The sequence below is a fragment of the Gavia stellata genome, chromosome 9 (genome assembly GCF_030936135.1).
Source record: "Gavia stellata isolate bGavSte3 chromosome 9, bGavSte3.hap2, whole genome shotgun sequence".
NCBI classification, from domain to species: Eukaryota; Metazoa; Chordata; class Aves; order Gaviiformes; family Gaviidae; genus Gavia; species Gavia stellata.
The window spans coordinates 27,829,405-28,406,120 of record NC_082602.1 but is presented as its reverse complement, the minus strand read 5'-3'; the positions used below and the strand labels follow the sequence as shown (position 1 = coordinate 28,406,120).

Here is a 576,716-nt window from a genome sequence, read left to right as displayed (position 1 = left end):
CTAGTGAGTTTATTCCCGCTTCCTTTGAAAAACCTCACAACTGTCTTCAGTTTCAGTTGAAGGAAAAAAAACAACAAAAAACCAACAAAAAACCTGCAATGAATGAATTGTTTTCCTTTTTGTCTGCTATATTTAAAGACGGATGCTCATTTGATGTGAAACTTAGATCCAGTTTACATTTCTGAACATGAAACATCTCCTATGATAAAATTTGAAGAAATAAAAAGTTATTTCAACACTCCTATTTTAAATAATTTGAAGAATTTTCATTTTTAAAAGGTAAAAAAATTTTATGTACTCTTCATACTGTAGTCACAAATTCATTTTACTGAAGTATGTAAATATTATTTAATTACTTAAAATTTATACATTAACATCTAATTTACAAATTTAAAAGTTCAACATTTTTGAAAGTGTTTAGAAAGAAAAATTCATGAGAAATACCCACAGTTCAGTTTTTCATTTTGAACAGAACAGCAGAAATTGCCAAAGAAAAATACGGTTTTCAGACCAGACTTCATATGTTGTGGGTAGCACTGCTCAGATTTCAGACACCAGTATAAAAATTGATTTTTGTCATGTTAGCACCTGTGCATTTAGCAATCATCTTTTAATTTATTCTCATAACAAGTCAGGAACAGGCTTACTTCCACAGTGGTCTGAGAGTACAGCTACATTAGAAGCAGTGAGTTAACAGTGCCATAGCATAACAAGTTACGGCTCAACAGTGAGTGTCAATAACTGTGTGTAGTCTGTGTGTCTGTATGTGTTCATAGCTCTTTGCAATCAGAATGAAAAGCTTGCTTAGCAGATGGAAGCCTGTCAGTCCCTTTTTACTAAACTGCTTTCTCATGTCATTGGTCCTTCAAGGCATTCCTTTTTCTAAAAATCCAACCACTTCAATAAAATCACAGGGTGAGTCAGATAGGAACCATTTTTCAAAGTATTTGTTGAATTCTATTGTAAATGTCAGTTGTTCCTGAGAGGATGGCCTCCTGGTCAGGAGCCCAGTGTCTCCTAATATCTTTGAATGCCAAAAACGGGGAGGAAAAAGTATAAAGTCCAGCCCTTGAGACTCCAGAACAGTGGGAGTTTAACATAGTGAGTTTTATAGCATGTTTATTTTCCTTGTCACTCTATGGTCAGGGGGCTTGTATAACCATGCAAGGAAAAAAGATCCCAGAAGAAAAGGTCCCTCAGTTCTCCTCAGTTTTCAGGGCTGGTTCAGGTCTCCTCTCTCAGAGCAGGCTCTGTATTTGCTGGTGTGCAGCTGAGCCAAGGAAGGCAAAGATGGAGACGGCAAGAAGCTGGAGGGAACCAGCCAGTAATATCATCTCGGGTGTGTTTTCTGCATTAGCTAAGTATAAAGTAACCTTCTCCACATGTCCATATTGCAGAAGGAAGACACACCCAAAATGGTTTTAAAGCAAAACTGACAGCAAAAGCAAGGACCACCTAAATGCTCCCTGGGTACCAGTTGCTGAGCTCTGTCCTTTTACAGCTGTGCTGCTAACACTACCCTCAACTAGATAGGTTAAAATTAGCTGAAATACTTCTGATTTAAGCAGCAATTTCGAGAACAATTGGTTATTTGCAATATATTGCAACAGCTGCACCATAGCTGGACCCAGATGTTTCTCTGTCACTCCACCCTTCCTCCTCACTGAAGCTGGTCACCACTCTTTTTCCTGTAACTGCTCCATTCCATCACAGACCTTTTCATTACTCTTGAGCCTAAGCTATCCACCGGCATATGGAAAGCAAAAGTCCTTCAATGCTCACAATGCAGGTCTTGGCTCAGAGTTCATTTGGGATGGAGTCCTTGTCCCTTTTCTATATCTCAGCCTCCATGCTCTGGTAAGGATCATGCTTGGAAAGGTGGGGACGCATTTCAGGGTGATCTGAAGAGGGGGTACTATGGATACAAAGTGAGGCTCTTCTGTTCACCTTTTTTTGGGTGGATAAAAAAGGGTTCCTTCATTTGGCATCCCAACATAGGAGCAAAAATGTCAAGGAAAGGCTCAGAAAAGGTACATAGCAGCAGGGTATGCTATTAGGCACCACTAAGGAGTCATCTTCTTCTGATATGTTAGGAATAATAGTGGCAGACCCACCACATTCCCAGCCAGGCATTATCTGGATGAGTTCATTCTACTGCATCCTTCTTACTACAGCTGTAATAACAACAGTGCTGCTCTGATGGATTCCTGGAGTTAATTTCTTGATGAGACAGAGAAGGCAGCTCTTGTGTTAGTCTCTCTGTAGAGCCTGGCAGACCTCTGTATACTTCACATTTGTGGATTATATTTCAAGTTTTTCTTTGCTTTCATAAAGAATTTCCTTTTATCAGCATTTTACTGAAAAAAAAAAGTATCTCAGTGTTATGAATGTAGAAAGTGAATTACAAGACATGTGCAACGTCACTGGATGGGCAATCAGAAGAGAAGAAGTAGCATTTCTCCTCTGCCAAGTGCTTGTCCTATGCAGATGCCTGACCAAACCTGGGATTTTGTCATGTAATCCATCCTCTGAATCCAGGAAATAAATCATGAATGTATAATGCCTGTGGCTTTATGGAGCTTTGCTACCAGAGTCTGCTTTCATCAGGATACATTTCCAGAACCTCTTCAAACCCAGCATGGTGCAGGCTGCCATCAGAAGAGGTAGTTTCACTTCGCAGCTGCTTGTTCTCTCCTTGTGTTGGCCACGTGCTACGTACCATGCCAGCTTGGGCCACTGCCATAACACAGGCAGGAGGTGGAAAAGCCAGTTCTTGGACAGCAGCTCTGACAGCAACTGCTTTTGGTCTCAAGATGAACTTCATCCAAAACCACATATTGGGACTTTAACACATGTTTAAGCCCTTTGGTCCAAACAGTAAAAATACCAAACAGCACAGACACCTGATTCAAATGAAGCTTTGTTAGTGACATCCACTATAACCATGGGTGTTAGTGAATCAGTCACAGAAAAAATACTTTTGCATGCTCAATGAGACCTGATAAAACTGACTGTCTGTTCCCTTGCGGGACAGTGAATATGCTCATCTTCAGCTTGCAAAAAAGAAAAAAATCTCATGCCACTAACTTTCATGGGTAATAAATCCTGGATTCAACAGGCTTGTCATCTGGTGGTGAGTCACCACCCACCTTCTAATGAATAGCATTAATTTAGTTTTGAAGGAACAGCATTTGCATGTTATGTCTCACGGGGTTATAAACAAAGAATGGATCCGATACGTGCTGTACAGACAGCACACGTGGGCAAATAAAGCAGATTTTATTCATGGAGGAAATCCCAGAGGGAGCTGGGAATTTGTGCTAATGCCAGTTAATCTCAGGGTTTAGGAGCTGAAAAAGAACAAGGGGAGATAGTTTAAGAACCTGTCCCAGCTGGTGGTAGTGGCTGTGCTTTGGGAGGATATGTACGCACGCACGCATCCACCCCCTGCCCACACACAGACACACACACCCCAAGAGCTTCAGAGATGCTACACAGCAGCAATTCCTGTGAAGTCAGGGGAACATCAATTCACCTGACTTTTTATCAGTCAGGCCCACTTTTGGGCACAGCATGTGTACATGTGACACTTTCTCCTCTTCTAGCCTCATTGTCTTTTCCATCTGGGAGCCATTTCTCCTTCCTACTTTTCCCAGACTCCAGGTGTCATTGCAGAGAAGTGGTTTGTCCCAGTCCCCTTCTTGCATGGCAGCGGGAAAAGGACAAGAAGGACAGCTAAGGCATCTTTTGCTCCCTGTTGTCTTTCCTGTTCTGCCTCTAATAAGATTGTGGGCACATGTGTATCCATATATATTATGTGACGTGGTCAAAAAACATGTTACGACACTGATCTCCGTGGGACCCCCACCATCTAGGTCTATGCCTCATGCAAATGCAAAATCAGGATGGGAAACTGTTTGCATCCATGAAGCTGAGTGTGGAAAAGGACAGGTAGCTGAGGTCTCTCAAAAAAACCAAGCTATTTGTGTCTCGTTGTAAAGTAGGCATTGGCATACAGACGTATACAGCAGTTATGCACATGAACATACAGAGCTTTTATTTTTTATCTTCCTTTTTAAAAAAAAAGATCTCACACTATGTCTTTGAGTTAAAAACAAACAGGGAAATGAACACAAAGAGAGTCATTTAAAATTGAAATTATTTTTTTTACTGCCTCTCCATCACTTCTGTTCCAAGTAGCTGTTGAACATTACCCTGTCAACTCTTCAAGTATTTAACTACAAAATACTCTTCATAAATAATGTAGGCAGATTAACTAAATGGTACATAATTACTGCAAATTTAGAGTCCCGTTGCAGAATATATTTTATCCATGATTACAGTGCTTACAGACTTTCCAAACACTCTCTTGTATATTTGACAGTAAGCCATAGGAAAATTTCAGCTGTCTATAACAGCTTTTCAGAATCTATAATAACTTAGATTAACATGTTATTAAAGACTTTGATTTAGGAAACACCTAATACATATTTCTATTTTTTTTCCTTCCACTTAAAGTTCCAAAAAAAAAAACAACCAGGAGATTAGACTTGTAAAGTGGAAGTTTTCAAAGTTGATTGCAGGTTCACAACTCTGTAACAAGGTACTTTCACTCTGGCAGAGACTCAAAGGATACAATTAACAGGAGCATTGAAGCAACTCAGAGAGAGAGTAGCAGGGCTTTTTAATTGGTGCTTCAGAAAGCCAAAGTTCCCTCTATACAGAAAAGACAGGAGCCAGGGAGTAATTGCCTAGCCATCTCTGTAAAAAGGGCTTGAAATCTCAGTTAAATAAGATCTTGATCTTAGCACAGGAAGGTCATGACTCTCTGGAATGGTAAAGATGTTCCTCCCCTGCAGTGGTCCATTAGCAATTTGAAAGATTTTACACTGGTCATTACAAGGTACTGAATGAATGCCAAAATAAAAACTAAAATGTAGACTCACTACAGTTTCTGTTGTGTAATAAGGGAAAATCTCCACTGACTGCAACAGCAGCTGAGCCTGTCTGTATTGGTAATGAAATAGCCATCCTGTATCTGAGCACTTACAGTCTTCACTGTGTTCATGATCACGGTCCAAATGTGATGTGGGTAAGGACAATATATCCGCTTCTGATAGTCTGAATAGAGCTTGAGTTACTGGTCCCAGAGCAGCAGATGCTTTTCAGACTAAGAAGCTGATATTAAGTTACAGAGTCCTGGGCAGGCAACAAAAGCACCATTATTTGACCAGGATCCAATGTTGTATTCTGTCCTCAAAAGTGTACCAACGTAAAAGTTTCAGCAATGCAAGCACAATTCAATTTTGTTCTCATTCCCAGGCCAGCTCACTGTGTGTGTTCTCCATTCTCCCCATGCAGCTTGAGAAAGCAAAAGCAGCAGCAGGCAGATTGCCTTTAAAATCAAATAAGCCTTCAGTCCCTGTTGCTATTTGGTGCCTTCAGTGTTCAAGTTAGGATGGTACCATGCAGAACTGTCTTGTTCCCACCCCCGTTTTATTGCTCATTAGCAACTACTCATTCTGCCTATGCCTCAAGTCGGCCAACCTTCTTCAGAAAGAAATTCGGCTAGAGTGATGTGTAGGCCTGCAGCAAGTGATTTATATTTCAATTTCCTCTTGAATTCAGTGGGAATTTGGGGTTCAAACTTCCCTCCTCAAATGCACATTAACCTCAGTGTTGTGCTTCACTGCCCTGTTTGTATGAACACTCTCACGAATTCATGAGCTCTACCCTTGGCACTGAAGGTTGCAGGAGTGAAGGAGCTCAGCATATTAGTCAGCATGCCATCGAGTCAATGGAGCTGGGATCAATCCTTACAAGAACAAAACCCCACCTCTTATTTGCTGTTAACCTTGAGATTCTTATAGCTATAAAAACAGTAATGGAAAGACCGGCTTCTGAGTATATTAGATGGACATGAGGAAAGAAACTGGATCATTACTGCCAAATAAATGATTTCTAGGCAACATACCTCTTAGGAAACTTCAGGTTTCCAAAGAGATTCATTTGCATTGTGTTGGAAAAAATGTTCACACTGTTCCCAGGACAACCTCTCTGATGTATTGCATGGTAAGGACTTCAGAGGTACACTGGGAAAAAAGCAAGTCTGAAATGGAATTTAACCCTCAGTCACTGCAACAGTTAGTAATAAATTTGGGGCTGTCTTATCCACAGGTCCTTGCCCTTGTCACCAAATACAGGGACTTGGGATTTGGAACCCATACCTTGAAATGCTGTGCAAATTACTTCTAGACAGGCAAGTCTTATTTTACACAAAGAAGGAATTTATTGTTATGTGATAATTTGAAAGTCCATTCGCTGTTCCCCATGCAGCACAGGTAAAATGAGGTCATTGTTTAAGCTGGTGTTTAGGTAATCTTCCTTCTATGGCCTACTTTTCATACGTAATCTTGGAAAGTCATCTGTTCTCTCTCTGCTTTAATTTTTGATCTGTGAGATAAAGGTACTATGATTGTCTTCATGTAACCCCATCTAGATCACAGCTAGATCGGAATGAAGAGCAGATCTTTTATTCAGTGGTTGACTTGAAGAATCAGGAAAAAAAATTGCTGTAGATTAAATAAAAATGGAGATATCTTCTTTGTCTTTTTTATTTTTCATAAAAGCCATCCAAAGATAATTGTGTTCAGTCCCAAGCAAAGTGATTCATTTGATTTGGGCTTTTAGCAATTCTTTTTTTCTTTTTTAAAATACATTTTTATACATTTCCTATTGCCAAGTTTTCATTTTTAAAAAACCCACTCATAACATTTTCTTTTAAAATTCAAAAAATGTGATATTTTTAGCATGCAGAACACTATTTTTCATTTTAACAGTAGTGAAGTGTTACAGTTTTAATTTTTAAAAATAAATTATCCCAAAAGTTTTGGTTTTTTCTTTAGTGCAGGGGAGAGCTACTCATATTATCTGCCAAATTTGAAACAATTTCACAAATAGTTGTGGTTCTTCCAGTTTTCATTGTCTATTTTTTGTCTGTTTTGTTTCTTTGACCCAGCTCAGTATACAGTCCTTGGTATAATAAGTACCCAGCCTCAATGGAATCACTTTTAACTTAGCTAATTGCTTCTGTTTTCTAGGGAAGGAAGGAATGACATCAATGACGTAAAGCAGGCAGACCTGTTGCAAACACTGACAATCCCACATACAGCAGTGAATTTTGTATTTCTGTCAATTAATCCTGATGTTTATTAGCTGAAAAAAAACGATGGGGTTAGGATGGAGGAGACAGTTTATCACTCATCCTAGTCTGGTTTGTCTTTTATCATGTTTGCTTTATGTTCTGGAAAAAACCAGACTTTTTACCTGGCATAGGCCCCATCTCAGTTTCTTTCTTCTGCACCGGCAAGCAGGGTGCAGCATGGCAGGGCGCACAGGGAGGGCGCGCAGGGAGGGTGCAGAAAGCTCTGCCGTCTCAACAAGGGGCCATGGTATCCCCCCGGCAGAAAGCCGTGGCCTCTCTAAGCTCTGCAGCCTCCCAGAGCGAGCTCCGGTGGGCCCGCGCTGCCACCCGGGCCTCAGGCCCTGCCCTGCTCTGACGCCGGTCCCGAAGGCAGCAGTGAGCAGCCCCGCGGGAGGGGCGCCCGGGGAGAGGAGCTCCTCTGCGCAGTGGCAGAGCTCCGGGAGGAGGTGAGCACGCGGAGGAGTGTCAGGGAGCGCGGGAGGAGAGGGACCGCTGGAGTCGCACCCTGCCTTCCCTGGGACAGGCCCAGCAGGCAGCCAGGGCACGGGAGCAGAAGACTGCCTCGGACTGCCTTTCCTCTCTCCAGCCCGCGGAACGAGGGGACTTAAGGGACTTAATTCCTGCCCGGCGCAGCAGGCGAGCCTCCTCCGTTACTACCCCACCCTCTCAGGTTCTCCTGCATGAGAGGTACGAGGCTCTGCAAGTGGAACCAAACACTGAGGAGGATGGGGGTTCACCTAGCTTGGAGGTGTCACCGAGGTAAAGCCGGCCTATGCCCTGTGTAAAAACAGCTTCCATAAAGAAAAAAGGATGGGTCATTGTCATGGGGGACTCTCTCCTGAGAGGAACAGCAGGCCCCACGTGCAGACCGGACCCACTTCTGAGGAAGTCTGCTGCCTCCCTGGGGCCCGTGTTAAAGATGTGATGAGAAAACTTCCTACCCTGGTACGGCCCTCAGATTATTATCCATTACGGATTCTTCAGGTAGGCAGGGATGAAGTTGTGGCAGGAAGTCCGAGGGTGATCAAGAGAGACTTCAGGGCCTTGGGACAACTGGTTGGGGGATCAGGAGCATAAGTGGCGTTCTCCTCCATCCTGCCATTGGCAGGGATCGACGAGGGAAGGAACAGGAAGAGCCAGCAGGTCAAAATCTGGCTCCGAGAGTGGTGTCGTGGGCAGAATTGTGGGTTCTCTGATCACGGTTCGGCACCAGGCCTGCTGGCGCCAGGTGGGGACCGCCTGTCTCTGAGGCGGAGAAGGATCCTGGCGCAGGAATTAGCAGGGCCCATTGAAAAAGCTTTAAACGAGATTTGAAGGGGGAAAGGGATAAAACCAGGCTTGCTGAAGATAAGCCTGGGGGTGGCACGCCAGTGTTTGAGGGGCAGTGTGCTGGTGAGGACCTTTGGTCCGCTGTCTCGGTGGAGGTAGGGGATGGAAACCCATGCAGCAGCAAAGACGCAGGTGGTGTTGATGTGCTGGAAACCAGGGAAGTGCCTGAGATCAGTCCCATAGCAATTAGGGCTTCTTCCCCCATAAAGGCAGTTGGATCAATAGCCCAACTGAAGTGCATCTATACCAATGCATGCAGCATGGGTAACAAACAGGAGGCGCTGGAAGCCATTGCCCACCAGGAAAACTATGACATAGTGGCCATCATGGAACCATGGTGGGACAACTCGCGCAACTGGAGTGCTGCACTGGATCGCTACAAATCTTCAGAAGGGACAGGCAAGGAAGGAGAGGCGGTGGGGTGGCCCTGTATGTCAAGGAGTGTTTTGATTGTCTAGAGGTTAACAATGGTGATGATAGGGTTGAATGTCTGTGGGTAAGAATGAGGGGGAAGGCCAACAAGGCAGATATCATGGTGGGAGTCTGTTACAGGCCACCCAACCAGGATGAGGAGACAGATGAAATATTCTATAAGCAGCCGGGAGAAGTTTCACAGTCCCTAGCCCTTGTTCTCGTGGGGGACTTCAACTTAAGATATGTCTGCTGGAAATACAATACGGAAAAATATGGAAATACAATCAGGAAAAAAAAGGAGAGTTTATGACCTTTGGAAGAAGGGGCAGACAACTCAGGAGGACTACAAGGATGTTGTGAGGCTTTTCAGGGAGAGAATTAGAAGGGCCAAAGCCCACCTAGAACTTAACCTGGAGACTGCCATAAAAGACAATAAAAAATGTTCCTATAAATACATTAACAACAAAAGGAGGGCTAAGGAGAATCTTCCTCCTTTACTGGATGCAGGAGGAAACATAGTGACAAAGGGTGAGGAAAAGGCGGAGCTACTTAATGCCTTCTTTGCCTCAGTTGTTAATAGTAAGACCAGTTGTTGTCCGGGTACACAGCCCCCAGAGCCGGAAGCCAGGGATGGGGAGCTGAATGGAGCCCCCACAATCCAAGGGGAAATGGTTAGTGACCTGCTACACCACTTAGACACCCTCAAGTAGATGGGACCGGATGGGATCCACCCAAGGGTACTGAGGGAGCTGGTGGAAGTGCTCACCAAGCCACTTTCTATCATCTACCAGCATTCCTGCCTAACTGTGGAGGTCCCAGTGGACTGGAGGTTAGCAAATGTCATGCCCGTCTACAAGAAGGGCCAGAAGGAGGATCAAGGGAACTACAGGCCTGTCAGCCTGACCTTGGTGCTGGGGAAGATTATAGAGCAGATCCTCTTGAGTGCCATCACGCGGCATGTACTGAACAACCAGGCAATGAGGCCCAGTCAGCATGGGTTTATGAAAGGCAAGTCCCTGCTTGACTAACCTGATCTCCTTCTATGACAAAGTGACCCGCTTAGTGGACAAGGGAAATGCTGTGGATATAGTCTACCCAGACTTTAGTAAAGCTTTTAACAGTGTTTCCCACAGCATTCTCCTGGAGAAACTGGCTGGTCATGGCTTGGACGGGTACATACTTTGTTGGGTAAAAAACTGGCTGGATGGCTGGGCCCAAAGGGTTGTGGTGAACGGAATTATATCCGCTTGGCAGCCAGTCACAAGTGGTGTTCCCCAGGGCTCAGTATCGGGGCCAGTTTTGTTTAATATCTTTATCAATTAACTGGACTAGGGGATTGAGTGCACCCTCAGTAAGTTTGCAGATGACACCAAGTTGGGTGGGAATGTTGATCTGCTTGAGGGTAGGAAGGCTCTGCAGAGGGATCCAGACAGGCTGGATCGATGGGCCGAGGCCAACTGTATGAGGTTCAACAAGGCCAAGTGCCGGGTCCTGCACTTGGGTCACAACAACCCCATGCAGTGCTACAGGCTTGGGGACGAGTGGCTGGAAAGCTGCCCTGCAGAAAAAGACCTGGGTGTGCTGGGCTCATCCAGCAGCGTGCCCAGGTGGCCAAGAAGGCCAACAGCATCCTGGCCTGTATCAGAACCAGTGTGGCCAGCAGGACTAGGGAAGTGATTTTACCCCTGTATTCGGCACTGGTGAGGCCGCACCTCACTACAAGAAAGACATTGAGGTGCTGGAGCATGTCCAACGAAGGGCAACGAAGGTGGTGAGTGGTCTGGAACACAAGCCTTATGAGGAGCGGCTGAGGGAACTGGGGTTGTTCAGTTGGGAGAAGAGGAGGCTGAGGGGAGACCTTACTGCTCTCTACAATTACCTGAAATGTGGTTGCAGAGAGGTGGGTGCTGGTCTCTTCTCCCAAGTGACAAGTGATAGGACAAGAGGAAATGGACTCAAGTTGCACCAGTGGAGGTTTAGATTGGGTATTAGGAAAAATTTCTTCACTGAAAGGTTTATCAAGCATTGGAACAGGCTGCCCAGGGAAGTGGTTGAGTCACCATTCCTGGAAGTATTTAAATGACATGTGGATGAGGCACTTAGGGATATGGTTTGGTGGTGGACTTAGTAGTGTTAGGTTAACGGTCGGACTTGATGATCTTAAAGGTCTTTTCCAACATAACTAATTCTATGATTCTATGATTCTATGATTCTTCTACTTGTATCTCAGTTATGACAGCAAGCAGGAGATCTTTTATGATTTGAGCATTTCACCTCATTTGTTTCTGTTGAGGCTCTGGTTCTGCCAGAGGAAAAAAAAACCATGACAGCAACAATTTCTTTTCTTGACACTCAGACTGCTGCATAACTCTATGCTGGCTTATATCTTATCCTTTACCCCTTGTTCCCTGCTCTAACCTCGTATCTTTCTGGGCCTTGCCAGTGATTTCTGATCTGATCATCTACTTCTATTGCCTTTGCGCTACCTTCTTCCACACTTTTTTCACCTCAGATTCTGGCTTATCTGCATTCATTTATTACAGAGGTTTTCAAGTTTTAGATTTGCACTCCCTCATAAACAGCACCCACTAAAGTTACGTCTCTAATCTTAGCTGTGCTACAGGGACCACATGGAGGGGAACCCAGACTCCATCAGGCTGCAAAGCAGTGCTTCACTGGATTCCAGAGCTGGGCTTCTCTTGAAACACAGTGAAAGTCCTGTTGCCCTCATCAGACATTGAAAAAAACTTCTATGTGCAAATGGTGGTGGGCATCTCTGTACACAGATTAGTCTCTTGCTTGCAATTCTTGGGCCATATAGAACATATCTAACAATTGCAGCTTTGATTGTAGTATCTAATAGTGTGAGTAAAAGATGAAGAAGAAACATTTCCAGTGACACTGTTTCTTATATTTACAATGACTTTGAAGGGTTGACGTTCTTATGTTTAGCTGAATGCTGGAATATGTTGGTCAAAGTCAGGTTGAATAGACATATACATGTCTTGTATGATACTCCATATCATACAATTATTGTGATACCTTTATTAAGGGAGGTGACACTTTTCATGGCATGCAGAGTAAATGAGAACTACTTTCTTAACTTTAGCAGTTTAGAGTTCACACAATGCTGTCTTACAGAGCTTTACAGCTAAGCTGAGTTTTTCTTGTTCTGTAAAGTCAGGTAATCATTTTTGTTTTCATGGATGCTTAAAAAGAAGGATATCACTTCCCTATAAATCTACCTGTGCTACATCCTCCTTCTGAGCATCTCTGAGTGGGTATTTCTCATCGCCACTGTCGTGGTTTAAGCCCAGCCGGACTAATCACCACACAGCTGCTCACTCACTCCCCTTCCTCAACTGGACAGGAGAGAGAAAATATGAAGAAAAGGCTCGTAGGTCGAGATAAGGACATAGGGAGATCACTCACCAACTACCATCATGGGCAAAATAGACTTGACTTGGGGAAATTAGTTTAATTTATTACCAATCAAAATCAGAGTAGGATAATGAGAAGTAAAACCAAATCTTAAAAAAACAACACCGTCCCCCCACCCCTCCCTTCTTCCCGGGCTCAACTTCACTCCCGAACTTCTCCCCCCCCCACGAGCGGCACAGGGGGATGGGGAATGGGGGTTGCGGTCAGTTCATCACCCGTTGTTTCTGCCGCTCCTTCCTCCTCACACTCTTCCCCTGCTCCAGCGTGGGGTCCCTCCCACAGGAGACAGTTCTCCACGAACTTCTCCAACGTGGGTTCTTCCCATGGGCTGCAGTTCTTCACGAACTGCTCCAGCATGGGTCCGTTCCACGGGGTGCAGTCCTTCAGGAACAGACTGCTCCAGCGTGGGTCCCCTGCGGGATCGCAAGTCCTGCCAGCAAACCTGCTCCAGCGTGGGCTCCTCTCTCCACGGCTCCACAGGTCCTGCCAGGAGCCTGCTCCAGCATGGGCTTCCCACAGGATCACAGCCTCCTTCAGGCATCCACCTGATCCAGCGTGGGGTCCTCCACGGGCTGCAGGTGGATATCTGCTCCACCGTGGACCTCCATGGGCTGCAGGGGGACAACCTGCTTCACCATGGTCTTCACCACGGGCTGCAGGGGAATCTCTGCTCCGGCGCCTGGAGCCTCTCCTCCCCCTCCTTCTTCACTGACCTTGGTGTCTGCAGAGTTGTTTCTCTCACATATTCTCACTCCTCTCTTCTCCGGCTGCCCCTTCCCGGTTTTTCCTCCCTTCTTAAGTATGTTATCACAGAGGCGCTACCACTGTTGCTGATTAGCTCAGCCTTAGCCAGTGGCAGATACGTCTTGGAGTCGGCTGGCATTGGCTCTATCAGACATAGGAGAAGCTTCTAGCAGTTTCTCGCAGAAGCCACCCCTGTAGCCCCCCCTGCTACCAAAGCACTGCCACGCTAACCCAATACAGCCACATATATTTGAAACACCAAGACATTATTGTCCTTTGGGGAAGCTGGGGAAACCAGGCACAGAAAATGTTCTTTCCTCAAGATCATACAAGTATTCTGGGAGAACTAAGAACCCAGATTTCTGCTATTTGGGAGAAAACACTGTTTACTGTTCCCTATTTCTAACATTTTTATGTACATCTGCCACAGAAATGACACAAATTGGTATTTCTTGTTGGAAAGAGAAACCATGGAACAAGGAGACAGAGTTTGAGCTTATGCTTGTATGGAATTGAATTGTCTCATTTGTGTCAGAGAGAAGCCAGCTGGGTTTGGAACTTGTACTGCTGATGCCACTGTACAGGCAGTCATCATACACAAATATTGTAATGAATGAATGGCTGGAGTTAAACCTTCTGGCAAGAGGCCCGACGGGTACTTACTTCTGTCTCCACAAAAGAAACAATTTGAAATGTGAGTTATAAACAGGCTGTATGTTCTGCACCTCCTGCTGCTTAATTAATACCTTGCATTGGCAAGAGGAGTTGGTACACCCCCCACCCCCCCAACACATCAGGTGCAACTACAAACTCTTGTAAAAGAAAGTAGTTTTGCTCATGTTTACAGTACTTTTTACAGCTTGTCAGGAACTGGAATTTCTGCTTTGCAAGATCTGCTGATATTTCCACGTTTGTTTTCTGCTTATGCTAAGTCAAAAATATACCTTCTTTTTTTTCTTTTTCAGAGAAATAGGAAAATCTGGTGTCTCTGTGCCATTTGATTTCTCTGAAACATTGCAGCTTGCTTTGACACTGAGCAACATCTGCCTGCACTGCTGCAGTGCCTGTTAGGATCCAGATGCCCTGTGTCTTACAGGACCTGGGCTGGACTAGCCTACATTTCCCAGGATCTCTGTGGCATTTGATGCTGAGAAGGGAACTGTGTGCTCTGTGAGAAAAAGTGGTTCAACAATGGTGGCCAACACAAAAGAGACTGAGAGTAGAAGGCATGCACTTCTCGTTAGGCAATGCCCTGATCCAAGTAGTTGCCAATTTAGGCAAAGCTGAACTGAAAAAAAAAAAGAGGAAAACAAAATACTTTATTTTGCTTTTGGCCCAGCCAATCACGTCAGCTCAGAAATCTTGTATCTTCCACAAAGGAATTTTTTCATTTGGAAGATGTCAACTTTAAGTCCCTTCCCCACTGAGCACTTTCAGTATTTTTCAGGGGAAGAACTACAGCTACATGCACGTCCATTGAGACACCTTGATTATTCCTCCTGATCTACAGTCGCAGTAGCTCAGCTCTCCCAAGGGTTCAGTGAGTCCCTTCAGCACAAGTGAGAATCACGGAGGTACCTTATTCCATTTCCTACACCATTCCTGTTCTTTCCTAAAGCTTGTCCAGATAAAACCCATTGCTACCTTGGTGGAAAAAAATCTTACTCTTTTTAACAATATTGACAGAAATGCAGGCTGGCACTAGGACCTCCTTTTCTTCGAAAGCTTTAAGCATCATGGGATGCTAGTCAAACAGATTGTGCAACAGCTCAGTGGTCATTCATTCACTGCCTACAGCACTGGCAGCAAGTGACTCCTAATTCCCCATCTGATACAGGCACACCAAGGGAAGAGGCTGCCTGTGGGGAAAATAAAAAGAACAGCAGCAGCTTATAGTGATTAAGTCACTTAGGGCTGTGGCTATTAAGCTGGAATGAAAAAAGGACAAATGCTCTTTTCCTTTCCTGTCTTTTCTCCTGCACATTTTCTTTCAAAGCAGCAAGCAGCATAATCTTTCTATTAAGGATTACTTCAACAAAGCTCTAGCTTTTGTTTCTCATATGGCCCATTGCTATTATTGCTAAACCCTTTTGAAACTGTTTTACTGAGGTTATTGCTTTAAAAAAAATGAAAACTGTCCCACATACACAACAAACCCCTTTGTGTTACTCAGGGACACAAACCATCTGCAGCCAGACTGCCTTGGGCTACATTCTCTCAGATTGAGCTGAGACATGCTGGCCTTAAATAGCACCTGATGCTCCCTGTAAATGCAAAATTTACTAACTCAGGCATCCTTCTCAAATTCTGACCTGTATATTTGCATTAGAACTGGCTAATGCTTCCCTTCCCAGTGTGATCAGATATTGCTTGGGAAACTTGCCATGTACTTTCCCAGGATCTGTCTGTCTTAAGAAATCTCAGCTTTTCTACCTGTGACAGCTACTGGAATGTCTTTGTGAGCTGATTTTTCCAACATCTCAAATACCCACATTTTCCTAAAAAGCCAAAGCAAGACATTTGTGGGCTTGACATTAAACCTCCATGTTGCTTGCTTCATCCCTGCACATCAGTCTAGGTTATTAACCTGCTGCTGTGATTTGGGGACCCTAACTCTTACTCCCTACAACAGTACTGAGTCTGTAAGGTAACCAGATGTGTCCCATCTCAAAGGGAACGAGTAAAGGAGGTCTCTCAATTCTGGTATCTGTTCACCCAAGGAATCTCAGCTCTTTGGAGTAAAAACAGGTTGGAAATCAAGAGCACAGGTAAATAAAGCTGACAGGCAGAGTGAAAGAAATAATGAAAGCTCAAGTTAGGTATTTCTTTCAAAAACAACCACTTCCTCAGTAACCCCTCACTCTCAGAGTGTAAGCTATAATGCCTTCTACTTACCAGTATCAATCACCCTCCACTTTTGTGATATCTATGCAAAAATCAAAGCAACGTGAAGTCCCTCCCCAAAACTAAAAGAAGCTATGAATACTGAAGTCAGTAGGAGAGCCCTCATCTCAGCCATTAGAGTTCTAGCAAGTAATGACCTAGCAATTAGAAATGAACTATCCCTAATCCTTACTTATCTCCCTACCATCATCTTTGAGTTCTTGAAGGCCTAATGGGCATGATTTTATTCGTGGAGATAAAATGTAATGGTACCAGAGAGTTTCACTCTGCCCAGCACTACAGTTGCATTGGTGTAGTTCTCATTATAAGTGAATGAACAGCAATGGCTGAGATTATTTTCCCCAATGAACTGCCACTGCTGACATTTATGACTCCAATGGGTAGCACTAACTTTTCTTTCAGTGTGGTTAGGTAACCCAGAACTTCAGCGTTCACAAGACAGCAATAATTTTTGTCAGGAGAGATGACATTCAACTGTCATGTCCTCCATGTCCAGTCAACACCAAGCAGGCTTGAGCTGACTTGAAGGTGGAAGTGTTGATGAATGACAATCACTGAAAAATATCTGTGACTGACCGTGGAGAGGGATATGTTCCCTCCTCTGCAAGAACATTAGTTTGCGTGTGCTCTGCCATGACTAATAATAGATAATTCTGGTTCTGTCTAGACAGGCTGTTAAAAATCTTGGTGATTGCCTTTGGAAGAGGAAAATCCTTCCTTGTCAGAAGTCAGAATTGCTGGTTCGATTGATGTTTCTGAGGCATCCCAGTATTCCCCATTAATAGTAGAGCTGAGTATCCCACAATTTTTAAGGTATTTATCTTCACAATACACCTGTGAGGCAATGCTCCTTGTTTTAAAAGACGAGAGAAAGAAAGGATCAGGTCTTCTGGTAAAACTTGTTGATATTTCAGATGTTATCTTCTCCAGCAGTCTTCCCTTTCCTACCTAGAGATTTCTGTATCAGTAGCAGTTTACTACAATTTCCCCTCGTCTTTTGCTGTGTGGTGGGTTGACCCTGGCTGAATGCCAGGTGCTCACCAAAGCCGCTATATCACTCCCCTTCCTCAGCTGGACAGGGGAGAGAAAATATAACAAAAGGCTCATGGATCAAGATAAGGACAGGGAGAGATCATTCACTAATTTCCATCATGGGCAAAAAAGACTTGAGTTGGGGAAATGAGTTTATTTTATTGCCAACCAAATCAGAGTAGGATAATGAGAAATAAAACCAAATCTTAAAACACCTTCCCCCCACCCCTCCCTTCTTCCGGGGCTTAACTTTACTCCTGCTTTTCTCTACCTCCTCCCCCCAAGTGGCACAGGGGGATGGAGAATTGGGGTTGCAGTCAGTGCATCACACATCGTTTCTGCCACTCATTCCTCCTCAGGGGGAGGACTCCTCACACTCTTCCGCTGCTCCAGTGTGGGGTTCCACTCATGGGAGGTAGTCCTCCACAAACTTCTCCAACATGAGTCCTTCCCACAGGCTACAGTTCTTCACAAACTGCTCCAGCATGTGTCCCTTCCACAGGGTGCAGTTCTTCAGGAACAGACTGCTCCAGCGTGGGTCCCTCACGGGGTCACCCGTCCTGCCAGCAAACCTGCTCCAGCATGGGCTCCTCTCTCTCCATGGGTCCACAGGTCCTGCCAGGAGCCTGCTCCAGTGGGGGCTTCCCACAGGGTCACAGTCTCCTTCGGGCATCCACCTCCTCCGGCGTGGGGTCCTCCATGGGCAGCAGGTGGATATCTGCTCCGCCATGGACCTCCATGGGCTGCAAGGGGACAGCCTGCCTCACCATGGTCTTCACCATGGGCTGCAGGGGAACCTCTGCTCTGGCGCCTGGAGCACCTCCTCCCCCTCCTTCTTCACTGACCTGGGTGTCTGCAGAGTTGTTACTCTCACACAGTCTCACTCCTCTCTCCAGCTGCAGTTGTGCAGGTTCCCCCCCCCCCCTTCTTAAATCTGTTATCACAGAGGTGCTACCACCACCGCTCGTTGGCTCGGCCTTGGCCAGCGGTGGGTCCATCTTGAAGCCAGCTGGCATTGGCTCTGTTGGACATAGGGGAAGCTTCTAGCAGCTTCTCACAGAAGCCACCCCTGTAGCCCCCCCACTACCAAAACCTTGCCATTCAAACCTAGTACATGCTATACATCACAAGCTGATGTATACACTAAAATACCAAACAGGCAACAAAGGCAGGCATGCATTTCCTTCTGCTGATGCTGTGGCAGACAGGGTAACTCCTGGTGGGGACCTGTTAATCCCCTGCTTCACTGAAATGGAGGAAGAATCCATGGAGATTTAAACAATGACTGGTCTTAGTAACTCGCCTGAAATAATTATATGAAAGAACTGGAACAAAATGACGCATTTCAGTAGCGTCTCTTAAATTCCAGGTAAATTCACATGGCATGTCTGTAGTTAATGGATGATGGAGACAGCAAAACTACACATCACTGAAGTGGTAGCAGGGGCAACCCTGACCCTTTCAGTTCCTGCATAACCCCATGCTGCTCACATGTAAGATGTCTTTTCTTTACCTTCAGGAATATGTCTGAATTTAAATATCATATCTGTATCTGAATATCATAATTGTATCTGTCTTGCCAAACCTCTTCTCCCATCCATGTTTACAGGAACACCAGTGTGCATATATACATATTTTAGCTTCACATTAAATCTATACTTTTCTGCTTTTTTCAGTATGTAGACAAGCAGATTTTTCTTTCTGACTCTGTTCAATATTAAAGTGGTGGTGGGGGTATTTTTTTTTAAGAAAGACTTGGCTCTGTGTTTTTGAGTGAGAGAGAATGCTTGTGTCTGGAGTCATTTAAACAGTTTAGGATTTATATACTTCGAGAAGTAGAGAGAAAAAAGAGGAGGACTGGATTTAACTAGAACTGTTGTTGATTTGCATCCTGAAAGGTATCTGACAAGCATTGTAGTGATTTCAACACAGCCAAATCACACTAAAGGGTTCCTCCTTTCTTTGCCCACTCCAAATAACAAAACCATCACAAAGAGAGGTCTTCAGAGACAGCACAGCTGAAGCTGTTACCAAAGGCACAAGAACCTTTGGAAGGACAAGTATTCTTTCTCCTGTCACCTTTAACACTTGGTATACCAGCCTAGTGTCACAAGCCCTATAAGATCAGTGCACAGGAGCTTCTTCAAGACAAGAGGCTTGAAAAGGTATCTGCCATGAATGTCGCTGATCTTGTTTTGATTGGATTTTACTGAATCTCTGTGCAGATACCTTGTCTGCAGAACAGGTCCTGTTCCCATTGACATGAATCCCCTGGCTGCAGGTTTTCACTCCCCTTTGAAAATATCAGTCCTAGAATAGTTAGCATAAGGACAGAGGGAGCAAAAGAGACCCCTCTCCATCAATTTTGATCACATTGAAAAATTTGCATATGACATTTGACCAGAAACAGTCAGGTTTCAATGAAAGGTGCATGAATCAGGTGGAAATAGATCAATTATATCTCCATAAACCAGGCAAAGTTACCTGTGCAGAGCAGCTAGGAGCTCCAGGGACAATAGGAAGAGCCTTACTCTATCTTGAAAGCTCTGCAGTGTTAGTCACAGGCTGGATTATGCAACATATGTGTATGTATACATACATATGTAGAATCATACATGTATATAGAATAGAATAGAATAGAATAAAATAGAATAGAATAGAATAGAGTATTTCAGTTGGAAGAGACCTACAAGATCATCTAGTCCAGCTGCCTGATCACTTTAAGGCTGACCAAATGTTAAAGTAAATTATTAAGGCCATTGTCCAAATGCCTCTTAAACACTGACAGGCTTGGGGCATCAACCACCTCTCTAGAAAGCCTGTTCCAGTGTTTTACTACCCTCTCGGTAAAGAAATGTTTCCTAGTGTCCAGTCTAAACCTCCCCTGATACAGCTTTGAACCATTCCCATGTGTCCTGTCACTGAATATCAGAGAGAAGATATCAATACCTCCCTCTCCACTTCCATCCTCAGGAAACTGTAGAGAGCAATAAGGTCGCCCTTCAGCCTCCTTTTCTCCAAGCTAGACGAACCCAGTGTCCTCAGCATATATATACAAGCAATATAATGGAAAAAAAAAAGGGGGGGAAGATGCAGCAATATGATTCACTTATGAAAATTCTACTTAATACCCAAGAGACTGTTGAGTGTATTCACCTTACACTCCTTGTAGAGGTAATGAAGAGAGATAGGTACCTCCAGAGGCTAATTTAGTCCATTGCTCTCTTATAAAGTAATTAGTCTTCATCAGGTAAGGAGAAATCTGGGCCCTCAAGTTGCCAGTAATCTTTAAATGAGCACCTGAACTCCCTCTGCAGCTTGAGATCTACAAAATGTTTCTTCAGCTCCTATACAAAATGTTTGCATGTTGTGTTACACAGTTTCCCGGGAGAATATTCCTGCCACTGTTTCTGGCAAAAAGAATAAGGCAAAAATAGCCTTCAGACTGTTAACTTGCTTTAGGCTCTTTTTATGTTTTCTGGGGAAAAAAAAAACATGCACGTTCCTACATTCAGAATTCTGGTGAGCTTTGAAATATACTTAGATTTTATTTTAAAATTTGTTTAATCCACCAGGATTCAAAATGAAACACAGTGGGCTGCTCTGCCTAGAAAGATTTTGTTTTGCATTCCTGACTTAAAACTAAAACAAATGTCACTTTAGCTTAACCTCAGATTCCTGTTGAAATAGATTAAATTCTGACCCATGAACAAAGATACAGATATTTAAACAACCAAACAATCCATCTCCCCCATTTTTATACAGTTTAAATGCCACATGTTCTTTTACCTGCTAAGTTGTTTTTCTTTTTTTTTTTTTTTTTTCATTTAAACAGAAGTCCCCTTCTTCCACCTTAAAAATGCTGCCTGGTTAAGCTGTGGTGTTCATAAGCTACTTCTTTGCAGCAGAAGGTAATGTCTGTGCTCCCAAACCAGCACAGTATCTGTGGGTAGTTGGAAACAGCTTGGCAATGACATTGAAAGTACAGCATTTCTATTTTGAAAAATACCTTATTCCCACATCTGGCATAGTTTCACCTGGAAGATGTTGAGTGAAATCCTGGCCCTGCTGCAGCAGCAAGGCATTAAGGACCTAATCTGCTTAGGTGCTTTAGAAAATCTCTAGGCATCTACCTGCGTCATTACATAGCTAAATAGCTCTAAAAATCTGGGCTGTGGAGGCTATTGAAGCATCTAAGCAGGGTCCAGTGATATTAGTTGTTCTTTGATCAGTCAGGACTGTAGGATTCGGCTTGCACATACCAGGCAATCAAGTGCCCATGATGTGCATCATTGCAGAAGAGGATCCCAAAAGCAGAGAAATACTGCTTCTCTTCTGGCTGCCATGACCTTCTTTTTCCAATTTTACTGTGAAATATATGTTGAAAATACTGTTTCACCCAAAACATATGTCTTCAGTAGCTATGAAGAGTAAATCACCTCTTTTAACTGAAAAGTTTTAAGGACTAGCACTAGGAGAAGAAACCATGGGACTGTGACATTACAGTCATAGTTCCATTAAAAGAGAGGGAAACACATTACATTTTATAGGCTTATAAGTATTTGGACATTCATTGATTAACAAATGAACTGGAGCTGCACTTAGATGCCCATGGAGATAAGTGCAGCATAAATGGGAATGAAAAGAGAGCTCTACACTGTATGAAGACAGGTTTTTGCCTTGCTTCTTACTGCAGATACATGCATATGTATGCATGTCTGAAGGTACTGCTGGATATTACTGAGGACAAATAAACAATTTCCTAAGCGAGCCTAGGACAAGGGTAGTGAGTGAGTCGTTGGCTTTTGCAGCTATTATTCAAAAAACAAGGGAGGACCTTTTATAATTAAAGTGCATGTGAGAAACCTTCCTAGGACTAGTAAGGTTAAGACAATCTAAGTGGACACCATTTTTAGAATAATTCTTTTTTTGCCTGAAAATTCAGATTGAGGTAAAAAGTAGAGGTTAGCAGATTCACTTTAATTTCAGTGGATTCCTTCATCAAAAAAGTGAATACTTCAAAAGGGACATTTGAAAGAAGTCAAAACATTTCAGTCATCATTTAACAACATTTTCTTTTATTTTTTCTGTTTAGACTGGCATTTTTTACATTATACTTTCATTTTGTTTCCTTTGATTTTAGTACCAAAAAGAAAAGGAGATAAAAAACTTATCTCCAGTCTAAGAAAGGACTTAGCCCAACTCTGTATGAATGTATGCATGTATATATATAATATTTTCATTCAAGGTAAATTAAAAAAAACGCTCAGAAATACTATTTCTAGTTGACCAGCAAAAATAAATCTTTCTTTTCTACAATTTTATTAATCTTCTCAATCTGAGACTCAGTTATTTGTACAGGTATCATTTTCACTGTGAAGATGGGAAGCTGCTCTTTAAAACACGAATCCATTGTTAGAAATTAAGGCTAAGAGATATGTGAATTTATTTAGCTGGAAACTGAATTAAACACTTTTCCTGCAACAATAATGACTATGAAATTTATCCATCCCATTGTTACATCTGCTTTCCCTCTTTAAACTACTGACAATGACCATTGGAATAAAATCTCTGCCTGATTTAGGAGGACTGAATTGAACCAAATGGCATTTTTTTTTCCTCTATTCCCAAGCACGTCGATCATAACCAGTGTAATGTTCTGAGCAGCAGCTTGTCCTTCTTGTCAGGATGAGATCCCCTGTAATACAGCACCATAGCAGTATTTCAGGTATGCGGTGAGCCCATTCCAGCTTTTCATGCTTTAAAGTCCACAGATTTACTTAATATTGATGTCAGATCCGGGACCTCAGCCCCTATATTCATTGTCTTTCTTGCTAGTGAAAGGATTGGATATTACTTTCTATATCATGAGAACACCAGCTCTAGTCCTGTGGATAGGAACACATTTTACTGTATCCCCTCTGGTATAAAACACACAACATCATTACCCTGCAGCAGTCACAATGAAGCATATTTTGAAAGTAACACATAACTGCATGCTGCTTCCTAAGTAGCACAATCCTCTAAAATGAACAAAGACAAGCTCCTTAATGTTCTCTTTTCCTATGTTCACATGTTAAAGATCAGAAAAAATGACCATAGTAGTTGAAATTTAAATGATAATTGAAGGTTTATATTTTTAATTTATCTATTCAGTTTTAAAAAAAGCTTTGTCACAATTCATTAGTACCATAAGTATACTCAGAAGAGAAAAAGTATCACCACTGATGACATTCCATCTTTTGCCATGTAGGACTTAAACTGAGCCGGCCGATGTTCTACCTACCATGTCAGTTCAATCTGGAAGAAGCCAGCACTTCTACTGGAAAAGGCAGTTCTCACCTTTCTCCCAACTCTGGCTTTTCACTTCTGCTCGATGCGTGGTCCTTATCCCTCCACCTCTACAAGTATTTGTGTGACTGTGCTGTGAATCAGAGTGAGGCACTGATCACGTGAAAAACCATTTTAGAAAAGGCTAATTTTCCTGTCCCCAGCTTAGTTTTCTGCCAATTTCTTAAGCTGAATTTATTCACAAGGGGTTAGAGTTTGTGTAATCATACAGTAGGAAATTTGGTGAAAGAAAGAGAGAAAAAATGGGAGAAGTATCACATCTTAAGAAAGTTAAGTTCCCTCTTGATATTCCTCTCTTTCAGATTGTAATTCAGCCATCCCAGTTTGGTGTGATGAATCTGAACTTCAATATCCATACAAAAACACTTTCTTTTCCTTGAACATTTGTAAAGGCTACAAAAGCCATCATCCATGCCTATGGATGGGCAGTGTTTATAGATAGAACATAGTTTATATGTGCACACACACAGACATAAATGTTATGCGAGGAACAACACTGAACATGTTCTCCTCAGCTCCCAATTTGGCCCAAGCAACAATTTTTTTTTTCACCAGATGCACTTTGCAAAACAATGCAAGTGGCAGTTCATCCTTATGAACTGGTACCAGAAGCTGAGACAGACACAATGGGAATGACACAAATGCACCACGTGATTTATGCATAGCCATCAGATTGCACAATGCTGATGGGTAGGAGGGGCTACCATCTCCATGCTTTCCTAATTAAATTAATTAAATTCATTGGCCTACTTGCAGCCTAAAATGGGTCAGATTTATAAGTTCTATTCTGTCTGAAGATTTATTCAAGAGGATATAAATACTAACAGGCAACCCTTCCTTCTGAGCATTTCATATATTGTCTGTGTATGCAGGAGCTGGAGAAGCAAGGGAAAAAAAAATATCTCACTGCTTCCTAGGCAACATTTGTGTTCTTTGACTTTGCTTTTACATCATGTCTTTCTTTCTTTTTCTTTTTCTCTTGAAAAGCTAAAAACATTTCACACATTTATTTTACACATTTACATGCTAGAGGGGCACGGAACTCAATGTAAAGTAAAATCCTACCTTTGTTTTTGAGAGGCATGATCAGTGGGTGTTATATCTAAGCATGTAAAAGCACCTGTTATGTTACATATTTATGATTTTAACACATGCATGCCATTAATGCAATATAAGCTTAGTATTCCTTCAGGAATACAGGATATGCTATGCATCCTGCTTCCATCACTTTCCCAATCAAAGGAAAGTTACTTACACTTTCATACCCACATTTCTAGCTAATTAGTGAATGAACGGGGAGAAATTCTTTCCTTTCTGATTTATGCATTAATCATTTAATACTCTGAAGCATGAGATTTGATTCACCAGGTCTCTGAGTGCAGACAAAGACCTGTCTGCACTATACAAGTCTATTTAAATAAAATCCCCTACCCTCTCTCCAAGCTCGTAATTTCATCGCTGAAGTCTTTTCCCTTCAAGAAACCTCTTGTTCACCGTCTCTATGAATAAACATTTCTAAGAAGACTCGATATATCTGTTCCATACTCTGAGAAGTGTCCATGTAGCCTATCAACACTTAAGCTTTTCACTGTTTGGTTGGAAAGTGTGCTGGAAGCATGACACCATGGAATGAGGGTACAGAATAATCCTGACCATGGAAGAAGGTCAGGTTCTTTGAAGGAATGAGAAAACCATGCTGGGAGGAAGCTATTTTTTCTAGTTTTCCTATAAAAATATTGATTAATACTGGAATCCGGTTATACAGTTTACACATGCAACAAAAATTGTTACTTCTCCAGTCAGGGAACCTTCATTTTTCTGTTAACATCTTCTGTGTACAGGACCCTGTGCTATAATGTGAATGTGTCTATTCACATCATAATTACATCCAGACCTAGCCTTACCTTGAAGCTTTTACAATTAAAAGAAGTGACAATGAAAGGGTAGGGAAAGGAAGTGCCTTTGTCCCCATTTTACAGACAGAGAACTGAGAGAGTATAAACCCACATTATCAGTAGTACCTGAATTCAGTCTTGCAGTCAATACATGGTCAGGTTTCAGTCCTGACACATATTAAGAGACTTTACTAAGGTCATATAGAAAGTCTCTGGAAGACCCCCAGTCTTCCACATCCCCTCATAGTGCTCCAGTAAAAGAACACCCTTCCTTTCGCCTGCTAATACTGTTCATTGGGCTGAACCACCTTCAGACAAGTCACTATGTCCTCTATGCATCACCAAAACTTGTAAGTGTATGCTGACCCAGACCTATCTCACAGCAGCACAAAAAGAACACTTAGTAGTTTTATCCACTTCCTCATTGTCGATATGTCAGGGCAGTGATACAAATTCATTGCTGCTTGTCAGCTGTCTGGCATCTGCTGACAATGTCTGCAGGAAAAGTGAGTGGTTATATTTAAATATCTGTCAGCAAATATGACAAAAGACATGAATACTTCTCTGGGATTTGCAATGACCTTTTCATTTGCCTTGAAGAGTTGCCTTCCTCTGATCAAGAAACTAATTAGATTGCTGAAACTTGCTGTACATCTCTATCACCGTACTGAGGAAATCCGTTTCTCCATTTGACAGTGACCCTACAGGACATCTCCATTCTTCCCTTCCTAGAAGCCTGTGGCTACAAATAGTTATACTTTCTCCATAGCTGAGGCCTGGGCTTCATACTGTGAAGGTGATAGCAGACTGACAAACCTTGATTGTAAGCAATTGCATTGCTTGGCAAAGCTGAATTACCTTGGAAGCTCATCATCTTGAGTTACTACAGCCCAACCTGTAATAGGCCCCAAGCTAATACCTCTTGAAAGTAGGCTGAAGGAGTTAAAAGCAGTCACAGCTTCCCATATACCAAGTAGATAACGTTTTCTGACATTACCACAGGGCATACGTGCATCTGAATTTTCGTAAGATGGGAAGGGCACATCTAGAAACAAGCTGGTAAAATGTATCTTTCAGTGACCCCAGCAACCAGCAGTGGTGGTGAGGATGAGGCTATTGGCTTTGCAGTGTCACACAGATGAGCAATAGGACTATGGCATGGCCTATTATCTTGGTGGATTATTTACTATTGAATTTTATGATTTGCTGGACAATTGGGAAATTAAGGGGAGCACACTCACAGAAGTTTCAGGTGGAGTAATGTCACTTAGCCTGGAAAAGAGATGTAGATTCAAACTCTACCTGTTCACCACAGCATGCGTTTGGGAGGAGCTCTTTCTTGCAGAATAGGCTGCCTCTAGTAAAAGTCAGACATCTCACAACAGATACACTAGATAAATATGCCTCCAGATCAAGAGTAGGTTCTTTCTGGAAGTTCTTCTTTGTTTGCTGCAGATTTCACAGTCAAGGGGACCACTAAGGTCTTCAGTCTGTGCTCCTCCATAACACACCCTTGAACTTCATGATGTTAGTCCCTCCTCCAGGAGCTGTGGCCAGCTAAACTCTGCCAGGGCAAGGATGCTGCACAGCTAGCAGCTACTTCCAGGGAGTATGAAGTTTGAGCCTTCTCCCCTCTTCTAGGCCAAGTGACATTGCTCCATCTGAAGCAAGATGAGAAAAGAACCAAAAAACTCAGTTTTGTGTGAAGATTTTCTTTTCTACCCCATTTAGAGGACTCTTTACTGAAAGAAGTCGGCTGTTCTTATCAGCTCACATGGGAGACTATTTGCATATAGCTTATAGTGTGCCTAGCAGGGCTGCCCTCTGAAGGAAGGCATCAAGTTTCCTATATTGTAAGTGTCAGTAATATGGATCCCAGTGCACATTCAGCTGGGTCATAAAACCTCTCTTTGCTTACTATAACTATGAAAGCACTAAGTGCATTAAATTAAAATACTGTTAAAGCGGTTTGGGGGGACTCCTTATAAATAAACATCAAGATCTAACTCCTGCGAGGCCACCGTATTTCAGGCAGTTTTGTTCCTTGCAATCTAGGGAGAAGGCAAGCTTCACAAACATGCACCTTCTATATTAAATTAAAATTCTTGACATTCTTTAAGACATTTTTTCTTCCTTTTTGCAGACTTCCCTCTTCCAAAAGACAAATACACAACTGAGCAAGTTATACTGTCCTGAACCTTGCTGCTGTTCCAGGCAGTGAGTAATTCAGAAACCTATGTCTAAATGCAGCTTAGGTTGTTTTAGCTTTAAATTCTTAAATGAAACCCTGTGCCTGAATGCCATTTTGTTAATGGTATCACTCTGTTCCCAGTGATGCTACTGGTGGACCCGCATTCACCCCATCAGTCCATATGACCTCTTCCTATGACTGGGGTTTTGGGGTCCCCACAATATGGTGAGGGAATGAAGGTGTCTCCCTGCACTGCATGCTCAGTGTCTGTCTGCCAGCCCTGCTCCCCTTGCTTCACACCCAACTGTGAGTGTGATGGAGGCTTACATAGATAGATGGATAGATAGAGAGACAGAAAGACTGATGCGTAGGTACTCTTTCCCATGCTTCAAAAACCTTCATCTTCTCAGATGAGAAAGTATTCCTCACTGTCTAACAGGAGGGGGAAAAGTACTTTGTGAAAGACTTTAAAAGGAGATCTGTATTTCAAGAATGCCTTCATCTAATCCTTCAGTGTTTTATCACTTATCCCTAGATTTAAAGGACTAAAAATTATGATTCCATGGGAAATTAGACTTAAATTACATACCAGTGGAAATCAATATGCAACCAGCCTTAACTACAATGCTTCTTACATGCTCCAATATTGTTTATACTGCATATAGATACTTAATTTAGTCCTTATCCTCTTTTAACAGAGACATTGTCCCTCCTGTTAGCTGGTATTATAAACAGAAAAAAATTGAAACTTCTCATTAAAATGTTTTGGGTTTGGCTTAGTTTAATTTTGTATGCTTTTTTTTTCTTTTTTCTCCTTTCTCTGTAAATTGTGTTCTGGTTGATGAAGAAAAAAATTGTGTTCTGGTTGATGAAAAAAAAACCTCTGAAGTTGAGGTACTCTTTTTATATGCCTAAATTTTAATGTTACTCTAAATTCTCCTTTTACTTCTGTACTTCCCTTTACTTGGCAGATGGAAGAGAGGGAAGTGAAGGAGGAGGAGAGGTAAAAATACTCCAGAATATCCCCAGGAAACAAACATGTTTATTCTCTGAAACTTTAAATCCTTCAAAAACATTTTTGGTAATAATTTCTAATGCACAAAAGCTATTTACATTACCACCTACCAAACCACCTCATCAATTTCTGAAGTTACTGACTATTTTCCTGGACAGCTCTGATTCAGAAGTCCCCAGGCCATGTGTTCTAAGGGCTGCAGGATGTTTTCATGCCATTATATACTATAGAGCCCTCACATTTCCTGAGGTCATTACATTGATTTTGTAAATACAAAAATGTCGCCACACTGGCATTCCTAATCTGGATCTGCCCAATGGCCCAGTCCTCTCTCACCAACCATGAACAGAACCAGCTGCTCCCAATAGCAGAAGCAAAAACCAAGTTTCTGAAATAACCTACGCGGGATGAATGCTCCTGCCTAGCCACCATTATTTAGTTAATCTACTATAACAATTTTAACAAACACGTAATGAAGAATGCGCCAATTGACTTTAAGAATGCTGCATCACTAAACGATGTCATTTAGTGAGCTGCAGCTGAGCAATACAGGTGATCAGCAAAAGCACCACAAATGAATGAATTCACAGTAAAATACAACAGTGTAGTTAATTTCCTTTCCTATAAATTCTTGCTGGATCACTTTGACAAGCAAGATGTCTCAGACCAGAAAATTACCATGGTATCATTGCCCAAAGGACTAGGAATGTCTATTTGGTTATGATCATATTCTAATAATTTCCCAATAGTCATAAAGCTGAGCATAGGGATCTCTGATAGATGGGTTTAATGGACTGACACTGATCAAAGAGAGAATGTGAGTTAGGTATTATGAGCATGGGTCTAAGTGAGATTCATTAGAGGATTGAATAGTCTCACAAGTTAGACACTCCATCAAACAAGTCACTTAAAACCAGGCTAGAGAGAAGCACTGAACTGTTCAAATGCTCTACTGGTGAATGAATAGATGCATCCAGTACTTCAGTTGTGGGCAACAGGCATTTAGGATAGGAATCAACTCCAGATCAATCCATTTAAATAGAGATATCTAAATCTGGGTGCCTACACTGGGCATTTGTAAAGTCCAGAGAAGCCAGAAGAAAGTATGGTGCAGAATTAGAAAGGCAGGTCTCCACCTGATCTTCCAGTTTCATTTCCCAACAAGGGATACTGCTCTCTTTTGTTAGTGCTTAATTAATCTGTTGATAAGGAATCATTCTTTATATTTCAGGTAAAGGAAATACAATAAGTTTAATCTATTCAGACTTCAGAACTGTGTTTGATATGGTGCGGCATGGGAATATAGTAGTTACATTACAGAAAATAGTTATTAATAGAATAACTACAAGGCAAGTCATGATTAGAGAAAAGATTACATCAGCATGTGCTAAAATGAGAAATATTTAGCTGAAGGGAAGTTATTTGTGGAATTCCCTAGAACTGGCATCAGGATGATATTTCTTTAAAAATTTCACATAAAAAGACTATGCTAATGAAATCTGCTATGACACAGATTTAGAGGCACTAGACAAAGTTAAAGAAAATCTGAATATTACATAGTATGAATGAGATGCTCTTAAGGTCTGGATTAATTGAAATCAGATGACTAAATTTCAAGGACATGTTCCTGGAAACCATAGTCAATATTCATTATAGAATATGTCATATTTATTCTCGAATCCTCATTAGGAAATGACGCAGAAAAAGTAATATTTAGGTAAATGAGTCAACAACAAGATGACCAAGAGCTACTGGGGTGATGTCACCAAGAAAATGCAAATATTAATTTGGATATATAAAGTGAGGTATATAAAAGGAGAAACACAGGGAAGTATTTAATATCTCTGGAAAAGGCATTAGACAAACAGCATAGACTTACATCAGCTGGGTCCCAGAAACATCACCAGATGCCACACCTTCTCTGGTGGTCATTGCCAATACATTCAGGAAAATACTTTCTTAATGTCCAGCCTGAACCTCTCCAGCTGCAGTTTGTAACCATTTCCCATTGTTATGTTCTCTGGCAGTACCAAGAGCATTTACAGACCACCTCTGTCTCAGAAAAAGACGTATTTCCACTAGGGAAGATGTGGTCCTAAACAGATGGGTATAAATCTGTCTTCAGTAACTCATAATCAGAAGAACTTTTTCTCCATTACTGGACTGGGGCTCTGGAGCAGATTTTGGTCAGGGAGACTGGGAACCAGAGGAAGGTAAGACAGTCAGTCAAATTTTAAGATGAAACTTTAATAAATTTCTGAATTTCTTAACCTCTTGATAAAGATGTGGAAGAGTCTTGGATTCTGTGATGTCTTTCCAGCTGTCCGTTCTGCAGTCAAAAATTTCTCCTCTAATTTTTCCCGTCTAATAAAGCAAGGACTTTGCAAATGTTTGCACCTTTCCCATTAGGTGCAACAGGAAATGGTTATACTGCCAATTAATTTTAACACAGTCCAAGTACTGTTTGCTAGAAATCCCACCGACTAAGTACTGTTTGCTAGAAGTCCCACCAACCAACTAGACCATGAGTCTGCCAGGGTTACACAGGAGTATAAAGTAAAATTAGTATCAGACGACTAGACTGGATCACTGTTACTCACAGTAAAGAGACCCCTGAAATTCCTAACAAATCCTTTGTGGAGATAAACACTTATCATAAGAATAGATTCTTTTGCAAGGATATTTTCTACAAAGCTGAGAAGTTTCTTAATATCAGTCATAAAATGCACATGGAATTCCTTTTACAGACAGAGATACGATTGTTTCTAGGAATGATTTTTTTTCATGGGTGACCTTGTACAGTATTATTCAAGACAAGTTTTTTCAGCACTGAAATAGAGTTATAAACATGTCTGAGCTTTATATCTATAAAGGTATTACAAAAAATAATGATTCTGATGATGGCTTTGAACAAAAAGAAAATCAACTTTGATTACTTGCCAAATGCTACTGGAGTATTATAAGCTATGGAAGTTATTTTTTCATAGCAGATTTCCTCATTTTATTGGCTCTCAGGAAAGAAATTCATGTTTTTAGGCACTCTTCTTTTCCTGCTTCTCTTTCTTTTCAGTCTCCTCTTTATCTCTGGCACTAAAACGTTCTCTTTTCAGAGCCATTATTTTCTTAATGCATGATTATGCATTTGCGACACTACTTTCCTCAGCTTCTGTCTGAATACCTTTATTCAAGTCGCTTTCTCACATTTTGAAATTACAATAAAGAACTGAAAAAGAACATTTCTTGCATTTTTCCCCTTCAAGAAATAAAATAAATAAATAAAGAGGTCAGACAACACTGTGTGCAGGTGTTCCTGTATGAAACAATTGATATTATTATATAAAAGGAAATGGAATGAGTTTTACTGAGTCCCTTAGGGAAATCATTCAATATGCACTCTTATCAAATCCTAATAATGGCCCGGCTGCTGCTTGTTTTCTTTGATGAAGCTGATAATAACAGAAATCTACATTTATTTGCATTTTTTCTGCTAGAATTCACTGAGGCATCTCCAAATGTAATTTTAAAGTATTAATCTAACACATGTAGATTTTCAAGTTGCATTAAGTAGAAAGAGATCAGACACAAACTCATGAGACTAAGTTCTTCTGGGGGCTGCACTTGACCACCATGACCATTACTGTACATTCTTTCTAAAAGTCACCATACATGAGTATTGCCTCACTTTTTAAAGTATCTAGTCAGAGATGATAGTCAATGCATCAAGGGTGCACCAAGTGTAGGGACAAAGAGTGAAGCTGCTGAGAGTAACGCTTTTGCAGCTTTATTGAGGCAAGCTGTGAAGATGTAGTAAGGAGGTACGGAGGCCTGGAAGTTAACTAGGAATCTATCATAGCTCCCTTCTCCAGGATCATGTCTCTGTCTGGAGACATAGTTACTTCACTAATGCCTAAACCTCAGAATCCAGGTACGGACCCACAAGTTAAGTTTCCAAAGGCCTCATGTAGGAGGTGGAAGACTGTATTAGACACTGAGTTCTGGTTCAAGCCCTGTCATCAACTAACAACTGATGTGATTACTGGCAAAATCTGAAAGAATCGGAAGCAAACATTTATGTCTTAATTTTCTCTGATTTTCATATCCTGGTTCTCTGTTTGAAAAGTATGACTTTCTGAACAATGAAGGAAGCTGATTTCATTGCTGCAATGGATGTGACAAAAATTATGGAAATTTTCTGGTTTGGAAAACCCCTGCTCTCACCAGAATGCCAAGGGGTTTGGACACTTCTGCTCAGACTTTAAGATGCCTTCAGAGACAGAGTCGAAAAGAAACTAGGCCTCACCACTCTGCAACTGGCACAGTCACATCCTTCTTACCAAGAATTCAGCATAATATTTTTGATAATCTGCATCATCAGTTCTTTCCTTCTGATACTTTCTTTTATTTACTATAAATCTTTCCTTGTCACACAGTTACTGGCTGCAACAAGCCAGCAGCTACTCATGCTAACTCAACGTGCTTTATTCCGTTGCTCCAGTGAGAACTCTGTATTGACTCAGTTCTCTTCCTCTCAAGAGCCCCAGACAAACTTAGTGGCTTCCAAAAACTTCCCTAATCAATACCTCCTAAGGTCCCTGAAGTGCTATAATCTGAATCAAGATCTGTGAAGCAAAACTGAAAATGAGTTTAGCAGGGTTTAGCTGCAGCCTGTTATCTGTCACAGGAGGGTTTGGTTTTTTCTGCATGGTTTTTTTTTGTTGTTGCTCTTTGCTTGTTTGTTTTTTACTAACTTTCACTTCTCAAAAGTCAGCTCCTGTTTCTGAGTCTGCACGCTGTAGCCGTGCACCAGGTAGGCACCACTCAAACTTTGCGCTGAATCATCAAATAGTTCTGATTTCTTCACTTCTTCCAGAAACAAAAGATGCATCTAGGCTGAAAGGATCTCATTTTATTTGTTTAACTTGATTCTTCTCCTTTGTCACAATTTGAAATAATTGTTGGAACAGACATAGTTGCTGGTAGAGTGACATAGCTTGCCACGGCAAAGGCAAATTTCAAGTGATTTTTTCTGTATCCCTCAAGGAATGATTCATTCATTTTAAGGCCTGGTCAAGTAGCTTCCCTGTAGCATTATAGTATTTGCATCCAATCCACTGGTCACAGCTGACAAAATCAATTAGATTATTAGTAAAGGCAAAAAATTTTCCAATCAGAAAAGCTACTCTACTGGTATACGTTTTTATTAACACAAGCACAATTTGAAAATACATTCACAATGGAGTTATTTTTTTATTTTTACACACATAGTTAAGAGAGAACCACTGGGCTCATGAACATTCATGCTCAATATTATTATTTGGTGAGATAACCATATTTATATTTTGGCATTGCTTTGATCCCTGAGAAATGCATTACGGGTATTGCTGAATTGTCGCTGGAGCACACAAAGAACCACTGGGAGATTCTCCTATATCATCTCTAAAGTTTGCCTTTATTCCCTCAGTATATGTAAGTCATCTTGCATTATCAGGTGGGAGATGGCAGTATTCTATTTCCTCTCTATCTGATGCAGATTGTTTTGCATAAGTTAAATTGTGTAGTCCATACATGTAATTGTTCACAGACATAAAGTAAACCAAGGAGTGATGCTTTCTGCCATATGCATACTAAAGGCAATCAAAGCAGAATACAGGGAGACCCTCACATCCCTTACTCTGAAATGGGGGCTCTGTGGCTTTAATAGGAAAGGAGTCATAGACATTCACCCACGGCTCAACAGATTTCCAGGCTCAACAAGTTTCCATCTCCTTTGAGAGCTAAGAAAGAATAATATCGTCAATACTTTTTTTTCTTGAAAAGTTTCAATTCAGTGAAAACCAAATTTTTCAAAGCGAAAAGCCATTTGACACCAGTCTTTCAAGGAAGGCTATGAAGTTAGAACTTGCTTTTTTTACATTTCAGAAATGAGAATTTCTAGGGATTCTTCTGTCCAAAACTATTTTGATTTTGGTAATTACTTGCATTTTTGTAATGTAGTAAGTTGGAAACAGAATTTCAGACTCTGAAATAATTAGAACTATCAAAAAATACAAAGATGCCACTTTTGTGGTCCAGTCCAGTACCAGGTCAGGATATAACCATGGTCATGAGCAAAAAGACAAATTGCCACCTGGCTTACATGAATTAGAAAGTCTTTCCTCTCCTCTATGACTGTCCTTCAGAATAAAATTAAACATGATGGAAAAAAAGAAAGAATCTTGCAAAACTGTTGCTGGGTACTGGCTATAACTAAATCTAAAACTTGACCATCACTTCATTTTTGTTTTTGTTTTTTTTTAATTGAACAGTTTCTAAAGTCAGACTGTTTCTGGAAACTTTCTTTTCAGAATCAGGGTTCAAAATAAAAAACATCTTGGAGGAAATTCATGAAGAGCAACAAGAAGGAATGTTTACAACAAGCGATACTACTGCAGTGAGTCAGGCTTAAAAAAAGCTGAGTGAAGGTGGTGCTATTTCAGTACTGGAGTTTACCCATCTTCCTTTCCTATGAATAGTTTAAATGGGGAAAAAAAAATCATGTTTAGATTTGTACGTGCTTCTTCGTGTGTGGTGTCTGTATTTTGTACATCTGTAGGTGTCACTGGAAATAGCCAATTCATGTGCTGTCTGCCTGAAACCTACTGTAACAAATGTAAGTGTACTGAAACAAATGTTATGGCTGTAATATAAATCCTGGTTGATAGGTTTTAGTAATAGAAACACAAAATGAGTGCGGTGTTGCCAGCTGCAAGCCCAGCTTCTGATAAAAACTTCAGTGGCTGCTTTATTCACGTTCAAAGTGAAGAGATTTAACAGCAACCAGAATTAGCCACACGGAACTCATCTTTAGGTTCAGTCTAGGTGAAATATTAAGGAAGATGCACACCAAGTCTAGTTTTAGTGATCCAGGTCAGCAGGAGCTGACATGTTACCTTAGGTGTTACCCCAGGCAGACATTCAGGGAATGTAAAGAGTGGGTCCCACCACAAACTGATCTTCCAGTTGCCCTCCCAGGTGCCCCATCTCCGTTTTCCCCTTTCTTCTTCCCCATGCAGATGTCTCATGAAAGCTTTAATAGGGATTTATAAACACTCAGCTTGTTAGAGGTACAATTGTGAACCTAATGAAACCATTCCTTTACAACATCAGCTAATATATCTGAATGGATTTCACAGGGAAGGTCTGTGAAAGGGAATGTTGTTCTTTTTTGTAAATGCACAGCGAGGACCACACTTCTTCAGCACGGAAGGCTAGGGAGATCGATGTGGAAGGAGCTACAGCAATCAAATAGGCTCTGACTTTTATTCAAGTCCTTAACTCACAGTCCAGAAGGATGTGATAATAGCTAAAAAATACTGGTACTTTATAAGCTGGACCCATCCTTAGTACTAAAGCAGGTAATATTTTGTTGCCTTTCTTATGGATTACAAAAGCAGAGCTGAGGATTCCTATTCTCACCCCAGACACTTAAAATCAAAGCTGCCTATTTCTCACTAAAATCAGCCTGTACCAAGAGGACTGCCAGGGAATGTTTTTCCTTGCTTGCCTGAGTGCTGAGGCACCGAACATTAGTCTCAAGTTGAGAATTCATATCCCTAGTCCCAAGTTGCCTTCACTGGCCATAAAGTGGGAGCATGTGTAAGGAGAGCAGGGATGGTAGGGTGGACTGCGAAGGATTTTCCACTGGAGGAGCACTGCCTGCCCTAGTACCTAGTGTGAGAAAGAAGAGGTCAGTGCTTATCTTTTGTCTCTCCCATTTTGGGGACCGAGTCTTGTGGCTCCCTCACCTTAGAGGCTCTCGTTTCCCATGGGTATTTGATAGCTATCCCTTGGCTGCAATGAATGATGAAACTGTGGATCGTAGGCATATACAGGGAATTTTTTACGCTGGTTTCTACACAGTATGGGTGAGTTTCATTTCACTTAGCTAAAAGTTAGATGCTTAGGCTGCACTGTTATCCACAGCAAAACACAGGCATCTCCAGAGGGCCATTTCTCCCATTTGTTTTAATTATCTATTGTAGGGTGGAATCAATCTCTTGCTGGTGGTGCCATTCGCTCTACTGACTATGTATGATGGTATGTACAAGACTTCCTTAAGCTAGATGTCTAACTTCTAGGCAGATAGCTCCAACTCAATGCCATTGTTATTTTTCTAAATGCTCCAATAGAGATTGTAAAGCAGTTTCATGTATCTATCATCTCCCAACACATTTATGGAAAAGGGCAGTCCTGCATTATCAAAAGAATTCCTTCCTCATTTCCCGAGAATGGCAAAAGTTCCCCTTAAGGTAGCCAATAAAAAGGTAAGCATAAAGGAAAGGGAAAGTGTGTGGATTGATTCAGTGGGAAATAGAAACATATTTTATTCATTTCTTCTAGTGTTTCCAAGCTCCCCATAGGATTTTCTGTTCATACTTTCTTTGGTGAAGGCTTAGAAATCTATTTAGCCACTGTCAGATACCATGGACTAAAAAAGATACATACTTGGGGTTATGATTAATTCCTCCCATATAGTCAACCATCTTCCCTCGTTTGCTGAGAGGAATAGACTATCGTATGTTGACTGAAAAGGCACATTGCAATTTTTTTGTAGTTACTGCTTTGATTTGTGTTGATTTCTCTTCTCTAAGCCTGGCATATATATTGTATATGAGTACGCATAGCTTGACAGCCTTTGTCTGACTTGGAAACAAATGTTTGATTGTTGCTCCAACAGTTTGTGGGACAAAAATTCAAGTGGCATAAATCAGTTTAGCTTCACAGACTGCAGAAAACCCCAGTTCTGGTATACAGAATTAAAATATATAAAGTTATACATCTTGGACCTTGATCCTTTCTCTCTTTTTTTTGGTCTTTTTTAAGAAAAGCAACACAATTCAGCACAGGCAGAGTTACTTTTCTGAATACCTGTTTACAAGGACACACTTGACAGCAGCAACTGACTTGTTCCAACTGAATCACTGGCTGGAGCAGATAAGATATATTGAATTTTTAATTGTATTTCATCATGAATACAGCTGTTTTGCATCAGTCGCTATAGAAGCCCCATTTAACTATTCTCTGCTGGCTTCTGGACAAGAGAAACCTCAAATTTAATTAGAAGTGTGAGATGCAGCCAAGAATTTGATAACTAACAGCAATTCTGATGGAACTAAAAACCCAAAAAGGATGAACAGTGAGAGATAAGATTGCTTTTAAATAGAGTTAGTAAATGCATTTTTGCTTTTGGGGCTGAGAGATGCAAAGGTAAATGCCATCTCCACATACAATTCCCAAGTTAGTCTGCGTGGTGGCAATGTAATTTCAGTCATCTTGGGGCACTTTCTCTTCAAATTCCTGCCACATCATGAAGTAAAATACAAGTTTCTTTGGATAGCTGATAAAATATTAGGGATCTGATCTCACTTGATAGAGTGACTCAGTGATCACAGCATTCAAATCTTAAATTTCTGACATGCTACGGAAATGTGCCCAAGGAAGATTTTAGCTATTTAGCAGTTGTTAAATTTAGGTAGAGGCTGGCAGAGTAGAAAGTGAAGAGCTTATGGGAAAGCAAGACTGTCAAAACTTGAGGAGGAATTGACTTTTCCAGGAAGAATAAACTTTATAAATACATAAAAATAAATATTTCTGGCAAGCATCATAATGTTCAGTGATAATAGCTAGCTGAAATAGATATATTAATCTTAGAGATAATTTTGCCTTGCACACAGGTGTACCTGAGCTTGATGTGTATCATCTAGCTTGGGAGTTGATGGACACCAGGTCACACCACCAGCACACCAGTGGACACCATACAAACCCTTTGGGACTCCTTGATGTGGGGTCAGAAATCTGGTCCACCCTTCAGCCTGTGTTGTCATGGCTACTGGTACCTTGGTAGTTAGCTTACAATTAACTTGGGTATGTAAAGGTCTAAACTGCGCTAAAATTAAGGTTTTCATAGTAGACACAGTCTTCAAACTCCCCAAAATAAAACCTCCCTCTTTCCTGGAAATTAGATTTTTTTGGTGACATTCAAATCCAGGGGAGTGTCTCGAATCCAGTCATCCTCCCTTTGAGAAAGGCTTCATGCTGTTGATGAAATTAGCAGTGCTATCCCTGGTGCTGGAGGGGGAGAACAAAAAGAAAAGATTGCCTGTGATTCAATATGTGGTTTCTAAATAAACGATAACACCATTGGCATTAGGGAACCCATCTGTTTCTTTATTTCTTTACCACTACAAAATCTATGATATGTGATTGTAACAGATGTTTCATGTCTACAAATGATGATATGCTACATTATTAAACCAAGAGGGTTATTAAACTGAGTTGTATGCATTTTTTCAGTCTAGAACTGCAAGATCATCAACATACAAACTTAGGGTTATAGAAACCCCTCTCATTCCTCTCCTGACTCAGTGTGTAACTTACACAGCAAACACTCAGCAAATATCATGAGCATCTCCATTAAAGCTTGGTTATACAGAAGTGTCTGTAGGCATCTGTACAACTGTTGGAGCTAACATGTCTTAATGGCTTTTTTGCCAGAAGCACTTCTTACATTTAGCTGCAACTTGAACTAGTCAAATGCCAGTTGCCTGCCTGGATAACAATGCAAATTCTCTACTGTTTTAGGTAATAATATTGGATTGGTCTATTCTGTGGCATCTGAGAAGTAAACAGGAGCCTCCATCTGAGCAAGTGTCTTCATTTATTATTATTATTATTATTTCTATATTCTTTTTCTCTTTACGTTTAATTAGCACCTCAGGACAAAGGGCTTTACACATGTAGCTCCCTTCATTGCACTTCTATTCACACAGTATTCTTTCATACTGTAACTGCATACAAACACATTATAGTAACATAGATTTCCACAAATACATATATTTTTGGCTCCCCTTGAGATGAAATATGTCTATTTTCCATTTCCAAATATCATGTAAGAAGCTGAACGTTTTGCTTTGTCTCTGAAGAATGACTGACAGAGTAATATGAGCCCCAGAGTGTAGAAGTTTTTATTGAAGGATAATATTTTATTGAAAATTAAAAAAAAAAAAAAAAAAAGAGAGAAAAAAAGAATGGTTGGAGTATTTCAGAGATCAATTTAAAGTCTTTAATTAAAATGTATCTCCTTATTTAGCAGGAACCTTGGGATTCCTACCCATGAATTTTCATAGTATATTTTCATAACTGCAACAATATCATGTGCAGAGTTGTTGGGAAGTCTAAGGAAAATTGAAAAATAATATTTAAGGACACTATATTCAGTCCAAGGAAGTGGTGTTAAATTCATGTAGAAAGCATGAACACCCTGTGATTTAAAGATGGGTCCCAGTCAAGTAATTGAATAAAACATTCACTTGTAAGTGCATTAGTATGTCTGTGTGCATGTATGCACTGGACACGGTAGTATTGTTAAAAAGGACAGAGAAGAAATAATAGTCCTTTTGTCCTCAGCTGCTCAAAACTATTCCATCCATATTTGAATCCATTGCTGGAAAAAACAATGTTTTTGGATCTACCTTGCAATAGTACCTCAGTTTATTAACATCTTAAGAAAGCCATTGATTTTTGCAAAATATTTATGGTTTGAAAGTGTGTGAGGTTGCACAGACTTTTGCAGGGATGGACAGCAGTATAGAAATGCCTAATTATTTTAACCCTGAATATGAACTGCACCTTGAGTCTAAGTTTGGCTTTTTTTTGGCAGGAAAGAACAGGTATAAACACTGGGAGCTTCTGGAGAAAGATGAGACAGTAAAATTATGCATGCATATTTCAAATGTATAGTGATAACGTGTACAAACAGCTGCAAGACTGTTATGAATATTTCTGATTAATTTGGCAGACCTGTAATTCCTAAAGGTGTTTTCTTTACTAATTTAAGAACTCAAAATGCTAATAATACCAGTGAGAGGAAAAAAAAATGTTAGGGGAGAAGGAGTTTTGGAAAGGTCCTAGAAAGAGTTGTTAAAATCACTATTTGTCTACTTATTTAGCATGGGTCAAGGTCAGACATCTGCCCAAGCCAAGTGGGCTTCTTGGGCTAACAGCAGGCTAGCAGATTTGGTAGCCAAAGCAGCAAACATTGCATCTGCCTGTCTTTAATTCCCCACTGCAAAAAAGCCATGTTCTATCAACAGCCCAGTCAAAAGGCTGTAGCTTTAAGCATACGTGTATGCACATACCATACAGAGGCAGTTAGACAGTTTTCCCATTTCTTCTTCTGTAGCTGTAGCCGTTTAGTTATTATTCTGATGCTCTGCCTTCTGATTGTAAAACAATTGTCTATTAATTCAAAACCACTTGGCTGCAAAACTGTGCAGGGTTTTGTTTGAAGGAGAAAGTTTATTTCATGTGTATTATGTGCTTACAGATCATTCGGGGTATAACTGTGAATGCTGGGGTTTTTCCTCTGGAAATCTGAAAGACATTCAAAAAATGAATCATTTCTAATCTTGAAACAGGGCTCTTTCTATTCCAGCAGCGTTGCCCAAACAGTTTAAATCCCTCTGCTTCAGCAGACTTGCAGTGATTCAGCTAAGTGGGACTCAGAAAAAAGGTTTTTTATGCAAGGGCTGCTTTCTGCCCTCAGCGACTCAACTACTCCTAATGCAACCACATGGGGTTCCTCTAAACTTGTTCATGAGCAACATCTGTGCTACAGATAATATATAGTATTGAAGGATCACATAGAGCTTTCAGCTTTGATGCCATTGGTGCCCTGCTGCATTGAAGCAAGACTTTACTACAGCCTTGAACATCAAGGAAGTGAATTCAAATTTGTCTCCAGCTGATACTGATTCAAAAAAATACATATTTTCAAATCAACAGAGCATTCAGTCCTGTACTTAAGTGTTTTCTTGACTCAGAGCACACAACCTAATACCTCTTCAAGACTGCTATGTACAAAATAAGTTGCTGTTTTCTAGCCAGCAATTGCCTGGGTCACAATGTCATCCTCTCCTCCACTGGTACATCTTTTTGCATATATTTCCTTTCCAAATATCTGGATAATTCAGTCTAGCTGGCAGTCTGTTTTGTCAGAATGGCCAGAGCAAGCAAGGATTCAATCTAACTGAATTTCTTTTCTCTATAGTAGCTCATTCTTCACAAGGAAGGAAAAGACAGATCATTGAAAAAGTGTGGGGAAAGCACCACTTACATCTCGATTGTGTTGTTCTGAAGTGGCTCCTATCTGGTTATGAAAAAGGGTTTCTAACTAGCAGATCTGAAAGCTGTTTGTCAAAAAACGGCCAGTACCTTTTGGGGAAATTGAGATATTGCAACAAAAAAAAAGGATGCTAAGATGGGAAGAGCAGAGAGATCTCCAAAATCCCCACCTAGTGTATTGTCTTCTAGATTACACTGTCCCCCCAAAAGACATCAAGCAAATTAATCTGTCATCATGATTGATGGGCAGAGATCAGATAAGTAGTGCTATTGTTTCACTGCAAAATTTTTTTAATAATTATTTCTATTTCCCTGTCTGCACTCCTTTGTTATGCAGAGAAGGAAATGTCTCTTTAGCGGGTTTATTCCTGGATGACTATCTTTCTTGATATCTCCTACTTCTAGCAGTTCTCTTTGGAAGCATCCCATCCCTGTTGTAGATATAGCACTTTTAGGTGGCCTAAACACATGTATGATTTCCTCATCCTGATGACAAATTTCTCCATATTTGTGTGTGCTGTAGTCATACAGTCACTTTTCATGGAAAAATAAATAAAGCAGCAACAATGGCCACTGCCTAGTCAATATATAATGCTGGAGCTCTACCAGAAACATTTTACCTGCAAGTACCAAGTATGTTATTCTGGACTAGTACAACTGGAGCTTGTGTCTTTCCCACCTTCCTCCATACGGAAAAATACTAATATACTAATATCTCTGACCATGAAAACATGGCCAAGACATTGCCTATAAGCACATTCAAAAAGCATGTGAGTTCGAAGTTACACGGGCCTAGTGTTCAAAAGACTGCTCTATGGAGGGTGAATTTGTAAAGGAAAGTTTCCCATAGCCTTGGAAATTCAGCCAGCATGTGGGCAGTAAGCCTTTAACTTCAAAGACTCAGTTTCATCTTTACCTGATCTCAGTAAAAGGATAGTCAAATCCATCTTACTGAGAATTTTCTGGAGCTGTAGAGTCAAGGTAGATGCATTTTTCAAATATTACATCTAGTAAATATCCCTATTGTGTGAACCACTGGGTGTTACTATAGCTGACCAGATTGGAGGCATTTCTATTTATCTGGACTTTTAAAAAGATGCTCTTTGGCTGGCTGATGAAAAACTTTGATTCAAAGTGCAAAATCATGGGCAGCATTTCTTCCATGCCTCTTGGAGGAACTGAAATAAGATGCTTCCATTTTCTTTACAATTGTCATGTTGTGATTTGCTTTTGAGTGAGGTTTTTTCTTCTTTTTTATTGTTATTTTTCTTTTTGAACTTGCTGCCTGTCTAAGCAGAGACTGTATTTAAGATCAATAGCATTGGACTAAATGAGCCCCTCTGCTTTGATATTGAAGTTAATCGGCTCTTGTTTGGCTTCTGAAACCTTTCAGGAGTCTTCTCTGCAGCATTATAATGACAGACTCCTTAATATGAAATGTCTAATCTGTTAGAAAGTGGCTGTCCTAGGCTTTGTGTGACTAACTGGAAAGTTTGTTTGTATATTGCACCAAACTTAGCTACTATCTATTCTTTTTCTACATATTCCAGTTGCAGAAAACAATGCAATTTCAATTTCCAGACATCTGTACAAACACTGCAAATTCACAAGAACAGAGGTGTCCAGGTGATGTGCCTTCCTTGTTATTCCAAGACCTTTCTTTTGCTGCTCAGGTGGTGTAGCTCCCCAAGTAGTGCCGCAACCCCATAACCAAGCCTGCCTGTCCTCTAACCCAGAGTGCAGAAAACTAGTAGCATTGCATACCACTGCAATTTTCAAACAGAAAGATGGTTATATCCTGGGCACTTCACACTGGGCACCATTTTTTCTGTAAGAACTCCCAGTCAGACTTGTCTAATATCATGCTGTGAGTCTACAGCAGAGCAAGGCACAGACCCCAGGAGACCTGACTTATTTTTTACCCATCTTACCATGTCTTATGTCTTTCCAGTCAGGCTTCTCCGAAGGAACACAAAAAGTATTGGTGTATTCACAAGGGTGACTACTTTTCCCTTTTTTCATTAGCTTTTTTCCCTAGACAGACGCTTTTACAGGCCCTAGGATTCCCTAGGGTCCTCTCTAAAGTGTTTGCTGGTATCAGGAGTTTTTCCTGGGTTACCAGGGTAAAGCCCTTCATTTTTCAGGGCTACATATAGCTTCCCTCTGCAGAGGTACTGAGGGAGCAGGTGGAGGAGCTTGCCAAGACACTCTCCATCATTTATCAACAGCCCTGGTTAACAGGGGAGGTCCCGGATAACTGGAGGCTTGCCAACGTGACGCCCATCTACAAGAAGGGCCAGAAGGAGGATCTGGGGAACTACAGGCCTGTCAGCCTGCCCTGGGAAGATTATGGGGACGTTCATCTTGAGGGCGCTCACAGGGCATGTGAGCATTGTGCAGGACAATGAAGGGATGAGGCCCAGCCAGCACAGGTTCATGAAAGGCAGGTCCTGCTTGACCAACCTGATCTCCTTCTATGAGCAGATGACCTGCTTAGTGGATGAGGGAAAGGCTGTTGATGTTGTCTACCTGGACTTTAGTAAAGCCTTCGACACTGTCTCCTGTAGTATTCTCCTGGAGAAGCTGGCGACTTGTGGCTTAGACAGGTGCACTCTTCATTGGGTAAAAAACTGGCTGGACAGCCGAGCCCAGAGAGTTGTGGTGAATGGAGTGAAATTCAGTTGGTGGCCGGTCACAAGCGGTGTTCCCCAGGGCTCAGTTTTGGGGCCAGTCTTTAATATATTTATCAATGATCTGGATGAGGGGATTGAGTGCTCCATCAGCAAGTTTGCAGATGACACCAAGTTGGGCGGGAGTGTTGATCTGATCGAGGGTAGGGATGCTCTGCAGAGGGATCTGGAAAGGCTGGATCGATGGGTCGAGGCCAGTTGTATAAGGTTCAACAAGGCCAAGTGCCGGGTCCTGCACTTGGGTCACAACAACCCCAGGAAACACTACAGGCTTCGGAAAGAGTGGCTGGAAAGCTGCCTGGCGGAAAAGGACCTGGGGGTGTTGATTGACAGCTGGCTGAATATGAACCAGCAGTGTGCCCAGGTGGCCAAGAAGGCCAACAGCATCCTGGCTTGTATCAGAAACAGTGTGGCCAGCAGGAGTAGGGAGGTGATCATGCCTCTGTACTCAGTGCTGGTGAGGCTGCACCTCGAATCCTGTGTTCAGTTTTGGGCCCCTCACTACAAGAAGGACATTGAGGTGCTGGAGCGTGTCCAGAGAAGGGCGACGAAGCTGGTGAGGGGTCTGGAGCACAAGTCTTATGAGGAGCGGCTGAGGGAACTGGGGTTGTTCAGTCTGGAGAAGAGGAGGCTGAGGGGAGACCTCATCGCTCTCTACAATTACCTGAAAGGTGGTTGCAGAGAGGTGGGTGTTGGTCTCTTCTCCCAAGTGACTAGCAACAGGACAAGAGGAAATGGCCTCAAGTTGCGCCAGGGGAGGTTTAGGCTGGATATTAGGAAAAATTTCTGTACTGAGGGAGTGGTGAAACACTGGAACAGGCTGACCAGGGATGTGGTGGAGTCACCCTCACTGGAGGTGTTCAAGGAACATGTGGACATGGCATTGTGGGACATGTTTTAGTGGGCATGGTGGTGTCTTTTCCAACCTTAGTAATTCTGTGATTCTGTGATGTTTCTGGAGTTGCCGGTCAGAAGGAGCAGCCTCTGGTGGTGATTCACACCATTCCATGCCGAAAATTGGAGGGATTTTGGGGTCAGTTTTCAGGTGGTAGAGATGTACCAAATCTGATTTATACCCTATAAACATGATTTGCAGTTTGTTTTTCAGTAGAAAAAGGAAATAAGACTGGGCTGACTTTTATTAGGGGAGAGTAACACAGTGATAACATAGCCTTTCAGGGACTGTGAAGGTTGCTGCTTCTTTGCTCTCCACCCTCTGTCCTGACAAAAGTTTTGCCCTTTGCCAGCCAAGGCAGAAAACAGCACAGAAATGTTGAAGAGAAAATGATTCTGCAGGCAAGAGTTAAATTAATGGTGCCTGGGATTTATTCAAACATCAAGGTCATATATTCCTTGGAGTCATATGTCTAAATTTAGAGAGGAAATCACTGAGCTGATGAAAGGTCAGACCTGTGCTTTCCATGTCTACTTTTGGAGAGGAAAGTCCTACTTTTTGTGGATGAAAGCACAGTGTGGTGCTTCATTAGAGACTCTGAAATTTCAACCTGTCTCCTTGTCACCACCAGTCAGGTGTGAACAGAGGAGTTGCATGCGAATTTAAGTCCCCTTTCCAAAACGATGTGGGCTTCAAATCATAGTGGGCTTACAAGATAGTCTGCAAATGACATGAAAATTCTAATTATCCAGTGAAAACTAAATTGTGAATGCTCAAGGCTACCGATTGGACAGTGGTGACTCCTTTCTCTCGTTTTGCTCAAATATAATTGGATCTGTTTGGAACTGATGTAAGCTTGGACGTTGAGATTTCCAAGGCTGTGAGATTGAAACACGATGACATTGCTGGATCTAAAGCCCTGGAATCTTCACTTGACTCCTAATTTTCACTTATGGAGGTACAGGCTTTCCGAGCATGGGTTTTGCAAAAATTTCTCAGAGACAAATTCACTACTTATTTGTTTATCAAGTTGGCATGCAGCCATGAACAGATTTTATTATATGTGTATATGTATATTTGTTATGAGAGAATTACTGCATTTACAACAGAAATGCTTAGCTCTGGAATGATGCAGGCATGCATCCTAAAGTAGTATCACACCAGAAGTCAGTTTTTTATCCAACTGAAAGAGAAAAGAGATTGCTTTGCGTCTAGTTATCTGATGGGGTTTTTCTAGTGAACCTTAAGGTTCAAAAATGAAGGTTTTTTTGAGGAGCAAAAAGAGAAATAACTTGTAATAGTTTCTAAGTTGTCACAGTTTCCTGGCATGCCGTATAAGCCACCTACTAGGAATTAATCCCTGAGAAAATCTGAGCTATCTTTGACAAAAAACATTTAATTCTTTCAAGGGTCATTCCTGTGGCTCTCTACTGCAGGATTTGTCTTTGCTTCTGAAATGTGGATGCCAGAATTCTTCTCCAATTGAGCTGTCACTCCAAAGCAGCACTGTGCTATTGATCTGACACCAGAAAGCCACTGACAGCAGTGACCATGTGTCAGGTGATTCTGCCTGATGTGAGAAGCAGTTGATACATCCAGAGGGACGGGCAGATAAACTGCCACAAACTCCTTTGGCTGCTGGGGTTGGCAGATGCTGCTTCACTGTGACTTTGGTGCCAAGGGGAAGCAGAAGATTGAAGAGGTTGGGGTCTCTCTCCTGCTCCATCTTTGAGCACTGCATTATGTTAAAAAGTCACACGACTTCCCTGTGCTTTCACTGTCATCAGGCTTACACTGTCAAATTTCATGGAGAATTTCTCTCTGTACAATCATACATTGTTTTGGCCCAAAGGACACTGAACATATTGTCAAGTGACGTTACTCCAATGACGGCAGCAAAGATCACTGTAATATCTAACATTGTCGCTTCTCAGTCCCTTCTTCATTTTGGGATGTCAGGGCTCACCCTTAACTACAGGTGTCATGTCATGTCAATGAATACTTCAGAGATCGTTTTAATTTCTTAGGTAGTTGAACTCTTCTTAGTTCTTGAGGGTCAATACTGAAGAATTAAGTCACTTGAGGAAGTCATCTTAGGAAGGCCTTTTTAATGCTGGATTTAATTTTACATAGTTTTGGATTAATTCTACCTTCCTCTTGAAATACCTATGGAGCTCCTTGCCCAAGGATTTCCTTGGGAAGCCTTTTTTCTGCCTGACATTCTCCATTGCTTATGTATGGTTATTCTGTGTCTTTTGCAAAGAATGCATTGTTGTTGCTGTTTTCTTTTTTTTCCTGAGAGTCTTTTTGTCTTTTTAGGAAAAATATAACTTAATATTTCCAGTAAGATGTATTTCCTATTTGCCATTGTATTTCCTGTTTTTCCCCTTAGTAACAAGGGAATAACTCTAGATAATTTGGTTCCTCCTGATTTGTGCTGATTCCTGAGAAAAAGGCTGAGGCCAAGTTTTTGGACAACTGCAACAACAAATCAGACAGAACAAAGCTGCAACACATGCTGGTAACTTCTCAGTAAATGAGATAAATCTCTTCCTTTCCTAGTTGTTTTTTGTTCTGTTGCTCTGTATTTCATGTGAATCATAAAATCACTAGTGAAAAGGATGTTAATAAACACAGGCACTTCTTTGCAGGATGGTAGAGTAACCTGGACAGTAAATGGAATGAGTTTGGTTAGTGTCACTGAGAATTAGCCTAACCAGCCTCAGCAGTGACTATTAATATTGAAGCCATGACATTTACAGGTACTTTCAATCAAAGCTTCTGGGAAAGGTGTTTATTGCATTTTAAAAGACCTTGCTTAATCTTTATGTGGGTGATGATTTGTTAAGCCAGAGGCTAATGGACATCTGAAGCCTGAAAGGACTGTTAGATTATTTACTATAGCTCCCTGTTTGCTAGGCAGACTTTCTAAATAGACTTTTTGCGATAGGCTTGAGACAAAAGCCTTATTGAAGAGTATTAGATAAAAGCACACTAAATGGTGGAATAGGGTGCTATGACTCTGATATCCTGTATTGTCAGCCAACATAACCTAACCTTCAGAAATCTTCCTAGACTCACTCTCTACATAGCCAGGGCTGGCAATGCTGAATTTATCATGCAATCAGAGCTGTTACGCTCACTGAGGCACCAGGAATATAAAATATCACTGAATAAATGGAGCAGCAAGCATCTCTTCTTATGCGCCCCTTTACTGTGCTCCTGGCCGGAATCTTCAATGTGTACAACATCTCACAAAAATACAGAGGTATTAGGTGATATTATGTCTACACTCCAATTAACAACAATGTTTTCTCTTTTTGCTAGCTAACTGTCCAAGAAATTGATTACATTACATTCAAAACTTTCAACAAACTCAGATGATCTGTCAAAGAGATATATGAGCCATTAAAATCCACAATTACATTACTTCAAGCCATAATTAAAAAGTTGGGTCCCCACTGCAGTCCTCAGCCATTGATTTCTAAGGGAAGAATGTTTCAGTAGTGATGTAAACCCCAATGACTCACCAGACTTCAAATAGAAAAAAAATATTTAGCTCCTCCCAAACAAGCTCATATAATGAGCTTTGCTGAGAAAAAAAGGGGCGGCAGGGAGGAAAGGCTAAATGATTGTAAGTTTGGATTGCGTTTTTATAACCATTTAGGATTGAAGTCAAGTATAATTTGGCATTTTATTAATACTTCCAGTATTTAAAGCTGACAAGTACTACATTAAATTTTACCATGCAAATCTGATATGACAATAAAAACTCTCTTGCACTTTGCTTAGGAACTGGTGCAACACAATATGAGTAGAAATGCCATGCAAAAAATTATTTGTCTACTTCTGTCCACTAATCCTTCCAAGCTTTCTAAAGCTTTCTTCAGTTACCTGAACAGGCTTTGCTACTTTTCTCTTTCCAATTTCCTCTCCGTGCCAGGAATTTTATTAAAAAAAACAGTGATGAAGCCAGCCAATGCTTGTTGCTTGTTTCGTTTTTCTTTTCAGTAGCTGTTGTATTTGTCCTGATGAAACTGAAACTGCAAGGCTCCCTCTCTGCTTCATATGTTTTGTGGCTCTTCCCTGAGATAACTGCAAAGGTGTCACCCTTGTTTGAGTAGTAGTTGTATCTTCCCATATCTTTATCACAGGCTTACTCTCCTGAACAAGGGGAGCAACAGAGTAGTATAGCAATGACAGTGTGCTTGCCATTCTTTGATTTATGCTTCTGTGCCATCTCTACACTTCTTCATGGTTTTTTTTTCTGAAGAAGAATGTTTCTGCTGCTCCTTACTATAGAGAAACCAAGTTTCCAACAGGTTAAAAGAACAGAGCTTTGTTAACAGAACAGTCTTGCCTTCCACAGGATGAAAAAAAGTTAATGAATAAATAAATAATGCATCATACTTTTGACAATTCAGATGTCTCCTTAAGAAACCATTATCAGTTGAAGGTATAAACTTGCTAGGAGTCTAAACACACAGGAGAACAAAAGGTCAAGTACAATACAGAACTGAACAGGTTAAAGACTAAATCTGTTAAATGAATAGATTTCCTCTCTCATATCACAACAAGTGGTATTTCATTAAACACATTTGAAAAGAAAGACCACTTAAAAGATATAGAGGAATAAACCTGACAAGAGAACTGATATGCCCACGAAAAGACAGATTTTTGTTATTGTTTATATAAAAAGAAGCATTGCATGAAGCTCTGGAATAAACCTCTAGAGAGCAGGGTTCACAAACAGAGATCAAAAGAATGTATGAGGTTCAGCAAAGGCCACCTTTGTCCTTAAGCCACTATTTATCTGTCTTATAGGGCTGTTAAGAAAATGACGTTTCCATACACCGGTGCAATCTGTTTAACAGGCTTCTACTGCATTGGAAAATCTTTTCTGCTGTTCATTAGATTTGCTGTAGAGCTTCTGTCTAATAGATCAATGGATCACTTTGTCCACCATTTTCCAGTCTAAAGTTCTCACTGCTGATGTGGATGGAATGATAGCAAACTTTGAATCCTGGTCTTAAAGCACTAGGGTGGTATTGTGAAGGTTTTTAAGATATTTGGGCATCTGAAAGTCAGTTTTCTTAGAGCTCCTTCTACTTGCTGTTTCCTGCTCATCCTACCACCATCAGCCTACAGGCTCTCTGCCTAGGGGCAACACAGAAATATCTGAGAAATACTTGCTCCCAGTGGGTGCCACCTTCCCTCAGACTTACTGTAGTGTTCACTACTGTGCTATGGATTCCCTACCTGTGTTTGGTTCAAGAGGGAAAAGGTGAGGTTTCCTTTTTCTAAGTGGCAGGAAACTGGAGACTGCTACTTTAACTCAAATGGGATTGCCAAGACCCAGCATGCTAGGTAAGGAAACAACCTCTACAGCTCATAGGAAGCATTGAGTAGCAGGGTGAATGAGACATGGACTCTATCCCACTCAAGGTATTTGGGTACTTAAACCCAAGAGAGGACAAGATACTTCTTCCTAATGCCTTAAGATTCACTGACTAAACCATGAAATTTCAATTTTGATTGGGGAATGGGAATCCAGAGATTCTAGAGCTTCCACGCTGCACTTCTTCACACCCAAAAAAGCTGCATTTCATGGACAGTGAGGATACTGCAGAAGTTATAAAAGTGTCATTTCAAAAGTGGCTGTAAGTATTCGATTTTCAGTCAGACCTACCTTAAAGCACTTAAGTATCTTTTGCAATGAAAGTTACAATAAAAAATGAATTTTAAATTTCACAAAATTCACTACCCCTCTTCACCCCAAGTGTGAAAATAGTGATTCTTTTGGGTTTGGGTTTTTTTTAGCAAGCCCTAGTAAATGCCTGGAGAGAAAATTCAGATATATGACAGGACAGCTGAAAGTACAAATAAAATGCAAATCAACATGCAAATATCAGTCATGACTGTAAAATAGCCTACTTAAATGAGCACCATGATAATTAAAGTATAAACACAATGTGTATCCATTCCTTGTTTTAATCCACTTCTAACATCAACAGAGTTTCTCCAGAAATGGTGACATATGTGAAGGTATCTGAGTAGGAAAACTAAAGTTTATCCATTTCTGAGATCTATCACCTCTGCTTATTCCTCCTTCTAGAGAGAATTATATAAAAATAGCATGTTACTCTTCAATTTGCCATCAGGCATTGAAATATTCAAATCATTTTTGGTGGGGTGAATTTGCCTGATCACAGGAGCTGACAGAACATGGTACACAGACTGAGAAATTTATTTGGAGATGTTTTTCATTGTTAATAATAAAGTTTTACAGAAAGGGCAGATTCAGAGAGGGCATGAAGCACCTCTCCCCTAGACAGTAAAAGGATGAGATTCAGAAACCGTAATACTTTTCATTACATGATTGTTGTCTCTCTGACTTACATTCAACAAATCAAGGCAAATCCTACTGAGGCATACATAATGCTCTCAGCAACAGATGCTGACAAGTACATTAATAAATCATGATCATCGTTAGAATTCTTAAACCAATATTTTGCTGCCAGACATGCTGTTTATTACAATTTCTTATTTTTGTTTAGTTTATTTATTTATTCAGATTGTACTAATCTTTGCGTAAGACATTAATTACTCAAATGTCTGCGGCAGATTAGTTTATAAAGGTCACGATCAACACGATTAGGGTCTGGAACAGATAGTTGATGCTTTGACATGGAAAATGAGAGTCAGGACTCTGGAGACAGTAGTAATAAGAGTTAATTGTGAAATGTTGTGTGTTGGCAGTTGAGAGTCAAGTTCAAACAGACCTCGTTTCTGGATTGAAGTAATACTGGGTCTTGGGTGACAGAAATGGAAAGAATAAACTTTGGAGTAAATGCATTTGAAAATAAGACTGTTGTAGTGGGTTGTGCAACTAATCCTCTGTTATTAGTTAGAAATTTCTGCTTTCCTCTGTGTTAGATGATGGACAGCAGACCTTAGTAGTAGTCTGCCTCAGCACAGCATCCCTTACAGATTTTTACCCAAGGGTGCTTGCACTAATTTTGCACTAAAAAGCTATGTAGTTAATGCTTTTACTGCTGGCTAGGTCACAGTGGCCCCTCAATGCTCCTGCCACATTCATAGTGTCCTGAGTTAATGCAGGTTTCTTCTCATTTCACCTTTCCACAGATCCTACTCAACTAAGAAATTGGACAAGCTGGAATCACCATCTCATAGATAGCATTATTCCCTGAAATTTAGCAACAGCTTTGGCTTTATCTGGCTTAAACTCGAAAAGAGGTGCAGGTGTGTGTACTCCACATTGTATACCTAATATCTATGGTAAAAGAAAAGGCAAGATCCTATGTCCACCATCCTGGTTATCAACAGAAAAGACTGGAAGAAGAAATATTCTGAACTGGTTCACCTCCAAGATCAGATCACTTCTTGCCACAACAGTAATGAATTTCATTCCAGCATCCACCATGTAGCTTCCTCAGAGTTTCCTCAGAAAAGGTCCACAGTCACTGGTACCTCTTATTCTGTGTCAATGACCTGAGTGATAAAACCAGCTGCCTCTTCCAACTCCCGTGCCCAGCCAGAGGAGGGAGATGATTGTCATGGTTTAACCCCAGCCGGCAACTAAGCACCACACAGCCGCTCGCTCACTCCCCACCTGGTGGGTTGGGGGAGAGAATCAGAAGAGTAAAAATGAGAAAACTCATGGGTTGAGATAAAAACAGTTTAATACATAAAGCAAAAGCTGCGCATGCAAGCAAAGCAAGACAAGGAATTCATTCATCACTTCCCATCAGCAGGCAGGTGTTCAGCCATCTCCGGGGAAGCAGGGCTCCATCACGCGTAACAGTTACTTGGGAAGACAAACGCCATCGCTCCAAACGTCCCCCCCTTCCTTCTTCTTCACCCAGCTTTATATGCTGAGCGTGACATCATATGGTATGGAATATCCTTTTGGTCAGTTGGGGTCAGCTGTCCCGGCTGTGTCCCCTCCCAACTTCTTGTGCACCCCCAGCCCACTCGCTGGTGGGGTGGGGTGAGAAGCAGAAAAGGCCTTGGTGCTGTGTAAGCACTGCTCAGCAATAATGAAAACATCCCTGTTTTCAGCACAAATCCAAAACACAACCCCATACTAGCTACTATGAAGAAAATTAACTCTACCCCAGCCAAAGCAGCACAATGATACATTGCAGGGCTGATGTACCTCAGACGCAACAAGGTAAATAATTACTAAATTGTGATTCTTGTTCAAGTGTGTAAGTTATCTATACTTTGTCTTTGTATATTCTGGTCCTGCAGAAGCATCCTCAGGCAGTCCTGTTGTCCTTAACACATGCAGACCCGTGAGCAAGTAGACCCATATCGCAGTGTTTTCTCTTTCTTCTCATACAACAAACAAGACATAACTCAAGTGCCTTCAATAGTGTCAACTGCTCTGAAATGATACTGAAGGGACAGCTTGGATCCTATGAAAATCTTCCATGTTCTGCAGAAGTCATGCTAAAAATGAGTGAAGCTCAGACACTGACTTCAGCTTATTCAGTTGTATTTAAGTACCTCTGCTGATCAGGGCTCTGGGGGCTCCAGAAAAAAAGCAACATGAGAGAAGGTTCATTCCATGTGAGTGCTATATATGGACAGCAATGCATTTTTACTTCTAATAATTATTTAAAAACTTACCTAAATACTGATTTATGTGTCAAAGCTGTAAGCACTCCATTGATCCGGTAAATATACAGCTAAGGATTGCTTAGCACAACAGACTTGGTGGCTGTTACGGTCTATCAGACAAATCTATGTTTAGCCCAAAGTTGAAGCATGCATTATTTACTTGGTTGACATTAGCAGCTTGATGAAGCTGCTCTGGGAGCTGTTACGAGACACCAATGCAATCCAGAGTGGGGGAAATACTGGCGAATGAAGCCCTGACATAATGCCATATAGCAGCTGTGAGGCATCAGCTCGTGCCTTGGTTCAGAGATGAGTGTGGATGCGCGGGCAGAAAGCAGGTGCAGGTTTTCCTAGGAGAGTTCACAAGCCATTCTGCCGTACAGCATTCTTCCTTCCCTCTTGAAGACTACATGAAGCTGCCACATGATTGGAAAGCTAAATAGCTTGTGATGGAGAAAAAAGGATGCTTCCAAATGACAAGCTGGGTTTGTTTTGTAATTGATCTAGGAGCCAGCTTTTCAGAAAGACGCAACTCAAAAGACAAAATGTGACCATCAGGCATTAGATATGAATAGGGACTGCTTCCGATAGTGTCTCCCTAATCAGGGTTTAGCAAGTGGCCAAAGAAACCAACAAACCAACTGTATGAGGGAAAGCAATCCCAAGACAAAAAAACTTCGGCTCTGTAGTTAATGTGATGCATTATTTGCTCCACAAATTCACTGTTTATCCCTTCCCGATCCCCACTTCACAATTTTCCATTTCGGCCACACCTGAGTACAAGATCCTCCTTTCTTCCCTCTCTCTGCCTCCATTGTGATACAGGATACTCAGGACAAGGATATTTAGCGTGCATCATCAATTTAGAAACACCTGCAGGCAATGCACTTTTCCTAGTGAGTCCAATGATGGCCTGTCAGCACCAGTCATGTATGCTAGGAATAAATGGGACTTCAGTGCAAAGGAAAGATCCTGGTTCTGAGTCATTATTGTTAATCAGACTCATAGCCCATGGCTTTTCATGGCATAATCTCCAGAGTAAGTTACTCTGCAGGGCTTTCTGGTTTTCTTATTACTACTTGTAAAGATATCCTTTAAGGAAGTGCAGCCACTTCATGTGGTTCTGATTGCGCTGAAAGCCTGATAATATCCATCTTTTTCCTTCCCTCCCATGAGCAGTGCACTGCCAGCAGCATCCAGCTCCGCAACACACAGACTTAGGCACTTCTCTCTCCCAGCTTTTGTGAAGCATTAACCAATTCAGGGAGAAGTACAGGAAACTAAGTGCTCTGAGGATCATACATCTGTCTGCTATAATAAGTAGACCAGCACGCACACTGCCAAGCTTAGACAAGGATAAATCCCAAGTCAATCCCTTGCCAGACAGTTCGTGATATTAGCTCAGTAGTCAGAAGGCTTTAAAAACCCATGTTGTGCTGTTTTCACTTCTTTTCTGTTGCTGTTCATTGGAAGACAAAGGAGTGGAAAGGAAGATTAGAATTTTTCAAAGTTTTTCCTGAAATGTTGGAAACTAGAGAGTGTGTGTGAATGAAAGTCCGAGAGTACCACAAAATCAGGTATCTCCAGGATCCTGACCTTTCAGGGGAAAAAAAAAAAACAGACTTACAAAGAACATCTTACACTGCAAATGTGGCAGTACTATTCCATATTCCCTTGTCGATAGAAAAGATGGAGCTAAAATATATACTGTAAGCAACAAGTACTATTTTTACAGCTTTATGAAAGAACAAAGAGATTTAACAGTTAAAAAAAAAGTCTGGTCCTTTGAACCTTGTGTGGAAGGCATTTAGGACCCTTGCTGATTACTTGAAAGGGGTCAGCACAAGTCTGTGTTTTATTTCAAATCTCCTGTGTTGCCTCAGGTAAATCACAAGCCATATTCTGATCAGTATGGTGGCACTTTAAACACTAAAATAGTCGCCACCTTATTTCAACTCAACACGCTGTAGAGAAAAAAGATGTAGTCAAATGGATCAGTAGGGGTCTGCAAGCTTGGCATCATGCTTTTCCTCGCCAACAGTACAGGGAGCCATGTTCAGTGTGATGCACTTTAAGATATACGAGAAGCAGATCCCTTACCCTCTTGCCGTCGGGCAGAAGGAGGGGACTAAAGAGTCGAAGGGGAATGGAAACAGGTCCCTGCTCGGGGCAGCACGCGAATCCCCTCCCGGCCTCCCTCACCTTCCCAGCTGCCCTTACACAACAGATATGGGGCTCTGGAACTTGAGGGCCAGGATAACGAGGATATGAATGGAGGTCCATCCAGTGGGCTGCCTAGGGCGAGACGGTCTGCCCCACGCATCACAACTACCTCTACTAAGACAAAAAGGAGTGTAATTGTCGTAGGCGGTTCCCTCCTGAGGGGAACAGAGGGCCCAATATGCCAACCAGACCCAACCCACAGGGAAGTCTGCTGCCTCCCTGGGGCCCGGGTGAGAGAGGTTACTAGGAAACTCCCTGGTGTGGTATGGCCCACTGATTACTACCCACTGTTGGTTTTGCAGGTTGGCAGTGACGAGGTTGTGCAAAGAAGCCTAAAAGTGATCAAGAGGGACTTCAGAGCGCTGGGGCGACTGGTTGAGGGGTCGGGAGCACAGGTAGTGTTTTCCGCAATCCCTTCAGTGGCAGAGAGGAACACTGAAAGGAACAGGAAAGAAAACCTGGTTAAACGTGGCTCAAAGGAATTTTGGGCTTTTTGACCAGGCAGCAGTTTACAGGGCACCGGGCCTGCTGGCAGCAGATGGAGTTCAACTATCCTCAAGGGGGAAAAGGATTCTTGCTTATGAGTTGGCAAGCCTCATCGAGAGGGCTTTAAACTAGATTTGAAGGGGGAAGGGGATGAAACCAGTCTCCCTAGAGATGAGCCTAGGGGTGGTATGCCGATGTCAGGGGCGAAATCGATAGCCCAGCTCAAGTGCATCTACTCCAATGCACGCAGCTTGAGCAGCAAACAGGAGGAGCTGGAAGCTGTTGTGCAGCAGGACAGCTATGACGTAATCGCCATCACAGAAACATGGTGGGACGACTCGCATGACTGGAGTGCTGCAATGGATAGCTATAAGCTCTTCAAAAGGGATAGGCAAGGAAGGAAGAGGCGGTGGGGTGGCTCTGTATGTTAGGGAGTGTTTTGATTCTATAGAGCTCAACGATTGTGATGACAAGGTCGAGTGCTTATGGATAAGGATGAGGGGGAAGGCTAACAAGGCAGATATCCTGCTGGGTGTCTGTTATAGACCACCCAACCAGGACAAAGAGGCAGACGAAGCGTTCTACAAGCGACTGGCAAAAGTCTTGCAATCGCAAGCCCTTGTTCTTGTGGGGGACTTCACCTTACTGGACGTCTGCTGGAAGTATAACACAGCTGAGAGGAAACAGTCCTGGAGGTTCCTGGAGTGTGTAGAAGATGATAACTTCCTGACATAGCTGGTAAACGAACCTACCAGGGGAGGTGCCCTGCTTGACCTGCTGTTTACAAACAGAGAAGGACTGGTGGGAGAAATGATGGTCGGAGGCCATCTTGGGCTTAGCAACCATGAAATGATAGAATTGTCAATTCTTGGTGAAGTAAGAAGAGGGCTCAGCAGAACCACTACCATGGACTTCCGGAGGGCAGACTTCAGCCTGTTCAGGACACTGGTTGAGAGGGTCCCTTGCGAGATGGTCCTGAAGGGCAAAGGGGCCCAGGGAGGCTGGACATTCTTCAAGAAGGAAATCTTAAAGGCGCAGGAGCAGGCAGTGCCCATGTGCTGTAAGAAGAGCCAGTGGGGAAGTCGACTGGCCTGGCTGAACGGGGAGCTTTTGCTGGGACTCAGGAAAAAAAAGGAGAGTTTATCACCTTTGGAAGAAGGGGCAGGCAACAGAAGAAGAGTACAAGGACCTTGTTAGGTCATGCAGAGAGGGAATTAGAAAGGCAAAAGCCCAACTAGAGCTCAATTTGGCCACGGTCGTACAGGATAACCAAAAATGTTTTTACAAATACATTAGTAACAAAAAGAGCCACAGAGAATCTCCATCCTTTACTGGATGTGGGAGGGAACATTATCACCAAGGATGAGGAAAAGGCTGAGGTACTTAATGTGTTCTTTGCCTCAGCCTTTAATAGCCAGACCAGGTATCCTCAGGGAATCCAGCTCCCTGAGCTGGAAGACAAGGATGGAGAACAAAATAAACTCCCCATGATCCAGGAGGAAGCAGTTAATGACCTGCTAAGCCACCTGGACACTCACAAGTCAATGGGGCCTGATGGCGTCCACCCAAGGGTACTCGGGGAGCTGACAGAGGAGCTTGCCAAGACACTCTCCATCATTTATCAATAGTCCTGGTTAACAGGGGAGGTCATGGATAACCGGAGGCTTGCCAACATGATGCCCATCTACAGGAAGGGCCAGAAGGAGGATCCGGGGAACTACAGGCCTGTCAGCCTGACCTCGGTGCCGGGGAAGATTATGGAGAGGTTCATCTTGAGGGCGCTCACAGGGCATCTGAGCATTGTGCAGGACAATGAAGGGATGAGGTCCAGCCAGCACAGGTTCATGAAAGGCAGGTCCTGCTTGACCAACCTGATCTCCTTCTATGAGCAGATGACCTGCTTAGTGGATGAGGGAAAGGCTGTGGATGTTGTCTACCTGGACTTTAGTAAAGCCTTCGACACTGTCTCCTGTAGTATTCTCCTGGAGAAGCTGGCGACTTGTGGCTTAGACAGGTGCACTCTTCATTGGGTAAAAAACTGGCTGGACAGCCGAGCCCAGAGAGTTGTGGTGAATGGAGTCAAATCCATTTGGTGGCCGGTCACAAGCGGTGTTCCCCAGGGCTCAGTTTTGGGACTGGTCTTGTCTAATATATTTATCAATGATCTGGATGAGGGGATTGAGTGCTCCATCAGTAAGTTTGCAGATGACACCAAGTTGGGTGGGAGTGTTGATCTGATCGAGGGTAGGAAGGCTCTGCAGAGGGATCTGGACAGCCTGGATCGATGGGTCGAGGCCAAGTGTATGAGGTTCAACAAGGCCAAGTGCCGGGTCCTGCACTTGGGTCACAACAACCCCAGGAAACACTACAGGCTTGGGGACGAGTGGCTGGAAAGCTGCCTGGCGGAAAAGGACCTGAGGGTGTTGGTCGACAGCTGGCTGAATATGAGCCAGCAGTGTGCCCAGGTGGCCAAGAAGGCCAACAGCATCCTGGCCTGTATCAGAAATAGTGTGGCCAGCAGGAGTAGGGAGGTGATCGTGCCCCTGTACTCAGTGCTGGTGAGGCCTCACCTCGAATCCTGTGTTCAGTTTTGGGCCCCTCACTACAAGAAGGGCATTGAGGTGCTGGAGCGTGTCCAGAGAAGGGTGATGAAGCTGGTGAGGGGTCTGGAGGACAAGTCTTATGAGGAGCGGCTGAGGGAACTGGGGTTGTTCAGTCTGGAGAAGAGGAGGCTGAGGGGAGACCTTATCGCTCTCTACAATTACCTGAAATGCAGTTGCAGAGAGGTGTGTGTTGGTCTCTTCTCCCACGTGACTAACAACAGGACAAGAGGAAATGGCCTCAAGTTGCGCCAGGGGAGGTTTAGGCTGGATATTAGGAAAAATTTCTTTACTGAGAGAGTGGTGAAGCGTTGGAACAGGCTGCCCAAGGGAGGTGGTGGAGTCACCCTCACTGGAGGCGTTCGAGAAACATGTGGACGAGGTATTGTGGGACATGGTTTAGTGGGCATGGTGGCGTTGGGTTGATGGTTGGACTTGATGATCTTATAGGTCTTTTCCAACCTTAGTGATTCTGTGATTCTGTGATATGATTTTGGGTAAGGGGAAATATGAGTTGTCCACAGACTGCATTAATTTACCTACACTGGACTCATTTCCAGCATTGCAGTAGGTGGTATGAGCATGGCCCTTAGCCTCTCTCATTGCATCTGCCTTTCTTCCTCACAGCAATGCTCTGAGTTTCTTGGTAACTGAAATAATAGAGTTAATGTAAGAGTTGTGGATAGTCTCTGCAAATGTTTTAACCTGCTTTAACTACCTTCAGAGCAAGATGCGTGCCTAGCACTGTGCACAGTTTGTTGTGGTAAAGCAAGGGTCTTTCTGAATTTCCTTAGGGGAGGAAGAAGCAGAGGGGCTGGTCCTGAGGCTGCCACTACCAACTTGCTGGGGTCAGCCAGGGCACGGTGCAGTCCCATCAGGAGAAAGGAGGACAGTCCTGACTCTGGAGTGTAGCTCTGAGGCACAAACTGCCTCCATGGAGCGTCTTTACCACAGATCTTTACTGGCTAACGTGGACAGCACGAAAGACCAAAAAATGAATGGGGAGGTTTATGACCAAAGAAATAAGAGGATTTTTCACCTTTGATTATGTTCTTTCTCTCTAAAGCCCATTTTGCCTCTTAAACATTCATTTTATGTTAGATAACTAGGTAGTCAGTGGACAAATTTGATCACAAGCTGGCTGATCTGATTGGCTGAGCTTGGTCTGCCCTGCAACATGGCTGAGAGTGAACGGGAGGCTTGAGGCCTTGTTTGCGGGACAGAGACTGTGGGTTTTATGGTTTATAAATTTCTACTCATACTGATGAACATCTGATTCAAGCTAAGTTCTCTCTTGCAAACTGCCTTCTTATGTTACAGCTTTTAAAAAGACTTCTGAAAGGATAGGACCTACATTGATTAACTTGCATCTCTCCTAATATGTGTGTCTTTATCCAAATATTTTTCTCTTTTTTTTTAACCTCAGATGAATTATGAGTTGGTGAATGGTGAAAATCAGCTGGTTGAAGGGGATTGCTCTAAGGCTTGCACTCTTTTAGACTCATGCCCCATTTTAGATAGATAGGCTCAGTGTGAGTAGGTTATTACTCATAGGCTGAATTCCCCCAGACCCTGCCACAGACCAAGGCTACCCAGAGAGATGTGTCCTGCAGATACACCGATCACACAGAACAGATGGGCCCCATAGAGTGTCTGAACAAAACATGTAATGTAGATAAGGAGACAGCTTCAGACCGTTGCTATGATGGGCATATATGTAGTATAGGTGGACTATTGAATGCCCATCACTAAATGCACCCCAAAGACAGAAGTTTTTTGCGCATCAACTGAGTTCCTCCATGGAAATTACTTGGATTTCATCAGCAAGGTAGCACACAGATGGAAGATGAAGACTGAGTCTCCCTCCAGTTTCAGTGCTTAGACTCTTTAATACAAATGAGACCCTCAAGCTGAAAATAATTATTCACTTGTGTTGTTTCTTCCTTATTCTGCCCACATACTATGAAACAGTAAAGTATTTCCAGTATCCACAGAAACCTCAAGTGTGATAAGAAATGAGATTTCTATAAGGCAATATTTTCCCTCTGATTATGTAGTATATTAGCTCGTGTACCCAGCTGAGAAAAAGTATTAAGCCTAGTATACAGAGAAAACAAATAGGAGGGCCATACTTAGCCTTAGGGCTGGAGGAGTTCTTAATTTCTTCCATTTCCACAGCTCTTACTTATACCAGAGTCAGTTACGTTGCACAGTCACGGTTGGCTTGGGAGACCTGAAAGTGGGGTGAAGGGTAGCAGGAAGAAATGAACGTTTCAATTGATGGATGAAGAAGTGTTTCCATGTACATAGCAGATTAAAAAAGATTATACTGAAAGAAAGAGTGGTTCCTTCTCACCTGTGGTGGCATCTGTCAAGTTTAGAGGGAATGGGTATTTTCCTAGTGTCTGTTATAAAATGAAGTGGGGATGGAGGAGCAATTGATTTCCCTGTAAAACAAACTTTCCTCAAATCAACTATGAGATTTTATTTCTCAAAATAAGAGAAAGAAAAAAATATTTTTTTTGTTCTAATGTTGAAATGTTTTCATATTCAGCTGTTGAAAAAAGGGAGAGAAACTGGGGCAGAGGGGCACAGAAAAAGAAAATTATTTCAGGGGAATTTTTTGATGGAGGCAATCCTACAGGAAAATTAAAATTTTCAAAGGATATGCATGGAGATAAGCAATTCCCTTTCCCTCTTCCCATCCAGGTGCCATAGCAGAAGATGGTGAAACCGAGATCCATCCTGTTCCTGAGCAGTGCGGCTGCTCTGCTACCCAGGGAGGGGAGAGGTTTTCATGATGTGTTTGTTATACTGTGATGTTTGGCAACACCCCTATGGAGTTCCTCAACGAGGAGATATTGGATTGTAGCTAGAAGCCCAGTTATCTTCAACCAGAAGGAAAATGCTTCCTTTTTTTCAGGTTTAAATACTCTGTCCTTCATTGCCACTATCACTCTCACCAAGCCTATGTCAGACTTTCATTCCTGCTGCTTTCCCTATGTCACGTCTCTCCAAAGGGACTTCTAAAGTCAACAGTGGAGACCTCCACTCTGGCACCATTTTAGAAGTGGACACATACTCTGTCCAGCCTGTTCAGCTGGGCCCAGTTCTTGCAGCAGTACAGCCCAAGCACTATATGGCTACTCAAAGTGCGAAGAGGTGGAGCTGGTCACAAGGCTGCTGCAAGCCTGCCATGCCCTGAGGTGGGTTTGCTGCAGGGGTGCACATGGCACCGCTGAAGGGGGAAGCAACCCATTTTGATGGAGACCAACTCAGGCAGGAAGCTCGTCTCTTCTGCTGCAGTTGCCACTGACCATCTCTTTGGAGATGGCTGCGTTACTTCACTTCCCAGATTCATCTGGGCCAGCTTTTTTCCAATCTGACACCTTTTTGTCAGAAAATGCAATATTTTACAAATAATTTTATAAGAATTTTATTTTGAATGGAGCTTTATCCTAAATGGTCGATGTTTCCCCAAAACAGCAGCCAGCTTTTCTTTGTGCTTCGACTGTCATTTCTCCCTTTACTCACCTGGCTCCAAAGCTCCGGGGCCAGAGATTCTTCTTACTCCATGAGAGGACTGTAGTATGTACACTGGAGCCCTGATGCCCTGGGGCAAATCTGGATCCTATTGTAGTACAAACGGCAGCAATAATGCTTATAGAAGTCAATACTGTGTCTATGCAAACAGAGTCCATCCTACCGAGATGTTCTTTTGCTCCAAACCATCTTGTCATTTCAGAGGGATATATCAACATTATCTCTGACATGGCTCTCTCCTGTCAGAGCTGTAAACAGCAGGTAGTTCTCATTCCTTTCTAAGGTGACGGGCTGTATAGTGGCAGAATCTCTATCTACATCCTACCTCTCAGCACTCCTAGGAGGATAGCTGGTGTACAAATCTTTGCGAGAAGTAACTCTGTCTCTAGCAAGTGAAGTTTTGTAAAAAATAAACCCATGTACCATCTTGTGCCAGAACAGATTTCACTTTCAACCAAGTAAAACTTAGTTGTAGACTTTGCCTCTTCATTTATTTTCCTTTATTTTGATTTTGCGTTGTTATGTCTAGACATATTTTTGTGTGGTTAAAAGGGACTTGCAACCATTCTGTGGAACACCTGAGGCTGCACCATGGATCACTATTGATCTACTGACCACTGGAAAAGAATTGTGGCTTGAAAACCTTCTGCCGGCATCAATCAGTTAATGCAATGGGGAGACCCAGTCTTTCAGTTCCCTGAAGTCAGCATTGTTGAGACTTCTAGCATAACAAGAACATGAAAGAGTATTGGACATGAACTCAGTTTCAGAAAGAAGAATATTTCACTGAAGTAGCAACCACAGTTGTTTTAGACGATAATTTTCCCACAGGCCGAAGAGAGGCAGTGCTTTCTGGATAGGTCACTGCACTACACTTAAGAAGTCTTAAATCGTATTATTTCAGCTGTGGCTCTGTTTTCCAGGACAAGATGCTATGTTTGTCTCTGCCTCAGTTTCCCTGCCTGTGAAATGCTAATGTAATCTAAACCATACTGAAGGAAAGTGCTCCGAAAGAGCTGAATATATTATTGACAGTAAAAAAACAGAGACTGCTAGTTTTAATATGAGTATTACATTCTCAGACTGTACTGCATTTACATCTGCATGCTGGAAATTTCCATTAAAGAAATACAGACAGCTCAGACAGTCACAGATTCGTATGGCATGAAAAAAAGGAAATGGACCTTGAAAGACACCAATAATTCTTGTGATCAGAGCACTCCAGCAAGACAGTAGTCAACCAAGTCCCTCCAATGGGGGCTGGGCAAGCATGGAGGCTCTCAGATTTACTATACATATATCAAAGAAGCATAAAAGACACAAGTCCAGACAAACAGAGCAGGCTACCTTGCTCCTATGGTTGCTCTGATAATTAAGGCTTACAGAGAGTGCACGTCCATGCTCAAATAATGCCCAAAATAAGGCAACCAGAACACAGCCTGCCTCTAAAAGTGTTTGACTCACATGCTTCTGAGATAATCATGGTATGTGAGCTGTGTGAAAGAGATCTTTTTATTTTGTTTTGTTTTAATGTTGATGGGAGAGTCTTTTCTTTTGAGAACAGCCTCCTAATGCGTCAGGACAGCTGCCTGGGATACACCTCATTTAGCGGCAATTGTCTCTGTAATGTTTATAACCCTCCCACCGCCATCCAATATACAGTCATCATTTATCCTCTCATTTGCCTAACACAGTGTTAAAATGCCCTTCCAGTGCTTTGTTTTGCTTACTTTTCCATTCCCTTGCTGTCCTCATGTCAGAGATGTTAAAACCTCTTTTGAACAACCGACATCTCCGTGTCAAGGATTTGTGACTGAAGGATGCTTTCTCCCCTCTTTACCCTGCAGCTTCTCCCTCCTGTTTAATTACAAGCTTGGGAGTGTGAAACATCATCTATCATTCCTCATTCATTATATTTAATAGATGCACATTTTGGGCTCTTCAACAAACTGACCAGGCATATGGAGCATGTTAATCTGTTTGTGAAGTCTGCCCTTTTAAAATCAACAATGCCACTGTCTCCTCAGCTGAAATCTCGGGAAATGAGGAAAAAAGAAAAAAAAAAAAAAAATAAGAAAAGCAACAAAAATAAAAAAACCCAAAACACACAAACTACAAAGCTCCTAGTATCATTCTTAAGGGTGATCTTTGCAGTAATTTGTCACAGTCCAAACATGACTACTTTGTTGTAAAAATGTTTGCATACACATGACAACCTTACATCTTTGCAGCTGGTAAATTTCTCTGTGACTTTTGTTCCTCTTAGAAGATTGAATAATTTCACATATGAGTGACTTTACTCATAGTCATAAAGTTCCTGTAGCTGGACTTCTGTGCTGATATATTTTGTCTCTCCATACTGCCTCACACCCTGCCTTCATTATCTACACCTTTTAATGCAGCGGCCTTCTTAAGGATCACATGTCACGACCCATTTTAATGATGATATTCATTTAGGTGTCTGCTTACTCACTTGAGAAGCCATTGGATCCACGTACTACTTTGTTGCAACCCGAGTCCTAAAGCCCTGGGTTAAAGGACAGGTTGCATTTAGGTTTCGTGATCCCCCACAGAAAAATAAAGGCAAGCCTAACACCAAGCAACCAGGAGATTCAACAGAAAATCCTTTATTGGTTGCAGTCAAAAGTGATAGAATATCCCTAAGTTATATAATTCCCAAACGAGAGGTAAAATGAAAAAGAAGGAAGAATAGACAAGGGAAAATGAGAAATAGTAAAGAAAGTGATATATCACCACCCTAGGTTCCAGTGATGTCTTATTCTGATGCCTTATCCTGTGTAGTGTCTGGTTCGTGGTTCCTGGATGGTGGGGCACTGTCACCCAGTCTGTCCTGGCATCTTTTATAGTCTCTTTCTTCCCAGGATCCTCCCTTCAGGTGGCGTCTTGACACACAGGTGCACTATTTACTTGGAGTACTTGGAATGCTCTCAAAATGAGTACCTTTTGAGTACTTGGAATATCCTTGAAATGTGTCTGGAGGTGTGGGGGGTCTTGATGGTCAAAATACCTCTCCTCCGGTTGTGACTGCGATGTGACCTTTTCCTTGCGCATGCATCTCAAGTCAAAATGGGGGAGTTAAGGTAGGACACGACATCGCACTGCCTCTGCAAAGCTCGCTGCTACCCTTTTTCCCACTGACTTGCAAAAAGGCCTTATATAAGGCATATCTATTGGGCCACACATCCTGTTTGTCACAGCCACACATCCTGTTTGTTACACACATCTAGCGCATCTTTGTAGCTTGGCTTGTGTAGTGCTTATCATAGTGTTTCCAGCTGCACCCTATGCTAGGGTCTTAGGACTCTTCATCTGGAAAAAAAAAACCAGGCAATTCTGGTGAGCAGATACACAAACTATGGTATATCTGAGACCTTCTGTGTGATGAGAGTTGGGTGGGGGCATAACCAGAAATTCGTACAACGATACATAAAACTCTAAGTCTCCAAGATCTAAATCAAGAATACAGGCAGCTTCCCAGACAACTTTCCACAAGATGATGATCCTGAAACAGAATATGAGCACGAGCATGCTTTTTGTTCTAGCCACAACTGACATGTGTGGCATTGATACATTCCACACAGGTAAGATTGAAAGCAACAGTTTTTCCCTTCATGCAAGTGGTTCAGGGAGCCCAATAAAAACTAGTCTGAATGAACAGGCCCCCAACCATGCTTGGCCTGATAGCAGGGAGACCTGTTACACTAATGCTTCATCTGAATCTCATATCTACGGTACTTCATAGACAATACAGATAATCCCAGACAATAAGGAGAATAAAAATTTTCCAGGACACACTGCTGAAGTTCAGTAAATGCAGCTCAGGTTGAATGATCCATTTTTCCATTTTTTCTGTTCCTTAACTTTCCCTGGAATAAAACAGATGCACAGTCAGCTCAGTGATTTTGAATAGTTCCTTGAGATTTAGAGTTTACTTGAGCAATGCAATCACACTGGGGCATTAAGAGCACACTTGTAGAGTATGGCAAGCATGAGAACCGGAATAAGAACTATGCTGGTAGTGGATTCATACTGTTTACCTCTCACTAATCATAGAGGTAGCTTGAATAGCTCTCTATCCTTTTGGTATTGTTTTCAGTGTGTCAAGCAACTGTGCTATCTGACAAGTGAGAGCTTCACCTGTAAGTATATTGGTGACATTTGAAGCATAAGCATGTGGCAGTGTTGAAATCTATGTGCATGAAGCTTTGGGCCTAGGAGAGATCCTGGGGTGGGGTGGTCCTGAAAACATCTTAGAGCTTTGATAAGAGTAGTAATCCTCCAAGAAAGCAATGCACGGTCTGAAAAAGTAAAATGCAAGGTGGTACAGCCAAGTATTCCTTGCTGACCCAGCCTAGGTTTACAAGGCACTGAAAACTGGTTCTTTAAAATGTACCAATGTACCATAATGCAAATCCATCTGTTTCAAGGGTGTTCCTGCTTACACTGAAAAAAAAAAAAAGGCAAAGACAAAAATCAAAGACTTTGGACACTGTTACAGCTGCATGTGGTTGATAATTACTCTGGTATCAACTGCTGCTGAATAAGCCTTTATCTTCCGTGCTGAGTAACATTCATTCTTTGGTCAAAACCTAGACTTATGGAGGGCTTCAGCTATAGTGTTTGTACCAGCATTTTGCTGTAGGGGCTGCTTAGTTTATAAGGTGTAAACCAATGCTTTCTACTACTTTCTTTCAGCTAGTTTGACACTCTGTGTTGGCTCATGGCCAAGCATTAAGAGTACCTAAGAACAGCTGTGGTGAATCAGACCAAAGGACCACCTGACCCAGGAACCAAAGAGTAACGGAGACAGTAAGAGCTAGACAAACATGTATGGTGTTCCCTTGATATAACCACCCTGCAGTCTGCAGCCTAGAGACCTTCTGAATCAGAGACTGTATCCACATCATCCTGAATAGCCCTCAAGAGACCTATCATCCTCTCCAAATGCATCTAATTGCTTTCTGAATCCGGTTATATTTTGCTCCTTGGCATGTTCAAAAGCTTCATTTGTTACAGGCTAATGAGCTTAATAAGCTGAAGCTGTGTTTTTATTGAAAGGTTAATGATTGCAAACATTTAAATAGTTAAATCAACTCCTTAGCTGAGACTGGAGTTATGTATAAAGGGAACAAAAATCCCAACTTTTCTGGGAAGGCTGCTGAGGATTTTTTTGAGGTGTTGTGGGTCTTGTGTCCTTCCTGATTGCTGGGTCTTAACTTACCACTGAGATGTTCCAGCTCACACTATTTCTGCTTTCACTTCTGTTGTGCTGGGTTTAGGTCACGTTAAGTCCCAAACTGGGACCATTTTTTTTTGTCACAGGTTGTTCGTGTCTTAAGCTACAGTTAGTTTTGCAGTTCTTTAACATCTGTTGCTTAATATTATGTGACTAATTTATCTGCATGTGTCATCACTTGAGTTTCTACTGTCTCTAATGTTGGTCAATCAATCTATTGACAACTTAACAGCTTTGTTTACTTCTAACAGTGTGCTGTTGTGACCACTTCTTATGGTGTAGTGTTTTCATCACTACAAGTAAAATGATTGCTTTGTAACTGTAAAATATGGCTTTGCATTGTGGCACTTGAGAAAAATTATAAAAAGCTAGAATGAGGGACCCCTTATGCATTGGATGGCAATTCAAAAAGCACTACATTTTGGAAATAGTTAAATATCATTGACAATAATGTCACCTTTGGAAAATTAGAGGGTTTCCCTCTTCCACATGTTTAAAAAAAAAAAGAAAGGAACACAAAAACAGCGGGTTTTGTGTTTGGTTCCCCCCCCCCCCCCCCCGGCTTATTGGTTTCATGCAGTGCCCATGTGAGCAGAGGAGTGAAATGAAGACAAATGGCAGCAGAATAATTCCAGAGGTGGCTTCATCATGATGCCTTCATAAGGAAGTGATCCACTGCACTTGCTTTTAAGTTTGGTGCCTTTCCTGTCGGCTGTTAGATCCCAGTTGTTATTGAGATGTTGGATATTCTGCCTCCCTGTATTTACTTCTTGAACTCGCCAACAAAAGCAGGTAAATGAAGGATTCTACAGTCTGTAAGTTGCAGTACAATTTTGTTAGGCACATTGTTTTATCAACATAGACCTTTTATATATTCAGCTGACTACAGGGATAGCCTATAAAGGCCCACTTGGAAAGCATACTGATCTCAACAGAGCCTCCCATTGACTTAAATGGGCTCTAGACCAGGCCTGAAATGAAATTTGTCTCAAATTGCCAGTTGACAAAGTTCCAGGATGGTGGTTTTATTTGGAAGAAGCTGTGAAACAGAAGTAGAATGGGCAGGAGTAAAGCAATGGCAAAATAAAGATAATAATTTAGGCTGGTAATTGGGAGAAAGCTGCTAACCAGCAGAGAAGAGCTCTGGAAAAGCTTCTCAGAAGGACTAGCAAGGGGAAGAAACCTAACTGGTTTCAGGATGAATATTGATAACATAATGGGACAGTTTCCATAGTTCTCCCACTTGCAACAGCAGGGACCAGACTTCATTTGCATTAACATTTTTCTGTGTGTTTCAAAGGTCTGGGATTTTTCCTCATGTACACTAACTCAGAGGGAAGGGAAGGAGGACAGCTGGCTTTTAAAAAATCTTGTCTTTTTCTTGGTCTTCTAAACACTGGTGGGGGAATGGTGCTAGAATCATTCCAGTGACTTCTGTTATGTTCAGTGCTTGTCTCTGATAACATCGTTTTCCAATCAGCTTTTGTTGGTTTCAGGATGTGGAGGAAGCACAGGACACTGGATAGGACACATTCCTGGGATCTGATAAAGCACAGATTCAGTTCCCTGCTCTGCTCCAGTTTTTTTTCACTATGACTGTGAACAAGTCAGAGAAATCTTGCCATACCTTAGCACCTACCCTATGAAAAAACAGTAGACAGGTTCCCCCTCCAAGAAGGGGCCATGGACAGCTCCAGGGACACTCTAAGTATCGCTCATCTATAGAAATAGAAATATTATGACTTAAATCATGAGAGTGCAGCTGCCTCCCATTTACTACTTTTGTTGAGAGAACAGAAATACAGCTTCCATAACCATGATTTGTTTATGACACAATGCTCCACCCCAAAGGCCTCTGGTTTGATTTTCACTGCTAACCAGACGGCAAGGCTGAGAGGCACATCCCATTTCGTTTGTCTAAACAGAAGTTGCACAACCCAAGAAATAAGCACTACTTAGAAAGGGAACCATTTCCATGGGAAACCTGCAGAAGGATTTTGGCAAAGGGAGAGGAGCTGGCCACCAAAACCCAAGCTCTTTCAAATAAGGCAGCAGGGTGAGTAGTACACCAAGGCTGAACCATTTTTTTTTTTTTAAATCTAGATGAATGGTGTTAAAACCTAACCATGTTCTGAAAAGAGAGCACGTAAAGTATTGCACTGAAGGCCACTGAAAATGGGAGAAAAGTGAAAAAACAAGGGGGATATTAGTCCTTAAAAGGATGGAGGGACTAAAAGGATAGCTCTTTTCCTCTAGCTAAGGAATAGAGAGAAGGCTGTCTAATCTTGCAAAGAAGAAAAGGCTGAAATATCCTGAGAGGCAATGCTGCCTTTTTAATATACACAGCTAGCTGACAGCCAAAGGCAACAGAAGAAACAGTGAAAGGGAACAGCGGAAAGCTGAGATGCAGTGTGAAAAGATACCTAAAAGTTAGGGAGCCTGTGGGTATGTGGTTTAACCAGACCACTAAGGATTTTTCCATGGTAGAGCCTCAGATGCCAAGTTGAATCAGCACGCATAACATCAAGCTGTAGCCATTGTCTTTAGGCACTTGTTTTGCCCACTGCAAATGCAAATTAAGATGACTAGTCTTAACCCTTTTCTGTTGTTGGCTAAGCTACATTAAAATGCAAATTCCTTTGCATTTTCTGCAGGCACACCGCTACCCATCACTGGAACATGGATATGTGAGCCATGAATCTCAGGCATGTGATAGAGCCATCAGTCACAGAATCCCATAATCACTTTACTACACGCCCTAGTTCTGGAGGAATGCCTGGTACCACATGAGGCTTAGCGAATGGTCAATGTTCCACATGCTTGGAAGAGATTCATTTTACTGCAAGTCCAATTGGCTGTGCCTAACTACAGAAAAACATCACAGGGTCTCTCCCGGTTTCCCTGCCTGGGAAACTCAGCCCTTAATGGAACAGTCCCCAGTATTACTGGGAGCAGCAAATTTGACACATATGTGGTTTGGCAACTTTCCCTCTTGTATAAATGAGTCTGGGATTTGCTTTAGCACCTGCTGCTCTTTTCACAGTGCCAATTCATACCTCAGTAGGAACGTTTCCATATAATGTTTATAGTTGTTTAAGGAAGTATTTTAATTTTGCAGTGGTTATCTGTCTACCATTCAGACCATGCAAATGTTTTTGGATGTTGCTCCACTCAAATCTATACCATCCATTAAATTATTCTGATATGCAAGTATTTCATAACCTCAGTTTTGTTTCTTTTAGTCCAGTTACATTGGATTATCTGAAGAACTAAAAATCAAAACAAACCATACAAAAAACCACTGAATAAGTTATTTCTTTTACTTACATATGTACCCCTGAGAGCTCATTTAGCTGGGATTATTTTAAAAGATTATTTAGAGACATACAGATTAGGAATATTCTGCCTGAAAAAGTCTAACATAATTAAAAAGCAATTATGTAAATGCAGGTGTTGAGCTTCCCACTAACCCCATGTTATAGTCTGAAAACTGTCTGAAACCATCAACTTAAGTACTTTTGGCTGTCCTAGAACTGGACAGTCTTGGCTGAATTGTAACCCTGTGTGTTTAATGGAGATTGTGTACAAAATGAATGTTTCCAGTGATAGGGCTTAAAAGTGAATAAAAAGCTCTTAAGAAACTGGGTTCCTGTAGATGTTGGAGACACAGAGGAAGCTACTGAACCCAGCAGACACTGATTTGATGGCTATGCATGGAGAAGACAAGGAAATGGAAACAATGAATTGCTTCTTTTTCCGGTTGCTGGAATTTAGTATGCAACATCTTAAGGATCCAGCCACCATTTCTCTGTTTGTATTTTATCCCTAGGATGTCTTCCCACTGCTTTAATGAAATCTTGTCAGTATTCAAGGAACTACAGGCTTAAATACACAGTTTTGTCTCTGGCACTATCCTGTGTGCAAGGGACTTGTTTCTCACTCAGTTTTTCAGCATGAGTGGCTGCTGGATGCCTGTTAGTTTTTCTTATTTTTTCCTTACAGTCAGAATTGAGCCATGTGCCATGCTCCCACAAGCAATTTGTATTGACCTTCAGCACAAAGTAGCAGCTGGAATTGAACAGCGGCCCTGAGAGGTGGCTCACAGTGTAGTGGAGTTGGAGCCAAAAACCTAAATTAATCCTGCCTCTTTTTAGTGTCTAACTTAGGAGTTTCGCTTCTTCTAGTGTCAGGAGGCACTTCAAACGGTTCTGAGAGATTGGCCAAGCCTTGCAAGATCTTCAAGAAGTGCCTCTCTTTCTCTCTTAATTAATAGAAAAGGGGACTTGGGATGAAACTGTCTTCCAGTGCAGGAGATACAGTAAAGTATCTAAAGTCATGTGGAAGTATCTGGAAGTCACATGGAATGAACCTGCACTGCAGTCAGCAGCTGGGACACTTTGGAAGTTCACACTTCTGAGGCAGTGTGTGCTGGACAATGTGTTAGAGAAGAGCTGGACACTCATGTCAGACAGGATCCTAGTACAGGTCATTACAATTGTCACTGATACAAGACTGGCCACAGGCCCAAAACACAATCCAGCACCTCCAATAATCCCATTTCTAGGGGATTACCATGTCTGAAGGTGGAGAACTCCTTCTACTATAAAAGGTTTTTTTTGATGAAGGGCTATTTATAATCTTTGCCAGCCTCCTGCAACTAATGCTCACAGTAGTGAGACTTCCAGTGAAAGGACTAAATCAATATGAATGAAGAATCATAGTAAATCAGGCATTATTTTCAGTCAGAGCCACCAGAACAAGGTAGTCTTTGCTCAAGCTAGATTTCTTATCAGTCACTCTTAGCTTCACCCTTATCAAGTCATCACCAAGCAGACCTTAAAAACTGAAGGAAAAGTAGGTCAGAATGAAAATGTAATTTAAAGCTCTTCCAGGAATATTGCACTTTTCCTTATTCCCTGACATGACAGACCCCTTATCAGTGTAGATAATCAAGGTCTTTCCCATCTATCTCTTGCATCTACCAAGGAATTAACTTCATCCAATCTTCTTTTTCACTCTAACTGCTTGAGACACAGGCCATACAGCACCTCTCTGGTGAAAAGCAATATGCACAAGAACTCTTTCAAATCAAAGAGTCAGGAGTAAATTAAAATCAACTGCTGTCAGGCCCATAAATACCCTTTCCATAAAGAAATAAACATGTAGATATCAAACCAGGAGATCATATGGTCATAATTAGTACCTATTTTAAATGAGCTATTTTTCTTGTTTCTGTTTTATTTGGTTGGTTATTTTTTCCTGGGAAGTAAGAAATCTGGCACTGAAGAGCTGTAGGGACACTTGCTTCTGCAACAATATGGAAAAAAGCAGCAAGTGACCCTATTGTTTTGGATGGATGTAGAGGGTATATTTAAAGAGATGTCATTTTTAGACAGTGAGAGCAAGACTATTGCTGCTCATCAGAAACACTCACGTTAAAAATGTTTTCCCAGTGATTTTTCTTTTTGATTCACCCATAAATTCCTGAGCACAGGAAAGGCCTGGGTGTGTCTGAAATACACTGTTCGAAACTTGTTTGTTGATTTTCCTGTCTCCTGTAGTTTTGTGCCCTGTAGAATTGAGGCATTTCTCAGGGAAACTGTGTCTTACAATGCTCCCAGATGACTCTACATAGCTTTCTGTTTTGCTTTGCTTTTAATTAACGAAGCTCCTACCTGACCAGATGTCAGGTTCCTGAACCAACCCACTCCACCGAGTCTCATCTCCGACTTTTTTTTCCTCTTGTTTTGCTGAGAGAAGGAGGGGACCATTGCTTGGCTCATGTGTTCAGTACATCACTGGAGTTGACCCAGACGTGGTTTGGTCCCAGAATGAGCTTAGATAGCTCTCTACAGCTGCCCACTGCTATCTCCTTCTCTTTTTACATTTCCTTAAAAAAGCACTGGGGTATACAGACCATAAGGAGGGTATCAGACATTCCAGATGGTGGTTCAAAAAACAGATAAACGTCTTCTATGCAAAAGCCTCTCAAGAGATATATGTTAATTTTTAATAAGGGTTAACTTGTTCATAATGGAAAACAGGTACTTTTTCTCAGGTTTGAGGAGGGGAAGGGTTACATTTTAATATGTAAGTAGGTTTGCAAGAAAAATTGAAACCTTTGGGTGTTTTTCTATTATAGGCAATTGGTGACCTAAAGACTTGATGGATGCTTTTCTGCTGTCCCCTCTTCAGAGCCACACATGCATTGCTTCAATTGTAGGTTCTTCTGTCTAGAGTTCTCCAAGCCATGTGCTTGGGTCTCATATTTTTGCCATAATAACTCCATCTCCCCACTTAATTAAAAAGGAATCAGCTATCTCATCATCCAGGTTGTTTCTACCTAGGCCAAAATCTTTTATGTTGAGTCAGCCTCCAAATGATTCAAGGTTATGACCAAAGATGGCACATCCTTTAGGTCTGCAGTGGATATCAGAGGCTATGGAGAACACACATGAGAGGTAGCTGAATGCCACTGTCTGCAGCAGACAAATGTAAGTGGATTATGTGCAGGTGAACGTATGTGCAGTCAGTAGACCCTAAGATGCTTCAGGGAAGCTGGCACGTCATCATGTATCTTACTTGACTTGCCAGGACTAGGGGCATTTTGTTAGAAATCCAGTGCAAAAGACAAGCAGACAAGCTGAACGAATTGTTCACATTTATAGAAAATAGAGTGCTAGAAACTGGATTCTAACAAATAGATTTCTGTGTGTCCACAGAGTTCCCATGGTATTAACAAACATTACATTTTCTTCTTTGTGTGGTTCCTTGTGATTTAGCAACAATGCTCCTCAAACTATCCTTTTATCATGGAGACGTAATTTAAAAAGTGTTCTTATCTAGCCTGCAACACACCGGTTTTTCACTTTTCTTCCTACATCCAGAATATGTACATGTTGAGTTAGCTATATGTGCAGTTCTTCCCTTGTCACCTGCTCCAAATCCCACTTGGATCTCCAAACGAATGTGTAAAATCCAACCACACAAATCACTGAACTCCCTATGCAGTACATTCAGGCACTCATTTATTCTAAAGTGATGCTTTCCAAGCAAAGGGTTTGAAACACGCGATGCTATCCTCCACCAGATGTTGGACTGGTTTAAATGCAAATAAACACCCAAAGGGAAAACAAGACGGTGGAATATAATACATGGCTGAGATATGGGCTAGATTTGCGCACAACCAAACCTTCTTGTGGTTTCAGAATTTTTTCAGGTTTCTTTCCAGCACAATTTCATTCTTACCCCCTTGTGGTGCTGAGTGCAACATCCTTGCAAAGTTCCTGTTTTCCCCTTCACTTGCTCATGTATATCCTCAGAGTAACAAAGATATATATTTGTCTACAAATTTTTACTTTCTGTGCTGGAAATTTTTATGTTCCCTGTGTAGAGCAGAGCAGCAGCTCCTCAGTGCCACTGAGTCTGCAGAAGACAGGACAGAGAGATGAAGGCAGTGGGTTTCTGCTGTCTACCATCAGTATTATCAGTCAGGGTGAACCTCCAAATTTTTCACCAAATATCTCTTCTCAGATGGCTGCTAAAAGCCCTACCTAAGATTGATCAGTCTTAGAAGACTAAAAATTGGACTGTAAATTGGGTGAATATCTGGAGACCCTTTACATGAGCACATAGCCTTAGGCAACATGGGAGAAGAAGCCAGAATATGACATTCCTTCATGGCAATTTTATTCCATGCAACAGAAGGAGAAGGACAGGATGAGAAGGAGAGGTTTCCCTTCATATCTTTTTGTTCCTCCCTGAAAATTATCCACCCTATATAATCTTAAAGTTTCATAAATGCCCTTTTGCCACTTGTGACTTTTGTACACTTTCTGGTACTTTGCTCTCTCTCTGCCCCCACTCCCAATTATGTACTCACATAAAGTCCTGTTCTTCAGCTTTCCCTCCCTCCCTCTCATTCAGTCTGTCCCCAGTTTTCCATTTATCCTTTCCTAGGTTTCCTTCTCTAGTCTTATACTCTCCATCTGCAAAATCAATCTCCCTTCCATTGACTAAATACCTATCAGGAGGTTTACAATTGGGATTGCAGACATTTGAGGAAGATGTCTTGCTGTCAAGACAATTCAGATCAAAGACAGACATTGATCACCAGGAAAATTCCTCTAAACACACACAGAAAAAACGGAAATTAAGCTGAGATCATTCCACTCATTTTTAATGACTGAAAGAAGTTTTAGGAGGTAGAAAGTAGGGGATGATTTCCAATAGAAAGAAATGCTTAAAACTGCTTCCAATGCTGGGTTTCTGCAGGCAGCTCCAGATAAACTGAACAAGCTACAAAAATAATTACTCGAGGGAAAAGAAACTTTGCAAGGATTTCTAACCATGCCTAACCAGGACACAGTGCAACAGCATTTCAGTTTTATGATACTTACTAGGTTTGTACTTAAAAGACTTCCATCACTCAGATGATTTCAGAGAGGCACCCATGGAACATTATTCTAATGAGGCGGGGAATTAAAGGAGAAGTACACCACTCCATCCTCTGGTCTAAAAGAAAATCCTAAATTCCTTCTGTGACACTGAGCTGACTTATCTCAATTATAAAAATAAACAACATCATTGTGGTGAAAGGACAGGCTCCTTCTTAATGCTTGTTTATTGAGGAAATCATGAAAGAAATAGAAATCAGGAGAACAATAACGTGATTTATTTTCTTCTAATTACTAGCATGAAATACAATACAGTATAATGTTTTGCAAAGATTTTAGATGCCCTCTTGCTAAGGATAGTATTCTACAGAGACTTAAACAAATGAACAGAATTAATAAATATACAGATATGCATAGATTTTTAAAAATCATGAACTGTTTTAGAGAGCCAGAAGTAAATGAGAGAGTGTGACATCTTGATCTAATTCCTGAAAAAAATTGCTTTTTAGGCCAAATTTGCCTTTTAGACTGTATGTCCTCCACAACACAGTTTAGTTTGTCCTCTTGAAGAGGGTGGTTAGGCTACACAGAATGATCGTTTGTGAAAATCATCCTGTTCTGGAACATAAAATGCAGAGGACAAAAAGCAAGCGCAGGAACTGAATCACCTGTGACACAGGGCAGAGCAAAATCACAAACTCAAACCCCAGCGCTACTTTGTTTTTTTGAGACAAGGATTATTTTGCAGATTGCTTTATCAAAATAGGCATAGACAAAACCCCTGATCAAATTTTTTGCTAGACATGCTTTAATTGTGTAGAAATTCCTTGTTCTCTCTTTAAAAATGTGTGAACTTGCTGTTAAAAACACAGAAAATAATACAAATTAAAGCAATCATTGTCTGTGGCTTGCAGACCCACTGGGCACTCTGTCTTAGGGGGTTTGCCAGGAAAGGAGCAAGTTCAGGGTCTTGATTAATTGGGGTCTTTGATGTGAGATGGAACAGAGAAGCCTAACAGACGAATACATGGGGATACAATAGGAAAAGAAAATGGAACCACATGAATAACTATCTCTTCTGGATGTTAAAGTATCTCTGCCTGGATTTCAAAGGGTTTGTCAGGTGGATGTGTCTGATCTTTGGCTACCAACTGTGATCTAACACCCCTTGAAGGTGAAGCTATTATTTTTACCAGATATTTCCAGACAGCAATGTACTTTCTGAAAGGAAAGGAAATGATACTAATAAGGTTGTTTCTGAAATGTTTTGGGTTGCTGTGAAATTTGCATAAAAGTGAAAAGGGGTTAATTTTTGAAAGGGAAAAAAAAAAAGAGAACACAGTTTCTGTTATATTGCTGAGTTCTTTCCTCTTGACCAAACGAAGGCTCAGCAAAGAATGCAGGTTAACACTGAGAGATTTCAACACTCACCTCCCTCTGGTCATTACTAAAATAAATAATTTCTATGCATATATTGAAAAAACAAGTTTAATTGTTGTTTCGTTGACTCTTGCATTATTACAGTTGCCATGATCCATTTTCATGCTACAAAGTTGCTCACAGCATGACTGTGCTGTGGCCTCTACTGGATGATGCACAGCGCCAGGCACATCCTCCAAAGGGTATATTCTTTGTTTGCTACAAGAAAACATTGGCACGAAAGGACTGAACGAGACACGCTTAGTTTGGGTTTCCTAAGCAATCTCGCGGCTCCTTGCTTTTCTCTCCGAGGTTTAAACTCCCTCTAGTGAGTTTTGAAGTCATCTGCGGGAATTAGTCATCCGATGGAAGGGGTTTCTCTTTGGGTTTTGTTAAAGAGGAGGAACTGAGCTGCAAATAACTCCTCTCTGTTCCAGTGTGTGGAAGTGGGAACTTCACACTGTGGCAAAGCAATTTTATTTATGCTTACACAAGGGATGGAGGGTGGGAGCGGGGACAGCACCTTTGGATGTCTTCATTTTGGTGGTTACTGGAGGAGTTGACATTCTGCATCTGATCACCTCCCCACCTCAGGCCTTCTCTGTGTCCCACAGGGCTCCCTCCAGCTGCCACTGGGTCCCCACTGCCTCCCTGTCCCCACTGCCAGCCACTGGGACTACTCAGCCCAGTTCTGTCTGCAAATCAAGAAAAAAGGAGTTGGGTTTTAGACAGTTTTCACTGAAGTTTTCTCACTGTTTTTTTTTTTCATGGCAACCCGATGAAGGATATGGTTCAAAAATATTCAGTGCATAAATAGGGATCTCGAGGCATGTTACACTTTGAAATGAAGCCTAACACCCTCTAGAAGTTAAATGCATCAACAGAAATTTCAGTGAAATTTTAAAAATTTGACAGGCTGGCCCTAAATACTCTCCTCCTCTTATTTTAAGCGGGGAAATGATTCCTTTACTGAATCTTGAAATCTTCTGCAAACTTCTTACTGTAGAGCAAACTTTGCTATTTTTTCCTCCATGCCATTGGTGGTTGTAATTGTGCAGCACCATAGCAGGTGGCAAATTCATATGCCCAGAAAAAAAGAGTAAGAGAAAGACGGAGAATAATTCATGGTCTCACTAAAGGAAACAGCCTCAGAAACAGCTTGCTAGGGGACGACTGCCATGGACTCCCAGCCTATGTCATCCATATTTCAGATCCATCAATATTTTCCTTTACAGAGGCACCAGTGTGGGAGTACTGAAAGAAAAAGGAAATAAACAGGCTGTGTTAGTTTGCCTGGCTTCCTGGAAAGTGCTAAATTGCTCAAATGCTGCTGGGGCCTTTGCTGAACACACAGCTCTGGGGAACCAGCTCAGCCTGTCTCACTGATGGACTGTCTCTCTTGGGGTGCAGAGCACCCGTTTTATAATTATATAGCATAATAACATTGGCACTTATGAGCCAGGTGCCCCAGAACCCTTAGGTGTTTTTTTACATTACATGATGTTTCTTTATTTGAGATCAATTTTGGAGTATTTAATGGGTCTTCTAATTTTATGGCTTTAAGATACAATGAAAAAAAATTTTTTTTACCGCTTTTTTCCCCAAACCATGAGAATGATTAAGTCTATACTTTGTAAAAGAGTGAATCACATGAAATTCGCATGACTCCTGGAGGTGAGGTTTTTTGAAAATCATTGAGTTACTCTGAGATTCACAAGTGTTATGAGCTTTGGCAGTATCAGTCTCCATAATCCTGTCAGTAAATTTAAGGCCATGTCTAAGGTTAAGCAAACTAAACAAGTGTCTCAGGCAGGAGCCTGTAGATGGTTATAAAATGGATATTGCCTACTCAGACGATGTCAGTGCTGTGGAAAGCTGGGCTGATGGCTGACGGCTGGGCCTGTGGCAGCCCTGGGAAAAGCCAGCAAAAGTTGCCTGTGGGTGAATTGGCTCCCAGTTTTAAATGAGAGTAGGGCTTAGACAGCAGTCCTCTCCTGAACCCCCCTGACAAGGCTGAGCAAGAGCATCTTCTGAGAAAGGTCTTCTCTTAGCTCTGTTTCTGCTGCTCATTGAAAACAAACATCTCTCCCTTTGTTACTTTATCTCCCCTAATTTAAAGTTCATTTTGGTGTATGTAGAGGAAAGTCTTGTGCCACCACAACAGGTAGATTGAAGGTGTGTAGAAGTAGATGGGTTTTGTCCTGTTCATCCTGAAAGCAAAATGGAAAAGATAATACATCTGTAAAGGAGAGAAGTGGTACTAGTGGATGTATTTCTGTCAGTATTAAGTTGCATGGAGACTAAAACTGTTTCTGTGAGAAATTTCTCAGTGCCTTCCTCTTGGGTAGCAAACATGCAAAGTGACAGGCTGTGAAACACAAGGTATGGTTTGCTTTCATTAGAGTTTATTTCCCATTACACCTTATTTGAGAACAACTTGCTAATTCAAAATGGCATGGGCAGAGCTGTACAGTGTTTCCTCATATGTCTAAAATAAGATTTGGGGTTTTCTTTTTGCTTGTTCTTCCTCACAAATTTTGGACCTGTTAAATAGAGACTCACAAGTCATTATTACTGCTCTGGTCTGCAGGCATTTATGAATCAATCCTGCAGCTACTCCACTAGCTGTACCTTGTCTTTCTCCTGGTTATTCTAAGCTGCGCAGACAAGCCACATGAATCAAACCATGCTCTTAAGCTGAATTGCTTCCAGCCACATGGCAAAGGTAAGGTATCACCATCTTCCTATAGTAACCAAGCCTCCCTGCTAGGGCACAGAGGATAAAACCAAAGCCTTTCTGTCTCTTTGCTTGCAGGTCAGCATTTGCTTTTTCAGTTTGGCCACAGCCCAGGCCCTGCTGTCAGCTGAACTGGCTGTGGATCTTGGTTCACACTGTCTGGCGTGTGGCCCTGGATTCTCACACATGATAGCAGGCTGCCACAGAGGTAAAGCCGGCAGACACCCAGGGCAGCACACCCTGGGCACAGCTCCCACCAGACTTACCTGTATGCATGAGAAGCCTTGAGATGGTGCTGCCTGGGAGAGGTGAAGGCATGTCTAAAACATAACCTGTGAAAGACCTAATAGTCTTTCTTGCAGTCATTCAAAATGGCATGGAAGTACTTACCACTAACACTTCCTGAGGTTTTCCTTTGGACACCAGCACCGCAATGGATGCTTTTGCAATGCAAACACAAGTGGTGGTGACTGCAACAATTGCAATCCGTAGTGGTGTTTCTATTAGCAGGTGTCCTAGTGATGTTGTAAGTAGATAAGTTTTAATAAAATGAGTCTTATAATCAACAGTGGCCAGCCCCCTGTTTTGTTTAAAACTGTAAAAACGTCTGGTTGCAAACTTGATTTTATTGAAAGGAAGAATCTATGATCAACAGAAATCAAAACTGTTTTGATGAAAAAATGCTGAGTTTATGTCAGAAAACTAAATGCTTGGTTTTCTGGATTTCCATCCAATTTAAAATGGAAATGTCTGTTTAATCAAGAAAATATTTGGAGAAAAAATTCTCAGCCATCTGTATTTAAGTCTCCTTGATGACAGGTTCTTTTCTTTCATGAAGAGCTTGTCTCGACATCAAGTTGTGCTGGAATAAGTTATTCAGGACCAGCCACTTGTTTCTGGGTAGCACCATGTGTGAACATTCCTACTCAGTAAAAGCCCTACACATGTCTGCACAGATCTTGTCTCAACTCCACAATTCATGTAGCAGGGACAGGAATAGAGGGGCCGCTGATGCGATTTTCTCAGGAGTTTCCCTATGACCAGTAGGAGAGCAGGCTGCAAAATTAATTCTCTTTAATGATGAAGGGTTAAAACAAGATGGGACAAGAGGACTCCAGAAAGTATAGGGGAAAATTTTTCTTCTCCTTGATGTGAAAAAGCAGAGTTAGCCTCTGCTCCTTTCCTACATACCAATGGGACAGAGCTTTAGAAAGCATTTGGGCCCCTTAACAACTGTGTCAGCTCCTCTGGAAGAGCTCCCTTTCTGCAAAAATCCCTCTTAGGACTCTCTCCTGGGTTAGCAATGGAGATACCCTGCTCTATGCCATCCTCCCCCTTTCCTACACTGTTCCCTACTCCCCATGGAAAAAGTTCTTTACTGAGAGAGTGGTAACACAGTGGAATAGGCTGCCCAGGGAGGTGGTGGAGTCACCCTCCCTGGAGGTATTCAAGGAGCGTGTGGATGTGGCATTGTGGGACATGGCTTGATGGGCATGGTGCTGTGTGGTGGGTGGTTTTTTGTGTGGTGGTTTTCATGGGTGGGTGGGGTTTTTTTGTGTGGTGTTTTTTGTTTTTTGTTTTTGTGGGGTTTTGTTGTTTTGTTTTGTTTTGTTTTGTTTTTTTTAATGGTTGGACTTGATGATCTTACAGGTCTTTTCCAACCTTAGTGATTCTGTGATTCTGTGATCCATTCCTGAATGTAATTGCTCTGGTACTGGCAGTGTACCCGAGGGCAGCCCAAGATGGCTCCTGCTGTGACAGCAAAGGTGAGGGTGTTCCCAGCCAATCCCCAGCACATGAAAGGGTCTCTCTGATATGATCTACACTTCTCACCAGCCAGGGAGAAGGATGGGGTGTGAAACCTGATGGCATCATCCACTCCATGAAGTGCCAGCGTGGTGGTGTGCATGAGCAGGTCCGGCTTCCTGATGGCTGCTTTCCCAGACCATCCTTGCAAATAGTCAGTGGTCTTCTGCTCTACCAAGTCACCCTGATGCTGGGGTGGGGGGTCCTGACTGCTTCAAGAGTGCTCTTCAGGCACGTCCAGGACCGCTCCTCCACCGACACCCGGATATGCAGAAAGATAGGTTTTTGGACACATTCTCACAGTGCTTCAGAAATGCAAACGGAGGTATCCTCTCTGCATCTAATCCCCTGCACCACCATTTAAAACCTCCACAATATTACTTGGTTAGAGAGCTGTTGTTGTTACAAACATGATCTGAAAGAGAAACATATGTTTTACAATATTTACTTTCTTTTCATTAGATGTTGACCAGAGCATCCTGCTATTTTGACATGCAAACCTATCAGTTGCCCTTTAAACTTACCCCTCTCCCTCCCAACAAATGCCTCTGATGATAATCGCGAAAGCAAGAAAATACACACATGCACTTTCTGTTAGCTTAATTTCTAATAACATTTTCTGCTCTGATTTTATTTTGTTAGTCTCTTTTTACATTTAATTTGGCATCTGACCAATTGAAATGATGCTCTATTTATGCTTTTTAGCAAATGGTTTTGGCTTTGAATTCTTAACATTTCATTCATGGTTATTTGTTCTTGCATTTAGTATATATCCAGCTTGCCTGCTTTGTAACTTCCAAATGAGAATATTATAAATGCCTGGAGGCTTATTAGATCTTGGTCTCTTTTTTTAAAGAATTCAAATATGAGACACTTTTTTAATATTCAATTTTTCATGCATCTGAGCCAATGACTTACCAGGGTGCATTGTGGCTAATGTACTGAGGAGAATATTTCCTCTGTGTGATCATCTTGGGGGGGGTGGAGCGGGGGGGGAGAGAGAGGGAGTGTTTCCTTCTACGTGTTTGTGTGTCTCTTGGTTACTCTTCAAGCTCTGTCACTTCACATATGAACCTGGTATTGGCACAGGCATATCTACCCAATCTCTTTCTCTAAATAAAGGATCTGATATCCAACAAAGAAGTTGCCTCTGTCCAAGGCCAAATACATTGAAAAAATTCACAAAAAGCCCTAAAATAGGAGCATGGAGCAAAAATTACTCAGTGAAATGGCCTGTTCTGAAACTAGATATATATGAAGTTCCCTTCTGACATCAGATTATATACATGTGGGAAATCCAGCACCCTGCTAATTGTGAACCATGCCTTTCTGTAAAAGTGACTTCATTAACCCCTGGAGCAAGCAAGAAAGCAACATGCAGGAAAGCTCAGGACTAAAATGTTAGAACTAAAGCTGCCTCCTTTACTCATCTTCAAAAGCATCTTATTCTGCTAGTATTCCCCCTTGACATAGGACAGCTGCTGCTACAACTCTGCTTGAGTAAAGGTTTAGAACTTCAAGAATGATTTTGTAAAAAGTTACTGGGGAAAAATTGAAAATATCAGACATAGGGACTTCTGAAATTTCTTTTAAAAGGTTGTCCTGATTTACCATACAGACAGCATGACTCTGTCTTGGTAGTGATGTAAAAATATCTTTGCTCTCTTGTAGGGTAATATCAGAGTTGGACAGTGCTTGTTAATCACATCCTCTCCTTAGATCCTGTGGTGGTTTTACGTGGTGTAATTTATAATTTAATGTCTTAAAATCCTCCTCCAAGTTCATGTGCAAAATTCGTCATTTTCAATCCTAAATTGTCATGTCCTACTAACAAATGAAGTTGATTACATCATGTTCCATCACCTTCAAAAAACAGCTAAGCTCTGCCCGTGCCATTAAGAGCATTTGACAGTGTGGAGAACTATCATTATAGGCCTCTCTTGCTTTTTCAGATTAAATAGACATCATTTCTATTGCCTTTCTCTATAGGTCATGTTTAGTCAACCTCTTATTACCCATGTTGCTTTCCTTTGGACTTTCTCCATTTTGTCTAAATGTCTGTTAATGTCGGATGTCTAAAATTATACCCTACCGCAAGACCTCACGAGGGCATTGAAATAATTACACCGCAGGTCTTGCAAATTCAGCAACAGGAAAAAAAAAAGGTCCGGTGAAGGTTATTAAGTACAGAAAGACCACCTTCCCTGAGCTTCAAATTGGTGGCAGCCAAGAGCCTGGTTTGGAAAGCGGTCTACCTTTTTAACAGCAGTGGTCTACAAAAATCCTCAGAGCCTGATCTGCAGCCTGGCTGCACAGCCAGCTCCTCCTCACTGCACTTTACTGAGTCTGCTTTTTTCTTTCTCACTGGGATATCTTGCACGTATCTGTTCTGAATTTAATCTGATTAATTATAGTCCAGCTCCCTCCTATATAAACATCATCTACCAAAGACAGAGAAATAAGCTGCTTCTTTCCATAGGGCAATTGTTTCCCTGTCACACATTTGACATATCTTTTTAAACCTCAGTTGTGCACATAGTGAAGGTCCTAAAAAACAGAGCCTTTACAACAGAGTCAGTAAATATTCTGTGTAATTAAGATGTGTAAAACAAAGATCTACAGATCTGGCCATCTGTTTAGACTTGCCTGGCTAGGACAAGTGCCCTACAACAAGCCTATGTTTAATGCTTGGATGTTGTCTTCAGTTTGTCAATGCTCATGTCTGTCTGTCTGGAGGGCATGGTGCCCATTACTCATTGCTGAGGCACTTGGCACCACTTTGGGCATGGAGAGGCTCATGCAGGCAGTCCACACAGGCTTGCTGGGTTGCATCTGTTCTTCTGGATCTCCCACTGATGTGCCTTCTGGCTATGCCAGGACAGCTGCCACATGTCTGGTGTTTGCCTCACGTCTGCTGAAAGGCCCATGCCAAGGAAAACCAACAAGGAGCAGGAGAAGACTTGGAAAGCAAGTCAGGAGCTTATGGCAACTGGCTTTCTTGGGCTGGGCTACAGGGAGCTCAGCTGAGTGAATTAAACCCAGAAACACCCTCCCCAAAAGCACTGGTGCTGTACCAGGCTTGATAGAGGGGCTGGCTGTTGGGAGAGAAGACAGTAGAGCTGTCACCCGAGGGGGAACCTTGACTTTGTACCAGAGACCCACATAGTCCTGTTGGCTTTACACCTAGAAACCGTGTCCCAAGGACTTTTCCGCAGATCCAACCTCTGCTCTAAGCAAGTTCACTATGGGATTGATTTTGTGCTCCTAGGTACCACCTGAGTTAGTTTTGGTGTACTTAAAAATGTATGAATGACTATAAGGGATTAGAAAACAGGGCCATCAAACATGGTATCTTTTCTCTATTCCCATGCCCAGGTGTGCATAAGAATAGCGAGCGCAGGATACTGCTCACCAGAAAGTCTTACCGTTCAGTGACCAGCAGCACAGGCACTCCCTGAGCCAGAAGTATTATCTTCATATTTCATAGGTCTTAAAGGATTTCCACACATGAATTTGCACAGTTGCTTTTTAACCCGAGTCAGTCTGAATAACCAGCTTTCCATGACAAGGAGTCCCACCACTGAAGTACACAGTGCCTGAAGAATGAGTGCAGTCCACCTATATCCAAGACAGCGGAAAGAATACCTATTTATTCACTTTGTACCTCAACATCCTTGGTACCTAAACATACTATTTGTTTTCCAGGGTGCTGGGAGCTTGGCAGGGCTTGAAATGTACAGGCACCATAAACTCAGAATGCCTCCAGTCCACAGAGGTTATTGCTCTTGCTTGACCCACACCTTGTATATCCCTGGCAGCGATTCAGCTTCATAAGGAAGAAGAGCAAAGCTGCTTCCTTCACTCTACCCTCAATGTCTGTTAAACCAGCGATCAAGCCCAGATTAGGAAAAATGTGAGTTCAAATCCAGGCAGGCTGAGGAGGGCTCATGACTCAAGTCTTGCAATTCTTGGGCAGGTACCTGAGCCATTTGTTGGTAAGGTTGGGACTTTTCTCACTGCTTTCCCCAGAAAGAGCTGAAAAAGGTGCTTTCCTTCTGCAGTCAGCATGAGAGTCTGAAGCTCAACATTGTCACCAACCCAGTTAAATGAAAGAATCTCTCCCTGTGCCATAATTAAAATAATTACTACAGTGATTGGTTATTTGTACATCAATGCTGTTTCGCAGCCCCAGCTGTGCACCCAGTGAGACAAAAACTTACAAGCACAGAATAAGAAGGCAAAGAACAGTTTTAAAAGTATCTGAACACTACTGGTTTTGTTCCAGAAGCACAAGTTCCCATCCACAGCTACAGAACTTTCTCCTGGAGGTTGCTTATACCTGTGTTAAGAGCCATTCCTTGTTCTTGCAGCCTACCTATATAAGAATTGAAGTATTTGCAGGTCATAAAGGCTTGTGCGTTTACATTCACCCCAGGTTTGGCTCAGGTTTCAATATCAATATTGCGGTGTCTGCTTGTACAAAAGGAAGCTGCAGTCAGTAGAAAAATTAATTTAGGCATGGGGTTTGTCATTGCTGATAAAGAAAAAAGGAGAGATAGCAAGATAAAAGCCTGTTTAGATATGAGATATTATTAGACATCCTGTGTACTGTCCACAGCCTATCTAGGCCAGAAAGGGCATAATACATTCATAAAAATGAAGGATTTTGACAGTTGAGTTATGCTAATTCTCCAGTTAACGTACATCGACTTAGCTGAAGCTCTCTCTGACTCAAGCATCTGGCGTAGATTTATCACAAAAATTAGATTTGTCCTCAAAGCTGGAGTAACACCTGAAAACTTAACTTGGATGAAGATGGTAGGATTTGAAGAAGAGGTGGTATGACCACAAGAATGAGAAAGGAGGCTGAATTTGTTGAAGAGCTGTCACCTTTGACTGTTTTTTAATGGCCTCCTTTGAATGGCTGCTGAGTTGGGAAGCTCAGTCTATGCTTGCACAAAAGCTTTTACAACCATCAAAGATGACCATTTCTTATTTAAGTGTTTGTTTAAGGTAGAAATTACCAATCTTGGAGGCTGCTGATAAAAAATCTGAGCAATTGTCAATAATTTGAGGACTGAGATGCAAGGGAACATCATTCTGAAAAACCGTCCCAGTGTAGAGATTTCAAATGCCAACATCGACTGAATGGCACAAAGGCCCTTTTTCTGTAAGACTGCACAGTTCGGTGCTGCTGGCCCAGTATCCTGTCTTTAGCAAACTCCTACCCCCACCCTGGCTAGTCAGACCACAGCTTCATTGACATTTATTTTGTGCTTCCTTTTTCCCCCTCTTTGCTTTTCTTCCTTTTGTTAAATCTTCTTGATTTAACAAAAACTGTTCATTGATCCAAGATTGACAAAGAAATTTTTAAAAGAACCAAACCCTGAAAACAATCAACATGGGTAGCTCCAAAAACAGTGTGAACAAAAGATAAGTATTTGGAGTTTGTGCATTTGTTTTTTAAATTAGGGTAAATGTTTTCCATTAAAGTTTCCAAATAGGAATCCAGAAAACAAGGAGAGATAATAGGAAAAAAAAAAAAAAAAAAGCAATTACATTCTGTATTTCTTGGAATAGAAGCAATTTCAGTTATTGTACAGATTAAATTCCCTCCTGAGGTATACACAGAAATGCCAGAGATTTAGCAAAGGACAGTACTGAGAAATCATATCACACCACAGTGTATGTCTTCAACTTTTTGTCCTATTCTTCCCAGGTTACTGTCAACTGTTTAAGGAGAGATACTTACTAGGGAAAAGTGAAGGCTAAACCAGACGTGGACACTTAGTTCCTTATTACTTTAAAATTTGGTTCTTCTATTCCTTGAAAACTGTCCATTTCAAAGAAGGAGCTGTCTTTCTTGTATTTAGCTGTCATTTACAAGTGTCTCCCATTTGATTTTTATGAATTATTCATCGTCTGCAGATGGAGTCCAAGCCATCCATCACAAATATCAAGCTATTGAAAGCCAGACCCTGGTCCAACAGTTCTAAGTCTGTATACTACAACTGGAGAGGCATCAAATGCCTGGTTAGAATAAGATGAATATGAAATCCTTGCTTGGAAATATTCCATAACAGGAATTTCAAATTTATTCCTTCCTCTCATAAATTTATTTGATTAATGTATTCATGGAAAGCTGGAGATAAAATGGAGAAGCAGATGAAGAGCCTTGTCCTCTAGCCATTGGTTGCCATAGATTTAGGTACAGTTCCCACAAACTACCTGTGTCACATTAGGTAAACCAGTTAAACTATTTTGTGCCTCAGCTCCCACTTGAAATGGGAAGGCACAATAAAGAAAAAATGTTGGGATGAACACTTCATTGTAGTTTCTCTAAGTAAACTCAGCCAGGTGAGGAAGTTTCCATCAATGAGAACCTTCCAATGAGAAACCTTTTTTAAGGAAAAAAAAAAAACAACAAAAAACCACAAAACAAAACAAAATAAAACATGCTGATATTTCTCTTATGGTAGGACTTTGAAACATTGTTTTGTAGGAAAGAGTCAGAATGAAACTGTGGTATGATTGAAAGAAGTTGATGTTCATTTGAAAGTGTACTGACAAGGGGAGGTATTCCAGGAACATGAATCGCAGAGTTCCTTAGTGGTCTAAAATGTTTGGCCTAAAATATTATATTAGAGACAGTTCAAGTCTCTGTGACCACTTCGGGAAGAGTGATGGAATCTTCTCCATCTCCCATAACATTGATAGCTAAACAGTCAAAATACGTGGAATACTCTGGTTCCTGGAAAGTCCCACATCCAGTGGACCCACCAGGCTTGAAATGTTTTCTGATTTACTAGATCCACCTCTCCCCATCACAGTCCTTCCCATAACCCAATTTTGTTGTTCTAGTTCTACTTCTTATCCTCCCAAGGGAAGGACTTTGGAAGGCTAAGAATGAAACAAGACCATCTTGTGGTCAAGAGGACAGTATATGTGAAGGTGGCATATTTATTTCACTGTCTTTATTCCATGCCAGAGTGAGTAAAATAATAATGACCGCTTTTTTTTTTAAACTGTGTTCTACTCAGGATTTATGCACATTCACTGACACAATAAGCGAAATGTCATTGTAGAGCTAATCACCTGATCAATTAGCAATACTGCTCCAAAGCATAGGTGAAAGCGCAAAAAGGCATTGTTTAATCACAGTGCCTGGTCTAGCCGCTCTCACATCCCCTTCCCTTAAAACCCATTGCTGATCGGATTGTAGACTCTTAGCCCTGCTTGCCCTCCCAACACTTTGCACTAAGGGAAATCAGCCTGCAAGGGTCATGTCCCAGATGTAAAACCAGGGCCCTGGGACCTCGCTTCTACATGGTTTTTCATCCACTATAAGTGTCAGAAAAATGTTTGATTTCTTGAGTAATACATTTCCTCAGCAAATATATTGGGTCTTCCACCCTCTGCTTCCTTTTCTGCCCATACCAAATTCTGAATAAAGAGGTGAGATAAAATGGATTTACACAGGTATCTAAGAGAAAAATCACCTCACCATTCATCCTGTTCACTGTCCTTGCTCTGGGCTGTGGGATGGAGTAAGGATGGAGCTGTCATGTTGCAGCACAGCCCCTCCTTCCCCTTCTTTAACCTGTCATCAGCACTATTGCATCTGGCCCTGGACCAAGACCTGACATATATGACAGGTTTTTTGGAAGTTCTTGGGACATAACAAAGACAGCAAAAAGGTAGATGAAAGAGGAGGAAGGTAAGAAGGTGAACTATAGAGCCATGGGAAAGCTCAGGAACAGGACTATATGGAGAAGTACTTAGGATAGGCTGGAACAAGCGACAAAAAGAGCAGATGGAGCTGGAAGGCAGGGATTTGAATCCCAGACCTTACTCTCTCTGTCGTCTTTGGCATGTCACATAGTTAGACGGAGCTGGAGTTGTCAGATATATCAGCCATTCTGCACAGGGCTGGTCGGGATTATCTCACCCAAATTAGTCATTAATGCTGCGTTGCAGACCCCCACTTAGATAGTCTTATGCGAGCAGTGTTGAAGTGAGTGCAGCCCAGCCCTGGCTGGAAACAGCATGAATGCAGAGGTGTGGGGATGGTACAGAAAAACAGGGACGAGGGACTTCAGAGGTGCTGCTGTAGGACTCTCATGAAACACCTAATCTCCATGTTTTGTCTTTTATTATTAATGTTATTCCTCCTGAATGAGCTAATGACAGGATAAATTAAAAAGAATGAGGTGCTTTGAGAGCAGAGTCATTATCAAAATCAAACTTTGCTTGTTTAAAATACTGTGTAACAACTGTGAAAGTTTCCCCCACCCTTGTTTACATCCAGCACAGATTTATTGGCAGTTCTCTTTTCATTGTTGAAGCTATATTCAATTTTACCAGGAACAATGTATTGTGATTGGAGTGAATTAAATTTTCTTTTCCATTCAAAAATGATTAGATGTGCAATGTAGAACTGAATAATAAGCACCTGTCCATAAATGATTTCCCTGTTGCTACACAGCATCATGTGCCTTCATCACTGCTGCTCACAGAAGATATTATTGGGACTCAATAAGGTTGAGCCAAATGGTCACTTCTGCTTAGTTATGACAGATACTATACTAACATTATAACCTTGGAACAGAATTCCTACTCAGATCCCAAATATGGGCTCCTGAAGAGAAAAATTTCACTCTTCCAGTTAGCAAAAGCAATGAAAATAATGTTATGAAAATGAGGTTGATTCCATTTTCCTATTCTACAGTTCTATAAATAGATTATGGTCCCACCATTAAGTGAAAGTCTGCAAGTTAGGTCGTTAGAGGTAGGGAGCAGGGGTGATCTGAACCTTGTAAAACTCAGTGAGACTCTTTGCACATGCCTACAAAATATTTTTGAACTTCTTCTTGGAGAAGGGTCCAGTTTCCAGAAAGGAAGGGTTTTTTCAGGGTCAAGGCAATGGGTCCAGGATTGCAGAGTCTTCAGCATCATGTTACTTCCCATCCCAGTCTGTCAAAACGCACAGCTGAACAGATGATCTGTATCAGAGCTGGGAAAAGGAAGGGAGAGAAAAAGAGCAAGACCTGGAGTCCTGAGACCCCAGAATTTCTTCCCCCCCCCCCCCACCATCATAGCATTACCTCGCCTTTTGCTTCCTCCTGCTGTCAAACTTCTGAGTGATAAAACTGCATTGAAATCAGAGAAGTCTGGCAAGGAAATGAGGCTGCTCACTTTATTACTCTTGATTAGCAGCAAATTATTCTCCTAACATTTACTTTCCCTTCATTTATTTAAGAGTGATTACACTCAAAAACAGTTAAAAACATCAGGTTTTTAATAACAGTTTTATTTACTGTTGTAATTGCTTCTGTAGCATCTCTGAAGTCTGAAACACACCCTTCCTGACACAAAATCAAATGAGCAGCCTTGTATCTTTCTCTTTTTCAAGTAGACTCTCCAAAACAGTATAAAGATAGATGTAGGAGTTTCTTATTTACTATGTTGATGTGGTCCAAGCTCAAAGGCTGTACTTGTATTCCTGTATGGAGAAGCCTAAAGACCCATTTTAATTTCCTGTTCCCTCAGAAGCTTCTCAAGCGAACCAGTTTTCTTAGCTAACCTGTTCATCCACTGTCCCCTGTACTTTGCTCTCCACAATCACACTTGAAGTCCAGAAGCCCTGACTGGTAGGACTGTCCTGCCATTTGGGCAGAGTGGGGATGGCATTGAAGTGTGGGAGCTTTTGCTCAACCATGGCTTTAGGCCCCCAAACTACAGCAACATCATAGGTAGCGTGGTGTTACTACTTGGCTGTTCATTGCTAAATGTTCGGTGAACATCTTTTTTTTTCCCGTTTACCTCTAATGTGAATATTATTGAAAAATCCCACACCAAAACCCACAGAATTTTACTTTCAGCTCCAGGTGGTGGTTTCTGTCCTCCTATAAAATCCATGGCTGAGACAAAGACTGAGTCTGTTTCAAAAGGAGGGGTGGATCATCTGTCCTCAGAGCACATTCTTTGCACTCAGTATTGTTGTGTCCTTGTCTTTTTTATTTTTCTTTCATAATTGCCATTTATGCTGATTCCTTCTACATCTGAGGGCTAATCCAGACTTAATTGTTCAGTAGCAGAATGGCCATACTTTTCCAGAAGTACTGTATATCCAGGAAGCGTTCCCAGGATATCTATCAGTACAGATTCACTCTATTTCTTTCCAATAAAATCTAGCACTGGTGGGAGCTCCAACAGCATCATCTCAAAGTGAACATAACCTTCTGGTGAAGGAACCTGAACAACCTTCCTCCTCTGGGATTAGAGCATGGTTTAGGCCTCATTACTGTGAATTAATTTTCTACATGGGTTTCTGCATGCGTGCATATTTGGGCAACTTCACAATATATACAGAAATAAATAAACAGTTGCTTCCTTTAAGTAGAACCACAATGTTGGGGAGTGGGAGTGAGGAAAGTGTTCTGAGTAAAAGGTGTTTAAAAAAGCAAAAAAAAAGGCCTTTCTCAGCAAACTTGTAGGTCTCTGAGGAGTTACAAGGAGTAGATTTGTTAAAACCAGAATTGCCAATTTTGCACAGCAGCTTTTGGAATACCACCGCATTTTTAAACAAACTTTATTAGAATTCATATCCAGTTATGCAGCTGTACAGGGCTCCCTTAACAAGCATAGTCTGGCTGGAGGCAATAAATCTGTCTTTGTCACTAATGATGTTTGTATTATTTTAACGCTATTGATACTGTGGATTTGAGTGGAGGACTGCAAGCAATTGTCTTTCAACCACAGCTCACCTGCCCTGCATCCTGAATAGGAAAACACTTTCCCCTGTGGATGTCAGGAACACAGTGGGGTACACCAGGGGATGTGTCCAAGGACTTCAGCCACATAGTCTGGTAGTCAGAAAACCCCATTCCAATTCCAGTGACCTTTACCTATTGGATGTGGGGGGAAAAAGTCCTCTGGCAGGTCTGCATCTTTGTCATGTGGTGACTGTGGTACCCTGTCAGGAGGTTTTGTGATGTGGTCATTTGATAGTCATTTTCTGAATGGCTAAAGGACTCTCATACTTTCAAATGTGAAGGAATCCTGGGCCTGAGCCAGGTCCAAGCCGTTCAAGTGCTGGGAAATGTGTTTCCAAGGTGCAGTTCAATTGAATCCCTTAAATACATTTCTTAAATTCATTTCTTTCAAGGGATTTAAGTCCTTGTCTAATGTTCCAGATTACAGCCCTTTATATCCTGAGCACGAGTGCTGAAAAGAGCTGTTTTCCTCCAAATGGCTTTGCTGATAGCCTGTGATGCAGAAGACCCATCTCTGAGATGAGCAAGTCCATTTGCCCTCTATGGAGGACATCAAGTTTGCAGCAGGACAGGGCATCATCCGGGAAGTCCTAGTTGGGAATCAGGACATTGATGTCCTAGTCATCCTGTGTGGAATAAAGCAAAGATAATTGCCTTCTTACATCGTGGTTTCCCCATGTGGGGACGTTACTCACTGAAAACCTGAAGAGCATATATAAGAGCATATATTACATATATGTATAAAAGTGCATATTAATATGTATAAGAGCATATATTTTTAATATCTGTTATAAGAGCAGATATATATATATGAAGAGCATATTATCCCTTTAAATAGTTTGGGGATGCTCAGGAATTGGGTTGGATCCCTTTATGGAGTTCAGAAACCTGACAAATCTGCTGATTGAGGGCAGATGTGATCGGTTTGCAGCAGCCGGTGTGGCCAAGCAGATGCAGTGCAGAGCTCTACCTTTAGAGGTGGCTGACTTGACTGCCTACAATGCTAATTGAAGCACATGCCTTCACTATAAATATTTTGCATTCTCTTGCTTCACTTGATATGGCTATAAATGTATGGATAGCATTTAATCTGGAGTACTGTGAGGCTGAGAAACACAAATGTGCTATTTGTTACAGAGAGGGTAAGTTTGGTTTTCCTGTACTCTTTTCTAATGCTTTCTTTGTACCAGTTTTTTGGTACTTCTTTCCTCTGTTCCCAGTCTGCAACAGATTCTTCCTCCTATCCTAACCCTAGGAAAAGAAATCTCCTTTAAAAAAAATGGTATTTTTAGCAACTGCTGTGCAAATGAATGTGGTGGGCACCTGCAATGATGTTACTAAATGGGGTGTGGGCTCTGAGTTAATACCCTGTAAAGATGGCTTATAAATTGATACTGCCTCCAGGCCCCATGCTCCCTAATAGCATCATGTCCCTCCTCCCTCATAGGAGCAAAGGGGTGGGCAACAGTGCATACAGGGAGATAATAGAGCTGCCCTGCCCAACTCCTTTCTTTCACCGAAGAGCAGAGCAAGACATGCCAGATCAGCAAGTGACGTGAGTAATCTATGGTGAAGAAAGGCAGCCTTTTCTTATAGGTATTTAGAGGAGATTTGATAACGGCTGGTGCCACGTGCTGTACCTTTTGTTTCTGTCTTGTGATGTTACTATGTCTATGTGCCAGATGTGTTCCCCCAAACACAGACTAGCTATATCCTTTTGTTTGTAGGTGTGAAAGGGAGACAACCATATCTGCATGTCCCTTTGGAAGATTTGTCTCTTGCACAAAAGTTTCTTTTGGTTTGCCTGCTTTGCCTTGAAACAATGACATTAAATACCAGGCAGGGATATGATGGTGGCGTGGAAAGGGGCTGCTACTCCTTGCCCTGTTTTATTGGAGTAGGAAGTTGAGGGGGGCTCCCTGGTTGAGCAGGGAGGGTGATTTTTAGAGTCACTTCTAGAAGATGGAGGAGGAGGGAGCAAGGAGGACTGACCAAGCGCTATTGACCTGACTCCAAAACCCTAAAGGTTACACAACTGAGAATAACCTTCTGTCTAAACCCTACAGCATGGCCCAAGTTGAATAACTTCACTGACCTGTGCTAAGACATCACTTCGCCCCAAAAAAGGGCTGAAATCTTGGCATGAAGAGCTGACTGTTGACTGTTTGTCTCTCAAGCTGCTCATGATGCCTCAGTTCTTGTGGGCCCTGCAATATTGAACCAGTAGCTGGAAGAAGCAAAGATATTTTTCTTCAGGCAGGAAGTTATTTCATCATCTTAATAGTGACATTTTTGACTTTGGGATTATCTTAAAAACTAATCACTGTAAGTTTGTGTATTAAAGTTTTGGAGAAACTAGTATTTTAAAATACTAGGAAGGAGAGAAAACAGTGGTTTATAATGGGTGGGAGGAAAAAAGCAGTATTTGGCTTTTATACTTTATTAGCAGACTTAACCTTTCAAGCAATAATTTTTATGTATGGTTATGGGATGCCCTTTATGAGTGAATAATGTGATTATCTAAGCTTGTTTTTGAGAATCACAGGACAGATATATTGATAACCTAACTATAAAATTAACAAATTATGCAGACATGTATAAAATATCGTATCTTACACATGATTTTTTGGCATCAAAACCAAGATTTCATTAAGGGTCCTGGTCATCAGGAATTTTAGATCACTGACTTTATTGCTTTGTGGAGTTTCAAGCTAGGCACCCAGTACTGGGGAAAAATCGCCCACAAAACCTTAGGCCATGGTGGATGATCCTTCTAAAATTTCTAACCTGACAACAACCTACATCTCTGTGTAGCTCCACTTGTGCGGAGAGTTTTGCTGCTGATCTCATAAGGATTACTTGCTGGAATAAATTTATGAACTGTGTATATTCATAATCATGCTTCTTGATGAATAGAGATTTCTTTTGTAGCTTCAAAGGCAAATTGAAGAATTCAGTACATCCATCCTTCTCACACTTGAAAATATGATCTTTGCCATTATTTCATACTACTTAAATATTAGGATGCCTCGTACAGTTAGCTGCAAGATATCTAAAATGGGAAGAATTTCATCAGCGGATGGACATTTCCCCAGCAAGTTGCACTGACTTTAATGACAGAGCTTAGATGAAGTGAAGTCACTAATGTGTCTGCTGTGTGTAATCTTGGACCAGTGACGACTGGCCCAACAGACCTGTGGGATTCAACCATCAAGATGAGTATGAAACAGGAGCACTGTCCCTTTTAGCAGTTACTTTATTGATGGCTTCCTCCAAGCCACTAGCTGGGAAATGACTTAGCACTAAGAGGCATGATGAGGCAGAAGCACTATCCAATATTGTAGTTATGTCTCAAAAGCAAATGAAAAATACTTTGTGTTCAGTGCTTGGTCTTCCAGCCAGAGCCTCTGCTTTGTTTTCCAATACTCTTAAAACAGGACTCTTTAGTTGTGCCAACCTCTAAAGCTGAAGCCTGGGGGCAGCTCCCTCACTAGTTTCTTCCTGCTTGCTTCATTGCTGTTTTCCTTAAATAAAGACAGTTTTTAAAGTAATAAACATTAGTTCTTTGCTGTTTGCGTGTGGGCTTCAAGAGTACATCCTAACATTGTTTTCATACTTTTCTCCTATAGGGCAGAAAAACTGCCTGTTTTAAGCTAAAAACTGAGATTAATTTATTTTTGAAGTAAGCAGCTAGCACTTATACTGAAACCTCAGAGAGGATGGACTGACTACAGGCATAAGCATGGGTTGTACAACTGCTTTTTCTGCCACTGTTGCTTTAAATGATGGGATGTGGTGATTCTAGTTCTCCTTTTCTGGCAAATCATTAGAAACTGCTGCCTTTTTTCCTCCCCAAGCTTTTTCCTTAAAAAAATTAATTAGAAAGTGTAGACAGACGTAGACTTTCTGGAGAAGATGCTCTCCTGAACTGAACACAAGTCTCCTATTTCTAACATGGGTGCCCCTGCTGAGCTATTCTACAATAAGAGGAGTACCCTTGAGTCCCTCGTTACCTCTGCGATTATATGCAGTGCTTCAAGTGACTACTAGGTTTAGACCTCACATGTGAGATTTAGCCAAGGTTACAGGCAGATAATATCAATGAGCAAAGTGGCAAACACAAGGATTTACTTATGAAAAACTAGATCTCTCTCAGCTGGGGACTTTCAGAGTTGTCACTGTTGATTAAGCAGTAATATCCTGTTGTGGGTACCAGAGTTGCATAAATTCACATCAGACCTCTGCCACATTTCCTCAGATCTGAAATCCGGGGACAAGAGGGCTTCTGACTTTCAGAGGAGGTGCACAGGATATTTAGGATGCTGTCATGCTTACATATCCATCCTCAGTTTCCTGCCATGACATAAGAGTAAGAGGATGGCACACATTTCCCTGCTCCCTTTCACCATCCCAGTTTGCTCTCCTGTGTTGGCTTGAACAGCAGGCAAGGATCAGTTTAAGTACCACAATGGATTGTGAACTATTGTGATAGACACATGTCCACTCCTCGCATAGGGGTAGGAGTATGAAGGCTATTTACATAAATTATTTTTTTTCTTAGTCTTTGAAATCCATTGGCTTCTTTGGGAACAAGCTCAAGACCTTCCTCTTCCTAACCTAGGTTGTGAGACCTACCACAAAATTTAAGGTCTTCTCCTATGCTCCAGCCCTAAAGAGATAAGCACTGTGACCTGAGGGAGCAGAGCTCTGTTCATGACCCTCCACAGAAAGTGGGAGAGGGTTGGCATAATTCATTTTTATTCCAGTTGTAAAAGCTGCTTTGTTTGATGAGCAGATAAGACATTTTGTCAGGAAACAGTTCTCAGCAGACACAAGTCTGCCAGGTTCAGAGAGTGGGTTGGATGCTTGCTTACACTTGATGCCCTAAACAAATGAGAGGGCTGTATTGAGCTTGCTCTTGTCAGAGTCTGGAGCCCAAGAACCATGACAAATGGTGCACAAGGAAAAAAATATCACAATGAAAGAGAGGGGAGAAGAAAATGACCCACAGTAAACAAGAAAAGGAAAAGGTTAATTTTCCTTGGCAGTTATTACTTAACTTTCTCTTTTTTTTGGTGTGTAAATTTAACAATATTGCCCAGAAATAGATTGAGCATTTGAGAGAAAACTCCACAGCTTTGGAAAAAATAAGAAAAGAGAAACCAAAACTCCTGGCACTAACAGACTACTAACTTGGGTCTGTAGTAATTAATTAAATTGATCTTAATTAAATTTTTTCATGCTGAAATCATGAAAGAGTCTGTAATTCTGCCACCTATGCTGTAAAAATACAAAGTATTCCCTTTGTAGTTGTAAATATTCCTAACTGTTATTTTTAATCAAAGGTCTACCTGAGCTTAATTTTTCCTTAGGATCGGTGTGGCTAAAACACACAAATTTCAGAGGTTACTTACAGGCAAGATGATAATGTGATTAACTTTGCCATCTGTGAGCCCTTCTTCATCACCATCGCCCTTCTTCATCACCATCACCCCTCCACAGACCAAATAGTCAGATAATCATTTAATCCTGAGTCAAGTCTGTGAACTCAGGATCAGAGTCCCAAGCCTGTGTGCTCAGTTCAGCAGAATTAACACAAAACAATTTTTGACAGATAGTGACCCAAACTGTTACCCTGTGCCAGGGTTGTGTGTCCCCATCCTGGCTACCTGAAGGGTAGCATCCACCACCATGCAGAGAATATGTCCTGGCCCAATGACTCACTTGCATGAAGTAAAGACAGGTTGGTTGAAAAGTCATCAATATAACAGTTTTGGGGTTTTTTTGTAAGTAGTAGTGAGGCCTCCAGCAAGATCAGACCTGACATAAGTAGAAAGAAAATCCCTTAAAGAAGTCTTAGAGAGCAAATCCTTTCTTGCTGATTTCTTTGAACAGCACAAACTATATTTTTCTTTCCCATATGAGGCCAGAGAGAATCAAAGACTCAGAGATGTGATCTTTCTCTCTGTTGTAATGACTGAATTTGTCCCAAATAGAACTACAAGGCCTTCTGTGACTCATCTGAGCCAGTGTACCGCCTAATGAAATTATCCAGAGCCCAGATGGCAAATCCAGCTTCCAAGAGACCCATGGTCTGAAATTCACTTATCCCTAACATTTTTTTGAATAATATTGAATGATTTTTCAGAGTGCTACTGTACTGGGTACTCTCCAGATGTGTCAAATGAGAAAGCGGTCATTCACTTTGGACATTCACTTGAAAGAAAGAATCACTACTTTTATGCAAAGACAGAAGACTGCAACTGTAGGTGACTCTTTTACATTACTTAAACACTTTGCAAGTTTTGATGTGAAACTTATTTGTAGGGTTCCTCATGAGCCTTCAGTTATCAGTATTAATCAAGTGACTTGTGATGGAAAAACTGCTTGAATTTCTTCAACTGGCTTGGTATGACAACATAACAGAATTTGGTATACACAATAGTGAATTTCTCTTCTGTTTTGATACGGTTTTTTTATTCTGTGTTTTTAAAACACATGTACACCCCCCACCTCTTAATAGTTGTAACTCATAACAGAATACTATATTTGAAATGAAAATAAAAAGTATCCATGTAGTTATTTTTCTCTTAACAGACACAAATGTAAAAACTATTTACACATTTTCAGTTAATTGTCTCTCTTAAAAAAAATAAATTGTTCTAGGGAGTGCAGTCTTTAATCACTTTACCATTTTTTAATAAGGCAGCAAGATTTCAGGTGATAGCTTTCTAGTATAACCAGTAGGGAGGCTGCAACAATTTCCTAATCCAAAGGCCAACCATCAAAGATCAGGAAAAGGTATTCCTGACAATTAAGCTTGCCTCTCCAAAAAAAGCTTGCTAAAAAGGCCCAGAGCTTAGTTTTCAAGCAGTGCCTGCCAGGAATCACTTTCCTGGCCTGAGCCTACAGCACTGGCTAGAATTGTCTTCTGCTGACACATCCAGGCCTCAGCCTTGCCAGACATCTCGGGATACCACATCATATAAAAGATATTATGAATTTCCCCAGGACATGTCTCTAATCTCTATCCCCTTCTCAGCAGGATCAGATCAGCTGTGCTAGCAAGAGCCTGGAGAGCCTTCCACTACAGACTCTCCAAAGCCCTCTGTCTGGAAGACATAACAGTGGTGTTGTAGGTGGTCTTACTGGACACAGGTGTTTTTGACATCAGGATTGTGAATGATTAAAAGAGATGTAATTAGCATTGCTTATAGCATAAAACTTCTGAAGATTTCAGCAGAGGCATGATTGATCCACTAAAGGACAGTCTTGGAGACGTGCAGCTCCTGTGAAAGGTTTGCCTACACTGGGCTCTGCCAGAGAAACCTGACTGCAGCCCATCCTGCTCCCACAGGCCATCTGAAGTTCAGATTTGCCTCTCGTAGGGGTTTTGTGGCTGTCTGAAGTCACCTTTCCTTGCTTTTTCCAATCCACCGCTGCTCTTGCTCTCGAGAAGAACTCCTGGCACTGGGGGTCATGGGGGTCCTCCACTTTACAAGGACAGTCCATTAAATAGGTAGGGACAGACAGCTCTTTTGATTCCCAGCACAGTGAGTTTCTTTTTATCCCACATTCTGATATATATAAAAAAATGCTGAATTAATATCTTTGATACCGTCTGCTGCATTCTTAGTGGGGAATTTCACAGTGTGCCGGCAAAGGAAATTCAACTGATTTATGTTTACTTATCCTACCTAAGAGCTGAATATGCTGCAGTAACGAGCAGTGTATCAAAATGTCAAATTTCCATTCAAGCTGTATGAAATTCTCAGTTTCCAAAACAATAAGGCAATAGCTTTAAAAAAAAGTGATGTCCTACAGTCCATCATTGCAGTGCAGCCAAAACTCCTAGGTATGAAATGCTTCCTTCTCCAAGACATAAAAGCATTACAGACTATTAATTACATTATGATTAGCTGAGACATCTTAACTGTAAATCATTGTTGCTTCAATACAAGCTACAAAGAATTAATTGGCAGCTTGCTAGTTCAGGGAAATGAAATCTAGCACTAGGAATAATATCAAAGCCAAGGCACCTGTGAAAGAGTCTGAGAGCTGTCTAGAGGTACACACTGTGTATTTACAGCGGATACCTACAGGCTCAGCTGCTGACGACTCCTACAGGTATTGAGGAAAGAGTCCGTCTCACTTTTCTTCCTGGTGCTTGCCCCCATAGCACCATTGCAAAACATTGCGGACTTCATGTCAGAGAATAGCCACAGCCACCAAGCGGGCTCTCTGTCCTATATGAAAGGGTACATTTGAAACTATACTAAGGTGTAAGGAAGGCTCAGGTCCTGCTGCAGCTTTTCTCCAGCCTACCTTAAAGCCCGTGTCTGCATCCAAATATGGGATTTGAGTGAATTCAGAGAAATTAAGTCTTACAAGTAGTATGGCCACAGCCTTTGGTTATAACCAGAGGAGTAAGAAAGGTTCCTCAAGACAGGTAATTACATGCACACGTGATTGATACTAGTAAATCAACACCACGTGACAAACTTTTAACACACTGCCTTTAGAACTTATAATCAGGATCTCAACCTTGTGGGTGAGAGGTCCATAGATATAATCTTTCAAATAGGAGAAAAATAGAGACTGCTGCAAACCTGGTATCTAAAATGAAATACATTTAGCAATCTTTGTAACTTTTCAAACATGGAAATGTATCCACACTGCAGGAAATTCATTGCTGTAGTACAAACACAGCCAGCATCTGACAATAATCCTATTAAAGTAACAATCTCTGCTCATGCTGCTATCATTCATATCATACTGAAATTGCATTTAGAAAGATTAAAAATGAAATAACTGGCATTTACTTTTTCATTTTTTCCCACCTCTCTTCGATGTGTTCAAGAAAGACATTGCTTTTCTCTTTTAAGGTCATCCAAGATGTCTGGGGTCTGTTTTCTAGCAACTCCAATATTCTATACTCTGACTAGATGTTGTTGTCCTTAACATTGTTAATATGCCCGTAATATCTATCCCAGAGAAACCCCTTCTGACATCTTAAGAAATTAGGATGGACTGTGCTGCTGGGATCCAGTCCAGATTTCCTTCCTACAGCAGGGCTTGCTTTCAAGCTAGTGAATCAAGACCATGGTGGCTCTACTCCAAACTGAAACAGCTGCCCAGGAGCAAGGTGGACAAGATCCAGTCATGTCTATAAATGAGTCCCTCTGTGTATCTACCCCAAAGCATTGAATTTTTGCCTCCAGCTTGAAGTCATGGCCAAACTGAGATCAGCAGAAGATAGTGCCTTGTCTCACTTCCTTGACTGCAGAACACACCAGAAATTGGCAGAAGTTTTGCAGGAAATAACCTTCTTAAGAACCTTGTGGGAACTGGGTAGTTATGACCTCAGGGATCCTAAGAAGCATCAATAAGCACGGAATTTCTTTAGTATCACCTCACTGTCTCTGCTACCAGTTCATGAGAGATGCAGTGGGAGAGATTCATAAAGCAGACATCTCTAAGCCACCCTCAACATTCTTGACAGTCAGTGGAGAGAAACAGACACTTCTAAGGTGTGGTTCATCTAAGTTTGCAGATGACACCAAGTTGGGTGGGAGTGTTGACTGCTGGAGGGTAGGAAGGCTCTACAGAGGGATCTGGACAGGCTGGATCGATGGGCCGAGGCCAAGCGTATGAGGTTCAACAAGGCCAAGTGCCGGGTCCTGCACTTGGGTCACAACAACCCCAGGAAACACTACAGGCTTGGGGACGAGTGGCTGGAAAGCTGCCCTGCAGAAAAGGACCTGGGGGTGTTGGTTGACAGCCGGCTGATTATGAGCCAGCAGTGTGCCCAGGTGGCCAAGAAGGCCAACAGCATCCTGGCCTGTATCAGAAATAGTGTGGCCAGCAGGAGTAGGGAGGTGATCGTGCCCCTGTACTCGGCGCTGGTGAGGCCACACCTCGAATCCTGTGTTCAGTTTTGGGCCCCTCACTACAAGAAGGACATTGAGGTGCTGGAGTGTGTCCAGAGAAGGGCAGTGAAGCTGGTGAGGGGTCTGGAGCACAAGTCTGATGAAGAGTGGCTGAGGGAACTGGGGTTGTTCAGTCTGGAGAAGAGGAGGCTGAGGGGAGACCTTATCGCTCTCTGCGCTTACCTGAGAGGGGGTTGCAGAGAGGTGGGTGTTGGTCTCTTCTCCCAAGTGATTGGTGACAGGACAAGAGGAAATGGCCTCAAGTTGCGCCAGGGGAGGTTTAGGCTGGATATTAGGAAAAATTTCTTTACTGAGAGAGTGGTGAAGCATTGGAACAGGCTGCCCAGGGCGGTGGTGGAGTCACCCTCACTGGAGGTGTTCAAGGAATGTGTGGATGTGGCATTATGGGACATGGTTTAGTGGGCATGGTGGTGTTGGGTTGATGGTCGGACTTGATGATCTTACACGTCTTTTCCAACCTTAGTGATTCTATGAGTTCAAGCCTTATAAGTTGTGCCTTATTTTTCCTTCAGTAATTAGCATGGAAGCCTAAGGTAACTACCTCAGATGTAGGCATCCAGAGCAGTATAGAATGAATTCCAAATACAATGAATAAGCTCCTCAAGAGTCATAATCTTATTTATACTACAAATTATTCTGTGCTTCCTCAGGGTGCAGGAAGCTTTCATCTGACGTAAGCACACTGCCAAAATGCATAGTCTTATCCTTGGCTGTGCAGTCTCTCCCGTTCCCTTATGCTGGGGAGAAGTGTTGATGTGGCCAAGTGGTAAATTGCACAAACTGCTACGGCTGAAAACAAATGAATTTCAAAGCTTCATGTGCTGGTAAATCCACCATATCCTTAGTCACCTTGTTGAGTGATTCCTTTCACTGTTGCAAGACGGGTCATGCTTTATTTGTTGAAATCTGTGTCACTGATTTCTAATCAGCCTTTTCTTGCTAGATTATGGCAGTATCTATTGTCAGCAGTTTCTCTCTACATGTTTTCAAGAATCAAAGCCAACAATGTCATGGTGAGGCACTGTCTTTAAACAGACTGGAAGAGAATAGTCAATGCCACTTTACCATCTGATGCTCTGTAGTGGGTCTACTCTGATTTCTGATTAAACAAAAATTTTGCTTAGGTGTAGAGATCTAAAAGGATCAGTCCATAAAATACCATATTTTACATCATGTGACAAGTAGCTGTCACTCCATAGATTCTTTTCCAGCTGGTGCTGCAGAGTATTTACCCACACACATACTTGAAGGCAGACGGGTTCTCTGTGTTGGTTTTTTTTAAAGCAAAGCATCATTGTCTCATTTAGTGGACAGTAATTGCAATTATTCACCATGTATTGTGACTTGCGAATGAGCCTTGCAAAGTCCATTCAGAAATAAGTTGTCCATAAATACACACGTTAAGAAGGCTAATGAAACGTGCCTTGCTTTAGAAAATTTTGCCCTTTTTTCAGCAAGAGTTTTGTAGTAGTATGAATCTTGATAAATGATCCTTGTCTCTGCCCCATGGAGACAAAAGGAGCATTGTGCCATACACAGTGGGGTTGCAGGGACTGCAGAAGACTTGGACTCGTGCCAAGGGATGTGTCTTGCCCAAAACACAAAGCCAGTATCTCCTGCTCTTCTGGCACTTCAGAGCCTTGGAGCCCAGACACTTGACACTGACATTCAGATTAGGCTATGAATTATTACAACTTGGTGGATGTAGCATGGGTTGGTGAAGGCTTGAGCTAGACATGAGAGTTTCACTTGACTGACTGAATCCTGAGCCCTCCAGCGAGTTTGTGAGATACCCCCAGGCTTGCTACCACCCTCTGGTCAGTTTGGCTGACTCAGTCACCCACACAGCAAAGTCACCCACCTTTGCTATTGATGTCAGGGAGCTTAGAGACAAACCACAGCCCATGATGACAGTGTTCCAGGAGACGAGAGGTGGAGTTGTGTGTGTATGTAGCAGATTGATCAGTTATCATCCAAGTCTGAGAAGGAAAGCAGATTTTGGAGCCTTTACTTGGAGCCCGTTGCTTATGATAAGCATGCACAGCACAGTGTAGAACAGAGACTTGGGCATCAGATGTCCGTGGCTGCTGTCACCAAATCCCTAGAAGACCTTTCGTAAATTTGCCTGTTTTCTATTTCAGCCACTTTCCTCCTCTTGTAAAAGTTACATTTATATTCCTTAGCACTCTGTCTGGAGGGTTACTCAGTGCCTATTTTGGGAAGTGCTTGGAGACCCACCAACAGAAGGAGCTAGGAAGTGAAAAAGTACAGTTCAAAACTGAAATGGTTAAAAATGAGCTTCAAATGTCAGGCTGCCTCAGGGAAACAAGAGCTCACCTCAGCTCCATTTAGAGTGATGTCGGGTAGAGGGAATTTTATTCTTTCAAATGTATGTGCATTTATAATGCATAAAAATGTAGTTAAATCCAGGCTCTTGTGTGACTGAAGAGCGAATATTAAACATAAACGGGTTGCTTCACATCTGGAAGGAAAGCAAATCAGCATTGCTTCTCCACAGGGTGAAACTGAAATGTGAGCCTTGCACTGCTGTTACTAGGCCAGGGAGAAATAAAATAGAGAGTTGAGAATCAGTATGAGGTAAAATATGCCATTAAACTACCAGATGAAATGGGGACAGAAGAGGAGAAATGCAGGTACTGGAGGAGAAAGAAGAGCAATCGTTGTCTTTTGGACAGGATTGAGGGTTTTTTCTGTAATGGCCTAATGCATAATTTTAGGAGCTGGTATGTCTCAGTAGGTAAAACACTAATTTGGGAGGAGGTTTGTATGATCTTCAACAGTTTTCACCTCTTTCTTCCTCTGTTTTCTCTGACAGTTTTTTGTGTGTTTTGTCACTTTAGATGAGGAATTATCAGAGGTAAGAAAAGGCTCTTCCATGAGTTGGTATGGTAGGACCCTAATCCAACCCAGGATATCAAGGTAGTTGGGAAAATGTAGCTTCCTTACGTGAAGAACATTAAGACTTCTCAACCAGGTAGGAAATGACTGTGTATAGGTGCATTTGTTGTAACCACAGTTTGCATGGTCCTTTTCCAGCTTTTTCCTTTTCCTCAAAAACCTTTCTGGGAAAATTGTCTTATCCAGCAAATAGCATGAATATGTTCACTGAATAGGTCACAGTGCAGTGTTAGAGACCCCGGAGTCAGCTCTCATTAGCTGATGACTAATTCTGCTTCCAATGAAAGGAACAGTGTAACCCGGTGAATGTATTTAATCCTTCTTTTATTTTCCTCCTTCAGCTTGTGAAGCTTTCCCTTATATAATACACAGTTTTCAAACACTGACTACTCCACCAAACATATTCATTTATTTAGAGGTTTTTTTGTAGTACACTCCTGACAATTCATATGGAACTTCCCTGCCTAGAAATGTAAAGATAAGACAGTTTGTTTTGAAGAGCAAAACTGACATCTACGTTTTACAATCAGAAGACAGAAGCAGCAAAATGAATGCAAAAAGTGAAGCTGTCCATATGTGTGCTAAACTCTCCATTTGCTGATCCTTATTCATTGTCATGAGGTGCTAATCTCCAGTTCCTCATCATTTCTGTCTGGTTTCAGACAGGTACAACGAAGAACCAGAAAACATTTTCTGTCCTCCAGCCTCCCAACCAAAGTGAACAGTGGAAAATCTAAATAAGCATCCTCACCACAGGTTATTGTCAGCAGGCACGGTGGCTCCACAGATCTCAGGTAAATCTGGGATTGCCATGCTCTGCCCGCAGCGGGTGGTTTACCCTTCTGAAAGTGGAGTGGCTGAGTGGGATTAGAAAGGACCTCAGTATGTGATGACAAGGAGCAGGAATATCAATCTTTACATCTGATGGCTGAAATTAACTTCCATATGCTCCTCAGAGGAAGCTTATGAGTGAATATCCTATCCTGTTGGATAGGATTGGACTAATTGAAGTGAATTACTTGAAAGGAAGACAAAGTGGGAAATGTTTATCAAGGAATTCACTCAGAGCACATAATGCTGCCAGCCTTGTTGGTTTAAGTCACCCAACACTGTTGCAGTTTGCGTGACACTTTTAGGATTCTGGGGTGGCACTGGCCCATTAAATTTTTCCTAGAATAGGGGGAGTAGTTTGGGGAGGAGATAAGCAGGATTAAGCTGCTGTAAAGGTGCGCTCTGTCTTTTCTTTGAAACCTCTCTGCTCTTACTTGAAGCTTCACTCCTGAAAAGATTGCACTCAAAAATTTGTTTTGCTTGGGTTCTCTATCACACTGCAATCATCTTTCCCCTCAGCCAAGCAAACAACACTGCATCTGTGCTTCCTCTGTCATGAAGCTTTTGTCAACAGAAATTAAATGAGCTAGAAGGAACTGTCACAGTTCTGGTGTGGTCTCTGGGAAATCTCTCCTGCTACCCCAGCACTTGGCTGTACCAGCAGATTAAAGAAGACTAAGGAACATTCCCAGGCCTGGTCTTGGCATAGGTCATCTAGGACTCTCCAAAATTATTTCTAGTTTCTGGGGAGATGATCAGAAACAGTGCAATAAGCAATTTTGGATACAGCCATCCTATTTCTGCAGGGTAAGAGAGTTTAGTAATATTGTTAGAAATGTTGTTCGATGCTGTCTGGCTTCAGTTCCATATAAGGGGTGTGTTAATTTAATATTATTGATATTGAACCAGTGTCCACTCTTTTGCTTTTTCATGCCGTGAATGAGACTGCAGACCATCTGCTTCATTCCATTCATTTTGTTACCCAGCCTGTTAGAACTTTGTGCCACCCAGTTCCTCTTCTTCTTCATGCATCTAATTTACAGATTTGAATGCCACTTTGTGATTGGTCTCTCAATTGAGGTGGTCAAGAAAACACCCCAAAGTGATAGTTCTCCATCTTCCATGGTAACAAAGGTTAAATTCAGCCCCAGTGCAATCTCAAATGTTCAACCGTGCTGTATCCAAGCTACCAGCTGGATCCACTGAAATCAGTGCAGAGACTGTGGGCTGTTCCTGAATTTTCTCCTGCTTTTTATTAAAGATTGGGGTGAGAAGCATCTTTTCAGATATAGAATAGCAGCCATAGTTATCAGTGCATTATGATTTTGGTCACTGAGCACTTCTGAGTAAAAGTTCCCTCTCCCATAACCAGACTTTTGAATGTATCTAGTTCTTCAATCAGCCTTTCTTTTTGTAGTTGAACAATTTGCATTTCATCCTCTTGCTAGGAATGGGCTATTTCTTGGGCACTGGTCATAATTTCTGGGTCAGCTAATAAACCCTTTTTTATTCCCTACCTAAATGCTGTGTATTAGAGAATTGTTAGGTTGGAAAATATTAGCTTCAATTAGTTATTGTTAAGTTTTGCTGAGAAAGGATATGGCTAGTTCATATACTGGGTCCATTTGCAGAAGCAAAATATATTTAATTGGGCTATTTTTGCTGCAGGTTCACAAAGTTTCTCCAGCATGGTCTCCAATTAAGCAACTGCATCTGATGTGAAGCAATTGAGACTGACCCAGCTGTCTTGTAGTACCGCAATGAGGTGCTGCGGATGGTGAGAGGCGTACAAGCTCCCCCTGAAGTGCATTCACATCACATAAAATAGAAGATGCATATGCTGGGATCTCTCTAGAAGTTCCTCCAGAGGGTGGATTAGAAAATATAGTTAACTAATTCAAGCAAAGCAATGTGAATACCTTCCGCTACTCATAGCAATGCTTGTGAGATGAAGAACATCTAATGTGCTTTTTTAAGGCCAACAATTTCCAAGGACAGTTACCTATTCAGGGTGTCTCCTTTTTTGGCTTGAACCCACTTGTTGCTCTCCAGACTTCTCAGGAACACCTATCCTCTATAGCTGGTATCAATGAAATATGTAAACTCTGATGCCTCACAGGATCAGACCCAGGGCTGTAATTCACCTCACCTAACTTCAGCTGTGTACGGTGTGAACATCTCTACCTGTGCTAGTTATTATACCTTCTTCACAGTCAATGGAGAGAAATAAATACACAGCTGGAACACAATCCATTTAACTTCTTCTAAATATCTATTTTATGTTGAGATAAATTGCACACAGTTCCTATCCTCTCACCCTGAGAGGGCTCAGGGTGATTAGTTCAGATTCAGGAGTCCACTTTATAGATATTCATTTTCAGACAGATACAGATATTGGTCTCAAGTTGATCATCTAGAATTAGTGACTGATCTTAGCTCCCCTATTTCTCACTCCATCTCTGGGCTTTCACACAGAATAACGCTGATACAAATCAATGTCCAGCTTTCTGAGTCAAAAAAGGAGTTTCTAGAAAGGTTGTTCATGTAAAAATTTTTGAAGCAACCTGAAGGAGAAAAGTTCTATTCACTTCCCCTCCTAAAAGCCCTATAATTTAACAACAGGCAGTCCTGTAGATTATAGTTTTGATAGATTCTGTTAGGAGCTCAGCTGATGAACACAGTAAAACCACAAATAATTGCTAATGCATAGTTGTTGCTGGCTTCTAGTATGTGTGCCTTGGCATTCCTGAGCTGCTTTGGTATGTTTCTATGGATGTAAACTATTGGCAAGGAGGATTTAATTCTGCTATTGTGAACAGGTGGGTTGTGAGGTCTGGATCTCCCATCATCATGGTAATCAGTTGACTCTGCCATAGCATAGGCAATCCCAATAAGCCTTTGAAGTCAGGAAGAGCTCTTTTACTCTGATACATTGGTTATCCAACCAAATTCAGGCATCTTAAACCAGATGTCATTGATAAATTAGGTGAGATGCATACTAAAAAAAATCAGTTTCCCTACACCATGAGAACTGACTTTCTTAACTTCAGGACACACAAATCTTCACATGTCTCTATATCTGATCCATATCTGTTGTGGTCTGAACAATCCATTTGCCACAGGACCACCCTTATCTCAGAAAACAGTTACTTTTCCTTCTTTCCCTGACAAGAGCCTGCTAAAGCTTTGCTTACTTGATCTCAGACTTACATTATATACCAGTAACCTCTGCTATGATGCTGTTTGTACAAGTTCATATGCATTCTCCCAGCAGTCACTTACTGAGTGAAACAAGGTAATAAGAGTCAAGTAGCTCTTGATCCATGAGCTCTTAAGACATGAGATCCTCCTTAACAGTAGCCCATTTCAAGCATACATTCAATACATCTTTTATTCTGGCAGTCCTTCTGGAGAGCAAAAGTTCTTGCTTCTGTATTACCAGCATGGGTTGCTTGAGCAAGATTTGGAAGATCAATGATGCATTGTACTGCCTTGCTGCAAAAGGCCAGTCTGAGCTCTGGAAGGCAGAAGTAGGGCAATGGTTACTCATGCAGACTGGAACTGGTTTATCAAAGTTCCAGCTTTTGGCTATGGAGCATCTCTTCCAGTAGCCAAAAAGCTTTCCAAAAGTGCTTCACTTTTCCTTCATTTAACTGCCTGTTTCAATTATTTGAGCTTGCTAGCAGCTAAGATTGGCCAGAAGATATATTGCTGGGAGACCTGAACACCTCATCCTCTGCTGAGAGGAAAGCTTTGCTTTAACTCTCTCCTGCCCCTGCAGCTTTCTTTCCCCTGGGCAGGGGGAATTCCCACTCCAGTTTCAATCTGCTTTCACACCAACTGAAGATTTGATTGGAACTGCAAGTTCCTGAAGCTATCTTACAACAATATAACAGCATGTCCCATGCTTAGAGCTGCTAAAGGAACCTCTATAATTTTCCAGATGCAGCAGCTTCTACAGCATCCTTAGAATTGCCAGGTGTGATCACATCACCGGTATATCTTACCCAGCACTTTTTTTGAGGTCTTTTTTTTCTTAGTAAAACCAGCAATACATGAGTTGCAGAAAGGTATAAATCTCAAGTAATACATGGTTTCATTGCCCATTGCTGAATTCCTGTTCTATCTCCTGATCTTAGCTTTACTTAGCACATCCAGTTGTCTCTCTGAATATCATTCTTATCACTGCAGTATCATCTCCTTCAATACCTCTAAAAACCACTTGTGGTCTTTATGAAATGGAATATTTCAGCAGGAGACAGTCTCCCTTGCAAGACATTGCCAATACCTAAACAAGATGGTAGGCATTGCTAGGCTGTCCCTTGAATATCCTGTAGCACCAAGATCCTGATGAGTCATTAGTGGAGATTTCTAGAAGAACCGGTGGAGGACATCTCTTTTACCAGCATTATGCAGCAAGGTGTGAACAGAGCTTTGAACTGCAGTCCTGTTACCCAACTCAAGGTGGCTAACGAGAGCAGGAATAATCAGTCATCCCCTGACAGCCTTGGAACATCCCTTACCCGGACTGTAGCCTGAGTGGAACAGTACCAGTGTTACCGAAATTCCAGTAACTTTCCAGTAATTTGCTGATGACTAAAGCCAATCATCTTACGAACCTATAAACAGTGGTCCTAAGTGAGAGCCTTTGAGCTCCCCTGGACTGCAGCAGGCTGCAACCAGCATCTCCCTCTGAGTGGGATTCCTCAGAGTTACACAAACTCTCCAGTTTGTGAAATTTGGAGGACAGCCACTGAAAGCTGATGATGGGACCTGGGCTGAAACCCTCTCCTCCTCAAGGCTCAACCCTCACCCGTTGAGAAATTCTGAGACATTTGAAGTGAGTATTTCATGGAACTCGAAGGGAATTTTTAACAGGTATACCTTTATATATCTATCTGTCTATCTTTGTGACTGTGTGTATGTGTGTGCATCAATTTGAGTACTCAATAGAAAATATAATACTATCATTCCAAATCTGTAATCAAGCCACTCATGTGATTGTAGCAAATTCTATCAACTCACTTTGCAAATGTTAAACTAATCCATGATTAAGTGTTGCTAATATTTTATGATTTACCTTAAACTGTGAATTAGATTGCTGCTAAATACATATAATCCTTTAGACATAAACAGTTGTCCAAGTCTGGGACTAGGAGTGGACCCAGCCAGTCTTCTCTGAACCTTGTGACTCAACAGGAGGATTTCTTTGTCCCCTGTACCCTTCCTGTGCTTTAGACATGAGCTGTTGACCAAGTTTGAGACTAAGTGTGAATTCAGCTGCACCTAAACTCCTCTCTGAGAGTTTAGAAAGCAAGGGCATCCATTCTGAACCTCGTGACTCAACAGGAGGGTCCTCTACACTTTTCTTTCTCTGGTCTCTCTGTATAAATCATTCATGTGCCATCGAATTCTGTTAAGTTGCATTTTTATAAACTTCTATCAAAATAGCTTTTGCAAATATCCTTGACGGTGATTCTTTAAGCGGCCTAAACCACTCATTCGTGACAAACCCATGCTCCTCCAAGGATGCCCTGCATTTCCCTCTGCATAATGCATCACACAGCCCACAGCATAGGTACAGTCGTGGAGAAAGAGCACAACAGGGAGCTTGTATTTTGTAGAGGAATGTGCAAATAGCCAAAGACATACACAGGGGCAAGAAAATATTTATTCCACAAAAAGTCTTTCTAATTTCTCAAAACATAAAGATCCCATTGGGAAAGAAAGGGAAATACAAATGTATGTGAGAGATGCCAAGAGAAAGGTACAAAGAGAGAGTACTGTCATTAACTTCTGTCCATCTTCGAGATGAGATGAAATCTCTGCCATTCCGTAGGTCCCGCAGTCACACTTTCAGTGTTTATTAGTTCCTTGAAGGCAGATCACTTTGCTTTTTCCCCTGGAGAAATAGGATTTTGATCACAAAATGGAATTAAAACTTTAGATTTTTCAGGTGTGGAAAAAGATTTAACAATTGGCTATCTAAGTTGGAAAGGTGGAAGAGCCCAGTTCATAGATGCCTATGTAAAAGTCACTTCCCTGGAGAACAGTTTAATGTAAGGTGTTCTTTCTCCCTTTATTCCACCCACTCCTCCAGTACAGTTGTGTTAAATATTGCAGCAGACAAACTGAAGCTCACTGATGACGGCTGAAGAGATTTAACAGCCATTAAATCACTACAGTAATGGGTGCAGTGAGTGTGTTCTAGGGGAAAAAATGTAGTACAAGAGGCAGAAAAACAGAAAGATGATTGGATGAAGTCAATTTAAAGTAAGAAATGTACCTTCATGAGAAATAGAAGGTGCTGGAAATAACAAGCAGTTGGGGAATATGTGGCTCCAAGAAATAAAGAGATTTTTCTCTCTAGAGGCCTGGCTGTGCTCTTGCTTACAAAATTGCATGAGTAAGTGTGCTGGTGTCAACAGAGAGGCTAGATTAATTGTGAACAGAATTGGGAACTACTGTGTAAATAAGGGTAGCTGCACTGGAGTCATGAACTCAAGAAACAACCTGTCGTTCAAGAACTGATTTAGTTTCAGAAGTCGTTACTCTGCTATGGGTAGAGTCCTTTGTAGGAGGATTAGATTAAGTCATTCAAACTCCTAGTGGACATCTATCTACATCTGAAATCCTGCCACCCTCCCTGTTTGTCATTACATCAGCTAATCTATTAAAGATATTCAGGGAAATCAGACTGCAGGAATCAAACTTCTCTTTGATGGCTCTAAGCTGTTACAACAGCCTGTACCGAGGTGTAGACTGTAGTTTTTACCCAATGCTGGCGAACCTGAATAAAAAAAGGTTTCAGTCTCCAGAGTTATTCTCCTAGCAATATTCACTGGCAGAATATTTCTTCTTAATTTTAAACCATTTTCCTCACATCTAGCCAACTTTCCTTTCTAGCTTAATCCTATAATGATTATAATTTCATAATCTTATAATGCAGCCATACAATATTTATGCTGTGTGGCAATAGAGAAGAATGATCACAGCCTTCTCAAGAGCTAGCACAGAGCATGTGACCTCTAGGCAAAAGCTGAAGGTGTGACAGCTCTTCTCACTGAAGTTTGCCACCTTCAGAAACAACTACAACTATGCCCACCCACAACCCATTCCCTCAGCCCTCCCATATTTGCCAGTGGTGCCTTATTCTCTGTTCTTTAAGGTGCAGTAACGTGAGACAAACAGAATTAATATTGGTGACACCGAAAAACAGCAAAGCTGCTCTATGATCTCTCTGCTTACCTGCACAGGCTTTGACGCTCACTTGACCTTTGTTGGATTGATTCTGCTCAATAGGTGATCAGAAAAGCCACAGGCAGCAAAAAATAAGGTGCTTTCTGCCTGCTTGGAGACCTGAATCAGTTCAGCAGGGGTCACATGAATTGGCACAGGGAAAGAGAAAGAATCAGAAGGAGGAGGAGAAGGAAGACCACTCTCTTCCATAGTAGCAAACTCTCTGTTTAAAGCAGCTCATCACATCTTTAGTTTAGTAGTCCCTACAACTTGAAAGGGAGCCCCAAGTATTCCTAGTGACTTCAGAGGGAGATGGGCTCACACATCAGAGAGTAGTAGAGTGTGATGTGAAGAGTCATGACAAGATCTATCTCTACTCTTCAGTCCTAACAAATGCCCTTTCCCTTTTCCCCAACACTTCTTGTTTCTGAGAAGAGCAGCTCTTCCAGGGGCATGACCACAGCTTCAGAAAATAAGCTACATACCAATCTAACCAAACATCTTTTCCCACTCTCCCAGTGGCTCATCTCAGCTAAACAACCAATAACTGGTGCTGACTGGTGTTAACTAATTGAAAGTGGCTCACAAGAACTCATCCAATTACACCCTTCATTACAGTTGCAAGAAAATTCTTTCTGTTACCTTAATAATATGTGGATTAATGTATTCATCCCTAAAATCAATACAACAATTTTTTCTCCCGCTGTTGTTAGTCTTGCAGGGGGTGGTGGTTATTTTTCTACTCTACTAAAAGAACTGCATAGTAGTTCTATTTCTTTAAATCCCCTTTTTCTGGGGTCTTGTTACATTAGAAATTCATCATTAATTTATTTTTAAAAAGTAATATTTGCAGGCTCTTCATTTTTAAGAAATTTTATTTCTAATGCTTCAGAGCCTGGCTCAAGCAGAAAGGAACCTCTATACTGATTTTTAAACTTATCTCATTGTCCATCTTACTGTTGTTCAGGATGTGTGCAAGGTTTCTAATACTTTTGGTATCACTGGGATAGGCAGTAAAAATTTGTACTTGTCTTCAGCTCTCACTGTTAGAAAAAGCGTCCTAGCCTTTCTATCTGCCAGTTAGCTGTGGAATACTCTTCTGCACAGACCCGGTTGAAGTGTCCCAGATCTCTCTTTAAAGCAAAGAGAAAGAGGGACAAAACTTTGTGCAAACACAGGCACACACAGACACACACACTTCTGTTATTCTTACTAGTCTGGCAGTTAGACCTGCACAATGACAGCTCTAGCATGGTGATAATCCAGTTAGCAGGGATTTTACGAGAGGTTTAAATACTGATAAAAGAAATACCCCTGCTTCCTTTAGCTACTTATGTCAGCAGATACTGAACACCTTGTTAGACATGTGATTACCAATAAGTAACATGTAATTCCACTGCTCTTAAAAATCCCCACAAGGTACATTATGCAACAAGGATGAATTTTTATTTCTTTTTTTATTCCTTTTTCTTTTTTATTCCCTTTCCCTACTTTCCCTTTTCCTCCCACTTGCCAAATGCTGAGGCAATTTTGTTGCACACAAAAACTTCATCTCCTTTCCTTTGTAGTAATTTCCTAAGTTTTAATACATTTTCCCACACACATATCACAGAATCACAGAATCAGTACGGTTGGAAAAGACCTGTAAGATCATCGAGTCCAACCTGGAGGAAAAAAAAAAAAAAAAACAAAAAAACCACACAACGTCAAAAAACCCACAAAAGAAAAAAAAAAAAAACAAAACCCACAAAACCCACGCCACACAGCAACAATAACAAGCCACAACCCACCCAACACCACACAGCACCATGTCCATCAAGCTACATCCCACAATGCCACATCCACACGCTCCTTGAATACCTCCAGGGAGGGTGACTCTACCACCTCCCTGGGCAGCCTATTCCAGTGTTTCACCACTCTCTCAGTGAAGAACTTTTTCCTAATGTCTAGCCTGAACCTCCCCTGTCGCAACTTGAGGCCATTTCCTCTAGTCCTGTCACTAGTCACTTGGGAGAAGAGACCAACACCCACCTCTCTGCAACACCCTTTCAGGTAGTTGTAGAGAGCGATAAGGTCTCCCCTCAGCCTCCTCTTCTCCAGACTGAACAACCCCAGCTCCCTCAGCCGCTCCTCATAAGACTTGTGTTCCAGACCCCTCACCAGCTTCGTCGCCCTTCTCTGGACACGCTCCAGCACCTCAATGTCCTTCTTGTAGTGAGGGGCCCAAAACTGAACACAGGATTCGAGGTGCAGCCTCACCAGAGCCGAGTACAGAGGCATGATCACCTCCCTGCTCCTGCTGGCCACACCATTTCTGATACAAGCCAGGATGCCGTTGGTCTTCTTGGCCACCTGGGCACACTGCTGGCTCATATTCAGCCGGCTGTCGATCAACACCCCCAGGTCCTTTTCTGCAGGGGAACTTTCCAGCCACTCATCCCCAAGCCTGTAGCGTTGCCTGGGGTTGTTGTGGCCGAATATATTCGGTCAAAAAAATATTTGGTCAAAAAAAAAGGTGTCTTCTGTTGTCTAGCAGGAGGAAGAGAACAGGTGAATCTTGCTGTAGGGAGAGGCCTGTGGACCAGATCTGTAAATATCTACTGGCATTTGTGAGTCTTACCTCATTTATACTAGCTGACGATCTGACTGATTAGAATATACGGAGAGACATCAATGCCTGATTTAACTAACACTTTAGGAGCCTGTATTTCCTATACAGCCAGTAAACAGAGACCCCATTCCAGGCATAGTCCTTTTTAAGACTCATTCAAAAATAAAGTCTTGAAATTCATGGAGTAGCACCCTTAATACTAAAAGCTGTCTATGGCTCAGCTACTAAAATTCAGCAAAAAGCTGTGCATTCACCTCACGTAGGTCACTTTTAAAATGGGTGGCCTCAAAGCCTTTATTCCCATTGCTTCCTGAGCCCAGGATTTGGTGATTTCAGGAGGCTGTTCATCCACCTGAGACAAGAGGCACTTTTAAGTTTCCGCTCCAAAAACATGAGGAAAAAAGAATGAAATAACTCTTGCTGCAGTAGCTAGGTATGGCATGATGGAGAGGGAAGCAGTGCATAACTGATGGGAGAAAGGTGCGATGTTCCCCTGTACCATATGAGGAGTAGCAGCTGAGCTCTGCACTATGAGCATGAATTAAAAACAGCCTCTTGCTTAGTCAATTGCTTATCCAAATGAGGACAGCAAGCTGTAAAGAGAATTCATTACTTGTTGGCTTGGTTGATCAGTCTCCTAAGTAGCCAAACCTAACAGCCGTGTAATAATCAGCAACTTGCGTTGCTGGGTACATGAGCAAAATTCTGCACATGCCAAATAAAGCTTAAGTATAACCAGGTTGAGCCACAACTGAAGGTAATCAGCAGATGCACAGTCCAAGGCAACATATTGATAAGCAATGATGACAGCACTTCACTTTCATGAAGAGGCTATCTTGAAGCAAGGCCAAGGACTGGTTTATTCCCCTTGAGGGGCTACACTGAATACTTTCCAGTGCCTGTGGTCTCTGGCGTTAAGGTATACTGTCGGAACAACTCCTGATACATGGTGGTGACATCCTGCAGGCATCACTGTTCCTATTTATAAAAGAACATTTCAATAAAGAGCAAATGCACCAGTCCAGCCCAATGTGAAAGAACCTACAGCAGATTTCACTGAAGCCCTTCACCAGACCCTGTCAGATGGCTCCCCCAGGCATCCGGGCTGTGCAGACTGGCTAGTAATAAACAGCACAAAAAAAGTGTTGTATGTGTAACACAACCCCTTCCCTGTTTTATTCTGCAAGAGAGGCTAGCATAGTCCTGGGAGACAAGCAAAGATGAGGGAGGTTAAAGCATAAAAAGTTAGTCAGTTTGCAAGTCAAAATGCAAGCCCCCTTCCTACTCGCCTCCTTGCCTATCCACACCTCCCAGCTGAAAACAAATAGAACTGACTAAAACCAGGTTTTTTACTGATTTAAGGAATATTGTAGTGCATGCGCTGAGGAAAAGGAAAAGCTGTGCTCATGCATACATCTCTGCTTGCTCCAGTCATCCTGAATATGCATCACTGCCTGCTACTTATGGCAGTGTCTCCTCTCCTCTCCTCTCCTCTCCTCTCCTCTCCTCTCCTCTCCTCTCCTCTCCTCTCCTCTCCTCTCCTCTCCTCTCCTCTCCTCTCCTCTCCTCTCCTCTCCTCTCCTCTCCTCTCCTCTCCTCTCCTCTCCTCTCCTCTCCTCTCCTCTCCTCTCCTCTCCTCTCCTCTCCTCTCCTCTCCTCTCCTCTCCTCTCCTCTCCTCTCCTCTCCCCTCCCCTCCCCTCCCCTCCCCTCCCCTCCCCTCCCCTCCCCTCCCCTCTCTTTGCCTTTTTTGAGTGTTCAGCTGTGATGAGCAGGGGACTCTCTGAATTTCCCCTCTCAATTTCCCTTTTCTGCTCACTCTCTAACAAAAACGTGTCAGCATCCCACCCTGGTTTGGAGAGCCACAGGCCGGGGAGGGCACTGCTTTCAATGCATGAGCAGAAGGAGCTCTCCCAGGGCAGACTGCACTCTCCCTGTCGCAGAGCCGGGGCTCCCAGTGAGCTGAGGGAAGGGCAAAAGCGCAGGAACAGCACAACAGGGTCCAGGAACCAGAATTGGGAATAAGGCGCTTGGTTAACTGTGTCACAAGGCATTGCTGAGCTTTGTCCCTAACAGGGAACGCGGCCCTTGAGATTAAATGAGCCCTTGGGTTTTGAAAAGGCCAACCAGCTATGCAGGCAGCATCAGGCAACCATGCAGCCAGGCGTAACCAGCCGTCCTGCTGTCTGAAGCAAAAGCTCTGGGAGACTTGCATGCTTAAGAAGAGACAAAAGGAAATGTTAAAAAGCCAGAAGCATATCTGCTCACTTTGGAAACAGGATGAATTTATTAAAGGAATATGACTGCAGGAAAGAGTTCATATTACAATCCACCTCCTGTATCTTTACGTAACACCTGTCAGACAATCTTACTCCAGATGTTTTCTCACACTGACAGACCGAGGTTGCTTCTTATGATGGAAATGCTTAGGTACGCCACTCTAGATCATCATGTTTAGGTGCTACACAAATGCATGGAAAAGAAGAAATGCAACAGTCTAAATAAGAGCAGAGATGGGAAGGGAGGGCTTGTAAAGTGACTTTTGCAGTGTGGCACATCACAGTCATTGACAGATCAGAAAAAAGAGATCAGATTTTTGAATCCCAACCTGGCATCTTGGCTAGTGGCATGGACTCCTACTATCTGCCTCTCATTCTGTTGTCATTGTAAATACTCACCCCAAATATGATGCACAAAATGTTATACATTTCCTTTTTTCTTTTTTCTTTTTTGTAAGGATGAGAGCCTTGTCTTTTGGATAGGGCCACATCTTTACTGGTGTCCGTATGCACTGACAGGTTTACACTCCCAGGGCTTGTCCATCAGAAGTTTGCACCTGATGTCAAATGACCATCAGCACCATCTCTGACATGGCACAATGCTGGCATGTCCTAGGGTGCACCACAACATAACTGAGGAAAGAATCAAGGGACCTTGCAATTACCTTGTAAAACCAGGATCCTGCTGACTACATAAGTCAGTGTGGAAGAACTCCAGCCTTCATGCCAGGCTGGAGAAACAATTGCTTTTAGGTTGAAATTCAATGCTATCCTCTCAGGGGCTGTGTCACGCACACAACACGCGTACTTTCCAACTGAATCAGCTCCTCGGGAGGTGCAAGCCAGAGCTGCTGCCCTGACAGCCCTGCAGCGGCACTGGTTTCCTCGTTTCCCCTTTATGGGGTCTCTGGGTCTCTCTGCTGAGCTCTCTCCGAGCAGACCTAATGCCAACTCCAGTCGGGGTCCAAACTCCGTTTGCTGGGTACAGCTGACCCGTGCAGCAAAGTTAACACATTCTGCAGTTGGGCAACACTGTGTTCAGGACCACGCATAAACACTTTACTGCTGGCCATTAAATTTTATTGCTCTCTCTAATACGCTTTCAGATAACTAAACTCATGCCTGAAAGAGGCATTTAAACTGTTTTAACAGTATCTACTTCACATAATCTGCTTTATGGCAGCGTCTTACGGTTTTACCCATTTAAAATGTGTTTGTTGTTTTTTAATCAAGGGATTTGTACCATGACCTTTGAGCAACGGCAGCCCCTGCTAGAAGACAGCTGGCAATGCGGTGTGCGGTACGATCTATGGAGATTAAATTCATTTCATTCCCTCTTAAGACAGATGACTGGGAGGCTGGTGGATCCACTGGGATTTTGATGGATTCAATTCCTTTTTATTTCAAAAGAAGAGCTGAAACCGAGAAATAATAGACATATTTTTGCTTAGTGGATTAAACCCTGACCCGAATCACTTGGCCGGCCTGAATAAGGGAATATACACCAGTATTCTTGCACCAACCCATGGAGAAGGGGTTGGAAAGAGGTGTGGATGTATGTGGTGAGGGACAATACTTTTGTTCTGATGAGCTGCCATTCTGGTAGGTGTCATGAGGGTCAATATAATCCTTCGTCATAGACAACTGAGTTGCTCTGAATGGTTAATAACTTCTGGTAGCTTCTGCTGTACCACTGGGGGTCACAACTTCCCAGTAAAAACGGAGTCAGAAATATGCCCAACAGACCCACAGTTTGTCAGGTGACAGACAGCGAGTCCAGCTCTTTGCTGTAGGGTAACCACTGGGGAGGAGGGGGAAAGGGAGTTTGTCTGGGCACCTTGTGGTATGCAATCTTTGGGACATGAGTCCCCTGAACATTGTGGAGTAAAACCCTCTTCTGGGACACTTTCTCTGCCTTAAAGGTTTTTCTTTCTACAGTGTGTAACAGCTGGTGCAAATGTCCCAGACTGGTCTAGTGAGGTGAGCAGGGTGTTCACCAGGGAGCTGGCAAAGAGGCAGGTTTATATTTCTCACAGGTAAAGACAAGAATTGAACGTGTCCCTCACCATGGGGAGGACCAGAGAGGAGGAAAGGAGGCAGCAGGCTCCCCACAGACACTGGTGCCACACCATCTTTTAAAAAACAGCAGTAACCAACTCTGGCTTCAGTAGAGAACCTGTGTTTGGGTCCATGATGCCCCTAGGCAGAGGAAAACTTTGTTCATGCTCAGGTGTAGGACCAACAACAAGTTTTCAGCCATGGCAATACTGACATACACTTAGACACCTGTGCACAAGCAACTTGAAAGCTAAAAACAGAGTTTTAGCTCTTCCTGTACTAGCATGGAGCTAATCTCAATTTTTAGTTTAGGTATCTAAAATGAGACTTAGTCTTTAGTCAGAAAATAGGTGCTTGATCTTTTTGTTTGTTTGTTTGTTTGTAATAGCAGGCAGAAACTCTCATCATTTGAGTCTGTGTACATCAACCCTGAGGCTACCCCAGAGCCAGGCTGAGCTGGGCAGACCTGATGTGAAAGGACAGCTTGGTGGGGCACTTCACCTAACTGAGCACACAGCCACAGCTTCACCAGACACCATTGCATTGCGTGACAAATACAACCCCAGAATTGCAATTATCTTCATACCAGCTGTGGGGTAAGGGCACACAGGACACTTTCCATTGCTCAACTGACGCAGCGGCCCATTGAGCCCAGTGAACTAATGTCTACCAGAGGCATATGCCGTACAGAGAGTTGAGCAAACAGACCAGATAGACAATTTGAGTACCTAAAAACTTATCTCCGCACACACCTTCCAGTTAATTAAGCCACCCTTATTGATACATCACTGGGCTGTCTTTGAAACAAATTAGGCAATGCTTTCTCTCCAGCATAATGCAGGGCACCATCGTCAGTGAAGACATGTCAACAATAAAAAAGTCCTTGTATCTTAAGAGCTGCAGGACTGTTTCTCTACCTTATGCTCATGCCTGAAGCTTCCTTGCATGCTCCACATTACAGGAACATGACATGGCCATTCTGAAAGCATTTGCTCCTGTGTCTCTTCAAAAGACCCTTTTGCCATGATGAGAAGCACCCTGATGTTTTGTTTTTCAGGAGAGCTCAGAGCTGCCTGAGAGAGATTTCTGTCGAACCTTCAGGGAAAACTAAACCTGCCCCTTCAGTGGCAGCCTCCTGCCTGAACAATAACCTTACCTTGCAAAGCACAAGGCAGACCTGAACTGCCAGATGATTCAGGGAAGCTTTCCTGGGCTTTCCTTGGGGTGCATACTTTATGGGTGTTTTTTCTCCCTTTGGACCACTTCTATAGAACCCAAGAACCCTCAGGAAATAAAATAATGGCCATATAGCCCTTTCCTTCCCTTTATTAGTTTGCCAAAGCCACATAAATTAATGAACATTAACAGAAAAGCACGCACACACACACACACAGAAAAAAGTTTTCCTGCTTGCCAAGATGAGAAACATGTTTGGGATGATAAGGATGACTGCAAGTTGGAGAGTGTGGTGGCTGCACTATGGGTTGTGTAATTGTAAGTGGCCTTTCCATTTTGGGGCTCAGTGTGCTAAATGAAAAACATACAAGAAAGCATTTAATTTACGTTAGTGGGTTGTGTGAATCTTAAATGGATTAAGGCAAATGATTTTATTTTTTTTCTTTTAAAGAGGAATTAGCCCCACTAATCTCCCAGGCAGGATTCTTAGAAGGTGTAAATCAGTGTTATACACTAAAGCTCAAGGGAGCCTGTTCAGTTTTTCACTAGATGAAGGAGTCTGTGCCATTGTACTTTTTCATGTACATGTCGTGCTTAGGTTAAGTTTGTTCTGTCTTCTTTTTTTTCCCATTTTGAGGTTTAAAAATGAAACTATGTCATTCCTTTCTTTCTCTGTTTATTTCCAGCCCATTAACTTTATCCTCCTGCTTTGCAAGTTCTACAAATGGAATGGAAAGCTTCCTTTATGCATAGGGGATTTGGGGATGATACCCTGATATCTGGGGGGAGGGGATGCTGGGAGAGTATTTTTTGGAATCACAACATTCAGGGCTATGCTTTAATACAAAATGAGGAGGAAAATGTCTTTCAGCAGAGCTGTTTGAGAATTCACATTTGAAATGTTTGGTGGACGGTTAGTTTTCACAGCATGAAAAATATGCAATGGGAAAATGTTCCTACTGCTTAAAATCAAAATCATATTTTTTTCATCAAGGAAATACTTTGTTCCATCTCAGAAAGCAAAAAGCATTGCCCTTATGCTCAGAGGAGGCGTGTTTTAAATTTTAAATTTTGGGGAAGGGAAAGTCTTCACTGCAATAAAACAGAGTAAATGTTTAAAATGATCTTTAAATCACTGCCCCTTCGCACTACATCGCCAGGCAGGCTTGTTAGCTCAGTGCTGCAGAATTTCAAAGGCTGGTATTTCGCATCCAGGACACAGCAACATGGTAACTCTTGTCTTGCTTTGGGATGAATAATTTTTATTAAAAGAATATGATGTTTTCAGGATCTTTTTGCTGAAGACATTTCCTCATCACAAAAATTGCCATCACACACAGACATTAAGTGATTCTCATCATGGATAACCTCAATAGAGGGAGCAAGGACTGAATGGGCCAAGATGACTGAACAAGCCTGGAAATAAAAGTTAGTGGGAACACTTACTTGTAATGAAGGTCCTTCCACATCAATATCGTGGTATAAGTTTGAGGTGGGTTTAGCCTGCTGTCCTTTAAATTCTTTGTGATGAGTCCCTCAAAGTCAAGATCACTGGGCATGTTGACAATTCTGTAGACTTCTCAGGGGAAAAAAAAAAAAAAAAAAGAAAGTCTTTTTATGATCTAATAATCTAATGATTATTTGAAGCTCTTCCTGTCCATCTACTTTTGGCCACCCATGACCAGTCTGCAGTGCAAGATTTCTTGTTGATGTCAGATCAACTTTGTATTGTAATATGAAGAGCAGAAAAGGGATCCTTTTCTTTTCCAGTTTTATTTAATTGGTCACCATTCACATTTACAAGACAAATGGTTACCGACATCAAAACTGATCTGCTATATCAGCTCCTGTTCATGCTATGGCTGCATAATAAAGAAACCAAGCTGGTATTTCTCTCTGTACCACAACTAAATAGTGGAAAAGCAGTGAGGAAACTTTGTCTTCTATGCTGTTTTCTCACCCTTAGGTTTTACCACCTGGTTCAACTTCTCTGCTCTCTCTCATCTAAATGTTCACCCCTTCTCCACCCTTCCCCTCCTCCACCATCCTATATAACAGTTGAATTTTACATTTCACCAGTACTAAAACCAACCTGAAAACCTAATCTTAGTTTTAGGACCTTGTCCTAAGTAAATTTTAAGGGATGCCTTCAAACATGAATCTCTTTTGCCTAACTCCCAATCTGTTCCAAAAATGTCCTCTATCTGGAGCTTGCCATGAGATAAATTGTAAATGTGTGTCAGCAATCAGACTGAGAATCATTCAGTCTTTATTACTAATTATCATCCTGCAGAGAGAAAAAAATAATCTACAGCCTGGCTGTCTTAGAATATGCAAAGTCCCTGCTGCAAGGAATTATGTTAATTCATACTAAACCCAGCTGAGCACATGGCTTACCTTTTCTTCCATTTTTATTCTCTTAAAAAAAAATCTACAATGAAAAAATTATTGCCAGCTTTAAAACCTGGCATGCTTCTCCGGAAAACACACAACAGCAGGTATCTTCTTACTGACTTGGCATAAAATGAGATCCAGAGAGCAGATCTGGGTGATGCTATCCAAAAGGCCTTAGATTTTGATTTTATTTGGACTCTCCTTCCTAACAGAGTAAAAGAACATTGCTAAGCAAGGGTTTTATTCAAAAACTGGAACATTTTCCAAGGTTTTCATTAGTGATTTTCATCTATGTTTTTATTATATATAGAAATATGAAACATCAAAGAAAGTTTTTTTTTAATAAAAGTAAAATATACGCTTCAACAAAATTTTGCAAAGAAGAAGAATCATTTTGCCTGCACTGCTATCAACTAATTAGCCTCATCTCCACTGTGTTAATTTAATCCAGTTGAAGATCTAGTCCACTTCCCTTAAAAACATCCAGAGAATTTTCTTCCTGCAGATTTTTCTGTTTTCCAGAAAGATTCTTCTTCATTATTCCTTTTCTCTGTGCATGGTAGGCAAATGAAACCAGGTTCAGGAAATATCCTGGTATGAAATAGTCTGGTAAGGTGAGTATTTGGGGGGAATTGAAAGATTACTTGTCTCATTTTTATTCCTCCCTAGGCACCTGCTGATGGCTACTGCTGGAGACAAAACTTTGACAGCCCTTGGTCTGAACAGGTACAGACATTCCTATTTTTTTATCATACTATTAATACGAAAGATCTGCAAAAAGAGATTAATAGTCCCTTCCAGGGCTTTGGAAAGGATGAAAGCAGTCATGTGTGCCAAATATTTTGCTGCCAATGTGTCTACTGATGTTGCATTCACTCCAATACAGGATGGAAACAGGCTTTGGGGTAAGATTTCTAACCCTTGCTGCTTGCGGTAGGAAGAGAAACATGGCCCAATTGCAGGCTTTTTTTCCCTGAGACATATTTCTAGCGTGACAGTTTCTGTTTCTGGTGAAAAACTGCAGCCATTCTTAATGGTATTTGTTTGAACCTCAGGACTACTTGAGTACAAAAATCCACTGAGGGCAGATCAGCTTCAGAGTTGGTCTAAGCATTGCCCTATGCTGTGCAGCAAAAACAAGGGTGGAGACTAAGAGGGATACAGGACATTTCCACACTGAGAAAACTTGCCTGGACAATATCTTCATAAAGTTATGGTAAATCATATCCATATTCCATGTTCAGACCATTCCACATCTTTTCTTCTGAAAACATATCCTCATAATTCTTTGCAGACATATAGAAGTGACTTTTCTTGAGTGATTACAAGCCACCCACCACCTGAGAGCCTCACAGTTGTGTTGGCAGTGTCCTGTGCCATATCTGGCCTCGCGGGCAGGCTGGCTAGTGCAAGCAAGGGGCTATGATGTGCCACGAGGCTTCTGGGGTGAAAGTGCCTTGTGTCCTACCCACTCACAACACTTATTAGAAAATGACAGAGGCACTATAAAACTTTTGGGTCCAAATGAACCTGTCTAAGGAAAACTGTTTCCCCATCAGGCAATTGATGAGCCACCTGACTAAAAAAATAGACCCCTTACACCTTCTGTCAGCCATCAGGACTCACAATTCTTCTTTGCTTAATTTTTAGCATCCCTGTTGTTCTTTAAATAATTTACCATATTCTAATGCCCAGAACTGAGTTCGGATTAACTCATGTGCCCCAAGGAACCTGTGGAGAGTGAGCATGCATCTCTCTGTGCAACAGTGAGTGGACACAGTCTAAAACTGTACTTCTTTAATCCAGACCAATGGGTAATTCCGTTCTAATTCAGAGAATCATCACTACGAAACTAGCTTTTAGCTTTTACAATATCCGTTATGTTTTGTTACCTTTTAGGTTGAAATCTAAAGCACAGAGGTAAAGAGTCAGAGAAGCCTGGTATCCTTAAAATTAACCTATTAGAAATAACTTTTTTCCCTGGTCTCACTTGACCTCTCTTGTTAGCATCTATTATATTCTCCCCAACTTTTCTTGCCTCGAGCCTCTAGACCCACAGAAGAGAACAGGGAATGGCAAGACTGCAGCTATTTATAATAATAATCCATTCCCAGGCTTCACTGCGGTAGTTTTAATCATCAACTATTGTCAGGCATCAAGATCAAAAAGATTTGAGATTTGATTTGTTTGGGTTATAAAGAAGCCCTGAATGCCAAAGTGCTGTCTCTTAAACTGCAAAGCACAGCCCCCGCGTGAAGTAGAATGAACCAGTATTGCCCTCTCTGCTCTGATTTGTAGCCATCACAGCTCTTTAAAGTTATTTGATTTGACATCAATTAGCGAGTTTTCGCTAGGGGAAAGTCTCTTTTTGCATTTAGTCCAATATCAATGTCATTTTCCTCCTAAAATGTGACAAAGAGCAGACTGCTTCAGCATACTTTGCAACTGACACGAAGAATAGGATGAGGAGGAGGAGAAAGGCTTCGCAAAAAGAAAAAAAAAGAGGGGTGGGAGGACTGAGAAACCATTTCAAGCCCATCTTCCCATTTATAGAGACATATACACAGAGACAGAAAGACATATATAGAGAGATAGAGACACACACATGTCTCATAGAGACATATGAGACCTCCTGCTCAGCATGTGTTCTTTATCAGTACACCTGCAAGTATTGCAGTCACTGTAAGGATGCAGAGTACTTCAGACCTGTGTGTTCTTGGAGGACAGCAACTCTGGTAACAAGAGAAAAGCATCTGTGGAACTTTAATCTCAGCTTTGTTTCATCTTTCTATATTCTGCCTAGGACTTTGCACAATGCCCAAGGATGTATTGACTTACTGTAACTGCTGGTGAATATGTTACATGAATATTCTGAACCAACACACAAAAGCAAAATGTTCACAAGAGACAAGAGTCATGGCAATTGCAAATTTCTAAAGGCTAAAGCTGGTCTAAGAAGTAGACGTCAAAGAAGGTGACCTATTTTGCTGAGTGTCATGATGTAACACAATCGTTTCATTCCCTACTTGTAGCTGGATGCAACAAAAAGATGTACACTGTGTATATTGATGGAGGGAGAATGGAAAGAGTAAAATGTTCCTCTGTACATGGAGGAGCAGAGGCATTTTGATGGAATAACCAGGGGCTTGCAAAACTAGGGGCTGAGACAATTGCAAGTCCATATGAGAAGATGCAAAAAGGAGACCTGAAGGGAGAGGCAAAAAAAGGGCAATATTGTAAATGAACACTTTGTGAGTGTTGGTCTCTTCAGAGAAACGTATACAGGCATTCAGAGTGGCTTTTTTTTCTCTCAAAAAGGAGATACTGGGAAAAGCTGCCTCTGGGGCATCGATCATAATTTTTTTTATCTGCATGCCCACCCAGATGCAGTATTTCTGGACTGTACATGCAAGTCCCAGAGGGTGATGGAACATTGCTTCCTTGCCTCTTTGCCAATAGCTTGTGATGTAAAATGTTGTAAAAGGATGGAGGAATACTGTCATACACACTGAACTATAGTTAAACCTTTTTTTGCAATCTCGTAAGTAAATAGATCAGATCTGCCACTGCATGGCAACTATTATTAGGAATGTCACACATAGGCTTAAACTGGGACACTGCAATGGGCAAAGAGGGGTCCATTGCTGCTTTTGGGAAAAAAACCCCAAGGATATCCATCAGAGGTAAAGGCATTTTCTCAAGCCAAGGTGACATCAACCTTCAAATGAAATGCTACTTCTGAATCCTTAAAGCGCATCCTGTTAAACCCACCTAGTGATGGAAGTGTTGGTGGCAGTTCAAAAATTTCCAGACTACCTAAATATTTTTGCTTTTTGGGAAAGAACATTTTGATGCTGCCAGGCACCATTCAAGATTCAGATCTCATCTATAAATTCATAGTAAAGCGCTGTAACATTTCTCTGTTGGGAGAAGGCAATGCCCCAGTCCTGAATGGTACAGAAGTTTTTGGACAAGGATCCCTGTCTAAATTGTTAATCACAGCTCTGCCCCTAAATGACACGTGGAGCCGTAAGAGTTTCATAGGCTTGCAGGATACATTGTGACCATTTCACACAAAAGGCCTCTTCCAATCCTAAAAGCATGAGATCCAGCTCCAATTAATGCATAGACCAGCACTCAGTAAATACATCAGGCTGCATTCTTCCATGAGAGAGGTTCAGATAGGCAGTACAAAACTTGCTGGTATCATACATTTGCATCCCTGTATTTCTGAAGATAAATAGTCCCCATTTTGTTAATCACAAATGAGCTGCAATGCAGAATGAATGCCTACAATGAGATTCCCATAATTGTGATTCAACAAAAGGACAAAAAAATCCGCTCACTTGCCCAGTCTGCACAGGCAGCTTCCCAGCCATGATCAGAACAACAGCAACAAGGCCACTTGTTGGTGGTAAAACCACAGCCATGTAGAAAGTCATTTCGAAAATAAGCCTAGATCTTTTCTGGGGATTGACCCACTCCAAATACATCCCAGCCTTCTCCTCAATCAGTCGGTTAACATACTTTATTACATTGTATGCAAGGCAGCTTGTCAAGAGGCCATGCTTCATACAATAGACAAGTAAAAGATGGCTAAGGTAAGGTACATTTCCAAAATCTCGTCCTCAGCACGACAGACAGGTAGGACCTTGAGATGGCAGCTGAAGGCTGCAGTGAGGGAGGGTGAAGTTTGGGCTGGTTTTCTATTTGCCTATAACTCTCTCTCACAAGAACTCTTCAGATTCGTCCTACTTTCCTTGCTCCATTGCAGCAGGGATGAAAGGCATTGCAGAAATTCCCCCCTGTGCTCTGTCCCTGAGCTCTTGCTGATCTCTGAAAATGTGGTAGATCACATCTGCCTTAGATGCTGGAGCTTCAAGGCACTGACTTTTGCCAGAACTACCACTTCTGTGTCGTGCACCTGGGGCAAGGACATTTTCCAGTCCAGTAACTTCGTTCTGAAAGGACTTAGTGCCGAACACTCTTGCTAGAATGATATCTCTTTCTAGTTTTTTTTTAGGAACCTGCAACTCACACCTTTCAGTTTCTGAAACTAAGATTGAAGGGGTGGGGGTGAGGGTGTTTTTTTTGGAGAAGAGGTAATAGAGTTGTTAGTTTGGGCTTGTAATTATTCACAATTAGCACATTTTTGCTTTTTTTTTTAGTCCTACCTATTTAGTTATCAGATGCAATTACAAACCCAAATTACCAACCCTAATTTTTACTAACAGTTATTCAGACATGAATAACAATGAAACTGAAGCAGCAGAAAGGTCAGGGAAGGGTGGTTAACCTAGCAGGAGCTAAATCAATACTTGATAAATCCTTCATGTAATAGTCCATACTAAGCCTTATCGTGCATTGACAAACCTACACAGTTAGTTAGATTAAAGTCAGTGGAGTCTGAAGGAAGCTGCAATCACAGCTCTGACTGCAGGCCAATGTTACAGAGCGTTTAATTCAGTGACAACTGCAAGTCCCCTCTTCCAGCACCACCTCTCCTCTTACCACTGAAATCCCATTTACATAAAATACCAGTTCAGCTGCGTAACCGTCTGGTGAATCACATTGTTCTCTGATCAGTCACTTAAGGAACCGATACAGATTAAAAATAAACCTTAAAAAAGGGGTAAGGGAAGGAATGGTTATTTTGAACCAACTCAACTCTATGATCTAGCTAGCCCCTTAAAGGATCATGATGAAGAGAGCTATGTGAGAGCAGAAGTGCATGGCCAAGGGTGGGAATGAGGTGACAAGATAGTGGGAGCTTAGGTGAGGAACAGGGGGACTGGGTGCTTAGGGGAGGAACAGGGGATAGCTAAAGTCAGAACAGCTGCCAAGGGAAACACTTTTGTAACCACAGCCTCTGGAGTGGGCAGATGCACAGACTAGAGGTGTTATGGCTCTCACTTCATAAAACACAGACCTTGCAGAAACAATTTATTTTTCTTTTAAGCATTTACACCACTGACAAAACAAAGAAAAAAAATCAGTCAATTTAGGTTGATGAAAGGGTTTCTATATTTCTAAATAGAATCCCCTCACTAAAGAATAACTCATAGTTTATAAAAAAGTTTTGCTTTCTGGGATTATTGTAAAGATTAATTAGCAAAAGATTTGTAATTGCTATTTTCAAAAGGAGAAATGGAACCTCTGCAAAAGCTTTGAATCAGCACAGCAGGGCTCTTAACTTATTTTCACTTATTGCTTTTTTGATGGAAATGATTCACCCAAAACACCCTGAATTTCTCAATTGATTCAGTCTCTAGATGCTCATCTGAAAATGTTTCTCCCAGCTCAAGATGTAACATACTGATGGACTGTGAATAAGCGTCATATGAACTGAGAAATTAAATATAGGATATAAAACCCAACGAATCACCCCCTCACAACTGTGTACGAAGGAAGGAAAAATGTGTGAAAAGGCAGATGTCCTAGATAATGAAATGTTTATCCCTAATTAATTCAGGGGTAAATATGTCATTCCTGGGATACAACTAAAACAGTTAAAGCCCGTATCTTGTGTTTCCAGGCTTTAGATTTTTGGGGTTTAATGAAGACAGCTTGTCCTGCACTGAGTTAACCCACTTGCATACCCACAACCTAAGCCACTGCTTAAGATTATGTAGGAGACTAGTGAGACTATCAGTAGTCAAATCCAGAACTCTCGAGTCTCATTTCCAAGTGTGAATACTGCAAGACTACCCTTCTTTGCAAGTAACCTCATTATTTTAATAGTGTCTTAAAAACAGAGAACAACAGCAAGAAGAATCAGGAGGAAATCATAAACTTTGTTGGTATGACAGCAGTAGCATTAGCATGATACAGCTTTACAAGGCAAAAATACCATCCCATCATCAGGATGAATAACTGAGACTTGAGCTTCATTTTTCCTACTCAAGAACCATTTTTGTAGTACCCTACCATAAAAAGAAGTCACAGACCCATTCTAACATTTCTTTTTTTTGTTGTTTTTTGTTTTGTTTTGTTTATTTTGGACTAATATATTCATGCCTCTCAGTAAATTCTTGTTTATTGCATTTCTAATTTGGAGTGTTCCTTGCTGCTTGATAATGTACATGGTTTGCAATATCCATCAAAAGGCAGAGCTGCTAAGTAAGCAAGTCCAGGCCTGACTTCTTCATGAAACTCTCCCTGTCTTCATGTCATTCTTTGCTAAATGATGTTACCAGAGAATGGGAATCAATTGTGCTATCTCTTTTTTTGGCTGTGATATCAGAAGGCTTTTCCTCAAATATCTGTTTGATAACTTTAACATGCATCACCTCATTCACAGAATCACAGAATCACAGAATCACTAAGGTTGGAAAAGACCTGTAAGATCATCAAGTCCAACCATTAAAAAAAAACCCAAAAAAAAAAAAACCCCAACCACAAAACACACCACAACCCACACCAAAACAACCCACCCACACCACACAGCACCATGCCCATCAAGCCACATCCCACAATGCCATATCTACACTCTCCTTGAATACCTCCAGGGAGGGTGACTCCACTACCTCCCTGGGCAGCCTGTTCCAGTGTTTCACCACTATCTCAGTAAAGAACTTTTTCCTAATATCCAGTCTGAATCTCCCCTGGCGCAACTTGAGGCCGTTTCCTCTAGTCCTGTCACTAGTCACTTGGGAGAAGAGACCAACACCCACCTCTCTGCAACCCCCTGAGTCTTGGTCCTGATCCATGGTCTACAAGGGTTTTTCCTCCAATTCAAACCCAGCCTTGGCAAAGGAGAGAAAGGTAAGGTGGCCATCAGTTTTCATTGGGAAACAAACCAAGGCACAGGAGAGCTCTGTGTGTCTTTTTCCTGGGTACACTGGGAGGAAGGGACTGGATGGCAGGAGACCTCATCACCCCCACCCCAGCTTGAGCTCTTCAAGCCTTTCTCTTTCCAGTGAAATGAGAACAGGGTTTTCCAGGATGCAACTGGAAGAAGAGCTGTGACCCTGGCAGTCAGTTAAGGGTATGAGTAAGAAGTTTCTGGGCTGTGTCTGGCCTGACTCCTGTTCAGTGGATTTTGGCTCATGAAAAAAGAGCATCTACTTCAGCTTTCTCCCGGCTGTACCCCATCTTATTTGAACAGCAGCCCCAGGCTAATGAGAAAGAGGCTTATTAGACTTTGTTTCTTACATGTAACCCGTGTCCAGGAAATAATATTGAAGATTGTGAGATACTGAGGTGTTCTCTCAATATTTGCATTTTATAATTGTTTCTCCAAAGAACTGGGCAGGCGGGACTCTCTGATGGGGCTGTGGTCACCTACCCTGTGACTTGGCAAAAACGACAGAATATTAATCAGGTTCATCCCAGTTCCCTCAGCAGATCATTTACTCTCTCCCTGTTCATTGCTCATTTACAAATAAACCCTCAGAATTGAGTGATTGGAGGGAGCTGGCAGCCAGGGAGGAAGGTGGGGGAAGTTTGCACACCAGCACAGTGGGCTGGGAGCAAAAATGCTCCTGAAAACATGTGTCTGTTTGCAAATACAATAGACCTGTCCCTCAAAGCCAGAGGACTCCAGCTTTTTATCACTATAATCAAAAGTAGGCTCCAGCCCATAATCCTCTGAAATTCAGACTGAGCTGTGCAGTCTGCAGGAACTGAGGGACTGAGGGAAGAGAGCTGAAAGATGCCCTTTTTTGCCCCAGATCCACTCCTGATGTTAATGGGGATCATGGACATGTACTATCTGATCTCTTTAATTGGAGTAGTATAGCTCTGTCTTACTTCACAGGACAAAGATGAAAAGCATGGAGAAGCGCTGGAGGGCAGAGAGAATTTTCTGGGAATTGTACTTGAGTAGAAAGCAATTCAGGTAGTGTCTTAAAAAGCTACCGTTCATCTGTTGATGAGATTGCTAATCCATCACAGGCAAAAAATAAAGCAGATTCACTTAAAAGGGATTCCTGACAACTTTCCTTAACAATGGACTAGATGTCCCACTGCTCAGCTGAGCAGTCATTACTTGATACGGTGTAGAAGTTGGAGACAGTTGCTGCTTTAATCCGCATGCAACAGAGACGATTTTGTTTCTCTCAGGAACTCTGCTGGTCCCTGTTAAGCAAGAGCTTGGTTTAGTCCATGTGGCAGATACATGTTACACGGGTCAGAAACGGCCAGAGTGCGACACTTAATGAGAGCAACCTCTGTCAGTAGGTACACTTTTAATGAGATGGTATGTTCTTTTGGTGTATCAACATAAAGCCCTGCTTTTTGCAGCAGCACAAAGCATCTCAACTAACAGTAGCTTGGGAGGACCACCATAACTCGAGTGCAATATATTCCCTCTAGAAAGTGATTTCAGAAACACACTCGTAGCTAGGAAAAAAAGACTAAGATAGTCCGCCTATACAGCGTAGCTAAGGAAACTGAGGCACAAGGAGATGGGGTGGGTTGCTTCAGATATCCAAAAAGATGTTAAGTCTTTTCAGGTGCCAGCACAGCAAGGGATTCACTAACATTCACTTCATGAACCTCCCAGAGCTATCAAAACTGGGGTCACAGAAAATCAACCCCCCAAAAAACCCAGCAGCAAGTGGTGACAGTAAAAGATGGCCAAGGGTGACCATGAAAACAGAGGCAAGACCCCCACTCTTAGAGATGGAGTATTCCAACTTAAAACAGAGGCCTTCAAGCCTCAAGCAGTGAAAAAACCTGTAACTGTTCTGCTCAGCTGTCAACACCACCTTATTAGCACTGAGCAAACAACTTGTGCCAGTTTGACAAACCTCATCTCTGTTTTTTCCTCCAGCTTGTGGCGATTTCCTCAGCCTTATGCATTATTCAGACAAGAGACTCCCCGGAGGATTTTAAATCCAAGGTTTGATGGCCGAGATCTCTCTGTGTCTAGACTGAGTTGAGGAACAGATATTGGCTGGGCACTATGGAGCACGTGGTAATGGGTTCATCTCACTGACTGGCTGAATGGCTCAGGTGCGAGGGCATTTGCAGCTCACCTGTTCTTTCCTGAGGTATTTTCCTACCAGAAAAACTAAAGGGGACAAAAGAACTCTGGTCATTTCACATGAAAGTTTGTAGGGGTTTGCTTATGTTATGCTCTCAAGCCTTCTCCTAAACCCACTCTCTTGGGATCCTGTGTCAAGCCTCATGCCTGTGCCTCTATCTATCTGTCTGTCCACCTATCCACTTTTAAATGCTTCTAAAATTACTTTAAAATGTACATATTTAAAAATCCTTATTTATGAAGCAGGTCATCCTAAAGCCACTGCAGCCAAGAGAAGCAGCTGTGAATGTCAGTCACATCAAAGCAGCGCTGATTTGATCCCATGGGGACTTGTTCAGTGTATGTAAGAGTGGTCTCTAACAGAGGGAAGAGGTCTGAGGAGCCCTGAGTTCAAGGATTCACATTGCTCAGTGGGAATGATTCCCACAACTAAAACTGACCCAGATGGTGGATTATTAAAGGCTGAGAAGAGCAGGTTTGAGGATGATGCAGGTTAAATACACCACCTGGATGCATGCATGAATGAAAGGACATTAGGGATTTGCTTGTAGAGACAGTGTTATACATATACTGAAAATGGGCCAGGAGTAATTCAGTAGCTTATGGTGTTGTTTGCCTTTGGGATGTGGATTTAAATCCATTCCTCTGAGCTACTCTTAAAATTCAGACATGGCTGGAAGTCGCAAACACTTCAATCTGTTTGCATGGATGTTAAATTCTGGGGAGCTAAGCACTGTAACCATTAGAGAAGCCAGGTCTGGCCACCTCCTGAAGCCATTCAGTGAAAGCCATGCACACCAGCTGTGTCCACCCTCTCCAACAACATGGGTTAAAAAGATTGAGCATTAAAAGACCATCTAAGCACTGCTCTGCTTTCTGATTCATTATGCTGTGAACTGTTTGCTCCTGTACAGCATTAAGCACACAAGCCTGTTGGCAAGAAGCAAAGACCACCAGTTTTTCTGCATAATAATAAGGTGATCCCGAAAGCAGTTCTGCACTTGTCAATGGGTGTCTGTTTCTGTGCACATACTCAGGGCACAGAATCACTCTGACACCACGTCCCACTTTGCTAGCAAAGCATAGCAATTTCAGTCCCTAAAGGTCTCCTTCCAAAGTGCTTTAAAGTTGTTTGCCTGTCCAATTTATGTAGGCACAGTGATTTCGTAGTGAGTGAGATGGGTATGAATAGATGTCACATTTTACAATTTCTCAGCTGCTAAAACATTCCCCCCCTCCATTTTAAAGTGTACCAGATGGGGGCTGGAAGACAGCAGCTCTCTTGAGTAGCTTACACCAACACTAAGAAAAAGTCAAAGTCAAAGCTCATAAAAAGACTGTACTCTTTTTGGAGTAAGACTGATCATTTATTACTACTACTATTATTATTATTTTTACAATGAGGTCTTAGCTTCTGACCTTCAGTCTTCTTGGATAACTCGTTTGTTTGTTTATTTGCTTAGTTCTGAAAGAGAATTATGTGTGACACTGCAAAAATTTTAGTAAGGGACCACATCAAAGTTCCACCCCAAGGTTTCATCCCATCAGTTCACCATCTCCAACATTAGACTGTAAAAGATCCCCTAGGCAAAATATAAGAGCAGGGTAAGCAAATAGCAATACTTCCTTGATACAGTCTCCCAGGCTGCACTAAGCCACTGCTTCTTAAAGCAAAAATGGCCTTTTTGTTCATAGTTCTGACGGATTTTCTCCCATGATGCTGTTTGATACTATGGGAATCACTAACATTCACACTGCATTCCTGTTTCCACTATTGCTCTGGTAGAAAGATTGTGTACTTGCACCTTTTCAGCTACACAGTCTTCAGAGCCAATGCAGCTTTTTCTTTATACATGTAGAAAGAAGCTAGCAATTTTCAGTGGGAAATAACAAAAAAGTTTGCTTTTCTTTATCCAGGCCAGCCTTCTAACACTATCCAGGCAGCCTCAGGGCACATGAAACACATTCTTATCATCACAGGAGGAAAACAACAGTTTGATAGGCTGGCGCATGGCCCTCTCATTATATCAGGCATTTTGAGCTGAAACCTGGGGCTCAGAGGAGGAGGCTCAGAGAAGTCTGCAGCTGTGTATATGGCCACTTCAGTCGAGATGGTGCTCTCTCTGAACCGTGTAGTCAGGAGGCGATCTGCATCAATTGCTGGAGACGGCCATGCTCCCTCCCTCCTGAGAGTATTTTCCCTTTGGGAGCTGAAAGACCTTTGCAGCAAAGCCTCGCATTGTTAGAGCGTGGTCAGAATAACTGCGATATCATGTGGATATAGAGTCCCTGCTCAGGTTTTCAAGCAAACTGGGTGCTCTTCCTTGGAGAGTAAGACTTGAGCTGCTTCCAGATGCATCATAACTGCGGTTTCTGCAGCGGTGCAGCTGAGCACCTGGATCCAATGGGTTTTGGATGCCACCACAGACATTTGATTCACAGGCTGTGGAAGATGCAGGTGGAGAAAGAGGAGGGTGGGAGGGCCAGTGGTAAACAGGAGCAGTGTGGGGATGGGTTTCATTGCTGGGACCAGCATCCCAGAGGGAGTTGTCTTCACACCCGAGCACTCCCTACAGAAAGTCAGGTTGAATGTTGACCATGTTAGATACACAGCATACCCCAACAAAGGAGCTAACAAGATCCTTTCATCAAACACAGTCAGCTGTACATCTCAAAAACATATTTTGTAGCTGTTTATTGCAGGTTTTCCAGTCTATATTTCCCTCCTTCCTAACTATCTAATTTGAGAGCTAAATTGAAATATAATGTTAACATACTATCTTAATAGCACATATTTTTGTGTGTGTCATGCCTCCATAATTCTTCTTTCTGGCATGTTGTCCCACAAGACTGAACGAGTTGAATCGAGGAGAGCACCCACTGCTGGATCGTGCTCCTTCAAATAATTTTTCCAGGCTAGTTTGGTTATTGTTAAACGTGAACCTGAGAGTCTGTTCATCTCCTTGTTCAAGAGTAAACCACTTTATGGTGACAAAACACTTGTCTAATGGCCCCAAGCTTTGAATTTTTAGCTCTATATGAGGATGATGAGAGTCTTTTCGTGCCTTCATCTGGCTTGTCAATTTAAACAGTATGCTGTTTGAGATAGGGACTTTCTTTTACTATGTATATGCATAGGGACTGTACAGTGCCACCAGCTGTCCTAAAACATAAATATTATAGCAAGTATTACCAGCTAATACCAATACATACAATTACATATTCCTTCCTAACAGGAAAAACAATCCAGAGTGTTTCAAGAAATATGGTACAGCTAAATATGAGGCATTGCTTCTTTCTCAAGAACATACTGCAAAGAATAGGAGTTTATTTCAAACTTTAATTTTTCACTGAGGTCACATTTTTCTGATACAATCTGTTCTTGGGAACTGATAATAGTTTGGACAGATAGTCCAGATAAAAGTGGATCTGCCCAGCATCTGTTTGTGATCATCACTGGCCAAAGGTTTAGAAGCACACAAAAGGTATGTGGCCAAGACTTAAATGAAGGCAAGATTCCCCTATCTCATTCTCCCTCATGAGTTTCAGAAGGAACAAACCTAGGAGAAAAAACAAAAGGAATGGAGTACACAGTGGACATGTGGTTAAAAAGAATAAGAATGGAAAGGAAGAAAGGGCAGGCCTGAAACGTGACTGCTTTGCATTTTTGTGTTATGCTTGAAAAAGAAGAAAATATATAGTAAAATACATAAAGTTTGTGTTTATAGTAGTGTACAGAAATTTAAGACAATTAGCTCTGTCTGAGCATCCCATTAATTTCAGGCAGTTGCTTCCAGCAATGTGGTTCAAAGGCTGGAGACAAGACACGGAGAAGCAGGAGATTTTGCAGCTGCATGAATAGAAAAAGCTACTTCTTAATTTCCTGTGAGCTGAGCTGTGACTTGTGCATTGTTCTCCATTTTCTCCTAGGAGCTGAAGTAGCAAAATCCGGCAGCAAAACAGGGAGCCAGCTAGAGAATATAGTGAGTCAAGAAATGGAGTGAAGCATAGCTAAGACTGATAGATGCTGGTGAAGCAAGGAGCAGCTAGCAAAAAATAAACCAGGCAGCAGATCAGCTCAGCTTAAATCAGGTCTTGTTATCCAGCAAAACTTAAAATGGTAAGTTGTGATGCAAGGTTACTTTAGGAGGGTAGAAGCAGCTGCTTAGCAGTTGTCTACCCAAAGGAAAGGACAGTTAATCATTGTTGATATAGTTAAAATTTCGGAGTTAGTTATTGCTAATCTATTTATCTTCCTTGTTAGATTTTTTTTCTTTTTATTTCTTGTAGAATTACTGTTTGTTTAGTCATTCACACCATGTGTTTGTGAGTAAGTAAAATGCCTGACTGAGGGTTAAAAGGCTTAGCATAACTTTCCCAGCCTTCTCAGAGTAGGCTAGTCCAAACCCCCTTCTCAAAGCAAGGTCAGATAGAGCAAGTTGCACAGGACTGTGTCCAGTCAGGTTCTGAACATCTCCAGGGATGGAGCATCTACAGCCTCTCTGGGCAACCTGTTCCAGTATTTGACCACCCTCACAGTGTCCTTGCAGAAGTTACATACATAAATATCTTGCAGTAGAAGAATTTAAGAGTACCCATCACTTGATTTCTCCGGTCAACAATTACCTTCATGGTCTTAAAATGTTCTGTGTCACACATCCTGAAGTGATCTTCATTTACAGTGTAATGATAAAGAAGACAATTTTCTTCTAAGTTCTTAATTCCCACCTGATGTTTCGAATCTTTTTACCTTCAATCTGATCTCTAGTTACTGAGATCAGCGGTCTTTCAAGGAAAGAAGGAGGTAGTTGCTGCCAAGGCATGATATCCTCTGCCCACCCACAAATGCTCCATCTACCCTGCAGCACAGTTCACATAAATGAAACTCTTGCTATTTAGAGTATCTCATTATCCATCTTCTTTCTTTCCTTTCCACTTAATTGATTTAATAAAAATTCCTTGGTTCCTTTCTTTCTTTCAGTTGGATTAATTATCAACAGTACATAATCATAATTACAGCAAATTACTTCATTGTGTATCACTTGGATCCTTTCTTGAAAATGTTACTTATAGTCACAGGATAAAAAAAATCTATCTGTATTTACAGGCTGCACTGAGCTACATTAGTGTATGTTTAAGGGGGTAAAAGTGCTTCATTAAGAAGTCAAGAGCTGGTTAAGCATCCAGTTCTTCAGAGTATAGCCAAAAGCCTGGACTCCGCTTTCATATTGCTCCTTGTGCTCAGTGATTTCCTCACAGATGATTGATTCTTCAGGATCAGAAGGACCTATTCAGGCTGACCTGAATATCAAAACTATGTCATTTCAGTGACATTACTAATTGATAGGTAATTAACCAACACAAAACATGTGCTTAGGCCAAGGGTATCTTCTACAAAGGCATCCTCCACAAGAAGATAGTGAATCTTAATTTTCCTTGTTAGTCTGTTCCTCTAATACTCCTCCATACTGCTAATATTTGTACCATTTTTTTTTTTTTCAGTTTCAGTTTGTCTGGCCTTATTATTCTTAAGCTTGTGTGCATTGATTTAAAAAGTTGGAATTCTTATCCATTGCTAGTAAGTTAGTTCAAGCACTAGCTTTGATTTGTAGTACAGTCTTCTCTGCAAGAATAGTCTATAAACTATACTCTGCAACTTCTCTTCAGGAGAGCTGGGGATTTCTTATGGTGTGAGTTGTTTGCTTCCTGAAAAGCATTGTTCTTCTCCAGCCACAACTAATGGTTACTTCGTGCTGATTTTGCAAAGTTTTGGCAAGAAAAAAACCTTACAAACCAGACTGAAACAGTCTTTATCATTTTGGGTTATAATTATTTTGATACATTTCTAAAAATGAGCTTTACTGCTGCATCCTTTTCCTTAAGATGGTGCCCATCTCACCTTCAACATCTTTATTTCTTTATGTTTTGCAGGCTACTGAGATGTAGCCATCAGTTTCTGGAGGATTTTCACTGAAGGTATAGGCTTTCTTATGGGATGTCTGCATCACTCAGTAGAGGACGATGCAGAGACATTCAACATAGCAATACCACACAGCTGCAGAATGTGCAGCACAGTGGAGAGACTGTAGCTTGGTCCAGAAAGCAGCAGAAGTTCGTCAGTTCAGGTTAAGGCAGAAACTGTTTCTGTGATACTGCTTCTAGTCTCTGAGCTGTCTTGCTTCCAATAGCCTGCGTCTCTCCACTGGGTCATTATATGCACAAGTTTAATGTTTTTCAGCTTGAACCTATACGTCTAAGATGACCCACACCAGGGATCTAAGAAAGGCAGAACCACTGTCTGTAAAAAGAAGGCGAAAACCTCTTCCCTAATAACACCATCAGCAATGGTTAATCTCCTCTGTTAACCCATCTTGACTTTGTTGAGGATGTGTTGGCTTCCCTGGTGTAAAGAGTTACCTTGAATAGAAGATACTTAGATCTCTGTGAATCACTGTTAACCACTGACTTGAAAGGCTTAGCTGTCATTTCTGTCTGCTGCTAAAATGAGTTTTCGCACACCGGCTTTAACCGTTTATTCCATCGTCTCTCTGAGCAAAGCATTTATTCTACTGTCTCTCCTCCTGGAGATTAAGCACTTGCAGTTCTTCAGAACAGCCAAGAAGGAGACCTTTTTTTGTTGTTGTTTTTTGGATTTTATAAATTAAGATTTACTGCCTATCTGTAATAATACATCGGTTTTTAAATAACTGTCACCAAGGACTGGAACCTTCATGAACTCTCTAGGTGTAAGAGACATATATGTTCCACTGATCATTCATTGTTGGTTTAGGCTTCATTTTCATTCCCTGATTGGTTGACAAACTCATTTCCAAATAAGAGAATAAGGAGTACCAAGAAAGGCCATTCAGGCAGAAATTATTCTCCCTTGCACATATCATGTTCTTGCCTATGTAAGGGTGCTGCTGCAGAAAACTTTTGTCTCAATGTTTGCAGGAAAGTGATGAGGAGTAACCAGGGTAAAACAGGGGATAGACATCTTGATTTAGCTGAGGCAAACCTACAACAGAGAGGATTTTTCTCATGTTCCTGAGACAATATTGGAAAGATAGTTTGGCTCCAGCTTTTTCCAGAACACATAATTTTCTTTGTCTCTCACTTAGCTCCCATTCCTGGAATCACATCATGACAATGAAAGACAGAGACTGTGACCCAGATCCTATGTTAAATCAAATGACTTATTGCAAGGTCATCCCCTTATCACATGGCCTAGGGAATGCCCTCCATCTTTTCTTTTTCATTTGTAAAACTGGTCACCCTGAAAGTGCGACTATGTTCGTCAGTGAAGCACAGAGCAACAGTTCCTCACGGGTTTTATCTACAAATCCCAAAGCAGGGGTAATGCTGACTTCACCCTGCAACTGCACGTTCTCCAAATGAAGAAAGGTACCTGACTAAGGAGACAAGGCTGCAGTTGTAGTTTCTCTAAGATGGACTCACACAGCCTGCTCTCTTTCTGTTAGCTTTCCACCCTTCTATCATCTAGCAGTGTGATTGGCAAGTATATCTTCTCTTGATGAAGAGCAACATGATACTGGTATCATCTCTGCTTCTGTGACAGCTAAGGCACCCTTCCTCCCAACAGTTACTTAGATGGAAAAGAAGTGGTAGACTTAGCCTCTCTTGAGGTTTTGTAAGTGCACTGCAAGTCTTTAGGGAGACTAGAAGGTGCAAAGTTCCTTTCTTTATGTGTCATACCTGGCATCAGGACGTGCCAGAAATCTTGCCCAAAAATGTGGTTGTTGGGATGGTAAACTTCATAACTTCTATGCTAATGTTAGCCCTGAATGCAACCTCAACCAGAAGAAATAAACTAGCTTTGGTTACTACAACCAAAGTTGTATTTGGTTATTATATATGTACATGGTCCCTCCTGAAATGTGGATCAGATTCCAAGTTACTGTTTACAGAAGAGGAGTAGTATTGCAAACTAGCAACAAAGCAATATGCCTAAGTCTAAAATATCCATGACGTAATGGAAGAAAGAACGTCAAATGAAAAGGAAAATGATAGCTTCTCCCCTTGCTGGAGATCCTTGAGCAGGATTTGGGTCTCCTGTGAAGTCAGTGAACAGTTTATTGCTGTAATGGTTCAATCTTTTGTCCCTTTCAAAGCAAAGGAACTAGCATCACTCAGGACAGGATTTGATCCAGGAGTGAACTCTAAGTTGCCCAGAGCATATCTTGATGGTGCTTTCCTAGTTCAGCAGACCCCAAACAGAGAAAGCTATCTTGGGCTCCTGGCTGGTGCTTCGCCTGAGGATGCACATGCTGACAGCTGAATGCACTCAGTCGCACACTGATGCAGCCACTGCTTCCTTGTCACAGCCCACTAACACATCTCCACCCAGCATGGCCCTCTGCAGAGTAGTAAATGCCCTCAGATTGGGTTTACGCTCAAACAGAAAGTAGAAACACCCAAACACACCTAAAGCTTCCTGACCCGTGAAGGGAAAAATCCTGCAGACCATCTCAGCCTCATTACCGAGGCTAGATCCAGCCCTTCCCAGTAGCCCCGAGTTCAGACTGGGCAGAACAGACATTTGTGTCTGCTGCAAAAGCTTCACTTCAGCAGCAGGACCACTAACCTTTCTGTACTGTCTGTTTGCTCCTTCCACAAAGCAGGCACTGCCTCCTTCTGCATCCCTGACCTTTCCTCAATGTCTCTCTATTTGTTGCTTCTGTCCTTTTTAAAAAGCCTCTTATTGATGTTTTTAAACTGATGGGGGAACATAAACAAGTAATAAAGAAAGGTTAACAATACTGAATCGATACTACGGAGAGAGGCATCAGGGAGATGGAATTGAGGAGGTTGACTGTGAAGGAAAGTGAAAGGCCAAATTTAATCACAGTGCTATTGGTAATTAAATTACATTTTGGGTTTTTTTTTTTTTTTTTTTTTTTTTTTAAAGAAGAACTAATGAAAGCACAGACTGGTATTATGGTTTCAGAAAAAGCAAAATACCTGAATTGAAACTCTGACCAAGGGCTGTTTCATATCCTTGCTAAGAACAGAATGAGCTATTCCAGATTATTGTGGTCTTTTTCTGACTGCAAAGGAAAGGAACATGCACTTGGTGTTAAACTGGGGGAGTTCTGAAGATATGGGCTTAGATCTGCTGCTAGGCACAGAAATGTGTATAATGTGTATGCTCCCGGAAAAGTTGCTGGTAGTCCTTGTCTGTTTCCACATCTTCAAAATATTGGGCAAAGAAAGGGTAGAGTCCACTTCTGGACCAGATAGCTCCCTTTTAATTGTTTCAGCGTATCACTGTGAATTGCCCGATGACACCATCCAGTGCCTAGTTTTGGGTCCCAATTCTCTGTGTCTTGCAATGATGACATGCATTTCTTTAACTAACTAGTTTCCTTTAATGGCAGAAAATTTTCATTTTATTATTAGCTTTGCCATCAAAATATGTTTTCAGTCACCTCCCCACATTATTCTTTAAAGGCTTTATATCCATAAACATGAATATGGTCAATTTTGCAGACATGCCTACCTCCTCTATTCTTGCAGTGTTACAATCATGTTCAGGAGCTATATGTGTGTGCCAACAGATGCACCATACTCTGAACAGGAATGAGTCAACAGTGGAATATTCCCCCCAGTAAAGCCTCAAACCTTCTCATTTCTTCACGTAATACATCCTAGATTGATTAATCTTCTAGGCACAGGATGGTGACTATTTTCTTCTTTCTTTCTCAGGCTTTCTGCAAAATGATAGTTTTTGAGGAAAGCTTCCTGAGATGCAAGAAGCCAAAGTACACATTTATAAAAGTTGTTCTTTGGAGGCGTTGTGTTGCAATTTAAATTCACAAGCCAAATGCCCTGATGATAGGTTGGGTGGCCATGGCCATTTGTATGAAAATGAAGGAAAAAAAAAATACATAACTTCAGTAAAGTCTCTCACTTGGCCAGCCTTCATAAATCAAGCCAAATTGCCATTGTCTGTTGGAACCAGTATTGCCCTCAAACTCTTGCAAATTCTGGCTGTGGCTGTAATCCTGACAAGGTGCGAGATTCACAGCCAACTCATTCTTTCAGACAGGCGTACACCTTGCCTTGCATTTCAGGGCTAGAGGGGGGACACCCCTGACTAGGTCAGCTGGTAGTCGTTAGACTACCACATCTGCTCATGAGTCTCCAGAGCATCTCTCTGTACAAAATACCAAATGGAAAACACAGGCTCATGGTTTGTTTGGGAGGGGGGTTGTTCTTTTGCGGGGCTTAGTATTTTTTATTTTCTCCTTGCTAATGATCTTGTGCAGTGGTCTCCTCAGAAAGGCATTCAAAGCCTCAGATGCTAATGAGCAGGTCTCTCTCATTATTGCATGCAAAGCTGCATAATGGGAGGAAGAAGAAGAATTAGTTAGCATAAATGAGGGAAGGATACTGGGGATGGGAGGGTGAGGCGTGACTGCGCTTGTCAAAACTGGCACGGTGGCCATCCAGAAGCAGCTTCGAATGAGAGGTTTCCAAGTTTAGTTTGTGTGCTGCCTGTGGTCTCCAAACATGAAAAGAATGAGAGATCCATAAACTAATCCCTCTTAGGCTCTGTAACAGGAAAATGCTACTTGCTTGCCCTCCACCAGCTGACACTCACTCGCCTTCCCTCGACTGCCTCAACTCTCCCTCCTTCCATGGGAATTGATGAGATGATTGTTTCTCTGCTCAATGGCAGCATCAGCCTCCATGCACAAGGCAAGACCATTTAATTGGTTTCCTTCCTTTGATTTTGGGCAAGCATGGCAGCTGACTGTGGCAACAAGTCTGTCACATGAGTTTTTTAATATTCCTGCTACATTCACAGCCTGGCCATGTAATTAACTGGGGGTGGCAGAGAGGGAGGCAGGGGGCTACAAACACTAGACTTACGATGGCGCAACCTGGAGAGCTGTCTGATTTGTATTTGTTTTTTCTTTCCCTCAAGTTTCTTCCTCCACCAAAAATCCTTTATGGTAAGGCACCAACTGCTGTATTGTGCATTGTACCAATGGTCTATAGGAGAGGCTGGACTGGCAGCCCTTTCAACTGTCCCTTTTCAACTTAGCAGTCCAAAACCTGCCTTTCATTATTAAAAAGATAAATAAAGGTTAGATCTTTGTTTCCTCAGTTAGAATTAAAAACCAGATGCTGTCAAGCCTCCAGTTTTGAAACCTGAGAAAATTGCTGCATCTGGTTAAAGACAGGTCTCCCCTCCAGCCCCCCCATTGTAAAACAGACATCCAGGATGGGTAACTACAGCTCTGCCTATACCAGCTGATGGGGTTAGGACTTGAGAGAGCTAAAGGATAGCATGTGTTTGCACCACCAGGACATCCAAGGATCAACACACCCCCGCTGCTGTAAGGGTGTCCCAAGTTAGACTTTACTAACAGTGCTATGAGCTGCATGTGATAATCAGTTTTCCAGATACAACCCCATCATCAACTTCCCATCTAGGTGAATCACACAAAAGTTGATAGGATACATGCTGGCAGGCTCAGACTGAGCATGTTCCCGTAACTGTTTGCCTCAGATAGAATCAAGAACAGAGAAAAGCTGCCGGTTTTTTAACTTTTACACAATATCTTCCTGAGTTCTCCATTGAAGAGAGAGCTTGCTCTGCTTTCTACCATGGAAAAATCAATGCACCAGGCATGCACAGATCACAAAGAAAATGACGCTGCTGTGTTTGATGTTTCTTTATGGCAGAGATGCTCAGCTCCTCCATTGAATGTGAACAGAAGTACCTTCTGCTCTGCAGAATTTGTGCCGGGGAAAGGCAGAGGGGGACAGACTACTTCAAAAAGAAAAATTTCCCTTGCCAAGTTTGGCAGCACCCTTCCTGAACTCTTGCCTCTGATACAGTGCAGATTTATGCAATTCCTTTAAATATTTACCAACATAACCTATGCCACAAAGATGTATTATTACTTTTTAACAAACATTAAAGTTTAAAACCAGAATAAAAGCCTTGCCTCATACCAGAAGAACTTGTCCTTCAGACAAACAGGATATGCACCACATCATGTGTCTACAAACATAAAGAAATTCCATAAATGAAAAATTAAAAAAGCACTTTCTCTGGCATTAGCTTTAATTTCATCAGCGCTGTGGTTTTTTTGGGGGGAACTGTTTGTTCTTAATATTTGGTTTGGACAAAGATGTAAAATCAAAGCAGAGCTCAGAATAATTTGCCAGTGCAAAGATACTCTCTCTTTTTCCCTCCCCATACACACTTACCCTGCTTGCTGGAGTTGCTCAGATCTTGTGGTAGCAAGGAATATTTAATATTCTTGACTATTAGCTACCCACCTTAAAAAGGTGTGTGGGCATAGCTATTTTTTTTCTCCACCCTGACCTCACCAACCAGTGCCATTCAGGCATCATGGCAAGGTGAGAATTTAACTTAATACTGTAGGTGCTTCATGGATCTTGCTAACAGCTGGACCTAATATTTTGGGTTAACCTTAGGACTGGAACAGAGAGCAGCAGCTCAGTTAGCATTGGGCAAAGTAGCATTAGACATAACACTGAATCATTAGTTCTTTGTCTCAGGCAATCCCAACATGGTTTATACACCACAGACAACGGACAGTTGTTGTGTCACAGAAACGTCATTGTCATTTTGGTCAGAAGACAGCTGTGTATCTGAAAACAGTGACTGAAAACAATTAGGAGAAAACAGAAAGATTAGCTTGGTTCTCTTCAAGATCAGTGGTTCTCAGGCTGAGCAAAGCACTACAGGGAGAAGTATCCTTTGCCAAAGGATGCTGTGGGCTCAGACAGAGGTCAAGGGGAGACTGGTGAGGTACTTGGAAAAATCCTTTCAGGGTTACAAGCTACACAAACCCCATCAGACCCAGAAAGCCCCAAGCTAATAGTAGTTGGAGGCAGGCAGAGCACTAGGAAGGAAGTCTCTCACTTGCCTTGTTCCTTCTCTTCTGTAAGCCTCTGCTTATGGCCATGGCTGGAAAGGAGGGCTCTGGGCTAGGTGGTCCCTTACTTTGGCCCTGGATGACCACTCCTGCCTTCCGACCACACACACACTTCCCAGGATGAGAATCAGTGGACAGTATTATATGCCTTCTTCCCAAATAATCCATATCACAGGCACATTCTCCAGCTTCCCCACATCCTCCAGTCTTGAAAAGTTTGTCATCCATGCGAGATATGTTCCCTGCACCCTGTGGTAGAAGAGGAGGGGAAGACAAGAACTCAAAAATTACTGAAGACACCACCTCTCATCAAAGACTTGTTATCCTCTTTTCAATAGCAACTTTTAAACAAACTTGAGCCATCTTTTCTAAACTTGGAGGAAAGGGGTATATATTTTTCTTGGGGGAGAGGGCTATATATTTTTCTTGGGGCTGAAAAAGTTTGCAGATTTCAGCATAAATTGTTGTGCAGAGTTTCAGTGCATTTGAAATTGTGCTTTTTCTGCTATTGCTGAACAAAGTATTCCTTGGAGAAATGTCACCCAACTTTAGCAGAGAACATAACTCACTGGAGAGACCTATACAGTAATTTCCTTTGGGATCAATACTGCCCTGAACAGTTGCCTGCTGTTGAGGTAACATTGCCAAATGTCTCTTCGGTGCTTTATAAATGGCAAGACATATAGCTACTTACCAAAGCAAGAAAAGTGATTCAGCAGTAGATTCTGTTCATCAAGAATCAAAAGGAAAAGAAGTCAGGTGAACCTTTATTTGGCAATATGGATTAAGCAGCCTATTTCTTGGCAATATCACTGACTGGAGCAATGGCAGCAGCTGACAATTAGGATGTTTACTTTCTACACATCACTGGCCTAGGGCCAGCTTGATTGACTTCCGTTCACACCACCAAAGTGTTTTGCTCTTCACATTAAAATTTGAAGCCTACATTTTCCCTAGCACTAAAAAAATAAAATCCAAGGGTGTGCACTCAGGTCCCCAGAGACAGCGTAATTCTACTCTAGTTTAAGATTTGCTAATGCATTGAGGTCATTAATGTTTCATGGTGGTTCCATCTCTGCATGCGCACAAAGCCTTTTACACCACCCTGGCTTTAATGAATTCCTCCCGTTTCCCAGGAGGCCTTTGGAAGCAGAGATGGTTTCCCCTGATGAAACAGCCCAGGCTCTTTGTTTTGAAGTTGTTTACATAGTTAATAGCCCCTTAAGGGAAACAGCAAATTAGAAGCCTGTATGTAGAGAGTTGCTCCACAGATAGAGTATACAAGTCACTTGGAGAAATAAATCATTGAGTTGTGAAGGGTTTGGGTATGGCTTTTTTGGGTTTGATTTTTTTTCCCAGCTAAATGTTCATCTCTACAAAGATTAACAAAGATCTGCCCAGAGACATGGGGAAAGTGAGAGAGGGGACCAAGAGGGATACCATCCACCCTACAGACCATTTGTTCCTTTTTATAAGAGAAATGTCTGCTAAAAACAGACCATTTATCTTTGCTCCAAGTTCTTGACTGAACATAATTTAGGACAATAATCTTGGTTTGGATACTCTGGGAGAGTACTAATTCCAGTATTTATGGTCAGAACACCGCTCCCCATCTCTTCTCTTTCTGGGAGAAAACTCCAGCATCCCAGCCACTCCATTGTCGTTAAGTCCTGTTACTTCAAATGCCGGTGTCAGTAAATCAAACTGAAAGAGGTTTCTGGCCACCACAGACAGTGGTGGCCGTGGCTTTTGTCCCCTCTGTCCCCATTTTATCTGCATCTAACTCATCAAGCCCATTTCCACGACAAATTCAGAAGAAAGAGTTCAAATAGTGAAGGAAGGTATGTAACATTGTATAACTGCAGTTTCTGATAGTTACCATGGTGGTTGTTAAACCTAGAAAATAAATGAGCCGTCTATTATTTCTGAGGCTGAAGCTCAATAAAAGCAAACCAAAACAACACCACACACAGACAAAAACCCCAAAGAGACGATCAAAGTGTCATTTGTATAACTCACCTGACACAGTCCTGATATTATAATTGCAGAATGAAATATGCTTAGAGCAAAACATGATCCCCATGGCCAGTGTCACAAGGCTGATAGTAAAACGTCTAGGAAAACAGCAGGCTTCTGACCAACAGCTGAATGTTTACATTTTTAAAAGTGAAGCAGTAGAGGGAAGAGGAGTGGGACCAAGCTGCATACACAAAGAACAGCATCTCATCAGAACAAAAGAGGAAATGGGCAGGCAGGAATGAAGACAGTGGGACACATTGCCTCAAAATTAGAGAGGAGGTGGGTTGTTTTTCAAGATAGCTAAGCTCTCACTTACCAGGTCGATATATTTTAATAAGTCCTATGTAAGCTATCCCTGGTGCTACATGGGTTCATTTGAAAGTCCCAGCTGATGTGGCACATATTTTCTGAATATCTCAGACAACTGGAGGCCAAAAGACCAAGAGGTCTTTACCAGGGGACCCAGAGGTCCCCTGCAGGAAACTGCAAGTAGATTTTAAAAGTAACAAATTCTCATCTTTATTCAAAATACGATTTTTTGGCGATCCAGAGCGGGAAAAATGTAGAGCAAGATTAGACAGACAAGATGCTTCTTGCTCCAGCCCATTCGGCCACAGGAGGCTAGGGGTTCCTCACAAGCACTGCATGTGCCCTAGCACATCAATCATTGGAAATGAGGCTCTGGTTTCTGATTTGGAGTTTTCTTTTCTGCTTGTCAAGAAATCAGCTTGTGCAGGCAGTTTCAAATTGTGCATACACCTTGCTTGGATTAACTGGGAATGAACTGGAACAACTGCAGAGCTCTTGGATTCAGCTGGTGCTTCCCAGATGGTTGGCTGGGCAGGTGGTTGAGGCACGGGCTGATGAGCCATGCCATTTTAAATAATTTTACTTGTTAGTTTTGACCCAAACTAGCAGGAAAGGGTAATTCTACCTGACACAGAGAGGTCTGGATGGCATTTACTAAACTTTGGCATCACTTTCTGTCTGGTTGACACTGAATCATGCCAAAAGAATGGAGAAAGGACTTCTGTTTCGTAACTCTCAGCACAAGCTGCCGCATCATGCCATAACTTTGCCCCACCCTCTCTTAGCCAAACTACCTAGTGCTTTGATCCTAGGGTAAGAAATATGATGCTATTTTGTCTTCTCTGGAGGCTGCAATGCATTTAGGTAAATCAATGCCCATCACTTCGGTTTTACAGCCAGTGCCACCGCTGTACCAAGCTTATTGACAGCAGAATCCTGCAACTCAAAGCACAGATGGATATTGCCCACTGCTGTATATTTTCCTTGCTGTGTGGTTTGTGAAACTGCTCTGATCTGTAGAGTATATGAGCCTGTTCTAAACAAATCAGGGATACCAGCTCCCCATTTAAGACATTCCTGAGTATACTGAGAGGGTCGGCCTCCACCTTTCTCATGCCAACACTGTCAGTCACTGCCATCTGTCCACGTCAGGGCCAGTGCTACCATAAATCGGCATAGGTCTGCTGGGAGTTATCATGATTAACTCATGTCAGAGCAGCTGTGTTTATGTGCAGCACCTTGCACTAAAACTTTGCACATCCACTCTTTCTATATGGCCTATGCGTTTCCCATTGGATCACTGTAAATCATTTTCAGCTAGCGCGGGGTTCAGCTAAAGCTGCCTTAGCCAAAAAGCCATTGGAATGCATGAATACAACTTTATGGAGCCTATGAGTTCACTAACAAACAACACTATATGTTCACCAAGCCAATTATTACAAATGCCTGTGCAGAGGTCATCTTTCTGTAGCACCTCCATTGTAAATAGGAAGAGGGAAGGGAAGGGAAGGGAAGGGAAGGGAAGGGAAGGGAAGGGAAGGGAAGGGAAGGGAAGGGGAAAAATATGAATGCAAATAATATTTTTAATAATGCCTGCTTATCTCTCCATTTTTTATTTTCCACAGTTCTAAACAGCACACAAGTAAACAAACTCAGGATTTTTTGTGAGGTTTTTTTGCACAATTTTTTCCTCACAAAAAAGAAATATCCCAGATTGTGGTTATTGAATTGCAAGGAGTATTGTGCACAGGTACTATCTAATTAGCACTAATTGAACAATAGGAAGGACTGCTACATTTTAATCAGAAACCAAGACTTTACAGCAGAAAACTTTTAATTATGGGGAAAGCTCTTAAGTCATGGCTTGCAGGTTACACCCGCACACATTAAGTAACTAAAGAGCACAGTCTGTTCTGTCAAGTAATGATCCATATTTTTTTCTCTGCTTTGGGAAGGAAAAAAAAAGATCAACTTTTAAAGTATGCAATGAGCATTTACTGAAAGGAAAAGGAGGAATAAGTCTTCCATTCACACACCAGATGTTCCCATTAAACAATCATTTTCCAGAAAGCGCAGCTCATGTGGAGAGAGCTCCAGAGTTCAGAAGGGGGGAACAGAGAAAAAAGTTAACTTGTAAAATAAGGGCAGCTGCTGAAGAGATTGTTCCCGGTTTTGGCCTAGTACACGTCAATCCAGCACTGCAAGGGGTCAGAGCCAGGGCTGGCATAAATCAGTGCAGTTCTCTGAAAGTCGGCATGAGTGACTGGCGTCAGAGCAGTGTGCTGATTTACACCACCCTCCCAGTCCTGCAGCTTCAGTAGCTGATGGACTGTGACCTTCTTCTTTAATACCTGAGGGACCCGCTACCACCAGCACATTTTCTGGTAGCAGAAGTGGCATGAGTGAGATTTTTCAGTATTTTCTTATATGTGCTTTAGAAACCTCCTTAGGCTTTTGCACAGGTCTTGGAAATTAAGAGATTTAAGATCTCAGAATAAAGCAGACACCTCTCTAAATTCCTCATAGTCTTTGTTCTGTTGTTAAAAATAACACTCACTAGCATAGGCATAGCGTATAGAGATACTGATTCTGAGGGCATAGGTAGGACAGCTGGATTAACTTCAGCCTCATTTATTTTTGGGCATAGGCCGAATAAACCTTCATTTCATTTGCAGCAGCAGCCTGGCTCAAAAGAGTTTGCTCCTGTGCTATTTGCCTTCACTAATTGGTCATCTGCCTTGTTCAGCCCTGCTGCTCAACCAACTAGAGAGCATACCATGCTTCCTCAGCTACCTTTTGCCCAGCATCGCTTCATAATTTAGGGAGAATGAAGGGTATTCAAATCGCAGAAAATGCGATTTCCCATTGGGCCTCTCACAGTCTGTTTCTTGCAATAGTTAAGTAAAGGGCTACATGGGCTGAGTTTAAAACTCAGCCTTCTTTTCTGGACTTTACAGCAGCAAGAGGGGGCAAGATTTGCAAGTATTATGGTTTGGGGGGAGGCAAACACAAAACCAGCATTTGCTAAATTGCCAAGGACAAGAAAGAGATATATTAAGGCCCTTTACGTTTTCTAAAAATACATTTCTCACCATCACCACACTAAACTGGATCCATTTAATCTGAAATTGCAATGACTGTGTCACTAGTTTTTTCGGGCCAGTTTGTCATTATTTTATCCAGCTTTCCCAAACTTCAGTGGGGATTTTAATTACAGTTCTCCTCTCCCAAGCTCCCCTCAGTTCAAGTTATTGCCACATGCCCTTGGCAAGTCAGAGCTCAGCCCTGCTCAAATTGCAGCCGTCCATTTTCCCATCAAAGGCGTGTTGTTGCAGAATGATGTACAGCTCAGTGCGGATCATCTAACACTGTCCTCGTTATGGAGCAAAACAAGGATTGGTGGGTGCCCAACCACCTGCACAGGCAGAAAAATGCACTTGTGGGTCACCTCAGGAAAAGTTGGCTGATGAGGGCTCTGTGTGTGTAAAATATACCAGTTCTGCAGTGAAGTGCCTGATGATAGCCCTAGGTCTGAACTGCTATCAAAACAAATAGTTGTACAATAGCATTTGATATCATTGAGCGATATTATTGCATTGCTGCTGTTGTTGCTGTTATTTGATGACTACATACTATTTGGTAGCCCTGGATCCAGAAATGCATGCCAAAATTGGTGAAAAAGTTATCTCTATTTAAGAGTTAGGGTCTGTCATGAAACTGAATTCACACTTCATAGGCTGTGAGAAGTAATGGGATTTTTCTTTGCTGAGCTCCATATTGCTGAAGGTCACAGCATCTTTTTGGCAACCCTGAGGTGCCTCCTTGGTCCTGGGCTGTTTGAAGACACTAACACTTGCCTCACGCCTTGCACTGGCGTTGGCACCTGCAATACAGGTATGAGAGAGAGCCTCAGGACTTGTCTCCCATTTGTCGTACGTTTGAGGCCCCTCGGTACAAACTGGCTCTTTCAATGCATCTTAAAGAAGATCAGGGAAAAAAAATAAGCCCTTGTGTGTCAAATGTAAAATCAGCCAAGACCCATCTTACCAAGACCCACTAGGAAATTCAGGACACCTGCAAGCCCTTCTTACTTTCCCTTCTTGGTGAGTTTGGGTTGATGCCACCAAGTTTATGCCCTGATGCAGCAGTGCCAGGGACAGCCCTTTCTCCCTTGCTGTGGGTGTTAAGGAGGCCCGGATGACAGCTGAGACTGCCCGGAGGAAGGCTGCGGCGTATCCTGCACACTGACCAGCTCAGCCCATCTGCCACAGTGCTGCCGTGCTCATGCGACTGATCCAGATCCCTGTGCAAGAACTAAAACCAGCTCTATGTGTTTTCCATCACACAGATGGGTGGGGAGTAGAGCCTCCAGACACCTCTGCCTCAAGCCAGCACACAGTGCATCCTGCAAAGGACATGTCTTGGCTATGTACGTTAGACACGCCAAACTCACTTTAAACCACCCACCTTTCTTTGTGCTCCAAGTGTCACTGCAGCAGCAAAGATCTCCACAGCACTTGCAAAAGTAAATCAGGCAGGGTGGGCAGTCATCCTGCACCGAGCGCTGCAGCATACCACTACGCCCATGCTCATTTTAAAGCTGGGCACCTGAGGAACAGCCAACACCTCAGGAAGCCATGAGCTGGTGTAGCAGAGCGGTACGGACCAAGAGTGACTCTCCCTCTGAACAGGCACGAGGAACCAGAGCAAGAAAATGTCACTTGTTCTCCAGGTACTCATGGGGCAACACAATACTCAGGGAAGATTTTATGGATCACATCTCAGCTCCTTCTTTTCTCTTGTTCAAGTTACTTGACAATGGCAATGGAGAACATACTGCTTTAAAAAAATAATCTGCTAGAGGTTTTACTGTCAAGTAGGTCTTTTAAGCCCCATGGGTAATGTTCTCAAATGACAAAGCTGCTCTCCTTTTTGGCAAAGGTCTTTTATCAAGCGATACAGCGGCACATTTTCAATCATCTCCGTATCACAATGAAGAGACAAACCCTGTTAGCGTTGTTCTCCGAATATCATAAAATGCACTGGCTGGGTACACCTAGGGACTAGGCTGGGCTTTGAGCTTCCATGAATCTTAGCAGCAGTGGGAGAAGTGTAATTCAATCTTTTTAACTTGGTGATATATATTCATGTCAGTGGCTTTAAGATAAGGAAAAGACTTTAGTTGAAGAATGAAACTTTTGATGAATAACCGAGAGTACGATGAATAATGTACAAATATTTCTTTCCTCTCAGTCAAAATGATTCCAGATCCTTTTTCATTTTAATCCCTGTCATATTCTTCATTTTTTAAAAAAACTTAAAGAAATGAAAGGGGAAGAAAAAAAACCTATCTTTTTAAAGGGCATTGGAGTTCTAAAAGAAGAGCTTCTAAAAGAAGCCTTCCTGATTGCACTCAAAGATATTTTTATGGTTTCTTTCTAACTGCTAGAAAACAGAAGATTGTTTGGTTACTGGCAGTAATAACAGTTTTAATGATGGGTTACCATGCAAAACCTCAGCCTACCTGTTCGTGTTCTGCAGAAAATGTGGAATCTATCCAAGAAGAACGTCTCCTTTTACCTGTGAGGTATTTCTCATCAAATAAAAAATGAAGCTGTTATAAACATTTTCCTCCCTTGCAATTTCATTCTTAATTCTGTCCCTGTTTGTTTTCCTACAGTATGGGAGGGGGAAACAAGATAAATCAAGTGGTAGCTGAGTGTCCTGCCCATTTCTTCACAGGTGGCATCAAAGCCTGGCTTGAGAAGGATGCTTTCAGCAGAAGGCTGTCACTGAGCTGCAGGCAGACACAGCAGGTGATGTTTTTTAACCCCCAGTAGGAGGGAGGTCACATTGCCTGGACCTTTTTGAACTTAAATTTTTTGACAGTCATGCAAACATGCAAAAGATGGCCATTGTCTACACCCAGATTTCTCTTATTCTGTACCTTTGAATTAACAAGGGTGAATTTCACTCCCCCACTAAACAGGCTGCATAGATGGGAATTTCTGAGCAGGGATATGATGCCATTTGAAAAGTAAAGAAGGCAGAGAAATGTGTGCTGGTGCTAGAGATGAAAAGAAGCAGTTAACCAAAGAAACAAAGACCAATACAGCCATTGGAAAGTATCTGATTATAAAAAAACAGGCGAACTCAATAGGTGATGTTAGTTCCTACCATGGCACTAACAACAGGAGCAGCAGACCCATTTACTGCAGTTGGTATAACGAAGTCCAGAGCAATGACTGGTGCATGCTGTGTAGCAAGTGTTACCAGCTCCACCCAGGGAAAAGACATTAACTGTAGATCTCAGGGGGAAAGCCCATATTGTCCGTGCTTGACCTAAATTCCACTGCACAGAGCTCAGAGCAAAGCCAAAACTGACCTTCAGAAGTTTCTGGTGCAAATCCAGTCCTGTCATGCCCAGGTTTCTGTCCCCTCTGATTTACCTGGTTTATGGGAACAGCAGGCATATTGTGAGACACATTATATGAAATTGCTGGAAGGAAAAATTAAGGCCAAAAAAATGGCTTCCTGGAGCCGATGAGAGTACAAAAAAGCCCTTACTGAACAGAATTTTTCCTCTATAAACGATCTCTCGTTTGAAGTCGGTCTCTGGAGGGGCAAAAGTCTGTCAACAAAGTATTTTTCTGAAATGAAGACTAGGGCAACACATTTTAAAATACCACAAATGGGAATAAAGCCCTCTTATTCCAGGCGTGCTGAGGATGAAGTGGGTCACAGTACACTTTGATTCACTGACTTGTGTATCCTGTAATCGCTTAAGATATGAGTGCAGTAAATGCAGAGATACCAGTCCAGTTGCAGGTGACAGCTGACCCAGGATCCTGACAATGGCTAGTCCTTGATGTACGGTAGAAAGATTTTCCCACTGAATTGCTTGAAACGTAATAGAGGATGATTACTTTTCAAGGTCAGATTCACACCCACTGAATACTGAGCTTATTGTTTGCAAAAGCACCAAGTACTTCAGATGAACTATGTTGAAGCAGCAAAGCTGCCACTTAGCTTTCCATCTTCATCGATTTGGGGTGGCCTTGCTGCTTCACAGATGTGCTGGCAGCCCCCTAGGCCATCTATTCATCTACCCACCTCAGAAAAAAAAAAGATTTTTGTATAACATATGGGTGGGAGAAGGGGTGATACTGCTATTACCCAAGTTAAGGATGCTAACAGAGGTACGGCAATCAGGAAGCCAGTCTCTTAAGGCATCCTTGGCAATGGGAAGCAAAGAGAGAGAAAAAAGAAAGCTTTCTTCCAAATAGTAACTTAAACAATGACCCTCTTCTCTGAAGTAATCTTGAGAAAAATCCTCATATATATGTGGGTATAGATATACATACATACACATATATGTATACACACACACACACACATATATATGTATATAACTATATATAGTTATATACTATATAAACTATACAGTTTTCCCTGTGTGAGAGGGTCCTAGGCCCCTAGACGTCCCCAAATAACTAGACTGGTGGATGCCAACTTCTCCTTGGATGCCAAGGAGAACTTGTATTTTCCCCTGCTGGGGAAGAAAAGAGGTGGAAAACATAGAATTGTGTCAAGCAGAGCTGGGTAATTGACAGAGACTAAATTATTAATTGTCTCCTTTTTAATGAAAGGTTCTGGAGCATCAGAGGTGAAACAAACAGGTCTGTAACAGAGCCATAAGCCAAAGGAAGGGCAAAGAGGCAGTAATGCATTTGTGGGAAGAGGGCACTCTATTTTTTGTTTTGTTTTGAGAAAATTGGTTGCTTTCTAGGTAAGTATATGAAAAACCAAGGACCCAGTGGAACAGAAAGAAGAAGAAAAAAATATCAGATTTGACTGTCTCCTTGCTGTTATGCTGCTGTTTGTTACTGTCACTTCTCCCCCTGAATTTCCCAATGTAACCACCTATACATCACCATAGATGTAGACATGATGCAAACTCTCTGTGCAGGAAGATACATGGCTGCACTCAGGGTTGGACTCTGCTTCAGACAACATTTCCACTGCTTAAGTAGGACAGGACAAGAAACAGGCAGAGTTTCTGAAAGTCACATTTTAAACCAGTGGCAGACTGTATGCAGTGTTTCTCCAATGCCAAACCAGCTCCCTACAGACAAAGGCTTGCCCCGCTTCCCAAGGATGCCGTGGTGAGAGTCCTGGGCATTTTCCTCCAAACGTCTGCTCAAATGAGATTTGTATCCCAGACAGAGACATCCAGTTTGCTCCCCAAACTTTTCAATGGTGCTTTGATCCAAACTTTTTAGACTGTATTAAGAAGGTCTAGGGTATTGATTTATTGCCATTAATTCCTTTTCTTTTTCCTTGTCACAGCTTTCACAGATTTATGAGGTTAAGGAGCATGAAGCTAATTAAATAATCTGATTGGTTGAACATCTGTTGAAACACAATAATAACTTCTGAAGCCAACATTCCTGACTAGCTATTAATTCTGATTTAAAAGTTAGAGGCAGGGTTTTACCACAAAAAACCCCAAGAAAACAAAACAAAAAACCTCACCAAAAAGCCTAGCACTACCCTGGGCTCAGAGTGAATCCTCAGCCTCCCTTTGAAGTCTTTTCCACCCGCTTCCACCTTCAACACCTTCCAGTTCACTGACCCAAGTGTCCCTCTAAGGCTTCATCACAGTCGGAGGTCCTAATGCAAGGCACATGGTCTTTAGGGGAGGTTCAGTCCAGTTTGCAGATTGTTGGTGTGCAGCAGCTACAACCAGAAATTCAGACTCAAACAAGATGGAGCTCAACTGCATGCAGAGATCCACCTTAGCCCAAATCAGAATCTAATGTATGGCCTTAGTTAGTGATTTAAGTCCAAATAGCCATTTAGGTGAGGAACTAAGCATTTTCTTCTGTTCCATCTTGCCCTCCATCCCCACAGACCATATAAAGAGCAGTTAAGGAACAGCCTTGGACTGCCTCAGGAGTTCGTAAGCCCAGAAACTTCCACTGGACGGACACACAGGAGCTTGGTTCTCAGCCTAGCACAGTCTTTGCTAATTTGCTTAGACCTTGCATTGTCTTCACACCTTGCTCTCAAAATAACTTTGTCCAAAATTCCTCAATGGAATAGGTAAATAAATAAATTAGATCAACTCCTTCCTACTACTTAGGATTAGCTAATGTATAGGGGGTGACAAAAATATCATGAATGAATAAATAATCTGCAGCAGTTCTTAAATCCTCCTCTGCTGCTGGCAAGGTGTAGGGGTTGTGGGACTGTGCGTGTTCGTGTGGAGTGGGGCTGTGCCCCAAGGCCTACAGGAGTTAATGGCTGACACACAGTGAATGTATCCAATGGTGCCAAAAACTGTCTTCAGGCTCTCCTGCACCAAAGCCACAGGAGTACACGTGTTTGTCCTTTCTGTCACTTTTCCTTTTAAAAATGGAAAAATTGTTCATACTGTAAATATTGTTCATGTTGTAAATTGTTCACAACCTCGAAGTGCAACGGGTCTGTGTGTGGGTGAAGTTTATGCTGAGACTTTGCTGCGTAACCTACAAAAGGAAGCGAAGTTTCATACAAAAACCAAAGAGGAAAATCCCTCAGCATCTTGTAACCAGGTTCAGATCTTTAGCAGCCTGTAGAGTGAATCTGACAGGAACATTTCAAGGTTAAAAAAAAGATTAAAAACACAGTCTCACAGGTATTCCTAACAAAATCTCCAATTATTCCAAGTGTAGGCAATATTATTAGGCAGTAAGGTCCAGAGCCGCAAATGGATTTAGACTCCCAAACTTGCCCACAATAAGCTTTAGACACTTAGGGGCATATATGCATGTTGTTAAGCAGAGCTCCTGAAGTAACAGAAGCATTTCTCTTTCTGCTGGCAGCACGGTCTGTCCCTGGGCACCTCAGTGTCATGGTATGGAGCTCAGTCCTTCACCATCCTTGTGGGCTCTCAGGAGACCCAGAACATCTCTGAAATGGGGAGGGGGAGTGCCTCTGTGCGTGTGTGTGTGATCTCACCCTTGTATAGCAAGTTCGGGAAACAGTAAGTACAGCCAATCATTTCCAGGTCTGGCAACAAGAGATGCTGCCCTGGTTGCCTTTGCCTTCTCCTGGTTGTCAGATTGTCTCACTTTCATTTTCACCACCTCTGCTCCTCCCTAAACCTTCTAGTTTCTCTGGGGCTCTCTTCAGGGTATGTTCATTGCAGGTAGCTACATTCCTTGTCTTAGCCCAGCCAATTGCCTTAGTCAGTTCTTGTAAAACTGACTTTAGCCTTAGTCATCTCCCTGTAAAAGCTTATCCTTGCCTCCTATCCCAGGAAATTATTTTAACACATTCCCTCACCCAGCATACAGTCCAATTAATATCAAGAAAAGAGGAGTGAGTCTCGTGAACTGGCAAATACTGCACAGCATTTCATATTCCCATCTTCCTGCCCTTTCCCCACTGACCTCTTCAGGCCCCTTTTCCCTACACCCTGCATCAGGAGCCACATCTTTACCACAGCATCCATCCAATCCTTTGTATACAATTACATGTGACCCTGAGTTGAGCTCTGAAAATGGCTTACAAACCTTGCCTGAACCATCACTCACCCACCACTGCTCTACAAGGAACCTCAGTGCTTAACGCTGGACATTTGGTAGGGAATTAGCTGCTTAAAATTTGAATGTCAAGGCTTAGCCTCAGGATGTGGGAGCAGAGATGACCCCAACTTATATGTACTGGATGTGCTACATCTTCTGTTGATTTGGTTGATCCAGCCTGAGGATTCAGAAATTTCCCTGTGCTAAAACTATTAAATGAACAACCATCCATGTCCCTCTCACTGTGCATGCTGGTCAGCCACAGGCTCTCAGCCAACCTGGTCCATCTCTGTTCTCCCTTGCTCTGTTTCACATCTGTTTTCCAGTTTTTCTCTCCTTTTTGCCTTCCAGGTTCATGTAACCAACACAGGATTTTTAAAAGCACACATCATCATAACATTTGTTTCATTTAATAAACATCCCCCTCTTTCCTCCCCACTATCTCCCTGTATGGTTTTTTATTAGTAGTACTATTACAATCTCCCCTAAATTTGGGCCAGAAACTGTTTGACATTCACAACGAAGCATTAAGAAGGATTTATTCTGTCCTTGAAGAGGGCATGTAACTCCTCTTAATGTGAGAGCTCGCACTGGTGTAAATCAAGATTAAATTCACTAATGTTGGTGAGCCTGCCCAGGTAGAACTAGCATAAAGTAATGGCAAAGCAAATCCTTTTGTATTGATCATGGGTAAACACCACCATTACCTTCTGCCCTGTCTCTACCTGCACAACTGCATTTAAAATATAGTCAAGAGACATACTAATAATAAATTCACTGAAATTCAGGACAAACCTTTTTTTGTTTTGCAAGGACAAATCTTTCTCTTCTGCTCGCACACAGACACTCGCACATGCTAGTCTCATGAAACAGTTCACAGTGGGCGATTGTTCCCTTCTCCACGAACCAAAAAAACCCATCTCTATGGGTTCACATAGAAACATCAGCAGCCTTGTTTAATTAATGTTTCAGGGTCAAGTGAAAAATGTATAGATAAATATATTTAAAGCCTTTGAAAGCTTCGTGGCAGCAGTCCAGCACTGCTTTCTTCGCCTTTACTTGCTGTCTTAGAGAAAAAAAAAAAAGCCCATAAAGCTTAGAAAAGTGATCTGTCTCTGGATCTGGGGTTCCTGTCACCTGTCAGTCCTCTGATGTAGCACCATGACATACGACAGCAGATCAGCACTCAGGTGATGCATTACAATAATATGTCGGTAATGCAATGGTGCTTTGATAGTGCTTAATAACCAGAGTACTTCACTGGGGAGAGGGTCAAGGAAAAAGGAAGACCTGGGCAGAAGGCAAATCCAACTAAGTGCTGCTAAACGCCTGTTTAAGTGCATGGTGCCATGAGTTCTGGACAGGAAATATCTCATTTGTCCCCAGAACAAGGACTAGAAGTTGGGCAGCAACATTCACAGGGAGGTACCTGCAGCACAAGGCCTCCTCTCTTGGGTTAATTCTCTGGGACATGAGAACTTGTATTTCTGGTTGCACCAAGGCCTGGACTGAACCAAGGAAAAGAGGCTCCTCTTCTACCTTGGCAAGGCTGGGCACGCTCCTGGCAAGTGGGAGCAGTGAGTATAAGCCTCTCTAGGCTGCTGATTTTAGAAGGACACTCATCTTCCAGAACAGTACAAAAGGTCCGTTAAGTGCCTCTCAGATTCTGCCTTACAGCAGGAGAATCCATCCTAATACCCCAAAGAGTGTGAAGACAGAGCCTTGGCTGGTTCAGGCATACACCTTCCTCCATCTCTGTCCTACACTGCGGTGTGTGGGTGAGGATGCAGTCAGCCCCTGCCAAGCCTCATTGCGCTTGTGCTCTCCATCACTAACATCACCACGGACATGGTTTATTCAGTGGCGGGTGGAAGGGGGATGTGTTCTCAGCCAGGCCCTCTAGGTGCTCCCATTATACAATTAATGAAAGGCTCTCCCTGCACAAGGAGCACAAGAGCTTCATTAGTCAGGAAGCCCAAACCAAGCCAAACTTCTCAGTATCAACACCTGGGGAAGATGGCCTTGACTGTACTTTTGTCTCCCACACTACAGGTGTCCCACACCTGACATGGCAGCCTTGGGTCATAAGGGTGCTGTTGAGTACCGCGATGAGAAGGGAAACAAGGCAGTGATGAGCTGACTCCAGGAGTAGTTATGATGCACTTTTCCTGGGCAGCACCATATCCCCTGATAGAGGGGTATTTGGCGCAACCATGAGAATTTCTTAATGTAGCAAACAATGCTTGCACTGCCTTTAATAAAGGGAATAATAAGTCCACCTGTCACAGAAAAATAGCTGAATTCAGGCAAAGATTGAGCTACTGCCCATGTTTCCAGACTATGATGAAGGCTCATGTTTAAGTGCCTGCATTTGACTTCACAGCTGCACATAGCTGGGTTTCTGCACATAGATGATTACTGGGTCTCAGTGGTAGCTCATTAAGCCACACTAATTTCATCATTTGTGCTTGACTGCTCATAACTTGTATTTCAGGATTCCGTGAACAGAAGTGATACGCTGGCATTGGTGTAAAGAGGGCCAGACCCAAAAAATTTCAAAAGCTGAGAGGTCTTCTGTGGTGCTGGAGCTCTCTCATATATCACTCTCAGAGATGGCCAACCTAGTCCTTGGTTGCCTGTCCTTATCAGCTTACTGATGTAAAGGAAAACCAGAAAAGACTGATCATTGATAATAAAAGGGAGAATAAATAGATACCAGCTGCATTCTTAAGTAATATCTACATAAAAGATGAGCTGCATCAAGTCAGAGAAAAGACTTGACCCATTAGTCCCACCTCCACCAGTGACCAGTAGTGGACACCTGGGAAGGAGCATAAGAAGGAGACAGCCATGGAGAGATGTTTCCCGAGTAACTCTCCCACACTCCAGAAATCTGTAGTTTATGGACCTCCAGAGCTGAAGGAAAGGGTGTGAGTGTGTGCTGCTACGCATGCCCATGGAGGCAGATGGCCAATGCATATCCAGAGACACATTGCCATACTCTTTTCCTTTTTAAAGTCTCTTGTGTCAAGGAGTGAAGAACGTATACTTTTTTTTTTTTTTTCCGGGGGGGGGGGGGGGGGGGGCGGTGCCTGGGCACTCCAGAGCCTCTTCCAGACTTAAATCTGTTAGATGGGAGCATGGGATTCACAGGGCCTTGTCTGCATAAGCAGGTAGTTCTCCCTTCCTATTTACCTCTGGGGCTCCAAAGAGGATCAGCCTGTGGGAGACAGGAGAGGAGGCAAAGAGACAATTCTTTTTGGAGTAAGGAAGGAGAGGTAGTTTTTATCTTTTATCTTAAAAATCCTGCTTTATAACATTTCTCTGCTCACCCTCCATGTGCTTTGCATGACCCTGAATGACAGACAGAGTTGGAGGGCTAGATGTGACAAGGGAAATTCAGTGAAGACAGAGCAGACTTTGCCAAGAGGAAATTTGAGAAAAACAAGGACTGAAAGAGCAGCCAGGGGTAACTCTGATGTACAAAAATACATTTATTTTCAACAATTTCAAAACCACTGCCTTTTTTACAGTAGAAATATTCAAATGGAACAATAAAACCAAGAACAGTATATATATATGTATATATATGACTCATGCATTTGTATTACTGTGTTTAATACAGATATTGCAATTGTCTGCCTCATTTAATCCTTTAAAACCATGGTGGTGGCTTGGGTTTAATGCACCGTCTGACATCATCAGAAGGGATGTGAGGATTCTGGTTTGGTTCATCAGACCTGGAATGTGTGTGGGAACTGATTGAAGGGAAGGGGAGGAGAACAGCACATCTTTGCACATCCCTGAAACCAAAGCTTAGTCCAGAAGAAAATACACGCTCTCCTGCACATGCTCTTATTGATGGCAACTGTAGCTGAAAAACTCGGCAGTCCCCAGTTGCTCTAGCCTCATCTCCAATCCTTCTGGGCTTAGTGTTGGGGTTCTCAAGCACAGGTTAAACTAAGTACAGGATTTATTGGGTGTTTTCATCAGAATGACAGCCATACAGTGCCAAAATCTGCATCTAGTGTCCAGGTCTCATGCATTATTCCTACGTTACAGCTAATACAGCAGAATCCATCATGGGGGAAAGGCTGGCAGTGATAGGGGGCACTGACCCGGTCTCTTGCTCTCTCTTTCTCCTCCTCTTTATACACAACCACAGTGTGGGACCTATTTATGTTCCACTCATGGCACTGTCTCTTTCCCTCCTTACTCAAGTAAATAGTCATCTATAGCTTCAAGGATTTCCATTACATTTTCCTCAGGTGTAAAACTTGCAGGGGAAAAAACCCCAATGACATCCCCAAGCTGCTATTTCCCAGCATGAAATACACAAATAAAAGTGGCCAATACTCCCGTCTGTACCAACGCCGCAGCTCAGTACCTTCCAAAAAAGATGGATAGTGCTGGTTGCCCAATCCAGACCTTACAGAGGTCCAATAGATAGCCTTGGGTATTCCACTGCGATGCAGTAGTTACCCTTCCAGTATCCTAGAGGAACACCTTTCAGTCATGTACCCAAGCTTTTTTCAGCTGCCATCAGCCATGGTTGTATCCTAATGCAGGAGGCATGATCTGGCAAATGTGGTCCCATATACATCCTAGGGAGCTCTTTCCAAATGTGCATGGAGCACACTCTGGTGCAGACAGCAGTGTGACAAACTACCCTGAGAGGTAGTGATACCCACTAAGTCTCATGGAACATGAAGTTTGCGCCAGCTCAAGAACCAGGCAGGTTTTTTTGACATTTAATTTTGGCTCCATGGATTTTGTTTGTTTGCTTTGTAGTGCCTTTAGGATAATTTTGGATTGAAAATTACTTTCTGGACAGATCTTTCTCCAAAAATTAACAGTATCATTCAGAAACTTCTCAGCCTTCATTAAGATTAAATTTCTTTTTGCAAAGTGAAAATGTTTCCATTTTTTTCAGCAGCTTACTACCAATTTTTCCTCCTTGCTTCCTCCCATCTGTTATGAGATATTTAACAGCCATCTTTAAGAGTGTAAAGGGAAAAATGGTAAAAAAATTGTAAAAAATTGTGAAAAGAAATTGTGAAAACTGTAATCCCCTGCCTTTCTTTTTAAATCAATATGAGATCAATCCGATGAAAAACCTAGAAAACTCTAAACAACAATGAACATTTTCACTTCATTTCCTGGTTTATAGAAGAAAAAGTTAATACAGAAAATAATGAGTATTTCACATTCAGTCCTCTGCGGCAGCTCACAAAAGCAGTCCCTCAAATCCTAATGATCAGCAAAGACTGAGATCAGCCCACAATTTAGCTCAAGGCCCGCAGGACCGTTATTTATGTACATCCCTCCCATCTATTCCTATATGGGAAGCTATGGCCTTGTGCTAACAGTGTTATCACCAGACTGGGCCATTACTGTAAACTAGTTTGGTGTTTCAGTAGAACAGAGACAATAATGCAACAGTTTATCCACATGTGATGGATGGAAACCCAAGGTTAAATAGAATAACACAGCCATCACTCTCCAGCTTATATTAGGAACTAGAACAGAAAAGTGAGGGAGGAAACAGAAAAAAATTATTTTTAAATCAACAGAAAAGGCCCAAAAGCCTGATTGAAATGGAGGAGCAGAAGAATTGAGAATATTTAGCTTTAGTACTTCACACAAAATAGTATTTCCCTACATTTTGCTTTTACAGTTTTAATCTTGTAATACCTCCTGTGTTTTTCTGCAAAACTGTGTTTAACCACTTTTCTCTCCACCTGCAGACCCATCAGGATTATCACCTTTAAAAGACATTCCAGTCCATTAACAGAGCGAACACACATGCTGAGGCTGGTTTGTAGCCAACTGGCATGTTGCAATGCAGAGAGGTAGCAAGTAACACCTAAATTCTAGCCATCTCCTCATTTCAGTCCACATACGTTAAAGGTGATGTGGAGTCCTGTATCCAGATCCTAAAAAAGGCAACAAACATTGTCGCCTAGCCTCACTTCTGCCTCCTGTTACCACGCAAGCACTAGAACGTCTTCCCAAATGTGCCTCCAATCTTCCTTCCACTCCTGCTGGGTCTTATAACTTGCTACTCTGCAGAGTAAGGTCGATTTTTAACATCATCAACTCAAGAAAAATGGATAAAAGTAACTCACCGCTAAGTCAACCTCCTGCCCCAAAACTTCACCATTCCTAGGGCCTATCCTCAACTCAGTGTGCTAGAAAATTCGTAAAGAGCTTTTTCACTACCTTTTCTTCATTAACCTCCCTGTTCTAACCAGAAAGCACCAACCCACCATGCAGAAATTACTCTGATGGCATTTCCATCCAAAATTGGAAGCAGCCATCCAGCAGCATTCATAAGAAAGAGCTTTCCTCGCTCAGTTTATGCAGGTCTCACCCTGCATCCGCCTCTCCAAAGAGCAGTCCCTAATTGCATGCATCATGTTCAGCCAAAATTTACCACTCTTACACATCCTGAATAGCACTTTTCTTCACCAGCGGAACTGTTAAAAGCATGAATTCTCACTGGGAATAAAGCTACTGCAACCTGGCCCACTGTTGAGTTGAGGTTGTACTGGGTACTGCAAGCACACTGATATTTGCCCACACTGAGATGGTGATAATTTCACGTTTGTTTTCCTCATTTTCCCTAATGGATGTCACCAAGATCCTTCTCAGAAGTGGACAACAGTGACAGAGGTGAATAGATGAATATCATTAAAATATTCATGACAGGCTCATAGTCTGTCCTGCTAATATCTTTTTCTGCTCCATCATAGGAAATGATACTATATATATATATAAAAAAAGGCTTGCAGTTCTACACAGAGAAATAAACTATGCTGTTTATAGACAGCAGTGTCAGATTGAAATATGACAGACAACTGGAACACGCTTGGAACCAAAGCGTGATTCAAGTGCTCACCACAGTCCCTGGTTGGCTGGCATGTACGAGCGTGTGCACGAGTGTGTGTGCACGCGCATGCATGTGCATGTGGTTCAGGTTTTGTTTTGTTTTAAACATATCTTCTTTTACTAAACATTAAATTATTTCCCAAGAAATAAAAATCTATGTACATTGTAATTATCTACAGTAGGCCTTCAGCATCCTCGCTATTCACATGCACGGGGTTTGGGCTGCATTCATAAACTCAGGCATGCTCCTTCATTGCTTGTGGTGCTGTCCCCTCCAGCCAATCTACAGTCCAAGGAACACTGACTTGTGTGTTTGCTCCAATTTTTTTTTCCTTTCTCAACAGTGAACAGTGCCAGAGGGTGACTGAAATTAAAAGCAATTAAAAGAGGCAAGATCCTGCAAAAAGCTGAGACATGCATGTCATTGGAAAGTGAGGGCTGATGGCATGTTGCAGATCCTGGTCCAACAATCCAGCCTGAGCCCTCTGGCAGGATGAAGTAGCTGATTCATGACTTACTTTGAAAAGGGCTGAAAAGGGACAATTTACCTACAACATATTGCCTAAGGTACTATACCTACCTGTTAGATTTGAATACTTAATTCCCATTCTGTATTTAACAGAAGGCTGGCATTCAAATCCCATTGCACGCTCGACTCATCCTTTGCTTTTTCTTTCTACTCTGATGAGTATTTCCTAAATATGAAGAACCCCTGCTATTTATGAATGCAGCCCTGGTAAACAGAAAAAGCCCACCCCATCCCCTCCCAAATGATAATAATGACATATAACTCTTTTTTCATAATAATAATAATTATAACAATAATAATTACAAATAAAAAGTCAGAAATGTTGTAGACCAAGTGGATTCTCAGTATTAAACACTAGTGCAGTTGGGGATTTCCTTTGTGCTTTCACTGTTGGCAATTGTTGAGATGCTTCCTGTGGAGGACAAAATGGAGAACAGAGTCAGTGCAGTGGCTTCAACAGTTTCGTCTATATTGCTTCTCACTCCTTCTTAGAATGTGCTTGTGTAAGTGTAAAGACAGAAAAGGTTCTTAAAAGTAACACATCTTTTTTTGTATTTGCAATAAGCATGGAGCATGCAGAAAACCTGTTACTACAGCTCAGTTGACCAGCAGTAAACTCATTAAGCTATTAGAGACATATTCACTTGTAATGATAGCACACCAACAGTGTAAGCTTGGCTCAGCTGATTCTTCTGAGGGTTGAGGGAATTTGGGACCCCTCCACAGGAGAGACAGGGTCATGAGCAGGCATAGGTGTGAGCCACAGTCATTACTAACTCCTATTATACATATATATATACACACACCTATTTCTGCTTCCAGGTTCCTACCGTGGTCATGTAACACTGTGAGAAAAGCTGAAAAACTGTAAGAAAAACTCCCTGTTACCACATCACAGAGACAGATTTTTTGCCTATCTCAGTGCCTCAGGCTCTGCTTGTACCTGAGGTCACAGTCACTGCCTCTCCTAATACCCCAATGACCAACATCCTCACCCAGACTATGAAACAAGCTCCAACCAAGGGCTCTCTCTCACCCATCACTCGCGTGTCCAGCTCTTTGTCCATCAGCTCCTCGGGGTCTGTGAACTCACTCAGAGTGATTTTGGGGGCATTTTCACTTTGGCTGACAGAGCCAATCATTTCCTGCTCCTTGTCGTGCTGGACTTGGGCATAGATGTTAATCCAAGGGATTTTCCTGTGCAGGAAAGGAAAACAAGAGGTTATATTTTGTAACACAGGGATCCTTGGCATGTCATTGATTAATCAGACCAACTAAACTGAGACCAATCCCACAAATGCAGCACTGGCAGTGATGCAAAGTATCAGCTCTCAGAATGGTGAAAGCACCACAGTGATGTTCTGCTCTGAAAGTGCCATTAGCATCCACTAATTCCAACACCAGTTTAAAGCTACCCCAAATCTCAGGCCACTGCCTTCCTATACTGTGCCCAAAGGCTCCTCCAGCTGTAAACCTAAATGTTCTGGTCCTGCCCTTTTACATTAGGTGTTGTGCACTACTCAATTGCTAGGAATTGCTAGGCTTGTTTCTATTGACAGGCTCACACTGACTCAGTAGGAATTGCCACATCAGAAAAAGTTATAAAGATTTGGTCCTGCCTCAGAGTACAGAGAGGACTTGGACCTCATAATACCCACCCAAAGTCTATTTGTTACCATTTCATTGCAAAAACAGTTTGCCATGCTACGGATCATACAAGTTTGCAGGGACTTATTTTCCCTTGCTGCTAAGGAAGCCAAAAAAGTGAAGGGAGTATTTATTCTTCCTTCTTCAAAGATAAGTTAACTTGGACTCTAAAAGATATCCTTGAAAGTCAGTTAGTTAGATACATAGTTAGATAGGCCAAGACAGATAGTTAGATAGTAATCCCTGGAGGAATGCAAGTTTAAAATGAGAGAACTGAAAAGTAATGTGTTAAGCATTGTGGGGGTTGCTAGGATCATCTGTATGTAGTTGCCTGTTGGAAGGTGACTATTTTTTCTAATGTCCTTAAAAGGACTCTTTGCCATGCAGTCCACACTGCTACAATAAGGAAAATTCAGAGAATTTTTTCAGTTCCTTAAAGCACACAGGAGACAGAAAGAAGATGTGTTCAAAAGACTATATAAAATGACATCTCTTTATGCTAACCCGTCTGCAATCAGAGATTGAAAGCAGTGGAAATTGCCTCAACTCTCATGAATTCAATAGATCTATGCTGATTTCACTCCAGTGAAGTTCTGGCCTCAAACGACTTGTGCTATTGGCTTTATTTGTCATTCTGTTCTTAACCAACAGCAAGTCAGGACATATTTGGGATGTTTAGGAGCAGTTAACAAACCTCATGTTCTTCTCCCTTTCTCCTACTCTCTCCTTCTAACCTTCAGCTATGCCTTACAGATCACTAGAAGACTTATGTCTTCACTACAGAGGGAATGCACTCATTGGATGAGAGAGGACAACTGCATTCCCATTGGATTTAAGTGTCCAGAATATGTCTGGAGGTGTGTCACGCCTGGAGATATTGGAAGACTTAGTTTGGCTTCCAAACAATGCAATGGTAGAGAAGAGATTGTCTTCTGAACTTTGAGAGGAAAGGTGAGAAAATCTCTTTAGAGTTGTGAGGCAGAAAGCCTCCAGGTACTGCAGAGAGTTAGGGAAAAAAGAAACTGAGACGGCTGTACATATATGCATCCATTCACACACCCCTAATCCTGCTATGCCTCCCAGCACAGACACAGGTGGCCACAACATCCCACCACACACCTCTGAGCACATGCACACAGCCTCCTGCACTGTTGTCCCAGGTCACATACATACTGACTGCCCCATTGCCCCACTATTACTCACCACCCATACACACATAGTATTGACCTGTTGTATGCTCAATCTCCCAGAAACAAAACAACTTTTTCACAGATTATTTCCCTACTTTTCCCCCTTCCTTCCTTTTCCACCCAGACCTCCTCAAGAAGCATCTCTCTGGCAGCAATGTTTAACATGCCTGCTGAGTCTATTACTTGATGGACTCATAATAAGGAGTCTGTGTGCAAACCAGCAAAGCACCGATTCTACAAATTTGTAGAATTAAAAATTCATGCAGGCCCATGCTCTCCCCACAACCTTTTCCTGAAAGCAGCAGTTCTGTATTCAGGCTGGGATCACCGTTAATCAGAAAAGTACATATTGCTAATGGACCTCTGCATCATTGAGAGCTAGAGGAAAGCTTTTGTTTTCAAGTCCTTTTTCCATTAAGAATTGTTGCATGCTCTTAATTCTGATCCATTGAGCCAGAGGTTTTAGACAGAGCTGAAAAGTTGCCTTCTGATCTGAAAAACCAAGCTGAGGACACTCTGGGTATCTGACAATCCTCAACTTTGTCAGTTTGCCTAGGGTTTGTCCTGTTTGGGACAGAGCAGATGAGAGGGGACAGCAAATTGGTGAGCTCTGGGCTAAGCAAAACCCATGCTTTAACCACCTTCTCCCTCACCCCCAATTTGTAATACATTCAATTTTCAGACAGATTTTAACAAGGTAGGGTCTTCCCAGCCCTGGAGCACAGCACAAGGCTGACGGCTGCTGTGCTCAAGGGTCAAGATGCTTAAGTAGTACAAGAGTCAGTTTTATGAGCTATAGTAGCATAACATGACCTGGAGACTGCCAAAGCAAAGTGGATTACCAAGCTCCTTATTGCTCTCTGGCAGCCAGAATATGCAAATCCTTCTTCCTGGTAACTGATCTCTGACCACAGAGCCAAAGACGTTAGGCTGAACCTAAGAAACCATCTCACCAAGACACAAAGGAAAGCATGTTTTACAAAGGGTTGTACCTACATCTTGACATGTCCCAGAGAGACTTCTTTGCCCTCCTCATCCTACATTTGGGAGTGAGAGAAATCATCAGCTGCATTCCTAGCACATTATTAAATCAATGCCTTAAACAACTCCCATGTCCCATACCCCATTCACCTAGGAAGCTGTATTCCACCTCACAGAAGCAGAGAGAGGGTTTCAGACTGAAACAAGTAAGACAGGCTGAAGGCCTGGAAATCTGCACCTGAGCAGATTCACACACATGGGTTCTCTGGAAATTGTCCTGGGCCACTGAAGTCAGTGGGAGCTTGGTAACAGATCTTGTGCACAGAATCAAGCATTAGAATCAGTGCCACCCACTGATCTTGACAATGGTTAATGCAAGAGTTTAGAAATGAGGTGAGCTTTAAATCTGGTGACTAGGATACATGCCTGTCTTATCATTCCTTTCTGAATATTGGTTATATCCCACTAACATCATTAGAGAGTACTAGCCTTATCTTGGGCTGCAAAAAAGCTGAAGAGAGAAACATATAGCTGGAATTGGGACAGGAAAAGCTCTAGCTTCCAAGTTTGGAGGAATTACTCATGTTCAGAAAGTTTTGGGGTTTTTTTTAAGTCAGACTCAGCTTATGCTTCTAAGACAATATTTTGCCACTGGGCAGGATCTGGGCACATAGACCATTTAATGCAGTAAGTGCTGTACTGAATGCAAAGTTCCTCCTAAGGAGCTCCATCTGCCTAAAATACATTCTCATAAGGCAGCCCTTCAGCAAACAGGCCATTCTTATCCCATATTTTGTTTCATAGCTTGCAGCAGTAAAGTGCCATGTGCCACCACAGGTCCTGCCTGCTGTCTGGATGCAAAAGGTTTATATTAACATGTGGCAAAGAAAATCTCAACACAGATTCTCAAAGGCATTTTTTTACCACAAACCTTTCTGGCTTTGAGTCTCCTTCCCTTAACATAATTGCACCTTTTCCTCTGCAAGACTAAACTATCCACTTTTCAACATACAAATGAGATATTCTTGCACTGAGGCAGTTGGCCAGATGGATATAGACTGTATGAAGACATCCATCATGTGATTTTTGACTAAGTCTGCATTGCGTAGCTCAGTACTCAGTGAGCACACAGGGTTCCCATTTCCGGTCTGTGGTTCAAACAAATCTGCTGAAGTAGGTCACAGCTTGATTTCTGAGCTCTTGGTGAGCCTTCAGAGCACTAGGTTTGTGGTGGAAGGGCAGTAGATGGTCTTCTCTCTAGATATGAGAAATACGGAACTATACCGGTCTAAGCCTTAGGCCAGCATAACTTGCTCTACACCTGCAATCCAGGCACTGCTCTGCCTAGATTGCCTGTAAACCACCCAGTGTCTCCTTTTCCCATCCCCCAAAGTTTCTCAACTTACCTTTTGAATTTGTAGATTAAAAAAACAGCCAAGCCTACAAACACCACAGACAACAACATCAGCATCGCCGAACTGCTATGACCCGTGCTGGAATCAACAAGGGGTGCTGCAGGAGGAAAGGCAGAGCATTACATTTACAAGATATTATTAGGGAACACATAAATACCAGAGTTGAGCTCAACTCTGTCTTTGCTACATCTGCTTTATCACCACTGCATGGTGCTGTTTTCAGCAAGTCCAATCAGGAGAAAACAAACTGATTCTCTTGTCCTTTGAAAGCCAAGCTCCTTTTTCAAGACAGTGCAGTCTAACATCTCCTAGTGAAAAGGCACAGCAAGCCATGCTTAGCTGAATGGCTGATCACTCCTGTATTAACACTCTGGGCTATTTCTCTTCAGGCTTTTCAAGGGGCTGGAGTGGAAATGAAATTTGTGAGGAGTGGTTAAATGCATGTCTATTCCCCTTTGGAGAAGCTACCTCAGAGCATCCATGAACAGCATGACTCCCATCTTCCAAGGACATGTGTCTGTCTCACATGTGACAAGGATCTGGTCTTGTGAGAAGCCTCAAGGTTCAGCCCTGTATTGGACCTTACAGACTTTTTAATTGAGTCAGTTTTCATAATGTGGAGGAGCCCAAAGCAATAATCCTGGACCCAAGCACGCACTACATTATAACATTTTGGAGATTTGATCCATCTATCCTTGACATTTTGGGTGGGCTAAATGAAGTGTATTACTATACGTTGTTTATGCAGCTATTCCCACAGCTCATCAGAGCAGACCATCTTAACGGCCTGAGCACTGTGCTGAGAATCAAGAGGCTGATGAGAAGTCTCTAATGATGCACAAATGATTATAAGTAGCAGCTGAGTGTTTCTCACTCTGCATAAATATTTGCATTTGTTTTTTTACTGTTCTCTATTTTTTTTCTGTCACCCAAAAGATGGGAACAGAGTCTATGCAAATAGACTCACTTCTGGTTCCATTGCCAAATTTTCACACCTAAGAGTCTGATCCTGCCAGTATTCTGCTTCTACTACTTCTATGGACTTTTTTTTGGAAAAGAACTGACTCTCATTTCACCTGAGTCAAAATAGTATTGGAATGGTCATGAAACAAATGTAGCACCACCCACGGGGGGGTGTGTGAGAGTAATTGAGCACTGTAAGCTAACAAACCCAGATTCTGAACCTGCAGACTGCAGATATTCGGATCTCATTCCCAGTTTTGCTAATTAACTCATTCCAGCCCACTCCTATTAATGTCTGACTCTCATCCCCAAACAACAGTCAGAGTGAAGGCAAAAAGGCATTACCTGTAGGATAGCTCACCAGTCTTGGTTTAGCTCAGCTCTTGGCTCTCTGAGAGTCTGAAGTGTATTACCCTGGGACATGAATCCCAATTTTTCGGAGAGGCTATCAGCAATGTCACATGCACAAGATCCCACATTTCAGATAATTGCAAGGGCAGTCATAAAAAGCAAGGGCAAAAATAAATCCATCATCTCCTCTGTAGCAATCACTGTCTCAGCAATAGCTGAGGGCTTCACACTATGCCGGCCGAAATTCTCAGCAGTAGCTGAGAGCTTCACACTAGGGTGGTTAAAAGCAAAGGGGGTGATGAAGCTTAAAGCAACTATTCATTACTCTGCAAAAATGGAGATAGGTAGCATTGAAATTTAAATAAGTTCTAAATTGTAGAAGTCAATATTCAGGCACGCATTTCCTGTAAGAGGCCTAGATCTTCTTTTCATGAGTACTTTGCCCCTATAAAGCTTTTCGGCTAGTCATAACATTAACAAGTCCTTTGCAATAAAGATTTGATCCAATATCCATGAAAGTTAGTAATACTCCCACTGAATTCCACAGGTGCCCAATGAGGGCTTAATAGAACACCATTCACCTGATTGTCTAAAACACTTGAAAAACCTCAATGCACTAGTTAATTAAGCCATAGAGAACTCTTAAAAGGTACTTTTAAGACTTGTACAAACTGGTGCATGAAGATGCCACTGCTGGATTCTGTTTTTAACACTTCCTCCTTCTACCACAGACATGTCTCAATACAATCAGTCCTACATATCCTAGTAGCACATACCAAACTGTGAGTGCTCTGATGTAGACTGGTTCTCCTGGAGTCGTCTGAAGCCTCAAGAGAACCACGGCTATGCATTTGACTCCACACTCACCTAATGTTAACTGAGTAACATACACAATGACTTCAACACCAGGCTTCAGTTCAAACTGGACCAGATTCTGGTTGAGAGCATTAAAAAGGATTTCTACCACCTGATGAAATAATAAGAGATACAGGTAGTTACAATATAGAAGACAGCAAGCTCTGGAGAACGTTCAAAAATGCATGTAGCCTATGAATGGTGACTAACATCTCTTACTGGCTTCGGGAAGAGAAGGGAAGTGAGAGACTGAGGAAGTGGAGAGAAACATGTACATGTGCTTTAGATGGAACTCTGTATTATTGCATCCAAGTCTCCCTACAGGACTTTTGAGACTCATGGAGTATGTTATTATACCTCTCCTGGGAAGCAAGCCAAGAAAGTTAGCAAATCTTTTTTTCTTTTTTTAGGGGGGGAGGGAACGAGGGAAAAGAACTAAGGATCTTTTCACCCTCCACAATGTCCTGTGAGTTTGATCTAATGCACTTGGAAATCACTGACATATTGGACTTTCACTGGTGGATGATGGAACCAAGTTAGGTAGTCGAGCCTCGTAACACTTTTTTACTCACATTGATTCAGGACAATCCTAGTCATGTAGCTCCTGTTTAAATAGGATGCTGGGGATGAGACAATCCAGTTTTGAAGATTAATGGCAAACTTCCCATATTTCTCCTTCATTTAGAAGAGGGGCCTTGGACTGGAGTTTACCCATGGCTCAGCAACCCAGCTATGATGTGTTACTCGGTTGCCTCAGAGCACATACTTGGCATGTCACACTGGAGCCTGAGTTTGTTAATGCCTGGTCTCCCTAGAGTAGTTCTGATGGTCAGGGCACAGCTACTGAGTAGTTCTGATGGCCTATTCTCCAGGGCAGAGCTCCTCAAGCAGAAGCCAACATCAGGTGCCAAAGTACAACTGAGTAGAATGTCAAATAAAACTAGAGCACTAGAGCTTCAGCCTCATGGTCAGCTAGTCAGAAACCTAATCTGAGATGTCTGCATGATACTGATATATGGAATACTGACACAACAGCTTGTTCGGAGGGAATTCTAATCCTACTGAACAGGATGGAAATGACTCCAAGAAAATCCCTCCAAAAATCCTTCCAAACCTTCCCTCCACAATGCATCTCTTCAGCACACTCACCACCATAAATTTGAGAGGCCAGCTTTGCTAGCTTCCTAGGACAAATGTACTACTCAGAGGGGACTGACTTTGCTCAGTGGGTGACAAGAGCTTTCACAGAATTCAGCAGTCCTCTGAATTATTTAATGTTTCATCACAGAAGTGTTACTCCTCCGAGAGTTACTTGGAGATGGACTCACACATAGCTTGCACGCAGTAAAAACGTTGCATACAAGAACATTAGCTAGAGCTAAGCAGCCTTTCCAGCAGTACTTCACTCCTTTGCCTTTATAGAGCTGATTTAATCACTTGGTAATTCTAGCATGAAAGCTTCAGCAGACTAGTGCTGTTGTTCCTCGCTCTTCCCTTGCCTGCATATCACTGTTGCTATTCATCACTGTAATTACCTATTTATCTAAATGGATGGATATTGTAACTTCCAAATATAGTTTGCACACGCCATTCGCTGCTGCAGAAAAAAGAGGTCTTGTTCCAGTGATATACGAGCTGAAGAGCCTGATTTATTTTTAGTAAACCTCAGTATATTATCTTGCTGCTTTAGTCTCTGTCTATTAGCATTCCTCCAGGGAGTAGAGGGAGTACATATCCAAGGTTCCTTTGGCCATAACTACTGTAATAAGGACACACCACTGATCTAGGAAGAACCACCACTGGTAGACTGTGACATATCTCAGTGAGGTATTAGAAAAGCCTGTTTTTCCCCTGAAAATTATTTTCTTTAATGCCATAAACTATACTGCCACAGTCCAAGATGCCTCCAGTTCCATCACACTTATTGTAAGTCATTTCCAATGCTGCACAAGTTAAGGGCCCATCTGCAAATGGTATGATAGGAATGAATGTTCCATGAATCCATCTTTCCTTACTTGCTCCAGATCAGCCTCACTGCTTTTCCTCCTCTCTGTTGTGTTTTTATGGGGCAGTATGAAGAGTTCAGCAGAAGTAGGCAGCCCAGGAAATACAGCTACCAAGATCTGTTCATCAGGGATACCAGTCACCTAAAAGAAAAGTAAAAAGGAGGTCTCTAGCTGCTATTCTGTTATTGATGTTTCCATTCACTACAGGAAACTGTGCTCCCATCAAATTATTACTTGCCAGTTCCACTGTAGGTGTTGTGGTCCTAATGAGCTGTTCTACCCATTTGGTGGGTCAGAAATAGAGGTTCTGCTAATGATTCACTCTACTTCATTTCTAGAAGTAAATGTAGCCTTGACAACACCCCTGGACCCAAAGATCCCAAACCCAAAGTCCAAACCTGCCATGTCTCCAGATCTGAATTTTCCACATAGTCCTTTTCACTACAAAAGATTGACTCGATGTCAGATCCAGAGAGCCTGGCTCAGAGCGACCACTTGTAAGAGTGCATCTAATAGGGACATACGAAGAAAATTACCAGCAATCACCTTCTAATATCAGGTTATGGGGATCCACATTTGCCATACGTGAACAACTTAATGTCTCCAGTGGGAGACTTTCCACTACTGGGGCTGATCAGGAGCGCTGTGCTAGGAACTTCTCAGTTTGCTGAACCAAGAGTCAGTTCCACACCTGACTCTCACAACTGTCTTCAGCATGACCTGCCCACTGAGGCTACCACCCTCTCTCCCCAAATCCAAGCTGTGCATCCTCAGTAGGGCAGGAAGCCTCTCCTCCCTCAGAAACTCTCTGCTATATGAGCCTAACCCCATTAGCTCCCTGGTCCTACCCCACCTCAAGCTCCTTGGCCTCATTCCTGAACTGGAATGTATCAATGGGGCAGCCCATTGGGGATCCGTCCTATAAGCACAGACCACAGGCTGCAACCAAATAGTCACAAAAGGATATACAGGCAAGCACTTCTACATGATTTTTACTGTTGTCTGTAACCATTCATAGTTACAACCTAATTAATTTCTTTTTTCTGCAAGCCTGACTCTGAATACAGTAAAAGTGAACAACAGTTTAAACAAATGAACTTAGTGTTTTCTCAGGATGGGAAAACAATCAAGGAAACTCTCATAAACTGAGAATTTTGAGTGGGCTGCAGATGAGAGAAGCTGAGCAGGAATGTACTTTTCCTGTAAAAATAATCAGCCCCCATTTCTAAGAACAGCTGTAGCTGAAGCAAAAAAAAGCAAGATATGTTTTTGGCAGAATGTAAAAAACACAAAAGCTTGCCTAAATCTATCTCCTGATTTCATACAAAACCAAAGTCCCCGTCTATTCGATAACATAAATTATTCTGTCCCCTTTCCTGCAAGAGTATGAGTGCTAGTTTACATATTCTAATTAATCTCAAAGGAAGATTCAGTGTCTTCCACCCACAGAAGTGTCTTTGTCCTATATCTTAAAAGTAAGTTTATTTTCCCTCTGAATCCTCATTTTTTGCCCCAGTTGGAAAGGGAGTAGAGCTTTACAACATTCACCAGTTGCTACACTTAGCTGCATTAGAAGACTGAGTATCAGGAAGAGGTAAAAATATCTTCCTCATGCATCCAACATACTACAATGTCTGTCTTCTGGAATGAAGTGGATCAGCTGTTTAACAACACACAGTAACACTATCCAAATGGTTGGAGTAGCAAGCAGTAAATACTGTAATATCAATTTGGCAAAATAAGATTAATAATGATGCTATTACAATCTAGAATTTGTAAAGTCCTCAAGGATATTAAAAGCTAAAAAGCACCACAGAAACATTAATAAAAGTAATTATAATATTTCCACAAAATTCCCAAAATAGTTTGCCTCTGTAGAAAGATCCAGCATATTAAGAAGCTTTTTGTCAATTTGAAATTATAGTTTCATTACTACTACCATTCTTTCCCATTCTTTTAAGCTAGCATGTTGAAAAAGTGCACAGCCTACTCATTATTAGTACAGAAAAGGAAACAGATGTTCACCTGTGTTAGAGCTCTCTTGATGACTTTGCCAATGTCTTGTCTCCATTCAGGGATGTCAGGGTTATGGTAGTCCAAGTTGGGAGAAAATGACAGGAGCTGAGATTGAAAATACTCTGGAATAGAAAAACAGTATTTATGAGAAGATTGAATGGGCAGTGTTCAGGGGGGTGCAGAAGACTATAGGAAGACCACAATTAAATTATCTTAAAGCAAGAAAGAGAGGAAAGGCTGAAGGGAGAAAAAGGGCTGGCTAACACTAAGCAGGACAGAAAACTTGAAAGGAAAGAATTCTTATAAAGGTTCCTATACAGGACATTTTGCCCTAATGCAAATTTACGGCTTTTCCCAGAAGAAATGGAAGCAAGAATGAGAGAGGTGAGAGGATGCCTTCCCTTGATGATGCCTCTGGGCTTTGTAATTTTTGCCACTCAACTTCATCAGATTCTGCTTACAAGGAAGTTGACCAGTAAATAAGGAGGCATCTGGCTGAAATTTGGAAGGTCTGTGCAATTGCATGCATTGTGCTCTGCAGAACAAACACTTACTGTAAGTAATGTTTCCAAAAGCAGGTATTATCTGTTTGCTCTCCTGGAGGGAAGCCATGAGTGGTTAATACCCCAACAAATGAGAACCCAGTGGTGCTAATGACTGGCTAATCAAGCAATGGCTATTCATGAAACACTTTGAAATTACTTCCTAATTGACTGATTGCAGGGAGGAAGAAAAACTTCTTAGACTTCAAATACAGAACAATTCAAATTTTTCTCCAATTCCAACTCTCTCCTCTGGTGTCACCAGAGACCAAGCCTGGAATCCTTATGACTACTGTGCACAATGGATTTGGGCCAGTGGGAGGCACAGATCCAGGATGGGAATCACACTCAGATATAAGTTCTCAGGGTAGAAGACTCTCTGTTTTTGGAGATGTGCTGTGCCTCACCTTGAAGCACCTTATCTCCAGACACTTCAAATAAGTAACATTAATCATCTGTACGAAGGTACCAATTTTAGATCAAGATAAACCAGCAAGACTATAAATGAGGAAATTCACAGAATAGCAGGGATGTGCCAGCACAGCATTTATGTTGCATCTTTTGCAAGATCTGTTCTTTCTTTTTAAATGGTGCAGTATATTTTTAAATAAAACAAGCATCAAAGAGAGCAGGGAAACTCTCTCAAGTTCTGAAGGCTTAAACCAGAGCCTGACATATGAAGCCTTTGACTTTTGAACCCTAAGTACCATGTCCAATTTATTTTTTGAGTAAGTTCTGGTCTGTTAATCACAATTTGAGAAAACCCTGAATAAATAATCTCCACTGCTAACACCAGAAAGCCATGCATTCCTGCCTAGAGTCATAATACAGGACACAGATTTGGATACAAATTTAGCAGAGCACGTGTTTACCAAAGGTGTCACTCGTTTGTGTACTCAGACTTGAACTGATAACCAGACTGGGGATCTGGAAGGACTCCTTTCTTAGATCAGGTCAGTCTGCAGCATGGCACTGCATAGTACTATTTGGACATTCCAAGTGGATCAATTACTCTTTGTGATAAAGCTCAAAGCTTTGGATCTTTTAAATAGAATGGCAAAACTTCTTATAAGGTGTTTAAAAACAGAGAGTGAGGAACGCTCTTTGGGACCTACCGGGACCAAAGATTGAGATCACATGTGGGGACCCCTCTCAGATATACTTGATTAAGTTTCATTCCAGAAACTAGTGGAAAGATGCAAGTTTCCCAGAAGTAAACACTGCATTTTGGAATGCTCAAAATGATCAAGTAGAGGGTTACTTACATTTGCTAATAGCAAGTTTGAGTATTACTAAATCATAGTAAGAAATTATTAAAATGCATTGCATTTCACAGCCAGGCAATCAATAAGTATCTGTTTAGCTGGTTGTTAAATCTGAGCATACAGCTTTCCAGTCACCAGCAGGACATTTATTTCTATTTAATTACTGAAACAAGACACACATAGTTCAAGCACACAGTGCAACCCGAGTTATTTGAAGCCCAGATCTCTCAATAAAACTTGCTATCCAAAGAAAAGCTCGCCCTCCAATGCTGGATGCCAATAACTGGATAAGGAAAATGAAGACTAGCCCAGGGTGGAAATTATTCTCTGGAGAAATCTCAAAGTCCTGGCCAAAACTGCTGAAAGAGCCTTTCCACTCAGCCTTTATCAAGCCCCAGACTGGGTAAGCTCCATGGTCTGCCAAAGGGTGCTTTTTGGAGCCCATGATGTGCAGATATGGCAAGAACATACCAAACAGTACCCACAGGGAAGTGCAGTGGACACACTCAGACCTCCAGCTGTGGCATAGAAGATGGACAGAGATACCAATAATAGTAATTTCTGCCCCCTGTTTTGCAGACCCCTCCAGACCCCTGCTGTTTATACAGTCACTGTATAAAGAGAAACACCAGCTGTATTCAGGCCACCTTAATGATGCACTATGACTACTTCTTTCCGCAGCTAGGAAGCAGAGGGAAGGCAGTCTGGCTACAGCTCTAAGTGTTTTTTCTTTTGGGAGTTCCCAGTGAGGGTGTGCAGACAGACCAATAGGCAAAGGAAGCACCAGTCACTTTACTACAGTGCTAAGCTTACAAATTTGACTAGCTGCCCCATTTAATTCACTTCTGTATTTTGTGATCATGACACATCTGAGCTACTTCATTTGCAGTTTGTCTTCAGAGGTTCCTCCAGGCACTAGGGAGTTCAGAGAGTTCATTTTATTTTAGCAGAGACTATCTGTTCTTCACCTCTAGATACCCCATGAGATCTGATTGTAAAAGGCTGAGGGTACCATGCACTGCGATCTCCTTGGTGTCTTGGATGAGGGTGTTGCCCGCAGAAACCTGCACAGTGACAGTGTTCATCCCCTCCACTGCGAAGAGGTATGAGATGCTGCTCTCCAAGGTGATGAGGGGCTGCAAGAGGTAAACACAGATGGTAATTTCAAAATCAGGATGAGATTAACTCAGGATCAACAACATGCACCTGACTAATCCACCAGGCCATGATATCCTTCCTCCCTCATACAGGAATGGTGCTCCGAGCTTGCGTGTCCTGCTAAGGCCTAAATGCAGCCCAAACACCAGCCAGTAAGAACTGTCCCACTGGCAAAGGTTTCTCTCACTTCAGTAAATGCTTCCCGAAATATTCTTCCGCTGAACTGCAACCCATTATGCTATGAATACCGCAGTAGAGCACTGTCAGCAATTGCAGAATTAGCACTGCAGAATGCAGTGTTGTGCACACACAGGCATGCACGCTCAGCACAGTTGCTACATGAGCCGTGCAAAACACAGGGTCCAGCTCAAACCAGTATTTGAATATAAACCAAAGATGCAGATGCTTCTTCAAACAATCCATATTGTTCAGATTCAGGACCAGCCCTTGCTCTTACGAGCACAAATCCATCTATCTATCTCAGAGCAACTCTGCTCATGACAGAGTGACGGCACCCAGCATTGCCCTGTCGATGCTTTGAGCCTGTAAGCTATCTCCAACCATAAGCTGGCAAACCATGCTAACAAGGCTGAAAGCATGGCATAATACCTGCTGACACTGCTGTCTGATTGTGGCTGAATGGTTTCCAAAGTTGACCTGCATTTAGCCAGCTCAGAGCCCTGGCAGAGACGGCTGGCTTTATCTGCACCTTCTGAAACAAGAATGTCCTTGACAGCACTGCAGCTCTCCTCTTTGCACAGGAAACTCTCACACTGCTACACATCTAGATGAAAAAAGTGCACCATGTTTGGGAAAAGAGATTTGCATATTGAAAATCAAAGGTCTAGCCCTTGCAGTGCCATTGATCTGACAGCTAGTCTATAGACAAATCTCTTGGTTTAGATTAAACCATTAAAATGGAAATAGTGATACTAGCCTCCAGTGCAAAAGCACTTAGAGGTCTAAGAGGACAGATAAAACCATTGTACCATTGCTATTGTCCCTTCATCACATGCCAGTTTCCAGAGGAAACCCCCCTGAACATTCACCTTCCAGCTCTCACAATTCATCCCATCAGACTGCCAATTTACCTACATTTCACAACAGTGGCCATACGTGCCATTTTCATAGCCAAATCAAAATTGCCACTGGTATACACCAGGCTGGCAAACACATTTCCCTCCCTGCAGAATGTCACGTTCCTTGTACCACTTCATCCATGAGCTGAAAAAGCAGTAGAAAAAAATTAAATCTGTTTGATCACAGGAGACTCACAGACCAAGTCAGCAAGGGTGCCAGCTTGTGCTAGCCCTGGAGGCCTAGCTAACATACAGTGAGACATGCACACATCCTGGACGAGCAGAATGGGCCTATATCAAACTGCATGATATTAGCAATCTTCCTGGAGGTTACAGGTTGTGATTCTGTGCAAAGGCGGATAAGAGGAACCAGTCTAGCCTTTAAAATTACATTTTTTCCTCTTTGTATGTGTGTATGCTGGACATTCCATTATCATGGATGATTTCACCTCCATCATGGAGTTTCAACATTCAGCCAAGTCCTTAATTTTAATTCAAGCACCAAGACCTGGAGACTAACTCTAAATTAAATCAAGTAGTTTAAGGTTCATTTGCTCAAACCTATTAGACAGCTGGACACATTTATTAAACTGGACCTGTGTTAATCCAAGCAAATTGGCCTTTGGGTATACTGCAAAAATTAGCACAGTGGAAATTCAGTACAATGGTTCCAGCAGGGCAGGGAGGGCAGCAGAAGAGTCTCAGCCAGGTCATCTGAGTCTAAGACAACGTTCGCCTGTGCAGCAGCAGAGAAAGTACCTTAGTGAGACTGCACAGTGACACAAGACACGTCTGGTTCTGCCTGGGATGCCTACAGGCTGAACAGGAAAAGAAGCTGCAATCCCTCAGCATGGAACCAGAATACATCTTCTAACAATACCAGTCACTATGCACAATGTTACACACTTCATCCTGTAATTAACACACAAATCAGTGTCCCCATCTTCCACCTGTACTAAGAGCACCACAGTTTGCCCATGAGTGGGCACAGAGAAGGATCTGACACGTACATTAAACATCCCAGAAGGAATTTTGATGTGATGCAGACTGTTGTCCTGAAAAAAAAAAGGTGGCTGCTGCTGTTATGTCTATATCTTTTGCCATACTTCTGTCAGAGTTGAAGTTGAATTACATTTCATAAGGTAGCTGGAGATAACGCTTTGCAAAGAATGAAAGGTGTTTTGGGTCTTTGATGCGGGCACAACTAAGTGGTATTATCGGGATCAGCTACTCCAGGTACAGCTATGTCCAAAGCATCCATCCCAAACACATCCATATCTGCTTGTACTCTGTTGTCTATGGGACTGAAATTTAAGCTAGAAGATAAAACAGATACCAGATCATATTTACAACCGAGATGCAAGCACCATGAGAGCTGCATGGAAATCTTCAGCAAACACCACTGCCTTTGCTCTACCTTTTCTAGATTACTTTCTATTTAAAAAAATAATTTTTAAGGTCCTATTCACAACCAACTTCTATATTAAGGACAAAAGCAATGGCAGGAAAACTGACACCTGGGTACACTGGAGGGTTTAAGCAGTTGATCAAGTTACCAGTACCTAAATTGTCTCAGGTGTACTTTAATGGCTGTCCACGTGCGAGCTCTAAGCCAAAAATATCTGAACTGTAATGTGATTTTGTATCCGCTCTTTCAGTGCAGTATAAACTGTGTGGAATTACCTGGTACTTGTCACAGACTCGATGTGTGTATGTGGGTGATTGCCACAACTTAGCTAGGGCACAGCAACTTGCCAAGTTATAGTAAGTGTTTTTTATTCCTGAGCTCTTCCAGTGCCTCAAACACAAAAAAAAGGTGAGTTCTTACAGTAAGCTTCCTAACTTGATGTAAAATCCCAGTAGATACCACATTTACTGGTTCTGGTTTTTTCTCCTGCTACTGTTGGTAGCTAGGGTAAGAGGTTAAAATGCAAGCACCTTTGTGAAAGAGAAAATGAAATACTTGTGTGCCTGCTACTTTTTATCTCAAGTTCCATATTTCATGTAAAATCCCTGTTTTTTTCTCCTGTGATCTCACCTCAGTGCCCACCTTTAACTCAATAATGTAGACAATGATGTGACTTAAACTGCTTTTGTAAATAACAGCAAATACTACATTGCAAAATTATCGGCTGTACATTTCACTACTGTAATAATGGAGGAAAGCGCTTGTATGTCAGCTGCCTCACTCCTAGAGCCTGCAATAAAAACCGTAGCTAATAAGCAATCCTGTTCTCTCCATTTGAAAGCATGACAGCAACTTGTAGTTTCACCTACTTCAATTATTGATAAAAAAAGCTCTTTATAATAAATTTTTGCCAAACATTTAAAAATTCACTACAAAGAAGTCTCACTTCTCTCTCTAATAGATCCAAGACTGCGAACAATGGTCATGGACGGACACAAACAATTCATTGACAGTCTAGCTTGAAATTCTAGATACAACTAGTTATTTGAACACCAACAGCTTTAAAGTATTGTGTTGGAATCCAGCATTATATACTGCATACTGGTACATAATGGAAACGCCCATGGTAATTTGAACACCAGCAGTTTTTAAACACTGTGTTGAAAGCCAGTATTATCCCATATATAGTGGTATATAACTCAGTTAAGTTGCAAGTGAACACTGGTAATAACAGTGGTCTTCAAAGCTCAGTAGGGCTGATAACAACCAGATGTAAAAAAGTAATGACTTCTAAGGACAACATGAGACAGGAGGAAATAAACTTGCAAAGGCTGAAGTTCAGATAATGACAACTCTTTTTAGATAAGGAAAAAACTAAAACACAAACCAAACAAAGGCAAGAAGTTTTTATTAGGGCTGAGAGAGTTCCCTGTCTGGTGCAACAAGCTTTGGAAGTAAAAATCAACCAAAGGGCAGCTGTACCTTGGTGCTGTTACCAAACCACCAGAAGTAGGTAAGCGTGCCTGCCTGGCTGGGCCAAACTACTGCAGTTATGTTGACATCCTTATTTCTGATAGCAACAAAGGGGACACTCAGATGGACGTGCTCCACTGGACCTGTGGGAAGAGATAGTTCATTATTAGAGGCTTTGAGTTAAATCCTCCCTGTGCAGTTGTGAACAGCAAGGATCTTTCCTTTGAATAAATCAAATGTGTCATGTCAGCAGTGAGACTCTATTATAGCAATACAAGACAATTTCAGCAGTCAATAAGCAAAAGAAAAAGAAACAAGATAAATAAACAAAAAATCACACATTTTTTTCTCACTCTTAATTCTAGGGGAGCCAGAAATGCACCTTTTCCAAAGTGCTAACTGCAGACAGGGTCAGCACTGTGTTTAGAAGAATTTTTTAAATGCAGTTTGAGCGCGAACAATAAACTGGCTTTGCACTGGGTAGGGCAAGCTGCTATTAAAAGCCTGAGGGAAAGGACACGAGAGAAAGAAGGTGTTTTCTTGAAAACATATACCCAAGAAAATATATATCCCAAGATTTGTGGGAAAATCATTTAAGCCAAGATGATTTAAATCTGATTATATATTAGGCATTTATTACTTGATTAAATGCTACCTGACAGTTCTTTAGAAGGTATCCAAAAGAAAGATTCATGATTTTGGAAATACTTGGTATTTTTTTGACTTTGGCCTGACCTTGAGAAATCTTTGGGGAGTCAATTACCACTAGCAAAAAGGCAGGAACTACTTGAAAAATGTGTGCATTGGTGTATCAAAGCATTTAGTAGTCAGAAGAACCTGTTTCTGAAAGACTTAAAAAGTAACAAAGTATCAATGCAAATTTGTGTATAATAAATGCAAATGTCCAGATGAGTCCAGTGCATGAAATTCAGAATTAAGAAGCCAGTTCCTGTCCAGAAAAAACAACATGTGTAAAAAATACTGAGGTTTTGTATGTTAGTTTAAAGCTTTTACTATCTATCTCCATTGTTTTCCTTCTTGTTAAATTTTTTGGTTTTACTGGTGCTGAATTTCAGCTGGTAACTGCTGCATATTAGACAGTGTTACTGAGTCTTTCTGGATGTTACCTTTTAAAACACAGCAAACTGATAGACTATCACTGTGAGAAGGAAAGGATGAAATAAGAAAGAAGTGAGATGAGGTTTTTTTGAATAAGACATTAATTCTGGGAAGCAGGAAATTTGCTGATTTTAACTGAGACGATTTTCTTGTGTTACCTCTCAACTTTTCAAGCATGAAATGGGTACATTAATCAGTTCTCCGTCTACTTGGACTACAAGGATTTTGGAGAGCAAGACCTGTTCTTCTAGCACGAGAGCATACAGCTCCGAGCACAATGGGAGACTATTCTTGCTTCTGGCTCCTAAGAACTTGTTCTTTTTTGTTCCCCCTTTCCAAAGGGGTCTCTCAGCAAGTCACTCCTGAAATCTGCCCATAGCAAGTACTCTGGGTTCCCAAGAACAGTAGGTTCCCCCAAATATTTTGTAATAGTGCATGTAAGAGGAAAAATACTAATATCTTCACTTCCTTTAAAATGAAGGGATGAGCAGCTTGACAGCAGATTCCAAAAAGGTGAAAAGTTGACTGACCACTGATAAAGATGCAGGGTAGAAAGCTTCTGTTGCTTGAGGCCAAGGACCTTCTTTCTCCCTTTTTTCAGCACAGGATTCGAGCACCAGACAGATGGTATAATAAGGGTGATTTATATAGCAAGCATTTTTCTCTGTACATTTGAGCTTCAAGGTCAAATCTCCTATATCGACTAGTACATCCAAATATATTAAAAGTCTAGTAGTGAGGTATCATCTTATTTCAGCGTTAGCATGAATGTAAATGCTTGCAAAATATTTCCTTAGAGATAATGATAGTAAGTTGGCCACCTAAGAACGCTATAAAAGTCAAAGGAGAGATCTGAGAGGCTGAGGAAGAAGAGGGCAGAGTAGCACAACCAGGTCAAGCAACTGTCCCTCATTGCATTCTGTTGTAAAATCCTCACTATAAAAAAGCAGTTCCTACAAGAAAAATCAGATAATCCATATAAAGCTGCTTGTTATTACCAGGTAACCATCACTTTTGTCAGCTAATGGCCCAAGGTGAAGGAAAAAACAGTTAATGCCCTAATAACAGGTTGTTAAATGCAGCCATGATTGACTTTGAGGGAATTATGAGCATAATAAAAGCTTCAAGGAACATTTATTCCTTCACACAGGGAGCTTGAAATTAAAAAGAAGAAAAAAAGTTCTTGAGTTTTGGAAATTTCTGACTTGCTTCCTTCCAGCAGAAAAGCTCAAGTAAAAGACAGACAGGCTAGAAGACATTCTAACACGCTAAGGGGGAAACCAGACAGTTGTGAACAACACTAGGTGCAAAACTGATGAGGTACATCTGAACACAGATGGAGCTCTCTGCCCAGGAGATCTAGCAGCCTGAGAGCAGGACAGGGAACTGGGATCTTCCTTTTCTCAGAGAGAAAGCCAGCTATGGGCTCTATATTTGAGTCTGCTCATTTGCCAAATGGACAGAAATTGCTTTGATTTATCAAGCAGGAGGGAAAAGTCAGGGATACATGTCAAACACATGAAATATGAAAAGTAGCACATTAGTCCTCAGTACATTCATATCCCAGGAAGTATGCTCAGCATAACGTTTTTGTTTTATTTAATAAGCACTGTAAACTCCCAAATCTCAAATAACTGACTCAAAATTTAGTAGATTAATCTAAGCCTCTTGGATTTAGAAGTATATTGAAAACACACATTTGGACTTTGTTTTATATGCTGTTTGGTCTCTGACCCTTTCAGAAAGCCCAAGAAACATTTTCAAACTTCTCTCTGTACCTGTGAGGACTGCAAATATACTTGTTTTAAAAGAAGCTTCCCTTCCTCTTCATTCAATAAAGTTTACTCAAGATAGAAGAGTGTCTAAAGGTCCAAGCATTTGAAAGAGTATGAGCTGCATATGTAGGTGGGTTTGCATGTATTCTTAGGCCCCACTGAAGTTGCAGGGATTTTCAGTGACGTTAGGTTTTTCACCCATGGAATCTGGCAGCTGGAAGTACTTACAGACCACATGCAGGAAGAGGACAGCAGTGTCAGAGCCCAGGCTGTTCTCTGCGTATGCCGTCACCTGAAAGATTCCAGCATTCTTATACACGTGCCGGATGCCATCCTCAACAGGGCTGAAATTAGCATAGGATACTGCAATGCCATCTCCAAAATCAAGCTGAATGTTTGTCCTCTGGAGATCGCCCTGCAACAGAGAAGGTTGGATTAGGAAACTGGGCTGATAAGAGTGATTTTTATTACCCTCCATCCCTCTTCTCAGTTCCATTTCATTAGCATGGACACAAACTCCTAACTTTACCAAAAAAGCCTAGCTTTGTTCTGTCAGTCCCCAAAGGGGCCAGACTCAAATCAACACCAGGTAATTCTAGACAATCAATGCTTAGAATAGCCAAACCTTTATACCTGTAAAGAGATGTTATTCCCTCATCTTGGGTTTAGAGATTTTAGAAGGGCAGAGTGCCAAATGTGCATATATCAAGGGGACCATATTTGAATCATCTAATGCAATGCATGGTTGGGGATTCTGTGTCACTGAAGTGGCCAGGGCTTTGCACAGCCTTTTGTTGAATGGGTGGTGTCCAACAAGTACCTCCATCAAAGGCAGTGAGATGGGAGGCACTACACCAATGGTAGGCTAGAGGATAATTGGAGAGCAATTCCCACATGCACATGGGAGCATCGGGGACACTCTGGAGACAGGACAATGGCTGAAGTGGCTCTCCAAGATGTTCCAAAGAAACAGAACCTAGTCACTGAGATGCTGCAACTCTAGTCTAAGCTACTTTTCCAGGCTTCCTGCATAGTCAGTGGAAGAGAGAGAAAGAAAGACAGCAAGAGACCAACACTCCCCATCCAAAGATAACTGAGATAGGTGACATGAATCATCTTCCGCAAATAGCCATCCGTGTACTGTGATGATAGAGAGTCTAGATGACTAGTTTCAGTTAGACATGTAACTTTAGGATGGCTGAATTTATACGGGTTGAGTCTCACATTGAGGACTGACAGCTTTTGCTTAATGCCAGTCAACACAGAGATAGGGCCTGGATACACAGGAGAATGAAGTAGATGACAAGAAAATCCCATCTAGGATTACTGTCAATGACAGCTATTAAACAATGGAGGGAACAACAGACAAGAGATTCCAGCACTGCAGGTATTTTCTGGAGGCAGCAGCTGCACTGTTTTAATTTAAATCATGCTTTAAACCACTGTAGTTGAACTGTAGAAGTGTCTGTTATTTCAGTTTCTTGGAGCCTTACTTTATACTTGTCCCCAGCTGACTTAAAAGTAACACAAAACAAGGCTAATTTAAACAGAGCTAAAGCCCACTGCAGTGATTTCACTAAACTGAAATAAAACTACACCTCAGATTAAATCTCTGTAGCTTTCTGCTTATATATGATGTATTTCCTTTCATGAAAGTTCTCCACTGTATTCGCTATGGGTGAAGAAGTTACCACTACCTTTTGGAGATGGTCCTAGCCCAAAACTGAAACCAATCCCCAGATATATTGAGGATAAGAGTGAGATTCCAAAGTAAAAAAAAAAAATAAATCAAAAAATCCCTGCTCCTAAATTTAACTTTTTTTTTTTTTTAAATAGGAAATTCAGAAATATTTCATGGCCATCTCATAAACTCCATTATAGCTGTAAGTGCACAGGGTCAGGATCAAAGCTAATGTGCAGTTCCAGTACATACTGATCTAAGGGAGAGAAGCAACCATGTAATTCACAGCCAGTTCTGATGTATTTCCAATCTCTTCACAGCCAGCTCAAATCCTGCAGGGTCCTACATCCACTGGGCTCACGGAAAAATGCCACTGAACTCACAGATTTCACTAAAGCCTCTGGGCCAGGTATTGCACAAAACAAACCACGATTTCCTAGAAAAACTGTGCAGATCAGACAAAGGGAAAAGATTGCTTGGGACAACCACACATGGGACAGTCCCTAAAGTTTTAGAGCTGACAGCACCAGCTTTCCTCTGAGCAGTAGTTTTCAAGTTTACCTGTGTGTGGCAAAACACGTGGCTTGCAGCCTAAATTCTGACTGTGAACCTTACATCTGGAAGCAATTTTTCTTATGGTCCAAACACATTCATATGTAGCACAGATCCATTTTGGATCATGACTTATCAACCCAGGACAGTCAGGATAAAGGCAAAATATTGGCTGGATCGTGGAAAAAGAAGTCCTTAAATCAGGATTAAATAGCTCAGAGGCTGTTCTAACCCAAATGATCAGCAACTGAGACCAAAGGTGCACAACAAAGGCTCCTGCAGAGAAAGAAACATCCATGAAAGGCAAGAGGCCCCAGTTCTCGCCTCCCACTGACTCCAAACTCCTGGGAGCTGCTCCCTTACTGGCTGTTGCCATCAGCCTGTGTAAGTGGCTGACACAGGCAGTGTCAGTATTTGCCTTGAGTGTATACTTGGAGTCTTCAGGTACACACCCATATAATCAGGGTTATTACCTGTAGTTTTTGAAATACGGATATTTGGTTACATATGTTAGATCTCTCTCCTTCCTTGCTCCATCATTCCCACTCCACAGGTGCTAGGGGAGTTTTAGGGCACCATTTTCACCTCTGTCCTACTAGGACATTAAAAATACAGTATAAACAAAAAAGAAAACATAAAGGACTAGAGTGGTAGTGACACTAAAACCTATCTATAATACTGAGTAGCCAATAACATGCTTTTGACAGAGAGTTTTTAAGTCACTCTAAAAAATTCTCTAGCAGGGCAAAATTACTCTCTTAGGATATTCAGTTATTTGATAGAAAGGCTCCCACAGCTTGTTAAACCTTTCAAAACCACCTCTCAAGGGAATGTACTAAGACCACAAGTTCATCTCATATGGAAGACACTGAACAGAAGATAAAAATTTGATCTGGGCCGGATTGATCACTGGTGACCTCAGGCTGAAATCTCTTGCACCCATCATGGCAGCTCCTCTCTCATGCCTTACAATTCTCTTTCCAATTTCCTCCTTGCTTCTCCAATAGAATTCTATCTGAAATGAAGAGGTTTGAAGTGGAGAAGCAGGAACAGATTTTTCGTGACTAAACAGTAGCAGATGATCTTTCCACCCAGTTAGGAGAGTTGGTTTTCAATGCAAAGCCTGCCCATTACACTAATCATGTTTTCTCTCTCCTTTCCATGCCTCTGTACCCAGTATACAAAATACTAAAACAAGTGTGCTAGCCCTACACATGATGTCAGATATTCTGGAGTTTATGAATATAAATTAAAACAGAAATTAAGTCGAGGCATTTCAAATGGAAAAAAATCATTGCTTTCCATATATACTCAAAAAGCACATTTTATTGCTTTATGCCCTGTAAACTACCAAAAGGGAATGAGCTAGGAGCTGTTGCAGAGACTGGAACTCTGCATACTGAAATCAGTGAGCAGGCAAAGGGTAGTGGAATGGGTGGAGAGGAGTATTGCCATGGAACAGCCCTTCAAAGTCATCTCTCCATCAAGACTATCCTGGGAAGGTTTTCCTGCCTGGAAGCCACACTACCAAAGTGACAAAAACTGTAGAGACAGAACAGTGGTTGAAATTTTGGCCTTCTGAAGTTAAGAGCCAAACTCCCACTGATTTCAGGAGGGCTGTATTTCACCCAACATATGCTTGGGGCTGGGGGGAGTGGAGTGTATATACATGATGTATTTTGGTTTTTCTAATGAAGCTCTCAAATTGTTTGCATAAAAATATGACATGGATGTGGCTATCTCTTTCTATAAACACAGCTTAGCAATCTTCTAACAGATGTGCAGAGCGCCAATACTTGCTTACGCTTATTCTTTGAATAGTCACTGCCTGCCTTCTCAGCTCACTTGCAATTACAACCCTGTTACAAAGCCGTGCCATCACCTTGTAATTATTAAAAGAGGGAAGCTGTGAGATGGCATAAACAGAAGACAATGGAACAGAACAGTTCAGTAACTGGAGCTGCCACACAAATAACCATTTAGGCCTCAGGAGAGTTTATGTACCCTTCAGGGCAGAGCTAGGGATGCACGGAAAAGATCAGGTGCAAAACCGGATTTATAGATCCGGTCAAGAACACAAGAACACAAGAATACAACAGCAATTTGGCAGTCTATTATTTCTTTGTGCTCAAACACAAACTTGGATTTAAAAAAGGTAAAAGAAGGTTCCTATCTCCTTATGTTCCCTTGCATGTACACAGAGCCCAAATCACAGTCCAGCCCCGTATTTCTAAAATCACAGCAACATCATCAGTCATTCTGCATTTCTTTCTCCGTTGTCATTGCCACGCACATATTCCGAATTACCACTGTGAACAATACTACTAAAGCTAAATCTATAAATTCTGAGAAATTCAGTTTTCAATTAACTGTGATAACGTCTTCATTTACCATTTGACAGCATAAAGGTCAGTCACATCAATATATTGAGGGTGTGTACTAGAAGGTAGAAAGGAACTGATGGCTAATCACAAAGTTACTGATCAGGGTTAGTCTGAAACAGTAGGAAGGCTGAATGGAGACCACACAGAGGTATGCATAGGAGGGCTTGTCAGACTGCTGTTTGGCTCAGAAAGAGAGTGTAGACATAGGTGCAAAACAACCCACCAGGAAACAGACTGACCAGAGAAGGTGGAGGGAGGGAGGCAGGAATGAATCTGTATAACAGCAAGGTGTGTAATAATTAAGACTTCTACAGAAATTATTTCTTCCAACTAACAAGGAATACTTTGATGACAATTCATTTGTCTCAGTTTCACTCTGAAAGACTGGAATACTTTCGTCCAAAATCTCAGCGTTCTTTTTTTTTTCTCCTCATAAAATGTCTATTCTTTTAAGTAACAAACTCAACACACAACTCACTGTGGAATAACCTGTTCACCCACAAAGACATGTTCTTGAAAATCCTCTTCCCTTAGAAAAAAATTGTTTCAATGAAATGTTTTTCTAACTATCCTTATTTTTCAACAAAGGACATTGAGTGAACGCCCTCACATATTTATTCAACTGCCACTTCAATCTCTAAAGCCTTGTAAAGACTCCACTCTTCAGCTACCTTGACTGCTGCCTTATTCCCCATCTGTTTATCATTCTTTATACGCAGCAGCTCCGCTTGAGTTCCTTAATAAATTACTACTAGATTCCTAATTTTTAGATTATGTCTGTTCTTTTCTGAACTCCCACTCACAGTGTCTATACAAATCGTCTTCCCATGTCAAGTCTGCAGAATATAAAAGAATCAGCCAGGTAGACAAGAAATCACTTTTGTATAAAAGCAGTGCATGCATGAACCTCTGAGGAAGTATGTAAAAAGGCTGTATCAGATTAGTGTGGTCCCAATGAAACATTTAGTTACTGTATAAAAATTTAAATTAGTAGAAGTGTGTGTGTTTCAAAAAAACTAATAAGGTATCATGAGAAAATACACCTCCACGGCAGTATGCTCAGACTTACAACAGCTTCTTGTATTCTTGAAGGTCTTAGTTGCCAATGGAGGCTACTCCGGGGACTGGGAGGAGAAGGGACACTAGGCTTGCACTGTTTTTAATATGATTTCCCTAGACATCTACTGTTGCTTGTTGTCAGAGGCAGGATACTTAGGAGACAGGCCTCTAGTCTGTCCTGGTGTCATTATTCTTATGTTTGTGACCATGACATGTCTGGCTCCCAGCTGTCTCCTGGTACTGTCCCAAAATGAAGTAAACAGGCCAGAGTAGATGCCAAAACGTACTTGTGGTTCTCCAACACCACCTCACTCCCTGGCTGCCTCTCCTGAGACACCTAAAGACTTTAGAAGTGAGGTTGTGAGTTGACCCTTCTGTTTAATCAGAAAACACACGTAACTCAAGCCATTGTGGGAAAATCACTGTTGGACCTCCAATAATACCTTCCATGGGCAGTCAAAAGCCAGTAGGGGAATGCAGCAGCTGCAAACACAGCAGGGCTTTTTGTGGTACAGTCATATATATCCCTAAACACCAAATCAAATCACATACCAGAAGAGGCATAAGATCATTTGAAAAACCCTCCTGTCATCCTGAATATATACGAAATGCCTTCCTTAGCTATCCAACCCTCCACTGAGCCACAAGCCTTGGTGACACAGGCTGCACCATACCTGTTTGCCAAACAGAGGAGTACCTGACTCAGAGACATCACCAGAAGTGCCTCAATGTTCTGATGCTTCAGGCACCAGCGTGGCCAGGTATCACTTACGCTATAAAAGGAATCATACCACATTATAAATAAAACAGAGATGGGCTGGGGAGCTCAGAGGTGGTTTGAGGAGGCTCAGTTCCTACTGCAAAACAACAATGTCCATTACTGCTCCCCATGTGTCTGAAAATGTTCCCCACTGTTCTTAACGTTTCCCAGCACAGCTTCAGCTAAAACTTTCATTCCAGAAGCAGAATTATTAAGCATAGAGACACCATTTCTGCCTCACAAACTCCAAAAACTGCAGTTCACTGGAGGCAGCAAGAAGCTAGTGGGGAAATATATATTAGACCAGATCTATCTGTCTTCAGGATCAGCTTCATCATCACTGGTAGACAAGATAACCAGCCACATACTCCTTTGGCTTCACCCAATATGATCGGTTTGTGTGTTTCATGTATAGCCCTCTTTCATGAATTCTCCTAAATCTCAGGAGTGTTCATCATTTCATGACCCCACCTGATTGCTATTTTCCTCTCAGCAGCCTGACAGATGAAGGAAAAAAGTGTCAGCCCTACCACACAGTGAAAGATTTGCTGAGCCCACTAACAAACCTCTTCCATAAGGATGATGAAGGTGGCATTGTGTCCCTGCTCCGTGACTAACTTTCCATCCGAAGTGAGGATGTGCAGTCCCCGAGGTGCTTTTCTAGGGCATTTCTCCATCTTGGCCATGTACTTCTCTTGCAAACCATTTGTGCAGTTATTAGACACAATCCTTCGGTACCTGGGGAACAGTAACAACAGGAGATTGGTCTCAGGCAGTGGGCGGAAAAGATTCTTTGTTTTGTTTCTCCATATTAATGCACGTGCTTTTTCAAAAGCTAACTGCCTGCATGATTCCCTCACTGAAAGGAACAATCAAAGAAATCTAACGCTTTATTAAATTGGAGAAAGCCAAACAAATCACAATCCAACCTTCTCCAGAGATTCTCAGCAGCATCACTGAGAACAGACACGCATTGTAGAGGTGAATTATTCTGCACTGCTAAAAGGCAGAGAACTTCCCTAACTCCCCATGCCTGCAGGATTGCACCCTGCATCCCAGCTCTTTAATTATGCTTTTTATTACGTTTTGTCTGCCTCTACTCTGCAAGAAGGCACTTCGACGGATCTGCCAAGAGCTTTGTCCAGTCCAATTTTAAAATGATTCAAGGAATGGGTTTTTCTCTTGGCTTTTCTTGGAAGAGGTTAGCTAACTAGTTAAGACACGTAGCTATTCCCAGTGCTGTTGAGGGGGATTAACCCTTTCTAGTAATTTCACAGTAAAAATACAGGATTGATTAAGAAGACACAGACCCAAATTTTTTCTTACTGCTCTCTGTCACGAGGGCTACAAGCAGTCATACTGGCCAGGGCTCCTGTAATTATATCCCATGTTTATAGTAACCTTACAGATGAAAGGGGGTCTCTGAAGTTATGTGACTCCAGACTCCAAGCAGCTTCACTTTGTTCAGCCACCCACATCAACCAGCCATGAACAACCATGTCATAACAATCGAGCATGCAGGACCCATGACTCAGAAGCAGTCCTGCAAAGTCTTCAGGGCCTGCACTGCCTGAGAAGGAACTTCACAATTTTACACCAGCCAGTGCAACCAGAGTTTCAGAGTATCCCCCGCACGATAGAATAGCATTTGCAAAGTGATACTACCATAATAAACCAACACTTGCCATCTGTTCTGGGTAAAACCAAGAGAAACCAGCACATGTAGCTTGCCTGAAATCTCAAGTCCTTGTATATACAAAGTGAAAAAGGCAGAGGAAAAAAAAACCATGAGGCTAAAAATTGCTCATTTGAGCCTCCCCAGAAGCTGTTATAAATAGGAGCTGTAAGATAGGAAGAGGTTCAATGAAAAACGATGTGAAATACCTTGAACCTGTCCTTTTAAATGTTCAGGTGTCTCTCAGATAGACCTTCTTGATTCGTGTTTTAATTCTGCAGCAAAGGGGAGCTCCAAGTCTAGGCTCCAGGGATCATACCTCACTTGATAGCAATACAATATCTACATGTCACTTATGTTAATGTGCTTCTCCTGCCTCTGAGGAATGAGGCAATGTTCCATACAGATGCTGCTGCAAACATTACCTCACGAATAACACTGGAGAAGAGCCAGGTGGGATGCAGAGAAAAAAGAACCATCCAGGTTCTCTTGTCTACTGCAAAGTCACCAAAACCAGAGAGAACGCAAGGTTCACTTACCCGGTGCTGTTCAAGTAGCTCTGACCAACGCTGCAATCCTTGGACAGGGAGGATGGGCTGAACCAGAAGGCTGGAACACACTGGTTGTTGCTGTGCCTCTCATACCCATAGTCACTAAGGAGACAAGTCACGAGTGCATAACTGTACCCAATTCACTAGATGTATCTCAGAGTTTTAGGTGACGTTTTTGCTCCCCAAAGCATGTGTGTGTTGGTGGCTCTCCGCTGGATGGCATGACACCATGGATCAGGCTCATCCAGGGACAAAGTGCTTGATTAGTTTGAGATGCAGGAACACAGTTCACAGAAGGTATGTGATAGCTGACAACACCAGAACTACCAACCTTGCAGAGCACTCCAGGACTTGTGTTTCATTTGGTAACAAAACATGGGCAGAGATTCAGAAAGAAAATTGTAGTGTTAATTTCTTTTCCTATTAATCTCTAATAATTTCACTTGTTGGGTGCTTTTGGTTTGCTTGCTTTTTGCAGTCTTTGCTTTCAGAACAAACAAGACTAATTCCAAGATCTAATGCCACTTTTTCCCAACGAAGCAGTTAAGAATAGGAACTAGGAACACTTCCTGAACAACTAGCCAAAGTATGTATATTTATGTACATTAATGGCCTCCCTGCTCTTTGACTGAGCTATGACTGGCCTGAAAGAAAACCATAGATGATGTTTTTCCAACACTAAACTAAAACAACACAGCCAACTTGGTAGTCTAAGGATTACGATACTGTGTCACATGGGGAAGGTCCTTCGACCACCAAAGAGTGGAAGCACACACAACCGCATCCAAGACTTCTTTTTACAGCTGTCTTTGCATGCCAATACAATGATGAAGCAATAGGATTAATCCAAAGCTTTCTATAAGTGTTAATAGGCTTTGGATCAGGTTTCTATGCATAGCCTTTATTGGCAGGCTGGATTCAAGGGGCAAATAAAAAGGGATTCTGAATTTTTGCCTGAAGGAGGTTAACAAATGCCAACAAACTAAATCTCTGTGGAAGCACAGACACCACAGAAGCCACTGCCGTGAAAGCTCTCTGTGCCCTTTAGGACACTCTGTTTTATCCTTCCCCTATTCAGAGTCTGAATTGCCAACAGAAAGTCTCTAGGAAGAGCTCTGGTGAGACAAAATTGTGCTATGTCCCCAGTGACCCAGGCTGCTACTGTTTTTTTTTTGGAGGGCAAAAATTCTGCAAGCTACTTTAAAAGGTTCGGAGGTTCCCTAATGCTCTTTCTCTCAACATTCAATTTAATCATTCTCAGTGGGTCTGACCTGCACAGTCAAAAATGCCTGGCAGTGACTTGGTAATTAAAAATATTCAGGAGGAGCTGTACTTTGCCCCGAAGAAGAAAAGAGCTGCATAAATATTTAATAAAATTAAAGACAACATTGCTGTATGCCCTCAAGGTTCTGTGCTTGTTCATTAACTTCTGGTAAATGTATATTAAAACCTTGCATGCTGCCCACCTTCTTTCTCACAAGCCCCAGGGTTTGCATAAGTTAAGGAAATAATCAAGTCCAGCTGCTGCACTGTCTTTCTCAGGAAAGCTATCTTGACAGAGTAAATAAAGAAGCAGGAGGAGGGAAAAGAAAGATCAACGAGCATTTTAATAATACTGCTGAGTTCCTTCTGCCATTCTCTCTGTCAGAAAAAGGCCAGGGTTTGCTTTTGGAAATGACTATGAGGGTTGCCAGGAGTCACCCCTGATCTTGACTCATGAGGATTTGTTGAAATGGGGCCCTGGATCATGGTTTATGCCCCTGAAATTCAGATCAGCCTTACAGCTAACAGCAGGAAACAGATAGCACTGAAAGATGAGGCAGACAGGGGCAAGGGTGCTGTGACTGAATGGGAATGAGCACAGCCCTCACAGCTTGTGCTGTAGGGCTCCTACAGTCATTTGTCCTGTCTGCACAGCTCTCGAAGGCAGGTGTCATCACACCTAGTAGCACGGGATGCTCTGTGACCAGAACCAGCCTCCAACCCTACTTGCTGGGGAAGCAGAGGGCCTGTCTGTTGGGACCTGCTGGTCACAGTGTACTCGCACAACCCCAGCTGCTGACCCTTCTCCCTTCCCTGATTCTCCGCAGGACCTGCTCAGTTCACACACAAGAGACAGGCCAGCCAGTGCTTCCAAGAAAAACTGGCAATTGTGAACCTAGTCAGAAAAGGCTGAGTGGACATCTTTCCTTTTCAAAAGCAGCAAGTGAAAGAGTAGGAGCTGTCCTTCCAACTGTAGATACCTACAGTGGGGACGTAGCTCCATAAGCTCCCTGCCTAGAGCATTCTTCCAGTCAGTGGAGAGAAAAGGCACTTCTCAGCACCTCCCCTTCTCATATTGACATCCAAAAGAAGGCAGATGAATCATAGTCTAGAATAACCTGTATCTTGCCACTGACTAAATAACTGTCTCATCCTTTAGAAGTCACAAGTCAGAGCAGATGAGTTCACCCTTCCTCTTTGAAAATCACTTTCAAGATAATCAAGCTTGTGGCCCCATTTCCAGCACTGCTAGTGTTTTCTTCAAAGTGATTGCCCCATGCCTTCTTCCAGTCAGCCCTCCAGACTAGCATCAAAACTCACCCTTAAACGGAAGCTGGTTCTTCTGATTCTCCATCACCAGCTATAATAATTTTGTAATTGGAAGGCAGTTAATTCTGTTGGCAGCACAGAGGCTGAAACAAAAGCCAGCTTGCTGCCCTCTAACTGCATTTCCTCTGCAGGACTGACAAGGTTAACAGCAATATTCTCTCACGTTAGTGGGAAAGTTAAGCAAAAATGATACTGAACACATGCAAGGAACACGTCAATTGATTGAAAAGGTGCATTCTGATGCAGATCTTTTTCAAGGCAGAACAGCACTTAAGGCCAATTTAGCTACCACAGTTTTCCACTTACAGCTTAGGAAAGACAAGCTTCACTGTGAAAATAAGAAGCTGGTGAGGCACAAATCCAAAAAAAAAAAAAAAAAAAAGAAAAAAAAGCAAATTCATAAGCATCTCTGGAGATTGGTGCTTGGTTCAGCTCAGAGGCATATGCCAATGCCAAGGGCAGATACTGCAGGGCAAGATAGTTCATTCATCCTGCAAGTTCCCATGATGAGAAAAAAGGGGAAAGATACCCTGCGTCAAGCTTAGGAGTCTCAGATGTAATTTTGGCATAAGGAACAAATTAAACATCCATCCAGATAAGATGAAAATCTCTGCTTTCTATCCCTCAATCCCTTTTAGAGTCAAACTACTTTGATATTAAAGAAAATACTTTGGTCTATATTTTTTATTCATTTTTGCTGCATTTCACTGTGTCCATGTTCTAAAAAGAACTGTGAGTCTCAGCTGGTCTAAGTACAAATAAGTGTGCAGATCTCATGCCTCACACCTCTTCAGGAAGGATTCGAAGGTAAGTGAAGTTTTCAGGAATCACAGCAATACCAAATCAGACACTGATCCTGATAACCTACTATAAAAATGAAAATGTTTTCTCAGCTGATCTGCTTTCAGGGTATTTTGAACTCCATTTAAATGACATTCTGATCATTTAAGCTCAAACATCACAGCTATTGACAGTCTTAAATCTTCAAAATATTGCCTATCACAGGTTCCCTGCAGGAATTCCTTGTGCACAGATCCTGACTGTTATGCATTCTCCCATCTTCTACCCTTTGGATTGTCCTATCCCCTTGGACTGTCAAGCAATACCAAGCAGTGGTTCATTTTTTCCCTGTTTTATTTTTAAGCTGCTTTCAAAGTGACCTTAAAGCAGTTTGGAAATTGTGGCCCAATTAATTTATAAACACCGATATTTATGCAAAACAAGTAGCTACATCTGACAAGGGTGGGCTGTACAGTCATGTCACAGAAGGCCTTTCAAAAATTTCTCAATAAAACATTGCTAAAATGCAACAAATGGTTTCCAGGAATTCAAAGTAATAGTGATAAAAATGTGCATGTTTTGCTAGCTTGCTCCCTGGGTATTCAATGACCTTGGAACTGAGGACAGAGAAATTCCCTCTTTCTCCTGTAAGGCACATGCTTTGGACCAGAGAATAGTCCCGACTGTCACCCTTCTAGAATGATGGACAAAAAAAATGTCGATCAGTACTTACAGTTTTCTGCTTTTGAATTCCAGGCTTGGATTTCTCATGAAGATTAACAAATCTCTCCCGCAGATGAAGGGGACACCTCTCCCACACAACAGGTGTGAGGATCACTTCTATGCTGTATTGTACGATCACAGCCACAAAGCTGCATGAGACTTAGATTCTCTGCAAGGTTTTCTGTCTGGCAGTAGCTCGGCCATTGCCAATGCTACAAGAACAGTTCCTGAAAAAGTCCCCAGACTCACATACTCACCACTCAAAGTCCCCTTGACCACAGACACATGGTTCAGACACCACAGTTTGGGAGTAGTCCCGACCTAGGGAACACTGGGCTCCAGGCTTGCGTTTTTTATAGATCTTCCTCTCTCCCATGACGCAAGGCTCCCCCTTCAGCAGCCAAGGAACAAGAGAAGAAAGAAAAACAGAGAGTTGTAGTGGCAGCTGGGCCCTAAATGGAGCATTTTGTCACAAGACACAGAAGGCAATGAAAGCGTGCAATTACCACTGGGAGAGTTGGGAGCTAAGAGTCTAGCTCCCTTTTGGGGCTTTGCAAACTCAAAAGCCACCTGGGGAGTACCCATGAGTGCAGTGTGTTCAGCATTGAGTTGGGATGCTAATGATAATGTGCCCAAAATGCCCCAGTGCCCAAGCCATCGCAGGCACCCAGTTACGCCATACTTCAGAGAAGGCATCCACCAATGTATCTAGTCCTATGAATTATCCTGAAAAGACAATGTGGATGTACTCCAGGGTTTCTTCTATATGTCAGATCAAATCTACCATGGGAAGAAGTGCCCAAGCCTGAAAACCAGAGCAGGGACAAAATCTGGGTGTGGAACCCAGGAATCCTTGCTTCCCTCCTCTTTCCTTGATAGACCTGGCTTTGTTATAGACCTCACATAATTTTGATGGTGTGTTATACTGGGCTTTTTGAACACAAAGGTTTCCAAGAGCACTACTGGGAGTAGCTAATCTAAAAGAAACATTTTACATTTAGGCGAGTTGCTAAAAACAGAATTTTCTCTGATGCAGAAATAATTTGTCTGCATGAAAGTAAGAAAAAAAGACAACACCTAATTGAAACACTTCTCTTCCATTAATAGTGATTCCCAAGATGGCTGCCTCGTTACACACATGTCTTCCCTTTTCTTTCATTTAAATTATTTTCATTTATTCAATTCTGTGACTTCAGTTATCTGATACATCCTTGCCAAATTAATGCTAATTTCTAATTCATGGATTTCATTCAGGAATATCACAGTGCCAATAGTTCTGGCTGTAGTTATGTTGCCCTGCAGGGAGTGGGACATCATACTGGTGGCCAGCAACCCATAAGTAATCTTCAGAGGGTATTGAGCTCTCAGTTACAGCGGCTTCAGGACCTAAATATATCCAGCATGAAAATAAGCCCGAGTGTACAAAAAGCAAACCATGTATCCTTGAATAAAATGAAATAATTTGGTCTTCTCTGGTGTCTTTTATTCAAGAGCTCCCCAGAGTTTTACAGACACCTGCAGGACCTGCAGGATGAATAAATGTTTTTATTTTCATTTTTGAGTAGGGAAAATAGAGGCAAAGTGAAAGAAAATTATTTTCATGAGTGACTGACAGAGCTACAAAGAGTTCAATGTCTCCTATAATTCAATCGCAAGGTGAGGTTTTACATTGCCCTGAGCACTGAGGGCAAGAAGATCCAGCTGGTGCAACGGAATATTTTCATACAAAGAGAAGTTAACAATCTCCCTAACTTGCCCAGAGAAGACTGGCAAGTGTGACTGGTGTTTATTCATGCATATGCTTCAAGGGAAGTAAAGCGTCAACAGGTTAGAACTGTGACTTGATGGATGCAAAAAAATCCATATGCTCTGCTGAAAGGAACAAATACATTTCTACCTGGCAACACAGAGTATGGGAAAAGGAGCCCCCCTCATCGCCTCCCTACACAACGGGAATACCTGATTGTGCAGATGCCAGGTTTGGTAGTCATCTTTGTTACACCTCCGGCTGAAGATAGACTTGTAGTCCACCTTGACCAGCTGCCATTCAGAACGGAGACTGAAGTGCCCAAAAACTCTGAGCATGGGAGAAGAAAAAAGAAAGAACCAGAGTCAGCCAGAGACATGCTTCCATTAAGCAAATAATTTCTCATGAATCTCAGCTGCAGAAACCAATACACAGTCTTGGAGCTTGATGCCAGAAAATGTTATTCAGTCATGAATAACATTTTCCTGTTTCTGTAACATCCTAGGATTGTCTAGCGTTTGCCTGACCCTTTGTACAGCCTGTGCTGGAAGGTCTTCCATGCCTCTAAGTACTTAGCACAATGGGCCCCGAGTCTAATGCAGATAGTTAGGTATCATTCAGGACAATAAACAACCAGACTAGAAAGTAATGCATCTAATGTAAAGGGAGCTATTCTGATGAATAGATGGGTTTGGTTGTCTCAAAATCAAGCCTTTCTTAGCTGACTCAGTTTCTTCACTGCTGAACTTCCATGTTGCACAAACTTACTATTTAATGAATTGTAAAAGAAACTTACTACTTAATGGATTGTAAAAGAAACACCTGAAATAACATATTTGGGATATGGACTGTAGGCAAGCGACCTGCAAAGGCAGCAGCCTCCCTTCCACCTGGTGAATGCTGACTGTGGCTAGCAGGAGTGGAATTATAAGTGATCACCACTGTAAGGTTATCAGTAGTTTTTTCTTAATTCTTTTGAGTAGGTTACTCATCATCAGCATTCACTGATCACACTCCATGGTTCACCTAGCTAACTATAAGTTGATTTTCAGGATGAAAATGACACATTTGCCCAATTCCAGGGCAACACAAGGCTTGTACTGAGTAAGGCAGTATACAGGAGCGGTTGGAGCTGAAGGGTCAGCACTCAAAAAATAGTGGGAGAAGGACTCAGACTGGAATTTAAAACTGAGGCACAGATCTGTTACCAATGGTGTGATGAAAGAGATCACATAAAATTGAATAGCACCTGAGGCTTCTGCCCAAGCTTGGACCAGAACGTCAGCCGCAGAGCTGGTTGTTGAACACGTCTCTCTAAATGTCTTCCTAATTATATGATGCTCCCTCACCTTCAGGGAAAGCTATGTGCATGCTTAAGTGTCTGGAAGGGAAGGACCAAAGCAACAATGAGCACTGATGGTATACCTCACCAAAGTACCATCACCACAAATATTAAGGGACTCTACATGTTGGAAGCTTGCATCCTCACCAAAGAAAGCAAAATCATAGCAAAAACATGGTTCAAATAATAAATAAGAATAGGTAGCCAGACAAAAGACTCCATCCATCCAGAAACATTGCATGAGTTCTGCAGGGTGTTCAGTTTTTGATCAAGTAACAGTTTCCTATTCGCTTGGACAGCTGTGATTTTCTCAGTACAGAGCAGCTTTTCAATCAGCTGCAGATGGATTTCCAAAGAAGTGTGTAATAGGAGGAGATTAGGGCAGGGACACAGGTGACCAGACTTTAAAAGCCATTAACAAAACTACAGCTTCTCATTGGCAGGGGGAACATGTCAGTACACATAAACAACAAAAAAACGAGAATGATCAAGTTGATTTGTCATTATAACATGCCAACTTCTTGGCTATCTGTGGTGGTGCATTCCTTCCCCCCTTCCTGAGCCGCTCTATGATCTCAGGAATTCCAGCTAAGCCTTGGCATTTGTTTAATAAGTTGGGCCGTTAAGCATCCCTTTGACCATACCCAGGAACTCTTGCATGGCTAGGGTGGGGAACAGCACTGACTGTACCAAGCAGTCCTGTTACCTGGCTGAGGTGGATAACAAAAGCGGGAATAATGGAATAATTAGTCAAGCCCCACAGCCTTGGAATATTCCTTACCTGGATCGTAGCCCCAGTGGAATGACACCATAGTTACTGAAATTCCAGTGATTTGCTGATGACTAAAGCCAACCATCTTGTGAACCTATAAACAGCAGTCCTAAGTGAGGCCCTTTGAGCTCTCCTGGACCACAGCAAGCTATGACCAGCATCTCCCTCTGAGTGGGACACCTCTCAGAGTTCACAAACTCTCCAGTTTGCAAAATCTGGAGGACCGCCACCGAAAGTAGGCGACAGGACCTGGGCTGAAACGCTCTCCTCCTCAAGGCTCAAGCCTTGCCCGTTGAGAAATGCTGAGATATTTGAAGTGAATGTTACACGGAACTCAAAGGGAATTTTTAACAGGTACCTTTATGAATATATATCTCTGTCTATCTTTGAGTCTGTGTGCATGCGTATGTGAATCAGTTTGAGTACTCGATAGCAAGTATAGTATTACCATTTCAAATCTGTAATCAAGCCACCGTTGTGATTCTCGTAAATTCTGTTAACTCACTCTGCACATGCTAAACTAATCAACAATTAAGCGTTGCTAAAATCTTGTGATCCATCTTAAATTATGAATGAACCAGATTGCTGCTAAATACATATAATCCTTTAGATGTAAACCGTTGACCAAGTCTGAGACTAAAATTGGACCTAGCTGCACCAGGATTTTAGAAAGCAAGGGGGTCTATTCTGAAACTCGTGACTCAACGGGAGGGTCTTCCCAACTCTTTGTATTTCTTTCATTAGACGTAAACTGTTGTCCAAGTCTGGGACTAGGAGTGGACCTAGCCAGTCTTCTCTGAACCTCGTGACTCAATGGGAGAGTCCTCCTTACCCTTTTGTTTCTACAGTCTCGCTGTATGAATCATTCTGATACAATTCTAATTCGATTTTCCTTTGTGTGTTTCAGTAAGTAATAGAACGGAGCTTGCCATCAAATTCTGTTAAGTCATATTTTTTAAACTTCTATTAAAATCACTTTTGCCAATACCCTTGATGGTGATTCTTTAAGCAGCCGAAACCACACATTCACGACACTATCTCAAATTAATAGATAAAAGAACCTAAAAACTCACCTAAAATACAAGTTCCAGATTTTAAAAACTCTGTATGTACTGAAACCCAAATATTTTCTGACATTCATGAAGCAGCAAATGTCATTGTATCATCCTTATTGCAAGATTTAGAGGGCAGAGAAAGAATGCTTTTCTTCCTTATACCAAATCTTTCACTAACCTACATCTTTACCCAAGCCACTTATGAGATCAGTGTTTTTGGTTTTTTAATTATTCCAGACCAAAAAAGAAAGAGGGGGAGAGAGAGATTATTTACAAATCTCCCTATGAAAGCGAAAAAGAAACAAAAGAGAAAACTTCTATTGAGTTTCCAAGCACTGACTGCAATCCAGATCCTGCTGTGTCCCCAGTGTGCTGCCATTCTTTGCTCTAGTTCATCTTAATTTACACTGTAATCACACAGGGTTGTTGGCTTTGCTCTCCCCGCACTGCCCAAACTACTCCTGTAGACCGTAGCCTGCACCAGAACTCCTCTGCATTGTGCTGTTTTTTGTAAAACAGAGACCATCCAGGAATCAGTCATGTTCTCCCATTTAGACCTGTCTCAGCTCATGGGTATCAGGGAGAGAAAGGGAGGGTGGGGGAGATCTGAGAGCCTGGAGTTGTGGGTTTGCTGTGGACACCTTTCTATATCTGAGTTCTGCCTCACAGAGGCAAGCTCCAAACAGCTGACAAGAAGGGAAGGATACAATGCAAGAAGAACCTGTGACAAATGTATGCCCAGGTTAGAAATGAGTAGGTGGGGAAGGACTTGTGTATAGGAATGGATTTATTAGGTAAATTGTTGCTGGCTCTTCAGAACATTTCTTAGTGTAGTCCTAATCATGGGGTATTAGTGATAGAAACACCACCGCGTTCAGGAAAAGCTACAGAAGAAACTGTAACTCCTGTTCCTCGACACAGAAGGAACATTCTGGACTAAAATCAATCCACAGAAACCATAGCAATATGGGGTGCCAGGGCACTTGTTGGGAGAAGGAGGAAGAAGGGAGGAATAAGAAATAGCACAGAGGGGGATTGAAGGAGGCCTCCAAAACTGTATTCAAGTAGGAGTTCTAACTGCAGCTCCCCTCCCCACTTTCCCTTGGCACTGGGTAAATTCCACCAGCTCTTATGCCACAACTGCTTTCAGCACATATTCTTACAGAGTGCACATCTTGTCCCAGTATTATTGCACAGCTGGGCAGCTCTCCCATGAATCTTGTTTGTCCTGGATGTGATGCATGACTGAAATGTCATTCCCACAAAGCAGCAGCTCAGCAGGCAGAAATCATTTAGTCCAGCAGATTTATACCAGTTCAGGATTTGACCTGGGTATTTATCACACAGAAAACATAACAAGGGGAGGGGAGAACATAATCAAACACAAACACTTGCCTGAACCCAGAAGATAACAGGGCTGGAGAAACCCAACACTTTGGCACCCAATGCATCTCAAGGAAATTGTTGTTCCTCAGACTGACCCTTATCTAACTGTCCAGTAAGAGAGCAAAAGGCTTTTTTGTGCTTTACAAGCCACAAAAATCGCCAGAACCACTTTCATTTTAAAGCTATTAAAAAAAAGCTAAAAAAACCCCCTCTGACATTGAAATTCTCCATGATAATGATAATTAATAGAAAAAACAAGGTTTCCTAAGTCGAAGGCAATATATTAGCATTCCAAAAGCAGAGAGCATTAGCTACTCTTTAATTAAATGATTTCAAAGAAGATCTTTGTATATAATTGCTATAATTTAGATGGAAACAATACTATACTAAATGTAATTAGAGGAGTGTGAACAGAGAGGGATGTTTTCCTCTGTGCTGCAGAGAGGGTTCTGGGTCACCTGATTCCTCAAGTAGTAACTTCCCCCCACCCTTGCTAATAAAAAGCTTCTTAAGCCTGATGAACCATTGCAGTGCAGCCTTCAGAGATAAGAGCTGCTCATATTCAGAGCACCTAGCAAGCAACCGCACCCTGTGAGCACTGCTCACCAATAATAAATGCAACCTGGACATCTACAGCACTTTTTGATTGACCAGCCAACATGATGAAGGTTACGTTACATTTCAAGACGACTCTGTTGTGCATTTGAAACTTCTATGAGAGTAAGAAAAAGTAAGGAATGGAAAAGAGTGCTATGTTATCTGTGGGGCTCCACTGGACTCTCAAACAGTTTCCTTGGGAACTGATGAAAACCCTCATCTTTTGTGGAATTAAAAATGGGCTAAACAAACCATCACACAGAACAAATCCTGACCAGTCAAAATCAGGTATTGCAGCTGAAGCTTGCTTTCATCAGTTTTGTGAACTACATCACTGGCTATTTTTCCATAGTGACTAAGGTGCATGCACATGACCCCTCCCCACCCTACCTGTTTTGGGGCGGCCAGGCCCAACAGAGAGGGTTGGGAAGACAGCAAAGAGCTGCAACATCTTAAAACTGCTAATGTTCATCTGTCAATAAGTGCTTAGCATTAAGTGCTCCAGTACGTACATCTGGATTTCTGTATCCAGTGTAGCTGACCTGGAAGAGCTGTAAAAGGCAAGACAGAAGATAAGTGTACAGGAGATAATGACTTCTTGTTGGCTGAAGATGGAAAAATCTTGTGTGCTCATTACCTCAGCAGTCTGAAGTGTGTTTTTTCTCTTTTTTTTTTTTGAGCCTATCTCTTTTAGAAACAAAACAAGTCCCAAGGAAAGAAATGGAAAAAGGGATTGGTGGGAGTTTAATTTTCCCTACTCAACCGGTGAGTCCTCACATTGCTTTGAAGATACCATCTCATTTATCTTATCTGATTCCCATATGCCTTTATTTCTCATTTACTTTGTCTGCTCACTAAATTAGGGAGGTGGATTTTTTTAATAAATATAGCTAAACTATCAAGATGATACAGGGCAAAGGGAAACATAGTGTACTATGAATTTTGCTTCAATAACTTTGTCTACCATGGTCTAACTGAAAGCTCTTAATTGCTTGTTGCAAGGACAGAAGACAAAAGAAGAGAGCTGGGTTTTCAAGGTCCAACTCCGGGAAAGCAACACAAAAAGTATGTTTTGATTTTTTCCATTTAAGCAGTCTGATCTGGAAGTCCTTGAGAAGCAATAAATACAAGAGCCCAGATGGCATTTAGACAGTCAGTTTTCCGACTAAGCTCAATTTAACAAAGGTTCTCCAACCTAAGCTATGGAATGGTAATCTACAGGCTTTAGACAGGATAGATTTTTTTTCTGTCCCTCAGAGTAAGCTGTTAAAACTCCATATAAAAATCTTAGCTAACAGGACAGCATCCTCTCAACTGGCTTGATGCATAACTCACAGTGAAACCATTGCTAGGAAACCAGAAAATGCTTCCCAATCCCTTCTTTGGAGAAACAAGGCAAGGCTTTTATTGCCAGGGCTGGATGTCATTAATTTGCAAAAAGATTACTAGGAACTTGGAAAACAATTCTGAAATTCTTACAGATTCATGATGGAGTCATTTTGGAAGAGATCATTGGTAATCCTGCTATAATTATATCCTTCATTAATTTTTAAAATACACAATCACTTACAAATGTGGTATATACTAACTGGATAACCTTGTACAGAAACTATTTAGAAGGCTTTTTACATTTATACAGTGTTCTCTTGTCAAATTGCATTGCTTTTATCTTATCATTCCTTGCATTGTTGATAGTTGTGCTTTTTATGTAATTCAATACTGCTCATTCCTGACAGGTCAACAGAATGAATTGAGGGTCACAAGATAACAACTTATCCACTTCTGGTCCATAGATGCAATCCCTGTCCCTGCCTAGGGTACAAGAAATAGATCTTCTCAAGTAATACCTCCTGTATTGCTCACAGGAAAGGCATCAGCTGTATCCATGTGGATCTATCCCTGCTGGCAGTTTCAGGCGAGTTGCCCAAGTGTGGAAATACAAAAGTCTTCTCATGCCTAAATCAAGTCCCCTTCCATCATTTCTGAAGTAAACTGGCAGGACATTATATGGAGCAAGCATGCATTGAAGCTGTCTGTACTTGGCTGGTCTGGTCTGGATATAGATGGAGGACTTTTATCTTCACTAGTCAGCCTAGCTCCTTTGCATGTAATGGGAGATAACTGTCAAAGTCTCTGATAATGCCTCCTGTCCTCAGCTATGCCCATCAGTGAGACAGATGACTGAACAGACAAAGGAAGGAAGGAGCTGATAAGGTCATCTTTGCTACACAAAACATCAAATGTACCCTCCTTTCTGAAGCATTTTTCCTTCACTGGATGTCAACAAGGTAAGAGAGATGAAAAGGTACCCTGGGGGCCTCTGAAGTCAGACCTTAACAAGATTAGGCCCTACAGAATAGATTAAGTCTATCTCAAAATAAAATTAAAACAAAAAATGTAAATATACTTAATACACAGCACCTTTTGAGTTGAACTACACAAGCAGGCAGATGGATGGATCAACAGAAAACTAGGTAGAAAGGGAGCCAAATACATACCTCAATTGATAATACTGAAGGAAAAGCTAATTGCAGTGTCATCATAAATAGACTGTTTCATTTAGGAAAGCCTGAAACCAACCTTGCTGTTTTTCCCTTTTATTGTAAAAGAAAAATGCTTGCAGAGGAAGTGTCTTAGCAAGCAAAAAAAACCCCAACAGTAAAAGCACCCAAATCAGTGAATGTTTCAGCTGACCTGAATCTGTGCTTTTGTCGTGGGAATGTAGAGAGGGAGAAAGTGAAGCAAGATGACCCTCTGATTCCAGTTAAAATCCCTCTTTATTTACATCTGTGCCTCTAACAGTTAGTGGCAGAAGTAGCTGTTTAATGGGCGGGCTTCAGAGGTGCTATGAAGCACAATCTGGAAGAACCACTTCTTGTGGCAGGGAAACAAGTGTATAGGTTTTTTTCTAGTCCCCTGGGGGGGATGAAGTTACCTCAGCAAAACCAGGGGGAGCCCCAGATATGGGCAATCACAGTGGCAGGAGCACTGAGTGGTTAATTCACCACAACTGAAGGTGCTCACTCTGTCTTTGACGTCCAGCAAACAGAAGCACATGCTGCTACTGCTGCAATTTTAAAAGCTAACCAAGTATCCAAGGCCAACCTCCCTTCCCAGCAAGTATCACCAATGTGGTTTCACGAGCAGGGCTTGGTCCGTGCCACCCTCAACGTAGTGGCATAGCACAGACTGGCGAGTTCCTCTCTACAAGCTTCTAGGTTAGGTATCAGATGGGCTGACCCTGACTCACCCCAGGTAGGTCCATACAGCACCAGCTTCGACCCATCAGTGCAAAAGTCAAGGACCAGAGAGACTAAAATTCGGCTTGTCTGCTCTCATGAACTCCAAAGCCATTTAACTTTTGGGCATGATCCGTAGATGTGGACCTGACCGGTTGCCAGGTAAAGCCTGCATATGTCTAAGCTCTGCATTTCCATTCCTGTGGCTCTTGGCAAGCCTGGAGAATAAAGCTCTTCTGTGAGACGTATTCTGGCACTTATACAACCAGCACTGAGATGGAGCTAAGAAGCCTAGCCAGATCTGAGTTGGGGTTTGATGCTGGTTATTGTACTTTATACCCCAGTGCTCCATGCTCCAGGAGAACTGATTAATTCAGCATCAACATGGCATGAATACATGGAAGCAACGCAAACCAGTCACTGCCATTTCCTCTGACAGGGAGTGCTGGGTAACATAGACCAGAGGTGGGGGGATGGCCTAACAGAAAGAGCCAAGATCCAGCCAAACATATTCAGTCTAGCCAAGAATCAACTGTGTCCCTGTACAAGGTTCTCTCACTTCCATAATTGCCTTGATTTGGTTTGGATTTTTCTCCCCACTATCCAGACTACCCTGGTCCTACATTGCCTGGGAAAATGGTGAACCTATGCTAGACATCCTGGCTCAGTGTACACACTTACAGAAGGACTTGGTACACAAATGTACCTCCATCACTCATTGACATTTATTGCTTTTGAGACAATACAAGAAAATGATGATGACTGCACACAAAAAAAGAGGGCCTGTTATGAAATCTGGATCTAAAACCATCCATGTGTAAGAAAGTAGTAGTAAAGCAAGACTAGCTCCTATGTGCAGGCTGAGCTGTTAGGGCCAAAACCACAGAAGCAGCAATGGAACAGTTGCAAATGGTGCCAGCAGGGTTAGGTTTTATGAATGGGGAGTGAGAGATGAGCTATTTCCCTGTGAATTAAATAAAAATCATTACTTTAAAGAAAACCAAATGGGCTGTGTAACCTCCCGATTCTTTTTTATTAGGGTTTAGATGGAATTAGTGTTAAAGGAGGTCACTGGTTACATGGAAATTGGATGGAAAGGGACTGAGACGAGGAAGCAGAACCTGATTGAAAGAGACACAGATTAGCAATTAGGGAGAGTGGAGGAGGGAGAGTGAGAGTTATACTGTCTCATGACTGGCAAGATGATGCAGGGAGCAAGAGACTGGAAACAAAGGAAACATAAAAGATGAAAGATGACACTGGAAAGGCAGGCAATTGCCAACAAAAACCACTGTCTAATTTTTTTCCTAAACAGTAAATATGGTCTTTAAGAACCACTTTGTAGCTTTTAATTCAGTTGCTTTTGGCTGACCTGTTAACTAGGAACAGTAACCTGAGGGCAACTGGATGGTGATTCAGGGCTGCTGTATTTCTGTCTGTGGATAGAAAGAGAGTAAGAAAAATGGCGATTTTTTCTAGAAAGAAGAGATGCATTTTCTTCCAAATAAAATATACCATCCGTTTGGATCTAGATTCTCAGCTGGTGCAAATTAGTGTAATTCCCATAGACCATCTCAGATATAAGGCCTTGTTCTACTGCTACTATTCAGAGGGAGAAAAAAAAGCAGCAGTGAAACTACCAAGAATACACCAACAGCAGACAGCAGCTTGCATGATGACAAATTTGTTCAAGAAAATCTTGGTCTGTATCCTGTTTCCCAAGGGGAAGGGTCAAATGAGAATTTCACAGAATTTCTCATGCAGATGAAATCTGAAGGAAGCAGTTTATTTCCACCTCCAAGTGAAACTGCATGTCATGACATGGAAATTTTCCACAGAAGAGAAATTCAAAGTGTTGGCCAGATTCACTGACTAGCAATCCATATTGAACTGGTCATGGAAAGCTGCACCACTGTCAGATTCCAGGTCAGGAGGGATGGGTGGGGTAGGGGAAGAGTTTCTGTGAATACAGAGAAAAAAGAAAATCTTGCAATAAAAATCCTGCAGTGCAATCATGGCAGACCCTTTTCCCTCAGCTTTGGAAAACAGTCCTGGGATTATTCATCAGCTCGATGGGCACTTCCTTTAAAGTGCCAGCAGAAGAGGAAAACTACTGCAAATGACATGGTACAGCATGATCTTTCAGTTAGCAAGTAATGCCAAGTGCAATTAGTAAGTAATCTGCAGAACGTATAATTACGAAGCAGCCCTACAGCTTGGGCTCGATTTCTCCATTAGCTGCACAAATAATGCACAAGGCAGTGGGGGAAACAGGGATTTTTTTTTTTTTTTTTTTTTTAAAAACAAAGTGCTATCAAAATAAGAACTTACTGAATGACAAACCAAACCTTTTGAAATCTGGTCTCTAAAAAATTTATTGCCAATGCTCCCAAACCACTTTACATGACAATTGCTTCAAAAGAAATCCCAGCAACATGAAAGGGAGTGGGAGACACCTGGGAGGGGGGGATGGGAAAGCACATTAATTTTTAATACTGTTTTTCAGAATTGTTCTCTCTTTTCTTCGAAGCACTCATGAAAGACAACCGGTTTCTGACAGCTTTGAAACTTGAAGATGCTTCCTTCCTCTTCTAGAAAAGATACTGGCAGGTATCAGCAATCTGAGTGTTTCCTCCACTAGCAGGTGCTGCTCCATTGCCAGAAGCCGGATAACACAGCACGTTCAGTCATTTCAATCTTTCATCCTATGTATCAGCAGATTTCCAATCAGAGATGTCCAACATCTCTAACCTATTGCTTGGAACATGTAAGTTTTAAACGCATGTGACAGGGACAGTTTGTGGTGGATCAGGATGACAAGCTTTACCTGGCACAGGGTATCAGAGAGAAGGCAGCTCAGAAGAGGGGATGAGATCTGTACCTGGCTGGGCAACAGTATAAGGAGGTGGCTGACCAGTTATAGTTGGGGAATTTTCACAGGTTTAGGTCAAAGGGATCACGAAACAAGAAAACCATGTACAATGATCAAATGAGCACAATCTCTCCTTAGGAATAAAGACTTCTAGCACTACCTGAACTATGTGAGATGCCTCAGACTATAGTATGGCTGCTCTGGAGAGTTGGTCTGACCACTCACTGCAGCCGAATGATGAAAAATCTGTTAGAGTGAACTCTGCAGCCAACCCAGCGCTGAGCCTTCCCAGTTCCCAGAAAAGCTGGTGTGCTGTACCACCCTCTGCCCCGTGCAGGATCAGGGCCAGGCTGAGCTGAAAAGGTACTGAGGCCACATGGTTTCCAAGTCCCTGAAGGGCTGGTGGGATCAGGGCACCAGAATATTTCGTGGCTTGCTCTAACAGAAAGATGAAAGACTCTGAGGAATGTATGTGTGCACAGCTCCCTACCCCTGGCTGTGTACCCCACACCAGGCCAAAGTACTTTGTACAGACTAGCCCAGCTGCTAGCAGGAGGACAGCACAGGACCTATAATCATAGAATCATAGAATCACTTAGGTTGGAAAAGACCTTTAAGATCATCGAGTCCAAACGTAAACCTAACACTGCCAAGTCCCACTAAAACATGTCCCTAAATGCCACGTCTACACATCTGTTAAATACCTCTAGGGATGGTGACTCAACCACTTCCCTGGGCAGCCTATTCCAATGTTTGATAACCCTTTCGATGAAGAAATTTTTTCTAATATCCAATCTAAACCTCCCCTGGCACAACTTGAAGCCATTTTCTCTTGTCCTATCACTTGTCACTTGGGAAAAGAGATCGACACCCACCTCTCTACAATCCCCTTTCAGGTAGTTGTAGAGAGTGTAAGGTCTCCCCTCAGACTCCTTTTCTCCAAACTAAACAACCCCAATTCCCTCAGCCACTCCTCTGTCCTTGTGCTCTCCATCTGTCCTTACTTAAAAGTACAAGAAACAAAGCACATTAGCCTCTAGATGAGAATATCTGGATTGTATTGTCATCAGGCAACCCTCGTCCTTTTACTTAGGGAAAAGAAATCACGTATTGGCCTGCTGCTTATTCTGGCTCCTTCTGTAAGAGCTTTTTTTATTCTTTTGAATAAAAGTGAATAAAAGCCTCCAGTCAGCACACCTTTTTCTAGTCCTCCTCCCTGCACATGCTTACCTCTCCATCCACCCTGAGCATTACAGACATGACTCAGCATCTCCTTCCCCCTAAGGAATGGGAAAAGTCTGCGCAGTGGGGTACTCATCTGGAACTCAGGAGACCTGATTTAATGCCAAGCTCTTCCCATGACAGTCTGCTGAGTGACTTACCACGGGCATGTCCCTTGTTCTGCCTCAATTTCCCTACCTGTGGAATACAACTAATGATGTTGATTTCTTTAGCATAATATTTGATCTACTGTCCATAAATAGCACTTGACTCCATTGAGAGTAACGTTTGCCCCAGAAAGCCAAAGATAGACAATAGATGCCACAGAGCCCAATGCCTCCTCCATGTGTTATAGCTTCTGCCAGGAATCTTCTGAGTACATGGCACAACTGCTGGGAGCTGATCTCAGGTCACAGACGTTCTCTTCCTAAGGTCCAATAAATCACATGATGCTGTCTGAGAAAGATTACTCTAACCAGATGTTCTCATCACCTGGTTTGTCTATTCAGGTGCCACAGAAAGACCTCAGCTCATACTGCAAGTATCAGCAGCACAATCAATATTGTGCCTCTGTGGGCTGTTTAAGTGAACTCATGCAGCAATCCAAAGGCTAACGAATAGAGTACTCCTCTGGCAGGAAGGGAGGTGGGAGGAGGAAGTGACACTGATTAATCTGTGATGGTTAATAAAGTTTTTAAGTCTTGCAAACGAAGATAATGATATGGGTAATCAACTGCCTTACTCCAGGGTATAAACTGATCATCTGCTGGGATAAAATGGGAATTCCTATAACACACATTTTCTTGTCCATTGTAAAGGCACTTGATGGTATTAGCAGATTGATCATTTTCTTGCAAAGTCCCAGCTATTCATTACTTCCAGAAGGTTTTGAAATTAGATGAGATGATACAGGAATGCAGCTCACTATAGCAAATGCCAATATCATCTCAATCATTTTGGTTTCCTAACTTAATAATTATATTTGTAACTTTTGGTCTCAGATCAAGTTCTAAATTTTACTTTTCTTTCTGTGTGCAGTCATTATTTTCACAGACGCATTTTAATTCATCGATCCCATTCTGAAGAGTCCTTATGTAGGTTTACACACTGCAGTTTGCACAGCTCCATCAGTGAGGACAGTGCAATGAATTCACAAGGACACATCAGAGTCTTGCAGTAAAATCCATAGGCAATAATATAGCTGGTCACACCACAACCAGATATTGCAATAAACATAAAAAGAAAGGAGAACTGAAATGTGAGTTAAAACCACAATAGGGACAATTGAAACCTACCAGTCCTTTCTAGGTATCTAATGGTACCTACACAACTCGGATAAACCAGGTTTTGAAATCTGCTTTCCAATCTCTCAAAATCCCTACAGTTTTGGTAGGCCTGAGAGTATGCACAGGCTGGCTGGTCAGCTCTGGTTCCCAAAAGAAGTGAAGACAAATAAGGATAGAGTTCAGAATCCTTCACCACAACAGCCCCCATACATGATCCCTTCTGTTGTTTTCTGCACGGGAAGCTGCAAATTGGCTTTAGCTTTCTACAGACCTCTGGTGAAATCTTTCCTCCAGATTCCCTCTTCACCCAATCCTCTGTTGAGCTCAGCGGCAGCAGAAGTTGCAGAAGAAGATCTGTCTTTTTTTTAGACAGTTTCTTTCTCTTTTTCTCAAGCAGAGTGAAGTGAAGTAAGACCAGACTGATGGTAGGAGAGTTTGAGGGCCTCTGCTGGGCCACAGGAATTGAGGAACACTGTGTTGTGTCTTTTCTTTATGCATGTTGGACAAGAACTTCAATTCCTTCTAGCAAAAACAATCTCTTGGTGGTTTTACCGTCCACTCACCTCATTTGCTGAGATTGCTAGGAGGGGTGCCAGCTATGGAGGGCAAAGGCTGGCCCAGCAGGGAGAAGGCTAGCTCCTCTGACCACATCCCAGGAAAGGCACTATTTTCTATCACCTCTCTGTTTTCACCTTACTTTTCTCAGCACAACCACTCAGAGGTGGCAGATCCACAGCTCCCTACCCCTAAGCAAAGGGGCAGAATCTTTAAAGGCCATTCTGTCAGCTTGTAATTTTCTTTCCTGTATCAGCTTTTAAATGTCACAGCAAGGCTTGAGCAGAATGCAGTGAATGTTGCCTTGCTTAACGAGGGAAGATTATAATCACCTTATCAGAAAGTGACAGGAAAATGACTCTTGGCTCCCGTGTAATCTTGAACTCACTGGGAGCTTGGACCCAGGAGCCGTTGCCCCTCTCTCGTACACAATCTGCTGAATCTCTGCTGAGTGCTAATCAGAATCTGTCCACATTGCTTTCATACCTGTACATACTTTGCTGATGTCTTCCACAAGTCAGTCAGTTCTTCAGAATAAGAGTGAACTCATGGAACTCCTGGCCACACGATAATGTGACTGCTAAATTTTCAAAGGGATTTAGGGGAAAAAGCCCTCAAAAAATAGAAAGAATCATGAATGTCTTAGAAATACAAAGAATACTATGTTCAGCCAAGAAAGTCCCTTATTTGTAAATCTCTGTAAATGAGGAAAGTATACAAGGGAATCTTTTTTTTTTTTTTTTTTTTTTAAATACTTATCTTTTTAGCATCTTCTACTTGCCACTGTTGGAGCATGGAAGTGAGCTAGAGGGACCTCTGGTCTGACTCAGTATGGCCTGTGCTCTTAATGCTCTCTTTCTCACCTCAAACCTCTCCTGGCCTCCATCTCACCTTCTCCAACATTTCTCAATTACTTATTCATTCTGCCCCACTCTTCTACCACCCAGTGATGGATTGCCAGTAATTTTATGGGTCTCCTGGAAAAAAAAAAATGCTCCCACTTCATCTCTGGTAAAGCTGCATGGCCATGTAAATGAGAAGGTGTTAGAAAGGGCCAGGGCTCATAACCTATTCATTTATAACCAGGAACGTTTTCTAACATACACATAGCCAAGGGCAGCAGCCACAGTGATGTTGGCAGACCAGCTTGTATTAAATCCTCTCACTCAAAACATTAATGCTCAATGATGCATACACACATATATATGGATCATTAAGTATACATACATAGAAACACATATATATTTATATATACACATGGGTGTGTCTACATAAATATATTTTTATTAGCACAGACAAACTTAATGATCCCCATCTACAAATGAGTGTCTACACACACACGTATAATGAGTCTACTAAAATGAAAGCAAAGCTCTGCAGGGCTGTGAAGCAAAAAGGTTATTTTTCTTTATGTAGGTTTGGAGAAATGCTTAACACAGGAGAAGTGGCAGGGGTAATAATTATAAGTCAGAGCTGGAACAACATAAAGCCCTTCTCTGGACCCACAAAAACATCTTGTCTCTGATTTGAATGGTACAGACTAGCAACTCGCTCGAGCAAATACTGCTTCTGTTTGGATATATCACAACCTCAGGCAAGTAACATGCTGTGCCTATGGCTTGTCAACACAGAAATGTTAGGTCTGACCCATTAGAATGTGATATCATTAAAAGATATACTACTCACCAGTGAGGGCTACAGGACAGAAGTTAGACAACTATAGATTTAAAAAAGACTAGTGCTTTCTATGCACTTATTGGGTCACCTAAGAACATGTCTAACCCATCGCCCTTATGCATTTGAGTTATTTTCCTAAAGGACCCTTTGCTTCCTACAGCTGCTTTCCTCATACCTGCACCAAACACTGCAATGTGCTTTGGTACACATCTCTCAAAGTGCTGCGACTCTAAGGGAGCTGAACTGACCATCTTGTCAGATGAGGTGAGTCAAAACAACAGTGAAAGGAACTGCAGAAGTGGATGATCAACCAGGAGTGGAGGAAAGGAGAGTGGATTCACCTTGGTTAGGCAGTAGCTCCAAGTTAGATCAGCTCACACAGTCTCGTGGTACTTCCCTGTGTGTCACAAAACTACATTCTTAGCAGAGGCCACTGAGCTATGCTTGTAAGGAAATAACTCATTCTTGCACCCTTATAGCCATATAAAATAACAAAATCATAGAATAATTTAGGTTGGAAGAGACCTCTGCAAGACATATTGCCCAATTCCCCACTGAAAGCAGCTCCCAATTCAAAGTACACTAAGAGATTCAGAATCATATAATGCCCCTACATGCAAATCTACAGGTTTTACCACACTGGTAAGTTCTTTAGGACTGTCTTAGGACACATATACACAGCACAAAGCACAGAAGATCCAAAAAGCCTAGGATGCTCGTACAATACAGACAGATACTGCAACTGCTCACGTAACAGCCATGAAGTGGTATGAAATCCTGTGCTAAAACTGTTGCTGCTTCCTACAACCCAGCAAGCCCACCCACAAGATGTGCCACAAACTGAAGGTTGGGAATAATAGTTATTCTACTGATATACTGATTTTAATAAGATAGTATTATGATAATGTTGTTAATAATGCAGTATGTTAATAATAGTTGGTGTATAATGACTATTTAATACACATGCCCCTCAGATTATTATTTTTTGGAAGTAGCTGAACACAGACCACTTTGGTGCAAATCAGTGGAAGAAATTTTCCCTAACAGGAATCAGCCGAGACAGCTAGATGAAACATTTCGCATCTTCCAGGATGAAAGACAAATCTTTAAAAGCCACTAACCTACCCAGTCTGGCAGTACACAAATATGAGCACAGTCTTCGTCTCTCTGCTCAGCCCTGCTTCTTCTCTAAGAGCTCCCACTTATCCCATCCTCAGTTGCGGTATGCTGATCCCAAACCACTGTGCTCCTCTCATCAGCTTCTTGAAATCATTGGGATTTCTACCCACAAACACAAATTCCACATACTTCCAACCACCATGTGTTATCTTGGTTCAGAGAATGGCCAGTAGCAATAGAAATGCATTGATTTCTTCTTATCCAAAGCTTTCACAAGCTCAGCATGATCCTACACTTCCCTTATAGAAGAATTCACTAAAATTCTCATTGTGAGAAATACCTAAGTGATCTGCAGAGAAATGGTTTACATATCGGCTTTATAAGTGGTCTCTTTCCTCCTCAATTCCTTTAACGCTGTGGATAGGAATTTCTCTAAACATTTATGGCAAGCTTCATGTGAAATTTCTCTGTATGGCTTTTACAGACTATTAAGAACAGTTTTAAAAATGTCTAATGATGACAGTAATAATAAAAACAATACCAATAACAATAGCAATACTACTAATAATAACACGCCTGCAAAGATTTCAAAAGAAAAAGTCAGCTCTCAACAAAGCTGATACACAATATTCAGCAAGATAACTCACTTCCTACATTCTCCATCAGAAGACTACAGAGATATAAGTAAGAATAACCTTAGATTTAAAATGCATCTTTCACCTCAAAAGAAAACTGCATTGATTTATAAAGTAAATGGGCTAAATCCACAGCTAGTTGAAACGGATTAGCTCCATTGATTTCAATGAAGGTGCTGATGTGCAGATTTATTTGAGCTCAGGTCTGTCTGTGTGTGTGTCTGCGTGTGCGTGTGGTTGGAAAGCGATACACATTGCGCATTGCACAAAGAATTTCACAGAAAAACACCCTATTAACCAACACAGAAAGTGACACATTATTGCTGCATTTGGAGAAAAATGCGTAGAGTGAACAGAACGCAGGGTCTAATCTTTAGCTGGGGATTGGCATAATTTTCCCAACAGGATGCTCACAGCAGTCTTGTGAAAAGCCTCACAGGTAAATCACATGCTGTTGTGTTTTGCTCCTTGCAAAAACAGGAGCAATATTTGCAGATAGCAAGGCAGCAGATGGACAGATATATTATTCTACACAAACAAGTAATCCACTTTTATGAAGAAAAAGCCAAAGCCAAGGCATGGGTTTGGAGTAAAGGAAAAACTAGCAACCCTACCAGAATTGATACAACCTCTACTCTGATAAAAATCTCAACAGCTGTCTGCGACATAGACACAGAGGCTGCCTTGTTCTGGCCGAGCACTGTTTGGGAAACAAATTTAAGTGTGCAGCTCCTATGCTTTATAGCCATAAAGGATGACCATAATTACTTAGCCTGGCCTTCCTAGGGCACTTTAGCACAGGAGATATAGATGGGCAACACAGGAGTTGGCTAGACCTTCCTGATCCTCCCAAGACTACAGAACCAAGACACTTCATCTGTCATGGCATAGATGGCAAAGAAGCCAGCTCAAATAACCCTTTGCAAGAGGAGGATTTTCCCCCAACCCCTCTCTTGCAGCTAAGGTGAGCTCCACTGCAGGTACAGACCGCTCCTCACCACATAGTCACTTCGTTTGTGTAAGGCTGATGTAGGTCTGGTTTTTGAAAGGCATACCAAGACAAATCACGCAACCCAGTTGGAATAAATTCAAATCACTAGCAGAAATGCCCAAGACACAAAACTGTTATGTGATCCAAACTTCCTCAGAAACTGGTGACAAACATACCCAGCAGTCTACTCTCAGTCTGTCACTACCTGTGACACCAGCAATGAAATCCACCTACGCATTTCTGCCACATAAGTAGGCAGATGGACTGAAGCCTAGAAGAAAACATACTGGGCTTGAATGTCTTTTCTCTTGCAAGTAGTGAAAATCTGCAGGAATTTCAGGTGCAGATGCAGAAAGCAGGAAAAGCAAACTGACTGCAAGGTGAAATTTATAGTATATCTCCTGCCCCCGAGTTGGAGTGCTGCAACGGTGTCTGATGTGATTAACCAAAGGCAATCCTTCATGCCACTGCAGATATGCTTCTCAGGAGTGCCTCAGTCTAAGGTATCTTAGCCATCTGGCTTTCTGATCCTTTTCAGAAAGCTGTTCCAGCCAGCTCAGAGAAAATACAGGTAAGAAGGCATCTCTGCAAGCAACAAAGGCAGCACATCTTGCACTTGCACTTGCTTTCTTCAGAATCCCAGAACAGAGTGCTTTGATCTGCTTTGTGCAAGAGGTCAGATGATTCTTTGAAGATGCCTTTGAACTTAAAAAGTTCCCTCTTTCCCCTGGTTGTTAAATTCAGATCCTGGCCTGTTCTTGGGCCAACATTACTCCACCAATTCCACCGGCCTTACACAGCGCTTCAGCACTCTTGGGAGGAGGAAGGTCCAAGCGCCTTCAGTGCCAGCCCAGGCTCTTCCTTCCATGGTGTGGGTGAATCATAGCATACTCCAGCCCAGACCAGGAAAGTTATTCTGAGCTCAGCTCTGCATATGCACACTGAGAACACCTTCAGCTTGAGCTAAAACCAGATGTACAGCCCACAATGTAGATAGCAAGCAACTAGGTTTGGGGATATTCATACCCAGCAGCAATCTCAAAAGACAATCAAGCTGCACAACTGGAGCAAGCACAGAACTGACATTAGGTGCAACCATACAGATCTCTGGCCTCTGAAGAGCACTGCAGTCCCTGGGCCATCAAATCCAAGGAATGCAATCTCAGCAGTATTTATGAGAAGGGACCTCTGGATGTCACTAGTCCAAGCTCTTACTCCAAGACAGACTGTCGCCAACTATAGATCAGGGCAGATGGGGCTTCACCTAGCCAAGGCTTGAAAAATTGCAGGGATGGTGATACCACAACTTCTCTGTAACCTGACCAGGGCTACACCACCCCCCAGAGAAGCAGATTTTCCTGCTGTCCTATCTGAACTCCCAAGCTACATCTTGGGACCATGTCTCCTTGTTATACCCCCTGCCACTACAGGGAAGAGTTTGGCTCCATCATCTGTTTGCCACGCGATGCATGGACACTCCACCTGGGTCTGTGACCATCAGCAAAAACCACAAAACAACACCATGCCTTCATGCAACACTACATGTGTAGCTACACAATGCTGCACTGCACACCATGAGGCTCACCATGCGCTTGGGGATCTCCATGCACCCCTTCTGACATCACATTTTAGAAAAAGTTAAGAGCTGCTATACTTACGTCATTATCTGGGTCTCTATGCCAGGGTCTACAAGGGATCCATCCACAAAAAGTGGTGTTGATGTGAAACTGTATTTACTCCAGGATCTTCCCTCATCAAAACTCACCCTGGGATAGAAGCAGACAAGATTTATATACATAGAAAGACTTACTCTAGAGCAACTGCAGCAATTAAATGTTGGCTAAGGTCTGCAAGCTCCAGCAGCTAGATTTACAGTCAAGCACCAATCTTTGCCATTTTCCAGCCCACTAATTCATGCTCTTGGTGTACTTTGAAAGATCAAAGCCTTAGAGAGTATAAACACTGGCAATAAGAACATGGATATACTTGATCCAGTTGTACATCAGACCTCAAGGGATCAAGGGGCATTGCCAAGTCCTGTTTCTGGATCTACAATAGCACCTGGCATGAGGCAGCCCTCAGATCATAAGCAGCCCTGGCCTGAATGCATGAAAATTGTTGTCAACACCACGGGATGTTTCAACCCATGCGTGTATAAATGCCATATGGCATTAGCTACAATCTCTCTAGCCCTATTAATACTTCTTCGCATGCCATCTCAGAGGTGGTCTCCATTGTACAGAGAGGTGGAGGAAGGAGGCCAAACTGAGCCACAGTCAGTGGTTAGTCTGTGTGCTCTTTGCCTGTTACAGTTGTAAAACAAAGTTGTATGCTGGTTAAAATTAAATCATTTCCCTCCTTAGAGGCTGAGGGTGTTCACACTGTCAGTGACAAGCCAGGGTAATTAGTGGGTTTTGAACATCTGTCCCTACCCACAACCACCGTGTGTATTACTTTCTGTTTTTATCGAAGAGCACGTGTATCCTAACCCAGCTGACAGGGTCTTGGTTGAATTAGAGTTAGTACAAAAGGCTTTTAGATTAGCAGAGAAGGGTTAGCAAACCCTGCTCTCAGCTACACCCCAGCAACCTCTCTATCTCTGATAACTACAAAGGAGTAGGAGAACGAACAGTCTACCTGACCACACCAGCAGACAGATGAGGTCAGGACTCTGGTGGCCTATGCCTTATTGTCCCTTCCCAGCTTCCCTCATGGCCTCCCCTCATCCCATCCATGGCCGAGGAAGCCCACTGACACCCCAGGAGTGCCAGGCTCCAGCTCTGCCAAAGCCCTGTGTGGCCACAGGCCTGACACGCAGGCTGATGCCCCAGCCTGGCCTCAGCTCGTCCCTGCCGCCAGCAAGGTGCCTGATGCCCAGGGCTGGGGCTGCCCCGCTCCTGGCTGGGGTGGTGGGATGGGGTCTGGCTGCAAGATCCTGCCCTGCTGTCCCAGTAACCTCTGTCAGCTCCTGGCTTTCCAGCCCTCGAGGGGCTACCAGCCCTGGCATCACCCTGATAGCCTGTGCCCACAACAGTCCAGAAAACAGCCAGAGGAGGGTGTGCACACCCAGCTGCTACTGCAGCAGGAAAGACAGGCAACCTGCAGACTGCCAGCATCCAGCTCCCAGAGCTGCCGCTCATGAACAGTTGTGAAAGCAACCAAGTTTCTGTCTGCCCCCAGACCCTCCACACAACCACTCCTGCACAATTTCTGCCCAGAATTTCAGCTCCAAATTATACCAGCAACTGAAGAACAAACAGAGAAGCACAAAGGTTTATTGGCTATAAAATTATTTGATCTTCTCCCAGCAGGGTCATTACAGAGTTCTTAGTAATTCCGTGAGGTACCTGGGCTGTGAAAGCTGACATATTACTCTCGATGGACGTTACCAAAGAGACAATAATGGCACAAACATTTTCTTTGAATAGCAGGAAACACTTCTCATTCTAAAGTGAGCGTAAAAAAGAACTTTGCCTTATTTTCCAGGCGAGGAAAGTTTGGGGAGAAGATGTGTGTGCACACATGCATCTGAGCACCTGGATTTGTCTGAGAGGGTCTTGCTGGAAACTGAATCCTCCCCACTACAAGTAGGTAGCATCAGGGACGCTACCTGAGATGCCACCAAAGGAGCAGGAGACCAGTCTAACATGTATTACAAACAATGGGTTACACCAACCTCAGATCTCTAGTGTGGAAAGCCAAGGCTCGCAGTCACCATTCCCTAGGTACCTGCCTCTCACAGCACCTAGACAGAACACTTTCACCTGACTCACAACGCACAGCTACCAGAATAGGAAGCTGACTATAGACCAAAAACAGTAAGCTGGGAGTACAGCAGCATACAAAAAGCTTATCTGCCCCAAATCTATTTATTTAAATGTATGTATCTTCTCATACACCTGTGCATTTGTATGCTGTTCTGCTTGCATGCTTATCTATCTAAATAGCATTTCAGTTTCTGAGGAATAGCATGCTTCATTAGTTTAGCTAAAGTTCTCTCAGCTTTTCAATTATCCGCCCCTCTTTTCTCCAGGATGAAACTTACTGTACAATGTCTCAGCCTGAGAACTAATAGATATACATGTACCCTTTAATCTATTCCACTCCTGCCCATAAAAACAGGTGCCAACTGAGGCAATATGAAGCAAATTCCAAAGTCCCTAAGGGTACAATTTTGGAGGAAGCCTGTTGGAGCTTATTGATAACAGCTCTAAATCACTACCCATTTAATAGAGTGGGTGGTGCACTTACAGCACTGCACATGCCATTTCATGAGACTTAGTGGAAAGGGAGAACATCTGAAAGGAACCTCTGCAAAGCAGACAAAGGCGAACTGGGCTCTCAGCTCCTATGGAAAGTCAACCTGTGACCAAAACTTTCCCGACATTTAAGTACAGGCACTTGTACATAATGTGCTTTTTACGTCCAAAGAGTCTTCACTTGTAAGACACAATTAAAACAGTTGCATCTGGGTTGATGAATACAGTCATAAATGGTTAATACATGACTTACAGCTCTTTCAGTAAGTGGCTCACCTTTCACTCTTCCAGAGCTCAACTTGCCACAGCCTGATGTACCTACTGCTGGTGACTCCTACGCTTGGCTAACACACACTTCTGCCTTGGCTCGTACTTGGTTTGGTCTAAAGACTTGGACATGGTCTTGATGTCCTCTTTCCTGAGGGCACTTCAGGTATAGTCATGACTACTCAGTTACCTATCACAGGCAAATGTTTCTAGTCACACAACAACACATTCTAACCACAGATAGAAAACTGGAGTCTGCTGAAAGCATCATTATGGGTTGGCCCTGTTACTGCTCTCCTCTATATGTCCAGTTATGGAGGCTGTTGGCAAGAGGATGATGGCCTAGACTAATCCCTGGCCCTGACTCAGTATGGCTACACATACTATGTTATGACTGCAACAAGTTTTCTTATGATAAAAAAAACAACCTGTTTCCTGAATACTAGAAAGCAAGACAAAGATCGCAACCCTCATTTTGCATATGATGACTTGCTGTAATCCCGCACAGAGGCACAGACCTCTTAGGGAATACTTGGTCCCCCTATCTCAGGAAGATCCTAGAAAAATGACAAAGCCTTAGGAATATGAGCCAATGCATCCTGTGGTTAACAAACCACTACCACACCAAAACTAGACCAGTCATTTCTTTAGCTCAGGTGGTAAAGAAATGTGCTCAAATGCAACATATTCAAACTTTAATAGAAATCTATGTTGCAGTCATCCCAGAGTTATCCGCCAGGTCAGGAATATAAAGTCCAGAAGCTTTTCATATTGAAAAAGTAGTCATAAATGTTCTTAAGGTACATCTCTGGAACATTAGCTTATGATGGGTAAAGACAGCCTGTCTTGAGGTCTCCAGCTTCTGAATAACTGTAATTTAACTGAAGGATTTTGTACAATAATGACTCAGATAGAGGAAACCTTAACACTTCATCACGGCTGCCAAACACCATTGCTTTCTTTTTCTATTTGACTGAAGGCCACATTTCCTGTTCTGCATGACGAGCATGAGATAGGCATGTGCTTAGCACCGTCAAGCTGGGATGCAGACAGGAACACAAAACTTGTCTCTGAAGGCTATTTCTAATTAATTCATCTCTAAACAACATTAGAAGCTGGGTAGGTCAGTCCATTAGTCATGCCCCTCTTTCACTCAAGACCAGAGATTGAAGGTCACACTAATACACACATTTTCTGTAAAGAATGTTGGTTCTGAATTTCTGAATGCCTCTCTCCAATGCTTAGCTGGTGCAGGAGTGAGAGGGGCAAAGGCTAAGGGAGAGGATAATTCTGAGCAGTATCTTTAGTGCTTAGACTGTTATAACCCATTTATAGCAAAACAGTATCTTCAACTGAGAAATCATTTTGCCCTATTCCACCCTCAACTCTATCCAGTTGCCACCACTGTATCTCTGGAAATTGATAGTAGAATCCTATAGGAGACAGCAACATTAGCAACATGTCTCTATTGTCCTTATCAACACCTACCGCCCTCTTCTCTCCCTCCCTTTATCTGTCTTACCAGTTTGATACCAAATTCGGTAAAAAAAAAAGCAGAAGTGAGGGACACATCCTCTCAGAAATACCTGAAGCTCAAAGGATGACTTCTTACTCAGTATATATGTGTCTGTGGGAAAGAAACACCGCCTGAAGTCTCATAGTACATGACTAGTGCAAAGAGTAATTCATATATGTGTGTGATTACGTATATAGCCATTATATCTATAAAATGGTACAACAATCATTATATTAATCAACAAAACCAAAATGATGGTAAAATGCAGATAACAATTATCTCATTTGCTCATTTTGTAGACACTAGCAGATGTTGACCAGGCGATACAAGAGATAGTAGCACCACTCTCAGCTTTTCCCAATGAGGAAACCTTCTCAAAGTAACAAGTTTCCTTACCACATGTGCCGGATGGGCACTGACGTGTGTTTCATGGCCACTAGTGCCCCTCCCCAGTCCAGAAACCACACATTGTATTCCTCCTCGAAGATCTGCAAACAAATCAGGTACTTCATGAGTGCTCCACTCCATTGGGAAGGGAAGAGTCAGGAGAAGAACAATAGCAAAAGGTTCCATGCTATGCAAAACATACCTGTCTCCAGGAATTTCCACCATCAGAAGAGATGAACACACCAACATCAGTGTAGGAAAGCTCAGCGCCAATATTGCCTGCAATACAAGCAAGTGTCAGACATTCTTGTATGGATAAACACAGAATTGCATTTTTCCAGGAAACCAAAACTACTTGGCCTGGCCAGTGCTTCTTTGCTGTTCTTGATTGTATTCTCATCTAAAAACAATACCATGGTCAGATGGCAAGATTCATTTACAAGACCTGTGCCATTTGAAAATCGACACTGGGGAGAAACAGTATTATCAGCTTATTTTCCCAAAAGATAGCATAGCCCATAATTGCAAGCCACTAAAGGCATGCTTACTCTAGCCAAGGACCTACATACTCAAAAAACTGTGTATGAAACCACACGCCCATTTGGTGCACATAAATCATCAGAATAGCAGAAGAATAGTGTCCACTGTCCCTGGCTACCAGATATTTCATCCCATACACATTTTTCTCTGAACTTGTAGTCTTTGTGCTCCAGCTGGTGAGTTGCACCTCTGTGATCTGCCAGTCTTTGTCAAGGGTAAGGCAATTACCTCTGTCTCTACTTATTGTGAAAAGGAAAACATCCAAAGGGAAGTTACTCATAAGGCTGAGTTTAGAGGTGAAACCCAGGCCCCACTGAACCCCATGATTATGGGGCTAGAAAGTCTACTCAAGATTCTGTCAAAATGCTCAAACACATAACTGATCTCAGAACCTGCAGTCAAATAAACAAAGCTTCTTTCTAGGTTTCCTAACAGTTTGCAATTAATGAGAACTGTGATGTCATGAAATTTAAGTTCCACTTGGAGGAAATTTTGTTTCTTTAGGTATGAACCTCACCTGGGAGCAGAAACGGCTCAGAGAATTAAGGTGGGTCAAATGACTTTGCAGCAGAGAGCAAGAGACCAGACTGAGCAGCATTCTAGACAATGTTGATTGTTCTCATTGACCTAGCTGTCCCAAATTGTGAGTTTAAACTTACTGGTTACTTTGTACAGTTATTAATTTTAATCTTGTAATTTCCATTATCATGGAAACTGTTCTGCTGACAGCTTTATAGGGTGAACTACTCTGCCTTCACAGTGTGTTATAGAAAGGATATGCCACACATCAAAGCAATGTAAAGAAAAGCTCAAACATCAACCCCAGCCATATATAGAGAAAGCACAGCAGAACACCATTTGGAGACACTACCTCAGAGCTTGAAACAGTGTTTTTTCCGGGGCCCCTCATCTGAGACAGCAGAGAGAACCTCAGATTTTACAGTGATACATCTTAATACAGAGTAAATAATGAACTTGGACTAAATCCCAGCCTTCTGGAACCTCTGAGCATCCACTAGTAGTTGCAAGAAAGAGATGCCAAATATCTGAAAAACCTGAACATGCTCTGAATAGTACCTTACTAGCTTATTCCCCACACTGCCCTGAGGTCAGCATCTTGCTTCTGCTTCCAGAGTTAAAATTTCCACAAGCACCAGGCTCACCAAACAATGCAGGTTTGTTCTAAATTAATTTGTTCTCACCACCCCACTTCCCAAAGCACCCAGTGGCTCAGGGAAAAGCTATTATAGTCACCCAGGAACTCTTTTTCTGCTGGTCTGTCAACAGAACCTTCAATCAGTGCTAGGTGGGATTCTGGTGGTGTGAATATCTGTCCCATAGGAAGCAGGCAGATGTAACACTGACAGATACTCCATCGGAAAGCGTCGCAACGATAATGGCCCACAGCCACCATATTGTGGTGAAACCCATGACTTCTTTATTCAAAGCCCATGAATTCTTTACCCAGTGCGCCACTTACACCTTCCAAATGAGACTGTTTTTAAAGCAGGTGTAATTTCCCTTGAAAGAAGGGAGAAGTAATATTTTTTTCTTAAAAAACAGCAAAGGGAGAGGTGGCACTCTTACACATCTGTAGCATCAACAAGAGCATAATAAAAACACACTAATGAAAATGTTAATTGAATTTCTGACATTTAATACTGGAAAATGAGAAATTAAAACCCAGATGCAGGTTGACACACTCCTGTCACCATCATGGAATCCAACTAGCCACATTGCTGTGACAATGCTCTTTCAAAAAATAAAATTTCTGGTTCAGGGACACAGGACAATTCAAGGAAGGTTTTTCCATCAGTGCTGAGGATGTAGGAAATGTCACACTGTCCCTCTGCCTAATCTTCTTCCCTGACACCAGCAAGAATGACCAACTGCTTTTGATGAAGGTACAAGAAAAACCTGCTGTGGGCAACCGTGTAGAAGGACAGTCTATAGGGACATCCAGGATCACAACAATAAATCTGCTGTGTCAGTCCACAGGTCTGTTTAGCCCAGTGTCTTATCATGAGTGGAAGTCCTCAAGAATTAGAAACTGACTTAAAGGCAGAAGCGTAAGTGTTGTATCATCATATTTTAAACATCAAAACTGGAAACCCAACTTTCCAAACAGGTGTTTCCAGATTGTGGCAAGGAAAGAGAGTAAAAGGTGAGATTCTGTTGCTATCACTTCTATCTGTCTGTTTTTCTGTGCAAACCTGTTCCATTATTTTCTTCAATCTCTCCACCTAGATTCTTTCAGTTACATGGATTCAAACCCCACCAAACGTAACTAACTCCCAAACAAGTCAAGAGGATTTGGCAGCTGTACAATTAGATACTAAAACATAATTCTTCCCTTTGCAAGAATCTAACCTCTGCCCTCACATCAAAAGTCTGAGTTTCCCATCATTGCTGGAAATGAACCACTGTAAATCAGAGAGTAAGACACAGAGGGTTTGAGCAGCCAATGCCTGTGAGAATAAGTTGCAATGCTTATCCTGGAACACATTCGCCAACACAGTGAGATGTTCCTGTTGCTGTCAAACTGGTTAGTGGAAACAGATGTGTATATTCCCAACAGGTTAAGCTTTTTATTGTACAAAGCAGTAAGGCAGAAATTATATTCTGCCTTTTAAAGGTTAATTGTTAGACTGGGAAAGCATTCATCCCATGCACCAGCAGCTTGAAAAGAACCTCATTTACTAACAATTTAGATCAATGCCTAGAATCTCACTGTCCTGCTGCCTCTATCTGCTTCCTAAAAAGTTAAAGAAATAAGGCTCTGCAATCACAGCATCATGAGCGGGGCTTGCTCCTAAGCATCCATCTAGCAAGTGTGACCTGCCAGGAGTGATGACTCTACTTGGCTATGCATAGGAAGATCTGGAGATTTAAACTAAATTATCTCACACCGTTTGGCCTGGATCAGTGAACTTGAAATCACATGGTGTTTCCCTTGTTATGATATAAATGTCATGAAGGGAACCTGTCTCTCAGGTTCTGGCTTAGTCTGGCAGAGACATGGAAGCACAGAAGGCCATGAGAATGGAAACGGCTGGAAGAAACAGTGTAAATTTATATAGGCAATATGCTAACATGACACACTTGCAAGCCACTGCTAGGCCGAACAAGACAAAGGAGATAAAACGAGCCTTAGAAATAATGGTTAAGCTATTTGGATGTATTTGAGCATGTGCAGGAGCCTCCCTGTGAAAAGGCAGGACAGCCTACATGCTTCAGAGGCCAGCTTTCAATAGCACCAGCCATTCAGAAAGCACTTTGTTAGCCCAGCAGCACCCACAGAGATGTGGGAGTTCTGGGTGTGGTTGGTAGCCCCATCTATCCTAATTAGGTTGCATGCTGTGTGCACACAGGGCCGGTAATGGTTGTCAGATTAATTACAGTGGGCCAGCCATTGCCACCATGAAGCATTGTAGCAGGTCGCCATTAAAACATCGCGACCTGCCAAAGCACTATTTTGCAGAACAACCCACAATGGCAATGACCCGTGCAGTGCTGATGAAGTGCTGCTAGTCTTGGAGCAATACAGTGTTGAAAGTAGGTGCCATGCACAGGACAGGCACTCATGAAATCCAAGCTTCACCCGACAGGCTTTGTGACACCTCTGTGCTTGCTACTCAAAAGGTGGAATGTACTGATACCTCCCAGGAGCATAGCCATGGTTATAGGCCCTATTCTCATTCATGGTAACTGCAGCAAATGGGTAGACACCTACATCAGTGGTTGTAACGATGTCAAGTGAGAGGAGTTAGCAATGCCAGTTGGTAATGAACCCTTGCAGGTGTGGGCTTAGACCTGCATATAGGTTATTGCAGAGCAAAAAATACCTGACAGGCATTATCTTTTTTGAACTCAGGGGCCACATACCTTCTCCTAGCCCACAGCAAAGGGGAGTTAATGTGAATTAGCTGAGCACTTGGTGAAACAGAGCTGAAAGCTTTTATACCAACAGGAAACATCTTGTATAGTCTCAGGCTCTGAGTGAGGAATGGGTGAGTGGTAGGAAGCACTTATGTTCCTACCTGTTGCCACCAGCAGCCCAGGAGCTGTCTCTTTGCTGGAAATGCTTCCTGAAGTGTATGGATTCTCTGAGAGTTGCAGATGTAAGTGCAATGAGCAAAAGGGCTGTTGACAGGAAACAAACAAAAGGCAGAAGCTTTAATATGCAACAAGTTAAATATTAGAGGAACCCTTGGTGACTGCACAGAGATGCTCTGATCCTTCTGAAAATGACCCCTCTGCTCTTAGCACTCTTACAAATAGCAGCATGTGTTCATTTTGTGAATAAGCACCATAAAAGTAGGTGAGAGCAAGAGAAGCAGGAACGCTGCATTACAAGCAAGCATGTCTGCATTTGCTTTTACCATCAATCTGATCTAGAGCACTTTTTCCCAGAAACTTTCTTATTCTGACTTAAGTTCCATAAAAAAGGTCAAGAGAGAGAGTCAGAATTTTTCCTTAAAAATCTATGAAGCTGTAGAAAAAGAAATCAACTTAACTCAGTTAACACTCAGCAAGTCAAGAGACACAAGGAGAGAGATTAACCAGTGAAACTTCAGAGAAATACCACTCCTTTGAAACACAGGGGCTACAGCCTACTGTAAAATGGCTGTTCTCTGAATGTTGCTGAATTACGGCAGTAAGCCCAACCTAAAGTTCTCATCTGTAAACTGTGCCCCATTTTGGAGGGCCTGGACTCTGCAGTTCTCTGGCAAGAATCCCTCCTAACCAATTTAACTGGATGTTTTGTTAACCCAGTAACTAAAATAAGCAGCTCTGAAGGAGTCAGTTGTGCTTGGGAAAAGGTCTGCCACTCACCAGCTGGCAAACTACAGGATCCCCTCTTAGATCGGTGTCCGGTGCCTGCAGCAAACGCCAGTCTCTGCCCTTGTTGTAGGTAATGAAAGTCTTGATTTGGTCATCTATCTTCCTGTTAGCCAGGAATATGCCTTTGATCCCTGCTACCTAGGAAAATTGGAGAGAGATTAAAAAAATACATCGGAAGAACAGGCCAAAAGTAAGGCCCATCTGAGCACTCTCAGGAGTGGAAGGTCTCTGAAAAAGCAATAAAGTCCTCCCAGTCTAGCCTTAGAAGACTGTGAATGGCATTACAAGTACATCTTAATGATGCCTGCACAGCTGAAAGGCCTCATGCACTCTCTCTCTCTCTGGAAGAAAAGACAAGGATGTTCCCAGAGGAAATCCCTAGGAATCAGCCCACTTCTGGATTTCCTTGAGAGCTTGCAAACAAGCTGATGATGGGCTTGAAGGTACAGCATGCACTGTGTCACACATGAGCTCTGTGCGCCTGGGGGTCTGGTCTGCCCCACTCCCTCCCCAGATTGCCATAACACGGAAGACAGTAGGTCGTATCAGAAGCAGTGTGGGATCTTTTTGTGTTGGTCTTTTTTTTTTTTTTCCTTTTACACAAAAGATGGAAATCCTGACTATGTTGAAACACTGATGTTTTGCAAACTTTATTTCTTCACTTTCCTTCCACTCCCAAACTCCATCAAAATCAACCCAGTTGCTCCAAATGTTTTGATTTTTGTCAGCATAACCCATTCCAGCAGAATATGCTCCTGTCAAAATATGCTCAAGAAGATTTTGTGTTGAGTCTGGTCTCTGTTGCACACCTGTGAAAGTGAGACAGGAAGAAGGAACTTGCTGCAAATCTGCAACTTCATGGCCACAGCCAGGATGCAAATCCTACTCTAAAGCCCACTGAGTGACACTGCCCTTTGAATGACTCTGTGAAAAACTCTATCAGCATTTAACAGGAAAGAGTCTATGATACACAGCCAGGGAATACAGAGTTTGCCAAGGAATGGGAGATGATGCATGTTTATTTTAGCTGGTTCACCACAGTAAATTAATAGTACTTTTTCAGAGGAATAAAATGCATTTAGATGAAAATAAAATCTAAAGCCTGTCCTTTATACAGAGCCATGCATTATTTTTGAATTTTCTCTCATTGCTTTAAACTGCCTGGATTTTTATAAACAAATTGATGATGTTGTTAAATGGGCACTATTCTGGCTGAAATAAATAAATGCATAATCCTAACTTCTATATGTAACTGCAAACACATTTCTCCATGTAACAGTAGAACTTCCCCAAGTCAGCCTGCAACCATTACTATTAGTATTACCAATTAGTTGTTTGTTGCTGGCAAACCACTGAGCTCTGAACCTCGGCAGATCTTCCATCCAACGACTTATGACACACCAAAACCAGAATGCTCTGAAGAAACCAGGAACTGCAACAACTGCTCTGAGTGGACTGCTGTTGGCCAAGACTGAAAGGCCTGGCAGAAGAATGAGAATGGAAGATGATTCAGGGTAGAAATTATCCAGCTGTTATCTCTGGGCAAATGGCACCTATAAACTTTTGCTATAATTCATAAACTGCTCAGAGCCCACAAAGGTGGAATCCATACTCCCTACCTGCAAGCAGGCGTGTCAAGCTGTTCAAGGGGAAAAACAGTACTTTGAGTCCTTCTCTAGACATCTACATTAGGATGAGAGGTATAATGGCTTTCCCTTTCGGAAATACCACATAGCTAACCAGTCGTTGACTTGAGAGCAACTAGTTGTCACACCTATAGCAGAATGCACTGCATCTATTCCCACATGAGTCAGCTCAGCATCAAATCCAGTAAATGCCTCTAGGCTGATCCCAAAACAAATGAATATCCTAGAAGGCTGGTAAGAGATTTACAGTTGCTTGAACTAGCAAGCAGTTGCTGTTCTTTGTAGGGTGACCTTTACTACATACCTCATAAAGGTCAATGATGATATTCCCCTCCAGTCCTCGACTGCTTTTCACGTTTTCTAAGGCCAGGGTGAAGTACACCCCTCGGGTGTCAGAGATATACAGGTTGTACGTATCATTCTGGTTCCACTCTTGAACAGCTGCAAACACCTGATTCTCATCTGTGCTGATTATATGCATGTCCTGTTAAAAGAAGACAAAAGGCCTATTACTGAGTATCTCTGTATTTCTTTGCCCTTTGGGACATGTAGTAATTACCATGACTTATGATAGAATGGAGATAGAGCATGAATTATAGGTATGTTAAACAATTTTCTGTTAGAGCAAGCCAATAAATTACCACCATTGTGACTTTTCTGCATTTCATTTTTTTAATGATCACCAGCTGGGCAAAGGATTTTTGCTTTCTTCATTTTGGGTAGCTTCAAGGAATTTCATCCAGTTTCATTTTTTATTTATAAATTTGAAAGTCAGTTTTATCACTCATGGAAGATTCACAGCCTTGGAGCCTGGAGTCCTGATACTCACTAAGCATGGTGTAGCACCAGGCTAAAAGAAGTGACAATTTCCATCCACATGCTGAACTAACGGGCTTGTGCTTCCAACTGGTAAAGAACCAGTTTCAAAAAAACCTGGGAGTTTACATTTATTTGAAGCTGAGGCATAGGGATCAGTTTGAGCTAATGCTGGTAGTGATTTTTAATAATATACTTTCCTATTGAGAGTTTGTCCGAGATCTATTATCTGACTATATACAGGCTATCGAACAATCCACCCACTAACCTTTGTTGAATTCCTGCTGATGACCAAGATATGAAGGTCCAGCAAGGGTCTCCCCATTTAGTTTTAATATCAAAGAGATTTGACAGTGCATTTTCTCAGTATTCTTTTAAAGCAGGTTCATGGAAATTATTTCCAGGGTGGTGATGAGTATTGAAGAACTTCATCTTTGCCACCATTGTTGAACAAACTAACACTGGTTCAGCTAGAAGCAAAATCACTGTGGTTATGTGGGACTTCATTTATCCATTTGTATCTATCTAAAACTTCCCCAGGGTGCCAAGGAGCCTTGATTAATTTCTTGCACTGCTTCTGCATCAAGAAACCATAATTCTGGAAGTCTCTCAAAGGACAGAGTGATCTGATTTTTGGGAAGAGTATCTAGGGGAAGATCAGCTCAATATTCCCCTCCTGCCTAAGAGGCAACTTAATCTTCCGTGTGAGGTATCTAGATGAAAAGTTGGGGCTATTTCTAATAGACCTAACATAGCCTATCAGCATGGGATGGGGAGAAAAAACATTTGAGGGCCTAATTCTGTCCCAATGAGTGCAATCAGTGGGAGATTTGCCATTTCCCTCAATGAAGGAAGACTAAATCAGGAAGTTTGTTCTTGTCCAACAGCTCTAATTCCTTAAAGATTAAGTACATACCGAACCTATTCCAGCAGTGTGAAAATAAAGCAAAACACCCAATTACTTCAATCTGTTTTGACCAGTTGCAGTGGAAATACTGTATTACCCTATTGCCAACCTCATATATGTACCACTCCAGCAGAGTTCATTAATCTACAGTTGACAGGATAGTTATTACTGTACAGAAAATATGTTCTAGTGACTAAGGCCAGCATAAACAAGCCTCCTTTACATGGCTAGAAGACTTTGCTATGACACCTAGCTTAAAAGTACTTTTGATTTTTAAATGACAAAAGTATCCCTGATTTTATACTATGCACCAATTCCAAACCAGGGCCACCAACAAATCTGTTTTATAATAGGCCAGCAACCTGTGACAGCATCAATCAATAAAGCAGGAGAATCATGGGGCAGTCATTCTCTCTACCCACTTGTCTTTTTAATGAGGGGCAGCTTTCAAGGCCAATTCATAAGATGGGAGCATAAATAATGTTTTTCTCCTGAAAAATGGCAGCAGGGTTTCCAAAAGTTGGTGTGTGGTCAGACATTCTGAATCCCACACCACCACCATGGAATGACAAACAAAAGAAACTGTATCTGTGCTATGCAGGTGTCAATATACTGTGGACTGTGATCAACCCAAATGGGAAGAAGTTGAGGTGCACCATTGGTAGTCTGAGATGCAAATTTCTCACAATTATGAAGTTTTCAGCTACAAGTTAAAGCAAGTATGTTGTATCTGCTAGACTAGATATCCCATAGGCAATCAGAAGGGTAGATCCAGCCCACAGGGCAAATCTAGCCAACTATCTTACAATTATCCCACCAAAATTTTCACTTGTGGAAGGAAACAGAAGGCCATTAATATTGATTATCAGCCTCCTATGACAGTAGCCTCAACAGCCATTCTGAGGCTCCAAAGAGCAGCAGTGGTCCCAGCTGCCCATTAGGCTACCCAGAAACTTGTATCCAGCCAAGACACTGGGAAGGTTGCTCCCTTCTGTTCTACACAATCCCAAGAAATGAGAACACTATGGAACTTGAGTATAATACCAGGGACAAATTCTCCTTGCTGAGGCTTGCACCATTCGATCTGGTAGAAAGCTAAGGCCTAAGAAAGTAAATCCAGGCACAGTTGTATGAGAAGTACTAACTTCCCTTCCTCCCAGCTTTGCCAGTCAGTGATAATCTTAGGCCATTTCAGTCATATCCTAAGCAGCAGCACACAATCGTTCTGCGTATCCAAAGCATCAATAAGGCACAACTTTTAGGGAGCCAACTACACCTCCATGACTTCTTGGCAATGTCCAGCCATAGGATGGGGACAGTGGAGCTGCTATACCCTGTGCTTCTTTCATTGTATGGAGACTGCAGTAATGCTCAGCATCCTAACCATTCTCCAGGACACTCAGTGTCACGGCCAGGCTTACAGAGAAATCATTAATAGAGAACAGAGTAGGGCTGGGGAAAGGTGTTCATAGAAGATTGGTCAAGGAGAAGTTGGTTTGAGCTCTATTTTCTCAGGTACCTGTTCTTTCCCATTTGCTCTTTCCAGAGGAAAAAAGAAACTGTTCTTCTTGAAACGCTTACTAATCAAAGGCAGGGAGAAGTAAAGATCCCAAATCCATATTTAAGAAAGATTGTTCAAGTAGCACAACAAATGGAGCTCCCCAGGGAGAATCCCCACCAAGGTGCTTCACCACTGGCTAGGCTGTGCTATTCAAGATACTACACGTCTGTGTTCATAAATGGTGCACTCACCTTAGGAAGAGAGTATTTGGGCAATTTAATCTGTGCGAAAGTCTCCCGTCTGTATGACACATAGTAGTTTGCTCTTCCACCAGCTGTCACCTGTGGAAACACCAAAGAGTGTGATGACCCTTCCAAGACACCCTGTGCTGACACCTCTAAGAGGGTCTGACAACCTTTATTTCAGATATCTTTTCTATGACCTGCACAGCTGTCCTTAAAAGCATCTGTATAACTCCAAAGAAATCCCAGACTTGAGAGGGCTGGAGCAGTACTTAAGCTGTGCTATTGAACTTCCTATTTTGTCTCTCTTTCTTCAAATCCAGCATGATTTTAACATCTCAGCAAAAAGGAAAAAGTGGGTATAAAGTTTAAGGTCTTGAGTGGAAGAAAGAAGATGATCTGGTTTCATCACATGGTTCAGCTCAACTGCCTTGGGCAAGTCATTTAAAGTCTCTGTGCTTCTGTTCCTCTCCTGTAAGGAGATAATACCTCTTTTCTCTGCTGCTTCTCAGCCTTGTCTGTTTGCACCATAAGCCCCTTGGGGCCAAGGTTCTCTTCCAACAACCTTTTACAGTGACTAACAGGAGAGATCCACACTAGCACTGTTTAATGCAAACAGTAAGTGCAATGAATGCTCTCATGGAAAGCTGGAGTTAAGCTCTTAGATGCTCTTTGTCACTGTAAAACTGGTTTCTCTGAAATCATACTTTCTCTGAACAAGGATGCGGGGGGGAACTGATAGACATGCAAATTTGCAGTTTTATAGACTAAATGGGCTGTAAAGGCTACAAATAAATGCCATGCATCAGTGAGATCTAGCCCTGACAGTTGGTAAAATATGGGATTTTAAACCCATCACTAGTCATTTACTCTTGCTGAGGGTGTTCTTTCTGGCACCATTTCAGGCCTGGCTACAACAAGGTTTACATAGGTGAATTTCCTATATTCTGCTGGTTTGACAGACTTGCAGGTTTTAAGATAAAACAATACACAAAAGCACTTCTCTGTTATATGGACTGTCATTTGCTGGCTTCTTAAGTTTCCAATAAAGCTAACAGAAAGGTCCCAGATTCTCCCATAGATATACTCCCTTTTATCTGACAGTGATATTTCAGAATGAGCTTACATGGAATATTGCTATAGCATCAATTATATTCTCAGTAATGATATCACCTGTAGATAGCAGCTTTCTTCCCTAGAGAAGCTGTCATTCAAAGGACATGATATTACTGGTCATGAAATTTGATATCTAATCAACTCAAGATAAGGCTTTTCTATTGACAGTTTGAAGAACTGGAAAGAAAGAAAGGTTTAGAAATAGGACAGGCTTCTACACTAAGACTTCCCCTTTTGATTGTTTGCCATTTTTACCTGTAATGTTATCACAGCTGCATTTCTCACTCCCAAAAGACCACCCACCATTATACCACAGACCGCATAAAACCGCAGAAAAATGACCCATATCACAGCAAACAAACTGTATACAGACAACATGTAGCTAAAGTCAAGGCAAAACACAGACATGAAAATCTAAAGTTTTTTGCTTACAGTCTCAAAACAAGCCAGTGGCAGAGAAAGGGAGAGAACAGGAGTCACTTGACTCATTTCATGTAAAGTGCACTGTGGATTGGCACAGTAACATTTTGGGGTCCTGCTCTCCAGCTGTGAGGATGATGAAAGGGCTGTGAGTGTTATTTCTGAAGGATATCTTTCCCATCTAAGACTACCACGTGAAAATCAAGTTTTCATAGGAGAGAACAGAGTATGCAGATGATTCATGCTCAGTCCAACTCAAAGGCAAAAATTCATGTTTGTGGTAATTGTATCTCTCTACGAGTTATACTATCATTGCCCAACACTTCAAGGTCATACTACCTAAATAGCACAGGGAATATTTAAATATCGCCTCTTCTCTTGGTGGTATTTCTGACCTCCAGTGAAAGACCCAAATTCTCAAATGCTAGAACTCTGCCACATGAATTAAGTTTACCCCACTCATGATTTCAGCACCAGACCATTATTTGTAGCAGAGTCCAGATAGGACTAAATGTGTTCGGTGACTACTTGGTAAGCGCCCTGGGTTCAACATCCACCTCTTCTGATGGGCTGAGATGTGGTCATCGACTGGTCTTTAAGATGCAGACATGAATATTTACGTACATTCTAAATGCTGTAATGACTAATTAACATTGGGAACAGTGCAACAATCTTCAAGTTAATCACATGAAAATGGAGTGGCAGAAATATCAAGGGGTGATTAAATTCCCCCCTCTGTGCCAAGACAGGATCTACTCCAAGTCTGCCACACTCAAAAGATTTTACACAGTTTTTTGGTTTTATGCCACTGCAAACTGGTACCTGGAGGTTTTTTTTTTATTTGGATTTTTTGTTTGTTTGCTTGTTGGTCTGTTTTTTAAGGCAGAAAGGTAGGATTCAAACACTGTTCAAGTTCACTATGTATTAGCTAAACTGCCTTTCAGTCCTCTACCTGGACTAGGTCACCTTGACAAAGGTTTAGAAATAGAAATCTTTGTGGTCTGTGGTCTTTCTGAGCCAGGTACTATGAAGCCACCCACAATTCCGTTGGCAGGAATCGTGTGAAGCTTTTCCCAGCCAGAACCTTATCTTTGCATGATTTACATGGACGGTTATAACAGTTCCAAAAAATGATCAAGCCTTCAATAAAGTTTTGGCAAGCATTGTGGTAGAGAATGAATTTTGGAAGGCCCAACTTAATTTATTTTGATGAACTTTTCCTTTTCCTATGAGCAAACTCTCCAACACCGTAAATCCCAGAGATTATGATAGTGTTTTGCCCTCTAATGCCTCCTTTTAGTTCACATTTGATGAATGTCACCCAATTATTTGCTGTGAGCTCATCTGTCATGCTCAGTACAGAATTAGCTGGGTTTGTCTTTTTCTTCCTCCTCTGCTAATGACTGGCTCGTTAATCTGTTTTTCTGAATTTCTGTTTTATGTGTTTAATTGGGCTTCTGGCCAGTGGAAATTATTCCTTTGGACAAATGTGTTTGCCATTAAACACATCTGTCTTTCCTAACCTGTGTTCTTTCTTCCTCCCTCCATTCATGATCTACTACTTTTCTTTAATATTTCCACATTTTGTTACAAGACAGAAGTCTGGTCTCACATCAGTTGACACTTAAGAAGAGAAACATGAGAAGTTTCTCTTTAAAAGCCCTGAAAGTTTCAGTATGCTGGGTCATCCCCCCTCCTGACAATGAGACAGGGCGCATCAAACACAGAAGACAACAAATATTTCACAAGGATGCAGGGAATGATAGAAAATCTGCCATGGAACCCATTCATCTCAATAATTTCTGTGACATGCCTAGAAACACACAAAGCCATTTCTTGTGTTAATGATTTAATGTGATTCTTTAAGGACAGTTTCTGTTTTTCTTTTTTTCTTTCTTCCTTTTTTTTAATTTACATAGATGTTCTGCTTAACCAAAAAAACACATGTGTAAAAGAGTGGAAAGCAAGCAAAATGAGTTATGAAGTCCCAGAATATAAAGACACCCTAGATGATGTCAGGAGCTGCAGACCAGTGTACCAGGCTTCCTTCTCATCTTGCTGGCTAGCCGACGCTGGGACCTGTAATTTCTCATGTAAGGCAGGTATTGTTGTAAGAAACATGGAACTACTAAATCTCTGAAATGACCCCGGGCTAAGCAAGACCCCACCTGCCTCATGCTGCTCAAAGAACTCACAGAAAGCCTAAAGGAACATGCACTGATGCTGACAATGAAACACCATATATTAAAGGCACAGTCTTGCTAGAGAAAGTGACAGTGTGCAGGTAGCAGACCCTTCCTAAGCTAATGGCTAAAAGAGAACGGAGGGTTCTTTTCTACATAGTTTATCAGCCTGGGTGGTTTATAACGATAACTATTGCTTGTCGTGCACAGCTTTTGGAACAGGTCACCTACTTTTTACACTGTTGATAATGTTCAAAGCAAAAGAGAACTGGTAGTAATACAGATCAACCCACAATGACCAGACATGTTTAGACATTTGTGATTCCTGTAATTTACCTCCTACTTCAAGCATACTAAGTGGAGACTCAGTCCTTTACAGAACTGAATTTTAAACTTCCTTGTTGATTGCAAGTCTTTCGATGTTATTTCCAATGAACCACCCACTTTCTTCCTGGGGTGATTTCCTTTGCTTGTAGAGTTCCCTCCTTCCCAGTAACATAAAATCAGCTGATAGAAGTCAAAAGTTGAGAAACACTGTATCACTATTGTAACGACATCCCGCATCTGTGTTCTCCACCTCCACAGGGTGCCCTGGCATCCCTCCTCGCTGCTTTAACCTTAGTTACTCTTTCTCCTTCTTGTGGGCATAAAATGTCCTAAATGAAATTGTGGATGAAAGCATGGAGGAGTGATGACAAGTTAAGCGGGCAGGCTGCTCCACTCACGTCTTTAGCGAGGGATTTGTGTTGTTCAGAGCCAGCTACTCTCAAGGCCTTGCACATGTTTGCCAGTTTGAGGATTGAAAAGTTGTGCCTCCTCTCCCCAGTCACAGGAGATTCAGAAGATGAGGAAGAACACATCTGCATGAGCCTAGTGGAATGTTCTTCCTTCCTGATTATCCACCATGGCCAGGACAAACCATCTTCCAGATACTTCTGTGTATTGAGGTTCTCCACTGCCCAAGCATAAATCACATCATGACAGGTACCATCTAGTCTGAATTATCTCCCTGTGGATTTCATTAATATCATACCTTCTGCACAGTCATTAAAGCAATATGCAATTACCTGAGTGTGAGGAGATGTGTCTCTATGCTGCAGAGACATACGGATTAGCGTTTCTGTGCGCAAAGCACCCTCAAGCTGCCTGGTAAATTCAGCAGGCTTTGAAAACATGCCACTTTTTAGAGTGTCAGACCCGTCAGTGAAAATTTGCTAAGACAAAGGACCATTTATTATACTGGGCCAGTCCCTGTTCAATTCCCTCTCCCCTCAGAGCTATGATGGCACAGCTATAGGACAGAGCATTCTTGAGTGAAAATATTGGGTTTGTTTAAAAAGCAACTCCTGCAGAAAATGTGCACTGTTACACCAAAACACGAGACACGTTACAGCTGCAAATGCATATTACCCATACAGAAACCAACTTAAGAGAGGAGCATAATTGTACACATTAAATCTGCTTTTGAAGGATTTCAGAGGAAACATACGAGTCTGCCAAGGTAATCCTTTACATCTTCAGCTGCAGACGCTGCTGATAAATCAGACAACATGAGGGGAGGGGGGAGAGTGATAAAAGAAAGTACAGCACAAAAAGCTCTAGAAACAAAATAAATATAAATAAATAAAGGAAAATGTTAATCATTTTATATCAGCAGATATTTAGGTTCAAGTTCCAAATCTGATATTTGGCACAGCAAAGATGAAATAGTGCTAGAAATGGATGAAAAGCACCCAGCAGTGAATAGGAAAGTAGCTGCCTACTTACTGCCTATCTTGCTTTAAGAAGAGCTTTTAACTAGCACCTGGGATACACTTTCTTTCATCTGTATGGATTAATTTCCCCCACTGGAGTGCTGTCCAGCATTTTAAGTAGGGGCAAGAGAATATCAGCTGTATCAGGCATTATTCACGAGTAAAACAGGTGTAATCATGTTCATCATTTAAACGTCTTCATCCTATTAGTTTCATAATAAGCTTTTAATGATTTCTTCAATAAAAGACTCAAAGACCAAACCCTACAAGTTGGAGAGTGCTCCATTGTCCCGCCAAGCTGTTTTCTCTAGCATTGATCGCAAAGATAAAAATCAATCGTAGCTAAGCAGGCTGAAGTTAAAAATAAATTGCATGGATTGATTTCTGTAAGACCTTTGGCTCCCAGTTAAAAAATAGATGAAAGCAATGTATATTTGAACATGGTGTATTTAGCTTCTATGAAAATAAAGAGAAGGCTCTAGACCAGGAAATCAAAGTTTAATTTCTCCCCTCCTATCTTGTTTCACTGCTGAGAAGTTTCACATTAAGAAAAAAAAAAAAACACAACACACACAACTTTTTCCTTTCTTTATTCCTGGGGAAATTTACTACTTATTTATTAAATTGACAGCTTGAGAGCTGAGGTCAGGAATCCATATGAATTGGCATAATCTCAGCTGTGGCTGCTGGTTGAAGACTACTCACCTGATAACTGACTTCGATTCAGCAAATATGCTCATTTAGCCTAGCCTTAAATACCCAATAAACTTGAAACATACACTCATGTCCTACTAAACATAAGCATTTCCAAGTTTTCCTAAGCAACCACAGTTACAACCAGTAATACTAATAAACTATTTCTCTGAGTTAAGCTTAGACATATTTAGCTTATAGAATTAGGAACTTTTTTTTCCCCCTCTATAAAACCTCAAAGAGAAATGTCCCCCCACACCAGTTCTAAGGCTATGAATAACAAATATTTTTCTTTTTACTGAGCCTGAAAAAAAGAAGTTCTTATAAACACATCCACTTTGATATAAAATAAAACCAGAATTTTATTTAGATAAAAAAAAAGACATTTTCTACAAAAGCCATTTTCCATCAAACAACTCCACCTGAAATTTTTGGACACATTCTGATGAGACTCCAGGCACCCAAAAAAGGCAGTATTATCTATAGGTTCTACAAGAGGCTATCAGTGATTATCGGTGAATACTGACATCTACGTATGTTTTAAGGAGACTTTCTGATGCAAAAGACGACCGAATTGGTTCAACAGCTTTTAGCATAAGTGTTTGCTCCTTTGAGCCAGAGGAATTATTCAGATGTGTATTGTAAGCGTCCCACTTAGCTGCACCACAAAAATTCTGGGTTTGCTCGTTCTCGCTCATGCTAGTGAGCAGGCTGGCTGAGACGCTGCCCTGCTGTGCAACTCTCTGAATTAAGCAAAAGTCTTCTAATTGCAAAATTACTTCAGAGGGTGAAAGAGAGCCAGACACATGATCGGTATCAAAGAAGAGCATTTTGACTTAAACTTTTCACTTTCTACATGGAATTCCTGCCATATATAAGAACTGCAGCTGCTCCCACACTGTTGTATGTGCAAGTTGTGAGTAATCACCATCCCCTACTCCTAAATGGCAATGTCACAGACCCCATCTGATTTGGGAGGATTATAAACCACAGCCAAGACTCTCTCTCTCTCTATTCCCAGCTCTCCTCATATTCCTTCCTTCCTTCATCACATCAACCTTGAAAAAAAAGGACGACGAGAGCAGCTTAGCTTTCTGGACATGGGACTATCATATATTCCAGCACAACCTGACCTGAAGGAATCTGCAGTCAAGGGAGAGCTATGCAGTTCCCAGGAGACTGAATCACAAATGAAATGGCATAGAAAGCTGCCAAGAAAGCTTCCCAAGAGGAGAAATGGCAGGAGGGGCCAGGTGAGAGACAAGATCCTCTTATGAATTTCAGCCTGCAGTTAAACACCTTGATAACTTATGCCATGGGAGTGGAAAAGGGAAAGGGCACCCATGTTCCCACTCTTTACAAGGCCTTGGAAAGTGATAATGTACTGCCTCTCAGCATGCCTCTCTGGTTAATGGCGCAAAGAACTTCCCATTTAAAGTGGAAATGGAGCAGGGTCTGAAGCAAACAACCAGCCCTTTTCAATCAGAGCTTGCAGGTGTCATTCCTTGTCCTTATGAGGCGAAACCGCCAACCAAAGGCAGATCTGAGAGTGTTCATCTCCAAGGCACTTGTTTTGCCTGCTAGAGAAAACAGGCATCATCCTCAAATTCAAACCAAGTATCAGCTTCTAAATCCAGAGGCGTCTTCCATGCCCAGTAGCTTTGTCGCTGCCATGGAAAGTGCTGAAATGCCAAGCTATACATTTCAGATCAACCTCAGCTGCACTCTATTGGGATAGCAGAGTCTGCACCACCCCAGAGAAAAATAAAGACATAAAAAAAAAAAAAAAAATATAGGTATTGATCGCTCATCCACATATGTCTGCACTAACTTACAGCCAGTTCAAATCAAAAAGGCCAAAGGCACCCTGAGGGTCTCCAAGCACTGACAGAAACAGAATCTTAAGGGAGGAATGGGGACAGTGTTAACTGGATGCTGAACTAGACTGGTATGACCACTGGGAGGAAAGCCACACACTGAAGGGTTTACACAAGGAAAACACAACAAGATTAATAGGGGGAGGAAACATATTTTATGAGACCTACATCTGTAGCTGAGTTAAAAAAATAAAAGGAAAATTTTCGGAGACCAAATCCTTCCTCAAGTCCCTTAGGATCTCTTGAGTACGCCCAAAAGCTTATCTGTCCCTTTTCTAACTCTATCAATTCCAGTCTCATAAAAAATACTACCTCTCCCTGTAAACTTTGTCTCACTTACATCCTTAGGCCACCAGCGCTATAACAGCAGTTCTGCCAGCAGTCTTCATGCCACACATTCTGAAGAGTTTCATTATTATTATTGTCCCTCTCCTGATACCTAGGGTTCTGTGTGAAAACACTGTCCTTACATGGGTCTACACCAGCGCATTGGGAATGTCATCAGTCCCTGTTAGCAGCCAGGCTCCTCCAACACAGGACTCCAGCCACCCAGCAGAACCACTGAGCTATTTCACCTGAGATAGCTCGCACATAACCTTTGGGTAGCTGGGAACAACTGCTTTAACTTAGCAATAATTAGCTGCCTGTAGCAGCTGTAGGTCTGTCCACAAGAATGTTGCTTTCTGCAGAAACCACTGTCCCAGAGCACAGCTGATTTCCAGTGAACGCACTGCTGTATTCATACCCCCTTATGAGTTCTCAGACCACCACAAATAAGCAACACTGTACTGAGACTTTTTTGGTCCAGACTCTCCTCACTCCATGCAATAAGTGATGCCTTTTCCTCATGCTTTCTTGCATTTTTAGCGGAGTGTTTTCATCTGTTGTCAAGGAAACATACACAGATCATTCCTGCTCTTCTCTTTAGTCTTTAAAGAGCTAAGTAGCACTGATGTTATTTGTTTACTTACAGGAAAACAACAAGTTTTTCTCCAAACAATGCTTTCTCACTCAAAACAGAATTCCCTGAAAAATAATCCCTATTTTCATTAAAGAATATTGCACTTTAGACTCTTTTCAGGAACCTGAGCAATTCCATTAGAAACCCTGATACAAGACTTGCTTGAAAAATATTTTCCCCAGAATTCCCCCCGTGATTCATTTTTACCATAGAAATTCTCCAAAATATCAATAGACTAGATTCATACATAAACCAAAAACCATTCCTGACCCCTGGGTCTTATAATGTAAGCTCTGCACATGAGAACACCGCAACAGTTCAGGTAATTGTCAGGAAGTCAAATTTTATAGGCAGTTGCAGGTTATCTCTGCACCTAGGTTTACAAAGTGATAATATCTCAGTAGTGAGTACTCAAAGGCACCAATAAGGAAAGGTGTGGTACAGCTACAGAGAATGGCACATTACAGCTGTGGAGAAAGTATGGGCTCCACTACTGCACAGCTATATAATAGAACACAACTGACATTGACCTTAATGGCAAAGTTGCTCATCAAATTAGCTCCTTTTTGGTAGAGTAAATAAATTCAGACATATTCCAAGGTTTTCTTACAAATAAATGAACTGCTCTGCAAGCTGTATGAATTTTAAGTATTAACCATGAAAAGTAGATGATGATACTGGCTCCTGACTACAGTAGAGCAACCCTGTGAACTAAATAAAAACTTATACACACAGAGGGCAGGATTTTCTCTTAATCTATCAATTTATGTAGAATTATCCAACCTTAGTGATGTGCTAGGCATCCTTAAATAACTATTGATCAATCAAATAGAAAGTCAATCAATAAATTCAGAGTGATCACCTACTGCTTTATTCATAAGAATTCTTCCTACTCTCTCTTAGTAGCTATTTCTTCCTTCCTTCTTCATTACCTTTTACATTTTCATCATGTGCCATGTTATTTATCTCCTTTGTCTGGTAACCAGTCCCAGTCTTTTCAAACTCTCTTCATGAGAAAGTTTTTTTCAAGCGTAGGATCATTCTCATTTTCTTTCTTTGCACTGCAATTCTGCAAGATCCTTTCAGAAGAGCTGCACAACAGCATTCCACGTAATAAGGAATGATTGATTTATAATGGCACTATAACATTTTCCTCATTCTTCTTTCCCCTATCCATTATGCACCATAGTATCACATTTGCTTTGAGTGCAGAGTTACACAGGTTAATGCTTCCCAAGAATCTTACGCTACAGACCTGTTCATCAACTTCATTAGAATGGATATTCACTAGTAAATAATTGTACGCAGATCATCTAAAATGTTTATATCAATAGCGGCGATTCATCTTCCCTAATTTTAGCTGTCAAAAAGTTAGGGGTCTTCTCTAAGCTATACTTAAGTTCCTTCTAATATTAATGAGAAAAGCGTATTCAGAGAGAGACCTATCTCATCCTGCAATAGGTGACGATAAATTGCTCCTGAAGATTTTGATCTCTCCACTCACTTTAGAGGAACACAGACTGCTGGTTTCAACTAAAAATCTACTGTTTTCATGACAAAAGTTAAAAGAAATGAGTTCCTCTCTCTGCTCCAAGACATTACTTATGATTTGTTCCAGCACAGACAGATCAGAACTCATGCACCCATCCCTTATGCAGCTATTAAACCTCACCAGGTTCTTAACATTTAATTTGATATTTATTTATTCATCTCTGTCTAATATTTGAAATTCAAAAGAGCTGGCTCCTGTATTTCTGTCCAAGATTATCCAGACAGAATGATATGCATGAGACATTGCACGCACAGTCGATGTGACACATCCCATAATAGGCAGCTACATCAGATGGCTTGTGAGACTAATACATCCAGGACATACCAGCACTCCTACATACGTACCGAGCAAACACTCTGCATAGCCCATCCACCATATGCTGGACACGGTGTGTTTAACACACCTTCAGCTCAGTGTCTGCTGTGAATCTCAAGTGCCTGCGTGTTACTCGAGTACTGCATGGACTCAATCCATGCCCAGTCTCTGCAGCCACTTACGACAGGCTGCTGGACAGTCAGAAATCTTGCAAATGTGATGCAAAAAAGAGGGAAAGTGACAGACAACCTGTGAAAGGGAGAGTCTCCTGCCCAAAGCAGCAGCAATGTTCAGTGTGTATATTTAACATGTTTTAGAAGTGTGGGTATATGATTTTCACTTCAAACACTGATTAAGCTATAACAAAACATTGCTAAGAATATTCAAGGCACTTGATGTATTACATATACATACATGCATGTGTTTGTATACACACAAACACACACACACGCTTTTTTTTAACTTGAAGCAATTAGCAGCTATTAGTTTGAGCTGCTCACTGCTAATTTGAGGCAGAGGAATGTGCATACCAGGCAGATGTCCTCACTACGAGCACAAATTTCTAAACAGAGCAGCCTTGTTTTAACACAGGTGGGATCTGTGGAATGAGAAGTGTCTGTAAGGCCTCATGCTAACCATAAAGAATTGGATGTTCCACAATAGCCTCAGCCACAGACATAAAACAGATTAAAAGCATCTCTCTAAAATACACCTTGGAGAGCAGAGCATTTACTGATTGGTATGCCATTGATGCTAGTCAAATCATGACTTACTAAGTTGCAGAAGTTACATTCTCAGTGTATTCTAGCAGCAGGTCTCCCCATGATGCCAAAGGAAGAGGTAGCAGGCTGGGTTTCATGGGGAAATAAAGGGAGCTGTGGCTCCCATAGTAATCGGTCATCTCCAGAGCAGCAGACTCCCCTACTCACAGGAGGAGAAGTCTGCCAATGTTACTTAAGTGCATGCAGATTCCACATTGCAGTCCTCCCAGGTCATATGGATCCAGTCCTCCACCTAATCCCAGCACAGAATTATCAGCTTTCCCGCTTAAATTGCCTTTTCTAAGAACAATTTCACAATAAACAGAGAAGAACTTTCTTATAATTTGAATGCATTCAAGAAAAATATTCCCCCAAGAAAGTAATACAGGAGTTTAATGTAACTCAGTCTTACTCAAAAAGGGAAGCATATGTTTCTTCTGTACCACCTGGATCCAAGCCCCATCTCATCTCATCTCACCTCTTCAGCATTGGTGACAAGCAGTTAACATCACCGTGTCTGTAATCTCTGTGTCTCCTGAACTTTCTACAACCTGGAATCACTGCAGCCTGGCTCCCGGTTTTCACCCAAATGGCACATGTTCAGGAAGTGTTCTTCCATACCGTACTACTCATTCTCATACTTCCACAGGTATGAAATGGTGAGAGATGGTCTTGCTCCAGCCAGCCCATGTATTCTCAGCAAATCTCAAAACCAAGCACTTTCTCATTCAATTGCTGTCACTTTCTTCTCATCTCCAAAATCATCGTCAACTAGCTCACAAATTTACAGCCATCTTCCACTTTGAAGTTACCCTGTAACATCTCTTTCCAATCTCTCTGCTATTTTACCTCCTACTGCAAATCTCTGCTCGCTCCATTAGCGTTACTTGACTGTCAAATCAGCATAAACCTTTGCATTTGTTAAAATGATCACTCAGACCTTTCCTTTGTTCTTCTCTCTCCTCTCCAGTTCATCACTAGCTTCTTTGTATTTTCCAAGTAGCCACAACAATAGCAAGTTAGAGCTCCTGTGAAACCCACGGACCCTTATGACTATTGATGAATGAATTTGCAAAATATATCAGATTCACCATGAGACAACTGATGAGCAGAGAGATTGACTGTTCTATCCCAAACTGCATTACCAATCTATAGCAGGCACATATAGCCTCCCAGCTCTTACAACTTGCGGTCCCATGCACTTGTCCTAAGAATATACCTCCTCTCTTACACAGAACAAATACCTTGTGCAGGCAGAATTCATGTCACGTTTGTATCAAGTCAACATACCTGGATGAAGATATATTCATCCTGAACAACAAGGGAGCTGATGTCAATGGAGCGCGAAAATGGCCCACTCCTTTTGGTCTCCGAGCACTCCTGGATCCGACAGGTCAAATAGTGTGTGTCTGTAATGGGAGAATATGTACACATGAGAAATGCCCAAGTAGGGTCCTGTTGTCTGAAAATGCCATCAGCAGTTTGAAAGAAGGTCTCTGAAGGGAAGTCTTAACCTCATCTCCAACTAGCTAGACGTTATTGCATGATCTACCTCCAGCCTTTAAAACTGTAACTGCTCTCTAGAGTCAGAAATTCATCACACTTCCACTCTCACCGTTCCCTTCCCCATCGTGCAGACATCCCTCAAGAGATTGGAGTTCAAACCGTAAATGCAGGGTACAAATCATAAGTGCATCAGAAAACTGCTGATGAGACCATACAGAGAAGAAGAAGATTTCAAAAGCCACCCAGGTAGAATTTATTGATTCCACTACCCTGCTGGGAATTATAGCCCCATCCTCCCCCTGAAATACCCTAGCCTTGATGACTGGTTTTAATTGTGGAAGTAACACAAAAGGAGAAAAAAAAAAAAAAAAGCCCAAATCAGCACTATGAAGTTTAACTTATTTTGCTGTGAAAATGACAAGCATCTCCCAAAATTAAGTTTTTATAGCCGATATAGTCTAGCTATGCCATGGACATGAAATAGCATGACTAGCTGAAGAGTCCCAACAGTAGCTACATGCACTGCAAGAGGCATCAAATGCTTCTGTCTAGAGAGAAGATGAGAAGACCATCACACTAATGGGATGCCTTGTCAGTCCTTGACATTGCTTGAGAGAAGGAACAGGACTGGGAGAACATGAAGACGACATAATGCAAAGGCAGACATACAGAAAGTTGCTCGGAGTGGCAAGAAGAAACGGGCTTACCACCAGCAAATTGGCAGGGGTTACAGGGGATTAAGCATTATTTCACTCAGGCTAAGAAAGGATCTCATGAAACAGAACAACCAAGGCACTGTGTCTCTGGATGTATGTAATCTAAATATGCCATCTCTGCCTTTCAACTGCTCTTCTGAAAACTGCAAATTAGGGAGAAAATGAAAATACAACTAAGATGACGGCTACAGTGATAAAAGGGTCATATCTTTTACACTGCGGCACTTCTACAGGCTTCTTAGATTCACGCACTTGTTTGCTTTTCTGCAAAGGGTGAGGACAGACCATCAAGGAAGAAAACAACGAGTTTATAAGGGCTGGGGTGAACCTGGTGCAGTGATTTTAGTTCACAACTGCACCTATTAACAAGGATCTTGTCAAACTGAGCCCAAAAGGATGAAAGGGAAGTTTAAAAGGACAGTAACTAGCCTAGCAAAGCTGCTTACAGGATTCTCCATCCCATAAAACCTGCTATTGTCCTTAGTCTGTGTCTTTCCAGTGACAGCAAAATGTGGTTCAGTGGAAAGCACTGGGGGGCGTGACTGAAATCCTCTGACACTCAGCTAACTGCCTTCCCAGATTCAAAGACAAGATTCACAAACTGGCAGTTTCCCCTTCCATAGCCTTGTCCCACCAACAGATTCTTAAGAATGCAAAAAGAATGCAAGTCAGAGGCATTGATAACAAGAATAATAATTTTTAAAAAGATATTGTCTATAAAAAGTCACAAACTACAACCGAGCTTTAATCTAATAAAGGTTCATGACCACTCGTGTGACTGAAGGCCCATGTTTAAAGGCTGCAGACCTGGTTCTGGGTTGAGGCACCGGGAATTCCAGGTTAATAAGGGCTACATGGCTGATTCAGAGCAGTTGCATAGGTCTGGCACAGCAATGAAAATGTAGTCCCACTGATGATGTTAAAGCAGCAGAAACTGTTGCTGGTGCCAGCTGAGAGTATCTGGAGGTAATTAAAGTGTATGGTGAAACATATCTGACCTAGGGACAGTGCCAAATAACTGGAGTATCGGAGTTGTGCTTTCTCCCAGCATAAAATACCAGCAGCACTAGAGAGGTCAGACTCTCAGCTGGGATAAACTAAGGTTCTCCATCAACTGACACATACACACTTGGTCCAGAGCTGCTATTTTCCTCCTCAACGTGGAATCTAAGACATCTTTGCGGTGGCTAAAAGAAACTTCTCAGAAAACAAGAGGGTCTTATATACTGCCATGCTACCCAAAGAGCTCAGCAGCCTTGACTTGTTCTTTGACATAGCACTAAAATTCAGCAGAACAAGGAGGAGAGGTCAGAGGCCATATTTTTAGAAGCTCATTCCCTCCGGTATGTTATCCCACACAGTTGCCTGGATATTCTTATCCCTCCAAAAAGGGGATAATTTGCTGCTGCTGAGTGACAGAATGGGAAGAGGAATAAAAACCTGTCACAAATAAATGCGAATAAATCACAAGTGTTGACATGATAACTAGCTTCCTGCCTATTGGGAAATGTGTCATTTTGAGTGTGTTACACCAGCAATCAAATATACTCAAAGAATGGCACCTGATTAATATTCACGGGAAGCTGGTGGTAGAAAAGGGGGGTAGCTCACTACCCATTTTCTATTAGTCTCTTGTTTATTTATTTTCATATATTTTACCACACAAGGCCTATGAAAGAAAACACAGACGCAAAAAGATTATCTTCAAACCTGTCTGCCTTTGGACACAAAAATAAGTTCAAGTCTTGTCTTGCTTCCTGCTGCCGCACAAAAAATTAAAAATAATTCCCTTTAAAATATATTAAAAAAATCAGGTGAAAATATGACAGCACGCAGTTCACATTTGTGTGTGACTGGAAGCAAGAAACAACCCCAAGTCCCTGCTCAAGCTTCTTGAAGGGTATGATCCCTTCATGAGCACATCTTCCCTTATATAGAAAGTACAGGGTCCCTCAACAAAAATGTCAATTAAAAGAGAAGGGGACATCCTAACTTCCAAGCTGTTATCTCCCTCTTCTCTGAAGGGAGTTAATTTTTCAGCCCTGTTTTGCACAACCACAAAGAAAAAGGACAGCCGCCCAGAGGGACAGGTGGCATGTGCCCAAGCTATGCCTTTAAAGCCTTGCTTACCTTTCACTGGGAGATGCATGCCTTAAAGGAAGGCTGGCTTCTATCTAGGGATTATTTCCAATTTTTATATCATCCCACACAACACCAGAATTAGGGAGTTTGTCTGGGGGGGTTTGGGGTTCTTTTTATTATGTTCCACTGTGAAAGGAGTTGAGAAGAGCTCCCTATTTCCTAGACAGCCTCAAAAACTTCTCATGCTTATAACCCAACTGCCAGCTATTTTCTCAGCCCATTTGTAAATGAGACAATACGGACAACAAGCAGCCTGGAGGGTTTGCTGCGGCTCGAATCCCACCATCCATACCTCCGCACAAACCCTTCCCACCAACTTATCTCACTTAGGATCAGGGAATGGCTTTCTCAGATGCGCAGCCATTTTCCAGTTGAGGAGCTCGAAACACCTCCCCATTGCTAATTAACATAGTCTCTCATCTTGAGAATTTGCAGTGTATTTTTATCCTTTTTAGAAGTGATAAAACTGCAGCAGTTTCTTGAAATTTGCAGTGATAAACTGGTGAAACAAGCCACGCTATGAAAACCCTTCTTTCCCTGCCAGTCATGAGAGCTTTGGCAGGGAGCAGGAGCACAAGAGACTCTCTCTGGTGGCTACCACCCAAAGGTGTGAGTCCCTGAAGGGAGATGTTGAAATAGTCAAACCTGCCACTGTGGTGAAGTCTGCAAAGGCCAGACCTATGTGCAGGTTACTGTGACTTACAGAGACACAGGACAGCAGGGCCTTCTCCTCCTTGGCATAGATAACAAGCCAGCTAAAAGCAGGCATGGCTGGCCAGCATGGCTAATGGGGACAAGGGCACCTGATGGAAACAATTTGCATTGGCAGATTGGTTCAGCTTAAGTCACGTCCTAGTGCCAGGCAAGATTTAAAATCATAAACTGCCACGGGAGGGGGTAAAAAACTAGCTGGCCTCAACAATTTCTCCCCAAAGGAAAAGAGGATCTAGAAATGTAGACAGGACTGTAAATTATTCCCCAGGAATTAGTTACCCTGTTTTATCTTTTTGGTTAGGTTTTTTTCCCCTCTTTTCCCTTTAATTAAAATACTGTTTATTGCATCGTACCTGTGAGCAGGGAGAAGATTATCTCACTGAGCATCAGAAAGTTTAATATATCTTTCCCAGGAGTGCTGGTGGGTGCTTGTGTCAGTGTATTTGTAATAGTTCCCTTGCATCCAACCCTGTCCTTGCTGCTGCCTATTACACCCAGGCAGAAGGCACAGTGCCCAAGGCTCCTACATGTTTTTATAATTTAAAAATGCAAGCCTAGATTATTATTCTGCTACAATAGCTCTGCCAAGATGAAAAACTTCATCTGCTACAAAGATAGGAACAGCTTGAGGTCAGCTAGACACTAGAATTAGCAGCATCTTGCAAATATTTAAGGAGACTAGACACTGGGGCAGATGTTTTTTCAGAGACCATACCATTCCTAATGACCGGACAAACAAAACCGTGGGGCAAGACGTCTTGGAGGACAGACACCAGAGCGGTGAAAAGGACTTCCACCTACCAGCTCCATGAGCTTATTGATAGCCCTGACTCATTTACGGATGAATGAGACTCTAGCATGCCCCCCGACCTGTTCCCAGCCACAAAGCATATTTTAGGCTCCAGTGGCTGAATCAGTATTAGATAGGTTCTTGAGTTCCATTACTGCTAAAAGAAAAAAAAAGAAAAAAATCATCAAGTTCAGCAGTCTAATCCTAAATACCACCTCCCTTCCCCCTCCTTTTTTTTTTAAGTTTTTGTTTGTTTTTTTTAAATAAAAAGCATGGAGGAAAACAGAAGAAGAGGAAAGACAAATGCCCCCTCTAGAAGAATCATGTACTTTTCAAGTGGCCAGGGACATTGAAGGCAGGGATCCTTGTCCCTGAATTGAACTGAGCAATGGGAATACTCAAATCTATGTCTGTTAACGCATCAAATAAGTGACTGAGCCACCAGACTGACCTAAGAGGCATTAAAAAAGCCTCCCCTTCCTTCTCCCCACCACTGAGGAAAACTTTCATCAGAAACTTTCTGATCAAGAGCAAATAACTGCAGGGACCCATTTTCCAGCAGGTGTAAGTGCCTCGGCCATTTCACTGAGAGCATGAAGGCCCATTTTGGTTACAGAGCCAACTAGGAGAAAAGTTCAACCTCCCATTCCTAAGTACATAGAGCTGTACCATTTCACACCAGGTGAGGCTATAGCTTTGAGGCAGTCGATGTTTTGTAACACAAACTAATATCGTTTTAAGCCTTAAAAACTCTAATTGGAGCAACACAGTTCTTTTGTTCTGTGCTTGGCTGGGAGAGGAGTCATTTTGGTGCTGTCCCTCAGCAGGACATGCCAGCGGGGCCAGCACAGCCCGCCAGGTCTCGCCTCTGCCTGCTGGGACAACGGCTTTGCAATGGGCCCCGTTTTGCTGACACTACTGGTTTAAGTCTGACTTTCAGTGAAACCCTCAATACCATCAACTGCCAATTTCAAAATGCTGAATTTATACATTAAAACAAGAACAAACAGCAAACCCCCGAGTAAACAAGACCTGAAGGAAGAGTTGTCTGCGAACAGGAGGGACATCTTTCAAATGAAGCATCTACATCCTTGACAGATCCAATATTCAAACAGCTGGGTGAGCAAGTTTAAACTTAGTTTGAAAACAGACTTCATCAGCAGTTTGTTTGCTTACTTGCTTGCTTTTTTACTTGCTTTTGGCCTTTTCTCCCAGCATCCCCGCAACAGCACACACAGCAGCAAAGGCACTGAAGAAGCCTCCCTACCTTGCCCGCCCACCTGCCAGCCTGTTTTGCTTTTTCTACATATTCAACAAACAGCTGTCACCCCTGAGCTTTTATTGCCTGCTTATTTATTCAGCTGCCATCACTGAATAGCAGTGGGAGGCCAATGAGTGATTTTAGAAGATCCACAGCGTCAGAGAAGCCACCCTGATAGACAGGAGCTTGTTCACACAGCATCTGGCCTATGCAGCACTTGACTAAAACAGAGGAAAGTTTGCAACCACCAAAAATGAGGCCTTTTCCTCCCAGAAATCCTCTACAACCTCCGTCCTATGCTGCTTTCTACACTGTCCCTGTAGTGTAAAAGGGACACATGTCCCACTCTGCGTAGCAATGAGCTGGAGTAAACCTGGTTCCACCCCAGGAGCAGATGCATTACTATGCTGTAGTTTCTGTGGGAAACACCTAAAACAGTTTGGAGAGAGTGGTGGAAAAAGTCAACTAATACTGTCTTCTTCGCTGGAGGTTAATTACACAGGAATTCATTCTACTGCAAACATAGCTAGATTCATTTCAGTGAGGGGTTAAGAATTTTTTTTTTTTTATTTTCTTGCTTCATATCCAGGCACCTTTTCAAGATCTGTAGTGTTTTGGTATGGAGCACCTATTCATACATCACAGGCAAAACTGAAAAATCCTTTCAATAGGAGACAAAGGGTACCTGGGGCATAGGGACATTCTGGCCAAAGGAGAAGTCTGACTGCAGACAATTTCTCAAATTCCCAGATACAACCTAGCTGTTCTGAACACCTCTGGAAATGCATGGAGGCTGTACTGCACAGTGCTGGTAGCCCAGCTCTTTATGATTCATGTAAAATACATGATACTGAAACAGCTAAATATGGAACAGAATAGACAGCTCCTTAGCCCAACAGACTGTGCTTCTGCCCAGCCTCTCCACGGACACAAGGCCTGCAGCCTCTGAATTTGCCCCCAGGGGCTAAGGATAAGAGTATGCCTCACATCAAACCACATGACCCACATCTTTCCTATCAATTAAAATGTAAATGGGGAGACAAAATGAGTAAAGTGAATTTCCATTCCCACTCCATTCTTGACTCAAAGCCCACTTTTTCAGCATTGGCTGCAGGCACTCACGTCCGTCAGCTGTTCGGGCTTCCATGTGCACAAGGTCAGGTTCTTTATCCAAACCGGTCACTGACCTGGGAGGGGGGAGAGAGAGAGAGGAGACAGCCAGTTAGATAAAAGGCTGCAATCAGACACAGAGAGGGTGTGGGAAAGCAAAATCAGTTCAAGTCTACCTTGTGACACCCGGTATGTAGGTCCCTACCTCCAACCAACTGGTCTCCTTTGTGTTTCTACACAGCCCACTCCCAGGGGCCATATACTAACCTTTAAGACAGACGTCTTCCCAGGTGCTGGTGAGGGAACCTACCTATCCCTTGTCTACAAGATCAAGACTGCAGTGATCATTCTTGTGGTGGAAAAGTGAGCTGGTTCCAAGCTCCAGTAAAACCAGAGCTCTGTTTTAATGCTGAAGGAAAGACAAGGGCACAGCAGCCTCATGCTTACTGACAGCAAATTAAAAAGGGGTTTTACTTGGCTGAAGTGACATGAGAGACTGAGTTTTCTGATCTGCCCTTGGTTTGCTGGGCAGGCTTGCTGTTGTTTACCTCAGTTTCCCCATCTTCAAAAAAAAAAAAAAAAAAAATCAATGACGCATATATGCATGGTGAAGTTCTGATAAAAATAATGGGAGAAAGCATTTATTATTTACCCCATGGTCCCATGCCATGGTCCTTGATAGTCATGAAACAAGGCACAATGAGTTTCTTCATCCTCACTGGTTGAAACCCAAGCACCTCGAGTCAAATCTTCCTATGCATTGTTATTTTACTCCCTAAAAACATTTTGCAAGGCAGATTACAAAGATAGCTTTCCTCCTGGCAGAGGGAAAGTCAAGCCCAGAACAGAAATGTTATTATTAGTGTCCTGGCTGATAAGAATCACTGGGAGATGAACATTTAGTCCTAGCAATGGCTGGCAGGGGAAAAAAAATAATCCATAGATGTCTATGTGATTTATGGAGCTGCTTCTCCCGAGTTAACCAAAGGGTTAGATTAAAAAGGGACAACGACAAAAATCAGTTTCTAATTTGGTGGAAGCTGAATTTGATACAGTAGATTGTAAATAATAGATTCCCTCTGAGCCAGCCAACGTTCACAATTCCCTAATGTTCTGAAACACTTTTGTCACAATCTCTAGCTGCTTTCATCCTTAGGGCATCAACCGCTAAAACATCAAAAAAAAAAAAAACACAAAAAAACCCAGAAGAAAAAAAGGACAAACAAAATACAGATCCTCTGATACATTTTTGTGGATCTCACAAAAAAACATAGCGATTGAAGCAATGACAAACATATGAATGTGCCAGAGTTCAGCTAAGATCAGCCAGTGCTGCAAATGCCAGAACAACTACATTATGACCCACTGTGTAGGTAACTGAAACTGGCATTGCTTGCTAACTAGAGCACCACATCAATAGCGAGTCCATTCACAACACACTGTGAATTGTGGCCAAAAAACCTAACACAACAAAACAAAGCCACACGGGCAGAGCTTTCATCATTCCACTCCCAGTGAGAAATAGTCTGCTCCTTAATCGCTACCATCAGTTTCAGGGTGATCCCACAAGGAAGAAAGCGCTGTTTCTTATCAGTTAAGGATGCGAGAATGGGCCTGAGTCACTGTGACCAGCTAATTACCAGGGTCAGATCTTCTGAATATCTGGACACAGTTAACTGACAGTAGGACAAATAGAAATTCCTTAAACTGCCAGTGAAAAACATTATGGTGTGCAGCAACATTATTTCCCACACCTTTCTAGTCCACAGCAGAAGTTTTCTGCCTTTTTGCCCTAAGTAGCCCTAAATGCTGTGATTTCAGCGGTTCAGCAATCATGCCCCTTGCCTATGACATGCCAACAGGGACAGAGGAACGTGCTTACCAACATATATATCCATCACATCTTTATCAAAGGGAGCGGTAATTTCAGCACTTTTAAGGACAGATCGGGAACACATTAGGGACCTGCCCCACAGCCCTTCCCAACAGGCTTCCTACTTAAATCCAGCCTTCACCCTGGCTGCTGCACTCTCCCGGCTTCCTTCTAGAAGCCAGACACCAGTCTTTTACCCAGAGGCATTTACTGTGTCCTGACACCACAATGTCAGGCTGCCTCACCTGCCCCCCATGACACCTCCCCTCCAGAGGGAGGGGGAACTGTGCCCCCCCTGCAGCAATGGGGCAAATCTGCTCCTGGCCCAGATAATAAGAAACAGCAGTATAAGGCTTGCCACGACAATATCCATTTTAAAAGGGACTGTAATTCAAAGAACCTAAGCATTTCCAAACAAAAACCAAAATACTCATTACCATTGTATTTGCATACACAAGCTCTGTGGATCAGACTCCAGTAATAATGCCTATTACGTGATCACCAGGGGACAACAGAAGTCTCCTGAAACATGTCATTCTAGCTTGAATTTCCTTCCCGGTGCCATCTACTTGTTTCCTTAATTAGTTTTGATAAGCCTGATGGTTCTCTACAGAACAAGGACAAGGAAAAAAGGACCAGCATACAGCACCTCCCTAGTACCATACTTCAAGTGGAAAAGTTCACAAAGCAATCTCCTACAACCCAAAAGCAAGACAAGTTCCTGTTACCTGCAGGCAGATAACAAGCCTGTAAAGTAATGCATCGGTCATCCTTCCTTCTCCCAAATCAAGTCCCTCTGATATATCAAAGACTTTGATGGCAAAACAAATCCCCAATCAATGCTGTTTCTTCATGCCTCACCTCACGTCTGTTCCCACTAGCAAAGAACACAGCTTTGCTTTGCAATGCTCTGACTCCTGAATATGGGTATTTTCAGTAAATGGTCTCTCATCGTTTGTCTGGAGAAGCTTTACATGAAGAATGCAAAAAAGTTAGGCAGTGGAAAGAGCAAGATGTGAATGCAGGTCCTGGAACACACACAGACTGTAAAGATATTCCTTTACCTTAATTTCTCTGGTCTTGAGAACTCACTACAACAACCTCTCAGGTCTGGCAATACAAGAGCAGCAAGGAAACAAGAGGAGACACCTTCACAGCCTTTTATTTTCTCATACATTATCTCTCTGAAGAACATTTGGAGGATGAACTGCTCAAAACTATTTGAGCAACTGAAGTATGACAAGGAGAGATGTCAACATCCCCTGACTTACCATTTCCCTTACATGTTCTCTACAACCAAGTGGAACCCACAGAGTGGGGTGGCTAGGAAGGGGTTTCATGGCTCTCTGGCTGACAAACAGCTCTATTTCAAAGGCTTACAAAGACAAGAGGATTTAACAACACTCAGAAGCCTAAGCTCAGCTTGAAAACTGTTTTCCTACCACAAGGTCACACCTCAGGCTCCATGCACAGCTCAGCTCTGTGTTTTGTATGTGCAGAAACTCCAGACAGCAAAAACTAAACCAAAGTCCACAACATGCACCCGTTTGTGCTGCTGCCTTGGATGGCTGTGGGAAGGAAAAAAGGGCACTCTCGCTGTGAGAAACCATGCTAAATCAACATCCTCCACCATCCCTATTCATTTATCGCCACTCAGATGAGAAAATGCTGAGAGGATGCAGGCAGAAGTGACAGGAAAGGTCATTTTTCTCCTGCTGACGTGTTCTCTGACTGCTGCAGAGGCAGTTTTTGAAACATGGAGCCTGCAGCCAGTATTACAGCTGGTGCAGGACCATTGGCCAATTAAGAATTCAAACTATCTCTGAATCCCATTAGGAAGGAAGCAATTGTTACTTTTCCTCTATCTTCTGCTGCTGCTTTTCTTTTTTGTTCTCATTGTAGCTCTTGATTTTCACAAGATCTTTCCTCCCTTCTTTTCAGAAGAGGATTTCATGTTCTTGAAAGCTGAAGGATGGATAGGACCCTGGCAAGATCCTTGTCTCTATCGTGAGAGAAGAGCGATGCACATGGATGCACATTTACTAGGCCACTCTGCTGATATTTCATCTCTGACCGGGAGGGAGAGCAAGTGAGAACGACAAGGAAAACAGTATTCTGCATTGTAAGTAGCTATTCCTGAAATGTTTCTATATAAGACAGTATATAGTTCAAAATGAAACATGCTAGCATATGCAAAGAATGGAAAACAAAAATACCGACTCTCTGGGTTACCTGCCTGCTGCACACCTCAGCTCACTGTTTCTACCAACTCTATTGCCTTTCCATGGAATAAACCATTTTTGCATTTACTTCTACCCATTTTCCAGACATCAGGCATTTAACAATGAAAGACAGCATTGAGATTTAGCTACGCTAGCATCTTAGATCAAGAACGCTGAGCAATTCATACTGCATGCTGTTGATCCTTGCTCCCTAAACCATCAATAGAGAATAAGAGATGCTCTATTCCTCCATCTCCTGGACCCATTAGCTTGTGGGGTGGGCGTGGGTATCACTGGACATCAGCAACATTTGTGTCGAGGATTTACAAGGTAAAAAATCAGGTCACAGGGATCAGCCTTTCAAACTTGGTCTGGAATCTGCTGGATTGAGCTTTTTGCCAGGGTTTCTGACCAGTCAAGATGGCATTCAGCAGCTCTGGCTTTGAAAACAAAATCAAAACTTTTACAACTGATTGAGACTTTCCCAAGATGCCGACTCGGAAACTCATTTTTGCAGGTTGGGATATCAAACTGAAGGCAATTGTTACTGCTCATGTAAGAGATGGAGGAAACAGATGGAGACTACTTAGCAGGATGTTGTGCAGTAGATAAGGGCTGGAAATGGGAAGGAACAAGGCACATTTATTGTGCAATAATATGTAAAGGGGAAAAAACACATCCTCTTGCTGTGGGCAACTGCAGTCAAATTAGTCAATGTTGTCAATTAGTCTGCTGCAATTTTGATAGTATCCTGCCCTAGAAGTGAATAAACACTTCTGTGTGGTACCAGGCAAGCAGTGCAAGGCACTAAATCGTCCAAGCAACAAAAGGGCCATGTCTATATGGGCAGATGGGAGCAGAGACTGATCCATACAGTTCCTGCTCAACTGATCTGGATCTTTTCGTACAGCACCATTGCTAAATTATACATACCTTTCCAATATGGGCCAATAGCCAACAGGCTACCTTCTTCATCTGATATGGCATCACATTTGCCTAGGTATCAATAACTGCAGTCACCTTCAGATGGTCAAGGGGATTCTGTGTATTCATCTGTTATTTACTGCAGTCAAGCCTAAAACTAGATCCATCAGGCATTAACTCTGCTCATGTAACAGCCAGTGTGCACACAAGCTGCATACACCCCAGGCCGACAACATGCCATAAACTACCCTAGTTAAAGAACAGATACAAATGTTGAACTGTTGGGGGAAATAATGTATTTATTAAACACATAAATACAGTACCATTCGCTGTGGCTGAAAAGGGAGAGGTGCTGCTGGATGGGGTAGGATGTGATGAGGTCTCTGAAGAGTTATGTACAAAACCTCCTTGCACAGCATATTTCAAATGAAGCTTGGAAAAAAGGCTGGGCAGGAAGATACTGTAAGAAAGTGTCTTAGCCAGGTCCCTGGAGCTTTCTACATCTTTTCCAGTGCTAATTTCCGTGATGCTATAATTCTGGACATTGGCAGAAGTAATTGTTGTAAGACTTAGCTTGCAAGATAAGGCAAAAAAGTTGCCAAGTGTTTATTCTCAGCTAATTTCTTTTCAGCAGAGCCAATCCTTTTTCAAAAGGTCCCAATGAATTTTAAGGAGATGGTCTGCCTGGTATCTCAAAGGAAACAAAACTTAAGGTGTTCACAGCCTCTGCATGTGTTTCCATATGTGCATACATGCATCTGCCCACCTGCATCTCATCCCCACTACCTGCTCAGTGTCTAAACGAATTACCTGTAAACTCAGTGGATTACAGGTTCCAGAACTACAAAGTTGCTACACACAGTTGTTTCATGGATACAGCAGGCCAGGAAGAGGAAAGAGGTCCAAATCAATCCTTTCCTTGAAGGAAAAGCTGACATTTAGGCTCAATCATGTCACCAATCACTAGAGAATCCACACAAGACAGCAGGCTCTGCTGCACACAGAAACATTTTTTCCTCTTCCCAGTACATAAAAAAGGTGACTCTTTAGATCATCAGAAATTAACAGCAATGGGAAAGAAATGCCACTGAACCTGAGAATACCTTTAAAGGATATTTATCAACAGAACAGAGCTGCTGTTGATTCATGTTTTTTTCTTTTCCCTGTATGCTAATACCAAAAACTAAGAAAGTAGAAATAATTTTGTGTTTAGTTCTCATCCAGTTAATAGGTTTTAGTCCTTCAAAGTCCTCTGGCATTTCTTCCACGGCCTATACTATAACCCTAATAAACAACCAAATTTTTATGAAATAAACTCAAAAAAGTGTGTTGGTAGAAGGGTGCAGATCCTTATCACAGCCCTGTCAAGGTTTGAAAGGGCCAGCAGCACAGGCAGGGCATGTGCTGGAGGTGGCATCTTAAACTCCCAGCCTGAAATAACTTCTCATGGGGACTGAGACTCATGCAGGGAGCAGATCTGTCACCTACGTCAAGCCAGCGCTCATAGTGATGTGCTCCCAGGTGCAGTCACAGTCCCGCTGCTTACTTACAAACTAAATAAGCTACTCCCATGCAGCCTGCTGCTCCTGACTCATCAGGCTACAGGCGATCCAGGATATATATAAAAGCAGCCCCAGGGCTTATCCTAACTGAATAAGAAGCCTTTCTTTGCCAAGTCCTAGCAGCACCAGCATCGGGATATGGTGGAAATAACGAAGCATCAGCTCATCAAGTTAAGACGTTACTGTCTTGAAGATGTCTCAAAGCTTCAATGCACAATACACCATCAGCTCTCTGTCCCACATGCATCCAACATAGGCAGTAATGCTTTAAGGAAGGCATCTCCAGAAAGGAGAGAGGGGATTTACCTGGGATTAAAGGTCTGCAAACTTAATGAAGGACAAGTTTGAAACATATTCCAACAGAAGGGTTTGATTCTGTTTTGCCTTCTGGAGAAATGGTCATTTTTTGCAGGACACGTTTTTTAATTTTTTTTTTTTAATATTCTAATTTTCAAGTCCTTTGAGGAAACAAGAATAAAAGTATATTTTTGGAAACACTAAAAAATGACATATTTTTAGCTTTGTCTCCTTTCTCATTCTTTTCTTCCACCACCATCCCTCTTTTTTGGAATAGGAGAGGAAAAACAGGAAAATAGGAAAAGAAGCGGAAACCCAAAATGCAGAAATTATTGTGTACAAAAGTAATTTTGGTGATCAAAATCTAAGCCAAATTGGGGGAGGGAGGGGAAATCTACTCCAGAGGAATAGTTCATTCTACTTAACCAAAAATCTTTGTTTCCCAATGGAAAATTTGGGAGTAGATGAGTTTGTGGGGGGTGGGGGGGGTGGTTTTCTCAGCTTTTTGGAAAAAATAAATAAATCAGGGAAATGACATTTTCTAGCCGGCTATGCTTTGCACAGATCTGTGAAACTCAAGCACAGATTTTTTGTTTCTCTTCCAAGACTGATCACTGACATATTGAGTGACTTTCATCTCTTTCCCTGCATTTGGTTTAAAATCAGTTTAGTGCCTACTATATTATGAAGCCCAGTTAATTAATGTGTGCCCAGTGCTTGGCTACCCTCCTTTGAAAGTCATGTAGATGGGGAATTGCTATAGGTTATTGCTTTGGTTTTTCAGGAAACATGAATCAGCCCTGTTTCTGACCACTTTAGAAAAGCAAAGTACATGCTCAAAGATGCCATCAGCTTAGTCCATCAGTCCTGCAGCCAAGGAATTCACTGGAGTTACTGTTTCCCTCCCTGGAAGGGAATGTTTAGAAGATTTATAACATCCCTTTGAGTTTGTCTCCTAGCAAAAGTATTTTAAACATGACCCGTTCAAGTAATGTTTTACACCAAAATAAGGATTCTCAGTTCGCTGTGTGTTTAATTACCCTCATTTGTGTGAACATGTTCTGACTGAAATTATGACATGCCTGAAACGCTAAGGCTCAGTGATTCAGCTATTAACAGAGTCCTAGGCAGAATATAGTCCCTCTGAAAAGCTTCAGAGTGAGAACATCGTTTAATAAATGAATGCAGCAGTAGATGAATGAAAATAAAACTTAAATTGTCCGAAGAGGGGATGCCAGTATGAAACTTGGCACAGGCAAAATGTATAGGATATGCTGATGAGTCCCATACGGCTATAGGCATTGTACATTGTATTAATTAAGGAAGCATGAATCTCCACATTTCCTGTTGCAGAATATTGTGAAGAATCACCCTGGGATAACATATGACATTCTGGAAATAAATTTGTGATTCAGTTTATGCATTTTGGAGAAAGGCAATGTGAAAAACTAGATTTCTGTCACAAACCTTTTGTGACAGTGGTTCCTCTTCATTTCAGATGCTAACCTGAAGAGAACAAATGGTTTATTTCATTCTCTGAGTTTTAACCATCAGCCAGGAAAGGAAGAGAGAGAGAGAGGAAAGAGGAAGAAAGAGAAGGAGGAGAAAGACAAAGGAGAATAAACTACTCTGTTCTGGACCAGCAAGCATAAATGTATCAACATGTCTCCTTGCCCAAGAAAATCACACTCAATTAGCCACTGAGAGCGAAATGCTCATTTGTCCCAACATCCACAAGAGGGAAAGAGAAAGAAGCAGGAAACAAAAAGGATTCTAGCAGCAGACAAATATGCAAAGACAAGCTCTGTCTGTAGAAACAGCAAGTCTCCATGGCTATGATGGGTAAAAGAAATGGTGACAGAAGTCTGCACATGAGTATGTGTCTCATGACAAGACAAGTTTGCATTTAAAACAGAAGCATCCTCACAGGCAGAATAGAGGGGAGATGAATAAAATGGCCACAGCCATTTGCAGGTGTCTCTGTCAGCGGAAGAGTGACACAGGAGAGACCAGAGAAACCACCGACCTTTTGTGGGTTCCGTTGCCTCAAGTTAGATGGATGCACCAACAATAAGGAGATGAGGCTGCCCAGGGAGCTGAGCACTAGAAGTGCTCCCAGCTCTTCGCAACGGCAGATTCCCAAAGCATCCCCATCCCCAAAGCACTACCCTTTTCAAGTAAGAAAGCTCAGGGCAGAATGCTGCAATGAGTTTGTGCTACCCACATGTCAAGAAGTAAAGATGTATGGTCAAGCTGTAGGTAAATCAAGAGCTTCTCTTTGTTGGGTTCTTAATCTGTTATTATAGATGAGCAATAAAAGGCAAGAAATGTACAAGGCCAAATGAAAAGTAATACTCAGCTGTTTTCTAGCCTCGAGGCAAATTCCAAAGTGTCAAGGCACTGTTCAAATCTAATGATTTGTAGAAAGAAAAAAAAGAATTCTAGAGCAACTACAGCAGATCCAGAAATGGCTTTAGGGAGTCACTACTACAGATTGCCCCTAAAAATCAATATTGTAATGCGACATGTCTCCTTCCCTCAAAGATTTTCAATCAAAACCTGAAAAACAAACGTATGTTAAGCAAAACCTAAGAATCTTTCTGCACCCTTTGGCCAAAAACCTGGCAGGGTTTTTGGTTTGTTTTTCTTTATTTTTTCCAATGAAAAGCAGGATTTTCTCCAATCAGCTCTGAAGTCTACAGTTATTATTTATTATTTCCTCAGCCCCTGCTGGCAGTCACAGGTCAGTATGTTTCTCTCTCTTAAACTTACCTGCAGGACTTCTGATATTTCACTAAACATGGAAATGTGTCTACATTCCATTTTCACTGCCTTCTGGACAATTATCTGTGAGATAATTACAGAGCTATGATAACCACTGCTATCTCCTTTTCCAATTAGCTCACTACAAATATGCAAGTAAAACAGCCTCACTCACTAGCTTCTCATCCTTGTTCTGTATATGATCAGCAAGAGACAAGTTACTGAATCAACATTATTTAAACAAACCTGTAGTGCAGCTAATAACATACTCCTTCCCGCTCTTACGTTCTGATGTAGCTTCGTGCTCACTATGCTTAACAATAGCTGAATTAAACTCATCTCATTCTACAGAGGAGGCTCAGGGGAATGCCAGGGAATGAAAGGATGGGAGTTTCAATTTCTTCTCTTGCCGAGAATGAATTCTGCCTCATATAACTGCTGATGAATTGTCATTTTAAGAGAGTTTGTTAATTTCCAACAGGCAGAAGGCATAAAGAAGGACCTCCTTATCTTTAATGGATGTTATTGAGCGACACAAATGGCTCATGTTTAAATGAATGCAGAAACATCTTGTCTGTTTTGCCATGATAAGACTGTTCTTTCCGCACAGCATGGGTTCAGCTCCTTCTGTTAAATAAAACAACTGTTTTTGTTCAACTTAATGGCAGGCAAACTTCCAAAGGTTCAGAGGCTGAAGTCAGTTCAGGGAAATGAACTGGAATTTATCTGGGTCCTTCCAGATTCTTCTTGAGAAAATCTACCTGAAGAGCTTTGAGGTATCACTGAAAATCTACTTTCAAGTAAAAATTATCCCTGATAGTATTGATGTACTTACTGAGGATAAATTCTCCATTAGATTGCAACTTTCTCCAATGCAAGAACGCTTCCAGCCCCAGCTGCTGTAAAGAAACAAGAGCTGTAAGAACCCATGCAAAGGTGCATCTCTGGAAATCCAAGTGGGCCATCTGGGATGAGGTCTGGGGCAGCAGACAGGCCGGGTCCAGGAAAGCTGCTCGGCTCCCTGATGTCAGCAGGTGTTTTGCCACTGAATGAAACGGCTGGAAAATTATGTCCACGATCAGAGTATGTGAAAAGGTCATTCTTCAACTTCTTGGAACAGTGGTGACTTTTAAACCAACTCCCAAAGATTTCTCTGCGAGTCATCTAAAAGCAAGAGGGGTTCTTTCCCACAATGAAAATTTGCCCATTTGTCCAGAAACAGAGATTAGTGCAGTATAGAACAAAGGCCAAAACCTAAGCCAAATCCCACACAAAATAAATGGGAGAATATTCCTTGCTAGCCAGAGAGCACAAAATACAATATGACCGTCAGTCCAGCAGCCTAGCTTTTGATTAGCTTTGCCAAGCTATGACAGTATGGGAGATCCCCATACGCCTCAGGGAGATGCATTATTCAATATATTAATTAGAGGGTTGGCTTTCATCACTGCTTCCTACAAAGTATCACAAAGAATTACTCTGGGACTGTTACTGACAGGCTGAAATCAATTTGTATTTGAGTTCATGTGCATCAGGGAGAGACAGAATGAAGTCAGCCCAGGCAGGCTGAACACAGCATTTAGGCTTCCAACACTGGACTGTGAAACAGAGATGAAGTTCAGACATCTTAACCCTGTTGCATGAGAAGGAAGCAGATCGTTCCACCATGCACTGTCCAGACAGACAAGGCATTGGTATCCGGTCCAGGGATCAATTTTAATTGGAGAAATATTCAAGAAATTCCTCCTTAGATCTTTCTTACTAGTGGTTTGTCTGGTTTGCTCCAGTCTCAGACACTTAGTCACAAGAGAGTGAAGGGGATTACAAAGTGATCCAGGATTAGCAATGGGTGAAATAAGAGAAGAGACTGGCCCCTGGGACATAAAGAAACCTGATAGATAAGAGCCCAAAGTAAAACGCTTTTTGATGGCTGAAAGCCCTAACTGCAGTACAATATGTGACATTTAGTGGTAAGCATTAAATCTAAAACCAACGAGCAGAAATATTTCAGCCCTTACTTTTCCAGTCTTTAAAAAAAAAAAAAAATCACTGCCAGTCACAGTACATTAAAGTCATAAATATGGCTAACGTCACAAATCATACTAAAATCACAACAAATCACAAATTCTAAAAGCCAGGTAGTATTTATGCAAGGACATCCACAGTTACATTAGTGGAGAAGGGATGATCCCTCCTTCTGCCCGATATGCTGTGTTTCTCAAGCAAACGGCAGTTAGAAAGAAAAGTTCCTCAAAGGTGACTTACCCTAAAATTGTCCTCCTAGAGGGTATACAGCAGCCCTTGAAAGAACTCATTCCGGCTGTGATAGCAGCCAGAATTTCAGAGGGGGTATATGAATTGTGAGTTTGCTATCATGTGGCTCTTATTTTGTGGTTCATTTATTATGTAGTTCATGGGTTTTAAAGAAGAACTTAAAGTATTTTAAATTATTTCCCTTCACAATTACACACAATCCTTGTAGCCAGTGTGTTTTTCTTTCTTTCTTGCTAAAAGAGCTTTGAGCCCAGGGAGCCTCATAGCATGGCATCCACAGGACTCTGTAAAAAAGTCAAGCACCTGTTTTCCTGGGAAAGCAGGCAATAAGGAGAGGAGCATCACACAACAGCAAAGTCAAGCAATGAACATCCTTTAGTTCTTCCAACGCATCAGCTACTATTTAGAGCTTAAATTCATAGCAAAGAGACTAGTTGTATCAAAATTCTTTTGTAGTATGAAGCCATTAGTCAGCATATAATGTAAATATACACCAGAAACCCAAATATCTTTGTTTTTAGTCCCAGGTAAACTAGGAAATATTCTGTAATACTCCTCCAGCAGTGTACTAGGGGGTTTTGCCACCTTCTACAAAAGATGCTTTCCCAGATCCAACTATTTGTTCAGTCTCTCATAAATTAGTTTAGAAAAACATGGACTGTGCTCAAAAATGGGAATGGTATTCTGAACATTACACTAACCGTAGGCACAAACAGAATAGGTGGGGTCTACGCGGTCTCTATAAAACAGTCCTGCAGGGTTTCCCAGAGACAGAAAATGAAGGATTTTCATTTTCTTAGGGTCATGTAGGATTTTATACTTTTAGATATCCACGAAATCTATCACAACGTCCCTGGAAGAACACTTAGCAATCTATAGTTGAAGAACAGGATAGGATTAAGTTTAGGAAAAAATATGCTCATGGACAAAAGCAAAATATAAAACTTAAAAAGGTTTCTCAAACTTTGTTGATCACTGTTGTAAGTTACTAATCACAGTTATGAAGAAGTACTTTATAAGCTTACTGAACATCTAACTTGGGTGTTAGGGACTAATATCTGCTCTGCATCACAAAAGGCCAAAATGAGAAGAGTAGTCAGGATCCTTCTATGTTGCCTTTATCCAGACACTTTGTTTCAGACTGCACTCTTTCCCTATTTTAATTTTAAAAGCTCGTATATTGCAAAATGAGATTTTATTCAAATACAAAAATCACTTCAAAAAACATAAAAAAATTTCAATTATTTCAGTATGTTCCTTTGTTTAATTTTTTGAGATAAACATTTTGATAATGCTGGCATAATTCTAAAATATCTTTATTGACTTGAAACTTTTTCAACAAAAATAAACACTATTTCAGCCAATAAAAAGTATCCAAATCTATATCCAGGTTCCATCTCTATCTCTGCCACTGAGTTACTGTGTAATCACAAGCCTTGACCTAATGTTTGGAAACATTAACTATCTGTAGTGCCAACTGCATTAATTGTAGGCATATAAAATGAAAAGAAAATCCCTAACGTTACAGTTCCCCCACTTGCCCATCTTTTCTTTTCATTTTGAAAAGGAAAATAAAATTGGTCTTATTACCACCATGGTGTTGTGATCTTTAATTAACTAATGTGACCTTGCAAGGAAATCTTTCAATAAATGTCAAGACCTTTTAAGAAGGTCTCATCTCTCCTGAACTCTTATTACAGACCTTGAGGCTAGAGTTTGAAAATTTTGTTCTCAGCCTAGGAGAGTACATGGTCATGGTGGCTTGAGTAACACATTCCAGATTTATGTTAGCATTACCCTCTGGAAGAAAAACCTTTCCCAGGTGTTCTCACCCACAGGGCATGGGAAGCAAGTCCTTAACACAGGCAAATGAGTCATTAGCCCACAGGAGCATCCAGTAATAGGTCCCTGTTCAGTTCTTCATGTGCAGTCTACATGAATAGCCACGGGGTATATGCCTTGATGATTCTATAGGTGGTGTTATCCATGGCTGCCAAACTGGAATTATTCCTTGTATCCACAGCTCCATGTATGGTTTGATTTTAATTCTGAAAAACTCTAATGCAGGATTACTTAATAGTCAATTTGACATTTACAAGTCTATGTTTTCTTAACACTAAACTTGGCTGTAAAAAATCAGGCGATGTTTCCCCAGCACTATGCAATGACACCATCTGGTAGTTAATGATTAGTGGGATTTACAGGAGAGACAGGCACATATTTGACTAACCATTTCATTACTGGCAAACTAGCCAAGTAAAAGTAACCTTAGCTGTGTCCAAAGGTCGCTTCTGGAACTGCTGCTGAAACAGTCTGTGTGGACCCAAAATGGCACTGGGATTAGGAAATATCAGTGCTGTCATAGAGATGAGGAAATAAAAACAGACACAAACCTCTGCCCAACTGCAAATCCAAACCCAGACCATAACCTTTTGAAACACTGAGGTAAATCCCTTATCTTCTGGCTACATTACTCCCAGATATCCAAACCAGCCTCCGCTATAGTCTTCATGAAATTCAAGCTGCAAATAAATAGGAACATACTGGCTAAATTTTATCACTGTTCCTATCCAAAATCATGACAAAAAGAACTGAAAACCTTGCTCTCAAGAGACAAAATTTTCTGGCTCATGCCTCAAACGACTGTGACAGAAAAGCCATAACTCCGAAGCATAGCCTAAGTGGATGTACAGCCTCTTCCTTTCTCCCACTGAAAGCACAGCTTGTTCCCTTCTCCCGATTTTTAATCCCTGGAGTTCAAAACAACTGTGGCTGGCATTCATGAATACCAAAACAACCAGAAATTTGGTTGGTTATCAGAGAAAGGGAAAAAATAAAATTCTGGGGAGACTCAGTGGGGAATCAGCAGTGTATTTGAGAACTGTTTGTTACATCACATTTTTCCTATTTGCGGATACAAATACTGCTCCTTGAAGCCAGGCTAGTGCATATCCTATTTTCCTCCTCCTGCTGTCTCTTCCCTCCTGCCTTGTTGATGTTTTCTGCCCAGCTTTCATCACTAGTGTGTATTTCAGTGTCTTTTACTGACTAGGCTCATCCTGGGTACTGACTTCAGTGCTCCAAATATCCCCCATCAGAAATGCCGTGCAGATTTCTCCCTCTCTTCCACACAAATGGGTTTTCCCCACTGTTCCCACTCCCGGGCTTTGACAGAATCACCCAAAGTCCCAGAAGGCACGTTTAACAAAAATGAATGAGAGAAGGGTGAATGTCTACAGGTACCAGGCAAAAAAAAATGGAAAACAGTCCCACATCCACTGCTTCATACTCCCCAGTGATGACAGGAAGCAAGAAGTGTGAATGAGTCCTCCAGCAAAGAGCAGCCCTGGGAGGCCCTAAGAAAGGGGGTGGATGTCCCAAGGAGTATAGCTCTGTTCTCTGCACAGCATGGCGGTCCCCGTGTTTGCTCAGCAAACATAGGCAGGGCCTCCAAAGACAGATGGACAGATGATATTCACAGCCATTTAGCTGATTAGCCAGAAAACATAGGTCATCTTGTGGAACTCCACATTTTAAAGAATTAATCCATAAGATTATAAAAGGACTTCATATGCCACTAAAGCATCTTTTAACTCTCTCATGCCCTTCAGTGCTCTTAATCCACTGCTGTAGCACCTGGTATCACCATATTTGAGTACTTCACCCACTAGACCCCACAAGGAAAAGAAATGCTCTCCTATCCCAGCCTTACTTAGGGAGTAATGAGGCAAAGTCAGCTTGAGTCAGCCAAGATGACATGGAAAGCTGTGGTCCAGCGAAGTGCTGAACAAGGCTTGGTGAATGCTCCATTAACCAAACTGTCCTGCCCACCTGCTTAGTCCTGTTGTCCCACCACAGGAAAAGGCAGAGGCAGCAAAGCAACTTAAGGATATTTCAAGTCCTTTGAGTTCTTACCTGAACAGAGACAGTATTTAGTCAGCACAGAACATGCCATGTGTTTTACAGACAAGGAAATTTCCCCAACATTTCTACGGTACAAAATATGGACTGTATTTTTTTTACACCCCTCCACATGACAGCACAGGTGTCTAAGTTACAGCAAGAAAAAATGAACAGGGCCCAGAAGGAGCTGCAGAAATGTGTTTTAAAAGAAAAGAACATTGAGTAGTTCTTTAACAAACTTTGCACGCATGCTGGTTCCAGTTATCTTGACTAATTTCAGAGTGATGAGTGATCTGGGAATTTCTGTATCACATTAGCGTAAGCTCCTATTTCTAGCCTTTCAGGATCCTAAGTTATTAAAATCTCTGAGGCCAAGGCACGTGGGAGCCAAATTTGGATGCCTGTACTCACATCAAGTAACACATTCTGTTCAAGCTCTGCCATTGCCATCAGTGGGTGTAGCTAACAAATGAATCACTACTACAGAAGTAGATAATCTCAAATCCTAGTTTTTATAACTATGAGTGGCCCAGAGGTGAGCCTTAGCTCATGCACAAACTTTGAGCTGGCTGCAGGAACTGATGACAAGATGTCCCATAAACTGCGGGACATGTGATATCCATACGGGATGAGAACACAAAACTACAACCCAGAGATTAGCACCAACATCTAGGACTAAGCAAAGAAGTTGAAGACAAGAGCCAGGATATAAAGCCACAGATCAGGATTGGAGCTTAGGACTTTATTTTTGACCAGTGGGGAGACATCACAGATGTTACCTGCCAGAGCTACAGCAAAATGCACAGTGTGACTTGTGTGTCCATGACTAACAGAGAGGTCTTGCTTTGTTGAGTGAAAATTCACATCCCAACCTCACGAGTTCTGATGCAAACGTAGTTTTCTCCTGGCCTTAAAGACTCTATATCTGAGCTCTCTCAGGGAAGGTATAATTATTTGGAAAGGTCTCAGAGAGAAAAATACGACCTCTCCCTGTCAGCCTGACTGATCCCATGAACCAGGTGAAGATTACAGTCTTCACAAGCCCATTCATGGCACCCTGAGACATGAAAGTCATACTTTGAAGGCAAAAACATTCCACAAAGGCTGCCCCAGATAAAGCCAGCTGCATTCAAAACAGATGAAGACTGTCCCATTTGATGATGGCTTACCTGAGCCTCTAGTAATAAAAAACACAGAGCAGCACAAATGAGCAGCTTACCTCTGATTTTGGCATCTCCCTATCATTATAATTTCACCTTTCCTGGAAGTTTTTATTAAGAGGTTTGATAACGTAGTATTTGATAGGCTGATGAACTCCACAGACTAGTGGCTCATGTCCCTCTGAAACTTACTGCTACACCCACTTTCTCCCTCTTTCATAGCCTAATAAAATGAAATCACCAAATTCCCAAGGCTGAAGTGTTCTTGTATTTCTTTTTCTGTACACCTCTTACAAGCCAGAGCTTGTAAGCCATCACAGTTTGCAGCTTTAAAAAGGAAGAAAGGAAGAAAGGAAAAAAGAAAGAAATCAGACAGCTAAGGGGAGTTACTACGTTGCAAAATTTCAACATCTCTGACCCCTGCACTATGAATTGGATCAAATCTCTCTTACTCGGGGAAAAACCCAATTCACTCTCTTGGAAAGTTTATTGTCAATGGGATTCTACTGTTTCTGAGTGGAATAAAGATTTCTAGGTCTATGCCATATAAGTTTTAACTATAGAAGACTTCTAGATTTTCTAAGAAAAAGAGACACTTGAAACAGAGGCTTTATATAATGCAGTGTTAAAAAGCAGCATTCAAACTATGCCGCCAAAAGGCTGTATGAAAAACGAGGTAGATTGTGGAAAACAATCTACAGGTTTGGGTGTCAAATGGACAGATACAAACAGGCAATTTCCATTAACCATTATTATATGAAAGTAGAAAAAAACCACAACACCACAGCCTCTCCTTTAGAAAGAGATTAAGCTTTGTTCCCAAGTCAGTTCAGCCCTTGCATTTTATCCTCCAAGAAAGCCTATCCCCTAAGCTCAGCTGGGCTATTTGAAGGGTAGGGTACAATTATCCCATAGGACCAGCTATCCTGTTCCACAAAAGGATACACCTGGAGAGGATCTACACTCACCTTTATCATGTGCACCTAGCATGAATAGTGAAATCAAGGGATTTTTGGATAGTTAGGTCATTCAACCTGCCACCACAACCAGGAGAACATAACCACCTTTCCTTCACTATGGACATGTGAAACAGTGACATGGTCAGACAAGGTTCTAGATCTTTGATACATTTTGCAGGTCTATGTAACTTAGGAGCCTTACAACTTCCTTTCCTAGATGTTCAACATACTTCTTACACTGTCCAAAATCCACAGGCACACTGAGGGAAATCTCCAGACTTAGTGCCAAAAAGCCATGTTTTAAATGTGGGAGTCTAAAGCTGTTTAGAGAGATTTGCAGAAGGACGTAGACAATTTGAAAATCCCATAAGGTGTCCATATCCACTGCAAGGAGTGGAAATACTGCAAATCCAATCTATAGATATCTTGGGCCTGTATTCCAGGTACTTTTAATGACGCACAAGAATTTCTAGGAGAATTTGACTCTAAGATACATACATCATGCTTTGCAATTGGGAGTCAATTCTTAAGTCATCTCAGTCCTTTTTATTTTTAACCATTCAAAATAAAAGCCTCTGATTCCTTAATATTATGATCTTTTTTGGCCTTAAGGACCAGGCACTTCTTCAACTATTCCCAGATTCTGTAAATCAGCACTTCTACGTGTTCACACACACACCATCATCTGGTATGTAGTACAGCGTTAAGAATCTGATTCAAGCCCCAAATCCTAGATTCAACTACAGAAGACTACTGCTGGGTTTTCTCTTTCTCTCTAAATTCAATTCTCGGGCCTTCACATGGTGGAGAGAATTTTGGAAAAGCAGCATCTGAAATGGAGGAGCTTGGAGACAAGAACTAAATTTGTTTAATCATCTGCTTTTAAGACACTCTTCCAATTTTGGAGGCTGACACTTGGGAAACGGAAGATAGTCACAAAGCAGATTTTTAGCAAACTGTTTGCAGATCCTGGGCTCTCACCAGTCAGTAGAAAGAAACTGGCTCCTCAGAGAGTGATTCAAAGCAGAGTCTGAATCATCCTTTCTCCCAACGGTTGCATAAGGAGACTGGTCAGAGTGCCTGGCTCTGCACAAAGACTGCATTGTAGGCTAAAGTAGCTCTCAGAAGGGTTGAAAAATAGGAGGTCTAATGATCATAACTTTGTCACTGAAGCACTGGGCAGTTTCTCTGTGTTACAGTAAGAAAGTATCTAACAAAAAAGCAGGAGGTTTGCAACTATCAAAAGACTTGTACTCGTCTGTACAAGACACCACTGTTATCAGATAAGAGGTACAAACATGGAGATATTCAGCTACAGCACTGCAAGATACGTACTAGGGATTGAGTATATAACATTGATGATGATCAAAACCAAGGGCATACTTAGTGTTCAGATAAAGCAACCAATCCCTTCAAGTTAGATGCCCTTCTCCCCACCATGACCTGCCCAAAGCAAGCAAAGCCTGAGGGCATAACTCACCAGTAAAACCTGTTTGGAGTGACCCGCTCATGCATGAGCTGCCATTTTCTTCCAAAGTCCATGGAGCTGTACAGCTGAAAGACAGAGACAGAGGGGAAGTATAAACTTTGAGGAAGAAGAGGAAGGACTGCTGGTAAATGAAGTATTAAAATCAGCTCAGACTAAAGAACTAGAATGCATTGTCCTGCACAGTTATTGATCAGCCTCCCTGCCAGGGAAGGCTAATATGGCAATCTCCTCCCCTCACATTTAAGCCAGACCAAGCTGCTGAGACTCAAAAGCAGGTTGGCTCTTCCAAAACCTTTTCAAACATTTTTGTGCTTCCTGATTTCAGCTGTCAATACATTCACTTTGGCTGCCATATGGCAAAGCTGGCAGTCCCCCTGGCTTTTTCAGCCAAGAAAGAAGCAGGTGATTGATGACATGTAAATTCCTAACATTAAATAGAATGAAAGACAAATCAGATTAGTTAACATGACTATGATGTGGTAGGTGGTGACTCTACACCCAAGGTCATGCGATTTGTTTTTATGGTGTGGCTTACATCTCTCTGCTGTGTGGGAAAGAAAAGGAGATTGCTCCTACATTACAACTTCTATGTTCAAACAAGGTCTAAATTTTGAGATAAGTTAGAAATCAATCTGCTCTTTAGTTAAACATTAAAGATAGTGAAGTGGTTCTTCTTGAAAGCCAAATTTTCAACCTAATGATCATTTTGAGTCTTTCTGACTAACAAATGGTGCAGGTGTAATGTAACCAAATTTCCATGCAACTCTACACTAAGTTGCAGACATAGGTTCACTTCATACATAATCGGCTTAATACCACAAACACCATTCTCCATAGAATTAGTTTATTACCCACAATCCACTCACTCATAATCAAAGCATACGTAAGCTCCTTTTCTCCAACTTTGAGCAAGTTTGGTTCTTCAGAAGAAAAATACACTTCAGCAAATAACTACTGTGCTTTACAACTAGAACACAGAGAAATAAATAGCAGGCAGTGTTTTGAACAGGATTTCAAATAAATTTCATCTGAAATAAATTCTGGCTTAATAAAATAAGGGCTGATTGCAGGCTAAGGAGGTAGATAACAGAGCTGAGAAACTTAAATGTTCGTAATATCCAAATTTAGGTCCTTAATGGGAAAACTATATCATTTGAGTAAAGGTTCTCCATTTGCTTTGATTTTGAGTAAATGGATTTACAAATTGGAGGCAGGTCCATGTTCAGATTAGAAGAGTTCACAACCTAATGATGTGTACTATGGCACAGCTATGATGGATGGCTAAGTGTGACTGGGAAGATAAACTATATGTGCTCGCACTGAATATTAAACTTTCTTGAATGGGCAGTAACTTTGACTACAAAGATCCAGCAGCCACATCAGAGCTGAACCATAGAACAATTTACAAAGATGATTGGAAAGAGCTGTTTGAGCAGTGTCCAAAGCCTGAGGCAGCTGATTAATTCTTACTGTGTTTGTACTCAACTACATAACCAAACCACTGTATAGCTAGCAAAAGGAAACTCAAAAACTGAAATTCAGACCTCATCAAGTTCCTAATGCAACTGGTATGTGTAAAGATAAAAGAATCAGTCCTTTGCATTTATGCCAATGGGAAGTCCAGTTTCTGCCAACAACAGCTCAAGTTGCCAGTGAATAAAGCACATCAGGGGAAAAGAAATGGAAGCAGGCATCCTCCAATCTTCATGTCAAAACGGGCTCCAGTTATGTGGACTTTACTCCAAACAACATCACTGGGCTTGTGGTAAGAAATATTAGGAAAGATTTTCTGCCCCATGTTCTTCAGGAGATCACACATGATCTGAATAGTCAGTATGATTTGGCAGTATTTCTTTGGCACTGTCACTACATAAGGTAAGATACTGCACTAAAGGCCCATGTTATCTAAGCTTCCTCTGCTTTTCTGGTCAACCAATCACAGTGATAGTTGGAAAAAAATACAGTAGAGAACCCCCTGCTCCAAAAGGAATTCTCCGTAAATACAACATAAAGCATTGCTTATTTTTTAATTAAAGGAGCCAGGAAAATTCCTTCTCCAAATTTGAGGATAGGCTTATGAAGTCAACATCAAGGCTGTACATCAAGAAGGTAAATAGCAAATGTTTATCCTAAAAGCATCACATCCTTCCTTCTGAATGAACATCCAGATTTTTAGAAACAATAATTGAAAATCCACACTCCAGGAGTCAGAACTGTATAGTGCTACCACTCTGCCTTGACGTTAGCATGGTGCCTGCTAGCAATATTCTTTGAGTCATTTGACATGGTTTTACACATACAAGGACCTCTGCACACAGACTGAGTTGCATCAGTTGCAAACAACAACTTGGCTATCCTTTCCCTTTCCTGACTGCAGGTACAACTTGCAGATTGAACCACGGTGCTGTACAAACCAAGTGTTCCAGGCAGCTTAGCCTCAGTTAACTCCTGTTCACAAGCAAATGCAAGTAGGACTAGCATCCGTATTGTATTCTGCAACAGATTAACCATTCTCACCATGAGAGGAAAGGATTAGCAAAAGATATCTATTTCCTTAGATCCTCTTTATCTTTTACCCCTAGCATTTCCTTTTCTTTTGCAGCTGCATAACAGCAGTAGCTACAGATAGATAGTTCAGTGGCATGAAGCACAATCTCTTTCTAACTATTCATCTCTCCCACAGTGTCTCGTGCAGGGACTATCCTTCCCTCTGTCGAGTTGAAAACCAGAGACCAGCTACTGAGTACTTTTTTCCCCTGTTCTTCTGTTAAAGCTCAGACTGACTGATGGTAGAAGGATTAAATTGATCTTGCAGCCTTTAGGTGATTTCAGATAAAGAGATAAGGAGGATATTATTAATTTCAAGAACTTTTATTTATTTATTCACCTACTTATTCTAAGCATCCACTTTGAATTTTAACCCGATGATTGAGTCTTAAAGCTGTATGACAGAACAAATTCCTGAAAGGTCTCTCTGGCCCAGTTCACTTTTATAATATTATTTACAGATACGAGTGTCAAGGTTAATGTTGAATTACTAAATAAAACAGAAAATAAAGAGTTTTCTAGTATGCATTAGAATTGTGTGTATATATATATATACACACACACTTTCTGTTCATCTCCCTTCATGGGAGAAGAGTTGATTTTAGAAGAGACAACAAATTTAGTGGCAAGTACAGCAGATTTCAATAGAGATTAATTTGTCCTAAGGCTGAATACCAAGCGACAGAAAGAAATGAGGTTTGTTTGGTGCCAAGATTTTCCATTTTTAAAGCTCTGCTCTGGCTTTTTAGTGACAAGTAATCCCTGGCATTTCCAATTCCCAGAGCACTCCAACACATTGGTTAAAGAGGGATGGACTTCAGTATATCATGAGGGTGTATTGTGAAGGTATGCCCTTCCTGCAATTCCCTTGTGTTATCTGACCTACTCTGATGAATGAAAAATTAAGACCGTTATGGGTCTTTATGTTTGTATGGGCTGGTCTTGACACAGATAAAAAGTGGCATGCAGAGGACTTGATTAAGGAGCAATTCAGAAGCAGGATGGAAACCAGAAGGACAAAGTCCTGACTCAAGGCAAGGGTGACAAAATTAAGTTTTTAACATGAAAATAAACTCAGAATTCTGCATCTTCTGCAGAGGCACCTCAGTAAACACAGTCAGAGCACTTGGCTGATCCCAGCAACCTCTGCACCTATTTGAGCAGACAGCTTCCAGGAGCCTCCTGAAAGCTGAGGTGCTTTTGAGAACACACAGTGTTCAAATTCCCTGCTGAGCCCATCTGAATGATGCTTATGAATCTCATCTACCCTTACAGCGGACAACAAGGGTTTTTACCAGGCATGACACTAGAATTCCTACTTGCCCGCAGACTGGCATGTGACACTGCCACAGGGCAGATGGGATACAGGAAGGTGAAGGGGCCAGCACTGCATGTCAAAAAAAATATACCTTTTAATGTGCTTTCAGGCCGGGTGAAGCACCTAAAGTATTACCCTGAAAGTATCAGCCTGGTCACACTAGCAGGATCCAAGAGCAGCTCTGCTTTCACCCCTGGCTTTGCAGTCACCCCAGCTCAGCGGTACAGGTGCAGTCTTTGAAAATGGGTGTTGAGCACTGGGGAAAATCTGCCTATGCCCAGGAGCCTAGTTAGACCTACCATTAAAAAAAAGAAAAGGCCGTAGATCAAGAAGGTAAATAGCGATTGTTTATTCAAACAGCAACACAACGCTCCACACTCAAGGATCAAAGCACCAGACATATCACATCCACCAATACAGTCCTGTGTTTTACCAAGAATACACAATCTGTGCAGAGGAAAGACCTTGGCAGCCCAAGTGATACACAACTTTATTTTGCCACAGGCCAGAAGCTTAACTCATGCTTGTCTTGCTCAGCACAACTCTGAATCGTAAGGATATTACATACCACAGGCAGAATGCTGCTTCTTCAAACTCTAAGAACGCTTGCAACATATTATTTAACACCATCATTATTTCTGAGATAAGCAGCAAGCCCCTTAAAAGAGGGAGTTTTATCCCTGGTGTCAGATTCTATGCCACGAACACGTGCAACATGCCAGAAACACAGTCAGAACTACAGAGCTGAAAGGAAGGAGTTATACACACACGCATGCACGCACAGTGTTGCATATGAAAAATGTCTCCATGCTGTTGCAATTCTCCAGTACAAACTCTCAGGGTGACACATCCTGCTGGCTTTCTTGGATGATCTTGTTTGGGGCTGAGATAATTTGGTTTAGGTGTTTTATTTTCCCAATGAGAGCTAGCAAAAAAAATACAAAAGGATGATTTTGCTCAAGAAGTCAAGCTTCTCAGAACTGGAGCAGCGTGAGAAACTGGTCTGCTTAAACTCCACTTATGTGGAGAGGGCAGAAGAAGCAGCAATGAAGGAAAAACATGGAAACCACAGGAAGAGATTCAACACCCTTATGTTAGTCATCCATATCCAAAGCTAGTCACCAAGGCTCATTTTTAGACAGGCGAGAAACAGGCTTGAAACAGGCCCTTCTAAAGCCCGATTCCCATACTAAGATACACTTCTCAAGTAGCTTATTATTTGTGCCTTAGAAGCCTCCATTTCTCTCTCTAGACACCAAAAGAAGTCCACAGTGACTAGTGCAGAAGGCGATAACCCCACTGCAGATAGATGGTTTAGCTGAGATGGATTTCATGTTAGGTTCCCTGTTCTCAGGTTGACCTGCTTGGTCTTCATGGAGGAAGCAGGCAGAAGACTGAAGGTTCAGCATGAGCTGAAGAAAGGCCCAGCATACAATAGCCTGGATACACTTTACCACAGCGAGAGTCACACTGAAGATGCCATGTATAAATTGAGAAGCAATAGAAAACATACTATAGAAATTCAGAAAGTGTTGCTATTTCTAGACTTTCTTGCTCAAACACAGAAGAATAATTAGGGCATCAGGAACATATATAAAAAGCTTATATTCAAATAAAACCAAATATTCTTTGTCACTATGAAATCACAGAATCACAGAATCACAGAATCAGTACGGTTGGAAAAGACCTATAAGATCATCGAGTCCAACCTGGGGGGGGGGGGGGGGGGGGAACCACACACAACATCAAAAAACCCACAAAAAAAAAAAAAAAAAAAACCACCACAAAACCCACGCCACACAACAACAATAACAAGCCACAACCCACCCAACACCACACAGCACCATGTCCATCAAGTTACATCCCACAATGCCACATCCACACGCTCCTTGAATACCTCCAGGGAGGGTGACTCTACCACCTCCCTGGGCAGCCTATTCCAGTGTTTCACCACTCTCTCAGTGAAGAACTTTTTCCTAATGTCTAGCCTGAACCTCCCCTGTCGCAACTTGAGGCCATTTCCTCTAGTCCTGTCACTAGTCACTTGGGAGAAGAGACCAACACCCACCTCTCTGCAACCCCCTTTCAGGTAGTTGTAGAGAGCGATAAGGTCTCCCCTCAGCCTCCTCTTCTCCAGGCTAAACAACCCCAGCTCGCTCAGCCGCTCCTCATAAGACTTGTGTTCCAGACCCCTCACCAGCTTCGTCGCCCTTCTCTGGACACGCTCCAGCACCTCAATGTCCTTCTTGTAGTGAGGGGCCCAAAACTGAACACAGTATTCGAGGTGCGGCCTCACCAGAGCCGAGTACAGAGGCATGATCACCTCCCTGCTCCTGCTGGCCACACCATTTCTGATGCAAGCCAGGATGCCGTTGGCCTTCTTGGCCACCTGGGCACACTGCTGGCTCATATTCAGCCGGGTGTCGATCAACACCCCCAGGTCCTTTTCTGCAGGGGAACTTTCCAGCCACTCATCCCCAAGCCTGTAGTTTTACCTGGGGTTGTTGTGGCCGAAGTGTAGAACCCGGCACTTGGCCTTATTGAACTTCATCCGGTTGGCCTCAGCCCATCGATCCAGCCTGTCCAGATCCCTCTGCAGAGCCTTCCTACCCTCAAGCAGATCAACACTCCCTCCCAACTTGGTGTCGTCTGCAAACTTGCTGAGGGAGCACTCTATCCCCTCATCCAGATCATCAATGAAGATATTAAACAAGACCAGTCCCAAAACCGAGCCCTGGGGGACTCCGCTTGTGACCGGCCGCCAGCTGGATTTCACCCCATTCACCACAACCCTCTGGGCTCGGCCATCCAGCCAGTTTTTTACCCAGCGAAGAGTGTACCTGTCTAAACCACAGGCCGCCAGCTTCTCTAGGAGAATACTGTGGGGAACAGTGTCAAAGGCTTTGCTGAAGTCCAGGTAGACAACATCAACAGCCTTCCCCTCATCCACTAGGCGGGTCACCTGGTCATAGAAGGAGATCAGGTTGGTCAAGCAGGACCTGCCTTTCATGAACCCGTGCTGGCTTGGCCTGATCCCTTGGGTAACCTGCACGTGTCCCGTGAGCGCCCTCAAGATGAGCCTCTCCATAACCTTCCCCGGCACCGAGGTCAGGCTGACAGGCCTGTAGTTCCCCGGATCCTCCTTCCGACCCTTCTTGTAGATGGGCGTCACGTTGGCAAGCCTCCAGTCATCTGGGACCTCCCCCGTTGACCAGGACTGTTGATAAATGATGGAGAGCGGCTTGGCAAGCTCTTCCGCCAGCTCCCTCAGCACCCTTGGGTGGATGCCATCAGGCCCCATAGACTTATGAGTGTCCAGGTGGCATAGCAGGTCGTTAACTGCTTCCTCCTGGATCATGGGGAGCCTATTTTGCCCTCCATCCCTGTCATCCAGCTCAGGGGGACGGATACCCTGAGGATACCCGGTGTGGCTGTTAAAGACTGAGGCAAAGAAGGCATTAAGTACCTCAGCCTTTTCCTCATCCTTCGTGACAATGTTCCCCACCGCATCCAGTAGAGGATGGAGATTCTCCTTGGCTCTCTTTTTGTTGTTAATGTATTTATCAGGTCTATTGGCCTGAGCAAACATCTGGAGAGGATCTCAATAGTTTCCAGCCAACCCTGGAGTGAATTTGGAGCTTGCAAATAATAGTGCCAGATAAAGTGAGGAAGAACAGCTGGACTATATGTACTTAAAGGAACAATTCACTTACTACACACAAAATTATACTTCCCCCAGACAATACATCCAGCTGATGATGGAAAGATGTATTCACATTAATCCAGCACGGTGAGTGTTGGCTTAGTGGTAATTACTGGGCAGCAGCTGACACATGGTAACGTGATGGAAGAGGAGGCACAGATTAGCCTGGCCTGTCATGTCCTCAGAAGAGCACGATCCCAAGCAGTAGCTTGGATTGCTTACATGAAAAGATGGCTCTGATCCCAGAAAAGCACAAAAGCAAACTAACAACTTTTCAGCCAGAGCTGGTGGGAAAAATCCACAAGATGTGTGGAGGATTCCAGCCAAAAAATCAAACTGGGACAGAAGAAAAATAAAATTAGGTCAACATTTCTGTAGGAAATTGGACTGCATGCAAGCAGTCTGCAAAGAGTAACTCAGAAAAGCCAGTCTGTTGCAGGGTCTTAAATTTTCTCTACAGATGGAAAATGACCACGATCACTGGAAAAAATTAGAGGCTCAGAAGCTATAAAAAAGTTGTAAACCACTCAGAAAATTGCATGATGTGTCTTTCCTCTACACTTCTGTGTTACAGATGAAATTACAAAAGAAGAAGAAGGTGCCATCATTAATATGTCAGAAATTTCATTCCTAGAAGGAAAATGAACTGGAGGAAAAACTCGCAATACTTTTCAACCTTCAGAGTACAGAATAGAGAAGCCATGTTTGACAACTGCCAGATGACCCATCACATGGAAGAAGAGAGCCATATGCAACAAATTCAAACTGCAGTGAAAATGTTTCAGGAGATTACACATCAACATTTTTTCTAAAGGCACAATGAGCATCTGAGTACTGCAGGAGAAACATTTTGCAAGATCTTGGAACAATATTGTGTATAGAATCAATGGATGAGCCTCACTTCACCCACTGCAAAGAAAGATCTTTTTTCACATCTAAAATTAGACATAGGAAGGATTTAATAAAGTTGCCCTTACTTAGCAAAAAAACCCCAAACCAAAACAAAACAAAGGAGTCTGCACCATAGGAGATAACTGCTCCAGCAAGTGAAAGGTATGAGTAATAATTGCATTTCTCCCTGTTATCTTGTATTTCTTTCATTTAAGTCTAAAATAACACCTACCCCTACTCAGCCACTGTAAGACTACTCCTGACAGTCAGATCCATGTAGTCACCATGCTCTCCACTTGTTGAATTTGGCACAGAAATTCCAAGTGGCCAAAGTATTCCTTCTTTTTTTCTGTTTTATTGTTTCATCATTTGAAAATGGTGTCTTTTTCCTTCAGCTCCAGCTGAATCCCTGAGACACTATCTCCCTCTAACTCCTCATTCATACAAATAGTAATCAGATCCCCAAATCCCCAAGGAATTAAAGTTGGGATAGTGAAGTCCCAAATAGCCAAGACTGACCCAAAGATGTTCAGCCTATACACACAACACACGAGTCATTTCCCCTCATTAATTTTTCCATTTGAGATGCCATAAAATTGTGGTTTTCCTCCTCGTAGCCCCACCTGCTAAATCTACCTGTGGAGACCCCCTACAACAACCCTGCAGCCATCAGTTGCCCTCAGGCACTGGCATGGTGTGCCTTCGGGAGCAGAGCAGGCTGTGAAGCCTCACCACAGCAGAGCAACAAAAGAAAGATGGCAGAATCGAGAAGAATTGGGTAAGACGACAGGCAGGACAGATTTGGTGTAGCCATGAAGACAGCAGTTAGTACTACAGAAACACGCCCTACTTCTATATCACATCTTCCATCTTATCTTCCTCACCTATCTTCCATCCCATCTTTTTTGAGGACAGCGGGATACCTCTCCCTTTCACAGCACCAGTATGAGGTTTAAGCTGTGGGAGACCCCTTTGCAGACCTCTTTCTTAGGTTCTCATGTGAGGCAGGACATGTTACTTGCAGCATAATAGGGACAGCACTCAGGTCTAACATACTTCAGTTGGGTGGCTGAAACCAGGTCAGGAGCAACTCTTGCCATGGAAGGGGCTTTATTACTCACAGTAGGAAAGGCTGCATTCAAGGAAAGATTCAGGGCCTTCCTCTGATTCCTCTGTTCCACCATTCCCCTCAGTCTGGGTCTTAGTGAGACACCTCTGGATTGTCAAGAAGTTACCATCAGGGGACTCAAAGGCTAACGTCACCTTCAGGCTGACGACCAACTAAAGAACAATGATATCATCTGTGCTTGTTCCTTCCACCTTCTCCCAGGGAAATGCCTGTCCTTGCCACCTTGCTTTGCTGGGGCTTCAGAGGAACCAAGATCTGAAGCTTGGAAGCGCTTCTGGACCTTTAGAGAAGGGAAAGAAGAGCTTCTCACTCTCTTCTCCTGCCACAAGCTGCCAGAAGTCACAATTCAGGTAGGGCATCCTTGACAGTTCCACGCTAAAGAACCTAAAAATAAATCCTGCTTCCCAAGCCAAAAGATTTGTGTAACAGTCGGTGGAGCTGAGCTTAGGAGAAAGTAGTCTACCAGCACCGCATTTATGGGCTTTGTTTACACAGAGTTGTAAAAACTAGTAATTGTAATGAAAACAAATGGACCAGTTTATCTCTCTGCCTTGATTTCCCTTCCAGGTGATTAAAGGCTGCATCAAGAGACCTCATTACAGCCCAAGGTTCTACTCTAGCATGGAACAGCCGGATTGTCTTAGGCATGGAAATAGAACATGTCCACAGACTGCTGCGTGTCCGAGACTCACCAGAGCTGCTCATTTCCCTACAGATGTTGTACAGTAGAAGGGGCACTGGAAACAGACTATTTTGATGAGAAACTGGTCTAGACAGAAATTAAATACCAAATGCATATCCATCACCTGTCTCATACAGAAAGGGAAAAAAATTTATCATAAGCTGGGAAGTTCTCTTTGCACATTAAAATCTAATACTGAAATATTTCACATGCTGGCTGGCAAAAGCAGGTCTTCAGACAAATGAAACTCAGACTCCACCCCACTATTATAAGCAACTGGTCCAGGATCTTCTGCACAAAGCCCAAACACTTCAGAAATGTTTGACTTCATGTTGTAATTGTATAGCTCAACCCAGACCTGGCTTATAAAGAAACCAGGTAGGTTAAGACAATGCACTGATGTCATGTTTCATGGTTTTACAGTTAAAAAAAATGCTTTCACCTGATGGGTCCACTCACAGCAGTGCAGTTTGCTTAAAACCTGATGCTCAACGCAAGACTTGCCTCGCTCTGCTTCTCCACTTCATCTCCAAGAAAGGAAGGAAAGTGGATTAAACTGGTGAAAAAAAGTCCACTCAAAAACCTTCACATTTCAATTTCTCTTAAGCCTAATTGGTACTGAGCATACTAAGCCAAACATTTGCCATTTCTGCTGCAAGCACAGCATATCTTTTGCTTTTCTACTGTGTGACTGATTTGTAGTGGGACAAGAAGTCCCGATACAGCTGCAACAGGAGCAGTGACATAAATGAGTATCACTAAAGAAATTAAGGCATGTTTCAGTCCTGGGTGAAATACAGCCTCTCTTTTTCCTACTTTCTCCCCACTCCCAGAAATGCTGGAGTGGCACAGAACCAAAATTAAAAGTATTATTTTCAGATTTTTTTTTCTTAAATTGAAGATCTGGGGAAAAAACATGTTCACTTCAGTCAGTCAAAACACATTTCACTCATTTCTAAATAATTTAGCTTTAGCAACCTGCAAAAGATACTATAAATAGAAATGCCATTTTGCGGGGAGGCTAACTTTTTTGATTGCTTGTTTATTCCTTTCTCCATGACATTTTAACCACTTCAAAATCAGCTCTGAGTCTGGGGGAAGGCTAAAGTTGAGCAATATGTTGCCACTGACCCCCTTCTGATGAGTGTTTTGTTAACAAGCCTTACTGAAAACTAAAACAGGAAAAAAACCCAGAAACCAAAAAACTCTACTTCTAGAGTCTGAGAACAGATTGAGACGTAACAGACAAGGCAAGCAATGTGCCATGCAGGGGGACAGTTTTCCACATCAGTGATGCAGAGCAGAGAGCAAGACTAGACACAGAAAGGGGCAGGGATGTAGAAGGGGGAAGGGAGGGACATTACTGGGACTGTGAAGAGATCAGAATGGGATGGAGGTGGCAGAACTGCCTCCTGCTACCAGGATCTACAAGGTGCACCAGGAGATATCTATACCAGTATTTCTTCCACTGGCATCCAACAGGCTCAGCCAGAGGCAGAGGAGGGTTGCAGGCTGCTCCTGTGGTCCCCAGCTGCTGCTTCACTCCTTTTTTCCCTAGGATCAGCTCTTTAACAGTGACAAAAAAACTGAATCGGCTCTAATGGCTGCTGACTTTTCTCCCTCCAAGCCAGGCTGGTCCCTTTGCCCAGCTTCTTCTCAGGTTAAAAATCATCTGGCAGTTTTTAGTTCGAGGTCTGTGCTAACTGGATCCACCAACCACGTGGACAGACCCAATGGGGCTGTGCAGGTCAGCCTGCACTGAGGAGATCTGTGCCCTCCCAGCCCAAGAGGAAAATCTTGTTTTCTCCTGGGGGCTCCACACTGCAGACCTTTAGAAGCCCCTCCTTACATGCTGTCAATGCTTATGCTCCAAAAGTTTAACAATAAGGGGAAATAAATGGGAGCCACGTGTCTAATGGGAAGATTTTTCATTCAAATGTGCTTTATTGTGTGATATATGCCTTTAATTACAGTGCAAGTGTCTGGGTTTATTCGTTGCTATTACAGACCAATCCTTCATGTTTATTGAGCATAAGACTACAACAGGCAAAGCAGGAGAGGCTCAGACATTAGCCAGAGTGGGACATAAAGCTACAATCACATGCTCGGCTCTTCCTCTTCTTCCTTTATGAACCCTGTGGCACTATCTGTAGGGTAACCCCTATATAATACAGAACAGGATGTAATGGAAGGTGTTTCTTTTTCACACCAGTGAAAGAAAGAGATCACACATCACCAAAACACCTTCCAAATTAATGTAAGATTTTGCTGATTTATTTATGTGGAAAAAACATTTCTGGGCATTAATGAAAAGGGTTTGAAACTGTACTCAGAACAGCATTTTACTCTGAGATGTAATTGTTGCTCATGTAAAGTATTTCACATGCTTGAAAGAAATAAATACTAATTTGGGCTTATGCAGAACATGTCATTTTGGCAAAATTAAAGCAACATATTTTGCTCCAGATTAAACTGTATGTTATTTAATGCGCACACACCCCTGCCACCCAGTTCAGCTTCAGTTTTCCATTCCTCAGCATTTTCACAGTCAAGGGAGGTTACTCAAGATAGTTCCCAAGTATGTGACCCATCACCCTGCAGACACTGAGCAGACACACACCTGAAACTAATCTAGCTCACACAGGTGAAAATGCTGGAATAAACTGTCCAGGGAAGTGGTGGAGTCACCCTCCCTGGAGGTATTCAAGGAACAGGTGGACATGGCATCGTGGGACATGGCTTAATGGGCATGGTGGTGGGGTTTTTTTGTTTTGGTTTTTTTTTTTGGTTGATTTTTTTGGACTTGAACTTACAGGTCTTTTCCAACCTTAGTGATTCTGTGATTCTGTGTAAAGCTGCTCCCACCTGGGGCCAGCCCTGGCAGAGGGTAGCTGTCCACCCTCCTCATACAGTTCTCATCTCACCAGCTGAAGAGCAGCAATCTTCACAGGTGCTTAAGACCTACACCCCACTTCGCTGTGGTGTTGTGCAACTCTATTTCTTCACAAAGTCAGAGCAATCTCACAAACTGCCCACATTCTTCTACCCCACTCACCCCATGGGGACACTGTGCCCCCTCAGCCTGCGGCCATGGGTTGTGTCAGGGCTTTATGATGCAAAGAAGGGATTGCTGCAAAATGTTTAGTGACCATTAAATCACACCTTTCTTGAGAGGAACTCAGCCAGGATCTTACCAGATTTCAAAAGCTGACGAGTAGCTCTTGTCATCCTCAGGAAAGGTGAGAAAACAACAGCATTGCACTGGCCCATTATGCCAAGCACATTTCCTATAAGCCCCCAAAATCAGGGCCAGCAAAGGTTGAGCTATAAAAAAAGATATACTTTCTGAGGATTGAGGAAGCTTGTGGCTGGGCACTGAATAAATACAGGCTGCTCCAATTAATCCTGCTCTAATCCCACCCTTTGCTGCTGCCAGAGACCATTGCAGCCTCTCTGCATGCACACACAATAACAAAGCTGTGAAGCTGGAGGGGTTTGCTTTGCTCAGTGGCATTAGCACATCAGCCCAGCAGGTTCACAAGGCAGTGCTGTGCATTCAGAGCAGCTAAACACTCTGCTCTCGGTGGCAGAGGTTTCACTGAGTCTGAGGCAAAGATGCATACACCAAGAAATGCATCATAGATGCAGGTGCCGGATGACTTGGAGGGAAGCTGGGAAAAGGTAATAATAAAAGTGATCTGAGGAGAGAGATTCCAGGAGTTGAATGTACAGAATTTCTCTAGAGATTGTAAAAATGAAGAACACACAGAACTGTCTACCTGTATTTAAATGGCATAACACCAAGGAAATGGCAAGCTTTGAAGGCTGGCCTGGGTAAGAAGGCAGAGACAGACATTTCTAATCCTTAGAGACCCTTCCTAGATAGGCTTCCTAATTCAGTTCAATACGAGCATTGCAGATACTAATTTTTAATAATTTCCTTTCCATTTTATCGCTGGTGTCTATTCTTTCTCACAGCAATGTACTCTGCAAAGGGGCCAAAGGGCTATATTCTCAGCTCTGCCTGTTAACAGATTTGTAAATCAGGAAGGATGGCACAACTGGCATTTCACTGGATTTATTCTAGCTGGATTCTGCTTTTTGGGCCTTACAGCAGGCATTTATAGGCTACCACAACACACCATGCTACCTCCAACTATTTTGGTCATAGATATGCTCCCAATGCCATCATGAAAGGCTTCTGTGTGGATGAATGGGCACTGCTTAGGAAGCGTACAGGTCCTGCACTGGGAGGAAACCCTCTCTGGACAGTTCTGGTCCCCACACACAGCCTATGCTCTATACTGGGACCTATACTATATCTGCCTGGGACCAAGGCCAGCTACTGGACCAAACCGGACCAGAGGAAGGTCCACCGTAGTTAATGGGGGTTCTGTGTCCCCCAAAAGAGAACACAGATGATGCCCATAGGACAACTGTGACTGAAATAATTTCTATGAGTAAAAAGATTATAAAAACAAGGTAGAAAACTGCAGCTTTTGATAGCGTTGAAGATGCAGCTTTAGCAAATATTATCTCCTGCTCGAACACTCTAGCTCTTGTACCATCATCTTCTACAATTCATTCTTTTAGGCTATCTTCATTACCACACGCTTGTCATATCCTGTCCTATAATAAATCAAGAGAATTAAAATTTAAGATGAAATGGCCCATACGTCTTGATTCATTGGATGCCTCAAGTGCCAAAGCAAACTTGCTTCCGTGAGCTTGAACATATAATATAATAAAGAAACTCACAGTTCCTTTCAGCCTTACTCTCCTACTCCCCAGTCAGCTCTGGTCTCCACCAGGGGCTCTGCTAGCTTGAAGATGTTCTCCAGTACTGCTCTTATAACACTCTTAAAATCCTGTGGGGTAATTCAGTCCAGCTCTAGCTAGTCAAATTTTTCCTTGGCCAGATTCCCTGGCAATCCATGCATTGACAAGAGGCAACTATTGAAAGGAAAAGCAGAGCCTGCTTACACACGCACCTGTCTCTACACACACAGCAAAGCCAGAGACCACATGTAGGAAGCTGGGAAGCTCCAGGGGAATATCCTTTCCTTCATCCTGAATAGCAAATGGTCTCACGGAAGACGAGAGATGGTGTCCTCCCTGCACTTCACAGTGATTCAGTTCATCCTGATCCAAACATGCAGGGGAGACTGACAATACCACCCATGCCCCGGCATGAAGGGCAGCACACAGATGTTTACAGGAGGAACCCAAATGAACAGCATCATTGTAAATGCCAGCCACCATCAGGAACAATTTAGCTTGACAGTTGTAGCAGAAACTGTCACTGCACTGAGGCATCACTGCCAGAAAAATCACGAAATGAGAAACTCGCATGTTTCAGGGATCCCCGAGGGCTGCCGGGCATACACCATTTACACTGTCATCTCTGATTCATCCATCACCCGGTTCCTGCAATCAAACAGTGGAAAATTGTACCTTTGGAATAAATGAATCTGCAATTGCAGATCATGCAAGAAAAAGGAAGCTCTTTTCTAACCCCTCTCAGCAGCTCTCTAGGTTTCTATATATTTTGTGGTGTCTATATTTAAGCTATTTATCCCATTTAATTCAAGCTCTAGGTACCTTCAATCCACCTTATGGAGCAGGACGAAGAAAAAAAAGCCCCCACAAAAACCCAACAATAAGCAAACCCGATCCAAGGCAACAACTAGAGTCAGCAACAAATCACCAAACTTGAGACAATGTAACTAATTCCTGAAGTTAACCAATGTCCGCAGTGATGGTACAGCATAATTCATAAGATAAGGGAAGGCCGCAGAGGAAAAATAAAGCAGCCTTCTCCATGCTGTCACTAGAGAAAAAACACAACTCATGCGGCTAGGGAACATCGGACTCAATTTTGCAGCAGAACTTTCAGGTTTGTCATATTTGTGCTGTTGGGTATGCATGCATAACTCTTGTGAACTTCACCAAGATCTGAGGAAATCAACTGGCCTGAAGCAAACGCTATGTTAGTCAGAGGACAAAACCAGAGTCCTCTCTTGGCAGCAAAACTTTTGATGACATTATCGTTCTCTTACTATATGGCAGGAAAGTCCCCTGGGGTACAGGATATTCTGCTAACATGTTATTTGTACGTGCTATTATCTCTTCAATGCTGCAAGTATAAAATGCTACCAAATCTACTTTCAGATGGTTTATGATCAGCGAGCCTCTGGCAGAAATGAGATGCCCAAGGTAGGAGGCTGTGGGAAGGATGAGGTTTTCCTCCTTTTGCACTACAGAATCCCAAGGATTTTCTATAAAGCTTTACATTTTGTTTGTTTGTTTTATCAATTGTCCTTCTCTCAAAAATATCACCCTTCACTTTGGTGCCTCAGCTCCTCCTTTTATCATACCCACAATACTTTGGATGTGCCAAAATTTTACTGCATCATGCCCTAACTTTCATTTTATAGCCACCCATGGTCCTATAAAAATTAATTGAACACAAACCTAAAGAATTTTATTACACTGGAAGAACTTCTCGTAACTGCCACAAAACTGTTGTGGGGCTTCTACTGCAAAAATTCAAATAAGCACACAAGCCTGTGCACACCCCATACAAACAGGCCACCAGCCCTCTCCCAGACAACCTATATGGAAGACCAGTTTGAAATAAACACCAAAATGCTACTGAAGACATTTGCTGCATTTGCAATGATGAATAAAGATCTCTCTTAGAAGCATAAATGGCCCGCAGCAGAACAGTGCTAGAATCAGATTATGAAAATCTTGGCTTCTTTACCTTTTTTTTTTCTTTAAAGATAAAGCTTCTAGTTTCATTAACTGTGAGGAAGCATTTGAAAAACATGATTCCCAACCTTTCCTCAGTCACAGAAGCATCAAGAGAAATATAAGAAGGGACAACTGAAATTATTCAAACATTTTACTGATTTTTTTCTCCACCAGACTCATGACTTTCAAAGGACCAATTCATGACTTCTAAAAGCTTGGCATTACTAGTTCTGAGGTGCTAGACCAGAAAATCCAGGCACTGGCCTCCTTTTTCACCATTAAAGCAATGAGCATGAAAAGCTGAAACACACACTGGGTTACCATTGAGCGTATGGGACATTTGAATCACCTGTGCCTACTGTGGGGACAAGGGACTTACAGCAGTTCCTCTGGCACGTGTATCCCCCAGAATAATATTGATTACACGTGGTTTCTATCAGAAGAAAAAAAAAGGAGAAAAAAGAAAAAAAAAGAAGTGAATTTTCATATGTCAAGGTTGAAAAATGGAAACAAATAGTCGCCTTAACATAAGGGATAGCTTGCACACAGGCAGATGAGCCCAGGGACTCTGCATCTCTCAGCAGGCAGATTTTAGGGAAAAAAAAAAACCCTGTACACTAGAAGGAGTAAAGCACGTCTGTCTTGTTTTCTGTGGGAACAGAATACCATACATGTTTTTAAGCCAGATCCTCCAGTGATGTAAATCAGCATTTCCCTGCTAAAACCAGTAGACCTACACTGAGTTTCAGCTGCTGTATATGTGACTGCACACATCTTTTGTAAAACAGCTCAGGCGTGCTATTAGATCAGAACATGGTCCACTTCCCCGCTGAAACCAAGCACTGGAGGCAGGGATGGTTTGTAGAGTCAAAAAGGGGAGGGGAGAGAGACAGAGAGAAACCTATTTACAAAGGGCAATCTGAAACAAAACTAGGGCCACATACCAGCTTCCAGTATTACTAAAACATGTTTCACACAACAGCCACTCACTAAATTATTTGAAATTAAATGTATGAGCTTTCTAGCATACTGCTGTGCTACAAAGGGCCCTCTCTGCCCTGTGACACATTGACAACTACAGCACCTGCTGATGTGAAATTCCCATGTGGGGTCCCCACACCAACCACGCTGGAAGTTTTGCCACAGCCTGAAGCCTGGGGAGGGACGCGGTTACAAGAAGAGGAACTCCTGTAACATTTCTGTAGGGCCACCTGGGCCAGTGGAAAGGAAAACAGAACATGATTTAGGAAGTCTGGGTAACGTTGCAGCTCTGTCATCGGTTGGCTGGCTAACCTTGCATAGCTCACTTCACCTTCCTGTGCTTCAATTGCCCTTCAGCCTCTCTCACTGCCTCGTTGACTCTGCCTCTGTATTGGCAACCCTCAAGCTGTGATTTCTGAGCCATTTAAATACCCCTTACACGACAGCGGTAGGTAACATGACCAGGAGAAGACTGTGGTAACCCTGGCACTGCTAGATAAACCAGATGAATGCTCCTGGTCATGGCATGAAGGGGCCTACTAAGAACTGCACAGTGGAAAAATCACCACGGCATCCTGGGATTTCCAAAATCTAGTTATGCTTCAAAGCAGCATGGTAGAGAGGAAATGTCAGCTCCTGCCCATTCCTTTTCTAGAGTTTCTGTTTCTTTGGCTCTCAGATATGCATCTCTCAGCTGTATAAAAAGATTTTGATAATATACTGGTAGAGATAAGATGTAACAATGGTGTCTTGTTAAATGGATATGGCATGCTCAGCAGGAAAGCACTATGCAGATATTACCATTGTAGCCATAAACCCCCACTGAAATCAAGTCACAGATGCTCTGTGTGGTCTAGGGCCAGTCCATAGGATCTGATGACCTGACTGGGGCCTGCACATTCCCAATTGCAACAGAAAGCAGAGCTACAAGAGCAGCTAGAAGTAAAACAGCAGCAAAGACTTTGGTCCTTGGCACTGCCAACTACAGCCAAGGCTCTGCATCAGGACCAGGACTATACACTTCCTAAAGGTTCCCATCCCTGGGTAGTCCACATAGCCCCCTTCCCCATTACTAACGTTTTTTTCAGGTTACGCAAATATGCCAGAGGTTCCACAGCTGCTAACAGGAAGCTGAAACACGTCTCCCTTAGGGGCAGAACTAAGAGCAAGGGACAGCCTGCTATTCCCACTGGTGACTGCACGCTTCTGGTCCGGCACACAGAAATGCACCCCTCCGGCAGCACCCTCACAGACTGTCCCAGTTCTTGGTTGCCGATGTATCAGCAAATAGGCACATGCAGGTGCACGCGTGGCCAGGGAAGGACTGTACCTTCACCCCTCAGCATCATCCATCCAGCTGGCTGCCTCAAGGACACTGGTCTATCCCATCCCAGTCATCCATCTTTGAGGACATTAAAGATGAAAGTATTAAGTAGGTCACTGCCATCCCAATGTGCAATACTTCCAAACAGTGAGGTCTTGTATTGTCAAGGCAATGTGCAAATACAAATTAATGCCACCATTACCCAGACAGAAAGAATAGTCCCTGTCAGGCAGACTTCCAACAGTTCTCAGCTGCCTGAATCACTGACAGTAATGGGAGCTGCTGGATCCCAAATCCTTCTGGATAAAGCATGACCCTTCTTGATTAACAAAACGTAACAGCTTCTTAATCACCACCTTCCAGAAAGCATTCTTGGTCCAAGGGAATCAAATAGTGTCCCTCTGTATTGAATTCTACATGCTCACGGTCATAGTTTCAGGTGCTGGCAGACCCATCTTCCCCAAGCTATGGCTTGAATGTCCTGAAGCGTTAAAGAAAGAAGAGAGAACAGCAAAATCCAAGAGAGTGAAACTACCTAAAATCCCAACACTAGAAGCCCATATATGACATGTATGTCTTGGCAGGTATTTTGCAATAGTAAAAGCCTGTCTGTATAACCACTTCACACCCTAATGTGTAAAGGTTTACATACTTACAGGCCTTAATCCACTAAAGGATTTATGCATAACCTTAAAATAAGGCCCAAGCTAAACCATTTGGCTGCTCTGAGGTCAGGGCTGCCTTTTTTCCTATTAAGTTCCGCATTTTATATGTAGTGCTATTCAAAATGAATTTTTGGTGACAATTCATATAACTTTATGTTCATTGTCATAGGCTCCTCTCTGTTACTTCAGCTGTGATATTTTGGGTAAAATTAGTCCTGTTGTTCTTTGGCCTGGAATAGTCACATTTCTAAACTCAAGCACCACATGGAGTCAATTCAATGAGAGGGGAAAGGACACCAAAGTGAAGTTTTCATGGTCAGCATCAGACATCTGAGTGGAGTCAACAGAATTGTGCTCTTTCTTCAGTTAAAAGTGCTATCATCTATAACTCTGCTCAACAGATTTTAGAGGAGACTTAATTGTGCCATCAGGCCAGACAAATACTGAGAAAGAGCTTTGAACAGCAGTATGGGAGGCAAAGAAAAAGGGGGAGAAGAAAAAAAGAAAGGAAAAAAGAGAGAGAGAAAGAAAGAAAAGGAAAAGGGAAAAAAGGCCAAGAAAACCCTTCTGGATTCATCTCATTTCACTGAAGCATCCTGGTAGGTAACTCACATCTACACAAATGAATCCTGATAAAGAAAAACAAGAGATTGGGAATTCCATCTTTGCTTGCACATCGTGTTTGCTCTTTCCTCCAGGGCAGGGGGTCATTAGAACCTGTAGGCACGATAGCAGGAACTGGGAAACTTAATGCTTTTTGTTGCTTTGACCATATTGGAATCATATCCCATGTAATCCATTTTGCACACCTCCAGACAGCAGGGTTCGTTTCAAGTCCCCTAATCTCAGGTAACAGAGCAAATACTTACATCTCAGCAAAGGAAATTACTTTCTTGACAGTCAGCGGAGGCCTAGTCAATACAAACGAGTCTAAGGTACAATTTACCTCATCCTAAAATAGTCACCTACGTTTGCTTCTAGAAATCAATCAACACCATTCAGTAGATCACCACCAACTACTACGTGCAGCCTCAGCACCTAATGTAAGTATACATTGCTACATTTTAGATCTCTACAGTCAGGCAAAATAAATCATGCCCCCGGTGTTCTCATTCTTCAACCTTCTTCACTCCTTCATGTTTATTCCCATCTGCTATATTTATAACCACCCCTCACCCCACTTAGGCTGCAGACAGAATCAATATACAGCCATGATTTAGCATGGCCCAGGAATAAACCACAGGATTCTTGCTCTGTTACACAATAAACTAGGTTTCTTCAGCAGCAGAGCGCATTTAAGCATTGAATGTATCTCACTCCATTTATCTCTATATTTTCCTTCTCAAAGTAAAACCTGTTCATGAAGTATCTATAACATAAATAAAAAGCAATAGGAAAGTCTGTTCTAGCTAAATCAAGTTTCACGATCAGTTACTTTCTTTTTGCCACCACAAATCATCACAAGCCCAAAGTTCACTATTTTACTAGGACAAAATTCATTGGGCACTTCTGAAGTAAAGCCAGGGCTGCATAATTTAATTTCTCATCTCCTATTAAAACTGTCAGGCTCACCATAATCAGAATGATAAATGCAGAGTCATACGTCTTCTTTCCAACAGTAATGCCCATCAGTACTTCAAGTGCAAACAATTGTGACATTTGACTTTATAAAAATTACCTGGTGCACCAATACCACTTAATTAAATCATTTAAAAACTGCTTTTGTTACATTTAATGAATGATATATTATACTGCAATGAAACATGCAGCAATACAAATACTTCACAATGCTAACAATTAAGGCTCACTTCACTTATGGCAATTGACAACACAAGTGCTCCTCACTTCATTCAGTTTGTGCATTCCAAATGAACTGGTTAGAGAAAAGGGTGCTTCTTTGCTAATGAGTTTTGTAATCAAGGCATCTATTTTAATTTCAAATTGGCTAGATTGGGGTAAATTGCTGAACTAAATGACTGGTTCTAATTAGGATTATAAAAATATTCATCATGCAGCAGAATTAGTGCAAGGTCTTGATTTCCCGACATTTGCATATAGCTTTAGTTCAAGAGTGGAAAAAAACTTCTGATAAATTGTCTTCCTTTTAATGAATTGAACAAACACTATATCTGTTTTAGTCGTCCTTTCATTTAAAGGCACTGATACATATTCATGATTTGTAAATGAAGTTAAGTGATTTCAATTCTTCAGTTCATTACCATATTGAAGAAGATAAATTGCCTTTAAATATTCCCAATCTCAGAGGTTTGGTAGGTTGGGTTTTTTGGTTTTGTTTTATTTGGTTTGGGTTTTTTTAACTTTACTAAATTTCTGTTTATCTGTTTGATGGAGCTCTGCCTGCCTGGGAGGGCTGCTGGCAGGTGGCTTGTCCAGTGAAGGACACACGATATGTTTGTAGAACCTGATGTTCTCAGAAGAGCATTCAAAAGGCAAAGAGATGAAAGGCTTATTTGTGGTTAAGTCATGGGAACAGGACTCTATCTGGGTTCAGTTTCTGACTTTGTTATAGTCCTCAGTGGTAGTTAGGCAATGAAACACTTTAATGACCTGTGCCTGAATACACTATACTCCAGGGACAATGCTTTTTCTGTCAGCTTCACGTTTAATTGCAAGCTCTCTGGGGCACAGATTGCTTCTTAATATGAATGTGTAATACAATGGACCAGTCAGTATGGTAGGGATTTCTAAGAGCAGTTACTGTAATATGGCTTGTATTAAACACGAAATATTAAGTGTTCCTTTATAGCTGGGCAATATACTCACTTTATTTCATTCCTCAGTATGATAGACCTGCAGGAGTAATTGTTATTATGGCAGCTTCCTCATTTTTTTTCCCCTTTGGGTGAAGAAAAGAATGCAGTAGGTGTACCTCCAGCTTCACTCCGTAGGGTGCTCAAATGCCAAGTGACTGGTAAGAGGTAAATTTGAAACCCAAGTATTGTATCCATAGGACTGGAGCTACAGTCATCATGTTCTTCAGATATCAATGAGCCATGATGAGAAATTAGCCCCAATGTGTTCTCTCACATCATACAATGAAATGGTGATTCTACCATGAGGATCCATGTGGGAGCAGAAAGAGCTTATTTTCCTTGTTAAATATAATGTTCACATCTTGCTAAAAAAAAGCTGAGTTTTACCCCAGAGGTTCAGTTTTGAACTGTTGTTGATAAAAGGAGAAGTTGCTCACACTTCTGGCAACTGCAGTTACATCTAAATTCCAGGACCAGGAGTGCTGCTGAGGACCAGATGACAGCTCTGGAAGCCTGCTGATTTATATCAAAATGAGATGCAAGGCAGCCACCAATCCACCTCTTCTCATCAGCCCCATACCTCAGTTCCTAAGGAAAGAAAACCTACAGGCCTGGGCTGGAGTCACATCTCATTTTGGACACGCAGCAGCACACACTGCTTAATTTCAGCACGGCTGCAGCATGCAGCTGCTATCTTAGAATCGCACTGTCCAACATTAGGAGTTCCAAGTCAAAGTGCAATATCCTCACCTCACCAGAACGCTGAAGTCTCCATGTGCCTAAGTTTCCATGAGAGGCACAGAAAAATCTGAGACCAGGGGCTGGGGCACTTGCTGGGAATGAAGACTACAACTCCCCAGTCTCTGTGCTAGTGAAGCTGAGCAGAACAGATGGAGGGGGAGCTAAGCCTGACATCCTGTAGCACTGGCACCCCTTGAAACACAGGGACCAAGGATCCTTCAGGGCACTGAGGGTTCTCTTAATGCCCCAGTTCAGTGTCCTACTATGACAGGAGAAGAAGAGATGAGGAGTTGTCTTCTTCTCTGTGCGTGTGTGCGGGTATAAAGGTCTGACTTAATTTCTTTATATGACTCCTTTTCACAAGGAGCCACATGGAGAGGACAAGAGGCAAGGGGTATAAGTTGCACCAGGAGAGGTGTCATCTTGGTATAAGAAAGACATTTTTTACAGTGAGAACAATCAATCACTAGAACCTTCCCACCAGGGATGTAGTGGAACCCCCACCACTGGAGGCTTTCAAAACATGACTGGACAGGGTGCTAGATAATCACATCTAGGCTTCCTTTCCCACAAAAGGTTGAACCAGATGATCTTTTGAGATCCCTTCCAATGTGGGCTGTTCTATAAGTCTATGAAAATGGCTCATTACAAAAAATCCCAGACAAAGATGGATGACTGCCTGGAATAAGGTGCCTATATTTTGAGAAGAACACGAATCCAGCCTTGCCCTCCTCTCAGCAAGTCCCACTGGAGTTCTTTGGCAACACCCTACCCAATGGGACACTGTCAAAAAAAAAAAAGTCCCACCCTTAGCTGTCTAACTGCCCCATGTTGTACTGGGAGCCTGGGCCCAAACTCCAGAGGAGAATTTTGCCTGGCAGCAGAGAGGCACTGCCTTCGTGGCTCTGGCTCTGTGCATCTAGGCTATTAAAAAACCCCCAAAACTTCCCCATGTAGTCCCAGTGTTATCTGTAATTCTTTTTCATAAATTCAGCGGTGTCCAGTCAAGACAGTCAGGGCTCTTGACATGCACCGCACTCAATTTTCAGATCATAGCTTGCCACATCTCCAACACTGAAGGAATCTCCCCAGTCAGACCTGATACTGTCTGCCAGGTGCAACTTGGTGATACAGCAGAATGTTATCTTGCACACCTTATTTATGACCTCATTCGAAGAGATATTAAGACACCCACTTTCCTTTGTTCGCTTCCTGTTGAAGATTAAGCCCTGTGGAGGGAGAAGACACTGATTGCCAAACTTCTTGTTTATCCAATGTTCTCAAATTCGTAACGGTGTAGCTGGGGAATTTAAATTGGTCTCTTATTGAATTATTCAGTCTCTCACCTATTCCAAGTGGGTTTCCAATCACAGTTTGGCCTTTAAGGAACAGGTGGAACTGTATCTCTTAGCATAGTTTTTTTCTCTTAACAATGGTGATTTGAAATATTTTAAATATATCTCTCCCTGTTTCCCTAATATTCTCTTTTTTTAAAATTATCTTTTAAACAAAAATTCACGCAAGAGAGATGTGCATGTTGCTTTGAAAGAATTTTCAATGTCATTCTGAGAGAAATTCCATGGAGCTGGAAACCCCTCCGTTTCCACCTCCAGACTGATCCATTCCCCAGAGGGATATTGGGGTGTGGAAAGTTGAGCTTACTGAGAATTAGTTGGTTTCTCGGATAAATGAGACAAGTGATGAGGCACTTGAAATGTTAGTATCAGAAATGCAAAGCCAATTCAAGATCTTCATTGACAGACACTATGAATGGCAGCAATGAAAACTATACCTCATGTATACGCTGGTAGACTCTGAGATTTCACAGCCCTCCATAAAGCAGTTTCCAATACTTTCCAACAGAGAATATCACACCTTTTTCATATATTCCGCTTCCCATCACACTTTGACACAAGGGTCATTTAAAATGGCTCCCTATATATTTTCTGCAAAAACCTGTGAAAAAAAGCCCCATTTCCCCTTTATATTGGTTCATATATCCAAGTGCGAATACAGACACTACTACTGAGACCCAGCCTGACTTGCAGTAAAATTGGCTATAACATTTACATAGCGTCCACTTTCTGTCAAAGGCCACAGGGGGCCGTTAACAGAACCAACACATTCACACATCAGATTGCACTATTTTATCAATAAAGTAGACACACACAAAGCTACTGGGAAGAGAGCCAAGATTTTCACCTCACAAGATGCAATTAATCTCCCAGGGCCTGATAATTGCACAATGCCATGTGCCTGCTCAGGGGGGAGTAGTACACCCACCCATGCTTGCTTAAGCTCTGCAAAAATTCCTCCTGTCTATGCTTTATATGTTGTGAGAAGACTTTAGGGTCTATGAACTTGCTACATGTTCGTGCCCACACAAACAGATTTCTTGGCTCAGCCATACTGCATTTATTTGATAATACAAGAGAGTTCGCAAGGCAGAGGAGGGTTGTAATTGGCTACAGAAATTAAGAACAGGAACGATACGCTGTGTCGACTCATACTGAGGAAGTATCCTCAATAACTCTTTGGATACTCCAAAGAGAAAACAAATAGTGGTGGTTGTGATTTGTCCTTAAACGAACAAAGTAACCATCAGCCACACAGCAAAACATCTTTCAGAAAGCCTGCTGAGCTCCATCCCTCTAACTGAATCTTCTCCCTTGCTCATGGGAATAGCCCAAAGCAGGAAAAAGAGGGACAATACCCATGTGTGAGTGGTAATAAAAGATTCGGGGACTGAACTGATGCTGTATTCAATTATTTCAGTTGATGGAAGAGATAATGTTGTCAGAAAGTCTTTGGATTTCTCAGCTACAAAGTCATATTTCAAGGAGAAGTTCTGTTGAGAAGAGATGTGCTCCTTCTCTTAAAGGAAGGGAAGGCAATTTTTGGACATAAGATTGCTGTGAGGCTTGGGCTTTAGACTAGGATCACATGAGACTGGTAGCAAAAGTCCACAGCTAGGTATAAAACCAGATTTGTGCAAGGGATAAGCTAGGGGAGTGGGATTATTCAACAACAAGGCTATAAGAAGAGCAGTGAGAAGTACAGTAAGTCTACCTGCAGAGCATCCTGCAATGCCTGAACATCAAGGCTGAGAGTAAGAGAGAGCCAGCAGGAGAAGCTGGAAGCATAAACTTATGATCAAAATTACACATAATAGTGGCACAACAGTGTCTGGCTGAGAAAATTCACAACTAGAATATTACCACAGGAAGGCATCACTTGCTCAGGAAAGGGAGGACCAGCCTTGCATATCACGGATACATACACTCGGCCTGAGGTCTCATAGCATTCTCCTAAGCGAGCTAAAAGACTGTAGGAAGTTACTATTAGCTGGGTAAAAAACTAACTGGGATACCATATTCTGAAAACAGTTATCACTTGGCTGCTGTCAAACTGCAGGGGACATGTAAAGACTGTGGTTCCACAAGTTCTACATCATTCCATTTATTCACTACTGTCTTAGAATAGTGAATACACCTTCTAAAACACCAGCTTGGAATGAACAATAATTCTGTTACAGGACACAATTCAAAGTGTGTTGGGGTTTTTTGGTTGGTTGTTTTTTTTAATCAACTGGATAAATAGCCTAATATTGTTGTCAAATGTGTAGAAGTTAGCCACAAAGAAGGAGGGATGCTTAGGATAAAAGAATAATTTAAAAAAGAGGCTTGAATCACAGCCATGGAACAGTAAGTCAGAAGACCTCAGAGGAAAACTTTCTAACAGGAAGATCCAAAACATTGACTATTTTTATTTCACACAAAAACCTTAATATTGTTTTCTATTTTTATACACTAAACAATTTAGAAATCTTTTGAACTAGGCAGTGATCAAATCATTTCTTTGTAGGGCACTAGCTGCTGATATTTTATTTTACTGTGTGGAACAACGTACTAGGCAAAATGGATTTTCAGAGTCATCATTCTCATTAATTTCCAAGTTGACCACAGCTTGCTTACATCATCGTATTATTATTTTTAATTGAAAGAAAATTAATAAAATATTAATCTGAAAGCTATTTTTAAATCTAAGAAATTAAATTAAATTTGCAAACTTGTTTACACATTCACAGTTATGAGAGGATGGATTAGATCTTCCCTTAATAGCTCCTACTGCTGGGAGTCAAATAGTATGTATTTGATTTTAGAGTTACATGCGTTTTTAAATCTGCCCCTAAAGTAGTCATTACAAATAGACTTTAAAGGTCAAACACACTTTTAAAGCTTAGAGAGGTGGAAGTTTATGGCCTCTCACTGCAGGAATGGCTGCACCACTGAACATACAGCAAGCCACTGACTTTCATCAGCACCTTCCTTGTCACAGTATCTGTGGATGAATATTACCTGACTAATGATAAACTCTCTATTTTATTGCCCTTTCATGCATTTAAATCAAAAGTTCTTCAGAGCACTTGTATCCCAAAAACCTGACTACATGAATTGAGAATGCAAGCACTATTTGATCCAGCACCACCTATTGTGCACCAGGCAACTTCATGGTGCCTCACAGGAAAATGGGCACAAAAACAAAGCACAGAGGAGTACCAGGAGAACCAGGCTACAGTTGACGAATTAGCCCCTTGACAACAACATAGCATCACTTCGGATTGCCTTCTCAACTGCAGAGCACTACTGCAGCCTCTCTGGCCACTTATTTTAGGAGCTCTTGATATCTCTCTTCTGGTCAGCAGCAGAGAGATCAAATGATCATTGCCACTGGTGTGATCCCATGATCACAGCTAGGAGACAGGGCATGACATAGCAGTGTGGGAAGGTGTGAGATCCAGATCTGGCTTCTAGAGAACAAGAGAGGAGAACAATCACAACAGTCTTAAGAAGATGCACAAGACCTGATTAAGCTACTTAAGGATTTAGGATTTTTAGCCTAAAAGACACTTTCTTCTTGTTATTGGCCTAACCCCCATCTAACAGAAGGTCATGGCTGGCCACTGGTTCCCACTCAGCTGTGGCAGTACTCCTGTTTCCAGACAGGCAGGAATGTATTACACTGGCCTCTCAGAAGACTTCATCTGGGGAATTCACATAGCACCACTGTCACAGTCTGTAGCACTGCCTTTGTGCTCTAACAGCACTGCCCATTAGCTCAGTATCAACTGCAGTGAAGCTGCGTGATCCTGAGCCAGAGTGACAACTCTTTTACAGCTCTTACTAAGCCAAGATGTGGCTTAGCACAATCTATACCTGGGTTATGTTAAGCAAATGCTTCGAACTGGGAAAAGTGCTGCCTCCATGATTCCACTCAAGGATCAACTTTCAACCAGCAGTTGAGACCATCTTTCTGAACACTGAAGAAAAGCATCACGAGTGGCTTTGAATGCAAAGGCAGACGTAAAGGCAAAGCCTGAACTTCACGTTGCTCCGCTTCCATTTGCCCAACAAGCTGCAGAGCACCTCATCTTTGCTCTTACACTGTGGACAAATTTGTTCAGTTCCTGGCATAAAATGCAAGCAGTCTCAGGGTGTTTCTAATCCACAGTTCATTTTCCTGAGCAGAAAAGAACAGGTGAGGTGGGCATTCAAGATGCATTAGTTTGAAGGAGCAGAAACAAAAATGCTCCTGAGCCACTAATGCTGTACTGGACCAGGGGAGAACAATTACAACCTCACAGTCAAGTGCGTGTGCATACTTTGTATTTTGATTTCTTCTTCCAGTGGCTAACATGTCATAAAAAGACTACAAAACACTGGAAATAGAATTACAGTGTTTCAACCCAAGAGCAGATGCTCCACACTCACTACGGCTGGATCTCTTTGCAAATGCATACTCAGCATGTCATATCTGGCTTCTCACATCCATGAGCGCCTCATCAGATGTCTGTTTCTTTCAGGGCTGTCTTTGTACAAACACCAGTACTATTTAAAATCTTTACCTCCAGTTTAAAAGTGGCATCAAACCATTCCTAGACATCAAATAAATAGATTGGTCTTTCTAGTCTACATCAAAATCCCTGATACACTGAACATCTGAGTGCACAAAACTCTTTGACATTTGACTAACTCCTTCATACAGTAAGGAATTGATACTATGAAAGGAGTGTATTTACAATAGCTTTGTGCTTGGAAATGTCACTCAAGCATCATCAGTAGCACAGCAGCAAACCAACTGGTGCCTGCCATAGCATTCTGTTAACAAGCGGATGGAAAGGTCACATCAGGAAGTGCAGCAGTAGTAGATTATTTGATTATACTCTCAGCAACTACTTGGGTAAAGACTTGCACCAGCCTCTCAAAGGAAATTCTGTCAAATACAAGAGGCACAATATTTTGGGTGTATTGTCCTTATAGCAAGGATGTGAGACTGACTAGTTTAGAAAACTTCAAAAATAACTGTAGGAATTGAAAATCCCACCCAGAACCCTCACACGCACACACTTGACAAATTAATGCAAAAAACTTGAAGTAACTATTCAGTGTGCTTTTACTTTCCAGCATCAATGGACGACAGAAAAGGAAAAGAGGAAAGATAAAAGCTTGGCAAGTTTATAAACTTTCTAAAATTTGTAACTTGATCATACGGTCAATGTCTCAGCTTTGGGCTGTAGTGGGGACTGCTGTTCCAGAGCTAAAGCACACTCTCCATAGCCACAACACTTTACAAGTCCCATTGCACTTGCATTGCTCAGCATCTTTCAAGACAGATGAGTAAGAGCGGTCTTGCTAAGGACAAAGTAACAGACTTAAGAGTTGTCTCACTAACAGAAGGCACTGCAAAGTGACTTAAAAGTGGCACAGAGGGGTTTGTCATCTGTTGTTTCTCACCGATTCCCAGATAACTGAGTTCAGTTTGCAAGCAGAAAGAGCACCCCTTCACGTGCAACAGCCAGCTGTTATGGACCAATTTAGCCTGAGTGCTCAATTCTCAAAGACAGCTCAGCAATCACCAAGGCCTACAAATCAATAGATTTTTAGAACAGCTCCATATGTCGTGTCAAATCTCAGATTCTTTTCATCTTTTGTACCATCGCCACTACTGAAGTTTCCATACCCATCATTATCACTGTATAACTCCACTCCCTTTAGCAAGCTTGCTTTGGAGTCACTGGGTGTTTTGTGAGCACATTTAAACCTGCAACGTGAGAGCAAAGCACACCATAATTTCTTCACCATCTCTGGAAGTGCGCAGTTCCAGACACTATGCCCTTCAATACCTGGCTCAAGAATCATTGAAATATAAAATCAATTGCCCACCTTTTGATCCAGACTGTAGGCCAAGATCCACTCCTCCTGCTTGGGGTGGAAGAGCAAACTCTGGATATAGAAATTCAGACGGTACTTCTGGTAGGTAGCCCCTTCATCAGAGCTGATGAGGATGCTGCTCTCAATCTCTGGATCACTAAGAAGCATGATCTAAATTGAAAAATGGAGCGAAAAGAGTGTTAGTGGCAAAGTGAAACTGAACATCATTTAAAAGTGAGGTCATAAAGCACTGATTCCTGTGAGATGTATTTAGAACATTGCTTAACAGTGTAAACAGCCCACAGGATTTCCCAAATAGGGGTGGGTTTTTTGGTGTTTCACTTCCATTTTATTTGGTGATTCATTCAGTGATTCCTTTTTTTCATCTTATTTTTATCCAGATAAATTCAGAAAGCCCAGCAAGAATGAAAAATGCTATGTTGATATTGAACCTGATTTTGGTTGGGTATAGCAACTTCAGACAGCCACACAGGCTTACCTGGTCCCTTTCCAGTCTACCACCTCTCTTCCCAGATGTGGAATACTCGCTCCGAAAGTACACAACAGGGCACTCCTGAGATTTAAGGCTCATTATTTGGCAGCTTGCAGAGCTACGAGTGAGAGCATCACCTCATTGGAAACACAGAATGCCTACCTGGTTCAGCTGTTGGCATCTGAAAATAGTCCATGTGGGTGTGTGCACTGATACATGATCTCATATATCAGGCTTCCAATTTATACAGTAGGAGAAAGTCATTCACTCAGTGAACACATAATTTTCCCAAAAGGCGGGATAGTGTATGACCTCAATTTGTACAGGGAGGAAAACACTTCTGAGCCTCTAATTTTAATTAGAAAATTATTACCAATATTTTAAAATGTGTTGATTCCACATTATGAGATGGCATGCTCTACATAAATGTTATCAAGAAAAATGTTGTGGAAACATTAACACCATCATATTAACATCTGGAGAAAACGACATCACATTAAAGCAAATGCCAGTACCATAAAATAAAGGCAAACAGTGGGAAATAAATTAGAGCTGTGCTAAACACAGCAGGTTATTGATACAGTAGCTGAAACAAATATAGAAACTGCCTTTCAGCAGGAAAACAGATCCAGGAACTGGCTTTTTTAGCTAGCTGCAAAATGATCAGCTAGCTGAGATCCATTGCAGTTTTGTTACACTCACATATGCACGCTAACTTTTCTTATCCAACTTCACAGAGCTCCAACTTCAAGACTATGATAGGGTAACACATTAATTTTGACAGCAAAAATCATTTTCAAGGAATGGTAAGACCCTGGGTATTTTAGACCTTGGCCAAGCAAAACATTTCAGTGCTTGTTTAGTCTTAAGCACCTCATTAACTCCACGAAGTCACCAAGAGAAGGTGAATATAATGCAAATGGTTTCTGATCCTTTCCATTAAGAAATGAAAAGGGCCTTTAAAACTAGAACGGAATGTTGTCCCAGGGTGAAGCCACCTGTATGAATCCAGCTTGAGCTCAGAGCTCCTTCAACATCCCTCACATACACCACTTACCAGCCTCATAAAGCAATCTCCATCTGTTCCCACGGAAAGCCACACCACAAGTCCTGAAAAAGTGCACTTGCATTGTCCTCTGGTGCACAGCATGGGAAAGGAGAAATGTCCCCACAGACAACTGACTCCCTGGGAATTAGTCTTGAGAATAGGTCCTGATGGTCTCCACCTAGATGGAAGCTTTGGTATGTTTCTTCTTTCTAATCAGATCAAAACATGTATTTTATTTTGCTCCAAATAAGAAAGGTTTCCCCACTACTTCAAGATATTTTTTCTGTCACTGGTGACTTAGACTTCAAAGGCACTTTGTCCCCCAAGTATACCCCTGTTCATCTAAAGCACATTGCCTGTGCCAGATGGAGAACCGCAACACACTTTAGTAAAAATCACTTGCATCTGCAGAATGGAAGAAGAACATAAGAATGCCAATATAACAAGGTATTCCAGAGAGATCTTACATTTAAAAGGAAGGATACTTCAGGAATAAAAAGATTTTCCACCTATGTTGCAGAAGGTTACAAAGTTAATAATGCTGTATATTAAAAGGTCACTGTTAGAGTTCCGCCCTCAGATAAGGAGCACAAGACAGCTAACAGTTGCATAGACCTGATGTACACGCGCAAAACATCCACTCTGCCCTTTCACACACAATCTGCAACACTTCGGTGGATAGTTCAAGAAAAGGGTCAGATGAGATGGAAAAGGTGATGTTGCCACTAGATGGTTCACAACGCCAGGCAATTTGTTCCTCTGGAAGCGTAACAGCGGTTGCAAGATCAAATAATAAAACCATCAAGCTAGGAAAATTAACAGCTAGAGGGAAAGCTGGAAGAGTCTAACAACAGTCACACCTTGTTGTAAGTGCCATCACATTAGTCACCCACCCCCCTTCACCCAGTTCTGATATCAACTCTCCATTCTTCAAATGGCGAAAAGAACACACGCAACATCTCTGTTGTCATCCATCCTACACAAAGCAGGATGGAAAAAAACAGGAGGCTCAATCAGAGTGAAAAACAAAAGGCCACCACGAGCCACGCAGCTAGGACTGGTCCACAGTTTTTTTATGTGGCAAGCACGAAAAGAAGAGTGGGAGACACTGGCTTCTTTTTTTTTTTTTTTTTTTTCTTTTTTCTGCTGGAAGCTATGGGGGGGAGGGGACAACTTTTGGCAGGGGAAATAGCAGGACATTTGTCAAAGACCTGAAACTGCCACTTCTCATTATGGGACTAGGGCAAAGGATCCACCCCAGTAGTGATGTAGATGAATTGCTTTTCATTAAGAGCCAATAAACAAACTCCAGTCAGAACGAGCATTTCTGCCAGCACCCTGTGTTGCCATTTATAATTGCCATAAAGAATAGCAAAGGAGCACCAGAGAGTTGTCAAATGTAATTTATAGGGTTTTAAGATCTAATCATTTTCTATAATATTAAATTAAATGGCAGCCTTTATTAAAAAGGAAATTACATTTCACCTTGCTACATTCTAGAATATATATACACACACATATATATAAAATATTATTTTCAGTTGCTGCCTTTTCTAGTTTAAGTGGAGAGGGAAAGGGGAGGCAGGACTGATTACTGCTAAGGGTAAGTCCTTGAAAACATACTTGAGATGAGGTGGTTTATACTACATAGCTTTTCCTCTAGAGGCTATAGCCTGAACTCCAAAATTCAGTGGACAATGAATGGCAAGCACCAGACAAAACAAACCAGGCTGAAAATCAGACCGAACTTCAGGTAGCTCCTGAAGAGATGAATGCAGAGGAAGAGAGCTGTCTGGTTTGTGCTGTAACTCCTTTAAAGCAGGAGCTTCAGTGACAATGATGACACATACAGAGATGTTCTGAATGAACTCCAGTTCAGCAGAACATCAGACACCAGTGGGGGAAGCACACAGAAGGGAGATGATTTGGAGAGGCCACCTTGCAAGAACATAAACTATGATGTACAGACTGCGATCTTTGGCACGTGATCAGGAAACACATCCAGCTCTGAACACTTCAAGAGGATTTATTCCAGGAAATAAAGCTCAGGCTGCAGGCAGAAAGAACAAGGAGGGGAGGTGTCATACATATACCTGCCATGATGTATTTGGTACACAAACCATGGAAGTAGCTAAGAGTCACTCAGATTCATTGGAGAGGATGTAAGACCCTCAAAGGAGCTCCAAACAAATGCAGAAGTGGGGAGGAAGGAAAGTGACGCCATATCCCAGCACAAATCCACTAAAACGGCACGCCCTCTGATGGGGCTAATATAATAAAAACTAAGGCAGGATTTGTAACTAAGAATCTGAGTTGCTGCTACCTTGATAAAATCCCAGGTGTGTCACTGAGTTAACGCAGACACCTTCCTCAGTGTTGGTTTCACCTAGGCTATGTCCAGGTAGATGAGTCAAGATGGTAACGCACTCCTCCTCTGCTCCAAGCTAGCCAGACACAAAGACAACTGTGATCTGCCATATTGAACCACACTAATGACAAGCTAGCACACTTCTCAGGGGCACAACGCTACAACGTGCCCAGACTCTACAGGTTTGGGGCTACAGGTAGCCTGAGCTTGTATCTACCAGAATCTGTCTACTGCAGTTATGCCAAAGGTTCCGCTATAGCTTGGCACTCAGTTCTTCTCTCAGCACCTTTCACAGCTCTGCTCTTACTTTAACAGACCCGCTGGGCACATCACTGCTATCCTTCCTCTTCTGCCCCACCTGTATCCATAGCACCAGATTCAAAAGCTTTATCACCGCTCTTGCTCCATCGTTTTGTGTTATCCCAGCAAAACAGAGATCTGCCTTGTACACAGCTGAATCTTTTAATAAACTGTCTTTGGACAAAAATCGAAACAACGTGCCACGTAAAAGGCATTTTTATTAATATTAGTTTTCATTGAATCCTTTTATTTTTCTCAGCCAACATAATTTTTCACTGTAAACTACCAAAGCACATCTCTCTAAATCATCACAGAGAAGTTTTATAGGTACAATATCTGTAGCAGTAGTACCACAGAGCTACATTAGCAGGAAGCATCCCAGTAAATGAATAAAGAAGATAAGTTCAAAATAAATGTCTTTTCTTCCCAGAAATAAGTAGATAGCATTAAACTACTGTGTACTGCCTTCTGATTTTCCTCTTCATTTTAATACACTTTTCATAAGCCATCCTTTTCAGAGTTCCCAGTCACATTCTCATTCACCTGTATAAAGTGCTATTCTAGAAAGAAATAAACAAAACAGTTTTAAAAAAATCCACCTACAAACCACCCAAGCCTCCACAGCTACAAAAGAAACCCAGCCCCTTAGCAAAGTATCAGCAATTTGCTCTGTAGCACTGCATTGTCCTCTTCTGCAATTGAAAAGGTAGTTCTGCCACAAACACTGCTGCAAAAACAGAAACTTAAGGTTTCATATTTACAGCTTCATAGTGATTTCCATATCGAATGGCTCAGCTTACATGTGAAAAGGCTTTTTTTTTTTCCTGGCCTCCTCCCACCAGACCCTCAACTCGGAAGTACTTTAGGTCCTTCCTAAAGCCAGGCTACATCTACATCAACAACAGGAAAACACAAATCTGATTTTAAAAAAAGAAAAAAGCGCTTTTTTTTTTCTTTTCCATTTTGATTTAAAACATTTAAAAGATTGTACGGTCCCACAAGACCTCTGGAGCTAAGCCTACTTCCCCAAGTTCCATATTAGCTTTGGGTTTAAAAAGACAAGTAGTTTCAACAATTTATGTTGAAATGTCAATGCAAACAGAGGATTTTTGCTTTGTTTGGATTTATGATGTCCCTTCCTCCTTTTGAAGCTGAAAAACCAAAATCAAATTACATTTAAAGGCTTGAAGATACAAAAATCATTTTGTTCCTTCAAAACATCCGTTCATCACAAGTATGTTCAATGTGAATAGTTTGGAACTTTCTTAGGGGAAAAGCAGTTTTTTACTGCTGAAGCATTTTAGATTAAATGTTTGACCATCTGAAATTTCTCAGTGGCAAATATTTGGTTATTCATTTCCTGCCTATTCTTCCTCTCTCCTACATCATTACTGCAATTTACTTGCCCTGCAGGCTAAAGGATGCCCTCGGAAATATATGCACAACCTTAACCTCTTAGAACACAGCTAACACAGCATACCTGAAGCCCTTCTATGCCAATCCCATGGAGGACAGATGCAACTCATTACAAAGAAAATCTCATCCTTTTTTCTTCTTTCCTCACCACGCGTCAGTTCAATTAAAAAACTTCAGTTTAATTAAATCAGCCCAAACCCCTGTGAGACAAAAACGTATTGGTGTCACAAGTAACTGTCTACTTACCTTAAAGTGCATTAAGATAAAAACATCTTTGTGTTATTTGCACTGGTTTAGAAAACACACCTTAACTTTACACAAACTGTTACAGAAGATGTTCAGAAATGGCTAGATAGCTGCTCACTGTTCTGGAGATACACTGACTCCTGCAATAATCAGGGGAAAGGAAGCCAACCTCTACTTTCCAGTCACCGAGACCAGCGTATCAGTCAGACAGGAAAAAATGGGAGACGGCAGTGATAAAACTCTGTTCTAGAGAGAAATCCTACTTACTTACATACAACTGAAGCAACCCACCCCATTACTTAGTGATCCATGATGAGAGGGACATCTGCTCTCTGGGAAGCCAAACAAGACAGCCATGAAGAGGGCAACAGCTTCCACATAATTATTAACTTTGCATCCCAAAAGAAAAACACTCATTGCAATTCCCTGTGTTACAGAGTAGCCCAGATTTGGGGCTCCTTCTTGCTTCAATAGCTCAAAAATTTCCTTAATGTTAAGGATAACCTGTAGGCATGAGTCAAGCAGTAAGGGTGCACTGAGCTTTCATGAGAGATAAATTGTCCAGACCCATCCTGTTTCAACTTCTTGTAACTCCACTTCTTATTGCCCAAAATTTAACATTAATAACAGATTTAATTAATGAGTCTAGCACCAGATCACCATCTCTCAGAACCATAACGCTGTAATCTTAAAGGATGAAGTGCACTGCACACTCTTTATAAGGGTTTATGAAGCATGTGTTATAAAAGTACCTCAACCATAAGGCTTTTATACCTTGGCACTCACTTCAATACAATCCCATAAAATCCAAGCAATCTTTAAGCGTTAAAGGTGACTTTCACTACTGTATTTATTATTGGATAATGAAAAATGAGTCAGACACCCATAGAAACTGAGCAATGAAATAGAGTTTCCTGAGACTTTTGCATTGGGTCTGCATTATATGTGCCATGACCAAGGAACCAAATAGCTCTCTTGAGACCTTTCAGGCACTTCATACTAACCTCTCTCCAGAATTTCCTTCCCATCACGACTTCTCTGTAGTTACAAACCAACCTCTACTCTCCAGAATCCCATTGCTTGTCACTGAACTTTCCAGATGTCAACAGCTGTTTCTGTAAGCATCCAACTCCTGTGGAGGACCTCCTCCATAGACTCCTCCAGCTGTGCTGGAGACTGCATCTCTCTACTCCAAGTAAGTTGGTTTGAGAAGACAGCATAGATCTCTGATGTTAACATCAGGGGCACCCCATCTGTGGATTCCCTATCTTTCCAGCATTGAGAAGGAATGATCAGGGCACATCACGCTGTTCAGGTTACACGCAGGTCCTATGTCTTTGTAGAATGTTATGCCTTTTGTAGAGGGTACATGAAAGAGGAGGACAATTACAACGTAGAAATTAATAAGCTAGAAAATGAAAACTACTTTTTTTTTTTAACCTAAAACAGCAGGGCCTTCTGGTGATACTGCAACACAAAAGAGCACATCACTGGGGTGCTTGTTCATTTTTATGAATATCAAATCCCCTTCTGAAATGCAGTATGTAATTATTCTGCTGTCCCCTTGTTATATAGATTTAGACAGCCCATCTTCAACATTGTTGCATCATAAGTTTTGCAAGTTGTACCACAACAATATTCTGTGTACATATCAAGACCTTTTTGTGAATCATAAATGATGCAAGTGTAAATCTGTTGTCCAAACAGCACACCCTCCCCACCAGGATCAATGACCCCAGGTTCACTGTTAGCTTGAAAAGCCCCTCAGCAGAATCCTGGTGCTGTGAGAAATAAAACTAAGACTTTTAGCTACAACCAACCCAACATGTGCCTCATCTCAACAGAACTTGGAACCAGTAGTTCAAGGGAGCATAAGTCTGGCCTATGAGGATGAATAATCTACATGCATGAGATACGAGTATTACACTCAGACACTAAACATGCAATTGGAATATATAGTCCCAGCATGCGCTACATACAGTTAGCTCAGTCAGGGAAGAGTACATATTTAAGATTACAGCATCTCAGTAATTCTTCCATTTGCTTCTTGAAGATTAAAAAGGATGGAGATGCCAGAAAGACTTTGGGGAAACTCTGACACAGAGCAGTTTGGTGGCAAAAGAATTATTTCCTCCTATCTGAAAATCCATAGGAGAGATATCTTACATGATTAACTCTGAGAAAAGAGATTAGTAAAAGCATGTCAAATGAGGACCAGCACCACCTTGCCTTCTCTAAGGAGATGCTGTAGAATTTGGATAATGAGGTGGGATTCCTGTGCACAAAGAACCAATAAGACTGACCTTGCTGTCTCTTGTGTGACCTGGGGGAGTGGAGACTCACCCGCCCAGCTAACACAGGGTGCAGACAAGGAGGGGGCCCTGTGGAGGCAGGACAGCCCTGCTTGTGGTCAGCAAAGACAGTAGAATAACAGAGTCCTTTGTTTCTTCGAAAGGCTTCATGTCCAATAACTGACCTTTGCTTCATTACCGGTGAAATGCATATTACAACTCACACCCTGCATATGCTAATGAAGATTACAGAAATCATGCTAAACATATATGATTATAGCACTTGTCTCTCCACCCAAATCATGCTACACGTCACATATGGGGGGGAACCTCATAGTTTTGGGGATAAAAGACAGAGAAAATGATTGTTAAAGTGGAGAGAAGAACCTCGATACCTGACAGACCAGTCGACGGGCTGCGTTCTCTTCCTCCACCCCAGGCAGGGACGCCTCTCTGGGTTAAGCGCTGTGCCTCTCGCCCTCCGAGTGACGGTTATCCCCGGGTTCTTGTATTACTATCAAGTTTGCTAGCAATATTAACCTTAATTAGTAGCACTATTGTAGTTAGTGAATTTATCAATGGCAATCTCAAATCTGATTCTGTCGCTTTCAATAAAATAACTAATTTCGATTTTTGTGCATCTGCTCAGTGCAAGTCCTTTCACTGGGGCTCTGATAAACCAATCAGTGAACGTCCTGGGACTCTGACAGACAAATTTCGAAACAGCATTCCTTTTTAACGTGACAGATGCACATCAGTCCACCATGCTTTTTTACAGTGAATAATCCTGGTTAATCTTTCTGACCTCTATTATTTCTCATATCTAATTATATCCAGATTACAATTAATTGTTCAGATTTGTACAAAACTAAAACAGGCTCTTAGCACTGTAGCCACACCTGCCATAAATTGCCACACAAAAACAAAACACTTCACAGAATTCCAAGCTCCACACCCCATCCCCTATGGAGAGGGTGCTTCATTTAATTACCATCTCCAGCAGCTGCACAAGAGCACAGATGCACCTTGCAGAATGCCCTGAGGATCAGGAGCAAATCAAGGCTAAATTGGATACAGAGCAAGAGTCCCTCAAGGAAAACCACTGCCATCCTCCTTGGCAGGTGGGAAATGAAAATATATCATGGCTGTAAGGCTTAGGCCTCTAAAGGCTGCCATCCTAACCTGCCCACAATGCCAAATCCCAGGCTAGATCCAATTTGCATGCACAGGAGTGGAATAAGCCATCGTACTAGACCCAACAAAGCAGAACATCTCATCTTTGTTTTACTGCTAAGCAGGTCAGAACAACATGTCTCCCCGCTTTCTCTTGCCTTTTTGGCACTGGACACATGTACTTTTCACTTTTAATTACAAGGCACAGCAAACATTTGCTTGTTAAATTTCAGGTGCCAGTGGGGATGGAAGCCATCCAAAAAGCACGTGTTTGACCTGGCAAAGAGCGACTGATTGGCAACAGCCAGACGCTTGGTTGTAAAACCTTTTCATTGTCAGAGCAAAGCAGAGTTTACCCAAGGTTACCCCGTTATACTCTTGTTACAGCTGCACATCCTCTAGCTCCCCACAGATCATCAGAGTAAAGTCCTCTGCCACAGTAATACCACCTTCCTGAGGCCACTTTGGTGCTGTGTGCTGTTCAGCTATTTTGCCAAGGGCTTTTCCATATCACAGTATGTTCACGCATAGTTCTGCTGTATGAACTGCCAAACAGGTTACGAACATCACCACTTATGGCTGGTTTTGTATATATCCAGTTTGACTGGCACTTCTATGACTGGGCCTGGACCAGAAGTAAAAGGAACCCTGGGTGGTGCCCTTAGGCAGCAACCAGTGCTTCCACAGGAAAAACAGACACCAAATCAGCAGAAGAGAAATGTAAAGCTTCTGATCTATATTATGCTTTGCTCTGAAGTCTGGTATTTCTGCATAGCATAGTTCTTCATGATGCCTTTTTACTCTTCTTGATTCTACATAGGCAATCCCCAACTGTTGCAACATCTGACACATTGTTTGGTGGTCACCAGCTTTTTCCAGTGACACAGAACAGCTCTGATCCCAAACTGTGTACACAGAAAGAGAAAAGGAGCATTCACTGTTATAATTATATGTTATTTGAGTAAATGCATGGTTGTGCTATTCTCTATAGAACTACAAAGTAATTTTCACCATTATGGTAACTTATCGTGTAAGCAGAAATAGTTACAGAAAATAATGTTATCAGTAAGGAGAAGCTGTGTGCACCACAGCTGCTGGAACTGAGAACACCATTTATATAAAAACACTCCTCTGATTATAGGTCTCACTTGGGAGAACACTTTACATGTGGGAATAAGTTTACTGACAGTAGTTGCCCCATTACAGAAAACAAAGAGATGTGCATGGATAGTTACACATGGGGGTAAACTTTTGCAGCCCATATACAGCAGTCTATTTCATTTGAGGACAGTAGAGTGTTTCATCACTCTTTAGAAAAATAAAAATTGTATTATGTATCTCCCTTGAGGCCATTAAACCTGAATACAATTTTAAATGCATCATTGCTTCTCCTCTGCTTACACACTTTATTTTTCTGCTTTTTAGTCAGATTGCAGAGAGAACATAGGCAACAGTCAGCTTTATCAATGTTCAAATCCAGATGGTAATGATCTATCTCAATTTACTTATCTGTCATCTATTACTCATGTACCTCACTGTCCCTAATATACTTCTCTTCCTAACATCCCCCCTACTGGAGGAAGCCAAGGAGGTAGGAGAAGGTCTATCCATTTTCTGAATGGAAGGCTGAGGCCCCCAAAAATTAAAGGTTAAAGTTATAAAACATTATGGCAGTGCAGTGCTCTGCACAGCAGCACTCAGCTCTAAGTTATCCACTGTGGCTGCAGGCTCTGCACGCTAACTCAGGTGCCAGAGATCCTAATATATGGGAAGGTTCAGGACCTAGGAACAGGATTCACAACTACCAGCTCACTGGCTTTGAAATTTTCCATTACATAAGCAAAATTAACTCCCAATGATACAGTCCTTGCAAGTTTATGGTAGAAGTCTGGCCTGTGATTACACACCAAGAATGTGAGTGACTGTCCCAGTGACTGTGAACCACAGCCGCTATGTCCTGTTCCAACAGGATCACTGATATCTCGCAGCCTTGGGAAAAATCCCATAATTTCCTTTCTGTATCCTTCCAAGCACATACATGAGCCCTGGTCACTGCAGCGTCCTGAAGAACTACTGTGAGAGGAAAGGGAATGGGAAAAGGGGACAAAGGTTTTATCTGCAGCACAACCCTGACCCTTTGGTTTAGGAATCAATTGGCTAAAGTCAGAAAATTGCCAAGCTGACTCCATCTTTCCACCCATTTCCAGGTCCTGAGCACTACGTTCATTGTCTCCACTCCATTGCCGCTCACGTCTCTGAGCACAGTTGCTTCATAAGGTTTGTTGCTTTCTTGAAGTCATTTTTAAGGATCATGCTTGGCCTCCCATGGAATGGCTCCAAGGGAGGCAAAAGATGTCAGCTAAGATTTTTGTCAGAAAAAGGACAACTTGATTTGTTGCAACAGAGAATTAAAATATTGTGGGGCCCACTGGAAAAAGCAGCACCAATCTCTCCTCAGACAGAGACTTAAGGACTGGGCTAAGTGTTGATTCCGCAGATTTATAAGAAAACTACTGCCTGAGTTTCCTCTAACTGCATCTGTGCACCACTTCGAAAATCCCTATCGTTACTTTCAGAGTCCAGCAATGTCTGTCTGTAGATGATGAAAAAAAGGCATTTTAGGATGGATAGGGTCAAGGGCAATGAACTCTGGCTAGTGCAAAAAGAAGCCTCAAGCACTCTGAGAGGTACTGAAATGTTTCTCTAAGATCTAGCCTGGCCAAGCTCCATGCCAAAGAAAAACTGTTCCTAACATGGCAATGCAAGGGCTTCCAGGATTCACAGTGTTGCTTGGGATAAAGCATTTTACACAGAACTGATCACATCAGATCTGAGTTACTGCATTTACACTATAAGAGGCAGACGTACATATATGGCAGAAACTGAGACAGTGGCAGCATGTACCATGCAGACTATGCTAATCTATTTTATTAAAAATGAGAATTCACTCAATGAGTAATGCTGAATTCCTTCAATTCTTCCCTTTGGAAAACAATAAAATAAAAAGACATTTTGCCACAGATTGTTGGGTTTGGGGGTTGAGGTTGGCAGGGCCCAGGGGGGAGGATTTTCCTTGAAGAAAAATAACTGTCCTGGTGAACCGGCTCTTATCACTAAAGATCAAGGTCAGAGCATTATACAGTCTTCAAAAGGACCCACCTGCCCCTTTTTGAAGAGCTGCTCTCCACCCATTCCATTATTTTTCCTCCTTTTTAATAACAGGACATGCTGACTCGTTATTATTGATTGATTATCCTGCTGTCTGTGAAGCACCATTCCCCTCTCGTTAATTCAAAACTACCTCATTTTTCATACTTCATAAATTAATATATTATTGGAGCTGCAGCAGTAAAGGAGATGGCCATGTTTCATGGAGAGGTAGGGAGGGTGGCGAAAGGAAGGAAGTCTCATAAACCTGCCCTACATGAGGATCCACAGCTGTGCCTGCTAAGTACAGGCAGCCCCTTACAAGGTGATGCCTCCTGACAGTCCCCCTTTGTCCCTGTAACCAAGGCAGGGCACTCTGAAAGCACACACAGGTCTGCTCTGCCCACTTCATAAAAGCGATGGCTATGCTAAGTGACAAAATTGCAGCTTTATTTTAGTGGATATTCTAGCTTCTGATCTGTCCTTTAACACTTGCTGGCTAAATCAGAGCAAACTACCTCGTTATTAAATACTGACAGCCTACTCTGGGAAGTCTACATCTAAATGTGGATGTGACATTTCCAGTTTTACCCCATCTCTTCTCTTTACGACCTCATACCATCCCTAAGGCTCAGTAGGGCCCTGACTCCAGCAATACAAGATGAAGCAGGCAGAGAGAGAAACAGGAGGGATGGACTGACTTCTAGGAAGCCAGACAAGGCAGCCCTGTCACAGATGTGCACCAGTATCCTGCCAAGCTGAGTCTTACCTGGTAAGTGGCCTTTTTTCTCCAAACATTATTTGCAAGTCCTAGATAAACAAAGCTGACATATTGCCTTGGGTTTCTCCCATCTTTCCCCCTTGCAGTCTGACACTCCAGCCGACAATGAAGTGCACTGACACCCTCCTCAACCAACCTTAGGTTTTTTTAGGATGATGGGGCTGGGAATTGTATGTTTAAAGTGGTAGATACCTACATTTACCATTCACACACAGTGCCAAACAAACACTGTTGACCCATTCGGTTCCTGCACACAAAGCAACCTAAGGGAAATGTGTATGGTAAATAAGTCAAGTGCAAAGGGTTTGAATTCTGGCCTGCCTCTCCCTAAAATCTGTGCCTGCTTTCATTCAAGTGGCGAATTTTTACCCAAAGCCTCAGACAGCATCTAGGCAGGGATTTCAGGATCACAGTTCCTGTCCTTGGTGGATAAACAACATAGCAGGCGTCTAACTGCTTTTTCCTTATTTTACTTATACATCTTGTGTCTACATGCTTACTTTTATCGACCAGACTTGCAATATCTGTGAAGATGAAAATGACATTTATTTAACAAAACATTTTTCATAAGGCCAACTTAGACAGCCCTCATTTTATTCCCTACCTTTATTAATTAAATCCTGCATTAGATTTCCATTCGCTTTAAATACTTACCTCAGCACTAACCAAATGTGTATTAAATGAGTTCAGAAACCTATGAAAAATGCAAGCAAAAGCATTTGGAATGCGTAAGTACAAAGACATGAAAAGCAGATGTATAAAGGCACACACAGTCAAACCTAATTCTGGAGTTTCATAATATATGAATGTTTTTTTCTTCATGAACACTGAAACGATGGCTTTCAATGTAGTATCTTTAAGATAAACAGAAACAGATCCCCATCTCTCTTATAAACCCCTCCTCTCCACCCCTATGAAATAATGCCATATGTGAACATTTTGTAAATTATCTCAATTGTGTGTATTTTTAGAAACAGCTGATAAGCCGTGGGTGAGGTTCACCGGGGTTTGGGATTTTTTGTTTGTTTTTTTAATGCATCTGCTTTTTCAGAGAATTAACTGAAAAAGCCCCAAGCATCTCCAGGTTTTTCGTTCTTGCATACCGAGGGACAGCCTTCCCTGGAGTACAATGATCAGATTGTCCCTGTTTAAGAAAGGGGAAAACTTCCACTGGGAATCTCTCATAAGTTTGGGTCCCAATTCTGTGCTGTCAGTGCTAACAAACGGTCACATCTCAGACAACAGATGCTATACGACCTCCATTTATCTCTATGATTTATGTGAAGTCAGAAGTAGTAAAATTAAAATCTGCAAACAAACAGTTAGCAGTTTTTTATTTCTTTACAGGAGCCTACAGGTCAGGTCAGGTCTTAGTGGGGCATCTGACATGCCAGGCCCCACAGTCCCAGGCTGCAGCAGGGCAGAGTACTCTCACACAGGAGCCCCTTGGCTACAATGATCCACAAGGAGACATAATCCCCAAATACAGTAATAATAATAATAATGATTACAAAAAAAACCCAACCAAACCTATTTGGGCATACTGAAAAAGACCCTGTATTTTAAGAGTATTCTAATAACAGTATTATTTTGCCTTTACATCTCAACATCTTCCATTCATTGATCTTGAACCATGTTTAAAACACTAATAAACTAAGTCATCTCAACACAATAAACTAAGTATTGGAAAACAGTATTTCTTATGCAGCAAAGGTCAGAGAAACCTACAAGGAAAATGTGACTTTTCTGAATTTGAAAGAGACAATAAAAATCCCTTCAAAAGGAGAAATTCCTAAAGTTCTCTTCTCCAAGTATTATGACACATCCGTAAGAGATTTCTTTCGCACAGTTTCAGGTCATGGTTCTGCAAACATTTACAAAAATTCTCCCTTTAATCAGGTGACAAATTCAAGCTGAATTAATCAGACAAATATAGAGAATCCCATGCACAAGAGCTCACAAGACTGCATCTTGTAGATAAAATGTCATGTCACATCTCCTCTGACTCTGCCATGGACGGTGGGTGACCTTGAGGAAATTATCTTTGCTTCACCAGTAAGTGAAGAAAAATATTACTACTTCATTCCCATCTTTATTCCCCTATTTAAATTGTCAGTTCTGGAGACTGACAGTGACTGTCCCTGAAGTGTATTTATGAGACAGAATACACTGCCGTGTTAACCAGATCAGTCACATTTGTACAACCACTGGTATAACCAGAGCAGACAAATCTGAGCTCAGCTAATCCAGATGCTGTGTTTTAGAGCTACAGCCTTTCCTGTACAGCAGTAGGCAGGTTCTGCCCACATAAGCTGTGGACTGAGTGGCATGGTTTTTGGAGTGCTGAGAAGCACAAGAGCATCATACACAGCTCAACAGGTCCAGAGAAGAGGTGCACAAAGAGACCATTACAACTGCATTTGCACCTCAGGTAATTTAGGCTCTGTTGATGGCAGCTGCAAAACCAAGAGCTATTTAGTAACTGTATTTCATTAGGCTGAAGGAAAAGATTAGGGATAAAAGACAGTAGAAACAACTAGTTTTATCACTCCTGCCCTGTGGCCCTAACTCAGTCCCATTGCCTTTTTGTTATAAATACATTCTCTGAGATCACAGCAGCAAGTGCTAGTTTGCAGCACATGCTGTTTATCACAGTATCAGCATAATAAGGAAAAAGGGTCCAAAGAAACATTCCATCTGCCAAATGGCTTTAGGATACTCCAGACCTCATCTCCTCAGCAATAGTTTGGGATGCAATCTTAGGAAAAAGCAGCGAATGACTAATGGGAGCTGTGGCAAAGGATGACAGTTCAGTTTAGGCTGGGTTAGCAAGCATCAGGTGCATGCTGGAACCTCTGCCTCATCAGCCTATCACATATTTGATGAATAAGGAGAAAACAAAATGCTGTCTAATTCCCTTTGGGGTCAAATGGACTAAGAAATAAAGGCAAAAAACAAAACCGGTTTGGACCATGGTTTTGCCCTGAGGCTCTAGAGATTCCTGGAACCTTTGGAGATACATGAGGCCACGACAGGGTTTACTCTCAGTTACTCTCCAAGTGAGCAAGAAGAAATAAAAATGAGGTCAAAGGGACTTGCATTCATTTAGGATCTCCAACTCCTGTAAGAGGAGTTGTCACTCCTAATGCACTAGCTAGTTTCCAGGCAGGTAGACTCATTCCTCTGCAATTTCAGTATTACGGTCACAATTAACTTCTTCCTTCATTAACCTGAACTGCAACACAGCATTGCTCTCTGACAGCTCATGAACAGTTGCCACACTTCATCCCCAAGAAGCTGCACAGAAACAAACAAATCTAGTTAGATTTAGCTTTCAGAGCTTCTGACTCTCCAAATACCTCTAAACATTCCTCATTCTGACGGGCCAAGTTCAGAAGCATGACTAGGTTTGAAAGGTGCCGCATGCCTTTGGCTTTTTAGTGATTCGGACTGCCCCACCATTTTGACTCTATGACAACTGGGAAACTAGTCTGCAAAACCATTTTCTAAAAGCTCTTTAACTCAGCACCAAAACTTTGTTTCTGCTTTATGCTGTTTGCCACTACTGTTCAAATCCCTTAGCTAGAAGACCTATCTATAAATAACATCTCTAATGCTTCAGTTCTGGTATAAGGGAAAAATGGGGGGAAATACTCATTTCAATCACTGCACCTGGGTGATATTTCTGTGCAGAGAGTAAGCATAAAAGACTACAGATCTTTTAATTCTTCAAGTTATCACCTACAACAATGATGGTAACACTGCAGGAGAAAAGCTAAAGATGACTGCATCCAATTGAATTGCAAAGCAAATTCATGAAGGAAGAAGGTATTTCTAAGACATCAGAACTGGCACCCCAGATCTTAAATGCAATCAGGACTTCCTGTTTATCCACATCTCATCTGAGCAATACTACCTACAGGCAAGTGCTTTTTGGTTTGATTTTTTCAGAGTTGTCATTCGTTTCCTTTTTCCTCTCTTCTTTTTCTTTTAAATGCTTTTTAACTCCATCCTCTCAACCTCCACAGGAATCCCAAGGGTAGCAAAAAAGTTTCACAGTGAAAACTGGGTTTTCAACTAAACAACACCCTTTACCAAGAATATTCACTCTTCACAGAACATTTCATGGAAACAGTAATACATGAAATCTATGGTTCAACAACAATTCCTTGAGATTCAAAATAGCACCTTAGTGTCTGAAAGGAGTAGTGCTGCAGATATATGGGACTTCCGTTCTCATCTTTCTGCACCCTTTGGAAGGGCTTTGCATCCCTCTGTGAGGCATCATTCTAAAATGAATACTGTTATCGACAACCAAGAAAAAAGCAAATGTTCTCAGGATAGGGGATCTTACCCAGCAGACAAACCCATGCTAAAGAATAGGGACTTCAGCTCAAAGCAGTGCTATTTTGAAGTGCAGGCAGTTAGTCTAAGAATCACAGGCTTAATTTTTTGTGGAAATTATCCAATTTTCTAACAGAAAGTTTTCAACAACCAAAAACAAGAAAAAAATTGAGATAGAAAGAAAATAGGGGGAAAAAAAGTCAAGAGAAGTGTTAGTGTTAAAATAGAAGAGACTTTTTCCCTTACTGCTTTGGAAGAAATAAACAATTCTAATTCCCAGACTGCTGTGAAAATCTGCCTCTAGTAAAATGTAACTAACGCCCAAAATTTAGCATTAAATTAAAGGTCAGCAGGGAACTGAGATCTCTGCCCAGCAGAGAGTAAGCAGCCTTTTGTCATACCCCTAAAAGACAGACAAGAGGCTATAGGGCAGAAAAGCCAAAGCAATGTATTTTGCAAGTCTCAGCTTTTCAGAGCACTCAACCATCTGCCCTTAAATTCCATTCATCTGTAAAGAAGGGGTGCTGCTAAACCAATATGGAAGTTTCTCTTTTCTGAAGTTCACCACATAATTATCAGGCTTGTTGCAACCTATGTGTTAACCGGGCAAAGCAGATGCATCTCGTGTGGTCTCTCAGGCAAACAACCGGGTGGGCAGATGCACTTAAGGGGAAGATGTGTCCAGGAATACACTCTGCCTATTAGACCATCTTCATGGTGGTGGAAGTGTCAAAACTACAGGCACTTGGCTTCTCACCAGGACTCAAAGCAGTAACTCTTAAGAAACCCATAGCCCCCAGGACTTTGGAGTTGTCCAACTGCTAAGTCTAATGATCACCTGGAATTTCATAGTATTAATGAGAACTCAGTGCAGATTTTCCTGATCCAAATACAAGTCCCTAGTGTGCAAGTGAAAGAACAAACAGCCCAAGCATCTGCAGGAGAGCAGATACAAGGCTGGCAGTTTCAGCTCCCAGCAGTAAAGGCTGTACACGCAGTTGCAAAGTGTTGTGAAACCCTGAGCTTGTTAGTTCTTAGGAGAAGGGAATTAGCAGTACGACTGCTCCACAGGAAGATGAAGCAGTCCTGGCTCACTGCAGGAAGCGCTTTTGCTTCGGTGCAGCCAGAGGCTACGTATTCACGATGCGTTGCAGCCTGCTTGTCTGCTTCCTTATGTCGGCATTCCAGGGTGGTCTCAGTTCAAATGATGGGTGCTCTCACATCACCAAGCTGACCCTGATCAGTAGCAATGATACCTGAGAGGCAAGAGGAATCATAGGTGGGAAGAAGTATTCTTGGCGACTTCCTTTGGTATCTGCATGTTGTTATATTGATTTAATTATAACTGTAAACTTCAAATTACACAATGGCTAAGTGTGTTTTCTAAATACCTTCTTGTGATTTCTAGGAAACGGACACCCCCTGTCTCAGCTCCAAAACCAGCCATCAGCAGGTTGGGTCAGCGGCTGGGAGCAGGCACGCTGGAACCCAGCCATGCCTCTGCCCAGCACCACGTGGGGACACAGCCAAAGCCATCTCAGCTCAGTCTCGACTACGCAGCTCTGTGCCTTGGTTAACTCTGTGCATGAGGAGGGTTGAAATCTCCCAGTTGGCAACATATAAAATCAAGGAACACCCACAGACTAAATGTGGCCTCTAAGTGCCAAACACCAGCACAGCCAAGGGGTGCCCTGGGAGAACCGATGCTGTCTTGGATTTATCACCATGATAACCATGGAGATTGTGTTTCTTCACCTCCTCCCCTCTAAGCTGCCTCTTTCCTCTTCAGCCACAAAGACATGATCTCTCCACGGTGATGTTGCCCACTGATAAACACTCATGACTGACGTGTTTCACTGAGAAGCAAAGGGCAGGATTGAGGGACCAGCTGCTTAGAGGCTGCTCCAGCATTTGCCAGTCTGCTATGTCAGGAAAGACATTTCAATACTCAGCAGGACACCAAATACAGACAGGGGTAATATTCAACACCCTGCTGGGGCTCTCCAGTTAGGGGTGGGAGACACACACAGGAGCAGCATAGAAGAAGCCTAAAGAGAATATGAAATGAATAAAATTGACTAAATATATAACCGCAACTGAAACAAGAGTTTTTAGCTTAAAAGAGGAAAGCCCACAAAACATGAAGCTAACTGCGGACTTGCTTTTGCCATCAATGTTACATAACAGATGCTCAAACATTAACTTTGTTGGAGACAGAATAAAACCCAAAAAGAATGAAATATTTTAAGTCCTAAAGAGCCATTAGGTCATCAAGTCTGACCTTCACTTGTGGCACATGTTCCAGGATTTCACCAAATCATTCCTACATTAAGCTCAATTTTTCTTTCAGAAAGGAATCCAGTCTGTAAGAAAAGGGTGTTGGAGTGCCACAATTCAGGAGGGTAAGACATGCATCAGGTGTGGCTTTCTTGGTACCAAGAGAGAAGTGAAATGATACAGAGTCCCAGACCATGGGTTGTAGCCATGCCTCACCCGGCTGCTCAGCCTCTGCGTTTCAACTCTGTCCTCATCTGATCCCCCATATGGCAATAAGCAGAGATGTTGGTATTGAGAAACCTGTGTCCCACCATGACCTGCCAGCACTGAGAAGAGAAATACAGCAGAAGCTGCCAAAAAACATACAGTATTCCCACCAAAAATTTTCAAAAAAGAAATCAGAAACAAAAAGCTTTTCTTTTAAAAGAAGAAAGAAAAAAGCCAGCATTTAAATCCTCTTGCTTCATAATTGAGCCCAGGGTTATGCCACAATTCAGGTAAATGATGTTTATATAACTGGCATTTGGCTGAATGCATAATTCCTATTTAACAGCTGAAAAGAGGCATTTTGGGTCTTCAGAGAAATCTGACAGGTAATTCCCACTGTAGTTCTGCAGGGTAGCTGAGAGGTAATTATCCTTCTCACTAGTAAATCAATTAGGAATGAATGTATGGAACGCTCTTCTCCTCCTCCATGTAACTGCTAATCCTCCAAGCACTAATGAGCAGACAGGGCTAGCAACAGTGTGCAAACCCATCAAAAATTGACAGGAGCTGCGAGGCATGCGGGACCCAATCAGTACCTGGGAGCTAATGCCTCAGGAGAAAATATCTTGCCTGGAAAGGGTCTGCGCGATTCGCTGTGGGTGCACAGGCCCTGTGCACCTGTGCTACTTTTGGTATCTCCCTCCCTGTTTATTGCCTCAAACGAAGACCTATTTTCAAGGCTCACAAGAGGTCACTGCATTGTGTTCAACTAGCCAGCACTTGCGCTGTTAGAGATGAAAGAGGAGGGAGCTGGACTTTCTCTACTGGGGTGCAGTTGATTCACCTACTGCTTTGTGATTCATTATGGTGGTTGGCCTCAGGAGCTCAGCAAAGACATGCTGCTTACTTTGCAACCCACTGTAACAATATTAACCCAGAGAGACTTGTAGAAAATTGCAACCCAAGTGCACTTTTTGCAGTGCACAACCTCATGAATCTGTAAGGGGTGGGTGGACAATAAACCTGATATTGAATTTGACAAGTCCCAGATGCTCCAATCCAGTGACACCTTCTTCAGGCATTTTTCAAATGCTGCATGGATGTCTGGAATTGCTTTGATGGTCAACAAAGCAGAGTCAGCTCCAGGGTCAAACAAACCAGCTGTTTAACCATGCACAGTACAGTGCCCATATATTTAGCAGAGGTAGAAAGAATGGAAACAAGTTGTTCCCACAGCAGCCAGCACTGAAGCTGGTTTCCTATGGGTTTTCCTTACAGCTCATCTCTCCACTTCAAAATATTTTTCAGAAGGGAGGAGAAGAGGGAAGACAGACAGATAGGTCCAGAAATCATTTCCTTAAGACTTAAGACCAAGAAAAAATTTAAAAAATTGTCATCGGATATAAGAAAACAGCAGGTAAAGGTAGGTCTACATGCCACTATATGATGAAATGTAGGTGTTATTAATAAGAATGGAGAGAAAAGACTGCTAATCTGTAAAGCTCAACAGTTTGAGAAATTGCTAGAAGATAATAATATATCCTAGTACTCCGATTTGTGAGGGAGACTTTACACCAGTGACGTAGGATTTGTAACTGAGCATTTTGCCTCTGATTTTGGGTGAGCAGAGTTGCTTTGGAAACAGAATGAAGAAGAATTAACTCTTCAGTGCCCACCATATTAGATATGGGAGGGTGTGAAGGCCAGGAGAGCTCATTACGAAACATCTTTATTCCATTTTGCTCAGAAAAAAGAAGTCAAGGTTGTTGTCAGAATAATTCAGCCTCTGCATCAGAAAAAAATATAAGCTGACCCCTGCCCACTGCATTCTTCCTCTCCTCTATACATCCAAACACACACATACTGTTGCCGATACTAATAAGGAGCAATGACTTCCTTAAGGTCACATACACTGAAATAAATGTAAATCCTGAAACTTCTGTAGACTGCCCAGTGATGGAAAACACAATAGTAGTAATAAGAACAGTACAAGTAGCAAAATACTAGTTTAGAAACCTATCGATGGAGACAGGAGATGGGCAGTTTGGAAGTGATCAAGCCAAATGGGCTGTACCCCATCCAAACAGGCTGTACCCCATCCAAAAACAACTCCAGTGCCAGCAATTAGCTACATGCTGCAGCCCTCCCACATTTGATTTCTGTGGGTAGCGGAAAGCATCTTTGTCCCACTACCTCCCCTTGAATCAATACAGGCAATAATTTTAAACCAAAAAGACACTGAGTAGTAACTCCTGGGCTGCGCTCTGTGAGCCAGCTGCAGCCCTAATTGCATCACGTGGGAAGCGTGAGCAGGGGGTTTGAAAGCTATGACCTCATCTTCTCTCCTACACATTCAAATCAAATCTTAGGTCTCCCACCCACTCTCCCAGGCATATTCTGCTTTCAGCCCCCTTACATGATGTAACCAATGAAAATGTCATTTACATCTTTACCTCCAACTTCTAGCTAGGGAAAGCATAAAGGGGAAAAGAGTCAAATGCAGAAATAAATGCCTTTTACTCAGTATTTCTAATAATAAGGAGACAGAGAAGGCAGGGAGAGGTGTATTAGCCAAAGCCAATGTGAGCAAGAGTCCCAGAAACATTTGTGTGAGTTCAGCTTCTGTAAAGGTGTAACAGTCAGAAGCAAATAAAAGCAACACTTATTTCTCTAACACATTCAGCAGGAGATTAAGTGCTCCATCCTCATCACAAGTAAAATAGGCATAGTTCTACTGGATTCCATGGAATTGCATTAGTGCAACTTAGACAGCAAATTCAAGCTCTTGTGAATTACAAACAGACTTCACTTTAGGATCGTAATACCTCTCAGAATGAACAGAATGCCATAATTTTGTTTCTATAGCTACCAGCTCAATGGCTGTCCCTTACCTTTCTCTTGTTAGTGGGACTGACATAAAGGTAGCTCAGCACAGTCTTCAGGCCTACTTTGTCATTTAGCTTTTCATAGGTAGTGCCATAGTCTGTTGACCTGGAGAAAAGAGGAAACAAAAAGAGTTTATGTGGTTATTAGAGCTCAGGGGAAGGAAATGATTGTGTGAACAGATGCTCAAAGTTAGAGCTTGAGCATTATTACCCTTAAAACTCAAGCTTTTATGTTTCATTCAGGGTGGCCAGCAGGAAAGAGAAGAAAACTTGAGTCCTTTGGGGTAGGGTCTGTCTCTGCATCAATTGATCCTATGCACCTGGGGAGCTGTGGTGCACCGTGAAGATGGACTTTGGGGGCAGGCTCTGCTCTCATGTGCCAGTGTGGGATTGCAAATGATATCTCCGTGAGAGGACTCTGATCTCAGCAGCACCCTCAGCACAAATTCTCTTTTCAGACAAATCCAACAGAAAAATCCAAATTAAACCCATCAACAACAGTTTTATTTAAGTAGGCTGATTTTTGACTTGGAGATAGAGATCCAAATGTGGCTCAGAATTGTAACAGCTGAACTCATGTCTAGATAAAAATGTTCCTAAACCGGCATCTTGAGTCCTCAGTCACCCCCATCCTACTTTGTGCCAAGCATTTAATTTTTCTGAGTTAGAGACAGATTCAGGCCCCTACACTAGCAAATCCCACTCGGAGGAGCAGATGATCTGGGGGTGGCATCACCCATTCGTGACTGGGGAAAAGGGCTGCTTCGTCACAGAGGGTTTTCTGTAGCTTCCTCCTCCTCATTTGTGGGCATGTTTGAAACCTCACTTTCCCTGCTTGTTTCTCTGCTGTTTTCGTACTCTGCTTTTCCTAACAAACAAGAATTTTTCCCACCAGAACAAATCAACTGCTACCTAATACAGCAACCCACACCTCAAGAGTGTCAGCACCAGCTTGCTTTAGGAGGGGTGTCACAATCTGCATGAAAAGCCCACCCACCCCATCCAAACAGTGGGGAAAGCCTGGCTCCTGGCCCTACACAGCTTCTATCATACGGACAGAGCAAACACAAGCCCTCACGAAAAGCCCACCTGGACATACTTATGATTTTATTAAGATGAGAATTCATGGCCCCACTCTCCTCTCTAATCACACTTTTTACTAAACTGATGATTAGAGAACACATAGCAACTCAGTGCCTTTCCCAGTAACTACCTCCAGTAATTTTTTAAGTTCGGCAAGCCTCCAGCATCTGCAGCTTTGTGGTTCTGCCTGAGACCAGTCCTCTGCTTCTTGTCTGTCTGTCAGAGAAACGGCCTAAGTCACCCTTCTGGCATCACAGTGAACAGTGTCGCTGCGCCCGGCGGCTCCAGGCTCCCACTCAAGTGGCTGCAGAAACCGAGCAATGCTAGAATCTGCACCCAGCTCCACTGGTTTCCTTGCTGCTAGCGGAGTCCAGAATGACACCGAAAAGGCCATGCCACAAAACCAGACAGCTGGTATCAGGCTTCCAAGTAGTAGGTCCCATGAAGTCAAAAACTTGTTTTATCACTGATGTGGCTCCAACACATTTGCTTCTGTGCATCTTTCAAGCACAATTCCTAAATGTTTTGCAAACTGGTTCTTTCTTTAAATGGGTTGAACCAACCTTCCTCCTTTGAACACTCAGCAGTCAGGGGTGCTTCAAGTCTTGAACAACTTCCTTGTGCTCTGGTTTAGCTCTTTAATACTAAAATAGAGCTAATACTAGCTCTATTTACACTCAATAGTCTTATGTACTAATACATAGTATTGATACTCGCTGGGCTTCACAGAGACATCCCAAAGGATATTACAACAATGTCCTGTATTTCCATAGCCCTTTCCCATCCAAAGAATCTGAAGCTCTTGTCTCGCTAGGTATCAATACCACACAAAAAATCTAGCAGCTTTCCCCCTCCAGCCAAGCTTCAAACTGAAGCACCTCAATTAATAAAACTGAATAATCCAGGCCAATTAATTCCACTACACAAGGCCTCCTCTACATGCAAATTCAACAGGTCAGGAATCCTCAAGTAACATTAAGCTCTAAGCAGAGGGTAACACACAGAGGGCAAGCACTGAGGTACTTCCTTGACCTCACCATTCCAACAGCACTGAAGCTCTGAACAGGCCATATTCATGACTACACATGTACCAGCCACCAGCCAGGGAAAGAGATCACTGGTTTCAATCAGCATGCAAAGAGAATACAACTAACAGTTTAATATTCTGACAGAGCTACTTTGGTTTTGTTCTCTGAGTCATTTTCAGATCTCCCAAAAAGCCTTGCACTTCTAAAGATGCAGGCTGGATGCCCTAATGACTCTTTCTCATTAAACCATTATCACTCATTGCATTTGCCCTTTCAAAGAATAGCTAGAAAGGAAGTAGGATCATTATTTCGTTAGCTTCTCTAAAGGCTTTCTTTATTATCATGACAGTCACCACTGGCTTCACAGAAATGTCTCAAAGGATATCACAATAATATACTGCCTTTCCATAGCACTTTCCCATCCAAAGAATCTGAAGCTTTTGTCTCGTGTTAATCCATTCAAACTAAAAAAGCCCCAAGGGCCATACTGGGAAATATTATCTCTATTCTAGAGATGAAGAAACTGAAAGCTTGCATAGGTAATGGTTCATTTTTTTGAAAGCAGGCATCTACAATTAGCCATTTCAGCTTCTATAATCACCTAGTGTATGGCTCAATACTCAAACCTGCTAAACTCTGACCACCAAACTGCCTAATTGGAAAACAAGTATTTCCAAAAAAAGGAAAAAAAAAAAGTTGGCTACCTAATTTTAGCAACCTAAGCCTGAACATTTGAACAGATGTGACCCTTCTCCTTCACTGATTACTTACCTTTGCAGTCAAAGACTTCTAACTGCAAATTAACTAGCCCACTTGTCCTTGCAGTTGCTTGGCACTACAAGCAAACTGGATACCATGTTTTCTCCCATTCCTCTGGTCAGAATAAGATCCACTTCAAAGCACATTATTAAAGGAGTGTAGGGGAAGAAAGGTTGTAGTTACACCAAAATGACAAAAGACTCAGTGATGCAAAAGACCCTTTCCATTAGTCACACCCCAAACGCCTGCTTTAACTTTGGTTGGGCCTTTTATGGCCAACTGATCCTACCTAGCTGGTTCTACTTTGGGTCGCTCCATTGAAGCCATCACTGGAGTCTCATCATCTTGGAAGGCTGTTATGCCTTCAGCCTCAAGTTGGTATTTGCAGATTGCTTCTAACCACACACACACGTGTATAAAGTGTTATAACAACGCTTTCATAAAACAAATTGTTGCATCTCATCACACCACTGGTAGCACAGAAACTGTTACAATGTGGAAAGGACTCCGGCTAGATACACAAAGCCTGTAAAAGCTCAGTCCACTTGTTTTGTCCCACATGTCCTTAAACATTGATCACACAGCATTTTATTGTCTCCTCTATCCTGCTTTCCATCCTGCAAACTAAGCTGCTGGCCATACCCCAAGAAAGGCTGCACAGTGAAAAGCAATAAAACCCAAGGGGTACTCCAGTCTTGAAGGGACCTTTTTCTACTCCAATTCATGTTTTTGGTTTTTATAACTAGCAGTTCCTACCAGCCATGAGGAAGAATCTCTTTGCTAGTCTTGGTTAACATGAAGAAAAACTTGATCCAGTGCAACACAAGTGTCATATTCATAAATAAATATAACCAAATAAATGTGGGCTTTCCCTGAACAGGCTGGGGTACCAAATTCTACATATTCCCTTTGGAAAAGCAAGGTTTATAATGTAATTAATTTATTGGGAGACTGTAAATTCTCCCATAATTGTATTCTATTGTAAACAGATGGGAAAGAAAATCACCTGCTTGATTCCATTGCCCTCCCTTGACAGGACGCGGTGTGTTTTAACCACTGCTGCAAGTGCTGTCCTGCAGCCTGGCAGAGCAGGGCTCAAGGGGCACACCCAGGCAGAGAAGCTTCTCTGCCAAACTTGGTCATAACTCAGTGCACCGAGAGCTAGCAAAATCCGTCTTGTTCCTGTAGGTCTGAGCCTGAGCTTCCCTGTGAATCTGACAAACAGGCCTGAGCCAGCAGACTTTAATATTGTGATAAGACTTGCTCATCCCAGGGATATGAAATAGAGGTGTGGAGAGGCAGAGAGAATGCCATCTGAATAGCTTTTAGAAGAGTCCTCCCCTCAGCTGTTTTCCATCTCAGGGCTCTGTCAGGCAGAGAAAGGAGTTTTGTTTGTTTGCAGTCTCAGCTACTCAGCTATGGAGATAGGCTATAAAATATGTATCAGTCTCCCAGGAGCAAAAGACCTGCATATGGCAGCACTGGATGGCTGGGAGGGACAAGTGAACGTCCTGGAGAGTACATGTACCACTGACCCTCCTGTCAGGGGGTTTCTCCTCTACGCCTGTGACTCTCCCCGACTATGTGTGGAGAAGGCGCAGGTTTGGTTTTGATTTTAGATTCTCAGCCTTTTTCCTAAGATGCTAAAGCTTATGTATTCATCTCCAGATCAGAGTCCCGCTACACACACGCCCACAGCCCCACATTGAGGACCGTGTCAGGGCACAGCTCCGCTTAAATGAGCGGGAGAATATCCCAATTCTCTGCGCACTTCAGAGAGCAACAGGAACACACGCAGCCCAGATTAACATTTGCTTCTCTTCTCATGTGCCTGCAAACTGTTCGCCTGCAGTGTGCCTGTCTCTCCATAGCCCCCAAACAACTTGTTTTTACCCATTGGCCAATTTTATCCTAGTTTGACAGAGAAACAAAAATCCGAGAGGAGCAAAGTTTCTACAAGTTTCATGAAAACCAGCAGCCAGCAAAAGGAGAGCAAACTTACTAGTGCTCAGAGAAAAACTGCAGCATGAAACCAAATCCCATGAGACGTGAGAGCAGATACATCTCTCTGAACATTCAGCTGCAGGAAAACATTCAAACACAGCTCACATATTAATACACTACAAAGAACCCAACTGCACAACACAAGAAGTCAGGCTGCCAAACTTCCATTGCTTGTGAAACGATTTGTTTCTGTCTCTCCCTTCCCCTTCCTCCCCTTCAAATTACCCTCCCTGAGATAAAGACCTTTCTGAAGCTATGACATACTGAGAAGAGATCCCTCCTGAGTCAGAGTACAGCTTGAGCACACCCTGCGGTAGCCCCAGCTGTTAAACCCCTTTGGCCAGCTAAACTAGTGACCATAAGTGGTTCAGGACTCGGGCAAAAGCTGGCTCAGCACTAACCCTACCACACTACTTTGCACCAAATGGCTAGATGGGTTCTTACTGGAGCAGAGAGTCCTAAATTAGGAACCAGGCCATCCAGAGAATAATTAGCGCACCACGTAGGAACCTGGTCCCACTAACTTACAGGCAGGGCAGAGGACTGCTCCTCTTCAATAAGATATCAGTCATTTAGGAAGCTCTGGCCCTGCCTCTCTGAGCTCTTTGAGATTATTCCTTTTCTTCCTGGTTGAACATTTTAGACTAGTTCCTGGCTTTTGGTGACTATGGCTGTTGGTGGCTGAACATCCTCCACTTCCAAAGCATTTTTCATATTTAGATATAAAAGAGAGAAGCAACCTTCCCTCTTTCAGGGCTGCATATGAGCCCAGACAAAGCCAGCATCTGCCTTGGGCTGCCAAATGCCTGGGACAGAAACACAGAGTTGGCCCTACAGCTAATCAAGCCCCAGCTGGAGCTCTGGAAAGGTAGGGTGACCACTGCCACTGCCAAGGCAGGGAATGGGTGCAAGTCTAGCAATGCTCCCCCAGAAGCAGCGGATGTGGTGCCACCCGTTGCTGCTAGCCCAGCTCCCCGGGCTCTCCTTCTCTGCCTCTCCAGGACTAGATCATTCCCAACCTCAAGGCAACAAGGGGAGCCCAGGTCCAGCTCCCAGCCTGCAACAGCGGAGCCTAATTTCACTTACAATGAGGCAGTTCCCAGAAAGATCCACTCTTACCAGTGCAAGCCTGGCTGGCGGACCTGGTCACACACAAGGACAAAAAAAAAAAAAACCCAAACCCACAAACAAACAAAAAAAAAAAACCCAAAACCCAAACCCAAACAAAAAGCCCAAACAAATAAACAACAGCCAAGTTGGGCTGTGCCTACTTACTAACCAAGGAAATCCAAGTATCTGTACTCTGTGAATCTTTCACTTAGCAGAGCACAACATTCGCTGTGCTGAGAGCTTGCTTTTACCCAACCATGATTTTAGAGTTACTGTAATAAAGTCAGAATCTTTTACAACTACAAACAGAAACAACTGCTTCCCTTTGTCCCCATCCCACTAAAGAAAACTAAGGACAACAATGAAAGACTGGGAAAATGAACAGAAACTGAGAAAGCATATCGTACTGCCTCCTGGTGTATTTTCCTGGCCTACAGCAATATCACAGACTTCTTAAATTTAAGATGATGCCTTTGTGTGCAAAAGCCATCAGTGGGCTTTTAGTTCCATAAATCTGTCTGACCGCACAGGGAAACCTGGCAACTTCATTATCACATGCTAAAAAACAACACAACTATGTGCTGTATGAAGAGATGCTACCACTTCACAAGGATAAAACCATGGAGCCCCATGCTGCCATTTGTGATTTCACTGATTGTTGTTATAGTCCCCACAGATATTTTTTTTTCCAGTCTGAAGACGCCTCGTTTATTTAGCCACTCCTTGTACAACTTACTCGTATCTCTGATCATCCTATGGCTACTCTTTCTAGTCCATTTACATCTTTTGTCATGGATGCCTCAGAGACCAATCGTTAACAGGAAGATCTTTCTTGAAAAAAACAACTATCCAAGTATGTCAGCAAAAACTCAGAGTGTTTTAAAAGACCTAAATAAAACCACTTTCTGCCATGCTGCACAAGGTTTTACGTCCTCAATACTTCTGGAACTGTAACCCATCAGTTCTAGGGGACTTTCAGTTCCACAAAGTTTCAAAAGTACCTAAAACCAGAGATCCCACTGGGGAAAAAGAAGTTCAAGCAGATCATAGTTTTGGTAATTTCTCTTGAAAAAAATGTTTTTCCTTTTAGTTTGCATGTCATCTAAACAGCAGGATACCCACCCCAGTTTCTATTATGATATGATCACCCTTCCTCCACCACACTTCTTTTTTGATTAATGACAATTCCCATCACCAAACATCTGAAAGACTTGAAGATGACCTTTGTTGATAAATTTCAATTTATAATGTACAGTGGAGACTGGCAAGGCAAAATGAGCTGTGATGATGCATTAGTCATTGTGATTCACAGTCCAAAATGAAGGAGATAAGAGTTAACTAGGAACACTGCCTTCCTCTTTTTTTCTTGCAGATTCTTCTCTTCTTTTTTGTTTTTGACAGGAAAGTTATCCTCTCTTGTTTATCCAATATGAGCCTTTGGGAGGACTCTGGATGTCTCAGAGGTTGGACAAAAGGATACAGAATATTCTACCTCTGGATTTACAGGCAATAAAGCACAGGAGATGTGAATATCAGTCACATTTCTAGTGGCTGATCGCTCATCAGTGTTTCATTTGATCACCATCCCACAAGGCAGAGGGACTGTTCACACCAGTCATTCCTTAGTAGAGACAACTACTCAGATGGGCATGAATGCTTTCGGGAGATGTAGGTTTTGTATATTCAGCCTACAGGGATGGTGGGAACTAACTTGAAAGCCATATGTTTGCATCATTCTTGTTCAACTTGGGAACACAGTGGTGCTTTGGATATCCCCAGCAATCACTGACTATCCAGAACAATGTGCCATTGGATGTCTAAATAGCATTCACCATCAGCAGGCTGCAGATGTTCCTATGCATTGCTTTATATTCTGCTGCAGAATAGCCTACAATAAGGAGACACAAAAGCAACAAAGACTGGTGCCTCCTACTGTGATACTAAAATACCTCTACTTCCCCAGCTATAAGTAAGACTCCATCTTCTCTATACCAGGGCCATTTATCTCATCTTTAATTTAGCTACCTACAAACTAGGTATTTAGCTCTAGCTCCCAAACCTGTCCACATTTTTCCCTCTAACTATAGACAGAGAATGTTAACTTCAGAGAGCGACTCATTCATCTTAAAATAGGTGAAGATGTATTGCTCTCTTAAAGAGTCTTCCTCCCTTCAATGTAAAGGGAGACCAGAGCAAGCAACACACACTCAACTGTTAGATGGCTAGAACAAGGCAAGGTGTATCTCACGCAAAATGGATTAGAAAAGTTCATGCACTGAGCTGGCAGTAAAAGTGAAGGGAAGGACCTCAGTCATCCTGCCTGAGATCAAAAGTTCATCATTTGTTGTAATGTAGCAGTGCTCTATGTTTTAAATGTTGTTATTCTGTGGGGATATGTATGAGAATTACAAGAAGTAGGTGCCAAACAATATCAGGACTCCATTAGGCCATACACACTCTACAGCATTACAAAGTGAAGAGAGTAGAGACAAGCAGAGAAATGTGATATGGATTAACAAAGAAAGACCTGAGGAAATGTGAAATGGCTTCTCCTCAACAGCTGGGATAAGCACTTCCCTTCATTGCATGCTTGCCCCATTACACCATTGATGACCTGCTTCCAATCCTTATCATAGCCAGGCAAAGTCCATGCCCACTGGTAGAAACTGTACCTCACAGAAGCACAAACATGAAAGCTATAGAGGCATCATGTAATATTCACATCAGCAGCCTTAGCAAGGACATCAGAATCATCATCTTACTGCTTCTGACCTGAGACTAGGACACCACATCCCTGCAGATACCACCCAAGACACCGTTCAGTTGCCATGAAACAGGGGCAATCTGGAGCTAAGACGATCTGGCTTCACAAAGACCTCTCCTTTTTCTGCTCTGGTCATTTCACTACTATGAAATCTATGTAAAAGCATTACTTTTGTACAGCTCTGAAGAGCTACACCTCATCATTACTCACTTCCCATTTATACTGTCTAAAAGATCTGACATATTTATCGTGTTCTTGATTCTGATGTATTCTAATTTTCCAAAGAGGTGTTTTACGCATTCCTGATAAGGCAGCATACTGATTTGATTCCAAGCACTTGACTGACTCAGCAAAAGATGGCCTTATGAAGACATATTCAAGAAATTTGGTCTAGAGGACACTTTAATAGCCTCAAAGATAAAAGGCAGCTTTGATGACAAAGCCTCATTAATTAATCAGATATTAATTAGATTATTAATTAGAAACAAGGCCCTTCCCAGGCCCTTTTCTACTTTTATTACTATAGCTAAAAATGCTTCTGTAATGATTCTCTTAAGTAGCTAATCATTTCAATTTGCATTACTTTGTAGCAAAAGGAAAGTGCTTTGAATGTAGGATTTTCTGAAGGAATTGTAACACCCATGCTGTTAGGTGCGTTTAAACTGGAACTCCCCTTAAATGTATATTGAACAAAATGTCAAGGTAAGACTACGGAACTGCCCCATCACTAAACCCTGTATTTCTGTGCTAGATGTGGATGACAAAGAATTCCTTCCAACTACTCAGAGAATAAGTACACACTGGGCAATAGAAACTACCCTGACAGTAGGTCACCTCACCCTTCTAAGAGAGGGGGACAGATGTCTCAAATCTCAGTTTCCCAGCTGGGGATACCAACAGCAGTGTCCACTCATGCCCCCTGGGACGGTGGCTGTGGCCGGGGTTTACCAGAAACTTACCTTTGACTCTGTCTGCCTGTTTTGGGATCATGGTAGGCAGTACTGTGGGGACATCAGATGAACCTGAGTCATCTCTAATGTAACACAAGGCATGCTAACTTTTTCAAACTATCAGCAAATCTTTGCAAAACTGATGTAGTTAAAAAAAGAGGGCAGTGATGGAGGTAGTTCAGTCCAGTTCCTTAGACACAGATATTAAAAATTGCAGACAAATTCCCAAACCAACTTTTACAGTCAGCCTGCAACACATTCCATTCCTACCTCAGCTGACCCCTCTCCCACAAGCCTTATGTCTACCTGCAGCTCCCCTACTTATGGCCCACAAAGGTTACTGCCTTCAGCAGCACACCCACACAACCTGACCGTAAATACCACAGGAATCCTGCCTGACCCCAGGCAAGGCTCCTCAGCACTCCAGTTTCCCATTCAATTAACTTAGCTTCCTAATAAAAGATTGGCTCTTACTGTTTCCCCACCCCCCCCAAAAAAAAAAAAGGCTCATGAGATGCAGCCACCTGAGACAGTTGAGGACTGGCAATGCAAGAAGTCCCTTCTAAACTCAGGAACACATCTTTACCTCCAGTCACAACATGACTGAGAGCCTCTACATGCTACTTTTCGACAACTAATATGACAGCAACAGATCCCCAATTAGTTTAATTCAATAAAACCCTATTAAATTCAAGTGAATGAATTATATTGGCAGATCTACACAAATTTACACAATAAAGGTTAGGACCCACTATACCTATGTATATCTATAAACATACAGACTAATGGCAACATTAACAAGAGGATGCTAGCATTTTGCAAGCTTTTCACAATTTTGCATCTGTGAGAATTCTGCATTTCTAAGAAACTTCAGAAGTTTAAACCTGCACAAACAAGACAAAACAATAGTGCAACTTTGGTTTTCTTAAGAAGCAAAGAGAATTTAGAGCAACAAAAGAACACAAGTAAGTCTCAGGCTAGTATTGTCCTGAACAGATTTTTGTAATGACATTTTCCCACCAGAACAGTCTCCAGCACAAGCCCACTTTCAATACGATAAATAAATAAAACAAAACATAAAATCAGCCCATTCCTGAATCCTTTGAGGCTTATCCATTCCAGTTACCACTGAAATATCCATGGCAGGGCCTGCAAACCCTCCCAGCCTTCTAAACCATACACCAATGTTTTTGAGCATCTCACAACACAGACATCAGAATTCACAAGACAGAAGGAGCTCTCAGGCTGGGTTACACACTGACAATGCCTTTATGTACGTTGCACCACTTGCTTTGCAGGGTGGCCTGGTTATACAGCTGGGTCCCTGGGCAATAAGCTATGGTTGATCTGAATGGTCCCAAATGACTCTCTTCTCATCCAGTCAGGTTATGCTACTACATCCTTTCCTAGTTCTTCAGAGCAGAGAATTTTGGTTGAGAAATATAAGGACAGGGATGTAAGTGCAAAAATAGAAGAAACCAGTCATCTGTCACTCAATTTCTTGGCTTGGGCAACAGTCAGATCAGCAGCTGGATTAAGCCTCCCATAATACAGTTAATTCCAGCACTACACTGCATGTAGGTATTTCATACTAGCACTGGTTGAGTGGGAGTCTTACTCATTCCCTGAGCATGGGGATTAACAGCTTCGATTCTAGATAGCATGTCTTCAAAATGCAGACACTGAGGTCTAAGCTTGTGTCTATACAGACTTTCCAAAGAGGTAAGCTTGCTGTTTATTATCAAGGTTAATAAATGATTGTGATCCATACAGCAGATGCTCAACATGGGGATCCCCCTCTTCCCCACGAACTGCATGTGAGTTGTGGGCAGCTCAGAAAGCACACAACTGATCATTCCTGCACTATCACGCCCTAAGACCTCACTGCCTAATATCTTTCAAACCACAGTTGGTCCAAGCTTAATTTTACCACAGAAAGTCTTCGTTTTCCTGTCATCTTTTGCACTCGGCACTCAGAAGCTCATCTAACATAAAACACTTTGTCTTGGGAGAATAAACCTGTTGGAATTTTTCAGACAGAAGATCAATAAAGTGGGAACAGCTTGAAAAGTCAATCAGCTTCAGCAAGTCCCCCAGGAGACAGCTGGGTGATTGTCATTTTAATGAAGGAAGAGTAAACTGAGCACAAGGAAATGCACATCCCCTTCAAATTCATGAGGGAAGATATCTTAGGCTGAGAAGCAGGGAAAGAAAAGGAAGCACTGGAAGAGACCACTCATCTCTAGCTTGACAGGCTCTCTCAAGAAGCAGTCAGAAAAAGCTAACAAACCCCTTCAAACTGAGAATTAGCTCCAGTACTACACTGCAGAATGATATTTCCCCCAGGTATTGGATGAGGAATATTTTTGTTTAGGCCCTGAAATACAAGGATAAATATCCCTTATGCCTTTGCTCCTAAGTAGTGTGCAGAAAATGTGGTTCTTATTCATGTTAAAGTCGTGACTTTTACCTAAATGGAGTTTATGAAGAGCTAAGCACCATACATATTATCAAGGCAAGCGGAAGGGTAAAGTTGTCTGTGATCCAAGATGCTGAAGTCCTTTTTCTAGACACGCCAAGGATTTTCTTTGTCTTTGGACTTAATCATCAGTTAACTACTTATGAAAAGGATCAAACACAAACACCCAAGATGCAGACTGCGAGGTTCACTGAAGAAAGGATTCCGTTGTACTAAAGGCATTGGAAGGTATCTTGGGAGACCTGCAAGGTTCCTACTTTGCCACAGAATTCCTATGTGGTTGTGATCTTTTTACCATTTACACATGATGGCATATTTTGCTGTTGTTCCAACCACTTGGGTTGGAGTATGGCATCACCCACAAAGGTTCACATAGATGCAGACATTTCAAACTGTAAACTGAGATCCACACTTTCTTAGCCATGACAGATGGATTGCACTGGATTGATTGACTGAATTGGATGGATTAAGGAAGGCAAGAGACTAGCATGGCTGAGTTGGGACCTGCTGGTCAAACTAAAGGGCAAGAAGGAAATGCACAGGCAGTGGAAGCAGGGACAGGTATTCTGGGAAGAGAATAGGTACACTGCCCAGTTGTGCAGGGATAGGGTCAGGAAGGCCAAGGCGCAGCTGGAGCTGAACTTGGCCAGGGATGCAAAGAATAATAAGAAGGGCTTCTACAGGTATGTCAGTCAGAAAAGGAAGGTCAAAGAAAGTATATCTCCTGATGAGCAAGACTGGCAAACTGGTAACAACAGACAAGGGGAAGGCTGAGGTACTCAACAAATTTTTTGCTTCAGTCTTCACTGGCAATCTCTCTTCCTACACCACTCAAGTGGATGGACCACAAGACAGGGACTGGGGGAGCAAAGTACCTCGCACTGCAAGAGAACATCAGGTTAGTGACCACCTGAGGAACCTGAATATACGTAAGTCTATGGGACCTGACAAGATGCATCCCAGAATCCTGAGGAAATTGGCTGATGTAGTTGCCAAGCCACTCTCCATGATATTTGAAAAGTCACAGCAGTCAGGTGAAGTCCCTGGTGACTGGAAAAAGGGAAACATTGCACCCATTTTTAAAAAGGGTAGAAAGGAGGACCCTGGCAACTACTGACCTGTCAGCCTCACCTCTGTGCCTGGGAAGATCATGGAACAGATCCTTCTAGAAGTTATGCTAAGGCACCTGGAGGACAGGGAGGTGAGTCAAGACAGCCAGCATGGCTTCACCAAGGGCAAGTCCTGCCTGACCAACTTAGTGGCCTTCTATGATGGAGTGACTACATCAGTGGACAAGGGAAGAGCTACCGATGTCATCTACCTGGACTTCTGTAAGGCCTTTGACACAGTCCCCCACAACATCCTTCTCTCTAAATTGGAGAGATATGGATTTGATGGATCGACTGTTTGGCGGATGAGGAATTGGTTGGAGGATCGCATCCAGAAGGTAGTGGTCAACAGCTCAATGTCCAGATGGTGATCAGTGACAAGTGGTGTCCCTCAGGGGTCCGTATTGGGACAAGTACTGTTTAATATCCTCACCAATGACATAGACAGTGGGATCGAGTGCATCCTCAGCAAGTTTGCAGACAACACCAAGCAGTTGACACACCTCAGGGATGGGATGCCATTCAGAGAGACCTGGACAAGCTCAAAAAGCGGGCCCACGTGAACCTCATGAGGTTCAACAAGACCAAGTGCAAGGTCCTGCACCTAGGTTGGGGCAACCCCCAGTATTAGTACAGGCTGGGGGATGAAGGGATTGAGAGCAGCCCTGCAGAGAAGGACTTGGGGGTACTGGTGGGTGACAAGCTGGACATGAGCCGGCAACGCACACTTGCAGCCCAGAAGGCTAACCGTATCCTGGGCTGCATTTTGAAGCATGGCCAGCAGGTCGAGGGAGGTGATTCTGCTCCTCTACTTTGCTCTGGAGAGACCCCACCTGGAGTACTGCATCCAGCTCTGGAGCCCTCAGCACAGGAAAGACATGGGCCTGTTGGAGTGGGTCCAGAGGAGGGCCACAAAAATAATCAGAGGGATGGAACACCTCTCCTATGAAGAAAGGCTGAGAGAGTTGGGATTGTTCACCCTGAGGAAGAGAAGGCTCCGGGGAGACCTTATTGCAGCCTTTCAGTACTTAAAGGCGGCTTATAAGAAAGATGGGGACAAACTTTTTAGCAGGGCCTGTTGTGATAGGACAAGGTGTAATGGTTTTAAACTAAAAGAGAGTAGGTTCAGACTAGATTTAAGGAAGAAAATTTTTTTACAATGAGGATGGTGAAACACTGGAACAGGTTGCCCAGAGAGGTATTAGATGCTCCATCCCTGAAAACATTCAAGATCAGGTTGGACAGGGCATTGAGCAACGTGATCTAGTTGGAGATGTCCCTGCTCATTGCAGGTCCCTTCCAACCCAAACTATTCCATGATGACTTATTGTGTGAGGTCCCATGCCCTGTGCTATGTCAGAACTCCATCAATGTAATTGTCTATCCTAGCATTCAAGTCTATGACTCAGCATGTTTTGGGCCTTTGGCCATGCTTTCTACTTGAACATGGGCTCCAGTCCCACTATGGATATCTGCCGGTTGATGAACCAACTGTTGCTCGTGCTTCTGACAGCACTGTCTATGGATCCATGCTTTAAAAAAAATTAGAACAGAACTCAATAAATTGTACAATACAATGTATTTTTAATTGTATTCTAACCCAGCATGGTTCACTCACAGCCCCTGGACAGTTTTAAAGCAGTGGCACTTAAGTTCTTTCAGTGATATTATTTAGACCAGGAGAGAAATGGCTTTTTTTCTTCACTCAAGTCAACCTGATGCTTTAAAAGCCAATGAGAAAATGACGCATGATACTGCATTCCTGGAGGGCACCATTAAGACCCCCAGGGATAATGTCAGCATAAAGGGCTGCCCATCTTTTAGCAGGTAGATTGCAATAGCCTGTGATTAATTAGGAAATAGTGGCAGCTCATCACTGGCCATTTCCTTATCCTTTTTAGCTGCCTTACCAGAAGGCACATGGTTTGTTTTAACATCAGCTTTAACATTCTGGGAATGAATCTTCCTGCAGGCTGAACAGTAACACTCTGAAAACAAGCCCCCTGCAGTCAACAAGGATCTGATCAACCACTCAGCGAAGGGGCAGTTCTGCAGACTTGTCTGTGCACATCTCTACAGGTTTTACTCTGAAGACGGAGGAGAAAATGAAATATGGGTACAAAAGAGGAAGGTTCACACAGTGCCACGATTTCTAGCAAAACCATTTAGTCATGACTGAGACATCAGTGAGCAGTGCAGGGGCATGCTGAGCATAAGAACATGTAGGGAAAGCAGTGCATCTCTGTAGCTTATTGTAAAGAATAAGGGCAGTGATGAGTGGCCAACAGCTCAGAGCAGATGAACCTTCTTCCCCCACCTCTGTCCCTTCAGAAGGTCCCTGGGAGGGCGTCTGGACAGGAAACCTGCCGGATTCGCACCACTGCCTTGAGTACACTGCTTGATTGCTCATGTTGTAACATTAGACCCTCAGCTAGTATATGTCTAAAGAAACTACTTATCACATCCAAAACTGACAACCGCAATACAACTCAACATGTTATTCAGAACATTCACTCTACACAGCTCCATCACCCACTTTTAACTAAGTAACACAGTGACCTGCATCAGTTAGCCAGTTGAAAATGTAAACAAACAGGTGAGAAGATCTCCTGCTACAGGAAAACAGACAAGCTTTAACCAAGCTTTCCCCAATTCATTCCTTCCATTCCCCCAATATCTCTTTAACCCCTCTGGTGTGTGCTTCTATTAATCACAGTCCATGCAGCCAAAAATGTCCTTCCCCAGACTCCATTTTAGACACGCACATTTATTTGTGCTTGACTGAGATGTAAGGGAATACTTCCATGTTAATGAACTACAATCATGGATCAATAAAGTTCATACTGAGACTTAAGTGCTGTGGTTATCGAAAGAGGGAACACAGAAAGAGCTATTACATCATGTACATATGCATCTATTACACAGCTGCTAAGCTTTAAAACAATGTGTTTGTAGTAATCAGAGTACATGGTGAAACAGCAGCTGTCTTTTCCAGCCAACAGTAAATGCATCTTGGGAGTGCTATCTGAAGGTGTTATTTCTTTGTCCATTTCTTTACTACATAACTGATGCTGAAAATGGAGGAAATAAATAATGATGAGTCTTTGCTACAAGTCATCATTTTGAAGATTACACTTTAGTAACTCTATTACACAAAATATTTTCATTAATTAATCTCCCTTCCTCACAGATGAGGGCAAACAATAAACATGGGCTTCTTTAACCCCCACCTTCTCTTTTTTTTTTTTAAATCTCATTCTGCCACCGCTTATCAGTGTCTCCACAGCAAAAAAGAGGGAAAAATATTAAATGCATTTCTGGGAATAGGATCTCATCCTTAATGACATCATCAATAATTGCTGTCACAAGCTAATATCAGAGTTGCAACCTTACAAGGAAGATAAAGAGGCAGAGTTTTTCAGATCATGGTTTCTAGACAGGCTCTAAATGGGATTTTGCTACATGCTTTTAAATGCTGCCTAGATAGCTCATAGGGCAATGGAAACTAAGAGCAGGTTGAATCCAGACAGGGAGTACTAAACCTAGGGCTGTCCTATGAACCTCCCAGAATGTTCTTGGATCCAGAAAGCAGGATGTAAATAGAGCAAATGCTGTCCTTACAGCAAGGCTTACACCTTTCATGGCAGTTCCTTGGACACCAAGAATATCCTCAGGCATCTGCTTCTTCATGCATCAAACAGATTCCAGTACCTCCCCAATCAGCAGTGCCCGGATGCCCTTCGGTCCCTACACCACTGAAAAGCTACTGTGCAGCTAAGACCTTGTCATCACAATCCAGACTCCATTAAGAGAATTTATATTCCAAGATGCTTTTAAAAAGAGACTGAATGGCTCCTAGCTGAAACCTGTGGCTGGAGAATTGAGATCAACTTTTCTTCAAATATCGGCAGATTGGAAGCCTTGACACTACCTGCAACCTGCACAGACCTACCCTCACACCAGTAAGCTGCAGACAAGCAACAGTGCTCCCGTTTCCTGAGAAATTCTTGTTAATATGCTGAAGGCCAGACACTGACAATCATTATGTATTTGTACAACATCAAACCAAGAACAGGCCAGTTGTTTGAGTGCTTCTCTGCACCCTGCTAGTGCAACCAAGCGTGTACGTCAGACTTGAATAGAGAAGGAAACAGGCCTAAGACAGCCAGCCACAACTTCAGCTGGGAGATAGCAACTCCAGAGCCCAGATGTTTGGGGCCACTATGACTTCTCAGGTGACCAAATTATTAATTCCCCAATAGAATTAGTATATTAATCAATAGAAGACAGTGGAAATCACCTTTCATTTTGCACTTTAGAATCTCCATGTAATTAATACTCAGCATGGCACACTTGCAAAGCTCTTGATGGGAGTTTTCTCAGGGATTGCAACAAGAAGTGCAAGACAGCATTTCATTTCCAGTCTGGGAATGAAGACATCCTTCTGCTTTCTCTTACTGACTGCCAGCAGACACAGTTCAGATCTTCCCTACTGAATAGTCTACCTATGCAGACCCCTTCCCCTATTTGGATGGAAACCTCACCCTGATTTCATCTACTCTATGCTATCAGCCAGAGACACCATTCAGTAAGTAAACCCCAGAGATGCATCATTAGTCATAGACTGTAATGCTCCAGTACCATAAACACACTGTCAGACATGAGAAGTCTCTGAATGTGGCAGGGGGAAAGAGGGGCTGAGATCACATTTTTCCACAAAACGCAATGTTTTGACTTGTCCTTTAAAAAAAGGTTATGTAGATGAAAGAAAAGGGCAGAGTAAGGTGACAGCAAAGTCTAAACTATGGATTCCCTCAGCTCCACACACTGAACCTGAGAGCACAGCTTCCCAGTATCAGAGTTTATTATTCTGGAGCTATTTAGACCCCACCACATGGCAGTCTCGTCCAAGTTCGTGTCAGGACAGTCAATGCCAAGACTCTCAGCCTCTAAGCAAGAGCACCATCTCAGAAATAAGGACTGATTTGCTGCATGCACATAACTGGTGCATGATACGACCTGTTCCCAGCTCTGCCCCAGCACTGATCTACCCTGCAGTCCTCGCACAAGCATTGTGACTTCTGTTCATGAACACCAGATAAATATGGTGAACCATGGAACAAGAAAAACTTTTGCTGTGCTGCAGGAGCCACTTCCTTGGAGAATAAAGACTTTAAATATCTGATGAGCCAGGCAGGTCTCCATTGCTGGTTCCAAGACCATCACACAGGTGTACAATAATTCTTCCAATGTCACTGTCTCACTCTGAGCAGGACAGGCAGAGCAGATCCTATCATTCCAACGAGAAAAGAAGTGGAAAGGTACAGTACAATAGTTTTATCCATAATAATATGATTCCTTTGCTTATGCCTATGCAAGATAAGCTTTTCTGCACTGCATACCTCCACCAGACAAGTGCATATGTAATGCAAATCAACTGTCGAGCAGTATTTGTACTACAATAATAACTTGGAAGAACTTGTTTAATATCAGAAGACTTAGTGGAGCAGATGAATGGCTCCAACATGATATCCATGGGATAGAAATTCAATTAAAAACTGCAAGTGGCACAGGAGTGGTAGTTATTGTTCAACATGTAGCATGGGGCCTTTGCTGAAATACAGCTATTAGCTGTACTGGTTGAGAAATTCTGTTTTCCTTTATGGCAATCTGTTAGCTTGTAGAAAGTTAAATTAATAAAAAACACAGAATCATTCTCACATTACGAGAACACAGCAAAGCCAAGGGCTAGTTGCGTATTTTATAATTATAGATTAAGTGCATTATGCCAAGGAAATTAAAGTGATGCCACAATTATAATAAAAATGAAAGATTGTCTGGCTCTAAAGGCTGATGGTGTGACTATCGCATGCAGAGCATGCTGGTTTGCACATCCTTATCTCCCCCCATCACAGCTCTTCAGGATGTTAACAATTATTCCTAATGCTAGCAGCTACATTCACCATGTGTTCAGCCCTTGGTGGAGATACACTTGCATGAGAAAGCTACCTCTCCTCCTGTTAGCAGCATCTCAAATTCATCTTCTGTCTTGGAAAGTTAGTTTTGCCCCCAAAGAACACAGAAAAGAAGGATGGAAAGAGAAATTTTTTTTTCCCAGTAGATGGAGGACAGAGGTCAGTGGGAAATAAATCCCCAAACCCATCCAACTTTTGCCAAGTGCCAAAGATGAGACAGGCAGGGATCTCAGGATGAAAATTTCCTCCCAGGGAGGGAAGAATCAGTCCTCACAACAAACTGACACAAATGTTTTTCATTAAACCTGCAAGGGAGCATGCTCATGTCACTGATTTTCAGACATTCAGCTTCAGGGTCCCTACCCCACAAGCGGAGAAAAAACTAGGTCTGAATCACCCTGTAACTCTGAGCCCACATCTCTACAGTCAATGTGGTGCCACATCTGAGAGCACTCCAGTATTTCATCTCTTGTAGAACACAGCTTTCCCAACCAACAGAAGTAACTAATGGGACAACTAACTAAATAGCCATGACATCTTCTGGACATGGGGCCTTGACTACTTTTTGACTTACCCGTAATTGTCAGGAAGCCTGAAGCATGCCAAGAAACTTCCAATGATGTCTGGCTTCCCCAAAAGCAGTCCCAAGTGCCCAGTCAGACCACCATTGCATTTCCTCAACAGCAATGTCCCTTCCCTTTCATCACTCACCAGCCATCACTTTCAGATCTGAGCCACTCTCTCAACTGTGCCTACACCACACGGTGTCACATAGGAAAGCTCTATCAAGTGGGCCAAAAATAGGTGATCAAGAGGAAAGTGGCCCATATAGTGCCTTCCTCTCTTTGTTCACCTAAGAAAAGACTTCTACTCAGGCTACACTCAAAAGCGACGACTAAGTCAAACTGAACAAACTCAGGAGCACAAGCCATGTTTCTGGGCCCAACAGTTCCGGCAAAACAGCACCACAGTTCTCTTATTCTTTTTAGACTCTCTTAATCAACCCCAGCAACACAGTTTTGCCTTCTCCAGACAGGACCATCTTCTCTTAGTCTATGCAAGCCTTTGGCCTCTCTTTGCAGAGACATGGCATGCCTTTGAGTAGCTCAAAGACTCCCTTAGACCCCTGCTGCTAATGGTGAAAATCACACTGGTCTTCCCAGAAGAAAAAAAACAAGCAAACAAACAAAAAAACCACCAAACCAACACCACAATGAAACACCACAAACCAAAAAAAAAAAAACAAATGCCAAAACAAACACAAACACACACACTTTTAAAATCTGCCTTTGAAATGGTAATGTGACTATTTCAAGTCTCTACTCACAAGGTTTCCTGACCTCATTTCTAACAGTGGTCAACTAAATCCATCTTCTCAAATATGTATTCATCTTACCTCTCCTGAGCAGAAAACATGAATTCTTAATCTCCCTTTTCACTCCTTTCATAGGAACATTGTTGTTGCTGCTGTTGTAGGAGCTAGTACAATTATAAATTCCTTTCCACAAATGGAATATCAAGCCTTGTAGGAATAACCTTTTATGGATGGCAAAGTTCATTGCCACAGTGCTATTTTTTCCCCGTCAGCAGCTAGATGCATCACGCTGCTCAAAATCAAAACCACCTTAACACTCATCTGTAATAACATGTGACAGCTGCCATGTTTTTAAGACTCAAAATGGAACTAGGGATCTCAAACTAGTCACTTGGATCCATCTGGTTTGACAAGGTACACCTGCCTTGGACTGAACACAATCTGGTTATTGGTAGGAGATATGAGCGCAGTGCATGGGGAAGCAGTAAGTGGTGTGGGTACTCTGCCAGCAGCTCTTCTGCCTCCAGGGAATCAAGGTTTATCTTAGTATGCCAGATTGTTTTTTGTTGCCAACTTGAGGATTTTAGCAACCAATCTTTGAACAGAGATTTCAGTTGCTCACAAGAGGTGTTTATTACCTATGCTGTGTCAACACAATGCCCTTTGCTCTAGGGAATGACCTAGCAGAACAATGCCATGTTTCCCTAGTACAAGAACTCTTCAAGTCTAGTGCTTTCATAAATGCTGCACAGGTTAGAGTGTACGGAGTTAGGGAGAATGAAGGGTGCTCTGCTCCCTGTCCTTTCACACAGCTCAGCAGATGGACTGTGCTTAGTGGGCAAGGATAAGCAGGATACCACCCAGGCTTTCAAAGGAGAGATCTCTGGAGGTACCCAGACATATTGCAGATGATGCATGGCAAAGGGCTACATTGTCCTGAGTTTGAGGGGCAATACAAAGAGCTTCCACGCATGGTTCTGCCAGCAGCCATAAACCAGGCCATGAGCATCTACTCTTTTTTCCCCCCCTCATAAGAGTTATTACCTCTGGCTGGAAGCACTCAGTAGGATCATGAAAACATTTTGTTGTCAACTCCTCTGCTTCAGTTTCCCCACTGAAGAAAAAAGGAGAGATGAGCATGGATATACACAATTCATCTTTGGAAAAAGCATCTTCTGAGCTTATTTGCATAAATAAAATAGCTAGTGTGACCAACGGGACCAAATAAGCATAGAAAAGGAAAATAAACCCACAACTCATTCAATTTCCTCGGTTACATTCAGATTTGTCCAATACAGGCACTTAGCTGAAGAACTTCCATTACAAAAGCATGAAAAGCTATTTGACCATCTGCTGTCCAAGACTGCCAGGCCATTGGTCCATATATAAGCTACAAAGAGAAATCATCACACTTCCATTGCAGACAAGTAACAGCGGTGTGATCAGTGTGGCCCTGCGTCACCAGAGGGAGAGTCTCCCACTTTCACTGCAACTCCAGGGCCAGCAATAGCATGAGGGTCTGCACCAGCCGCCTGCTGATGGCATTGCCTGGGCTGCCCCAGCGTGCAGTGTATCTGTGTAGAGAACAAACGAGCCAGTAGCCTCATTTGTCATCATCTGTGCTCACCAGCAACCGCCCTCCACTTCTACCATGTCAGCTCAGCAGCATCCTAACAAAGAAAAAGAGAAATCATTCCCTTGCTCCTGCCACATGCTCACCTCACCTTCAATCCCCCAACATTGATAGAAAGGATTAAAGAGAGTGCTGCTTAAAATATAATGGATATAGGATTCAAAACCAATTACCAAAGCATAATCTTGCTCAGATGGGCATGCTAAGAATAATTACTATCCACAAGATGAATGCTTGTTGGAGACACATTACAGAAGACTGCATAATTAAATATAGCAACCGATCCTCATTTATCTACCAAGCAATTCACATTTAAAAGCTCACCTGCATGTGTTTGGGCAAAAGCCACTTGGGAGTTTTCATAGCAGTTGAAAGTTTGGCGAACAGCAAAACCAGGAAAATAAAAAATAGCAGGAAAAGTAATCAGCTTGTCACCAGAAAAAAAGGAGGGGACAGTAAAATCCTGCTCTGGGCATTATTTGCCCTTTGAAATAATATCCTTTGAGAGAAGCAAAAATATCTTTGATGTCAGCTTACACTTGGTCCAAACAAAAAATATTTCTAGAAAGGAACAAACTGATGCAGAAGCAAGAGGGGGCACTGTGTCAGGTGCGGTTTGCTGAAGATACTGGCTGCAGCGCCTGTGGACTGGAGGAAAACAGCAAAGGCAACCACTGTCACCACACCCCAACAGCTCCCTCTCTTTGCACCAGTCTTCCCTTATCCACTCAACCAAGAGACAACTGACACCAAGCATATGTGTGCCAGAGTGGTGATCAAATCAAGCATACCTTTAGTCTTCTGAACTCATACTGTTGTATTCCCAAGATAAAGCTGTTTGCAGGAAAAAAAAAAGCAGCCTTTTTTTTTCCTTGGCTGCACTGCAGTCTGAAGGGAAACGTAATGCCCAGCATGGCATGCGACCTGACAGGTGGCCTGCAACCATGTGCCAAGTCCCAGGAGCTGGGCTAACAGGGCTTGTGAAGCACAGCACCAAGCTCTTCCCTTGCCATGTGTCACCCAAAGCTAGTTACGCCCTGGCTCTCCAGCTCCATGGATGCTCTTTCAAAACTTTGCCAAATGGGATTTTCACAGAAGCATGTTGCCCTGATTCATGGTAACTACCATGTTGCAGAACAGGTGAACTAGAATCTAGAGAAGGATCTCCAGACAGAAGGATCTCCAGCAGCAAAACAAGATGCAGAAACCTACCTTCTTATTGACCATGGTCCCAGGCAATGACAGATTGCCCTTCCAGATAAACTGTTAGTCTCCAAAGATAACAACAACTGTTCTCTGTAAGTCTTACTACTATTTTGCAAACATGCATTCGATCTCCAGCAGTCATTTTTCTGGTGTTTGAAAGATGCGAGTATGAATGTTTGGTTGGGAGACACTGGGATTAATCGAATATTGCCATGTAAAAAATTGAGTCCCAATGAGAATATCAGAACAGCAATGTTCATTTTATTAACTGATTTATATAGATAAAATTAGTAGCTGAACAGGACAAATATCTACTCCATCCTATAAATAAAGTATTTATCTACCTTCTTCCTTAGTGGGGAAAAAAAAAAAACCGCTTTAAAATTTGGAGGCCAGATGTATTTTTGTGGATAATATTCTCTGTGCAGAAAAACAGGAATGGATATATGTAAAGGGAAAGGATTTTCCAAGCCACCTACCTAATACAGAAGTCCAACTAAACTTAACAAGAGTTGATCTTCAGTTTAAATGTGTAGCTTTGACAATCTCAATCAAAACGTCCTAAGTTTTCCTACATCTATGTCCTGAAATATCTTTCTTCTTAAAATCCATTTTACCTTGTCCCCAAGAGATTATTTTTCTCAGGAGCACCTTCCAATCTCGCTACAGAAAGTGTTGCATGTGACCCTCACAACCAACTACACAACTTGAGCAATAAACACTGAATACCAAATATGCAAAAAGCTTTTACTGTTGACAATCCATGAACGAATCAGAGGCTGTCCTTTGAAAACTGTCAGTCAGGCAGTCAGACAGCATTAAATCCTTGCAGAGATTAGCTGAAAGAATACAGCTTTAATGCCCCCAACTTGGTGTCTGGAAACAGAGGTGAGGCTTTTGGGTACTTTTTACAACAAATGCTTTCGATGAGTCCGTGTTTAACTTTGTATTGAGAAAAATACAGGTACAGATAAGCTTTGTCCTTAAGATGCCTATGATGCTTATATTAATAATACAACTTTCCATTTCTGCAATAGTCTGAATGCAATGACTTACGCATTCCTCAAGTGAGCGAACACTACCATCTCCATATTGCCAATGAGAAAAGCACAGAAACCCTGGATTTTTTCCCTGAGTTTTGCCCCTCATCTGAAGTGTGCCCTCAGTCTATATGAACCACAAGAGCCCAGGGATGAGGCATTTAGACCCTATTTCAAATGAACATGCTTCAAACTTGAATATCCAGTGCAAGTAGATGGACACAGAGGTGTAAAGTTTTCCACATTAAAGGTAGATCTTCAAGTGTTGGAAAGCATTCATATCTCCCTCCTGGAGGATTTTGAAAGCTCCTGTACCCCACAGAAGTTGACCTCTTGCTCCAACTGCAAGGCACAGGAAGAGTCACAGGGTCTTAAAGATTGAAACATGGCTTGAGTCTGTTATAAGAGATTAGTGCTAAGAAAAAAAAATATGCATATTTGCAATTTTTTTTCAACAGAAACAAAAACATCTACATAATTCAATAAATACTCCATTTGACTCACTCTCTTTCACACATGACCTGTGGTAAAATGACATGTGAAGAACACTGTCTACATTTTTTCCTACAAAAGACATTTGAAACCATCTCTACTCTGTGACATATTTCTTCTTCTTCTTCTAGATTATTGGTATTTCAACACAAACTAACCCAAAAACATTGAAAGCAAGCTCCTGATTAATGAAAACCACCATCACCCTGACTGTTGTATAACCAACGGCTTCTAGGTAGGAAAATATTGAGAGGGAGTTGTGTTCCTAAAATCTGTTTATTTATAGTACTGGGAAAACCATATTTAGACAAATAATTCTGAGCCAAGTATTCCAGAGTGAAGTGTGTTCTTTGCAGGTAAGATTAAAATAATTAGGCATACCATTTGGCAAAGCAAGGGCTAGAGGGCTATATAATAATGATCAGACTGTGAAAGGTCTAGAAGTTTGATCCAATTCCTGGTGAATTCAACCAGAAAAAAAATCCTGTTTGCCTCTTCAAAATGGATGCAAAAATTGGTACTAGGAAAAAGGAAATTTTAGGCCAAATGTCAGTAAAATTCTGTAACTTGCAGAATCATCAGTAGTGCTTGTTGGAGACACTTCATCAAGATGTCTAAATGGACAAAGAAATTGAATCATCCCTTTCTTGTCAGATAGAAAATACAAGTTTAGGCCAGCTCTGGCACTTAAACCATGGAACCAGCTCCCAGAGAAAGTGACAGAAACCTCATTGCTCAAATGCAACAAAACCTAACTGGTCACGTTAGACCTATGCAGCAAAAAGACAGCACAAACATGCAGGGAAGAGGCTATTATCTGTGGAGTAATTTGTCAAACTGGCCTCTCATCTGGGCCCTCCCTTAGCATACAGTATCAGACACACTGGCCCCTTGCATGCCACAGCAATCAGCTACAGATGCCACAGCACCATTTCTATTATTTCAGCAAAGCAAATGGAAGTGAGGGACATCTCACAATTTGCTTCATAAAAAAATACTCTGACGGAATAAAGTCATTTTTGGAGAATGTAAACAGAGATTACATGGCACCAAGTCTTCATTTTTATCACATCAGATAGCTCCTTCCTTCTAAAGGTAACTCTGAGGAAGGATAACTAAAGGTTGTTAAGACTTGATGCAGCTTTGGATTTACGATAGCAAACAATTTTTTTTTCCTAAACTACTTGCAACAAATGTTGCTAGGCAGAAAAAGCCAATATAGCCACTTGTAAATGCTCTACTGAGAGGCAGAAAGGTAGAAGGCGACTAGTGCTGAAATGACTAAATGAGGTTTTGATTTTAAAACCCTGTAAACAACATAACAAGTATTTAACAGCAGGGAATCAAAGACCGCTTTTTCTCCTTAATGCATGGGGTTCTGCAATCCAATACAAATATAAACTGCGCCTTATTTTGTGCAGTGTGCATCCTACCACTGCACCTGAAAATATATTAGAGAAGTAAATAATACAGTTGCAAAGAGAAAATAAAACATCCTAGTCCAGGAAGAGAAATTAAAACATCTGTACAAAGGGCATAGGGCTATTTTCAGGTAACTAATAACATGAGGAAACACAAGCCAGTAGTTCTAAAATGCAGAGCCATTTTTTTTGTGCCAGAACAGTCAGACCAGCCAAGACCATGCAAAACAGTATTTCAGTTCCTGCTATAGAAAAGCTGCATGCTTTATCTGTACCCCCCGATCTTACGCCCACAGCAAATAAAACCCTCCAACATGAAATCTACTGTTCACCGTCTCCCTATTTCAGTTCATAACTGAGGAACAAAACCATGGAATTTGCACATTTTGATTTTCTTCCCCTTGAGCCGAGAGTAATTTTTGCAGGAGAAGCAATCAAAGAAGGAGCTGGGTACCTTACCCAATTTTCATGAGCAATACAGTGCATTTAACCCTACAGCTGCCCTTATCCCTGCCAGGCCAACAGGATCTTCATCTGCAGGGACCTTCTTATTGCAATGCTGATGCAGTGTCCTGAGAACCTGCCATTCAACGTACTAAGCATCTTCATTCCTAGCTGGTGATGAGGAGCTGGGGCCACTCAGCACTGTTCGCAGTTTGGTAACAGTTCCCAGGTGATGCGAAGCCTCATGAAGGCTGCACCCAGTTTGCAGATGCACCCACACAGTACAGAGGCCAGCAGGTGCCAACAAATGGGTGCATCTATACTGATGGGTGCAGGTGAACCTTGGCTCCTCTGTTCACCCTTGGGGCTGGTTGCATCTCAGGTATCTGCAAGATGGAAGCTTAATAAGCTATTTTACAGCAGCACTGAGCTCAAGCAAGATTCTCCTTTCCCTCAGGCACCAGCCAGCTCTATGCATACCCGGAGAGTGCGAGTCTGTCTGCACCCATCCAGGGAGAAACTCCTCAGCCATGAAGCCTTTGAAAGAGTTGAAAAGGAAGCAAAACCTTCTCAATCCTCAGTCTCGAGAAGGAAAACTCCCTGCTTTTGAGGGTCCTTTAAAAATGAAACAAAGCAGCTCACAAAAAAAAAAAAAAAAAAAAGAGATCCACATGAATGAGCCGGTGTTTTTCTTCATCCCTCTGAATTTTATGCTCTCAGCTCTTTTTGCAAATAATTGTAATGCCATGAATGGGAAACTGAGGAACAAAAGAGCTCCAAGGGTTGGTTTTCATCAAGGAATCATGGCTGCAATATGAAATTTCACAGGTGCTGAAGCTCTCAGACATGTAGCCAACCAGCCTGTCTTTCAGCATCACTGAATTTGGCCAACTCAGCCCAGAGTCCATTTGCTGCAACATTGAAAATGAAATGCAGTTCTAGCAGCAATGCAAATCAGATCACATAATTGAAAAACTATAAGTATTAGTAAAGACTGAATACGTTTCCAGCCAACAAGCAATACTTCAAACTACACTGTCGACTCAATGTAGAAATTATTAAGATTCTCTGGCCTGCACTGCACAACTAGATCATCATTATTACTTCTTCTCTGCACTTTAAATCTATGAATCTGGGGACGTACAGAGCTGCACTTCTATGAAGAGCACCCTCTTGAGACTTCCCTTCCCACATTATAAACAGGAACATGAGAATTTTGAGGACACTGGATTTGGTGCCATGTGAGAAGAGAAGAATCACCCAAACAAGAACCATTAAAGACTGGAAAAACCTGCTGCCTTACGAAAAACTGCTGGTGTTTAATCAGGGTGTGAGCACCTGCTTGGGAAAGTAGAGGGCCTTTAGAGACACCTGGTCCACAAAAGTACAAGACACAAAATCTGATAAACTAAGGTTAGACAAGTATGGGTAAGTGGGTATTTTTTTCTATTTTAGGTGTTGTCTTTTTTTTTTTTTAAACAGGAAGGGCAATTGTTCCAGGCAGATTCTACTAATGGCTGAGGTAAATTCTTCATCACTGCTAATTTTTCAATCAAGATGGGATGTTTTCCCAAGAGTTTTGCTCTTGATCAAGCAGGTATTAATCTAAGGAATTAACCTCTGCTTGGTATCTGTGACAAGTGATTTTCTTCTCCATCATCTTGCAGTGTCTGAGCACAATGCTCCTCCTGCCCTTACAACCTAGGAATTGTTGAGTCAATGAGTCACCAGTGACACAGCTATTGCTTCTAGACAAACTTTTTTTTTTTATTTAGGATTACAGCAAGAGTGTAAGCCAGTATTTTCAAAAAGTATCTGCTCCAAGGAAGAATCTAGCGTCAAAAGACTCCTTTCTCTAAAGTTTATCTTACCATGATACTATCCCACTCTGCATGCAAGTAATTAATCACTTGATATTTTTACTCCATGAAGCAGGGTGACTACTGGAAAGCAAAGCAACAGTCTGTTCCAGTCAACCAGGTCATACTAGGACTCTCTTTTTAGCATGATCCCTCCTATCCTAGCACCATGAGCTAAAGGAAATCACTATGAAGGTGTCCTTGCCTACATTCACCACCTTCCCTAGTATTATGTCTAAAAATCTTCCACTGCCTAGCTTTACAAACACAACAACCTTTTGCTTTAAACACTGATTTTGTCACAGCTTTATGCCTCTTCAAGAAAGAAAAGAGCTGCTCAAGATCATTTACAGTTCAAACACATCTTTTTACTCTTCCACCAGCCATTCAGCCAGCACATTGTTGGCTCTGATAGCACTTGCACGTTTCTAGCATTGGTCCAACATCAGCTAGCTGATTTTTGCCCCCTCTGGTGTCCATTGTGTAATTAGTTGGGGAGGAGGTCAAAGAGGTGAGATCACAATTTTTCATGCTCTCGAGCCATCAGACCCATGCAACCTATCAAACTGCACATCCATAGTGCAATATTTTGCTTGTTGATGGGATCTAAATTGGAACTAATGCACTGCAGAGAACACAGCCTCAGTCTCAAGCTAACACTTGTTATTGCACATTGTCCAATTTCCATGCTGGTTTCACTATCCTATTTACACAATATTCTAATGGGGACATTTCAAGACAAGGTAGGATGGGTCACAAAATGCAAAAATGTGCCGAATGCACTCGAGTAAAAATTATTCAACCTCTCAGCTCCTTCCATAGTCAGTTTCTAATATGAAGCCTGTTGCCCTGCTCTTCCCAAGGGATATGGGTGGGAGACTCTCTTATCACTAGACCACAGAAATCAGGTTAAGAAAGAGCCTTCAGTGTTCTCCCTCCCTCCCAAAGGCAAGACTAACTGGAACGAGACATTTACCTCAGAAGGCTGTCCAGCATTTACCTAAAGTCTTATAAAATGGAGACTTCCCATCTTCCCAAGCAATCCATGCTCAGCTTTAAGGAGGTTTTTCCTAAAACTTGCCCCTGCACTGCTACAAATTACTCAGCAACTGAAGAATAGATATTGGGGGGGAAGACGGGGGGGAGGAATGGTTGTGCTGTATATATTTATGTTCTTACAGGATTGTTGTAAGAAAAAAGCGTCTTTCCTTAACTACTTAGCTCCTGTGGCCTGGCACCTCTTTACTAAAATTAGCTCCACTTAGAAATGTTACCACAGTATTTGTTGCCATACCAAAGCACACTTCATCGATGATGCCATTTACCACCAGAGAAGGCATGATTTCTCATACAGCAGAATGCTGGAGCTATCTATCAGTTCCAAGTCCTCAGTCTTGCACATTTCTTCAAGAGAATCTATCACCTCCAGATGACCCCACAAAGATTATGCATTATTGGAGGCTTTGGGAGGAAATCCCTGCCTGAGCTCTGTAGCACAGCATCTCCACCCAGAAGTCAGAGCTCTGCCTTGGCACCCAGCCCAAGCAGCAGTTCTTACCAGCTTCTCCCGAGGCACAGATTTCCACAGGGCTGCCCCAGGATTTGCTCAGGGGAGTTTCTCAGGTAAGTACCTGATACATGAAGACATGTTTCCCTTCATTACATTTACAAGGCCTGACCCAAAGTCTGGAAAAGCACCTGGAAATACTCTTGACTTCCTTAGAATCATAGAATAGTTTGGGTTGGAAGGGACCTTTAAAGGTCGTCTAGTCCAACCCCCCCTGAATTTGGATCCTACATTAGTGACTTATGTTTAAATAGGTTCCTCTACATATTTCCTCTCTCCAGGTTAAATAATCATTGTACAGTCACTAACCATGCAGAAATTCTTCACATGTCTTCTACCAAGCTTCCTCTACCCTTCTGAGAAGCATTTGCAGCTCAAGTGAACCTTAGCCCTCCACTTTGTATCATCAACAACAAATCATTGAGCACTAATCCTTACAGTATGGACACATAACAATAGCCTGTGAGCCTTTTCCCGACATGGGGTACAGTTTTACAGATCAATTTAATAGCAGGCAAGGAAATTTTAGGGGTCTGGATGGCTTGTGTTTGCACTCACTTTCTACTACTTCTGGAATCATATGTATGGGAAAGTAGTTTTTAAACAAAGCCCTTTGCATTGGGCTAATTTTCCGCAAAAGCTGGAGCCAGAGTTGACCTTCTGACATGTTTTTTCTTGTGCCTACTCCCAAGATCCCTTGCAGATTTTTGCCAAGAGCAAAGGTTAAAGTTCAGACATACAGAAAGAAATCAATGTACTTCTAACTTCAGTCAGCCCTGAAGCGTATTCTCAAATTTCTGTTGCACAGAAACAAAAAGGTTTTTGGGAAGCATCCAGCCTGTAAGATTCTAACCAGATTTTTTTCTGGATCATTTGCTCACAATGAAAAGTTCCAGAGAATGAGCAGCAGGAGAGAGAGGAAGGTTAAAAATGCACTCCAAAATAATCACAACAATACATTTTTCCTTGTCCTAAATAGACAGAGGCCCTTGGCCAAATTCCAAAGGGGAATCAAGCACAACTCACTTTTTTCCTGGCCATTTCACCTATACGAGTTTCTTTACTCTCACAGTATCCTCAACTCCCCCTACGTTCCAACATGTCATCGACGATGTTCCCGTTTTATCCAGCTGTAATGCAATTCCCTGTGAATTTACATGCATTGCAGACCGTATCTTAAGCAGTCAAAAGACAGAATTATAGAAGTGAAGCAACAAAGAGCAGAGACCAGCATGTCAGCCCTGATCACCTCTGCTCCACACATTCATTTTCCATACAGAGATCTGGAAAATCTCCTTCACACACTGAACTGTAGCCACTATCCTCACTTGCGTAGGCCACGCCTCACTGCATACCTTCCTGACCAGGCACAAACAACAGATGGTTTTAGAAGAGATGCATGTGCTGCCCACACTCAGGTTGGGAAAAGCAAAACACTGGCTAGAAAACCATAGCCATTCTGTGCAGCAGTCAGGCCTGCTCCCTCTGCACTTTAAGCCAGCACTAACAGCAAAGGCTTCCACACCTCTGATTTTCTGAGAGAGCACAAAGCAGTCATAACATTTAGATTCATGAGATTAAGATCACTTTATGCAACAACTCTAAAGGGAAATCCCGTGCCTCCCCATCTTGTTTGCAGCTTCCTTACCTCAAGAACTATTAATCACATGAAGAAAAATAAAAACAAGGAAAAAATACCTTACATTCCAGGTGTCCTTTTGAAAGCTTGTAAGTCACCATGTTAACTGAAATTCATTGAAGCTATTAAACCCATTTTTCCCCAAAGGCAGCTCTTTCCCTGAATGCCCCTTCTGTTTGAAATGGCAACAAGAGACAGTGGTAGGACCTATTTACACCTCTGTTTGAAGGTGAGTCTATACTATCTGATTTCTAATTCAGATCTATCCGTCACAATCAGGTACACAACATTGGTCCCTCAAACCACATGTTCCCAGCAGCCTGACCACTGTGGTGTTGTCAAATTCCCTCCCTCCACTCACAAAGGCACCTTACACTAACTTTAGAGCAGCACTTTCTGAGATCAATGATAATTGACTGATTAAGTACGCCTAATGCTGCCAGAATGTGAGCTGATTGTGTAATGGTGCTAATTAGTAACTGCCAGAGCTCATTCTAATTATTAACCTTTATGAATGTCATTTTTAAAGATAAGAGTTTGCAACACAGCTTACTGCAGCATTTGTAATGGTTTTTGTCACACAGGCTGAGAGGAAACACAGCGACCACTGAAGCTGAGATAAAGGTAGCACAAGAAAGAAGCCCTAGGAACAAAGGATTTTACCTCTGCGTTCTGCAAGTGAAACAAAGACTTTAACAATAGAAAGGTGGAACATCTGTGCTGAAGAATTCAAGAACCCACTTTTCCACCAGACCTGAGCTACTCAGCGATACCACTGCCAAGCATGCCTCAAAAGCTTCCCAGCAGTGCAAGTACCAAATCAATTGCCTGACTTGCCGGGTGGGCATGCTTGCAAAGTGCCATGTCCAGTGACACTCTGGAAGCAGAGAGACACAAGAACAACAAGTTTGCTGTTGCATACCAAGGAAAAGCGCTATTCCCATGTCTCCACAGTCAACGCTGATTCTTCTGACATGTTAAGCAATAGAGGACATTTTGTGATGAGCCACAGTCACCAGGGTTCATGCACCCTGCTTGGATCAGGTATAGCTAAACTAAGCTAGACCACAGCCTAATTAACTTCACTCTCATCTGTGCCCCAAACAAACCACATGCACCGTCACTATCCAAAAGTAGCACTTCTAAACAGGAAATATAGGCTTCTTATATATCTCCCACCACACAACAGGGCCATGTCCTCTTACATAGCCAGACTTGTGCTTGTCACCATTAAAATGCCACAGGACAAGATGCGAACTTTTCAGGCGGTGTAACTAACACCCCTCAGCCCCTACAATGAGGTAGCATTGGTGCAGACCACCCTACAAGTCCTCAGAGAGGCAGGTGGTTCACCACAGTCTCCCCTGCCACATACTCTTCCAGAAAAAAACAAAGCTAGTCTTGCTTTGTTTCCCATGCCTTGTTCAAAATAGAAAATGCACACTTGTGGGTGCAAAGCTAGATGTGCTGCGTTAACTCTGTATTCCTCATAGAAATCCTTTTTACCTTTATTGGTTACAGATAATAGAACCAACGGGATTTTAATCTTCCATGGGACATTTATTCTCTACTCTGCTAGAGGCACACTGAAGGATGTACCATGGTCCACTGCTTACTCTGTAGCTTTAACTACTCCATAGCAATATAACATTATATCTGAAACCTTACGTTTTAACAGATGATCTTACTGCCTTGATTCTCCTCAGCTACACTTACAGCTGCAAGTAACCCAAAGAAAGGACAAGTCCTCCCACACACTGGCTTTATAGAGACAGTCAACAGCTTGTTTGTGATCCCTGAAGTAATTGCGTGAGACCCACGGATGGATCATAGTCTGCTGAAGTCCTCAGGGAATTCATAGATCCCTTGGTGCTGATGGAAGTTGCATTGTTCTCCTGTTCCCATACCAGACCCTGGGAACTGTTCCCTGTGAGCAGACTACTCTTCCCCACGCTGTTCCTGACTTCTGCTCTGAACCTGCTGCTTGCTTTTCCCCCTCCAGGGCCAATAATCAACAACCAGGCTTCCTTCTTAAAGCAAATCACTATTACAATTTCTAACATTTCAGAGAAAGAGATGCAAGAGGAGAGACCCTAAGTGCATTTTCCATGGGGCTGATTACACCTGTGAGCTTCAGACCCCCATAAGGCCTGAACCCATGTGCCAGTGATGGGTTGCTCTTCCTTTCTGCGCACTTCTCCCCAGGTGGCTTTTGAACCTCCCAGGGCTTGTACAAACTTGTCGTTACAGATGGTACTAGTCCCAGCCTATTGCTTGCCTACCCGATTCCCCTGCACAGCACAGTGTATGAACTCAGACCCCAAGGTATGTGAGTCCATGCCGAGATCCTGGGCTGTGAAGGTGCACAGCTGAGGTGCACAGATCCATTCAGCCCAGCTGACTCTGCTGTGAAGCCCCAGACTCCTGGAAGTAGTTACAGATAGCTGGAGACAGCTGCATCTTAAATGCACCAGAACTCACTCAGGAAAGTTCACAGTGCCCCTTTCATGCCTGGGCAAAACTACTACCTGACTTTGGGGTAAGGCTTGGCAGTAATGGTTGTATTAACAGCCCAGCCATCTTCCTGTAACCAGTCTCCTATTATCATCCTCCTCACCGATCTCCTAAGCTAGACTACAAGATCCGTAAAAGAAAATGTAACAGCCCAGTTACAGATGCCATACAATATTCTTTATCACAGGGTAATATCCCTCAGTTATTCCAATACAGCACCACATTTGCATCCCTGACCAGACTTGCAGGATGCTGAATGCTCCTGCAGATAGCCTGTTGCTAGATTCAGGCATCTGGACAGCAAGCTTCAGGGATAACTGGATATAAGTGACTACTAATATTTACGAAGGCAATTCTCTAAAGTAACTGGCCATCAAAGACCCAGAAACAAGCCCTAATAATCTGGTTACAGAACGGCCTCACTAACCTTTTACAGTTTTTATTCAGAGGGAGAAATCCTACATGTAAAAATGCACTAGTTCCCTATGATCTAGTAGTTTACAGGAGCTTTCATTTTTACTTGGTCAGGCATACACTGTAAAAGAACAGGCTGACAGATTTTACAGATGAAGAACATGTGGTAAGTAAATAAATCAAAGGCTACCTTCCAGGGTGGGGGAATGCAGCCCTTTGTAAATATTATTTGGAGAAGTGACCATCTGATACTGAGCACTTATTAACTTCATTAGAAGCCTAATGAATGTACCACAGAGATAATGAGAGAGACAGACCAGACTAAAAGAAAGGTGGAAGAATTTCTTGCACATTTTTTAACAATGTTTCTCCATCCTTCAGGTTATTTATAGCCATTATAAAATGGCAGTGCATTTGGGTGGAAAAAAAACAAACCACAACATAATAAAACACCAATATAAACAGACGCAACCCATGTTAAAATACTAAATTCTACCAGCCACTGTACAAAGCATCAAAGATTTATATGACTTGGTCCCAAGCCTAATTGGAAAGAAAAGTCGTGGAAGGAGGGAGAGGGGAAGAGAAAGGAAAAGAACAGCTCACTCAAAGAGAAACAAATCATGTAAGCTGATGTAAAGCCTAGGTTTAGTGTGGATAGGGGAATCACATCCCTCAGCAAGCCATGAGGTGGCACCAACACAGAAACTGCGCAGTACAAGAACCTTCTGGCTCCTGATCCAGCCCTGACTACCTGGAGAGTAAGGACAGTGCCCATCTCTAACTTGTCAGAAGCCAGGGGGCTTTCTGAGCCACAGATAAATTCTTGGCACATAATATAATCTTTGACAGTTCTTTTTGCTTCTAGGAACTCGTCTAGACTCCACTAGAACCCATGTGAACTTTACCTACCAAAACATGCTCCAGAGCAAGGAGAGCCACAGATTAACTACATGTTGTCCTAAGAACCAAATTCTTCTAATTGTTCTGCACCTTTGTCCAATGCGCCTTTATTCTTCATGGAATCACAGAATGGTTGAGGTTGGAAGGGACCTCTGGAGCTCATCTGATCCAACCTCCTGCTCAAGCAGGGCCACCTAGAGCCGGTTGCCCAGGATGATGTCCAGATGGCTTTTGAATATCTCCAGGAATAGAGACTCCACAACCTCCCTGGGCAACCTGTGCCAGTGCTCGGTCACCTGCACAGTAAAAAAGGTTTCCTGATATTCAGAGGGAACCTCCTGAGTTTCAGTTTGTGCCCATTCATTGTCTCTTGTCCTGTCACTAGGCACCACTGAAAGGAGCCTGGCTTTGCCTTCTTTGTACCCTCCCTTCAGTTATTTGCACACATTGATGAGATTCCCCCCTGAACCTTCTATTCTCCAAGCTAAACAGTCCTAGCTCTTTCAGCCTTTCCTAATATGAGAGATACTCCACCCGCTTGCTTTAGTAGAGACCCTATCCACTCCATGTAATTTTCTAAGATTTTTATCATATTCTTTTCTGGGCATCTCTTTTCAGGCTTTCCAAGTCCTACTAGATCGGATCTAGTATGAAAGTTTTATGTAATTTATTAAGAAAGTTCTTATTTTGCAATTATCTATTTGCATATTTATAGGTGAATTTAATGTGTGGTTTTCATTAATATTGGCATATATCCATGTTGAATGCATCCGCTACTAATCTGTGCCAACAAAACTCCTCTGCACAGTAAAGAGTGATCAGAAAAAGACATTAGTAAGGCCAAAACAAATTCATCTTTAAGTGTGGCTTCCTGCAAAAAGTTCTGCAGTCGGCATCCAAATCTAATTAGAATGTAAGATGAGATAACTCAACAAAAGGAGCAGCTCTCTAATGAGAGCAATGGAATTGCTGCTCCAAATGATAAAGAAGAGATGGAATAGCCAATTCCTGTTAACAGATGCAGCTCTGCTGATGCAGCAACAGTCACAACACCCACAGGATCTGCAACAGCAGGTTCTTGGCTACAAACTCCCTCCTGAATGCTGCCTTGCTATTTTTCTAAACAAGTAGGCAAAGCACTGCGAAGACACTTTACCTGCTACCCCAACAAGATGACTTCATAGGGACTGTGATGCTTCAGAAACACATTCACTTTTGGCAAAACTTCTTCTGACTTTCTCCACCAAAGCCCCAGGACGAAATGCCTAGGAACGTGACCCGAGCTCAAAATTCATTTCTGATGAGATAGGATGTCTCCCTTCTTGAGGAGCTCATAATCAAAGAAATTCATTAACAAGGACAGAAAAACTATATTAAATATAGCATTTATAAGCTGCAAAAGCAGGGACAAGCATATTCTTCCAGCTCCCTAAAACATTTTTTATCCCCCCCCCCCCCCCCCCAACAAATTTCATCAATTTGCACTTAGATCCTCATGATTGTATCGACACCAGAAACATCTTTTGGCATTAAACTCCCTAAATTTCCCATTCCATTATCTAGTTTTCTGGAATGGAAAGACTAGAGATCTGGACAGGTTTCCAGTCAGGATGATCAAAACCAGTTGTGTGCCTGAAGGGACTGTCTGGAAAATTAAATTACATCAAAGATGGTCTGGTTTTTTGTTTGGTTGTTTTTTTAAACTACAGTTTCAAAGTAAACTTTTAGTCCAATAAAACAGCTTTACTAAGAAAATGTGATAGCATCCAAGATAGCCACCAGTTGGGCAATGGATGGAGAACCTACCTGTGGTGTAGAAGACTCAAATCGCTTGGTTGAATACAACAGCCACAGTAGGTCAGATCAAAAATTTGTATTGCCTGCTAATCTGCCACAGAATGTTCTGGGAAAAGTATATAGAACAGATAAAAGACAGTATGAATCTTCCCACGGTCGCTCCCCCAGCTCTCTTGACTTGGAGATCTCCAAATCCCAAAGCCACTAAAATATTGTAGCATATCATGTCTCCAGTGCAATCCCAGCTATTCCACTGGAACACCTAAATCATTAATAGCTCATTGCTGAAGAACAGATAACAAAAAATGGATGATGTTTCTGCCACACTGATCCAAAAGCTGTAGACCTGTTTGTTCCTTGAATGTCATATCATAATATAATTACTGTAAGCCAGAGGCTACAGCCACACTATCACGTTTAACAGCCACCAGCAGAAATATCCTCCATTAATTCACTGAATCCCCTTTTGAAATCCATTTACGCTTTTATTATTTCTGCCATACAACATCCTGTAGCAATGAGTTACACAATTTAATTACTTGCAGGATAAAAAAAGCACTTCCCTTTACACTTATTCAGAGCAAGGGCTTGAACTTGGATCTTCCACACAGAAGATTAGTATCAGTGTCTCCCTGGAGAGATTCTCAGTCTCTCCTGTTGGAGCTCTTTTGTGGAGTATAAATAATTCAACAGTTACTAGGAAGACAGGTAAAGAGAGATAGCTGGTTGGGGCTCTTACCTGAAACATGGAAAATGAAAACAAAAGAGAGCTCGCTTTTGCCCTCTCTACATTTTATCTGGAATTCCACCTTTGAAGAACATTCCCTCAAAAAATTTGGAATTTGATAAATTGCTTTTTCTTCTTGCCTCTATGTCTCCAGCCAGAAAACAAGATGTATCCAAAAATTCCCAGGCCCACTTATTACCAGGAACATCCCAATAACCCAGTTATCTATGAGATCAAAACTGATTTACAACCACATGACCTTTCTAGACCTATTTAACAAACACATTCCTCACACAAATATATCTGCAGCATTCATCATCCATCATTAGTGAGCAGTCCAGTCCTCCCACAACCACATGTGTGGAGGTCGAAATCCTCAGCACCGTGCCCCCACTTTCAAGCTGCAAAAGATCTGTGGATGAAGCACAGAGCAGGGATGTGTAGCACATGTTGAACAGTGAGTTACACGCACATGTAAATGTGAACCTCTGTGCCGCCACTATGGACTGACATGGAACACCCTCACCAAATTGAGATTCTGGGGCAGAACATAGTCAAAGCCAAGACTTACCTCTGTCTTCAGAGAATCACAGATATGAATAAAGCACTCTGAATATGGGTAAAAGTTTTTAATTAACAGCCTAGCTAAAACACCATTACAATCTGCAGTTCTGTTTTTATTAATTCTCTCCGATTCAGCAGGAATTCCACCAAGGAATAGGGATGAGCAGATGCAGGGGGAAGCACATTAATAAATCATAAGTGTCATTAGAATTTGTAAACTAATATCTTCTGGGAAGTCTTGGCAATTAGTCTCAGAGCTTTCTTGGCAAACAAAAAATTAATAAATCCAAAAGGTCCCCTGTCTGATGATATCCCCGCCTTCACAGAAAGGTCATTGATGGAGCAATTAAGAGACACAACAAATGGACCAGCCAGAAGGCTGGTTCACAAAAGACAAATGAGCTCCATGAAACAAGATGACTAAGGCATCTTAATAGACAAAGGTGGGACCTCAATCTACAAACCACCCCAAGACATATACAAAGGCTTTTAGACTCGTATTCTCTGGGCTATTATGTCACATCATTTTGCATTGCCCCCCTTGGTCTCCTCCATCTCTGAGGCAACATTAATGTGATTGATTGTTAAAAGCAAGGAACCATCAGAAAGTAGAGGTGTGAACCTTACTATTCCCTTGTGGAAAAATCCTATGGGATATAATAGGGCTAGGGAGGCAATGTGAAGGAGACAAGTGAAACTTCTCTCCAGAAGTTAGTCATATACTTAAAGAATGAAATAAAGAATTAAAGAATGGGGTCTTATTTTTATTACTATACTGAGTTTACCTAACTCTAAAACACAGGCCTGAATTTAAGATAAGCCTATTAATTTTCATTATTGGTTCCCAAAAAAACGTTTAAAACACTTTTAACTCATGTTATCCATTTGTTGCAATGGCAGCATCTCCTTCCATTCTGAACTGCAAAGAATATATGCTCTGGACACCATCTGGGACTGTCTGGGACATTCAAGGAGGGCTAAGCCTAGGGTTCATTCTGTTCCACTCCTTGAATTTTCCTTTTTTTTTTTCTTTTTTTTTTAACTCACATGGACCATCCCCATCCAGCCACACAGCCCAAGCAAATCAAAACAACCCCTTATGTATATTTCCTGAAGTCCACAATAAATTATTTGTTTAGGTCTCTGGAAAGCCACAACTGGAAGGATAATGAATCACCTCAAATCAGAAAAGCATTTTTAATCAGGTCGTAATTAGTTACTTCAAATGGCTTCACTTAAACAGTGGGACAAGGTGGTCAATGGTTATCACCACCTGATAACCAGCAACTTTTGACATTCTTGTTTCAGATACCCCCCTAAACCAGCAAACACAAGGCAGTTAAGCCACCCCCTTATTGCTCTTAATAGTTATGAAAAGAACACAGAAAATCCATTGTATGTATAGCCTTTTGTGAACATAAAGCACCCCTACAGTGTAATTTAATGTAATGCACTTTACCCATTAATTTCTCTCATAGCTGATATTCAACAACTCTTTTCACCTGTAAAGATTTCTCTCTTGCTCCTCTTTATTAACTAGGACCCACTTTCTGATGTCTGCTGCAACACTTGCGCAGCTGGACAAATACAGATGCCAGGAGCCTCTGCCAAACCTGGTATGTCAGCCTGAGCAAAAGAACAAGACCTGTTTCCCCCAAATAAGCAGGAATTTAGCCATGAGAGTAAAGAAGAAATTTTCACTTGGCTCAAGAATGCTGCGTTTTCTATTCTTCACAGCTAGTGACTTCCTAGCTCTTTGGGCCAAGGAGCTTCTCTTTATTAAATGGCCATGATCTTCATTTGGCAACAGCTAGCTCAGGAATGGGCCAACATGCAGCTACGGTGCATCTCCCAAATAGTTCAAGTGTGGGTCCCATGCCAAGATGGCATCTGTGACTGACAGCCACGCTGCACTGAGCCAGGCTAAACTGAATCACCCACCGTGGGGATAAGACGAATCAGCAAGAATACTAGAGGTTAAGAACTGCATTATTCTGGGATGCTGCTGAAGGCTCACGCTAATCACAACTCAGGGGGCTGGGAGCCCTGAGGAACAACTCTCATCTCACACTGCATCTGCTGCAGTTCCCCATTCCCTTAGTTCTTCAGCAAATATAGTTTGCACCTAGCAGCTCTCAACCACAAAGATTTTGACTGGTGGCTCCCATAGCCTGAAAAAACTAGCCATCACTGAGCTAGGCTATTTATACACTCAAACAAACAACAGTGGAGTTGACAAACTTTTGGGCACTCTGGTTTTCAAATCCAAGAGAGGTCACGTATGTGCTTGCACACCCAGCTGGCTCCTTCCCTCCATGCCCTGATGGCTGATTGCAAATATGAGAAACCCTTTTCCTCATGAGCACAGGATTTCTGCACTTTGCAGTGTTGTTAAAATATGCCAAATAAGATGCAATAATGGGAAGCATTACTACTTTGAAAACCAGCTCCATTAATTTTATTCCTGAATAGAGTCCTCCAGAAAATAACATGTATCTAAGATGCATGTTGTCAGCATCAAAGTGAAAAACAATAAATATAATCAAATTTGACAATACTGCAGGGAGATGTCAGCTGGTCATGGTGGCTGCCTGGAGACTGCATTTCAATACAGCAAATTCCAGAAAACCTATAATGCCCCATTGCAAAACGTGTGGAGCCTGACCAGTACTGAGCAAGAGGCTGTGGCACAAAACCAGAAGTTGCCAGTGTCAGCACCATGGTCTAAATAATGCATTGCCACTGGGATAGAAATACTCTTTTAAGGAAGCTCTGGCTGTGCCATGGCCTATTCCAGGTTTAGCTTGTTTTGCCAAGGATGATATGGAAATTTGAGTCAGACTTATTGAATCTCCTGATCCCTGCCTCCTCTCACCTATCTTGGAGGCAGCTACATTTGAAGCAAGGAGACTAAGCCCCAGTTGCCAAAGGGGAGACATGGCATTTCACACCACATTCACCATTTCACACCTACAGAGCAGCCCTACCTGAAGCCAGCTCCATTTGCAACACACAGACCTAGGGCACAGAAATCAGGGTGAGCTGTGAAATTTTGCAAAGGAAACAAACGCTAGAGGTACAAAACATGCTGGTGGTCTCTGGAGACTGTGGGAGGCGTAAGAGGCAAGGACATAGGAGGAAAAAGCATAAAGCCCTTTGGTAATTCAAACAGAACTGAATGAAAGAGCAATGCAAGACATAAGGCAGCTTGCAACCAAGCTGAGAGGTTTTACTCCTCTAGCTCCAAGCTAGGAGTTGCAGCTGCTGTGTTTTGCAGTTCTCTCTGTTAAAAAATCTAAATTTTTTTTTTTTTAAACTCAGCACAGAAGGTAAAACAACAGACCAACCTCTTCAGGCAGAGCAGCCACGAGAGTAAAAAAATGCTTGGGGATTTTTGACGGCTGCTATGGAAACATAATTTCTTGGTTAATAAACAAGAAGGAATATATGTGAAATACCTTCATCAGCATTTTAGCCTCTTAAGCAGAAAGAGCCAGCCATGGTTTTGAGTATGGGTTAATGCATGGGCCGGCATTATGTACCATCAGATAATTTAGCTGGGACCATAGCCAGAGGAGGGGAACTCCAGGGGACCCATCAAAGGTGGGTAAAATGGTACCAGGGACTCAGAGCTGACACATGCAAGTGCTTGCACTTTGGAAGAAAGTCTGAACTACTCCCCACTGCCTAATTAGCTGATGTGTTGCAGTCATGGCTATCGCATTGATCATAAATACCGCCCCGCTAACTTGCGCTTCTCCTGTCTGCTGTATCGCCCTGTTGTCTCTTTGTCTTCATCTGAGATTGAAAGCTCCCTTGGGATAGAGGCTGTCTTTTTAGCTACTGCAATCCAAATAAATAGAACTGTTCCTGGATACTAAAAAAAGGCAACTGTGGAAAAACTTTTATTCCAGTTATCTTAGCAGAAGTAACTGCTCAACCCACACTGGCAGTTGAAAACATTTTAAATATTACAATAGCAGCTTTAAATACTTATGCAGAATGTCACGTTCACATAACCCTGTCTGTCTCAAAACTGTACAGCTTAAACAGGAGACAGGATTAGCAATAAGTGAGGAAACATTCACAAGGCTCTTCCTTTGCTTGTAAAACCTGTGAAATCTAAAAGGTCCACAGAATAAGAAAAGGAGCTCGATAGATTCCTCCTGTTTATTCACACTCACAACACAAGAAGGAAACAACTGGACAGCAACAAGATTAACTAACGGAAGGACTTGCTGCCTACCATATAACCTACAGAACTCCCCATACATTATACCTGACCACAACATACACCTGAAACTAAAACTCATTTATCACAACCACAATTCCTATGATCAGATCTGGAAGTGTTAAGAACACACACATTTGAAGAAATAAGTCACTGAATACTTTCCCTTCCCTCCTCCTCCTAATAAAATTTACCTGAGATTTTCAACAGAAAAATAGGCCTAAAAAATCCCCCAACCCTTCGACTCTTGGTTGTGAATGGTGCCTTTTAGACAACGTATTTTGCATCTCTAACCCTCTCATTCTCCTCTGGACCACAGTTCCTGCAAAGCAGCCTGGGCCCTACTCTTTACAGAGAGGGTTCATATTCCACGACAGATCACTCCTCCGTGCTTACAGCTCATCATGGGCAATGAAGTTTGATGCAGGGACTCTGGCCTACAGAGGGTTTGGGAATTAGAGGTGCTCCAACAGTACTTCAGATCAAAACCATATAAGATTACAGATTAAGAGGGAGTACTGTTTTCCTTTTGTTGATGGAGAAGTGTTAGTGGGGGGGCAGGAAATTCTGTAGAAAGCATATGCCCAACCCTTAATCCAATTTATACTTAAAGCAGGCAGGATGTAACTGGATAGACAACTACCCAATTAGATATTTTGCTAGGCAATGAGAACTGATGAAGTGTTTGCATGCCTGAAAAGCTTAATTTTTTACAGTTATATTTGCTGACCTACGAAAAGACCTCTCCCCACAAATTCTCATGTCTTACACCATCACAAATAGAACCACAATAAAGTAGCTTCCTTTCACAGGAGGAAAATTATCATCTCCACTCAACATAGTGGGAAAAACAAAAATCCAAACCACAACTGACAGGTATCTCTTGTGACCAAGAAGAGATGTGGCATTCACACTGGGGAGGGGCATGACTGAGTGTGTGCGCGTCTTTTCCTTGAACCTGGTTGCTTCAAGGCTGGCTGCTTCCGCAGCAATGGAGGCCTTTTCAGTGATTTTTTTTTTTTTTTTAGGCCCCAGAAGCATGGATTTGCTTATTATAGCAATGCCTGTGTTCCCGCATTCAAATGCTGACTAGCATTTCCTCTATCTAAACTTGTATCAGCCTGATATAGGAGCAGCTTCCAACGTAACTTTTAATTCTCCTCTCTCGCTCTGGCTCCCTTTTTTAATTACATTCAGGATGTTTTCTTATTGATTTACTTGTCTTTGTATTTAGATGCAGGGATTAGAAATTTCTCTTATACGGCAATTCATTTTTCCATTAAAAGCCGCCTCTCATGCTACAACCCAGAGGGAACTGAGAAGAAGCTTTTGATGCATGAAGCAGGTGGAGGCAAGATGATATTTGGAGATTGCATTGCACTCTGCTCTATCTTCGCATCCTTTGAAGCACTGCCATGTGATTCATTGCTCTCTGCCACAAAAGCCACTCCTCTCTTGTGGAAGCAACTGTATTTGCCAAGCATTCAGAATAGATATCACACAGCACCACCGCTCAGATGGGCAGGACTCATGGTTAGCAGAAAAGATGTATTATATTCCCAGAAAAAAAGGAAGAGGGGAAAAAAACCCCACACCTAGAAATATCCAGACCTACTTCTGATAATTACTTGATAGTTGCATTCAGTTTGTGACCCACCAGTTCTGGGGGCTCAAAGATGGCTTTGAAAGAGTCTACAAAAAGTAACTAAGGAAAGCAAACCTATTGCCAGAAGGCTTAAAATTCACTCTGCAGAAACAGATCCTCCTTTTGAAATTTTCAGGGTCTTAAAAATGAAAAGAAAATATTGAAAAGTACTGATTTAAATAATGCAAAGATTCAGAGGCCTTAATGTGCAAATAGAACAGAAAATCCTGAGAAAGGGAGTCTTTCTCTTGGCTTACTGCTTCCACTTAGTATCTATTTGCATTTCTACAGCGTCCTTTCCAAAGAAACTCATAGCTGTTCTCTAAGACTCCACACACCACTCTGAAGTACAACATGGCTTAATCCTGAATTCTCCAGGTGGGAAACTAGGTTTAGAGCCCAGGAGCTCTATGTACTAGCTCTTACCCTGAGCTTTCCTCCCAGACCTTGCAAGCGAACTCAGGAGGTTCTGACTTCTCAACCTCTGAGTTTCTAGGCCCCACACTGGCCCCTATTTCACGGGAGAAAAGATGCAGAAGTGTCCCAGAACACACTGAAACACATTCACAAATCACTGTTTCCCCAGCTGACTGAGTACTGGATGCATTCAGTTGTACTGATGATGAAGTACATTTCTGTCACTCTGGGAAAAATCCAAAAGGGATGCTGCCATCACCCTTCTGCAGAGCTCAGGTGATGCTGCGAGTTCAGTATTAGGACAGGATTTTCCTGCTTGTTACATTATTTATGCAGAGCAGATTGCTTAGCAATTACGTTTAAAGTACAATCACAGTGCCATTTGTACTTCTTAGGGAAAGAGGCGAAAGTTTTTTAAGGCTTTAATACCTTGAAAAGTACAACAGTAAGTGGAAATGACTGTGTTCTCTCTTATTAGCTGCATGGTTATTTATACTTTTGCAGATTACCATGGTACAGCGCAATTAGGCTTTGGAAGTACTATACAAATGGAGAAGTTTCAGGAGCTCTACTGAACAATTAACCCTTAAATACATTAACAGGAATAAACCTGCAGCACATGCCCAAAGTCTGCTCCAAACAGGGGCTTTTAAATTAGCTGGGAAGAAAGAAGTACAAGAGACCATCTGCCAAGAAGCTGCTCACACCCAGAGCAATAGCTATAATGCAGTGACAGTTCCACCAGCTTCACTTTCAGCAGGTTGCGCCACAGCTGCAATACATCAGGTAAATCTGACACAAGGCACTTGGTCTCCCCCAGCCCCTGGTGGCCTTTATTTTTTTGTCCTTAGGGTAAAAAAAACACCTAATAACAATTCTGTTAAAGGCATACCCTTTCCACACCACAGGTAGGATGTTAGGAGGAAAAGCCGTTCCCAGCAGGTAGAAACTGTTGGTGTCAAGGAACTGGCCTGTTTTTAGGGGTGGGTTTGGGGCAGGGGGGGAAGGATGATTTGGATTTTTTGGGGTTTTTTTAAAAAAAAAAAACAAACAGACACACATACTTACAAACACACTCTCTGTCCAGCAGTGTGCCTCCCCAGGCCACAACACTATTTCCCACGCCAGGCTAGGAGTATGGCAGGTACATGACACATCTGAGCCTATCCGTAGTGGAGAAGACACCAACACCTCACTGCGATATCTCTAGTCCTTTAGTGGGTACTATCCTTACACCCAAAGGCAATACAGATTCACTGCCAAGATGACCATCCTCACCTCACAGGGCTGAGGAACGTGGCTAAGATCATATCATGCACTGTGTGGTACACCATCTTGGACACTGTTCCAGCAAGCATGTACTATAGAGACTGTTCTTATTGCCAGCCTCACATCAAAGACTCTGAGGAATGAGGAGACTTGTCTAAGGACACTCAAAGGTAAGAACGAAACCAAGCTTCTCTGTGTGCCAAGGAAATGCCCATCCATCAAGAAACCCTCTTGTTTGCAGACCCCACTTCATTATAGCAATGTGTTCTTAATCATGTGTCCCTTTTCCAAAAGGCAGCTCCAGTTATCTCAGATTCCCTCCCATCTCCTTCCCTTGCTCAGCCTCCAGTTTTACAAGAAACACAGTGCAACCCCTCCATACCAGTTGCTGTGATTTCTATAATCCACTTACCTCCACAGTGAGCTCTCCGTAACACTCCCCAAATTGAAGTCGTAGAGCTTTGTCAGAATGAGAATCACCTAGGGAGGGGAAAGGGAGGGAGGAAGAGAAAGGGAAAAGAGGAAAAAAAAAGAGTTTTCCTTTAGACTGTGTAACAATACACAAAGCATCTGAAATCACCCAAAGGAGAGCTTAGCATTTATCCATTAAAGTTGTGGTATTATAGGATCAAGTAAGTTAAAAAAAAAATAAAATCATCAGCTTAATGCATCATGTAACAAGTAACATTTATTTTAATCTCAAAATGTTTTGCATTTCAACTAAAACATGCCAACAGGAATGAATTGAACATTGTGAGCTGCCCACTCTACAACTATGGATATTCAAGGTCAGGGATGGAATCAGATGTGCCCCTGTTAACTCAACAGCCCAATCAGAAATTACAGTCGACTTTTCCTGTTTCTCAAGATGCCACCACAAACTGGTGAGTCTCTATGGAAAGAATTGGCAAGTTTGTTTATGAAGATCCCCATCCAGCAAAACAGTCCATTTTCCCCAGAATGAGCTTTGTTGTTCTCCATCTGCTGTCACTGACTCCAGGAACACGGGAATTTCCACATGCTATCACCTTTCTGCAGTGGTAAAATAGAGGGACACAGAGCATGACATTCAGCTTAGACACTGAGCAAGACAAAAATTCAGTTGTATCTTTAGTGCTCAAGGAGAGTCAGAGCCTTCAGGACCCACTGATTAACTTTCTGGCGAGCCCATGAGGACTCCCGAGTCATGCCCTTGCAAAACTGAGGAGAGGGGAGTTAAGCAGTACATGGGGGACCGCAGGGGAATATAACTTCCCTCCGATATCCTTGGTCTCTGACCGCCGTTTTCACGGGTAAATGTAATCCTTCCAGTTACCAGCTACATTGCCCAATGCGCTTCTTTCCCATAAAGGCAGCTATGCACTCCGATAACCTGTGAGCCTCTGTGCAAGCTCCCAGGCTCAGATAGGATGGGAACTTCTGCAGAAAGAACAGAGGTTCCTCAGTGGAAGTTAAGAGCATTTGACATCTGCTCCTTGCTTTTTTAGCATAACTAACATCACACAGTTCATTCCCTTGGATTCTGTGGGACCATCCTCAGGAAGAGCTCTGGGGCACCTCTTCACTTTGGTTTTGCTTCATTTTAACATTTCAGCACCGTTTCCTCCTTGCAGGATTCAAGAACAGGCTAGTTTCCCTTCCATCTGCTCAGGCTGTGAAAGCATCTAGGGAAATTTTTAGTAAATACTTGGGGGGTTTTGTTTTGTTAAAAGATAGTTCACAGTTTGGCTAGAAGATGGGTCCAAATGAGAGATGTGACCCAAAGGGTTGAGTTCATTAATGTTTTCCTAAGCAACAAGGATCTTTTCTACTACAAAAGGCACATCTCCTTCCCTCTTCCTCCTCCCACAGCAGTGGGACCCGCCACACCTTTCATTTGGGTTTCCCAGCTGAAAGGCTGCTGGGTGAGGAATTTAAAGCTTTGCAGAAAAATTCCAAAGGATTAATCAATATCACAACAGCTGCAGCAGTTTGTTACTGTCAGCGTAATACCGGGAAGAGACCTGTTCAAATTGTAAGGGGCCTAGGTACATGGCTATGCAGTCAGTGCCCAACTTAATGGCTATGGCTTTAGAATAGATGCTCTGAGCATCCCCCTCTCTACTGGATTCACTTTCCCCATCCCCAACTGCATTTCATCCCTTTATTTCACCATGCAGAGACCTTTCAGAGGAAGATAAAAGCCGAGCTGCTTCCAGTAGGGTGAGAAAAGAAACCTGCCAGGCAGATTTGAGTCAGCATATGCGAGCCCATGTCAGCCTAAGCCGATGCCGTGCAGCGAGGAAATAAGGACAATATCCTTTTTATCGCAACTTAAATCCTGCACACACCTTCCCATACAAAGGGGGATAAGCCAGCGGCAAGTTGCAGCAACCAAGGTTTGTATACCTCCTCCCCTTACACCAACTGCGGGAAGCAGTGCAGCCTGCTCCCAGCCAAAACCTGATGGGAGTGACATTTTTAGGATGTTCCCTATATTCCCACAGGGGCTTGGACAGGTCCCCTCTCAAGAGTCTCTAGGAAGCCATGCACCACAGCACAAGCCCTGCCTTGCCAGAAATTACACTCTTGTCATTTCTATCATACTCATGTCATACTCACAACTATAGCGAGGTTTCACAAAGTTAGTTTTCCAGTTTCAGAGCCTAATCACATTGAAGACAGCAGGATGACTTCTGCTGAGTTCAGTGGATCCTGGATCCAGCCCTAAACATATTAAATAAAATCTCTGTGTCCTGGTCAAATTTCAGCTGAGTAATTCTACCTTAAGTTGCAATTGCAGCTGAAGGCAGCACCCATACTCTCCCAGCTCTTTGTGTGCCTGTCCCCAGATCTCCTATGCCCTATATATTTGAAGATGTCACTTATCTATTATAAACCCTGCAAAATGCAGGATAACACCAGCTTTACAGGAGTGGGTTGAACGCTACTCAGCTCCTGGGTATAAATCCAAAGTAAAAGCATGTTGTTTAGTACTGCTTTTCTGGATTTTCGCCCAGAGTGACTAACAAAAATCCATCTCTGCCTGTTGCTAATGTATGGAAAGCAAAAGCATGAGCATCCCCTTTCAGTTAAATCTCACAAAGGGTCCCAGGAAATAGCAGGAGTTGCCTGAGGCAGTGGTAATACACAGTACAGTCACCTACAGCAAGCTGTCCATAAAATCACTCACCACGTATGCCCAGGCCAGGCAACGCTCTTGCACCACAACCCCAGGTGGCCCCCACCCTGTGCCCGCTTGCTTTTGAGACAAGACTTTTCAGATTCAATAAAGGTAACTCTTGCAACGGTTTGAGAGTTTGAAAACCAGAGAGGACTGGAGAGGCTGAACACACCACCTTCCCAAGAAAAACTGCAAAAGCACATTCCCCCGTAACACTGCCTCATGAGACCGCGGAGCAAACGTACCTACTAAGGAAGTGTCACATGTGGTTAAGACACAAATCAAAGCCTGAAAGGCACAGCTGGTTTCTGAGTTGTTTTCATGGGGTGCTTTTGACACAGCGTTGAAGAGGAAACTTCAAAGCGTTTCAAGAGGCTATTCTGAGGCCTCCATGTTGCCCCAACTGTGCTAAGAGGAAACTAGAAGCAGGGATATCAGAGGCAGATGTGGGCAAGTACCAGATTTTCTAAGACATTCTGTTATTTGAATGCTTTAGTTGAAAAAGAATGGAACAACACATAAGGAAAATTGGACATATTTTCTAAAACTGAATTCTGACAGGAGAAAAAACAAAAAAGAAAAAACCCTCATTGACTGAAGCTGAGATACTTGATTCCAATTTCTACTTTGTAGTTGAAGAAGCTTAGCTTGTTTTTGTCAACAGCAGCAAATAACCATGGCTTTTCTGTGCCAGAGTAATTTTACATTAAAATCTTGACGGTTTTCATTTAAAAAGCTGAATTCAATTGAAAATTGGAGATTTCACATTTAGTGTACTATTTCAAAACAAAAATAAGCATTTTCTTCCCCTGAACTGAGGGAAATCTAGAATTGCCACCCCATAGAAAATTCCCACTCTTCAACCTAAATTAAGATTAAAATATTTTGGTCTGGGGAAAAGAAAAATGAAAAAAGTTCCAAGTGATATTGATTCAGAAACAGCAAAAACTTGCACTTAGGCATTCTTTAATCAAAATAAAGAAAACACCCTTATAGTGCCAAATTAAACTGTTTCTGTTCATCAAACTAACCTCCCCAAAATTAATTTCAAGTCAGCTCAATGCTGAAATGCATTTGTCTCCAAAGTCATACTGCTCACTTCAAGGAATACAGCTCAGATGTGAAGTTTCCCCCTGTCTCCGATGGGCCAGGCTCCACACAGCCACACTGTGCTTCCCAGGACACCCCAGGGGCAGGCGTCCCTCAGGGCACCAAGCATTTCAGCTGGTTGAGAATGAAAAAAGGGAGAACCAGCCTGCAGAACAGAGTGGGGAAATAGGCCAGGCTGAATTACAACTCCCTTAAGGCAATACAAACCCTCTGGAAAATGCAATTTCAAGCTGAGCTTACACAAAACTAAATGACCTGAAAAATTCAATAAACTGTTTTGGTTTTCTAGGCAGAAGTGTGGATGGAGAAAGGATAATCAGAAAAAAATATTTTTTTTCTTTGGAAACAAGTGATACTTATTCCAGTCCTGCAAGAATTTCCTCATGCACTTTATTTTACACACATGGCTCTCCACAGTCCATACGTTTTTGTTTTGTAGAAACTACACCATCTGCTGAATACCCTGCTATAAGGCTTGCATGACAAAAACACCAACTTCTGTCAATTTTTTATCTTCAACTGTTTATACTACAATACAGATTAAGAGTCTCTGGCTCTGAGAAATCCCACCATTTCACTGAACCACTAAATCCAGATTTAATATGATGGACTACTTCTCTTAAATAAGGCCAGCAGGTCTCCAAGACTGCCCAATCCAGCAGCCTTGAGTCTTGACACAACTTGGCTGGCATGAAAGCAGAAAAAGTATAACCAGAAACGCTAGCCCAGGTTTCATTCCATGTTGAAAACACATCCCTGAAGGGATCCCTATTGTTCAGACAATTATTAGGAATCTCTGAGCCCATAAATCACAAAAGTGCTCAGAAGCTCTTCAGAGTATTTGGTGGTGTAACAATTTTCATGCCCATAAAATTTTACTATGAAGGAAAATTACTCTCGTTCCTTAAACCCTCCTCCAGATCTTGCCAATTCTAAACTGGCAAAGTGCTTTGCATATACCCCACAGTGGAATATAAAACTCTGTTTCCCACAAATTAGAGTGTAAAGGCTTTGCAGTTCCTTCACCAGGTTGACAATGAACTTCAGGACAACCAGAAAGTGTCACATCAAAGGCAGTCATGTTCCTGTATCAGGCAATGCTCATATTAGAGACAGGAGAGAGAAGAGCACAGCAACCAGAGAGAAGAGGTAATCATTTCAGGTAGACATCTGAAAGGCCAGCACTGATCCCCTTCATGAGATTCATCTCCTCTCTAAGTGATCCTGCTATATCAGCACAGAGATTAACACAGCTCATCAGTAGCCCTGTCCACATATTTACAGAGTGTAATTAATTATGAGTAAAGGGATGAGCGCTGGGCAGCGCACAGCACAACAAAGAGATCATCGACAGATTTACATGTGAAAAATGAGAGCTCTCCGCCTGCTTGCTCTGGCATGCTGGGGTCTCCGTTTCTTGCCTACGGACCTCCGTTTCTTGCCTACGGACCTGTTTCCATGATGTTTGCAACCTTTTCTCCCCCCACACACACTAGCCACAGAACGCTTGTCTGCGATTTTTATATTCCTTTCCCAGATTCATGACAGCAACAGCACCCAACAAGTGAATTTAAGATGTGAAGACCTACAGGCTACTGGGAACCAGTATCATTAAATTGTTCACCGCCAAAGGCAAATTGGCTTAAAATGCTCTGGGACCTAAAAAGCCAGCAGCACTGCTCTATGGAGGTCCCTAGCAGTTTCTTTCCTTTTGGGTTTGGTTTGGTTTTTGGGGTTTTTTTTGGTGGTGGTGGTATTTTTAAAGCACAAAATCAATAATTAAAGATGAACTGATCAATAAACTCATGGAGTTATTTAGGGTGATAAATTTGCTAAGTAAGGTGGTCTTTCATATAATCTCTGCATTCAAAGCTAACTCAAGCAAAAGCCACCAATATCAGCCTAAGTTTTCCCACATAAATGCTGAGAAGATGGGAAGAGGATCGTTTACATGCTCAACATACATTTGTGCTTAAGTGTGTGGTGGGTTGACCCCAGCCAACAACTAAGCACTCACCCAGACACTTGCTCTCTCCCCACCCCAGGGAGATGGGGGAGAGAACCAGAAGAGCACAAGTGAGAAAAACTTGTAATTCCAGACAATGATAGTTTAATAAGTGACAGAAAGAGGAAAAAAAAACCAAACCAAAACCACCAAGTGATGCCAAGGCAGTGACTGAAAGATGGCTACTTTGGAAAGGCTACTCCACAGTTATTATAGGTAAGGATGATATTATATGTGACGGAATACCTCTTTGGCCAATTTGGGTCAGTTTTTCTAGCTATGCCCTTTCTCAAGCTCTTGGCTGCCCCAAGCCTACTCCTAGGGCAGGCAGAGTGAGAAAGAGATAAAAACTTGAGACTGTACAAACACTGTTCAGCTATACCTAAAACACTGATGTGTTATGGACACTGGTTTAACCGAAAATTTAAAACACAGCCAGACACAGGGTGCTATGAAGAAAATTAACTCCATTCCAGTACAAGTATTTTGCTAGATCAAGGTACAGGGGTTCTCAAAAACAGTCACTACATAGCCCTGGTCCCATCAAAATCACTTCACACAAACACACCCTCAAAAACATATGGATGCATGTGTGTGATCACACTATGCAATGTCACCATCTTCATTTACCCTGGGGGTTTAAGTGCAGTTGCCAATACCCAAAAGTGCCATTTGCTCCTCACAGTTGTGAGGAGCATATAGCATTATTACAAAGCTCTCAGGTAAGGAATTTAAATTCCACAGGTGTTAACAGATTCTGCAAGCATCACCACTGTGAAACAAGGCAAGTAATGTCATCTTTGTTTTAATGATGAGGAATCACAAGCAGAGAGAGATTAAGTGTTTCTCTACATGGGAACACTCAGGAAGAAGAATCCAAATCACCTTTTAAGAGTTTCGTTCAATTCACTTTGCAAATACATCAGAAAAAAATCAAATTAAAGACCACTTTATTCTGAAAAAGAGTCTCCATCCAGGAATTTAACATAGCTGAAATAAACCACTTCAACACATTTAGTTAATTTAAGCTAAGAAGCATCACCTGGAAGATAAAGCCACAATCCAAGTTCACCCACAGTAACAGAACAATTAGCAAAAAGAGGAACACATACACCTTAAATACCAATCTACCTTCTTTTCCCCTGCCTGGTGAGTGTGGCTGAAGAAAACACATCTCCAGATAGTAGCAGTTAAGGAATAGCACATCCTAAGACACAAGAAGAAAACAACAGAGGTACTAACAACAAACACAGACCAAATCCTGCCCGCTGGAAATCAGAGCGACACTTTTGCAAGAGTAAAGTGATGCCAACTTAAGCAGCAAAGATCTTTTTTTTTTTTAATCTCTAGAGAGATAAAAACGATCTGTGGGTGGGCTTCAGGCAGTGCAGGCAAAAGAACCCTCTGAAATTGAAAGAGACAAGTCCCAAGATCACACACAAAAGCAAAACATGTTCCAGTGAACTTGTGATCTCCGAACAGCTGAGACTGTCAAATTTGTCCTCAAAACAAGAACCAGTAACTAAAAGATTCTTCTTTAATCCTCCTTTGCCTGTGTTGCTTTTCATTTTCCAGCATGAAAACTGCCACGGTATGCTCTTTCTGTCCCCTGTCCTCCTCCTCCCTTTCAATGTAAATCAGGCAGCAGAATAAATGGGAGCCAGAGCCTGAGAAGTCTTCCCATGGATTCCCCTAGGATGAAGGAGACAGATCACATTATCTTCACAAAAGAGGCCTCGGGATGTAAGTAGCAGTTTGAAACTCCCATTTACGGGGCTTGCAGTGAATGAACAGAATGTGAGGGGGGAAAAAACCAAAACGACTACAGTGCTTTGCAGAAAGAGACAGCTCTGGAAAGCCCAACTCCCTCCTCCCACATGATTACCAGCAGGAGCTGGGCAGGATTCTTGTATGTTGGTTCTCTGCTTTGGCAATTCAAGGTCAAGACCAGCCTGTCAGAGAAAAAGCACCACTTGGCATCAATGCTGAGACAGACACCTCTTCCAGTGTCATGGATTTACCTTTCTGGGCTCACACAAATCTGAAAAGGATTTTGAATTGAACCCGTCAGGGTGTCTCATGCTTTTGGTTTTAAAAATTTTGGTCCAGGGACTGTAATTTAGGGTATGTTCAGAGGTGCTTCACACATAGAAGTCCATGCCAGTGAATGCAGCTGAATTAACACCACCACCAAAGCAAAGACTAATGCCTCCAGGACTCAGAAGAGGAATCTGACTATAATGTTTTACAATAACATGGGAAAAGAAGTCAGATTCTCCTCCTCCCAAACCACAGATTCCAATTATCACCCAAAAGAGGGTTATTCAGAGCCACTAGCTGTATAGCATCTGCAAGTCAGCCACATCACTCTTCCATCTCCTCTACACGTTAAAAATTGGACAATATCTCTCACGTAACATTTTTCCAAGGAAATAGAAAAAAAAATTGGTAAATCCTGCCTCAGTTTCATCAAATATACCTCCTGCATACCTACATGCTTACCTTCAGTGCGCACACACACAAAAAAAATTACAACTATGTTCTTAATACCTCCTTCCTAAAGAAATATAAGAAAGCCCTCCAGCAAGGTTATCAGCCCTTAAAGAGCAGCTGGATTCCATCCCAGAGGCTGCAGTTGAACCCTAAACATAGTTACCAGGTCAGATCATAAAGCCTTTGTCCTCTTTGGGGGGCAGGGGGACATCACTCCATAAAAGCTAAGTATTATTAGAATTATTAGCCACGCAGCATCAGGAGAAAGTGTCTGGGAAAGGCGTAGTGAAATAGTCACCTTTTTAAGGACAGCAATAAAACACAAGAGACGTGTAAGTAGAATTCCAGACCGTTATGAATATACACACTGGAGGGGAGGATGGACACACCAATACTATCAGCAGCTTGCGAGCAGCACTAGTCAGAGAAGTCAGAGACAGAAAAGACACCGCAGGTTACCTGACCCACCCTCCTGACAATGCACAGTTGTGCTCCACAGAATCTTTTCCAGTTCTTCAGGTTGGCCTTGTTGCACATAAACACACATTCCCACCAGAAAAGACATCTAGATTGCTTAAAATAACAGAAGCCTGAGCTTTATCTCTGTGTAACTCAGTTAAACATAAATACAATCTCTCCTGGCAGGTAGCGATATGATTTAAGGGTCCCCTATCATACATTATAAGAGGTGATAGCAAAGAACTCGTAATTTATTTTTATTGATTCAGCAACCCATGCTGGATCGTATCTCCCAATTCTGCCCCTTTGCTAGGAAGCCTCCAGCAAAGCCTTGGGAAATTTAATTTTATCTTTTTTTCCCTTCTCCGTCTTCCTTTTAAAGCCGCTGTGTACACATCTCTACCTAAGTTCAAGAAGAAAATGAAAAAAGGCCCCAGTTACTTTGCTGGCTCCATTCTTGTTCCAATTATCTCCTGATACCATCTGCGAACCAGCAGATTTTGTGCAGCAATTTAACTCTTGTGGTGTCACATACCTGCTGAAGGGCCATTTAAAGCTTCTGACATGGGGACCTGAAAAGAAGGAATGACTTGAACTCCAAGTGTGGGTACATTACCTTCACAGGACAGTTCTCAATTTAAAAATAAATAAAAAAAAAAAAAGCTTGACAGAAGGTAAGACAGTGCAGCCCTTTGAGATGTTATAAACTGCCAGGAAAGGTGAGGGTTTTCCTTGAGGACTGAAGGCAAGACTGACTGGTTCCATAAAGGAAACTAAACTATGTGCGGCATTTTGTGTCTAAGCCATTTCTGACAGGAAGAGAGAAAAAGGCTCCCATAAAGCTGATTTTTTCAAGAAAAATTAGGCTGCTTATTGTTCTTCCATTTCAGACTCCAGGCTCTACTCAGGAACTCTCCTCTCACACATACACTCTTTCTCTCCTGTCCTCTCCCTCACATATGTACATATACATTTATAAATATTACTTATCTTCCTCAGATTCCAATTAGCAACTCAAATAATTGGCATTGAACAGAGCATGGGCAAGAGATTCCCTCTCTCCCCAGGGACAGGAGATGGACTAGATAACCTGTTGAAGTCCTTTCCAGCCTCCTGTCTATGACCCAAAGATTTACTTGTTCATGTGAAAATGCCTCACTACTAGCTCAGGAGAACAGCAGCAGGGAATCAGGTGCCATGCCACAGAAACACATGCCTGATGTGCTCCCTAAAACACAGAGCCTTGCCTTCAACACGACAGTGGGAGATGGGTGCTGGAGAAGCCACCGTGCCGGCAGTGCAGTCTGGTCACTGGTCTGGCACCCAGAGCATGGAAGGGTGTCAGAGCCTCCCCACTCTATTCCCAGCTTTGATGCCAGCTGACCCACCTGCAGGGAGATTAATTTGTGATGGCAATGTTATTCTGAGGCAATATTATTCAATTTTGAACAATACTACTCTGAGAAAACATCCTTCTCTCTCCAGGGGAACCAGTCCAAAAGTTGGAGTTTCACTAATGTTACCATGAAAGGAAACGAAGTACCTACTGGGAAACAAGCCCTTGCATCTGCTTTTTATGGTCAGTTAAAAGATCTTCCACTCCTGCCACTGGATCCTTATTAGCAACAAATCCAAGTACCTTAGACTTTGGCTTATTCCCTTCCTCGCAGCAGCCCAGGGAAATAAGAATTGTTGCAGTTTGCCAGGTGAAGAGTATAGGCACAGAGGGGAAAAAAAAAGGGGAAAATGCACAAATTGTTCTGTTATGGTTACTGCAGGTACCAAAGTCGAATACTTAGATTCTCCCCCACATTTACTACCTGACCTTGAATGACTGTAACATCATTAGTATAAACCCATGATTTAATAATAATTCCTTAAATATGCCTAGGTAGAGTATTCATAAATATAATTAAATAGTAGAGTAAGGAAAATGAAATATGAGAATCATCACAGAAAGAATAAGATAAAAATATGAGTAATAGTTTAGAATATATGAGTAACTATCACAGGCAACTTGGGTCAGTCAGGCTGAGCAGGACACATAGGATCAAAAAGTGCTGGAGGTAAGAGACAAGCATGAGCCAGGGCTCTCCACAGACAAAAGGTCAGAAGCAATAGTTTGAGTACTAACTAGCCAATTAACATATTTTTTGCATTATTATAGATTCAACAAAGATGAAATGATCTGATTATCTTATATATTAAGGTAATAAAAATGTGGTCTGTCCAATTGACTGCACTCTTCTGACCTTGAACCTATGTTTATGGAGCAGCTGCTATCTGCAAATGCGCAAACTTACTTTGAAACTTAGTGGCTCAGCTATGGTATGGTCAAACCCTGCCCTAGCAACTCCTTTTCCTACTGGTATTCCTTTGAACTAATCTTTACTCTTGATAGCTTTATAATATTTATTTTCATTTTTATTCTGTATTCACCATGTGCATATTTTTCGTCATCACTACAGTGCCTAAACTCCTCGTGCCATAGCTACATAGCTTTTTTTTTAATTATTCTTTGTGTTGTATCATTAAGTAGTTTAGCACAATTATTTTCGTCTGTTGCTGTGAAAACACACTCTCTCTGGGCAATTTCCTTTCTTTGTTCCTCTGTAGAGCAGCTCCTTGCTCATGCCAAACACCCCTGGAGCCCTGATGTTATCTCCTTTGAAGGGCCTAATCAAGCACTTTCATGAAATCTGGCTCACTAGATGTTTCCAGAAACTGGGCTGAGAATGATTCCTGTACATGCACCACATTGAGCCAGCCAGATGTAACATCCTCCTTCATCTAAGGGCACTAAAACAACTTCTGTTCTTCCTATGGAGTCCAGAGGAACAGGCATGCCAACAGCAAACTGGCCTATGCAAGACACTAGCCATAGCTTCCATGATATGCAACAGAATGGAGGATAGAGAATTCTTAAGTTCAAGATTCAGCTTCTCCCATACGAGGCTTCCAAGCTTGCACACCATCCCCTCTAGAGAGCAGCCCTAAGCACCACAGGGCCAGAGCTGTTTGGATTCTGCCGGATAACCCAAAAAACTATATGAGCCAGTTGATGAACTTTCACAGTAGACAGGTGCCATGGGGTTCAGCTCTGTCTCCAACTGACATTTAACTATTTCAGCTTGCAGCTACATCAGCAAGAAAGAATAAACATGATCTGTATCACAATAGCCTGTAAATAGCCTCACCCAGAGATAAAGGCCCTCCTAGCAAGTGGAACCTGAAACGTGAGCAGGTGCTGTACTGCCTGCCTAGCATAAGGAGCACACCATGGTTTCTCCTCTTTCATGCTTGGCCACATAAAGACTTCAAAACTGAATTCAAGGGACTGATGGGATATCTCCCTCCATGTCAGCTGAAAGAGCAGGCCTCTAAGATGCCCTACCATGGGAACTTAACTTAGGGCTAAGGATTCCTCCAGGCAGTAAGAGGCTACAGTAGCCATGCTCCATGGACTTAGCCCTGGGATATACCCAGGACCTGAGAGGGAGAGTAAAGGCAGAAAAGGAACCTGAACCCCCAATTCAGAGCTCTGGTTTGTCACTCAAGCCACACAACCCATCTTCCAAAGCATCCAGTTACCAGTTTTGTGCCTGCCAAGGAAATAAAGCTTTGGAAGAAAGATACAGGTAATACAGAGTGAAAATTTTTCCCCATCTAAGTATTTCTTAAAGACAGGCAAAATATATTTGCTTAAAATCTGACCCTGTAGGAAGAAAAAAAAAAACACCCCACACACAACTTTTGTTTTTTCCCCCAAAAAAAATTGTCCTCTGAAGGACAGGCACCAACCTCGGGGCAGAAGGGGACCATGAAGGAATGTGTCAGGAACCACAATAAAATCATAACTTTTGGTGTCAGCCCAATATTCCAATTTTGGGGGGCAAATTAAGAAAAAATCCGTTCATCTGGTTTTGAGCTCTGTAAGAAAGAAAATATATTTTTCCCGCTTTAGAAATACCTTGTGCTAATGTCTACATGGGGAGATGTGGAATAGCGCAGTTAAACCTGTCAAGGGCAATTTTTCTTACAGACTTAAGTGTTCTGTTACTTAAAAAAAGAAGCTGAGAAAAATAGAGGAACTTGAATTCAAACGTCCTTTAATGCAACATTATGGCTGAGAATTTCAAAGCTGTAAAAGTAGGAAACTCGGAAGTACAGATTCTACATTATGCACATGGATTGCGTGAAAGAAAAAAGGTAAATCACCACTGCAGAAATCCAAAGCACTATTGACTTTTGCAACCTTTTTAGGGTTGGTTGGAGTCCAGGGGCAGTTGGTCAGATGAAAATACCATTCGCTCTATACTGTAACCCTCACTGCAGTAGAAAACTTTCAGAAGGTTTGACCTTGTGAGATCACTCTCCTCCTCTTACCTAGGGACCTAAAAAATTCTTTGTTTAGACCTGAAAAATTCTTGCCGTCTAGCTGACAGAGAAATTGAAGCAGTCTTCATTTCAAGCCACTGTCTATATCCTTCCTTCTAAGAATCATGGTTATGACAGCTGGGACTGCTGACAGACATTTAAACTGGGACTGCTTTTAACAGCAGGATTTGGGATGCTATAACCCAGGAGATAGATCCCTTTCACTCTTGCATGACAAAGGATAGATTTAAACAGAAGGCTCAGTGCTTTGCTCTGCCAGCACCTGCGTTGGCTCTCTTCACCATCACAAGAACATCTGGGTCCCACGACCTGGAGGTAGAAAAAGGAGAAAAGACAGACCCTCATATTTTATGAAAATAGTCTGTAGCTCTGCAGGGTCTCCCGATGACCTTCAGGGAATTTCACATAGACAGGCTGTAGAGTTGTCTTGCATGTCACACTGAGGTATCAAAAACAGCCCACCACTGCAGAAGGGCTCTAAACAACACAAATAGTCCCACTGACTATTCCTCTATTGGCATGTTCTCAGCTGAGCACCAGAAGTTTCTGAAAACTTCCAAAAACCCTTCTGCCCCTTGAGGAACATAACAGGGAATGGCTGTGCAGTGAGACAAAGGAAGAATGCAAATTGACTAAACAAGATCTGTAATGGCCATTATGCAAGGTCTGTGATAGCTTTGTTCTCCTCTTTACTATCTCAAGAGCCCTGGATTTCCATTGGAATAATCTCTTCTCCTATCCCTCACGAGTCACACCACAAGGTCCTGTCTTCATGAATGCCATGAAGTCACAGGAGCAGGACTTCAGACACTCCCCACCCCCTTGTCACTCCTTGCCATACAGTTTCTCTAGCATCTGTTATGACTATGCAATAAAACCTAAGATTGGCACCTGCTCTGAAAGGAGAACATGGTCTGTCCTGTTTTATTAGAGCCTAGACTAGAAAGGAACAATAGTCTCTAGTTGTCTCTGGACGGCAGTAAGGACAGAGAGAGGTGACAAGGCTTATCTAAAGGTGAAATTCAATTGATTTCTCACATGACATATGAGCACAAAATCTTAAATAGGGCACTAGTGAATAAATTTGCTAATTCCTCTTCAGGTAAAGCTAGGTCATCTCCACAAGTTCCAGTGCTAGTTCTCTCTCTGTGCTGTGATCCTTCCGTGAACAAGCCCATCCCCCACTCCAAATTTCATGATATGATGGTTGCAAACCCATCGTTAAGAATAATTCTAGGAACTACAACAGCCTCCAAAAGAGAGGACTATAAGATAAACTAGATCCGAAAGTTTCCTGTTGTGCCTTTGTGACTGTGCAGCAGAAGTTCATAATGATAAGTACCTGCTCCAACGGGAGAATGACGTTCAAAGACAAACAGCAACATGCTTTTCATGAGTAAATGTTGAGCGGGCAAAGGATTAGAGCTCCAAATGTTACCAGAGCATGGGGTGGACCAGAGGACTGATTTAAGCTAATGATGTCAGAGTATTAACTCTGTACAGGTTCTTTGTCTTACCTGGCAGGATGCACAGGTAGGAAAAGGTGGGCAGCAAGTCTTTTAAGTAGCTGTGACAGACTAAAGAACAAATCCAACCGCCCGTTTTGCCTTTGCTATTTTATGATTTTCCTTTTACAAAGGTGATCATCTACGAACTACTTCTTATAATGTACTTCCCAAAACAGAAATATTTCTCTGGGCCCTTTTACAGCAGGACCGACAGCAAGTGCTCCAAAGATAATCTTCAGCAAACCTAGTTATCAGAACAGTGTAACCTGTTGTAAATTCACACATACAACACAGCAGAATGAAGGTACTCTCCACTCCAGCCTTTCAAAAGGCAACTGATACAGGTCTCTCCAGTAACTACACCAGCACAAGACTGATTCCAACAGCTTCACAGAGCCCCCACAAGATTACTGCAGTCAGAGCAGCTCTCATCAGAAAATTGATGCTGTAACAGGCAGGCATCAGGGGCTCAGCCTTGAACCAAGCTGTCAGAACACCACAGAGTCCTCCACTGCATCAAAAGAGCTCACGTCATCTCTCATGGATTGTTGCATCTTGTTTTTCTTAAAGCCCTAGCTCTTGGAGGACAGTGATGACTTAAAACAAAAACAAACCCAACCTCAGTTCCTGCTTTTCTAACTGCAGAGGGTGACTTTTAAAATACACTCAGAACTCCATTTAAAGTCTTCAACTTCTACTTCCCAAAACACTGCACATCTGATATACTCTTTTTTTTTACTGCACATGTAGACACAACTGTCTAGCTACATATCTGTTTTAACTATAGCTGCAGCTACATAATGGTTTTAAACTCCATTGCGTTATTTTTTTCTCCCCCCAAGAAAGAAGACAGAAAATTGACTCAAGATGTTTTAGATGCCTCAGATTAGCAATGCTACAGTCAGAATAGCACAGAGCACTCTTGAACAGCTATTGCTAGTACTTACAGGTGCCACGAGCCCTTCACATCCAAGAATACTGGATTTACATTCAAACATAAAGGAAAAATAAAACCAACTTGATTCACGCGCTCTTACATCAAGAGAACAAGGGGTATTTTTAGAGCAACAGCTTAGCATTCGCAGCACGCATGGCATTCTTATTCTTGATTAAACAAGAGATCCACAGGAACATAATAAACCTGTAATTTTATTGGCCAAGCACTATGGAAACAATTTAGAATACACGGATTGCAACGTTAAGCAAACTGCAGCCCATGTATAACACCCATGAATTATAGCAGTTTGGCAATGAGCTGACCAGTTGCTTCTCACGGCCTTTAATAACAATCATCCACATCTTCACAGCACAATAGAAATTAGAGATGCAAGAGGCCTATTAGCTCATCCAGAAAATACAGGATTGTTCCCTATGGGATAATTGCTAATACTCTGTCCAAAGTAGATTTAAAGCTGTAAAGCAAGGCAGCCTCTTTAGCAAGATTACTCAGAGCGGCTGAGAACTCAGTTCCATAAAGCTTTTGCTAGACATTAAATTTAAATGTTTCCTCTCTTTAAAAAGGCTAAAGCTAGTCCAAGGAGCCTGGTCTCATCTGGATTCCCCTCTAGTCAGTCAAGAGAGAGGAAAGTTGGTCCCTTTTTGCTACAAAGCAGCAGCAGATAGAGAGTGACCTTATTTGGCTAACAGCCTTCACAAACAGTTCTCCCCTCCACCCAGCTAGTCCTTGCCACCTCTTGTCCGTAACAGTACCCTCAGCATCACCTCTTCCCTTTGCTCACTACACAGGTATGTAGACACATGCCCCCCTTTCCACCTCAGAAGTCCTTTGGCCATATATGCATATATGGATTTCACTCTAAATATTCATTCAGTAAATCAGATCTTCCAACTCACTGAACACTCCCATCACGTGTCTGTGCACTACGTCCACTTCAGCCATACCTCAGTGGGGACAGGTGGCAACACTGCTAGCCCAAGGACTGGCAGCTCTAGTGCAAGGGATAGTACCTCACTGTGTCCTGTACTAGGGCAGGGGCTCTGGCACAAGGCTGTGTCTAGTTAAATGTCCTTGATGCAAACAGTGTCAGTCATGGCTCCAAATACCAAGCTGTATTTCCACTGCTCAGTAAATCTCCATGTACTGCATCAGCCCGTTGGAGAGTTCTGAATTAACAGAGAATTAATACGTGTACAAGAAGAACTCATATGTGCCTAGGAGGGAAAGAGGAAGGGAATTAGGAGATTTGCAGACATAGGAATTGTAACAATCCAGGCTAAATCCAAAGTCTTACAGGTGTCACAGTCCAGCACCCAACACAATGGCATCTTGCTTCATGCCCAGGAGAGTCAGTAATGCCATCATGAGAAATTTCTGTGTAAGGGTGGAAACAGCAACATGTAACACTAATTAGAACTTCAACAGATCCAAAGTGATGAAACCAAAAGTCTTCAGCCTGTACATGTTAGGTCAGTAAATATTATCATCTGCTTTTTAAAAAACAAAAGATGAGAAGGTGAAATTATTTTCAACATGACACAACAGAGCTGGAACTCACAGAAGGTGTCCCTTAACCCCAAGAAGTCCATGAAAAGCCCTTTCAAACTGAAACAACAGTTACCAGCACAAGGGTAATGACCCCAGTAACAACTTTGAGAAGTTTTCCAAGCCAGGAAAAAAGGAAAAGAGCATGTACAAATCAAGCTTCTTGGGTTTTGCATCTCTAACTTTATTTCCCTGAGAGAAGTTTCTTCTGAACTTGCTTCTACCACTCTTCCAAAACTTCTAGTAAAAACTAACCTGCCCATGACTGAGAAACCCTCTGGGATTTCCAGCCATTCTTACACACACTACCAAATTCCCTGCTATTAACTGAATTGCTGCTAATGTTGGTCATATTCTTCTTGTTTAGTATAAGCATTCAATGAGGGCCCTAACCACTTTTCTAAAGTAGGCCCTGATCTCTACTATCTTTGATATCCAGAGACATTTGCAAGCAGGATTTCAACCAGTCACCTGCATACACTCACTCCATAAGCTCACTACACTATCATAGGAAGGCAGGACTAGAAGGGACAACATTTTGTCTAGAGCAATCCACAGAACCTCATGTGTCCCCACCCTGGAAATCCAAAGACACTTCTCAACTCCTCTGAAAAAACTTCAGACCTTCACTACAAAACCCAAAACAAACAAACAGAATCCCACAAAAAAAAAGTCTTGTAATGTACCATAGGAAGATAGGAAAAGAAAAGTCAAGGCCACTGCCACTGCCCTCCATCCTTGCAATAATGAGGAATCTGAGAAATGCTGAGATGATTGTCTGAAGTGGACCACAGAGAGCAGTAAACCATGTCAGATACATGGCATCTCTCTGATCCCTAGCTGAATGAGGAGACACTTTTTAAACATTCTGCTATTTAACATGCTTTCCAAAACACATTTTCACAATAAGAATTTGGCTTGTATTAACATTTCCAGGTAGAGATCAGGACACCCAAGGAAATAAGATGTATAAAGAACAAGAGCAGAACTAACAGTTCTCTATTATAGATGTCCCCTGTTCCACTCAAAGTGACCATGTTACAGTGAGAAGTGATGCTTATATATCTAACATGGTACTGTAAAATCCTTCAGGATGAAAATCACAAAGCAGCAGCAATTGATTATTTCTGCCACAAGAAAAAAAAATACAGTTTGAGGATGTAAAAGAAAGTTCTTTTTAACCTGAAGAATTACCTTCCTTTTGGGAAAGACGAACCACCCATAATAACAGAGGAAAATCTTTGGAAGTAGTAGCAGAAAAAGACATTAGAAGTGGCAATCACCATGTCAGACACACTACACTGCAGAGAAAGGGAAGAATGGCCAGATAATGAAATTACAGACCATTGAAAATGTCAAAGAGCGACAGTGCTCTACCATCATTCACGGGTTATATGAGGCATTAACATGCTGATATCCCATTCCAATGACAAAGATGGCAACAAGAACAGTAAATAGTCCAAAATGAATCTGTTGCTGAGACCAAGAATTTAATGAAACAGGGAGACAGGCAGAAAATTAATCTTATTTTCACTGTGCAGCCTTCAAACTGGAAGCTGCTGGCCCTGTTCAAAAATAGTAATAGCTCAGGGATGCATTATTTCACTTCCCTTATCTATGATCCCCCTATACTTGTGAGTCGCCATCACAAAAAGGGGTATCAAGTCTCACTAACAAGCACCAACCTTGTTGGCAGGCAATCACACACAGAAAATCATTAAGGTTGGAAAAGACCTGTAAGATCATCAAGTCCAACCATCAACCCAACACCACCATGCCCACTAAACCATGTCCCACAATGCCACGTCTACACCTTCCCTCAACACCTCCAGTGATGGTGACTACCACCTCCCTGGGCAGCCTGTTCCAATGCTTCACCACTCTCTCCGTAAATAAATTTTTCCTAATATCCAGTTTAAACCTCCCCTGGCACAACTTGAGGCCATTTCCTCTTGTCCTATCACTAGTCACAACACACAAGCTGCACGAAGGGAATTTCCAGTGAGGTATAAAGGAGGGGAAAAAATCCTTTCACGATTAAGGTGATCAACTACTACATCAGGGGCCAAGGAACTTTGGGTGATCTCTCTTGGAGGTATTCAGAACTTGACTGGACAAGGCTCTGAGCAACTTGATCTAACATCACATCTAGATCCAGTTTTGAAGCTGATCTGAGTAGGAGCTGGACCAGAAGACCTGCAGAGCCCTTCTCTCCCCTCCAATCTAAATCACTCTATGATTTAATGAGTTCTGCTTCCTTCAGATAGAAACACCATTGATCAATATGAGTAGCACAAGCAATCATGCAGCAGTAAAATCAGAGGACCCTGTGTCTAACATGCAATACACTTTTCTAACTTAAGATAGTTGATAGCTATAAAAAGAAAAAATCCTCTACCACCATTCCTCCTATAAAAAGGCAAAAAAGACAAGTCAAGGTGAGTCAAAATATACAGTCTGTTTACGGAAACCCACTTCTGGAGACAGCCTAGTGGATTTCAACACAGCTTAGGACAAACACAAATGAACTCTCAGATCCCAGACAGCTCCATGTGGAGCCAACATGTATACCTCTACACATCCTCTGCAGATATGGCAACCTAGCAGGGCATGGCAGCACCATCCCAGCAGTACCACACAAAGGAGCCAAGGTTGTGCTAGGACCATTTCCTCTGCAGAGTTAGATTGCAGCAGAAATTCTGCACTGTACCCCAAAACTCCGAATTCGGAGGTTCTTTCTAGATCTGGTACAGAAATGGTCCTATTTTCAGCCCAACCTAACAAACTCTCCTATTGGAGGGCTAGGAGCAAGATTGCTTCAAAAGGTCTGATAAGGTCAGAGCTAAAGAGCAGTTGATAAGGCTATCTGGCCTCAACACTGGTTTCTTACAGAGCTTGGATTTTCTGTTTCAAAATTGTATTTCAGAACCAAGTTCACCTAAATTTAATCAGGAACATGTCTTTGAAATACAAAAAGCAAAATGAACAAAAAACCCATTCACTTAATTTAATCTGGAAAACATAAATAAAGTGGTTTCCTCATTCCATCAAGCAGATGCAAATTTAATTTCAGATCATTCAACTTTTTTTCTATAAACAAGAAAATTAAGCATGGGAAAAGAAACCCTTGGAAACACAACCTCTTATCACGTATAGTATGTGCTTCCCTCTCCCTGCTCTCCCATATCACATTTAATACTATAGTTTTCAAAGGCTGCTGGAATTCAATCTGCTAAAGGTGTGCAATAAATGAGACTTGGCAAAGTGCAAATGTTCAGTAAGCACAAGTATCTGGACATCTGTGCACAGGGGTGATTCATTGAGAGATGTGTGTAAGACAAAAGACCCTTCCCTACCAATTTCAGGAAGGCCAAGTTTTCACCACAGTTTATTGGCAGCCAGCCTGCCAGACAACAAACTTAACCAGCCTCTGAATCAAAAATCTTTCCACCTCTAAGACCACCATTCTTTCTGTGCTACACAAGTGGATTTTGCATCATGCCCGGAAAGTAAAGTTCACCTGTTGCCCGATTAAGGTGTAGATAAGATCTATCACCTCAGCACATTCTTAAATAGGACCATCTTGTTCATTACAAGGGCATAATGTTCTTCTCTCTCCATTGAGCAGTAGCCATGGATCATGTGGCAAGAGGCAGCCTTGGAGGTAAGTAGATGGATGTCCAACCGTTGCAAGCTTCATGGTCATATAACCAATGCGTTATGGAGATCTATGGACAGACAGTACAGACCTTGGCAATGTCTTTGTGACTCAAAGCCCATCTGCGACAGCAGCACAACAAATGAATAATAGCCAGCTTTGAACTGCAGCCTACACTCCTGGTTATACCTAAAGTGTCTCCTGGCAACATCCAGGACTGGCTGAGATAGCACTTTCCTGTCAAAACACATTGAAAACAGAAAACTTCATCTTTTGAACCTAGAAGCAGTTTCACATTCTACCTATTGCAACTCACTGCCCCCTCTACAGGAGTCACTCCCGAGATCTGGACAACACAGAGGTTTGTTTGTGTGCCTTGCATTTTTAGAGCCCATGAAGGGACTGCCCAACATAGTCACTACGTCAGAAGAGGAATCTGTGTTGAGACTGAATAAGGTAAGTGAATTTGCTTTCAAGTCAAATCACACCTGCTTTGCCACTGTGTACTTAAAGTCATTAAGATGCTGCGCAACTCAAGATTACTCTGGGGCTACCCTATAAGGAATGTAGAACCTAGAGATGAAGAGTCTGGACACTTCAAACATATGCATAAAGACAACACAGTGCACTGACAATTTCAAGTTGGTTCTAGAAGTTGTCATTAGAAGGGGAATGTGAAGGCCCCTCTATCCTGCCCATGTCCGATTTCTTACACAGATGTTCTCAATCATCTTCTAAATGAACATCTGAAGTGCAGCATCAGTCTACTGCTAAGTTAGTGGTATTGCTAACTTGCACAAAGCTGTCGGATGCCCAGTGCACTGGGGCTGTAGTGGCTGGTTGACTTCACAGGAACATCAGAGAGCAGTAACACAACCTGGACAGTGTGCAACTACAGCCTTAGATGGAGGGGGCATGGCAGAGAACGCCAAAAATAAGCAGAACTCACAAAGAAGGGGGGATTTCACAGTGCCCTACCACTGTTCCAGCTTCATTACATTTGAATGTCAGGAACGAGCTTTGGCAACAGACACCAGAGCAAAACTGAGTCTAGCATCTTAGAGAGTTACCTCCGACAGCTATACACTGTTACAGTTCAGACATGTTAAGGGCCTTTTGCTTGCACCAGCTGCAAGGTAGTAAAATGACTTAACCTTCTTCACTAAGCCTGGACTAGAATATTACTCTCCCAACAAAGTGGAAATACCAGCAGATCCAGTGGACGTCTAGGAATTACCCTTCTCTGACAGAAGCAAGCACCGCTGGGAAGGCAGAAAGCAGAGCCCCATCTGACTCCATCTGTAAGCTGTGCTCCACTAAGATGAGCTGAAGTCCCTCCCTACTCTCCCACCTCTTGCCATCTTGACACTGCTCGGCTCTCCTCCCCAGCTGGAAATTAAGTCTCCTGCCTCTGCCCCCCCCAAAGACCTTGTTGCCACTTAGTACCACACAAGAGCACTCTCCATTTCTCCCCCTGCCATACGTAGCTTACTCTGCTCCTCACTGCAGCTTTTCCTGTACAGTCTACTTAAGCTTGTTTTTCTTATCATTCTTCCTGCAGTCTGAAGTAAAGATGTAATCACCATAGCTGTGGTGTTATCCTCCAGAAATTACTCTGTCACAGGGAAAAGTGCAAAAATACAATTACTTGCTTTAGCTCCAGTGGCTTAGAGGGACCCAGTTTTGAAGTGCTTCTTATTTTCCAGGAAAAGACTGAAAACTTGTACCTATGTGTATAGCAATCCAAAAGTACTTGTCGGTTTCCTTAAAGAAAACCCAGGAAAATGATACCAGGTCTTATCTGCCAGAATTATATAGTATTTCTGTCTCAAAAGGCTACATGTATTTGTATCAGAAAAAAAATGTGACAAGCCACCCCAAAGGTTCTTGTTAACAAGCCTGAAAGAAAGGCCAAGCTACACACCAATTCTTGCAAATCAAGACGTCATCAACACTGATAGAGAGATGCAACTGGAACTGAAACCTGCTGCCGCTACTGCAACAAGTAACAACCCTGGAGGATCATTCAGGTTTGGAAGTGTAGAACAATTGAACTAGTGAAACCTGGACAGGCTGTCTAACTGATCTCCATTCCCCAGGCAGGATCTACTTTCTCTGAATCACTCCCAAGAGACGTTTGCCTACTCTATTTTTAAAGATCTGTGATGCCAGAAACACTACAACCTCCAAAGGATCTATACCAGGCTTTACTCACTTTACCGTTATGAACCTTTTCATATGAAATAACCTTCTCTTTCTTGCTGTATTTTAAGCACATGATTTCTCACCCAATCCTTCACAGGTATAGGGAAAAGATTATTACCTTTAACAACTAACTGCCTTTTACATTCATTTTATCATCCCTCTTCAGTTTCCTCTTCTTTAGCTAAACAACTCCCATCCATTCAAGATTTCCTTGTAAGCCAGGTTACCCTGTGTTTGAGCATCTTCATTCTTCTCTTTCAGATTCTCTCAAAATTATCATTATCTTTCTTTAAGTGAACTTAGATTGGCCATCGAGGTAATACTGAGGCTTCACTTGCACTGAGTGCACTGCAAGGATTACTTTGTGTATCTTGCAGGCTCCATGCAATCCTGCTCATTGAAGCAGCAGGGGATTTGCTTCCTGGAAACACTCTGCCCTCTGCAAGACCTATCCTCAGTGCACTGCCGAGTTTAGTTGCTAAAGGAGAGACTGACAAGAGTGAGAGCAAGCTAGGGGAAGGGCAAATTTGGAGTAAATGTTTGTGTGTTTGCTGGCAGGCCAGAGAAGGTAACATTGTCAGGACTGGTGTGCAGAGGGAGACAGATTCTCAGGAGCTAATCGCTTCCCTTAGAACAAAAGATGAACACACCTCTGGGATAAGGACAAAGAAAAGAACCAGCTTAGTAAGAGGCGGAAGGGCGAAGCAAGGCAATAGTAGTCAAACAGTATGAATGAGAATCAAATCCAGTCTGGCTCTGTGCACTAAGTACATAGGAGGAACAAGTCTTCCAAGATTACGGGCCATGAGATGGTACCCTAAGGGAAAGGAGAATCAAGTACACCACACACACACAACGCGAAAGGGCCTGACCCACAAACTTCAAAGCAGGAAGCCCACCTTCTAGCATTCAGGGTATTAAACAGGCTTCTGTTATTGACCCCTTTCTAATACAATGAGGCTGAGTTAGTGTCTGACCTGCTTTGTTTCAGAAGTAAAAGATGACGCAGCGAAGTCTGCTGGTTTAAGTGGCCCAAAACAAAAGCTAGAGGACGCAGCAGAGAAGCTTATAGATTCACATGCAAGTAACTGAGAGCCCAGTCCAGACTTATCTTCCCCTTCTTCCTCCTCCAGCCCAACCTGAATCCCTTTCAGTCCTCAACAAATATTTTAGCGAACAAATTCAGTGACATGTAGTTATACAGATATTTCACCAACGGACTTAAAAGAATCTCTGTCAAATATGGCAGGCATCAAGAATCACTGTCACCCTGTCCTCACATAGAAAGGAAGCAAGAAGGCAGGAAGTAACAGGAAAACATGGCCACTGGGCAAACAAAACAATAAGAGACAAGATGACAATGCTGGAGTAAGAGCAGAGAAATAGCTGGATTACGCTCCAATACGCCAATCTCTGGAAAGGCCAAAGCAACTTTATCATTAACAGAGAAGACAGTGCTTCCTGATATACAGCCCTAACAAATGTGTGGTATAAATGCAATTTATGTGGACTATAACTTAGTTAATTTATCCCCATAAAGGAAGGCGACATTGTAACTCACTAGACAAGTTCTGGTTCTTACCATCACTCCTGGTGATAAATTTAGCCCAAGTTTCTGTACCTGACTTTTCATTTCTGGGTAGCTTAAGCTTTTCAGACACTAACCTTAATGTGGCAGTCTCCGTGGCAATACAGAAATGACACATATCCCAGCCACATTTTTTTAACTGTGGTTCTCTCCACACACACACCCCACCACCACCACCACCCCCCCACCCCCCCAGTGCTCATGAAAAGCGTCAGACTGACAAGAGTAGAGAACAAGCCATTTATTTGCTGTCACAACAGATATGCAGCACAGGGCAAGTTGCCTATGCATCATTCCCTGACAGTGTGCATCAGCCTTGGCACAGGGGGACCCATTTCCAAGAGTAAGAGCACAAATCAATTTTTCATGACCATTCAGAGCAGGCCTCTCTGTTGACACCAACCATTTCCACCAACTGCGCTGGTAGGTTCTGTCATATGGATGTCTAACCGCTAGGAAATGGACCCAAACTATGCATATCAGCCGATCTAAGACACTCCCTTATTTCCATTTCCACAAAAACCTTGTTTTCGTCATCAAAACATTTGAAGCTGGTATTTTTTTCTTTCCACATGGATGCTCTGTCCATTCTTTGACCCCCCCCAAGCTGCGATTTACCCAGGGCACACAAGGCAGGCACTCAGAGAGAAGATGAAATCTTTCAACAGTAGAGGTACACAAGAACTCTTAACTTATGCTTTAATTTCCATGCACACATCAGAGCTTTTTTAAGTATTTGATTATAACAAGAATATTTCTATTATAGCTTTACAAATACACATCCATCTAGTGAAAGAACCTGGGGTACATACAACTGCGTAACAGTATTTGTTGTTGCTTTAAACATGTATTTACTTATGTATCTGCCAAATAAGGCTGTTCAGAAGAAAAAAGCCATATTACTAGACTTAGAAAAGAGGAGAAAGGAAAGTAATGTAAGAAAGGAATCCAAAGGAATACTTCATAGTTATCTTTTTCCAGGCTTTATGAAGTATTAAAGTTCCAATGCAGGTATTTCTTTTTCTTGACAAAAAATATAATGAAACTATAAAATGGCATCACATAAATCCATAATGGTAACAAGCCTGAAAAATGGTATCATTGAAACTGATTCTCAATACATATTTAAGAGTCTAATTCCATAGGATACTTCTTGTACTCTCCTTTTCTCCCTGTGCTGCACCTTTCCCAAAGGCATATAATAGCATAGCTAATGGTTTAGCAAAAGCCCCTGCTTTACCAGCTAGCTGCATTTTAACCTGCACAGAAGGCAAATGACATCTAAAATCATGGGGGATAAACTCCAATTTTCACTGTGTGAATGTATGTAGCTTCAAGCAAAAGGAAATTGCAATCTCTGAACAGCAAAGGGCCACTGTAAATAGAGGACCCGTAACTGTTACTAAAGGTCTCATTTTTAACATCTGACTTTGTGTAGAGGAAGATGCATAACAGATTTACTAATAGATCAAGCTGCTGAAAACCCTGAGGTTGGTGACTCCACATGTATGCATTAAATGCAGTGTATACGTGGCATTTATGTGCTGTCCTGGTTGGCAAGAAATGGCTTATAATAGAGGGAGTTAATCTGAAACCTTCCTGCTTCTTTATACACTACTTTGCTTCACATTATGGAAAGAGATAAATCATACCAAGTTTATCAGTCTGAGTTCCCCAAAAAGCTCTTGCTGCTGAGAGCAAGAGCATGTTTTTGGAACGACAACAAGCTGGTGGGCAGGAGGCAGCAATACAACAGGTACTTTGCAACAGCAGTGCCAGGTAGTGGGAAGTTTTGCAGTTTCCCTGTGGGGCACTCTGAACCATTTTGCGTTTGGTACCAACAGTACCCGTTTTCCCTTATTCTCAACATCTGCAGCTTCCACTCGTGTGCTCCCTTCACTTCTGGGAGGAAGTCCTGGAGGACTTATATCCTCTGTCTCCCTCCCCTCTCTCTTTGCAACTGTTTAAACTAAATGTCTCTACTCTTCATCCTAAAGGCTTCCAACCCTGAAATCCTACCCGTCTTTTCACAACTCCTTTCTAGTTACTCTTCAGTTCCTTCAACTTCTCCCTATTTCTTCCTAAATTACATCACCAACACACAGCATTTCCTTCTTCTTGACTTTTCTGTCACTTGTCCTTGATCACCTGCCAGCCTCCTCTGTCCACACATTAGATGCAGGAGCCCCTACCCCCAGTACTCTTCCCTTGAACTTTGAAAGAACCCCCTGTGAACTTCTGCACAATATATTAAGTTTCTTCTAAACTTCTCCCCTACCATGATGTCTCCAAAATACCTTACAACAGAAAGGGTTGCAGGTACTAGTAAACCCCTGGATCTGGCCTGCTAAGCATTAGCTGTGCTATTCTTTTCCCTGTATTTTCCTAGCTGATGCTGTGTCTATTAAACCTAGGCTACAAGCCCACTGAGACAATAACCAACCTCTCAGTCTCTCTTTGTACTGTCTCTTGAGCAAATGTTCAGACAAAAATTAGTATCCCATATATGACTTCCAAAGTGAATGAGAAGATGGAAAGAGAAAAACTAAGCAGAACACTGCACTGCCATGTATCTAGGTAGTAACACATCGGACATTTTTGTGTATTTTTTGCTAATGGCACATGACAGGCAATGGAAGCTGCTGCTGTTGCATAAGCTTTGTAACTAATTCCTCTCCAAGCCCCAGCACTGTGGGTGGCTGGGGCTGTGCCACCGAGAAGGTGCAACCGTGACCATGCAGTTTGTTCTACTGAGTAAGGGGCAGCCCCATATCCTGGGCCACAGGAGTGCCAGGTGTTACGCGATCCCATTTCACATACGCATACACAACCTGTGCCTTCCAATAGGCCAAAAAAAGAATTAGTTGCTGAAGCAATTGCTCTCTTTCCAGAGAATTTAATTTTACCTAAATATTCTCTTCACTGTACCAAAGATGCATGTAAAGATGAGAAAATAGTAGCCAAAGATGACTTTGTTGTGCTACACAGGGATTCCAACAGGATGAGTTCATGACTAGACAAATTAGCTGAGTGTTTTTGCTAAAACCATCACTTGTGAATCATTATGGGTGCTTAATTGGTCATCTGCAAATTCCAGGGTTAACACCTCACTTAATGAACAAGCTTGTTCAAACCTCTGAAAATTATTCATTCTAGCTGCCTGAACTCCTGGGGAGACAGATAATGCTTCAGTTCACATTCTGACACTTTCTGCATAACCATAAAGGGTAGGAAGATGTATATTTGTGTATGTGGGCAAGTGAATAAAAATGCATATAAAATGAGAGAGAGCTCAAGTACACACTCAGAATCAGGAACACAAGCTTTGTGGCAAGTGATGGATGTATAGGACCTTGGTTATTAAGTGAATGCTGTATCAAAGGTAATGCATTTCTTGTCAGGCTTTCTCCCCCAAAAGTATCAGTCAGGCATGAACTTTAGAGGCCTCTGCCACAGGCACAATCACCTAAATTCCAGCCAGTGCAATATCAGCATCCTCAGATTAACAGCAAGAGTAGCTCTGTTGCCAGTGTAGCTAATGTAATAAGCTTAGTATTTGCCTTCTGTAAGCATGGTAGGGGGCTGGTTCCTCACTTAATCCAGGCTTGTAGCACTGCCTCCTGACTTCTCCCACTGCCATGCTCAAAAATGGATTTCTGCCCTTTTTATCCCCCCCCACCCCCCCTTTCTTTTTTTCTTTATTTCTTTCTCCTTCCTTCAGGTACTTCACTCCCCTTTGTATAACTCACTTCTTAGGAAGAGACCTGGCTTTCCTACACTCTTCTTTTAGAAAAGGTCACCATTTGGAGAACAGAAAGCTTCAAATAATGAATAAGGAGCTGACAGGTTGTGCTGGTTTTGGCTGGGGTACAGTTAATTTTCTTCATAGTAGCTAGTATGGGGCTGTGTTTTGGATTTGTGCTGGAAACAGTGTTGATACACAGGGATGTTTTAGTTACTGCTGAGCAGTGCTTACACAGCATCAAGGCCTTTTCTGCTTCTCACCCCACCCCACCAACGAGTAGGCTGGGGGTGCACAAGAAGTTGGGAGGGGACCCAGCTGGGACAGCTGACCCCAACTGACCAAAGGGATTTCCCTACCATATGACATCATGCTCAGTATATAAACTAGAGAAAGCTGGCCAGGGGACCACTGCTTGGGCTGGGCATCAGTCAGAGGGTGGTGAGCCATTGTTTTCATTTGCATCACTTGCCTTTCTTGTTTGTTGTTGTTATTTTCCTTTTCATTATAATTTTTATTATTATTATCATTATTATTATTATTTTATTTCATTTCACTTAAACTGTTCTTATCTCAACCCATGAGCTTTCTCACTTTTACTTTTCCGATTCTCTCCCCTATCCCACTGGGGCAGGGGGGGAGTGAGCAAGCGGCTGCGTGGTGCTTAGTTGCCAGCTGGGCTTAAACCACAACACAGGTAGACTGAAAACCCAAAAGGAATGAATAGACTAGGCACTGGAAATAGCATCCAATACAAAGCTCATCAGCAAATTCCTAAGCTGCTCTAATCACAGCAGTGCAATCCCCCTAAGCAGAAACAGGATTGCTCCAGCTATTAACACACTAAGGGCCATCAGGGTGGCAAAAAAAGGTCAAATTCCCAGCTGTTCTTCAACCACATTGCCAAGGATTACTTTAAAGATGCATCTCAGGTCCTGCTAGATATCCCAAAGGAACCTGGATCTACCTGCAGTGCTAGATGCCTTACTCCCTTCCTTTTGCTAGTACTTCAGCTTGCGCAAAGGATCTAGGGGTCGAACTCCATCCTGTGTGTCAAGGAACAAGACAGAATCACACACACAGAATCATTAAGGTTGGAAAAGACTTGTAAGATCACCAAGTCCAACCATCAACCCAACACCACCATGCCCACTAAACCATGTCCCACAATGCCACGTCCACATGTTTCTTGAACACCTCCAGGGCTGGTGACTCCACCACCTCCCTGGGCAGCCTGTTCCAATGCTTCACCACTCTCTCAGGAAAGACATTTTTCCTAATATCCAGCCTAAACTTCCCCTGGTGCAACCTGAGGCCATATCCTCTTGTCCTATCACTTCTCACTTGGGAGAAGAGACCAACACCCACCTCTCTGCAACCCCCTTTCAGGTAATTGTAGAGAGCGATAAGGTCCCCCCTCAGTCTCCTCTTCTCCAGACTGAACAACCCCAGTTCCCTCAGCCGCTCCTCATAAGACTTGTGCTCCAAACCCCTCACCAGCTTCGTTCTAAGCAGTTCTGAAGCGGGAGGACACCATGGTTAGTTGCATGTGTTCATGACACCACAAGCAGGATGCAACCATTATGGAAAGACTGCTGGTTCTTAATCCTTCTGCACAATAGCAAGAAGGGATGCCACCCTGAAGTGGAATGCATGAAGGATCTTCATGCATGGAAAAGTCCACACTAGATCTGTTAGATACCCTTTCCATAATTGCTAGGTGGTATTGTGGACACTCATCACCCTGAAAACCAGATCTTTTCACATACGTTTGACTGTCTCCCAAACAAAAATCATAGGTACATACAAAGTAATACAGCTAAATCACACTGCAAACCTACCTGGTGCTATAATGATTTGGCATAAGAAAAAGAATGTAACCTTGGTTACAGATAATGGCAGAGAAGACAGAAAGAATTATAGAATCATAGAATCGTTTAGGTTGGAAAAGACCTTTAAGATCATCAAGTCCAACCGTAAACCAAACACTGCTAAGTCCACCACTAAACCACGTCCCTAAGCGCCTCATCCACATGTCTTTTAAAAACCTCCAGGGACAGCGACTCAACCACCTCCCTAGGCAGCCTGTTCCAAATGTCCAACAAGCCTTTCAGTGAAGAAGTTTTTCCTAATATCCAGTCTAAACCTCCCCTGGCACAACTTGAGGCCATTTCCTCTTGTCCTATCAGTTGTCACTTGGGAGAAGAGACCCACCTCACCACAACCTCCTTTTGGGTAGTTGCAGAAAGCAATAAGGTCTTCCCTGAGCTTCATCTTCTCCAGATTGAACAACCCCAGCTCCCTCAGCCGCTCCTCATAAGACTTGTGCCCCAGACCCCTCACCAGCTTCGTCGCCCTTCTCTGGACATGCTCCAGCACCTCAATGTCCTTCTTGCAGTGAGGGGCCCAAAACTGAACACAGGATTCGAGGTGCGGCCTCACCAGCGCCGAGTACAGGGGCACGATCACCTCCCTGCTCCTGCTGGCCACACTATTTCTGATACAGGCCAGGATGCCGTTGGCCTTCTTGGCCACCTGGGCACACTGCTGGCTCATATTCAGCCAGCTGTCAATCAACACCCCCAGGTCCTTTTCCACCAGGCAGCTTTCCAGCCACTCATCCCCAAGCCTGTAGTGTTGCATGGGGTTGTTGTGACCCAAGTGTAGGACTCTGCACTTGGCCTTGTTGAACCGCATACAACTGGCCTCAGCCCATCGATCCAGCCTGTCCAGGTCCCTCTGTAGGGCCTTCCTACCCTCGAGCAGATCAACACTCCCACCCAACCTAGTGTCATCTGCAAACTTACTGAGGATGCACTCGATCCCCTTGTCCAGATCATTGATAAATATATTAAACAAGACCGACCCCAGTACTGAGCCCTGGGGGACACCACTTGTGACCGGCTGCCAACTGGATGTAATTCCATTCACTACAACTCCCTGGGCTCGGCCGTCCAACCAGTTTTTTACCCAATAAAGTAGGTACCTGTCCAAGCCCTGAGTTTCTCCAGGAGAATGCTGTGGGAAACGGTGTCAAAGGCTTTACTAAAGTCTAGGTAGAATTTATCCACAGCCTTTCCCTCATCCACTAAGAGGGTCACTTTGTCATAGAAGGAGATCAGGTTAGTCAGGCAGGACCTGCCTTTCATAAACCCATGCTGACTGGGCCTGATCACCTGGTTGTCCTATACATGTCACATAACGGCACTCAAGGTGATCTGCTCCATAATCTATCCCGGCACTGAGGTCAGGCTGACAGGCCTGTAGTTCCCCAGATCCTCCTTCCAGCCCTTCTTGAAGACAGGCGTCACATTTGCTAACCTCCAGTCCACAGTTGTTCCCTTGATCATACTCTTCTTTTTTTTTCTTATTTAGATCTCAGAGTGACCTTTGCAATTGAAGCCATGCCATGGTCATTAAAATAATAAAAGTACATTTTATTACTTCTACTCCTACTTGTAAGAAAACTCAGCCTGAACTCCACCTTAATGTCCAATTCTCCTTAATGTTTCATATCTTACCAAGTTTGAGGCCTTTCATCCTGCGACGTGAAGCTGACCACCCATTCTCCTACAAGCAAATAGTAGCTTGAATGAGGTTAATATACCTGTCAAACTCTGCTGTGATGAATGACATGTTAATGATATGCATGGAGTTAAATAATTCACTATCCTAACAGTAAGGTGACTCAGATCTTGCACCATTCATTTTTGCTTTTCATGGAAGGAACTTGCTGTTCCTGAACACATTCTTGTCTAGGTCAAGAGACAGCATGTGTGCCCAGAGAAGAGGTAGAAGAATGTACATTTTCCCAGTAAACATTTCAAGTGCAAGGAGAGCTGTGTAAATGCAAGACCCACTCATGAGGGGATCAGGTTAGGAGTCTCGAGCATTTTAGTCCTCGAGGGTGACAATACTGGGATTTCACACACACACACACGTAAACGCAACAGCTGCTCTGGCAAACCTTGTATCCCACACAGTCACCTGTCAACTCATATAGGGCAGTATTACTCCAGCAAAATAAAACCAAAGAGACTTACAGCTAGCTACCAGAGATCTGTGCCAGCCAGTCTTCTAAAGTTTGCTGGCCTGGAAGAACAAGTAATTGGTAATCCCACATTACCAACACAATTGCAAATCCAAGCTGACTGTGACCATGGAAGTGATGCTTCTCTCTCCAACCCAGAAACAGGGCCTGAGGCAGCAGACTGCCCAATTTGCCTTTGCTACAAGAGAGGGGATAAAATACACAGCCAGAACACAGGATGCTCTCTCCTGACTTCACAGCCCTCACTGCTGGCAACGAGGAGAGGGGCAAATATTAACCAAAACAGGAGCTTCTTTTCCTTAAAAGTCTCAGTGAACAAAACCTCAACCCAAAGAAAGGCCATAAGCAGGGACTGCTTCCTCTTGCCAAGTGCCATGGCACACCACACTTCTACATCCTAAATTAGGTGATATTACCTAGAGCTAGATCCCTCTTTCCACAACAAGCAAGAGGCAGCGTGGCTTGGTGGCTGCCATGCACAGCCATTTGTTCCACCCACATATTTCTAGTAAAACCCACTAGCACAGCATCTGTGCACCCAGCTCTAGAGGAAAGATTGACATGGAAGATCAGTGTCATAGGAGTCACTTGTCCAAAACTGACTTCCAAAATGCAGCAACAGTTTCCATGTGGATCCTGCTTGGTCTCATCAGTTAGAAGGCAGGAAGGGGTTTACTTCTTTCATGCTCTTCTAAGAACAAGGTAGCATCTTTCACACCTAGACACAATTAAGGCATGTGTTCTCATCCCCTTCCCACTTGGGAAAAAACAAATTGGTCTTATTAACATCAGAAAGCCAGCCTAAGAAGTGGTCCAACTCTGCATTATTCGCTAACGTCAGGAGACATGACAAATTTACATCCTTTGAAACTGGGTCGCACATTGTTCTGCCACAACAAAAATTAGCTCATCTGTCCAAAAGCCATATAATGCTCATGAGGTCTGAAGTTGTTTACTTCTGCTCCAAGGGAGAATTAGGGCCTTGATTCTGCTGTGGTGAAGGCTATAAAGCGGTCTCCAGCATGGTTTTAATACATGGACTATTATAGCACAGGGCTTATGATTGTTTACATTTTTGCCTTCCAGTGACCACAGTAAAGCAGAGTCTGGTGCCCAGGGAACAGCACTACTTATTCAATGTGGCAGTGGGTCAGCAGAGGTGAGACAGAACAGCACTGAAAGCTACTCTCTTTGCATAACCACTTGCAAAAAATGTCTCAGACATCCACAGCCCATCGTAAGCATGCTTTTGTTGGTCCACAACATCAGCTTTATTCCATTTACTGGAACAATAAATCCTGTCAGAAGAGGATGCCATCTACCCTCAGCGAGAGCTTCAGCGTAGTCTTTAGATACCTTTGCCCTTCCAGTTCATGGAGAACTGAGTTCCAAAGTCCCTGGAAAGTCTGTAGTTGAAGACAGCAAACGAGGCTGTTTGACTCCATGGCTAGCATCCCCATCCTCAAAATGGGAAGTTTCACTACATCTAACCAAAATGCAAACAGTGAATCTCCACAGTTTTCCTGGGCTCCCCAGACCCTATGGATGGCTGTTCAGTGGTGGTGGTGCATAATAGTCACTGCTTTCCAACCCAGAGACAGCTGTTTCTCCAGCCGGACAGAATAAGTTGTTATTCCTCACAACTCAGAAGGAGCACAAACTCAGCTGCCTTGGAGAGATGGGCTCCAAAAAGGTCAAAGTAAATTACTCTATGATAATAATTACTTCATCAATAATTAAAAGTGATAATAATCATATCTGGGATGAGCCAAAGGAATACTTTAAACACCATCAGTGCATCAGGCACAAGGAGAGGGGATTATACAAAGCAGACAAAATGCAGACCTAAATTTGTTATCCCAACCTAAATTCCTCTTTGGACTCAGAGGAACGACAACAGAACAAACAATGTCTGTCCTTTTTTTGTTGTTGCGGAGGGAGCTCTTCTCTAAGTCACCAACTCCCCAAAATAAACTCTGATATCTGAAACCTTCAAGGATAAGAGAACTTTAGGACACTAGTTCTGTAGCACCAAGGTGAACAATATCTTTCTAAAATGTGGACCTGCCAGATAAATTATATAGGTCATACTACACCAAAAAGAAAAAAGAGCAGGAGTATGGGGTTCCCCATCCCCTTTTTTTTGGAAGGCCCTAGTATATCACTGTAAGCGCTGATCTAAAAAGCTTCTCCAGCCCAGGGTCATCAGCACACAGAGCTCACCACCCACATAAAGTACTTGATGCCATGTCTCAACACAGGTGATTCTGCACAGGTTTGTCAATGGAGGGGCAGTGGTGGGATGCTGGTAGGCAAAATGTTAGACTGTATGGCGTTGAAAAGAGGAACACATTTTCAAGGGTTTTTGTTATTACTGTTATTCTAAGTGATTGCAAACCATTAAAATGAAAGAGATGACAATGTGAAAAGAACCAAATGCTAATATAATGTCCCACAAATCTGATCCATTCCAGCTGATATGACAAACATTCAAAGCCCAGAAAAAAAGATAAACAGGTGTTGCCTTCTTTAGTGACATGAGTTTATTAGCTCAACACTAGACCCACTTGTGCAGATAAATAACTGCTCAAGCTAAGTCTGTTTACACACATGTATGCAGTTTCATATCTGCCTTCTCAGAAGACAGTATCTAATATTTGAAACACTGTAGTTGTTTCTACTCTGACTGAAGGAGGAATGCCTGATCTGTCTGACAACACTGATTTGAGCATTTCATGACCTTCCATCTTCATCGTATCTTGATTCCTTTTATATGTTAATACACTTGTTCTCAACTTTTCCAAGTGTCATGAAAAGTATATTCATTCCTGTTTTACCAGTGAGGAGCTGAAGTGTTCAGAAACCCACAGATAGAGCCTGAGAGGACTGGAATTGCTACCCACTACTCTGTTCTGTAAATGCCAAGTCCCTCTTGAACACCTGCCCTAAAGTACATGGGAAGTCGGCAGCCAAGCCAGGACCTGAACTTACATCTCCTGAATCCCACAGGATAAGGTAACTTCTGAACACTGCTCAAGTACAGTTGCCAGGTTTTGGACTAACTGGGTTTTGCCTCACTTCTCTCAGTATGTCTTCAACAGACATCTCCAAATCATCAAGCCCTTCACCTTCCTAGATGCATCCACTGTGGCTAATACTACTGACTCTTGCTGGTGCCAGCCACCAGCACAGACTGTGCCAGGCCTCCTGACTAAGGTGAAAGGAGTATTTCTATGCTACGACTTGTCAAAAAAAATCATTTTTTCTTTATTAACAGCGTTAATGTTTTCTGGGCAAAGCCCCCTCTGAATCCAGGGTCCAACTCTGCAAGCTGCCAAGTAGGTGCTGAGTGTTTCCCAGTTCTCTGCAGAAGTGAGACCAGAAAAGGCATTTATGCACTCCTTTCCTCAAGAACCCATTAATAATGCGCAGCTTACAGGCTTTTGGCGCAATGCCACAAATACAGCCTCAAGCACTCTGCTAGCAGAGTAAGCATCTACTAACAACCAATATATCAGCTGCAGCTCAGAAATGTCCAGCAGCATTACATCTTCACTTTGCATTTTCATGTTGTATAGCCCAAACAATAACGCTGCCTCTGAAGACAGAGGACAGTTTAGAATCCAAGACTTGCAAACCTCAGCTGCTATTCAGTTTCCAGCATCAGCTTTAATAGAGTCCAGTAAGCCATCCACCCAGAGAAGCTAATGCAAGGAAAAATACTTGCTGCTATCGGCAGTTCAATCTGCAGTATTTTTGCTAAGGAGTAGAATATCTAGAAAGTTAGCTACAAGGGGTTTTCAGAAGCTTTTTCAATTCCCTTTTGGATAGTAAGTTTAAAGACTCTCGCAGTATCTAGGCCATTTCATTTATTTCTTCTGAGTGCTGGATTTGGCCACACCAAGCATACAGACTGATGCTCCAGAACACAGCAAGAGGGGCTAGAGGAAAGTGGTTTGGAGCAATTGGTTCCCTTTGTGTGATCAGAGCTAAGCAGCTCAGCACAAAAGGACAGATTCTGGCCTGTACCTTTGTGAGTAATTTCTCACACAGAATAGCACTTCAAGATCCAAACAGGATCAAACCTATGGCTTGGCAGATCTTTTGTAAGAACATTGCAAAAACTCTGCCCCCAGAGGATCTTATGACCTGAGAAAAATGATGGACAATATTACTTCTATTTTACAGGTGGAGAGTTAAGCTGCAGAGAGACCATGGGCTGTCTGCAAAGGGAAACTGATTGGTGCAAGAAATGCATTCTTAAGTGTAGCAGCACCCCACAGGAACAAGCTTATTCTGGAATTGTTGTGTCCAATGAAGGTGTTTTCGCAAATAAGTGCAGCTTCTTTGCACACCACCTCTGCTTTATACTGAGCAACTTTCCTGGGGCCTGAGATACCAGGTTCACACAGCTCCAACTCCTATTCCAGCACTTAGCAGCCACTGAAATTAAGCTGGCATCAGGGACCTAAATCCCCTTGAGGATTTGAGCCTACTGTCTTGCTCTGTGGCAGAAAGGAAGTCTTGGCAAAACCAGGATTTAGAGGAAAATCTTCTTTATCTACCCTTAATGAAAATCAGTCCTGCAACCCAATAAAAGTTGATCCCTCCTCTTTATCACTTGTATTGCAGTTCCATTCCAAATAATAACACTCAGACGGAGCAGCTTTTACCATTTATAGCAATCCTGAGCAGACAAGCAGGTCCTTCCAATACCTGGTACTAGTATTACACTCCTAAAGCACCCCAACAACCCAGACTTCACAGCACCCAGCACTTCACAGCCCTCAGCAAACTCAAACTGACCCACTCTAGACAGTTTGAAACTATATTCAAACTCATCCACCAACTTTTAAGGTCAGGAATCTCTTAGTCTCCCGTTTCTCCTTCTCTTGAGGTGGAGACATGCAGTTATACAAAGCTTTGGCACTCTAAGAGCTTAATAGAGCAAAGATGACTACACCATGCAACTGAAGTTTGCTTCTTTGATTTGATATGGTACAAACAATTGTCCATGTTGAAGTCTGACCAGTACCAAGAGTCCACTTCTAACAACCACGGCACACTTCATGTCTGCTGACATGACATTAAGGCCAGCCAAGTAACAGATAGCCCTCTTAGTCTTTTGGAGTTTAAAAGGGTACCTAATGCTACATAAGTGCCACAAGATACACACAGTAAACACAGGGTTCACCATAACACAGAGGATTTCAGCTAGATCTATTTTTGTGTTAAGACCACAGCCAAGACACATGAGCTAAACCACAGTCTAGATATCCTCTGCTGGATCCGGTATCTTCAGCATCAAAACTCACTGCTGACTTCAAAATGGCAGTCTCCCTCTCCTAACTGCCACCACTTTCTCCTGCTTTAATCTAGCACTTCATCTGCACCCTCGTAGAAAATAATTAGCTTGAACCCAGCTTAACACACAGAATCAAAGCAGAAACTTCTCAACTTTGATATCAGTACTTCTATGCTAAACTCGAGGGGCCTGATTTTACAAAGCAACTTTACCACCTGTGGACATGTTACCACACCACACAGCACTCCAAGTGCACGAGCGAACACTGACTTGGTGTTTGATGGTTTTCTGTCATATGCAATCAGCCACTTTTGCTCACGTGACCACAGCAAGCATACACACAAATTCAATGTCCAACTGCACTGGGTGTTTGGGAAATCATGTCTGAGTGAAGATCCCAGCAAAAATCCAACCCTCTACCCACTTCTAATGCCACTGCCTCATGCATCAGTGAAAGGTGACCCCATTAAATGGACAGTATATTCAGAACAAGTCTAGGCTTTAAAAAGAGCTGGTTAATTTTACTGCCAATAACTGCAGCAGCTAAGATAACAATAATCAAATCTCATGCTTCAGAATGCGAATTAACTGCCTTCAGGGTCAGAAAGATACCTACTTCTTTGCCTCTGGATATCTCTGAAGAACTAGCATAGAGGATTATATGACTCAAACATAACACCCATTTATTGCTCAGTGCCATAAGCAGGATACTGCATTTAACAGGTAAAATGATCCAGTACAGCTAAATCTCTGCCACAACTTATTAACATCAACTTTTACTTCCTACTCTCCTACTGTCTCCATCCTTCTCTGTATCATGATTTTGTTCTGCAGAAGGTCAAATTTTGTTTTCTTAGCTGCTCTCCAACAAACTCATGAAGAATTACCTAAGGGCACTTCAAACACACTTTGATAATTTTTTGTTTTAATTGGGCCAGCTATCTATTATCAACATTAACACTGAGAGAATATTGAAAACTACAGCTAAAACACTGATTAGCTGCTGTTTGGGTCCTTAATTCCCTAAAAATAGCCAACAGAGCAGGCATTTCCTCCACACACAGCCTCCCTGCTGTGCCCCAATGCAACAGAAGAGCCAGGGAAAGGGAAATTAAGTAATTAATTGGTTCTTTAAAAAAAAAGGTAGTTGAGTAAATCATTTAGTACGTAGGAAAATTAATAACAGTAGCCAAAAGACAGGCACAAGGGAAGAAGCATCCAGTCCCTTCTGAAGCTGTCTGTTGCCCTCTGCTGTTCTCTGGGTCAGCCCCTACACAGCGTGGTCAATGCTCCTCGCTCAAGATCTTTTGTCCTTACCCATTGCCAGCCTTGAGCTCCACAGCAGTTCAGCCAGGACCATACACATCCCTCTCCCATGCACCTGGAGAAGAGATACAGCCTGGCACAGTTTTCCTAGTTTTATTGGCCAAGCCATTGGTAAACTGTGAAAGACCTGTCCTGCCTTGCAAGACTCCTAAGGACTGTTGGTTTGTGGAGTGCTTGCCCACTGTAGCAAGGGAGCCAAACAACTATTGCTAATAAAGACAAGTGCAGCCTACTTCATCGGCACAAACAGGAGGTTCAGTCAGCTCAGACGACACTAAGTGTCATGCATTATCAGCTGGTTTTCCTCTATGGGGGGACACTATGTTGTCCTGGTATCATGTTAATTAGCGATAACATATGCTATTGGGAAAAATCTTTTCCCAATATGTGGCCTCCAGCTGCAGAAAAAGCAGAGAACAGGTGGCAACACAGCTATGAGGACAAGCCCAGGGATGCTCTCCTGTTGTCTCCTCCAGCTTAAAGCAGTAACCAAAGTAAAGAGGTCAATGCCAAACCCCTTAAGTCAGACACCATGAAAATGTCACCATGCAGAGAGCTGGTGAAGTACTGACACAATTTACCCTGGAGCAAAACACACCCCCTTGTAAGAATCTATGAGAATGCCAGAGATGTTTATCTGGGAGAGTTTAGAGGAAATTGAGCATACCTCAACAGATCAGCTGCCCAAATGCTCTTTTCTGTAGTTTTCAGATCAGGAAATCTGGTATTTTCCCCCCATTTCTGATTTTTCACTGATCTGTGCATATACCAGTAAGACACTTAATCTTTCTGTCACAGCATCTCCTCATCTGTAATATAGTGATCATGACACATAACAGCTGGTTTTGGACACCTGTAGAGAGATAGAAAGCACAAGGCAGGAGCCAGGCTACAGTATTTTTACTGCTTACTGGAGTAATAGAGACATTATCAGTTATTTTCAACCAAGTTTAGATATGAAAATGAGGACAATAATGAATGGCTCGCAGCCATCTCTTTTTGAGACCAGTTTTCAGTTCCAGCCCAAACTCTCAGTCTGACCCCAAACAAGTCACTGAATATGACCTGGTTCCTAATGTAACAGAGATATTGGAAGGGTGAAAGCCCACAGTGAGATACCTAAAGGGCTGTGTAATCACAAAGTCAGAAAAACACTCAGAGCAACAGACTGCAGCCAGGATAAAAGCAAAAGCATCCCCCAACATAGGCCAGCCTTAGCACATGGACAGGTCCTAATCAACAAGCTACTCGATTTGTACAACGCTCACTGAAGGGGAGTAACTTCTCACACTCTCCTCCTTTCACCATAACCGCACTGCTGGGGGACATAGGTGCCATGCAGCTCATTCCCCTGCTAACAATGTGAGAAAAACAAAAGTTGGAAAGGTGGAGAGAAGAGAATGCTGCAGTCAAACCAGTCGTCATGACTGACTACAAAAAAATGGCAGCATGAGATCACTCTCACCTTAATAAAGCCCTCCTGATCCTGTTTGCTCACTGCTATTAAAACTATACTCCCACATTGCACAACCTCCCCCCCTCTGTCTTCACTAGACACAACCTGCTAGTATCCACACAGAAATTGCCATGCATTAATACGTCAGACACTGCTGCAAATCAGTAATAATGCAGAGCACTTCCAATTATGCAAAGAAAACAGACATTGAAACTTCTCTTAGAAGACATCAGAGCATGAGTCTGAATTAATATTATTTCTATTGCTTAATAACAATGACAAATCCATCCTGCCCCCAGAAACATATTCAGATGCATACAAAAGGGATGGAAGGAGGGGGATGGTGAGTCTTCAGTGTTAGCTCATCAGCCACAGAAAAAGCATTCACAGGGCTTTCTTGGAGTGCTTACCTTCAGTGATAAGAAAACAGATAGGAATCAGCAAGTGGAAAAGCTCTCAGTACCACCAGCAGTGCTACTTGGCCCTTTATACACAGACCAAAACTGAAACAACTAGGAGGATTAGACACAAAAAAGGTTTCTTTTACTGGAAGGACCAGCTTCTTGTACCAGAAGTGTGTGCAAGTGTCACCTCTTTTCAGGACAGGTGAGGCTGTCCTAAGCTTAGAGTCCAGCTCTCCTACCACCTTCCTGCTGTAACAGCTCTCAACAGCAAGGCATTAAAGTGTATCTGCACCTATAAATTCTCAGCTTACAAAAGCCCTAAAACTCAGCAGTTCCCATTAAAAGCATTCTTTGTGCTCCTTGACACACAGACACCTTTCAGGTGCTGGACAAGTCCCCCCATCCACAGATCCGCCAGCAACCCGCCTTGGCCTGTATGCAAGGGCAGTAAAAGCTGTAGACCACGAGTGATGAAGTGAGCAGGTCATCCCTCTCCATCTACCACCCAGCAGTGCAGTGAGAGGGCAGAAAGCAGGTCTTTCCATGATTTTCCATGAGAACTCCAAAGGAGGTGGGCAGGAATGCAGGACACCAAGGCATGACAGCAGGAGCCAGCTCACCCACCCTCCACTGCTCACAGATCTGGGATAAGCCCAAACCCAAGGGTCCTTTTGTGATCTGTCAGAGCAGAGCTTTGAGTCCTTCTTCCTACAGCCCCTTAACTCTTGTTCCACCTTTAAATAAGTCTCATCAGATCATTCATAGAAAAAAAAAAAGCAGAAGCAACTCAGTCCAGCAGCTTTGGATAGGATGAGTTCAGCACCTCATTCTCGCACTTCATAGGCTAGAGCTACCACCAGTCTGACACAGTTTATTGCTGTGCTCCCTCTTGTACCATGCACTGCAGCTTATTAGCTGTTACTCAGCATCCATTTCTCCTGCTGCTTGTCACCAAGGAGAATGGCAGCTGGGATTTGGCACAATACTTCACCATACTTCAGTACACCCAAGTATCCTGATGAATTGAGCCTGATATTGTTCACATGAAATACTTATGAGGAAATTTTTCTTCTCTCACCTTCAGTGTTGATATCAAAATTAATAAGGAGAGGTGTTTTGCTTTTTAGGTGGTAAACTAGAAAACAAAATGCATAGGTTGAATGATTGCCATACTGTCAGAGGATTATTCATATATCTGGACAATCACATGTTGTAGGAATAAAATGCTGGTGATAGAACTGCAATTTCTACCAAGCTCTGGTGCCAGCAGACATGATACTCTATGGTTTTTTTTCCATTGTTGCTAGAATGAAACCACTCATAAAATTAGGGAAACCAACCAGAACTCAAAGTTGGGAGGCATTTCTCTCTGCTAAACTACACCACCTCTTCTACTCTTCCTCCAAGTTACACAAAATTTCAGGCTCCAGAACAAATCCTAACTGTATGAACAAAACCACAGAAGAACTAGTCTGCATAAAGATCGACAAGAGAAACAACGAGCTTCATTCTAGTGGGTTCAAAAGCTTTAGGGAGCAAAGTCCATTGTGATCCCAGTCCTGAAATCCTGTACTGGAATGGCAGCTGGAGGGCTCTTGCCAGTACTACCAGCCAAAGCTTTCAAACTCCTTTAGTTCAGGGGGAAGCAGTGGGGGAGGGGAGGAGGGGTAAAAATCTTTAATGAATTTAAATATTCAATTTCATTACAAAAATATTTTCCATTCAGTTTTCATAGCCTATTAATTTTTTTTTGCTTTTGAGAAGCAAAAGCAAGCTAAAGTATTTCCTCATTGCTTCATACTCTGCTCACTTTTTAAAAGGATTTATTTTCTAAATACTTCTCAAAAATTGAAGCTGTTTTCAAAACTGAAACTGCCTTCATAAAACATTCGCATTTTAATAAAAACATATTTTTCCCCTCCAAGTGAAACACTTCATTCAACTTTCTGGTTTGACTATTGTAGGATACTGATTAAAAAAAATAGTTGCCATTTAGAAACTGCCTTCTGTTGACCCACATTATTCATAACATTGTTGTTCATAACACCTCGCTTCAGCTTCCACCTGTTATAATACTCCACAGATTCATTCCTCTCTTTGGGCTTACCCTTTACCAGTGCTCAAGAAACCCTTCTGAGGCCAAGCTTCCTTTTAGGTGTCGAGATCCACTCTCAATAGAGCAGACTGGCCTTTCCAAGCTGCTGGATCCCTGACACTTCGCAAATGTCATCTCAGTGTTGCGCAGCACTGGATAGCAGGGCAGGCATGATGGAGCATTACTAGAGAGTATGCACATGCACACAAGAAGAAAAAAATCAATCACTTGTAGCAGAGATTAATAAAGGAGGTGGAATTATAAAATGCCAGAACTGCTGACAACTGAAGTGCAGAGGAATATCTGCAAACCTCTGCAACTCCTGGCTATGGTAATTTCCTTGGCATATCCACCAGTAGCAGCTCAGCTACTGATGCCAGTCACCATCACTGTTCTGTTCTCCAACACAGGAAAAACACAAGCCACACAGCCATACATAGGAAAGTTTCACAGATACAGCATGTTTCTGTATCATTGCTCCTCTCTTGCCACTTCTCTCTCATGCTGCACTGACCGGATGTACTGTCTGACCACCTGCTCTTCTCTCTCCACCCTTAATTTTACCTCCAAATATTAAATTTTCATGATTACTGGTCTCCTTTAACCCCACCAGAGCATGGAAAAGGGTAGGTGGATGGTTGAATCCTTTAGAGAGCATTACTAATGCCAAGAGAGGGAGGTACCAAGAACTGGGCAGTCAGCTTTGGATAAGGCTATATCCGCAGAGATGAAGAACAACTTGGTGTTAAATTCTCCAAACTAACTAACAACTACAGAATCACAGAATCACTAAGGTTGGAAAAGACCTGTAAGATCATCAAGTCCAACCATCAACCCAACACCACAAAACCATGTCCCACAATGCCATGTCCACACGTTCCTTGAACACCTGATGACAGTCTGAGAACTAATGACAGTCTGTGCAAGTAAAAATATGTAGAAAAAATCCAGACTTCAAAGTACAGACACTCTCTGGTTGCGAACTCAGCTTCCTGAAAATCAATGTATTTGGTTTTTTTAAGTAAACCAAATGCAATATTAAAAATCTATGCAACCATAGTTTTAGCCATTACCATCAGTCATAGTTAGATGCTAATGCTGGTTAAACAACAGGCCATTGGTGCTGGTCCCTGAATTAATTTAATTTCATCAGCCCCAAAGTTCTGCTGCATTTCCCTGACATCCCGTAAAAGGGATCCCTCTCCTGCAAGCCAAAACAGGTCACAGTGCTGGCAATTCCCTTAACCCAAGACAAGGCAGGCTCCCAGTGACATTACCAAGGCTTGTACTATGTTCTGACCATTGTGCAGGTAGAGAACGAGTCATAGGGCTGTTAGTTTGCTACCTCCGTAGCTAGAGGTTTTTCCAAGCAGTTAAAAGAAACATATCTAGCTGCCTGCTGCAAGGAGTGCTTCAGATGACCAGGGCTATAAATCATAGCCATTTTGATGATACAGTAGGCTATCATCCCTTACAGGAGATGGTTCAGGGGATGAGCACACAACCTATTCCAATTCCCTCAGGACATGGTCACCCCAATACTGCCTGCCCCCTTCCACAGGCATGAGAGTTTGAAGTGAAGCAACTGCTTCTCTTTTCGACCCACAGAAGGAACCTGTCAACACGCAAAATTGGCTGCTAGAGGCAGTCAGCATACTGTGGCTGGAGCCACTCATCTCCTGGGACCTCACACCCACACTTAACTAAAGCTACCAGCTTTCAGTATCAGTACCAGTAAGAGTAGCTTAAGTACCAAAGGATCTCCCGCTACCCCTGGACATGGACAGCAGGGAGTCAACAAGCCCCTGATCACACCACTCAAGAGCAACCCTTCTGACATGCCATCACAGGAGTACAAATATGCAAGGGAGGGTGGGGACACAATACAGCAACAGCAGAACCTATCTCATGCAATATACAGTACACACCTGAACTTAGGCAGATAAGATAAGCGTTGCCTCTCAGTTCTAGCCCCTCTAACCAGCTCAACAGCAGCCCTGCACTGAACCTTGCTACTAGAGGTTACCTGTCTCCAGCTCCCAGGTAAAGTCCTGACTAGTTTTCTAGTCACCTGGAGAGAAAGTAGCATCAGAGACCTGCAAGTCTCCCCGGCTTTCTTGCATTCCAGATATCACCAGCAGTGACAAGAAGCCAGGACAAAGTGCTCCTTGGCTTAACTCACCATTGACAGTGCTCTGACCACAGTGCCAAGATCCCAGCTATGTATCGAAGCACCACACCCTGCCTACTCCCTGCAGGAGCTTACACATCGGGAAAGCTGCAAGAATTCACTGCTCCAACCTGGGGCACAAACCTCCCTCCATCCTTGGTAGGGGCAGCAGGGCAGCACTGAGGAGCAGCAGGACACAGGGTGCTTCAAGAGGCAAGCACCCACCATCAGAGCCACGTCATCTCACATGCCTGCTCTTCACATTTAGCCAGTCAATTACAGCTGACTAGGAACAGCAGGATCTTGAATTAATGCCAGTCAAGGGCTGGAACAGAGAAAGGCCTGAAGGGAAAACAGCAGGAAGGTATATAGACACTTTTGTTGCCTTTTGAGTTACCAGAAACCCCTGTAAGAGAGAAGCATGGCCCTTAGAAGAAATGAGCACATGTGGAGCTAGCTGGGCATTCCTCCTGCTTACAAATCTATGGCATTATACTGAAAGGTACAGTTTCCTCTTGGGTATAGCCAGTTGTAACAGTTCTCCTGTTGCAATGTCCATTTTCTTCTGTTCATTTACAGAGAAACACTTCTAGTTGTGGTCCTTCTATAAACTGGGGGGAAAGGAGGCACAAGGGAAATATTTTCCTTCAAAACCTTATTTTGCCTTCAGACAAGTGGGGTGGCTGTAGAGGAGAGAGTTTAGAGATCTAGAGGGAAGTCTGCTACAGACAAAGGGACTGAATCCTGGGTGTGGAAACAAGATCTCTTTTTTCAAGGAAAAAAACAAAGTTATTTATCTCTCCAAAAAAGGGCAGCGTTAGCCCTTCAGGCAAAGCTGCAGTTGCTATTTCCATATGCTTTATGTACCCTGAACTCTGGCTCTGGAAGCTTTCAACCTTTTGTATGAGAGCAAAGACAAACCATGAATATTTCATGTGTTGCCTTCACTTACTTGCAAGTTCCTTGGAAACTATTAAAGTGCAAGCGTAATAATGTCATCATTTACTTGTCATCTTCCACCTGCTCTTTGCAAAGAAAAGAAGAAAAGAATACCTGGGCTCCCATCCAAAGTCAGTGCAAACACTGTGCCCTATTTCTTAAAAGACAAATCGAAGGTTCTTACACAGAGAGGTGGGCTAGTAACGCAAATGCCCCAGATGACCTTCTAGATGTCCAAGAAAGTTTTCCCAATTATCATTACGTTCTGAAGGGAAGATAATTTTATGCTATCAACAAGTAGAGCTATTTCAATCTTCATCACCATCTCCTGAAGCAAGCACCTGTTCCCTGTGTTTCCAGGAACACTGTTCACCCCCAAACAACTTGAAAGTAGTCAAGGTTGACATACAGAATTATCCAAAAGCGCCACTTAAATCCTCCACAGGTTAAAATACAACCTGTTCTGGAGTGAAAGGCAGCAGCTGTTTACACACAAGAGTTGCACATGCACACAGTAACAGTATGATCAGGTGAAAACTCTTGGAGGACTGGACCACTGTCATTTAAATTCATCCTAGAAAAATATGGTGCCCAAAAATCTACAAAAAGTGTCCCACAACTTTTGTGTAGGAACACATAAATGGCAGGGACCTCCTGCGTGCCCCAGTCTTCCAAAAGTACCTCCCATTAACAAAATGCTCCATTTCCTTCATGGTACCTCTGAGAAGGCCATTTCATAGCCTTACTGTTCTGCACAGAAGCCTTTTTCCCATTTTACGTTCAGCTCATTCACTAACAGTTAACAGCTGATTGTTCCTGAACCAACACTGCCCTCTGCTAGTATTTGTGACCTTAATGCATTCATAGAGAACAAGCACTTCCCATCTCTGTCATCCTTTCCACCAGTTTTACAAGCTTTTAGTCTCCTCTCATGAGAGGGGATCTCTTTTCCCCAGTCATCTTAGTAGCCCATCTCTGCCCATCACATTACATTTTCAATTCTTCTTCCTTGAACATGGCTGACAAGAATTACACACCATTTTCTAGATGAGATCTTCCCAGTGCTTATAAATTATTGACAGGGTTAGTTTTGCAAAAGGCACAAATGAGAACAGACTCACTCAAGCATTCAACACCAGCAAAGGTATCCCCTTACCTGTGCTGAGGATTACATATAGCTATAGGGATGCTAGAACCACTAAGGTTGGAAAAGACCTGTAAGATCAACAAGTCCAACCATCAACTACCACCACCATGCCCATTAAACCATGTCCCACAATGCTTCGTCCACACGTTCCTTCAACACCTCCAGTGATGGTGACTCCACCACTGCCCTGGGCAGCTTATTCCAGTGTTTCACCACTCTCTCAGTAAATAGATTTTTCCTAATACCCAGCCTAAACCTCCCCTGCTGCAACTTGAGGTCATTTCCTCTTGTCCTATCACTTCTCACTTGGGAGAAGAGACCAACACCCACCTCTCTGCAACCCCCTTTCAGGTAATTGTAGAGAGCGATGAGGTCTCCCCTCAGCCTCCTCTTCTCCAGGCTGAACAACCCCAGAATGAGGCTGGTAAGCAGACACTGACAGCAACACAGGACTGGCCAAGGCATAAAAGTGCTTACATTAGTCCGGCTACAGACTACTAAATAGTAAAACAAATCATCAAACCCAGTGATGGCAAGATAAGTTCTCTTTCATTATGCACACACACAAAATACCAGAAACCACTTTCAGTCCTCAGGCAAGAATTTTGAAATACAAAAATACCTGACAAGAGGAAGGGACTGGACCAGACCTCAAATAAAGTCACATGCCTACATTCCTGGGTTTCCTCTGGAAGCAAGTCTTGCCAAATTGATTACTACAGTTTGCTACAGTGGCTCAACCACATCTGCACCCTGACTCACTCAGGTTGTATCACTGATCTCTGGGAGATACTGAACACTCTGAACTCCAGCAGAACTGTAGCGCTTTCCAGGCATCGCTTTCCCCTTAGTCAGAGCAGACCATGTTGGCTTCCCATCTTGTACACTCTGGTTCCAACAACGTGTTACTAATGAGAGAAAAACCTGTTTCTCTGGGTGCTGTCAGGGCTTTACAACTCCAACTCAGGTTCTTCAGCTGCTTTAGGAACAAATGAAATACAGCCCCAACTAAGAAGATGTAATAAAGAACTAATGTAACTTGTAAGCTCAAATATCTCTCTGTAACCCAGACAACAGTATCAATATTCAGCAAGGAGAATTCAATAGCTCAGATGCACTCCAGAGATTTGTCCCAAGAGTCAGACTTCTCTGAGAGTAAATGATTGCAATGACTTTCCACCAACATAGGTTAAGACAGAGGAAGTACCTTTAGAAATCAGTGATTGAAAGCAAAATATGCCTGCAGCCCTGTCCCTCCCACTTGCTCTCCCTTTCCAGACACTCCCCAAAGTAAAAGAATTAGAAGAAAATTTTATTCTGAAACAGAAAATATCCAACATGTATAAAATATACTCTTACATACATACACACACAAACTTGGCTAAAATAAAGATTCAAATTCCAGATCAGAAAAAAGTCTCCAAAAGAAAAGAAAAAACAAACAATCCTAAACAAAAAGGGGGAAAAGAGGTCATTTCTAAATTTAACAAGGGACCTGCAGAAATTGAGGTACAATAGTCAAATTGCCCCAGGTCCATCACAGAGCCCACTAAAGCAAGATTTTTTAGTCTCTGCTGATGTTTCAAAGTTCAGTAGATCCTGGCAACTCACTGTTTTCTTGCAAATGAGGTGACTATCACAGCAACTGCAGCCAGCTGGCTGGGAATACAGAGACTCAGTATTATTGGGGGGTTTTTAACTTCTAAAATTCAGCATCCCAGTAGAGTAAATGAATACAGACCTTGCCAGGTGGCTGATGCCTTCACTGGATTTGCCAGTTTTCCATATTTTCTGTAATGCATCACAGGTTTTTTCCTAGCCCTCAGTAACATGAAACAGGACCACCTTACCTCCCTCTAACACAGCCTTTCCTGTAACACCAGGAGAAACTTGGAAATGCCACCATACCCTCTTCACAAAGATAAGGACTGCAAGTATCTGCCAAGGAGGCATCTCACCGTCCAGCAGTACGCACTGCCTTAAGCTAAACATCCTTAGGTTTGTACATACTTCACAGATAGGGCAGAAAGGAACTATTAAAGGGAGCCACAAAAACCAGAACACAGACTGGGGGGTCTAAGGTAGCAACTCTTGCACTCAGGTTGAGTTTCCTTGGCATAGGTTCCTGTAGATGTTTCCACATCCCTACTAAAGACAAAGCAAGGGGAAGACGACTTGGACTTGGTGCACCTTCACGTTCACACACTGGGCTTAGTTTGACCCAAGCAAAGCTAGCAGGAGCTGATATTGCTGCTGAAGGAACCCATCCCTCTTTGGGCCATTTTTCATGAACTACAACTTGCCTTTTACCAATACTGTTGTGTGAGTGACCACACAGAAAAAGAGACTGGGAAATTGCCTCAGATGAATAACAAGCTTTGCTCAGTGGCATCAGTCCTATTCACCTCAGGACCGCAGAGACTTGTGTGGAGCAAGGCAGGGGATGGGTTAGGGATTGCAAGGAAGCAGCCAGGAGTTGGAGGAAGAGCAGGACCACCTGCTTTCAACGCTAGAGCAACTTACACAATTTCTGTCACCAATTCCTCCCCTCCCACCAAGTCAGCTGCTGCCATTTGGTCTCCATCTCCTCCAAAGCACTCCCAGCAACCTTATCCTTCTGCCTCCTTGCACTTTACCAGCTCCTACAGCCTTGTGTCCATCTCCTTACACAACGTTCACACCCACACCGTTGCCTCCTCACCTCCTTTTTCCCAGGCTGCCAACATACCAGCTCCCTTCCATATCTGGTAGTACCCACAGCTCCTGATCCAGTACAGTTTATAAACCTGGTCTCAGTGCGTATGTCTATCCTCTCTAATACCAGTGATCCAGGGTTAGACAGGCCTTTGGTCTGGATCAGTGGAGCTGCTAGCTAGCATTGTTCGACTCTGGTAGCCAGTCTCTCTTTACTCAACACATATGCTTTAACAGTGGGTTGCCCATCCTTAGCCTCACAGAGGAAATCAAGACACTGTTCATCCTTGTGATAGCTAAAAGAGTTGCGGGGAAGAGGACAGAAAAAGCTATAAGCATGACATTTGTGAAAAATGACCACATGTATAAAATAACCTGCATTACAGGTAGTTTTAAGGATAGGCCAGCCTAATGGCTAGAGGCTGCATTTTGAATGAAGGCTCTGAAAGAAAGGTTGTGGCTACTCAGTGAGCAAGATAGGCTTTATAGGCACACACTGAGGTACTGCCCAGTCATAGAGCAGGGCCTTGCTTGGACCAGCCTCCATACAAAAACAGGCCAAGAGAGAGCACGTACCCCCACCACCCCAACAGCTTTTAATTGGGGGCGGAACTGTCCCTCAGTTTTGCCCTTCAGTGGTCTAATTTGACTTTGTGGATTTTTGGTGGCCAAATTCCCACTGTCTTTCTGACTGCTGAGAACAACACAGGAAACAACACCTCAGCCCTATAGGCTCCAAGCTCCTGACTCCCAGAGCAGAGCGCAGAGTGTAGCCCACATCCTACATGGGCTATCTCCTGGCACAACACAGCCCCAGAAAGCCACACAAACCTTCCTCATCGCATTAAAATGCCACTGCCATGTTACAGCATTACATACAGATCTAAAGCATCATACTCCTGGGCCTGTACCAATCTCGGATCAAGAAGAAACTTCCCTGCAGCGTACATTATCACACAGATGGCAAGCATTTTTCTGAAGCATCTGGTATTTGTCACAAGGTATGGGACTGCACACTTCATTCTTCTGATCCCCCACCACAGTCCCCATCTTGATGCCTTATACTCTCCAAGACACGAATCACTAAAAGGTGACAGGGGATGCTCTTATGAGCATTAGCAGAGCACAGCTTTGCCTCCAGGAGAGGGCACCAGCGGTATATCCTCACTAGCCAGGAAACTGCATTCTCCCATCCATACCTGCAATAAAGGGCTCAGCAACAGAAACGTACACGGGTGACAACGCTGCTGATGATAGATGAGGTGAACAGAATCCATCTTCTTCCTACAGCTATATTAGCTCTGCAGAGCTCACAGGAGCAAACAGCGCATTTTCACGGCAAAGGAAAGAGACTCAAGGACACAACTGGAAAAGTGCATCTATTCAATAAGAAGGTGCTGTGTGCACTTAAGCATTCTACTATAGACAAGCTATGCTAAAGGTAGATTTAAAGCAAAATTTAACATATACCAATGGAAAAGGCATCTGGGAACCCGGGTACTTGGATTTAATACCCTCCGGTCCCATCATTGCCCTTCCTGTACATCTATTACCCTTTCCTTCCCTAGACTGTGCTCGTTTTTACTGTACAGGTCACAGGTCTTTTGAACAGGAATGGACTCCAACAAAAAATTAAATACAAGGATGGCCAAAAGCCAACTAAAGAATCCAATTTGCCCCACTCCTTTCACTTCTCTCCTACTTATCCATCACCCCTGGAGCCAGGACGCTGTTAGATAGTCTTTAGGTTGGTCCCAAATGGCCATTATTACATTCAGCCCTGGTCACTCATGGCATTGTGAAAAACTCCTTGGCTTCAGTCTCCTGGCACGACAAGCAGCAAAACATGGAAGAAAGTCTTATAACCAGACTCACTGCTCCCCTAAAAACAAATTACCTGGCCCCCTCCAAATAAGAGAGAAGAGAAGCATGTTCTCTCCAAGTCATTTCTCTCAAGCAGCCTGATGTTCAGGCTAGATTAGTCAATAAGGTATGTCCAGGCAGTGCATCTAATTGGAACTAGCGCAGCTGACAGCACTGCAGAGAGCTACCTTTGCACAGTGGTTAATTACTACACAGAATTTAATGAAGTTTCAAAAGACCTAAACCTTTCTTCCTATCAATAAGGAACTGTGTTTGTTACATGCCACCATTATTCAATTAGAAGATGTGCTCACAAGGCTGGCTTCAGTGTCACCTTTGCACGCTAAAGAACAGTGTATCAGTCTGCATCTTTGCCCCTGTTAAGGAGAAGGGAGATATTATCACCATGACCACATCTCTACTCTGCCCTCCACAGTGTAGACTGTTTGCAACAGGAAGTCTTAGTGTTACATGTGGATCTTTCCCCGCCATGTCCAAAGAAACCCAAGCTAGTAGTGAAGGAGACAGACTGACAGCCCCAGAGACCAGCAGCCACAGAGTAGCTCCATCCTAACAGACTCAGCTTTTCCAGCTGTGTCCTGTCTGCATGTCCAACGCCAGGCCTAGAGAAGCAATCCATAAAGGTTAGAGGGCTGTTCAGTGCTGAACATAATTTTTATTTCCCCCATTGAACACATTTGCAACCGATTCTGGGTGTCCTTTTCTCCTTTCCCTCTTGAAGTCATTCCTCTTTCTTTGGACTATTGAGATAAAATATTAAAATCAATGCATTATTTGCTCACCCTGGCAGCTCCCACCACCCAGAATGGTAACAGCACCCATTAGCACTGCCACAGATAAGGATCCCTTCCAGCTGTTCCCACTGCAAAGCCCCATCCTCACCCCTGCCAAGGGTTTACAATTTGGTGGAAAAAATTAGCTTTTGCCAAAGCCAGCCTGCAAGCTTTCAGAAAAGCAATGGCTTGGGTTGTTTGGTGGGGGTTTTTTTTAAAGCTGATTTAATTTCCATTCAGTCCCATTACAGAAGTTGCAGAAGCAGGAAAAGCAAAGATGCATGTTCTGATTGCTCCATTTACATTTCTGTAACTCATACTCAGCTCTCATTACAAGAAAGAACCCAGCAGCTAGCTCACAATGTGGACTGATGCTTTTGATAACTGATAAAAAAAAAATCACAAAGCAAGGGAGAGTCTGCATTTTTAAGTTCCCTTCACTGCATAGCACTTGCTTATTTAGATCATATAAGGCATTGTTTGCTAAATACACAATTTCAGATCACATTGCAGGACATTTTTTTTACCTATACTCCAGCTTATTTAAGATATACAAGACTTGATGCACTGAAGTTTTCAAGGATCCAGAGGATCCATTTCTGGTACATTTTCATTCTGAAAGTAAAATATTGTATTCTCTTATACTTCCTTTCAGTTAGTCACAATTTTCCTACAGTTAGTCACAATTTATTTCCTATGTAGCTACCTCAGGGGGGGAACAATGAAGTGGTTAAATTGCCCACAGAAACTATACATGAGACCTGACAAAGAAAGTGAAGGAAGGGAGGAGGGAAAAGAGAGAAAAATCCCCGCTGTCTTTTGTGAAATAGAATAGGACAAAAATTCGTGGGGAAAGAAATGTAATTCAAGAACCTCTAGGGTATATTGCAAAGAGCAAGAAAGAAATTAAAAGCAATAAATAAATAGTTGACAATGTCGATTTTAAACCACAAAAAAACAGGGTTCGTATGTTCAACATGAACAATAATTACTGCTGTCTTGTCTGGATGACTATAAAAACAGCCAGCCTTTGTGAATCTGGATGTCACATCATTAGCCTTCCTCACTTTCTGTCCCACCCAAAGCCAGTTTCTGAACTAGTTCCCCACCATAGCAGTAGAAGAATCTGGCTGAAGCAGATCACAGGATGCTACTTTCAGATTCCCTACTGGTCAATTACGAATCATGCAGCATGCCGTTATTATTTCCAAGATTAAAACTAAAAGCCAAAAGCTACTCTTTAGCAGGACAGTGAGTCATCAGTTAGATAAAGCACACAGCTGGCTGTAAGTTGGTCTGTGTTGTTCTTCAAAGCACAGAGTGCTCCTACTTCACCATTGTATCCTGTATTTTCAACCTGTATGTAACCCAGCAATGGGCACTTCCTGGGGTTGCGGGCAGCACTTCCACCCTCCACTGTGTAACTCTCCCTCCTAAACAGCAGGACTTCTTTCACTGCAGACACCCCAGTGTTACTGCCTCCATCACAGACTTACTGCATGACACACAGCATTTGTGTCCAGGGCCATCACTCCCCACTCCTTGGAAGACCCCTCCTTTGGGATGCTCATCGCCCACCCTCTGCCCTGTGCCAGTCACTCCCTGAGCGTAAAGCTGTGTTTTGCCTGCCTTCCACAACCTTGGATTCTTTTCTGCTCAGACTTCTGAAATAGTCCCTGTAGATGAGGCAGCAATCTGCAAGCTCCAGGCTCCCAGAATAACCAGCTCCCACTATCCAGTCGTAAGGGTGAAGACCTGACACCAAGGTGTTAAGAAAGGAGACAAGGGCAGGGCAAACATCTGGTCCCTACTGTCCAACGTTTCCCAGCTACTCAGCACAGAGTCCCTCCCTAGTCACTGAGGTCCCCATGCGGACTCCCTCATGTCCAATACGGAATGGCAGCAGCTGCCATCCCAGACCAAAGGTCTCTCTTCCTTCTTTAGCCATCTTCTATCCTGAAACTTAAAAAGGCTTTCTAGCATCGATGGCTCTGCCTTTTTGCCAAATGTGGCTGAAATCAGGTAATGTGTTTAAAAATAAAATTAAGAAAATAAAAGTGTTAAAAAAAGCAAAGGGGATTGGTATACCCTATAAGAATAAACATAATAGTCATCTCCCTGGGAAAGTGCCAAACACAGGCTAGTGCCCAAACAACAGCAGATCCTTCCCTGGCTTCTGTGTAGCCCTCAGAGGCTGTGAACAATATGAGTCTATGGTCTCACTGAAGACAACAGAGAAGCCCAAGAAATTCATGCCCTGACCCAGCCATTTACCATTTTGAAGCACAAACACAGAGGATTACCTTGCCAGCTAAATCAGTTGAGCCTCTGTCAGAGTCAAAACCTCAGGCACCAGAACACAGGTCTCAAAAATGGACAGATGCATCCATTTACACACGTCTAACTGCCACAGCAGCAACCACAGCTGTTGAGGCAGCTTAATACAGCAAGGGAGCAGTGCATACCAGTAACTGCCTCTCCACTCCCAGCATGTTATAGGCAGGGGTAATATTTTAAAGGCCTATACCCAAAAATAAATCCCCAAAGCCAGCAGATTTACCACTGCTTAACTGTGACTCATAGTCAGTGTCCCCAGTAGACTGGGAGAAATTGGTTCAAGGGTCCCGGATTGAGTGACCTCTGGTTTTGCCTAGAAACTGAATTGGCCAAGCAAGCCTCAGTATGAGAAAAACAGCTCTCCTGGGATGCTGAAGGTAAACGATGGATAACAAGCGGACAAAAGTTATTTGGGAAAGTGCTGTTTTGCAACAGCATCACACAGTCATTATCAAATGGATTCCCTACACATTGGCTTTTCCTACATGAGCTATTAGTAGCTGATGTCTGGAAGGCTGGCCATTATACACAAATACTGTCCAAAACTAGGACAGCCATTCAGTTCAAAAAGCCACAATGCTGACCGACAAACTATTTACACCGTCCCGGAAGCAAAATGTATTCCCAACAAGCTGCACCCCAGCAAAACCAAAGATCTCACAGTATGTGACCAAAACAGAGACAGGGACATGCTGTCATATAATCAAGAACAGCAGCCTCTGATGAAGCCACATGCTGTCACTGCTTTTAGACTACAAATAAAACCTAACCATGCTGCAGTAGAGCCAGAAATCGGTGTAAACCTCTGGCCTCCATCACAGGGGATATCAGGTTAGACAACCCTGAATAATGTCTCTACCTTTGAAATCTGTAGAGACAGGCTAGTTGAAACATTTCTTCTCCAAACGCATCTTCCTTTTCTTCTCAACAGGCTGTAGAGAAAATGAAGAGCATTTTGAGAACCCCAACTAACACCAAACACCAGGATCTTTGGCTAATTAAACTGCAGGGTGGGATTCCAAGGCCCTTTGCCCAAGATACAGCCACTGGAGGTTTCACAGGGCTTCTCTCGACTTGCTCATTACTTTGCCATCATTCCTGAAGGGTTATATTCTATTGATGAAAACTAACAGGCACACAAGAGAAAATACACTCTTTCAGAGCTGTCTTTCAATCATCTTTCAGACAGAAAAACTAGGCAGAAAAAAACCAGGCACATGATTACCCATATTTTCTTTAGAGTTGCACAAAAATTGGCACATCTTTTACGGGGGAAGGAGCAGAAAGAGGACAGGCCAGTTCATTACATTTGGGACATGGCAGCATCATCTGAAGGGATACAGCAGAGAAACCCCACAGCTGGCTCCCAGCTGGCCAGCCCACACACAGCACTTTGCAGAGACACAAGCTCATGTACCAAAAGTACTTTGTCCACAGCGGGTCAGGGGTGTATCTGTGCCAAAAAAAAATCCTTTCTGTACAATTCCACTATGACCTCTCTACAACAGCATCAACATAGCTGTGTAGCTACCAGCTCCTTCCAGAGCTAGGTCTCTGTACAGGACACGCACGCCCAGAAATACAAATCAGTCTTCATAGAAACCAGGAGAACTTAATGAAGAAAGAAGGAGGAAAGATCAAAGCTCTATCAGTTAAATAGCAGTGACCTATACTGCAATCCTACTTTTGCATAGCAGACAAGGCTCTCTAATATCCAGTCTCTTTAATCTCTTTAATTTCTGCTTTCATAGTTGTTCTTTGTCCATGGAACAAAGCCTGATCTACTTATAGATTTATGCTTATATAACAATGTTGAAGTGGTGGTGCGGTTTATTGGTGTATTTATTATTAACCAAGTGGACTAGAACAACCTCCACCATGAATGCAGTTTACCAGGATGAGGATGCGTCAGCAGAACTGAATCTCTATAGGCAGTAGAGGCTGGCAGAGAGGGGGAGGGAGGTAGTGAGTCACCCACAGCACTTGTACAAGGCAAGTTTCTGCTAGACCTCTACATCAGCTTTTTGTTTTTCCTTTGCCTAATCCCTAGGGTTAACCAAGACCAGAAAGGCTACAGAGGGGATGAAGCAACCCCTTTTGGCACTTGCAGAAGACATGGTTAACATCACACTCCAAGCAGATTGCCAGGAACAGAAAACAAGCCGGGGAGTCCTGGTCCTCCCCCAGCCTGCTGGCCAAGCCCTAGCTCTGTTCACCACACCTGTGGCAGGCTCACTTACCTCCTTCCCTGGACCAGCACCCACTGGGGAACACCGGTTGGATGAGAGCAAACAAGGTTTCTAACACAAGCAACACAAACTCTGGGTAAGTGTCCCCCAGAGAGGGACACTGCCACTTCCAGGAGGATACTCCAGCAGACACCTCTGCTAGACACAGCCTAAGCTTCAAACAGACTTTTCAGCTTCCTCTTCCCCTGCTACATGAGATCACACCATTGTGGCTGCGAATCGCCAGGAGAGAGCCTAATTCTGTTTATTATCGGGGACGACATCATCCCCTAGGGCTTTTTTGAACGCAAGGCTCTGCTAGGTGGGACACTCCCAATAGCTTCTAAATCCAGACCCACACAGACCCTATAAATCAGAGACAACAGACTGAGCAGATGACAGAGGCAGAGTATCACAGAGGAGTAGAGAAGCTTCTGCACTGCGAACTTTTCAGATCCAAACCTAAAGCCTTAATCAGGAAGAGAGGTAGTAGAGGAGTCATCACCCAGGCAAGTCAGAGGAGAGTGGCAAAGGCTCCATATGAACCCTCAGCAGGAAACAACACTCAAACACATCCCCCTATGTCTTCCCCCCCTTACCAGCCAGCAAAATTTTGATTGTCTCATTTGAAGTTGAACTTTTTAAACAAATTGTAACAAAGCTTATGTGAGGTTAATCACTCCCCGTTTCCTCTGGCATTCATTGTAATAGCACTAATTACAATAAACACATTTAAAATTAATGTGCATGTCATATGCATATATCAATTGCATTCTAATTTACCGTTGATTAACATCCACAGGCTGAACGTGCTGTCAATAATAAAAAGCTCTGACATAGCGTAACCCACCTCTGCCTGCCAGACTGCTCCCACAGCCAGGCGGGAGACTGTGACGGATGAGACCGATGCCGATCGAGGGGAAAACATGCAAAGCCACCAGCAGCGAGTTACAGATCCAGGCAAGCTCTGAGCCTACGACACATGGACGTGCCTTCTGTCTACGCTAAGCCATCTCCAGTGCCTGTCACTTCAGAAATGAGCTCGCTCTCACAATTCCAGAGCACTGCATTGCTACAGTATTCTTAGATTTGCTGGCTAGCAGGCAGGATTTCATTTTCACTAACAGTCGGTTTTTGCAAATAGCCATTATTACTCACCTCCCTCCAAGCATCCATCAGCATGGCTCTGCCAGACAGGGCCATGATGAGGCACAACCCCAGCAAAAGTTGCAGGAACCTTCAGTGGGGTCAGAGGCCAAGCTACCTGTTTGCCAATACCAGACACAAACAGAATCAAGCATATTGACTAAAGACTGTTTAAGCTGGGCCATTATAACTGCTAAGGTACAGGCAACCTGTCCAACAGTCAGTTTATGCATCAGTTAAACAGATGACAAATGAGTAAAGGGGTACTGAGAGAAGAGCTTGAACAATTCCTCTAGCTCTAAGATGTTCCCTTCCCTGAGCTGCTTTTTCTGCCCCTCTGCCAGAGTACACACTCATTACAGCAAAAATAGAGTGCTCCTGAGCCACACAGACCTACCTACAGATTGAAATAATTTTTAAGTTAATATGCCAAGATGTGAAACACAACCAATGCTAGATTTGCAGATGATAGCATACATGGCACATCTCTTTCAGAGCACATTACCAGCCTAACCTGAGAAAGGAGCAGCTGAGAAGATGACACACTTTTCACTTCTGCCCTCTCTGCTACAGGCATAACCCCACACTGAAGGAAGGATGAGACAGAAGTTACTGGCTTCAGCTAACGCTGGTGCTTGTCTCTCCAGAGTTCAGTGGTAGCACACAAAAAGGATGCACATCATTCAGCGCTGAAGACTCAGATGAGAGGTAGCAAGTGATTACAGCAGTGTAGCTTAGCAGCATCCTGTCCCATGCACGTGCCTACAGTCAGATTTGCTCAGGCAGCAAAAGGGGAAGTTTGAATGAACTATTGCTGAAGAACAGTTTTTACCAACTTTGATGTAGCCATCAGAAAACTTACCACAACAGACTGCTAAAATTTAGTCCAGTAGTATTATCCTATCTCCCCAGACAACCTAAAGATCTGGCCCTGATCTTGCTCCAGCATCTTTTGATGTAATCTTTCTTAAAATACTTTAAATGAGCACATTTCTGTCTACAAGGTCACAGAAAGAGCAAATTTATATGAATACTGGAGCACAGGTATGTACAGATTGATCTGAACTCTTGTCAAGGACCCTGAACCTAACATTTGGACTTGCCCAATCAGACACCAAACCAAGGCCAAATGACCTATGAAGCTAATTCAAATTAACCGGCAAATCAAATGCTTGTATGAAGAAGTTCATGAGTCAGCCATGGACAAAGAATGAGTCACAGGAGATACACAGGAGATAATTTTGAAGAATGTGTAAACCTGAGAAAAATCTCAAATTGCCAATGTACAATACGCAACTAGAAAAACATGTTCAATTTACAAAATAAGTTAATTGCTATGAATTAGTCAGATGGCTCTAGCCACATCAACATATCTATTGTGGGCTGCTGTTGCAGTCTATATGTCACAGTTGAGCAATTTGAATCTCTATTAAACATGCCTCTGACTTTAGTGAGAGTTACTGCAACGTATATCAACAACATACTCCGGAGATATACCCCAGAAGAAAATCTAGTGCCACAAAAATAAAGCTGCCTCAGCTTCTGCGATGGAGGACACTTCCCTGAGCACCCCCAGCTCACAGACCCACTGCAGGCCTATTGGGGAGACCCATGCACTGATCCGTATCTCTCCCAGGGCTCTGCATCAGCAGGAAAACAGAACCACCGATTCCCATCGGCCACTGTCCACCAACTCATGGTTAAAGAAAGTAGATGGGAAAGACCAAGGCCTTGGCCAGCTCAGAGAACAGTGCCATTCCTTCCTTTGCCCCTGCAGCTGCTGAAATACCCCATACCCTCAGTCCCTTCCTAATAATCAGGACAGATCACCCACAACTCCTTTCCACTAAAAAAAAAAATCAGTTCTCCCACCCACTTAAAATCCTTTGTTCATATGCATTGCTAGGTCACCAAGTCACACAACCAGTTCTGTTTCTTAAGCCCACACCCCTCCATTCACCCCACCACAGGCAAGTACCCAGATAGTCCCAGCAGCATAAGCAAAGGCAGAGGCTCCTGCAGCCCTCTAATATCAAAACCTGTAACCCCCTACCTACCTGAAACCAAAACTTCCCCAAACACTGAAGTCCCTCAGAGCAAGGAGCAATATTTCTGGAGGTTCAAACACAACATACTGGTTCAACAAAGAGAGGCATCTTCTAACATTTGGTACACATTTGCTATTTCTCTTTTCCCACTTCCAGGCCACACAATAAAACCTAGCACTAACAGATGCACAACTTCTCTGCAGCACTAACTTTTTTGGTATGCATAAGGGCACAGTTCCACCTTACAATCTCTCTGGCTGCAAATCCCGCTTACGAGGTTCCCACTGCGTCCACTCCCACACTCTCTACAGTGACTTACCGTCCTCACAGACATTCCTGGGACTAAGTGTAGATTTAGGTTCCACTCACCCTTCCCTCCTTTTAAGTTTTGCTTTTGATCTGTTTGTCAGCAATTCATGACAAGTACAGACCAACAAACAGTGGCATCAACGCAACTGAGAGGAACACCACCCAGAGATGGGGATTTCTGAAAGGGCAGGAATGTCCTAAGCCAGCTTTGTCACTCAAAGCGTAACAACATCGTACCCTCAATTCCATGTTTCTGAGCCCTTTTGTACCTAACCCTCCCCAACCCAAGTCATCTTAGAAGAAACCCAAGCCTAAATCACACAACAGATTATTACAACAGGTTTAGTTTACACAGCTGAATAAAATTTAGCCTGACTTCCAAATATGCCTTTACTACCTTCATTTTCCTGCAGTTTTTGCCAACCTGTGGGTATGGGGATGGATGTGTGTGTAGGATTGTACAGCTTTTTTCTTTAATTTGTAGTCGTGTTTAGTGCTACCCAGCTCATTGACAACATGCTGACCCCCAGCCAAAGAACATTGTTCTAATTAATTAATTTTCTTAAAGCCACCAGTCACTGACTCCAGTTCTGCCAAGCATGTTATCTGTCTCAGGATGAAGCACATAGGTTTTATGACTACCTGCAGTCACATCAGAGCCAGGGGAACATCGTCCTGATGGACTAAAATGAAATAAAGCCTCTCAAGTAATCCCTCGCTGCATGCCAGTGCTGGCACCTATCTCAGGAGATTCACCTATCCATCTAGTATTGGACCTCATATGTATAACCAGCCCTTAAATCCTAAATGAGTAACCAAGCAGCTAGCTAAAGGCTCCCATGATTCACTGGTAGGAAATGTAGTCAGCATTCAATATCCTACATCTGCTAACAGACCAACTAATGCATAATGCCAAATGGATCAGTTTTCACAGCACTGCTTGAAATGCAAAACATTTAGTCAGTCTGGAAAGGACTTTATAATTATCAACATACAGGAGGGAAGAGTATTTATACCTTTTTGGACCAGGTGCTCAAACTCTCCCACCTGATAGCCATACAGCTCCAGTAGGACTAGGACTCAGTTCTGAGTCCAGCTAAAATAACAGTAGTCCTATACCCCTCCTGCCCATGGACTACTGTTATTTTAGTAGTCCTATACCCCTCCTGCCCAAGCAAGGTCTGGAAGTCGATCTCGATGAGATTGAGAAAGCTGAAAAATACCTGAAAAGCCACAGAAAACCAAAGGGAACTCACCACCCCCATTACACATGCTAAAAAAGTAGAAGCAGATCCACAACCACCAAGCACTTGTAAGCACAGAGCAACACTTACTGAAATCAAAAGCGCTGATCTGCACTTAACCAGCTGTAAGCCAGGCTGCAAGTGAAGCATAGCTGCTAAATTGTTACCCTTAAACTTGCAAGCTCCCAACTAGTTTTCCTTCCAGTCTGTGCTGGGTCATGACAATCAGGCTGGGTAAGACAAAAACTATTTGTGGTGGTCAGAACTTCAAGTAATGACCTTCAAATGACTTGTAAACAATTTTCAGGCATGCTTGAAGCTTCAAATAAGCACATATCACAATGCAGCAGTGCCATTTTGTCCTGAAAGACCCCAGTCCTTCCAGCAACTGATGAGACCTAGATGAATGGGAGTGGCAGGGAATGTTTCCTTTTTCTCTTTTTATTTTTTTCCATCCATTCCCATCAGCTCTTGGCTACCTACCACTAAGAAAGTGCCACCTTTTTGAGACACAGCATACCCCCAATCAGTGGGGAACACCAGGGCAATCTCATCCAGAGGTGCTTCAGTTGAAAAAGCATTAGTGGAAGATCTATAATGGCAGACAGGGAGGATAAGCTTTGAAATATAAGTACAACATAACTGAACAGCACAAATGGCTGGTCAGTGCAGAAATAAACCAAGGGCTTGGTTATGCAGCCACTTTGATGCAGCACAAACCCAAGTTGCCACCAGAAACAGTAGTCATGTGCCCCTTGACCAGCCCCAGCTATTCATTCCCACTGCAAACCTTGTGCCAGTCCTGATAAGATGGGTGATAAATTCGGGGGGAGGAAAAGATAGCTGAAAACTACACTGACAAGTTTGGGGTTTTTGAGTCCCCCATCTGGTGGATCAGCTCCTTGGCCTGGCTGACACTGCTCCAACTGCGGTGCTAGCCCGAGGGAGGCCATGGGAACAGGCTGCAGCAGAGCCAAATGCAAGAGCCTCTGCTAGCAGCAGATAGTGTCAGATGGAAACACAGTGTAGCCATAATCTTCAACTCTTCCATTTAAGAAATGTTGCTGTCATGGAGCCTTCTATTAAATCGTTCATAACATTTCTGAATGCACTATTCTGCAAGATGGCAAATGCTATTACTGTCACATTACCACCATGTAACCAACCGGACTAAAATCCAGTCCATACTAAAAATCTCCCAGATAAACACTAGATTCAAATAGCTTGTGTTTTGCTGAAGCTTAATAAATACATGGCTTGGAGTCACTGCCAAATATAATGGAGTGACAATGGGACAGCGCTATTCATTCTGCTTTCAGGTCCTTCACTGTAATGCTTTATGAATACACTTGCCCAAACCTAAGGTGTTTTATGTGAGGGATTTCTAAAAGGGATAGGACATGTAATGCACTGCTGGACAAGCTGCTGGAAGGACTAAGGTTAAAGAAAGCTCAAGTGATCAATAAATGTGAGGAGTTATAAAGCACAGAAAGCACTTAGAAACACTTCAGTACCTAAATATTAGAGCTTGTCAATAATTTTCCTTCCAAACATCTTTCTAATAGCATATGCCTTTGACCAAAAGCAAACGTTTCTCTCCCCTTTTGATCTAAACATTTTGTCCTTTTTCCAGCCATGAAAAAGTAAAGTGGTTCCCCCCCAACTGAATACAAAAGAACACTTTCATTAAATATTCTTTTTTAAAAAACACACACAAAACCCAACACCAACCCACAGTAAAAAACCCACAGCATTTTAAGCAAGTTTTCACCTCCTCACACTTTCTTCCCCAAAGTAACTTAAGCAGAACTGGTCAAAGAAGTTAAGAAAAAGAACAAAGCAGCTGCAAAGAACTCAGTAATAATGAATAGTTGGTGAAATGAGTGTATATTTACCAATCCAGCCTTTTGAAGTTCCTCCTGCCTGCAGAAGAATAGCTTCTTTTTCATAAAAAAAAATTTAAAAAAAGCTAAGAACTCAAAGGAATTCCCCCATACCTGGCTTAAAAAAAAAAATCAACTGCAGGACAAAACAAATGGTAAAAAAAGCTATAACCTCAAAGTCTAAGGGGAATCGCAAATGACAAAGCTTCCCATAGGTGTCTGTGTTATCTTGGAATGACACATCTTAAAAATCAGAAGTCCCAAGACCATACATGGCTGACATCTAATCACCAAAACAGAGCAGCGTGACATAATCCATTTGCATTTCTTCTTTTTCTTTCCAAAAAGGGAAGCTGAGTAGAAGGTGGCAAGACCTGCTCCTAACTGCATGACAGGACAACAGCAGTATGCAACAGAAACGAATACTCACAAAACTTCAAGAACTAGTTCAGGTCCCTGGCTGCTCCCATTCCAGGTTCAGCGCGTAAGGCATCATACAATGCTACCTGCACTGATGGGAGCATCCACTCTCTCAAGGGTGACAACCTTAACTTGTAATGCTGACCAAAGCACATATAAAATTCAATGTGTAACCATATCAGAAAAATATCATTTACTCTTAAGAGCATTGGTGCAAGCAAAGGGGAGTCAGACACGCTTGGGCACAATAGCCAAGTGGGAATCTGCTGGCTGTAGCAGGAGCCAGTCAGTAGAATCACTGCAATCTCAAGCAATCTATATGGGTCACACAGAATAATCATCTCATCGTGTTTCTACAAATCACTAATTCCACCAAGTGCCAAGGTTAACAAGGCTCCTGTCGATTTCAGCGGTTTGGCACACAGGAATTCAATACTCAGAGATTCAACCTCCATCGGTATTATCGAAACACGTGAGAAAGAAGATGCGAATGCCTCCTTTTCCCCCACTCCTACCACTAGGTGATCCCTACCCTGCACGCATGCTGCAACTACAGCTGCTCAGAAGTTTCTGACAGCTTCCCCCCTACCCCGAAAAACACACCAACGGAACATGTTTGCAGAAGCACATTCATTTCAGTGAGCCTTCTGCCGAAATGTAAGCCATCCTCCCATTCCTCGGCCAACTGCCATCAACTGTCATATGGCACAATGCAAAGTGCACGATGTAGCTGTCTTCAGAGCTTGATCTATTCAGGCTTCCAACATGCACAGCTCCCAGGCAGCTCTCTCCATCGTGCACTTGCGAAACCCAAGCATGTTAAAGCCTTGGGAGAGTCACATCAGCTGGCCCCTAACTCTGCGCAACCTGGGGAACGAAGATACTGCAAGTCCTCACACAACTGCATGGCAGGGCTTCTCCAGAGCTCAGAGTTTCACACAGTAATACAGAGATATTCCTTCCGCAAAATTAACATCAACAGCAACATAAAGGATTCCAGAGCAGTGCCTGGAAAGCTTTTTTTAATCTCATGTTTATCCCCTCTTTATTAATCATCTTTATTCTCCCTAAGCCTGAAGAATCAAGTCTTCAGGCCCTTTACATCAGCGATTACACTGGCCATAGTTGGAACAAGTAGGAAAGACTCGTAAGCAAGATATTCCATTCTTATGCAGACATCTTCACAAACAAAAAAAAAGATGAAATACATAACACTCCCAAGATGGCAACAGAATGGTTCCTAAAACAGCAAGTTTTTCCTAACTTCCCTCAAAAGCGTCAGTTAGTTTAATAGCAATACAAGTAGACAATAAAAATTCCAGCTTTTAGGATTCCCAGTCACCAAACTCCCCGAACAAAACAAATTCCTCCTTTGCTTATTTTAACTGCAAACATGTTTTAGGTTGGTAGCCCCTAGGAAAAGGAGGTACAGCACACTACCACAGTAGCTGTCACACTCCAGAGTGAGAAGTAGTCTCACATTTTGCGAAGGACAACTTTTTCCCCACCCCACACACCAGTTAATAAACTAATTCCAAACTTGGAATCGAAGGAGCATTCTCAACTCTGCCACCTTCAGTTACCATGAAGCAGCCACAAACTGACAAACTCATTTTGCCTATCGGTAGGGTTCCACGAGCAGTTACAGTACCTTAGAGACCACCATTGTTTGGAAGATCAGTTTGGAAAACACAAAGGGAAGTTGGCTAAACATTACACCTGTGTTAATTAGCTAATACAAGAACCTGTTTGACCTCACACTGAGTTAAGGCAACATTGCTGAAGCAAAAATCATTTACTTTGTCTCTGCAGAGGGACAGTAGCTCTTTAAATCATTCAAATCTCATTGCAAGACCACATCTTACAACCCCTAAAGCCTCCATGTTCAATAACCAAATCCTTTGCTAAATCAAAGATCAGGAAAATTGTCTTCCTCGGGGAATGATTAACATGAATCAGCAAGAACATAACTATACCACCATCTTCTAGAGTAGAGGAAATCGGAACTATTTGACTAATGTCCCTGAGACTTTTATGCTAAGCGTTTTCTCTTCTTGCAGCTGTTTGATCCCTGTAGATGCAGTGGAATCCTAAAGGTCACAGAGAATTGCAAGATAATGACAATCATAGGCAGTCACCAATTTGTGACAGCTTTAATGTCACAAAACCCTTGTTACTAGCAGAGAGAGAAAAAGAAAGCAGCATCCAGTACTTCATAAAAGTTGCCTGGTTTGAGATTTTGTTTTTATTTTTCAATTGAGTCAGTGTTATGTTGCTGCAGCCACCAGTGTTTAGGAGAGTAATAGAGCCTGCCTCACCAGAAACGCCTTAAACAGAGCAATTAAGGAACATTTTGAAAAACCAAAGAAATAAGATTAGTGCCTCCAGGAATCAAATCTTCACACTGCAGCAAGAGAGATATATCAGAATAATGAACCAACATCACAGTCCTGTGTATCAAAGTCATCTTGGCACCAAGAACATAACACATGCAGTTAGGCTTTAGATCATTCCCATGCATTAAGGCAGCTGGCAAGAGTCTAGGGACTTATGGGTGGGCAGGGCAGGAAAAGAAACAAGTGGTCAGAAAAAATGTGAACTACAGGAAAATTCTGGTTTGGGAGAAGGGGAGAGAGGTCTTTCTGACTCACTCTCTGGAATGGGTCTCAATGCACCGGATGTATCTGGACAAGGGTCCTCATTGCTCTCAAGACACTGCAAAGATAGGGACCAAGGAGTTTTAGGAGGGGAAAAAAAGGGAAAGTAGCAGGCTGCAAGATGTCAGTTAGCCCACAGACCCTGAAGCATACAATTGTGTTACCAAGAATACAGATACTTATCAAGTGTTACGCTGCTGTCATCATCTCAGATTCTCATCCTTTTCTACCTTTTCCCTTTAGCTCTTCAGAGCAAACAGTGACCTCTTGAACAAGAGAGACTGAGTCTGTTTTACAGAAGCCTAGCTACCAACAGGAATTAATCTTCTCCAGATATGGTTGTGACATTTCAGTCCCTCAAGGATGCTTATTCTACTCCCACATCTCCAACGTGAGTGATACTCCCTGAGTGTGTGAAGAATCCCTTTCCGTGTCAGCATGCTGCAAAAGCAGGCCAGGCAGCAAGTTCTGCCAAAAACAGAATCCAGGCACAAAAGACAACAAGTAGTTTTCACTGTTACATGCACAAACATTTGGACACCTAGCCTAAACTCACCAAAACCATTCCTAGTGGGAAGTCCCATCAAGTTGTTCACCTTTATCTCACTCCCAAACCCTTGCTCCTGAGGACTGATCCTAGGTTATTTCAACAAGCTTCTTTCCCTCCTCCCTTCCCAGCCTCTTCCTTTGCACAAACAAAGGCTCCCCTTCCTTTTGCATCCCTGTGCCTACATGGGGAACCAAGATGTGGGTAGCCAGGGGAGAATCCCCTCACATCTTTTGGTTAGCTCTTTTCCATGGCTTGCAACTGGGAAATCAACATGTGTGCAAATCTCAGCACAAGTCAGAAGCCACCCCACTCACCAGCACCAACTCTGCATGGAGGTAAAAATTGGTTTTGACTCTGTCTCATTTGTCAAACAGTACTTCACCTCACCTTAAAAACCATTAGAAGTGGCAAAAAAATTAGCTGCTGTTTGCCAGGGTAATTAAGATGCTTTGTCATAGCGCTTTTTAGTATCAGCCCACCTTGAGATGGACAACACAGCAGAACACACACAGCTGGGGAAAGGTGACCAAAGTTCATGCAATAAGCTTGAAGAGAGGGAAGCTCTTGGGTCCTCCTTCCAAAAGGAGCAGTTTAAGATGCAACTTTAACACTCGATCTCTAGGAAATCTCCTAGGTACAGAGGAAGCACTAAGGCAGGAGGATCCTATTTCTCCCTCTCTACTCCACACCACCTCCAAAGCAATATATATCTTTATCCCTCAAACTGAATCCTTCAAGGCATTAAGGTGACATCAGCCTAACCCCAGAAGGGTCTGATGCTGTGCACACTAGCATTATGGCTTCTCAAGAGAGATGAGGTACTGTCATACCACAGGCTGGAGTGGCAATGACAGCCTACCGAATACAGGGTTCTATGCTGCGCCATACAACAACCATTCTTAGCTGGAAGTTAGGTTTGAACCAAAAGTTGACTGACAAAATGTTTGCTCCAACTGCCAGACCTTGGTGCTGTCCCAAGATCCAGAAGGAGAGCTACCAGGTATGAGACTTCCCCAACCTGCCTGCATCCTCTTCTAAGAGACCCTCCAGCACCTATATTCACAGAAAGGCTTTCCCTGGCATCCCAGCAGTCTCCCATCAAGCACAGTAGCCAGGCCAGCCAGCAAGCCACCATCCTATAACAAGCAGATGTTAATTCTCCAGTGTGCCTCCTTGCTCTTGGCCCACTACCCCATTCAGATCCTTTGATGGACAAGTCCAGATCCTGCTCAGAATAAGGAGGATTCCACTGATGCAAAAGATTTTGTTGAGAATACATCAGTAGGAATACCTGTTTAAAGGAAAGATGCTGATTCACTGAATTGTCAGCTATTTTTGAATTATTTCACTAGTCTCACAGAAATATAAGGAAGGACACGCTGAGTCAGAACAAGGGTCCGTTTAACCCACTATCCCGCTTTGCAACAGTGGCTACTAGTAGACAGCTAAGGAAGAATGAGGTCAGGCTAACTATATATAGCATTAACCCTAATACTCTCAACAGTATCTGGCTATTTTCAACTAAAAGGGTTTTTTGAGTTTTTTGGTGGCTGAGGCTACAACAGACCAGCACGACAATTTACTATAGCTGAACAGAAAAAAAAAACCAACACACAGAGTTTCTACCTGCTATGGCTCTGTTTCTGAGACCAGAAATGCCATGAGATTTCCTTTACTCTTTGCACAGGCCCTAAAGGACAGCTAGCTTATTACATCATGTCTCCAGCAAGTAAATTACTCTTGCAGCCTTACAAGAGTTGGTGCTCTCTGTCCCCATCCTGTCCAAACCAGATAATCATAAAAGATTTTACATCTGCATAGATCTGGCATGCCATCTATCTGTAAAAACACCCTGCTGGCTGTCTGGATCACATCTGTTTAAAGATCCATTTGAGCTTTTCCATCTATCTGGTGCTTTGAAATCACAGGGTACAGACGGGCCAATTATAAACAATTAAGTTACCACACGTAAGAAATTACTGTTTCTCAAATGAGCAAAGGTAATTGGCCATATGCACACTCACAGCCTAGTCCCAATGGCCAAGCAAATTGGTTTAACTTGTATTTTGTGGTAACACATTTTGCTACCTATTTGCAAGGGAGTAAAAGAACAACGATGGTCAGCTACCACAGCTCAAGGTAACAGTTATCTGTGGTTTAAGAAGGTACCCATGAGTTATCAGTCCACCCCCATGGTGAAACCTTTAGCGTTTGTCCATGTTACTTAGCCCCACCTCAGCAAACAACTCACACTTCAGAAACAAAACCAGTTTCATTCTAAACAGAAGTAAAGACCTTGCTATTTATTTAAAGACAGAGAAAAAAAATGCAGCAGGGAAAAAACGAACAGAATTACTTGCTAATTGTTCCTTCTCCAGATAATTAACCCAGAAACATACCTGAAACTATGCCTGAAACTATGCATTTTCTTTTCAAAGACACAGAAATTGAGCATATGAATACCTTTAGTTTTATGTCAAAATAGACTTACAGCCTCCCTTGCTTGCAGTAAATTACCTAGAAAAAAATTCACATTTTTGAGGAAAATGACCATAAAACAACTGCACAATACTTGGCTACAAGAGGAGAGGCACCAGATGGGGGCAGGGGGAAACATCCCTAGAAACACTGGATTTGCATTATTTTAGGGTCAGCTCTAATCCCAAGAGTGTAAGTGGGTCACAGCAATACATGAGAAGAATGAACTCTACAAAATTCATCACTCAATAACACCCCACCTTTTGCACATTTCAATCAGGCTGTGGTGAGAGATGGGGAAGAAGCAGAGATACACATGTGGTTGCTATGGAATTAAAGGCTTGAAGGAGATACAGGGAATTGCACAACTGCCTAGAATACAGTTAACTCTTAAAGTGCCTCCCTCTAAACACCTTCTTGGCCAGTCAAATTCATGAATACCTATACTAAGAGAATCCTTTTAAATACTCAAGAGTTCCCATCAAGAGTCAGAGTCTAAGAACCAGAATCCACCAAGGGAATGTAGATGCTCCACATTAAAAAACAGCTGAGGCTCGCAAACAGCCAGCTGCTACAGGGATTAGAGGACAGAGGTGGATATGGATGGAGGACCATGCTTTGCAGCATACCATCTCTGCCAACTGCCCTTGTAGCTCAATATTCTGCTCTTCCAGGCGCAAGGGAGCAAAAGTAATTGCTAGAGATCCATGCAGAGATTGATTTATCCCAAGACGACACGCACAGGCATCGCCATAAAATATAAAACATCTGCAGTTCAGGTGTCAATATGAAATGTTTGTGGTGCACTGAAGTCCTAAGAAGCCCAGACATATCCCTTCCTCAAGAACACACATCTTTAAGTTTTTGGACTTTTTCTGCTGCATGGCATCATTCAGCATTATATGAAAAAGCCACTACACTTGCTGATGTAAGCACACAAGACTCACATATAGGCAAGGATTGGGATGAGGCTGGCACAGGACATGCTACTTGCACAGTTTTCTTCCAAGACTAAACAAGGAGGAACTTTTTGGAAGACGATCTCCTGCAGCAAAGACTTTAAGGGTGGGAAAAGGGTTCTGGCAGACCAGGCAGATGAAGAAAAAAAGCCTGAAGACAGTGCCAGACGTGCTGGAGCTGATACCTGAGGTCATAAAGCACATTTCATGGATAATCCAACCAGCTGCTTCCAGATCACAAGAGGCTGCTGCATTTCCAACTCCCTGCAGAGTTTCCTAGCCAGGGGCTGGGGGGCGGGGGGGGGGGGGGGGGGGGAGGTGGTGCAGCAGGTATGTGTATCTATACATGTAGATAATCAGGAAAGTCTCTATTTTTTCCTGCCTACTTAAGGCAGTCTTTCAGTGTGCATCCTCCTACACTGCTATTTTTACCCGCTCCTAATCAGTGTGTTCTAAAACATCGAGAGACTCAGAGAAGAGCAGTTCAACTCCTTCAGCGCACAGCCCACAACACACTGAGTAATACCTGATTAGCAGCTCTTCTCCCAGTGCGTGGGACATCGTGCCTTGTAGAGCACTGGGGAGAGCTGGTGGTCAAGGCCTGGGGGATCTCTTTTCATTCACAGGATGCTGAGCTTAAACTGAAGGCTCTTTGGGCAGAGATCATTAGCACCATAGGGAGTCAAGCAGAGAGGACTGGATCTTAAGTCAGAGCTTTAAACTACTAACATAGTAAATAATAATACTGACAATAAGCAGAAAAGCTGGGTAAACTTTTTTACTGCATTGTTTTCTCCTCTCACCATAAAGCTTTCAGCTTTCACTTTCCATGAATCATGTTTCTTTGCTGGACCCAAACATGCCTGATCTATCATAAGCTCTCAGCCTCACAGCAGGCATTAACCTGTGGACAAAATTCCCAAAGGACCAGGGTGCCTCAGTCCTTGCGAGGAGCCCCTGAGATTTACTGTAACAAGGACCTTGAAAACACTAAGTAGATGGCACCAAGTCCTGATGCCAGGCAACAGCTCACTGATCAGCAGGCTGCTGTCTCAGCTCCTGTAAAGGCCTTTATCAGCTAGCCAGTAAAGCTGCTTATTTAAGCAGGGCCATTTTCAAGTACACGACCCCGCAGAAGTGGCATGTTTGTATGGGCTACTGTGACATCCTCTGTACTAGCACAAACCTGATCACACTTTGCGGGACAGACACTACTGTCCTCAAGGCTCAAAGCAATCCCTTCTGTGGGGAAGCCTGCCTCCTGCAGTGGGGAGCTTCAATGTGTATCATCTCCCAGCCTGAGATAAGGACCTGATACACCCACTTTTTATGGCCATGGGCTAACAAGCATTCTTAAAATAAAAAAAGCCAAGAAAAAAAAAAACAAAACCCCACAATAAAAACCCACAGATGCCAAACCAAACTCACCAAGGGCTGACAGGCTGGACATGAGTTTGGCTTGCATAATACAGAAGACTTGTACCATAAGTCAAGGAACTGTGGTTCCTCGCTATTGCCAAGAGTAATATTCCACAACTTACCTCAAACACTCAGATGATCCAATTTTTGAGGAGCCATTTGAAAGGGAACAAGTTTCCTGTTCTGGACATCATGCCTGTCTCCAGGACATCAGAATAAGAAAGCACAGGCTGGGGGTGGGGAGGTGCTATCTTGTGTCCCCTAGCTGGAGACTTCTCTCATCACTGTCAGCTGCATCAATCTGAGCCCCAGATAACACAGGCCTTGAGAAAAATTCCCATTGCAGTCTGGACACATTAAGTGGTGGATACAGAGAAATCAGCACAGCAACAGTTTGCTTTTCAAGTCAAGATTAGAGGCTGGCGAGATACTGCAAACCTTGTCATTCACAGGTTTTCACCATTGTTTTTCCTGAAAACAGTTATGTATTGTATTTTCACTGAAGGTTAGATTTTCATATATATTTTCTCCAGAAGCCAGAGTGACCGACAGCATTTTAACTTCTCTCCAAGTGAATGGCTCCAACAGAAAGAATGGGGAAGGAAAAGGGATAGGCACATTGCAGTTATCAGTGCTCATATCCCTGATCCAAGCTCTAACAGGTGGAAGAACAGAAACATTTCCACAGGCAATGGAAGTGGTACCGTAAGCAACCTGCTAACATCTGAAGTCTAAATAAAACCAAATCTCCCAATTGACCATTAATATCTTAAGCTTTTTCTCCTTTCTTCATTTCTTAGCTGCTACACGAATAGGCAAAATCCCCTTTGTCTCTCCTCATCCATCGTGCACCCTTGCTCTGAAAGCATATGTTAAATTCTTTCCTGATTTTCAAGAACAGAGAGCTCTTCCCTTGAAATAGTCCTTTATTCACCTGATTTTGCAAGCCATTTCCTCTCTTGCAGCAGTATTAAAAAGAAAAAAGAGAATTCCACTAAGGCCAAAAGTACCAAGGGCCAAAGCTCCTAGTGATATATTAGTAACAGACAACCAGCTTCAGTGCCCTAAACCTAACCACACCAAAAATCTTTAAAGACAGCTCCAATAACTTAAGAAATGTTGCCAGCAAGAACCAGGTAACTGATCAGCCACGAGTACCACATTTGAGAAACATAGCATCTTGGTCTGCATGCAAGTGCTCTGAGCAAATCTCAGTTCCTGTCAACACGTACTATTTAAACCTCTGACATTTTAGAAGTTGACCCTATGGATTGATTATAGGCAGTTCAATATAAACATTCAGCACATGATACTTGATATTTAAACTTCCTAGCTCAGATTATAAATGTTGACAGATTTATCTAGGACTGGAGCTGATTGGAAAGTATCTGTACTCCCATTTAAAATTTCAACATTTTCCCCATTTTTGTAAACATTTATCATACAATTCTTAAAATTGCTCGAAATACTTCAAACACTTTTTCCAGCTCTGAACAACCAAAAATCAAAGCAATCTCCTAAAAAAAATTCATAGACTACTCCGTCATAAAGTCTTTTGATTAAAATTGAAACTTTTCAAGAAATTTTCAATTTTCTTGGAGAACTGATTGCATTGAAAAACACATCAATAGAAATTTTGTAATCACTCTTCTCTCCCATGAGTCTTACAGAGACTCATGGTATTGATTTTATTCTCATTTGAAAACCAGAACTACATGCAGTTGAAATCTTTAAGTAAAAATTCTTACTCAATTTAACATTTGCCATAAAACCAGTAAACAGCAATATGAAATATTAAAAACAAACTTTTAGTAGGACTAATATTTTTCCATGACACCACCTAAACATGAAAAAATATTCTTTTGAAAGCAAAGTCACTTTAGATAATAATAAAGCAGTTCACTAGCTTTTCATTGTGCGTTCCTACTTTTGTCTTTCTTCTTCCAGCTGCAAAAAGAGCACAATCAATTTTGGGGAAAATACTTTGGCATCAATTTTTAATATGTAGTTTCCTCACAAAATATTCATGCTCCTTACTGCAGTTTACTTCCCTATGAACATCAACACCAGCAGTCAATAGAACATGCCTAGGCTCAACCCAGACAAATTCATTCTGCTTTACATTGCCCCAAATCCAGTTTGCATTTCTCAGTCAGCTCAGAGATCAACATTAGACTTCCCCCAAGGAAGCTCAAGCTCTCCCAGCTCTCTCTTGCCTGAGCCAAAACAAAAAGACAGTAGGCTGTGTACTTCAAACTCTCTACAGATTGCACTCAATTAGTATTTAAGTGATAGCAGGATAACACCACTGAAAGAGGATGCTTAACTTACAGGGGAATAGCTCAATAAATCAGAAGTAGCATGGGTCACACTAAAATCCTCAGTCACCTTTTTGCATCCAGGGCTTGCTGCAGCTCTAACACAGATGAAGGGAACTGCACAGGGACAGAGCCATCTCCCAGCATCTGATCCAGATCAGACCCAGCTGGCTACACACAAAGTAGGGGCTGGTCCTTCCCCCTCTTTCCAAGCAACTCATGCCTGCAAGCAGATCATTTTCCCTCTGCATTCATACCCTTACAGTCTAAGTAGGGAAAACTAGCAAGCAAGAATCACTTTATTCCCTCACATTCCCAGTAACATACATATAAATATATAAAACAAACAAGACACCATCTGGAAATTCAGAAAAGGTGGGTGATATCTTTGCTGAGACAATTACCAGCCTAAGACTACAATGAAAGTGAAAGCTAAAGAATGATGAGTCAATCCTCATTTACTTTTTCAGTAAGCAAGGCTTCAGACCAGGCCTCGGGTGGTCACAATTACATCACAGTCTCTTGCAGTGATAAGCAAAATCTGATATCTAGCACGTGGAAGCAGGCTGCCAATGTCTGGTGCCAAAACATAAGCAACAAGCACCAGAAACAAGTGTGCAAATAAGCAAGAGGGAAGTGTTTGCTACCTGGAGCAGTTAGATGGGTCAAGGATGCTGTGTTCACTCAGCACATCATCTGCTTAGATCCTTCTATTTATAGTCCAGATAGGTTATATAAAACTTTATGCTTTAAATCCAATTAATCTATTTATTACCATCAGTAGTCTCTGACAAACCCCTGCACAGAAGTGAAAGTTTGTTTACTACAAAATTTTGTCTCTTTCAGCTGAAGTGGTTTTCTTCCTCACAATAGATTACTACACTCTGCAAAGCCAATGAGACAAATCCAAACAGCTGTGTAGTCCCTCTGGGCAGTCACTGTGGCATATGTTTGTTACCATCAGAGAAACTTCTCTGAGGTTAAGCAGGGGCATGAGCTTCAAGATTTCTCCCATCATAATTTGTAGTGAGAAGTTCTGTACTCCAGCTCCTCAGTGGACTTTGATGCCTCACTGCCAATGTAATCAATGGGAGCTTGGCACCCAGCAAGCTTAGAGGACCATGGTGGAACATTTAGCCATGCTGACCAAAGGTAGGTCACAGGACCACGTTCCTCCCTCAAAGATGAAAACTCTTGGGGAAAGATAGTGGCCCAAAAGATTGCCTAACATGGTCTAAAGATAGCATGGCTGACCAAACAGTCCTACCAGATTGCCTATGGCCAGCAAGTCCTGATCTGGACACCACTTTCTGTAGCTCTACTGGACTCAGACCTCACTATCACCTGGCCTCCCTAATCCCATCTTCCTACTTGGCTCCCAAGCATTTCACCTCCCTGGACCACCCAATCACTACTGAGACCCCAGTTTCCTCTCCCTTCCCTTCTCCCATTACATCTCCCCTTGTCTCAGCAGAAGGTGGCAGGTAATTGCCAGAGGTCATTAGTATAGGCAGGATAGAAAAGGGCTTTTCTTCCCATTTTATTTTCTTTCTGGGTTAAATACCCAAAGGAGTTTGAAGTCAGCCCTAGCTCCCCTGGTGCTTTCCTTCCCTGCACATGGTTCTGAGGTAGGACTGTTCAAAGCCAACTGAATCATCAGCTAGCCCTCTAAAACACCTGCCTCCTCTCACCCCTGCAGCATTCTACCAGCCTCACTCAAATCCCCCAGTGATGCAGGGCACTCTCTCACCAACAGCCAGGGAGCCCAGTGAGAGCATTGATTCTTCCCTAGACACTGCTTTGAGTCTAAGGAACTAATGAGGCAGTGGAAAGCCCTGAGGAAGCTAAGAGCCATCCTTGGAGAAAAGCCTGCCATTTTCCCCTCGCTGCCAGCTTCCCAGGCTGTGACTACAGACAACACAGCAGAAACAGAGTAGGAGCCTGGATTAAACAGGATGTGTGGATGGACAGGAGCTATTGGACGCAACTGGCTAGTTCACAGCGTAACTCAGCCAGCTTCAGAGGACCCTACTCCTCAAAATCCACCTCTCTATGCTTGCATTACTGCAGGGACCACAGCAATAACGTTGTATGGATACACAATGGACTCAAAAGACAAGCCTGAAATGAAATTCAAACCCCTCTCTGCAAGCTGCAGGGGTCCAGCTCCTCTCAAGAGACCTGTGCCACTTCAATACACTGCACAAAGCAGTATGGCTACACCTCTGCCACCCACAGAAATGCCCAGCACTTGTTACAGGGGCCACCATTCTGGGGTAGAAAAAGATTCAGTCCCTCCATCTTACAGCAGAGAGACCCCACAAACACTCCCAAGGTGCCTGGAGAAGCAGGATCTTTCTATTCACACACTATTGTTCATGCCATTCTTAAGAGTGCCGAGCTACATATAGTCACCCCCAAAAGGTGACGAAGAACATCCTTTGAATCAACTTGCTTTCTATTTCCACCCTATCACAGGCGAGACAGAATAAACCACAAGCCATAGTGGGTCTACTCGCATTTACTTAAGAACCAGTGATATTAGAGCTTTTACCCTACTTGATTACTTAACTTACTCACTTGCTCCCTCTCAGCAGTACGTTCAGTGGATCTTGAGTTACCTTCCTGCAAGGAGGTCACAGCTGGTCCAAGGAGGTAAGGCAAATTCATGTCTGTTTGTGCTCTGCTGCTGCTCAGTCTTGGGCATTACCAGCCAAGGTCTCCAGGCATGCCCCAGCATTCATCTCCACACATCTTCCTGATCTCCAAGATCTGGGATGCGGGGAAGATCTTTCCTCCAGCCAGGATTTTCAGCACCTTCTTTTTGAGATCACCTCTTTTCAGGAACCTTTCTTTGAACAGCCTCCTCTTCTTTCCAGGCCCCCAAGCCCATGGTTTTCCCCACCTATCTAGTCTATGTGCAGAAATACAATGCATGATCAGCCTCTGCCTCTCTACTAATTGGAGAATTTAGAACATACAACTTTTGTTTAGTTAGGGTGTTGCCAAAATTTACAGCCAGCCCCAGTTGTAGCTTGCAAGTAGCAGGCTTGTGCTTGAGAGGTCAAAGGTGCTGTTTTGAACATACATCCCCTCCACCCATCCAGAATTATCTGCTACCTGTCAGTGTTCACAACTGAAGCTATTTTTGCCTGCTATTATTGCCCTTTCTGTCAGGTCCCTCTTGCTGATGCAATCCCAGTGCTTTCTGCTGACCATGCCGGCCCCTAAACTAAAGGGTCTATCTGGCACAAGGGAGAGAAGACGCCTGTGCTGCCTGTTGACAAGCCTTCCCTGGAGACTGTCCTTGAATTGGACAAATCCGCCTAGAAAGCACCACAGGCTATAGACATTCTTATGTGTTACAGTTTGAAAAATGTTCACCTTCGCTCTGCTGTCAAAAGCTACCTGTAGTGCATGAGTCAACAACTAGTCACCCTGTACAGTGCTCCTGATCGGCTCGCAAATGGTGAAAAGCGAGCTCAGACTGGTGCCATTCAGACTCCTGCTTGACTGTGTCTTTTACTGATGTCTCCCAAAAGTTCCTCTTTAAAGACAAACTGCAATCCCACAGATCACAGCAAGCACAGAGCAAACCTCTCTGGTACAGAAGGTAAATGAAAGATAATTAAATGGTTCAAGAATTAACTACTCCATCCTTCAGGAACAAAATATGAATGCAGCTGCCTGGGCCGTCTGAAAACGAACATAGAGACTAATGTCCCTCTTAACAAGGCTAAGGTGGTATATTTATTAATTTTAGTATTACTACCACTTAATACATTTTTATGACAGTTTAACACTAGATGCTATTTTAAGACTAGTTCTTCAGTTTGCATAAACATAGCTCTGCTGAAAGACTCAAGTGTGTTCTCTAGAAGCCAAAGAGTAGGAGCAACATTATTGTGCTGGTTTTGGCTGGGGTAGAGTTAATTTTCTTCATAGTTGCTGGTATGGGGCTGTGTTTTGGATTTGTGCTGAAAATAGTGTTGATAATTCAGGGATGTTTTCGTTATTGCTGAGCAGTGCTTACACAGCATCAAGGCCTTTTCTGCTTCTCACCCCACCAGCAAGTGGGCTGGGGGTGCGCAAGAAGTTGGGAGGGGACCCAGCCGGGACAGCTGACCCCAACTGACCAAAGGGATATTCCATACCATATGATGTCATGCTCAGCATATAAAGCTGGGAGAAGAGGGAAGGAAGGGGGGGACATTTGGAGTGATGGCATTTGTCTTCCCAAGCAACTGTTACACGTGATGGAGCCCTGCTTCCCCGGAGATGGCTGAACACCTGCCTGCTGATGGGAAGTGGTGAATGAATTCCTTGTTTTGCTTGGCTTGCGTGCATAGCTTTTGCTTCACCTATTAAACTGTCTTTATCTCAACCCATGAGTTTTCTCATTTTTACCCTTCCGATTCTCTTCCCCATCCCACCTGGGGGGAGTGAGCGAGCAGCTGTGTGGAGCTTAGTTGCCAGCTGGGCTTAAACCTCGACAATTATCAAATATGAGATGAAAGAAAATAGCTAATAAAGGAAAAGTTTTAACAATCTTCCTGGGATTCGTATGTAACCCTGAACTTATTTTGCCCTTGCATCCACTAGTTTTGCCTGATCCTCCTCAGAATTACTCTCTTGACTTCACTAACTCTGAAAAGTCCAACCTCATCCCATGGTGGGGCCTGCAAAAAGCGATGCAATTGCCTGTCGTCAGATGAAGTCCAGAGCTCCCTCTCCCATCAGTTCTCTGCAATCTGTATCCTTTGGCTCCTGAACAAAGATTCAGACATTTGGCTCCTAAAGTTAAGAAAGTTGGTCATCCTAATCCAGGTGACTTTGTCCAAGCTGTTTACTGCAACCTGTTGTATCACCTTAAAGATTTCTACTGTAAGGTATGCAGCTAGGAGTTTATCCTTGAGATCTGTACTCCATAGAGCCCAGAATGCTAATAGCACTTTACTTTCTTCCTACTTGAATCTCCTTCTCAAAGAGTTTCTAATTTATTATCAAATAGGGTCTATTCGTGTATTACGTACATCTCTGGTGGGTTGCCCTTGGTTGGCCACTGGGTGCTCACCAAGCCACTTGATCACTCCCCTCCTCAGCAGGACAGGGGGAAGAAAATAAGATGAAAAAACCCCTCCTGTGTCAAGATAAAGGCAGTTTACTAAAGAAAAGCAAAGGCCACACATGGAAACAAAGGAAAACAAAACAAAAAGAATTATGTACTTCCCATCAGCAGGCAATGTCCAGCCACTTCCCAGGAAGTAGGGCTTCAGTACACATAGTGGTTGCTCCGGAAGACAAACGCCTTAATAACAAATGCCCCCTCTTCCTCCTCCTTTCTCTTAGCTTTTACTGCTGAGCACGACGTCATATGGTATGGAATATCTCTTTGGTCACTTTGGGTCAGCTGTTCTGGCTATATCGCCTCCCAACCTCTTGCCCACCCCCAGTCTACTGGCCTTTGGGGGAGCAGGGGGAGGCAGCCTTGATGCTGTGCTAACACCGCTCAGCAATAGCCAAAACACTGGTGTGTTATCAACACCCTTCTAGCTACCAATACAAAGCACAGCACTATGAGGGCTGCTATGGGGAAAGTTAGCTCCATCCCAGCCAGACCCAATACACCATCTCCGGGTGCAGTCTCATGAGTTAGATCTTTTAAAGTGCCTCAGGATACACCTAAATATCCAGAAAGACTTCCTTTGGATACACAGCTTCAGTTGGAAAATTAAATAAAATAGGAAAGATGCTGGCAAGAGGAGGAAAGCATACTGGTTGCCAGTAATTAATAAGTATGCCTTGCAAGCTTTTCCCAGTTGCTTGGCAACCCAGAAAGTCACACCAGAGAGCAAGGAGTAATTGGACAAGTGGCTTAACTGGATGCTTCCAGATCAGTAGCTTTAGGTGGATAAGGGAAATCTTTGATGTATTCCCACAGCTTCACCATGCTGTACTGGTATTACGGCCCCAAGTAAAGTCCAGGGAGACTTCTACTCCATTTGAAAGGAACCGTGGAAAAACAGTTGCTGAAATGAAGAGAGACCTTTACCTTCATATCACTTTTTCTCTTCATTTGCTATGCCTATATTAGAAAATAAAACAGGCCAGGGACCATTTGCTGGTCCACAGACCGCTTGGCACATCAGGGTCTGCCTCCATCTGGCTGAACTTCCTTCCTCCCCAAGACAAGGTGCCAAAAGGAAACATCCTCGGGCTGCCCTGTCCCCTAAACCAGGCCTGAGTTTGTCTGAAAGTGTTCATTAGCATGGGACACAAGTGTGTTGGGGGGACACCAATGGCAAAACCGTCACACTCCCACACCAGGCCAAGCATGGGCCTGTCAACATCCAGGAGCTCCCTGGGCACCATGTGGAATGGAGTAGGTAAGGAGCATCCTCCCGAGGTGGGCACTGGGGCCCAACAGGCAGAATTTGCCATCATTCACAGGGCCACAGCCACAAATTGAACGGAGCAGAGTCACTGGCTGGAAGCCAAACCTTTGACAGATTAACATCTGTCCTAGTGGAAGAAAATCTGGTCCACAGAAATTAAAAGAGCTCTGCCTGGCTTTCTTTGACAATAACCACCAAGGGATGGATGAAGTGGAAAAATAAGCCAGCTGGCAGTAGAGAAGGTAGCGGGAAGACAAGGTGTTTTGCTAAAGAAGCAGTGGTCTCTGTCAGCCCTGTGCCTGGCTTTCCCACTCACCTTTCCCTTTAACTGCAATCTTTCCACTACAAGGAATCTGTCTTTGCAAAAAGACCTGGCTCTGGCAGAAAGAAATACTCTTCGACACATTTCCTGGGGATGCTTTGATAATGAGAGTTGACTTAAACAGTGACAACACCTGACTGTCCCTCCTGCTTTCATTTTGTCTCTTTAATTAACAAAGAAATTGTTTGAGAAACTATCAAAAAAAGCAAAACAATGCCCACATATCACTCTTCGGATAAAAAACAATTTTGAAATCTGATGCTTCTGTAGTTCTGTAGGCACAGTGGATATTAATAATTCAACAAAATATTATAGTCATTTCTATATTTTTGCAATATCACAACAGCTCGTTTTAGCAGAATTCCTCTCCAAATCTCATTGCAACAGCCATTAATAAATAAAATGCAATTCACTGTATTAAATGTGTTGTTTAAAGGCTAAATATTTCATCAGAACTAATTCATTTTAAATAATCAGACTAGGACTCTCCTCCCAGCACCAGGACAGATCTCCAGCTCCATACACTTTCCACATTTAGAAATGAAGTTATGTTTCAAAAAGTAAACAATAAATTGAATTCAACTGGAACATCCATGCAGCAGCTCTTAGACTACAACCTCCTGCGGACTGATGGGATCACAACCAAACAGGCCACACGGCTCACAACTTTGTTATGCTGTTTATGCAACCCAGGAAAATTAAGATTGGAAAAATACAATAGAATGGTTCACATTTATTGCCTGCCTTGAACAGTTGCCAACGCCTGATTCTCAATGGGAAGGAGAAAGAAAAAAGCATCTTAGACTAAACCTCATCTGCCGATAGCTATTGATAACTGCTTATCCAGTGCTTTTCATCAGTCAGTCCCAAAGGGCTTTGCAAAGGAGGTCAGTTTCCTCTCACAGATGGGGAAACTGAGGCACAGAGGGAAACAGCTTGTTAATGGTCAATGTAAAAGCTAAAGGATGAGTTCATATGTATTTCTCCATTGTGCACAAGTAATGCACATGTGAGCTCTACCCCATTGCCTCCAAAAACACTCATGACTCCATTTCAGTTGCAACTTAACTTCGGGGTAAAAAACCAAACAAAACAGCCCTTTAAGCAAAATGAAAGGATTTACCAAAATATTTTCTTGGATCTCAGAAATGGGACCAAGTGATCTCGATCTGAAGTGCAACCCTCTCCACTCTCAAACACACCCTCCCAACCTTCCCAGCTATAAACTGGTGAATTTCTAACCAGCTAATTTTAGGTTTTGTCAACTGCTATTATTAACAAAAAAGGTTACCAAACCGATAAAAAAACAAAAAACACACAACCCACACACATACTTTTCAGTTTGAATTTTGCAGTTTAAAAATTTCTTTCAAAGTGGAAGTCACTGTTACTTTCTGGCCACCTCTAGAACAGCATGTAAGCATCTGTCCTGCTGACTGGCAAACTGATGTCAGCAAAGTAATTCCTCTAATTAAAACAAAGCAACACCATCTTACAAACGGGGCCTGCCTCAGACACTATAATCTCTATTTTTATCCATGGAGCTCACTGCTTTCCTCCAACGAGAGCATATGAACACTGAGACCTTCTTTTCCCCAACTTTATAACAAGACACAGGATAGTGCAGAAAATCAGAGGGTGTAGTATCTTCAGGAGTGACCTTTTACAGTAAAATAGCAACTTAATAGGGCCAGCATATTTTATATCTCCTAAATTGTGCTGAATTTGCCTTTGGAAGTATATAATTATAAATGTTTCAATTTAACCTTTTAAAATAAAAATCTCAGCTTTTCTATTAAAAAAATCCTTAAACAGTTCCTTAAAAATGTGGGGGTTTTTTTATTTGGTCATTTGTTTGTATTGTTTTGTGGGTGGTTTTTGTTGGTTTGTTTTGTTTGGTTTTTTTTTTAATCAGAATGAAAGTCTATGCTTGGTTCAAGTCAGAATCTGGGGAGATCTGTCAGAGTGGAGATGGGGTTAGGAATTAAGCCCAAATTATTTCCCTTCTGTCAACCACCCCACACACACTCAAAAACACCAAGCTGAGCAGTAAGTTATTTGCAGAGCTCTGTGTACTACATATGCTTGATTCCAGATAGATGCTAGATATGCCAGATACAATTCAATGCCAGATACAGCTGTGCTACTGAGCAATGTCAGATATGTGACATTGGGAATAGATGGACTTTTGGTCTCATGCAGCATATCTGATCTTACGTTCCCTGGCACATGTCCAAAACCCATTAAACTCAATAGAAATGCAAAGAATTCACTAGCTTTGAGACAGATCTTGTATGACAATGGACAGGAACAGCTAGCGATATTTAACCTGTCAAGGAGAAGAGTTAATGGGAACTTGCTCTAATAAATACACCACCTTTACTGCACTGTCTATTTGTGCTTTAAGTCATTCAGCCTCAAGAGCTAAGGAGCCTTAACTCCTGAACCAAAGCCCAGATGGTTTCTCTAGGCTTTCACCAAGACCCTATAAAGCACTGGCTGCACTCCTCAGATGAGCCAGCAGGACTTGAGCTAGTGGGGAACCTAAACCCAGGGCCAGTGAAGGACCATAGCACAGCTAGAGTTGGTCACTGCCAACATAGGAACTTGGAAAAGTGATTCAGAGTTCAGGCGACGAGCAAAGCAGCAAGAGAACATGCCACACCACAAGCCAGGTTGGTCTCCACCAAAGCAGTAAAGAAGCCTCATTTTTGTTTGACATACTGTTTGGACACTGCTTGGTGGAACTTTGCAATTGAAGCCCTCGTCATCATTAAAAGCTACTTCTAAAGGCCTGCATTCCCAGATTGCTCAACCCCTTCAAGAGACAACCCTCTGCTTCACCAGGCAGCTCAATGGCTTGTGACACTTGGTAATTTATCATAGCATTAATGCTTTTCTGGATGCTGTCTGTTATGAAACACAGGTTGAAGCACAGCCATGCAGATGGAAAAGGCTTTCAATATCCATCCCGTCCAAGCCCTCCAGCAGCCGGGAAAGGGGAAGGCATCTGGCTCTAATTCTCATCTTACTGACACTCCATCAGTGTATCACCACTGACTTTGAAGGTATTGTTGTTGCATATACTCCAGCATCAGAAAGATTCAAAATAAGCCCTTGAAATAAAACATGCTGCTCTGACAGAAGCCATTGCTTCATCAAGCTAGGGTCCTTATCAAGGCAAGTGTTTTTTACAATACCAAGGATTTAAACCAAGCACACCAGTTTCATAAAAGAGAGACCAAAGGGTTCCAGTGACAAGTTACTCCAAGCAGAAATGCAAGGATTCAGAACACCACTTCCAGTCTGGCAAAGGGATCACTCACAGCACTTGGGCTGTCTGGCCAAGTCTGTGTACTATTTATCTATCTACCCAGCCAAAAAAAACCCCACAAAAAAACCCACACAACCGATTTTCCTCATAGCAGCTGTTTCTCCAGCAAGTGCAAAAGAATCTGCAATCCCAGCACAAGGCTACAGCATAGCACAATTTTTGAAAGTCGGTTTTGCTAGTTTCTTATGAACTGTCCTTCCCTCCAAATTCCATTTAGGAAGGTGGTTGTGACCTCTCAAAACAACAGCCCTCCATAAGCAGTGAAGATACTTAGTAAAGCAATGAACCGAAGAGCATGCAGTTGCCTGAAAGACTTTGAGAGATACCACGTGCACTAGGAATGGACACCCGTCTTTTCCCAGAACCAGCACACTAGCATTTAGAATATATTTTCACACTGAGGTTTTCATCAGAAATATTCCAAAAGAACAGAGACTTGGCAAGTCCAACTCAGCAATTCTCACCCTTAAGTGTCCAAATCACCGGTAGCCAATGAACATCAACGTTTGCATTGATAATGCTGCCAACACAAGCACATGCTTGTGCACTCCAGCAAATTTGCACTTGAACATCCAAGTTTCCCACCAATGTGAGACTGGGAAATATACTTGCCCACACTGGGGCAACACCTCAATCTTCCTCCCTCAAGTTGCAGACTTAGTCATGTTCCCCACAATCAGGCAACTCATTTCCACTGTCCCAAGCTCAGGACAATGGAAAAAAAACCCAAGAAGAATAAAAAAAAATTAAAAAATCAAGAGCACAAAGCCAAGGAGATAGATAAAGACCTACACTGGCAAAAATAAGGCTGCACACAGAAATACTCACATTTGGGTCCTGTCTGCACTAGTATAAATCAAGCTCTATTGGAGCAACACCAGCATAAAGTTGTCATAAAACAGAGTGGATTTTGGACCATGAACATCAGCTGAACAGTACCCCTTCAAAGGGTAATACGTATTTACCAACATCCTCCCTCTCCCTTCAGTTAATGGCAGGACAGACCATTTAACCAGTGGTCTAAAGCTTTAGCTTGCAATTTATGCACCCTGGCAGGTGAGAATGACCCATTCAACTCTATCGACCTAAATAAGTAGGAGAAAAGCCTCCTGACAGCATTTCTCTGCTCAGGTCTTGTGTGAGAAAACTCCAAATATCATTCAGCCATGGCACATCTAACCTGAATTGACCATGTCCCAGACACTTGCACACTGACTCCAAATAATTGCTTTCCTCCCTTCTCACCCGGTGGGGGTAAGACTTAGCCACAACGCAACATAGCATCAAAACACAACTTAAGTTCTAAGCAGTTGTGAGTGCCTTGCTCAGGAGACTTTTTTTCCTTCTGGTGCTAATTCCTTCCATTAGGTTCATTCTCTGTCCATGCCCTGGGAAGGAGCTGCCATAGCAGAAGGATGCACAAGGAAAATGCATCAGTACAAAAGTCAAGCACAAGCCTGCCTCTGGGGGGAAAGCATTTAAATAAAAAATGAACCTGAAATAGCTACCAGCTTCCCTGTAGCCAGCACTGTCTGTCAGCACAAATTCACCACAGGGGATTATCATGCAGGAGCAAAACATCTTCTGGCCCCACATTCAGGAGGGAGAAAGTGAGCAAAAACTGATCAGCGTGCCACACACACCAGAGACTAGCACAGGCCAGTGTCAAAAAGACAGAAACAACAGAAAAGGCCATATCTTCCCCATCACAACTGATCATCTGTGGTCTGTAGGAACAGTCTGGCAGGGAATGCCGAACTCCCTGAAGAGGAGGCAGCGTCAAATTCTGTATATGCAGGCAAAAACAAGCAGCAATGTTATGCCATCCATACAGCATCTTTTAAAGACACAAGATTTGTGCAAGGTGCTGTACATACACCTGAGGGGGGAAGCCTTTCTTGTTCCCAAATGTTTACCATTGAGCAGTTTTCTACTTATCTCTCAAAATCCTACAACTCCACAGGCATTTTCTGAAAAAAATGCTTTTAGCTCAGGACAGAAAAGGTTGCAAGGACAGACCCCAACTAATTGCCAGTTCATTTCCACCTTGCTACCATTCCCACCCATTTCCTGATCAGTTAGATCTGCAGATGAGAGCAGAGCAGAACTGAACTCAGAGAGGACACATGCTTTATGAGAGCTCCAAATTCAGCACATGAACAACCACATTCAACCTAAGGAACTTGGTGGCTGCCAACCTAAGGAACTGAGGGCTGCCAAGATCCAACCATGCCAGCCACAGAAAAAAACCTTCACTCCTGACTCATACCAGAGGCTGTATGAGTCACTGCCACCGTCCAAAGGCCATAGCAAGGGACCTGCAATCCCATGTAAAGGGATCAGAGCACATGAGCTACAGCAGGAGGGTGTAGAGGAGGAATGGAGGAAAAGCAGGCAGAATCAGACTATGGCCCCAAATCATCTCTGGTTACTTGGTACTTACATTTTATCTAGTTATCTAGTTATATACCTAGTTCTACAGTTATCAGGTCACATATTCTTACATACATGTAAACATAGGCATAATATCTTCTACACTTCTAAAACACATTTTTTTATATGCACACAGTGATTGAAATGGGATTTTAAAAGATGAAAAAAGCCCAGGAATCTCCACTCTGTCCTTTCCCATCCTCCTCTCAGGTGCCCACATGCAGCTCATTTTAATAAACACAGGTATAGCAAAGTTTTGTGCTGATAAACATGTTAGCTACCAAGGGCAGTAAGTGTTACAGACGACTCTCACATGTAAGAATGCACAGAGTTAGACAATGTGTTTCCCCATCAGCTGTGAAACAGAAACAGCACTGCATGCTTTCACACACGTACCAACTCACTCATGCGTCCTCACAGGTTCCATGGATCAGCTCTTACCTCTCACCCTTGTCTCCACTAGGATGAGCACATGAAGAAATCTCTGCAGCTCATTCAGGCCCCAGTCTGAGAACAGCCTCCACTACTCAATGACTTTCATGACTGTTTGTCTTTGGGGAAAAAGACGAGAATCTCCTATTTTACAGAAGACAGTGTTCTCAAATGATCCAGTGTTTTATTTTACCACCTAACATTTCCTCTCATTATTCAGTGTGGGAGTTAGACCTGTATCTTCCCCCTTTCTGTGAGTTTTCACTAAGACACCTTCACCCCAATCCAGTTTATTGCCTGTTTCCAGTAGTGCTACAGGAAGCACAAATAAAAAAAATAATTTAAAAAAAGCACACAGAAAGCTAAGAGCCACCAGAACAAAACCTTAGCACAACTCAGAAAGGCAGGCTTTGTTACTTGTAGCATGTGAGGTAGGAAGAAGTAATGAAGATAATCTAAAATTAATTAAAAGTAAGGGCAGGTAGAATTGAGCCTGCAACAAAGAGATGCAGTACAAGAAAACTGAGAATGCTACACTGCCACTGATGCTGCATTTTGATTAAAGGAAGACAGTTCCCAGGCAGGCTGGCAAAAAACAATGGTGAACAATATTAATTAAGTAAATTAAGGCCTCCTCAGTGCTGTGGCTGTGGTTTAGGTTGCCTTCAAAAAGAAACAAACTTTCAGCTTTGGACACTACAGACCATGCTGTCTGTGAGTTAGCATGGGAGGGATAACTTTGGAATCTGTTGACCAATTTGAACCGAATTCAACAGGGGGAAAAAAGGTCACAAAGATACCGAGCTTCTCTAAGTTTAGCTGAGTGAAGAAGTAGGTCCCAAAATAATATCTGCCCTCAACCATAAGCCACCCACTGTCCATTCTCATAGCCGGCAAGGGCTCCAGATGATCAATGTATTGATCACAGCCAGCCCTCCAGCACACCTGTAATGCTCAGCCAAGCACACCATGTGCCACTACTTACTCCTCCAAATGGGCAGCAGAATGAGGGATCATGACAGAGATGAAAGAAAACACTGAGAGACAGAAGAGTCCTGGAAGGGCAAGCAGTTAAGTGATGAGCAATGGCTAACTTCTGTTGCTTAACAAAATGACCAGGCATTTTACTCATTTTCTGATCCTTCAGAGAGAAGACAGCTCTCACAGGCCAGATAATCAAGAGTTCAGTGCAGCTACTGGGGCAGAGCCTCAAAAACACTCAGCAGAAATCATAATCCAGTGGGGTGCCCTGGCCAGATCTTTCTCTGCCATATTCCATAACCCATGCTTTTTCTGAAAGCCCTTCTGTTCAAGGCTCAGCTACCCAGAGAAGTCTGGCCAATGACAGTTGAACCACCTCTACTACATCTCTGCAACACCTGATATGGACACTGTGACTCCATGGGGCTTTCTCCTGCTGTTGCTCCAATAGTTGTCAAAGCACACTTGGATAAAGATTCTCTCTCTTCTAAAACAACTGTTCTTTCAAGTAGCACGGCTATCATATTGGTTTGCAACCTCACCATCTCATAGGCAAGCCTTTTTTCAGGCCAGATGGAAAATGTGGTTTTCACAGACCTCCTGCCTGACACACACGTCTGCCTGTCTGACTCTCCCACCACACACTGTGAGCAAGGCTTCCTGTTCACAAGGTTACCGTGCTCCTTTACATACAGGCTCACCAGTCTTGTGTCTTGCACCAGGCTTTTGATACCCAAACAGAAGCAAACCCTGTCCCACTGCAAACACAGAGTTCATGCCCGTCCAGATAGTAGGTCTGTCTAGGGTCCTCAGCCCCTGATATCCTTCTGCACCCCCATCCACAATCCCACTACAGTGCCAAGTGCTACCAACATTTTGCTGATTGGGAGCAAAGCTAGGAAGACACCATGGGTGACAGAACAAGGACATTACCCTTCACATACTGCCCCAGCTCTCCACCTTGCAAAAGACTGACATGGGGAGACCCAGCTCAGGCCCTATCCAAAAGGGCAGGAGGAAGATTTAATTGCCCTGGCTCACTTAAGAGTTCTTCACCTGCACCTGGTGTGGGGCAGAGACTTTTCCCCTTGGGTTGTGAAGTGTAATGCAAAAGATGGGGAAGCCACCTTAACAATTCCAAAAGCTAACAAGACCCTTGAACTTTGCATCCTGCTACATTATCCCGTGACAAGATTCCACAAACAGGCACGCAGACCTACATGTGTCCTGCTGTGACTAGCAACCTAAATTATTCCAACCCATCACAAACAAGCCACATAGTTCAGACCCAGCTCCCAAACCCCTCAGCAGACAGATGTGACCCCTCTCCTGTCTCTGTATTTCCAATGGAAGCCCAAATTCACATCTCCCACACTCTCACCATGTCAATTCTCATCCAGCTCAAAAGGAGCTGTGATTTGAAATAACTCAATCTGGGAAGCCATGCTGGTAAAAGGATTAGAACAGCAAAGATGCTCTTAAATCACTTTCAGCCAGAACTTTGCAGTGCTTTAACTTGATCAATCTGTTAATGATTTTAGCTGAGCATGTTCCACTTTTCTATTATTAATGACAGTCCTGTTCTTCCCCCTCTTAGCTCCTCTTCTAACCTATTTTTCTTTTCTTTCATGCAATCTCTTCTAAAAAGAAAATACACCCAGCTTCTGAGCTGTGGCAGATGAAGTAAAATAAGTCCTTTGTCATTAAGGAGCCATATCAATAAGGGACGGGAGCCAGAAAACTTGCCTTCCAACTTCAGTTCTGATCAGCAGCACAACCCAGAGCAGATCCCCCTTATCTTGCATGCCTCAGTTTCTCAAAAAACAAACAAAAAAAACCCAAAAAACCCCAACCCACAAACAACTAATAAGAGTAACACTACTGACCTTCCTTTTAGTAACCTTTGAAATACACAGCTGAAGTAGGTAGCATAAGAGTTTTGTAAGTACAGTCATGTCTGCCACCCTGTAAGCACAAAATTGACAGCGTTTGGTGGTAAAGGACAGGACATCTAAAACAGAAAAACGCCCAAGAATACACAGTCATCCCTACCCTCTGCAGAAAGAATTCTGCCCCCAGCCTTCTGACAGAGGCAAGTAAGGACTGCAGGCAGGCAGCCCTATTTGTCTGCACCTCATGGTATTGATCACAGCTGGGGGGGATTTTCCAATCAGGAACAAACCACAGGGAAAGGCTAACAACCAATTAGAGTTCCCACTCCTTCCTCCCTGCACCCATGAGGTCCTAAAGCACTTTCGGCAAGAGCTAAATAATCATGTTTTATACATTCTCCTCCACACAACAGCTTTTGCAAATATCTATCCATTTTAAGCCTCAGCAACAGCCCTGCATGTGACTTAACTCTTCCTTGTAGATAGGGAAGCCGAGGCATGCGGCAATGCACACCCCCATTAGGCACACTGGTAAGTCCGAAAATCATGAAGACAACCTGAACGCACAGCCTGCTCTCCTCTGGCACCCCAAGGAAGCACATCTGAACTCAACCCATGCTTTTCTCTCTGCCTTGAAAGTCAGCAGGAGCTCTGTGCTCAAGCCTGGCGCTCCACTGAACCCCCACTGGAGTCCTCTACCAAATTCCCACAAGGGGCTCAACGCGTTTCTGGAGCGTGTCAGCAGCATCGCTGTCCACTGAAAATGTGCCAGCAGTACCCACGTCTTATAGACTGGCGTAGTGTCTGAAGCAGTGCCAAAGCAGTTGCTTTTAGGATCCCAAGGCCTTTAGCCCATCATTGACCTAAGAAATTTGCTGTGGCTCAGTCCTAGTTTTTCCAAGTCCTAAACATCCATTTTAGTCCCAAGGACACCAGCAAGTACAGTCACTTTTCCCGGGAAGAAATGTTATGTTGTCCCACCATGCAGCGGCTGGGATGAATTCCAGTCCCTTCTGTCCCCCCACACTCACAAGAAAGAAAAGGATAGAGGAGCAGAAGCACTAAGACTTGTGCAACATCCTCAAGTTGGTCAAAATATTGTGGAGTTGCAAGTGGCAGGGACCTGTCAGGACAAGCGTATCCTTTGCAGATCAGGCACCAGGGAGAGAGGCAACGAAGGGCAACTCCCCTGCCCTCACCTACCAGCTACAAGTGGTGTAGCAGAGGGAGAAGATCGGCAGCAAAGTGGGTCTATCAACAGCTATCCTCGGGGGCTAGTCCCAGAGACAAAAACGGGGCACGGCAGTTGAGGAGAGGGAGAGTACACACTGCTTCAGCCAGGAGCAGCCAGGGTTCCGATTGCTGCTTCCTGGCACCGTAAAGGTTAACATCACCCCTTCTCCCAACCCAGCAGCACTGCCGGCAGTTGCTGGGGGATGCCGGTGGTTTTACAGGCACATGACTCCGGCTGGAGGGGACCGGAGCAGATGAGAGACCCCGGCATTGGGACTCCCATCTTCAGGAAAAAGCCTGGCAGCAGTTGGAGAGACACAAAAGGGAGAGAGTATCAGCTGCAAGAGGGGATGAAATGCTTCAGCACGGCCGAGTGCACGCTAAGATTATTCTCCTCTCTCGCAGAGGGCACCCCAGACAGCAGGAGTTTCACGGAGTCAGTGACTCCAAAGCGGGTTTTCATGTCAGTATTTCAGCGGCGTCTGTCTTCCCAGCGCGCGTTTCCCCGGCCCCAGCTCCCCTCCCCATCGCTGCAGCACTTCCCTCCCTTTAGCAAATGCCCACGCTCCCTCTAGCGCCCGGCTCTGCTGCTCACACACCAGCAACCCGGCACCCTTTCTGCAGCCTGCACCCCAGGGTGGCCAAATCACGCTGGAGCTAATTAAGTGATGCTATTTTGGGCACAGAGGCCCTGTAGCGCTCTGCAGATCTGCCTGGCTAGCGTTTTGTGTCGGGTATCAGAAAACGAAGGGGAGAAAACATGGTGACAGCCTGAGTGACACTCCTTGAACAGCCAGGGACACTCCTTGAACAAGAGGGCTTTGCCACTCATTTCAGTGTTGAGAGCAATCAGGTCTCCTTCAGGACTGAGAGGGAGGAAAAAAAGAGAGGTTTGATTATTCAGCATCAGTCTTTTCTGATTTTTACTGTATGCTGGGACTCCGCTGGCCATGAGGGCTGGGAAATGACCCTAAAATTTCCACAGCAGATTATTTATCAAATATGTTTAATGCCCACACAGCCACGCTCCTCAAACATGCAGCAAACTTTACTCAGTTCCCTCAGACTCACAACACCTCGTAAAGGCAGGAAAGGAAATACTGCCATGCCCTTCTTTCTGCATGGAGGAAACGTTAACAACGATGCTGCAGTTTTCCCTGGACATTAAGGGGAAGTTAGGATTGGGGAATTTGTTTTCCTTGGATTCCTGCAGGGAGTTTAGGTAAACCAAGAAACTTGCATGCAAAGGTGTGGCTTCAGCAAAGCAGTATTTTCCAACTAAGGGTTATTTCAGCTTAAAATCCCTGTTGGGCTCTGCCAAGTACATCATGAGATCGGTCTCCAGCATGACTTACCGTGTGGGTCAAACTCCCACCTTCCAGAGCCAAGCAAGAGAGAGGGAAGGGCTGTGCACAAGAGAGAAGGAAGCTCATCCACCCCCAGCGCTGTGGCTGTAATTCAGAGAATGTAAAGGGCCCACAGGTCTCCTCGCTGTACTGCCCCATGTTTCCTCACCTCTGTACTCATTTTTCATTCTTACCTTGCACTTTTCACTGCTGCAGGATACTGCAGGTTGAATTCTCAACTACAGTACACTGGCCTAGATCAATCCTACATCACTTTACACTGAGGATCCAACCAAGTACTTTGCTGCTTTCGGGACTTTCTGCATTTACAGCATTCAATGCTTCGCAAGGAACATGTAATTTAATTTACTGTCTTGATTAAAGGCAGGTTGGACTCCACACCTTCAAACACAGATTCTCACTGGAAGATAAACTTGACCAGATCCCAGCCAAACCCAAGCCTTAACTCCATAACTGACAGGTTTTCTTGCAATTGTCCTGGAACCAATCCCAACCATAAACTCAGGCTTGTCCTTCAATCCTGAAACAAATCTGGATTTGTAAGAGAGTACTGACTCAGGTAAGTATGTACTGCTCTCCTCCATTCTATCTACAGACATCCAGGGAGCTTAAGGAGCATGACACTATGGTATGACTTAAGTAAATTCTTGACTATTTGCAAGGCTGGCTTCCAGTATTCTTTAGTACAACCAACTGTAAAGATCTTTGCTCCTTTAACCTGTGCTTTGCCCATTAGATGATGCTGCTTTCATATTTTTTCTAAAATCTCTACCACGAATCCAGCTATAAATTTGGAAACTCTCAGAAAGTTTCATCTTCCCACAGCCTTGCATTTAAGAAAATATTTGTCTCATCTCACCTCCCTTTTGGGAAAAAATTCTCCTGCTAACATCAATTATCTGCTCAAATCCATTTTCAAAATACTTTGTCATCTAATTGGATGAATGTTTTCCATAAAAAAATTAATTACAGACTCACATAGCTGTTTCTGTTTGCATTTAAATCACTGTGAAAACTTAGCCACAAATCCCAGGTCTCATCCCTGAGCATGAACAGGTCTGAGTATTGAGGTCTGAAGGGAAACCCCTGACAGGGACCTAGAAAAGGAGCAGTTCTGTTACTGAGCTCTGGGCTACAAGAACATCGACAGCGTGCTGCGCTAGGCAGGGTAATGGCCCAGGGAATCTGCCAGCTTCACAGGATCCACAAGGAACATCAAGGCCCATCCACTGGACATCGACCTGACTTTGCAGTGAAACCAGCCTGGAGAGAAATAACCTGAAAATTATCTTCCAGAAGCCTTCTTCCTGCTCTACTAACTCAACACAACCATAAAAGCAATTGCCATGCAAGAGGTTTTTTTTTTATTTCCCCATCTTCTATTTGAATATTAATTAAGAATGGATTGGCAAAGTCCTGGAGAAGGACTTCAGTTGCAAACTTCATTACTGAAGGTAGTAGAGTAGTGGAAATGCATCAAGACATTGTGACACAGCCAGCCTACCTTCAATGGCAATAAGACCACAACCTAGCCAAAAGCCATTTGAGAAAGAAACAGTCTAGAATAGCAATTAAAATATCTACCAAATGCACTGCAATTAATATGATTGCTCTGTCACCATCTTGCACTCTAGGAGTAAATATTTTAAACTAAAATCCAACTGGACTGTTGGAGCAGTTACCCATGGCTGACAACTAAATGCAGAATTGCCTGCCTAAAGATTCGTTTTCTCCCCTTCCTCCCTTCCAAGCATAGCAGTCAATTTGGAATTGCAAATATTGCCCACCTCGTTCTGCCCATCACACACACTGCATTGCTAGGCATCTTAATGAAAAACTACCTGGCACACTGCAAGCCCATCAGCCTCCCCAACTTGTAATTTGCCATGGGAGTGAGTAATGTCTCAGCATCAAACCACCAGTACATTAGCAGATCACACCAGAACACTGCCAACAGCATTCAGGAGAATCATTCCCGGAAGAGACAGGCTTCACTGCGAGAACTTGTACAACCCGCTTTCCACTGCCAGCCCTCAGAGCTTGCACAGGATCAGTGGTAGTGGGAGGAAAAGAATTGCAGAAGTCCATTCAGAGCAGGGTTGTCACCATCAGATCATGTCTACATGAGTCTTGAAAATCTGCAAAGACAGAGATTCCCAAAACTTTCTGGTGCCTTGCTGCACCACTTTCTTTGAGAAGAAACTCTTCTTAATGTCCAATCTTACATAAGTTGTGGCTGTTGCCACATGTTATATCCTCTTCAACCAACAAGATAAGTTACATCTTCCTTCTAACTCTACTTCAGGTGGCTGTAGGCTACTCTAGCTCTATTAGCCTCCTCCTTACCAGAGACTTCTCCCAAAGACATCTCGTATTCCCAGTCTTGGAGTGAATCTTGCAACCTTGTTAACTCTAGAGACGATGGCCACAGGCTGACCGGACCTCTGGACAAAACAGTGTAGCATGGGTGACAAGATAAAACAAGGCACCAGTCCAGTCTCTCACCAGCTCTCATCCTGCCTTTCCCAACTTTCAGAGCCTGGGTCATGCTTAAAGCATCAAGGCAGTTGTGTGGTCCGCACAAGTAGCAGCTATATCACTTAGGCACATTGCCCTTCTTCAGGTTTATCTTCTGCACTGCACTGAGATAAAAATATGCACTGCTGATATTTTTCCTATAGCATTAAAAATCCAACCCCTAGGATCATATAGGAACTTAGCCTGGCTGAAGCAACCTGCAATATTGCACATGCCTTAGACAAATGCCCTCTCCTGCTCTTACTGTGGCATTACAGTGCATTTCCTCAACTTTAAATCTGAAGCTTGCCTCTGGTTAGTAGAAAGGCAAGGGCATGTATACATGAAATAGCTAAAGAGCACTATGATCATAAGCTGAGGCCTCTCCATAGATAATGGACTGAAAATGTCTTCTAGAGGTTAAAAGAAAGCTAAAAATGTGCTTCTTTGTTTCTTATATTGAAAAAAACCACCCACAACACTACAGAATTTGTAGCACTTCCATCATGGAAAAAGCACAGACAGAATTAAGTACTTCCTATAAATAGCTACATTCATCAGAGTGACAACTCTGAAACCTAATGACAATAGTCCCCGTTTACCATTCCACTAGTCATCATATCAGGAGAGCAATCTGAGCAAGTGTGTTTTATCCACTGTAGCTTGTTGAAATATCTTGAAAAAACTATTGTCAAAAAACTAGATAGTAAGATTTAAAGCTGTAACAGCATTAAAGGTGCTGCTACATATTTTTGCAGGTCCTTATCCTAGAAATCAGGGAGGGAAGAGGGAAGAAAAGATAATCTGAGGAATCAGATCATCTTCACAAGAAAGTTGGAGAGAGCATCTGGTGAGCAGAACGAGGAAAAATTTCATGCAATAACATAACCATCTAGAGAGAGGGAAAACAAGTGTAGAGGATACAGCTGCTCACCGAACGGCACATTTGTACACAGTGTGTGTTCAGAGAGGAATGGCTTTGAAAAAAGAATGGCTTGCAGATCTTCTAGGAATAATAGTAGTTTTCACTAAAAATTCTCCTTCCTTCAGAAACGCCTTAGCAAGAAAACATTTTATCTGATCTCTAAGAGGTCCCTCAAGAGCTTCAGTGACCTCTCTCAATAAATGCTTCTATTAGGGCAGACTGATACTTGAAGCCCAAGTACAAATCTCCTTTTTCTAATATCAGACCCACTGAATTAAGCCAAGTCCCCTTCCCAAGAACACAAAGAACACAAACCTCATTTCTACACAGAATAGTATTTTTACATTTTCCCAACAATTTCCACTTGAAGATCTTCGGGTATTGTACAAAGCAGAAATTAATTCTGCTCCATACCACCACTTTGTGGTAGCTAAGTAGTACTATCCTCATTTAACATGGAAGAGGAGATCCAGAGAGGTTAATTGTCTTTCCTAAGGTCACAGAAAAAGCCTCCGGGCAGGACAAAGCAGAGAACCCAAATTCCCCGATCTCACCAGCCTTTTGCCTCTATCCTAATCCTGACCTCACTATCTGCAAATGCAGAAAACAAAAGTTTGTTGCCTGGAAGGGATTATTTTTCAATAAGTTAAATTGAGATTTGAGGGACGTGAGAGAAAAGGGGATAAGAGACAGAGAAGTTGCTCTTAAAATAATAACAAAAACCACAGGAGGTTTTTAACATTCTAGGTAACAGGACATGCAGCAGCTGCAAAGATCTCCCTTTTGTGGAGTGTTTGTACATCTACCTATCCCAGTAAAAACCCAATTTTTTATTACCATGCTTTCCTCTTCTTTGCAAATCCATCCAGTTGTTAGGAATGCCCCACCACTAATGCCTGATTTGAAACATATTGCTTCACTGCATGCAATTTGATTGATCATGTTTTTAATAAATCGTAAGAGAGAAAAGCTTAAGTTTTGAAGTCTGTTCAAGTAACGGGGAACTGGTAAAAGCAAGCTGTACGCCTCTCTACGGCTTTGGTAGCCTGAAAACAACAGCATACAGACATGTCCTGCCTGCTCTCCTAGGTCATCTGGCATAACCGTGACACATGAGTTAACATCTTTTGTCCATTTTCAATACACCTTCCTGCTGCTTTATGCCTGCTGTGACCTGAGAAAATACATGCTTTGAGGTGAGAGACTGGGAACCAGTATGGCTGGCAAAAGAAGCCACACCGTTTCCCTGAGTGACCTTGGGCAAATTGGTTGACGTTCCTGTGCCACAGCCATCCCAACAGCAGTAGAATTAGGTAAAAACTGAACTGCAGTAGCAAAACAGGCATTGGATTCAGCCTTCTCTGCTAATAAATGAAAGAACCCAGGTTCAAGCATTTAACTTACCCTCTACACTGTTTAAAAAAAAAACCAATTAATCTACTAAATGCAGTGTGTTTTCTCCAAGAGACAGGAGAGGAAAAGTCTCCAGATGCTAAACTTTATATCAGAAAAATCATGAAAAGCTAACACTAGTATTTATTAACATGCTTGCTTTTCCCTCCTACAAACACCACACTGGCAATAAACACCAGTCTTCTGCTTTTGCTTGTGCTTTTGAGTTGGAAGCTTTCAATGCATGGTATCTTCAGGTGCAAAATCTTAATGGAAAGTCGTGAACAATCAAGACGTTTTCCTTTATTACCCTTCTCAGTCACCTGGAGTCAAGGAATAAAGGAAACTAGTTATTTAAACGGCATATTTCTATAAAAGAAACTAAGGAAGGAGGGTGAATTTTGTGAAAATCACTTTCTAACCTGCACTTTAGAGAAAATAACCTTTCTTTCCCCTGGAAATGCCTACAGAATGAGTTTTCTCTGCTACTTTAACCAGAAATACTCAAAACTATTGGAAATCCGTGCTGGGAAGGGATGGGGGGATTTTAGCTTTTTGTGCTCAACACCCCTTGATTCAGCACCAAAATGAAACAAAAGGCAGGGCGTATAGGTTGTTTTCTTCATTACATGCCATGTTATATTAAAAATAAATAATCCTAAAGACAAGCGTAGTGCTAAAATATACCATGCAGCTGTTTTCTCTTGAACGTTTGCTTTCATCTTTAATGAGAGTGGAATTCGTGTCTGGCAAACACAACTGCCTTTAAAAATTGGTTAAATCAAAGTAACATCTACATTGCTGTCAGAATTATTGCCTAAGTATTAATAAATAGAGAAAAAAACTTCCAGTCAAAAAAATATAAGAGGTGGATGAACTGCACGTTATGAAGCTATAGCTGATGCATATATAGAGAGACAGACAGGCAGATAGACAGATAGACAATCTGCTTTTTAATGACTAATCAGTTTCATAAGGAATGTTTCTGAAAATCCAGCCGATCTGTTTTATGTTAATTGCTTTACGCTCATTTCCAATAGCGGCAAAACAATAAAAGAGGCATTTTCAAGGCAGTGACAAGCTATAATAATCAGAATAATGGGAATATTGTCACCACACATAAAGGTTTCCTGAAGTGCTTTAAATTACGCCTGTTCTCAGACTTTACATCAGAGGGGAAATAGTATTTCTGATACCAAGTTAAAAGAAAATTGAAGTTCTGTGCACAGCCATCTGCCGGGCGTTGCAAAGCCTGGTGCGAGGGAGGGCCCTGCACTACCATGGCACGATGGTGTGTGGGCTTTTGGGACACCCCCCACAAGCACACACAGTCCCACAGACTTTCGGGGACACCTCAGCTACTCGCTATTATCGACTCCGGGGAAAAGGCTTGAGATGTCATCGATTTTTTACAAACTTTTCACTGTGCTTGCGCTACCTGCCTCCTCTCAGAGCCCCTTAACGTGCCGTGGGGCTTTCCACCCCTTACCGAATTAATGGGATCTCTCTTGTCGCCAGCACGCAGAGCGGGGAACAGCAGGGCTTTTCCACCACCACTGTACATCGTTCATCCCCTGGCACAGAGGCAGCGAAGCGTGCCGAGGTGTATATTACATATGAAGAGACAGAGAGAAAGGGGACCCAGCTGTGCAGGCACATGAGACAGACTGGAGCGAGGAGCCGGAGTCTTCCCTGCGCAAGGGAGAAGGCTCCGGCCAGCCCGGCCCCTTTGGCACGCTCCCATCGCGCTACCCCGGAGATGCCTGCTCTGCCTTCGGGGGCGGGGGGGAAAGGTGTGCCCACTCGCCCTTATCTTTCCCCAGGAAAACTTTTCTCTCTTTCTGCGGCCATCGCCCCGCGTCCCCCTCCCCCCGGCAATAAGAGCAAGGTGCCCGCCAAGCGCCCCGCTCCTCCCCGCACCCCCGGCCGCAGCGGCAAGCGCGGCTCCGTCCGCCTGGCGGGGGGGCACACGGCTCCCTCCCCGCCGAGCCCAGCCGGCCCGGGTCGGTGAGGCGATACTCACGCTGCTGTTGTGCCCGGACCAGTGCACCATGGCTTGGTTGTGCGCCGCATCCCCGGTGAGCGCGAAGGTGGTGCTGCTCAGCCTCAGCTCCTCTGCCCCTCGCAGCCGCGCCGCTCTCCCCTCCTCCAGGGGACCGCGGGGCTGAGCCCGAGCGCCGCGCTGCCCCTCGGCCGCGGGCACCCCCCGGCCGCCGCCCGCCGGCAGCGCCCGGCGCCCCTCGCTGCTCCGCCGTGTCCGCGCCGCCGCCGGGCCGCGGCCCCCGGGCGCGCCGCCGCCCGCCCCTGCCGAGCGGAGCGCCGCTCCCCGCGGCCCCGCGCGGCCCCCCGGCTCCCCGCCCGGCAGCGGCTCCGCGGCGGCCGCCGCCCCGGCCGAGCCCCGCGCTCGGCCGCCCGGCCAGCTCCGTAATCCTCGCGGCGGCGGCGGCTGTCGCTGCTCCTGCCTAAGGCGAGACGAGGAGGGCGGCCAGGAGGGCGATGGAGACGAGCAGGATCTGCAAGTTATTTCGGCGCCGGTGCAACACCAAGAGAGAAGTAAGAGCCATGTCCAGGCGAAAAAAACGCTGTGGCAGGTCGGAAAGCAGTTAGTCCCCTTCTCCATGCCTTTGCGGAGCGAGTCGGGGGGCTTGGAGAGGGAGGGGGGACGAGGCGCTGCGTTTAGGGCTTTTTTTTTTTTAAGGAGAAAGGGGCCGGATTCTAGTTATAATAATTATTATTTGCAAAAGGCTCCTCTTTCTCTCGCTCTCCTTCTTTCTCTTCCCCCTTTCTCAGCCTCTGAGACGATGACCAGGAAAAAAAAAAAGAAAAGAAAAAAGGAAAGAAGGAAAAAAGAAAAAAAACTCTCTCCCCGGTAGTTGGATTCTGTTCCTCACTGTTGGTGGATTTTTTTTTTTTTTTTTTTTTGAAAAGTGCTTTTCAGTGAAACTGTTCACGTTCAAGGATTTGATCAAGTGAGAGGGTAACACCACACGGGGGGAGGAGCCCCGAGCCGTGCCAAGCCGCCGCCGCCGCTGAAATACACCACCGAGTCACCAGCCGCGCCGCGCCGCCGGGGGCCGGAGCGGGGCCGGGGGCGGGAGCGGGACACCGCGCCGCACCGAATCAGCTGGAGCATCACCCAGCCTTTTCTCCTGATTTGGTACGTGTGCTCCTGCCTGAGACAAAGCAGCCGTCATTCACTCTTTCTCCTGATGTATATTTACACATACTTGTATTTACAGCAGCGTAGGTATTCCTCACCCTGTATATACGCACGCGTATGTATGCACAAAGGCTGGATATGGGTAAGGGGCGTAAGGCAACGCAGCTGGGATGAGTGTGTGGATGAGTCCCGGGTGACCCCCCCGTGTGTAACGGCGTACCCACGGACTCGGCCATCCAGCAGCACCGCTCCAGAGCCGGCTCCAGGAATGTGGATGTGCCCGTCCCGAGCGGAGCCTCCCGGCCGTGGGAACACGCGCGTGTGCGTGGGAATCCCAGCAACCTTGCCACCATCCAGGAAGGGAGACTAGCAGGATTTATTTGGGGGGCGAAAAACCAAGAAAGGGCAGTATCTGCAGGCAGCTCACTGCAGCATCATCTCGGGACTGTGCCGGGAGAAGGAGCGAGGGAGATGTATTTCTTTAGGTCATGGCAGTGCAGCGCTCCCGCTCCCATCGCAGGGATGCAACGTTTCCCCTGGGCAGGAGACCTGCTTTCTGCTGGCAAAGCCCAAGGAGCCTTTGCAGCCTCAACCCCCGGACAAGGTGTGAGTAATCGCACGGTGCGAAGAGGCGAGGGCAGGCTGCCTCCTCCCACGCCTGCGGGGCGTCCCCCATCCTCCCCGGGGTCACCCTTGCCATAGCCATCCGTGCCTGTGCCACGTCCCCCCGGAGCGATTCATTGCAGCAACACGTCGGCACTTTCTCTCCAGATCAACCCACGGTCGACCTTCCCCCGTTCTCCTCCTCCCTTTGAAAAGTGTCAATAATTAGCGTGATGTTAATCGTCCCACCCTCCCGCTTACCACATCAGCCATTCTTTGCCGTCCAGGGACGGATCCACCAACTACACGGCTCGCCCCGCGATCTCTCCCCCCCCACACACACACCGCCAGTCCCTGAGCGGGGACGGCTCAACAGTTCCTCCCGCCTAACGGGGGTCTTCCAGCCCGGCAAGGGAGCGGAGGGAGAGAGGGACAGAGAAAGGATCGGTGACGGCTCTGCCCGCGCTGGGGCTTCCTTGCTAGCCGGTGCCCCGCGCTTAGCCACCTCCTGCTGCAAAGCGTCCACCGCGGGCGGGGGAGGCGCGGGCAGCCCGGCTGCCGCTGGGGAGGGCGAGAAGCCAGCCGGAGGAGGGAAGAGGGGACAGCAACCACCGCTGGCTGGCTGTTGCCAACGGTGGGAGCTGTCGCTAAAAGGCTCTCCTGCAGGAGTGAAAAGAGGGTCTGGGGTGTCAGCCGCTTTGCGGAGTAAAGCGATAGCAGCTCCGGGGTGGGGCTGAGCGAGGCGATGCGCGGTGGGGGCCCCTACCCACGGGCACGGCCCTGCCCACGAGCCGCAAATCCCGACGCAGAGAGGGAAAGCGGGAGGTGGGGGCAGGGGAAGCAAATAACCGCCCCCAACCCAACGGATGTTATTTCTGGCTTGGAATCGGCTCCTTTTCAAACTACGCTGCCAAAATGTTTAGGAGATGACATTTCGTTTGTGTGGGAGCAGTGACGTAGGCCTCAGCCAGAGCGGATCTGTAAAACCGCGGGCAAGGGGATGGCACAAGTTACACACACCTGTGGCAAGCGTCACTCTGTGTGCACAGAGCCGGGCCAGCCCCGAGACTGCACCCTCCCGCTGCTTGTGAAGGAACAACACGGTACGGGGAACGGGAAGGACCTCCACTGTCTCCCCAGATCAACTACTGCAAGAACAGTGTCCCCAGGAGTGTGGCATCAGTGGCACGCATGCCACCCCTGGATCTTGCCGTTGCTATGCACTGTGAAGGGATGCACTCACTGCCCACCTAATGTCATCCTCCTACAGTGAGGCCGCAGCTGTGACACGCAGAACTTGTCCTTACGTTATGATTAAAGTTTCTCTAGTCCCTCTGGAACCAGCAGGAGCTCGCTGCTGCTCCTGAAGATCTCTGCATATCCAGAACCCCTGTCATCACAAAGTAAAAGCTGCCGTGGGGCTAGCAGTTGGCACTGCTTAGCCATCGTGCGGTCCACCCAGTCCCATTTATCTTCTCAGCCTTGCTGGACACTGTTTAAGACCTAGTGCTTGTTCACACCTGGATCAGCCACTCATTTGTGCAGCATCATCCCTGAATTCATGACCAAAGCCCACCCACACCAAGGCAGGACTTGTGGACACATCTCCTTTCCCAAATCCTGCCAGCGCACAAGGCGCGCTCTGTTCACCACAAAAGCCCACCTGTGCTGGACATGGCAAAGAATGTGATGGGCTTCATGCACAGGTGTGTTCACCAACACTTTCTTTAGGGCAGTGCGTTCACCACCCCAATAGCAGATCTCTCCTACCCTGCAGACTGAAGAGCTGTTACTTGCAACTAAAATCACCCTCTGTGAATATCATCCACACCTGCCACGCTCCGGGACAATCCCAGACATTCAGTTCATACTACATGAAGAAGATCACTCCAGGCCCTCATTTCTCGGACAGATACCCACAGGAAAAAAAAAACCCTTCATCAGTGCCTGCTTATGACTGTTAAATAATAGGACACACAGCTGAATTCCCACTGATGTTGTGGGACTGTCTATTAAAATCTCCCCGCTCCGGCTCTCCCAGCCCTTAGAGGCCTCAGTGCCAAAGAGAGAAGCAGCAGTGCTCTCTAATTCCTTTCCTTCTCTAGAAGACAAAGGTAACGTGAGCAACACCCCCATCTCCTGCACGATTCGCGAACTGCGTGCCCATCACCAGCACACAGAGAAGGGGCTTTTCCAGTTTGTACCATCCCTGTTGCCGGCATATCAGGTTTGCTTCAAAAACCTGGCCTCTTGCATGACACGGTGACATTAAGGACATCATTTGATGACGCTAGATTTTCAGTCTATATCCAAGAATAGAAATGGAATAATCCAACACAGTATCCATTACAGGCTGTTTTAATCCCTGATCTAATCCATTACAATCTGCTTTAATCCCTACCCAGCTGCAAACATCTATTCAAAGAAGCAGGGGTTGGTGTTATATTCTGTTGGACCATGTTGATTTTTAATTGATGTGAGGCAACCATATGCCATAGCACCAGGCAGTGCAGTAGATTTCTATGTAAGCAAGTAAGTAAATGTTCTGGAAGGCAAATTGTGGCACAAACATAAAGCAGCAGAACATGCCTATAACCAAGGGGAGCTGGGTTCAATTAAGGAGAGAAAGACAATTGGGGGAGTTATGTTTGTTTGGAGGGGATGTTTTGGATGGAAGAAGTCTAATGACACTATCTAAACAAAGAAACAAATAGAGCCTGGCAATCATTTCATGCCAAAGCCTTCTAAAGCAGCATTGATCATTTGCGGTTTTCATATTTTTTTTTCCTATTCGGTGACTTTCATTAAAAAAAAAAATAATTATGAAACCAAAGGGTTAACTCCTCTCACACACATCAATAACTTCACCATCACTACCTCCACTGCTGGTTGTAGACCTACTCCCCGGTACCCCCATCCCTTCTGTTTTGCCCAGCTCTGCCCATCATTGCTCCCACCCCTCTCCTCCTGCAGGACTGCACACACCCATGCCTCCCCGGAGGCCCAGAGTGTGTCTCCCAGTCACTATCACCCCAGGAAATTTCTGAGTGGGAGCTGGAACCTTACTTGCTGGAACCTGGAAGAAAGGAGGGGAGTTGGGGAAGAGATCGTAAGAGGAAAATTTACAGTGGGGGAAAAAAGTAAGGCCCCAGTTACACAGCACTCTCTTCACACACACGCACCCTCCCCTGAAGGTCTCCCGCACTAGTCCAGCCCTCCCAAGGGAGGAATTCCCACATGTGCTAAGAGAAAAATCAATGCTTGCTTCAGTTAACTTTAACCTATTTTGTTATGTGTGAGACTGGTCTCTGGAAAACAAAGCAGCTCTGTGATAATGCTGTCTTGTTTACTAAGGAAAGGCCTGAATCTACCTAAACAAAAATCATTAAAAGCTGAACTGTCCCTATATCCTCAGACTAAATATCACCTGCAGGCAGGGCCCCCACCATTTCTTCTGGTACAGTACTACCCCATCATGGGACAGATTTTCTCCCAGCACAGCCAGTCAGGGTGTGCAGCAGACAGTCTGGCTCTGAAGAACAGCAGGCCCGTGGCAGGGAGCCTTTAGCATTGCCAGGCTTGCTGCAAAGCTCCTGAACAGGGGCTGCAAAAAACCACTATGCAGATGCTGCTAGAGGGAATCTAGCTCCTGCACTAAATGATGAAGTAGGATTCCAGCAGCCCAACACACAAGTATGCAACATGTGTACCACACACCAGCATGCCAAGGGAAGTGTTTTACACATTCTGGGTCATGGGACAGTGGTGGGACAATTTGATCACAGCTGATCTTGGAGCAGGGTTCTCATGAAGTAGTGGGTCCCCTCACTACATCTCAGCACCACTATTGTCTTGCTCAACACCATCCACACAGTGCCCCAGAGCAGGAGAGGGTGCCACAGGCCACACTGGGACTGCAGCAGGTAGAGGCTTAGCAGAGTGAAGAACCACTTCTGTGGATCCCACCGGCAGTCTCAGAACTTCACCAGCATGAGCAGATGCAATGCCAGGTTTGGTGACCGGCCTGTCTGCATCCCTCCTTTTGATTTTTTCTATTCAAACACCATGGCTGCGGGAGACAGAAGAGCCCCTTTCATTCAGGAATGCTCAGACAGCTCCATTATCTTCACCCACTGCTAAGGCTGCCCAAAAGGTACACAACCTTCACAGCACAGGTGAAGGACTTGGCGACGCACAGAGAAGGGAGAGGTGTTTTGAATGCTCTGGGGAGATTCTGCAGGTTTTAGATCGTGCTCCTAGTCAAGGTTGCGTTCTGGTGTTGGTCCTAAAGCCAAGATAAGAAAATTCCCTTCTGCTAATAATTAGTGTCATCAGGAATGCCAACGAGCTTATCAGAGTGGAATGAGTGCATGGATTTGCCGCACATACAAAGATAAATTGTGCAGCACACAAGTTCACTGTGTTGAATTTGCTGTATACTGCAGGTTGCATGCATTACTATCTTGGAGACCCCAGTCAGAAGTACAGGATCTCCTGTCTTCCAGATTTCAAATAAACCACGACCACAGTAAGATCCTAGATTTTCAGAAACATTTGCTAAGTGTTTGAAAGTATGCTCCTTAGCATCACTTAGAAAGCTCTGGGTCAGGACATTCAAACCTGCAGCCTCTCTTTGTCTTCTGAATTCAAAGAGCTCATCTAAAAATCTGGGTCCAGCTGTGCCACATATAATGAAGAGAGGCATAATCATGGCTTAAGATGTTATAATATCCAAGAACATGCTATGAATACTAAGATATCCCATTTGGAGAAAATCTGATTAAAAACAGGGAATGTGGTTGATATTCACATGGGTCATTGATTCAGAAAAAGTAAATGACCCTCACCTCCCTTCCTGTCCCAAGGTATGCCTCAGTCTCGGAGGTTCCATGGAGAAAAGGAATCCTCCTTACTGTTAGAAATTTTGTGCACCTCTCATCAGCTTTTAATTTCTGGTTGTTAATGAAGCCTCATGCCTATGATTGTTTAGGAGTGGCTTTTGCTGCTAAGAAGCAGAGCACAAATACTGCCTTGCTGTGCGAAGAGAGTCCTTGTGAACATGAAACTTCCCCTCTGCTTGTTCTACTCCTTCCCTAGGGCGTAGTGGGTTATGGAAAGGTTCAGGTCTTCTCTTCAAGACACTCATAACAGGACAAGAGCAGCTGCAGCTACGGTGATTCCAGGGGCATGAAACTGTTTGAACAGGGCAAGATATAGCACAAACAAAATTTTGGTAGAAGGAAAGCACAGTGCTAAATCTTGCCACCTCTTGCTGCTGGGTAAACACTCTTCAAACACCCTTCCTGTTGTGCCAAGAGAAGAGGTATCCATCCTTAGCCACTGTGCCTACTGGAAGCAACCAGTTACCATCCAGTTCAGCCCTGCTGCCTGAGCTGTTCACGTTAACAGTCACCAGCCAGTTAAAGCATTTCAGCTATTCCTTATTTTGACCGAAACAGGTTTGGGATAATGGAGGAGCACAGCTGACGTATCTGAAGGTGCAGTAAAAAAGTACTTGATGACTGTACTGTCAGAGCAGGACTTGTCCCTGTGACCCAAGCATACCTCGTGTTTAAGTACAGGCTTTGAATTAGGATTTAAAAACCACCAGATTTCACTAGTCTCTCTCTAGGTGAGACCATTTCAGTAGTGACTAACATTTATACAGTCCTTAAAAATAGGGATCTTGAGCAGTCACATAATTCATTTACCTCTCTCTAAAACAGACTCAACTGCTTTTAAACCAAGGTAGAGTACAATGTGCAAATCGCAGCTAAAATAATAGGATGAGAGTCAGTTAAAAGGGAGAGATTTTTGGAAAATGTGAAATCAGCCAATGAAAGACAAATTGTGCTCTATCAGACTCAAGCTATGCCTCCTCACCCTGCATTGCGATGGAAGAGCCCATCTCTCCATCCTCTCAACAATCCCACTAAAACTATATCAACAGCTACTGGCTCTAAGAGAGAGAAAGAAATGGAAAATATCCCATATTCATTCTGTATGCTGATGGGACTCCTCAAGAGCCTTTATCCTCTCCTGCCCTGAACATCTCTTTAGGCTCCAAATTTCCAAGGCTTCACATGGCTTGTACGGTCAACAAAGTCAGCTGCTCCCACTTCAGTTCAAAAAGATTAAATTTCCATGACTCCCAAGCATCCACTGGTTGAGATCCTGCTTACATACCAATCATTGAAGAAATACCAAATATTATCAGGTGTAACTAAAGTTGTGTGGGGTGTGCAATATCACTTGTATTCTCCTGGTCCCCACCAAGAGATGCTACCACCTGAGACCACTGATTTTTGTTTGACACAGATGTCCCTTCCAGAGGAGTCCTATGATTGTCTTATTGCAGAGATCACTGTTTGATCCAAAGATTGCAACAGTGACATCCCTAAAGCCCATTAAGGAGTAATTAGTCCTTCAGGGCTGTACTACCGGCTGTAAACCAAAGCCCCCATAAGGCCACAAGTCATACAACACAAATTGCAACTGAGAGGATAGCTTAGGAATGTGTCACGGACCAGAGATGACCATGCCTTCTCCAAGCGTTCCCATGCAGCACAGTGCTAGCTCCCAGGGCAACCAGATAATGTTGTCCTCAGCAATCCCAGCAGATTTACTTCCTCCCCTAGTCTGGAGGAGAAGCTCCCAGGCATGAAATTCAAAGGATTTAGTAACCTCAAATAAGGAGGGACACCAAACATCAGCCACATCCAGGTCCCCACAGGCTACTGGCAAAAGAAACAGCAACAACTCACAAATCCACAAGGACAGAAAACTTCCTTGATAGCCTCCAGCCAACCAGATACTGCCCAGTAGATGTTTTAGAAAACTCTCCTGTAGAAATCAGAAACAAGACAGAAAAACAACACAAATTGCCTTTTCCCACCCCACAGAGTGCATACTAGAAAAATGAAGCTGCTGTGGTCAGTGACACAGAAACTGTTCTCTACAATTAAGACTTTGCTCTCACCTCAGATACTTTTCCCGCTTTGTAGCCTCTTCCAGACAAATCTTTCCCTCTTCCGCTCCCCCCAAGCTTGAGATAGACCTAGAAGGCAAAGGAGCTGTTTTTGTTTCTTCTCTACTCAAGCTAAATCCAAATCAATCTGTGTGTGTGTGTGTGGTGGGGGGCGTGTGTGTGTGCACAAAGGCAGAATTTTCTCAGCCAGCCAGACAGAAATAAGTCTGGCAGGGACCGCAGCTTTGATGGTGGGACTTCACAGGAGGATGTTCAACCTGCCACAGCTTGGTGCTGTTCTCTCTCCCACAACAAACACCACCTTTTAAGATTCTCACCTATGGCTATTTCCTTCCCTTCTTTTAAGAACAACCCCAAACGAGAGAAATTGAACTACACACTGAGGAAGGACTTTCTACTAGTCAACATGAATGGAAGGGGGTATATTTAGTGGGGAAGAACAAAACAAAAAGGGAGTATTAATATAAAGAAAAATAACACAGAACTACAACAGCAAGTAGCTGGCTGTAGGCAGGTGTTTCTTACCAAGCCAGTCCTGGCAGCCCCCCAAATCTCCTGTGCACTGATTCAGCAACAACTTACTCCTAAAAGGAGCCAGGTTGAATGAAATCTCATGTAAATAGAGTTTGAAACATTCTGAAAGGGGGAGTCTCAGGCAAATTTATGCTCCCAACACCTCTAAGACAGGAAATAGGACAAAATTAAGTGGCAGGTATTACAGCCTTTGCTAGAATGTCTTGGCTGATAGCTTCAATTCACAGGGACTAACTGAAGTTTCACACAACCACAGGAAATTAGAAAAAATAATACTGGCCCCATGAAGAGAATGTGTAACCCACACACAGTGTAATGCATGCTCAGTAGTGGGCTGGCAAAGGCCAGGCATCACTGCTGTACGCACTTCCATGATGCAAATGCCAATTACTAAGTTAACAATCATTTAAACTCTAGCAATGCCCACAGTTCCTATCAGGCTCCAGGAAACGCAGCAAATGCAGCAAAGAGACAACCCCCACTCTGAAGTCTAGATTATGACTTGCAGACAACACACAAGTTCACTGCCTTCAGACAGAGTGCAAATGAGAACAGCTAAGAAGGCTGATCCTCACGAAATAAAAATGCTGCTGGGGCAAATCAGGGCGTTCATCAGGGGAAGGAGGAGGAACAACCTGCACAGGCATTTTGTGCAATGCGAAAGCATGCAGCAGGTCAAAGGTGCACAGGCAGAGGGGCCAAAACCCTTTACCGCCCTTCCCTTAAAAGAGCACCTGACCACAACATTTGTTGCTCCAAACACAGAGTATATTTATTCTATGTCCTACTAAGTGATTTAACAGCTGCCTTCTTTTGATGGTGGTTTAAATCTATTCCTGATCTTTGTTACAGATGTCCAGGTTCCAGTGCAGCACCGCAGAGACTGCTCTTGTCATTCTTCCTTTTCTGAATCTATCCAACGCCTGGCAATTTTAGTGGTACTCCAGAGTTGAAAAGCAATCTCAAAAGGGTTAAAATTCAGGGACACAAATGAAAGTGCAATTAATAAGCCTGCTACATAAAAGATCCTCATGCTCATAATGCAATTGGCAAGGGCTGAACATTTTTCCTTGGGCTTACTCTACTCCATTACTGCAATAATGCATGGTAATATAGTTAGCATTGATTTGCCGCAAGGTACATGTACTACATCTGCAAGCTAACAGGGAAAAAGAAGGGAGTCTCCCTCCTTGAAAGGCTGGAATTACTTAATTATCTAAGGAAAATGACATGCAGATTTAACAGCACAGGGAAGGGCTAGGACTGACTTCCCCCTTTCCCAAGGAATACAAGATAACACTTCTCTGCTATGTGATCTCCATGCGAAGCAAACACTCCTGGTTTGTTATTATTAATTACCCCAGCTCCTACCACTGGAATTCAGAGGTGTTGATACTTCGCATCACCCCCAGCTATGCTTGCTATTCATAAATCATACTGAGAGGAGTTGCCAGGAAAGGAGAGGAAATACTGAAGGAAACTCGTAAGCATCTCTAAATAGGCAGCTGCTATTCGAAGAGCCTGCAGTCCTCTGCACAGAGTCAGATGTAAACCAGTATTAGTATTACGAGACAGCAGGAGACATATGCCAAAAGTGGGCAGGCAAGAAAAGGAAACAAGGCATTTAGACAGAAAAGGTAAAGGAAAGCAGATGGCCTGGGGGATTGACCTTTCATCTTCACATCCACAGGTTAGATCCGATTAGATGGTCTGATAAAAGCTGAAAGGTACTACTATGATTATTAATCTGTAAGGGGTTGACTGTAGTCCAAACAGAGATAGAGGTGATAGTTCTAGTGGTCAAACCAGCACTGATTTTCCCTTCAGAGACTGGAGCTAACAATTTAAAATGTCTTTCCTAGTTTTTCATCTGTAAAATGGAGCTGAAATTACCTCACCACTTTGAAGGTGAAGTTCTCAACAGGGTTTTGGCCATCCCACACCTCCTACCCCTTTATACAATTATACGTTTCACAGAAAGCATTCACTCTCCTGCTCCTTACAACAGCTGTGCTTAAACTATTGCTCCTTTTTAGAGGGGTGTCCTGAGTAAGGAATTGAGAAACGTAAGCTTGATACCTGAGGGATTTATCTCAGGCCAGTTACTAGAGTGATGACCACACTTTGTGACTGACACCACTCACTTGCCTTCTGGCTGACAACAGGACAACCCTGAATCAGACCTGGGTGAAAAAAGAGACTGGGGTCACCTGGACCCCACTTTATCCCAAGACACAACATGCTCTCCATTCACAGCTTTTTGCTGACTCTTTTTTAAGATCAGTTCAAAGTTACAAACAGTTGAGACTTGAAAGCAAGGTTTGTTGGAAAGGAATCGTAGTTTCTCATAGATCATTCAAGGTACCTTGAGAAAAAGAGGAGCTTAAAGGCACACAAATCCTTCATTTGGCCACGCATCATTGCCAGCTCAGTTTTCTTATTTTGAGGGAAAGGAAAGGTTCTTCCTCTCTTTCCTCCTTTGTACCTTTTGCAGTTTAACCCAGAGAAACTAAAGATTCCAGGTTTTTTGTTCTTTTTCCATTGTGGAGTGTATGTGCTTTCCCTTTCCTCACATTGCACCTTTTAAATACTTCTTCACCCCTGGAAGCTTGACAGTGTGGCAAAAGAGACAATGAAAGTAGCATGGAAACAGAACAAGAAATCGGCTGGCTGTTATTCATTCCAGTCTTCTGTCATATACTGAAGAAAAAAGGGACAAAACAGGGTTAAAATATGATCTTCAAACACCACTGATCTGAAATTCTGAAATACTGAGATTTCTGGTCTCAGTGAAAATCAGAGGGAGGAGAGACAAAAAAACTCACAAAGACCTTAAGAGAGACAATCTTTTCTTGAAATCCTTAAACTTTGCTTTAAAAGACTTTTTGAACTGAAGTTTTTGATTAAATCAAACATTACAATTAGTGGATTGCTGTGCAAATTGTACGAATAGCAGGTTCAGCCTGACATTGTGCTTTCCACAAGTGGATTTCTTATTAATACCATAATAGCATTTTTATGTTGCATTAACTTTCCACAGCCCAGACAGAACAGAATATTTCTTATTCGTCTCTTTAGACTTTCCCTTACACTGCCATCATCACTGCATTACCAGGCACAGGAGATTCAGAAGTACTTTAAACTGGCAACCAAAGAGTCTTCTCTGCCTAGGTCTCTCATTGAGGTCCACCTTTATCACACAAGTAGACACAGGAGGGAGCTCACACACCCCCATTCACACTGAGGTTACATCTCCCTGCAGCAACTGAAGTGATTTAACATCTCTAATTCTCAATTCAGGGTTCTTCTAGGTCTTGGACTTAGATTTCTACACCTGCTAGAATAGAGGTCTCCCTTTTTAGGTAGCAGAGCAATTGATATATGCCCCACTCCTTATCAGAAATAGAAAATCTGTAGCAGTGTTGGCTGAGCTGAGACCAGAGCGATGAACTCTTTGATGACCAGATTTGGCAGTCGCAGATGAGGCTGCACACACACATCTGTAATGTAACACTGCTGTTAGTAGTCCTGGCTGAACTTTCAGCTGCCTTTTATGTTTGCTGCTGGTCCTCTACTTCCTTCTCCATGCCAGACCTCGCAAAGAAAGCCCTAGGATTTTCTCTTCTTTAGCCTCCTCCTGTTCTGCCTGAGTGCAGCAAAAGCCATCTCATGGGGAAGAGGGAGCAGGACTTCCTTCTATTCTGAGGCTTTTTTTATTTGTGCATCTACCTAGGCAAAGCTCTTGAAAGTAATGCCCACTGACCCTTTATATTCTTTTCTACAACAGGTTTTATTCCCCTTATTTTGGCTCTCTTTCCCATTGCCCTTCATAGGTATATTTCATAAAACCATAGAATGGTTTGGGTTGGAAGGGACCTTTGACGATCATCTAGTCAACCCCTCCTGCCCCTAAACTTTCACTAGATTAGGTTGCTCAAAGCCCCGTCCAACCTAATCTTGAACACTTCCGATGATGAAGCATCCACAACTTCCCTAAGCAACATGTTCCTGTGTCTCACCACCCTCATCATAAAAAATTTCTTCCTTATGTTCAATGTAAACCCACCCTCTTTTCAGTTTAAAACCATTGCCCTTTGTCCTGTCACTACATACCCTGGTAAAAAGTCTCTCTCCAACTTTCTTATAAACCCCCTTTATATAATGAAAGGCCACAATAAGGCCTTCCCAGAGTCGTCTTTTCTCCAGGCTGAACAACCCCAACTGTCTCAGCCTGTCCTCATAGGAGAGGTGTTCCATCCCTCTGATAATTTTCGTGGCCCTCCTCTGGACTCGCTCTAACAGGTCCATGTCTTTCTTGTGCTGGGGCCTCCAGAGCTGGATGCAGTACTCCAGGTGGGGTCTCAGAGAGCACAGTAGAGGGGGAGAATCACCTCCCTTGACCTGATGGCCACACTTCTTTTTATGCCGTCCAGAATATGGTTGGCTTTCTGGGTTGCAAGTATACATTGGTAGATTATGACCAGTTTTTCATCCACCAAAATAAAAATGTTTGAATCTGGTACTTTAATCCAAGTTCACTTTCCTCGTTAAAAATGAAGCAGGACATGAGAATCCAAAATAAATTCTTACAGGCACCCAAAATTAATTCACTAAAGGGAGAATCTACAGACGTAGCCCTCAATGGCTGTCATCACCTGTTTCCACATCACACACATGAGGTCAGAGAGCCCCAGGGGCTGCTTGTCATACAATTAAATAAAGCTTTTGATCAAATCACCTTGAAGTCAAGCAACTGTGAGCAGACACTAAGATAAAGTGTTTGCTCTTTTGTCAGACTATGGCCAAAAAGAGCACATCATTTTATTTCAGCAGATATTTCTGTAATGGAGTAGGCACTGACAGTGTAGCCTATTATTCTTGCTTTTCCTTCTTTCTTTAACATTAACAGTGTCAGGTAAATTTTGGAGAGAAAGCTAGTTTTGTTCTAACTTCTTCAGAAGAGGTTTTGGAGGATGTGATTATTTACTGTATTTCTTTACAGTCCTCACACTATGAAACCCAACTTAGGCACTGTCTTTGAGCACCAGAGCAGTAACAGTCTGTAACAGCCGAAGCAGCAAGAATGAATCTGGATGTGTTAGAAGATTCCAGCAGAAAGCGCATTTCCAAGAGGACATCATTAGATGTAAGGAAGGTTGCTGACTTTTAACGTCTTCCTTCTTTTCCTAATTTCTACAGCTCGCGATTGACTCAGGGATGTGATTATTAGCAACCTTCTTGCAAACCAGAGCTGGGATGCTGCTGCTAGTTGTCCTCTTTCCAGTTAAACCCATACAGACACCCCAAACTGGTGCATTATCTTGCAGGCTTCTCATCATTTGCAATGTAAGATATGTTTTCATTTGAGGAAAAAAAGCCTGGCTTCATTTAATTTTTCATTTCTCCATTTTCCTTGTACCTACAGACACAATTTTTCTAAAAGGCCTGTTTTTCTGTGTTTTGATGGTGTACTTTACACCCGTGGAGAGAACAGACATTACCGTCTGAACAGACTCAGCACGGTGTCAGAGAGTGCAGATTTCTCAGGGTCTGATCCTCTGCCTTATCCATTACCAAACAAATACCTCCAGAATGAAAGCGTGAGTTAGCAGCCCCAACTGCTCTGAATATACCCTGCCACAAGAGGAGCCAACAGAACATGTGTGACATTTGTATCCCCTTGTTCCAGCGGATCCCAGAGGGTTTTGCAAACTATATCACTCTTGAAGGGGAATGCAGGTCAAACATTGATTTTTTTAATGATTTAAAGGATATAAAGTTAGAACAGGATCAGCTGGGCAACTGAGATTATATCAGTGGCAAAAGGAACTAAAAAGTCCAGAATCCTTGATACCGCTCTGCCTTCTGACACAAGCATGGTCAGGTTTTCCGTACATTTAACTCATTTCACTCACTGCCCTGAACAGAGGTCTAAAACTTACTTATTTCTGACAGGGATTGCACTTCATCTCAAAGGGGAGTTTCTCCTTATTTATATGTTCCCTTTCCCAACTCTGCTGCCTCTGAAGAAAAGTCTTGTTCATTCTTAGGCCTGCAGATTGGCTTTCCACATATTCTACAACCCTCTTCATCTTGCGAGGTGCATTCATCTATTTTTGCCAAGACTGAAGGACATAGGTGCCTGCAGGACTAGCATTAATTCTGTTTTGCATAGCAACCAATTACAAGGGTGTACTCAGAAAAAGTATGATCAGCAATTCCTTGCCAATATCTCCTCACAGATGCAATATTAAAGCCTGGATCGTTACAATATTCTCACTAACAAAAGGGTCTCATACTGGAAGTTGCCAAGGATCTTTTTTTAATATCTGAGCATCACTAAATACAAGCTCCAACCCAAGCCTTGAAACATTGAAGACTTAAACACCCCGGGTACAGTGTGAAAATCAAGCCATTTCATGACCACGTATTAACATTGCATGCATGGCTCCAGCAGTATAAACTTTCTCTACCGCACACTTTCCTGCCACATAAACCCACCTCCAGCCCCTTGCCTGCCCTTGTTCACAGGAAGAAACTCTGAAGTATTCTTCCAGAGACTACACATTCAGACATGCAAGCTACCTTGAATCCTAGGTGTGCAAACTCCTGACAAACCCAGCAGAGACTGAAGCAGTCCATTTTCTTGTAGAATGCTCACCGCATTTGCCCCCCCCCCCAAGTTTGGATTGTCACCACAACAGTTGCATCTTAAGAGCAGTTATCTCACAGCTACAAAAGTAAGGATATATCTGCCGTCTGAGTTTGACTGTTCTCCTTCTTATAGGGAAGAGATAATGCAAGGAAACCTGAAGATGGTGAAGCGGAGAGACAACATTTTTACTACTTAGTCTGTATTGCCCTTTTGCATTGGAGGAGGTGCAAAGAGGAGGTATGTCTTTAAACATACTGGTGATTAGAATGGTAAAACTGTTTATCTGGTCCTCCTTTCCTCTTCCTTCCCCACCCCAAGATTTTCTTTTAAACACAGCAATAGATTTTATCCCCGGATGTCATCTACTTTTTCCTAGCTATTTTTTGTTTGTCTGTGTTTTGTTTCTCTAGAAAAGGAAATTAAGCTGAATATTTTCAGCTAACTACATTTGTTGTTCAGTGTTTTGCACTGTTTTTAGCACACAGGCTAAATGTTTGTTAGAAAACATATTTTGACAAAGGAGAAAAGTAATTTCCAGCCAGATCTAGCTGTAAGAAAGGTGAGAGCTCTACATGGCTCAATGAGTCTGTAACTGTATCAGAGATTTAAAAGGTGCTAATTTAAGATCTAATCCCAAAGCCCTTGCATGAGTGGTCCCGTTAAAGGGAGAACAAATTTACTCTTTGCCCTCATAGATTTATATTGGTTGTCAATATAAGCAAATGAGAATGAAAGAAACTTGGAACCAAAGCCTGTTCTAAGTTGCACCACTTCAAAGAAACTCTTCAGGAGTCAAAGGATGGGCTTTTAATTAATGTCAGCGACACATGGAATCGAGTCAGGCAGATATGGTTTTTATGTTAACAAAGGTGGTATCATTTTATACACTCTAATATCTCTGAATGATACAATACATTTCAAAGACAAAAGTTAGGATGTCTCCTTCATAATGCGCTCTTAGTAACTGCTAGGTATGGATTCACCCTTCATTAGTTGCTGAGGTTCAATCAAATGACTTCTCTAAACGACTCTACCTGAATGTTGCATTTTGTAATTTTACCTGCATCTCGGTGACGTCTGTGTGTAAGCATCAAGGCAATGATTGATCGATTCTCAATATTCCATCACTTATGATATTTCCAAAGTAAAAAACTCCTTCTCCATTGGGAAATAATATCTAAGCTAAATCAAATTGTGAAGTACTGAAAGAAAGCCAGCCTTCTCCATGTTAATCTTAAACCATTTATGACAGATCGAGGCATTGAGTTTCCAGATCTAATGAGACCCGTGTGCTTTGAAGCAACTCTTTAATTGGCTCAGAAAATGCTCTGCATATTGTGTATTTGGAAAAACGGAAGCCAGACCATCAGTTTGTCTGGTTCTGCCATATGCTAAAGCTTCTTAAATCCACTGTAAAGCCTCCTTAATATGGACATAAAACACAGTCATACTATGAAACCCTAAACAATGCACAGGAAACCGGTCTGTGTGAAAATGAGACCTGCTGAGTGACTATCTCTTGTGAAAATCTGGCTATTGTTGACAAGAGGAGATAGGAACAGGATGGAAATTGTCTCTGAATCTTAGAAAATGTACTGGTGTGGGCAGAGCAAGATGCTGACAATATTTTATTTAGATGTAATGTAAACCTAGCTTCCATATAATACAATCCTGATATGTCATGTTAGAGTGCATATTGTATCCATATCTCCAGTCAAGTTTGTTCCTTACTCATAAATAACAATATTGAGATAAGACTAGTGAATGCCAGAGGAGTAAGCACAGAGTTATGCTTTAAACAGGCCAACAAATCCAGGAGAGAATAAGATCCCACTGCCCATCCACTCAGTCCGTGAGTACAAAAGCGAATTAAGCTCAGGGTCAGTCTGTCTGTAGTCCTTGTACTTATTCCAGCCAACATACAGCTCGGTCCTGCAAACCAGCCCACCCCTCAGTTTAGCACCACTCAGTCCAATGGACTGAAAAGAGAGCTTCTTCCCTCCACAAGCACTCCCCCAACCTCACTACCCATTAACTACTCTGAGCATTTCCAGATTTCCTCTTATTTCCTATTTCCTCATTGGTTTCAGTCCTGCATCACAAAATGGCAAAGCTCCTTTTGAGTTAACCTCAGAAAAGGGATCTTAGCCCATGATGGGGTTTTCAACAGCTCTTGGCAGTGGTCTAAATTCAATTTCTTTGACCAACAGTCAAAATTTTCACCAACGGCATCAAAAGCAAAATTAGGTGCTTCAGATAACCCCACTTCACCTCTGTAACAGCATTTTTTCTCTGCACTGCACTTTGCAGTCCTTTTTGCACTACAGATGCCATGTATATTACAAATCATAGGCAGACAGGAATCCTACAGCATTTCTTTGAACCCTTTTTCTCCCTCCACCAAAATACAAAGACAGCTGAAGAGCACAAAGATGTTTATTCTACCAGAAAGAGCAGCAGTGCTTTTTTTGACTAACACTGGCTTGGCACATGAACTCTGATTAACTCCTGTCATGTTAAGTCACATTGTTTGCAGACTGCCCCCATTTCCCTCCCTCAGCCCCTCCACCAAACAACAACAAACACACCCCACATATTCAAGGGAAAAAGTAGGATCAGAAAAGGAAAAAAATAAGAGGAGTTTCATTCTCACTTTCTGAAAGGCACATGTTTCTTCAGAGGCAGAGATGACAAGGGTTTCATAACGTTTGCTGACCTGAAAAAAAATTGTATTTCCAGAAGTGTGAAAGAAATCTGTTCCATTAATTCATTTGCATTTTATCCCCCATAACACTAGGAACATAACCCTTTCTGTCTCCCCTATCAGATGACATTCCACATCGCAGCTAGGCTGAGGCCACTGTCATGCCCCATTAAGCGTTACTGGACTTTTCTCAGCCAATTCAAGTATTTAAAAACTCCCTAGAAAACACATTAATCAAACAGGTCTGCAGTTGTGTAAAATCAAAGTTTTTAAATGTACCATATTTAATGAGAAATGGACTGTCAAGCATCTTCAACATGCCAAATTGGCATAGCTCATTGAATCTCCTGGCTTATGAATAACACGTAGAAGCACAGCCCCTTTGATAGGCCCACTTTTTCCTTATTTTTGTCTCCTTAAAAAAAAAATCAAAGCTAAAATCTAAATATAGAAGCAACAGGCAAAATTTAGTACAGAATGTAACTGGAGCAGGGTCATAAAGCCCACATCAGATCAGAATATGACTGATTCACCTGTGTGAGAAAACCAATACATATATTCACATGCCCCATAAAATTTATGACTCCCATTTTAAAACAAAGGTGACAAACACTTGTGCAATTTAGAAAATGGACCACTATTCATGATCTAGCAAAGACACACGCAGCATGCTGTGTTCCAATTACAAACTAAATGGCACACATTCACTGGCAAATGGGAAACGGAAAATGATTTGCTTTGAATGCCCTGCATCATGAGACAGAATTTCAAGTGGCACAGTACAGAAAACATCTTCAGCATGCATTTAATCCACACAGATCAAACCTTGAGGCTTCGCACATGAATTAGTGACCAGCACAACACCAAATACCCCTGTCCCATGCCATGATAATAGCATTACCGAGCCCCACAATAAATCATTTATTCATTCATAAGCCTTTAGTTGCTCTGTGTTTTCTGCTGTTGGAAGCTCCCAGGAAGTTCTGTCACTTCTGAACTCATGTGTGCGTAATATGCAGGGCATGGGCTCACCTCTAACATGACTGGCTGTGGCCAAATTAAAAGTCACATTAGAAACACGGGTAAAAGACTCCAAGTTCAACACTGGTGAGAACTGCAGTGTTTTTACAGGGCGTGCCTGTCTTTCCTCCTTTTACCCTCCTGTGGCATTGGAAGAGCCTTAGATAAGAGGCAGCAGAGAGAGTCAGGCTCTGATCCCTGCAGTATGGGGAGAGTAAAAGAGAGCAACTTTAAGCCGATAGCACATGAAAGGCAATGGGGCCAGCATCTGTTCCTGGGAGGTGAAAAGCTACTAGAACACTGTTCCCTGATTCATTTCTGGCTTACATTGCTCTAACTCCAAGAGCTGCAAGAGAGTTGTCCCCAAAAAACGGCTGCACTAAAATCAAGGCAGTTACTCAAAATTTGCACCAGGATCTGAATCTATCAAGGCACATCTAATGTGTGTAGAGGTAAGGAGGACATATGTAATTACAGGAAAGGCAAACAAGGAAAAATAAAGGCTTAACTAGGTGAACAATCAAGAGAAAGCTGTACTCAAGTTGCGTTCATACTCTCCTCCTTCCGTGCAAATGAAACAAACCTGAATGTTTGCCTGAAGGTGAGGGGGGGAAATGCCATTCATCATATTTACCCCTCATCCAGCACCAGCTTCACAGCTTATCTTCCTGCAGTTTGGTAACAAAGTTGGTGAAACAAACAGATTATGTATCCTGCAACTTGTGTTTCAAACACAAAAAGGTGTGCCCACCAGCAGGGGAACTGGTTTAGCAAATCCAAACCCCTGCAAACAGGAAAAACATCCACAAAGGCTTCTAGGAGAAAAAGAAAACCAGTACAGCTTTAAAAATCCCTGCATAGTCAGGATGGCCCTGAGACAAAAGGAAGGTGCTGGAATAACTCCGCTGTCCTTTCTTGTTGTCATTCGAACTGAGTACAGGAAGGGCCTGAGGCAGAGCTACCAGCCAGGAACACATGCTCAAACATGCACAAACCGAGGACAGATCCTGCAGAGGTGGACAGCTCGTGCACAGATGTGGGGACCTCACCACAGCAGCAGTTCAATGCAACACTTAGGTGTGAAGGAAAGAGTTTGCTTACTGGACTGATGAATGTGGGCACAGACAGAAGATAATTTGGGGGGGCTATCTGGTTCCACATCTCCTTTTATTGACATACGGAGTCTGCCAAATGAGTTCAAGCCACCAGGACTTCTACTCACTACTTTGCGCCTAAAAAAAGGCCAGTATCAGCTACATCATAAGCAAATACATTCCCTCCCCCACTAAAGCTCCAAAGTAAGTCGTGCATCGCTCTTAAGTGGAAGAATGGAGTGTCATGGAAGTGAGAATCAAACAATACATGATGCCAAACGTTGAAAAATTCAGCTTTGTATTATTACATACATTAAGGGTGATGGTATGTATTCCTTCAAAGCCCAGTCTCTCCCAGGTTCTGAAAGCAAAGTCCCAGACCTCCCTACCTGCTTTCACAGAAATGGCAAATCTCAGAAAAAAACCCCAAAGATACGAAGGGAGCAACATCACTGTGAACACAAGAAAGCCTCAGTCTTTCTCTTAGACTGTTTTTCATCCATTTTTCCTTACAGCGCAGTACAAATTGCAGAGCTAAAGAAACTCCTGATTCCAAACATAAAAGCCCAGAGTAACAAGGCTGTGGTCTGAAGGATCACTGCTTTGCCTTTCTCATACTCAGACAATCCTTGCTCTGTTCTACGCAGAGAAGGAAACTGTCCACTCTGCTCAGACCACATCCTCCCGGATAGATGAGCACCCAACATATCAAAGTGGCTTCCCCCAACACACTCCCTGAATTTTTAGTTATTTAAAAAGAACAACAGCAAACAAAAGCTCAATTGTGAGTGCATCCTGAACTCCTAATCATCTAGAAAAGACCTTCCTTCATTCACTGCTGTAGCTTTTTTTATTGCTGCCAGCTACACCGCAGTGCTCCAGGGTAAGTCACAAAATTCTCTATTCTTCTGAGACAGAAATAGTTCAGCTTAGAGAAGGAGCCATTGTCTATGTGACTAGATACATGTACCTGATATCAGCATTGGCTTTGGGAAATGGGAAACCAAGTTAAGAGAGAAGAAGAGGGAGAACTTCCTTGAAATACAAACACACCCACATCCACAGGATTCGGTTTAGTAGTTCTAGCAAGAAATGATTAACAGAAGTACTGAAACAGCACAACCACATCTGGGACTCTGTCATATTGGATGCAGTTCAGAGACTGTCACTGCCAAAAACTGTTTTCATGCTAAGCACACAATACAAAGGGTAGGAAGAGAAATGAATAACTTGCAGCCCCCAAACCAGGACTGTCTTAACAGAGCTGGAGGGCAAATGCAACTTTATACTGCATGCACTGCGAGAGCAGCAGGTATCAGATGCAGTGCACACTACTTGAGGGCCTAGTCCTATGCATCCATGCTTGAAGAGCTTCATATTAGCATGGCACACGAATCAGAATTTCAGGGTGGAATGAGCATTGCACATCAGAGTCTTCATCTTACCCTGCCTTCCACTAGCCCATGTGTCTGATAACAGACCACGCAGAACAAGAGTTAAACTCTTTCATCAGACCAGAATCATATACAAATTCCCAGCCATCCAAACACAAAACTCCCCTCTTTAATACTAAGCTCTTGTAGACTGGTTTCTGAGCCAACTTCAGTACTGTGAGGAAGAGTCTTGGTAGGAGGATCAAACTTTGCAGGTTGATCCCTCTGATTGTGACCCCTGGAGCACAATCAGAGCAATCAGGCAAACTAAGGAGCATACAGTGTAAAGGCAGGGGATGTGAGGAGCTTTGCACCTCCATGTCAGGTCTACATCTGCAGCTCCCAGCGCCTGTGGTAGCAGGGGAGGCAGATTCTTGCAGCAGCATGGTGGGGATGCTGGGCAAAGTGGTTTTCCACCATAGCAACTGTTTCTATAACAGCATTTTCAGAAACTGTGTATCTTAGGAGAATGTTATACCCACCTAGTAAGAAGGTAAAGAGAATATAACAGGAACCAAATAAGCCTACTCACATGTTCAAAGGCAGAGAATTACAGTCTACAGCTCTGATACAAAATGGCAACTCCAAGCAGCCAGCTGCCTTCCCTTACCAGATGTTAGCAGCTGTCTGCCATAAGCATGCACCGCTATGGCTTGCCATCAGGCATCAGCTAAGGCTGGAGAGGTGGTGGACCCATAAAGAAAGCAGAGATGCTAGAACCAGGACTTATGTCATTTCCCCCCCTTTCCTGAGGTCAAGGACCAGCATTATAATCTACCGGGAAGTCTGGAGTGGGAAAATGAATAATTAATTTATGTAATCAATAATAATTTGAATTAATTTTACTGTTAGATTTATTGATAATTGCTTGCCCTAGAGTTTAAAGCTGGTTGTGGATCAAGCCAAGGGTTAATGCATACAACTGCCTCTGTGCCAGCCTGCATACTGCAGCCAGGGACACCCTCCAGCTCTGAAGCTCCCCATGCTACAGGCATGTCCCAATTACAGCTGCCACAAAACCGCAGCCTGCCAGCCGGAGCTGCGACAGTGACAGAAGGTAGGAGACTCTACAAAGACCATTTTCCTCGAGCCATCTCAGAGACTGCTCAGATTTCAGGCTCTACTGTGGCTTTCCATCTTCCAGAGCAGGCTCCCCTACCTGCTGCTCAGGGCTCCCGGCACTTCAGGCTTCTTGGTAACTCATAGTGAGCTACTTGGAGAAGCTAGATTGCCACATTTTCTCCTTTTTGGTAAAATACAGAGCTGGTTTGGGAAAAATGTATTTTCAAAATTTAAATTAAAATCTATGTTTTCACTACAAATTTGTAACCATTAGCAGTTCGTTTTTCCCATAAAGGAGATTGAAAAGTAAGCTATGCATGTTTAAAAATGGGAATAATTTTACAAGTTTTCCATTTTTTTCCACTTCTTGCAGTCTGTTCTTATTTACGCAAAGAATAGGGAAAGCATGGAAGTTGCTGACTCCTCCCACCTCTCTCAGAAGATTTTAAAAAATGTTTTTCAGAAGATAATGACAACTTAAAAGCTTTTATGAAAACCAGCATTTTATTTATGCTTTTTAGAAGCACCTAAAAATTTCACAAGCAAATTTGAAGAAAACAACTATTCAGCAAAAAGTTTTCCATCAGAGAATTTCAACTAGCAGCCACTGAAGCCCGACAGTCAGGATGCTGTACAGACATGAACTTAAGTTAACTCAAAAGCATCTGAGTTCCTCCCCCAGACATGTCTTTACTGCTGTGCCGTAGGTAGCTTGAAGCTCAAGAAGTTTGGTATTGAGGTAATTTGACAACACGCATGCATATCTTAAAAAGTTTTTTGGATCTACAAGGCATAGTAGGGGTTACATATTATTACTCTGCAATGTCAATTTTCCTCAGCAATTGTCAAGATAACTTTTTTTGTTCTTTTTTTTTTTGCATTCTGAGAAACGACTCATTGCCTTGTTACTGGCTTCCTTACAATAAAGGCCTTGTCTTTAGGAACAAGTGATACACAGTGAGGTGCTGGCAGACAATGGTGGGAAGATTATATTTAATTTAACTGCTTGAGTCCTAAGATGGATTTTCATGTCTGTGTGCAGCAAGTTTTATAACTAAGATACCTTATGATTGGAGGTCACATGCAAAAATATGTCCAGATCTCCTGGGTAATTTCCAGCAACGAGAGTGGCTATGTGCAGAGGTCATCTGCTTTCCAAATCTTGTGTTTACATATTTCACATTCTGCACTGTTGCACGTTAGGCAGCAATGTGTTTTCTTCCATGCTGAGGTCAGGCATCTTCATCGTTCCTTCTCAATCCTTACTTTCACCTCACATCTCCGGTAGCCTTCTCTCTTTTTACCTTATGCTGCCTTTCCTTCCTCAAACAGCCAAGACATGCACAAGTCCTTTGTCTCCTAAGGACTAGGGCTCGTATCCTAGGAAACACGCAAGCACTTAGCCCCTACTTAAATTCATGGGAGTGTGGCACCTGCTTAAGTTGATGACTAAGGACTCACTCCATCTTCGAAGCCTTCATTGCTAAGCACACATTGTATACCCAGTTTTTGTATGCCTTTTGTCTCTGAATAGGCCTGTTTAGACCAGACTGTAAACTCTTGCAGCCATAGAGCCTGTGAAATGCATTGGAAATAATAGTGTACGCACTTACAGTGCCCCGCAGTTATGTAATGAGTGGAAGGCTTATGTGGATGTAGTCTAGTGGTGGCGGTTCTGTATGCAAAGCCATTTCTATTCTGGACATATCAAGAGTTCTACCACTAGTGTTTGTCGGATGCTTCCATCTCCCCCGTGTGAGTTTTGCTATAAGCAAATGACTACTAACAGTAGTCATTGTGATGAAAAAAAGCCCAGCACAGGGACAGACATAGAAGAATGACAGATTTGCTGCCGCCTATGGCTTCACTGGAAGACTCTGGTGGGCAACGTACACTAAGCAAACAACCATGTCACACAAGGATTACAGTAAATATCCGTTTTCATCAGTAAACATCAAAGCATGTTTCAAAAGGAAAACACTTTTCAGCAATATTAGCTCAATTTTATAGAAGGGAAAAAGGGGTGAGATGCTTTACACAAGGTCACCCATGAGGCTGGTGAGAAACCTGGGGAAAAAAACCCAGAAATAGCTCAGATCTTGCCAGTCTCCATCATGCGATCAAGCTGCTAGGCTGCAATCTTTCACGTACACAGGAAGGCAGTGAAGGCAGATTTGATCCACTGTGAAATTCTGCACAGCATATTAGTGTAGACAAGTCCAAGGGTCCCTCCTGGTCTTTGCTTTTAGTTTACCCTCAATATGCTAGTGTTTATTAGGAAGTACCGGGACTGCAAAGGCTGCAAGTAGAGATATGCCAGAGTACATAACCTAGAACAAAATGGGACAGAAGTGAGCTAGGCAAAACTGCTGTCTTTAAGGCTCTCCCAGAAAGAGTAGTAGAGCCGTGTAATTTGAAGGATCAGAGAACAGATGCAATGAAACATTTCCTGAATAGCCACCAGGTAGTGGAGAGGCTGAGAACTCTTATCAGTAGGGGCACAGTGGAGAGATAGGTTGTCCCCAAGAGTAGCTGTGCTAAGTATGGAGTGCAGGAACATATGGTAGGACTCCACCAACACCAGAGCTCTTCCTGAGTATGAGCAATCATTTCTTGTCCCACTAATGGGGCTACTGGTCATCAATGTTGTTGTTGTTGTCCTGGATCCAGAGTTGTCCTGGGACCATTCTTCCTTTTGAGGACCCTCATCCCCTCCAGACAGACTTGAACTTCAGCCCTGGGGCAGCACAAAAAAAACTCCACAGTATGAGTCTCCTCCTGAAAGCAAATGGCATCCTGAGTGGAGCCAGAGGGTAGCTGAAAGAGGCTTTTCTTCTCTGCTGAACATCCTTTCTTCCATCGACACCAAGCCAACAGTATGGCTTTCACCTACATGTGCTGCTAGTGAAGTGTGAAGCCCCAACTTTCTGGTCAGTGCCAATTTCCCATCCGGCATTTATCACATGTGCTGTGATCAATGTATCCAGATGGGAACTCTTCCACAGGTGAGCCACTCTTAGTGAGTTACAAACACATAGATAAATTAGAAGGATGAGTAGTCTACAGATTAAAGCAGCCAAATTAGTGACATTGCAGCTCCCAACTTTTCTTTGCAGGTATCTACAACTGATTCTGTTGAGTTAAGCTGATGGGCATTTACAAAATTACAGCGATTTAATTTCCAAATCTACTTGCCAAGGAGAAGGAAGGAGACAAGAGTCTCATGTGGTGGCTATGGAAGCCAATTATCATACGTAGATTTATTGTACATCAGTTACTCTGTTGCTGCTGCCTGTCTACACACTTTTACCTTGTGGTAAGTATGAGGTAGCTTATCCCACAGTGAAAAGTGGAGCTGATATTCTGTTAATTCACATCTTACCTAACCCCAGTGTCCTGAAGTGAAACTGTCCTACCAGAAAAATGAAGTTATATACACTGTGGCCACAACACCCCATCTTAGGCTGCTAGAATTCCCTGTATCGATCTACATAATATAATATTTCATCTCTGTCCTCCCATGCTTGCTTGATCAATGAGAAAGTTTTCATTGCGTGTGGACTATGTAGGACACTGTACAGGCATCAAGCAATTAGGTACACCCTTAAAATCTAAAACCAAAAGACAACAAATGAACATGGGCAGGTTATAGGGGAAATAGCCTAAACATGACAGTAGTGGGGAATAACTGAGGACATGACTATTTCATATCAGCTTTCTTCACAAATATGCCTTTGTTTAAAAAAACTGGCTGGTCACCAATGAAGGTTGCAAATGGAAATAATGCTGTGTGTCTGCCTACCTTTTTAATTCATAGGGAATTCTAGTCTGCTACAGCTTTGCCCTATGGGGATGAGTTTTTACTCTGTATCTGTACTCTTTTGCTGTGGAATGCCCCAGTCTGAGCCCTCTTAATTTGGCAAATATGACTTCATCACCCAACATGATCAAGTCAAAAAGACTTTCCAAACAAAATAAGCATTGGCCCAATATTTGTTTGCAGGTTTGGACCAGCCCTGGAACACAGATAGAGGTGAATACATACATCTCATACCCATGAGTGTAAATCAGCACAACTCCCTTGACTTCAGTAAACCTCTCCCAATTTGTTTATTCCAGCTGAGAATCCAGGTCATAGTCTGCTACCATGGCGTCAGAGGCAACTAAACAGAATTCTTGCATGCAGAAAAGAATGAACTGGTATTCCTCCTTGGCTGGTCCCACTCTGTCAGATAAATGCATGGACTGATGGGACATGAGGACTCTCACATTTCACTTTTAAAGAAAAACACAACAGAAAGAACTTCCCAGAACAACTGGGCTGGCAGCGGAAGCTTACCAGACATCAAGGGTTTAAGGCAATTCTGCTGCATTGCTGCTGAGACACCTGCAAGGAAACTCAGTATATTTTGCTGTATACTTATCCCGTTGAACAGCTCATGTCTTTCCTCAAATATTTATCTCCATCTCTACCTCTTTTAGCACACAGAAGGCTTCTCTGGTTGTACTGTATTTGACATTTTGTATGAAATGGTCTTCCCTGCCACTGGATCTCACATAAGTATGAGGCTTTATCTTTCTTCCATAAGTAGGCTATTTTATTCAGGTGCAAAATATTCCAGGCACACATAAGCTTCTGCTGGGTCAGTACACATTTCTCTTCCCAACAAGCATATTTCTTCATCTTACTTGGAGAAATAAGGAGAATGAGAAAAGTTACCAGGGCCAGAGAACTCAGGAACTTGACTTCATAGCAGATTTGGTAACTACTTTTTAAACTGAAGGTGAAAGGATTACCTGGATCATGTAAGCCCAGAAAGGAGAGAAAGGCTCATAGGTAAGGGTTCTGGATATAGCTCGATGAGCAGGTACTTCAGGAAGGACACAAGAAGCAACAGTGAGCCCCAGGATCGGGTAGTACAGAAACACAAAACAAGAATTGTCCAAAATCAAACTGGATTAGGTTTCCATTTCTTTTGTGAAATCAAGTACTTCACAGAAAGGGTTTTTTCATGTTTTAAAGGAAAGCAAGAAAGGAACAAATGGATCCACAACAAATGTGAGGTAAATATTTACAGTGATTGAAATAGGACCTCAAAACAGAATGAGTAGTCTACCTCAGTTTTTCTTAAAGATGATAATAATGAAAATAGGGTCAAAACAATGTTTGGAAATACACACGCAAGAGAGGAAATTACCAGTTCCATGGAAAAGTAGTAAAACTCCTGGCTTATGCCAGTCAGAGAGATCAGGCAATCCATATGTGAATCCACAGACCTGGCTTCAAGGACTTTTAATTCGTTTCTTGATTATCTAACCGGCAGATGGAGATTTTAAAAGTTGTATCTAGGTAGCTACAGACCAGTTATTTTGGCCTCAGTCATATACAGGATTTTACAGTCTTTTCCGAAGAAAAAAAAATCCAAGACAGAGATAAATTGAAGGCAGACTTTCCCAAAGCTAGATCTAGAATATTAAAACAACTGTGTTTGATAAGGTAACTGCTTCCTCTGCAAAGGGACTGGAGTAAATCTCGTCTACCTGGACTCCAAGTAAAGCAGCTGCTATGATGCTAAATTGGAAGTTGTTAGTCAAGATGGAAAAAAAGGGCATTAGGTCAGGAATTGCAAGAACTGCCCACAGGGGAAACTGCAATAGGTAGTACTGAACAGGGAAATATGAAGATGGAGGGAATTTAGTAGTAGATTCCCATAAGGATCAGTCTTGCTCTGTGTTTCCACTTACGAAATTACACTTAAAAAGTAAAGAAAATTGGCCAATGGCAGGAATGGGTGAATTCTCATGAGCACCCTGGAGGATCACAGTCAAGGCAAGCATTTAAAAGACAAATAAGTATTGTGGCTTTAAGCCAGGAGCTAATCAAAAGAAAAGACAGAGCACGTTGTATTAGTTGCTCAGCAGATGACACCAACAAAATATAAGAATGGGAAAAAACCCATCATCATAACACATGAGGTGCCTTCTTTCCAGTAAGGGAGAAAGCTGTTAGACCATTACAAGACCTCTCTCCTAGGATAAAGCAGACAGTTCCTGTGACCTATAGTTACAAAGTTCTACTAAGATCAGAAGTGGTATGAAATAGGACTAACAGCCTGATCAGGAAGAGAAAAATCTATCCCACAGAGAGAACCTAGTTTAGAAAAACAAAAGGAAAAAGGGATATGATTGTTCTCCGTACAAATCTCAGGTGATTAACGCTAAGGAAAGAACTAACATATGCTGACATTTAAGCTGGGGAATAAAGAAAGATTTCTAACCACAAGTGTTAGACTATGGAACAACTTTTTGGTAGCAGTGATCCCTAGCTTGTTTTAAAGTGAGTTTAATCAGTTAGTGAAACAGTTAATGCCTTTGAGAGCACAGACCTGGACTTCTTGACACAGAATATTCATTCCATGCCTCTGCTTTCATGTTTCTGGACTCCTAAACACTAACTGCATCCATGTTTCCACCTTCTGACTTGAAACATTTGTTCAATAACAATATTCTTCAAACATTTATCATTGTCATCCGTTCATTAAGCACTGAATATGGGATTACAGCTCTACCAAAGAAAGAACATATTTAGGCACTTCCCATCTAAACAGACTGCTCTTTCATCCTTTTATGTAAGTTTCCTTCTCCCAAAAGGAAACTCAGAACACTTAAATGCCACACACTGCTTTACTGTAAAAAAAAAAAATAAAAAAATTACCAATTATAGCATGCAGCTCCTCTAGGGTGAAACGTGTCAGCTGTTTTAACAGCACACAATAAACATGCATAACAGTCAAGAGCATATCCTACTGAACATGCAAAGGAGAGTTTCTGGTAGACATGCTGAGACTACATTAAACTTGGACTCTGGCCAGGACTTCATGTCTAACACCAACAAATGTCTGTGAAGCATCAGGGAACTTTGTTTTAAGTTAGATCCAAATGAGGCTCCCTAGTGTCCCAGACAGCAGGATAGCACATAAATAAATTGTCTTTAAAAAAAAATCTGATAAATGAGCATTTGGACCTAGGACTACTGTGAGGCAGGTAAGGATATTTTTCCCAGTTTGCAGATAAACCAAGGCTCCCTGTGTCTAAGTGACTTCCCCACAGTAGCAAAGGAAGTTTGTGATGGACTGAACCCCAGTTCATACCCCAGTTGTTCCTCCTTTAGCTGTTCATGAAGCTGCCCATTGCTGTGAAGAATAAATATGAGGTTTATCCACGGGAGTGAAAACCTCCCATACTTATAAAGTGTCTCTACACAAAAACTCAAACTAACTGCTCGGGTTTCAACAACATCTACTTCACCATCTCTAGTATCTGAAGCACTCAAGTAGCCTGTCCTTTCAAAAAAAGCTGGGGCTATGCATAGCTTCCATGTGAGCCTTGAGACTCATTTGTCTATGCACCATCTAAACATAATACATTTACTTGTAGTCCAAACTATGCCACCAAAAATAGTGAACGTATTTTGTCCTCCAGAACAGCTAAAATAAAATTTTGCACTTTCATGGCTTTACCCATCAAAAGAGCTGCAAATGCTTCACAAACACTGATGCATCGGGGGTGGGGGGGGGTGGGGGGGGGGTGGGGGTGGGGGGGGGGGTGTGGATGGTGTCCATCAATCAGATCTGCTCCATGACAACAATATATATAGACTATGACTGAAATCTCCCCATGGTCTCATGAGGCGAGCACTATTTTCAACCTTGTTTTAGAGCCACGGTAAGAGAGATCCAAGAAATTTACTGCAGAACAGGGAAGCTGAGCTTAGATTACCCAAGTCGTATGCAAAACCTCTAACTACTGGACCAGCCTTCCCCTCACTGTAGAATTAAAGAATGGAATAGATCGCAATGTGCTCAGGTAACAGTGTTATACTTCTCTAAATTGCATATTTCTTTAACTAAAAGCTTCAGATTATTGGAAACATTGATACTCCCTCATGTCCTTTCATAGCCCAACTCCTCCTCTCCCCTCTACTCCACTTCCAAATCCCACTGCATTTGAAAATGTCATCGTTCGCTTGGTGACACATCCTAGCCATGTGGGGTGGCAGCTGAGTCATCTCCCTGCTGTGAACGAGGTGTGATATTGACAATCACCTTACAACTGCACAATCCTTTTTTGGGCACATTGTGTTGGAGTCTGCTCGCCTCGTTCTATAGAAAGGGATGGGTGGGAGGAACAAATCAGGGTGGAAGAACTCCACACACATAAAGGAGAATGAAGGGATTGGAGGTGGCCCTAGCAATCAAATTACATCTTCAAGCACAGTCAAAACCTAAAGGGCAGCAAGAGAACCAGGCACAAAACCTTAAAAAAAAGGAATGAGTCAGAGGCTCATTGGGGTTGACATTCCGCTGATGTCTACTGTAGGCACTAAATTAAGGCACTCTACATCTCTTAAAGCATTTATGTCTCTCCACAGACTCTGTGGAGATACTGGGATGTAGCATCACATCTTCAGCAATGATGCTGGCTTAAAGTGTTCCCCTCTTTCCCCCACCAATTCTATCTCTTCCAGTTCTTGAGAAAGTTCACCTTCTTCTGAGGTATGCTAATAAGGCTGTTCATGGGGCTCTCACGGAAACAGGACAAGTAAATTATCCTAATTAAAAATAATCCCTTTTGTGAGGGGAAAAAAGGCCAGAAAACCTGCCAGCCAGCTTCACTGTTCAAGACAACGGACCAGTACCTCAGATCCAGTTTTGCAGATTACCTACAACTCCCAAAGAAGTTTCTGTTTGACTATGCCCTAATATCCATATGAGAATATTTTACAAGGTAGATGATGATACAACATCCAGGACAATTACTACTGCCGAAAGAGCAATAGAGAAGCATTGAAGAATCAGACTGTTCAGTCTAAGCTGGACTTTGATGGGTAAGTGGGAAAAAAAGATCTTGCAAACAGTTGACAGCAGGTTATCCCAAGTACCCTACTTATACGTGATGCGCATGATGTTGCCTTGGGTCCTTGAAGCACTAAGCCCCGTGGTGCTGTTGTGTATGAGGGCACCTGAACCTGTGGTGCAAGCCCTGGTGCTGAACATCCATCAGCAGAGCTCATCTCCTGCATTGCTGCCCTGCATGACATTTCAGTCTGCCTGGAATAGGGAAACCTTGCCATGCATCTCTAATCATTAGCTCCTTCTTCTTAAGATTCTGTCAATTACCTCATCAATCAATTGGCAGAAAAGCTCAGTGAGGGAGCATTAAATCTACACTCCAGTAAACTTGGACCTGCAAGAGTGGTTTCAAGACACGTAGCCAAAAAGCAGATTTGATTTCATCTCCTCAGGAATGAGTGCTTCCACCCAAGTGTATGGCACTTAGATACTCATGATATTATTATACTCTGCCACCTTCCTTGTTCAGGTGTGCTCAGCATCCACATTGCACCCACACACCATGGGTAAAAAATGTTAAATACATTGTGTCCCTTGCCTATACTTTCCAGAAGGCTCTTTTAATAAAGGGCTTCCATTGCTAGTATGTCTCCATTTACTGCAGGTCAAAGACAGAGGCTGGTGAATCTTGCCTTTAGAAGCAGAATTATATTTCCTGCTCAGGCAGTAGTAGTCTGTGCTTTGAGACCAAACACATGGGGCAGTCCACATAGCTATAGACTGCAGGAAACTCACTTGATAAAGAGCCACCTCATAACTAGGTTTAATGCATACCCACATCACACCTGTATCTTTGCTGTAAATGTGTTCTGTTTGTGCTACACAGGGAGCAGGTAACAATGCTGCACATTGACATGATTTCATACATCTCTGAAAACTACTTGTCAGCTGCCCAAAAACTTGTCACTGCGTTCAAGGACTTTCCTCTATTCCACTGTTGCACATCTCCATTGGTTATGGTCTTCTTTATCAGTAAGAAAACATGGAGCCACCTGTTCCACCAAAAACCAAGAAAACTAACATGTCTAGATCCTTCCCTCTCAAGGACAGATTTGCCTATGAAGGTTGGCCTCAGCAGGATGGCACACCAGCTACACACATTTACTTCACTCTGTTTTGCTCAGAAGTCTGGCAGTTGTGTTTCCTCGATTTGAAATGATGGTTTTATGCAAAATATTGTCCAGACAGTGTGGTACCTGGTTAACCAAAGAAACAAACCTGGAAATTGCCACTGAATGGTAACCTTCTTGCACATTAATTTATACCTCCTTTTTCTGAATTAGGAAGTATGTAAGAAGGATAATAGTTCTAGACAGCATAATGATGTCCTGGAAATAATATTTCCTGAAAACTTCTGAAATAACTTTCATTTCCTCTTCAGCTTATACTATGAAAGGTGTATTTCTTCCCACCAATTGGACCACCAAGTTACTGGACCCTTATCAGCCCAAGCTACGACTATCTAAAAAGAAACAGGGTAACTACAAGCAATGCTAAAGCATCACTGACAACTAAGGACAGGATACTTTCTCTGTTCTGTTAGTGTTTGCCACTTAATTATAGGCCCATTTACTATGTCATGACGACCTGAAGACCCTTATCAGATGAAACTAAATGTCAGTTATTCTCCTTTTCTATGCTCTACTTCAAGTCAGCTCAGAATCAGTTTCAAATGCTTTTAAAGTAAGCCTTGTACAGGAATCATTTATCATCACTTTCTTGCAACTTGAGTTGAGCAATTCTTACTGTGGAGGCCATACTAAATATCTGCAAGGGGTTTGACCTCTCAGGATACATTCCTTATGTAGTCTTTGTCCAGTTCACTCTCCGGGGGTGTGGGGGGGTGGTGCAGAGTAGGAAAAAAGTATAAGAGCAAAAAGGCAAATTCAGTGCATTGAAGAGCATTTTCCCTGGAGTAATTGTCTTGGCTACACAAAAGCAGAGAGAATTTTTTTTTCTGGGGCTTCTGTAAGAATCCCAGCTTAACAGTTGACCCTTTCATACAGCCTAGTTACAAAAAGAGCTGCTCCATCATTCACACATCTCTTCCTCACCTTTGGTTGAAGTAACTGGAAAGGGATCAATGACAAAGATAAAACCTGAAAAATCAGACATGTATTCCCAGAAGGCCCAGGAGTTACATTTTATTTGTATTTAAAAAGCCTTGGGAAATGTTAACTGTAAGTCAATACAGACAGTGAAAGAAATATGACTGGACTGCCCCTTGCTCCCAGGAGCAGACATGCAAGACAAGGGCACAATGCTCATGCAGTAAAAAGAGATCCGCAGCAAAGTTAATGCCTCTCTCAAGCTTGCAGCAGGCCACAGTGTAATTCTGAACCCAGCATGCTGTGTGAGCTGCTGTAATCTGGCTAAAATCAGTCACTTAATTCTGCACACATCAGCGCATTTGGCACCACCATCTGCATGCTCTGAAGACAGAGCATGGTAGTAAGCATCAAAGGAGCAACCGTTCCAGCAGCCAGCTCTTTAAAGCCAGAGTCACAGTCCTAGAGAAGTGCCCACATGCAGGTATCACGCAAACAAGTCAGCAGACACAGCAGCAAGCCTGGAGACTGCATGAGAGATTGCATGGCAAGAGAGGGACATGGACATGGTGGATTCCCAGCCTTCCACCATCCCAGTCAAACCAGAAGACCCAACTCAAGGCTATAATCTTGATAGCAGGCCATTATTGACAGCAGTAACACTTCTGTTGCCCTGATGCAGCTGCACAGTTATAGGCGCCCAGATGCTGCCTCCTGGTCAAGGAACTGCAGCTATAAACTTTCAAATCAAAAGTAAAGAACAGACAGAAGCCTGGAGAATGCCAAGAAGAATTGCACTGACTGCAGGCAATAGGACTGCAATGCATCCTCACTAACCACCCTGTTTTGATGCAGTCCTCATAACACCTCCTTTAATGGGAGCATGGACTGCAGGCCTGAACCTAGAACACAGAAATTCTATTTAAAAGGTGCAGACTGTTGCTTACAGAGGCCCAAGCTAAGGGTTACAGGTCTGGTACTGTTTACCAGGACCCCTTCCTACTGTCTCCTCCCAACTAGAAACAACAGTGTCAGCACAATACAGATCTGCAGTGGTGCACTGCAGCTCCTGAGAAAGTGAAGCTCTCCTGGAGCCATTTGAGGGTGGGCGTAGCATTCCTCACACAGCCTGGACACTGACCTGTGCACATAACAAGAGCTGTTCTTCCAGGAGCCCCACTGCTGTCCTAAAACACCAAGATAAGTGAGCCACTCCAGAGTGACCTGCCTGCTAGGAGACAAATAGCAGAACACTGCATACTCACCCCCAACAGCTGTGCACAGTGCTGCCTCCATTCCAAAGCCTTCCATCCAGGGATGAGGCAGCTGAAGGTCGAAATGCCCTGCCATAATGCTTAGTGGAGATCGCTGGCCACTTCACACACAGGATCACTGCGCTGTTGGGAGAAGACGACATTAAGCCCTGTGGCACCTTTACATGGACAAACATTACTGAAGAATCACCAGATTCCCAGCAGCAGCTGCTAGATGACCCAGATTCATTACATTTCAAACCTCTATGTAATGTCATTCCCAGTCCTTGGGAATTAGTCTTCAGTGTTTACAGCCCTATAGGCACCCCTTTTAAAAGGCTGCTTAATTTTCTGCTTTTAGCATCACATACCTAATCAAACCTGGTAAGTTTGTTCTATAGTGCCTTCTGCACCCTCCATCCCCCTTCAAGATAATTTTCAAATGAGTTTTTTCCAGCATCTGCTCCTTCCTGTTTCTGTATCACTGCTGTAAATGGGATTTTTCTTCTCGACGTCAAGGCACGCAAAATAGGGCTTCCTAAGATAGTTTTCTGGCTGATTACACAGAAGTAGTGCAGTAGTCATAAGCAACAGATAAGTGGCTTTAGCACATCATAGTTTCGCTTCTTTGGGCTGTAGAACAACATAAATATGTTAATACACCCGGCTCTGCACTGCTCCTTGCCCCACACAGCTCCACGGCAGCCTCGACTCTCAGCTGCAAACACGTACACACGCCTTGGTGGAAAAGGTTCCTGCTCTGCCTTCCCCGAGGACCACGACTGGGCACCTAGCACCAACGCAACAGCCACACGATGCTCCTAATGCACCCTGGGCCACTGCTAAACCATGTGAGTCCAGAGGCGGTGGCAGCTGCGGAGATGTCCCTCAGGGGGTGCGGCGGCCCTTCCAACAGCCGGGCCCCCATTTTGGTGGTGTTGGGGGGGTGTTGGGGGGGCAGTAATGTGGCACAGGCCACTGGGATCTGAAGAGGACTGACCACAAGAACAGTCTTGAACCATCAGCCTTGGCCACACTTCCCACCCAAATCATGCCTTCTTCAAGGCATACTCCTTCCCAGAACACACCCACTCACTGATTTTTTTCTTTTAACAAAACAAAAAATTTTAAAGAAAATGCTCTGGTTCTCCCTTGTGTTCACGTTTAGGTAGCAAGCAAGAAAGCAACTGGGAAAAACCCAGTCAGGTCAAAAAGAAACTCTTGCAAAGGGGTTCAGGCAGGCAGTACTTAGAGAATAATTTCCTGAACACAAAACGTCTTCATTTGCTGGCAGCACAGAAACCATAAATTTTACACATTGCTAAAGCACACAAACTACAGTCCGGGTCAAAGAGGCAGGGATGGATGGAAGGATGAAGAGATAAACAGGAGGATGGAAGGGTGAAGAGAGGTTCAGTGGAAGCAGAACCCTGGTCTGGTTTTGGCAGGTTCAAAAATCTGCTGTAGAATATTTCATATTTATATATGTGTGTATAGATATATGTATTTCTTTCCTGTGTGACCATTATGCAATTGTCATAAAATAAAGTGTTTGTCAGTAAATAATTCTCCTGGAGAGTAATTTACAGTTACGTATGTGAGTCATCTACTAAACTGCAGTTGCATCTAGACCTCCATTTCTGTGCTAGTTCATAAGATTTTCATGCAGTAGCACAATTTTGCTTGTATTCCTACGACTGCAGGCAAATGTTTAAATATTTTATAAATAGAAACCCATTTTGAATGAATTTTTTAAGCCAAGATGTAATGTTTCCATTCCTGTTTGCTTTGAAGAGTTTCATACAGTTAAAGAATGCCCTGGCTGGGGCTTGAACTAAGAAAGCCATGGCTCTTTCAGCTGTTACAGATACAGGTGAATTCTGCACTGAATGCATATGATCACTTTTGAGATTCTGATTACACTGGAAACAATTACAAACATATTTCCATTTTATATTCCCTTACTAGCTGCCTTCCAACTTCACAGAATTCCCAATGTGCTGTCACACAAATCTGAGCAATTCAGAGGTGCAGACCATATCGGTATGAGAACCAGCGTCTTAATGAGGTGCCTGAAAGGAAGGAGACAGCTGGCAGACATTAAGCTATTTTTCTATACACATTTTGCATCCATGTCCTTTACCTGATGAATGGATACACAAGTCTGAATTAGGAGTTTCCTTGAAAACACAATCCAAAACTAAGAAATTGACAGGTAGTTTGAGAATGAAAAATGTACTCCGGAAAATGGATCAAGTTGCATGTTCCTCAAACTGTACAAGGTAACAAAGCAGGAGAACAACTGCTAAGCCAGGCCAAGTCCTGCACAATATTTGAAATAAACCAAGTAGAAACTTCTTAGAATCTGCTGAAGTAAACAGAAAGGAAGGCTTTGAGATTTACAGTCTTCAGTCCTTGCATTTTCCACTCTTTCCTCAGCCCCTTATCAGGATGAATCCCCACTAAATAAGAGGTTGTCCTCATCCTGAAGTCCTTTGAGCACTTTCAATTCCTGGATTCTGCCTGGAAACAGAATTTTAGCAAAGTCTTTGAGGTCTCCTATGTTCTGTTGTACTTTGCCATTCAAAAAAATTGGGTATTTCGTACCAAAAGTGTGTGACAATGAACTGGAGTCTTTGTGGAGGTGTGGTGGGAAAGAAGAGTGGGTCTTCCATCATCCTTGAAGAGCACATAGCTATAACATATTTGCCATGACTAAAAGCAACTAGATTTGATGACGATGAGCCAGATGTTCCTAATTTAGCATTAAGATTCACAGTATGAGAAAAGGATATACAAGTCTGCCAGTTTGCTACAGCATCCCCCTCTGGCGTCCAAAACATTTTTACTTTCAAGAACCAACTTTCACAGAATAATTTATATTTTCTTTTTTATGTGATTCCTTGCAAACACTGAAATCAATCATGTCTAGAAACCAATCATGTCTAGAAACCATCAGATCCAAATAGGAGAGGATTATGCAACAGCATGTCGTTAGTGAATCAATATTGGCTGACGAGGCCATGTGCTTGTCAAGGTTGCATTGATTTCTTTAATGCCACATTGTTGCAGCTGGCCTGCCTAGCAGATCCATCTGTGTTGCAGTGTCTACAGCTGAGGAGGAGGTGATTTTCCAGTCCCATAGACTGACTTAATAGTAACAACAAAAACCTGTAGAGCAAACAGGATGTTATTGAGCAAAGAGGGCATTTCTGGGATTCTGCTTTACTCTTTGTAAGAGTGCACTGTTGCCCATACAGCTACATTCACTCTAGGAGCATTCTACCAGTACACGATATTATTAAGGAGCTCCTACACAGGTATAGACTCACCTCATTGATCTCTAGGCTGCAGGATGCTTGGTAGCTTTTCCCCCCCACCCCCCAAGTTTCCACTCTTTATCCGAACCACCATTGCCCCCATGTGTTGTGCCCAACTTCAGCAAACCCCACTGCTACAGTAGCTGGCTGGACACACACATCTGCTGCAATACCTCATAAAATCCTCTATTCTGAAAGCACAAGAAGCTACACGCACTTGGCACACAATAACCACATCATTCTTAGTGGGAAATTGAAGGGTAGCAAGTCTCCAGGGTATGACCATAAAAGTTTTGGCTTTGGCCATCAAGAAGTGGTGCTTATTATCCATTGGGTACACAGCAGGAAGCAAAATAGGACCAATTTAATAGAATCAGGGTTGTTCACCACTAGGAATATCACCTTTTAAGTCAGGGATTGATTAAAACTTGCCCTCCTAATCTTTTATGGCATGCCATTTACAAGATGCACTGAAAAAAAACAGTTCCAAAGATAATTACATGAAGGACAAGAGGAAACAGCCTCAAGCTGCAGCAGGGGAGGTTTAGACTGGATATGAGGAAAAATTTCTTTACTGAGTGGTGAAACACTGGAATAAGCTGCCCAGGGAAGTGGTGGAGTCACCATCACTGCAGGTATCCAAGGAACATGTGGACGTGGCATTGTGGGACATGGTTTAATGGGCATGGTGGTGTTAGTTGATGGTTGGACTTGATGATCTTACAGGTCTTTTCCAACCTTAGTGATTCTGTGACAATAAGCAGGAAGTTCTATATTTATTAACAGATCTTAGTGGTGAGTTGCAGAATACAAGCACATAGCCTGGCAGCAAAGAGCAGGCCCAGCAACAGCTGGGAACAAGAGCCATTTCACACAGGAGTGTTATGGCCCAGGCTCAAGAGTGGTGACAGATATTCCAGCAGCATCTTACCAAATAGAGCCACAGAGCCAAATCAGTGTGCGACATGGGAGTTAGATTGTTATTTCTAGGCAGAGTAGAGGCTGGTGGCAGGCAGAAGGACACCATGTGCCAAGCAAAACTAGTTAGCCAACTGTCTCTGCTCTTTGAGTGTGAACACGTTGCTTTTCTTCTGCTTGGATGATTTTTTTTTTTTTTTTTTTTAAATAAATGCTGTCCCTAACCTAGGGTAAAACAGCCCAATTCTCAGTGCTACTAATAAAAGAACTTCCATTAAACACAAAAATTTAATTAAAAAAAAAAGCAGTCACATAGGTAAAAACGCAGCAAAAATTGGCTGAGGGAGAAGCCTGCTGTAGGAAGTTCGAAGCAATCAGAGAACACAAACCAGGCTGATTATCCTGCCAACATAAAGATACAGGAGGAAAATGACAAACTAGTTCCCCTGGTAAACACCTGATTAACAGTTGTATCGCTATAAAGCAATGATGAACAATTGAAATGGAGAGATAGAGTCCTCATTAAAATAACACAGATAAGGAGGAAAAGATTTTAAAAAAATTATCACTAGTTAACACAAGCTTGTTCCACTCCCCAATCAAGTGAGCAAGGAATAGAAAAGCACTCTGAAAAGAAAATTTGGAGAAACAGTTCTCAGAATAAGACAAGAGAGAAGTCTTTTTCTGCTCTATGTGATAACCCCAAGAACCAAATTTTGACTTTTTTGGGTTGTTTTTTTTTTTTTTTTTTAACAACCCTTTTCAAAACCTAGGAGTTGATTATGTGCACAGGCTGGTCCATCTTGGGTGTCAGCTGTAAAGTAACTATGCAGGGATGAATGAAATTTTTATAATGACATCTGCTGCTAAAGCACAAGCACCTCTTCCCAAAATTTGGCCCTGCTAATCTTTGAAGAGGTTGGGCCTCGCTTTCATTGCATTCATTGAACATTAGGAGCAGTCTACAAATACCACCAAAGCCAGTGCTCCCATCATCTATGTAGTGCCTTAGTTGAATTAACTAACTACTTAGACTATAACCAAACCCCTATCTTTAAGGGGAAGGCTTAATCATGTGTGTAATATATTTCCACTAACTCCTTCCTGTCTCCTAGCTTCCCACCATGTCCAGCAATACTACTCACAAGAGCAAACTAATCGCTGCCTGATGCATTACTCCAAGGGTAGAAGAGTCAGTCTAACAGTCCAACAAGGACCTCTCTGGAGCAAGGCAGCCAGAGGAACACAGTAAAAGACTGCTTGGGCAGAGAAGGGACCTCCCAATTAATTAGTGTTGAGAGCTAGCCTGTTTATCATCTCTCAAGTTAAAAGCAGTGCTGCAACATGTTCTGCTTTTAGCAAAATGAACTGAATTCTAGTGCTTAATTCAAAGTAACCCAGTAAAAGCATACAGACAAACCTGCTCCCACATGCATCTCCTGGGACAACAGCCAGGGTTGACTTTCATGTCATCCCAGCAAGCACAGGCTCTCAGGAATTCAGTTTAATTTATTGTAACACCTCTGCAGCAAATGCATTGCAGCAACCCAAGCATCAAGCAAAGGCAGCTACAGTAAGACCCAATATCTCCACTCTAAGTGCACAGGTCAATACCAATATACCTGGAGAAGAAAATCCCCTGGTTCTGAAAGTAACCTCTCCATACAAACCTTACTCTGGGCAGTACAGGTTCATGGTATTAATTTACCCACCCATATGTCTTCTGATATGCTCATTACAATTTGGAAATCCGTCAGGGCGTGCCTGGCCAGATGTCCCTCCCACCCACCCTATTACTTTTGAATTAACTGGTCATTTTCAAACCAGTTTCATGAAGCAGTGGAGTCTTCAGAGATATGAACTCCCTCAAAAGAGTATCAGTACAAGTAATAAGACAGAGGAAAGATCCCCAAATTAATGTCTCCTCCCGGGAAGGGTTTTCTATTAGACATCAGAAAATTCAGGCCTTCCTCTCCCTGGCCCCAGTCATATGGATGGAAAGGGTAGCAAGAAAGAGTCACAGCTGTCTTCATACCTTCTGCTGCTCCTGGTACAACTTCTTGAAAGTTAAGACACCTTTGCGAGAGTGATTTCAAAGGTGCACCTTCAGCCTGGGGTTTGGGTACACAGAGTAATGAACATACACACAGGCTTCTCGTGACAAGCTACTTGGTTTGTGAGTTTGGAAGATAGGTGGGCAGGTATCACGCCACTATTGTTTCCAAGGGTTTTGCAGGCCTGAATTTACAGGCTGTTGGTTGCTTTTTTTTTAAAACGTCATCCTCTAAATAGAATAGCTTCTGGGAGAGGTCAGGCTGACAATTTGCATAGTAGTTTCAGAGGAAAGCTGTGCATAATGGAGACAAGAGAAAGGTGCGCTAAGCTCAGAGCAGTTTTAATTGTACATGTTTAAAACCAGCAAGGCAACATATTGCATCAAAAGTGCTCTGCGGCTGGCAGCTGGTCCCAGCTCTGCCATTGACATCTTAAGTGTTTTGGGGCAATTACTTCTCCTTTGTGAACCTCCCTTTTTCCTACCTGTATGATGGAAAACAGGAACCAAAGCTGCTTGTTGACACAAACGGGTGCAAGATCCCACTTACTAGATCAGTCAAGGACTTGAGAGATCAAGTTTCACCTCCTTGCTGTAACATGGGCTTCTTGTAAGTGGGTCACACACTCATACTACCTCCTCTGGCAGCAAAGAAATTCTGGGCATTCTACCGTGGTGTAAAAAAATCAAAAGAATGACAAATGAGAAGCTACTGTAGTGCTTAATTTATGTATTGTGCCTGTCTGGTAGCTAGTTTTCCAAGATAACCCCTCTGCCATATTGCAAGATGCTGATGCCTTAAGTATATTAATGACTGAAACTATCAGGAGTACAGAGAGAGACATGGCTCTGTGAGAAACAAAATTCATTAAAATTAAAATCAGAGAGTACATGTTAATGTTGCATATGCAATTTATTAAAATCATCTTTATAAAGAAAGCATTAGTCGAGAACTAAAGGGTTAATATGATTATCTCTGAAATGAAGATAGGGCAAATTATGGCATAGACAGGAGGCCAGCAATAGGTTAGGGAACAGAAGTCAGATTTTTATCTGGTATCTTTTCTGTGGTCCTTAACCACTAGCGAACTGTAGCTGAGCCATGGACAGCACAAGCCTATTATGAACATGAAGACTGTGTTACAGCTGGCTACACACACCTCTGGGGAAGGTCCTATTGATCTGCTGGAGAGGAAGATAATATTTTAATAACTATTTAATTAAAACATTGTTTATGAACTGTTTACAAATGGAAACTTAAAGTGCGACTAAAAAATAATTGAAAGAAAATATCTTTCTGTCCAATTTTAGAGCAGAGAGACATCTGTAATAAGTGCTATCAGCCAGCAAAATACAAAATTAAAAATCCAAAGATGATTCTCTCTTCTATTAAAGTTGGGAGGAATTTATGGTATTTTATTTGCACAGAACTTTATTGGTTTAATATCTGTTAAATTGCCTGGGAATTTTATGTAAATTAGATCAAACAAAAAATTCAGCAGATGATTTCTACAGCCTTCTAGAAGTAGTGCAGTGTACTCACTTGCAAAATGCTCTCTATCCATTGATCACAGATGAACATCATTAACCAGTCCAAAACTGTTCCTCCATGAATTGTTGTTTTCAAACTATTTGGGGTATTTCTCCTAAGCACAACAGAAACAGTTACGCATCCCAGAGAGTGGAAAGAGTTCATTCATGTTGGTAAAAATATTCCAAGGTCCCCAGAAAATGAAACCAATTAAACCCACCAGGCCATGCATCAAGTCAGCTCTGTGGCTTTGCTGCATGTGCGGTAAGCCACAAAACAGAGGCCTAGGAAGCCAATTTCTTAACTGAAGGGTGTTTTACCCAGGTCTGGTTTACTTGACATTGTGGAGGACTAACAGCAAGCAGAGTCTCAGCTGCACAAACCCTGAACTGAAGGATGCCAAAGCCTTCAACTAACAAAAATTTTTAACCACTCTGAAGTGATGGAAAGAGTTCACCATAGCAGCGTCTGAGGACCACTTCCACTGGACCTTATGGCATGCTCCAGAATAAAGACCTTCATATTTCTATAGCATAAGCTGCCTGATTCTGCAGGTCAAGCATCAGCACAGCCCGCTGCAGTCAAAGGCAAATCAGATGGGGTTGTTTATCACCTGAATTAAAACTCTTTCGCTTGGGAGGAGATACACAGAAATTTGACCGGTACCCTTTATCATTTGTTAACTGCACTCAGTCTCATGGCCTAGTTCTGTCATTCCAGACAGTACATACAGCCAGACATAGCCTTCCCATCAATCAGTGCTAAACAAGTGGGAAAAATAGTAGTCCTCGGTAACCACACCTCTTTTTTATCATAGATCTGTTGAGCTAGAGAAAACATCACGGTACAAATGCACAGCACATTCATCAAAATTCCTACCTTTATAGCAGGTTTTTAATCACTGCTGTTAAAGAAAAAGAAAATCCTTGTTGAAGAATTTATACTGGAAGAATTTAGCATTGGAGGAAAATAGCCATGTCAGCTTACAACAACAGAAAGCCTATTCAGAATGAGAGAATTTCTTGCATTGTACCCTTTCTTCACTCCTGAAGTACCTGATTTAACAGCTTCCGAAAGCAGCAGGGAATTTGCTGCTTTAAATTGCTTTCCGTGTGCTCCTGTGGATCACTCCTACACATGCTCAGCTGAGCAAAGGTCAAACCTGTCCCAAGGGAAGGTAGCTCTAGCCTTGAAGTAGGGCAATTATGCTGCAGAGTGAATGAATAGTTGCCTTTAGCAGAAGATTGAGTGAAGCTTCCCAAGAGCACCAGGGTCATTGTGTTATATCAGGTCTGCCAGTTAAAGAGGGGACAGTTTTGTTTTTAGAACATAACTTGCTGCAGTAAAGCGGTTCATGGGCTTCTGTATGAATTTGCCATGTTCTGAACATTCACCAGGCTAGAAATGTCCTCAGATGACAGAGCAGGCTGGATCCTCATGACATAAATCAGACAGACCCAGCGACTCTCAAAAAGTTTCAGCATTTTAGGATACGGCCCTTGTAAGATGCCTGAGGCCACTTTAATCCTCCACACAGACCAGAGTCCTGCTATTAGCACCCCAGCTGGGGCAGGTATAGGATTTCAGCCCTTCTACTTTAAACCGATAGCTGCTGGTATTCAAATTCACAAGAGAACCCCCCTTGAGCAGTGGGATGTGCGGAACAAGGGAAACCCAGCCAAGCAGCTCTGCTACTATCAGGTGGACAGCTGGGGCAAGTATCTACCTCATACACCGAACAACCTATTTTCACAGTGCTGTCTTTCAGTAGTCATAAAGGGACCACCCTTTCAAAGAACAGAGGGGGAAGGTAGGGATGAAGAGTTTAATACATCTCAGTAAGTTTATTCCTGTCCTGAGCAAGCTGTCAGAAATCAATCAGCAGTCAGCAACAGCTTTTACTGTACAAGTTAATCTCAAGGCTCCTTCACAGCTCACATGACAACAAAACTCTGTCCTGTGTTCTGCTGGGGACTATGTATTATTCAGCACATTGTGACAAAAAGCAGGGTCACAGTAAAAATGGATGAGACAAAGTCTATTCTGAGTGGCAAGAAAAAGAATGTTTTTGATATGCTGCCTAAAAAAAGCCTTAGAAATAAATCCATTTTCTACATGCCAAGATCCAAATATGGTTATATTTGAGATCCTCTGTCCCACTGCTATCTTGTTTTGATCTATAGGCACTCATATCACTTTCCAGGAAACTGGTTTGGTAGCTTTCTTCCATTTGGGTGGAATGAGGGAACTATAAACATCCCTATCTTTCACTCTCACTGAACAAAGGGAAGTCATGACTAGTTGGAAACTAGACTGACTGTATGTACACACATGGGAGGTTCTACAAGTGAGTATGTATGCCAAAAGAAAGAGGGAGCTTTGGGGCATACTGCTAACTGAAAGAAAGGTTTACATACAGCTGCTGTGGGTGAATGCAATTATATCAGGAAAGTGCTTGGTCCCACCAGCATTTTCTTCATCTAACCTAAACAATCTTTAAGACCTCAAATACTGACTAAACACTGAGCAAAGCAGGAACTAGCAATACAGGTATAGACCAACCTGAAATAAGTAAACATCTCATGAGACCTACAGGACTCCAGCTGGACTAGCTAAGCTCCCCCAACACCTGTATTTGTGCTGTGTTTTACAAAGGCTTACTAAATTTAAAAATGGAATTTTTTTCCCCTCTTTCAAGGAAAACGTTTAAAACACTGATCATAACATCTCTGTCAAGAAACTGGATATTTGATTTCTGATGAGCATCAGCTGAGTTTATTTAAAAAAATTAGAGCAGAAAGGCAGGTAAAACAATGTACAATAAATGGAGGCTACCCAGCAGATCCCTGAGGCTGAGATTTTCAGATGCCCATGAAGAGATATTTAAATTCTACTGGAATTTGGCACTTCAAGCTTAAGGCAAAATTTGCTTAGCAAGTCACATAGACTTTTAAGTACACAGAGCCAGCCCTATTAAATTATGACAAGCTGACAAGTGTCAGCATGGTTTCCTACAGCCAGCAATATCACAGCCCTCATATTGCTAAGAGCTGTGTTAGGTTCTGCTTTAGATAGATAGAAAGCCTGCCATTTCAGAGCAGAAACATGCAGGCTCCATTCCTCCACTAACATGAGTTTCCAAGCGAGCAACCTATACAGCAAGACAACATAGGAAATGGGGAAAGTGACTGACCAACATTTGTTACAGCTTCTTTAAATGTTTTGCCCATTCCAGTTCGAAACCATATTAATCCTATAAAACATCAAGCTCCAGACAATGAAAATGAAACAGAGGAGCCCAGAAAACTCCTCTGGAATCTGGCTGAAGAACTGGCAAATTGTAGCCCAACATTACAAGAGAAAACAGAGGCACAAAGTGATAGTATGACAGAGTCAATATGGCAGTACCATCAGTAAGTCAGCAAGCAGGCCAGACCTCTGCCCTTCTCTGATCAAGCAGTGTCTCTGGCTCGCAGTTGGCAGAGTGGGAAAAACACAGCAGCAAGCAGCACAAGTGTTTGATTATCCTTCTTAAAATGTTCAGTTCAAACTCCAGCCTTGTTCCACACAGATACATTTCAGGGGCACATCCTCCCATTACCAGGAGCAAAGGAAACAGAGCTTTGAAGGTGACCAAAAATAAACTGCCTTTTAGAGAGGGAGAGATCATTATATCTTTTCAAAAAAACAAGACATTAGGGGCTTTGTTTCACTTCATTTGATGTCTGGTATTTGATGTCAACACTTCAGAAAAAAAAACAACTTTAGTTGTGGGGGTTTTTTTTCCTGCTCTCTATATAATTCATTATTTTCCTTGCAGCTAGTGGCATTATAAAGGGTCTCATCAATTACAGGGAAAAAAGTATGTTTCTGCCACCATAAATACTTTGTAAAGACAGGAAGGGTGGGGTGCTATGTAGAAGCTGTAATTATTTGGTGAAAAAAGGCCTAGCAATCTCTATACCAAAGACTATCTTAAACAGCATGTGTGTTTCATGTGCATTGTCCAACCCATTAAATGTCAAAAATCCCACACTGTTTTGTTTAAAAGAGAAACATGCCATGCACTACTAATTGGGTAAATCAATACACAGAGAAGGCCACGAAGGGGATGAAATGTTTTTGACCCATACAAGCAGTTATTTTCAATGTGCAGAAAAGGAAAAAAAAAACTGCTTGCCCTTTATGCTTTAATTAAGACAACCTCAGGAACATAGGGTGAAAGACCTTTCCTCTGCACCCTCCTCACCATTCTGGCTCTTAACTCCCTGCTGTCCGACCATTAGTAGCAGTCAAAAGCCTATGAACACAAAACGAGTCACTGTGGTCTCTCAGAAGGGATTCAACCACCAGATGGGTTCCCACCAAGCTCCAGAGACAACCTCAGAAATTCATGATGAGAAGTATGTAATAGATTGCTGTCATAACAGGGGCTTGTTATAAAGTGTATTTATAGGGTCCAATCACATGAGCTATCTGAAGTCTTTGCTAATTTTTTCATTTACAAATTTCTACATTTTCTTGGAGATTCTAAAGCCTCCTTTGTCTCCAGAAAAGCCTTCCAAGGAGATTTTTGCAAGGCTTTTTCAGCCAAAGGACTAACAAAGGCAGCAATTTAGGCAGAAATCTTTCTCCAGAACCTTTCTCTGGGCCGATGAGCACCCATGAAATAGTCTAAGACAACTCGCTTTGAAAACACTGTAAGGAGCTCCATGGAAGCAGGCTTTTGAAGACCCTAAGACCTGCTCTTTCCCAGAGGTTTTTTGTAATGCAAATCTCACTCTGCTGCAATGCAAAGATGAGTCTTCTCCTCCTGCAGCTGGAGCTTTGGGCCTCTGTTGAGTAGCTCTTGGTGCAGCACTTTTCTATCCTGTTTGTGCCTCTCTCGAGGTCAGGCAGTGAAGGGCCATCCCTGCGAACTGCTGTGTTAGCAAACAGCAGAGTGCATGTATGATGCATTATGTGATCTGCAACTAGTTTCTCAGTCCCCAGTAGAACCATTTGCAGAGATTCATATTCCCTAAGCATGGCACTGGCTTAGATTAATCTAATACCTTGGAGGTCTCAGCCTGTTTTCCTCATGCAACCTAATTTTTAAAGGCAGCCTAGTATGGACTGACAAAGAAGCCATTTCCGTCTTCCAAGGACTTTCATCCTCACCTGCGATCTTTTGCTTACTGCCAGCTCTGAGATCCCCAGGCTGGGATTGACAGGCAAAGTAGACTTGAGGCAAATTATAGCAACCATAGGCTGAGCTCAACTAAGGCTTACCTGACTGTCCCTACAGTTAGACAGATAAGGGAATGAGGAACAAAATATTAATATGGGATTTTCTTCCAATCAGAAAATGGGATTAAGAGACCTGAAGCCTGTGAAGTGGTGTATGACCAAATCAACAACTTACACTACAGAAACCAGGGGAACTAGCTGTGGCACAAAGCTAAAGCGAGATAAGACCAAGATGAAACTTCTTCCTCTCGCCCTTCATAATGTGGGGTCTATAGGAGACCAGATGTTTAAAGGCCAGTCCTGCTCTCACTGCTGATTTAAGTATTACTTGATCTACAAAAGCCTGTAGAGCATTACCTACAACAGAAGGGACTCTGCCCTCATCAGGTTCTGGAGTCCAGTTGTTGGTGTCTGCACATACAATACTCACTAGCACCCTGATGCTTGTCTATAAGCTGTTTGCACTCCCATTCAGAGTCCCTGTGGCTGCCAAGCATTCTTGAATCTGTTCAGGAGGAAGATCATCCTCTTGCAGTTATTTACACCTTCCCTCAGTCAAACTCTGAAGTGCTTCCTTTTAAGGACAGAATCAAGGCATTATTCAATACACACAAGTAACACCAAAACTTCCACACCCTTCTCTCTTTACTGCCCAGGTAATCCTATTGCTTGCTAGAATTCAGCTAGAGTATGACTCTCTGTAGCTGAAGGCAACAAAGTTTGTTATTGTTCTGAATGAAATTTGATCCTGAAGAGACCAGAACTGACAGAGCTTGTTTCGTGGACAGAAAATTATCACCATTTTGAAGGAGGAAGGTAATCTACCAACAGATGAAACCTGTTTGCTTTAGACAATTACATAGGAAGCAGTATGGAACATTCATGAATGTGGTCAAGATCTGAACCCAAATCTCCCTTTTCTAGCCAAAGATCTGAGACACAAAGGGCAATTTCAGTTCTCTGTATACTAGGAGATTACAGATGGAAAGCTTAAATGACTAATCAAGCATCACACAGAAAACCAGTGGCAAAACCATTTACACTCATTCTCACTTCTGCATGACACCAAAGAAGAAACAATCCTTTTGACCTGATGCAGCTCACAGTATCTGTCAAGCAACCGATTGTCCTGCCACTTCATTTATACAATGATTTGGTGTCATGATCTCAGAGTGAAATCCTAAAAGGCCCCTTAAGCTTTTCAGTTTTATGACTTCAGACAATAATACAGTCCCAACTTCACTTTTAACTCCCTAACTTTTTGTGACTATGAGTAATATCAAAAAATCTCATACACTCCGTGACCTTGGGAGCCTTGAGCTGAGAAGGCTGGCCTGGAAGTCCTTAAGGCAAGGGTAATTCAAACTGTGGGATTTTCTTAAACAGAACTTTTCTAAGCATGAAGTATTCCCTCTTTCTACATATATATTTCAGAACTGTGCAAAGTTCTTCTCAATAACAAAGACTCAGGAAGTGAATCAACAAAATTTTTTCAGTATAGTCAAAGCTACTAGGAGGGCAGAAAAGATCAAACTGTCATGAGAAGTATGATGAGTTAACCCAGCTACTCTTTAAATACTTAAGCACTTTCATCTCTGCTTGTGTAATTAAAAATTAGCATTTAATGTCTCTTCAGATCGCTCTAAAATTAAGAGTTAATAAATCAGACAAATTAAGTTAAGCGTAACTTCAACAGTGTAATGTGAATAACATGTATTGTGTCTTCTGTAGAGGTCAGCTGATTAACATCTCAATGTAACATGTTCCAGCAACGTGCCTCTTAGTACTAACATTACCATAACGCAAGGGAGGGAAAACAAATAACGACTGAGTAGAAGATACAAATATTCCAATGTTTTCACATCCTGGGACACATTATGAAATGAGAGGTAATCAAAGAATTACAGAAGATACAACTAGCAAAAGACCTTGTCTAGTCTATTTCTATATCCTCAGGAATGACCACTTTGATCTAAATCAATCCAAATAGATCTTAATTTTTCTTAAGGGTGTTAAAAATCACATCCTTCAATTTGTTTAGAAACAGGTCTTCTTCCAGAACTTTTGAAAGTGAAAAGTTAGATCAGAGCCCTTTAAAAGAACTGTCCCTCCTGTAAGATTTCCAACATTTTATACTTCCAATGAAGACTGGCATCTTGAAATAAGAGCTGTCTTCACAGCTAAGTCAGAATTTAGTGCATTCAGTTCATGACCTTGGAGTAGTCCCTTACTCCACTCTCCTTTTCTTTTATAGAATAGTTTCAGTGGTTCATAAAGATTCAGAGGTTCAAATGATATTGGAAACTTCGTATGAGAAAGTGTAAGAGTGAATGATTCCTCCGTTCATGACAAATATTGCTTCCTGTTTTTTTCAGTGACATTCATTAGAAACTTTCCTTGTACCATCTCTAACTTCCCTGTGTAAACAGAGATATTTGGCACTGAACAAATGCCTAAGAAGAGCAACAGACAGGAAAGTAACAAACAGAAAATTCTCGCTGCAGTGCTGTGGATACAGTGTGGACAACGCCTTCTTGTACCATCCAAGAACACAATCCTTAATTTGCAAAATTATTCAGTGTAGTACAGTCTTATTTTTATTCTCCTTACTCTCTGGGAGCCAAATGGCTTCTTCCACACCAAATGCTAACATAGAGGGAAAATTAATTTAGCTCCTTTTGAGTAAGACCAAGTATTCTCCATCCTAATTGGGCACAGTTCAAAAAGTTGCAAAAGGCTTTACAATAAAGCTTCCTCCTACTACCTCCTCTCTGGTCCCACTGAATTCAGTGCTTAGATTTCCCTCCTTCCTTTCATTTTACTTGGTAATGGAAATGAGAAGGAGGAGGAGCCCAGGCTAAAATTTTAAGGAAGTGTCTCTTATCAAACCCTGCTGAGCCATACTTCTGAAGGCCTCTGGAATATAGGAGCCAGCAGCCTGAGGATAAGAAACGGCAATGAACAATGTTATGTTTTACATACTAAAGTGTTCCAGGAAGCCTACTGAGAAGAAAATTAATTTCATTTCCCTCCCTTTTGTACACTTTAAGGTTTGCCACAGAGTATATTGTGCTTGCAGCCATGTCAGTATGTACTTTGATCGAATCGGATCTCACAAGCTAAGCAGGGTTAAAATTGGAGTGGGGCAGGAAGTTTTGAGTCAAAAACCTGTATTTCAAAAGACGTTGTTAATTCAAACTTTTTTCTTTTCAGAAGAAACTTATCTTGAGAAGGCTGGGATTTCTGGTCAGTATCTAGACATGGATGTGCATGCAACCCAACACACCTCATAACCTACCAGTGGGGGAATGTGTGGGAAATCTGTGCTAAGCTCTCTTCTGTGTTCGTTTCAGACCTAGACCTTTGTCATCTTTGTCGCATCTAAGTACTTCAACTATTGGCCTGTGGAATCAGCGTAGGGATTGCCTAATTCTTCATACAAAGAAAAGACTCTGAGAAGGAAAGACACGGAAACTATGTCCTCACAAGCACATCACATATGGGGGACACTGAAGCCGAGATTCTTGTGTCAGCTGAAGCCTTTGACCTAAAGCCTCACAGGCTCTGGTCATGCACTCTGCAACAATTTGCAGGGGGGAACTTTCTTGCCTGCCCATTACACACACCCCCCTCCTTCCACCAGGTTACACTGGTCATTCTGTCACCACTATATCCAGAAAGTTCTCAAAGCAGAAGACTTTTGAATTTTCTAAAAGTGTAGTGGGATGATGAAACTACCTAATCAACCAGAAACTACGCACAAACTTGAATCATAGCTGCTTCTAGCAACACTGGAGATTCTGAAGGTAATTTAATGGCTTCTAAAGCAACTATTTGGTAGAAGTAGTGAATTACACTGGAGACATTGGCCTTTTCACTGGCTCTAGTTAGTACATCCATCTGCAAAATGTGGTGGGATTATTTGAGAGGAAAAGCTTATGTATATGAAATAATTTTTATGTACATACTTATTAAAGAGGCAAATTCGAAAGTCACTTCCAGCATGTCAATTTCTTCAAGCTTCTTCTGGAACATAAATTAATCTAATCTTAAAAAAATCTTTGCTATTCTATGATCATGAATCACTTTCTGTGTGTTCAAACTTTAGAAACATATATATACTTTACTTGAAGTGTTACATTTAGACTTAATTAAGCTTCAAAATTCAAAAAAGCTGCTTTAGGAAGAAACAGGTGAACAGATTTGGAAACTATAAGCATCACTACCCATCCTTGTTTGCTGCCATGGTATATGGAATTAGAGATTTTCTCAAAAAACATTTAAAGCCACCCATTAAAAGATAACGGAACAAGGCTTCAGCAAAACTTATGCTCTAACTTCCTTTTTCTTGTTAACCATGGAGTGCCCTTTCCAAACTGTTTTCAGCAGCAGGAGACATCTAAAGGCTGCATGACATACTGCAAGCAAACATGTAATTCCATCCAACAGCCCACTCCTTGAACACAAAACAATAAGTATTCTTCAAATTATTAGGCACAGAGTTACACTACTAAACGTGTTGAGGTTTGGAAGTACTCCGGACAATCAATACCTTTCTATCTACATTCTTTGATTTGAAAATTCCTGAATTAGGGAGTTGGAAGAAAATCCAATTTCAGTTCCTTGTGTCTGATTCTATTTGTTTCATTCCCATTTTTGCCAAATCTAGAAACATTGACATGTCCAGAGGGAAGATATTTCTAGAGGTTCAGTAATTCTGAAGATAGAGGTCTGTATGAGACTCTAACTGATGACATATCTGAGGTACTGTAAACATCCATGGAAACACTCTTAACATCAGAGAAAAGGGAATATGATCTAGCACAGTTTAGACTGCAATGAAAGGAGATTAAAACGAATTGCACTATTTTTCTTTTGACCCAGCACATTAAGCTGAATGAGGATGCATACATCACAGCCACATCACAGGTTGTGTAAATCAGCATGTTGGAACAATCCTCACATCATCAGCACTGCACCAGCACAAGGCAGCTGAAAATCCAACCCCCATCCTGCAGATCTAGACCTGATCTCCAGTCCTACAAACATCCCCAGGCTGCTAACCTCCCTGGGCAGAGTGACTGCCAGGTAGCTCAGCAGCAGTTTCTGTTTGAGATCCCTCAGACTGACTGTGTGCAAACAGAGCCCACATGAAATAACTGAAGTCACAACAACCATACATCTCCAAGCTACATAAATCTCACCAGCATTTCATAAAACAGCAAATCCTGGAGCCAGCTGTGAAGTGCTGTCTCCGAATTCAGATAGTCATTGTGCCATTTAACATCAAATAACCAACTTTTGACTAAAATAAGCAATTAACATAGCACTCTTCCCTGCAAGAAGAGAAGGTGAACAGCATCCCTCCAATCTTCTGTCTTTCGCTGCTGCATAATTATTCATTTGCAGTTTATCAGCTAATTATACATGTGCCCTGGCATTTAAAGACATAGGAGCACACTTTATTTAATGGCTAGTAATTACACCAGCCTCCTCTGATCCCTCTGCTCTAACAGGAAGGCTTTTCTGCTTTCGTCCTCATGCTGTCAACTCTAGAGGTTAAAGATCCCTGGATGGCTGGTTGTTATCTTCTTGCACACAGAAGGCATGCTTACACTTCATGTGGTGATACAGGCCACCCTAATAATTCTCTGTTAATGCTACAAATTATTTCCTTCAGAGCTGAATGCTGACCTCGGTTTGTTCAGAGTGTGCGTGAAAGCAGCTTTTCTTTTCACGTCTAGGTTAAAAGTTACCAGGTATGCAAAAGGCAATACAAAGACCAATTCCCTGTTTGTTTTCCCCTGGGAACAGGCCAATACATAGGCCTTGCACTTCAGTTCAACATCTATGCAACCTACTGCTGCAGTTCTCAGCCTGGGTATGCAGCACCACTGGGATGTCCCTGTGAGACAGGGCGTGAGGCTCAAAGTATGTCAATGAGTCAGAGACACAGTGATATGGTGAGATGCAAAGAATTCTTAACTTGGCACAGATGGTTGAATAGCACAGCTGGAGGGAATGAGACTTCAGGCAGGAATGCTGCCAGAGAGGGGAAATATTGACAACAGTTACAGTTGTGGAGAACAGGTTTTGAATTTGTTGCCATCAGTGTTTGCAAATGAAACCTAAGCCTTAGGATTATGCTCAGATAATTGAGTATGAGACTTAACTGTGGCCCATTTCATCATGGGAATGCTCAGAAAAGATGAGGTGAATCAGCAAGCGGCATGGAGGCAGCAGACATAAATTAAGGTTCTTTAAACTCCCAAATGGACATCATTGCTCTGGAAGTTTTTCAAGCCCTGCCACTCATTCCTCTAATCTAAGGCCACTTTATTTCTGAATGAGGGCATTCATGTGAGCTTAAGAGGTTAATTTATTCTATTAGTCCATACCCCGTACCTCCCCTGAGTTTACTTCTGTAGACAAGCTCTGTCCCAGCTATTTATTACTGAAGAACCTTTAAAGTTTCCAGCCTCCAAGCACTAGAAAGAGGTATTTATGTATGCCTTTAACAAGTGGGGACTTCAGAGACTGTGATAGCCAAATTAAACACCTGCATCTCTAACCCCTCTTCAGAGTTATGCTACTGAACACCTATGATTTTGGTAATGGATTAACTCTAGAGCAGAGTAGAAACTTGAACCTACCACTTTTATCCCAGCTGGTAGTAAAACCATTTGCCCATCTGTGATCTGCACTAGCTGAATCAATCAACCTTCATGAACAGCAAATGATCTGCTAAGCTTTTTATGATGGAAGCATTTCTTTCTCACTTGAGGCAAACAACCTTTTGGAAATCATCCTAAGTCAGCAAGACTGCAGCAGCATCTAATATAATGAGTTAATAACTACAGCTTAAGAACTCAAAAAGAAAAAAGTGGCTTTCAAAAGTAATGGGATCAAAAATAGATCATGCACCCCAGCTTTCTAGTGATTCTGACTTTTGAGCCTATTAGAATTCCTAATTTCAAGCTTCTCTTCGGGATTTTTTTTTTTATTTTTGCCAAATGAAACAAAACCCAAAACACTTATTTAAGCAACCCATTCTGGATGCTTTATGATCACAATTAGATAGTAAGACACCATCGCACATGACCTATGAAAGAGGATTATTTTTTTTTAAATTGTCCAAAATGAGCAAAACACTGAATTAAATGTTAGGCTGTTTTAAAGGCACTGTAATAAACAGCATTGGAAAAATGTGTGTTTATGGCTTTAACATTGTGGTTAAGATTATGAAATACACAGAAAGTTTGAATACCTAGAAATATAATTGTTTACTAACAGGGCAGATCTGTAAATTCTGTTATTTGGAGCAGGGACTGGAAAAACTTTTTCCCCCCCTCACTTTCTGGCAAATGACTTACAAGTTGAAGCAACTCTGGAGGGGAACAAGAAAAAACAGGAAACTCCGAATGTAAACCTTCCCAACCCAAGTCTGAACTATGTTGTGAATCCCTTCCTATCGCTAGAAACATTTCCAAAGTTATTTGACTCACTGAAAATGAAGTATAACCTCAGCATTCAGCCCTAAGCACAGGATGATAGAAGGCTTTTAAGCATCTCATCTCTTTTATTTTAATACATTTACCCTCATTAGTAAGGTGTGCATCATGCCACCCACTGGTCCAGAATAATCACTTATTGTTGTTACCAAAGAAGGGAATGGCAGATATTTCTGCTCCAGTGGTAAAAATTCCAGATGTTACATGAACAGTCATGGGTCTTATATGTGTAAATACCTAGCTAATAGGTTTGTGCTGGTGGATAGCACTTATGGACATATCAAATAGTGCAGGAGGTTGTAGGTCCAATAAAAAATATTATTGTTCTGCATCTGTATTGTTTCCTTCATTTAACTATACATCAGTTCTACTGAAAATGCTTGCCTCCTTTCACATCCACCCTTATCTGTTCCTGCTGCTAAACCAATGGCACCAGTCTTCACATGAGACCAGCCAAGCTTGCAAATACACCTTCTTTGGGAAAGAGACTGACTCTATTTTCACAGAAAGCCAGGAGAGGCCTGACTGTACACACAGTGAGGAGAAGAGACAAAAGAGAATTGATGTAGTCTTTTGATTCCCAGAGTTATCTGACCAGGTAGCTCTTCTCTGGAGAAACAAGTAGAATCATTTGGGTTGGAAAAGACCTTTAAGATCACTGACTCCAACCTTAAACCTAACACTGCCTAATCCACCACTAAACTGTGTCCCTCAGCACCACATCTGCACATCTTCTAAATACCTCCAGGGATGGTGACTCAACCACTTCCCTAGGCAGCCTGTTCCAATGCTTAATAACCCTTCCAATGAAGAAATTATTCCTAATATCCAATCTAAACCTCCCCTGGCAAAACTTGAGGCTGTTTCCTCTCATCCTATTACTTGTTAGTAATATCAGAGGCCTCAAATTCTATAGTAAATACATCCTTTGATACAGCATGTTAAGGAGAGGGGAAGACAGCATTCAAATCAAAGCTGTAATAGGCCAGCATTAGTTTACCAGCTTTTGTAGTGGACCCCAATAATGAGTAGAGATGTTTCATAGTAGCTCAAAGCTCATTGTGAAAGAAAAAGCAATTTCTGGAATAGATTATAAAGGATCCTACTCTACTTTCACTTACTTTGGGGCTTTTCCATACTTAAAATGATGTTATCAGAAATAAGGCCACAAATAAAAAGTATAGGGAAAGCTATATATACACATATTGAAGGGAACAACAACACAGAAAAAGGGAAGGGGTGCTGCACTTGGAGGCAGCAGTGCTTGCTTGAAGCTCAGAAACAGGCCCTATTCCAGATCTCTTGCTTTAGAGAAAGTGGGGAGGAGGGGATGATCCAAAGAAAAACAAGTCGATGAGTCTTTTCAGGGTAAATAGCAGAAATATCACCTTTCCTGGAGGATTTTGGTTACTCGAAACAGTACAGTAGGACACAGACAGTCTAAGTTCTTTGTGATGGTGACAAGTCTTCATTTAAAAGATGAAAAAAACTATAGAAAGTAGGTGGGCATTTAGATTTGATTCCAATAAGGAGAAACTGTTAAGGACTGAGAGGTGGAAGGCAATGTAGGTGGAAGTGATTATAAGACAGCAGAGGAAGGGAAAGGAAACCAGGAGAATGAGGACAATGGACTGCAAAAAAAGAATTAAAAAAAGCAGCAGACACTAACACATTCAGAACTGCAAGGTGTGGTCTCTGGGGAAGATAATCTAAGGTAGAGAGGAATGCAGGAGATTTGCTAGTGCTGAAAGGGCCTGTATCAAAAGCACAACAGCAGTCTATCCCAGTACAGATGAAAGATAGTGAACATAGCTTGAAACCAATATGGTTACACCAGGAGCACTTTAAAGACTGAACAATCAAAAAGCAACTGTACAGAAAGTGAGAACAAGGACAAGCAACTAAGAGTATAAAGGAATAGCATAAGCATACAGGGATAAATCAGAAAGGCTAAGGCATAAGATGAATTACAACTAATAAGGATATAAAAGCAACAAAGAAGGCTCTATAAATACATTAAAAGTAAGAGGAGAGCAAAGAAAAGCATAAGCCCATCAGTTAATGGAGAATGAATTTGATGTTGCTGTGAATGCAATATTATCTCTGCCACAGCCTCCAGAAAAAAAGGTTAGTTGTGACCCAATACTTAACACAATTAATTCTAATAAGGAGATGAGAGCACTGGCCAGGGTAAGGAACAAGTTGAAGACTCTTTAGATTATTTAGGGCTTGCTTGACCAGGGATATAAAAATTAAGTAAATTCAGGTGTGAATTTACCCCTGTGACCCTTCATCAGCCAGCACCTGCTTTAAAAGTGATGCACATCTGTATCTGCAGAATAAGTGGGCAGGGGTGTTGCATTGTTCCAGAAGCTGGTTGGTGTCTGACCTTGACAAGGAGGTAGTGATGACAGACCCATTTCTAGAGATAAGAGAAGGAATATATTCACACAGGCAAATTTCAGCACTCTTAAGAGATAATATCTTTTTTTCTTTTTGGCCAATTCCTTGAATCTGTTCAGCTGAGTAGTATGCAAAGGACCTGGGTCAGGGCCGCACAGCTACCAGCTCTGTGCAAATGGGCAATGCCAGCTTTACTCTGCCATCTTCCATGGAGGCTGGCCCTGCAAAAAAAAAAAAAATTACAAGCAAGAGTTTCTACAGCCAGAAACACAAACCCCTGGTGTTATGGGATGTGTTACCCAACACTTTCCGCTGCTCAGTCAAGGTACAGACAACCTCTTCTGCTCCAAGACATTATCATCTCTCTCCTGGCTGACCAGGATGTGTCCCTGCTTACTGTCCTCCATATGGCACTGACCAGATGAAGCGTGTGCTCTCAGGACTCCAAGTTTTAACTGTCCTCTATTAATAACACAGATTCTTCTTTCTGCAACACAAAGTGACTCCACAGCATTTTCTGGTAAGGGATATTATGGCTTGGCATCTGTTCTTTTCACTGCCAGAACCAGATTGCACATCTTATTATATCTTATAAAATTGTTCAAGACCTGCAAGGAGTAAATTGATTTTCAATATGGCCTTTTTCTGTTTTAATAGGCACACTTAAGATCATGAAAAGCACCATGTCAGTTCCAAACACACCACAGCTCTTTTTTTTTTGCAGGGACAGCCATAATAAGGGCATTAGGAAATAAAACTGCGGAGCTTCAAAACATAACATCCCAACACCAACTGATACCAAGATGATCTGCTTGATGAAGAAGCTATGCACAGTACTGTCCCATTTCAGCTCAGCTGGGAACAAGTCTACCACTTAACCCTGGGTGGCGAGTCAGCACAGCAGAGAACACCTTCATACCACAAAGAGAGGAAGACATTTTGTACCTATTCCTGTCTTCCGCAATCTCTCCATTTACAGGTCGGCTAACTCCCAAAGACGGGACTTCCAACTGAGCTAACACAGTGCCAGAGACACCAAAGAACTGCCTTTGCACTTTTTAAAAACATGGCACGGGTTCAAAAAAGGAAGCACCCTGGCAGCTAGGATTGATATTCCTATTCACTATCACCCACATTAAGGGGTGGTAGGACCACACAGCCAGGAAGAGATGTATATCTGCATTTAACTGTGCTCTCTGCTGAACAGAAATTACGTTAAATCAATAGAGAAGATCATTCCTGACTTTTATCCTGTTGCCACACCTTGGCAGCAAGATAAAGGTGACAACCACTTGCTGGGTTACACATTGCTTTCCTAAGCCTTATGCTATGAATCAACAATAGAAACAAAAACGTAAGAGCGAGGATCTATGGAAAATGGCATAGCCTTGCAGGTATGCCATTCTACGCCTTCTACAAAAAGTTCCCAGAGCAGGTGAATGTCCCCATTTCCAGAAGTCATTTGCATTTCTTTTTAAGGCAGTCCAGCTGTTGTGTTTGCCAAATGGCAGCCAGGGAACAGGTATTATTAATAAATAGCCATTATCCGTATGGTACTCATAGCATTTACTTGCATCTAATGTACTATTGCCCCTGCACCACAAACCTACACAGCTTGAAGACACAGCCTATACCCCAGAAGCATGTCCAAGAAGCAGCACCTGCACACAGACCCAGGAGCTGTAGGCAAGCTCAGAACAGAGTCCAGCAACAGGGTACAGCCTTTGGCTGTTGCTGAGAGCACTAAAATACAAAAGCCAGGAGAAGAAAAGTGATCTGGCTTGCGAGGCAAACTGTCTTTCTTGCCCCTCTTAGGCTTACAGTTCTGGTTTAGTCTCTCTATATGTCCCCTTTCCCCATTCCCACTCAGTCAGGACTTAACAGAATCCAGAAGGGAGAACTGCAAACCTGCTGAGATTCTAAAAGAAAATATTAACCCCAAAACTGATGTATTCACATCATTGATGAAGTGACTGCAATAAACCTGCCTAGAGAGACCCTTTCTGTTACCTCCTTGCATCCTCCAGTTCAGCAAGTACATCCAGCTTGGTGACACCCACGATGAAAAATTTTGCATCCTAGTTATTTTACAGCAGCTGAGCACAGAGAGTTTTCCTCCTTGTGCTTGAGCATCACAGCAGCAGCACAGAGGATGCTTTCACCTCCAAAGGCAGGTGGGAAGAACAGCTAGAACAACCTCAGTAAAGCAGATGGGTCAGGGTGAGAAGCACTTTAGCCTATGGAGATGCAGTCTCTATTCAAGAGGCACATTGTGCAGCTTAGGTAGTTAATGTTGCTGTGTTGGTTTGATACATAAATCATGCATTAGCACTTTTGTTCTCTGTCCTCGGGGCACACATAACTAACTGACATGGTGTAGAATTTGCTTTGGCTCAATAGCCGAGCTGCTATTCTAAGGGCATTCATTAACTGGAAGTGGCCAAGAGAAACAGACACAGCACAGTGGATGTTTCCCTTCTAATTGCCAATGAACAGCACAGTGGATGTTTCCCTTCTAATTGCCAATGAACATCTGTTGAAAGTCTTCCTACTTTTTTTCCCCTCAGTTTTAGCAGTTGGAGAAAGGACTGCATATGGACACTGAATAACTGGGTGTTCAGAACCTTTACAGATCTATTTAAGTACCTTTTTCATTCCTCACCAGGACCTCTTTCCTTAATTTCCCTCCCAGTTACTTGGAGGTAACAAAGACTGGGATTGCTGCCCATAGCCATGACTATGTACCATTCCCCTCCAAGGGACTCTGGTCCATCTTTTTTTTTTTTTTTTAAAAAGACATTGTTATTTTTCTAATCTTCCAGCATTTGATATTAGCAGTTCACTCATTCACCAGTTTCATCTCCCTCCATAGCTGGTCTTCACTGGCTAAAAACCCCACTACTACTCCTCTCAAAGGACTTCAAGATCTGCACTAGTCTTCACATGTGCAATCACATTCCTTCCCATACATACATAAATCCTGTGTTGCACTGAACAAGCTAGGGATGTAGTCTGCAGAAGTCTCCTTTCAGCATGAAGTTTGTGCTCTACATGCCATGAACTTAAGTTTAGCCTGAACTGTAGACAAAAGATCAGTGGTCCTACTCCCCTGCTGTTTCTTTCTGGTAATTTTAAAACAGGATAATACCGAACAGAATATGTATGCACTGAAATAATGAAAGTTAAAACATAAAAGGAATCACAGGAGCTGCAGCTTCAAGTGGCATTTGTCAAGGTTTTGCTGGCCAAGTTAAAAGCAGTAAATGCAATCTAAGAAGCTCCAAGGGACCAGACACCCGTAAGCAGTTTGAGAAGAAAAGCCATTGGAAATAAGAAAAAGACTAGAGCTGAGCCGAGTTCGGGCACGCAGAAAATACTGGGACCAATTCCAACTGAGGCTCAGCCTATGTAACACCACCCAAGGCTAGAGGGACTGATGATGCTCAGCAGTTCACAAGGACCAGGTCTGAAGACTCTGAAAAGAAATCATGAAATCCAGAGATCACCTCTATCAGCTGAGGAAGTTTTCCCCAAATGCCCTGGGAACCCCACCATTTAAACCTGAAAAAAAAAATACCTACAGCAATTAAAATTGTTTTAAAAAGTAAAATATTTGATTGCAGGAAGGTAATCTGGAACCAACCTGCAAGTCTGAATTAGGATGAGTCATGCATATTTTATTTCCTTCTTCAAATGCACATCTAATGTATTTAAAGTTTCATCTATTGCTAGGCTGCCTTCCCAGGAGATGTACAAAGGGAAAGGGATGACTAGGAAACTACAGCAAGACAGTTTTCTCAGCACTTGAAATCCTGAGTATAGCAGCACAGTAGATATAGTGATGATCCACATATCCTAAGTGGCACAGAAAGAGGCAAAGGGAAGGAAAAAAACAGTCAAGGAGAACTGGAAGAAAAAAGGATGCCCTTCATCATTACCAGGATGAAATGAGATAGGTACAAGACCCATTGTATTGGGTACATGTTGTATTTGTGTCTTGCTATATTTACCTCCAACCACCTTGATGTTCTCTCAGTGCAAGGCAAGTTCTGGTTTCTTGAGCATCCTGAAATTTTCTCCAATGCATAGAAAGTATTTCCCAGGCAAAAGACAATTGTTGGGCCCTTTCTCTTGCCCTGACCACATGCCCTGTTCCTAAGTGGGGTATTTGTGAAGTAAAGCAGCACAGGAAACTCAGTAGATGGAAAGTATGTGGGGAAGGGAGAAGAAGGATCACAAAGCTTTCCATCTATTTTGCATCATCAGATAGCCCAAAGCCATGAGATCTGATGTGAAAACACTCTGCCTGCCTATTTGTGCCTGGAAAAGGCCTGAGGAACATACAGAAAGAGTAGGTTAGCATAACCCAGCCAATAGATGTACGAGTGACAGTGCTTTACCATAGCTTTGTAAGAATAGCTTGCTTTGGGGTAGGTCTCTGAAGAATATCCTACCTGAGAGACAAACAACTTGAGGCACCATAGTGAAAGCAGAAAGCAAGTTTCAGTGTGGGACCCTCCGAGACCCACACCCATTCTATGTCCTAGAACACCAACCATGGCCAGGAGATTTGAAACACTACCAAATCACTGGAAGTAAACGTGTATTTCCACTAACACTACTCCTTTCACCTAGTCTTATTCTTAACGACTAGAAGCTGCTGCTCACAAAACAGTAGGCATGAGAGGTGGAAGGAAACCAAAGGACCAATTAGGTCATTAATCCATCAAGTTGACAGAAGATTAGTCCTTAGAGCATATTTCTTACTGTTTCATCCAATTTACTTTTTAAACAAGCCCAGCAATGGAAAGTCTATCACTTCCCTTGAGGAAATTACCCAGAGCTTGTTAAAGATCTCTCACCAGGACAATTTTGATTCCTTTCCAGCCTACAGTTGCCCCTTTTTTTAATTTTATGTTACTGCTCTCAGCATCCTTTTGTGGCCTGCTTTGTAGGCCATTCCCCAGCACGCATTCTGCATGTGCATATGCATCCTTTCTTATCCTCTAGCCATGTAAACTATATTCAGCATTTTCATCCTTTCCAAATGCATCTTCTTCCAGCCCTTTAGTTTTGGGGAAAAGCAGTATCTTCTTTTGGGATGTTTTTTTCCCCCTGAACTTCTTTCCCATTTTTGTCTCTATGTTCTGCTGTCCTACTGTATTTGAAAAGCTCAGACTGGCACACTGATCTGCTGAAAGAAAGAGGACAAAAAGACACAGCAGACTATAGAATTATATAAATTGCACCGAATCCCTTCCAGAAGGGAAAGTATAACACAGACATTTCTCTTCTCTGGTGAAGCAATGGGATGGGAGATTGGCTGGTTGTTCATTCCTCTACCAGCAAGAGCTGTCCTTTGAATGCACCTTTACCTGCCCAGCAGAAGGGTCAGGCTAATCTCTGGTGCAGGGGAAAAAAGGCAAGCATGAGCACAGAAAACATACTTTCAGGCAAGCACATTCCATATTGACAACATTACTACATCCAGCTACAGCAGAGGATTGGATCTCAAAGCAGCACTCCTGCCTCCGGGTCAAGCCTCAGCCTCCCCATATGCTGAAATGGAGAGCAGCTGCAGTAATCGCTTGTGGGACAGCTGATGGCAGTCAGGATCTGGGCTGCCCTTTGCTAGATGCCAAAAAGCACAGCCAAAGACTGGCTACACACTGGAGGAATCAATGGAGACAGAGTCTCTTCCAGCCTGGGGGCTGGATATCAGGGAGGAACTGAAGATAAGAGAGGGATCACAAACCACACACCCCCAAAATGGAATAAACGGTTCTTAAAAGATGTTTTTGTTTAAGTGGGATGTAAAGAGTAATTTCTTATTGCAGCATCTAATGGAGTTGCCACCTGTAATTACAGGCAGAGGGGTGCCACAGACAGGACAGTAAGGCCGCTGGATATCCCCAGGCAGAGGTTCCTAAGGTAGTCAGTTCTTCTCAAGGCAATGGCCTGCTGACTTGCCCAAGTAGGAACGCTGCAAAGCACACTATAAATACTGCAGCCTCACCTAAAGCCAGAAGCTTGTGCAGATTTATATCTGATGAAGAAGGTCTGCCCAGGAAAGCACAGTCACACAGGTCATTCCCACAGCCCCACTGACTTCAGAGGGAATGTCAGGGCACATCTGGGCAAGGATGAGCAGAGTAATGGACTGATGCTGCTGTATCTGTCCACTGCAGACCACTTTGTTCATCCGGAGGGGAAAAGAAGACAGAGGCACGTTTTGCGTGACCAGAGAGCTACAAGCTACTAGGAAAGTCCAGAGGTAGTTCAGCCTCAGATAGTGACTGAACTTTCTACAGAGAATAAATAACAGCTGCCTCCTTCTTTGCTCCTAGTTGAACAGGAGTTTGGGATCATGAGCAACAGAAATCTCCTCCTGACTACACCAGTTCCGTCTCTTCCTCCAATGGATGGAAGAGATCTCATTAATACATTTTTACACCATGCCATCATAATCTCTCTTGACATTCAATGGCTTTGAGCTACAACCACACACCTTGAAAAGATGAGCTTTTTTGCATGCCCGATAAACTCAACTTTAAACTGATTATTGAAATATCCAAGCTGTTAATGCAATGACTGCCAGCTGAAGCTTCACTCTCTTCACTGCTTAATCTTCACTTACAGAGTCGGAATTCATTTGTTCTTTCCCACTGTGCTCCCTGTTCCCAATTGTGCATTCCCAAGCACTTGCATACACCCCTCTTCCCACCTCCACCGAGCACACTGCTTACAGGATTTCTGGAAATGGATCGTTCAAGGGAGACCTTATTTGTTTCAGGCAATAAACCAAAGCAAGCAAAAGGAACAACTCAATTACTGTTTACCTGATGACAAAACTAGAGCGTCTTACATACCTTTGTGTGCAGCAGAAGGTGAATTTTTTATTTAATTCTTCTTCGCTTTCTTTTCTGGATTCCTAAGCAATAGTAAGTAGCAATCAGCTCTCTACTCCGCCAGAAGCAATTGCATTTTAGAAGTAAGCTGTCCCAAGGAAAGTTTAAGTAGAAAGCATAAACATCAAGAAGCAGCTACCATGCCCAGCAAGGGGGGTGGAGCTCTTTCACCACCTCCTACAGCTTCAAGCAACACGTGGACTTACCTGAGCTGCAAGCTCAGCATCCGAGGGAGAAATCATCACACCTCTGCCACACCAGACAAGCCTTTCCTCCAAGCTGCCTCCAGCTCCTTTCATTCTCAGCCCAAACCAGAGACAGAGGAAAAAGGAACTCGGAGCTCTCAGCCCAGAACCATCCTCCACAGTGCTAACCCCTTGCTCCTCCTCCACATTGCAAATTTGAAGGATCTTTTCCTCTGCAGCTGTTTCCACTCTCTCATGAGGGCCAGGGAAGCAAGGGCAGACAGCTGTGGCCTTTCTGCAGAAAAGGGCATTTGCTGCTTGCTTGCCAGCTGAGGGACAACATCCAGCCCCCTGAGGAAGGCAGATATCATCTCCTCTTTGTGACATTTGCACAGTGCTTTGGAACACAGCTATGTAAATGTAAGATAATCAGGGGATATTGTTCAAATCCTGTAAACCTATCTGAAGCCAAGAGGGTAATGCTGCTTTACACCATCCAAGTATCTAGGTCTGTGTAATTAACAATTAAGAGATGAAGCACAGGGACTATAAGCAATAAGACCAGGTTTACTCAGGTCTATGGCCACCACGTAAGCACAGCTTTACTGTGCATAGTTTTACTGAAAAGCAAAATTCTCTCAGAAGAAAACAAAATTCAAACCAGTTGAAGGTATCATCTGACACCTTATTTGTCATTGCAATGGCTGGGAAGTTATCTAACCTGTTGAACAGCATGTACAATCTTTGCAGATGGGTCAGAAAAAGCCTAAAGCACAGAACAGCAGGTACAGTAGAGGTCAAACAGCACTATGCTGTTGGCACTGAGGCCGGCAGAAGCTGTGAACACACATGGGTTTGAGGACACCGCCTGGCAAAGTGGCATTTTCTACTTGTCTTCCACTGAAGCCATGGTAACATTAACGCTACAACACTCTCCCTCGCCCTTCCCCATCCCAGTTAAAAGAGCTGGCAGTGGTGATTTACCCAACCTCCATGTGTAATACAATCAGATGTTTAGAAACACCCCGAATTCCAACTATTGTATCTTTTCATGCTTTTGCCTGACAGATGAAAGAGCTTCCTTCACACATTTCCTCTTATGCAACACAATCCACTGGCCTAAGATGTTTTCCTTTATTAATAAATACTGCAATAATACCCTGAAAGTCACAGGTTAAAAGTGCTGGTGTTCCACAGGGCAATGCATGTGAAATACTACAGTACTTATGTCCAGGGCTTTCCGTGCAGCTCCCTGTTTAATGAGTCCATCACCAGGTTTAATGACCTGCCAGAGCTTTAGAAACACTCTGCCCTCCTCATCAATGATTCACACGCAGTCTTAAAACTGCACAGATTAAAGAGGCTGCTGCTCCCCCACCTCGCTTCAACCCAAAGCGGTTTTAAATATTTCATCTCACCACAGAACTCTTCTGTACACATCTCAAAGGCACTCTGAGAAGCTCTCGCTGGGAGTTCGGCTTTACCTGGCAGAGGGCCTGCTGGCACCACGAGAAAGCTGTTGCTGCCAGGCCTGCCCACATCCTTTATTTACTTTCTTTAACGAGTCCTGCATGACCCTGGCTGTCAAGAGTGGGGCCAGGGGTTTCTGAGATGGTTGGTGCTTTCTATTTATGCAAAAGCAGATGGAAGCCCTGATTGCAGGGACAGGACAAAAAAGTACCTGATCCACAATTACTGGGGTCAGTAGGAGCCTTCCTTCAGCTTCAAGGGAAATAGAGTCATGACCCTCTTTTCCTGTCAGTTCTGGTGGGGTTTAAAGGGGACCAACAAATGCAGAAACATAGGCAGGATCTTGCACTTCCCAGATAAGCACGTCAAGGATGACCAGTCTTCTAGGATACCCAGAACACCTTATAGCTCTTACTGTGAAGCAACCTGGATTTGAGAGATGTCATGGTCCTGACAGCCATAGAGACTTCCCTCACTGCACAAAGCAAGACTGTGCCCTGTGATATAGTCCTCATGAACACATTTTGGTCCCTGGGGAAGGAGAGCAAAGTAGCCCAGGGGAGAGGGAAAAAGACCTAGAGCCACTCCAGCTTTGCCACCAATGGCAGGATGCTGCTGCTACTAGTCTCAGCCACTGCTTTGCCATCTCCCAGATGGGAATGCTACCAGCAGATCTCACTGTCCGAGGCATTTTGGGATTTACAAATCCCTTGTACAGTACAAGCTATTACATTACTAGGAACAGCCATGTTTATGTGATACTGTGGGCATCCATGCCACACACTTCTAGCAGGCAGAAGTCGGCCCAGCATGCTGGATTTTGTTATAGACAACTTCTCCTCCACAGTTTCTCTAGGCAGATTCCTGCAGTTTAATGTTGTTTTTTCAAGTATTCATTATATATATGTGCTACCTTAGGATTATATGCTAAATATACAAAGAAATCATTAAAGAGATCAGGAAACATAATAGTGAGAGAATCACTTGCTAAGCACATCATCATAACCCTCTCACCTGCTTTTTTTACTTTGCTATTACCCTCCCTTCACCAGCAGTGCACAACAGCTTGCCTGCTGGCACTCACAGGTAGTGTCCCCCCAGCATTTAGGCTGTTGATAAGTCACTAATTTCATGGAAAATCCATTTTCCAGCAATTTGGCTAGCTCTGCAAAGAGACAAATAACATTCTCTAGATTAACAACTTGTAATTTTTGATTGGCAAATCACTTACGCATTTTTTCTTTTTTTAAGTTAGTCAACCAGCTCTGAACACAGAAAGAGAGGGACAAATCCAGGGAAACAGACATGCGGAGAGATAAGTGCACACAGGCATAGACACAAAATTTCCTTTGTAGCTGCTTCAGCAGCTCTGGATTTCCGCCCTCCCTCGGGTGTGTTTCTCACCTAGAGGCCTTGGAAGAAGCAGGGAGCAGGTTGCAGCCACATGAACACCTGTGCCCATATCTTTGCTTTCCTTTACAGAGGAGTCAGTCTGATTTCATAGCCTGTAGGAAGTGGCAACCAGCCTGCATTTCTCCAGCGTTTTACAAAGGGGATTTATTGGCAGTGGAAGGTGCCTGCTGAAAGCATGAGGAATCAGACCTTGTCTTCACAACAGGTGTACAGGACAACCTTAGTACATGTTGTCCATCCCCCCTGGCCGATGGGGACAACCTCAATTTCCATGTCCATCCAACCCCAGGAGTGCTTGGAAAGGAGACCTTCATCACAAGGAGTTGAACTGGGACCACATAAGTTGCAGACAGGCTTTAAACCACAGTGACTTTTGCTCTTGAATGCATGAGATCCAGCAGCATAGGGCCACAAGATCTATCTGCTCATCACAACCAGACAGTTAATTTTCTCTCTTTTCAGATAAATTGTGATAGGAACAGGGAAGAACTTTCTGGTTTTCACCCACCTGAGTATTAATGAGGGACTAAAAACCTAAGAGCCCAAATTCCCCAGTCGCTCTGTCAGTCCATCTCCACTGGTTTCTTGATCTCCAGCAGCCTCTACCATCTGGGTGGTCCATGGCTAACAGCCACACTCAGTCTCCACATGTCTGTGGTCTCTCAAGGCATAGGAAAGGTTCCTCAGCAGATCATCCTGGGGCCCTTCGGAGAATTCCCGACCTTTGGATTCTCATTTAAAACCAACTTAAAGATTTAAGACCTCCATGGTGCAGAACAGCTTGCACCCGCACAGCTCCTACACCCCCAGGGACAGTACAGCAGGTAGCACTTGGTCATATCATTTCCTTATCCTTATCCTCATTTCCTCTCTCACCCCATAATGGGAAATGAGGCCAAAAATCCTCAGCAGGTGAAGGGGGTCACATCAGTCCACAGCAGGTATGGCCAAATCATGAAAATTTTTGGTTGTTGCTGTACTCAGAAAATGAAGACTTGCATTCTCCTTTGTATTTCAGGCTTTCCTATACGAGGAGAGAGTGATGAGCTCTGTGGGCCTGCAAAGGGTAGCCCTGACTGAGAGAGAATACAAAGATCCCTTTACTTAGTGCAAAACCAAACAAAAGTGAGCAATAAAACACTGCAGAAAATGAGCAGGTAAGTACTTGCATTTTGTCTTCAGTCAATATCTTTTCAGCATGGCTGATCTCTGAAGTCTGATTTTGTGTTTTACTGCAAATCCATACCTCCTGGGAAGCTTGCATCCCTCTTGCTGAACATTAGCTCTCACTTCATTTGTCCACACAATCTCTACACAGCTGTCATCTCAACATACAAGCAAGCTTAAAAAAAAAAAAAATCTCTCCATAAACCACAGCTCTATACTTGAATAGCTGTTGCGCTTACGTGTCCCATTCCATGAAATCCATCACCAAACCACTTCGCCTTCCTCAGTGAAGGGAGGATGTTTGGAGAAGAGGCCTCTGTAGTGCATCACAGGCTCAATATACTGGGGCTCATTGCCTTTCCTGGGCTCACTCTAATCTTTTCTGGGGGTGAGAGGGCCATGGCATGGGTCACTGGCCAGATCCACTGCAGCAGCCATGGAAGGATTCATTTTACATCCTCACTGTGCAACAAGGCCATCACCCTAGGATGTGACAAGAGAGAGCTTTTGGTTACAGGGCTGTGTGATGAACAACCAGACCCTGAGGAGGATGTGGAAACCAGATGATGGGGCAATAAAGTATTTATTACAATAATGTCAATTCACTCCCTCTTTCTTTCATATCCCCCCCTGTCTAGTGACTCAAGACATTAAAGAAAAATGAACTGACCAATGCAGTTGAGCTGCTGTTCAAGCTGCATCCAGAAAACATTGTTTCCCCATTACCTTCTGCTAGCTCCAGTTGTCTTACTATGATCGGTGCAGGGTGAACAATCACATTTCTGTATAACCCCTGTCCAGAAATTCCTGCAGTTTAACCGCAGCAGCAAAGTGTTACACCAAAGGAAAAGATGCAGGTGCTGAGGCTGTTTCCTGTGCTACTAGAAACCTTATGCGCTCGACTAGTTTGAGTCATATGAAAATCATGCTTGACAAATCACGAGGATCAAAGGAGCATCTCCATCCCTAAAAAGCGGGGTGACCTTTAAAAAGTTTTATGAGGGTTGAATTTATCCCAGGTTATATTAAATCATCGCAGTAGTCTCAAAGATGTGAAACATGGGTATGAGAGGGCAATTGTGTTGGTTAATTACATTGAGGCGCTAAGGTTAGTGGAACCAAACCCAAGCTGGTGTGAATCATCGCGGTTCCACTGGAGGGAACAGTTACATTATTTACTTCAGATGAAAATCTGTTTCAGTAAGTTGAACAGAAGAAGAAAAGGCTATAAACAGAATCAGACTTACAAAACAGTAAACATAATTTTCTGTCCTTAAAGTAAATCTCTCTCCCACACTGGATTTCAAACCTGAGGGCTTTGTCAATGAAAAGCAAGGCCGCCTATTTGCTGACTTACACAAAAAAAAGGACGTATCCTGATGAGGCCTGTCAGATATAACCCTCTTGCCACATCAGGCAGCGTGGCTCATAGATCAATGGGCCCAGCCCCTCCCCAGTCACCTCAGCCCGTCATTTCAGCCCTTTCTCCAGATGCAAAGCCATCGCCAAGGACCGCAGCACAGGTATGGGATTTCAGCGGCCTGGGCTCCATCCTCGCTTCTACTACATCTACTCCTCAGCAAGGCTTTTAGGTTGTGTCTTAACCAGTCAGCCTTCAGGACTACATTGCACTTACACCAATGAATATCTGGGGAAAAAACGTCGTCTGTTGAGGTCCAGGGACTGGGGCCCATGACATTGAGTGCTTCCCTCCCGGCCACCACTCTCTCACCTCCTGCTCTGCCTCTCTTCATTGCACCGCTGGAAGCCCCCTGCCCTGAGGTCCCTGCCACAGGGAACCAGGGTCAAAACCAGACCTGAAACTCCTTATTCCTGATACCCAGCTCTGCCCTATCCCGCTTCCTCCTGCAACCCAGGAGGAGGAAACTTCTGGGAGCTCTGCTTTCTGAGCAAGCAGCACGCTGCGTGCGGCTTGATGCCCTGCAAGGTGTTGTGCAGATAGGGCAACGCTGGCAGGCAGAGGTCATCTTTCACATTAAATCATCTGGGATGTTGGATGGGGGGAACAGACAAGCTTTTGAGCACATTAACCCTTGTCACATCACTCCACCTACAAAAGGCTTATACTGTTCCAGCCACAAGAGCACTGCTGCTACAACACGGCTGACGGGGAACTAGAAAACGAGTTCAAGCACTTTGACTTTACAGTGCCCTGTAATGCCAGCAGTTTAAATTGGTCTGAAGTGGTGACCCACAGCAACATCCAGCATTAATCCCAGAGACCAGGTAATGCACAACTCCCCTCGAGCCTCCATCCCCTACAACAGGGGCAGGCTTTGCACGTTGGGGCATAAAATCAGCAATCTGCTACTTCTCTGATACTGTTACGGGACTCCGCTGTTCAGGTTTCCCTTCCACAGGAGTCTGATTCACAGTGCTGGGCTCTTCAGCTATGGCTGTTGAGCTGATCTGCATATTAATCCAATAACCCTTTGCAATTAAATAAGATGAGAAGAGGGCGGGGGGGAAGAGAAAGAAAAGATGAAGCCCTCTGCAGATGTTGTCCTCACATATGGTCTCCCATACGGCTGTGTGTCACTGCTGCTTCACTTTATAAGATCTCTTTCTTTAGAAAGTAACTCCAGCCCCCTCCATACTGCAATCAAGAGATTGATTAAGAAACAGGTAACACTGCAGGCCACTTTGTCATTGCTGATAGAAGTGCTGAACAGCCACTGCTAAATTGCAGCTATCAATCTCCCAGGCTGTACGTGGGTACATTAATTATTTCTTCCATTCCCCACAGAGACAGATGCTTCCCGTTTTCTTGATAAAAGCTGTGTGGATCACTTGCCCATCTGGCTTCTCTATGTTGTTATAACGGTATCTTTCGTTCAGATGTCATCTTTCAATTTCTAATAGCCTCCACAGGGAGACAATATTATTACTTACCATTTCTAAAGGATATGTCTCTAATCCTCCAAAATTAGTTAATTCACCCTGAAATTACTGTATTGTGTTGGGGTATACTATTAGCCCAGATTTACAGGGTGTGTGTAAGCCCAGGAGTCTGCAGCAATGACATGATTTGCCAAACATCACAGTGATAACCAGTGACAAAGTAGACACATGAGCAGAGATTTTAAAGTTGGATTTCGCACCAGTGGGTAAGGATAGGAAAGAATGAGAGGCAGCAGTACATGACCTGCTTGTTTAGGGAAAACAGAGTCCACAGGTACAAAATGGTGTGGCTTCAGCTATATTCAGGCCCAAGAAAGATGCTGTTTCTTTACAATCATATAGGACACCCATGGGATCCCGGCAGGTGAGAAGCAGCAGCACCACAGGGCGAAGCCACAACCACAGCTGCAGGGCCACCAGCAGCAGCGTGCCAGACTTCACAAGATCTGACAAGTCCCCTGCAGACACAGAAAGCTGCAGGCTTTCTGCAGGGGGAGAAAGCCCCTCAGCATGAATTTCATCAACAAAACTGGAGGTCCCTCTGACTAGCAGATAAAGAAAGGAGCTGGTTCAGAGGATTTCCATTTCAAGTTCACACCTGGTCCACAATCCTTGAGGGGAAGATAGGCATATATGTGGTATTAGAGCAATTCTACAAACAATCTCTCCTAAGCATCAGTTTCTCCAGGCAAAGAGGAATGAGCAGTTTTTATAACAGTTCCTTTTTTATGACTCACTTCCATGTCATTATACCAATAAGATCCTGTCTCTCCAGGGTGTTTTTCTCCGGTGATTAAAGCTGTGAGCCTTCGACCTTGTGCCTTATCAACACTACACAACACACACTATAACCACCTAGAAACTTGCTGCCTTTCATCCCTTATTGCTTAATAAACTTGCTAGCAGACCTATTGCAACAGAATAATGAAGCTAAGCAATTGCATTCAGCTCCGTAAATCTGGGAGCAGAGCCTGTTAAAAATAAATAAAATTAAATTAAAAAAAAAAACCTAATTGCAGAAATGTGGAGTGTTATGAAGAGATCCTGTCAGTTCAGCCAGAGTTCACAAACCTCTGACTCCTGCTATTTCAGCTGCTGAGAGGAGCAGCAGTGTGAGAGGAGGTGAGGGTAGGGTGTTGCATAAAGCTAGAAGAGGAGCAAGAGGAGGTGTCAGGGTAGATCCACACACAGCCTGTGCTTTAGGGAGCTGCTGCAGGGGTGGCAGACAGCATAGCCTTTGGCATGAGGTGCTCGGGAATGTAAGAGATGGTGCTCAGAAACAGGTGCTTTGGCAGAGTGATGTGGAGAACGCAGCCCAGCACCTGGCTCCTGAAGTTTCAAATTTGGTAAAATTGCAGCCAGCTGACATTAATAACCTGCAGTTTATGTTGTGTTAGTGCTGTAATTGGGCATTCGCTGGCATGACGCACAAAAAAGGTCCTCTTCCAAGGCAAGGCATGGGCAGGACATAACAGGAAGGTGCAGGATAAGCACTGCGTTTGCAGGAACATCCGACACTCTGCTATACTGAACAGTCACACCATGGCTATTCAGGTCCAGATGCCTGACCAAGGTGCTGAAGGTATGGTGCTTTCCCACCATTGCCTATGTATGGAGCCTATGGTGACCAGATTTCCACCTCTGGGTGTCTTGTTCGGGTCTTACGGACAGGCCCACAGAGCATCTAGTCTGCAAGATCACACACAGACATCCCACAGGGCCCACAACACTGCCCGTCTAATGCTGGGCAGCCTGAGACTGTTAGCATGCAAGACTAAAAGCCACAGAAATGTATTCAGCCCCCAGAAGACAGTAGGAGAAAGAAAGAGTCATGCTCACTCCCATACCCAATTCCCTCCAACAGCATTAGGGAAAAATGCCCAAATCATCCCATTATTACCTACAACTACACTAAACCTCTTCTGCCTGTACAGCTCCCTGGCCCAATGCTTTACCAGCATGTATCCCTCTCTTCATCCTTCCTCAGGCAATAGCATCATACTGCAAGGCCTCCTTATGGCTTCATTTCTGCAGCGAGCAAGGGGGATGAAAATGGGAAGCACTAACTTTACTATTCATGGAAGGGCCTTGACCAGACAGCTTGTCAGGACCACAAGGAAGCATGAATGCAACAAGGAGACCACATTAGTTTTCATGCAATGTTAGGGGCAGGTCCAGAGGGTTGACCCATGCCAATAAAAAGATGAGTGGTCTCCGCGATCCAGGGACATCACAAGGCTTCAGTGGTTCCCACCACCACCATCACCCTAGAGTACTTTCTCCAGCTACCAAGTCACTTGTAACTGCAGCTAGAGCTGTGTCTGCCTTCCCGGGAGAAATTTCTGCTGCAGGTGTAAGCTGCTGCTGGGCCTTTCCACAAAGCTATGCAATACATCTCCCAGATAGACAGGGAACAAGAAAAGGGAGTTCCATCACCACAGTGCACTTCAAAGTAAGCACTACAATTTATAGCACATAAATACTGTAGATATACTGCAGCTTTTTGCAGACAACATTATCATCTCAAAGGGTAGGTAGAAGGCGGGAATAACAGCTTGTAACAACTGTAGCATAGACAGCTGCTTTCTTTGCAATGTCTAATGCTGTTTGGGGAGGTAAAATAGGTCTACCAGCAGTGCTTCTGCTACCATACGCTGCAGCTCCACATGGGGCTTCTGCTGAATAATTAGGTTAAAGACGGCACAATCATGTAAACAATCTTGTAGAGTCTTTCTGAGAGAAATTTCAGACAAAATCATTCATAACTCCAAGCACATCCGTTCCCCAGAAAGCAGAGATGTTGTTCTCATGCTGGGCTTTTGCACTGCATTTAACACAGACTGTCTGACCCAATCACTGTGGCTGAAAATCTGTGGACAAGATTAAGGTCTCGTAGTGCTAGGTGTCACAGCTAATGACATGTTTCAGCTGCATACAAGATCATTTAGAAGTTTTCTGCCCCCAGAAAAGTCAGTCCTAGTCTTCCTACCCCTCCTCCTCCCTTTCTCCAACCTGATTATCAGCCCCATGGTCCCACTCTCTCTCTCGTCCTTGTGTCGGACCTTTCATAGAGCCAGTTCAGCTCACTAATCTGACAGAAAGTGCTTCCTTTATTCAATCCTGGGGGAAAACTTTTGGCCAACTTTATTTTTCTGCCCACTTAGTGAGTTTAATCATCTCAGCAGGAGCTGACTAGCAAAACCAAAATCAAAGCTGACAATAGCTGTAGCACAGAAGACATACAAATGGAAAGTAATAATGTTCAGGATCAGGAAGACATTGGATCAGCTCAGCTGCACTACTGAATTGCACCCTCCATTAAACATGGAGCATCTCATTTTAGACTTCCTTGTATTAGACAAATATATTTCTCTCCTATAGCCCACAGGATATAAGAAATTATATTTTCACTGGTCTAATTTATTCTAGTTGCTGGATAGCTTGGCTCTACTGCCCCAGAAAGTAGCTTTTTCTTATTTGTGCTTGGAGTTTGTCCTGAGGAAGTTTGGCAGGATGCATCTATGACATCTGTAATGGTAGCAGCATGAGAAAGGACTGCCAAGATGATTCTGTTTTAGTAAGTGGAATCACACTGGACTTACACGGCCTTAAAGAATGCATAACCTGGCCCAGGATTTTAGCTTATAGACAAATGGAGGCTTGAAGCATTTGTCAAAGCTTTTGCAAACTGGCTGTAGCTGGAATGGGACTTAGCCCATATTGTAGGGCCATTGCACATAGAGACACCACGTCTGGTTCTGGAAGCCTCTGAGATCACCACAAGCACAGCACAGAGGTGAAGAGAGCCGAATACTCTTTGCTCGCCCTGTTCTTGCACAGGTGTTTGCTGCTGGTCACTGCTGGTGACAGCATAGCATCATCACAGATTTCTGCTCTGGCCCCCCAGGGCTGTCTCCATGTCTAGCCCAGACACTCTGCAGCCACAGTCAAACAGTGGCCAGAAGCCTTTCTTGACTCCTTCCTCTCTTCTGCTTTGAGCTCTCAGAGCAAAGCAAGCTTAGCTTTTCCCTTTAAGGATGTCAGACCTAGAGTCTTCCACATTGATGGTTTGTCTGAGCAGCAACAGAATTGCCATGGTTACAGCCTCTTTTGTGGACTTAGGGAGAACAGCAGGATTCATGGAGCCAAACTCAAAAGCTCACTTGTACGTCAGAGAGCTGCAACTGGAGATGAGTCAATATCAGAAGGAAAAGAAATTGCTTCTCCCACCACACAAAATGCCAAAAGGGACAGGCAGGAAACCCAGCATCACATCAGAGCTCTGAGAAAGGTGAGCACAATTACTCTCATTAAAAGGCTTAGGGAAATCTCTAGCCATCATCAGAGCAGGCAGGCAGTTGCAATCCAGTGAACTTCCTCCTTGAGGGCAAAGTCTGATTATTCTTTTAGAAGTGCAGACTCCCTCAGGCAGTTCTCTTTGCTCTTTATTTTTCTTCAGCCAAAAGTTGTGAGGTTGTAAAGGCTCCACGTGCCTCCTGGCATCTTTGCTTGCAGCAGCACTGAAGGAGGCTGCAAGAGCTCAAGGTAGAGCTCAGCCTGGGAGACACAGCTCAGCTGTCAGCCTCCAACTCACAAGTGTGACATGTCACAGTCACAGCACAACCCTGCATTGCTGTGTGACCAGGTACAAGGTGCAGCAGCTGAGAAGGGCAGCCATGTCCTGGCTGCCACTTTGAGTAGTGCTTCCTTCTCAACAGCAGCCAGCTGTTCTCTATTTGCATTGGGATGGAAATCCCCTCCAACACCAGAACGCAAACCGATTTCAGCAGTCAGAGCCCTTGGAAAGCAACAGGAATCCACCACACACTTCTAGAGGTTGCTGTCCACATGGACTCCTTTTCCAGGCTTCTTCCAGCACAAGATGATGAAAAAGAGCCTCATCCCCTCACATTTCACTGGGCAGCTAAGCAGTCGGAGCATGCAGAAGAGCGGGGGAAGAGCCTTCCCTGGTGCAATATGCCTGATGTCTGCTGTGCCACAGATGTGTCTGTGTGATCAGCACTACCCCCTTGAAACCTGCTTGCCCCCCACCAAGGCAGTACCAGTATAACAGCTTACAAGCTGAGAGAGAGCACTTCTGCTGGTGTAAATCCTCCTGCTTCCCAGCAAATCAATGTATTTGCAGCCCCAATTTAAACTGCCATGAGCACTATTTTACTAAAAGCATATTTGTATTATCATTGCACTGCGCAGTTAATTGCAATACAAATATTTGTGTTGCCCACATTTATCATAAGGCTGCTGCTGCCTTGAGGTGAACTTACTCAAAATCTGATGTGTTTTCCCAAGACTGGAAATCTTAAAGGGATTGTGTCTGTTTTGCACGCTCAGAGAAACACTGCACCCTGATCCAAAATTCCCTTCCACTGAAGTATCGTATGAAATCCAGAGCAACAGGGACTATTCATTTCAGAGGAAAAGTGTGTTGGGGTAAGACGAAATCCAGACTTCCCAGGCTATATTTTTGGACCAAGAAGTGATGCTGCATTTACCTTTCCTCTTGTCAGCTCACTGTGATTTGTTTAGATTTATCACCAGTCTTTCCTGCTCCCCTCTCTCTCTCTATTTTAATTAGGCCTTTGAGGCCTTGTTTTCAAAAACTGTCTGGATCCCAACAGCAGCTTTTAAGTCTTGGACATCAAATGGCAGGCAGTTTACTATAGTTAATTATGGTAATTTTTGCTTAGTAGTAGCTTCCCTCTGAAGAGTCAAAACTACTTAGATAAAGCCCCAGCCTCAGGCATGAATTTCTAAGAACATATTTTTTGCCATTTATTATTTTACAAAGTTAAGTAGCAGCAGAAAGTTAAAACCCAGAGGGAAAAAAGATCTGACAAAAAGAATAAGCTTTTGGAGCCTATACACCATCATGTGATACATGACCAGACCACATTTGCCTTTCACAGGTATCAGGCACTGCTCTGCTGAGCTGCGGTACAGGGTCTGGGTCTCCTACAGTGGCCCAGTTTCCTACCACGGCTGTGCTCTGCTATCAAGGTTGCTCTGAATTGCATAGAAGGGCAGACAGCCCTCCAGCCGACCCCAGGGAAGAGAAGACACAAAGAAAGGTATCCCGTCTGAGCGTAGGGACCAGGTGAGTTGTCGTGTGCAGAGCATAGGTATCTGGCTGTCCCAAGCAGCCAGCCCTACAGGGATGCTGGCCCCTCTGCATTCAGCCCCCACGGCACACAGTCAGGACATCCCATGCAGTTAGAGACCAGCAAGATCATAAAAATAACAGAGAACCGCTCCCACACACTTCTATAGGAAGATCATATGCAGCAACAGGGCTTTCAAAATGCCCTGATTACAGCAGAACCTGCCTCTCAGCAAGAATTAAGCCTGTGGATGAGACCATATTGCATGTTAAAAATGACAAGTCCTGTGGCACAAATGCCAACGTACACATCCCCTCTTGGTTACTCCAAATAAATCCCCTGCACAGCCCAGGCTTTGCCTCAGCCCCTCAGCGGTAGTGCTCTCACATGCTGTTGGGTCTCCCATATATGCAGCTGCATTACCTAAACTTTCAACCCAAGCTTGTAGCCCAGTATGAACCAAAATGAACACAACCATGCTGCTCACAAAAACAATCCATTACAAAGAGGATGGAGTTGATTTATGCAGGGAGGCAAGCTTATTGTACAAAGAAAAGAGACCTGTGTCCCCTCCCAAAGCAGCAAGCCAGTGAGGTATTAAGAGTTACATTCCCAATGTCTGGGCAAACCATCACCCTGCTGCCTGCAGACTACTCAGCCTTGCATGAGTTAAATGTCTTACTTTCTGCCCCCACTTTTTCTGTTGCAAATCAAGGATATTAACCTCTATCTGTTTTCCAGGATTTCCTTCTAGGTTCCCATAGAAAAATTTTTCCTTTTGAAGAGCAGTTCACCACCTGGAAAGGAGAGGAAAACGGAGAATTGACAGTTTGCCTTTGATTTCTAGGGCTACAGAGTCTGCCCTTATAATCTGGGGCTTTAATACGCAGATTCTTTCTTTTATGAAGGGTCTGAAAAGGTGGCATTTTCATCAATTACTGAAATAAGTAATCTTCAGGTGTGCTTTGCTACTGCAGAGTTTGTTTCATCTTCAGTCTCCTCTTTTAGGTAATTTACTGTTTCATCCAGGAATCTAGAAACCATTTGGAGCAGTTTAAGTCAAACTTTCAAATATTTATTACAAAATGGGTTCAGAGGTAGGCACAATAATGTGCATACAAGTTCAGAGCCTCCTGCATAACCCATCTCAGAGCTGGAGGAAAGGAGAGGGGGGAAAAAAAAATAATAAATCTGTGTTTCTAGTTTAATCAAAAGTAAGTATCTAAGCAATCTCTATGGTCCTTTCCAGAAGTTCTCATTCTCTGGATGTTGCAGCTGTTTGTTTGCCAAGTGGTTTGAACATCTTAATCATTGTTTAGTGTAAAAGAAAGTAATTGATTTTTGAAGTTACACTAACTGAGGCATTGCACAGCATTGAGAAAATTGCCTAAATTTTCAAGAACATCTTTTTAAATACAGTTTGCCTTTTTCAGCAAAGTAGATCTGGGTCTCTGCCTACTTTCAGACAATGAAATTCTGGCTCTTAGCAAGCTTCTTTATATGCAAACGTGACTTGGTTTCACTTCAGATATAGCTGGTGCTTTAGGTCAAACTGATCCTGCACAAGAAAAGTTAGACGACCCCCAAGGCCCCTTCCAGCCCTATTCTGTACAATTCTGGAATAAACACCGGGCTTGTTTCTCTTCTCACCACCCTTTCCTTGAATGCTACAGTCAATCTAGAGAGCCACCAAGCATTGGACAAGAATTTGGCATTTGGGACTCGCAGCTCCATCAAAGCCCTTCAGCACACATGTGGCTTCACACCCTCAAGTCACACCAGGCTACGTGTACTGCTTTGGGTGTGCATGCCAGTCATTAGACACTATGGGACAACGGACAGGCTGGCATGCTTTGTGGATTTGGGGCACTAAAGAGAAAAGGAGCAGTGGAAAAGATGCCAATTGACAGGGATAAAGCCAAAGAGCTCCATTTCCCAGGCCATGCAACTCCGCTACCTGAGCTGAGACCTTTACTTTCAGCAGTCGTGGGCTGTGCCATTTCCCTCCTGTGCCAAGTAGAGAAACCAGCCAGCCCTTTCACGAAAATATAAGGACAAGTCCCGCAACAGTGTCAGTGGTAAGATCAGCTGAGGCAGAGAGAAAACAACCATTTCTTTCTGCCAGGCTGCAAAACCTGTCTAACTCCCAGGAGCAGTGCCCAAGGATCACACATCCATGATGCCTCATGCCTCAGATCCAGCTCTGCTTTCCCAGCACAGAGCCTGCCTCCTGTCACACTCCTTTACCACAGGTTTTTGGAGTCTTACCCTCCCTGCCTCACCCCAAACCTCACAGGAAAGCACCGTGATCAAAACTGCAGGAAAAGACCTTCACTGCATTAACCATGAAGTGAACAAGGGAGTCCAACAAGGGAGTGGTGGGGAAAACCTCAGATAGCCTAAAAGTCCCCCTTGGAGAAGCCTGCAGGACTCAGCTGTCCAGATATGCTCTCTTCTGCAAATCCAAATGTGTCGAGAGTAATTCCTGCAGTACCACTTCTCATGTCACGCTTCACATCTTCCACTTCAGGACTAGAAGATTAGAGCACATAAAAAAACCCCCACATCATGCTAACACCTAGCTCTTAAATAGTGCTTTTTTAGCCATAGATCAAAGTACTTTACACAGAAAGCTCAAAGAGAGTTATAACAAGGTCCAGGGCTATTAGTCTCCAATAGTCAATGGAGAGATCTCAAAGCCCTGTGTAGAGATGCTTATGCTGTGGGGTCAGCATGCACACTAGGGAATTTCAGTTCCCTTTCCCAGTTCTTGTTTCCCAAATTCCACAGCATGCATTCAAGAGCATCTGGTGCAACACCCGATGGAAACTCTCTTCCCAGATGTTCATCCTCCTCACAATACACCCCACTGCCGCATGTGGCTTTAGTAACCAAAGCACGAAAGATGACATGAGTCGGCAGTTACCTTCTGGGTTGCCATCAAAAAGCCCTCCTCTCTCATTAACTAGGCCTTTCCTCCATGTCACCGCCAACCAGGGCAAGAATAGTGCATTGAAGAGGCACAGAGCATGACTTTTCTTCTCACAGATCAGCCCAAACTAAAAGGACTGCCTCATGTCCCTCACAGCTGAGACAACCCGTATGGCAAGTCAGGGCAAGATTTCCCTTTCTCCATCCTTTCAGCAATGCCATTACATTCTTCTTGGCCAAAACATGCCCTTCAGGTCCACAGAAAAGGCTTTCCATGTGTCTCAGCTCATAATACCCGTTGGAGCTGGGGACATAAAGACACAGGGAAAATCACTGTACTGGTGAAATCAGTGGCTTGGTTGGGTGTGTTTGCCTGTCTCCACACCCCACAGTTCTGCAAGACCTTGGCAATGGGCACCAGAATGTCCCTGGGTTTGTGTGCAGCTGAAGTCATTTGTCCACAGAGTAAAGGAGAGCCCTATTCTTCTGAAAAAAACAGAAGAAGGAAAGGAAAAAGGGTTAAAATGCATGGAAGAGTGAACCATGTGCTTCAGCTCTCCCTGATCAGGATCTGTTCAATCCAAGCCTCCAGACCTCCCTCACAGGTACAAAGGAGTCACCTGCTCCTCTGCCCAACAGCAGCTAAAATCTTGCCCAGAGCTGGGCTTTAGCATGGCACCCTTGGACCAGCCAGCAGCTAACACCATCTCACAGCTCCGTCCCTGGAGACGAGTCTGTGATGGGAAACTCTATTCACTTGCCAAATGCCAGTGAGCGATAGCCACTGATTTCACCACCTGTTTTACTATTGCTGCCTTTTTATCAACTGCCGTAGCTTCGTTTGGGGTTGGGCTCCCCCCACCCCACCCCTTCGTAATAGGGTTGCTTTTATGGCCAGACCTGAAAGATTGCTGTTCGTCTAGCAATCCCAAAGACAGTTTGGTCAATCAACAGCACCTGCCTGATGCCATGCCCTCCTTTAGCCTGTTAAACTCAAAAGAGTTTCCAAGAAATCAATTGTGGTGGTTATAGGAGATATGGAGGGGAAAGATACAGGTGCTCTCTGCAGGCAGACATGCTGATTAAAAAGATTCCCGTCCCATGGCCGTGTTGCCGCCTGCCAGCTCTCTTACCTGCACAATACTGCCAGTGGAGGGGTCTCTGCAGTTTTCCTTAGTCCAGCTGATGGAATATCAGCCTGAAGTTTCAAGCTCCTTTTGTGGCTGTGTTTGCTCAGGCTGGCAGACTTCCCATGCAGCAGGTCAGTGAGAGCTCAGGTGAGCCCTTCCATCAGCAAGGCTGGGGCAGTCACATCCCTCCGAAGGGCAGACAACAGGGTGGGTAGCATCTGCCACCCAGACTAGTAGATGTAAAGGAAAGCATTTCCCTATCCAGAGGGCACTTTGAACTCTTCAAGCTGTTTGGAAAATAGTGACTCAGGCCCTCCTCAGACTACTGGCTGTGATGAAACCCACTGACTCTCCGCTACCTGTGACTGTGGCTCCAAGCCTCCCCCATGGCCACATCCCCGTGCAGACCCATATAAGCAACTTGCATTCCCCATCTTCTACACCAGCAACTAGCACCTGAGGACACCTCTTATGCCACCTGGTGCCATACCCCAGCTTCTGATGACAACCTGGGGCCAGAGCAGGGTGGATAGCATGGCATTGGCAGGATCTTCCCTTTGGGAACACCAGTTCTGTGCTACCCCCTACCCCTACATACCATTGCAGAGGCCAGGCAAGCAGAGCAGCCAGCCCACCTGGCTGCTCTCCTCAGAGCTGTCTGAGAGGATCTTCCCTCTCCTACTAGGTTTCTCAGCTGCCACGGCACCACCTGGCCACCAGAAGATCCCATCTGCAAAAGGTTCACATAACCATTTCACTTTCTTCTGCTCCAGAAGCACAGAAAGATGCTGTGGGATGGCAGCTGTCTCGATATCACACTGCAGCTCTAAACCTAAGTCTGCTGCAAGAGCACGTCAATATTGGTCAAATCACTTGAACTCTCCATGTCTCATTCAACAATTTGCCAAATGAGGCTGATAATATGTCACTAGGTTGCAGTGAGGCTTAGTTAATTATTTTAATGCACTTGAAGATTTCTAGATATTTGTCATATGCACATACATTGGCAAAACATTGGTAATTCTGTGACTGCCAGCCCTTGACTGAGTACGTCAAGAAGTCTCTAGCAACAGGCAGGCGGTTAGCAAGTAGGAAAGTACCAAAAGTATCTGTGGACAGATGGCAAAGCGCCCCCATCCTCACAGGTACCTGTCCTGTGTTTGGGAAGTACCCTGCCCATCTCTAATCAGTGACTGTGCAGCCTACAAGCAAGAGCTTCCTTTATCAATGCAGCAAGATGGTGCTCCTGCATAATCAAAATTAACCAATTATGTTGTGCAACAGCTTATTCACTTTGATGTGCATATCTAAATAATTATTGCAGGTGTATGCAAAAAAGGTTCTAGCTTAATGGGCTCCCTATTTTGTTTGTTTTGGGCCAGAATGATTGCCTATGAAGAAAAATCAGAGAGCTTTAGGCAGTTGTTATTGTTAAAAACACAGTTTGTGGGGAGGAAGGAATTTGCAGTGGGGAAAAGAAGTCTCATTTGAATAACAAAACAATTTTTGTTGATGTTGTTGTTTATGAGCTATTTAAGCCCTGGGGTGGATAGAAAAGGGGAAATAAGAGAATTTATCTGTCAAACATATTTTAAACAGATAGTACCAATGATAAAAATCCCATTTTGAGTTTGAGCAACGAGTAGCACATCATACAGTTTCGAGGAAGGAAATTAAAATAAAAGAGAACTTAATGAACCATGAAAATATTGTAAAAAGTGCTATGTGTTTTTTAAAATAAACACAAGTAACATTTCATCCCCCTTTAAGCTCTCAAGTCTTTTAATTTATTCAGCCAAACTCACTATCATCATTGTTAGAAAGGTTTGGAAAACAAGATGGCATTTAGCTTCCTCTCTTCAAGTCACAGGGAGCAGCGTTTCCAGTGCAGAGCTCGAAGCACATGAGACACCTCTCTGGCCCCAGCAAACCTCATCCTCTCTTGCTCTGCTTAGTTTGCAGAGGGTGGGAGGGTTGTACCTAAGACTCGGTCCTTGCTCCGACTGGCTCTGCGGCCCAAGAACAAAATGAGAAATAGTAACCTGCTGCCACAAGCAGATGGCTTGGGGATGCACAGAAAAAAGGAGGCAGCATGGACTGGCAGTGGCCACAGCACGGTGGTTGCCCTCACACCACGCTGACTTGCAGGGCAGAGACCTCTGTGATTAGGACATTTGTAATATAACTGAGATATCCGAGAATAAATAAGGCTCAGACGCTGTGCACACAACATCTCAGATCAGTTTTCAGCTCTACCATGAATCTCTTGCTTAAAATCTGTCTTGGTCCCTCACTTCAACTGTTGCGTTCTGCTTTACCGTAAGAGTTCACTGAAGTAATTTCGACTTGCTGCACATAAAATAGTTTTGACACCAGCTCTATTTCTATCTTTTGGCTCTGTATAAACCTCCATAGTTTAACAGCCCAACATTCATAGCAGGCAACAAGCTGGGCACCCAAAGGTCTCAGGTATCACACCTGAGCAGCTCCTGTGTTAAACCTGTTTCTCGTAACCAAGCAAAGAAGAGACCAGAGTCACCTCCATCATTTGTACACGCAGCCAGTCAGGGAAGTCAACAGTAAAAGAGAACGAGGCAAAAATCCATGAATATTATAGTATTTACATGGAAATGTGTGCACACAGAGGCCTTCAGATTTCAGAAGTTTGTCACTGTTTTAGAAAAATGAAATGTCCCTTTTATACCCTGAGGAGTTAGTCGTGCTTGCTTTTCTGGTTTGTTTTGGTTTTTTAATTTTTTTTTTTAAACTAGTAAAACCAAAACATATCGCAGACATTTCACAGGATATATTCACAACATTTAAATTACAAAAGACCAATCATTCTTGACAGGCATCTTTGACATATTTGGATTTAAAAATTAAAACAAGTTAATTCTTTATATATATATAGAAAGGGGAAAACATATTTCAGGTAACTGCTTTGCAAGTGGTGGCTTGTTATAAATGGATCGGTGTTTTCTTCCAAAGAAATACCCAAAGATATTCCTAATTAGCAGTAAGCTAATTACCACAAAGCCTCCTGCATTCAGCAGTGACATGCTAAATCACCCCCGCTTGCAATTTCTAGAGCTTCACAGAAGCCAGAAGTAGGAAGGAGGAGCAGAGAGAGGAGTCACCGCCTGCCCGCCTGGGAACCAGCTGCAGCTCCCACCATTGCTGAGAGGTGAGTCGTGGTGGGCCCCTCGCACCCTCGCTCGCCTCCAGGCCACCTCCATCCCCTCATCCTCACTGTCTGTGCCTGTCACAGCTCTTTTCTCCCACTTATCCACCGCTGTTTCCTCTGTCTTGGTTTGATCCGCTATGAGCCTGGGTATTCCCAATAGCACAAGTTTGCCAGCCTGCCCATCAGTAAGCACAAGCTCCCCGCAACTAGACGAGGGCATTGCTTCTTGCACACAGGTATGTGTTGCAGCCAGGGAAAAAGAAGAAATAGAGCATTTAGTGTGGAACATTTGGAAGTTCTTTTTTTTTTCCTAAAGAATAACAGAAGTTCCCGAAGAAGCAAGCAAACAAAAAATAAACCCATTTTGTTTCCATTTTCAAAAGCTGAGGTACTTCAGGATACCCCCTTCAAACCCTACCCTAATCTTCACAATCTGGACGAGAGAAAATAAGGTGAAGAAAAAGGCAGGAAATTAACCTGAAAAAACTGGAAAAGTCAAAACATTTGAATTTCAACATTTGCAATGCAATTTTGTTATTTAAATAGAAAGAAACTGGTTTTGACTGTGTGAAAAAAACAGCAGGAAGTTTCAGCAGAGATGAGAGCTGCATCATGACAGTTTCTCTTCTCTGCTCAAGATCAGGTTCAGCATTTCTCCTTCTTCCCATCGTTTGGCTCTTGAGCCACTAAGCTCAGGGGAGTGCAGACGATGCAGCTGGCTCTGCAGGGGTTTCCCAACTCATACCTACTCCCAGATATAAAGCAGGATTATCAGGATGTTCCCCAAATCACGGATTTTCTGGGGAATCCCAGATTCCCCAAATCACTAGCATGCGACATGGACAAGGGCAGTGGAGAGACCTTCCCCCTTGGGTGGCAGGTGCCTCCCTTGGGCTAGCCCAGTCCCAGCCCCACGGAGCTGGAGCACCCCAAGACCCCTGTTTCTCGCAGCCATCTCTGGGCTTCAAGCTCTGGCATAGCTGTAGTGCTCAAGGCTGTTGTAGAGATGGGAACTGCGAAGTGAGTTGCCCAGGAGGCTGATTCAGAGAAAGAGCTTAATTTAGCCCCTGAATCACCCTGCAGAGGAGATGGCTGCTCTCTGACTACAAAAGGAACTGGAAAGATTAGCAGAAAGTTTGTCTCTGTGAATCCCCTTCCCCAGTGTCACACAAAGTCTGCTTTGGGCTTAGTCCACACAGCCCAACTGTTGCCACAAGCACTGTCAAGCAAACAAAACAAAAATAGCTGGGACAGAGCAGAGAGTAGCAGGAACCACTTTTGTTACAGTGCCACGCACCACCTAAGTTAAAACATGATTAAAAGCAGCTCTCTCTGCCTGGGGGAAGGGGGCCCCAGGGCTGCATTTGTCCCCTGTTCAGGGACAGGCTCAGTGGTGGCATGGACACGCAGCAGCACCAAGGCTCTCAGAGACAGGGAGCAACCCAGCAACCTGCCAGTCAGCTCTGTGCCCACTTAAAAACCAATAGAAAGTCAGGGTTCATTTGTCCTGCTGTTTTATATAAAGGATCCTGAGCTATTATTAAATCAGAGAGAGAAACTTCGAGGGAGAAAAAGATTCCCAGACTCCAGCTCTCAGGTCAACCTCTCACATCCAGAACATTTCCTTGCAGAAAGAAAAAGCTTCATAAGGGTGTTAATGGCTGGGACACAGACTCAGGAGAGCTCTCTGTGTTTCCATTTTTTCTGGAAACCTGCCAAGGGGTTTTCTTGGACTAATAAACTTCAAGAACAAGGTTTGCATGCTCACACTGTCTGTGCGTCAGTCTGTCTGCAACCCCTTTCCTTGTATCCTCCTCCTCCTCCATGATCTTTTAAGCTTGGCAGTCAGTTTTGAACAAAACTGCTGAAGGAAGGCTGCTCCCTGCCCTTACCAGAGCCATGCAGTTATGATTGCAGTTATCCTTGCCTCAAAAAACCCGTGCTCCGCTGCAACAGGCGCATCTAGAGGGAAAGGGGCTTTGTTCCTTAGTGATGGGCAGGTCAGTCCTCTCAACCCCTCTGCATTTCTATGGACCAAGAAACTGCCACGGGGCTGCTCAGGGCTGATGTGGGGACTGCAGCCTTGTCCTCTGCCCAGGGGCATGGGCATGGGCATGAGCAAGGCGAAACACTGGCATTACTGTCAGTGCTATGCAGGGAATCACAGAAGTGAAGTATCTAAGGATCACGTCAGAGACTTACAGAATCACAGAATCACTAAGGTTGGAAAAGACCTGTAAGATCATCAAGTCCAACCATAAAAAACCAGATTTCTCCACCGGTAACAGCATTTGCCCGCTCATAGCACCAAGTGGTGGATGGGGCTCTGCTCTGTGGTGGGTGGTGAAAGCACAAGGCAGACTCTGACACTGCATCGTCCCTGACGGGGCTAGTCTAGGTTTTTATTGATTTGATCCACAGCTGCAAATCCAAGCCCAGGAATTAACGTAACGCTAAGTTTCTTTCCTGGGAGCCCCCTCCACGCCTTGTGCCTATGTGCACTCTTTGTTGTGCCATGCTGAGGCATGATGGGCAGCTGTTGCCATCACAATAATGTCACTGAACTAAACAAACTCTGTTTAGAAGCTGCACCACATGCTCCACCTCATTACCTGAAAGAATCCTGTGCATCAAACCCTCTCATTTTTACCAGCTTTGCTTCTTGCAAATGATTGGAAGTGTAAAGCAATCTGAAAAAGTGAATGTTTTGCAGATCAGACGCTGCTCATCACAGAACGTTACAGCTCCTAAATTATTAATAGTAAAAAATGAGGTGTCCCAGAGCTGCTCATTTCTGGGTGAGGGAGAGTAGGAGGGGGGTAAGAAGAAAGGATTGTGCTATTACAGGTTATTTTTATCCTACGTTTCTGTGCTTCTGTCATTAGCTAATTGATGACACAGCCTGTTTAATATTATGTCTGCCTTTGGTATTTATAGCTCACCAGTTACTGTAGTATCTAGGTGCTACTAACAAGCTGCTCTCAGATGAATTTGGATGCTCATGGCTGGATTCTTTGGTGCAAGGAACTGCAACTCCCTTGAAGTCAGCCATTTTACACCAGCCAAGGATTTACTGACTAGCCCGCTTAATCATGCATGGTGATGCTGGATCCCAGTTCATCCAGTATAGGGATGCAGCAACAAGGCACAAAGGAACAGGGCACCATATTGCACAGCGCAACAGCAGCTGCCATTGGACACCTCCGACATTTCTCCTGCACTTGTCACCAGAGGATCGAGGGCCAGTTCTGCAGCAGGACACTTCCTAGTGTCATCATTGCCTTCAGCAGGGCCAGGAGCATCTCAGGCCAAACTTTCAGACATTTGATCCAAGCACCAATTCCCTGGAAAGAGGGAGGGAAGAGGGGATGATTTCCAGGCAACTGTCCAGTCAAATACCTCCCATATACCAATGATCTCTTTGTAGCTGAACTCACAACACTGAGCAGCGACATCATAAGCTGGCTGAGGTCTTGCACTCGTGGCGGATGGCACTGACCCTTGGGCAATGCTGCTCAGTGAGAGAAGCGGTACTATCCACATGCAGAGCAACTTCCAAATGTCAAAACTGCTCTCAGCTGTGACAGACAGACATCAAACAGCTCAGACCTTTGTCCAGAACCTCTCATTCCTACAGTACATTACCAGGAAAAAATATGCCTCAGTACGTATGAATTTCTCTTTTTTACCACCTTCCATCTGACAATGACAAATGCACAGTCCCGAGGACTATGCATTTCACAAGTTCACAAGAGCTTGTTGTTTGAGATGCAGGTCCCTTGGGCTGCCAGCCATCAGCAGGTCCTGCTGACCTGTGGGACTCAGAGCTCAGCACAGGGATTTAGCGATTCAAGACCCCCCAGGAACAAACCTCGGACAAGAGCCCGTCTGCTTCCAAGTGCTATAGGTGACATGCGCAGCAGTGGTTAGCTACAGTAAAATGGCAGTTTTCTGCTAATTGTAAACAACGTTGGTGCCTATGTATTTCATTCCTGCCTTTAGTGAGTAAACCTGAGAAATAATGAAGCCTGGGGAGAACATTTGAACTTTTATTGTACAGGGTAAATGCTCTATAACATTAACAAATCAAAAAACATTACTTCCCGAATAGCAAAATGCCAGGCCATTTAGATTAGCCATGCTCAGATTCCTGCTGCGATCGGTGTGTAATTGTCCACAAGCAAAGAACAATCTCTCAAAATTAGTGCTTGTCACAGAGCTCCAGACTGCCTAGAGCTGCACTTAACAGGGCTTATAGCCGAAATGCACAGAAATCTGCTTTTAACCCCAAATCAAAGAATAGCCTTTCCGGTGGCATTCTCTGTGCAGCTGCCCCCTGCCTCCTTTTCATCCCTCCTTCGTGAGGGAATTTAGTTCGGCCTTAAAAAGCATCTTTGTTTTACAGAAACTGGCACGTTGCAATGCAGCTGCATGTGACCCACTGACTGCTTCCCCCACAAGACGCACGGGGACTCCAGGGACTGAAGTATCCTGGTTCAGCATTATTTACAGACACTGTGCAGAAGAGACAAGTCATGAGACAGGACTGAAGCTCAACGACAGCTGAAGGAGACATTCCTCTCCCACCACCAAGTCAGTTCCTCAAGGCACCCAGAGTTACAGTGGTTGGTCTGGCTAGAGCATCCCCCATCAGAAGCAAACACCCTAGCACCAGGGCATTATTAGCTACCCCAGCTCCTTCTGTTCTCTTTCTAGCCAGAAATTTTGTCATGGAGCTGAGAGCACCTTGCCATTGAAAGTTTTGTTAAAATAAGCATATGTATTTGAAGAGTTTCAGTTTCAACAAGTCAGCATATTCTGCTAAAAAGCATTTAGTTAGAAAACTCCCAGCTAGCTGTAATAGCATTCAACACTTTATGAAATTTCCTTTTCATTCATAAAGACTGTCTATATTTTTAAGTTAGAAAGTGATGGAGGAAAGTTTATATGCCTCCAAGATTGCATTCTTTAGTGGCAGCTCCTCAACAGGAAAAACAATAGCCTTAATTTTAAAAGAGAAAGGGAAGGCTGCAGAAACATCAATGGAGAAGATTAGGTGGGCTGGGGAGAAAAACAGCACAATTAGCTCCCGTCTGCACTGGAATGCTTTCTCCAGGCTCTTCCAGCTAAGCCAGTAACAAAGCAACACAGTCAGGCTGCTTGGAAAATGCAGCTTCGTCTTTCTTCATACCCCAGCAGACAGCTTAGCAGCAGAGCCTCCTCTCCAGAGTTTGCCCGCATTTGCAGGTTGCTCTGATTCACACTCTTTTTTCCCTGGCTCCTGTTTCACTTTAAGCTTCCCCAGTCTCTATGAGCGCACAGATATTTGGGGGGACCATTCAGAAGCTTACGAGCCCCCCACAAGTACCCAGAATAAACTCATCTCTAGCAATTAGCTGAAGGCCTTTTGCTTCCATCAGTCAGTTGCAGAGGGAAGCAGAGGAGTGGTTCTGCTTTCTCTCTGCACTTGTATCGCAGAAACAACAGATATCAGCAGAGGCATTGGCACAACAGATCAAAACAGTGGTTCAAACAGCTGAATAGCCTCACCCCAGACAGACATTTCAGGTGGAGGAAATCAAAGCAAAGAGCAAGGTCCTGCAGAAGTTATGAAATTGTCTGCTTAACAGCTCAGTCTTAATCTGCTAACAGCTCCCCCACAAAGCACATAAGAGAATAAAGTTAGAAGATGGGGGCCCTCTTGCTCTCCCCCCCAGCCTGACCGAGAAGAGCTCAGCCCTCCATGCACTGAGGGCTAAGCACAGCGCAAGGGAGCTCAGAGCACGTCCACTGCACTACGTGGCAACGGGGAGCAGCGCCTGAGCCAGACAGTGAAGGAAAAAGCAGCTGCTGCACAGAGAGCAACTATTTTCTTTCCCAGCACGCGGCCTTCCTCAGCCGTTCCTCGCCTGCCATACTCACAGCACCCAGGCTCCCTGTGATGAGTTCTGTCACATCTTTAACATCAAAGCAGCACCGCAGGCTCCGATCCTGCTGGAGCAGCAGGATCAGCACCTGCCTGGAGACAGGCAGATCTGCCACGGCATCAGTCCCCTCTGCTTGTGCATGGTGTCATCGGAGGGGAAAAAAAACCTGGAGCATCTGGGGACAACATCTGAGTTGTGCCTGGCTGCCTCTCACTCCTGCTGCAGCGCTGGGGTTCAGGGTGCTCCAGCAACCCTCCATGAGCCACTCTCCTGGATGGGCCACCTCCACAGAAGCCACAGCGAGGGACTGAGCATGTCCTGTGTTGCAGTCTTTCTGCCATGCTGGGCAAAGAAGGATTGTGCCAGGGCTCCGGTGACTGGTTCACCCAGCACACAGCAGCTTCAGAATAAAGCTCATGATCTCCCCGGGCTCAGGGTGCCTTGTTTAGAAAACACTATCCATCATCTCTATCCAAATCCTGCTTCCAGGTGGACATACAGGGCACAACATGAGAAAGGACAGTCCAGCTGCACCAGGTCAGGAGAAGGAGAGGAAAAAAGGACAGAACAAAGCACTACAGGTTTTACTTCAGTCTGATAGGGGTTAAATAAGACCCTTGAGCTAAATCAGGCATTTGGAAGAGCTGGACAGTGATGTGCTGATACACCTTGGCACGGTTTGATAGAGAATGGAAAAGGGCTTCCCCGTGGGCTGTACAAAGGCTGTTCCCCACCATTTGCCCCAGCTCCTAATCTTGGGCTGACTCAGGCAGGACACTGGGAAGGATGCCCACCCCTGACACCACAACACCCTCGTTCCCTGCTCTTGGGCCAATATCCTTCTGCTCTGGAGTTTATGCCAGTGTAAGTCAGCAGAGCTGCGCTGACACCAGCGCTGAGCATCCTGCCCTGCCTACAATTCCCTTGCACTACATTTTGCACACCCCAGACAAACCAATACCACAACTGGAACCTGAGCTAGCTAAATGGCAAGGCTATTTCTCCGGATTAACATCCTTAGATATGTCACATTAGACTGCCACAGCCTCCATGGTTGGTGAGGTATTTGCTGTCTCACCTTATTGGGGGTCAGGAAAATGAAGCAGCTGTGTGAGGTGTCCCATTTCTTAAACAGTTTGTACTGAACCTGAAGTACCTCACAGGGAGGCAGCCAAGAATTTGTTCTTCTGTTTCAATAGTCCTGCCCCTTATCATAGTACAAGAGTCTGAAGCATTACAAAAAAAAAATAAATCCTCTACAAAGACAGAAAAGCGTGCATTACTGCCCTATGCAAATTCGCTATTTCCAACGGAGAAGCCCTGAAAACATACATAAAAAGTTTTTAAAGGTGCCCCTTGGCTATAAAACAGATTTTGCCCAGGGTTATGCCAGCAGCGGGAGACATGTCCAATTTCTTGCACAGATCTTCCATTCAGGGGATGCTTAGGGCTGGGGCAGAGGCAGAGGGGGAGGTTAAGTCCCTGCTAAATTCATCACAAGGCAGAAGCTGGAGGAGACAGGGCTGTAGCAGACAAAGCTTGGAGGATATTCAGTGCAGTGGCTGGATTTCCAGCACAGGGAGACAAATCTGGGTTATGGGAGGGGAGGGCCAGCAAAGCTGCCAGAATGCAGCTCTTTGAAGAGGTAAGCACCTTCCCTGCACCAGGGCTCTCTGGTGATGCCAGAGCAGCAGGCAGCAGAGGCTGGGAGATGCTGAGCTGAGTGCAGTCACCCAAACCTTTCTGGTTTACCCCGGTGCAGTTTGCCCTGCTCCAAGCTGTGACCTTGGGAGGGGGGAGTGGGACCAGAGCGGAGCCTGCACTCGAGGTTTCCAGACCAAAGAGTTTTGATGCAAACTTCAAACAAACACATCACCAGCACATCTGTCACCCAGTCTGCACTTCATCCACCAGGAGGGAAAATAAATAAAGAATCTCGAGTTCAAAGAGGCTTCCAGAAACCTCCCAAGAAACAACTTCAGCAGGACAAATGACAGAGCATCGAGCCCTCCCCTGGCCAGGGGCCACCCGATACAGGGAAACCCTTCAGAGCTGGTCCATAGCCAGCTCCCAACAACAGTGGTGGCACAACTCTACCCCGGGAGGGGCAACAATATTCAGCCCCCACAGCAGTGCTGTCAGAGAGCTAGTCTCCTTCACCACCTCTCCAGTCAGACTGTGAAGGCACAAAGCAGCCTTCCTACTTGCTCAAATACATTTTCATCCCCTCCTCTTCCCCTGCCACTTGTCGCTGCTCTTCTATCCCCACTCCCTCCTCACACCATCTCTTTTCCTCTCCTCCCCCTGAACCTTCTTTGTGGCAGGTTCCACTCAACTAACTATATTTTGTTGTACATTAAGGACAGAAGAGCCAGAAAACAAGGATGTGGGTCCTGCTCCAAAAGCAAGAAAAAAAACAGCATTCCTGTCCTTACAGGGAGAGCAGTGGACTGCACATGGCTGCTGGCAGCAGGGCTTTCCCAACAAGTTATGTTGTGTGGGGGCACAAAAGTTTATTTTTGACTAAAAGCTGTGTTTACTTTTAGCACAAATGATAACTGCTGCCAACCACATTTATCTCCCCACAAATCAGATGTCAATGACAGTACACCGAAGCACCCATCAGGGTGGTGGCACCTGAAAGCCCAGTATAACCCCAGTGTCTGGCCCCTATTTAATGACCCTACAGCCACAGCCTCTGGGCTTCACCCAAAGAAAACCCTTCAGCTTAGCAGGAGAGACCAGCAGGAAGATGTTACCACAACTGCATCCATGTTTCTCTCCATCAGAGAAATGGCACAGGACTGATGGCGATGGATGAAGGTGGACTCTAGGCACGGGGCTGGGCAACAGCAGCAGCACTGCAGCAGAGCCAGACAGAATAACCCAGTTACACCTCCCCTGCAAATCAGAAAACTGGAGGGAGGCAGAGTAATCTGTTGCTACAAGGACTCAGGTCCTGCCTGATGCCGTTCAGATAACGTGTGCTGGAGAGGGGGACAGCAAAAAGCCTCAGCCCACCGTGTACAGGAGCATCTCCTTCTATCAGCTCCTCCTGCACCCTCAGACCCACCCAGGCTCTGACACTTCTATGTTTCACAGTGGTCCAGGCTACCCAGCCCAGAGGTACCCTCTGCCCCAGCTGGCAGGAAAGTGGGGGTCATAACCCATTGCACTTGCAAAGCACATCAGAGACAACCGCCTGGGGCTGGAAGAGGGCACAGGAGCCTTGGAGGAGGCTGTGGAGGTGGTTATCAGGCAGCAAGCACCACGTGCACGGGCATGGGGTTGAATCAGGTGGACAGGCTCCTGAGCCAAACCATTGTTGTTCAGCCAGTCCTGCTGCTTCCTTTTGGACTTCAGGATTTGGTTTCTGAACAGTTTTAGGAAGGCTTGCTGAAGCCCAGCTACTACCTGTTTGGTTGTCCTCATTGGTGTTGATGCCTAGATAAAGACTCCCCTCCCTAAGTCAAATTCCAGTTATGTATTAGAGAAGGAACATGCTGAGCTCCCGGTGCTGAAATACATGACATTCAGTACAGGCACCTTGCAGGGAGCCTGGCACAAAGATGTCATGCTCCTACACATAGCCTGGGAACAGGTGGGGACCCCTCACACACACACACACAGCATCCCTGGGACAGCCTTGCTGCACGGGAGGTGGCACAGTGATGGCAGAGGGGAAGGGGGGGCAACAGAGGAGGACACAGGGAACCAAACCCAGGACCCCTCCGTACATGTTTTATGGTTGCTCCTGTGGCCCTGCTCCTGCCACAGGCTCTGAATGTCTACCGCTGCTCCTCTGTGCTCCTGCAGCTCTGTCCTTCCCATGTCTTCCCCTAAATCCTCCACATCTGGGCCTGAGCTAAACCCTTCTAGCCACTTACAAAACCCATTACCGAAACAGGATCCAAATACTTTGCCCATCTGCTTTAAACCTGGTGCCAGGCTGACCTTGGGTCAAGCCCCCAAATCAAGGCTGGAAGGTCACGACCCTTCCAGGCTGAAGGAGTTACCACTATACCCTATAGACACCGGGCTGCAGAACAATACCAGCCTTGCCATCCTGTCTTTTAAATATGTGCTGTGTGTATGCTACCCATACATCCGTCACCAAAACGATTATCTTTTAAGCATTTATGCCTTTTGTTGCAGTCCTTCAAAATAAATCAAGCTGCAGTATCAACATCAAATCATAAGGGAAGATCGTTTTATATAGTAAAGCAGTGCTTTAAAATTGCTTATGGCTGCTGTATTAAAAAAATAATAAAAATAAAACCTACCCATAGTTCCAAAACAGTAATGACTTTGCCTTTAAAAATGAATTAGATATTAAACAAAAGTTATAGCCCCAGAGGGGATAATTGCAAAAATGTAACAAAATAAAATTAGGAAGAAGGGGGGGGGGGAATATACCTTCAGCTCTCTAAGTCAGAGCAGCTTTCCCTTTCTGAACGTACAGCGGTGCCAAAGAGCAGTGCGTTGGCACAGCTGCGCTATTTTTCTTGCGTTCATAACACCACTTTCGGTTAAATTAAGAAAAGTGACATTCAGAGCAAGTGTGCTCTGTGCCCGAGCAGTCGGGGAGGAGGAGTCCTGCCAGTGGCACCACAGTGCAGTCATTTCCCATCAGAGCGTACAGCGGTCCTGGGTGCCTTGAAGTCCCCAGCTGCCACCACTCACCCGCATGCAAGAACCAGGGAGATGACCACCCCAGGGCTAGGGAAGAGCCTGCCCTGGCACAGCAGCTCTCATGTGAGGCAATTTGGGACTCTTACTAATATTATTTCTCTAATGTTAAAGAACGATGCTGTTTGCTTCAAGGATCAACTTCTCTGTTATTTCCCATCCCATAATGTCTGGCTACATGTAGGGACACTCTTGAATGAAGGGTGGAGAGAGGACCCTCTAGAAGAGAATCACAGCATTTGTGTATCAGTAATAAAGGCAAGTGGTGTTAAAAAGCCAACTTGTTCCTACCTGCAGAGGCCCCCAAAGCTGTGAATCCTTTTGTACCGCTGCCCCGAGATGGCAGAGCAGATCCATGAGGATGCTCCAGAACTCAAAGTCCAACCACCCGCACAGGTCCTCTGCAGGACCAGAGGTCTGCTGGCACAGAAAGGGAGCCAGGACACATGAGAAAGGGCCATATGGGATGGAGGCGTCCAGTTCCCACAGAAATCCTGCAAGTCAGAGCCCTCACCAGAGCCTGGTGCTCTCAGAGGAAAGGGCAATGATCCTCTTCTCATCCAACTCAAAAAGCAGAGTCCTTGCAGCTTATCTGGACACTTCAGACTTGCTTGTGGCCGGGGAACATCTGTCCTGGTAGCTCAGTCACTGCCCATGAGCCTTTGTTTATTCTTTTTAGCCTGTGCTCTCCTGAGCATCATTTTAAATCTTTGAGACCATAAGGTCCTCACAAGTGAGACTACCTCTTGGCTGTACATTTGGCCAGTACCTTGCAAATGGAACAAGGCTTTGCAGCCCCAGCACAAAAGATGCTCCACTCTTTGCACTAGACCTGCTGCACACCTCTTTCCTCCTTCCTCTTCCCCAAAGTTCACTGAGTAATTTTCCTGTGCAGGATACAATCATTACACTCGCATGTTGCACTATGAAAGAGGAACCCAGTTTTGTACTGGAAACACTCTTAACCAATTCCTCAGGGACTGGCAGGTTGCACCAAACCTTTAATAAGAGCCCCATAAGAGCTATTACAAGAAAATACATGGAGGTGAGAGGAGGGTGTTGTTACAGCAGTGTTCAGAAGAAGAGTTTGTGGAGTTCTCAGGAAGGAGGCTTTGGGGATTTGGGCCAAAGGAAGATGTTAAGATTATGCAAATGTTCCTTGTGGGTGTCCCAGGAATTCCTGGCTTTGCATTCCAAATTCTTCCTGCTCCTCATTAGTCTATCTCTATCCCCCGCTCACCAAGCAAGCCAAAATGTCACCCTGCTGTCAAAAGCTACCACATACCACAGAGGAAACATGTTTACTCCCTCATGC

General features: G+C 42.7%; 1 protein-coding gene across 1 annotated transcript; it reads right to left on the bottom strand.

Annotated features, from left to right (window-relative positions):
* Nucleotides 1–168,204: 168,204 nt before the first annotated feature.
* On the bottom strand, nucleotides 168,205–479,545 carry SORCS3 (sortilin related VPS10 domain containing receptor 3). The gene is made up of 27 exons (XM_059821073.1): nucleotides 478,949–479,545; nucleotides 379,043–379,110; nucleotides 332,279–332,378; nucleotides 309,309–309,467; nucleotides 278,566–278,639; nucleotides 259,161–259,225; nucleotides 252,200–252,318; nucleotides 239,287–239,376; nucleotides 236,116–236,295; nucleotides 234,157–234,303; nucleotides 233,361–233,463; nucleotides 228,983–229,059; nucleotides 228,790–228,881; nucleotides 224,010–224,117; nucleotides 203,817–203,934; nucleotides 202,115–202,248; nucleotides 197,751–197,864; nucleotides 196,103–196,274; nucleotides 189,329–189,515; nucleotides 186,216–186,349; nucleotides 182,101–182,224; nucleotides 179,291–179,403; nucleotides 177,275–177,406; nucleotides 175,272–175,371; nucleotides 173,082–173,187; nucleotides 168,894–169,054; nucleotides 168,205–168,269 (listed from the first exon to the last, which is right to left on the bottom strand). The coding sequence occupies exons 1-27, from the start codon at nucleotides 479,543–479,545 to the stop codon at nucleotides 168,205–168,207; spliced, it is 3,639 nt and encodes a 1,212-aa protein (XP_059677056.1).
* Between the last annotated feature and the right edge of the window lie 97,171 nt (nucleotides 479,546–576,716).

Coding starts and splice junctions, on each gene's coding strand:
- SORCS3 (XM_059821073.1), bottom strand. CDS start 479,545: ATGGAGAAGGGGACTAACTGCTTTCCGACCTGCCACAGCGTTTTTTTC. Junction 259,226..278,565: donor ACTCCAAACAGGTTTTACTG/GTGAGTTATGCC, acceptor CCCCCCTCCCAG/GTCAGTGACCGGTTTGGATA. Junction 236,296..239,286: donor CCAAATACTCTCTTCCTAAG/GTGAGTGCACCA, acceptor TTCTTTTAACAG/GACATGCATATAATCAGCAC.